Source organism: Pan paniscus, chromosome 13 (genome assembly GCF_029289425.2).
Source record: "Pan paniscus chromosome 13, NHGRI_mPanPan1-v2.0_pri, whole genome shotgun sequence".
In the NCBI taxonomy this organism is placed as follows: domain Eukaryota; kingdom Metazoa; phylum Chordata; class Mammalia; order Primates; family Hominidae; genus Pan; species Pan paniscus.
In genome coordinates this window covers 135826646-136274548 of record NC_073262.2, presented here as the reverse complement: position 1 = coordinate 136274548, position 447903 = coordinate 135826646, and the positions used below count along the sequence as shown (strand labels likewise).

The following is a 447903-nucleotide window of genomic DNA, read 5'->3' as shown; positions in this document are numbered from 1 at the left end:
CAACAGTAGCTTATGGTCTTTGCCTTGGGGGCAGAACATGCCCTGTGCTGCAATGTTAAGTTTAGAAGCAGAATTATTAACCAATGCTTTTGGACCTTGAAGGTTCAGAAAGATAAAGTAAAAGTAAATTTGATTAAAGCTAATTTTTTTTGGAATTTGTCCCAGAGCAAAATTTAGATTTTACCTTTAGGCAACCAAATACTCTCTGTCCAGAGAAGATGGAACTCACGCTCTAAGCAAAGAAAACAAGGCCCTTAGCACTGACCTCCTAACCTCCTAAATTGGGGCTCGCCTGCGTCTCTGCAATGCATACATATTGCTGCTTCTCTTCTTCCATTTCCAAACCCTGAGAAGCCTCTAAAATGCTAAAATGAGACTGACAACCCTGCTTCCATGGACCATACCAGGGACTTGATGGAAAGTAACCGTCTCCTATTTTAAATGGCTTTCCTAAGATACATCGCACGCAGTGGGAAGTTGCCCGCCCAATCCTTGCGAGAGCACTCTGCTGAGCTGCCTCTCAGTGACCGCTCAACTTGCACACTCTAAACACGCCATCACTCCAGTGCCCTCCTTCAGGAAAATATGTACTTGTCTCTCTCAGTCTGCTGAGCACTCCTTGAGGTCAGAGGTGATGTCATCTTTGTGTTTTCACCCTCCTTTCACAGTACCCATGCTATGCCTTTGACATAGTTTGTATGTTTGTATGTTTGGGTTTACAAATAGGACTGCCCCCATCCATAAGCCTGCTAGCCTCCAAGCCTTAAAGGGAAAAGATCAATACCCACTGCCAGTTTTTTTGTTGTACAAGAAGGCCTCAGCAAGAACACTTTTTCTGGATTGGTTCTGTCATTACTTTGTCCCTGAAGTCAGGAAATATCTTGCCAGTAAGAGACGGTCTTTCAAAGTTCTTTTGATTTTTGGACAATGCCCCTAGCCACCCAGAACCCATGAGTTCAACACTGAAGGTGTCAAAGTGGTCTACTTGCCTGCAAACCCAACATCTCTAATTCAGCAACAAAAGGTGGGGGATATGGTCTTTCAAGATATGAATCTGTGAGAAATTCAAGAACGAATAGACACCACACCAGAGGAATCAACAGAAGATGACTTGATGGAGATGAGTGCTTTTGAATCAGTACCAGATACTAAAGAAGACAGAAGAAGCCATGCCAGAAAACAAATTCCTATTAAACAGTTTGGCAAAGGCTTCCAATTATTAAGACTACTTTTGACTTATTTTACAACACAAACCCTTCCATGAATGGGCACTGAAACTAAAGCAAATGGGGAAGAAGGACCAGTACTGTAAAAAAGCATTTTCAAAGAATTGCAAAGGCAAAAAAGTCAAATAATAATTATGATGTAATTCTGTAAAGTTTACCTGTCTCTCCTCCTTCTTCCTCCACTTCTTCCCCCTCTGCCACCCCTGAAACAGCAAAACCAACCCACCTCTTCCTCCTTCTCAGCCTACTCAATGGAGGACAATCAAGAGGAAGACTTTTATCATGATCCACTTCCACTTAATGAATACTTAATTTTCTCTTCCTTAAGATTTTCTTAATAACATTTTCTTTTCTCTAGCTGACTTCATTATAATAATACAGTATATAACACATATAACATGCCAAATATGTGTTAAGCAACTGTTTCTGTTATTGGTAAGGCGTCTAGTGCACAGTAGGCTATTAATAGTTAAATTTTTAGGGAGTCAAAAATTCTATGTGTGCTGGGCGTGGTGGCTCACACCTGTAGTCCCAGCACTTTGGGAGGTCAAGGTGGGCGTATCACGGGAGGCCAGGAGTTGGAGACCAGCCTGGCCAACATGGTGAAACCCTATCTCTACTAAAAATGCAAAAAATTAGCTGCAGGTGGTGGTGCATGCCTGTAATCCCAGCTACTCTGGAGGCTGAGGCAGGAGAATCACTTGAACCCGGGAAGCGGAGGTTGCACTGAGCTGAGATCATGCCATTATACTCCAGCCTGGGCAAAAGAGCATGACTCTGTCTCAAAAATAAAAAACAAAAAGAAACCCACAAAACCTTTCTATGCTAATTTTTTACTGCTCGGGGGTTGGTACCTCAATCCTCACATTCTTCAAGGGTCAAATGTACTAGCAATGAACAATTGAAAATTGGAATGAAAACAGCACCTAAATAGCATCAAAAATAAAAAATACTAACAGATAAATCTGACAAAAGATGTGAAAGATTGTACACTGAAAACAACAAAACATTGGTGAGAGACCTGAATAAATAGATATGTTCATGAATCAGAAAACTCAAAATTGTTAAAATGTCATTTTTCCTTAGTTGATCTATAAATTTAATACAACCCCAATCTAAATTCCAGCAGGCTATCTTTTTGTACAAATTGGCAAACTGATTCTAAAATTCATAGGGAAATGTAAAAGACCTACAATAGCAAAAATAACTTTTAAAAAATAGAAAAAAAAATGGAGAGCAATTATTACCTAATTTCAAGACTTATTACAAATCTATAGTAATTAAATATTTCACAAAAAGATCATTGGAACAGAATAGAATACCCAGAAATAGAAGTATGAGCAACCAAATTTTTTCAAAGGTGCACAGGCAATTCTGCGGGGAAAAGATGACTCTTCAACAGTTGGGTATCCATTCGCAAGAAAGCGGGAAAACACATTACCTTGTGGTCTTCCTCCTAAAAACCTATAACCCCTGTGTTACCATAATCAAAACATCAGACAAACTCAAACTGAGGAACATTCTACAGAATACCTCACCAGAATTGCTCAAAACTGACAAAGTAATCAAAATCAAGGAAACTCTGAAAAACTCACAGGCTAGAGGAGATGAAACAAATGTGATGAGTAAATGTCATGTGGTATCCTGGATGGGATCCCAGAAAAGAACAAGGACATTAGGTAAAAATTAATGACATCTAAAGAAAACACAGACTTTGGTTCAACATAATGTGTCAGTGTTGATTAATGAGTTGTGATAAATGTACATAGGTGCTAGAGAGGATGTGGAGAAACAGGAACGCTTTTACCCTGTTGGTGGGAGTGTAAACTAGTTCAACCATTGTGGAAGACAGTGTGGCAATTCCCTCAAGGATCTAGAACTAGAAATACCATTTGACCCAGCCATCCCATTACTGGGTATGTATCCAAAGGATTATAAATCATGGTACTATAAAGACACATGCACACATATGTTTATTGGGGCACTATTCACAAAAGCAAAGACTTGGAAGCAACCCAAATGTCCATCAGTGGTAGACTGGATTAAGAAAATGTGGCACATATACACCATGGAATACTATGCAGCCATAAAAAAGGATGAGTTCATGTCCTTTGTAGCGACATGGATGAAGCTGGAAACCATCATTCTGAGCAAACTATCACAAGGACGGAAAACCAAACATCGCATGTTCTCACTCATGGGTGGGATCTAAACAATGAGAACACTTGGACACAGGGCGGGGAACATCGCACACTGGGGCCTGTCGAGAGGTGGGGGTATGAGGGAGGGATAGCATTAGGAAAAATACCTAATATAAATGACGAGTTAATGGGTGCAGCAAACCAACACAGCACATGTATACATATGTAACAAACCTGCATGTTGTGCACATGTACCCTAGAACTTAAAGTATAATTTTAAAAAAATGTGCACAGTAACCTAACATTTAGCAATAGGGGAAACTGGCAAAAGATATATGGGAATTCTTAGTGCAATTTTTTGCACCCTTGCTTTAAATCTAAATTTATTGTAAAATAAAAAGTTTACAGTCCCACCAACAGTGTAAAAGTGTTCCTATTTCTCCACATCCTCTCCAGCACCTGTTGTTTCCTGACTTTTTAATGATTGCCATTCTAACTGGTGTGAGATGGTATCTCATTGTGGTTTTGATTTGCATTTTTCTGATGGCCAGTGATGATGAGCATTTTTTCATGTGTCTTTTGGCTGCATAAATGTCTTCTTTTGAGAAGAGTCTGTTCATATCCTTCACCCACTTTTTGATGGGGCTGTTTGATTTTTTCTTGTAAATTTGCCTGAGTTCATTGTAGATTCTGGATATTAGCCCTTTGTCAGATGAGTAGATTCCAAAATTTTCTCCCATTCTGTAGGTTGCCTGTTCACTCTGATGGTAGTTTCTTTTGCTGTGCAGAAGCTCTTTAGTTTAATGAGATCCCATTTGTCAATTTTGGCTTTTGTTGCCACTGCTTTTGGTGTTTTAGACATGAAGTCCTTGCCCATGCCTATGTCCTGAATGGTAATGCCTAGGTTTTCTTCTAGGGTTTTTATGGTTTAAGGTCTAACATTTAAGTCTTTAATCCATCTTGAATTAATTTTTGTATAAGGTGTAAGGAAGGGATCCAGTTTCAGCTTTCTACAAATGGCTAGCCAGTTTTCCCAGCACCATTTATTAAATAGGGAATCCTTTCCCCATTTCTTGTTTTTGTGGGACTGTAAACTAGTTCAACCATTGTGGAAGTCAGTGTGGCTATTCCTTAGGGATCTAGAACTAGAAATACTATTTGACCCAGCCATCCCATTACTGGGTATATACCCAGAGGATTGTAAAACATGCTGCTATAAAGACACATGCACACGTATGTTTATTGCAGCACTATTCGCAACAGCAAAGACTTGGAACCAACCCAAATGTCCAACAATGATAGACTGGATTAAGAAAATGTGGCACATACCCACCATGGAATACTATGCAGCCATAAAAAATGATGAGTTCATGTCCATTGTAGGGACATTGATGAAGCTGGAAACCATCATTCTCAGCAAACTACTACAAGGACAAAAAACCAACCACCGCATGTTCTCACTCATAGGTGGGAATTGAGCAATGAGAACACATGGACACAGGAAGGTGAACATCACATACCAGGGCCTGTTGTGGGGTTGGGGGAGGGGGGAGGGATAGCATTAGGAGAGATACCTAAGGTTAAATGACGAGTTAATGGGTGCAGCACACCAACGTGGCACATGTATACATATGTAACTAACCTGCACATTGTGCACATGTACTCTAAAACTTAAAGTACAATAATAAAAAATAAAAATAAAAAAATAAAAACAAAAAAACAAAAAGAGTTTACTTTAAAAAAGACATCTACAGACTGGTAAAGGATAAATATCCAGAATATAAATAACCTTTAAAATTCAATTTTAAAAAATGTTTTTTAATGAGCAAAGATTTGAACAGAGAATAACCCAAGAAGGTACACAGATGGCAAACAGGCACATGTAAAGACGTTCAAGATAACTAATGATTAGGGTAATCAAACTAAAACTGAGGTTTAATCCACATCCCGTTAAAATAGCTGCAATGAAAAAGACTGAGCATATCAAATGATATAGCTGAATTATCTGTCCCTCCCAAATCAAGTGTTGAAATTTGATCTCTAATGTTGAAAGTGGGGCTTAGTGGGAGGTGTTTGGGTGGATCCCTGATGAATGACCTACTGCCCCCTCCCAGTAATGAGTGAACTTCCCATCTATTAGTTTCAGCAAGAACTGATTATTAAAAAGAGCCTGGCACCTGCCTCCTTTTTCTCTTGCTTCTCTCTCGCCATGTGATCAGCACCCTCCACCCTCACCTTCTGCCATGAGTGGAAGTAGCCTGAGTCTCTTGCCAGATGCGGATGCTGGTGCCATGCTTCTTGTATCACCTGAATGAGCCACAAGCCAAATAAACATGTTTTCTTTATAAATTAACCAACCTCAGGTATTCCTTTATCGCAACGCAAACGGACTAAGACATCCAGTGTTGGTGAGTGTGAACAGCTGGACCTCTCATATGCAGGTGGTGGGAGGGCACCTTGGTCTGGCCGCTTGTAAATATTGTCTGGCAAATTCTTAAAAAGGTAACCATACACCTACCATAGATCACAACTATTCCACTGTTGGGTATTTATCCATAAGAATAAAATACTTCCTGTATTGTGTGTATTTTTAAATTTTCTGTATATTATTATATTTTTGCATCTTAAAAATCCCTATCTGGTATGGATGCAGTGCACCTCCCTGGGTCAGCCAATTATTACAGATAGCAAAGGGCCTGCCCTTAGACCTCAGAGACCACTGAAATTATTCAAACCAACCAATGCTAAACTGTTTCTCCTGCCCCACCTTGCCTTTCCTGCAGAAACTCCAGTAGAGCTATGGTCTAGCCTCTACCCTCATTCCTATTGCTTCTGCCTCCTGTATTTCAAGTCAAAAAGTGTACAAGGCACTACTTTGCCACAGCCACCACTTCCATTCTATAGCAGTCAGGGTTCAATGAGAGAAGTAAAGCTGCTGGGGATGCACATGATGAAGAATTCATCAGAGGCTACGAATATGGAAACATAGTAATGTAAAGAAAGTATTAAAGAGTGTTTACATACTAATGTGCACAAAGACAAATTTGGAAAATGCCTAAATCTATATCAATATTAATTGGTTGAAAAAACTACATTAAATCCAAAGTAAAGGCTTTTATGTCATTACTGAAAGAACTTGTCAAATCAGTCTGCATTGGCCTCTAAAGACATCTATAATTTATCGGCAAATGAAAAATGCAAAGTAAAGAACAATATGTCCAGCCTGGTACTAGATTTTATTTTAACAAAATAGGTGTGAGAATATACATTAGATATCTGCATATGCATAAAATAATTTCAAAAAATGAAAATGATGCAAACAAAACTGCTAAGAGCATTTTCTATAGAATTAGCAATAAAGGGAAGTTTCATTTCTCACTGTGGTTTTTGGTATTTTCCCAAAAAGAGTATCTTTAAATGCAACCTGGATATGATCTACAATTATAAAATTTGTTAACTGAGAGGTCCATGAAGTGGCACAAAAGGATTCATGAAACTGGAAAAAAATTCCAAATGCGACAAATGAAAATGTCAAATCACAGTTCAATGTTATAGCTTGGATATTTGTCCCCACCCAAATCTCATGTTGAAATATGATACCCAATGTTGGAGGTGGGGCCTGGTGGGAGGTGTTTGGATCATGGGGGTGGATCCCTCATGGCTTTGTGTTGTCCTTGCAATAGTCAGTGAGTATTCACAAGATACGGTTAAGTGTGTGAACCTCCCCCACCAACTCTCTCTTGATCCTGCTTTTGTTATGTGACATGCTCCTGCTTCATCTTCTACCATGAGTAAACACTCCCTGAGGCTTCCCCAGAATATGAACAGATGGCAGTGCCATGCTTGTACAGCCTGCAAAATCTTGAGCCAATTAAACCTCTTTTATTTATAAATTACCCAGTCTCAGGCATTCCTTTATGGCAACGTAATGAAGAGTAGAAAATTGGTACCAACAGAAAATCGTACTAATAGAAAATTGGTACTGAGATGTTGCTATAAAGATACTGAAAATGTGGAAGCAACTTTGGAACTTGGTAGCAGGCAGATGTTTGAAGAGTTTGGAGGGCTCAGAAGAAGACAGGAAGATGAAGGAAAGCTTGGACCTTCTTAGAGACTGATTAAATGCTTGTGACCAAAATACTGATAGCAAAATCAGCAGTGAGGGCCAGGCTAATGAGGTCTCATGTGAAAATGAGGAAGTTATTCAGAACTTGAGCAAAGGTCACCCGTGCTATGCCTTAACAAAGAACTTGGCTGCATTGAGTCCATGCTCTAGGAATCTGTGGAACTTTAAACTTGAGAGTGATGACCTAGGGTGTCTGGCAGAAGAAATTTCTAAGCAGCAAAGTATTCCAGATGTGGCCTGGCTGCTTGTAACAACCTACACTTAGATGCAAGGACAAAGAAATGACTTAAAGTTGGAAGTTATATCATTCTACTTGTATGAGGTATCTAAAATAGAGAAATTCATAGAATCAAAAAGAGGAATGGTGGTTGCAAATGAAACCGCCTTTGCAAAATTATGCCTGAGACAGTGAAAAAGATCTAACTTAACTGACTCCATCTTGCTTCTAACCTCCAAGCTGTCCTTGTTCATTCCTGGACATAGACTGAACCAACTTTGGGAGAAACTTATTTTATAGTTGTTTAAAACAAAGACAATAACAGCCCTTTCTCAAAGCAGACCTCCTTCTTGCCAGGGGACTAGATTCCCTTTGTAGGACTAGCATTAGCCACAAGATTAGAAATTATGGTTTAGGATTCATGCAGATGGAGGTTACGAGATTCTGACCCTCCCTAAACCACTCCTAAGATCAGTGCTTGAGATATTTTGCAGACCCTGTCCTTGATGGATCTGCTGGCACCACCCAGATAGATAAACTGGCTCATCTGCTCTTGTGGCCCCCACCCAGGAACTGACTCAGTGCAAGAAGACAGCTTCAACTGCCCAAGATTTCATCCCTGACCAATCAGCACTCCTGGATTACTGGATTCCCCCAACCCACCAAGTATTCCTTAAAAACTGTTCCCCAAATTGCTTGGGGAGACTGATTTGAGTAATAATAAAACTCCGGTCTACCACACGGCTGGCTCTGCATTAATTACTCTTTCTCTATTGCAATTCCCCTGTCTTGATATATTGACTCTGTCTAGGCAGCAGGCAAGGTGAATCCCCTGGGTGGTTACACCAGGGCTTGGAGGAGAGGGGAATGGGCAATTATTGTTTAATGGGTCCCAAGCTTCCGTTTGGGAAGATGAAGAGAGTTCTGCAAATGAATGGTGGTGTTGGTTGCACAGCAATGTGAATACACTGGATACTGAACTGTGCACCTAAAGCGGTGAAGATGACAAGGTTTATGCTATGTGTATTTCACCATAATTAATGATAAAATAAATAAGCTTTAAAAATAAATCTAAGTAACATACCATATAAATAAACTAAAACTGTATAACCATGTAGCAATCTTAACAGTTACAGAAAAAGTGTTTGACAGAGTCCAAAATTCATATCTGACAAAAAAAAAAAAAACTCTCAGCAAACTAGGAAAAGAAGAGAAGTTTCCAAAGCTAATGAAGGGCATCTTGGAAAAACCCACAGCTAACATCATCCTTAACGGTGAAAGACTGAATGCTCCACTCCTCAGATCAGACACATGCCAAGAATGGGGGCTAATTACTACTTCCATTCAACATTGTTCTATTCAATGCAGTCAAACAAGAAAAAGAAATTTAAATCCAGATCTGAAAAGTGAAAGGATCTCATTCACAGTCAACATGATCATCTATGGGGAAATTCCAACAAACTCTACAACAACCTCCAAGAACAAATAAGTAAGTTTAGCATGGTTGCAGGATATAATAAGTAAAAGTTAATTTCATTTACATAAATGGTTACTCATGAACATTAAGAGTTTCAACGGTGTTGGTCCATTTATGGGCAGATTTGTTGCAATAAATATATTAGAAAATGTTATGGAGATTTGCAACAAATTGAAAAACTTGCAGATAAACCACATAGCCTACAATAGTGAAAATTTTAAGAAAAACTTGAGTATGTCAGGAATGCCTAAAATATATATAGCAACGAGTCTATTTTATCATTTACTACCATATAATAGACACAAATCTATTTAAAATAGTTAAAATTTATCAAAACTTATGCACACAAACACTTACAGACTATACATGACACCACTTGTAGTCAAGAGAAAAGTAACAAAGGTAAGTTTGCAGCATTAAGTCATAAGTGCATAGAGTTAACTGTGCCTACTGTACTATTGCGATAACTTCATAGCCACCCCCTGTTGCTATTGCAGGGAGTTCAAGTGTTGCAAGTATCCACTCAGTACGCCGTGTGAGGCTGATCATCTCCATGTGTACAGTTCATCCCTCCAGTAAATTGTGCATCACAGTAAGCACTGATCTCACAGTTCTCATGCATTGTTTGTCATGTTTGGTGCATATCAGAAACTCTAAATAATACCATGGGACCCATACAAAGTGTCACTAGTGATGCCTCAGTGCTCCCATGAAGCAGAGAAATTCATGATATTACAAGAAAAGTTGAATTGCTTGATATGTACCATAGGTTGAGGACTGCAGCTGTGGTTGGCGATCATTAAAAAAAAAAAAAGAATCCAGATAAGGACTTTTGTTTAAAAATAAAGAAAGAAAGAAAATTCAGTAAGTCTTCATTGCAGTGATGCCAGCAGGCTTCAAACCTTGCACTTTTTCCAAAATATCTTTTTATCTCATATTAAAAATGCAGCTTTCCAATCTCAATGGACTCCACTGCCAAGGTAGAAAGAAGGATATTCAAAGAGTTAATGGATAAAAGGAACTAGGATTCCATCCGTGGGTTAAAGATTAATAGTGAGAAAGGTCTTACTGAGAAACTGGCAGATTTTTTAACCAAGTGAATACTACCATATATCCTAAGCGTTTAAGGAGTCTCCTGGTGGTAACGGTAATGACAGCACCATGGTGTGCACAGCCCACACAGAGAAATAAGTTCTTTACAGCCCCATGGGAAGTCCTCTGTGCCCTATCAACAAATCCAAGACCAAAAGTAGAAAATTAAGGTAGGAAAATAGACCAGACTGTTGGGGAATGCTCACATATTTCAGAAAAAAAAGTCTGAAACTAGAGTCATTACATCCATAGATAATTTGTCAAAGAGTAATTCTGTATCATGATTATCTAAATAAAATTTTATTATAAAAAATGTAGCTTTTATGTGGGTGTAGGATGGTTATAAGAAAGGCATACCTATATACTCTAATATGACCTGAGAAAAACAAAGTCATTATATGACAACATAAAGCTAAATAAAACTGAAGGATATAAAGCTGGAGAATTTAATGGCAGCAAAGGATGGTTTGCTAGTTTTAGAAAGAGGTTTGACTTTTAAAATCTCAAGATAACAGAAGCAACTTCTGCCAAACAAGAGGTAGCAGGTGACTTCCCAGACCCCATGAAGAGAAGCATTGAGGAGAACGAATATCTGCCTGAGCCAGTTTTTAATTCATGCAAAAGTGCCCTATTCTAGAGAAAAAAAAATGCCACAAAAGACATTTATAAGTAAGGAAGAGAAGCGGGCACGAGGATTTAAGCCAGGAAGAGATAGACTAACTCTGTCGTCTTATGCAAATACAGTCCAATTTATGATTAAGAATAACCTTATCTATAAAGCTGCTAATCCTTGAGCCTTTAAGGGAAAAAATAAACGCCAGCTCCCAGTCTTTTTGTTGTAGAACAGGAAGGCCAGTACCACAGAAACACTTTTTCCGAACTGGTTCCATGAAAACCAATGCTTTGTCTCTGAAATCAGAAATACCTTGCCACTAAAGGACTGTCTTTTAAATTACTTTTGATATTGGACAATGCCTCTAGCCATCCAGAACCCCATGAATTCAACACAAAAAGAGCCAAAGTGGTCTCCATGTCCTCAAACATCATCTCTAATTCAGCCGTTAGAGCAAGGGGTTACAAGGCACTTTAAGGCTCATTACACATGGTTTTCTATGGAAAGGATTGTCAACACTATGGAAGAGAATGTCAGCGGGGCGAACATCATGAAAATCTAGAAGGATTACACTGTGGAAGATGTCCTTGTTGTATAGAAAAAGCTGTGAAAGCCATCAAGCCCTAAACAATACATTATCGCTGCAGAAAACTGTGTCCAGATGTTGTGCGTGACTTCACAGGACTTAAAACAGAGCCAATCAAGGGACTCATGAAAGAAATTGTGGATATGGCAGGCAAGAAAAACAAGGCGGGCATAAAGAGTTTGAAGACAGAGATCTTGGAGATATTTAAAAGCTAATAGACACCACACCTGAGGAATTAACAGAAGATGACTTGATGAGATGAGTGCTTTTGAATCAGTACCAGACAATGAGGAAGAAGATACAGAAGAAGCAGTGTCAGAAAATGAATTGACATTAGACAATCTCGCAGAAGGATTCCGATTATTGAAGACTGCTTTTGACTTCTTTTACAAATTGTACCCTTTTATGATATGGGCACTGAAACTAAAGCAAATGGTGAAGAATTCATACTATATCAAGCATTTTTAAAGAACTGAAAGAGCAAAAATGTCAGACAATAATTATGATGTATTTCCATTAAGTTAAATCGAGTGTGCCTGCCTCTCCTGCCTCCCTTTCCACCTCCTCCACCTCTTCCTCGTCTGCCATCCCTGAAAAAGCAAGACCAACCCCTTCTCTTCCTCCTCAGCCTACTCAGTGGAGGACAATCAAAAGGAAGATCTTTATGATGATCCACTCCCACTTAATGAATACTTAATACATTTTTTCTCAACCTAAAATTTTTTCTCAAACCTTAAAATTTTCTTAATAACATTTTCTTTTATCTAGCTGACTTTATTACAATAATACAGTATATAACACATAAAGCATATCAAATATGTGTTCATTGGCTATTTACGTTATTGGTAAGGCTTCTGCTATACAGTAGGCTATTAATAGTTAAGTTATGGGAGTCAAAATGATATGTGTATTTTAGACTACCTGCAAGGTTGGTATCCCTAATCCCCACATTGTTCAAGGGTCAACTGTACTAGCAATGAACAATTGCAAATTGAATGAAAATACCACTTAAACAACATCAAAAACATGAAATACTTAGGGATAAATCTGATCAAAGATGTGAAAGACTACACTGAAAACTAAAACACTGAGGAGAGATCTGAATATAGAGATACGTTCATGAATTGGAAAACTCAAAATCGTTAGGATGCTGTTTCTCCCCAATTGAACTGTAACTTAAATATGATTTCAACCAAAATCCCAACAGGCTTTTCTTTGTGCAAATTGGCAAACTGATTCTAAAATTCATACAGAAATGTAGAAAACCTACAATAGCAAAAACAACTTTGAAAAAAATTAGAGAGCTAATACTACTCATTTCAAGACATTACAAAGCTATAATTATCACATATTTCACAACTGGATCAATGGAACAGAGTAGAAAGTCCAGAAATAGATGTTTGGAAGTATGAACAACCAAGTTTTTACAAAAGTGCAAAGACAATTCAGTGGAGAAAAGACTACTCTTTTCAAGAGTTGGCTATCCATAGTCAAGAAAGCAAGAAAAGACATTACCTTTGTGGTCTTACTTCCCAAAACCTATAACCCCAGTCTAACCATGATCAAAACATCAGACAAACCAAGACTGAGAAACATTCTACAGAACATCTGACCAGAACTGCTCAAAACTGTCAAAGTCATCGAAAACAAGGAAAGTCTGAAAAACTGTCACACGGTAGAGGAGATGAAGGGGACGTGATGGGCTAAATGTCATTTGGTATCCTGGATGGGATCCTAGAAATGAAAAAGGACATTAGGTAAAAATTAACGACATCTGCAGAGAACATAGACTTTAGTTCATCATAATGTATCAAATATTGGTTAATGAGTTGTGATAATATGCTATAGTAATGTAACATTTAACAATAGGGGAGGATGGGTGTCATTGCTCACACCTGTAATCCCAGCACTTTGGGAGGCCAAGGTCGGTGGGTCTCTTGAGGTCAGGAGTTTGAGGCCAACCTGGTCAACATGGTGAAACCCTGTCTCTACTAAAAATACAAAAATTAGCTGGGCATGGTGGTGTGCACCTGTAATCCCAGCTACTCAGGAGGCTGAGGCACAAGAATCATTTGAACCCAGGAGGCAGAGGTTGCAGTGAGCCAAGATTGCCCCACTGCACTCCAGCCTGGGTGACAGAGTGACACTTTGTCTCAAAAAAAAAAAAAAAAAAAGAGGAGGAAACTAGGCACAGGATATGAAAATTCTCTATGCTGGTTCTTGCAACCTTGCATAAATTTCTTCTAAAATAAAAAGTTTCATGGAAAAAAGTCCAGAAACTGATAAAGTATAAATATCCAGAATATATAAATAACTTCTAAACCTCAATAATGAAGAGAAAACCCAATTGCTTAAAAAGTGGCATAGACCTGAACATTTACCAAAGAACATATACAGATGGCAAACAGTCACACGTAAAGATGCTCAACATCATATTTAAATAGGAAAATCAAATTAAAATTGCAATTTAATTTACATGCCCATTAGAATAGCTGCAATCAAAAAGACTGACCATATCAAATGATATAGTTTAGATATCTGACTCCCTCAAGTCAAGTGTTGAAATTTAATCCCTAATGTTGGAGGTGGGGCTTAGTGGGAGGTATCTGGGTTACAGGGATGGATCTCTCACAAATGACCTAGTATGTTTTTCCCGATAATGGGTGAGTTCCTGTCCTATTGCTCCTGCAAGAACTGATTGTTAAAAAGATCCTGGCAACCCCTCCTTTTTCTCTCGCTTCTTTCTCACCATGTGATCAGCACCTTCCACATTCACCTTCTGCCATGAGTGGAAGTAGCCCAAGTCTTTTGCCAGAAACAGATGTTGGTACCATGCTTCTTATACAGCCTGCAGAACTGAGGGCCAGATATTATCTCTTCTTTATACATTACCCAGCCCCAGGTATTCCTTTAGAGCAACACAAAAAAACTAAACGACCAGGTGCTTCTGAGCATGAAGAGTGGCATAAAATAAAGCCCATGAGCCAGGAAAGGCAAGATGTTGGGGGACCTTGATAGCTAGTGGGGGCCAGCAGGCCACAGGGCATCACCAGAATGTCTTGAGTGGGCCAAAGAGATGGTGTATTGTGTTGGGTATCACATTCTTAGGGTAGACCAAAGGAAAGAAGCTGGTGAGGGGAAGCAGCAGTAACTGACACCAGGGATTTCATAAAGACGTAGAAAGGTTAGGTCCTAACGCAGGCGGAGGCTCCACCTGGACTCACCTGTTTCAGGAAGACTCACAGGAAAGGAAAAAAAAAAAAAAGATGTTTAACTAAGGGAGCTGCCACATGAAGCACATGCGTGTTTATCTGCACATCTTAATAGGGATGCCCAGGAATGTGTAAACTGAAAAGAAAATACTAAGTGCCACCCGTCTCCCACAACAAGTGAATCGAACCCTCCTGGCCAGCGGGACCCCAAAGAAACCTTCAACACTGAGTCACAGCCATGACGGGACAGAAGGCTGGACACACCTCGTCACACCCCTCCCTTTTGTGGTATAAACACAACTGACCCACTTTAGTGTTAAAATAGAGATGAGATGGACACAATGGACTTTTTGTGGCCATCAGATACCAAACTACACACAAGACCTCAAGCCACGCCAGGCAAGAGTTGAGTCGTGGGCGCCTACACTTAAAGAATCAACTATGTTCCGACTGCCACAGAGTTTTTCTTTTTCTCTAGCAGCTAAATAAGCACAGGTCTAGAGAAAAACAATGTTAAACAAGTGCAGCTCCACCAGATGCTAACTGATGCCCATCCCTTGTTCCATAAGCCACAAATACTGCTTTCATTGGACAAGAGGCTGATTTCAGTAACTTTCTCCTGGTAAGAAGACCAGTGACTGGTGACCACAGACTGGTTCTGGCCAATTTACGGAGACTGTGAATTTGAGTGCCTTTGTGCCCTGAAGAGACCTTTTGATGTACAGGGCCTAATTGTAATCCATTTAAATATGATGTCTCCACCCCAGGGTGAACACGGGTCATATGTAACATGCATGTGTGTTCAATACGCATGAGTCAGCACGGCCTTCATAAATATTCATAGCTCCTCCTGTAACCTGGTGAATATGTATGTTTAGCCAGTTTGTTCAGCATAAAGCTCCTACCCCATCCCTTCTCCTTTCAAGGACCTGTCTCTGGTATTTGCCAGAGGTCATGCTTCCCAGCCAGCTAGATGGCCGCCTTGAAGGCTGTAACCTTTTCCAAGAAATAAAGACTCCTTTTCCAAACTTATAATTCTGTAATTTTTCAGTGATCAGAGGTATAAAGGTGAAAGTGAGAAAACTGATCATAGCAAGAGGCAAAAAATGCTGGAGTGAGGGGATGGGGGAACTGATACTTAACTAAAAGAATTGTTAAGAGAATGGCTGGGGCTCAAAGCCAACCCCACTTAGCATTGCTATTGCAGGGATGCGGCTCTGTGAACCTCCAGGGACAGGAGAGACTTGCCTGACAGGCACCCTGAGGCCAGAGAGGCGTCCTTGCTTCAGGGAGACCAGGACAGTGATCATCCACCCCCATATCCCCTACAAGAGAAGAGTCTGTGAAACTCTTTTGGCGAAACACACTAGACAGTTTCCCTTCTTTCTAACAGTTTTTCTAGGACAAGATGACTTTATCTCCTGGCCTGGCTTCTGCATGGAAGGAACTTGTCACCCATTGGAAATGACAGCAGAAAGCAGAAGACAAGAGAAGCATGAGCCTCCTTAAGTCGTGCCCCTTCTGAATCTGCTAATGATGTGGCCAGCTTCCAGTGCTCCAGTGACAGTGACCTGCTGTCCCTGCTCCTTGGGGAATAAAGAGTCTCCCAGGACGTGAGACTTCCAGTGTTAAACTGGGAATATTCTGGGCAAACCTGCATGGGTTGTCACTTAGTGGGGAGTAGAGTTGCTAGGTTCCCAAAACACAAGGTTACAAGGAAAACAGGTAGCTGATGATAGACTTTGCCCTGGTGATCATAAATTAGTCACTGTTTGTGACCATGTAATTAGCACATTAACAAAACAGAAAGTATTCTGTTCACTTTTCCTTTCTTTCTTTCTTTCTTTTTCTTTCTTTCTTTCTTTAGTATTCTGTTTACTTTTTCTTTCTTTCTTTCTTTTTTTGAGAGAGAATCTTGCTCTGTTGCCCAGGCTGGAGTGCAGTGGTATGATCTCGGCTCACTGCAACCTCCATCTTCCAGGTTCAAGTGATTCTTCTGCCTCAGACTCGAGTAGCTATGATTACAGGTGCCCGCCACACACCGTGCTAATTTTTGTATTTTTAGTAGAGACGGGGTTTTGCCATTTTGGCCAGACTGATCTCGAACTCCTGACCTCAGGTGATCCGCCCACCTCAGTTTCCCTAAGTGCAGGGATTACAGGTGTGAGCCACTGCGCTGGGCCTTATTTCTGATTAAACACTACTCACATAGAGCCACTGGACTGGGTCTAAAACAGTCTGTTCAAGATGTGGTTTGCAGCTCGTTGTGTTACCTAACCACCTCAGCACGGGTGCAGACCCTGCAGGAAATGCTTAGAAATTCCTGGAGCAATTGGTGTTGCTATGTCAGCCAAGCAATCATCAGTAGTTTCGCATTTTATAGGGCTGTGGTTTATTTCATTTCACTTTCTAGCTTTTCATTTTTGTTATATATTACAAACAATTATGAATATATAATCAACTGCAGAAAACGTTTTTTTCTATTCCTTAATCACTGATAGGTTGAGACTCTCTGCTGTAAACTACTTAATTTCATGATGCTCTGCTGGAGTACAGAGATATATCTACGATTAGTACAGGTTATGCTAAGAAACAAGATGCTATAGGGTTTGGATCACAATCCTGAAAGACATAACCCCAAAACACATAATCCTGAAGGTTGAATTCTGAAATATTGATTCCCTAAGGATCCAAATCCCTAAGGTCTAACTCCCTGAAATCTAAACTCTCTAACAGCTAAAATCCCAAAAATCACAATCACAGGATAGGTTAATTTGGAGGTTTTTTTCTTTTACTTTTTCTTCTTTTTAGGTTTTTTCACAAGGTTAAATTGTCAGCATTATTTTTACAATTTGCTATGCTATGTATTTCATCTTCATATCATTTCCAATACTGAAGGCAGAGACTGTGTATAGACTTATGGAGAATTCTAATTCATTTTATGCTCACAAATTTGACTCCATGGAAGTGCATTAGCACAAGGGTAAGTGTGTAAGCATTAGGCATGTACGTACAAATGTTGAAATGTCCTCAATAATGAAGAGATGTCCCTTTTGTACATCTGCATCTGTGAAAGATAACATTTCTTGGCCGGGCATGGTGGCCCATGCCTGTAATCTCAGGACTTTGGGAGGCCGAGGAGGGCAGATCATCTGAAGTCAGGAGTTCAAGACCAACCTGGCCAACATGGCAAAACCCCATGTCTACTAAAAATACAAAAATTTGCTGACTGTGGTGGTGGGCGTCTGTAATTCCAGCTACCCAGGAGGCTGAGGCAGGAGATTCGCTTGAACTCGGGCAGCAGATGTTGCAGTAAGCTGAGATCGCACCACTGCACTCCAGCATAGGCAACAGAGCGAGACTCTGTCTCAAAAAAACAAACAAACAAAAAATTTCTTAAGACTTGGGCACTTTAAGCAACTGTGTATGCGGTGGTGACCCATAGAGGTTTCTGACTGACCTCATGATAAGTCTCAGGTCATTTTTCATGGTATTTCAGATGATCAAAGCTGCAAACCTGAGTGCACAAGATTACCAACCACAGTAATAAATGTTGATACTTTTCCTTTTTTAACCTATTACTTTAAGAATATGATTCATCTTCTCACAATTGCTACACCTATATGAAGGTCATTAGTACACCTGAGGGTTTACGCTTGCAAAGATACCTGTATGTTATTATTCCCTATTTTATGGTGTAAAGTGGCCTATGAAGTGGTCTGTCGTGTTTTTATATGTTTTTCAAATAAATCCCCTTTTAAAACGTAAACAGATTATCTTTCAAATAAATAATTTTTAAAGTTATTTTTTCTGTAATTATATTTGTAGGATGTTGATCTCTCAGGCTCTTAACATTCAGGATTTTGAAATTTCAGGTCTTTTGGGACTGTGATTGCCTCCCAGGAGCCTCCACGTCAGGCATGTACGTGTTTACTTGCACATCTTAGGGAGGCCATGTGGGTTCACTTTTCACCACTCTCTCGATAGTGTCCTTGACAGACAAAAGTGTTTTATTTTGATGTCTGTGTTTTTTGTTGTTGTTGTTTCTCATACACAACAATGTGTGTGTCACATCACAGAAACTATTTCCAAATCTGGGTCATAAATACTTCCCCAAATGTTTCCTTCTAAACTTTTATACTTCTAACTTTTCTATTTAGCTATTTGATCCATTTCAAGTTAGTTTCTGCATATAAGGGTGCATCTTCATTCTTTTGCATGTGGATATGCAGCTGTCCCAGCGACCTCTGTTGAAGAGATTATTCTTTCCCATTTGAACAGTCTTGGCACCACAGTAAAAATCAATTGGCCAAGGATGTATGGGTTTATATCTGGATTCTCAACTCCGTTCTACTGATCTGCATGTACAAGACATTTTTGAGACAATTAGGGAAAATTTCATTATGCATTATGAGTGAGACAATATTAAAGAGTTATTGATTTTGTGAGGAATGATAATGATATTATGGCTATGTAACAAATTTTCCTTATTTCTTATATTTAGTGAAGTATTTGGGGATAGAATGATATCTCCAGCATTTCCATTAAAAAATTATAGCCAAAAGTTATTTTTAAAAAAAGAAACAAAAGAGCAGATACATGAATCAGTATAATAAAATATTGAAAATTATGTAACACGAAGATGGATATATGGGTGCTCATTACACTGTAGTCTCTCCTTGCTATACGTTTGAAAACTTTGACAAAAAAAAGTTGAAATAAATAATCCTGGTGAGAGGCCTTGGACTTGCCCATTAACAGCTTACTCTTAATTTGAATCTCACAATGGAACCAGATCTTAGAGCAATAGGGGAAGCCCAGATCTTTTCTTGCTGTGCAGTCACCTCCCATCCCCAGTTCTTCAGAGCTACACTCACCCTGGATGGTACAGAGTAATCCTGAATTCCTTCCTACTGGACCTAGTCATCAATTCTGCTGGAACTCACCAAAAACTAAAAAAGCCTGGCAGTGATTCCTTTTTTTTTTTCTTAATTAAAACTATCTTGATGTTCTCTTGAATGATGATCTGCTATCTTTGTTAAAGTATTTAATTACAGCATTGGATGTAATTCCCCTGGATAGACTCAATGAGTTTTTGCTACTGGAGACCTTCAGGAAAAACCCCTGTGTAGGATCTGAGACACTGCATGCTGACACATGTGTGCATGCACACACACAAACTCATGTGGACACACACAGGCACAGATGCACACTCCTTCAAGTGATGCTTCCTTCTCATCAGACACTTCAGACTATGACTCCTGTTGTCCAGCAAGATACAACAAACTGTATGCTTTTCCAAGACACAGCCTGCCCTTCTAAATAAGGAAAGAGAAATCCAGTGTCCATAGGTCTTTCAATGACAGTTCACTTTTGTAGGTATGTTGTAACCAAGGCTCTTTGTCAAAGGGCACTCTTTGATATCTGAATTCCTCTTTGAGAATTTTCCTTCCTTTATTATAATTCATAAAGATATGCAAAAAATATAACTTTCCACTTCTATAAAACCTCTTACACATACCTATCCTTTAATACATACAAAAAAACATGTATTTTTTAGACATGTAAAACCAAAAATATATAAAATGATATATGGCCAATATGTTTCCTATTTTATACATATCTTAACATGATAGGTGATATAAAATCACACATAGCTTTCCGTATCTCGAAAGCCCTCTGGGTGACCCTGTGAGCCACAAGGAACTCAGTGTGGGTTCAGGAAGTGGCAGGATCCCACAACTGGGTAGAGGGTGAGGCTGCAGGTAATAACTGGGTGGTGCTTGGTGCTGTAACTGAAGGAGGGTAAAGGGGAGAGAAGCACTTTGAAAAGTCTAGCCTTGTAGAGGCTTGCATCTCCTCACCTGTTCTTGCCAAGAGCTGAAAGCCATGCCTCACTTGAAAGGTCTAAAACTGTATTCTTCCTGTTTTTTACATTATTTCATTTTCCCATGAGTTGGCTGAAAAGTCAATCCTTTACCAAACAGCTGCCAATGTGTGAGACATACAACTGTGTTACAAAGTCTACTAAACCTTGTAAGAAGCCAGAACATAGCCAAAATTGCATGGTCCATTGCTAAAAAAGTAATAGATGAGGGATCATCAAACAATTCATGAAAATTCATATTATGAAAAACTTAAGCATGGATTTCAAATTTCTTTGCACCAAACAAACTTTTACTAACTTGTTAAAACATGTCTGAATAGGATCTAGTTTGAGGCACTAAGAAGGATAAGACATCAGTTGGAAAAAAGCCCCCATCAAAACAACATGAATTCTGCAGCAATTGAAGCAATAGCATAAAATTTATGCTGAGATATGAGTGGAAGAATGGTGAAATCACTGATGCTTTAAAAAAAAGTTAATGGGGAAAATGGTCAAAAGAAATTTGCAGTTTACAAATGAGTAATTCCTTTTAAGAAGGGACAGGACAAGGTTGCAAATAAAGCCTACACCAGCAGACCATCCATATCAATTTGCAAGGAAATAATTAATCTTGCTCATGCTCTAACTGAAGAAGACTGACAATTAACAGCAGAAACAATAGCCAACACAATAGATAGCTCAGTCAGGACAGTTTACACAATTCTGACAAAAATTTCAGTTGAACAAATTTTCTACTTGTTGGGTGCCAAAACCATTGCAGCCAGATCAGCTGCAGACAAGAACAGACCCTTCAATGGAAATTATAGACAAGTGGGATCCAGACCTTGGCCAGGTACGGTGGCTCACACCTGTAATCCCAGCACTTTGGGAGGCCGAGGCAGGCAGATCACCTGAGGTCAGGAGTTCGAGACCAGCCTGACCAACATGGAGAAACCCTGCCTCTACTAAAATTACAAAATTAGCTGGGTGTGGTGGCATGTGCCTATAATCCCAGCTACTCAGGAGGCTGAGGCAGGAGAATCGCTTGAACCCAGGAGGCAGAGGTTGTGGTGAGCCAAGATCGCACCATTGCACTCCAGCCTGGACAACAAGAGTGAAACTCTGTCTCAAAACAAACAAACAAACAAAAAACCTTGAAGTATCTCTTCAAAGATTGTAACAGAAGATGAAACATAGATTTACCAATATGATAATGAAGACAAAGCACAAGCAAAGCAATGGCTACCAAGAGATGAAAGTGATCCAGTCAAATCAAAAGCAGACTGGACAAGACCAAACATCATGGTAACAGTTTTTTGGGTGGCTAAGGGCATTCGGCTTTATACTTTCTTCAGGGTCAAAGAAAGATAACATCTGCTTATCATTGTTGTTTTGAAGAAGTTAGCCAAATCTTTAGCAGAAAAACACCTGGGAAAGCTTGTGTCTATGTTGCATCCAAAGTAAAGACTTTCATGCAATTATTAAAAGAACATGTCAAATCTGTGAAGATGTCTCTGGTTTACTGGCAAGTAAAAACGCATAGTAAAGAACAACATGTCCAGCCTGATAGTTGATTTGATTTTCATAAAATAAGTATAAATATTTACATATATGCTTATATATAATTTCAACAAATGGAAACACAGGCATACAAAACTGCAAAGAACATTTTACTGCAGCAGGTAGTACAGGTTAGCTAAAAATGAAATTTTCATTTCTTATTGTGCTTTTAAATATTTTTCCAAAAATACTAAAAAAGTCATAATTGCTTGGAAGGCTTAGATAGGAGGATCACTTGAGCCCAGGAGTTTGAGTCCAGCCAGGGCACCATAGCAATACTCTGTTTCAAAATTTTTAAAATGCAGTGGAAATTATGAATAATTAACCAATTGTATACACATACATATTAACGAGGCCATTATATAAAAGTTGCTAACCAACAAACATGTGGATGGCACAAAATAATTTTTTACATAGAAAAGAAATTTTAGATGCAACAAACACAAATGTCAAATCCCAGTTCGGTAAGGAATCTTTTTAAATATTCAGATCCAGAATACTTTTAATGTGCTAAAGGAGCAATGACTTACCATAGGCACTGGCTTTCCCTGATTGCAGTTGATACCACCAATGAAGATCATATTGGGCATCACAGGTTTGGGATACTCCAAAACAAAGTCCATTCACAACCACCAAATTGATGTGTGGCTGTAGAGATCACATGCCGTGACAGGTGCTTGGAGAATTTCAGAGGCTATGTTTAAGGCATTTTTGAAAAAATATGGGCAAAATAAATGCTCCTCTAAGTGGAAGATGTGGTTCCTTACTCTCTCCTTAAAAGTCATGGCGTCCAGGCTGGGTGTGGTGGCTCACCCCTGTAATTCCAGCACTTTGGGAGGCCAAGGCAGGTGGATCACAAGGTCAGGAGATCGAGACCATCCTGGCTAACATGGTGAAACCCCGTCTCCACTAAAAATACAAAAAAAAAAATTAGCCAGGCGTGGTGGCAGGCGCCTGTAGTCCCAGCTACTTGGGAGGCTGAGGCAGAGGAATAGCGTGAACATGGGAGGCGGAGTTTGCAGTGAGCCGAGATCACGCCACTGCACTCCAGCCTGGATGACAGAGCAAGACTCCGTCTCAAAAATAAATAAATTAATAATAATAATAATAATAATAAGTCACCGCATCTGAAAACCCTGAGACATATCTAGGACTGTAGGAAAGAGAAGCAGGGCACTGTGCACCTTCTTCAAGGTAATGACAAAGTATTCCTCTGGCGAAGACCACAGAGAGGAGGGAGAAATATTTGGCAACAATTAAGCCACACATATCTAAAGGATCCAGAAACACCGCATCGGAAGAACTCTCCTTTAAGTATTCTACTAATTTTTGGTCACTAAACAAACTCCTGCAATGTGAAAAATTAAATTCTAAACATTTGGATGAACTCATTAATAGAGAAAACAAACTTCGTACTTCTGCTTCCCATTGAGCATTGGCAAAAGCCATGAACTCCCGGTCTAGATCCTCCAGGGTGTATGAGGTTGAATAAGTCTTCACTGTGCAATTCAGTGATTTTCGCAGTTGCCAACTTACCTCTGGCCTGACTGCAACCACCTCATGCCCCCTAAGAATGAGTTTCTCCACCACCAACCACGCGGTGAACCAGTGGCTCCCATCCATGGGCACTCCCATCCATGCTGGGCACTCACTACCATGCTGAGCTTGCCAGACTCAGCAAAGCCACAGGTCAGCAGTAGACACACATATAGGGGAAGGAGGCCAGTCCACCCTGCAGAAGCCATCAGAGAACTTCAGCCCAGAGTGAGCAGCTGGGATTCTAAGCTACTATGATACAGTAGGTGGGAGAAGTAAAGGCACAAAACCTGACCCCAATAGAGGGCATGTAGTCATTCGTTCATTAAAAAAAAAAAAAAAAAAAAAAAAACACAGTCACTGCCAATGAATTACTCATAATAATACATGAGCAGCATTTGCTGAGATACCTACTTGTATGTTTTCCACACAAGACTACCTTATGTTCTTTGCCTTGGGGCAGATCATGCCCTGTGCTGCAATGGGGGTTTAGAAACTGAATTACTCAGCAATGCTTTTGGACCTTAACAATTCAGAAAGATAAAAAGAAAAGTAAATTTGAATAAAGCTCATATTTTTGAAATGTGTTTCAAAGCAAAATTTCGACGTTATCCTCAGACAACCAAAAGCTCTCTGCCCAGAAAGGAACTGGCATCTCATGTGCCAAGGACAGACAGTAAGGCCCTCAGCACTGACTTCCTAACTGGCAGGAAATGGGGACTCTCCTGCGTCTCTGCAATGCACAGACATTGACGCTTCCATTTCCAAACCCTGAGAGGCCTTTGAAAGGCTGAAATAAGATTGAAAACCCCGCCTCCATGAACCCTTCCAGAGATTTGATGGAATGTGACCGTTGCCTATTGTAAATGGCTTTCCTCAGATATGTTGCCTGCAGTGGGGAGTCGTGACCCTATGCTTGCCTAAGCACTCTGCTGAGCTGCCTCTCTCAGCCTGCTCTGCTTCCTTATTCTGAACAGAGCTGTAGGCCTCTGCTGTGGGCTCACCCCATCGGTCTGGTGCCTTCTTTCAGGAATATGTATCGGTCACCCCCAGTATCCTGAGCACCCCTTGAAGACAGAGGTTATGTCTTCTTCCTATTTTCATCCTCCTTCCACAGCACCCATGCTATACTTGGCATAGAGGAAGTTCACGGAATTCTTGTTGCATTGGGCTGAATTACATCATGGAGATTTCCATGGATTGGCCCAGCAGTGTGTGTCAGGTAACACCCTGAGGAACATTTAGTGAGGGAATCAGCAGCCAACTTCAGGGCATAATTCTTGCAGGAGCACAAGATGGCTCCCTCCAGGACGCATTAATGGGTAATAGATATTGCTTAGTCACCTGGTCCCTTGGTGACTGAGGCACTGGCAGATGACTGTCCTTGAAAAACAAACATGACAGTGAGTGATCTACCTTCCCTGGAGGCTAACTTCAGTGTAGAAATCAATGAAATAGAAAATAGAGAAACAATGGAGATAACCAATAAAACCAAAGCTAGCTTTTGGGGCAAATCAATTAACTTGATAAATCTCTACCCAGACTGATTAGGAAAAAAGACAGAAGATATAAATTATCAATATCAGGAATGAGAGCAGTAGTATCACCATAAATTCTACAGGTATTAAAACAATAAGAGAACATGAACAAGTTCATGCCAATAAAATCTACAACTTAGATGGAATGGACAAATTTCTTAAAAGACACAAGCTGTCAGACTTTACACAAGAAGAAATTAATAACACAAATGACACAATCTGTACCTTTTAAATTCAAATTGAATTTTGAATTCAAATGTTCCCACAAACAAAACGGTAAAGTTCTGATGACTTCACTGATAAATTCTACCAAACACTGAAGGAAGAAATAATACCAATTTCTCACAATCTAGTCCAGAAAACAGAAGCATGTGAAATGCCCTAATTCATTCTGTGAGACCAACATTACCACAATACCAAAACCAGATAAAGATGTGACAAGATACAAAAACTACAGATCCTCATGACCTTAGATATGAAAATGTAAAACAATATTTCAGCAAATCAGATTCAATAATGATATGGTTTGGCTGTGTCCCCACCCAAAGCTCATCTTGAATTGGAACTCCCACAATTTCCACGTGTCATGGAAGGAACCTGGAGGGAGATAATTGAATCATGGGGGCGGGTGTTTCCCATGCTGTTCTCATGGTAGTAAGTAAGTCTCACGAGATCTGGTGGTTTTAAAAATGGAAGTTTTCCTGCACAAGCTCTCTTTCTTTGCCTGCTGCCATCCACGTAGGATGTGACTTGCTCCTTCTTGCCTTCTGCCATGATTGTGAGGCCTCCCCAGCCATGCGGAACTCTAAGTCAATTAAACCTCTGTCTTTTGTAAATTCCTTAGTCTCAGGCATGTCTTTATCAGCAGCATGAAAACAGACTAATACAGTCAATTGGTACCAGTAGAGTGGATTGCTACTGAAAAGATACCTGAAAACGTGGAAGGGACTTTAGAACTGGGTAACAGGCAGAGGTTGGCAAAGTTTGGAGGGCTCAGAAGAAGACAGGAAAATGTAGGAAAGTTTGGAACTCCCTAGAGATTTGTTGAATAGCTTTGCCCAAAATGCTGATAGCAATATGGACAATAAAGTCCAGACTGAGGTGGTTTCAAATGGAGATGAGGAACTTGTTGGGAACTGGAGGAAAGGTGACTCTTGTTATGTTTTAGCAAAGAGACTGGCAGCATTTTGCCCCTGACCTAGTGATTTGTGGAACTTTGAACCTTAGAAAGATGATTTAGGGTAACTGGTGTGAGAAATTTTTAAAAAGCAAAGCATTCAAGAGGTGATTTGGGTGCTGTTAAAGGCATTCAGTTTTAAAAGGGAAACAGAGCATAAAGGTTTGGAAAATTTGCAGCCTGAAAATGTGATAGAAAAGAAAATCCCATTTTCTGAGGAGAAATTTAAGCCGGCTGCAGAAATTTCCATAAGTAATGAGGAGCCAAATGTTAATCCCCAAAACCATGGGGAAAATGTCTCCAAGGTATGTCAGAGGTCTTCACAGCAGTCCCTCCCACCACAGGCCTGGAGGCTTAGGAGGAAACAATGGTTTTGTGTGCGAGGCCCAGGGCCCCCCGCTGTGTGCAGCCTAGGGACTTGGTGCCTTGCATCCCAACTGCTCCAGCTGTGTCCAAAAGGAGCCAAAGTACAGCTCACACCATGGCTTCAGAAGGTGCAAGTGCCAAGCCTTGGCAGCTTCCATGTGGGGTTGAGCCTATGGGTGCACAGAAGTCAAGAATTGAGGTTTGGGAACCTCTGCCTAGATTTCAGAGGCTGTATGGATATGCCTGGATGTCCAGAAAGAAGTTTGCTGCAGGGGCAGGACCCTCACAGAGAACCTCTGCTAGAACAGTGCAGAAGGGAAATTTGGGGTTGAAACCCCCAAACAGAGCAATAACTGGGGGACTGCCTAGTGGAACTGTGAGAAGAGGGCCACCATCCCTCCACCCCAGAATGGTAGGTCCACCAATAATTTGCACTGTGCACCTGGAAAAGCCACAGACACTCAATGCCACTCTGTGAAAGCAGCTGGAAGGGAGGCTGTACCCTGCAAAGCCACAGGGGCGGAGCTGCCTAAGACCATGGGAACTCACCTCTTGCATCAGCAAGACCTGGATGTGAGACATGGAGTCAAAGGAGATCATTTTGGAGTTTTAAGATTTGACTGCCCTGCCAGATTTCCGACATGCATGGGGCCTGTAGCCCCCTTATTGGCCAATTTTTCCCAGTTGGAATGGTGTATTTACCCAATACCTGTACCCTCATTGTGTCTAGGAAGTAACTAACTTGCTTTTGATTTTACAGGCCCATAGGTGGAAGGGACTTGCCTTGTCTCAGATGAGACGTTGAACTGTGGACTTTTGAGTTAATGCTGAGACTTTGCGGGACTGTTGCGGGACTGTTGGGAGGGCATGATTGGTTTTGAAATGTGAGGACATGAGATTTGGGAGGGGCCAGGGTGGAATCATATGGTTTGGCTGTGTCCCCACCTAAATCTCATCTTGAATTGTAACTCCCACAATTCCCACGTGTTGTAGGAGGATCCTGGTGGGAAAATTGAATCATGGGGGCAGGTCTTTTCCATGCTGTTCTCTTGATAGTGAATAAGTCTCTCAAGAAGCCTAGTCAACAAGAACAATTTTTCTGGATTGCTTTCATCGATGCTTTGTCCCTGAAGGCGGAAAATGCATTGCCAGTAAGGGATTGTTTTTTAAAGTTCTTTTGATATTGGACAATGTCCCTAGCCACCCAGAACCCTAAAGGTTTCAAAGTGGTCTACCTGCTCCCAAACCCAATATCTCTAATTCAGCTTCTCAATCAGGGGTCATAAGAACCTTTAGAACTCATTACACACAGTTTTCTACGTAAAGGATTGTCAATACTGGAAGAGAATCTGGACAGAGAGGACACCAAGTTAGCAACTATCGACACAGGAAAAACCACCTTCATAAGAACCAAAACTCAGGTGAGCACTCATAGTACCTGGTTTTCATTTTATATAACTGAGAGACACTGAAGAAATAGAAAAAAAAAGTTCTGCATCTCCTATGTCACCCAAACCCCTGAACCCACAGTGGCGGTGTGGCACAAAGAGAATCCCTGAGCCCTGGTGGGAGACAATTGTGAGGCACTGAAATCAGTGCTATTCTGTTAGAGCAGAAAGGAAACCCAGACCAAACTCAGCTGACACCCACCCACTGAGAGAGCATTTATTTATTTATTTATTTATTTATTTATTCTTACTTTTTGAGATGGAGTCTCATTCTGTCATCTTGGCTGGAGTGCAGTGGTACGATCTTGGCTCACTGCAGCCTCTGCCTCCGAGGTTCAAGTGAATCTCTGCTTCCTGAGTAGCTGGGATTACCGGCATGCACCACCACACCTGGCTAATTTTTGTATTTTCAGTAGAGATTGGGTTTCGCCATGTTGGCCAGGCTGGTCTCAAACTCCTGGCCTCAAGTGATCCACCCACCTCAGCCTCCCTAAGTGCTGGGATTACAGGCATAAGCCACCGTGCCCAGCATTGAGGGAGCATTTAAACCAGCCCTAGGCTGAGGGAAATTGCTGATCTCAGAGGTCTGAACTTGAATGCCCACAGACCTCACCACCAAGGGCCAAAATGGTCTTGGCCTCAAGTAAACTTGAAAGGCAGTCTAGTCCATAAAGATTGCAACTCTTAGGCGAGTCCTAGGGCTGTACTAGGCCCAGAGACAGTGAACTGGGTAAAGGGGAGTATGACATACTGAAATACTAGCTGAAGCATCCAAGGGAGTACCGGCATCACTCCTCCCCTAATCCCAGGCTGCACAGCTTGCGGCTCCAAAAGAGACCCTTTCCTTCTACTTGAGGAGAGGAGAGGGAAAAGTGGGGAGGACTTTGTCTTGCATTTAGGAGACCAGCTCAGCCACAGCAGGATAGGGCACCGGTCAGAATCATGAGGCCCCTGTGCCAGGCCCTAGCTTCCAGATGACATTTCTGAACACACCCTGGGCTAGAAGGGAACCTGCTGCCTTAAAAGAAAGGACCCAGTCCTGCCAGCGTTCATCGCCTGCTAACTGAAGAGACCTTGGAACCTGAATACCAGCAGTGAAACCTCGTACTATGTCAAGGGCCTTGGTGAGCCTCTGAGACTTACTGGCTCTAGGTGAGATTCAGCACATTCCCAGCTGTGATGGCTATGGAGCAAAACTCATTCTGCTTGAGGAAAGCACAAGGAAAGGTAAAGGGGACTTTGCCTTATAACTTAGGTACCAACACTGCTGCAGGGGGATAGAGCATCAAGAGGGCTTTTGGGGTCCCTGATTCCAGGACTTGACTCAGACAGCATTTCTGGAGCTGCCCCGGGATAGAGGGGAGCCCACTGCCTTGAAGGGCAAGTCTCAGGCCAGGCAGCATTCACCACAAGTTGACTTAAGACCTTGGGCCTTAAGGGAACACCAGAAGAAGTCTGGCAGTACTGTCCATGGCCAGGGGTGGCAGTGGCTACAAGGTGAGGCTCCTCTGTCTTTGCAAATAAGAGGGAAGAATGGGAAGGACTGCATCTTGTGGTCTGAGTGCCAGCTCAGCTGCAATACAATAAAATACCAGGTGGAATGCTAAGGTTTTTGACTCTAGTCCCTGACTCCTAGATGGCACTTCTGGACCCACCCAGGGCCTGGGGGACCTTGCCATTCTGAAGGGAGGGATGCAGGTCCGGCTGGCTGTATCACCTGCTGATTGTAAAGCCCAAGGGCGTTGAGCAAACATAGGCAGTAGCCAGGAGGTGGTTACAGCAGGCCTTGGGCGAGACCCAGAGCTGTGCTGGTTTCAGGTCTGATCCAGCACAGTCATAGTGGTGATGGCCACAAGGATGCTTGTGTCACTCCACCCCCAGCTTGAGGTGGCTCAGAACAGAGAGAGAGACAGAGAGAGAGAGAGAGAGTGAGAGAGAGAGAGAGACTCTGTATTTTTGGGAGGAAGTAAGGGAAGAAAACAAGAGTATGTGCTGGAATCCAGAGAAGTATCTTGGATCTTGTCCAAGACCATCAAGGCAATACATCTACAAGTCTGCAAGAACCACAGCGTTACTAGGCTTGGGGTGCCCCCTAAAGCAGAAACAGCTTAGATTACAACACCTAAGTCCTTTCAAATATCTAGAAAGCCTTTCCAAGAAGGACGGCTACAAATAAGCCCAGACAATGAAGACTACAATAAACACCTAACTCTTCAATGCCCAGACACTGAAGAATGTCTGCTAGCATCAACGCCATTCAGGAAAACCATGACCTCATCAAATGAATTAAATAAGGTGCCAGGGACTAACGCTGGAGAAACAGATATATGCGACCTTTCAGACAGAGAATTCAAAATAGCTGTGTTGAGGAAACTCAAAGAAATTCCAAATAACACAGAGGAGGAATTCAGAATTCCAGCATATAAATTTAACAAAGAGATTGAAATCATTAGAAAGAATCAAGCAGAAATTCTGGAGCTGAAAAATGCAATCGGCATAATGAAGAATGCATCAAAGTCCTTTAATAGCAGAATGGACCAAACACAAGAAATAATTACTGAGCTTGAAGACAGGCCATTTGAAAATACATGGTCAGAGGAGACAAAAGAAAAAAGAATAAACAACAATGAAGCATGCTTATAGGATCTAGAAAATAGCCTCAAAGGGGCAAATCTAATAGTTATTGCCCATAAAGTGGAGGTAGAGAAAGAGATAGGAGTGGAAAGTTTATTCAAAGGGATAATAACAGAAAACTTTCCAAACCTAGAGAAAGATACCTATATTCAAGTATGAGAAGGCTAGAGAACACCAAGCACATTTAACCCAAAGAAAACTACCTCAAGGCATTTAATAATCAAACTCCCAAAGGTCAAGGATAAAGAAAAGATTCTAAAAGCAGCAAGAGAAGAGATAAATAACAAACAATGGAGTTCCAATACATCTGGCAGCAGCCTTTTCAGTGGAACCCTTACAGGCCAGGAGAGAGTGGCATGACATATTTAAAGTGCTGAAGAAAAAAAAACCTTTTACCCCAGAATAGTATATCTGGTGAAAATATCCTTCAAACAGGAAGGAGAAATAAAGACTTTCCAAGACAAAAGTTGAGGAATTTTATCAATTCCAGACCGATCCTACAAGAAATGCTACAGGGAGTACTTCAATCAGAAAGAAAAGGAAGCTCATGAGCAAGAAGAAATCATCTGAAGGTACAAAACTCACTGGTAATAGTAAGTACACAGAAATACACAGAATATTATAACATTGTAACTGTGTGTGCAAACTACTGTTATCCTACATATAAAGACTAAACAATGAACAAATCAAAAATAATAACTAAACAACTTTTTAAGATATAGGCAGCACAACAAGATATAAATGAAAATCACAAAGAGTTAAAAAGTAGAGAGCAAAGTTAAGACTAGTTTCTATTAGTTTTCTTCTTGCTGTGTGTTTGTTTATGCAAATAGTGTTAAGTTGTTATCAGGTTAAAATAAGGTTTATAAGATAGCATTTGCAAGCCTTATGGTAACTGTCATGGGTGGCAACTCTCTGAGACTGGTGTGGCATGGGAGGTAAAAAGAATTTACCAAGATACTTGTAGGTAAAGAAAGGCAGATTTATTAGAGAAAGTAGGAAAATATGTTGCAAGATAGTCAGCAAGAGAAGAGCTGGCTGCAAGGAGACAAAGGCTTGCTGAGGATTTTATAGGATGGTGCTTGTGCTGCAGAGAGCTAGGTGCAGTACTGATAATGCCAAGGTTGCAGTGAGATAACTTGCATTTTTCTATCAGCTGAGGGTCTGGTGATCGCTGGGTGCAGGAAGATTATGTTATTTTTGCAGGAGGGCTGTGTGTCCTAGACCACGAAGAAAGGGAGACTTATAGCTCATCTGCTTTTTCTTTTTGCTTTCCCCTGGTCCTGCCAGCCTAGCTCTTTTTCCCTAATTAGGGCTCCACATTTCCCCCCTGACATAGCAACAGTGACAAATCTTTGGCATGTGAGTGAAGGTCTCATCTTCCAACTGCTTCCTACTGACCAGGGGTATAGAGTTGGCCCTACCTAAGATTGTTGGCCTATCAGGAGGTTACATGGACCTAGATCCCTGGGTTGGCACCTAAATTGGGCAGGGTCACTGTTGGACTATGGAAGAACAGCATTTGCAGCCTAAAAAAGGGACTATTCTCTCCCATTTGAATGGTCTTGACACCCTCATAAAATTTGGAACCTACTCAATTGACCAAGGATGTATGGGTTTATTTCTGAATTCTCTGTTCCATAGATCAACATAAAAAGATGCTGTATGAGGCAATTGGAGGTAAATTAATTATGGGCTAGAAATGAGATAATATTAAAGTATTATTATTGTGTTAGGTGTGATAATGATATTGTGGCCATGTAACAAATTTTACTTATTTTTTATATTTAATAAAATATTCAATGATGGAATGACAAGCCAAGAATTGCCATTAAAAAAATGACAGCCAAAAAGTTTCTTTAAAAGGTCAGAATAAGGGGATAGATGAATTAATACAGCAAAATACTGAAAATTATTTAGCCTAAGGATTGATATACAGGTGCACATTACACTATAGTCTTTTCATTTTGTATGTTTGAAAACTTTGAAAATAAAAACTTGAAGTAAAAAATTTTAGTGGGAGGCCTTAGTCTTGTTAACCAAAAGCTAACTTTGAATTTGGATCTTGGACTATAGCCAGAATCTTAGAGCAATGGGGAAAGCACAGATCTTTTCTTGCTCTGTAACCACATCCTATCCCCAGGTCTGCAGAGCTGCACCTACCATGGATGGTATAGATGAAGCCTGAATTCTTTTCCCCTAAAACCAGTCATCAATTCTGTTGGAACTCACCAAAAATTCAAAGAGACTAAGAGTGACTTCCTCTTTTTCTCATTAAAACTATTTCACTGTTCTGCTGAATTATTTACACATCATTAATCAACACACACACATTAGAATACTGAAATGTAAAAGAATGACCATACCAATTGATATAGTTTAAAAGTTTGTCCCCTCCAAATCTCATGTTGAAATTGGAGATGGGGTCATCTGCCATCATTGTTAAAGTATTTAATTACATCCCTGGATGTAATTCTCCTGCATAGGTTCAAGGAGATTTTGTTACAGGAGATCTTCAAGAAAATCCCCTATGCAGGGTCTGGGACACTGCACACAAACACCTGCACATACACAAACACATACATGTGCAAACACATACTCCATCATCAAGTAATGCTTCCTTCTCATCAGGCAGATGAGACTCAGACTCTGAATCCTGTTTCCCAGCAAGATGTAACCAACTGCATGCTTTTCCCAGACACATCATGGCATCTGAAACAAGGAAAGAGCAATATGCAGTGTTCATCGTTCTTTTGATGACAATTTACTTTGACTTTTATGGTTGGGCCATATCCAAGGCTCTTTGACAGAAAGACCTCTTTGAGATCGAATTCCTCTGTGAGAATTCTGCTGCCTTTACAGGTATAATCATAAAAATATACATTAATATACATAACCCTTTGCAAACTATAAAAACTTTCATACATGTGTATATTCTTTAATAGATATAGAAACACATTTATTTCATATCTCATAAAAGATATTTACAGTCAAAATAAATGAAACCATATATAGTTTAATGTTTCATTTTTTATAGATATCCCTCTATCACAGGTGATATAAAATCATATATAGGTTTTTATATCTTTAAAGGCCTCTAGGTGACCCTGTGAGCCACAATAAACTCAGCGTGGGTTCAGGAAGTGGCAGAGCCTCACACTCGGCCGAAGGCTGTGGGGTGTAGGCAACACATGGGTGGTGCTTGGTACTGCAATTAATGGAGGATAACGAGGAGAAAAGTGCTTTGATAAGTCCAACCTCTTAGAGTCCTGCAACTTGCATCTCCTCGCCTGGTCTTGCCATGAGCTGAAAGTCATGCCTAATTTTGAAAGGCCTGCAACTGTAGTCTTCCTGCTTTTTAGAAAGAGCATTATTTCACTTTCCTGTGAGATGGCTGAACGGTCACTCTTTCACCAACCATCTGCCAATGACAGATATAACTGTGTTACAAAGTCTACTGAATCTTGTAAGAAACCAGAACAATACATAAAAATGTGTACTCCACCCCTAATAAAATAATATAATGAGATGAGACACCGGGTGTTTCATCTGGATTTAGCAACTATGCGTTTGCCAAGAATCTTATTCTGGTATTTTTCAAGGATTTTTCAGTCACAAGCAACCGAATCCCTATTTAAACTGGCTACTCTAACAATATTACTCAATAATGTTTTGGAAGTATATGCTCCAGCAAAGCAAAAGAAGCAGTATAAATATCAGACAAGGGAATTACTTGCAGATGGTATTGTATATTGTACATCTAATGCATACTACAAAATAATAAGAAAAGTTAGTGATGTGGCTAGATACAAGATACATATGCAAAAACCAAAATTTTAATTACCAGTAATCAGTTAAATGTAGAAATGGAAACATTGCCCCGTACAAAATAGTTTCAAAAGTAATAAAATGCCAAGGAATAAATGTTAAAAACAAACATAAAATGCTTATATAGTGAAAATTTTTATTTATGTATATAAAACAAGATCAGAATAAATAGTGAGACATATATGTTCCTGAACAGGAAGACTTAATAGCAAAAAGATGCCAGTCTTCTCAATTCAGGAAAACCCTGTAACCGTACGTGTAGGACTCTAGTCTACTAAGATAAAAGCAAGAATATAGAAATATATTCACGCAAGGAAAGTATTGAAGAGTGTTTACACAGCCTCATTCACAAAAGGAAAGAGTGGAAAATGGCTATATATATATCAATATTAATTGGTTAAAAAACTACATTGCATCCAAAGTAAAGACTTTTATGCAATTATTAAAAGAACTTGTCAAATCTGTCTGTATTGGTCTATAAAGGTACCCATAATTTATTGGCAAGTGAAAAATGCAAGATAAAGAAGAATATGTTCAGCCCAATACTAGATTTTATTTTTACTAAATAGGTATGGGAACTTACATGAGATATTGCATATGCCTAAAATATTTTTTTTCAATGAAAAGAATGTACACAAAACTGTTAAGAGCATTTCAACTACGGGGTCCCATAGAATTAACAAAAAACGGAAGTTTCATTTCTTGCTGTGGTTTTCGGTACTTTTCTAAACATGGTATTTTAAAATGTAGCCTGAATACGATCTATAATTTTTAAATTATTACATATACTTTCAAGAAGGGCAGTTTTATAAAATTTGATAATTGATGAGTACTTGAATTCGCACAAAATAATTTGTTAAACTGGAAAGAAATTTGAAATGCAACAAATGAAAATGTCAAATCACAGTTCAGTAAGGAATCCTTTTTTAATTTCCAAAGCCAGATTATTCTTAATGTGCTAAAGGAGAGGTGACTTACCATAGGCAACGGCTTTCCCTGATGGCAGTTGATACCACCAATGAAGATCATGTTGGGCATCACGGGTTTGGGATAGTCCAAAACAAAGTCCGTTCGCAACAACCAAATTGATGTGTGACTGTAGAGATCATATGCCGTGACAGGGTTTTGGAGAATTTCAGAGGCTATTTCTAGGGCATTTCTAAAAAGATACTGGCAAGATAAATGGTCCTCCAAGTGCACGATGTGGTTCCATACTCTCTCCTTGAAAGTCATGGCATCTGAGAACCCTAAGAGATCATTGGGGACATAGGAAAGAGGAGCAGGGCACTGTGCACCTTCTTCAAGATGGTGGCAAAATATTCCCCTGGTGAAGACCACAGAGGGGAGGGAGAAATATTTAGCAACAATTAAGCCACAGGTATCAAAAGGATCTAGAAACACTGCATCAAAAGAACTCTCCTTTAAGTATTCTACTAATTTTCGGTCATTAAACAAACTCCTGCAATGCGAAAAAAATAAGTCAAGAAAATCACTGGATGAACTCATTAATAGAGAAAATATACTTTGTGCCTGTGCTTTCCATTGAGCATGGGCGAAAACCATGAATTCCCGGTTCTGATCTTCCAGAGTGTACGAGGTTGAGTAAGTCTTCACTGTGCAATTCAGTGATCTTTCCAGTTGCCAACTCACCTCTGGCATAACTACAACCACCTCATGCCCCCTGAGGATAAGTTTCTCCACCACCGACTGCATGGTGAACCAGTGACTCCCATCCATGGGCACTACCAGCAGCTTCCCTGCCTCAGCAAAGCCACAGGTCAGCAGTAGACATACACATAAAGGAACGGGGCTGGTCCACCCTGCGCGAGCCATGAGAGAACTGCAGCCCGAGCCAGCAGCTGGGATTCTAAGCTGCTATGATACAGTAGGCGGAAGAAGTACAGGCACAAAACCTGACCCCAATAGAGGGCGTGTATTTATCCTTTCATAAAAAAAAAAAAAAAATCACACTCACTGCCAATGATTTACTCATAAGAACAATAACACACGAGTATCATTTGCTGAGATACCTACTTGTATGATTTCCAGACAAGAGTAGATTATGGTCCTCGCCTTGGAGGGAGAGCACGCTGCAAGTGAGTTTAGAAACAGAATTATTCAGCAATGCTTTTGGACCTTGAATATTCGGAAAGATAAAGTGAAAGTAAATTTGAATAATGCTAATATTTTTGGAATTTATCCCAAAGCAAAATTTAGATTTTGACTTTAGCCAACCAAATACTCTCTGTCCAGAAAGAAATTGGCATCTCATGTTCCAAGGAAAGACAGCAAGGCTCTTAGCACTGACCTCCCAACTGGCAAGAAACTGGGGCTCACCTGCATCTCTGCAATGCATAATCATTGCTGGTTGTCTTCTTCCATACCCAAACCCTGAGAGGCCTCTGAAATGCCAAAATGAGACTGACAACCCTGCCTCCATGGACCATACCAGGGACTTGATGGAAAGTGACCATCACGTATTTTAATGACTTTCCTCAGATACGTTGCATGCAGTGGGGAGTTGCTGGCCCAGTCCTTGTGTGAACACTCTGCTGGGCTGCCTCTCTGTGACTGCTCTACTTCTATATTCTAAACACGCCATCATTCCAGTGACCTCTTTCAGGAAAATATGTACTTGTCTCCCTCAGTCTGCTGAGGACTCCTGGAAGTCAGAGGTGATGCCATCTTTGTGTTTTTACCCTCCTTTCACAGTAGCCATGCTTTGCCTTTGACGTAGTTTGTATGTTTGTCCCCTCCATATATCATGGTCAAATATAATCCCCAGTGTTGGAGATGAAGCATGGTGGGAGGTGTTTGGGTCATGGGCATGGATCCCTCATGAATGGCTTGGCACTGCCCTCCCAATAGTGAGTGATTTCTCATGAGATTTGATTGTTTAAAAGTATACGACAGTACATGTATCCCAGAACTCTTAAAGTATAATTTTTAAAAAAATGCCAAAAACCCTCTTCAGGACATTATTCAGGAGAACTTCCCCAGCCTAGCAAGACAGGCCAACATTCAAATTCAGGAAACACAGAGAACACCATAAAGATACTCCTCGAGAAAAGCAACTCCAAGACACATAATCATCAGATTCACCAAGGTTGAAATGAAGGAAAAAATGTTAAGGGCAGCCAGAGAGAAAGGTCCTGTTACACACGAAAAGAAGTTCATCAGACTAACAGCAGACCTCTCTTTAGAGACCCAACAAACCAGAAGACAGTGGGGGCCAATACTCAACATTCCTAAAGGAAAGAATTTTCAATCCAGAATTTCATATCCAGCCAAACTAAGCTTCATAAGTGAAAGAGAAATAAAATCCTTTACAGACAAGCAAATGCTGAGAGATTTTGTCACCACCAGGCCTGCCTTACAAGAGCTCCTGAAGGAAGCACTAAATATGGAAAGAAAAAACCGGTACCAGCTACTGCACAAACATACCCAATTGTCAGGACAATTGACACTATAAAGAAACTGCATCAACTAGTAGGCAAAATAAATAGCTAGCATCATAATGACAGGATCAAGTTCACACAAAACAATATTAATCTTAAATGTAAATGGGGTAAATGCCCCAATTAAAAGACACAGACTGGCAAATTGGATAAACAGTCAAGACCCATCAGTGTGCTGCATTCAGAAGACCCATTTCACGTGTAAAGACATATAGGCTCAAAATAAAGGGATAGAGGAATATTTACCAAGCAAATGGAAAGCAAAAAAAATCAGAGGTTGCAATCTAGTTTCTGATAAAAACAGACTTTAAATCAACAAAGATCAAAAAAGACAAAGAAGGGCATTATATAATGGTAAAGGGATCAATGTAACAAGAAGAGCTAACCATCCTAAATATATATGTGCCCAATACAGGAGCACCCATAAAGCAAGCTCTTAGAGACCTACAAAGAGACTTAGGCTCCCATACAATAATACTGGGAGACTTTAACACTCCATTGTCAATATTAGACAGATCAACGAGACAGAAAATTCACAAGGAAATTCAGGACTTGAACTCAGTTCTGGACCAAGCAAACCTAATACACATGTATAGAACTCTCCAACCCAAATCAACAAAACATATATTCTTCTCAGCACCACATTGCACTTATTCTAAAATTGACCACATAATTGGAAGCAAAACACTCCTCAGAAAATGCAAAAGAACAGAAATCATAACAAACAGTCTCTTAGATCACAGTGCAATCAAATTAGAACTCGGGATTAAGAAACTCACTCAAAACTGCACAACTACATGGAAACTGAACAACCTGCTCATGCATTACTACTGGGTAAATAATGAAATTAAGGCAGAAATAAATAAGTTCTTTGAAACCAATGAGAACAAAGACACAACCTACCAGAATCTCTGGGACACAGCTAAATCTGTGTTTAGAGGGAAACTTATAGCACTAAATGCCCACAGGAGAAAGCAGGAAAGATCTAAAATCAAAACCATAACATCACAATTAAAAGAAATAGAGAAGCAAGAGCAAACAAATTCAAAAGCTAGCAGAAGACAAGAAAAAACTAAGATCAGAGCAGAACTGAATGAGATAGAGACACAAAAAACCCTTCAAAAAATCAATGAATCCAGGAGCTGGTTTTTTGAAAAGATTAACAAAATAGATAGACCACTAGCCAGACTAATAAAGAAGAAAAGAGAGAAGAATCAATAGACACAATAAAAAATGATAAAGGGGAGATAACCAATGAGCCCACAGAAATACAAACTACCATCAGAGAATACTATCAACACCTCTACACAAATAAACTAGACATTCTAGGAGAAATGGATAAATTCCTGGACATGTATATCCTCCCAAGACTAAACCAGGAAGAAGAAGAATTCCTGAATAGACCAATAACAGGTTTTGAAATTGAGGCAGTAATTAATAGCCTACCCACCAAAAAACACCCAGGACCAGATGAGTTCACAGCCAAACTCTACCAGAGGTACAAAGAGGGCCTGGTATCATTCCTTCTGAAACTATTCCAAACAATAAAAAAGAGGGACTCCTCCATAACTCATTTTATGAGGCCAGCATCATCCTGATACCAGGATGTGGCAGAGACACAACAACAAAAAAAATTTCAGGCCAATATCTCTGATGAACATCGATGGCAAATATCCTCAATAAAGTACTGGCAAACTGAGTCCAGTAGTACATCAAAGAGCTTATCCACCATGATCAAGTCGGCTTCATCCCTGGGATGCAAGGCTGGTCCAACATACACAAATCAATAAACATAATCCATCACATAAACAGAACCAATGACAAAAAACACATGATTACCTCAATAGTTGCAGAAAAAGCCTTCGATAAAATTCAACAGCACTTCATGCCAAAAATTCTTGATGAACTAGTTATTGATGGAACGTATCTCAAAATAATAAAAGTTATTTATGACAAACCGACAGCCAATATCATACTGAATGGGCAAAAGCTGGAAGCATTCCCTTTGAAAACTGGCACAAGATAAGGATGCCCTCTCTCACCACTCCTATTCAACATAGTATTGGAAGTTCTGGCCAGGGCAATCAAGCAAGAGAAAGAAATATAGGGTATTCAAATAGGAAGAAAGAAAGTCAAATTGTCTCTGTTTGCAGATGACATGATTGTATATTTAGAAAACCCCATCATCTCAGTCCAAAAACTCCTTAAGCTGATAAGCAACTTCAGAAAAGTCTCAGGTTACAAAATCAATATGCAAAAATCACAAGCATTCCTATACACCAATAATGGAAAAACAGAGAGCCAAATTGTAAACTCCCATTCACAATTGCTACAAAAAGAATAAAATACCTAGGAATACAACTTACAAGGGATGAGAAGGACCTCTTCAAGGAGAACTACAAACCACTGCTCAAGTAAATAAGAGAGGACACAAACAAATGGAAAATCATTCCATGCTCATGGATAGGAAGAATCAATATTGTGAAAATGGCCGTACTGCTCAAGGTAATTTATAGATTGAATACTATCCACATCAAGCTACCATTGACTTTCTTCACAGAATAGGAAAAAACTACTTTAAAGTTCACACAGAGCTAAAAAATAGCCTGTATATCCAAGACAATCCTAAGCAAAAAGAACAAAGCTGGAGGCATCATGCTACCTGACTTCAAATTATACTACAAGGCTACAGTAACAAAAACAGCATGGTACTTGTACCCAAACAGATATATAGACCAATGGAACCGAACAGAGGCCTCAGAAATTATGCCACACATCTACAACCATCTGACCTTTGACAAACCTGACAAAAACAAGCAATGGGGAAAGGATTTCCTATTTAATAAATGGTGCTGGGAAAACTGGCTAGCCATATGTAGAAAATTGAATCTGGACCCCTTCCTTACACCTTATACAAAAATTAACTCAAGATGGATTAAAGACTTAAACATAAGACCTAAAACCATGAAAACTCTAGAAAAAAACCTAGGCAATACCATTCAGGACATAGGCATGGGCAAAGACTTCATAACTAAAACACCAAAAGCAATGACAACCAAAAGCCAAAATTGAGAAATGGGATCTAATTAAACTAAACAGCTTCTGCACAGCAAAAGAAACTATCATCAGACTGAACAGGCAACTTACAGAATGGGAGAAAAATTTTGCAATCTATCCATCTGACAAAGGGCTAATATCCTGAATCTACAAGGAACTTAAACCAATTTACAAGAAAAAAAACCCCATCAAAAAGCGGTCGAAGGATATGAACTGACACTTCACAAAAGAAGACATTTATACAACCAACAAGCATATCAAAAAAAGCCCATCATCACTGGTCATTAGAGAAATGCAAATCAAAACCACAATGAGATACCATCTCATGCCAGTTAGAATGGCAATCATTAAAACTCAGGAAAGAACGTATGCTGGAGAGGATGTGGAGAAATAGGAACACTTTTATGCTGTTGGTGGGAGTGTAAATTAGTTCAACCATTGTGGAAGACAGTGTGGCGATTCATCAAGGATCTAGAACCAGAAATACCATTTGACCCAGCAATCCCATTACTAGGTATATACCCAAAGGATTATAAATCATTCTATTATAAAGCACATGCACATGTATTTTATTGCAGCACTATTCACAATAGCAAAGACTTGGAACCAACTCAAATGCCCATCAATGATGGCCTGGATAAAGAAAATGTGGCACATATACACCATGGAATACTATGCAGCCATTAAAAAGGATGCGTTCATGTCTTTTGCAGGGACATGGACGAAGCTGGAAACTATCATTCTTAGCAAACTAACACAAGAACAGAGAACAAAACACTGCATGTTGGAGTTGGAGTTGCAAGTAGGAGTTGGACAATGAGAACACATGGACACAGGGAGGGGAACATCACACACCAGGGCCTGTCGGGGGGTGAGGGCCTAGGGGAGGGAAAGCATTAGGAGAAATACCTAATGTAGATGACGGGATGATGGGTGCAGCAAACCACCATGGCACATGTATACCTATGTAACAAACCTGCACGTTCTGCACATGTATCCTAGAACTTAAAGTATAAAAAAAAAAAAAGAGTTTTAGAGCAGGAAAAAAAAAAAAGTATGTGCTACCATGGCATATGTTTACCTATGTAACAAACCTGAACATCTTCCACATGTACCCCAGAAATAAAAATTAAAATTAAAATAAAAAAGTATGTGCCATCTCCCCTGTCTCTCTCTTGCTCCTGCTCTTGCCATGTGACATGCCAGCTCTCCATCACCTTCTGTCATGATTGTAAGCTTCCTGAGGCCTCACCAGAAGCAGATGCTAGCACCATGTTTTGTATAAAGTCTGCAAAACTGTGAGCCAATTAAACCTCTTTTCTTTATAAATTACCCAGCCTCAGGTATCCTTTACAGCAATCCAAACAGACAAATACAGCCCTGCACAAAGAAAATCAACCGGAATATTTGTTGCACTGGACAGAATTATATTCTGCAGGTTTTCTTGATACCTTCATGGACGAGCTAAGCAGTGTGTGTCAGGCAACACCTTAAGGAACATTTAGTGAGAGATTCTGCAGACAACCTCGGGGTATAATCCTTGTAGGAGCACAAGATGGCTCCTTTCGGGACACCCTAACTGGTACTAGACATTTGCTTAGTCACCTTTTCTTTTGGTGACTGGGGCACTTGCAGATGACTGTCCTTGAAAAATAAACATGATGGTCAGTGATCTACCTCCCCTGGAGGCTTACTTCAGAATAGAAATCAATGAAATGGAAAATGCGTTTAAAAAACAGGCAAAATTAATGAAACCAAAGCTGGTTTGTTGAGAAAATTAATGAAACCAAAGCTGGTTTGTTGAGATCAATTAATTTGGTAAAGCTCTAGCCACCTTGATCTGAAAAAAAAAGAGAGAAGAAAGAAATTATCAATATTAGGAATGAGAGAGGTGGTATCACCATAGATTCTACAGATGTTAAAATGTTAAGAGAATAACATGAACAAGTTTATGCCAAAAAAAAGTCTACAACTTAGATAGAATGGACACATTTTGTTAAAGACACAAACTGCCAGACTTTTCACAAGAATAAATGCATAACCACAATAGAAGTAACCTGTATCTTTTAAATTGAATTTGTATTTGTAATTCAAACCTTCCCACACAAAACAAAGTGAAGCTCAGATGACAACACTGATGAATCCAGCAAACATTGAAGAATAAATAATACCAATTATTCACAAACTAGTCCCAAAAACTGAAGCCTAGGGGATTTCCTAATTCATTTTATGAGACCAGCATTATCACAGTACCAAAACCAGAAAAAGACATTAAAAGATAGGAAAATTACAGACCCTCATGAGCTTAGATGCAAAAATTTTAAACAAAATATTGGCAAGTCAAAGTCTGTAATATTTTAAAATAGGTACTACACAAAAAGATTAGACACCATAACCAAGTGGGGTTTATCCTAGGAATGCAAGGCTGGTTTGACATTAGAAAATTAATCAAGGTTGTGCCACCATGTTCATAGCAGCATAACTCACAACAGACAAGAAGTGGAAACAACCCAAGCAAAAATGTGGTGTATGTATACAGCATGAAATATTATTCACCCTTAGAAAGGAAGAAAATTCTGACATATGCTAACATGAATGAAACTTAAGGGCATTGTGCAGAGTGAACTAAGCTAATCACAAAATGACAAATGCTGTATGATTCACTTATATGAAGTATCTAAAATAGTCAAATACATAGAATTAAAGAGTGGAATGCTGGTTGGCAAGGGCTGAGAGGAGGGGGGAATGGAGTATTCTTTTTTAATGGGTCCAAAGTTTCAGTTTGGGAAGATGAAGCGAGTTCTAGAGATGAATGGTGGTGTTGGTTGCACAGCAATGTGAACGTACTCAATACTGAACTGTGCACCTAAAGTGATGAAGATGATATATTTTATGTTGTGTGTTTTCACCACAATTAATGATTAAATAAATAATTTTATAAATCAATTAAAGTAACATACCATATAAATAAACTAAAAAAGTATAAGCATATAATTATCTCAATAGGTATGGAAAAAGTGTTTGACAAAAATCCAAAATCCATTTGTGATAAAAAATTCTCAACAAACTCGGAAAATAAAGGGAAGTATCTTAAACTAATGAAGGACATCTTGGAGGAACCCACAGTTAATATCATCCTTGATGGTGAAAGACTGAATGCTCCACTCCTCAAGGCAAACACATGCCGAGGACAGGGGCCCTCCACACTTCTACTCAACATTGTTCTTCAGGTTCCAGCCAGTGCAGTCAGGGAGGAAATAGAAGTAAAAAGTGTCCAGATTGTAAAGAAAAAATAAAAAAGGTCTCATTCACAGACAATAAGTTTATCTATGTAGGAATAATAACAAACTCTACAAAAATCTCCTAGAACAAATACGTAAGTTTAGCATGGTTGCAAGATACAATACTTAAAAACTAATCTTCTTTCTATATACAGTTGACATTGAACAGTAGGGTTTTGAGCTGTGTGGATCCACTTATATGCAGATTTTAAAAAATAAATATATTGCAAAAATTTTAAGAAATTTCTAACAGTTTGAAAAAATATATATATAAACCACATAAACTAGAAATATCTAAACATTTTTAAAGCTATGCCATGACTGCAGAAACCATGTGCAGATACCATGTTATTATTTATTACTTTAAAATATGCACAAATCAATAAAAAATTTATTAAACCACACACAAACACTTCCAGAGTGTACACTGCATCATTAGCACAGGAAAGAAATACAAACATATAGAGGCAGCATTAAATCTTAACTGCATAAAATTACCTATATTATATACTACACTACTGTAATAATTTTGTAGCTACCTCCTGTTGCTATTCCAGTGAGCTGAAGTGTGGCTTAAGTGCATGTGATATAACACTTATACTCTCTGTTTGAGCATTTCATCTCTCCAATAAATTGCATGTCAGAGTAAAAAGTGATCTCTTATGGCTCTACTGTATTTTTCATCATGTTTGGTGCAATATTGTAAACCTTGAATACCGTCATGGGACTACAGAGTGCCACTAATGATGCTGGAATTACTCCCAAGAAGCAAAAAGAAATCATGACATAACCAAAAAAGTCGAATTGCTTGATTGGGACCATAGGCTGAGCTCTACCGTGGTGATTGCCTGCCATTTCAAAATAAATGAAGCTAGATAAGGACCAGTGGAAAAGAAAGAAAGAAAGAAGGAAGGAAGGAAGGAAGGGAGATTCATGAAGACATTGCTGCAGCTATGCCAGCAGGAGCCAAACCTTGCATTTTTTTCTGAAATACGTTCTTGTCTCATATTGAAAATGCAGCTTTAACGTGGGTGTAGCATTGCTATAAGAAAGGCATATTTATAGAACCAATGTGATTTGAGAAAATGCAAAGTCATTATATGACAACTTAAAGCAAAAGAGAGGTGAAGAATCTAAAACTGTAAAATTTAATGGCAGCAAAGGATGGTTTGCTAGTTTTAGAAAGGGGTTCAGCTTTAAAATTGTCAAGATAACAGGAGAAGCAGCCTCTGCCAAGCAAAAGGAGACAAATGAGTTCCCAGATGCCATGAAGATAATTATTGAGGGGAAAGGATATCTGCCTGAACAGGGTTTTAATACAGATGACAGTGCCCTATTCTGGAAAAAAACAAAAACAAAAACAAGATGACACAAAAGACATTTATTAGCAAGGAAGTAAACCAAGCACCAGAATGCAAGGCAGGAAGGGACAGGCTAACTCTACTGTTTTGTGTAAATGCAGTCAAGTTTACACTCAGGACTGACCTCATGTGTAGAACTGCCAAACCTTAAGCCTTGAGGGGACAAGATCAACACCCACTGACAGTTTTTTGGTTGTACAACAAGAAGGCCTAGACAACAAGAACACTTTTTCTGGATTGGTTCCATCAATGCTTTGTCCCTGAAGGCAGAAAATGCATTGCCAGTAAGGGACTGTCTTTTAAAATTCTTTTGATATTGGACAATGCTAGCCACCCAGAACCCATGAGTTCAACACTGAAGGTGTCAAAGTGGTCTACCAGCTTCCAAACCCAACATCTCTAATTCAGTCTCTCAATCAGGGGTCATAAGGAACTTCAGAACTCATTACACAGTTTTCTATGGAAAAGATTGTCAATACTAGGAAAGAGAATCTGGATAGAGAATGTCATGAAAGTCCAGAAGGATTACACTATTGAAGATGCCATTGTTGTTATAGAAAGAGCTGTGAAAGCCACCAAGCCCCAAACAATTCATTTCTTCTGGAGAAGACTGTGACCAGATGTTGCGAATGACTTCACAGGATTTAAGACAGAGCCAATCAAGGAAGTCATGAAAGGGATTATGGATACAGCAACATAAGGTGGGGGATAAAGTGTTTCAAAATATGAATCTTGGAGAAATTCAAGAGTCAATAGACACCACACTCGAGGAATTAATAGATGACCTGATAGAGATGAGTGCTTTCCAATCACTACTTGATGAGAAAGAAGATGTAGAAGAAGCAGTGCCAGAAAAAAAAATGGCCTTACACAATACAAGCCTCATAGAAAGGCTTCCAGTTATTTAAGACTGCTATTGACTTCTATTACGACATGAACCCTTATGGGAACTGAAACTAAAGCAAATGGGGAAGAAGGATTAGTACTGCATAAAAGCATTTTTAAATAAATCAAAGAGAAAAAAAGACAGTAATTATGATGTATTTCCATAAATTTATACCAAGTGTACCTGCCTCTCCTGCCTCCACTTCCACCCCCTCTACCTCTTCTGCTTCTGCCACCCTAAGACAGTAAGACAAACATCTACTCCTCCTCCTCCACAGCCCACTCAACGGAAGACGATGAGGGTGGAGACCTTTATGATGATTCACTTCCACTTATACATACTCAACTTTTATTTTAGATTCAGGAGTACATGTGCAGCTTACCTGAGTATATTGTGTGATGCTGATGTTTGGGGCATGATTGCTCCCATCACCCAAGAACTGAGCATATTACCCAATAGTTTTTCAACTCCTGCATCCCTTCCTCTCCCCTTTAGTAGTCCATAGTGTCTATTGTTGTCATCTTTATGCCCATGAGTACCCACTATTTAGCTCCCACTTCTAAGTGAGAACACATGGTATTTGGTGTTCTGTGCCTGTATATATTCCCTTAGGATAATGACCTCCAGCTGCATCCATGTTGTTACAAAGGACATGATTTCATTCTTTTTTTATGACTGCATATTCCATGGTGTATATGTACCACATTTTCTTCATCCAATCCACTGTTGACGGGCACCTAGGTTGATTTCATGTCTTTTCTATTCTGAATAGAGCTGCAATGAACATACCAGTGCATGTGTTTCTTGGTAAAATGATTTTTTAAATATATGTATCCAGTAATGTAATGAGATTGCTGGGTCGAATGACAGTTCTGTTTTAACTTCTTTGTCAAATCTCCAAACTACTTCCCACAGGGGATGAACTAATTTGCGTTCCCACCACCAACAGTGTACAAGTGGTCCTTTTTCTCAGCAGCTTCGCAAGCATCTATTGTTTCTTGACTTTTTAATAACAGCCATTCTAACTGGTGTGAGATGGTATCTCATTGTGGTTTTGGCTTTCATTTCTCTGATGATTAGTGATGTTGGGCATTTTTTCATATGTTATGTTTTTAAATAACATTTTCCTTTCTCTAGCTTGCTTTATTGTAATAATACAGGATCTAATACTAATAACATCCAAAATATGTGTTAATTGACTGTTTATACTATTGGTAAGGCTTTTGGTAAATAGTTGGTTGTTAGTAGTTATGTTTTTCGAGAATCAGAAGATCTGTGTGGATTTTCTACTTCACAAGGGTTGGTCCCCTTCATTCCCACATTGTTCAGGGGTCAACTATACTAGCAATGAACAATTAAAAATTGGAATAAAAATATCACTTAAATAGCATCAAAAACATGAAATAGTTAGGAATATATCTGACAAAAATTATGAAAGACTGTACACTGAAAACTACAGAACACTGATGAGGCACTTAACATAAATAGATAATGTTAATAAATTGGAAAAATCAAAATTGCTAAGATGTTGTTTCTCCCCAGTTGATCTATAAATTCAATACAATCCCAATCAAAATCAAACTAACAAACTTATTCTAAAATCCATGTGGTAATGTAGCAGACCTACAATAGCAAAAACAATTTGAAAAAAATAGGTAACACTACCTCATTTCAAGATTATTACACAGCCATAGTAATCAAATATTTCACAAATATTTCAATGGAGCAGAATACAAAGTCTAGAAATACATGCACAGATGTATGAACAGCCAAGTTTTTACAAAGGTACAAGAAGTGCATTGGAAAAAAGGCCACTCTTTTCTACAGTTGAATATTCACATGCAAGAAAACAAGAAAAGACCTCCGCATCTTCCTACCAAAAACCTATAACCCCAGTTTAACCATGATAAAAACGTCAGACAAACACAACTGACATTCTAGAGGAACATTCTACAGGACACCTGACCAGGACTGCTCAAAACTGCCCAAGTCACCAAAAACAAGGAAAGTCTGAGAAACCGTCACAGGCTGGAGGAGACTAAGGAGACATGATGACTACATTTCAGGTGGTATCAATGGGATCCCATAAAAGAACAGGGATATTAAGTAAAAATCAATGAAATCTGAAGGAAACAGACTTTAGCTCATCATAATGTGTCATATTGGTGAATGAGTTGTGATGGATGTGCCATAGAAACATAACATTTAACAATGGGGGAAACCGGATACAGGATAGATAAGAATTCTCTGAACTATTTGTTGCAACCTTGCTATAAACCTCTATTTATTCTAAAATAAAGTATTTGTAAGAAAAGTCACTCAACGGACTGTGAGAAAATATTTGCAGGACCCCTGTGGATGCACATGGTGAAGGATTCATCAGAGGCATGATGGGAGCTGTCTGGATGATCTCTGCAAATGGTCTTGGAGTCTGATGCTGGAGATTAAGGACCCCAGGGTGGGTCTTCTGTTGAAGAGACTATTCTTTCCCATTTGAATGATCTTGACAACCTTATCAAAATTTGACATCTTGTCAATTGGCCAAGAACGTATGGGTTTATTTCTGAATTCTCCATTCCATTCCATTGATCTATATGGAAAGATGTTGTTCAAGAAAATGGGGGAAATTTAATTATGAACTGGAAATGAGATAATATTAAAAAATTTTTACTGTCATAGATATGATAATGATATTGTGGCTATGTAACAAATGTTTCTTATTTTTTATATTTAATTAAGTATTCGGTGATGGAATGACATGCCAAGAATTTCTTTTTAAAATGACTAGATGGCATTCACAATTACTACAAAGAGAATAAAACACCTAGGAATCCAACTTACAAAGGATGCGAAGACCTCTTCAAGGAGAACTACAAACCACTGTTCAACGAAATAAAAGAGGACACAAAGAAATGGAAGAACATTCCATGCTCATGGATAGGAAGAATCAATATCACAAAAATGGCCATACTGCCCAAGGTAATTTATAGATTCAATGCTATCCCCATCAAGCCACCATTGACTTTCTTCACAGAATTGGAAAAAACTACTTTAAATTTCATATGGAACTAAAAAAGAGCCCATATAGCCAAGACAATCCTAAGCAAAAAGAACAAAGCTGGAGGCATCACGCTACCTGACTTCAAACTAAATCACAAGGCTACAGTAACCAAAACAGCATCGTATTGGTACCCAAACAGATATATAGACCAATGGAACAGAACAGAGGCCTCAGGAATAACACCACATATCTACAACCTTCTGATCTTTGACAAACCTGACAAAAACAAGAAATGGGGAAAATATTCCCTATTTAATAAATGGTGCTGGGAAAACTGGCTAGCCATATGTAGAAAGCTGAAACTGGATCCCTTCCTTACACCTTATAGAAAAATTAACTCAAGATGGATTAAAGATTTAAATGTAAGACCTAAAACCATAAAAACCCTAGAAGAAAACCTAGGCAATACCATTCAGGACATAGGCATGGGCAAAGACTTCATGACTAAAACACCAAAAGCAATGGCAACAAAAGCCAAAATTGACAAATGGGATCTAATTAAACCAAAGAGCTTCTGCACAGCAAAAGAAACTATCATCAGAGTGAAAAGGCAACCTATGAAATGGGAGAATATTTTTGCAATCTATCCACCTGACAAAGGGCTCATATCCAGAATCTACAAAGAACTCAAAAAAATTTACAAGAATAAAACAACCCCATCAAAAGTGGGCAAAGGATATGAACAGGCACTTCTCAAAAGAAGACATTTATGCAGCCAACAGACATATGAAAAAATGCTCATCATCACTGGTCATCACAGAAATGCAAATCAAAACAACAATGAGATATCATCTCATGCCAGTTAGAATGGCGATCATTAAAAACTCAGGAAAGAACAGATGCTGGAGAGGATGTGGAGAAATAGGAACGCTTTTACCCTGTTGGTGGGAGTGTAAATTAGTTCAACCATTGTGGAAGACAGTGTGGCAATTCCTCAAGGATCTAGAACTAGAAACACCATTTGACCCAGTGATCCCATTACTGGGTATATACCCGAAGAATTATAAATCATGGTACTATAAAGACACATGCACACGTATGTTTATTGCAGCACTATTCACAATAGCAAAGACTTGGAACCAACCCAAATGTTCATCAATGATAGACTGGATTAAGAAAATGTGGCACATATACACCATGGAATACTATGCAGCCATAAAAAAGGATGAGTTCATGTCCTTTGCAGGGACACAGATGAAGTTGGAAACTATCATCCTCAGCAAACTATCACAAGGACAGAAAATCAAACAGTGCATATTCTCACTCATAAGTAGGAGTTGAACAATGAGAACTCATGGACACAGGGAGGGGAACATCACACACTGGGGCCTGTCGTGGGGTGGGGGGCTGGGGAAGGGATAGCATTAGGAGAAATACCTAATGTAAATGACCAGTTGATGGGTGCAGCAAACCAACATGACACATGTGTACCTATGTAACAAACCTGCACGTTGTGCACATGTACCCTAGAACTTAAAGTATAATTAAAAAAAAGATTGACACAAATTTCTCTTTAAAAGTTTTCTTTAAAAAGACAGAAAAAAGGGATAGATGAATCAGTTCAGCGAAATAGTGAAAATTATTTAACCTAAGATTGATATATGGGTTGTCATGACACTAAGTCTCTCCTTTGTATAGGTTGGAAAACTTTGAAAATAAATACTTGAAGTAAACAGTTTTAGTGGGAGGCCTTAGTCTTGTCCACCAAAAGCTAACTTTGAATTTGGATCTTAAACTGGAGCCAGAAACTTAGAGGAATGGGGGAAACACAGATCTTTTCTTGCTCTGTAACCATATCCCATCCCCAGGTCTGCAGAGCTGAACCTACCATGGATGGTATAGACGAAGCCCGAATTCTTTTCACCTAAAACCAGTCATCAATTCTGTTGGAACTCACCAAAAATTCAAAGAGACTAGGAGTGACTTCCTCTTTCTCTCATTAAAACTATTTCACTGTTCTGCTGAATTATTTACACATCTTTAATCAACACACACACATTGGAATACTGAAATGTAAAAGAATGACCATACCAAAAGATAAAGTTTAAAAGTTTGTCCCCTCCAAATCTCACGTTGAAATTTGATCCCTGACGTTGGAGATGGGGCCATCTGCCATCTTTGTTAAAGTATTTAATTACATCCCTGGATGTAATTCTCCTGGATAGACTCAAGGAGATTTTGTTACAGGAGATCTTCAAGAAATCCCCTGTGCAGGGTCTGGGACACTGCACACAAACACACCTGCACATACACAAACACATGCATGTGCAAACACATACTCTATCACTGAGTAATGCTTCCTTCTCATCAGGCAGATGAGACTCACACTCTGAATCTTGTTTCCCAGCAAGATGTAACCAACTGCATGCTTTTCCCAGACACATCCTGGCATCTGAAACAAGGAAGGAGCAATACGCAGTGTCCATCCTTCTTTCGATGACAGTTGACTTTTACTTTTGTGGTTGGGCCATATCCAAGGCTCTTTGACAGAAAGCCCTCTTTCAGATCTGAATTCCTCTGTGAGAATTCTGCTGGCTTTACGCATATAATCATAAATATATACATTAATATACATAACCTTCTGCAAGTATAAAAACTTTCATACATATATATTCTTTAATAGATATAGAAACATTTATTTCATATCTCATAAAAGATTTATAATCAAAATAAGTGAAACCATGTAGAGTTTAATGTTTCATTTTTTTATGGATATCTCCCTATCGTAGGTGATATAAAATCATATATACGTTTTTATATCTCTAAAGGCCTCTGGGTGACCCCTTGGGCCACAATAAACTCAGTGTGGGTTCAGGAAGTGGCAGAGCCTCACACTCGGCCAAAGGGTGTAGGGTGCAGGCAACACATGGGTGGTGCTTGGTACTGTAATTAGTGGAGAATAACGAGGAGAAAAGTGCTTTGATAAGTCCAACCTCTTAGAGTCCTGCAACTTGCATCTCCTCGCCTGGTCTTGCCATGAGCTGAAAGTCATGCCTAATTTTGAAAGGCCTGCAACTGTAGTCTTCCTGCTTTTTAGAAAGAGCATTATTTCACTTTCCTGTGAGATGGCTGAACGGTCACTCTTTCACCAACCATCTGCCAATGACAGATATGACTGTTACAAAGTCTACTGAACCTTATAAGAAGCCAGAACAATAGAGAAAAATGTATACTCCATCCCTAATAAAATAATAGAATGAGATGAGACACCAGGTGTTTCATCTGGATTTAGCAACTATGCGTTTGCCAAGAATCTTATTCTGGTATTTTTCAAGGATTTTTCAGTCACAAGCGACCAAATCCCTATTTAAACTGGCTACTCTAACAATATTACTCAATAATGTTTTGGAAGTATATGCTCCAGCAAAGCAAAAGAAGCAGTATAAATATCAGACAAGGGAATTACTTGCAGATGGTATTGCATATTGTACATCTAATGCATACTACAAAATAATAAGACCTGAATAAATAGTGAGACATACATATTCCTGAACAGGAAGATATAATAGCAAAAAGATACCAGTCTTCTCAATTCAGGAAAACCCTCTAACCCTACATGTAGGACTCTAGTCTACTAAGATAAAAGCAAGAATATAGAAATATATTCACACAAGGAAATTCTTAAAGAATGTTTACATAGCCTTATTCATAAAAGCAAAAATGGAAAATGCCTAAACATATATCAATATTAATTGGTTAAAAGAACTACATAGCATCCAAAGTAAAAACTTTTATGCAATTATAAAAAGAACTTGTCAAATCTGTCTGTATTGGTGTATAAGGAATCTACAATTTATTGGCAAATGAAAAATGCAAGGTAAAGAAGAATATGTCCAGCACAGCATAAAATTTTATTTTAACAAAATAGGTATGAGAATTTACATTAGATATTGCATATAAATGAAACTTTTTTTATACTGAAAAGAATATACACAAAACTGATAAGAGCATTTCCTCTAGGGGTCAGAAAACTTAGGAAAAAGGGGAGTTTCATTTCTTGCTGTGGTTTTTGGTACTTTTCTAAACACAGTACTCAAAAATGTGGGCTAAATATGATCTATAATTTTTAAATTAAATATATACACCTAAAATACTTTTTTAAATGAAAAGAATGTATGCAAAACTGCTAAGAGCATTTGCTCTAGGGGGTCACATAGAATTAGCAAAAAAGGAAAGTTCAATTTCTTACTGTGGTTTTTGGTACTTTTCTAAACATGGTACTCAAAAATGTAAGCTGAATATGATCTACAATTTTTAAATTATATACACACACCTTCAAGAAGGGCAGTTTTATAAAATTTGATAACTGATGAGTACATAAATTGGCACAAAATAATTTGTTAAACTGGAAAGAAATTTGAAATGCAACAAATGAAAATGTCAAATCACAATTCAGTAAGGAATCTTTTTTTAATTTCCAAAGCCAGATTATTCCTAATGTGCTAAAGGAGAGGTGACTTACCATAGGCAATGGCTTTCCCTGATGGCAGTTGATACCACCAATGAAGATCATATTGGGCATCACGGGTTTGGGATAGTCCAAAACAAAGTCTGTTCGCAACAACCAAATTGATGTGTGGCTGTAGAGATCATATGCTGTGACAGGTGTTTGGAGAATTTCAGAGGCTATTTCTAGGGCATTTTTGAAAAAATACTGGCAAAATAAATGTTCCTCCAAGTGCATGATGTGGTTCCGTACTCTCTCCTTGAAACTCATGGCATCTGAGAACCCTAAGAGAATTCTGGGGACATAGGAAAGCGGAGCAGGGCACTGTGCACCTTCTTCAAGATAGTGGCAAGCTATTCCCCTGGCGAAGACCACAGAGGGGAGGGAGAAATATTTGGCAACAATTAAGCCACAGGCATCAAAAGGATCAAGAAACACCGCATCAAAAGAACTCTCCTTTAAGTATTCTACTAATTTTCGATCATTAAACAAACTCCTGCAATGCGAAAAAAATAAGTCAAAAAAACCATTGGATGAACTCAGAAATAGAGAAAACAAACTTTGTACTTGTGCTTTCCATTGAGCATCGGCGAAATCCATGAATTCCCGGTCCAGATCCTCCAGAGTGTATGAGGTTGAGTAAGTCTTCACTGTGCAATTCAGTGATTTTCCCAGTTGCCAACTCACCTCTGGCATAACTACAACCACCTCATGCCCCCTGAGGATAAGTTTCTCCACCACCGACTGCATGGTGAACCAGTGACTCCCATCCATGGGCACTACCAGCAGCTTCCCTGCCTCAGCAAAGCCACAGGTCAGCATCAGAGAAACACATAGGGGAAGGGGGCTGGTCCACCCTGTGCGGGCCATGAGAGAACTGCAGCCCGAGCCAGCAGCTGGGATTCTAAGCTGCTATGATACAGTAGGCGGAAGAAGTACAGGCACAAAACCTGACCCCAATAGAGGGCGTGTATTTATCCTGTCATAAAAAAAAAAAAAAATCACACTCACTGCCAATGATTTACTCATAAGAACAGGAATACATGAGTATCATTTTTTGAGATACCTACTTGTATGTATCTCATAAGAGTACTATAAGAGTAGCTTATGGTCTCTGCCTTGGACAGATCATGCCCAGTGCTGTAACGTGAGTTTAGAAACAGAATTACTAAGCAATGCTTTAGGACCTTGAATATTCAGAAAGATAAAGTGAAAGTAAATTTGAATAAAGCTAATATTTTTGGAATTCATCCCAAAGCAAAATTTAGATTTTAACTTTAGCCAACCAAATACTCTCTGTCCAGAAAGAAATTGGCATCCTATGTTCCAAGGAAAGACAGCAAGGCCCCTTAGCACCGACCTCCCAACTGGCAAGAAATTGGGGCTCACCTGCGTCTCTGCAATGCATAATCATTGCTGGTTGTCTTCTGCCATATTCAAACCCTGAGAGGCCTCTGAAATGCCAAAATGACATTGACAACCCTGCCTCCATGGACCATACCAGAGACTTGATGGAAAGTGACCATCACCTATTTTAACGACTTTCCTCAGATACATCACATGCAGTGGGGAGTCTCTAGCCCAGTCCTTGTGCGAGCACTCTGCCGGGCTGCCTTTCTGCGGCCGCTCTACTTCCACATTCTAAACATGCCATCACTCCAGTGCCCTCCTTCAGGAAAATATGTACTCGTCTCCCTCAGTCTACTGGGCACTCCCTGAGGTCAGTGGTGATGTCATCTTTGTGTTTTTACCCTCCTTTCACAGTAGCCATGCTATGTCTTTGATATAATTTGCATGTTTGTCCCCTCCATATATCATGGTCAAATATAATCCCCAGTGTTGAAGGTGAAGCATGGTGGGAGGTGTTTGGATCATGGGCATGGTTCCCTCATGAATGGCTTGGCACTGTCCTCCCAATAGTGAGTGATCTCTCAGGAGATCTGGTTGTTTAAACGTATGTACCAAAAACACTCTTTAGGATATTATCCAGGAGAACTTCTCCAGGCTAGCAAGACAGGCCAACATTCAAATTCAGGAAAAACAGAGAACACCACAAAGATACTCCTCGAGAAAAGCAACCCCAAGACACAGAATCATCAGATTCATTAAGGTTAAAATGAAGGAAAAAATGTTAAGGGCAACCAGAGAGAAAGGTCTGGTTACCCACAAAGGGAAGCCCATCAGACTAAAAGCAGATATCTCTGCAGAAACCCCACAAGCCAGAAGACAGTGGGGGCCAATATTCAACATTCTTAAAGAAAAGAATTTTCAACCCAGAATTTCATATCCAGCCAAACTAAGCTTCATAAGCGAAGGAGAAATAAAATCCTTTACAGACCAGCAAATGCTAAGAGATTTTGTCACCACCAGGCCTGCCTTAAACAAGAGCTCCTGAAGGAAGCACTAAATATGGAAAGGAAAAATGAGTACCAGCCACTGCAAAAACATACCCAATTGTAAGGACAATTGACACTATAAAGAAACTGCATCAACTAATGGGCAATATAACCAGCTAGCATCATAATGACAGGATCAAATTCACACAAAACAATATTAACCCTAAATGTAAATGGGCTAAATGCCCCAATTAAAAGACACAGACTGGCAAATTGGATAAACAGTCAAGACCCATCGGTGTGCTGCACTCAGGAGACCCATCTCACGTGCAAGACACACATAGGCTCAAAATAAAGAGATGGAGGAATATTTACCAAGCAAATGGAAAGAAAAAAAAAGCAGGGGTTGCAATCCTAGTCTATGATAAAATAGACTTTAAATGAACAAAGATGAAAAAAGACAAAGAAGGGCATTACATAATGGTAAAGAGATCAATGCAACAAGAAGTGCTACCCATCCTAAGTACATATGCACCCAATACAGGAGCACCCAGATTCATAAAGCAAGTTCTTACAGACCTACAAAGAGACTTAGACTCCCATACAATAACAGTGGAAGCTTTAACACTCCACTGTCAATATTAGATAGATCAATGAGACAGAAAAGTAGCAAGGATATTGAGGACCTGAACTCAGCTCTGGATCAAGCAGACCTAATAGACATCTACAGAATTCTCCACCCCAAATCAACAGAATATCCATTCTTCTCAGCACCACACTGCACTTATTCTAAAATTGACCACATAATTGGAAGTAAAACAGTCTCTCAGACCACAGTGCAATCAAATTAGGACTCAGGATTAAGAAACTCACTCATAACCGCACAACTGCATGGAAACTGAGCAACTTGCTCCTGAATAACTACTGGGTAAATAATGAAATTAAGGCAGAAATAAATAAGTTCTTTGAAACCAATGAGAACAAAGACACAACCTACCAGAATCTCTGGGACATGGCTAAAGCAGTGTTTAGAGGGAAATTTATAGCACTAAATACCCACAGCAGAAAGCAGGAAAGATCTAAAATCAAAACCCTAACATCACAATTAAAAGAACTAGAGAAGCAAGAGCAAACAAATTCAAAAGCTAGCAGAAGACAAGAAAAAACTAAGATCAGAGCAGAACTGAAGAAGATAGAGACACAAAATATGTTCAAAAAAATCAATGAATCCAGGAGCTGGTTTTTTGAAAAGATTAACAAAATAGATAGACCACTAGCCAGACTAATACAGAAGAAAAGAGAGAAGAATCAAATAGACACAATAAAAAATGATAAAAGGGAGATCACCACTGATCCGAGAGAAATACAAACTACCATCAGAGAATACTATAAACACCTCTACGCAAATAAACTAAAAAATCTTGGAGAAATGGATAAATTCCCAGACTCATACAACCTCCCAAGGCTAAACCAGGAAGTAGTCGAATCCCTGACTAAACCAATAACAGGTTCTGAAATTGAGGCAGTAATTAATAGCCTACCAACCAAAAAAAGCCCAGGACCAGATGGATTCACAGCCTAATTCTACCAGAGGTACAAAAAGGAGCTGGTTCCATTCCTTCTGAAACTATTCCAAACAATAGAAAAAGAGAGACTCCTCCATAACTCATTTTATGAGGCCAGCATCATCTTGATACCAAAACCTGGCAGAGACACAACAACAACAACAACAAAGTTCAGACCAATATCCCTGATGAACATCGATGGTGAAAATCCTCAATAAAATACTGCCAAACCGAATCCAGCAGCACATCAACAAGCTTATCCACCATGATGAAGTTGGCTTCATCTCTGGGATGCAAGGCTGGTCCAACATATGAAAATCAATAAATGTAATCCATCACATAAACAGAACCAATGACAAAAAACACATGATTATCCCCACAGATGCAGAAAAGACCTTCAACAAAATTCAACAGCCCTTCATGCTAAAACCTCTCAATAAACGAGGTATTGATTGAACATATCTCAAAATAATAGGAGTATTTTATGACAAACACACAGCCAATATCATACTGAATGGGCAAAAGCTGGAAGCATTCCCTTTGAAAACTGGCACAAGACAAGGATGCCCTCTCTCACCACTCCTACTCAACATAGTATTGGAAGTTCTGGCCAAGGTAATCAGGCAAGAGAAAGCAATATAGGGATTCAAATAGGAAGAGAGGAAGTCAAATTGTCTCTGTTTGCAGATGACATGATTGTATATTTAGAAAACCCCATCATCTCAGCCCAAAATCTCCTTAAGCTGATAAGCAACTTCAGAAAAGTCTCAAGATACAAAAATCAATGTGCAAAAATCACAGGCATTCCTATACACCATTAACAGAAAAACAGAGCCAAATCATGAGTAAACTCCCATTCACAATTGCTACAAAGAGAATAAAATACCTAGGAATACAACTTACAAGGGATGGGAAGGACCTCTTCAAGGAGAACTACAAACCACTGCTCAAGTAAATAAGAGAGGACACAAACAAATGGAAAAACATTCCACGCTCATGGATAGGAAGAATCAATATCGTGAAAATGGTCATACTGTCCAAGGTAATTTATACATTCAATGCCATCCCCATCAAGCTACCATTGAATTTCTTCACAGAATTGGAAAAAAACTACTTTAAAGTTCATATGGAACTAAAAAAGAGCCAGTATAGCCAAGACAATCCTAAGCAAAAAGAACAAAGCTGGAGGCATCACGCTACCTGACTTCAAACTATACTACAAGACTACAGTCACCAAAACAGCATGGTACTTGTTCCCAAACAGATATATAGACCAATGGAACAGAACAGAGGCCTCAGAAGTTATGCCACACATCTACAACCATCTGACCTTTGACAAACCTGACAAAAACAAGCAATGGGGAAACGATTCCCTATTTAATAAATGGTGTTGGGAAAACTGGCTAGCCATTTGTAGAAAACTGAATCTGGACCCCTTCCTTACACCTTATACAAAAATTAACTCAAGATGGATTAAAGACTTAAACATAAGACCTAAAACCATGAAAACCCTAGAAGAAAACCTAGGCGATAACCATTCAGGACGTAGGCATGGGCAAAGACTTCATAACTAAAACACCAAAAGCAATGGCAACCAAAAGCCAAAATTGACAAATGGGATCTAATTAAACCAAAGAGCTTCTGCACAGCAAAAGAAACTATCATCAGATGGAACAGGCAACTTAAAGAATTGGAGAAAAGTTTTGCAATCTATCCATCTGACAAAGGGCTAATATCCAGAATCTAAAAGGAACTTAAACCAATTTACAAGAAAAAAACAACCCCATCAAAAAGTGGGCAAAGGATATGAACAGACACTTCACAAAAGAAGACATTTATATGACCAGCAAACATATCAAAAACAGCTCATCATCACTGGTCATTAGAGAAATGCAAATCAAATCCACAATGAGATACCATCTCATGCCAGTTAGAATGGCGATCATTAAAACTCAGGAAAGAACAGATGCTGGAGAGATTGTGGAGAAATAGGAACACTTTTACACTGTTGGTAGGAGTGTAAATTAGTTCAACCATTGTGGAACACAGTGTGGCGATTCCTCAAGGATCTAGAACCAGAAATATCATTTGACACAGCAATCCCATTACTGGGTATATACCAAAGGGCTTATAAATTATTCTACTATAAAGATGCATGCACACGTGTGTTTATTGCAACACTATTCACAACAGCAAGGATGTGGAACCAACTCAAATGCCCATCAATGATAGACTGGATAAAGAAAATGTGGCACATATACAACATGGAATACTATGCAGCCATAAAAAAGGATGAGTTCAAGTCCTTTGCAGAAACATGGATGAAGCTGGAAACCATAATTCTCAGCAAACTAACACAGGAACACAAAACCAAATACCACATGCTCTCACACATAAGTGGGAGTTGAACAATGAGAACGCATGGACACAGGGAGGGGAACATCGCACACCAGGGCCTGTCGGGGGGTGGGGGGTCTAGGGGAGGGATAGCTTAGGAGAAACACCTAATGTAGATGTCAGGTTGATGGGTGTAGCAAACCACCATGGCACATGTATACCTGTGTAACAATGTTCTGCACATATATCCCAGAACTTAAAGCATTTAAAAAGAAAGAAAAGTGTAAGAGCAGGAAAAAAAAAAATGCATGTGGCACCAGGGCATATGTTTACCTATGTAACAAACCTGAACATCTTCCACATGTACCCCAGAAATAAAAAAAAATTAAAAAGAAATTATGTGCCATCTCTCCTGTCTCTCTCTTGCTCCTGCTCTTGCCATGTGACACGCCAGCTCCCCATCACCTTCTGTCATGATTGTAAGCTTCCTGAGGCCTCACCAGAAGATGCTAGCACTGTGTTTCATACAAAGGCTGCAAAACTGTGAGCCAATTAAACCTCTTTTCTTTATAAATTACCCAGCCTCAGGTATCCTTTACAGCAATCCAAACAGACAAATACAGCCCTGCACAAAGAAAATCAACCGGAATATTTGTTGCACTGGACAGAATTATATTCTGCAGGTTTTCTTGATACCTTCATGGACGAGCTAAGCAGTGTGTGTCAGGCAACACCTTAAAGAACATTCAGTGAGAGATTCCGCAGAAAACCTCGGGGTATAATCCTTATAGGAGCACAAGATGGCTCCTTTCAGGACACTCTAACTGGTACTAGACATTTGCTTAGTCATCTTTTCTTTTGGTGACTGGGGCACTTGCAGATGACTGTCCTTGAAAAATAAACATGACGGTCAGTGATCTACCTCCCCTGGAGGCTTACTTCAGAATGGAAATCAATGAAATGGAAAATGCGTTTAAAAAACAGGCAAAATTAATGAAACCAAAGCTGGTTTGTTGAGAAAATTAATGAAACCAAAGCTGCTTTGTTGAGATCAATTAATTTGGTAAAGCTCTAGCCACCTTGATCTGAAAAAAAAAAGAAGAAATAAATTATCAATATCAGGAATGAGAGAGGTGGTATCACCATAGATTCTACAGATATTAAAATGCTAAGAGAATATCATGAACAAATTTATGCCCAAAAAATCTACAACTTAGATGAAATGGGCACATTTTGTTAAAGAGACAAATTGCTAGACTATTCACAAGAATAAATACATAACCCCAATAGAACTAACCTGTATCTGTTGAATTGAATTTGTATTTGTAATTCAAACCTTCCCACACAAAACAAAGTGAAGCTCAGATGACATCACTGATGAATCCATCAAACATTGAAGGAACAAATAATACCAATTATTCACAAACTAGTCCCAAAAACTGAAGCCCAGGGGATTTCCTAATACATTTTATGGGACCAGCATTATCACAGTACCAAAACCAGACAAAGACATTATGAGATAAAAAAAATTACAGACCTTCATGGCTTTAGATTCAAAAATTTTAAACAAAATATTATTAAGTCAAATTCTGTAATATTTTAAAATAGTTACTACATAAAAAAAATTATACACCATATCCAAAAGGGGTTTATCCTAGGAATGCAAGGCTGGTTTGACATGGTACCACTATGTTCATAGCAACATAACTCACAACAGCCTATAAGTGGAAACAACCCAAGCAAAAATGTGGTGTATATATACAGAATGCAATATTATTAGCCTTAGAAAGGAAGAAAATTCTGACATGCTAACATGAGTGAACCTTAAGGACATTGTGCAGAGTGAACTAAGCTGGTCACAAAACGACAAATGCTTTATGATTCTACTTATGTGAGGTATCTAAAATAGTCAAATTCATAGAATAAAAGAGTTGAATGCTTGTTGACAAGGGCTGAGAGGTGGGGGGAACAGAGAATTATTTTTTAAGGGGTCCAAAGTTTCAGTTTGGGAAGATGAAGAGAGTTCTGGAGATGAATGGTGGTGTTGGTTGCACAGCAACGTGAATGTACTCAATACTGAACTGTGCACCTAAAGTGGTGAAGATGATATATATTATGCTATGTGTATTTCACCACAATTAATGATAAAATAAATAATTTTTATAAATCATTTAAAGTAACATACCATATAAATAAACTAAAAGTGTATAAGCATATAATTACCTAAATAGGTATGGAAAAAGTGTTTGACAAAAATCCAAAATCCATTTCTGATAAAAAAAAAAATTCTCAACAAACTAGGGGAAAAAAAGGGAAGTATCTTAAACTAATGAAGGACATCTTGGAGGAACCCACAGCTAACATCATCTTTAATAGTGAAAGACAGAATGCTCACTCCTCAGATCATGCCAAGGACTGAGGGGCTGTTACCGCTTCTATTCAACATTGTTTCTGCAGGCTACTAACCATAACCCTAATCTAAGGAAGAGAGGCAAACACAAGGATTCAGGGCAAGAAGGGATAAACTGACTCTACTGCTTTGTGTAAATGCCATTGGATTTAAAATAGGACTGCCCGCATCTATAAACCTGCTAGCCTCCACACCTTGAAGGGAAAAGATCAATACCCACTACCAGTTTTTTTGTTGTACAAGAAAGCCTCGACAAGAACACTTCTTCTGGATTGGTTCTACATTGCTTTGTCTTGCCAGTAAGAGACTGTCTTTGAAAGTTCTTTTGATTTTGGACAATGCCCCTAGCCGCCCAGAACCCATGAGTTCAACACTGAAGGTTTCAAAGTGCTCTACCTGCCTGCAAACCCAACACCTCTAATTCAGCAACAAAAGTTGCGGGATATGGTCTTTCAAGATATGGATCTGTGAAAAATTCAAGACCGAATAGACACCACACCAGAGGAATCAGCAGACGATGACTTGAAGGAGATTGGTGCTTTTGAGTCTGTACCAGGTACTAAAGAAGCCATAGAAGAAGCAGTGCCAGTAAACAAACTGCTATCAAAACCAAGGAAGGCCGGAAGCGGTGGCTCATGCCTGTAATCCCAGCACTTTGGGAGGCCGAGGCCGGCGGATCACAAGGTCAGGAGATCAAGACCATGGTGAAACCCCGTCTCTACTAAAAATACAAAAAAAATTAGCCGGGCGCAGTGGCGGGCGCTTGTAGTCCCAGCTACTCGGGAGGCTGGGCCAGAGAATGGCGTGAAGCCGGGAGGCGGAGCTTGCAGTGAGCCGAGACCGCGCCACTGCACTCCAGCCTGGGCGACAGAGCAAGACTCCATCTCAAAAAAAAAAAAAAAAAAGAAAAAAAAAGAAAAAAAAACACAAGGAAAGTCTGAAAAACTGTCACAGGCTAGAGGAGATGAAACAAATGTGATGAGCAAATGTCATGTGGTATCCTGGATGGGATCCCAGAAAATAACAAGTACATTAGGTGAAAATTAATGACATCTGAAGAAAACATAGACCTTAGTTCATCATAATATGTCAATGTTGGTTAATGAGTTGTGATAAATGTGCATAGTAATCCAAGATTTATCAATAGGGGAAACTGGCAAAGGATATATGGGAATTCTCAGTGCTGTTTTTTGCACTGTTGCTTTAAATCTAAATTTATTGTAAAATAAAAAGTCTATTTTTAAAAAGACATCTATGTTTTTTCATGAGCAAAGATTTCAAAAGACAGTAACCAAAGAAGGTACACAGACGGCAAACAGGCACATGTAAGTATGTTCAACATAATTAATGATTAGGGAAATCAAACTAAAACTGAGGTTTAATAGTTGCAATGAAAAAGACTGACTGTATCAAATGATATAGCTGAGTTATCTGTCCCTCCCAAATCAAGTGTTGAAATTTGATCTCTAATGTTGAAAGTGGGGCTTAGTGGGAGGTGTTTGGGTGGATCCCTGATGAATGACCTAGTGCCCCCTCCCAGTAAGGAGTGAACTTCCCATCTATTCGTTTCAGCAAGACCTGATTATTAAAAAGAGCCTGGTACCTGCCTCCTTTTTCTCCTGCTTCTCTCTCTCTAGCCATGTGATCAGCACCCTCCACCCTCACCTTCTGCCATGAGTGGCAGCAGCCTGAGTCTCTCGCCAGATGTGGATGCTGGTGTCATACTTCTTGTACCCTGAATGAACCACAAGCCAAATAAACACGTTTTCTTCCTAAATTAACCAACCTCAGGTATTCCTTTATCGCAATGCAAACGGACTAAGACATCCAGTGTTGGTGAGTGTGAACAGCTGGACCTCTCATATGCTTGTGGTGGGAGGGCACCTTGGTCTGGCCGCTTGTAAATGTTGTCTGGCAAATTCTCAAAAAGGTAACCATACACCTACCATAAGTCACAGCTATTCCACTGTTGGGTATTTATCCATAAGAATAAAATACTTCCTGTATTGTGTGTATTGTTTAATTTTCTGTATATTATGATATTTTCACATCTTAAAAATCCCTATCTGGTAGGGATGCAGTGCACCTCCCTGGGTCAGCCAATTATTAGAGATAGCAAAAGGCCTGCCCTTAGAGCTCAGAGACCACTGAAATTATTCAAACCAACCAATGCTAAACTGTTTCTCCTGCCCTATCTTGCCTTTCCTGAAGAAACTTCAGTAGAGCTATGGTCTAGCCTCTACCCTCATTCCTATTCCTTCTGCCTCCTGTATTTCAAGTCAAAAAGTGTACAAGGTACTACTTTGCCACAGCCACTACTTCCATTCTATAGCAGTCAGGGTTCAATGAGAGAAGTAAAGCTGCTGGGGATCCACATGATGAAGAATTCATCAGAGGCTACGAATATGGAAATATAGTAATGTAAAGAAAGTATTAAAGAGTGTTTACACACTAATGTGCATAAAGACAAATTTGGAAAATGCCTAAATCTATCTCAACATTAATTGGTTGAAAAAACTACGTTAAACCCAAAGTAAAGACTTTTATGTAATTACTAAAAGAACTTGTCAAATCAGTCTGCATCAGCCTCTAAAGATGTCTATAATTTATTGGCAAATGAAAAATGCAAAGTAAAGAACAATATGTTCAGCCTGCTACTAGATTTTATTTTAACAAAATAGGTGTGAGAATATACATTAGATATCTGCATATACATAAAATAATTTCAAAAAATGAAAATGATGCACACAAAACTGCTAAGAGCATTTTCTATAGAATTAGCAATAAAGGGAAGTTTCATTTCTCACTGTGGTTTTTGGTATTTTCCCAAAAAGAGTATCTTTAAATGCAACCTGGATATGACCTACAAATAAAAAATTGCTAACTGAGAGGTCCATGAAATGGCACAAACTGATTCACATAACTGGAAAAAAATTCCAAATGTGACAAATGAAAATGTTAACTCACAGTTCAGTAAGTGTTATAGTTTGGATATTTGTCCCCACCCAAATCTCATGTTGAAATATAATACGCAATGTTGGAGGTGGGGCCTGATGGGAGGTGTTTGGATCATAGCGGTGGATCCCTCACAGCTTGGTGCTGTCCTTGCAGTAGTCGGTGAGTATTCACAAGATATGGTTGTTTAAGTGTGCAGACCACCCCCATCGACTCTCTCTTTCTCCTGCTTTTGTCATGTGATGTGCTCCTGCCTCACCTTCTGCCATGAGTAAGTGCTCCCTGAGGCTTCCCCACAATATGAACAGATGCCAGCACCGTGCTTGTGCAGCCTGCAAAATCTTGCATCAATTAAACCTCTTTTATTTACCAGTTACCCAGTCTCAAGCATTTCTTCATGGCTACACAATGAAGAATAGAAAATTGGTACCAACAGAAAATAGTACCAATAGAAAATTGGTACTGAGAGTGGGACATTGCTATAAAGATACTGAAAATGTGGAAGTGACTTTGGAACTTGGTAACAGGCAGAGGTTTGAAGAGTTTACAGGACTCAGAAGAAGACAGGAAGATGAAGGGAAAGTTTGCACCTTCTTAGAGACTGGTTAAATGATTGTAACCAAAATGCTGATAAAAATATGGGCTATGAGCACCAGGTTGATGAGGTCTTATGTGAAAATGAGAAAGTTATTGGAAACTGGAGTAAAGGTCACCCTTGTTATGCCTTAACGAAGAACTTGGCTATACTGTGTTCATGCCTTAGGGACCTATGGAAGTTTGAACTTGAGAGTGATGACCTAGGGTATCCGGCAGAAGAAATTTCTAAGCAGCAAAGCATTCAAGATGTGGCCTGGCTTCTTGTAACAACCTACACTTAGATGCAGGAACAAAGAAAGGACTTCAAGTTGGAAATTATATTTAAAGGGGAAGCAGTGCATAAAAGTTTGGAAAATGTGCAGCTTCGTCATGTGGCAGAGAAAGAAAAAGCTTTTTCAGGAGGGCAATTCAGGCAGGACATGGAGCCACCACTTGTTAGAGAGATGTGCATAACTAAAAAGGAGCCAAATGCTAAGGCCTCAAAAGCATATCAGAGATCTCCAAGGCAGCCCCTCCCATCACAAGCCTTGAGGTCTATGAGGACTGAATGATTTTGTGGGCCAGGCCCAGGGCCCTGCTACCCTGCGCAGCCTCAGGACACTGCTCCCCACATCCCAGCCACTCCAGCTCTAGCCTCAGCTCAAAGGGCCCCAGATACAGCTTGGGCTGCTGCCTCAGATGGTGCAAGTCATAAGCCTTGATGGCTTCCATGTGGTGTTAAGCCTGTGGGTGAGCAGAATGCAAGAGTGAAGGAGGCTTGGCACCCTCCACCTAGATTTCAGAGGATGCATGGGAAAGCCTGGGTGCGCAGGCAAAAAGCCTGCTACAGGAGTGGAGCCCTCACAACAAATCCCTACTAGGGCAGAGTGGAAATGTGGGGTTGGAGCCCCCACACAGAATCCACAATAAGGTATCACTTAGTGGAGCTATGAGAAAGAGGACCACCATCCTCCAGACCCCAGAATGGTATACCTTCTGGCAGCTTGCACCTTGCTCCTGGAAAAGCTGCAGGCACTCAACAATCTGTGAGAGCAGCTATGAGCCCTGAATCCTGCAAAGCCACAGGGTCATAGTTGTCCAAGGCTATGGGAGCCCACCCCTTGCACCAGTGTGTCCTGGATGTGAGACATGGAATCAAAGGAGATTATTTTGGAGCTTTAAGATTTAATGACTGCCCTGCTGGGTTTCAAACTCACATGGGGCCTGTAGCCCCTTTCTTTTGGCTAATTTCTCCCTTTTGGAATGGGAGCACCCAATGCCTGTACCCCCATTGTAACTTGGAAGTAAATAACTGTTTTTTATTACAGACTGATAGGTGGAAGAGACTTGCCTTGTCTCTGATGAGACTTTGGACTTTGGAATTTTGAGCAAGTGATGTAATGAGTTAGATTTTGAGGGACAATTGGAAAGGCATTATGGTAGTTTGCAATATGAGAGGAACATAAGATTTGGGGGAATAGGCAGGGGAGAAATGATACAGTTTGGATATTTGTCCCGTCCAAATCTCATGTTGAAACGTAATTCCCAGTGCTGGAGGTGCGGCCTGGTAGGAGGTGTTTGGGTCACAAGGGCAGATCTCTCATGAGTTGATGCTGCCCTTGTAATAGTGAGTACTCACAAGATTTGGTTGTTTAAGTACGTGGCACATCTTCTCACTCTCTCTTGCTCTTGCTTTTGCTATGTGACATGTCTGCTTCTACTTTGCCTTCTACCACAAGTAAAAGCTCCCTGAGTCCTCCCCAAAAAGGTTTACTTGGCTCATGGTTCTGCAGGCTGTACAAGCACATACTGGCACCATGCTAGTACAGCCTGCAGAATCATAAGCCAATTGAACCCATTTTCTTTATAAATTATCCAGTCTCAGGTATTTTCTATAGCAATTCAAGAATGGCCTAACACAATGCAAAATCTTTTTTTATGACGCAAAGCCAGATTATTCTTACTACACTAAAGGAGAGATGACTTACCTTAGGCAATGGCTTTCCCTGATGGCAGCTGGTGCCACTGATGAAGACTGTGTTGGGCATCACAGGTTTGGGATAGTCCAAAACAAAGTCAGTTCACAACAACCAAATTGATGTGTGGCTGTAAAGATCATATACGGTGACAGGTGTTTGGAGAATTTCAGAGACTATTTCTAGGGCATTTTTGAAAAAATTGGGCCAAATAAATATTCCTTAAAGTGCAGGATGTGGTTCTGCACTCTCTCCTTGAAAGTCATGGCATCTGAGAACCCTAAGAGACCTCTGGGGACATAGGAAAGAGGAGCAGGGCACAGTGCACCTTCTTCAAGATAGTGGCAAAATATTCCCCTGGCGAAGACCACAGAGGGGAGGGAGAAATATTTGGCAACAATAAAGCCACAGGCATTAAAAGGATCCAGAAATACTGCATCAAAAGAACTCTCGTTTGAGTATCCTACTAATTTTTTGTCCTTAAACAAACTTCTACAATTTGAATAAAATAAGTCCAAAATACCACTGGATGAACGTGTCACTAGAGGATATAGACTTTGTACTTGTGATTTCCAGTGAGAATCAGCAAAAACCATGAACTTCGGTCCAGATCCTCCAGAATGTATGAGGTTGAGTAAGTCTTCACTGCGCAGTTCAGTGATCTTCCCAGTTACCAAGTCACCTCTGGCCTGACTACGACCACCTCATGCCCCTGAGAATGAGTTTCTCCACCACTGACCTCATGGTGAACCAGTGGCTCCCATCCATGGGCACTACCAGCAGCTTCCCTGCCTGGGCAAAGCCACAGGTCAGCAGCAGACACACACATAGGTGAAGGGGGCCATTCCACCCAGCAGGAGCCATCAGAGAACTTCAGCCAAGAGTGAGCCAGTAGCTGGAATTCTAAGCTCCTATAATATTTGTAGGCAGGAGAAATACAGGCAAAACCTGCCCCCAAAAAGAGGCCGTGTATTTTCCTGTTGACCCCCCCCAAAAAAAATCACACATACTGCCAATGATTTACTCATAAGGATAAGAAACATGAGTAGCATTTGCTGAGATACCAACTTGTACATTTTCCAGGAAAGAGTAGCTTATGGTCTTTGTCTTGAGGGCAGATCATGCCCTGTGCTGCAATGTGAGTTTAGAAACAAAATTAAGCAGTGCTTTTAGAACTTGACGACTCAGAAAGGTAAAAAGGAAAGTAAATTTGAATAAAGCTAATGTTTCTGGAATTTGTCCCTGATATGGTTTGGCTGTGTCCCCACCCAAATCTCACCTTGAATTCCCACATATTGTGAAAGGGACCTGGTGGAGGTAATTGAATCATGGGGCCAGGTCTTTCCCGTGCTGTTCTCCTGATAGCAAATAAATCTCATGAGATCTGATGGTATTATGAGGGGAGTTTCCCTACACAGCTCTCTTTGGGTGGTGCCGTCCATGTAAGATGTGACTTGCTCCTTCTTCCCTTCCACCATGATTGTGAGGCCTCCCCAGCCATGTGGAACTGTAAGTCCAATAAACCTCCTTCTTTTGTAAATTGCCCAGATGCAAAGCAAAATGTGGATTTTAGCTTGAGACAACCAAATGCCCTCTGCCCAGAAAGGAATTGGCATTTCATGGCCCAAGGAAAGACAGTAAGGTCCTTAGCATTGACCTCCTACCTGACAGGAAATTGTGACTCACCCGTATCTCTGCAATGCATAGGCATTGCTGCTTTTAATCTTCCATTCCTGGCTTCTGAAATGCTATAATGAGATTGACAACCCTGCTTCCATGGACCTTTCCATGGATTTTTATAGAATGTGATTGTCACCTATTGTAAATGGCTTTCTTCAGATACGTTGCCTGCAGTGAGGAGTCACTGGCCCTATGCTTTCCCGAGTACTCTGCTGAGCTGCCTCTCTCTGCCTGCTCTGCTTCCACATTCTGAACAGAGCTGTAGGCCTCTGCTGTGGGCTTATTCCACTGGCCTTGTGCCTCCCTCGGGAATATATGTATTGGTCTGCCCCAGTTTCCTGAGTAGTACTTCATGTTGAGGTTATGTCTTGTGTTTTCATCCTCCTTCCACAGCACCCATGCTATGCCTTGCACAGAGGAAATCCATGGGAATACTTGTTGCATTGGGCTGAATCACATCTTGCAGGTTTTCTCAACACCTTCATGGGTGAGCTCAGCAGTGCATGTCAGGTTACACTCTGAGGAACATTTAGTGAGGGATTCTGCAGCAAACCTCAGGGCATAGTTCTTGTAGGAGAACAAAATGTCTCCTTCCAGGACACCCTAACTGATACTAGACATTTGCTCAGTCACCTTTTAACTTGGTAACTGAGGCACTTGCAGATGGCTGCCCTTGAAAAACAAAAATGACAGTGAGTAATTTATCTTCCCTGGAGGCTTACTTCAGAGCAGAAATCAATGAAATAGAAAACAGAAAATCAATAGACAAAATTAAAGAAACCAAAGCTGGCTTTTTGAGAAGATCAATTATCTTGATAAAGCTCTATCTAGCAGACTGATCAGAAAAAAAGAAAGAAGAAATAAATTATCAATATCAGTAATGAGAGAGGTGGTATCACCATATATTCTACAAATATTAAAATGATAACAGAATATCATGAACAAGTTTATGCCAATAAAGTCTAAAACACAGATGAAATGAACATATTTCTTTAAAGGCACAAGCTCCCAATCTTCTCACTAGAAGAAATAAATAACCCAAATAGAAGTAACTAATATCTTTTAAATTGAATTTGAATTTGAAATTTAAACTTTCCCACCAAAAAAGTGAAGTTCAGATGACTTCCCTAATGTATTCTACTAAACAATAAAGGAAGAAATAATACCAAATCCTCACAGTCTAGTCCAGAAACCAAAAGCCTATGGAATTTCCTAATTCATTTTAAAAGACTAGCATTACCAAAATATCAAAACCAGATAAAGACACTATAAGATAGAAAAACTACAGACCCTCATGAACTTAGAAACAAAAATTTAAAACAATATTTTAGCAAATCAAATTCAATAATATTTTAAGTATATAATACATAAAAAGATCATAAACTACAAGCACATGGGGTTTATCCCTGGGATGCAAGGCTGGTCTTAACTTTAGAAAATTAATCAAGGTTGTACCACCATGTTCATAGCTGCGTAACTCACAACAGCCAAGAGGTGAACTCACCCCAAGTGCCCATCTGCAGATGAGTGCATAAGCAAAATGTGGTAACAAAGGAGTAAAATTCAGCCTTAAAGAGGGAGGAAATTCTGACACGTGCTACACCGTGAATAAACCTTGAAAACTTTGTGCTAAGTAAAGTAAGCCAGTCACTAAATGACAACTGCCATATCATTCTACTTGTATGAGGTATCCAAAATAGACAAATTGATAGAATCAAAAAGAGGAATGGTGGTTGCCAATGAAACCACATTTGCAAAATTATGACTGAGACAGTGAAAGAGATCTAACTTAAGTGATTCCATCTTGCTTCTAACCTTCAAGCTGTGCTTGTTATTCCTGGGCATAGGCTGAACTACCTTTGGGAGAAACTTAGTTTATAGTTTTATAAAACAAAGACAGTAACAGCCCTTTCCCAAAGCAGACCTCCTTCTTGCCTGGAGACTAGACTGCATTTGTAGGACTAACATCAGCCACAGGATTAGATATCATGGTTTAGGATTGATGCAGCTGGAGGCTACAAGATTCTGACCCTCCCTAAACTGCTCCTAAGATCAGTGCTTGAGATATTTTGCAGACCCTGCACTTGATGGATCAGCTGGCAGCATCCACATAGACAAACTGGCTCATCTGATCTGTGGCCACCACCCAGGAACTGACTCAGCACAAGAAGACAGATTCAACTCCCTAAGATTTCATCCCTGACCGATCAGCACTCCTGGCTTACTGGCTTCTCCCAACCCACCAAGTAGTCCTTAAAAACTCTGCTCCCTGACTTGCTCAGGGAGATCGATTTGAGTAATAATAAAACTCCAATCTACTGCACAGCCAGCTCCACATGAATTACTCTTTCTCTATTGCAATTCCCCTGTCTTGATAAATCAGCTCTGTCTAGGCAGCAGACAAGGAGAACCCCTTGGGTGGTTACACCAAGGGCTTGGAGGAGAGGGGAATGGGCAATTATTGTTTAATGGGTCCCAAGCTTCAGTTTGGGAAGATGAAGAGAGTTCTGCAGATGAATGGTGGTGTTGGTTGCACAGCAATGTGAATGTACTCAATACTGAACTGTGCACCTAAAGTGGTGAATATGATAAGTGTACACTATGCATATTTCAACACAATTAATGATAAATAATCTTTAAAAATAAATCAAAGTAACATACCATATAAACAAACTAAAAAAGTATAACCATGTAATGATCTCAATAGGTACAGAAAAAGTGTTTGACAAAGTTCAAAATCCATATCTGACAAAAAAATTTATCAGCAAAAGAAGGAAAAAGAGGGAAAGTTTCCAAAACTATTCAGGGGCATCTTAGAAAAACCCACAGCTAACATCATCCTTAATGGTGAAAGACTGAATGCTCCACTCCTCAGATCAGACACATGCCAAGGATGGGGGGCTAGTTACTACTTCTATTCAACATTGTTTTATTCAATGCAGTCAAACAAGAAAAAGAAATTTAAAATATCCAGATTTGAAAGAAAAAGTAAAAAGATCTCATTCACAGACAACGTGATCATCTATGTGGAATTTCCAACAAACTACAACAACCTCCAAGAACAGATAAGTAAGTTTAGCGTTGCTGCAGGATACAACAAGTAAAAGTTAATTTCATTTCTATAAACAGTTATTCATGAACATCAAGAGTTTCAATGGTGTTGGTCCATTTATAGGCAGATTTGTTGCAATAAATATATTAGAAAATGTTATGGAGATTTGCAACAAATTGAAAAGACTTGCAGATAAACCACATAGCCTACAATAGTGAAAAAATTAAGAAAAAGTTTAGTGTGTCAGGAATGCATAAAATATATACAGTAACTAGTTTATTTTATCATTTACTACCATAATATGGACACAAATCTATTTTAAATAGTTAAAATTTATCAAAACTTATACACACAAACACAGACTATACATGACACCATTTGTAGTCAACAGAAAAGTAAAAAAAGTAAGGTTGCAGCATTAAGTCATAAGTGCATAGAGTTAACTGTGCCTACTGTACTATTGCGATAATTTCATAGCCACCCCCTGTTGCTATTGCAGGGAGTTCAAGTGTTGTAAGTATCCACTCAGAACGCCACGTGAGGCTGATCATCTCCATGTGTGCAGTTCATCCCTCCAGTAAATTGTGTATCATAGTAAACACTGATCTCACAGTTCTCATGCATTGTTTGTCATGTTTGCTGCACATCAGAAACCCTAAATACTATGGTGCCCATACAAAGTGTCACTAGTGATGCCTCAAGTGCTCCCATGAAGCAAAGAAATTCATGATATTATAATGAAAGTTGAATTGCTTGACATGTACCATAGGTTAAGGACTGCAGCTATGGTTGGCCATCATTTAAAAAAAAAAATGAAACCAGATAAGGACCATTGTTAAAAAAAGAAAAGAAAATTCACTAAGCCATCACTGCAGTGAGGCCAGCAGGCTTCAAACCTTGCACTTTTTCCAAAATACCTTTTTATCTCATATTAAAAATGCAGCTTTTCAATCTCAGTAGACTCCACTGCCAAGGTAGAAACAAGGATATTCAAAGAGTTAATGGATAAAAATATCTAGGATTCCATCCATGGGTTAAAGATTAATAGTGGGAAAGGTCTTTCTGAGACACTGGCAGATTTTTTTAACCAAGTGAAGACTGTCATATATCCTAAGTGTTTAAGGAGTCTCTTGGTGGTAACAGTAATGACAGCACCACGGTGTGCACAGTCCACATGGAGGAATAAGTTCTTTACAGCCCCATGGGAAGTCCTCTGGACCCTATCAACAAATCCAAGAGCAAAAGTAGAATACTAAGGTAGGAAAACAGACCAGATTGTTGGGGAAAGCTCACATATTTCAGAAGAAAAAGACTGAAACTAGAGTCATTATATCCATAGATAAGTTGTCAAAGATTAATTCTGTATCATGCTTATCTAAATAAAGTTTTATTATAAAAATGCAGCTTTTATGTGGGCACAGGCTTGTTACAAGAAAGGCATACCTACATTCTCTACTATGACCTGAGAAAAACAAAGTCATTATATAACAACACAAAGCTAAATAAAGGTGAAGGATATAAAGCTGGAGAATTTAATGGCAGCAAAGAATGGTTTGCTAGTTTTAGGAAGAGGTTTGGCTTTAAAAATGTCAAGATAACAGAAGCCATATGCAGCAGATGAGTTCCCAGAATTCATGAGGAAAAGCTTCGAGGAGAAAGAATATCTGCCCAAACTGGTTTTTAATTCATGCAAAAGTGCCCTATCTAGAAAAAAAAATGCCACAAAGGACATTTATTAGTAAGGAAGAGAAGTGGGCACCAGGATTTAAGCCAGGAAGGGATAGGCTAACTCTATTGTCTTATGCAGATGTTGGTTCCATGCTTCTTGTACAGCCTACAGAACTGAAGGCTGAACATCTCTTCTTTATACATTAGCCAGTCTCAGGTATTCATTCATAGTAACACAAACAGACTAAAACACCAGGTGCTTGTGAGCAGGAAGAGCTGGTCCGTTCATATCCTGGTGGTGGGATGGCACAGCTACTTGAGAATATTGTTTGGCAGTTTCTTAAAAAGGTAAACATATACCTATCATAAAGCACAGCTATTCTATTGCTAGGTATTTATCCATGAGAAAAAAAAAAGAGCATACTTCCTGTATTGCATGTATTTGTTAATTTTCTGTATATTATGATGTTTCCACATCTTAAAATCCCTTTCTGGCTGAGAATGGAGTCCCTCTCCAAGCCAGCCAATTATTAGAGAGAGCAAAGGGCCCAGCCTTATAGCTCAGAGCCCAGTGAGATTATCCAAACCAGCCAGTCCTAAACTCTTTCTCCTGCCCTGCCTGTCTTTCCCACAAAAACTGTAATAGGCCATGGTCTAGGCTCTCCTCTTGCTCCTGTCCCTTCTGCCTCTTGCATTTCAAGTCAAAAAGTGTACAAGGTGCCACAGTGCCACAGCCCTTACTTCCGACCTATAGCAGTCAGGGTTCAGTGAGAGAAGCAGAGCTGCTGTGCATACCCATGGTGAGGGATTGGCCAGATGCATGGTGGTAGCTGACTGGATGATCTCTGCAAACTGCCTTGGTGTCTGATGCTGGAACTTAAGGACCCCAGGGTGGGTCTTCAGGCAGGGCAGATGGATGTAAAGTGGGGACAGCGAGGAGAAGCTAGGTCCCACAGAAGGGACTGGAACTCGGGTTGTTTTCACTGCCTCCAACCTTGATGAAGAAGCTGACCTTTCTTGATGACTCCTGTATTAGTTCGTTTTCACACTGCTAATAAAGACATACTTGAGGCCGGGTAAATTATTTTTTAAAAAGAGATTTAATGTGTCCTGGGCCCAGCCCAGGAAACCATTTTTTCCTCCTAAGCTTCTAAGCCTGTGGTGGGAGGGGCTCCCATGAAGACCTCTGATGTGCCCTGGAGATATTTTCCCCATTGTATTAGGGATTAACATTTGGCTCCTTATTACTTATGCAAATTCTGCAGCCTGCTTGACTGCAAACTTTCTGAACCTTTATGTCTGCTTCCCTTTTAAAACGGAATGCCTTTAACAGCACCAAGTCACCTCTTGAATACTTTGCTGCTTAGATACTCACAGCTCCACGTGGCTGGGGAGGCCTCACAATCCTGGCAGAAGGCAAAAGGCATATCTTATGTGGTGGCAGGCAAGAGAGAAAATGAGAGCCAAGTGAAAGGGGAAACCCCTTATAAAATCAGATCCCGTGAGACTTATTCACTATGAGGAGAACAGTATGGGGAAAACCACCCCCTTGATTAAATTATCTCCCACTGGGTCCCTCCCACAACACACGAGAATTAGGGAGCTCAAATTAAAGATGAGATTTGGGTGGGGACACAGCCAAACCATATCATTCCACCTCTGGCTCCTCCCAAATCTCATGTCCTCATATGTGAAAACAAATCATGCCTTCCCAACAGTCCCCTAAATCTTAACTCATTTCAGCACTAACTCAAAAGGCCACAGTTCAAAGTCTCATTCCGGACAAGGCAAGTCCCTTTTGCCTATGAGCCTGTAAACTCAAAAGCAAGTTAGTTATTTCCTGGATACAAGGAGAGTATAGGCATTGGGTAAATGCTCCCATTCCAAATGGGAGAAATTGGCCAAAACAAAGGGGCCACAGGCCCCATGCAAGTCAGAAATCCAATAGGGCAGTCGTTAAACCTTAAAGCTCCATAATGATCTCCTTTGACTCCATGTCTCACATCCAGGTCATGTTGATGCAAGAGGTGGGTTCCCATGGTCTTGGGCAGCTCCGCCCCTGTGGCTTTGCAGAGTACAGCCTCCCTCCCGGCTGCTTTCACAGGCTGGTGTTAAGTGTCTACAGCTTTTCCAGGTGCAAGCAGTCATTGGATCTCCAATTTTGGAGTCTGCAAGATGGTGGCCCTCTTCTCACAGCTCCATTAAGCACTGCCCCAGTGGGGACTCTGTGTGGGGGCTTCAACTCCACATTTTGCTTCTGCACTGCCCTAGCAGAGGTTCTCCATGAGGGGCCGCCCATGCAGCAAACTTCTGCCTGGACATTCAGGTGTTTCCATACATCCTCTGAAATCTAGGCAGAGTTTACCAAACCTCTGTGCACCCGCAGGCTCAACACCACGTGGAAGCTGCCAGGGACTTGCACCCTCTGAAGCCAGGGACTGAGATGCACCAGTGGCTGGGACACAGGGCACTAAGTCCCTAGGCTACACACACCAGGGGTGTCCTGGGCCCAGCCCAGGAAACCATTTTTTCCTCCTAAGCATCTAGGCTTATGGTGGGAGCGGCTGACATGAAGACCTCTGATGTGCCCTAGAGACATTTTCCCCATTGTATTAGGGATTAACATTTGGCTCCTTATTACTTATGCAAATTTCTGCAGCCTGCTTGACTGCAAACTTTCTGAACCTTTATGTCTGTTTCCCTTTTAAAACTGAATGCCTTTAACTGTACCCAAGTCACCTCTTGAATACCTTGCTGCTTAAAAATTTCTCCTGCTGGCCGGGCACAGTGGCTGATGCCTGTAATCCCAGCACTTTGGGAGGCCAAGGCAGGCAGATCACAAGGTCAGGAGTTTGAGACCAGCTTGACCAACATGGTGAAACCCATCTCTACTAAAAATACAAAAATTAGCTGGGCATGGTGGTGCGCACCTGTAATCCCAGCTATTCAGGAGGCTGAGGCAGGAGAAATGCTTGAACCTGGGAGGCGGAGGTTGCAGTGAGCCAAGATTGCACCACTGCACTCCAGCCTGGGCAACACAGCGACACTCCATCTTAAAAAAAAAGAAAAAAAAGGACATTTCTTCTGCCAGATACCTTAAGTCATCTCCCTCAATTTCAAAGTCCCACCAATCTCTGGGGCAGGGGCAAAATGCTGCCAATCTTTTTGCTAAAACATAACAAGAGTCACCTTTGCTCCAATTCACAACAAGTTTCTCATCCCATTGTCCATATCATTATCAGCATTTTGGTCAAAGCCATTCAACAAGTCTCTAGAAAGTTCCCAACTTTCCCACATTTTCCTGTTTCCTTCTGAGCCCTCCAAACTCTTCCAACCTCTGCCTGTTATCCAGTTCCAAAGTTGCTTCCACATTTTCAGGTATCTTTACAGCAGCACACCACTCTACTGGTATCAATTTACTGTATTAGTCTGTTTTCACACTGCTGATAAAGAGATACAAGACCGGATAAATTACATTTTTGAAAAGAGGTTTAATGGACTCACAGTTCCACATGGGTGGGGAGGCCTCACAAACAAGGCTGAAGGCAAAAGGCATGTCTACGTGGCAGCAGGCAGGAGAGAGAATGAGAGCCAAGGGAAAGGGGAAATCCCTTATAAAATTCTCAGATCTCATGAGATGAATTCACTACCATGAGAACAGTATGGGGAAAACTGCCCCCATGATTCAATTATCTCCCACTGGGTCCCTCCTACAACACGTGGGAATTATGGGAGCTAGAAGTCAAGAGGAGATTTGAGTGGGGAAACAGCCAAACCATATCATCCTATACCTCTGGAACAGGGATCACGCTGAGGAAGTGACAGAGGGAAAGAAATTGGTGGGGAAGGAAATAGAGAAAAGGAAGAAGGAGAGAAAAGGAAAAGGGGAGCTGCACAGAGGAGGGATGAAGAGTGGCATAAAATAAAGCCTGTGAGCCAGGGAAGGCAAGATGATGGGGACCATGATAGCTGGTGGGGGCCCGCAGGCCACAGGGCATCACCAAAATGCCCCCTTGAGTGGGCCAAAGAGGCAGTGTATCCTGTGGGGTATCACATTGTCAGGACAGACTGAAGGAAAGGAGAAGATGGTGAGGGGAAGCAGCAGTAATCCACACTTGACCTCTGACACCAGGGATTCCAGAAAGCCACAGAAAGGTTAGGTCCTAACACAGGCAGAGGCTCCACCTGGGCTCACTTGTTCAGGAAGTCTCATAGGAAAGGAAAAAAAAAAATGTTTAACCAAGGGAGCTGCCACATGAAGCATATGCGTGTTTATCTGCACATCTTTTTTTTTTTTAATTATTATACTTCAAGTTTTAGGGTACATGTGCACAATGTGCAGGTTAGTTACATATGTATACATGTGCCATGCTGGTGTATCTGCACATCTTAATGCGGATGCCCAGGAAGGTGTAAACTGAAAAGAAAATACTAAGTGCCACCCGTCTCCCACAACAAGTGAATGGACCCCTCCTGGCCAGAAAGACCCCAGAGAAACCAAAACTGAGTCACAGCCACGACAGAACAGAAGCCTGGACACGCCTCGTCACACTCCCTCCCTTTTGTGGTATAAACACAACTGACCCGCTTTAATGTTAAAATAGAGATGAGATGGATACAATGGACTTTTTGTGGCCATCAGATACCAAACTACACACAAGACCTCAAGCCACGCCAGGCAAGAGTTGAGTCGTGGGCGCCTACACTTAAAGAATCAACTATGTTCTGACTGCCACAGAGTTTTTCTTTTTCTCTAGCAGCTAAATAAGCACAGGTCTAGAGAAAAACAATGTTAAACAAGTGCAGCTCCACCATATGCTAACTGATGCCCATCCCTTGTTCCATAAGCCACAAATACAGCTTTCGTTGGACAAGAGGCTGATTTCAGTAACTTTCTCCTGGTAAGAAGACCAGTGACTGGTGATCACAGACTGGTTCTGGCCAATTTACAGAGACTGTGAATTTGAGTGCCTTTGTGCCCTGAAAGGGCCTTTTGATGTACAGGGCCTAATTGTAATCCATTTAAATATGATGTCTCCACCCCAGGGTGAACACGGGTCATATGTAACATGCATGTGTGTTCAATACGCATGAGTCAGCACGGCCTTCATAAATATTCATAGCTCCTCCTGTAACCTGGTGAATATGTATGTTTAGCCAGTTTGTTCAGCATAAAGCTCCTACCCCATCCCTTCTCCTTTCAAGGACCTGTCTCTGGTATTTGCCAGAGGTCATGCTTCCCAGCCAGCTAGATGGCCGCCTTGAAGGCTGTAACCTTTTCCAAGAAATAAAGACTCCTTTTCCAGACTTATAATTCTGTAATTTTTCAGTGATCAGAGGTGTAAAAGTGAAAGTGAGAAAACTGATCATAGCAAGAGGCAAAAAATGCTGGAGTGGGGGGATGAGGGAACTGATACTTAACTAAAAGAATTGTTAAGAGAATGGCTGGGGCTCAAAGCCAACCCCACTTAGCATTGCTCTTGCAGGGATGGGGCTCTGTGAACCTCCAGGGACAGGAGAGACTTGCCTGACAGGCACCCTGAGGCCAGAGAGGTGTCCTTGCTTCAGGGAGACCAGGACAGTGATCATCCACCCCCATAACCCCAATAAGAGAAGAGTCTGTGAAACTCTTTTGGCGAAACACACTAGACAGTTTCCCTTCTTTCTAACAGTTTTTCTAGGACAAGATGACTTTATCTCCTGGCCTGGCTTCTGCGTGGAAGGAACTTGTCACCCATTGGAAATGACAGCAGAAAGCAGAAGATAAGAGAAGCATGAGCCTCCTTAAGTCGTGCCCCTTCTGAATCTCCTAGTGATGTGGCCAGCTTCCAGTGCTCCAGTGACAGTGACCTGCTGTCCCTGCTCCTTGGGGAACGAGGAGTCTCCCGGGACATGAGACTTCCAGTGTTAAACTGGGAATATTCTGGGCAAACCTGCATGAGTTATCACTTTAGCGGGCAGAAGGGTTGCTAGGTTTCCTTATAACACAAGGTTATAAGGAAAACTGGTAGCTGATGATAGACTTTGCCCTGGTGATCACTAATTATTCAGTGTTTGTGACAATGTATTTAGCACCTTAACAAAACAGAAAGTATTCTGTTTGTTTTTTATTTTTATTTATTTATTTATTTATTTTTTGAGTCAGAGTCTCGCTCTCTCACCCAGGCTGGAGTGCAGTGGTAAGATCTCGGCTCACTGCAACCTCCGCCTCCCGGATGCAAGTGATTCTCCTGCCTCAGCCTCCTGAGTAGCTGGGATTACAGGTGACTGCCACCACACCTGGCAAATTTTTGTATTTTTATTAGAGACGGGGTTTCACCATGTTGGCCAGGCTGATCTCAAACTCCTGACCTCAGGCTCACAGGCGTGAGCCACTGCACCCAGCCTTATTTCTGATTAAACACTACTCACATAGCACCATTGGATTGGGTCTAAAACAGTGCTGCTCAAGGTATGGTTTCCAGCTCATGGTGTTACCCGCCCATCTCAGCACAGGTGCAGACCCTGCAGGAAATACTTAGAAATTCCTGTAGCAATTGGTGTTGCTGTCAGCCAAGCAATCCTCTGTAGTTTTGCATTTTATAGTCTGATTTCATTTCACTTTGTAGCATTTATTTTTTTTATATGTTACAGAAAAACATGGATCTATAATGAATTGCAGAAAACTTTTTGCCTTAGTCACAGATAGGTTAAGAAGCTGTGCTGTAAACTACTCAATTTCGTGATGCTCTGCTGGGGTGCAGAGATATATCTAAAATTTGTACACGTTATGCTAACAAACAAGATGCTATAGGGTTTGGATCATAATCCTGAAAGACATAATCCCAAAACCCATAATTCTGAATGTTGAATTCCAAAATATCAATTCCCTAAGGATCCAAGTCCCAAAGGTCTAACTCCCTAAAATCTAAACTCTCTAACAGCTAAAATCCCAAAAATCACAATCACAGCATAGGTTAATTTGGAGTTTTTTCCTTTTACTTTTTCTTCTTTTTAGGTTTTTTCACAGGATTACATTGTCAGCATTCTTTTTGCAATTTGCTATGCTATATGTATTTCATCTGCACATCATTTCCAATACCAAAGGCAGAAAGTGTGTGGAGACTTTTAGAGAATTCGAATTCATTTTATGCTCACAAATTTGACTCCATGAAAGTGCGTTATCAAAGGGTTAACCGTGTGTAAGCATTAGGCATGTATGTAAAAACGTAACGTCCTCAATAAATGAAGAGATGTCCCTTTTGTACATCTGTATTTGTGAAAGATAAAATTTCTCAGGCGGCCGTGGTGGCTCATGCCTGTAATCACAGTACTTTGTGAGGCCGAGGTGGGCGGATCACCTGAGGTCAGGAGTTCAAGGCCAAGCTGGCCAACATGGCTAAACCCCATTCTACTAAAACTATAAAAATTTGCCAGGTGTGGTGGTGGATGCCTGTAATCCCAGCTACGTGTGAGGGTGAGGCTCTCAAGACTTGTGCACTTTGAGCAACTGTGTATGTGGTGGTGACCCACAGAGGTTTTTGACTGACCTCATGAAAAGTCTCTGTTCATTTTTCAAGGTATGTCAGATGATCACAGCTGTAAAGCTGAGTGCACACAATTACCAACCACAATGATATATGTTTATACTTTTCTTTTTTTGACCTGTTATTCTATGAATATGATTCATCTGCTCACAAGTGATATACCTATGTGACAGTCATTAGTACACCTGAGGGTTTAAGCTTGCAAAAATATGTATTATTATTATATATTTTAGGGTGTAAAGTGGCCTATGAAGTGTTCTGTCCTGTTTTTATATATTTTTCAAATAAATCCCCATTTAAAATGTAAACAGATATCTTTTAAAGAATTTTTAAAGTTATTTTTTCTGGAATTATATTTGTGGGACCTTGATCTTTCAGGATCTTAACATTCAAGATTTTGGGACTTCAGGTCACTGAGGATTGTGATTGCCTCCCAGGAGCCTCCATGTCAAGCATGTATATGTTTGTTTGCACATCTTAGCGAGGGAAGCCATGTGAGTTGTCTTTTCACTCTCGTGATAGTGTCCCTTGATGCACGAAAGTTTTTTATTTTGATGTCAAATATGTCTGTGTTGTTTTTGTTGGTGTTTCTGATACTTTTGGTGTCACATCCCAGAAATCCAGGTCATTAATACTTGCCCAAATGTTTCCTTCTAAACTTTTACACTTCTAGCTTTTCTATTTAGCTATTTGATCCATTTCAAGTTAGTTTTTGCATATAAGGGTGCATCTTCATTATTTTGCATGTGGATATGCAGCTGTCGCAGTGACCTCTGTTGAAGAGATTATTCTTTCCCATTTGAACAGTCTTGGCACCACAGTAAAAATCAATTGGCCAAGGATGTATGGGTTTATTTCTGGATTCTCAACTCCATTCTACTGATCTGCATGTAAAAGACATTTTTGAGACAATTAGGGGAAATTTCATTATGGATTATGAGTGAGACAGTAAAGAGGTATTGATTCTGTGAGGAATGATAATGATATTGTGGCTATGTAACAAAATTTCCTTATTTTTCATATTTAGTGAAGTATTTGGGGATAGAATGATATGTACAGCATTTCCATTAAAAAATTATAGCCAGAAGTTTTTTTAAAAAAGAAACAAAAGAGCAGATACATGAATCAGTATAATGAAATATTGAAAATTATGTAACACAAAGATGGATATATAGGTGTTCATCACACTATAGTCTCTCCTTGCCATATGTTTGAAAACTTTGATTAAAAAAAAAAAAAGTAGTTGAATTGAATAATCTTGGTGGGAGACCTTGGGCTTGCCCACTAACAGCTTACTCTGAATTTGAATCTCACAATGGAACCAGATCTTAGAGCAATGGGGGAAGCCCAGATCTTTTCTTGATGTGAAGTCACTTCCCACCCGCAGTTCTTCAGAGCTACACTCACCCTGGATGGTACAGAGTAATCCTGAATTCCTTCCTACTGGACCTAGTCATCAATTCTGCTGGAACTCACCAAAAACTAAAAAACCCTGGGAGTGATTCCTTTTTTCTTTTTTTCAATTAAAATTATCCTGATGTTCTCTTGAATGATGATCTGCCATCTTCATTAAAGTATTTAATTACGGCATTGGATGTAATTCCCCTGGATAGACTCAATGAGTTTTTGCTACTGGAGACCTTCAGGGAAAACCCCTATGTAGGATCTGAGACACTGCATGCAGACACATGTGTGCACGCACACACACAAACACACGTGCACATACACGGGCACAGATGCACACTGCATCAAGTGATGCTTCCTTCTCATCAGACACTTCAGACTATGACTCCTGTTGTCCAGCAAGATACAACAAACTGTATGCTTTTCCAAGACACAGACTGCCCTTCTAAATAAGGAAAGAGAAATCCAGTGTCCATAGGTCTTTCAATGACAGTTCACTTTTGTAGGTATGTTGTAACCAAGGCTCTTGGTCAAAGGGCACTGCTTGATATCTGAATTCCTCTTTGAGAATTTTCCTTCCTTTATTCTTAAATTTGTAAAGATACGTATAAATATATAATTTTACACATCTATAAAACCTCTTATACATACTTATCCTTTAATACATACATGAAACAATATATTTTTGACACATAAAACCATAAATATATAAAATGATAAGTGGTTAATATGTTTCCTATTTTATAAATATATCTTCATATGATAGGTGATATAAAATCACATATATCTTTCTGTATCTCTACAGCCCTCTGTGTGACCCTGTGAACCACAAGGAACTCAGTGTGGGTTAAGGAAGTGGCAGGACCCCACAACCAGGTAGAGAGTGAGGCTGCAGGTAACACCTCGGTGGTGCTTGGTGCTGTAACTGAAGGAGGGTGAAGGGGAGAGAAGCACTTTGAAAAGCCTAGCCTCTTAGAGTCCTACAACTTGCATCTCCTTGCCTGTTCTTGCCAAGAGCTGAAAGCCATGCCTCACTTGAAAGGCCTAAAACTGTATTCTTCCTGTTTTTTACATTATTTCACTTTCCCATGAGTTGGCTGAAAAGTCAATCCTTTACCAAACATCTGCCAATCTGTGAGAGACACAACTGTGTTACAAAGTCTACTGAACCTTGTATGAAGCCAGAACAATGAACAAAAATGCATGGCCCATCCCTATAAATGTAATAGATAAGGGATCATCGCACGATTAATGAAAATGCATATTATGAAAAACTTAAGCATGGATTTCAAATTTCTTTGCACCAAAACAAACTTATGCTAACTTGTTAAAACATGTCTGAGTAGGATCTAGTTTGAGGCACTAAGAAGGATAAGACATCAGTTGGAAAGAAGTCCCCATCAAAACAACATGAATTCTGCTACAATTGAAGCAATAGCCTAAAATTTATGCTGAGGCATGAGGGAAGAACGGTGAAATCACTGACGCTTTACAGAAAGTTAATGGGGAAAATGCTCCAAAAAATTAGCAGTTTACAAATGGGCAATTCCTTTTAAGAAGGGACAAGATGATGGTGAAGATGAAGCCCACACCAGCAGACCATCCACACATCAATTCACAAGGAAACAATTAATCTTGCTCATACTCTAACTGAAGAGGACTGACAATTAACAGCAGAAACAATAGCCAACACAATAGAAATTTCAATCAGATCAGTTTACACAATTCTGACAAAAATTTCAGTTGAACAAATTTTCTACTTGTTGGGTGCCAAAACCGTTGCAGCCAGATCATCTGCAGACAAGAACAGACCCTTCAATGGAAATTATAAACAAGTGGGATCCAGACCTTGAAGCATCTCTTCAAAGAACTGTAACAGGAGATGAAACAGCTTTACCAGTAAGACCCTGAAGACAAAGCACAATCAAAGCAATGGCTACCAAGAAATGAAAGCGATCCAGTCAAATCAAAAGCAGACTGGACGAGACCAAACGTCATGGTAACACTGTTTTGGGTGGCTAAAGGCATTTTGCTTTATACTTTCTTCAGGGTCAAAGAAAGACAACATCTGTTTATTATTGTTGTTTTGAAGAAGTTAGCCAAATCTTTAGCAGAAAAACATCTGGGAAAGCTTGCAACTATGTTGCATCCAAAGTAAAGACTTTTATGCAATTATTAAAAGAACATATCAAATCTGTAAAGTTGTCTCTGATTTACTGGCAAGTAAAAAATCATGGCAAAGACAACATGTCCAGCCTAATAGATTTGATTTTAATAAAATAAGTGTAAACGTTTACATATATGCTTATATATAAAGTAATTTCAATAAATGGAAACACATGCATACAAAACTGCAAAGAGCATTTTACTGTAGCAGGTATTACAGGATTAGCTAAAATGAAAGTTTCATTTCTTATTGTGGTTTTAAGTATTTTTCCAAAAATACTAAAAAGGTCATAATTGCTTGGAAGGCTTACATAGGAGGATCACTTGAGCCCAGGAGTTTGAGTCTAGCCAGGGCACCATAGCAAAACCGTGTTTCTAAAAAAAAAAAAAAAAAAAAAAAAAAAATGCAGTGGAAATTATGAACAATTAACCAACTGTATAGACATACATATTAATGAGGCCATTATATAAAAGTTGCTAACTAACAAGCATGTGGAAGGCACAAAATAATTTTTTACATAGAAAAGAAATTTTAGATGCAATAAACACAAATGTCAAATCCCAGTTCAGTAAGAAATCTTTTTAAATATTCAAATCCAGAATACTTTTAATGTGCTAAAGGAGCAACGACTTACCACAGGCACTGGCTTTCCCTGATTGCAGTTGATACCACCAATGAAGATCATATTGGGCATCACAGGTTTGGGATACTCCAAAACAAAGTCCATTCACAACAACCAAATTGATGTGTGGCTGTAGAGATCATATGCCATGACAGGTGCTTGGAGAACTTCAGAGGCTACTTTTAAGGCATTTTTGAAAAAATATGGGCAAAATAAATGCTCCTTTAAGAAGATGTGGTTCCATACTCTCTCCTTAAAAGTCATGGCATGTGAAAATCCTGAGACATATCTAGGGCTGTAGGAAAGAGAAGCAGGGCTCTGTGCACCTTCTTCAAGATAATGACAAAGTATTCCTCTGGTGAAGACCACAGAGGGGAGGGAGAAATATTTAGCAACAATTAAGCCACACATAGCTAAAGGATCCAGAAACACTGCATCAAAAGAACTCTCCTTTAAGTATTCTACTAATTTTCAGTCATTAAACAAACTCCTGCAATGTGAAAAATTAAATTCTAAACATTTGGATGAACTCATTAATAGAGAAAATAAGCTTCGTACTTCTGCTTCCCATTGAGCATTGGCAAAAGCCATGAACTCCTGGTCCAGATCCTCCAGGGTGTATAAGGTTGAATAAGTCTTCACTGTGCAATTCAGTGATCTTCCCAGTTGCCAACTCACCTCTGGCCTGACTACAACCACCTCATGCCCCCTGAGAATGAGTTTCTCCACCACCGACCACATGGTGAACCAGTGGCTCCCATCCATGGGCACTACCAGCAGCTTCCCAGCCTCGGCAAAGCCACAGGTCAGCAGTAGACACACATATAGGGGGAAGGAGGCCAGTCCACCCTGCAGAAGCCATCAGAGAACTTCAGCCCAGATTGAGCAGCTGTGATTCTAAGCTACTGTGATACAGTAGGTAGCATTTGCTGAGATACCTACTTGTATGTTTTCCACACAAGACTACCTTATGTTCTTTGCCCTGGGGACAGTTCATGCCCTGTGCTGCAATGGGGGGTTAGAAGCAGAATTATTCAGCAATGCTTTTGGACCTTAAGAATTCAGAATGATAAAAGGAAAGTAAATTTGAATAAAGTTCATATTTTTGAAATGCGTTTCAAAGCAAAATTTCAATGTTATCCTCAGACAACCAAAAGCTCTCTGCCCAGAAAGGAACTGGCATCTCATGTGCCAAGGACAGACAGTAAGGCCCTCAGCACTGACTTCCTAACTGGCAGGAAATGGGGACTCTCCTGCGTCTCTGCAATGCACAGACATTGACACTTCCATTTCCAAACCCTGAGAGGCCTTTGAAAGGCTGAAATAAGATTGAAAACCCCGCCTCCATGAACCCTTCCAGAGATTTGATGGAATGTGACCGTCACCTATTGTAAATGGCTTTCCTCAGATATGTTGCCTGCAGTGGGGAGTCGTGGCCCTATCCTTGCCTAAGCACTCTGCTGAGCTGCCTCTCTCAGCCTGCTCTGCTTCCTCATTCTAAACAGAGCTGTAGGCCTCTGCTGTGGGCTCACCCCATCGGTCTGGTGCCTTGTTTCAGGAATATGTATCGGTCACCCCCAGTATCCTGAGCACCCCTTGAAGACAGAGGTTATGTCTTCTTCCTATTTTCATCCTCCTTCCACAGCACCCATGCTATACCTGGCATAGAGGAAGTTCACGGAATTCTTGTTGCATTGGGCTGAATTACATCATGGAGATTTCCATGGATTAGCCCAGCAGTGTGTGTCAGGTAACACCCTGAGGAACATTTAGTGAGGGAATCAGCAGCCAACCTCAGGGCATAATTCTTGTAGGAGCACAAGATGGCTCCCTCCAGGACGCATTAATGGGTACTAGACATTGTTTAGTCACCTGTCCCTTGGTGACTGGCGCACTGGCAGATGACTGTCCTTGAAAAACAAACATGACAGTGAGTGATCTACCTTCCCTGGAGGCTAACTTCAGTGTAGAAATCAATGAAATAGGAAATAGAAAAACAATGGAGAAAACCAATGACACCAAAGCTCACTTTTGGGGCAGATCAATTAACCTGACCAATGTCTAGCCAGGCTGATTGGAAAAAAAAGACAGAAGATATAAATTACCAATACCGGGAATGGGAGAGGTAGTATCACCATAGATTCTACAGGTATTAAAATGATAAGAGAATATGGACAAATTCATGCCAATAAAATCTACAGCTTAGATGAAATGGACAAATTTCTTAAAAGACACAAGCTGTCAGACTTTACACAAGAAGAAATTAATAACGAAAATGACATAATCTGTACCTTTTAAATTCAAATTGAATTTTGAATTCAAATGCTCCCACAAACAAAAAGGTAAAGTTCAGATGACTTCACTGATAACTTCTACCAAACACTGAAGGAAGAAATAATACCAGTTTCTCACAATCTAGTCCAGAAAACAGAGGGAGGAGCCAAGATGGCCGAATAGGAACAGCTCAGGTCTACAGCTCCCATTGTGAGCAACGACGCAGAAGACGGTGATTTCTGCATTTCCATCTGAGGTACCGGGTTCATCTCACTAGGGAGTGCCAGACAGTGGGCGCAGGTCAGTGGGTGCGCGCACCGTGCGCGAGCTGAAGCAGGGCGAGGCATTGCCTCACTTGGGAAGCGCAAGGGGTCAGGGAGTTCCCTTTCCCAGTCAAAGAAAGGGGTGACGGACGGCACCTGGAAAATCGGGTCACTCCCACCCTAATACTGCGCTTTTCCGACGGGCTTAAAAAACAGCGCACGACGAGATTATATCCCGCACCTGGTTCGGAGGGTCCTACGCCCACGGACTCTCGCTGATTGCTAGCACAGCGGTCTGAGATCAAACTGCAAGGCGGCAGCGAGGCTGGGGGAGGGGCGCCCGCCATTGCCCAGGCTTGATTAGGTAAACAAAGCAGCAGGGAAGCTCGAACTGGGTGGAGCCCACCACAGCTCAAGGAGGCCTGCCTGCCTCTGTAGGCTCCACCTCTGGGGGCAGGGCACAGACAAACAAAAAGACAGCAGTGACCTCTGCAGACTTAAATGTCCCTGTCTGACAGCTTTGAAGAGAGCAGTGGTTCTCCCAGCACGCAGCTGGAGATCTGAGAACGGGCAGACTGCCTCCTCAAGTGGGTCCCTGACCCCTGACCCCCGAGCAGCCTAACTGGGAGGCACCTCCCAGCAGGGGCACACTGACACCTCACAGAGCAGGGTATTCCAACAGACCTGCAGCTGAGGGTCCTGTCTGTTAGAAGGAAAACTAAAAAACAGAAAGGACATTCACACCAAAAACCCATCTGTACATCACCATCATCAAAGACCAAAAGTAGATAAAACCACAAAGATGGGGAAAAAACAGAATAGAAAAACTGGAAATTCTAAAAAGCAGAGCGCCTCTCCTCTTCCAAAGGAACGCAGTTCCTCACCAGCAACGGAACAAAGCTGGATGGAGAATGACTTTGAGGAGCTGAGAGAAGAAGGCTTCAGACGATCAAATTACTCCGAGCTACGGGAGGAAATTCAACCAAAGGCAAAGAAGTTGAAAACTTTGAAAAAATTTTAGAAGAATGTATAACTAGAATAACCAATACAGAGAAGTGCTTAAAGGAGCTGATGGAGCTGAAAACCAAGGCTCGAGAACTACGTGAAGAATGCAGAAGCCTCAGGAGCCGATGCAATCAACTGGAAGAAAGGGTATCAGCAATGGAAGATGAAATGAATGAAATGAAGCGAGAAGGGAAGTTTAGAGAAAAAAGAATAAAAAGAAATGAGCAAAGCCTCCAATAAATATGGGACTACGTGAAAAGACCAAATCTACGTCTGATTGGTTTACCTGAAAATGATGGGGAGAATGGAACCAAGTTGGAAAACACTCTGCAGGCTATTATCCAGGAGAACTTCCCCAATCTAGCAAGGCAGGCCAACATTCAGATTCAGGAAATACAGAGAACGCCACAAAGATACTCCTCCAGAAGAGCAACTCCAAGACATAATTGTCAGATTCACCAAAGTTGAAATGAAGGAAAAAATGTTAAGGGCAGCCAGACAGAAAGGTTGGGTTACCCTCAAAGGGAAGCCCATCAGACTAACAGCGGATCTCTCAGCAGAAACCCTACAAGCCAGAAGACAGTGGGGGCCAATATTCAACATTCTTAAAGAAAAGAATTTTCAACCCAGAATTTCATATCCAGCCAAACTAAGCTTCATAAGCAAATGAGAAATAAAATACTTTATAGACAAGCAAATGCTGAGAGATTTTGTCACCACCAGGCCTGCCCTAAAAGAGCTCCTGAAGGAAGCGCTAAACATGGAAAGGAACAACCAGTACCAGCCGCTGCAAAATCATGCCAAAATGTAAACACCATCGAGACTAGGAAGAAACTGCATCAGCTAACGAGCAAAATAACCAGCTAACATCATAATGACAGGATCAAATTCACACATAACAATATTAACTTTAAATGTAAATGGACTAAATGCCCCAATTAAAAGACACAGACTGGCAAATTGGATAAAGAGTCAAGACCCATCAGTGTGCTGTAGTCAGGAAACCCATCTCACGTGCAGAGACACACATAGGCTCAAAATAAAAGGATGGAGGAAGATCTACCAAGCAAATGGAAAACAAAAAAAGGCAGGGGTTGCAATCCTAGTCTCTGATAAAACAGACTTTAAACCAACAAAGATCAAAAGAGACAAAGAAGGCCATTACATAATGGTAAAGGGATCAATTCAACAAGAAGAGCTAACTATCCTAAATATATATGCACCCAATACAGGAGCACCAAGATTCATAAAGCAAGTCCTGAGTGACCTACAAAGAGACTTAGACTCCCACACATTAATAATGGGAGACTTTAACACCCCACTGTCAACATTAGACAGATCAACGAGACAGAAAGTCAACAAGGATACCCAGGAATTGAACTCAGCTCTGCACCAAGCAGACCTAATAGACATCTACAGAACTCTCCACCCCAAATCAACAGAATTTACATTTTTTTCAGCACCACACCAAACCTATTCCAAAATTGACCACATAATTGGAAGTAAAGCCCTCCTCAGCAAATGTAAAAGAACAGAAATTATAACAAACTATCTCTCAGACCACAGTGCAATCAAACTAGAACTCAGGATTAAGAATCTCACTCAAAACCGCTCAACTACATGGAAACTGAACAACCTGCTCCTGAATGACTACTGGGTACATAACGAAATGAAGGCAGAAATAAAGATGTTCTTTGAAACCAGAGAGAACAAAGACACAACATACCAGCATCTCTGGGACACATTCAAAGCAGTGTGTAGAGGGAAATTTATAGCACTAAATGCCCACAAGAGAAAGCAGGAAAGATCCAAAATTGACACCCTAACATCACAATTAAAAGAACTAGAAAAGCAAGAGCAAACACATTCAAAAGCTAGCAGAAGGCAAGAAATAACTAAAATCAGAGCAGAACTGAAGGAAATAGAGACACAAAAAACCCTTCAAAAAATTAATGAATCCAGGAGCTGGTTTTTTGAAAGGATCAACAAAATTGATAGACCGCTAGCAAGACTAATAAAGAAAAAAAGAGAGAAGAATCAAATAGATGCAATAAAAAATGATAAAGGGGATATCACCACCGATCCCACAGAAATACAAACTACCATCAGAGAATACTACAAACACCTCTACGCAAATAAACTAGAAAATCTAGAAGAAATGGATAAATTCCTCGACACATACACTCTCCCAAGACTAAACCAGGAAGAAATTGAATCTCTGAATAGACCAATAACAGGATCTGAAATTGTGGCAATAATCAATAGCTTACCAACCAAAAAGAGTCCAGGACCAGATGGACTCACAGCCAAATTCTACCAGAGGTACAAGGAGGAACTGGTACCATTCCTTCTGAAACTGTTCCAATCAATAGAAAAAGAGGGAATCCTCCCTAACTCATTTTATGAGGCCAGCATCATTCTGATACCAAAGACAGGCAGAGACACAACAAAAAAAGAGAATTTTAGACCAATATCCTTGATGAACATTGATGCAAAAATCCTCAATAAAATACTGGCAAAACGAATCCAGCAGCACATCAAAAAGCTTATCCACCATGATCATCAAGTGGGCTTCATCCCTGGGATGCAAGGCTGGTTCAATATACGCAAATCAATAAATGTAATCCAGCATATAAACAGAGCCAAAGACAAAAACCACATGATTATCTCAATAGATGCAGAAAAAGCCTTTGACAAATTTCAACAACCCCTCATGCTAAAAACTCTCAATAAATTAGGTATTGATGGGACGTATTTCAAAATAATAAGAGCTATCTATGACAAACCCACAGCCAATATCATACTGAATGGGCAAAAACTGGAAGCATTCCCTTTGAAAACTGGCACAAGACACGGATGCCCTCTCTCACCACTCCTATTCAACATAGTGTTGGAAGTTCTGGCCAGGGCAATTAGGCAGGAGAAGGAAATAAAGGGCATTCAATTAGGAAAAGAGGAAGTCAAATTGTCCCTGTTTGCAGATGACATGATTGTACATCTAGAAAACCCCATCGTCTCAGCCCAAAATCTCCTTAAGCTGATAAGCAACTTCAGAAAAGTCGCAGGATACAAAATCAATGTACAAAAATAACAAGCATTCTTATACACCAACAACAGACAAACAGAGAGCCAAATCATGAGTGAACTCCCATTCACAATTGCTTCAAAGAGAATAAAATACCTAGGAATCCAACTTACAAGGGATGTGAAGGACCTCTTCAAGGAGAACTACAAACCACTGCTCAAGGAAATAAAAGAGGATACAAACAAATGGAAGAACATTCCATGCTCATGGGTAGGAAGAATCAATATCATGAAAATGGCCATACTGCCCAAGGTAATTTACAGATTCAATGCCATCCCCATCAAGCTACCAATGCCTTTCTTCACAGAACTGGAAAAAACTACTTTAAAGTTCATATGGAACCAAAAAAGAGCCCGCATCACCAAGTCAATCCTAAGCCAAAAGAACAAAGCTGGAGGCATCACACTACCTGACTTCAAACTATACTACAAGGCTACAGTAACCAAAACAGCATGGTACTGGTACCAAAACAGAGATATAGATCAATGGAACAGAACAGAGCCCTCACAAATAATGCCACATATCTACAACTATCTGATCTTTGACAAACCTGAGAAAAACAAGCAATGGGGAAAGGATTCCCTATTTAATAAATGGTGCTGGGAAAACTGGCTAGCCATATGTAGAAAGCTGAAACTGGATCCCTTCCTTACACCTTATACAAAAATCAATTCAAGATGGATTAAAGACTTAAACGTTAGACCTAAAACCATAAAAACCCTAGAAGAAAACCTAGGCATTACCATTCAGGACATAGGCATGGGCAAGGACTTCATGTCTAAAACACCAAAAGCAATGGCAACCAAAGACAAAATTGACAAATGGGATCTAATTAAACTAAAGAGCTTCTGCACAGCAAAAGAAACTACCATCAGAGTGAACAGGCAACCTACAAAATGGGAGAAAATTTTCGCAACCTACTCATCTGACAAAGGGCTAATATCCAGAATCTACAATGAACTCAAACAAATTTACAAGAAAAAAACAAACAACCCCATCAAAAAGTGGGTGAAGGACATGAACAGACACTTCTCAAAAGAAGACATTTATGCAGCCAAAAAACACATGAAAAAATGCTCATCATCACTGGCCATCAGAGAAATGCAAATCAAAACCACAATGAGATACCACCTCACACCAGTTAGAATGGCAATCATTAAAAAGTCAGGAAACAACAGGTGCTGGAGAGGATGTGGAGAAATAGGAACACTTTTACACTGTTGATGGGACTGTAGTTCAAACATTGTGGAAGTCAGTGTGGCGATTCCTCAGGGATCTAGAACTAGAAATACCATTCGACCCAGCCATCCCATTACTGGGTATATACCCAAAGGACTATAAATCATGCTGCTATAAAGACACATGCACACGTATATTTATTGCAGCATTATTCACAATAGCAAAGACTTGGAACCAACCCAAATGTCCAACAATGATAGACTGGATTAAGAAAATGTGGCACATACACACCATGGAATACTATGCAGCCATAAAAAATGATGAGTTCATGTCCTTTGTAGGGACATGGATGAAATTGGAAATCATCATTCTCAGTAAACTATTGCAAGAACAAAAAACCAAACACCGCATATTCTCACTTGTAGGTGGGAATTGAACAATGAGAACACATGGACACAGGAAGGGGAACATCACACTCTGGGGACAGTTGTGGGGTGGGGGGAGGGGGGAGGGATAGCATTGGGAGGTATACCTAATGCTAGATGACGAGTTGGTGGGTGCAGTGCACCAGCATGGCACATGTATACATATGTAACTAACCTGCACAATGTGCACATGTACCCTAAAACTTAAAGTATAATAACAATAATAAAAAAATAAAATAAATAAAATAAAATAAAATAAAATATAATTCAGATGGAAAAAAAAAAAACAGAAGCATGTGAAATATCCTGATTCATTCTGTGAGACCAACATTACCACAATACCAAAACAAGATAAAGATGTGACAATATAGAAAAACTACAGAACCTCATGACCTTAGATACAAAAATGTAAAACAATATTTTAGCAAATCAAATTCAATAATGATATGGTTTGGCTGTGTCCCCACCCAAAGCTCATCGTGAATTGGAACTCCCACAATTCCCACGTGGCGTGGGAGGAACCTGGAGGGAAGTAGTTGAATCACAGGGACGGGTCTTTCCCATGCTGTTCTCATGATGGTGAGTAAGTCTCACGAGATCTGGTGGTTTTAAAAATAAAAGTTTTCCTGCACAAGCTCTCTTTCTTTGCCTGCTGCCATCCATTAAGATGTGACTTGCTCCTCCTTGCCTTCTGTCATGATTGTGAGGCCTCCCCAGCCATGTGGAACTCTAAGTCAATTAAACCCCTTTCTTTTGTAAATTCCCCAGTCTCAGGCATGTCTTTATCAGCAGCATGAAAACAGACTAATACAGTCAATTTGTACCAGTAGAGTGGGTTGCTACTGAAAAGATACCTAAAAACGTGGAAGCAACTTTAGAACTGGGTAACAGGCAGAGGTTGGCACAGTTTGGAGGGCTCAGAAGAAGACAGGAAAATGTGGGAAAGTTTGGAACTCCCTAGAGATTTGTTGAATAGCTTTGCCCAAAATGCTGACAGCAATATGGACAATAAAGTCCAGGCTGAGGTAGTTTCAGATGGAGATGAGGAACTTGTTGGGAACTGGAGGAAATGTGATTCTTGTTATGCTTTAGCAAAAAGACTGGCAGCATTTTGCCCTGACCTAGGGATTCGTGGAACTTGAACCTTAGAGAGATGATTTAGCGTATCTGGTGTGAGAAATTTCTAAGCAGCAAAGCATTCAAGAGGTGACTTAGGCGCTGCTAAAGGCATTCAGTTTTAAAAGGGAAACAGAGCATAAAAGCTTGGAAATTTTGCAGTCTGACTATGTGATAGAAAAGAAAATCCCATTTTCTGAGGAGAAATCCAAGCCAGCTGCAAAAATTTCCATAAGTAATGAGGAGCCGAATGTTAATCCCCGAAACCATGGGGAAAATGTCTCCAGGGCATGTCAGAGGTCTTCATGGCTGTCCCTCCCCACCACAGGCTGGAGGCCTAGGAGGAAACAATGGTTTTGTGTGCCAGGCCCAGGGCCCCCCGCTGTGTGCAGCCTAGGGACTTGGTGCCTTGCATCCCAACTGCTCCAGCCGTGTCCAAAAGGAGCCAAAGTACAGCTCACACCATGGCTTCAGAAGGTGCAAGTGCCAAGCCTTGGCAGCTTCCATGTGGGGTTGAGCCTGTGGGTGCACAGAAGTCAAGAATTGAGGTTTGGGAACCTCCCCCTAGATTTTAGAGGCTGTATGGATATGCCTGGATGTCCAGGAAGAAGTTTGCTGCAGGGGCAGGACCCTCACAGAGAACCTCTGCTAGGACAGTGCAGAAGGGAAATGTAGGTTTGAAGCCCCCACAAAAAGTAACGACTGGGGGACTGCCTAATGAAACTGTGAGAAGAGGGCCACCACCATCCCTCCACCCCAGAATGTTAAGTCCACTAGTAGTTTGCACTGTGCACCTGGAAAAGCCACAGACACTCAATGCCAGTCTGTAAAAGCAGCCAGGAGGGAGGTTGTACCCTGCAAAGCCACAGGGGCAGAGCTGCCTAAGACCATGGGAACCCACCTGTTGCAACAGCATGACCTGGATGTGAGACATGGAGTCAAAGGAGATCATTTTGGAGTTTTAAGATTTGACTGCCCCACTGGATTTTGGACTTAATGTAGTCCCATTATTTTGGCCAATTTCTCCAAGTTGAAATGGCTGTATTTGCCCAATGCCTGTACCCTCACTGTACCTAGGAAGTAACTAACTTGCTTTTGACTTTACAGGCCCATAGGTGGAAGGGACTTGCCTTGTCTCAGATGAGACTTTGAACTGTGGACTTTTGAGTTAATGATGAGACTTTGCGGGACTGTTGTTAGGGCATGCTTGGTTTTGAAATGTGAGGACATGAGATTTGGGAGGGGTCAGGGTGGAATCATATGGTTTGGCTGTGTCCCTGCCCAAATCTCATCTTGAATTATAACTCCCACAATTCCCACATGTTGTGGGAGGATCCTGGTGGGAGGTAATTGAATCATGGGGGTGGGTCTTTCTCACGCTGTTGTCTTGATAGTGAATAAGTCTCACAAGTTCTGATGGTTTTAAAACAGGAGTTTCCCTGAACAAGCTCTCTTTCTTTTCCTGCTGCCATCCACATAACATGTTACTTGCTCCTCCTTGCCTTCTGCCATGATTGTAAGGCCTTCCCAGCCATGTGGAACTGTTAAGTCCATTAAATTTCTTTCTTTTGTAAATTGCCGAGTCTCTGGTAGGTCTTTATAAGCAGCATGAAAATGGACTAATACAAATAATATTTTAAAATATGTAATACATAAAAAATCATAAACCACATGCAAATGAGATTTATCCCTGGGATGTAAAGCTAGTTTTAACTTTAGAAAATTAATCAAGGTTGTACAGTCATGTTCACAGCAGCTTAACTCACAACAGCCAAGAGGTGAATGCAACCCAAGTGCCCATCTCCATATGAGTGCATAAGCAAAATCTGGTAACAATGGAATAAAATTCAGTCTTAGAGAAGGAAATTCTGACACATCCTACAACATAGATAAACCTTGGGAACTTTGTGCTAAGTTAAATAAGCCAGTCACAAAACGACAACTGGTTTAATCATTCTACTTGTATAAGGCACCTAAAATAGTCAAATTCACAGAAGCAAAGAGAGGAATGGTAGTTGCCAAGGGCTGGGAGGAGGGAGAATGAGGAATTATTGTTTCATAGACCCCAAGCTTCAGTCTAGGAAGATGAAAAGAGTTCTAGAGATAAATGGTGATATCGGTTGCACAGCAATGCGAATGTCCTCAATACTGCACTGTGCACTTAAAATGGTTAACATGATAAATTTTATGCTATGTGTATTTCACCACAATTAATGATAAGATAAAGAATTTTTGTAATAATTGGTCAGGCATGGTGGCTCACACCTGTAATCCCAACACTTTGGGAGGCCAAGGTGTTTGGATAGCTTGAGTCCAGGAGTTCAAGACTAGCCTGGGGAATGTGGTGAAACCCCATCTCTACAAAAAAATACAAAAATTAGCCGGGTGTGATGATGTGTGCCTGTAATTCCAGCTACTAGGGAAGCTGAGGTGGGAGGATTGATTGAGCCCATGAGGTCTAGACTGCAGTGAGCCATGATTGCCCCACTGTACTCCAGCCTGGGTGACAGAGCAAGACCCTGTCTCAAAAACATACATACATACACAAATATAACAAAAAATTATTCAATGTAATACACTAAATAAATAAACCAGAAAAGAAAACCATGTAGTCATCTCAGTAGGCGTAGGAAAAGTGTTTGACCAAATTCAACATCCATTCTACATTTTTGCTTTTCTTTTTCTTTTCTTTTCTTTTTTTTTTTTTTAAGACAGGGTCTCACTCTGTCACCCAGGCTAGAGTGCAGTAGCACAATCACAACTCACTGCAGCCTTGGCTTCTGAACTCAAGCAATCCTCCCACTTTAGCCTCGCAAGTAGCTGGGACTACAGGTACGTGACACCATGTACAGCTGATTTTTAAATTTTTTTGTAGATAGGGGGTCTCACCATGATGTCCATGCTGGTCTGTAACCCCTGGTCTCCATTGATCCTCCTGCCTCAGCCTCCCATGAGCCACTGTGCCCAGCCTATTCTTGTTCTGTTTTGTTTTGAATGCGGAAGTTCAGGACAGGCCCTTTTGGAGCTCATAAATGTGGTCACCTGTCTCATGTCACCTCTCTGCTTCATGACCCTCATAGGCACAAGGCAGCAGCTGAACCTACAGCTGCTCCACCTTTCTCATGCTCCTCTGTCAGCTTCTCCCATACCTGAGACAGGTATGTGATTAGCTCTGTGAGGAAGGGTGCCAGCTTCTTCTGAAGGCCATCCACATTTTCAAGGTAGGAAGCATTGAGAACTGTCCAAGTTCCAGTCCCTTCTGTGGGTCCTGGATTCTCCTCGCTGTCCCCACTTTACATCCGTCTACCCTTCCTGAAGACCCACCCTGGGGTCCTTAAGCTCCAGCATCAGACACCAAGGCCATTTGCAGCGATCGTCCAGCCAGCTCCCACCATGCCTGTGGCCAATCCCTCACCATGTATATGCATAGCGGCTCTGCTTCTCTCACTAAACCCTGACTGCTAGAGACTGGAAGCAGGGGCTGTGGCGAAGTAACACCTTGTACAATTCTTGACTCGAAATACAAGGGGCAGAAGGGAGAGGGGCAAGGGTAGAGTCTAGACCACAGCTCTATTGCAGTTTCTGCAGGAAACACAGATAGGGCAGGAGAAACAGTTTAGGACAGGCTAGTTTGAATAATTTCAGTGGGCTCTGAGCTACAAGGGTGGGCCCTTTGCTGTCTCTAAGAATTAACTGACCTGCAGAGGGACACTGCATCCCCAGTAAGAAAGTAACTTTAAGATGCAGAAACATTACAACATACAGAAAAGGTAAAAATACAAATAATATAGCAAGTATGCTTTCTTTTCTCATGACTAAATACCCAGCAATGGAATAGCTGTGTTCTATGGTAGGTGTATGTTTACCTTTTTTTTTTTTTTTTTTTTTGAGATGGAGTCTCGCTCTGTTGCCAGGCTGGAGTGCAGTGGCACGAATCTTGGCTCACTGCAACCTCTGCCTCCTGGGTTGAAATGATTCTCCTGCCTCAGCCTCCCGAATAGCTGGGACTACAGGCATGTGCCACCACACCCAGCTAATTTTTGTATTTTTAGTAGAGATGGGGTTTCACCGTGTTGGCCAGGATGGTCTCGATCTCTTGACCTCATGATCCACTTGCCTCGGCCTCCCAAAGTGCTGGGATTACAGGCATAAGCCACTGTGCCTGGTTGGTGTATGTTTACCTTTTAAAGAATCTGCCAAATAATATTCCAAAGTGGCTGGACCCATGTCCCCTCCCACCACCAGGATCTCTTCACACTCACCAGCACCTGGTGTCTTAGTTTGTTTGTATTGCTATAAAGGAATATCTGAGGCTAGGTAATCTACAAAGAAAACATGTTCCTTGACTCATGGTCCTGGAGGCTGAATAAGACACATGGCGCTAGCACCTGCATCTGGTGAGAGACTCGGGCTACTTCCACTCATGGCAGAAGGTGCCGATCACATGGTGAGAGAGAAGCAAGAGAAAAAGAAGGGAGGTGCCAGGCTCTTTTAAACAATCAGCTCTTACTGAAAGTAATAGAGGGAGAACTCACCCATTACCGAGAGGAAGGCACCAAGACATTAATGCAGGATTCACCCCCATGACCCAAACACCTCCCACTAAGCCTGACCTCCAACACTGGGGATTAAATTTCATCATGAGATTTGGAAGGGACAAATATCTAAACTGTATAATTTGGTATTGTCAGTCTTTTTCCTCTCAGCCATTCTAATGGGTGTGTAAATTAAATTGTGGTTTTAATTTGATTTCTCTAATCACTACTGGTGTTGAATGTCTTTACATGTGCCTGCTTCCCATCTGTATACCTTATTTGGTAAATGTCTGTTCAAATCTTTGCACATTTTAAAAAAATGGTTTATTTTCGTTTCTCTTCATTGAATTTTAAAGGTTCTTTATACATTTTGGATATTTCTTCTTTATCACATACATGCGCTGCAAATATTTTTTCCCAGTCTGTGGATTTTTTTTCCATTCAACTTTTTACTTTGGAATAAATTTAGATTTACAGCAAGTTTGCAACAAATAGCACAGAAAATCCCCAAATATCCTGTAGGGGTTTCCCCTATTGTTAAATGTTATGTTACTGTAGCATATTTATCACAACTCATTAACCAACATTTGATACATTATGATGAACTAAAGTCTATGTTTTCTTCAGATGTCATTAATGTTTACCTAATGTCCTTTTCCATTTCTGGGATCCCATCCAGTCATACCACATCACATTTAATCATTTAATCATATGTCTCCTTCACCTCCTCTAGCCTGTGACAGTTTCTTAGACTTTCCTTGTTTTTGATGACTTTGCCAGTTTTGAGAAGTTCTGGTCACTTTTTCTGTAGAACGTTCCTCGGTTTGAGTTTGTCTAATGTTTTCATCATAGACTGGGGTTATGGTTTTTGGAAAGAAGACTACAGATGTAATGTCTTTTCTTGCTTTCTTGGGTATGGATATCCAACTGCTGAAAAGACTATTCTTCTCTCCACTGAATTGCCTTTGCACCTTTGTAAAAACTTGGTTATTCATACAACTGTGTATTTCTGGACTTTCTATTCTGTTCCATTGATATATTTATGAAATATTTGATTACTATCCTTTGTAGGAGGTCTTGAAATGAGTCAGTGTTCACTCTCTTTTTTTTCTTGTTTTCCATTGTTGTTTTTGCTATTGTAGGTCCTTTACATTTCCATAAGAATTTTAGAATCAGTTTGCCAATTTGCACCAAAAAAAACCCTGCTGGGATTTGGTTGGGATTGTATTGAATTTATAGATGAACTGGGAGAACTGACATCTTAAATATTTTGAGTTTTTCAATTCATGAACATGTCTGTTTATTTAGGTCACTCATTAAAGTTTTGTAGTTTTTAGTGTACAGTCTTTCACATCTTTTGTCAGATTTAGCCCTAAGTATTTCATATTTTTATGCTATTTTAAGTGGTATTTTCATTCCAATTTTCAATTGTTCATTGCTGCTACAGCTGACCCTTGAATAAAGCGAGGATTAGGGGCACCAACTTCGTGCAGTCAAAAATGAGCATAGAACTTTTGACTACCCTAAAACATAACTACAGTAGCCTACTGTTTGCTGGAAGCCTTGCCAATAACATAAAGTCAATTAATAAATATTTCGTATAATATATGTATTATATGCTGTATTTTTCTTACAATAAAGTCTGCTAGAGAAAAGAAAATGTTAAAATTCATAAGGAAGAGAAAAGATCTTTACTGCCAGGCGCGGTGGCTCACGCCTGTAATCCCAGCACTTTGGGAGGCCAAGGCGGGCAGATCACCTGAGGTCAGGAGTTCGAGACTAGCCTTAACATGGTGAAATCCCGTCTCTACTAAAAATACAAAAAATTAGCCGGGCGTGGTGTTGCATGCCTGTAATCCCAGCTACTCAGGAGGCTGAGCCAGGAGAACTGCTTGAACCTGGGAGGCAGAGGTTGCAGTGAGCCGAGATCGCGCCATTGCACTCCAGCCTGGGCAACAAGAGCGAAACTCCATCTCAAAAAAAAAAAAAAAAAAGAAAGAAAGAAAAAGAAAAGATCTTTACTATTCATTAAGTGAAAGTGTATCACCATAAAGGTCTCCATGCTCACTGTCTCCCACTGAGTGGGCTGTTGAGGAGGGGTGGGGGTAGGGGGAAGTTGGTCTTGCTGTTTCAGGAGTGGCAGAGGGGGAATTGGTGGAGGAGGTGGAAGGGGAAGCAGGAGAGAAAGGCACACTCAGTTTGACTTTATGGAAATACATCATAATTACTGTCTGATAGTTTTGCTTTTTCAATTCTTTAAAAATGCTTGAGCTGGGCGCAGTGGCTCACGCCTGTAATCTCCGCACTTTGGGAAGCTGAGGTGGGTGGATCATGAGGTCAGGTGTTTGAGACCAGCCTGGTCAACACAGTGAAACCCCATCTCTACTAAAACTACAAAAAATTAGCTGGGCGTGGTGGCGGGCACCTGTAATCCCAGCTACTTAGGAGGCTGAGGCAGGAGAATCACTTGAACCTGGGAGGCAGAGGTTGCAGTAAGCCAAGATCGCACCACTGCACTCCAGCCCAGGTGACAGTGCAAGACTCTGTCTCAAAAAAGTAAAATAAAAATAAATAAATAAAAATGCTTGCATACAGTACTAATCCTTCTTCTACTATTTGCTTTAGTTTCAATGCCCGTATCATAGAAGGGTCCAAGTTGTAAAAGAAGTCAAAAGCAGTCTTAAATAATCAGAACCCTTCTGCAAGATTGTCTAATGTCAATTCGTTTTCTGACAGTGCTTCTTCTATATCTTCTTCCTCATTGTCTGGTACTGATTCAAAAGCACTCATCTCCATCAAGTCATCTTCTGTTAATTCCTCAGATGTGGTATCTATTAACTCTTGAATTTCCCCAAGATCTAGATCTTCAAACACTTTATGCCTATCTTTTTTTTTTTTTTTTTTGGTGCCATATCCACAATCTCTTCCATGACTTCCTTGATAGGCTGTTGTAAATCCTGTGAACTCACACACAACATCTGGAATCTGGACACAGTTTTCTTCAGCACTAATGTATTGTTTGGGGCTTGATGGCTTTCACAGCTTTTTCTGTAACAACATGGGCTTCTTCAATGGTGTAATCCTTCTGGACTTTCACGATATTCTCCCTGTTGAGATTCTCTTCCATAGTGTTGATACCCCTTTCCATAGAAAACCATACGTAATGAGCCTTAAAGTTCCTTATGATCCCTTGATCTAAGGGCTGAATTAGACATGTTGTGTTTAGAAGCAAGGAGGCCACTTTGGTGCTCTCATTGCAGAATCTATGGGGTTCTGGGTGGCCAGGGACATTGTCAAATATCAAAAGCAATTTAAAAGGAAGTCCCTTACTGGCAAGGTACTTCCTGACTTCAGGGACAGAGCATTGGTTTTCATGGAACCAAACCAGAAAACGTGTTTTCGTTGTACAGGGCTTCTTATCATAAAACAAAAAGACTTGCAGCTGGTGTTTATCTTTTCCCTTAAAAGCTCAGGGATTAGCAGCTTTATAGATGGCACATTTGAAAGCACTTTGGTAAACAGGTATGTAGTGAGAAATACAGTATGAAAGGAATGTTGGGACCATCAGTGAACTAAGAATCAAAATAAAGAGTTTCCACAGTGGATGTTGAGGAATCGTGGAAGCTTCTTTAGCAGAGAGGTTTGAGCTCAAAGTGCACCTTAGATGGATAGTGCATCTTATAGTGATGTGCAGGAAGGGGTGTGTAAAATGGGAGTCCACTGAAAAGGCTATCATCCTAATGCAGGTGAGATTTCATGGGGATCTGATAGGAGGAGAGGAAGCTATGGAATGAAAGGATTGTCCAGACAATACTTTGACATGCCACTAGTTTGATTCACAGACGAAAGACAAAGATATAAGATTATATAAATATAATCTTATATCTTTATAAATGTGACCACTCATTCATTATATAGTTATATAAGATTACATAACATAACCTTATATAAGATTACATAACCATAACCTTATATAAGATTACATAACCATAACCTTATATAAGATTACATAACCATAACCTTATATAAGATTACATTTTATACCATAACCTTATATAAGATTACATAACCATAATCTTATAAATGTGAACGAATGAGTGGTCCCGCGAGTGGCCGAGTGGACCCGCGAACTCACCAGCGGACTTGTAAGCGAGCTCACCTTGTCCACTCCCGCTCCAGTTCCCAAACTCTTAGAGCAGAAGAGTTACATTTCCCATAAGGCCCCGTGCGAGGGGCCGGCGCTCCAGCGGGGCATCCTGGGAAGCATAGTCCACGATCCATAAATCACTTTCTGGAGACCCGCCCTCGCCAACATGGCGGCGCCCAGTTGGGGCGGGTTCGTTCGCTTCGCGTTTTGGCCAGGGCGGGGGTCTGGGCTTTAGGCAGTAAGTGCGGCTGGCGCCCGGGGATCCTGGGAGGGACGTGGGAAGCGTAGGGACAGTGTTGGTGGCCCAGTCTGAGGAGGGCGAGGCGAGAGGCGGCCCCGGCCTGCCTGAGGACGCGGCGCTCTCCTGGAGTCGGGGCAGTGGTTTCGGGCCACGGGGACCTCTGCCTTTTTGCGCCCCTGGGCCTGTGGTGGCTTGGAGGGCCTCGGCCGGCCGTAGGAGTTGGGAATTCAGGAATGCAGACAACGAGCTCGAGGCTAGACTCTCGAGTTGTGTTTTTTTAGTTTTCTTCTGAGGAAAAGCAAAATAATTGCATTTCAGCGCTTCCTGTCACTTGGTACCTATGCTAGGCGCTTTACGTTTCTCATCTCCAAGTGACCCTCTGCCACACTCGATGTGAAACCTTGGGGAAGTCACCTAGGCCCCCAGGGCTAACGATGGGATTAGTGGATACATACTGGAAGGCCTTTAGGCTTGCTAATTGTAATGGCAGTCTTCCCCGCCCTCCGCTCCCCTTCCCCCCTCCCTCCCCAGTGAACTAACTTCCGGCCCAACAGCTTCGGGACTATGTACTAAAGTGCTCAAAAAAAAGTTAACTTGATCCGTTTAATTTAAATGTCATAATCTGGTATATAGTACTGAAGGGTGTGACAAGCAGAGATTTTAGTGAGTTGATTCTCAGAATCTAGGGTTGGCTTTGCCATCCCAGCAGTGGATTAGTTGTGGCGACAGGTTTTCTTTTTTAAAAAAATTAGTGATGTGAACGTGCCTTTTTAAAAACAGCTGTTACTTATTGTGGGCCAAACCCTGTACACTAAGTGCCCTTCTTTCGTTATGTCATTTGATAGTTTAAATGACCCGAAGAGACAGATGGTATCCTATTTTACACATAAGAAAACAGATTAACATATCCAGGGTCACACAGGTAGTTAGGATCCTGATAGGGATGAAAAAAATCTAGATCTTGCTGCCTCCAAAACCCAACTACTGTACATAGAAACAGTCCTGTGTTCTAAGAAACAACAGAATGGACTCCCAAGTGTAAGTAAGGTAGGGGGATTTGGGGAAAATTTATTTAAAAAATAAAAGCATTTATATGTCACTTTTTTTAAGGGTAGTATTTAGTTTCACAATGTTTGGGGACCTATTTGAAGAGGAGTATTCCACTGTGTCTAATAATCAGTATGGAAAAGGGAAGAAATTAAAGACTAAAGCTTTGGAGCCACCTGCTCCTAGAGAATTCACCAATTTAAGCGGAATCAGAAATCAGGGTGGAACCTGTTACCTCAATTCCCTTCTTCAGACTCTTCATTTCACACCTGAATTCAGAGGTATGCTATGTTACGTACATTTAACTAGCAATATGTACCATCTTCTTTACATGTAATTAATTATGCAAAATCACAAATAGACCAATTATCTTAAAGATATATTCTACAGTATGTGTTTATTGTTGCACATGTAAGATATAAATTGGTAATTCCCTCTGCAGAGAAATGTGAAGCTTAATCTTAAATATATCCTGGGTGATGACAATAATGTTTAGTAAAAAAATAAAGCAATATATTTCTTTTTTAATTCCTATAGTTTAAAGTACAACATAAAGACAATTGTCATAAGTATTAGTCTTCATTATTGTTACACTGTTTGAGTTTTAAAATTTCTCTAGAATAACAAACACTTAAGCCAGAGTTATCCAACCAATTATATCTACCTTTTGGAGTGGGGAAGGGTGTCATATTATTTATATGGGTGCACAGTTGTTCATACGCATTTCTGAAATCTGGAAAGCTCACACCCTCATCTGATCTCACCTGAGCTTGTTTGGCTTCAGAACCAGACCTGGTGTGAGGCTATTTACAGTTTTTAGTTATCTCATGTGGGTGAATATTCATACATTCATTACAGGAATATTAATCTGCTTGATTAATGGAAGCTGGCCCAGACCCTGCTGGGAATGTAACATTTTATATATATATATAAAACACTTTTTTCATATTATCTTTATAAACTCTGGAAATTCTGAATTCCAAAGACCCAGAGATTTTAGGTAAGGGATTGTGTGCAAGAAACAGACCCACAACCCAAATTAGCTAAATTTAAAAGGGGGGTTATTGTAAGAATATAGGGGATCTCAGAAATCAACTGCAAGAAGCCAGCCTGACCTTACTGGACCCTTGATTTCTTGCCCCTGTTTCTCTCTATATATTTCTCCCATATCCCATCTCTGCAAACCAGCTTCCTCCACAAGGGTCCTAGGAGCTGTGTTCCCCTGAGCTCAGTGTGAACATTACTTTGCCTTCATCTGGCCCTGATTGGGGTCCCCAGCACTACATGGCTTTGTAGCTCAGCTCTCCACAGTGTCTCCATATTAGGAGGACAGACAGCCTGACTCATCCTATCTGGTTTGCCATGTTCCTCTTCCCTACTACCACCACATTTATCAAATCTTTGTGGTTCTTCTGTTGCTTCTAAGCTTAGAAAGACTTGCTGCCTCCAGAGATTTAGTAAATATTTACCACTGTTACCTTCCCAGGAGCAATTTAATGGGTTGGATTGCATGTGGGATTTAAGTGGTACCTCTTAGCCTTGACTCGATCCCCTCCATAAAAATATCTCCCTGATGCAATCAGTAATTCCACCAGTAAAAATTTCCAGCACTAATAAGTACATTTCTAATAGGGATAACACTTTTCCAGGTTTTAATATAGTTGAAGTTAAAGGACAGCTCGAAGTAGAAACGTAGCCTCAAAGGGACTGAGGAAGATGGTGAAGTGTAGGGCGGGTCATGGAGCGTACCATTAGGCAAGAGTAGTACTGAGAGTCCCAGGCCAACTTCCTCTCTAGCAGAGGGGATTGCTGGCCAAGCACATGATTTGACATCTTAGTGCACAATGTGCACTGCTTGTATAGCTTAGCCTGAATCCTGATGGTGATTGACAGGGAGGTATAATTTGGAAAGGATAAGGACTGTCGGAGAACTGGTGGGGGGGAAATTTTGGAATAGTATTTTAAATAATAGGGCTACATTGGGTTCCATTGTACTCCATTACAATGTAGCTGAGAGTACTGGGAGATTATTATAAAAGTTTTTGTATGGTTTTATGCTTTAACTTGTAGATTTGTAGTTCATTTTTGCCGAGTCCCAGCACTTAGAAAGAATATAACATTCATTAACAGTAAGCACTAGGGTAGCAATAGTTTTTCAATAGGGAGACACATTTATCCCATTCCTTGTATCCCTAGAGTATATCAGAGTTTCCCAGTAAGAGTTCCTACCTAGGCTCGGATACAGACTTCTCAAAAGATTCAGGTATGTCCCATTGGGTGGCACATCACCTAGATGTTGGGTGATAAAGAAATTCTGGAGACTTCCATGGGGTTGCCAACTTCTTTTTCCAGATAAGACCACTGCCATCTGTTATTACCTTCAACACGGAAAAGACATTTTCACACCAAAAAAAAGGGCATCTCAGAGTAAAAGGGGATCCTTCCCACGAAAGGATGGTTGTTAGCCTTACATGTGGCAGGAAAACTGCAACACTACTGTATTTCCTGAGATTCCTGGGCTTTTGGGACCTGATGCCATAGACAGTGGGAAGCCATGAAAGATTTCTGATGTTACTGTTTTTAGTTTTATGCATAAAGATTATTTTCCTTTCCTAGAATTAGGAAATGCTGAAGCCTTAGCATGACACTATTTTCTTAGAGTCACTGGTTAAAAATGTTACAAGAAAGTAAAGTGTATAGAGTAAGGTATAAATATTGCCACAATCATATTTCTGAATCTACTTGATTTTACTTAAAGGTGGTCTTGGCTTTCTAAAACAATTTTTAAAAATGAAATGATGTCATTTGCATCTCTGATTCTACCTTTTTCTTTAGAAGCTCTATTTTCTCTTGGCCCAGAAGAGCTTGGTTTGTTTGAAGATAAGGATAAACCCGATGCAAAGGTATTTTTTTTTATTATTATTATACTTTAAGTTTTAGGGTACATGTGCACAATGTGCAGGTTAGTTACATATGTATACATGTGCCATGGTCGTGTGCTGCACCCACCAACTCGTCATCTAGCATTAGGTATATCTCCCAATGCTATCCCTCCCCCCTCCCCCCAACCCACAACAGTCCCCAGAGTGTGATGTTCCCCTTCCTGTGTCCATGTGTTCTCATTGTTCAATTCCCACCTATGAGTGAGAATATGCGGTGTTTGGTTTTTTGTTCTTGCAATGGTTTACTGAGGATGATTTCCAATTTCATCCATTTCCCTAGAAAGGACATGAACTCATCATTTTTTATGGCTGCATAGTATTCCATGGTGTATATGTGCCACATTTTCTTAATCCAGTCTATCATTGTTGGACATTTGGGTTGGTTCCAAGTCTTTGCTATTGTGAATAATGCCTCAATAAACATACGTGTGCATGTGTCTTTATAGCAGCATGATTTATAGTCCTTTGGGTATATACCCAGTAATAGGATGGCTGGGTTGAATGGTATTTCTAGTTCTAGATCCCTGAGGAATTGCCACACTGACTTCCACAATGGTTGAACTAGTTTACAGTCCCACCAACAGTGTAAAAGTGTTCCTATTTCTCCACATCCTCTCCAGCACCTGTTGTTTCCTGACTTTTTAATGATTGCCATTCTAACTGGTGTGAGATGGTATCTCATTGTGGTTTTGATTTGCATTTCTCTGATGGCCAGTGATGGTGAGCATTTTTTCATGTATTTTTTGGCTGCATAAATGTCTTCTTTTGAGAAGTGTCTGTTCATGTCCTTCGCCCACTTTTTGATGGGGTTGTTTGTTTTTTTCTTGTAAATTTGTTTGAGTTCATTGTAGATTCTGGATATTAGCCCTTTTGTCAGATGAGTAGGTTGCGAAAATTTTCTCCCATTTTGTAGGTTGCCTGTTCACTCTGATGGTAGTTTCTTTTGCTGTGCAGAAGCTCTTTAGTTTAATTAGATCCCATTTGTCAATTTTGTCTTTGGTTGCCATTGCTTTTGGTGTTTTAGACATGAAGTCCTTGCCCATGCCTATGTCCTGAATGGTAATGCCTAGGTTTTCTTCTAGGGTTTTTATGGTTTTAGGTCTAACGTTTAAGTCTTTAATCCATCTTGAATTGATTTTTGTATAAGGTGTAAGGAAGGGATCCAGTTTCAGCTTTCTACATATGGCTAGCCAGTTTTCCCAGCACCATTTATTAAATAGGGAATCCTTTCCCCATTGCTTGTTTTTCTCAGGTTTGTCGAAGATCAGATAGTTGTAGATATGTGGCATTATTTGTGAGGGCTCTGTTCTGTTTCATTGATCTATATCTCTGTTTTGGTACCAGTACCATGCTGTTTTGGTTACTGTAACCTTGTAGTATAGTTTGAAGTCAGGTAGTGTGATGCCTCCAGCTTTGTTCTTTTGGCTTAGGATTGACTTGGCGATGCGGGCTCTTTTTTGGTTCCATATGAACTGTATTTTCTCTTGGCCCAGAAGAGCTTGGTTTGTTTGAAGATAAGGATAAACCCGATGCAAAGATATTACATCTATGATTTACTGGGGTGTTTTAGCGTATTCAAGAAATTTTTTTTTAAAGAAGGAATTAAGTGACTTGTTCACAAAGCAATAATTTTATTAATTATCAAATATGCTCTTTATTTCCAGAAAGTGACTTGGCCTGTACCCTATGGGTAATGGAATTTGCCTTCCGAGAAAGAATCAGTTTTCCAAGTACAATACTGCTACTGCTTTATAAACATGTAACACTCTTTACTATGCTTATTCTTTCTTCTGGTGAAGGAAATATTTGCAGAACATCCACATTAGCTTCCCCCAGAAGTCTATTTAAAGCACTTTTTTTGCAACAATACCGACCTCTCCGCCCCACACACAAAAAAATAGAGGCTAGTATTCTTTCAATTTGGTACTCTGGAAATAAATTGAGTAATGAGTTAATTAATTATTTTGTTTGTTATTGTGGTGATATTTAAAATGCATATCTAATCAAGTTCCTCTCTGCTTAAACATAACTCAAAAGTTTCTTATCATGTTCAGGCTCAAATTTGTACTTCTTAGGAGTCTTTCATGATCTAGCCCAGTACTTCTCAGGCTACCTGTGTGGCAAAGGACCTGTTTTTGTGTATTTCTTTTTATTCCCAATCTGTTGCAGATTAGCACTTTTCTAGTATATAATAAAAATGCCATGGGAATGTCAAATTGCTGTTACAATTTCTAAATGCTTATTCTCCTTTCAATACTTAAAGTCTAGCCTACAGACCAGACTCTGAGCAACATTGCTCAGTCTGCCCCAGCCCTCACCACATCAAGTAAGGCAGGAACTCGCTTGGAGCCAGGAGAAAGTGAGGCAGGGTGTGCTGAGAACTCCAGAGTGAGATACAGTATTGTGCCTGGCAAATTTCTACAGAGGGGAAATTATGTGTATCAGAGGTATTTTAGAGAAATAATGGACTATTAGAAGAGATTCAAACTACTGTCAATCTGTAATCAGTTGAGTGGTTTATTAAGGCCTGTTTGAGTTTTAATGTTTATCTGAACCATATCAAGGTAGAAAACTCCAAATAACTATTATTTTTTAGATTGAATTATAATTTTCACAGAAGAACTGAATCATAATTAGTTTTTCCCTTACAATAGGATATTTATAAACTTTCTCCTGAATGAACTGGGAGATATAAAAAAGCTAGTATGCAATTGTTTTCAAAAGCCTCAATCAACACTTAAAGAATTCATTTAGAAATGTGTTTGTTTCTCATTCAGGTTCGAATCATCCCTTTACAGTTACAGCGCTTGTTTGCTCAGCTTCTGCTCTTAGACCAGGAAGCTGCATCCACAACAGACCTCACTGACAGCTTTGGGTGGACCAGTAATGAGGTACGAGGATCAGCTCTTTAAGGAAGAGTTACCAGCAATAGAGGAAAGAATAAGGCTGGTTTAATGTTATCTAACTTCCTCTAATTTTGTCTTAGGGTCTCAACATATTGTTTGAATGTTTCCTTCTCACATTAAAAAATTACAAGCCAGAGATATATATTTTTAGACACTTGCTGTATACAGGTTTTTATGAATGGCTGTGATTTGGGGCTGGGGAGAAGATTGGAAAAACGGGGAGAAGTACAAGAGCTGATTTTTACAATTTCTACCCTAAGAGTCTTTATGTAGTCTAGTTGAGATACAACACCTATTACATGGAAATTACCTACCATTTATATAGGAAACTGTTGATCAGTTTTTTAGTCTTTGACCAACAATAATGGATCAATTACATTGTAAGTAAATTTTCAAAAATTCTTTGTTATGTGCTTTGTGTTTGAATCCACATGTTCTGATTTGAAGGTTTGCTTCAGTCAAAAAAGTGAAATGGTTCTTGGCAGGTCTTTTTATTCCTGTCCTGACTTTCTCCTGACCTTCTCCATTTTCTTTATGAATCTTGCTGTATATGGGCTTTCTCTCACTTTCCTGTTTGAGTTCTAAAAGGCATTCTACTGTATACAAACACTACACACTTGTCAGCAATGAGTAAAGGTGCTTGTTGCACATATTGATGAGCTGTTATAGCTATACAAATCCAAACAAATCCCAGTCTACCATTTTTATATGGAATAGATGGATGTAATCCTGCAAAGACAGGTATAGGCAACTGTCACAGAAGTTAAAGAGCAAATGATAGGAATACTGTTATATTGCCTTTAATGGTAAACTCTGAAGGGTAGTCTTCTAACCAGGAACACTCCTTAACTAGGTGATACTAACTATGTGATTAAGGAGGTAAGGCATGGACTTTGAAGCAAAATGGGGTAATAATACATTCCCTAAACAAGTATGTTAAATTTCTGGTGTAGGGCTGGTATTTGGCGTTAATCCGATTAACAACAAAAACAAACAAAAAAAACACTGTATTGAGATATAATTTACATGCCACAAAATTCACTCTTTTAAGTGGTACAGTTCAGTGGTGTTTTTTAGCATATTCACAGAGTTGTTCAACCATCACTACAATCAATTTTAGAAAATTTTTACCACCCCAAAAAGAAACTCCATACCCATTAGCAGTAACTTTCCATCCCCCTCAACTCAGCCGCTGGCAACCACTGACCTCCTTTCTGTCTCTATGAATTTGCCTATTCTGGACATTTCATAGAAATGGAGTGATCCAATAGGTGGTCTCGTAACAGTCTTCTTTCACTTAAAGTACTGTTCTCAGGGTTCATTCATGTTGTAGTATGTGTTGATACTTCATTCCATTTTATTGCCAAATGAGATTCTATTAGATGGATATGCCACGTTTTTTTTTTTTAATCTAGTCATTGGTTGATAGATTTTTCTTTGTTTTTGATAATGAGCTTCACTAAGTTGCTGGTTTCTTCTTAATGCTGTGAAATTTTTTTTTTGTTTTTTGTCTAAATAAGATCTTGCAGAAAATCCTCTAGGACTGGACCTGCAGTGGTAGGAGAAGGTCTCTGTGGTACCTTTGCGAAGTGTAGGATTGTTTAGGAACAGAGCTTGAAAACTTCCACAAGTTTTCTATCCCATCATAGCCAGTGATATTAGATAAATTACATCCTTGAGGGTCTTGTATTTTAAAAGGCAAGATAGAAGTCCTCCAGCTTTCATCCACTTTATCTGCTGCTCTTCACATGAAACACTTTTTTTTTTTTTTTTTTTTTTTTGAGATGAGGTCTCACTGTCACCAGCCTGGAGTGCAATGATCATAGCTCACTGCAGCCCTGGGTTCAAGGCATCCTGCTGCCCTGGCCTCCCAGGTAGCTGAGATTTTAGGCATGAGCTATTGCTCTTGGTTGAAACTTATTTTTGAAATTGTCTTCCCTTATTGCCTCTGCTTCTGAACTCTCCATTTGTTCCTCTCCTTCCTTTCTACTTTTTTGGTTGAAGTCAACAGTGACATCCCTGTGCCAAGTCCAGAAGACACTTCTCTGTTCTCAGCAGAAGGAGCTCTCAGCAGCACTCACCACCCTCCTTAAAGCCTCAGCTCCTCCTGCTTCCTGGGGCCTCACTCTCCTGGCCCTCCCCGCAGCTTCTCTTCCTCCTCTTCTCCACTTCTCAGTCTTGGTGTGCCCCTTGGTTTGGTTATAAATTTTTCTTAAGCAGAAGTTCACACACAACTGCGTGACTCATAATGGATTAAAGCAAGTTCCATCAGGATTTTTTTCTCAGTAACACTGTGTTAGTCTTGTTTTAGTTGTTTTTACTTCAAAGCAGTACATTCTAGTTCTTTTCTATTGTTGATAATTCGGACTATTCACATGTGCTCTGATCTCAGTGAGGTGTTCCTGTGCAGACACTGCCAGCTCTTAGACACTGGTCCGTGCCTGGTATATCCCTCTCTGCTTTCTGTGGCATGAACATGTGTGTGGTTTCCCACAAGAATAAATGCACATTCTGGGTGTCAAAGGAATTGAGTTATATGTACACACTGAACCCAGCCTGTTCATATTTTCATTTTTTAGTATAAATAAAAATAGGTGGTAATCTCTTAACCAGCTCAGCTTGTTTTGCTGAGTCATTCTTATATCTGATCTTCGGATTGCTTGATAAATCTTGACTTTTTATTGACTAATGTTTGTTTTTTTAATGTTTTAAAAAATCTGAAGCCCGGAATTACATCTAAAAGTTACCTGTTTTATAGGAAATGAGGCAACATGATGTGCAGGAACTGAATCGAATCCTCTTCAGCGCTTTGGAAACTTCTTTAGTTGGGACCTCCGGTCATGACCTCATCAATCGTCTGTATCACGGAACCATTGTTAACCAGATTGTTTGTAAAGAATGTAAGAATGTCAGCGAGAGGCAGGTAAATATGCCAGAGTATTTTAGTAATAAGTTATGTTGTAAATTATAATCCATGTAATTAAATGTATGATATATAATACCACACAAGGATTAAAGTGTTTATTACTACAAGTAATTTATTGAGTTTTTTTTTCTTCTAACTACACCTAAATCATGAGCCTATAATCCGGATTTCTCCATGTAGATTGAAAGAAGCAAATATCTTGAAACTTAATCTTTTATTCAGTACCCTAATATTTGGAAAATAGATTTGGGGGATATTTACAAATAGAAGACTGTGGCATCATGTGAGAAGCCAGCGTCATCATCGTTGGAATATTGTAAAGACAGTTAATTAGGGAGGTAATAAAAATAGATAATACTGAAGACCGAGGAGTGTTTAATTTGACAAACATTTTTAATTAAATATGGGATTTAGTTTATTAATATTCTTCAGAAAGTTCATTTATATATGTGTGTTTATGTTTATATATTATATATAAAGCTATTATAATCCTGTGTTAATTAGTATAACCTTCAGTTCTTTGTAATGAGACATATTGCCCATTTAATCTAATTAGAAATTAGAAATTGGAAATTTGCTCATGTAAATATAATCCTGTTTGCCCTACAAATCTTATATAGTCAATTATCACTGAATTCATTACTGATCCTTTAATAAAAGGCTGCTTTTGTTATTTATGCCAAGGAAGTTTGTGTATTTGTATGAGGACAAAATTACCATTTTCTTTTCTTTTTTTTTTTTTTTTGAGATGGAGTCTTGCTTTGTCGCCCAGGCTGGAGTGCAGTGGCACGATCTCGGCTCACTGCAAGTTCCACCTCCCAGGTTCACACCATTCTCCTGCCTTAGCCTCCCGAGTAGCTGGGACTACAGGTGCCCGCCACCATGCCTGGCTAATTTTTTGTATTTTTTTTAGTAGAGACGGGGTTTCACCATGTTAGCCAGAATGGTCTCGATCTCCTGACCTCATGATCTGCCCACCTTGGCCTCCCAAAGTGCTGGGATTACAGGCATGAGCCACCGCGCCTGGCCCAAAATTAGCATTTTCAAATGTGTTAATTGCTTTTTTGAAAATAGATGTGTATATAAAAATATGTGATTTTCAGGATGCTGAGGCAGGAGAATCGCTTGAACCCAGGAGGTGGAGGTTGCAGTGACCCGAGATTGCGCCACTGTGCTCCAGCCTGGCGGCAGAGCAAGGCTCCGTCTCAAACAACAACAACAAAAAAAAGTGATTTTTTAACTTTGGAAATAATTAAGATGTTGTGTGTGTCTTTGAATTACTACATGCTTGACTTAGCTATGATGTAGTAAATCAGTATTTTCAAAACAACATATGTAAGGCCATTATAAATTAAACACATTAACTTTTCACATATATATTATAAACCATATACTGTATAAATGTTACTTTTAGTACTTGAAATCTTCACCATGAGTTAACAAGTGCCCTATTTTCATTCCCCAAAATCTCTTAAAATAAAGCTGTTGCACACACATACAGAACTATAAATATAAATTAAATTTGCCAAATTGTAAGTGATTATTACTAGAAATATTGTGATTCAAATGTAGTTATAGCAGATTTCATAAACCCTCTTTTTACAGACTATTCTCTTGAATTTTCATAGGAAGACCTTCTTATCCTAGCTTAACGTAATTCTTTTTTTTGAGATGGAGTCTCACTCTGTTGCCCAGGCTGGAGTGCAGTGGTGCAATCTCAGCTCACTGCGACCTCCACCTCCCAGGTTCAAGCAATTCTCCTGCCTCAGCCTCCCAAGTAGCTGGGACTACAGGCGTGCACCACCACACCCAGCTAATTTTTTTTGTATTTTTAGTAGAGATAGGGTTTCACCATATTGGCCAGGCTGGTCATATAATTTTTTTTTCTTATAACTTCTTTAGTATATCTTAAGGCAACCCTAGCAAAAGAAAATAAAGAAATGGAGTTTACATTAGAAAATTCAACCCTGCCCTTGCTCTTATAGTCTAGTCTAAAACAGTACTGTATACCTTGTATATATGCACTTCTGAATTCAGATACGTGTCTTATTGTGGTTTATATTTCCTCATAAAACAGATTTTATTGTATCTTTGGTAAATTCATAAACTTTTCTTATATTTTTCTGATAGATTTTAAGCTAAATTATAGTTCAGTTTCAAAAGAAGGATAATTTAGTGTTATGAACTTCACAACATCTAATCAGGAGATCTACATCTTTATTTGTAATGTTCTAGAAAACATATATCTGATTATTCCCAATATATATGTGAGTTGATGATGTGTTTGTAAACCTCTGAAATTGTTTTTCAATATTATATTCATGTCTATTTCAGGAAGACTTCTTAGATCTAACAGTAGCAGTCAAAAATGTATCCGGTTTGGAAGATGCTCTCTGGAACATGTATGTAGAAGAGGAAGTTTTTGATTGTGACAACTTGTACCACTGTGGAACTTGTGACAGGCTGGTTAAAGCAGCAAAGGTAAAGACAGATAACTGCTTTTTCCCAGGGTCCCCACTTTGTAGTTAGTAGAAGTCAACTTGTATGAAAAAGTCTCGAGGATATACTTGAAGCTGTTGACACTAAGGATTGAAAAGATATTTACACCATTTTCTGTATTTTAATTTTTTACAATAATGAATTTTTAAGGCTTTCAACCCAACAGTTCACCCAACTTCCTTTTCTCTGGGGAAAACTTTATTTGTACCTCAGTGTTTCGTAAGTATCCCTCCTTTTTGCAATTACTGCTGTGAAAAAAGATGTATATATTTTTATTTCTGTCACTGAGAAGCTTGTTGAGCTTTGGTTTCTTTACTACTATGAAAATAGATGGCTGTCTTCATTTTCTTAATATACAGTTATTTTATAATCTTGACATATGTTCTTCCTCACTCTGGCAAATCCAGTATAGCCTTACCTCCTCCCCCAGGTGGGAGTACTTAACTTGCTAATTAAGGAATTTAACAGAATACTTCTGATTTTCTTTCTGTACAGTCAAGCAAAATATAAGACGAAAGAAAGTCAGGACTAAAGCAACTGATATCTTTTGCCATGTGAGAGCTAAGAGGGAAAAGTAAAACAAACCAATAAACAGAATTCTGACATTTCTCAAATTTATTCATCACATTCATATATCAGTAGCCATTCCTGTAGTATAATTCATAGTTATTTTCCATTCCAGGAAAGAAGAGATACTTTGATAAGAGGAGAAATGAGAGGCAACTACTGTTTAGCTTAGTGGAACACCTCCCTGGTGTTATTTTCATGCATCTTAAGTTTTGCACATTCCAGCTCCTTTCTGATATGGCAGGGATTTATTATATCAGCACTTTGGCATTTCTGAAAATCCCTCTGCCACATATTGGTGTTTTATCCCAGTACTGATGTGAGGTCTGTCTCTGTGCTTTACTGTCCAAGCCCTTTGGGTCCAAGATATCTATTTGTTCTAAAGGAGACGGACATCTGAATAACTCTTTTTGGAGGACAGATTTTTAAAAAATGTTTTGTGGGTTTTTTCCCCATTTTATCTTCTAGCAGCCATTCATTTATATTTCCTTTTCACAATTCCCTGTGATTTCTCACTATGGAATTGTTCTTTAATCTATTTTTCACACACTTAATTTCCACCAAAAGCATTACCAATGCTAGTTAATTGCTAAATACTAGTAATTCATTAACATTAATATAAAAATGATTATTATAGATAAATGTATCTATGTCTATGTATGTACATTAATACCATTTCCTGTGGCCTGGATGTGCTGTCTCTAACCTTCTCTGTCCCTTCCTTCTCAGCTTCTTGTACCTATGGCCAATATGGCATCAACCCTGCTGCTGTCGTTATTATCTGCAGTGGTGACGTTCCCACTGCTGTGGGTGATGTGATGAGCTGTTCATAAACATCATCAACTTGAGCTCAGTTCACTCAGTGGGTTACTGAACATTGTCTTAAACAGCTACCACAAGAGACATATTTAAGCAGTCACTTCATTATGACAGAGATAGCACTATTCCTATAGCTGACAGTTATTGAATTTTTCCAGCAAATAAAATGAGCATTGATTTAGATAATACACAATACTGATTTTGTACCCTGGAGATTATAGATGAAAGTATAATAAAACCTTAAACCCTATGCCTATAGCTTTCACGGGAAGATTGAATTTTATACTGTTTCACATGTATTTCCATCCAGTTTTTGCCCCTTCATCAAACCCAAAGAGAGAGGTTTATCATTTGCTTATTTATTTTGTATTTCACTTTGGTGTATAAACTTCAGAGTTTGGAACAGTGTTGGAAAGATACCTACACATTCAGCTTTTGGTTAGACTTCATGTTCACGTTACAAAATAAGAACCTTTTGCTAAACAAATGCAGTTTTTAAATATACCTTTTATCACATTTCTTTAATTCTTTTTCAGTGGAAGTTTTTTGATCTTGATACTTCTAAATTTATATTCTATTCTATGCATTGGATTTGTTGCATTCTAAGTTTATGTTTGGCTGTACTGCTAAATAAATGCATATTTTCTTGTCCTAAGCAGTCTTTTCTCAGCCACATTATAGTTGAATTACTCAGTTTTTTTAGATGCATTTTTAGAGCTTGTTTGAAAATCTACCATGTTGTTATATTGCTGGGGTTTTTTGTTTTTCTTTTTTTCATTCATCTTTTTTTTTTACCCACTAGATTTGTGAAACTGTTTTTTAAAATATATTTTTAGCACTGTTAGATATATATGATTATGGGTAATTTTACGTATCAAGGAGGATTTTTTTTCTCCTCACAGACCAGTAATCCAAGAGGTTCGGCACAGTTGATACTCTTAAAAAGCAGCTTAATCCCAATCAATAGATCTTAGCCCTTGGGGAAGTTAGAGGCCTTTTGCAAGTCTCATGAAAGCTATGAATCTTCTCCTCAGAAAAATACAAATGCATATATAATTTTTGTATCATTTCAGATCCTTTAAAACAGGTTCCTAGGTCCCAGGTTAAGAGCTCCAGTTCTTCACTGATTAAAAAGAACTGTAGACCTGCCAGGTAAAGTGGAGACACCAAGGATGAAGGTGAAAGGCCAGAAATTGGGCAGGAAATAGGCACCACTCATCAAATAGTATTTCAGGATATCAACATTAAAGATAAAACTGGCTTGTGAATTATTAATTGTAAGCACAAATGAGTGGCTCCACCTTTAGACCCATAAAATAGATGAGTTGACATCGAGTTATGTTGAATCCATGGTAATGAGTTTATGTAATATTTCTCTTAGAACTGTGTCATAGGTTGTTTTTTCAGACCTTAAGAAACATTATGTATCCTTTTATATAACCCTGTTTTTAAAAAGCTTTGTAAATTTTTCTTTTAACAGTCGGCCAAATTACGTAAGCTGCCTCCTTTTCTTACTGTTTCATTACTAAGATTTAATTTTGATTTTGTGAAATGCGAACGCTACAAGGAAACTAGCTGTTACACATTCCCTCTCCGGATCAATCTCAAGCCCTTTTGTGAACAGGTTTGAACTATTTTATTTTTAAATTCTTTCTTTTCCCCTCTCAAGATTGAATCTATTATTGACCTGATTTTCAGTTGGTTTATTGTGAGAATCTCTAAACCTTGGCACTATTGACATTTTTAGTTAAATCATTCTTTGTTGTGGGAGACTGTCTCGTGCATTAGGGTGTTTAGCAGCATCCCTGCCCTCTACCTATTGGATGACAGTAGCATCCTCACTCCCCCTCTCTCAGTTGTGACAAGCAAAACTGTCTTCAGACAAAGCCAAATATGTCTCCTGCGAGGACAGCATGGGCAAGATTGACCCTGTTTGAGAACCACTGATTTATTTAGAGTCATTTTGAATTTCCAAAGTATAGATTTGTTCCCAGTTCTTTTTATTAAACCCTTCTTTAAAATATTTGAAATGAAAATTTAAGAACAAAATTAGAAGTTTACCCTGCATTTAGAAAACTCACCATTAATTGGTACCACTAATTTGGATTTAGTTTATTTTACATGTAATGATGAATTTATGCATCTAGAAAGTCAAGAGGCAAATGGAAATTCACTAGTCTAGAATCTGTAATCCTTAAGACATAGGGAAAGAAAAGGTTTTGAAAACAAATTAATTACAAAATCAACCTACTTTATAAGCCATTTAAAAATGTGTTTTATAACATTGCTGTACATACCAAGGTCTGGGTGAAAAGAGTAATTATTTCTTATCACAAATCATTCTTATATGTTTATTCAGAATAGAACATTTATTAGCTAGCTATTGAGTTTCTATGTAAAAAAAGTAATCTTTTTCTAAACAGTCTTAAATTCAGGATCTTCACAAATGGGCCTTCCTTTACTTCAAGCCAAATTGCTGAGCTTTTTGGGGTTTTTTTTTGTTGTTTGAATTACCACTCAAAGGTTCTAATATTCTGTTGCCCCTGAGGCTATTATTGACGTAACCAAATAAATAATTTTCCCAGAGTTAGTTAATGTAATTGTTTCTTGTTTTATAAAAGATAGTTTGTCAGATGATTTTAACATACTTTGATGTAACAAAACTGAAATAATTGAAGAAATTGAGCACTTATCTAGGAAGTCTACATTCATTTTACTTTTGGATTTCTGTATTAATGGAAAAAAGTCACTTGGCATCTTTGTGTACACCTTGTCTTTTGCCTGTACTAGACATTTTAAAATGCTGCCCACTTAAAAAGTTTAATATTTTAAGCAAATAAATTATTAAAATAACTGACACCCATCAAGCGGCCACCATATGTACATCTGAACATCACAGATGAGCACTGACTTGAGTTTAGACGTCAAAGCCAGAAGAGAGCTTATATCATGTAGTTTTAGAGCCCTCAGATGTGAAAAAGGCTTCTTTTTTCTTCTGCATCAGAAATTTAAATAAACATCTTTAAAGTACCTCTTAATCTAAATTAGCTTTTTATTTTATTTTGTTTCTAATTGCTAGTGTAGGAGTACATCTGTTTGATCACATGATTATGGAGCATATTAATTATAGAAAATGTTGATCATAGAATTAATAAAACAAGAAAGAACCTCTTCCACTAAACTGCCTCTAAACAAAAACAGTTGATAGTCATAATTAGTAAGTTCCTATTCTATACAGAGGACTGTAGTGTCAGGAGGGGTGATAGTTGATCTGGCTTTGACTTTGAGGCACATGACAACCTAGTTGAAATAGAGGACAATTTCAACTAGATATATATCAATAAAAAAAAGGGGATGCATTTTAAAAGAAGAGTGCATCTATAAAGCAGCATAAATAGGTATTGTATGAAGATGGGTTTCTCTTGCTAAAAATTTCTACAACAGACTCACTGATAGGGTAACATATTTCATTGTTTTATTGGCTTACATGATCTTAGCCAAAGTACATAAAAGTAATGTATTTTTCAGGTACATGTGTTCATGGTCAACTAAGAGGCAGAATTTGATTGGTGTAGTGTGACTGCCCATTAGATCAATTAATTTAAAACTTTTAAATTTAAAGCCAATTACTTGAATTCATCTTTACTCTTAAATAACAAACAGTGAAGTTTCTTATTAATTTCAGTAGTTGAAATTATTTTTTCTTTTGATTATTATCAGCATTTTATGAAAACTATATCAATATTTTTGTTCTTTTTTCTTTTAGAGTGAATTGGATGACTTAGAATATATATATGACCTCTTCTCAGTTATTATACACAAAGGTGGCTGCTACGGAGGCCATTACCATGTATATATTAAAGATGTTGATCATTTGGGAAACTGGCAGTTTCAAGTACGTATAGAAATTCGTTTAGAAATATCTTTGCAATTTCTTTTCTATTCCTATTATTTTGTTGAGGATATTTTGTTTACCATTTATTATATATCCACTCTATAGAAAACTTTGATAGGCACTGAAAGTTAATACAGATACAAGTTTTAAATTTTTATTTCTAAATAATTTCACACATACAGAAAAATTACCAGAATAGTAAAAACACCTCCTGTATACCCTTTACCTAGATTCTCTAATTGTTAACATTTTGCCACATTTGTGCATGTGCATACACAGACACACATTATTAATGTTATCGTTATTAGTGCGAACCGTTTGAAATTAAGTTGAAGACACCAGGTCCCTTTACCACTGAATACTTGAGTGTTTATCTTCTAAAACCAAGGATGTTATCTTACATGAGCATTGATTAAAATAAGGAACTTCTAACATTGATATAATACTGTTGTCTAATAGTTATGTTCAGATTCCACCAGTTTTCCAGTTCACATCCTTCATGGCAATTTTTCCCCCACTCTAGTGTCAAATCCAGTGTCAAGCATGGTATTTAGTTAGCTAACTCTCCTGTAATCTGGAACCATTCCTTAGCTATACAGTTACTCCATTATCATAAAGAGACAGCACAATTCCTATAGCTGACAATTATTGAATTTTTTCTGAAAAATAAAATGAGCATTGGTTTAGATAACACACAATATTAATTTTGTATCCTGCAGATGGCAGGTGAACATGTGATAAAAACAATAAATCCCGTGTCTATAGCTTTCACAATAGGATTTAAAACCAGGGTGAATTTTGTCCTGTTTATTATATGTAGTCATGTCTTTCATGGTTGCTCTTTGAAACAGTGCTCAATAACCACTGATTGAATTACATTTAAAACTTTGATCTTCCTAGAATGGTTTCCTATGAGAGGTATAAGAAGGATTTTTTTCCACTTGAAAAAATTACCTATTTCTATTTATTGAGTAATCAATTTTTCTCTACCAATCTACTATGCCAGTTCTGTTATGTCTACTCTTCATTTTTGTGTGAGTCTGTTTTTCAGCTCTCTATTCTATTCCATTCATTTTTTTCTATTCCTGGGCAAATACCACATTGTCAATTTCCATAGCTTTGTAATAAGTCTTGATCTCTGGTAGGACAAGTCTCCCTACATGCTGTCATTCTTCAGGAGTGTGGGACCTGTCTTCATTTTTTATGCTTGTGTACATTTCTAGAATCACCTTGTCAGTAATCTCACAGATGCACACGTGTGTGCACATACACATATACACACACATACTCAGTGGGATTTCCTGTCTTCATATGTGCACAAGATATACATTTTCATTTTCTAAAGTCCCTTTAATGTCTTATTAAAAAGTTTTATAATATTTCTATTAAAAAAAAGAGTTTGCAGATGTTCTGAGGGAAAGTGCTAACCGGTGTCTAGTTCCCGGGAAATTATAATCTATTACACATCAACCCCAGACACAGTAAAACGTCTATAAGTAAGTCACAAACCGTAATGTTAGGATGTAAAATGCTTAAAGCATAGCTTCCTGTTATCAGAAAGTTAATGCTGTTGTTGACGAATACTTGCTCCACATTTACTTGTAATATGGCATCTCATGGTGCCAGCAGTATCCAAGATGCGCAGTCAGCTTTTCAAAGTGTTCATCTGTATTTCTGACATTCTATCAGTCGTATTTGGAACGTATTGAGAGATATATGTTCTGTAAAGTTTGGATATGAAAAAAGTCAAACTGTGTTCTACCAGGAACATGTTTACCAGGGAGATGATCTATGCCTAAATTTTGTGTTTTCTGGAGTGTTTGTGGCTGGTGTATTGAAATGCAACTTTCTTTAGTATGTTGATTTTATATACTAAAATATATAAAATATTAAACAATTTATACACTAACAACCAATAATCTTGCTAAACACTCATGTTGAAGTCATCTATGGAAAAAGACAGTTTTGTTTTACCTGTCCAAATCCTTTGCCTTCCATTTCTTTTGCTTACTGCAGTGAATGGAACTCCCATTCTGGCTTGGGAAAGCTGTACAAGCATTGCTCTCAAATGCTTGTGTCACATTTGCCAAGATACCAGCTTGCCGGGCACCTTCCCAATTAGATGAAGTTAAACACTTGTTGTCCTCATCTACTGTGTTTCGGCTCTTAATGTTACCATGTTTAATTTGAGCCAATCCCTATCGTGTTATTATACCTTCCCTCGAACTACCTTCTTGTATTTTTAGTTTCCCACAGTAGAGAATCCTTAAGAAAGTGGCCGTCTCACTCCGCCTTAAACTCCCCTTATCTTATCAAATAGGCTTTATTTTGCTCTGTCTTTAAGATGAAGCCTTTCATTAGATTCTGATCGAAGCTTGTCCATGTCTGGTAAGTGTTTATTATGGTGTTCATTTTTTTTGCCTTGCCCATTCCCATTGCAGTTCGTGGCTCCTTTCTTCCAGTTGTGCCTCCACCTTTTGTGACCTTTTTCAATATTGCCGTGTCTGTCTTCAGTCTTAGGAAGTGCTCCCAGCCTCTGTGCCAGCCCAGGTTCCACCTCAGGGAGTGTGCCCCTACATTCCTTGATGCCTGCTACAGTTTTTGCTCAGCCAGTTTGAAGATTTGAGGTATTTTTCTAGCTGGCAATATTTATCCTCAGTTTTTTGATGCATAAAATATCTGTTTGCAATTTCATCTTCAGGTTTATCACTGAGGTCATGTACGAAGGCAGCTTCACACTCTGGTGAGGCAGCATGTTTTGAGAGTAGTGATTCTCTCTTCCTTGAATTTCTTTTGGGTTGTGGTTTCCTGGACATCTCTTTTGCAGTTTTGTGCTCATTTCTTCAGAATTGATCAGCTTCTTTCTAGCAGCATCAGGATCTCTTCCCAGTTCTGTGACATGACTCAAAGGGCAGGCAGGCATTCCTTCATGTGGCTTCAGTCTCTGCACTGCCTGTCCATTTTTGAAGCTCTAACACCTTAGCAAGGTCTTCCTCAGGACTTAGAGAACAATAGAATATTGTGCTTGGTGTGTTTTCTTGTTAATGGCTATCAAGCATCCCATTTGTTATTTTTTTTTCTTATTGTTCTGTTGTTTAAGAATCACTAGCTTTTCATCCAGAACTTCATGGTGTTCAGATAATGATTTTGTGCTTTAAGAATTTCACCTGCAGTAGATATATCTGGTGGACACTGTGCTTGTCTCTTTACTACCATTATCCTGACAGATCCCCTGTGCCCACAGACAAAGGGTCCCAAATATTCTAATCGTAGCCAGGTAGTGTTCTTTCCACTTACAGTTCAGCAATTACTTCTTCCCTTTGAAGGAGCTGTGCCCTGCATACATGGAGTTCTTTAGTAGGTACTGCCTGTAAGGAGTAGTTTTCAGGACCAATCTCGTGTAATTTTCTCTGGGTTAAAGCCAACATTTTAGTCTCTCTTAGTGTGCCTGGAAGATGATCCCTTTCTTCTAGCATGGAGGCCACTAACTGCAAAATGTGAATGTAGATCTGGCTATAAAGAGGAGCCTGATCCATGCCACCAGCTTCCTGGGGGGACTTTGGCTTCACAGATGGTTGGCATCATTTGGAACATCATCTTGCACATTTGAGGAAGTGGGGCAAAGAAGGCTCCATGGCAGCACCCAATTGGCAGCTCTATGACTGGACCAGCCTGTCCCAACATGGCCAGGGTCAGACACTGGCTGAGTGGAGGAGGACTGGGCCCAGCCTCTATGTCATCTGGATCAACTTGTCATATGTTGGGCTCATAGGCTCAAGCATCATCTCTACAATGCCGGTTTGCCTCTTCCCTCCTGTCATTTTTAAATCTCTTATTCCATTGTCATAAATTTCTTCAAGCACCTTAAACATACTTATTTTATTATTTTCTTTCTGATAATTGCAGCATCTGAAGACTTTGTAGGTCTGACTTGGATATCTTCTGATGTTGCTGATGGTATTTCCTTGTGATTTTGGTATTGTGGACTGTAGGCTTCTTGCTTTGCTTGTTTGTTTGCTTTTTAAGAACTTGATTTACGGGAGTAATTTGAGGACTGAATTAAAAGTGCCTTCTTCCACGAAAGATTTGTGTTTGTCTCTAACACAAGCCTGGGATCGCTACCAGCCCTTAACAACATCAATTTGATGGTTTTAGAGCAATACAGCTAGTATGAATTTGGGACACAAACCCCCATGAGGACCTACTTGTGATTATTAAAGGATATTTTTCCCCCTTCATCCAGTATCAAGGTCAAGGCAAGCCAGTTCCTCATTGTCCTTTATTGTAAGGTGGATTTTTTTTCTAGGTCGTGGTTATATTGAAGGTATAGCCATTTAGGGATTCCAACTTTTTGCCGGATTTTGTCATTGTGATATATTAAGAAGTATATATTTGGTCATCCTTTCCAGTTCCCGTTCCTAGCACAGAGCTCCTTGGAACTTCCTGAGTGATAGGAGTGTCCTTTGTTATTCATAATGGGCCCCTTTCCACCAAACCTGAGTTGATGTTAATGAAGTCACTCTTAGATGCCTCAGGATGGAGGCTGGTTGCCAGAGAAGCCAGTCCCATTATTAGAGGGTTGAAACTTTCAGCCCTGCTTCCCTGACCTTGGGGAGGGGAGAGAGACAGGAAATTGAGTTCAGTCACCAGTGACGAGTGATTTATTTAATCGGTCATGCCTCTGTAATGAAACTTCAGTGAAACCTCTTGAAAAATTAGGTTTGGGGCATTTCTGGGTTGGTGAACACATTTTCATGCTGGGAGGGTGGCCACCTCGACTCCACGGAAACAGAGTTTCCTGAACTCTGGGCCCTTCTGGACCTTGCCCTATGTCTGTCTCCATCTGGCTATTCATTTATATCCTTTGTAATAAAGTGTAGTATAAGTTCCTGAGTTCTTACTGTTGTTCCAGAAAATTATGAACCTGAGTTGGGGTGATGGGAACCCTAGAATTTGTAATCAGCCAGGCAGAAGTGTGAGTACCCTAGGGACTCCGTATGTGGTTGGTGTTTGAAGTAGGGGACAGTCTTACGGGACTGAGTCCTCAACTTACGGAGTCTGTGCTATCATCTGATAGTGTCAGAATTGAATACAATTGTGTGACACCTAGTTGATGTCAGAGAATTGGAGAATTGATTGTTGTTTGAAAGACCAGTCCCTCCACTCCCTCCTTTGGGTAGGCCTAGGCTTTCTCTCCCCAACTGTGTCCTGTATGGGCATCAAAATGGAAGTTCAGTGTCAGCAAGATCGGTGTCTTAGTCCATTCAGGTTCAGGCTGCTCTATCACAACACTTAGGCTGGGTAATTTGTAAACAACAGAAATGTATTGCTCACGGTTCTGGAGGCTGGGAAGTCAAGATTAAGGCACCAGCAGATTTTGTGTCTGTGAGGACTTGCTCTGCTTCATAGATGACACTTTCTTGCTGTGTTCTCACATGGCAGAAAGGACACACAAAACTCCTTCAGGCCTTTTTTATAAAGGCACTACTCCCATTCATGAGGGCTTATCTTTTGTGACCTAATTATCTCCTGAAGACCCCACCTCTTAATGCTATTGCATTGGTGATTAGGTTTCAACGTATGAATTTTGGGGGAACCTAACTACTCTGGCCATAGCAGTTGCACATCTGGAGGCCTCATCTTTGGATTTCTTCCCCACATTCCCATTTCACTTTTTGACCTCAGAAGAGTTTTCCTTGATGTTCTTGCAAGCTCATGGTGTGTTTAAGATGTTTTTATTTGTTTTGGTTTTACTTTATCTAGCATTTTTAGTAATTTTGTAGCAGGATGGTTGTATCTGGCCTGCCATATTTTTCCATCACTTATTGATTATTTATTTTTGGCTTGCATTGTTTAGGACTATCTGTATTTCTGGTTTTAAGTCCATTTAAAATACTTCTACAAGATGGCATGTATGGAAATAAAAGGCAATGAAAATAACTTACCGGGGAATTTTGACATGTTCCCGAATACCTTCATAAAATGGGGTGAAAACTTGGATGATCAGGAAATAGAAAGGAGTATTTAAGCTGAGCCTGGCCTGCAAAGATGAGTAGAATTTCCTTAGGTCAACACAAGTGAATGAGACCATACGGGATGAAGACCAGAAAATACTTTGAACTGAATTTGAATGAAAACTCAACATATCAAATTATGTAAAATGTAGCTAAAGTAGTGCTAAGCTGGAAAATATTGGAACCCACTGTGTGTATTGTGCTAGAAGCTTTACTTGTTTCATATTCCCAATTTACAACTAAAGCCAGAGAGATGAAGTAAATTGTCCAGGATTGCTCAACCAGGAGCTGGAATTCAAACTCAGGTCTGCCTCATTCCAAGCATATGCAGATTATTGTGATGTTTTTACCACCATTTCATCATCTTGAAACTTTTTTTTTGACAACGTCTTGCTCTGTGTCATCCATGCTGAAGTGCAGTGGCGCAATCACGGCCTACTGCAGCCTTGACCTTCTGGGCTCAAGCAGTCCTCCTGCCTCAACCTCCTGGCTAATTTTTTTAATCTTTTTGTAGAGTGTCCTGGTCTCTCTATGTTGCCCAGGCTGGTCTTGAACTCCTGGCTCAAGCAGTCCCTCTGCCTCGGCCTCCCAAATTGCTGGGATTACAGGTGTGAGCTACTGTGCCTGGCCAACATTCCTATTTTGTTACTTTTTAAGGGGTTAGTGATAGAAACTCATACTGTTTTCCTTCCTAGGAGGAAAAAAGTAAACCAGATGTGAATCTGAAAGATCTCCAGAGTGAAGAAGAGATTGATCATCCACTGATTATTCTAAAAGCAATCTTATTAGAGGTATAGTATGTGTGTGTATGTATTTGTATGTATGGTATGTATTGTGTGTATGTGTGCATGTGTGTATATATGTAAGAATATATGTGGTTTAGTTGCTAGATGTGATATTATTACCATTCATAGTCTTTCCTTAAGGACATTCTCTGTATCTATATTTTAATGATTTTTGTGGGGATTTTCTGGTTATGAATGAAATACATATTCATGGTAGAAAATTCAAGAAAAAAACAGAAAATATATAAAAAAGATAAAAAGTATAAGTAAGCCAGATACAGTTATTGTTAACACTTTGATATATATTCTTTGCATTCTGTTTTCTTTATGTTTATATATGTATATTGGAATTGGGTTATGACTTTTTTGGCTATTATTGTCATTTTAAACCAAATTGAGCTTTACTAAATGCTGTTTTGCAATTTATTGCATTTCCATATTATCCTTTTAATGTCTATGTGACCTGAAAGCGTGTCCCCTTTTTCATTCCTGGCACTCACTGATAATATCTCAAGTAGATGACTTTTAAAGTTTGTTTAATATGCTGTTTTAAAGATGTGAGGTCTTCTTTCATTTATTCATTCATCCTTAATAAATGATTTGTTATAATTCCTGCTAGGGACCTGGGTCGAGTACTTTAATTATATTGATCTATGACTATTGTATGAATTTACTAGGGCTGCCATGACAAAATGCCACAGACTGCATGGCTTAGATGAGAGAAATGTATTTTCTGACAGTTTTGAAGGCTGGAAGTCCAAGATTAAGGTGTTAGCAGTTTTGGTTTCTTCTGAGGCCTCTCTCCTTGGCTTGCAGATGGCTGTCTTCTTCCTGTGTCCTCACATGGTGTTTCTTCTGTGCGTGTGCTTCCCTGGTGTCACTTTGTCCAAACTTCGTCTTCTTATGATAATGCCAATCAGATTTACTTAGGGCCTACTCTAAAATGGAAAACAGCCTCGTTTTACCTTATTCACCTTTTTAAAGGTCTAATCTCCAAATGTGGTCACATTCTGAAATATTGTAGGTTAAGAATTCACCATGTGAATTTTGGGGAGATACAATTCAGTCTGTCACCGCTACATCTCACCCCCTTTTAGAACTTGTTTATACTTCAAAACATTTAGATAAGACATTAATCATCTTTGTTTTTGCACTTACGTATTTCTTCCAAAATTCTTGTTTAATATCAGTAATTTACACATTTAAATGGAAAATTCCTTTTTAATGTTGGGAATTTATGAAACCTTGAGCTACTTTTGATATTGCTCTTCAAATGGTTAAACTGTGGCACATGGAAAATGGCAAAAATCCAAGTTTTCTCAACTGAGGCTTAACCAGTTTTTAAAAAACTTTTTATAATAAAATAATTATGATGGAATCAACTTACGTGTTTGCTGTTCTAGGCATATGTAATTAGGTATAATCCTGTTGGTCTCTTTGAATTTGTAAGTATGCAATTATTTCTCATCAGATTTTCTTGAGTGACTGTGTTTCTCTCATAAGGAGGAGAATAATCTAATTCCTGTTGATCAGCTGGGCCAGAAACTTTTGAAAAAGATAGGAATATCTTGGAACAAGAAGTACAGAAAACAGCATGGACCACTGCGGAAGGTAATACATGGCATCGTTTTGGGAAGTCCTCGTCCCAAGAAATTTCATTATGATCCCAACAACATGAATTCCTTTGCAGAAGGATATTTAAAATAGGTGAAAATAAAATCACCGTATTTGTATAATGGCTAGAATCCTACTAAGTTACTTATTAAGTATTACTTACTGAGTTATTTATCATAGAAACAAGAAGTAAGCAAAAATAGTGGGGAGTGACTCCTAAAAAATGTCAGAGTTCATACCCTAAAGCTTATCATTTTACTTAGAGAAATGTCTTCAGGTATTCACCCAGATTTCACTTGATTTTTTACACAAAATTCTAGTAAGGGAATTTGCCTTTTTGTCTGTGGTATCAAATTTATTGGTATAAACTTGTTCAAAATATCTCATTATCCTTTTAGTGTCTGTAGAACCTGAAGCTATGTTCCATTTTCATTTCTGATATTAATAATTTTTATTTTCTCACCTTTTTTCATCAGTGTTGCTTGGGGGTTATCAAGTTTTTTTTTGGTTTGTTTTTTTTTTTTTTTTTTTGAGTTGAGGTCCACTCTGTTGCCCAGGCTGGAGTGCAGCGGCACGACCTCAGCTCACTGCAACCTCCACCTCCCAGGCTCCAGTGATTCTCCTGCCTCAGCCTCCTGAGTAGCTGGGACTACAGGCATGTGACACTGCACCTAGCTAATTTTTGTAGAGACAGGGTTTTGCCATGTCACCCAGGCTGGTCTCAAACTCCTGGACTCAAGTGATCCACCTGGCCATCAAGTTAATTTTTTCCTTTTCAAGAAACCAGCTTTTGCCTTAGATATAATTTGATGCAATGCTATTGATTTTCTCTATTGCTTTTCTATTTTCTATTTCATTGATATCTGTTCTTATTTTAAAGTATTTTCTTCTTCTTGGGACTTAATTTGATCATCTTTTTCTAGCTACTTGGGTTGGTAACTCAGTTTTTGTTTTAAACCTTCTAATACTTTTAAAGCTATAAATTTTCTTCCAAGCACTAGTTATATTCAACAGATTATATTGTTGATTATAGTTATATTGTTGAATATAGTCAGTTATATTCAACAAGCTTTCATTTTCATTCAGTTTGAAATATTTTCTAATTTCTCTTATTTTTTTCTTTGGCTCTTGAGTTCTTTGGAGGTGTGTTGGTCAATTTCCAAATATTTAGGGGGTTTCTAGTTATCTTTTTGTTATGTCAGTAAATTGATTTCTAATTAATTTCATTGTACTTTGAGAACATACTCTATATGAGTTCAGTTCTTTTGAATTTCTTAGGACTTGTTTTACGGTTCAGAGTGTTGTCTATCCTGCTCAATGTTCTGTGTTCACTAAAGAAGTTGTTTTCTGCAGTTATTGGATGTAGCATTTCACAAGTGACAACTAGGTCAAATTGATTGTGTTGTTTCTTCTCTATTCTTCTTCTTTATTATTTGTTTGCCTTTTCTGTTAATTACTGAGGAGTTTTTAAATCTCCCAACTATAATTGTGGATTTGTCTCATTTTTTTAAAAAAAAAGTTTTGACAGTTTTTGCTTCATGTATCTTCTGGAAGCTATATTATTAGGTACATACACATTTAGGATTGTTATTGCCTCCTGGCGTGAAATGCTTGCCTTTTTTTTGAGACAGAGTTTTGCTCTGTCACTCAGACTGAAGGGTAGGAGCACAGTCACAGCTCACTGCAGCCTTGACCTCCTGGGCCCACGTGATCCTCCTGGCTCAACCTCCTGAGTAGTTGCGACCACAGGCACACCTGGCCACACCTGGCTATGTGTTCTTTTTTTTTATTTTTCATTTTGTAGAGATGGTGTCTCCGTATGTTGCCCAGGCTGGTCTCGAACTTCTGGGCTCAAGAGATCCTCCCACCTTGGCCTCCCAAAGTGCTGGGATTACAGGCATGAGCCACCATGCCAGAAATGCTTGTCTTTATCTCTGCTAATATTCCTTGCCTTGAAATCTACCTTGTCTGGTATTAATGTAGCCATATAAGCTTTCTTATACATGTGTGTCTCAGTATGAAGTTGGATCTTGTTTATTTTGAAAAATTATGGTTTTTAAGGAATTTGTTCATTTATCTGAGGTGTCAAATTTGTTGGCATAAAGTTGTTTAAAATCTCACCTTATTATCCGTTTAGTGTCTGTAGAATATAAACTTATGTTTCCTTTTTCATTTCTGATATTGATAATTTGTCTTTTTTTAGCTTTCTTTTTCATTGCTGGGGTTTATCAAGTTTATTAAACTTTTCAAGAAAACGACTTTGCCTGTGTTGATTTTCTCTGCTCTTCTGTTTTCTGTCAGATGACAGAAAGTTTGACAGTCTCTTCCTTTTTATTAGAATGTTTAGTTATTTACATTAATATAATTGATATGGCTGGGTTTGAATCTCTCATCTTGCTATTTGTTTTCTATTTCTCCTCTATTCTTTGTTATTTTCTTCTTCCTTTCCTACCTTCTTTTGGATTAATAAATTTTTAGTGTCCCATTTTTAGCTCTTTTGTTGGCTTTTTAATCTATTTATTTAATTTCATCTAGCGATTACACTATATATAAATTAACATGATAAATTACAAATTAATATTATACCACTTTATGTATACTGTAAGATGCTTACAATAGTATAATTTCATTTTCCCATTCCCATTTTTCCTACTATTGCCTTCTTATATTTTACCATTACATATAATGTAAATTCCACTATATGTTACTACTTCTGCTTAAACACTTTAGTGACTTTTAAAGAAATTAAGGAAAGAATAGTGTTTCGTATTTATCTTTTCTGGAGTTTACTGCTCATTATTTATCCAGGTTTGCATTTCATATCATTTCCCTTCAACCTAGAGAGTTTCCTTTAGCATTTCTTGAAGTTCAGAATTGCAGGTGAAAAATGCTTTCAGATTTTGTCTGAAAATATTTATTTTACCTCCATTTTTTAGTGATATTTTTGATAGATACAGAATTATAAGTTAATCATTTTTGTGTTTTTCTCAGTGTTTTAAAGAGGCCCATTGTGTTCTGGCTTCCAGTATGTTGGATGAGAAGCCAACTGTCATTTTTTATTTCATTCTCTTGAATGTAATGTTTCTTTTTCTTGGTCTACTTTTAAGATTTTCTTTTTATCTTTGGTTTTCAGCAGTTTGACAATAATGTATTTAGGTATTGTGTTCCTTGTGTTTATTTACATTCTATTGCTACGTATTTTTAATATCTGTGGTCCAAAGTCTTTTTTAAAATTTTGGAAAAATTTTGGCCATTATTTCTTCAATTTCTTTTTCTGCCTCATCTCTCTTTCTTTTTCTGGGAGTCTAACTATATCCTTCCATATCTATGGGGGATTGGTTCTAGAATCCCCAGATGACACCCAAATCTGCAGATGCTCAAGTCTCTTTCATGAAATGGCATAGTATTTGCATATGGCCTAGTCACATCCTCCTCTATTCTTTAAACTATCACTAGATTACGTATAATACCTAACATAGGCTGGACGTGGTGGCTCACACCTGTAATCCCAGCAAAAGGGAGGTCTAGGCAAGAGGATTGCTTGAGCCCAGGAGTTTAAGACCAGTCCTGGCAACACAGCAAGACCCCATCTGTACAAAAAATTTAAAAATTAGCTGGATGCGGTGGTGCGCACATGTAGTCCCAGCTATTTGGGAAGCTGGGGTGGAGGATTGCTTAAGCCCAAGAGTCTGAGGCTGCAGTGAGCTATGATCATGTACTGCACTGCACTGCAGACTGGGCAACAGGATGAGACCCTGTCTCCAAAAGAAAAAAAAGGAAACAAAAAAACCTAATACAATATAAATGCTATGTAAATAGTTGTTGTACTGTATTTTTAAGTTTTTATTATTTTTCACTATTATACTGTTGTTTATTTATTTTAATGTTTTTGATTCATGGTTGGTTGAATCTGTGGATTTGGAAACTGCAGATACTAAGGACCAACTGTATGTATTCGACCATTTGATATTTCCTCTCAGGTCTTGGATGTTCTGGGGGCTTTTGTTTTGTTTTGTTTGAGACAGGATCTCACTCTGTTGCCCAGGCTGAAGTGAAGTGGCACAATCTCAGCTCACTGCAATCTCTGCCTCCCAGGCTCAAGCAGTCCTCCAGCCTCAGCCTCCCGAGTAGCTGAGATTACTGGCATGTTTCACCATACCCAGCTAATTTTTTGCATTTTTTTGTAGAGATGAGGGTTTTGCCATGTTGGCCAGACTGGTGTTTTGTTCTTTAATTTTTTTCTTCTCCTACTTCCATTTGGACAATTTCCAGTGATCTGTCCTCAGCTTTGCTAATTTTTTCTTCCACTGAGCCACTCTTCTGTTAAGACCAACAAATGAGCTATACGTTTCAGATATTATACTTTTTAGTTGTAGTCTTTCCACTTAGCTCTTATTTAAAGTGTACATTTCTCTGCTGAAATTCCCCTTCTCTTTACCCATTCTATTCATCTTTTCCTTTAAATTCTTTAACATATTTATAATAGCTGTTTGCTGTTATAGTAGCTAGATTAATTCTGAATTTGATTCTGTTGACTGTTTTATTCTCTTTTGAATTGACCATTCCATCTGTTGATTATGAATAACATTGTCCTGTTTCTTTGCATGTCATATAATCTTTTCAATATAAATTTTTATTTTTTAATTACAAATTGATAAATTTTAGTTGTATATATTTATAAGGGTACAGATTGATGTTTTAATTTGCAAATACAATACAGAAAAATCTAATGAACATATCCATCATCTCAAATACTTATTTTTTTGTAGTGAAGTTTATTCTCAGCAATTTTGAAATGTATAGTATGTTATTATTTTCTGTATTTACCATACTGTGCAATAGATTTTTTAAGAAAAACAACTTATTCCTACCGTTGAATTGAGGTTTTGTATCCTTTGACCATCATCTCCCCATGTCTTGCCCCCCTGCTCCATATTATCTCATATTGTGGATGATGTGTTGTGGAGAGTCTAGATTATGTTATTTTTCTCTGAAGAGCTTTGCATTGCATTCTAACAAGCCCTCAAATTACCTTTGAATCTTTTAGATTCTGTGGAAGTTAAATTTTGGGCTTTATGGTGGGTCTGTTACAATTTTGGCTTTAGTTCTAGGGAATAGCTTAGCCCTGGGTCATGGTCCTTCCTCTTAGAGTAGGGCTCAGCTAACTATGGCCGGTGGGCAAAATGTGGCCTGCTGCCTGTTCTTATAGTCTTGAGCTAAGAACATGCCTTACATTTTTAAATGGTTACTTTTTAAAAGGTGAAGTGAGTATTAAGTAATGTTCTCAGTTTTGCTTCTAAAATATTTACCATCTGGCTCTTTAAGAAAAAGTTTGCTATCTCTTTTTAATTTGGTAGGACTTGAACTCCTTGTTCTTTCTTCTTGGCATCAGGCAGCCCTGCTCAGATATCGAACCTCCTAACTGATACTCTCTGCTGGGCTCTTTGAGCTGTCCATTCTACCATTTAGGAGTTAGCCAAGGATTTAAGGGGATTTGATACAGAATTGGGGCTCGTTCGTGGGATCTCGCCTCTCTGGTATTCTCAGATTCTGTCCCCTCAGCCCAGTAAGACTCTTGCCTTTTCTTGAAATCTGTTCCATCATGCACTGCTACAAACTGGGTAGTAGGTAGGTGAGTGCAGAACTCACCTGGTTTGCTTCCCTTCTTTGAAGTATTATATCTTCACTTTATGCCTACTTTGGGTTCCTTTGCCAACAGTTGTTTTCCTTTTTTGCCTAGAGTTTATCATTTTTATTAGGAAGATTAGTCTAAGAAAATTTCTTTGTCATTAATGGGACTAGACTGCACTGATGTTTGAGGCTTAAAAGAGTTAATTCTCAACTATCAAACAAAGAAAAACGTGGCTATATAGAAAGTTCATTACTTAAAAACCCAAAGAACAAAAAATGAAAAGAAAGTTCATTACTCAAAGCTTTCAAGTTGTTGATACTTTTTTGTACCTTAAACAAATTAGCTACAAGGCTATTTTACCCTCTGTTCTCATACACAATGTTAACAATGTTGTCTTTGGGTTATGCCCTACACTCTTCTGTTTGTTGATAAAATAATACTTTTGATTAGAAAGTTGACATTACCACAGATTACTTTCTTTCCAAGAGAAAAATTAGCAAATCACCTTTCCAGGGTGATTGATGAAGTACCCAAGTGTCAGATTTAACTCCCAAGTAATTTTCTATATAAAGTAAATTAGGCTGAGAGAAAAGAAAGAGACTCAAGGCCAGACAGAGGTTAAAGAGTGAGAGGATAGGGGCGTAGGGGATGGGGAGGTAGAGACAGGCAATGGAGAAAGAGATTTTTTTCTTCTTAATCCTTTAGCAAGAACTTTGGGATTGTGACTTAACCCTTACTATGCTTTGATTTTCTGAGCTTGTCTGCCAGCTTTTAGAACAGACAACATTCACTTTAGTTCAGGTTAAAAGATAATTTAGGTTGATAATTACTACCTTATCCCAACAGAGTCTATCTGGGTTTTCAAATTATCTTTTATGGTGGTACACTGTGTGATTGCCTTTGTTTTGTGCCTTGTTTAGATTGCTTTTAAATATTTCAAAAGTGTTTGTTCTACCTAATCTGTTCCAGTTAAATACTCTTTTAAACAGCGCTAGTGAGGTGTAATCAAAATGCTTTTTAGATTGTGGCATAGCGACCTCCTCCCTGGATGTCACTATCAGACTATTTAACAGAGCACTGTGGTTTTATTAAATGTTTTATGATACCTAGATGGATTTTCCCCCGTAGCTGGCCAGGTTAGAAATAAAGATGAAGTTAAATGATCTAATCACAGAAAGGAAGAAAACATTTTTTAATCACATCTAATTTTTGTTTAAATAATTAACTTAGCATTTGTTTTTTTGTTTCTGTGTAGTTCTTACAGCTCCATTCTCAGATATTTCTACTCAGTTCAGATGAAAGTACAGTTCGTCTCTTGAAGAATAGTTCTCTCCAGGCTGAGTCTGATTTCCAAAGGAATGACCAGCAGATTTTCAAGATGCTTCCTCCAGAATCCCCAGGTTTAAACAATAGCATCTCCTGTCCCCACTGGTTTGATATAAATGATTCTAAAGTCCAGCCAATCAGGGAAAAGGATATTGAACAGCAGTTCCAGGGTAAAGAAAGTGCCTACATGTTGTTTTATCGGAAATCCCAGTTGCAAAGACCCCCTGAAGGTATGGAAAGCAAATGTTCCCATTTGTTTCAGTTAATGGCTTTAGAAGATAAACATGGAATGCTGTTTGAATTTTTATTCTTTTAAAAAAAGGTTTACTCTTGGAACATTTTTAAATATTTTAAAGCTAACAAGAACTATATTATGCCAAATGAAATCTAACAATTTGTCATTTTATAAAGATTATATACTTCTCTTTAATTTTCTACCCTGTAATAATGTAAGATCATCATTACATTTTCAAAATTTGATTTCCTTGGATATCATAAAACCTTCTTGTGTTGGCAAACTTGAGTGCGATTGCCATGTGCTCAGACTTGGCTCTGTCATTCAGCCATATGTTGCCTTTGAATTTTAAGTGGCCTTGGTCTTATTTTTATATCTTCTCCTTTATTTTCCTGATTCTTTTATATCTTCTCCTTTATTTTCTGCTTATTTATATCTTTTATTTCTATTATTTATCCTTTATTTATATCTTTTCATATCTTCTCCTTTATTTTCCTGTTTCTCAATAAGACTTTTTGTTTATTTATTCATTTATTTATTTTTAGAGATGCAGCCTCACTCTCTAATCCAGGCTGGAGTGCAGTGGCATGATTGTTCACTGCAGCCTCTAATTCCTGGGCTCAAGTGATTCTCTTCCCTTAGTAGCTAGGCCTACAAGTACATGCTGCCACACCTGGCTAATTTTTTCATTTTTTTAGAGACAGGGTCTCGCTGTATTGCCCAGGTTGGTCTTGGCCTCAGATGATGCTCACACCTCAGCCTCCCAAAATGCTGGTGTCATCGGTAGAGGGTCATGCGTACAAGTTGTCCAGGTTCTTGGCATTTTGAACAAAGAATTAGAGAAAACGCCCAGCAAAGCAAAGAATGAAGCAACAAAAGACCAAAAGCAGAGATGTATGGAAAACAAAAGTACACTCCACAGTGTGGGAGCAGCCTGAGCAGCAGCTCAAGGGCCCAGATACAGAATCTTCTCCGGTCCAAATATCCCCTAGAAGTTTCCCATTGGCCACTTCATGCTCACCTCATGTAAATGAATTGGTAGCCCGCAATCAGTCTGATTGGTTGCAGAAAGCAGCCAACCAGAGGCTGAAGTGAAGTTACAAAGGTCACTCTCATGTGCAAACATCTGATTGGTTGCAGAAAGCAACGAATCAGAGGCTTGGGTGAAGTTACAACGTTATACTTACTTGCAAACGAAGACATAGCTGGCAATCAGTCTGATTGGCTGCAGGCAACACCCATTCAGAGGCTGGAGTGAAGTTGCAAAGATGCAAACGAAGACCCTCCCAGCAATCAGTCTGATTTGTTGCTCAGTGTTATTTGTTGCCAGCAACCATTCAGAGGCTGAAATGGTTACAGAGTTGCAAACGAAGACTCCACCCACTGTCTGATTCGTTGGGGTCAGCCAGTTTCCTATGTGTGCGCAGAAAAGGGGAAGTAGCCTCTGGTCCTTCTGTTACTTAGGCATGGAAAGTTAGGGTGTTCCTTTCAATTTAGTTCTAGGAAGTCGGTGTGAAACAGCCTTAGGTTCCCTGTCTCCAGACACTATTCTCCTGCCTCACTGGGATTACAGGCATGAGGCCTAGTAAGATTTTTCGATCACTTCTCAAAGTCCGCTCAAAAGTTAAAAACTGCAATGAGAAAAGCTTTATAGATTGAGACATATCTATTATTAGAGATGAGAATATTGTTCTTAGAGAATGAGAATAGCCATCATTTTTATAAAGAATAAGAATAAAGCAGTTACTAATTTGCATGTGAATCAAAGGAAATTAACTTTCCAGATCTAAAACAGTTACATAACTATGCTGTTAATGAAAAAGGCTTTGTATTTTTCTGGGAGGAAAAAAAGATATGGAAATGGTTCTGGTAAAAATATTGTGTATCAGAATTCACAGTTATAGAAATATATACTATCAGAAAAAGAATATTTTCAAATGGAGTATTAGTCTTTTTCACAGAATTGAATTTTAGTGTGTATGTAATTGGAATATGTACTCAATGACAGTTTTCTTGTTAGCTTAGGAATTGAACAAAGATCCAACAAAAAAATCTAGGTGTACTCTTTTGGGAATGAAGGGATAGAATTTATAAGATGATTCTAAAATTCACCTGGAGAAATAAAGTAATAAAAACTGAAGAAGAGATGACTGAGGGAGAATTTGCTGTATCAGTAAAAACATATTTATAAAGTTATAGCAATGAAGACAGTGTAGTGGTAATGCAAAAAGGTAGACAGATCATTGAAAAAGAGCAGTAAACCCAGGAGTTGATCTAAGCATATTTGTGTTTTAATCCATGGTAAGGTAGCTCTTCAGATATTTTGGAGAAGGAAGGGAGTGAATTACTCAATAAATACAACTGGGAAGTTGGTTATTTGCTAGGGAAATAACTAAGCCATTTTTCTTTGTTATACAAATCACTTAAATGAAATTATAGTTCCTTTAATATTTATGTAAAAAAGGAATCGTAAAATGTGTAAAATATAAATATTTGATCTTAAGGTAAAGAAAACCTTTCCGAGCATAAAAGCAAAGAAAGAAAAAACTAGGGCAAAGTGATATAACCCTTAAAACAGAATTAAAAGGCAAATGACAAGCTAATGGAAAACAGTAAAACATATGACAAATTAATTTCCCCTATCTGTAGAGTGCGCTTACATATATTTCATTGTGCTCAGTAGTAAATTGGGGAAATGATATAAATAAGCAATTTACAAAAAGAAGATTCCTGAGTTTCAAAAAATTTTCAATTTAACCTGTAATCAAAAAAAAAAGAAGAAGAATGGCAATGAGATGAACATTAGTGAGATGCCCCACCAAATCAGATACTATTTCTGTGACTCTTGGGTTCCAACAGTTGACATTTCCTCTAGAGCTGGTAGGTATGGAATACGATCAGTTTGAGTATGTGTATTTAAAAGCCTTGAAACTGTCATACCCTTTAAACCAGTAATACTACTTTCACAAGTTTGTCTTAAAGTAATCGGAGCTGTATATGAATGTTGATGCTCAAAGATGTTTATTGTTCCTACTATTTTAAAATAGTGATTAATTGGAAATCACCTTAATGTCTAACAGAAAAAGATTGGTTAGGTTAATTATGCTCCTTATAGAATGGACTACTATGTAATCATTTATTTAAGACTTTGGAAAATACAGTGTATGAAATGAAAATAGATTTGTTGAATATGATCCCAGTTTTTAAAATTGTGTGTGTTTGTGTGTGTGCCTGTGTGTGTGTGTGTGTGTGTGTGTGTCTTGGGAGTGAAATTATGAGCAGTATCTATTTCTTTTACACTTAAAAAAATTCCAGAATTTTTACAGTAGTCATTTATTGTATTTGTAATCAAGATGAAAATCTGAGGCCAGGCGTGGTGGCTCATGCCTTTAATCTCAGCACTTTGGGAGGCTGAGGCGGGCAGATCACTTGAGGCCAGGAGTTCAAAACCAGCCTGGGCAACATGGCGAAACCCTGTCTCTGCTAAAAATACAAAAATTAGCCAGGCGTGGTGGCAGGAGCCTGTAATCCCAGCTACTCAGAGGCTGAGGCACGAGAATTGCTTGAACCTGGGAGGCAGAGTGAGCTGAGATTGCGCCACTGCACTCCAGCCTGGGTGACAAAGTGAGAATCCGTCTCAAAAAAAAAAAAAAGAAAAAAAAAAAAGATGAAAATCTGGGTGTTCTTTTTAAAAAGTATACTTAAAAGAGTTGAAAAAATGGAATTCTTCTAGCTTGTCTTAAAGAAATATTTACTTTTCATTTGTTCTAACTTTTTCATTTTTCAGATGGGAAAACTGAGATCCTGAGAAAATTCATATTCACACAGCTAATTAATAGCAGCTTTCCTAGCTCCCAGGACAGTCCTTTCTAGTCTTCATGCTACCTCTTCCAGCAACCAGATTTCATTTAGCCAACACAAGTTAATGAAAAATTTTGTTCACAGCTCGAGCTAATCCAAGATATGGGGTTCCGTGTCATTTACTGAATGAAATGGATGCAGCTAACATTGAACTGCAAACCAAAAGGTAATTTTAAATTGCTTTTAGAGTTTGACTAGTATTCCAGAGAATAAAGATCTAATTTAGGCCTTAAGCATTCAATAATGAAAATTAAAAAGAAAAAAAGTAGTCAACTTGTTAATGCAAGTGTCTGTTTGGCTGCTGAATTTTTATAGTGAGGGTAACTTTAACTCTGAAATTATCCCTTATGTGTGAGAGTGAATTAAATGGTGACATATAAAACAGCCATTGCTAAGTAGGGATCGAAGCCTAAGAAGAGTAGAGAAATCAGTGAGCACATAGTGGGGCTGAATGAATTGTATCCTGGCCTGGCCAGATTATTTCCTTGGGTCCAAAGAGAGCCTGCCATGAAAATCACCCCTCATAGGTAAGTAGTTGTAGCGAACTGGCATGTAGTGAGAGAGGATCAGTGGTGGGCAGATTTTCAAAAGGAGGGAAATATGGATGCTATAACCTATTGAATGCAATGCTGATCTTGGGGGAAAGCCTATAATGGATTCTTACTTAAAGAGATGGTTTGTGAGAACTTTATGATCTCAGCATTCTCTTTTGGGGCCTCACCTTTGACTCTGAACTGCTTCTTTATTTGTGCTTTGTTAGGGTCAATAGGGTATTGGGTTAGGAAAATGGATGTTACCGTGATCTCCTTGTGGACCCAAATGCCTGATTATATGACAGGGTGTATTTGACATTTTTATCATTGGCTTGGAGCTGGGGGAAAAAAGTACAGTGAATGACACGAGCAAAGAAACAACAAAAACCAAGATACCAAAAAGATTAAAACTTAACGGAGTGAAATATCTTAAGTCTAAAAAATAACCTGCATAAGTGGTCTGGACTAGCAGTTGTTATTTTAAAAAAATAAAAATAAAAAAATAAAAGGCAGAGCCTGAGGGGCTGTCGTCAACCCGCACTAAGGTCTTTCGTGTGGTTGTGCTCTCTGACCATGTTCATTGAAGTGTCCTGAAGTACGTGAGTTGCATGATAAGCCTCATTCCAGCTCCACATTGGTCAGACCCTACCTGTGTTTCGCGCTGGCTTCGAGTCAGCCGAGTGGATTCAGAGAAGAGCAGTCAACACCAGGCTGCTGCCAAGGACTTTTAGCCTGGATAACGTGGTCTCGGGAGGTTCATGCTACTGGCTTCAAGTATTTCATGGGGCCGGTCGCAGTGGCCCACGTCTGTAATCCCAGCAATTTAGGAGGCTGAGGCAAATGGATCACCTGATATCAGGAGTTCAAGACCAGCCTGGTCAACATGGTGAAACCCCATCTCTACCAAAAATACAAAAATTAGCCAGGCAGGGTGGCACACACATGTAATCCCAGCTACTCAGGAGGCTGAGGCAGGAGAATCACTTGAACCTAGGAGGTGGAGGTTGCAGTGAGCCAAGATCGCAGCACTGCACTCCAGCCTCGGCGATAGAGTGAGACTCTGTCTCAAAAAAAAAAAAAAAAAAAATCATGGGAGAATGTGCAAAATCTAGTGGAAATAAGGATGATAGATGACATGGAAGTAAATCTGCTACTTAACATAATGATGTAAGCCGGTCTCTAGCATTTTGTTCATAAATATAATATAATCTCAGAATTAGAAGATTTCAAGTGTCAGCCTTTGTTCAGAGAAATGGAGTTAACATTGCAGCCTATGTTAAAACAGTTTTCTCTTGGAATTCATGGTGACAGAACTGAATTTTTGCTATTGACTGAAAAATTAAAGTGACTAATTATGGCACATAGAAGAAAAATTGTTACTTTGGTGGGATGGAGAACTTTATTGTAAGCCAGATATCTTTGGTTTGAGATAAAACACAGTGTCTGTTATAAAAACACAGTATTTATGTATTTTTGTGCCTCTTTAAAGGGCAGAATGTGATTCTGCAAACAATACTTTTGAATTGCATCTTCACCTGGGCCCTCAGTATCATTTCTTCAATGGGGCTCTGCACCCAGTAGTCTCTCAAACAGAAAGCGTGTGGGATTTGACCTTTGATAAAAGAAAAACTTTAGGAGATCTCCGGCAGTCAATATTTCAGGTAATATCGCCTTACTTCCTCTTAATTCAGACATCAAGCACCATCTCCAGCTAGACTCTCCATTTCATTCTGTTTAGGATACAACTTTATTTTTCAAAGCTGCTTAGGAAGATCTGACATCTGCCACTTCATAGAGGGATGACCCAAATTTTCTCTCCTAAGTCTTTTAGAGAGGCTTTTCTCCACAGCTCCTACCAGCAGCTTTTCAGGTGGACAATCAGGCCCGGTACATTTTATTTGAGGGGAAGAAAGAATATAAAGTTGTCTCTTTTTTAGAAAATAAATGAAAGCAAATTGCCTTTCAAAGAGAGTGAAAAGATAAAGATGAGCATGTTGTGTGAAACTGAGAACTACTGAACAAATAAACGCAACTAACTTTCTACCCTGTAGTATAGAACAGTATTTATTAATAATATTCTTAAGTGAAGGAAAGTATCTGCTAGTTTAGAGTAAAAACAGTGCTGTAGTCTCCAAGTCATTTTTCTAGGTATGTTTTAATGATGATAGCAACAGCAGTGTTCTTTATTTTACTTACACTGCTTTCATATAAATCATGTGATTTGGTTCTTTAATCTCATGAAGACACATCAGCCCCATTTTGAAGACGAGGCAGTGTGATTTAAAGAGACTCAGTGTCTTGCCTGTGGTCCTAAATCTAGTTGATGGAGCTGGGACTCTGTCCCTCTTCTCCCTACTCTTCATCTAGGATTTTTTTCTCCTAATCACCCTCCTGCTCCACACTACTTTCTGATCAAGGAAAAGGGAGATAGAAAATGTTAGCTTTTTGTGTTTTTTCCCAGAAATTAGTTAAATGAATTTTCTGAAAAATCCTATTACCAAAACTATTAGCTTTCTTTCAATTTTCTTCTGCTAAGAAAAGCAAAGCAATTTCCCTTTTAACCTTAGTTGATTTGAAGTTTTTTAAATACTAGATCAGTGTCAGGATTTCTAAAGTTGTCTAATATTTCTGAAATTTTTCATTAGAAATTTATTTCTGAGCCAATTCTGGCACTGTTGATACAGGCAGATGTGGGAATCTGAACCTAGTCTAGGGGGATATTTTAAATGGAAAGGATCTTATTCACTTTGTAAGTGTGAGGTACACTCCAGTCTGTGTGTTTTGGTGTTTTAAGTGTATATGCCTACTAACTATTCTCTTAGAAGGAAGCCACTGACAAGAGGCTAGAAAACTTAATTCACAGCAAACTAATCGCTTGTAAATAAGAAATTTCTTTTTAAGAAAATACCTTATGGTATTGTAGAGAATGACTAGATAGGAATGACTTTTATGGTGATATTATTTTGGTGACCTTGCCACAGTGCTCAGACTCTCAGATCTAGAAACTTAAAGAGCAAAGCCGTGGTAATCTATTAAGTAAACTGGTAATGCACCTTTATAAATTTGCAATGGGAGACATTCCTTTCAAGCAACTAGAAGATGAGTGTGTGCTAGAGTCAGGGCTACATTTCCCTCAACATTGCTAATTCCGCAAATTAGTCTTGCTCTTTTGAGTAAAAATTCCTAGGCTGACATGCTCATCAACTTGCTTTCTGAGAAAAGTGCTCTTCATATATATTAAGCAGAATTGTTTAGATGGTTGTTGTGCCCTTTGTGTAGGCCAGCATTCTTCACTCAGGAATGGAGGAGATTAGCCGTCTTTGGCTTTGACTAATTTAACAAGTGATGCCTTCTTTTCAAGTTTTCGGTGTTGGGTGGGGGTGAGAGTATTCATTTGCTTGCTCTCTGTGTCATCTTCATATGTGAGTTGGCACAGTAACCTGGAAAGGTGATATGTATATGTCACTTTTCAACATTCTCTTTTCCTTCATTAATATTCTTCAGCTGTTAGAATTTTGGGAAGGAGACATGATTCTTAGTGTTGCAAAGCTTGTACCAGCAGGACTTCACATTTACCAGTCACTTGGCGGTAAGATAAATATGAAAACATAGCAACTCACTCTATATATCTACATTTTTGTCCGGCTCACCTGTGATTTTCTACTCTTTGTCAGTCCTTCCCCACCTACTACTTTCTTAACTAAGTAGATTATCTTCACACTGTAAGTTTTCCAAAAGAAATAAAATATCCACGTTTTAATGTATCCAGTTTATATAATGTGTGAAATTCTTCTAACATGGAAACATTTTATTTTTTCTGAAATTAAGGCTACCTCTACTAAAAATTTCTTGAAAAGCTTTAGAATTTTTTATATTGACACACATTGTTGAACAACATAGTTTCAAACCATTTGCATCATATTTATTTGACTTGATTTTCTGCCCAGTTCTCAGCTTCAGATTTTGTAGTAAAACAAGAAATACTTTGAGAGTTTGAAAGTATTTACTTCCTTTAAATAGCAGCAAAACAATGAGAGTTAACAGTAGCGGCAGTAACATCTAATTTGGGCCAAAATCTGTAATAGGTGTTTTATGTTGATTATCTCACTTGATTTTCATAAAATTCTTTTATCTCCATTTCATAAATGAGAAAACTGAAGCTGAGAGACTTGAAGCACACAACACAGCTTGTGTTATGGACATATCGGTGGAGTTGGGACCATTCCATGCTTAAGCCTAACTCCCGTTTCCAATGTCATGTGCCTCAAGTACACTTGACCTTTGGATTATCTCTCTTGTCCTGCCACCATACTCACAAAGCTTTTGTAACAACGTTTTAAAGAAAAATTACAATGAAATAATGTCCAGAGAATAAAAATAATTACTACTTTTTAAATTTTCCTTAGTGAAAATACTTTTTCAAACAAATATTTGTCTCAGCTCTTTCTTTAGCTCAGTCGTTTCTGATGGTCATGATGAATGGTCTCACTGGTGATCTCTTTCTAGGGGATGAACTGACACTGTGTGAAACTGAAATTGCTGATGGGGAAGACATCTTTGTGTGGAATGGGGTGGAGGTAAAAAAAATTACTGAAGAAATATTCGTGATAATTTTGGATGTTTTTAAAGTCTTCGTAATGGCCGGGCATGGTGGCTCATGCCTGTAATCCCAGCACTTTGGGAGGGCGAGGCAGGCAGATCACCTGAGGTCAGGAATTCAAGAGCAGCCTGGCCATCATGGTGAAGCCCCATCTCTACTAAAAATACAAAAGTTAGCTAGGCATGGTAGCATATGCCTGTAATCCCAGTGACTTGGGAGGCTGAGGCAGGCGAATCGCTTGAACCCGGAAAGTGGAGGTTGCCGTGAGCTGAGATTACACCACTGCACTCCAGCCTGGGTGACAGGGCAAGACTCCATCTCAAAAAAAAAGTCATTGTAATGAAATTTTATTCAGCCTATGTGAGGGCAATTAGATATTAGAAAACTACTGAAATGCTTGATAAATGTTAGGGACAATCAGTGCTAGTTGTACGTCAAGGAGACATTTCTTGAGCGCCTCCGTTATACCAGGTTGTGCGTCAGATGCTAGGTCAAAGGCCAGTCAGTTGATCTGTGTCCTTTTAGGCCCTCGTCATGTGAAGAACTGCACCATACGTGCTGGAGTAGGGGGTCTGTGCATAGTGCCTGTGGGAGTTTAGAAGAGTGAGAATCTATACTGAGTTGGGGAGTGGGGGTGGTTTGGAGGTAGAGAGTGAATTTTCTATCTCTAGAAGGCGGCCAGGAGCACTTCAGCCACTCTGTGAACTGACCTTGGCCAATCTGGCTTCATCACCACCCATGATAACTCATAAATGTCTATCTCCAGTCTATCATAGATTTCTCCTAAAAAAATAAAAGATAAGAAAGTTTCAAAGGAAAAATCTGAAGTTGTTCCTCTGATGCTTAACAGACATTTGTGAAAATTTTATTTTACTTGGAAAAAATGAGTGTTGTTCTCTAAGAGTAATCTTTTACCATGTTATGTTGACGGTGTTGGCAAATATCAGCTGTACTAATGGTTGTCTTGGTATGATTGCAGGTTGGTGGAGTCCACATTCAAACTGGTATTGACTGCGAACCTCTGCTTTTAAATGTTCTTCATCTAGACACAAGCCGTGACGGAGAAAAGTGTTGTCAGGTGATAGAATCTCCACATGTCTTTCCAGCTAATGCAGAAGTGGGCACTGTCCTCACAGCCTTAGCAATCCCAGCAGGTGTCATCTTCATCAACAGTGCTGGATGTCCAGGTGGGGAGGGTTGGACGGCCATCCCCAAGGAAGACATGAGGAAGACATTCAGGGAGCAAGGGCTCAGAAATGGAAGCTCAATTTTAATTCAGGATTCTCATGATGATAACAGGTAACTCGCTAACAAGAGAAAAAGGATTTCTAAAAGTCATTTTAATTACAGTACCACCCAGAAGAACTCTAAAGCTTTATTTTAATGACAAGAGTTGAATGTTTCTTTATTTCTAGGCATTATGTTCTAAATATTGCATACAGGAATGTTTTAGGTTATGTAACTTAGAGAAAAACATGATGTTTTGTAAAGGGACTTTTTGGTAAATGTGGTGAGAAAATAATATAAGTATCCCTGATTTTCTAGACTGTATAGAGTATCAATTAGTTGGCTATAATGCAAAAGTTATCAAGTGAATTCTGATTAGTGCCAGTTATAAAACCGAAGGAAATTCTCACAGAGAAAACTGAAAATTTTCCTGAAGAAGGTATTAACATTATGGCTAAATTGTTTCTGGATATTTCGTTTCAGGAGACCCATAAGACAACTCATTTTTTCCTTATAATCCTTTCTGTGACTCTTGAGAACCCAGTTGCCCAAATAGAGCAGTTACCTGGCGAATTACCCCCATGAATCCTGTGGTCACATTTAAAGCTGCATCTCTTTGTCATCTATGTCTGTGACAGTACGTTGCTGTAGTCAATGTGTCATACACTGTAACTGCAATATTTCCATATATTGAAGACTTCAAGCTCCCTGTTTTCTCAGTGCTACAGATTTACTTAGATTGCAGGATGTCTGTATCATTATTTATAGTGGCTTTGATGCAGAGAAGCAGAGCACTTGTGGACCGTTTCTTTCGTAGTACACTTACCACTATTACTCTTTTGGACAGGGGTTTTGCAGACATTCCCTACCTTGTTTATAAGAACTGTATTTCCTTTATAAAAGGCAGTATGCATTTATTGGGACTGGGGCAATACAAAAGTGAAGACAAAAGGGACCCAAAACAGTATCCGTCTTCTCAGCATGCAGTGTTAATCACTGTTAGCATTTGGGTGCCTTTCTTTTTAAACCTAATAATGATTATTTTGTAGATAAGTAGTTGTATCCTGCTTTCCATCACCCCTGCCCAACCTTGAGATTTGTAGACTCTTTATAAACCGCCTTGGATGGCTACATAGTAATCTATGTGACATTATAGTTTGCCTAACTGTGCTCCTAGGCAAGTCAGTAGGCTGTAGTGGGACCTTGGGCAAGGTATTTCGTCTTTCTCTGCTCAGTCTTCTTGTCTGTCAAATAGGGATAATAACTAGTGCCAACTTCATAGACTTGAGAGGATTGAAAGACTTAAGTGCTTACAAAGTACACACAGTAAGTGCTAAATGTTTTAGTTAATATATTACGGTCATTGTCATGGTTATCATACAGTTTTTCACTATTTTAAGGTAGTCTTCACGGAGCATCTTGTGCTTCAAACTTTGTTTTATTTGGGATTGCTAGCTTAAGGTAGGAGCTCAGAATGGAATAACTGCAATAAAGAGTAGAATTATGTTTCAGAGCTCTAATGTACATTCCCAAAGAGGACTTCGGCAAGCCCATTAATGCTTCTGTGTGAATTAGAAAGAAGGCACCTCTTCAGGACCCTTTACTACTCTCTGTGGGAAAATGTTAGAACAAGATACTCTACTGCCGGCTGCAATTATAAAACAAAACTCTATGTAGAAATGCAGTATACAATATATATGCCATGTGTGACACTCCTTAGATGTGGCCCTTTTGTGCAGTGTCAGTCTACAGTCTGCACATGGCTGCCCTGTTGTTAAGTGAAATCTAGATCCAGTGGGGTAGGCTCCTGGCATAGGTGCTCTTTTAAAGCTCCCCTAGTGATTTGCAGGGTGCGGGCAGAAGCCAGCAACTGTTTACTTACAGAAGTTCTCTGTGAAAAATGTGGCAACAAATTATGTAGGTAAATCAAAGAATATTTGGAGTCATGAATATAGACTCTATAGACTACTGCCTAACATTACCCTGCAAAGGTAGCCCACTTATCATAGAGACGACTCAGTAGAACTTGGTCACCTCTAATTAGTCACATTAAGTGACACATGCAGAGTTTTGGAAGTGATGCCTAAGGAAAGGTATTAATTTCTGATCTTTTCTTTTTACCTACAGCTTGTTGACCAAGGAAGAGAAGTGGGTCACTAGTATGAATGAGATTGACTGGCTCCACGTTAAAAATTTATGCCAGTTAGAATCTGAAGAGAAGCAAGTTAAAATATCAGCAACTGTTAACACAGTGAGTAGAATATAATTAAAGGTTGGCTGATAGATTTTCAGTTAACAGAATTTTATTTAGAAAACAATACCTTAATCTTTCAGAACAGTTGTCTCAATAGACTTCAGCTCTTAGGAAGTCAGCTTTTTATTTAACATTTGATTATTGCTTGTTTACCTATGTTAGCCCTTAGCATATTTCAAGAAAATACGTGCCTTTTAAAATTTCCTCCAAAGCCTAGAATTAGAATGTGGGAGTTACTCATTTAGTTAGTTCATGGAATTCTCTGGCTCCCACAAAATGAAATTCTTTGGCTTCCTTGAAAATGCTATTTTCAAGGGTCTTTTCTGTATTTTTTTTAAGCCAAGTATACATACGTTTTGGTTTTGTGTTGTGGACTTCTGTTTTTTAAATTTATCTTAAATTGTTTTACATTATACTCTGTTTTTCTGTAAAGCCAGGTGTTCTTAAAAGGAACGCTTTCAGTTCTCCATTTGAAGACTAGTTTCGTTAAACATCATCTCAGGAAATACCTTTTTATATTTATGTAGTTTCAATTCATTATGGGTTTTTTTTCTATAACAAATTGAAACTTACTAGAATGTTGTTTTCTTTTATATAAATATTATAGTTTCTTAAAGTGTGTTAATATTTACACTGTATGATGAATACACTAAAGTTCAGAAGATCTAGTACCTTGACCCTAAGTGAGAGACTTTGGTGAAGTCCTTTATGACTCACTCTGTTTCTTCTTTTCACAGTGTGGGGTACTGTGGGAGGACAGATTGTCTGACATCGGTTTTCCTCCTAAATTTACAAGATTTTGTATCCTAGAGGAAATTAGGCTAAACTGAAAAAGGGAAAGAATCTAAAATAAAGTCATTTAAACAGAAATTTTAAATAGTGCACTCGGGCTGATAGTATACATTTTTATTTATGCTTACTGGCCCCACATTCATCATTCCTGACATAGAGAAATGTGATTGCCTGCAGTTTATTTTGTTTGCTTTCATTAGAAAAGTTACTGGTTTGTCAGCTTATTGCCTTTCAGCTAGTTTCTTTAGTTTCTGTAGTTTTCTACAGTTTCTGTAGTTTTCTGTAGGTGTCCTTTCTGTTCCAATTAACAGCAATTTGGTAAAAACTTAACTATGAAGTCCTAAGTTTTTGCTTTTGATCTTATAAAAGGATTTCAGGGATGGAAAAATTTCCAGTGGGCAAAAACTACTAAATGTCAGGTAATTAATATCTCAAATAATTTGTTTATGCACACAGTGACAATCCTCATTTTCATCTCCTCCCATTTTTTACAACTTAGTCATTATTTTATTTCTCTGTTTTAGATGGTGTTTGATATTCGAATTAAAGCCATAAAGGAATTAAAATTAATGAAGGAACTAGGTAATCATTTACATTTGCTTTTCGGTTCTTAGTTTAGCTTAATTTTGGTCTTGAAGAAAATATAGGAGAATACAAAAAACAGTTTAGGGAAAACTCACATACCTACCACCCAAAATGGACAAATATTAACATTTTGTCATATGTTTGTTTTTGTTTGAAACATTATAAATGAAGTTAAAGTCCCCTGTGTTCTCCTCCTCAGACCTATTCTTTCTCTCCTTCCCCAGATACAATGAGTATATCTGATGTAGGTGTGTATCTAGTCCATGTATTCATGTTGAACTATACTGAATGTATATTCTGCAAACTCACTATTCACTTACCATTAGGCTTTCTGTGACAGCCTTATTAAGATATAATCTACATACCGTAAAATTCACTCAGTTTAAGTGTTTAATTCAGTAATCATCAGTAAATGTGTAGAGTTCTATAACCATCACCACAATCCAGTTTTAGAATACTTCCATTACTCCAAAAAGATCCCTGTACCCATCTGTATTCCAAGCCCCTGGCAACCACTAATCTGCTTTCTGTCTCTATAGACTTTATTTTCTTAATGTTTAATATAATTGGAATCATAAAACATATAGTCTTTTGTGTCTGGCTTCTTTCACATAGCATATCATTTTTGAGGTTCGTCCATGATTTAGTACGTATCAATAGCTTGTTCCTTTGCATTGCTGACTAGTCTAGTATTCCATTATATGGATAGTATCACATTTTGTTTATCCTGGACAAACATGAATTGATGGACATTTGGATTGTCTCTACTTTTGTGCTTTTATGAATAATGCCACTATGAACTTTTACACATAAGTCTTGGTGAGGAGATATGTTTTCATTTCTCTTGGGTACATGTACCGGATTGGAATTGCTGAGTCATTTGCAAATTTATGTTTAACTTTATAAGAAACTCTCGCACTATTATCCAAAGTGACTGAACCATTTATACTCCCACTAGCAGTGTGTCAGGGTTGCAGTTTCTACATGTCCTTGTCAATCTGTGATTAATTGTGATTATCTTTTTTTTTTTTTTTTTTTTTTTTGAGACAGAGTCTCTCTCTGTCAGCCAGGCTGGAGTGCAGTGACACGATCTCCGCTCACTGCAACCTCCGTCTCCCAGGTTCAAGCAATTTTTCTGCCTCAGCCTCCCAAGTAGCTGGGATTACAGGCGTGTGCCACCACGCCCAGCTAATTTTTGTGTTTTTAGTAGAGACAGGGTTTCACCATGTTGGCCAGGCTGGTCTCAAACTCCTGACCTCAGGTAATCCGCCCACCTCGGCCTCCCAAAGTGCTGGGATTACAGGCATGAGACACCGAGCCCAGCCATCTTTTTTTTTTTTTTTTTCTTTAGAATCTGCTGTTACTGGTTTGGTTTTGACTTTTTTTTAAAAAAAAAAACATATTTTGAGCACATTTTTTATTGTTATTTTTTCCATAGGTTATTGGGGTACAGGTGGTGTTTGGTTACATGAGTAAATTCTTTAGTGGTGCTTTGTGAGATTTTGGTGCACCTATCACACGAGCAGTATACACTACACCCTATTTGTAGTCTTTTATCCCTCATCCCCCTCCCACCCTTCCCCCCCAAGTCCCCAAAGTCCACTATATCATTCTTGTGCCTTTGTGTCCTCATAGCTTAGCTCCCACATATCAGTGAGAACATACGGTGTTTGGTTTTCCATTCCTGAATTACTTCACTTATAATAATAGTTTCCAATCTCATCTAGGTCACGGCAAATGCCATTAATTCATTCCTTTTTATGGCTGAGTGGTATTCCATCACACACACACACACACACACACACACACACACACACACCACAGTTTCTTTATCCACTCATTGATTGATGGGCATTTGGGTTGGTTCCATGATTTTGCAATTGCAAACTGTGCTGCTATAAACATGCATGTGCAGGCCGGGCACAGTGGCTCACGCCTGTAATCCCAGCACTTTGGGAGGCTGAGGCGGGGAGACCACAAGGTCAGGAGATCAAGACCATCCTGGCTAACATGGTGAAACCCTGTCTCTACTGAAAAATACAACAAAAATTAGCCAGGCGTGGTGGTGTGCGCCTGTAGTCCCAGCTACTGGGGAGGCTGAGGCTGGAGAATGGTGTGAACCCGGGAGACAGAGCTTGTAGTGAGCCGAGATCGCGCCACTGCACTCCAGCCTGGGTGACAGAGCGAGACTCCGTCTCAAAAAAAACAAACAAAAAAAACCATGCATGTGCAAGTATCTTTTTTGTATAATGACTTCTTTTCTTCTGGGTAGATACCCAGTAGTGGGATTGCTGGATCAAATGGTAGTTCTACTTTTAGTTCTTTAAGGAATCTCCACACTGTTTTCCATAGTGGCTGTACTAGTTTACGTTCCCACCAGCAGTGTTGAAGTGTTCCCTAATCACCATATCCACACCAACATGGCCATTCTACTGAATGTGAATTAGTATCTTAATGCATGTAAATTTAGCAAGAACTCAAAATCATATACAGAAATTCATTGCCTTAAAACTACCAGCAACAACAACAACAAAATCGACATCAAAATTAAGAAAACATTTATAATAGCATAAAATATTATGGGATACTTAGACATAAATGAACAAAATATGTGCAAGACCTGTACACTAAAAACTAGAAAATACTGCTGTGAGATATTTAAGAAGACCTGAATAAATAAAGCAATATACAGCATTCACAAATCAGACAACACAATATTCTTTTTTTTTTTTTTCAATTTGAGACGGAGTCTTGCTCTGTCCCCCAGGCTGGAGTACAGGGCAGCAATCTTGGCTCACTACAACCTCTGTCTCCTGGGTTCAAGCGATTCTCTTGCCTCAGCCTCCCGAATATCTGGGTTACAGGCACCTGCCACCACGTCCAGCTAATTTTTTTTTTTTTTTTTTTTTGAGATGGAGTCTCACTCTGTCACCCAGGCTAGAGTGCAGTGGTGCGATCTTGGCTCACTGCAACCTTTGCTTCCCGGGTTCACGCCATTCTCCTGCCTCAGCCTCTCGAGTAGCTGGGACTACAGGTGCCCGCCACCAGGCCCGGCTAATTTTTAGTGGAGACAGGGTTTCACCGTGTTAGCCAGGATGGTCTTGATCTGCTGACCTCGTGATCCGCCTGCCTAGGCCTTCCAAAGTGCTGGGATTACAGGTGTGAGCCACCGCACCTGGCCAGATGATACAATATTCTTAAGAGGATAATTCTTCCCCAATTGATGTGTAGATTTAATATATTCTTACACAGAATCTTAACATTTTTTAAAGAAATTGACAAGCTGACTCTACAGTTTTCATGGAAATACAAAGAATTTAAAGTGGCCATAACACTTTTGAAAACGAGAACAAAGTTGGAAGAGTTAAACTATCTGATTTCAAGGCTTACTCTAGACAGTGTATATTGGCATACAGGTAGACATATAGAGAGGAGGTCAGCAAACTATGGCCTACAACCTGTTTTTTTTCAGCCAGTGGGCAAAGAATGGTTTTCGCACTAGTAAAGGGCTATTTAAACAAGAAGCACGTGCAACAGAGATCACATGTGGCCTGTGAAGCCTAAAATATTTACAGTGGAACTCAGAGAATCTAGAAATAGGTGCGTAGTCATTGACTTTCAACAAAAGTGCCAAGGTATTTTCATGCAGAGAGATAGCATTTTTTCAACAAATAGTGCTGGGCCATTTAGATATTTGTATGTGCAGAAATGAACCTCAAGCTTTACTTTGCCTGATGCAAAAATTAAATGGATCATACAACTAAAAGTTAAAACCTAAAACTACAAAATTTCTGGGAGAAAACATATGAGGAAATCTTTGTTACTTTATCATAAGGAAAGGTTTTTGTATTCTTAAAGATAGGACTCAAAAAGCACAAACCATGGAAGAAAAGCCTAATTAATTTACATTAAAATTTTAAACTTCTACTCTTCAAAAAGCATTTGAAAAGGCAAGCCACAAACTGGGAGAAAATATTTATGAAACACATATTTGACAATCAACTTACATTCAGAATATTAAAGAAAAAAAAAAACCCTTGTAACCTAACCCAGGTTTAGAATCTTGAACAGACACTTTACAAAAGAAGACGTACCTATGAATGACCAGTAAGTACAGGAAAAAATGCTCAGAATCATTAGCAATCAAATTAAAACCATAATGACACCCTACTGTGCACCCAGTGGAGTAAATAAAACTTAAAATGTTAAGTCAACCAAGTGTTAGCAAGGATGTGGAGCAACTGGAACTCCCATATGTTGCTGATGGGAGGGTAAAATGGGTAAGCCACTTTGGAAAAGTTAGCTTATTTCTTATAAATTTAAACATCCACTTACCAATTCTACATCTAGGTATTTACTGAATAAGAGTTAAAACATATATCCTTATAAAGACATAAATGTTCCTAACCCCAAACTGGAAGCAATCCTAAAGCCCATGAGCAGGCGAATGGATGAACAAATGATGGTGTATTTAAGCAATGGATACTGTTCGTCACTGAAGAGCAAGGCACTGCTAGTTCCACCACATACAACACATGAATGCATCTCAAAGTCATTATGCCAAGAGAAAGAAAGTAGATGCAAAAGAGTACACATTGTGTGGTTCCATACATAGGACACTTTAGACAAATAAAATCTAAGCTGTAGTTACAGAAGGCAGATCAGGATTGGGAGGGAGGAAGAGGGATTGGCTGCAAATTGACACAGGGAGGTTTAGGGGGGATGATGCAAACTATACCTCAGTTTGCTGGTGGTTACCAGATGTTTAGGTACTTATCAAACTATTAACTGTACATTTAAACCAGATGTATTTTATTATAAGAAAATTATAACTCAGTAAAGTCCATTAAAAGTCATTGGTTTATTAAATGCATAGTTTGCTGTCATCCCGTGAAACTTGTCTTCCTTCTTCCACTCTTGCCCCCCTCCAAACCATTTGATCATCGTCAGTACGTGTGAATTAGATCCTGTCACTCCTCCGCACAAAGCCCTTTAGTGCTTTCCATTGCACTTAGGTTAATTCCTTAACCTAGCCTACAAGAACCTGAATAATTTGACCCCTGCTTAACTGTAACCTTGTTGTGATCTGCTTTTCTGCGTACTCACAACTCACTTCCCATGCTGACTTTTCTGCGTTTCTCAGTGCACAAGCTCTCTTTAACCCCCAAGACTTCTTAGTGCTCAGTCTCTCTTTCAACTCTCTTCCCTTTGCTTTTAACTTCAGCTGTTTATTTGGTCTTATATGAAATGTACCTTCTCCTTTCATCCCTGACCACACAATCCCAGTTAATCTTGCTGATGCACTCTCCTAACACCCTGTACTTTTCCTTCATAGCATTTATCACTGTAGCTGCCCTTTTATTTGTGTTTTTAATATCCACCTCCCCCATTAGACAAGGTTCTGTGACGACTGAGTTTACACTGCTTTGCTTACCACTGTATTTCCAGTTTCTAGCACAGTGCCTGGCACGTAGCCAATACACAGTAAGTCCCTGTTCAGTGAAAACCAACAGATTTTAAAGAGACAGTATTTTAAAAGCACTTTTTAAGTTGGGGAACTCTTTAAGTAAATTGTTTCCGTCAACAAGAGATTTATGTGAGAATTGTATGCTAGCCTCATATTACTGTAATACAAGATATTGAACTCAGGAATCTCAGAAAGGGATTCTGCTGTGGTCTAATAAAGTTAGAACTTCTAAGGCTCAGACTATTGTTGTCTATACAGAACACTCAACCTTCCCCCACCCCTCCAATTTATGTCCTACTTTTTAAGAATTCTGTTTGAACTGAAAACTTGGTATGCCCCTTCCAAGCACCAGGGGATCTTGAGGAAATATATTCTTCCAAAGCAAGAATCTGTATCCTCAAATATAGCACATGCTGGCCGATTTAATAAGCATAAAATCACCCAACATATTTTAAATATAGGCAGTCTGCTTGTACTGCTCTGACATGCACAAATTTCATTACTACCATTTAGTTATATAACATCAGTCCCCCAGCAAGATGGTTAAAATTTCAGCAACCATGGTATATGGTATATTAACTGTAACTGAATAAAGTACACACTTGACTGCCAGCTCTTCAGGGCACAATTCATCACATAAATAACACATGTGCACCACAAGCAGTAACCATTCACTTCATTTCTTTCAAGTCTGCTGGTGGTTTGTCACTGCATGTACACTTCATTACACAGACAGCAAAGCATGTAGTTGTGTTGCAGTGCTAAACCCACCATGACATTTTACAAGAATACATAATCAAAAGAGGGAATTGACCAACAGAGAAGAAAGTACACAAAGAAACAAAAGTATATGGAGTTATAGAAACAGCAGCTACCTCTGGGAATGTTGACCCTGCAGTCACTCAAGAGACTCTAGATATTGGAAGCTGATCCAAACTTAGAAAGGAGTATGACAGTTTGCCACAGGACAGGAAAAATGTCACTCTATATTATAAGCTATGCAATGAGAAGAAACCAAGCCCTGCTTAAACTACTCTTTATATGTAATTTACAAAGACAGAAAACATTTTAATTCTCAAAGATTCTAGTATTTTAAATTATAGTATAAATATTGGTTTTACTGTTTTTTCCTTTCCCAATACATGTATAATATTAATAACGAAGAGGGTTTTAAATGTTTCAACAAAAATTTTTAAGTGTCATGGAACGATTGTAATTTTTCCATTGATTATTAAGATTGTTTTGCACAGTTTGACCTGGTACTTTTTAGTCTTGTACTACTGCACAAAACAAAGACTGCCTGTACTTATTTTGGGGGTTTTTTCTTTGGTTGTTGGGGGGTTTTTGGTTTGTTTTTGTTTTTAGCTTTCTGTAGTTTGCTGCTAATTAACACAATAGAGCATCTCTCTTTTGTTTTCTGTGTTTGATGCTGTAACCAGCTTCCTTTTATTTTGATAATAGGATGAAGGTTATTAATTCCTAGCTCTCTAAGAAAAATAATATACTAAGAAAAATAATATTCCTTTTATATATAGCTGACAACAGCTGTTTGAGACCTATTGATAGAAATGGGAAGCTTCTTTGTCCAGGTAAATCTTTTTGATAACTTTCAAAAGGTGGCTTATACTCGTCTGTCTTTCTTGATAAATAGTGGCCTCCAATACCTAATATTTAAAAATTACCTTTTGGAAACTGATTTATAGGACATATTTTCTTCCAGGTATCTTACCCTTATATTGCAGAAATCCTTAACCAGAAACAAACACTTCTGTTTTCTAAATGAAACACCATTCTTTCTGATTATCTGATTCTCATTTTACTCACAGGTTTGATCTAGTTATATTTTTTCCAGCTTTATTTTCAAAATTTTTCCATTTTTTTGCGAATTTTATTGCGATACCAATTATGAAATAAAATCTTCAGTTCTCATCTCTGTATCACCTCTTACCATTAGATTTAATTTAGTCATGGATGAGCCTAATTATTGATGGTAATAACAATCTCAACTTTAAACTTCGAAGAAGCTACTTCTTCATTTATGGATTGATTTGGATTATCTGGCTTTTAATCTATATAAACAACAGCTCTTTGAACAAGTCATTTTTATTAAGTAGGAAACTAGACATTCATAGCTTCCATTTAGCATTGTTACATAGAAAACAGGAAGAAAATATCTTAGAGTATGGAAATTGAAAATCAAACCTAATCTTAGTGCATGTAATCCTTTTGTCTGAAGTGCAACTCATTTTTCTTCTTTCTTGATATTCTTAATTTTCAAAGAAATACTGATTTCAGCATTTATTTTTCTTAGAGAGCTAGGAATTAATAACCTTCATCATATTATCAAAATTTTTTTAAGTGCCGGACAGCTATACTTTGAAGGAAGCAGAATTGAAGATGGGAAGTTCATTGGGACTGTGTCTTGGAAAAGCACCAAGTTCGTCTCAGGTAAAATAAGGTCACCTGTTTCAAAACAAAATCAACCCTTCCATAACCAGAATTATAACTAGTACCTTAGCTACTCCAGTAATATTGTTTTTCTCTAAAAGTTTTTTCTTAAATCATACATTTTATTTTAGGAATATATCCTTATAGTTCTAGATGTTTAAATATAAAATATTATGCCAAAGCATATTTATGTTTCTTTTTCTGTGAAGATTTTGTGGTTAAAAGGAATCTTTAATGCTGAGTGGCCACCACTTTCAACCACTATATTTCCTAAGTTCTGAGATACACCTTCTTTTTCTCACATTTTTACATCTGTGAGATTAGGTTGCATCTTACAGTCAGGGACGTTCTGCAGTTATAGCTGGCACTGGTACAGAAAATAGTAAGTCTAACACTCAGTAGCATTTTAGGTTGAATGAAACACAGTTTATTAATTTTGGACTTAATTACTCTCTGCACTAATAGTCTCAGAGCAGCCTCCCTTTCCCCTTGTCTTTAACAGTGTCCATTTTCAGTATAAAACACCATCAGGTTTGACCTTTGCCAGAAGCCATACCCAGCTAATCAGCTTATTACAGTGCAGAAATCATAAGGATATTCTTATTGTGAATACCCTGTAGCAGGGTAATCTGGACTCAAATCAGGTTGCCCATGGTTCCCAAATTCACTTCATTACTTTCCCAACCACTTCCCCCTTAACTTGCTTTCCCCTGAACCCTAGCAAATAGTAGTGCATGACAAGCTGATAGGAGGGAAAACATGACAAGTGAGGTTGAGTTAGAAAGGAAAAGCAGGGCTATGAGGAACTGAATAAGAGATCAGATTTGTATTTTTCCTTTGGAGTCTTGAGAATTGTAATATTTGAATCCCTTGGCAGAAAATAAAATCATAACCAAGTGACTCAGAAAAAACATACTAATGCTAACAGTGTGTAGTAATTACAAATACCTTTTGGGAGTGATCGAGACAGAGATGGAGATCATAGTAGAAGAAATAGTGTATGTTGGCCGGGCGCGGTGGCTCACGTCTGTAATCCCAACCCTTTGGGAGGCTGAGGCGGGTGGATCACCTGAAGTCAGGAGTTCAACACCAGCCTGGCCAACATGGTGAAACCCTGCCTCTACTAAAAATACAAAAAATTAGCCAGGCGTAGTGGCATGCACCTGGAATCCCAGCTACATGGGAGGCTGAGGTAGGAGAATCTCTTGAACTTGGGAAGCAGAGGTGGCAGTGAGCCAAGATCGCTCCACTGCACTCCAGCCTGGGCAACAAGAGCAAAACTCCATCTCAAAAAAAAAAAAAAAAAAAAAAGAAAGAAAAAGAAGTAGTGTATGTGGGAGACATTTATTAGGAGTAAAAAACATTGATGATGAAGCAATTTATACTTCTGGGTAGGCATAATTATTGCTTAAATTGTAACATTATTAATCATAGTCATATTTTCATATAAATTGAGATTTTTTGTTAAAGTTTCATGAGCCCTTGGCTTTACATTTTTGAAAGTAAATAATACATTTATTGGATTTTTAAATTCAGATTAAATTGCATTTACACATCTGTCTTGTTATTAGTTGTTCCTGTTTTTTGCAATGGGGAGTGACGTTCAACCTGGGACAGAAATGGAAATCATAGTAGAAGAAACAATATCTGTGAGAGATGTAAGTAATTTTACCTTTTGTTTTCAGAGGCTGTGTGTGTTTGTATGTTTGCTGTGAGGAACAGTGGTATCCTGTGTTAAGATTTGGAGGTCCTAAACTAGGCCTGATATGGTATACTTCAGAGAATTATATGTACTCACTAGAGGAATTATTTTGGGAGCTTGAAAATTGGTGAACCAACTGGATTTTTTTTTTTTTTTTTTTTTTTTAGAGAGTCTCAACTCTGTCACCCAGGCTGGAGTGCAGTGGCATGATCTCAGCTCACTGCAACCTCTGCCTCCCGGGTTCAAGTGATTCTCCTGCCTCAGCCTCCTGAGTAGCTGGGATTACAGTTACCTACTACCACACCCAGCTAATTTTTATATTTTTAGTAGAGATGAGGTTTCTCCATGTTAGCCAGGCTGGTCTCAAACTCCTGACCTCGAGTGATCCACCCGCCTCGGCCTCCCAAAGTGCTGGGATTACAGGCATGAGCCATTCCACTCGGCCTCAACTGGAAATTTTAAATAAGATTACAATTTTTTTCTTTCTATCAATAATAGTTTTTTATTATAGAAATGTTGAATGTGCAGAAATTGATTAAAAGAAAAAATGAAAACCTATCATTATTCTTTATCCTACCAATATTAACATTTTGGCATATTTTTTCTAGTATTTATATACACACACAGTGGTATGAATGTTTGTATATATGTGTGTATGTGATAAAGTAAATAATTATATTGCTGTTATTGAGAACTGAGACCTTTAGTATTGGAAAACAGACAAATAAAATCAGTGTGGTTTAAAAAAACCTGTTCTCCTGAATTTGAAATAGAAAAATCTGAATGAGCTTCATATATTTTTTCTTAAAAAATTTTTTTTCCAGCTCTGTCCCCTGATACAGGTTGGAAAGAGTGACCAACCTGGTAGCAGCAGAGTACCCCTGGCACCCAGATTATGGCTGCCAAATACCATTTTCTACAAACAGGAACCAGGGCATCTTAGAATAATGGCTGGTTATATATCTAGGTCAGGAAATAAGATGAGCCTGAAACATCTTACCATCACAGAAAGCAGTGAAGCTGCTATCCAAGACCATTGGAATCATCAAAGAGATTGAGGAGCCCACTAGTCAAAGATGAGACAATTTGAACTTGAGTGAGAAAAATAATAAAAATTAATTGAAACAAGTACATAAAATCTGTAAATCTGTGAGTTCATAATGATCCTATACAAAAATATGCAGTTACCTATAATGGATGCTAGGCAATCATAAAGGTAAAAAATAAAGCATTTTTTTTCCTGTTTTTCCCTTGCAAACTATATCCCAGGGTAGCTAAGCAGATAATGATAAGTTTTATTTATAAACGTATTCCAACTAATAAATGAAGGCATTTTAGAATTTCACATTTTTTCAACTCCTAATAAATTAATGAACCTAGGCAATGATCCTCAAAGATTGCTAGCCCCAAAAAAGAGCAACACTCAGACAACATAGAAATTCAGAACAATACCCATGCCCTTATTGCAAAAAACCAAACAACTGGACCTGAATCTGAATAAGCCTCTAGGTCTAATTACCAATTTATAGGAAATACAGGAGGCATAGGAACAGGTTAAATTCATCACAGGTCTGCAATTAGCCAAATGTAGATCAGAAAACTCTTCTACGAAAGAGGGGACAAGGACAACCTATAGGTCAAAAGAGGCTTAAAAGACATAGCAACCAGTTGCAATGTATGGACTTCTTTGGACCCTAACTCAAGCCAAAGGAACTTTAGTAATAATTTAAGAGAAAGTAGAGAAATGTGAACATTAGTTGGATATTTGCTGGTATTAAGGAATTCTTAATTTTTTAGCTGTCATAATCATTTTAGGTTTTTAAAAATATCTTTTAGAGATGCATAATAAATATTTACAGATGAAATTATATATCTGGCATTTGCTTCAAAAAACTCTGGGGCAAGGGCAGGGAAAGTGAGTGGGTTATTGACACATAAAACTGGCCATGGCAATATGAGTTGAGCATCCCTGATCCCAAAATCCAAAATGCTCCAAAATCTGAAACTATTTTAAAAAAATTAAATTGACACGTATTTATGGGGTACATTTAATATTCTGGTACATATATGTGTTGTATAATGATTAAATCAGCATACTCATTACCTCATGCACTTAGCATTTCTTGGGGGTGAGAACATTCAAGAGCTTTTCTAACTATTTTTTAACATACAATCCTTACTGTTAACTATCATCACCCTACTGTACAATAGAACACTAGAGCTTATTCCTCCTATTAGATTGTAACTTTGTACCTGTTGACCACCCTCTCCCATCCTCCCCTTACATCTCCCCCTCAGTCACTAGTAACTGCTGTTTTACTCTCTGCTTCTACGATGTCAACTCTTTTTTTTTTTTTTAAGATTCCACATATGAGTGAGGTCATATTACAGATCAGCCTTTCTGTGCCTGGCTTCGTTCACTTAACATGATGTCTTCCAGGTTCATCCATGTTGTCACAAATAACAGGATTTTATTCTTTTTTATGGCTGAATAGTACCCTGTTGTGTATATATACCACATTTTCCTTACCTGTTCATCCACTGTTGGATGCTTAGGTTGATTTGATATCTTGGTGATTGTAAATAATGCTCCAGTAAACATGGGAGTGCAGATATCTCTTTGACACACTGATTTCATACCCTTTGGACACATACCCAGTAATGGGATTGGTGAATCACATGATAGTTCTATGTTTAATTTTGTGAGGAACATCTGTACTGTTTTCTATAATGGCCGTAATAATTTACAGTCTCACCGACAGTGCATAAATGTTCCCTTTTCACCACATTCTTGTAAATACATGTTTTCTCTTGTTTTTTTGATAGTAGCCATTCTAACTGGAGTGAGATATGGTACTTCATTGTGGTTTTGATTTACATTTCCTTTATGATTTGTGATGTTGAGCATTTTTTGTGTGCGTACCTGTTGGCCATTCGTGTGTCTTTTGAGAAATGTTTACTAAAGTCTTTTGCCAATTTTTAAATCAGGTACTTTTTTTTTGCTGTTGAATTGTTTAAGTTCCTTATATAATATATTCCGGATATTAACTCTTTGTTAGATTTTTTTTTTAAGACAGTCTTGCTCTCACCCAGGCTGGCATGCAGTGGGGTGATCTCAGCTCACTGCAACCTCCACCCCCAGGGCTAAGTGATCCTTCCATCTCAGCCTCCGAAGTAGCTGGGATCGCAGGTATATGCCACTATGCCCAGCTTTTTTTTTTTTTTTTTTTTTGTATTTTCGGTAGAGGCAGTGTCTCACCATGTTGCCCAGGCTGGTCTTGAACTACTGAACTCAAGTGATCTGCCCATCTCGGCCTCCCAAAGTGCTGGTATTACAGGCGTGAGCAACCCCGCCCAGCTCCCTTTGTTAGATTTATACTTTGCAAACATTTTCTCCCATTCTGTAGGTTGTCTCTTTACTCTGTTGTTTCTTTTGCTGTACAAAAGCTTTTTAGTTTGCTATAATCCCATTTGTCTATGTTCTTTTGTTGCCTGTGCTTTTGAGGCAACCAAAGCTTATTTTAAAAATTCTTGCCTAATCCAGTGTCATAGTGTTCCCCCTATGTTTTCCTTTAGTAGTTTCATTGTTTTGGGTTTTACATTTAAGCATTTAAACCATTTTGAGTTGATTTTTGTATTTAGTGAGAGTTAGGGAATCTAGTCTCATTATTCTGCATGTGGAGATCCAATTTTCCCAGAACCATTTGTTGAAGAGACTATCATTTTCCCAATGTGTGTTCTTGGCACATCTATCAAAAATTAGTTGGCTGTTAAGTTTGTGAATTTATTTCTGGGCTCTTTATTCTGGTGCTTTGGCCTATGTGTCAGACTTTTTGCCAGTACCCTGCTGTTTTGGTTACTTTTGCTTTGTAGTATATTTTGAAGTAAGGCAGTATGGTGCCTCCAGCTCTGTTCTTTTTGCTCACAATTGCTTTGACTATTTGGGTTTTTTTGTGGTTCCTTATGAATTTTTTCATCCTTGGGATGAATACCACTTGATAATTGTGAATGGTCTTTTTAACGTGCTTGTTAAATTCAGTTTGCTAATACCTTGTTGACAGTTTTTCATCTATGTTCATCAGGGGTATTGGCCTAATAGTTTTCTTTTTTTGTTGTTGAATCTACATCTGGTCTTGGAATCAGGATAATGCTGGCCTCATAAAATGAGTTTGGAAATATTCACAACTTTTCAATTTTCTGGAGTAGTTTGAGGAGAATTGATATTCTTTAAATGTTTGGTAGAATTCAGCAGTGAAGCCATTAGGTCCTCAGCTTTTCTTTGATGAAAGACTTTATTACTGAAAGCATTTTCTCACTTGTTGGCCTGTTCAGATTTTCTATTTCTTCATCATTTAATCTTAGTATATTGTATATGTCCAGGAATTTATCCATTTCTTCTATGTTTTTAAATTTATTGGCAAGTAGTTGTTCATAATAGTCTCTTATGATCCTTTGTATGTCTGTGGTATCAATTGTAATGTCTGATTTTCATCTCTGACTTTATTTGAGTCTTCACTCTTTTTTTCTTAGTCTAGCTAAAGGTTTGCCAATTTTATCTATTAAAAGAACCAGTTTTTAATTTTGTTTCTCTTTTGAATTGTTTTGTTAGTTCCTATTTTGTTTATTTCTGCTCTGAGCTTTATTATTCCCTTCTGCTTCTTTTGGGTTTAGTTTGTCCTTATGTTTCTAGTTCCTTGAGGTTCATGGTTAGGTTGTTTAGTAGAAATCTTTCTTCATTTTTGATCTAGGCATCTATTGCTGTGAACTTCCCTCTTAGAACTGTTTTTGCTGTATCCCATGGGTTTTGGTATAATATGTTTCTATTTTAGTCTCAAGGCATTTTAAAATTTCCCTCTTACTTTCTTCATTGACTTATTGGTTCTTTGGAAGCGTGTTTAATTTCCATGTATTTGTAAGGTTTTCAAAGTTTTTCTTTTTGATTTCTAGTTTTATCGTGGTTAGAAAAAATACTTGATATGATCTCTGTCTTGTTAAATGTATTAAGACTTGTTTTGTGGTCTAATGTATGCTCTATCATGGATAATATTCTCTGTGCAGTTGACAAGAATGTGTATCCTGCAGTTGTTGATGGACTGTTCTATAAATATCTGTTAGCTCCGTTTGGTCTATGGTGAAGTTTAAGTTTAATGTTTCTTTGTTGATTTTTTGTCTCGATGATCTTTCCATTATTGAAAGTGAGGTGTTGAAGTCCCTACTATTATTGTATTGCAGTCTTGTTCCCCTAGAGGTCTAATAATATTAGCTTTATATATTTGGGTGTTCTGGTGGTGTTTGCATATATATTTACAATTGTTATATCCTCTCATTGAATCCCTTTATATCATTATAAATGATATAATAATGATATATAGTGATTATATAACAAGTTATTATATAATGACCTTCTTCTACAATGACCATTATCAATTATAATGACCTTTTACAGTTTTTGAGTTAAAGTCTATTTTATCTGACATAAATGTGGCTACTCTTGCTCACTTTTGGTTTCTATTTGCATGGACTATCTTTTTCCATCCCTTCACTTTCAGTCTATGTTTGTCTTTAACAGTGAGGTGAGTCTTTTTTAGGCAACATATAGTTGGGTCTTCTTTTTTTTAACCCATTCAGTCACTTTTATATCTTTTAATTGAAGAATTTAATCAAGGTTATTATTGATAAGTAAGAACTTACTCCTGCCATTTTGCTAATCGTTTTCTGGTTGTTTTGTAGATCTTTTTCTTCCTTTCTGGTTGTTTACTTCTGTGGTTTGATGGTTGTCTATGGTGCTAAGCTTTGTTTCTTTTTCTTATTTGTGTATTTTCTGTCATTTTTTTCTTTGTGGTTACTGTTGCACTAAGATAGAGAGTCTTGTACTTATAATAGACTATTTTAAGCTGTATCCAACTCACCTTTGATCATATAAAAATAGTCTAGAATTTTTTCCCTTCCCTCTACAATTTATATTTTTGTTGCCTTAATTTACATCTTTATTGTGTCCTTAGCCACTAATAGTAACTGTTGTTGTTTTTGGCTATTTTGTCTTTAAACCTTCATGGAAGAGGATTGATAAATTTATATAGCACCATTGCAACACTGGGGTATTCCAAGTATGATTATGAATTTACCTATACTTGTGAGTTTTATACTTTCATGTGTTTTCATGATAGTAATTATCATCCTTTTGTTTCCAGTTGTAGTGCTCCCTTAAGTATTTTCTTGTAAGATTGGTCTAGTGGTGATAAATTCCTTTAGCTTTTTGCTTATCTGAGATTTATATCTCGCCTTTATTTCTGAAGGATAGCTTTGCTGGATATGATATTCTTGGCTGACAGTGTTTTTTTCTTTCCTATATTACCCCCATTTTCTTCTGGCCTGCAAGGTTTCTGCTAAGAAATCCACTGATAGTCTACTGGGGATTTCCTTATATGTGACTTAATGCTTTTATCTTGTAGCTTTCAGAATTCTCTTTTTGTCTTTAACTTTTGAGAGTCTTATTATAAAGTGCCCAAAGAGGATCTTTTTGTGTTGAATCTAATTGGGGAACCTGTGAGCTTTCTGGATCTGGATGTCCATATCTCTCCTGGACTTGGGAATTTTTCACCTATTATTTAATTAAATAGATATGCTGTGTCTTTTGTCATTTATTCTCCCCCTGGCACTTCTACAATGAGAAAACTTGTTCATTTAATGGTGTCTTGTTGGTCCTGTAGGCTTTCTTCATTCTTTTTAAATTGTTAATTCTTTTTATTCTTCTGACTGGGTTATTTCAAAAGACCTGTCTTCAAGTTCAGAAATTCTTTCTCTGATGAATTTCTGATTCAGATTATGAATGAATTTTTCTGATTTTGTTGAATTTTGGATTGTCTGTATTCTCTTATTTATGAGTTTCCTTAAGATCATTGTTTTGAATTTCTCTTCAGGCATTTCATAAATATACTTTTCTTCGGGGTTTGTTACTGGAGACTTACTGTGTTCCTTTCAGAATATCATCTTTCCTTGGCCCTTCATATTTCTTGTCTTCTTATGTTGATATCTTCACATTTACTTGAACACTTACTTTTTCCAATTTTATGGAGTAGCTATTGTAGGGAGGAGTTTTTCCTATAGATGGATTCTAGGGTGTCTGTTGGAAATGATGTGTTGTTGGCTTTGGTTCTTGGTGGGCTCAGTAGCATGATCCCTACACCAGTTCTTCAGCTGTAATCCTCATTAATGATGTGTGCAGTTGCCTCAATTTCCTAGGTTACGGGTGTTTGTAACAGAGGTGACATGGTTTGGTGGAGGAAAGGGTGCTGGTTTGTGTTGCGACCAAGCACAACCTGAGCATAGCCGTGTGTTGGTCTCTCTGGGGAGGGGGATACTGCCACACTTGCTATTGGGCTGGGTGCAGACATGTGTGGGTCAGGCAGCTGTGCAGCGCTCTCTCTGGGGAGGCAGGGCCACTGCCAGATTGCAAAATCCAAAACTTTTTGAGCACTTTTTGACCCTTTGACATGACACTCAAAGAAAATATTCATTGGAGCATTTCATATTTAGATTTTTGTATTGAGGTTACTTAGCTGGTAAGTATAATGCAGATATTCCAAAATTTTTTTTTAAATCCAACACTTCTAGTCGTAAGTATTTCAAATAAGGGTTACTCAACCTGTGATTGGGACTGGGTGATGGGTATTTGAGGATCATTTTACTATTTTCTGCAGGTATTTTCCCAGTTTTTTACTGGCCTTTTTAACTTTACATTTTTTAATTTCAAGGAAAGAAACCACAAAACTTTTCAAAAGTGATGTATCTTCCTTTCTGTACTCCGTTGAACCCCTTGCAGGCAGACTTGTTCCTTGCTATGTCACTGAAACAGCTTATGTCAGGGTCATTAGTGGCCTCCACATTACTATGTCCAGTGAGCAGTTTTTACTCTTCATGTTACTTGCTCTATCACCAACATTCCATGTACCTGATGACTCTATTCTTTGAAACACTTTTGTCACTGGGCTCCAGAAGACCACAACTCCAGGTTTTCCTTATATCCCACTGGCCTACCCTTCTCAGTTTGCTGTCTCCTCCTCTTCTCTATCTTTGAGCATTCTGCTGCCCAGTTCTTAGATTGGACCTCGGCCCAGAACATCCAGCTGCCACTTGGTTGTCTAACAATCATCCAAACCTAGAACATATTCACAGTAAAGCTCTTCTTATTCTCCCTGAAACATAACCCGCTCATATTTTTCTCTTTTTCAGTTAATGGCAACTCCATTTTTTACTTGCTTAGGCTGAAAGCCTTGAAGTCATCCTTGATTCTTCTCTTTCTTACTTCACATTCAGTTTCACAAGGACATCTTTTGGTTCTACCATCAAAATGCATCTAGGATCTGACCACATCTCATTCTGTTCATTACTACCACCCTGTCAAACCTGTCATCTTTTTCATCTGAAATGAATTTCATCCATCAGCTTCCTAACTGATCTCCTTCCTTATAGCCTTGCACTTCCCAGGGTCTGTTCTTATAAAAAGTTGAGTGATCCTTTAAAATGTAAGAGACATTAGTCACTCCTATACTCACAACCCTCCTGTGGTTTCCCATTTTACCCAGAGTAAGAGGTGAAGTCTTGAATGTCTGCACAAGGGCCTATGTGATCTGGTTCTCTGGTATCATTTTTGTTATATTTTCAAACCTCCAACCATTTCCCCCTCTTACTCACTGTGCTTCAGCCACACTGGCCTTCTTGCTGTTTCTGAAATAAGGCTTTTATGCTCTCTGTTTCCCCTTCCTAAAACACAGTTAAGTTGATTGCTCAATTGTTTGATTGTTTTTCTTAAATACAATGTTTAAGACTTTAAGTTTTCTTAGAATATAAGCTTGCTTTCATTCATCCACCATATTTTAGTATACTGTGTTTTTATCATCATTTTCTAAACAATCTATAATTATATTTTAAAGCCTTATTTTTTGTCATACAAGTAATCATGGATTTCTTCTCACTTTTTAAACTTCTAGGGGATTAACAATCCCCCTTGGTTACCACTCTATTCTAGTCCTTTCTCTAGAAGTCACTGTTGCAATCAGATAACATCATCTTATCCACATCAGCAGAGTGTGTGTCCCTCCAGACCTTTGCTGTGCCTATACCAGCATGTGTCTATATACATACATATAGAAATGAAGAGTGTGCTTTGCTTCTGTGATTTCTTTTAAATTATAAATGGGATCACTTTGCATGTATTATACTAGAACTTTGTTTCACTTAAAATATTTTAAAGATCTTTTAAGACCAATATATATGAATCTGTTTTTTTCTTTGAACTGCTTTAAGACATTTCCTACTTTTTAAAAAATCTCCCATTAATGTGTATTTTGGTGGGGTTTTTTTTTTGCCATTTTTCTTTTATTACAAACAGTACAGCAGTGACTTCCTTATTTTTGCTCTCTTTTGCTCTAGTGTAATAGAAATCAAATTGTAGTTGCTCGCTTGTCCAAGATTTAATTAGCAATGTTTTTCCCTCAAGAAATTGTTTTAATTACTATTTTTGTTTTATTTAAACTTTTGTTAATATTGTCTCATTTTTGCATTATACCATGACATCACAGCTTGCACAATTCTTGTGAGTTTTTATATTTAGGGAAAACGGGGAAATTCAGACAGTCATAAAGAGAAGAGAGAAGGGAGAACTTTCCCCAAATGCTATCAATCTCGCCTTTTATAGGATTCAGAGTTTAATGTCTATGAAATTAACTTGATTAATCATATCTGGCCAAAGACACACAGTTAATCCTTACAGGAAGAAAGTCATGGTTCAAACCTGGGAGTTGGTGGATGAGACTTTGAACTAAGTCCTGCTTGCAAACACCAGAAACTGCTTTTTCCTCTTCCTGAATTGGCCCCATCTAGCCTTTAGTAAGGAAAGCTGACTCGTGTATTATCTTCTTAACTATGTCTATCCTTGCCTATTCAAGAATCATTAAATATAGTCAGACTTAAATAGGCCTAGGGTCCAAAAAGGGTGTTTGTCCTAGAACTGTAACTCAGAAACAGAAAACTAACATTGGACATTGTTTTTCTTTACAGTGTTTAAAGTTAATGCTGAAGAAATCTGGCCTACAAGGTAAGTTACTTACCATGATGACATATTACTTAAAAGCCTAATAAAAATTTTTTTGACTTTTTTTTTCTCCAGGGTTGTAGGAAAAAAAAATTTATAGGGTGTGGAGAAATAAAAAGTAGTTTACACTTCCATATGTACATAATGAATTCTCCTGGTTCTTGTTGGCATGCTGAAAGAAAACTAATGGTATAGCTCTGAGTAGAGAACTTAGATAGGATCCAGCAAAGGTACAAAGTAGGAATGTTTTACAGTGTTGGTGGGAATGTAAATTAGGTCAACCATTGTGGAAGACAGTGTGGCAACTCCTCAAAGACCTGGAACCAGAAATGCCATTGATCGAGCAATCCCATTACTGGGTATATACCCAAAGGAATATAAATTATTCTATTATAAAGATACATGCACATGTATGTTCATTGCAGCACTGTTCACAATAGCAAAGACATGGAATCAACCCAAATGCCCATCAGTAATAGACTGGATAAAGAAAATATGGTACATATATACCATGGAATACTGTGCAGCCATAGAAAGGAATGAGATCATGTCCTTTGCAGGGTCATGGATGGAGCTGGAAGTCATTATCCTCAGCAAACTAATGCAGGAACAGAAAACTAGACACCACATGTTCTTACTTATAAGTGGGAGCCAAACAATGAGAACACATGGACACAGGGAGGGGAATAACACACATCGGGGCCTGTTGGTGTATGGGGGGGTGGGAGTGGGGGAGGGAGAGCATCAGGAAAAATTGCTAATACATTCTGGGCTTAATACCTAGGTGATGAGTTGATAGGTGCAGCAAACCACCATGGCACACGTTTACCTGTGTAACAGACCTGCACATCCTGCACATGTACCCCAGAACTTAAAATAAAAAGAAATAACGCTAAGATGTATACCACCTGGAGCCGCGCAGGTCTTCCACTGATTCCTTTCAATTTCATTGATTCCAAATTTCAGTGCATTCTGTTTCATGTCAGTATTTTTGTGGTATAGATGACGGAATGTAAAATGAATGAAAAAAAATAAATCTAAGATAACTGAAGCAACTTTCCAGGTGAGATCATGTCAGTGAGTTTGATGAGACCTCATTCTGATTTCAGTAGCACACTTTGCTGTTCTGAGACTTCATTAACATGGAGGCCCATAGCTTTATTATCTGGAAAGGAAGTTAAGGTGTTCTGGGTGCAAGACATTCTTCTAGAAGTTACACGCAACGTCTCACCTAACTTTGAATTTTTTTTATCCCAATTTTGACTCCTTTATAGGAGATGCCTGGCATTTACGAAAAATGGATTGGTGCTATGAAGCTGGAGAACCTTTATGTGAAGAAGTAAGATGATTTCTATACATTGTACTTTCGTATGATTACATTTATGTCATATTTTCGTACAAGGTACCCATTCCACTCATGAGAAAGCTTTAATTACTTTCTATAGGATACAAATGTCTATGAATGGGTCTATTTTACTTTTTTCTTACTATAGTTTTTTGATAAAGAGGAAGTCACAGTGCAGTGGGAACATTTCTGACATCTGTGGTAAACCCCCTTGCCATGAGAGTATGCCTCTAGGAGGAGCAGTTCATGAGAAGGCAGAGAACTTCACAGAACAAATGACATTTGAGCTCATGAAGGAATTTTATAGATACACTCTGAAGTTTTGGCCCCTGAATGTTTTGATCTCAGAGTTTCTCTGTAAGGTAATGGTGGCAGAATTTCTTACTAACCATTCCTAAGTTAGGCTTTGGTCCAAACTCTCGATCCAGCCAAACTGTTAGGGTAGCCTTAGGAATAATTTTATCACAGGAGAGTTGGAATCTAGTTGGTCATCTTGTTGGTCCAAATAGCATGATATTTCCCAGTTCAAATGCGTAGCCTTAGAAGTAGACCCAAAATAAAGCTCTGTGGGGAGTCTGAGGGAGCTGTGGTCAGCCGCCCTTTCCCCAGTCTTCACCTGCCTACTTCCTGTTCTTTAAGAAGGGGCACTGAATGCCAGCAGAAGGTTGATTTAGGGAGGTATGCTGGGGCCTTGCCCTGGAATGCTCTTTGCTGTTTAGCAGTCAGTAAGTCAATAGCGAGAGGCCCCTCTTGGGGCCTGGGCAGGAGTTTGACTGCCTGGAGTAAGAAGTGGACCTCAAAGCATCTTTAGGACATAAAATTTGGATGTCAGAAGAATATATTTACCCAAATAGCTTCAGCATTTTCTTCTCTATTAATTCCCAAATTGGCATCAAAGAATTCAGCCAGAAGCCAACTCATTACCCTTGGAACTGGCTTCTCGTTTCAGCCTTGCCAGGTATCTTTCCCATCCTAATCTTCAAGAGTAAAATATGGTTTACCCTCCTTATCTTTCATTCTTCATGTTTCCTCTCAGCCTCCAAACTGTCAGCTTTTCCACCCCTTCCCTGACCATTCCCATGCTTGGCTCCAGGTCCAAGCCTTCGTATGCCTCTCACCTAAATTATTATGGCTTTCCTGGGCCCAGGCGTTCCCTGCTTCAGTGTCATGCATATTGCAGCCAGATTGATCTGGAAAATCTCCTCAGAAATCTTGTGTGGCTCCTTTATTTCTATTCCATGTCCTGTGGTTAGTGCCTGCCCTTCCAGTCCGGTGTGACCTCCTGGTACTTTCCACTCGAATCAGTGTGGCTTTAGCGCTTTCCCAAAACAAGCCATATTTACTATCAACCTTAACTTAGCCCTTGTCCTTTTTTTCGTGAGAAATTCCTTCTGTTATTTTCTCTAGCTTTCCAAATCCAACCCATCTTTTTAGGATTAATTAAAATTTCATCTTTTGTAAATCAGTTTCTTATTTCTCATCTCATCTAACTCCCTTGCCTCAGATCTTCTGTCAAACTTACAGCTTATGCCCCACAATTTAACAAATAATGCTGTACTGATTTTATAGTCTTAGCTTATTTCCTGTGTCTTCCATATCTGCTTTATTATTCATTTAATTTTTGAAAAGATAATAGAGGCATGGGGTTTTAAAAAGATCAATGATCTGCTCCTTTCAGAAGTCATAAGTGACAAAAAAGCATTTTTGTCTTCCCAGGATGCAACACTGAAAGAACTTCTGATATGTTCTGGAGATACTTTGCTTTTAATTGAAGGACAGCTTCCTCCTCTGGTAAGATTTTACTTCTGAATAGACAACTCGTAAGTAATAATTATTGTTATCTGATTACAGAGATGATACAGCCTCATTTAGGGAAAATGGGGAAATTCAGACAGTCATAAAGAGAAGGGAGAACTTTCCCCAAATGCTATCAATCAGATATGTTTCCTAACTTGTAAATATTGTCACACAAAATTAAAATCAATTATATATAACATTTTTATTTCCTACTTTTTATATTTGACATTTTAACCTTCTCATAAAATCCAAAAATAATCGTCATATCCAAGGTAATGTTTTACTAATTTAATTGATCTATATCCTCATTGTTGGAAACTTACCTTGTTTTTAACATTTTGTTTTTATAAATAGTACTGAAATAAGTCCTTCAGAAAATAGTTCTAAATGTGGAATTCCTAAGTCCAAAGGTGTGACCTCTTTAAAGCCTTGATGTTCTATGCAGTAGCATATGAGAGGGCTCATTTCACTGCCCTTTTGTAAGCATTGCATAGCACTACTTTCTAAAACCAGTATCGTTTCTTTTAAACTGAGGATGCACGTAAAAGTGAACCCAAAAGAGAAACAAATGGCCCCAAACTCCAAGACTCAGATAACTGTTTGCTTATGATTAGAAAAGTCAGACAGTACAGAAAGCTTGAAATGAAAAGCAGAAATCACTCCTACACCTTTTCTCTGCAGAGAGAGCCACAGTTAGCTGATTTTTCCTCCTGTATCCTTCTAAGAAAAACATTACACATATTTGTTTGCTGAAGGCAAATATGTGTATATCCTTTTTAATGTATTCGCTACATTGTTTTACACTTGTTTTGTTTGCTTTTATTCACTGACTGTATCTTGCGGAGCTCCTCATATCAGCACATACACACCTACCTTATTCATTTTCGTAACTTTGTAGAATTCTATTATATTTTGTACAATGATCTTTAAAGTTAATTTTTGAATAGGCAATACTCATGATACAAAATTCCAGGTGTTATGAAAAGCTGGGCCAGGAAAAGCAAGTGTCCCTACTGTCTCTGGGTCCAGCCACCCAGCGTCCTCTCCCCGACAGGCAGCTGCTTTTCTCTGCATCCTTCCAAAGGCCTTTGCTTTTTAATATACACACACACTTGCACACACTGAAGTGTGCTAGCTTTTCCCACCTCATTTTTTGTTACTGAAGAATTTTAATAGGTTTATTAAGAGATAAAAGGTAGGCTAGGCGCGGTGCCTGATGCCTGTAATTCCAGTACTTTAGGAGGCCAATGCAGGCAAATCACTTGAGCTCAGGAATTCAAGACCAGCCTTGGCAACATGGTGAAACCCTGTCTCTCTTCAATAAAAATTTAAAAAGTAAAAAAAAAACAAGAAGAGAGATAAAAGATGTTACTGTTACAACACTTAATTTCAAATAATAGACAATGACAATGTGAAGACTAACCATGTAAAATATTTTAAATACATAGTTCAATGTGTATATACATAGCATATATATCCATACATACACAGATTTATTCCTTTTTATTTGCACAAAAGATTATTTGCTAGGCAACCTATTCCGTACCTAGATTTTTTTCATTAATATTTTATCTCCTAGTGTATGCTGTGAAGCTATCTCATTCAATTTAGTAGCTTCATAATATTCCATTGTTTGGAGGACTATAATTTATTTAACCAGTCTCTTTTTGAAGAATATTTAGGTCATTTCCAGTCTTTTGTTGATACAAGTAACAATGTAAAAAATATATTTATTTTATATATATTTATTTATTTATTATATATATATATATAAATGCCATTTTGCTTGTATATGAGTATATCTACAGGATAAATTCCTAGAACTGAAATTGCACAGTTTTTTTTGTTGTTGTTTTTTGGTTTTTTTTTTTTAGAAAGGGTCTGGCTCTTGTCACCCGGGCTGAAGTACAGTGGCATGATCATAGCTCACTGCAAGCTCGATCTCCTGGGCTGGGACTACAGGCACACTGTGCCTGGCTAATTTTTAAACTTTTTTTTATTTTTGTCTTGCTTTGTTGCCCACACTGATCTTGAACTCCTGGGCTTAATCGATCCTCCCACCTCAGCCTCCCCAAAGTACTGGGATTACAGCTGTGAGCCACCAAGCCCAGCCAAAAATCTTTTAAAGAGGGTCCTTGAAGTTGGTTCATGGTTTTTGGTCCCATAAACAATTTGTAAGAATATTCTTGCATATGTGGCTTTCTATGCATGCACTAGTATATCAGAATGTAAATTCCTAAACGTGGAATGGCTGGGTCAAAGGACTTGCACATTTTAAAATATGACAGGTACAGGCAAATTATTCTACAGAAACTTCTCAGCAGTTTATATTCCTGCTACCAACTTACAAATGTTCAAGTTTACCCATATTTTCACCAACATAATTTTCTGGTTTTTGACAGTCTGCTAGGTGAAAAAAAAAATGGAATTTTGTTGTTCTGATTTACATTTATTTAATCGAATGAAGGTCAAATATTTGTTAATCTTCACTAATCTGATAAACAGAAAAATATTCTAATGCACATTTCTTGAACTATTTAAAATGTTTTAGGTGGTTAATTTTTATTCTCATCTTCTATTGTTGGAAATTAAGTGCTGCAACAATAGCACCTTTTATCTCTTAATAAACCTGTTAAAATTCTTCACTAACAAAAAATGAGGTGGGAAGAACTAGCTAAATAAGTAAAACTGAAATTACAGGGTATGTATAAGACAATGGGTTTATTTCCTTTAGTTTGTATCAGAAACCCAACTTAGATCAATGGGCTCTTGCATCTGTGTGATAAACTGCGCTGCTGGGACTGGTATCCTGGGCCAGCAGTGCTTGGACAGTGCCTGGAAACGCTGGTATAGTGTGTTCAAGCAAATGCATTGTTCTTGTTTATGCTTCTCATTTATACTATCTACTAAGATACCTTTAAGCAAGGGATATTTAGTCCAGTCACCCCAAAGTCTGATTTTTATGATTTTAAATTTTTGATTGTAAAAACAAGTATAATTTATGACAGTTAATAAATCTAAAAGGAAAAATGATAAGTTCAAGAACATCTTAGGTCATCAAGATGTTTCTTTCTATGGAAGTAAAAGTAGAGTTTCACTTAATCTTTGTAATCACAGCAGTTAAACATGCTCCATTCTTCAGGGTTTCCTGAAGGTGCCCATCTGGTGGTACCAGCTTCAGGGTCCCTCAGGACACTGGGAGAGTCATCAGGACCAGACCAACTGTACTTCATCTTGGGGCAGAGTTTGGAGAGCCACTTCCAGCCAAGGTGAGAACACAATGGGATTTCAGCAGCCAGTGCATCATAAAGAGAAGTAAATTGACTGCCTGTGCTCTGAGAGTCAATTGATATATTTATTTTTAAAACGTAAGATCTTGAAAATCAAGACCTATTAATTTCATAAGTCATTCCAGACATCACATAATAATAACACTGTGCCATTTCTGTACGTGCTCTGTAACCTCTGTAAAGCACTATATATCTTGTTGTTTATTATTATATCAATATATTACACTTTCCAAAGACTTTTATGTATCATCTCTCAAGATCCTCAGGGCAACGGGGGCCCCATTTATCACCACGTACCAGAATATTGAGACTTCAACCAATTCTAATGATGTCATTTTAGCCCACAGGGGCAGAGACCAGGAGTCCACATCCTATATGTCTTCCAATCTTTCTGCCTCAAAACCCTCAGGAACTGCTTCTAGGGCATTTGATATCATCTCACTGACTTCTGAGAAGGAACATAGACAAGTACAAGCATGTTGTCTTACTCAGCACTCAGCCGCACACATCACGATGGGCAGAAGTCACTATCAGTGAGTTCTGTTGCCCTTGTACAAAGAGGAGTTCCACTTCATTATAAAGAAATGGAGCGAGTGTATTTTTAATAGGCCCAACTCTTTAGCTATGTTTTTCTTTTTATCATGCTTTACTTATTTAGTTTTTCTAGTGCCTTGAAGTATATTACTTATATTTCTTTTTAATCTTTTCAGCCTCAGTAATAAAATTAATATAAATGAGTCAAATTCTTATCTCCTTATTCTTTGAAGTTAGGATTATATAGAGAGAGTAATGTTGAATGAGCTATAAAATTGGCATAAAGTTACTTTTTAGTTGGGTTACAGTAGTTCATGTTAACTAATGCTAAAAATGCCTCGGTGATAGAATTCTAGTTACATATAGAATTGGATATACATTGTAAAAGCATGTTTAATCAGTATGTTTCTACGTGAAAAGTAAATAAAAGGTTCTTTTTTTGGTAATACATCTGTACACAACACATGGGAAATGCACTCGTGTCACGTAACAACATGAATATGTTTTGAGAAATGCATCGTCAGATGATTTCATCATTATGTGAACATGGTAGAGTGATTTACACAAACCTAGATGGTAGAGCCTCCTACACACCTAGGCTATGTGGTGTAGCCTCTTGCTCGTAGGCTACAGACCTGTAGAGCAGCTTACTGTATTGAATACTGAAGGCGAATCATAACACAGTGGCAAGTGTTTGTGTATCTAAACAGAAAAAGGTACAGTGAAAATACAGTATTATAATCTTATAGGATCACATCACATGTGTGGTCTTTGACCAAATCATTATGTAGCAGGTGATTATATATTTCATTCTTTAGAATTTCCTAAAATTATCTTTCCGGTAGTGTCAGCCTGTAATTTCCTTAAGACACAAGAGGAACTTCTCATGCACTTAGTTGACTTCTAATCTCTCTGTAATTTCTTGCTATGCATTAGTGGCATGCTCAGCAGTAAAGACAGCTAAGGCAAAAATAAGTGAAGACAGTCTAAATTTAGTTGCCAGCTTTTATATTGTTTTTGATGAGAAAGCATTGTGTTTTTCCCTTTTTTTAAACAAACTTGGAAAGGCCTTCTTATTGTCAAGATTTCCTTATAAATAAACATTTATTGGGCATTTACTATGTGGCACCCATTGTACCAGGAACTGGGGAGACAAGATAGATGGCCTGCCTCCTCTTGAAAACTCTGTTGTTTTGAGGAGGCACATTAAACGCCTGCACACAGACAGACAGACAGACAGACACACACACACACACACACACACACACACACGAGGAACAGGTTGGGATGAGTGTTATGAGGAGGAAACAGGAAGCTAACATACAGAATGCAGCCAGCGTATCCTACCCAAAAAGTCCTCTTTGAGGAAGGAGAGAATGTGGAAAAGTACATTCAAGGTAGGGGCATAAGTGTCACAGACCTCTTGGGAGTCTGCCAACATGTCCCTGCCTGCTTACCTGCCAGAGAGGGCCTCCTCATAAGACTTGGATGCAGAGGCTCTTGAGTGGAATTTTAATAACCTATTTACAATATCAAAACATGGCAATGTATTTCAGAAACACAAAATAAGTTTCAAGTTCCTTGTAAACATCCCGCTCTGTCCTTTGGAAGGTGCTTCTGGGAACGAGCCTGCGCAAGTTTCTCTCCTCTACTTGGGAGACATAGAGATCTCAGAAGATGCCACGCTGGCGGAGCTGAAGTCTCAGGTCAGACTTCTTCCTGCACCATAACTTAGTGGTAATGTGGCTTCTTCCAGTGAGATATTAATATATTCTTCTATCTCCTTTTCCCTCAATTACAGTCTGTTCTGATATGGCATTTGTCATATGCCATGTTCAGTGGTAAGTACCCGCAGGCAATACACGCCCATGGTGCAGACGGCCCCTCGTGGCCTCACTGGCCCCTCCTCTGACAGGCATGCTGTGCTTTTGTTTCAGTCTATCCTCAGTGACTTGCGGCTTTTGTTCATTTTTATTTTTTTAGGGAAACATGGTTTCTTGGAACATTTGTAAAGCATTCACTTTATCCCTTTATTTACATTGTTTGTGTACCATTGTGACCCATATGTTAAATGTTGTTATGAAAAGCTGTGTTACCAGTTTTCCAGGAGGTTAGAACTCCAGCTTTTATGTTAGGATGCTAAACTAGATATTCTAGGTATTGTGTTGTTTCTTATGCATTAACATTCACAGAGAAGGAGGGTTTTATCCAAATGGAAAGGCTGGATTAAGTACAATGCAGTGTTGAAGAAGCATCCGCCTACTGTTGGACTGAAATGAGCATTCCTTTCTTCTCTTAGAGGAGAAAATGTGGGGCCTATATATGACTAGTGGTTGTTGATGTTTGGCTTTTGTGCGCCCTCAGTATATGAAATACCCTTCCTCAAGAAAAAGCATACGTTGGCTGGGTGTGGTGGCTCATGCCTATAATCCCAGCACTTTAGGAGTCTGAGGCAGGCAGATCACTTGAGGTCAGGAGTTTGGGACCAACCTGGCCAACATGGTAAAACCCTGTCTCTGCTAAAAGTACAAAAAAAAAAAAATTCACCTGGCACGGTGGCAGGCACCTGTAATCCCAGCTACTCGGAGGCTGAGGCAGGAGAATCACTTGAACCCAGGACAGGGAGGTTGCAATGAGCTGAGATTGCGCCACTGCACTTCAGGCTGGGTGACAGAGTGAGACTCCGTCTCAAAAAAAAAAAAAGAAAAGAAAAAGCAGACAGCCTTATTCTCATGAGAACAAATGGGAAGATACTTTTTTTTTCTCATATTAAGTTGAAAGATATAAAATTGCTGTTTTTAGGTCAAAAAATGGATGAATATTGGTAATTTTAGAGGCTCCAACCTAAGTATATCAGTAGGGGCTTAAAGTGATCCCTTCAGAATTAGAACAAGCAGTTTGGGCCTACTGATTGCAGCCAAAAATGTTGAAATACTTCAGAATCAAAAGCTGATTCATCGGCAGAGCAAACACTGGTGGAGAATTGCATGGGCACGGAAGCAGGCTGTTGCGTCCCTTGTTGTACTGTTAGAGCGGGCTCTGCCCTGGTGAATTCTACTCACATGGAAGTTAATTCCAAAGTTTCATTTTTTAAACATGATGATTAAAAAGAAGCTTTTGACTCAGGTTTAGAGATAGGGAACTCACTTCTTAAGGTGATTTCAGTGCAGAGGAATATGAAGACCGCTCAGGCTTAGTGTCATTTAAGAGAGAGAGAGATTCCTGTGACTTTTAAAATGATGTTATCATTACTTGAGATACTCTTTCCTTGAGATGCCACTGTGTAGTGCTTCATTTTTTTTTTCTAAAACAGTATGTTTTGAAGAGTGCTTTTTAAAACTGTTGGAGAAATGTCTGTTTCTTTTTCTAGGCCATGACCTTGCCTCCTTTCCTGGAGTTCGGTGTCCCGTTCCCAGCCCACCTCAGAGCCTGGACGGTGGAGAGGAAGCGCCCAGGCAGGCTTTTACGAACTGACCGGCAGCCACTCAGGTAGGTTCCTTGCTGGACGCAACACTGTCCCTCTCTGCTGCTGACGCACTGGCTGGTGTGAGGGATGGAGGAGGAATCAGTCTTCTGAGCTGAGTGACAACAAAGCCCATTCCTGGTCATGCCACGCTTGTGACTTGGGTGACACTTTTCATCATAAACTCCAGCAGGCCTTCAGTTTTCCATGTTAAGTATAAATGTAGTGTTGTATATTTTTTCTGTGCTCCAGTGACTGTGACATTATATAACTTAAAAGCATTTGGAGTGAGATGGAAAGTAGGAGTGGCTGTTTCTCACTCAGAAATGTTGGATTCAGCTGATCCTCCTCCTGAAACTTTGAACTTAAAGAGCAGGTTTGGGTCATTTCCTTTGCAAAAAGCAGCCTTGAGGCTTTTTGTTTCTTTCTTTCTCTTGTTTCTTTCTTTTCTTTCTTTCCTTTCTTTCCTTTTCTTTCTTTTTTTAATAGACAGGGTCTGGCTCTGTCGCCCAGGCTGGAGTGCAGTGGCGTGATCATGGCTCAACTACAGCCTCAACCTCCTGGGCTCAAGTGATCCTCCCACCTCAGCCTCCTGTGTAGCTGGGACCTCAGGCATGTGCCACGACACCAGGCTAATTTTTTGTTTTGACGAGGTCTCCCTATGTTGCCCAGTCTGGTCGCGAACTCCTAGCCTCAAGCAATCCTTCCACCTTGGCCTCCCAAAGTGCTGGGTTACTGGCGTGAGCCACTGTGTCTGGCCAAGGCTGCTTTTAATCAGTTCTGATTACCACCCCAAAGTGACTGGCATGAGAATCTTAACCCCGGCTGAACAGAGGGAAATTTCTGTGGCAGTTTGGCCATCTTCCCAGAGCCAGACCTGCATGTTTAGTAAGAAATGACTCAAGTATCTAAATAATCACCACAGCAAGGATTCTCATTTTTTCCCCTTTTCCAAAAGTTTGGGTGTTCTTATAAGTACTCAGAAAACAATCCTTTGCTTAAGAAAAAAGCTTAAAATTGGGGGAAAAAAATTCAAGAAAATTAAATGTTATGTCACTCAATATTATCTTGTTTCACTTATTATCAGGGAATATAAACTAGGACGGAGAATTGAGATCTGCTTAGAGCCCCTTCAGAAAGGCGAAAACTTGGGGTAAGAAATTCTCCTGTGCATCTGAAGTGACACACACGTATCTTAACCTCGTTTGCCTTTTGAAGCTTTAACAACTTCATAGTGTAGCATTTTTTCACTGCTTCTAAGTAGCCTAGCAACTTGAAACAGAGTGTGTGCTAGAAATATGTTTGTATGTCTGGGCATCTAAAACTTGGGACTTATTCTCCCATAAAAACAGTAAGGGAGAATTAATTTTTCAGTAATCAGCAGGTGCATATTGACCCCATGATGGCCCTGAAGTGTCAGCAAGAGGCCCACCCGCAGCTGTTGTCAGTGTGTTCAGACAGTCTGCCATCCAACGGATTCATCATTGCTCCCGTCGCTCTGCCCCCTTATTCTACTTTCTTCATCCTAGTATCACCTGACATATCTGTACTTACTGATTTATTTGTTAGTATCTGTCTCCCACTACTAGAATATAAGTACTTGGTTTATTCATTGCTATATCCTTAATACCTAGAATAGTAATTGTGCCCATGTCATAGTCAATAATTATTTATTAAATAAAGATACACCCAAAATTGTCTACAATCAAACCATCTTGTTCTTTTTTCGCTGTAGGAAAATATTTTACAAGTCCTTTTGTAAATATCATGAACTATTAAGATTTGCTCTACCTATTATGATATGAGTATCCTTCTTGTGGTCTGCTTGTTATATGAGAAAGTTATCTTTCAACCATGTCTAACATGTATTTAATTTTAGTGGTTTTATAAAAACACATTCTTAATACAAGTTGTACAACCAGAAATAGTTTCCTGGAGGGGAATTCCAGGATCAAATGGTGTGGACATTTTAAACCTCTTAAAATAGTTAAATATTTCTTCAGGCAAGTTGTTCCAGAATATGAGTATTTATTTTACCTCACCCACAAACCAGCATTGACTATTTCATCGTCTAGGTGTTTCCTAAATTGATAAATGAAAGATGATTATCCTGTTCTCATATTCTCCAGTGCTTTGATGACTAATAAGTTCAGGCATTTTTGCAAACTGTATTTTGTGAGTGCATGAATGAGTTATTTCGTGTATTTTGACTGCTTCTGTAATGAAGTCTAAAGGAAAAGCTCTCTTGGAATTTGTGTGAGCTCTTTATGATTTTGACCCTTTGTCACAGTGGTTGTAAGCTGTGTCAGGTTTTGATAGACACAGTGCCTTTTGCCCTTTTGAAGAGCAGCTGTGTGCCTCCTCAGGCCCCTTCCATGGGCTCTTCTGTCCTTGACCAACTTCCAGGGCACTCCTGCTCTCAAGGAGGCCTCTAGTCCCTCCTGTTTCTCTCCAGCAGCCTCTGTCCCCTCCTTGGCAACTTCAGCATCTGTGCCGATGCCCTTTCTGTCCTCTGGCCGCACTGTGCTGGGCTCCAGGCCTTGGCCTCACTCCCTGGCCAGCAGCCCCCTCCCCCATGGGGACATGGGGCTGTGCAGCCTCTGCTCTTGCACTCTGCACTGCCCTGATTCCATGGGCCCACATCTTCCCATGAACTCTCTTTCTTCCAGTCATTTCATTTCTCATTGTGTGACCTCTTTTGATGGTAAAAACACTTAATAGAAGTACATCTAAAAATCATTCATTGTCTCAGCATCCTAAGAACCAGTCTTCATTTCCCCTTGCTGCCTTCCAGTTCTTATCTATAGCTTTTCCTCCATGGCCTGTGCTGACCTCTGCACGTCCCTGTTCCTCCTGCCTTGCTGAGTGTTGTTCTTTCTGCTCCTCCTGCTAAGGTTTCCCATCTCCCACAGCTGCAGCCTTGTGTCTCACCCGCCCTGTGTCTCTCTTCCCAATTCCAACCCTCAGGTTCTTCTCCCTGGCTACCTCATGGCAGCTCACATTGACAGCCCCCAGAGTCAAGGGCATAACTGCCTACCTCGAGCCCGCTCTCCTCCTGCCAGCTGCCGGGCTATCAAGCCAGGCCTCTCTCACCCTGTCCCTCTCCGCCGCATCGTACCTGCTCAGGCCGCCACCTCTTTCCTTTTCTCCCGCACTGAGGAAGTTCCCTACCACGTCTGGGGGGGGCTCTGCTGTGTACCGAGAATGGGATCTTCACTTCCGCTCTTCATTCCAAGATTGAAGGAAACTGAAGTGCGGAATAAGAGTTTGCCACTAGCATCCAGCATTTAGGGAAAAATCTCTCCTTATAAAAACCAGAAAAGCTGGAGGAGAAGCTTTGCCCATTATGCCTCAAGTTACCACGTGGTTTTGTTTGTTTGTTTGGATCTGGCGCTTGACGGTTTTCTGGTGCAGCCCCCAGGACGTGCTGCTGAGGACACAGGTGCGCATCCCTGGTGAGAGGACCTACACCCCTGCCCTGGACCTGGTGTGGAACGCGGCCCAGGGTGGGACTGCCGGCTCCCTGAGGCAGAGAGTTGCCGATTTCTATTGTCTTCCCGTGGAGAAGATTGAAATTGCCAAATACTTTCCCGAAAAGTTCGAGTGGCTTCCGATATCTAGCTGGGTAATGTTGTGGGGCTGTCTCAGAGAAATTGGGGCTTACCGGCATAGCAATGAGGTTATGCAATTTTTCACAGTGATAGAGAATTTAGTGAGAACTTGAGGTTGAGTTTTGCTTATTTAAGATGTTTGATTTTCCCATAGAACCAACAAATAACCAAGAGGAAAAAGAAAAAAAAACAAGATTATTTGCAAGGGGCACCGTATTACTTGAAAGACGGAGATACTATTGGTGTTAAGGTAAGTTGTTTAACAGCAAATTTACTACTTTGAGAAGACACGAGGGTCACATGATTTTATAGAGATGTTTTATTGAATCTTCAAGACACAGATTATCCCATTTTATACAAATTGTTTCAGAGAATGGATAAAAAAGAGGGAAAACTGGACAACTGACTTTACAAGGCCACTGAAACCTCAGTATCCAAACTGCCAAGGACACTAAAATAAAATACAGACCAGTTTCACTTCTGACCATACATGGAAAATTCTAAGTAAAATACTAGCAAGTTCAGCCCAGCAAGTATGTTTTTAAAAACACTACTGTGTGACATGACGTCACAGTAGGTTATCCAAGGAATGCGAGGAGGGCAGCGTGAAGAATAGATTATGTAAGAAATAATCCTGCCAGACTCGAGATGCAGAAAAAGCATAAAATAAAACTTATTATTAAAAACCCAGTGTTCATGACTTTAAAAAAGAACTTAGAGCAAACTAGGAATAGAAGGAAACGCCTTAACCTGATGCACGTATCTACCCAAAACCTCTAGCAGCAACACTGTGCCAGCTTCAAAAGCTTCCATTTTCATTAAAGTGGGACCCAAAGTAAGGATTCCCCTAACCGCCCCTTCTGTTTAACACTGTACTAAACAACACGGGCAATGAATTCCCTCCCTCACTGCCTTTAAGAAAAGTAAATAAAAATTGAAAGAGCAGTAAAAGAAATTTGAAAAGGAAAATATAAAACCGTTCTTACAAAGCAGATTCAAGGCCGGGCACGGTGGCTCATGCCTGTAATGCCAACACTTTGGGAGGCTGAGATGGGTGGATCACTTGAGCCCAGGAGTTCGAGACCAGCCTGGACAACATAGTGAAACCTGGTCTCTACAAAAAAATACAAAAATTAGCCGGGTGTGGTAGCACACACCTGTAGTCCCAGCTACTCAGGAGGCTGAGGTAGGAGGATCGCTTGAGCTAGGGAGGTGGATGTTGCAGTGAGCCGAGATCGTGCCACTGCACTGCAGCCCAGGCAGCAGAGATCCTGTCTCCAAAAAAAAAGAGAAAAAAAAAAAGGAGATTCAAAAGACTACACAGATAAATGATTAGATCTGATAGAGGAGTTCGAAAGGGTCCAAGATCAGTATAAAACCTTCTGGAGAATATACAAAAACATACTTAGCAGTGTTAAAGAAAGCTTCTGTTAGAGCCACGTCATGTTCTTGGAAGGCAAACCTCACAATAGTAAAGGTATCAGTTCTTCCCAAGTCTGTAAATTCAGTGAAATTCCAATGAAAATCCATATAGATTAGATTAAATAAAATTAATAGCATAAATTCGTACACTAGAGCAAAGGGCCAAAGAGCTAAGATTTTCTTTTTTTGTTGTTGTTGAGACAGTATCTCGCTCTGTTGCCCAGGCTGGAGTGCAGTGGTACGATCTTGGCTCACTGCGAGAAGAAAAAGGACAGGGTCCTTGCCTCACCAAGTGTTGACTGATCACAGCTGTGGCGACAGTGTAGCATGGAGGCACGGGTAGACAAACAGGCTCATGGACAGGGTGGAAAGCCCAGAAACAGAATCACACATGTGAGGAAATGTGACAGATACTTGAGGCAACATTAAAAAATGGGTTATTCAATGAATGGTGCTGGAAAATTAGTTATCTATGTAGGAAAATCATATTCATTAATTTTCATAACCCTAAAATTAATTTTATACAAGTTGAGTATCTGTGATTCAAGATGCTTGGGACCAGAACTGTCTCAGATTTCAGGTTTTTTCGGGTTTTGGAATATTTGCATTATACTTAACGGTCGAGCCTCCCTAATCCAAAAATTTGAAATCTGAAATGCTCCATTGAGTTTCGGATTTCTGGATTAGGGATGCTTGACTTGAGTCAGCGTCAGGCCCCATAAAACCTGTACTTACCTCTGCTCACACCATAGTCAACAGGCAATCCAGTTGAAGACTTAAATGTGAAAAGCACTCATTTTCAATCTTTAGAAGACATAAGAAAATCTTTGGCTTCAGGTTAAGGATTTCTTTTTTTTATTTTTTGAGATGGGGTCTCACTCTGTCACCCAGGTTGGAGTGCAGCAGCATGATTTCCACTCACTAACCTCTGCCTCACGGGCTCAAGCGATCCTCCCACGTTAGCCTCCCAAGTAGCTGGGACCACAGGCACGTGCCATTATGCCCGGCTAATTTTTTGTATTTTTGGTAGAGACGGGGTTATGCCGTGTTGCCCAGGCTGGTCTTGAACAGGAGAGTTCAGGCAGTTTACCTGCCTCAGCCTCCCAAAGAGCTGGGATTACAGGCGTGAGCCACCATGCCTGGCAAGAAGGATTTCTTAAACAGAAAGTGCAAACCATGAAAGAATCAGTAAATTTCATTACATTAGAAGTGAGAACTTTTGTTCATCAAAGGAAATCATAAAAAACAGTGAAAAGGGAAGTCACAAATGGGAGCGACATACGCAGTAACACAGCAGAGGGTTATTCTCCAGCATAGACAGCAGATCTTCTGCAAATCTGTTATCAAAAAATAACCCAATAGAGAAGTGGGCCAAGGTTATCACTGGCAGTTCACAGAGGAGAACAGAATGGCCAGGAAACACATGAAAAGAGAATCAGCTTGCCAATTGCAGGGAGCTGCAGAATCCAGCAGGGAGCTGCCCTTGCTAGTGAGACCGTGGGAACTCCCACACACATGACCAGGCGCAGTGGCTCACGCCTGTAATCCCAACGCTCTGGGAGGCCAAGGCAGGCAGATCACTTGCACTCGGGAGTTTGAGACCAGCCAGGGCAACGTGGCAAAACCCAGCTTCTTGGGTGGCTAAGGCAGGAGGATCACTTGACCCCAGGAGGTGGAGGTTGTAGTGAGCTGAGATCATGCCACTGCACTCCAGCCAGGGTGGCAGAGTCAGACCGTGTGTCAAAAAAAAAAAAAACTCCAGTGGGAGCACAAGTTGGTACAGCTACTCTGGAGAGCAGTTTGGTGTTAGTTTAGTACACAGATGCCCGTCGATACAACCAAGGAGTCCCACTCCTAGCTGTATTCCCTAGAATAACTTGCCCATAGGTGTGTGGAGACACATGGATATGCTCACTGAAGCATTACAGTTAATAGAATGAAGTGGAAAGAAATTGACAGATTTTTTTTTTTTTTTTTTTTTTGAGACAGAGTCTCACTCTGTCACCCAGGCTGGAGTACAGTGGCACAATCTTGACTCACTGGAACCTCCACCTCCCGAGTTCAAGTGACTCTTCTGCCTCAGTCTCCCATTCCCCAGCCTCAGCCTCCCCACAATTTTTAAAACTTGTGTCATGTGCAGTTTCCTGGAACAGAAATTATAATATTGGCTTATCATATGAGTGTATTAGAATAGAGATTATAATACTTGACACGACATGTTCCTAGCAGAGGCGGGGCACTGAGAAGTAGCCAGACCCTCCTGCAGAGCCTGGTTAATCTCTCAGTCATTGAAGAGTTTAACTGTGATGTCTAGCCAGAGCCAGCTCCCCACCTCCACACCTGAGAATGCAGCCAGCGACCTGGGCAACCCCCAGCACGAACCCCGCAGGCCCTGCGCCGTGTCTTTCCTGACACGCACTTCCCTTCCTGGGTGCGCCCCTGAGGCGTCCTCCCTGTGGACAGCATTTACGGAAATAACATGCGTGTGGAAAACGACCTGCGAGTCCTGGGAAAGGGAGGAGGCTTGCCCAGTCACGGGAACGCAGGGAGCAGCCTGTGTTTGTGAAACCCTGCAGTTAAGGCTTGCAGGAGATGCCAAGGAAGTAAAGCCAAGTTCATGCCTCTCAGAAGCTGGGGCTGGCTATAGAAATACAGAGGCGAGAACAGACTGACGGTGTCTATAAAGTAAACAGCTGTGCTTCTGGCGCGGCGATGAGAGATCCGTGTGCTGATGTGGATGATCTCTGTCTTCATGTTGCCTGGTAGCCCTTTAAAGTCCCCCTGTTGGCCACTCGCAGTGGAAGCTTCTGGAGCTGAAGGGAAAGGTCAGATGGCTGGAAATTAATTTCCCTTGTGGAGCTCTTCTTGCCACCCCCGAGTTTGTTTTCATCGAGCAAGAGGATTTTTTTAAATCAGTTATTCACCTAGTTTATGTAAATTTGAATCTGTTCTTTTGTCAATATAGGTAGTTTTTTAGACATGCCTCTTTTAAATGTAGGCTAAAAAGATGTCAGAAAACACTGCTCATTACTTCTTTTAAAATGTAGAATCTCCTGATTGACGACGATGATGATTTCAGTACAATCAGAGATGACACTGGAAAAGAAAAGCAGAAACAACGGGCCCTGGGGAGAAGGAAAAGGTAATTGCTGGCGTCTGCACAGATGTGCAGCTGACAGAGCCCTCTCTGACTCTCTCTTACTCCTGCTTGGAAACTGAGAGGGACCGGAAACTCTTGTTGATTCAGAGTGCACACAAAGCACACCAGTGTGGCGGGTCCTTCTCTGCCCCCTGAGTTCTTTCCTCTCCTTGAGTGCCTCCTCCTGGAGCTTTCTATGGAACAGGTGAAGTCCACGTGGACTGCAGAGGCACGATGAGGAGCCCGCAGATCCATGGCCCCCCGGTCCCCCTCCTTCCTCCTCACCCGCAGCCTCACCCTCTGCCTGGCTCTTGGCTTTCCCTTCAGGTTCCCACACCCTCAGGTCTCCAGAACCACCCCGTCTTGCTGCCACCTCAGCCCTGCTGCGGGCTCCCTGTCCTTCTCCCGCTCTCTCCAAGGTTCCCGAGAGCCTGGCCACTCTTCCAGGGGACGCTGCTGTGGCTTCAGGGCTGCTACCCCCCTTCCTCCAGGACACTGCCTGACCCCTGGCCGCCAGGACTCCGCTGCCACAGGCCATCTTCTACCTCTGCTCAGGACTCCTTGCCTCTCTCCCTCCTCCCGGCTCTGGCGCCGCCTGCCGTTGTCTGGCTCTGCGCTTACTGCCACCGGAGGAAGCAGGTGCTGCTTGCAGTCAGGCCAAGCCACAGGCTCCGTGCCCAGCCGGCTCTCTTCAGGCCTCCAGGCCACACACCCGGAACTGGGGCGTGAGGCTCAGTTCGCACTGCTCAGCTCACCACCACCACAAGTCCCAGGACCTGCCCGTGGCATCAGCTCCATGCAGGCCTCACCAGAGGCCCCCAGGCATCCTCATCCTCCCCCACTCCCCGACTCACGGACTCTGGGTCTCTCCTAAATCTGCCTTTTGTCCTATTCTGACTGCTTCTGCCCTGGTGGATTTCATCTTTCCCTGCCCAAATGACTGCAGGAGCCTGATCTGGCCCCGCTCACCCTAATCCCCCTCTCCTCCCCCTCAGTATCTTGGGTGCCCGTGTGCCAGGGACTGCATGCCCTCTGCCACTGGGGGCGTCTGGAGAAGAGAGGTCCCAGGTGGAGGTGGCAGGGCAGGTGAGCGTGACCTCGTGACCATGGCAGAAGTGGGGGTTTGAGCGTGGTTAGAGGCTGCTGGAGGGTGTGAAGGGGGACGCGTTGACATGATCACTGGCTGCTTTGTGGTGAGTGGATTCTAGGAGGTAGAAGTAGAATCAGGGAGCCGAGCGAGGAGACTCCCTGAGTGAAGATGGAGGTGGGTAGGGACTGTGTGAGCTCCGCAAGCAGCATGGCCCCTGGGCCAGGGCCCCTTCCTCTCTGCTCTCCGGGGTCTGGGCTGCTTTCCAGACAGCACTGTCCTGTGGCCTTTGCTGACTCCCTAAGGGCCCCGGGAGCCCCAGGATAGCAAAGGACCTGTGCCTGGCCTCACCCCCATTCGCAGCTCTGCAGCCCTCAGGTCCTGGTGCCCTCAGAGACCTGGGATATGGGAGAGGGGCTGCAGCGCTGGCTGCTTCGGGGTTTTCCTGTTTAAAGGTCAGACACACACACACACACACACACACACACACGTAAAATTCTATACGTGTCTAATACATAGACACTAAAATACTGTTTTCCACCTTTTTTTTTTTTTTTGCGATGGAGTCCCACCTCGTCGCCAGGCTGGAGTGCAGTGGCACGATCTGAACCCACTTCAACCTCCGCCTCCCGGGTTCAAGCGATTCTCCTGCCTCAGTCTCCCAAGTAGCTGGTACTACAGGCGTGCACCACTATGCCCAGCTAATTTTTGTATTTTTAGTAGAGACGGGGTTTCACCATGTTGGCCAGGATGGTCTCAATCTCTTGACCTTGTGATCAGCCCGCCTTGGCCTCCCAAAGTACTGGGATTACAGGCGTGAGCCACCGCACCTGGCTCTGTTTCCACATTTAAATGTGATGCCACTGACTTCATCAGACTTCTCCACGCATCCTGTCAAAGCCTTAGTTGTCACCAGGGCGGTTATTTGGAGACATCCAACAGTTCCCCAGGCCCTGGGAGCTCCATTGTCATCTGTGCTGTTTGAGATAGCACATTTTAAAATTTCATGTTGCTGTCACTGAAAACCTCATCTTAAGCCTCACATGTGCTGTCTGCACAACAGTAGACCACTGGTGTCTTCTGAACACCGTGATGTAACCACTTACTATATTGTTTTTCATTTTTTTTGGAGTTAATAGTGTCACGTGCTTTCAAAAGCCACCAAAGAGGTTCACTGAGAAATCTCTGCACCTCCCTCCCCAGGTACACAGCCTCTCCCAGATGGGCCAGCGTGACCGTCACCTGCATGTCCTTTCAGAGACCTGTGTATAGGGGCAGAGGAGCTTTCCTTTCTCTTTTGACCAGAACTTTCTTGGTAACCTTGCTGTTTTCATGTACCAGTGTGTACTCAGCTGCCCCGTCTCATGGTGGGAGCGTGGTGTCCTGATGCATGCATGGGTAGACCACAGCTTAGGTGACTTATGCCCACCTCACACACTTCCAGGCTGTCGGCAATCTGTCACCATCACAGTCAATAACCTTGTATATTCACCATTTTGCAGTACAGATGTGGATATATCTGTAGGACAGATTTCTGCAATGGAATTGCTAGGTCAGAGGGTATGGCTGTAAACATTATCTGCAAATAAGAAAAAGGCAACCAATCCAATAAAAATGTAGGTAAAGGGTATGAACAGTTCATAGAAAAGGAACTGCAAATCGCTTGCCAGCATATAAAAATATGCTCAGCCATTCACTCATGATAAAAGAGGTGTAAATTCAAGCTACTCCGAGACAGTGCCACATGCCTATCGGCAACACTAAAGTGGGAAAGACTCGTGTGTTGAGGACGCAGAGTCACTGGGGCTCTCATCCCGTGTGTGGGTGTGGAATTGGCACAGACACTTTGGAACTCAGGACAGTACCTCCTGCTGCATCTGCTGGGCACTTCCCGGTACCCAGCCTTCTACTCCTCAAAAACATGGACGCGTGCCTACCAGGATATCCCCAAAATTACACGGCAGCTTCATTCACCATGGCCAGATTCTGGCCGTATTGAAGGAAAGGCTGCTCAGCAGTGGGATGGCGGGTGGGCCGCGGAGGCTTTCTGTCGGGGACTGTGCAGCGTGGGTGGGCCACACACATCAGGCTGGGCCAAAGCACCCGGCCGCAGAGCACCTGCCGCACGGTGCCATGGGCTGGGGGGGGTCACAGCGAAAGCCAGTCTCTTGAGTGGGATGCCAAGTGGCCTGTCTCTCCGGGCAAGACTGAAGGGGTGGAGGCAGCCTCTGCATCATGTCACACAGGTGTGCGTGATTGTGACGAGTCGTGCAGCGGTGTGTGTGCCATGTGTGTGCACTCCGGATGTTATTCTTCCATTTAAAAAGTAAGGAAAGGAAGGTTTCTCAGCTGTGAGGCATTTTCACTGAGCAGATTGAGAAAGCCCCAGAGCCTGAACCATGCTGTGCCGCCAATGCAAAGCAGGGGAAGGCAGCTGGCCTGGCACAGGGCTGGTGGCAGGGCAAAATGGGGCCCTCTGGCAGGTGGCTGAGATCTGTCTGTCCAATTGCAAATGCACGTCCTTGTGGCCTATAAAATTGGAGTGTATTTTGGGGTCTTCGTGAACCCCTCACCCTGGCACCCACTGCATCCATGAGTCAATGACAGTGTCTGTGTCTCCGCAGCCAAGAAGCCCTCCACGAGCAGAGCACCTACATCCTCTCCAGTGCAGAGACGCCTGCCCGGCCCCGAGCCCCGGAAACTTCTCTCTCCATCCACGTGGGGAGCTTCAGATAACCGCGCCGCTGCACGGCTCCACTCCCGATGAACTCTCCGGCTGATGCCACAAACGTGGGTTTCCTGGGCATGGGGACTGGCTGCCTGGCGCCTCCAATCCCAAATCCTCTGCTTCCTTTGAGCACAGGGACGGCTCCTCTGAGGCCTGGCCAGTGCATGTAGTCACTTAGCTCTGCAACACGTGGCAGCCACGGGGGCTGGTGCAGCTCTGGACCCAGCTGCCAGTAGGTGCTGGGCTCTCTCACACAGCGCCCGGCCCCAGCCGCCTTTTTTTTTCTTTTAACCAGAAAATGCACAACGTATGCGTGAACCGCAGGTATGGAGGCAGCGGCATGCCGTCGCCCCGCTGTGGGAGGTGTGTGGGGTCAGCCCAGCCACTTACCTCTGTGTTCAGATGACTCTCGTTCGCCCTGACCGGGTTCTCACAGCGTCTCAGGCCACTGCGCCACCGCGCTGGTGCTGAGCAGAAGCGGGGTCTGCTTTCAGGACTTCATTTCCCCCACTCGTTCTGGCCGCACATGCTCCATGTCTGCCCTTTGGTCTGAGTTAAAACTGCGATGCTGAAAAGTGCGAGCTCTTTCCCCGAGGAGGAGCCACACAGGGCGGCCTCCGAGGGTGAGTCGCTCTGCTAAGCAAGGGCGGCCGCTGCACGTCAGCCCGCAGGCCGAGGGTCCAGCTTATCCTGGGTGCTCTGTGATCAGAAGGTCCTTGGATCCCGAGGACTGCGGCTGCTGCCGTCCACAGCGCCTCAGCCTCTCTTCCTGTGTGGAAGCGGGGCAGGCAGGGCTGTGGCAGACAGGCCTGGCATAGCCCAGGTTCCAGGTGTCCTGGGCAGCCTGACTGGGTTCCTGAGTAGCCTCAATGAAAACACCTGAGAAAAAGAAAATGTAAACTAAGGAAGGGTTTTTCCACTTAATCCAACCCAGATTTCTATTCAACTTAAAGGATTTAATTGGCATTTGTGAGAAATAATAGCACCTGTGTCACTGAGTTGATTGATTTGGGACACAGACGGTTGACTTTCCCAGACAGCAGCTTAGCGGAAAGCAGCATCCCGAAGACGGTGTCACATGTCCTGAGCCTGCTTGTCACCTGGGCCTCACGGTTTCTCGTCAGCCCCGTCACTGATGGGAAGCAGCACTGAAGTGTGAGGGCAGAAAGGACACCGCTGGAGTCAGGCGCTCCCCTGCCTGTGACCCTTTTCCAACAAGCTGATGCTGAGCCAGCGGCCTGCTCTGTCCCGCATACTCCTCCCAACAGTCCAAACCACTACCAGACAGAAGCCACGTCGCTTCTGCACACGTGTCTGAGAGCGTCTGCCATAGACACTGTGCGTTTCCGTGAAGCACTGCGCCCTAAGGACCCAACTCTGACTAGCAGCTGCCTCCCACTCCCAAACACTAACCCCGCTCAGGAGACTCGCACTGGGTGTAGACTGCATCTTTGCAGAGGGAGATGATAGAGGCTTCTGATGACACCAGAGCTGTAAGTGTCGTGATGAGCTGGGCGCCCAGCCCTTCTCAAGCTGTTCTGTTTCTGTGGCTTTAACTGACATATTTCTGTAGCATCCGCCTTCATCTCATCTCAGCGTAATGAAATATTAATGAAATCGCTGAAAAGCTTTGCCTTCGAGAGGCCAGAAGCCTCGCGGAATGTCTGCAAGTCCAAAGACGCGTGTGGGTTGTGCCCTGAAGTGCCGTCCAGCAGGCGCGTGCGGCCGGCCCGGCCTGTGCGTGTGGCCTTTGCCTTCTTCCCTTTCTTCCTGTTTTCTGTTTTTTTAATTTGGGGATTGAGAAAGCTGTACGATTTTGTTAAAGAAAAAATAAACCATTTTTTAAAGTTGTAGCCCTTAGCTGCTTTTGGTTGCCGGCTACTTCGTGCCCAGCTTGCTTAAGAGAGGAACTTTTGGCCGGGCGCGGTGGCTCACGCCTGTAATCCCAGCACTTTGGGAGGCCAAGGCGGGTGGATCACCTGAGGTCAGGAGTTTGAGACCAGGCTGACCAACATGGAGAAACCCTGTCTCTACCAAAAATACAAAAAAAAACCCACAAAACACCGGGCATGGTGGCACGTGCCTGTAATCCCAGCTACTTGGGAGGCTGAGGCAGGAGAATTGCTAGAACCCGGGAGTTGTAGGTTGCAGTGAGCCGAGATTTGTACCATTGCACTGCAGCCTGGGTGACGGAGTGAGACTCTGTCTCAAAAAAAAAAAAGAACTTTTGGCTGGGCTCAGTGGCTCACGCCTGTACTCCCTGCACTTTGGGAGGCCAAGGTGGGCGGATCATTTGAGGTCAGGAGTGTAAAACCAGCCTGGCTGACATGGTGAAACCCTGTCTCTCCTAAAAGTACAAAAAATTATCTGGGCATGGTGGCGGGCGCCTGTAGTCCCAGCCACTCGGGAGGCTGAGGCAGGAGAATCGTCTGAACCCAGGAAGCAGAGGTTGCAGTGCGCCAAGATCGTGCCACTGCACTCCAGCCTGGGTGACAGAGCGAGACTCCGTCTCAAAAAAAATACATACATAAAATAAGGAACTTTTGTGGCCCTTTTCCCCAAGCCTGCTTCAGATGCTAAATAAACAGTTTATATTTAGAAATACTGCAGCAGTGCTGCTTTAGAAATAACAAGTTTGCTTTGGTTTTAAAAAGTTCAGACTCATGGGAAAAATGCACTGGAAGAAACTGGATGTCATCAATCTGGTTTTATTTTCCTTCTATGGAAATACGTAATGGTGGTGTCGCCACAGAAAACATACTTATTCAACAGTGACTTTTTCTAGCCAAAAAAGGGAGGGGCAAGAATTCCCTTGCAAATCATTTTGGCGCCATCGATGTGAGTTTAACCTGCAGAACAGACTTAACAGTGAGGGACCAACTTACAACAGCCCCTTCACCCTACAGGTCCATCATTCTGTTCTGTTCTGGATAACGCACCCACCCAAAGCATGGCCATACCAGGGTTCAATAAAATCCATAACAAACGCATTCTGGGTGAAGCGGTGACCTCAGTATCCAAGTAAAGAGAGACTGCTTCCAGCTCCCTCTGGCCGCTGCCCTCCCCCACTCCCACCACACACGCCCACGTGCTGCCATGCGCCCAGGTCCCTGTGGCAATGGCTGCAGAGTGTGGCAGACAGGGCCCTTCATCTGCAGGTCCTTGCCCCCACTTGGGGTGGCAGGAGCAGACACGGCAATCTCCTGGCTCAGGAAACAAGAGTCCACCAATGAGCTCACACCAGGCTGGGGCGGGGCCAGACGAGTGCTCAGGGGACAGAGGTGCCTCTGCCACGCCCCAGTGTGCTGCTCTGAGGTGGTTCTGTCTCCGCAGGCACCTCCCCAGGTGCCGAGACGCCACCAGCAGCTCCATCACACGAGGCAGCCACCAAGTGCCTCTTTCTGCAAACCAGTGAAAGCCCTGGGCTCTAAGTGGGTGATGTCCATGGGCTCCATGGAATGACAGTCGGGGGAGAGGGGAAGGTGCATTGCCCAGAGCTTCCAGGTGCCCATGTCCTTCACACGCATGTGCTTCAAAGATGGCAGCACCCTCGTGTTGGTGTGGCTGTTAAACCTCCCTCCCAGCCACATCCCCCCCACCCCAGAGGGGCGACTCCGAGTTGCACCCGCTCCTAGCCCAGGTCTAAGAGCTCTGGGTGGGGTCCAGTAACCTACAGCCAAGGAACGCGTGTGAGCCCACCTGGAGCCAGGGCACAAAGGGGTGGGGGGACCACAGCAAAACTCTTCTGGCAAACAACAGAGGCCACAAATCCAGGGTTCAGTTAACATTACTGGACCAAGCACCCAGTTTGTTTTTCTAAGTGGTTGGGGAATTCTGAAGAGGATCAGTTTAAAAACAGTATAGACCCTGCTGCATTTTCTCCACTCAACTCTACTGTCCCGTCTCGCGATCATGCTACACTTGCAGCCCCGTCCACTCTAGATCGCTGCCCGGCCTCCCCACGCTGTCAGATGCTGTCTCTGTGAGAAGCCCCCTCCTAACTGCTTTCCCACACAATGGAGCCATGCCCCGTGTGAGATGAGCCACGCAGGCACAGGAGTGAGGCTGGCAGAGCACACACCAGCCTCCCCCCAGGTCTGCCCCTGCCCAGGCATCTGGTGCCCCCAGCACGTGAGGCGCCCCGGCTGCTGTGCTGGAAAGCATGCCTGTCACTTGGGCCCAATTTCCTCACCTGTCATGTGGGCTGGGCTTGCTATGAGGCTTGGGACACGGGAGAGCACGGCTGTGGAAAAGATATGCCCTCTGCCTCCCATGTCAGCCACGCGCTGGCTGTGCCTCATGGGGCAAGTTGTGTCGCCTCTCTGAGCCTGTCCCTCGCCTGTAAAATGCAGATAACCCACCATGTAAGGCTGTGAGGGGAATTAGAGGAGTTCGTACATTCAAGGTACTTAGACCAACACCTGGCACAAATTATAAAGTGTCAGCCGTCAGCATCCCGATCACTGTCATAGCTCGTACCCTTCGCACTGATTGGTTTAGTCATGAGTGCGTGGGGCAGTTCTAGCCAAGACATTAGAGGAGGTCGGCTGAAGCCAGAGCTTCGGAAAGGGCTCCCTTTACCTTAAAAAGAGACACACATAGGATCGCTTAACGCCAACAGTTCAAAACCAGCCTAGGAAGCAAGCGAGACCCAGTCTCTACAAAAAATTTCACAAACTAGCTGGGTATGTTGTCATGCACCTGTACTCTCCGCTACAAGGGAGGCTGAGGTGGGAGGATCACTTGAGCCCAGGATTTGGAGGCTGCAGTGATCTACGATTATGCCACAGTACTCCAGACCAGAAGATAGAGCAAGACCTCATCTTCAACAACAACAAAAAGAGCAGGTGACACATAAAAGAGGCAGCCATTTGTCCCCAAACACCTTACACTGGTGTGATGCCTGGAGCTGTGGTGGCCATCTTGCAACCATGAGGCCTGAAGTCCTGAATGGCCAGAGAGGAGAATATACACCAGAAAAAAAAACGGGGGGGGGGTTGTTACCATGGAAGGAGTGAGGAAGAGCTGCTAGGGAGGCAGCCAACACTCCCGGAGCGCATGCAGCCCTTCTGTACCCGACCAGCCTGATGGTGTCTTCCATGAACGCAGTCCCCATCCCTCACTCCAGGAAACTGGGGAAGACAATTCAAGTGGCCTTGATCTTAGACAGTTCCCTTGGAAATAAAAGTACCAAGACAAAGCAGAGAAGTCGGAGAGCTTCAGGTTTGCAGTTTTATAGAAAAGATTTAAGAGGGTTAAAATATTCGTTAAAATGGCCCTCAGTCTCCCGGGCCAAGGCTGTGCGGTCACACCTGAGAGCCTCAGCACTGCCCAGTACCCCCTCTCTCCTTGCGGAATTTTTAGTCCAACTGATCACAGAACCCACACCTAAAAAATACAACAGCATTCTAACGGCATTCTAATGGCATGCTAATGGCATTCTGTTTTGCTTTTTAGCCACCAACAACTCAACCTATTTTCAGAGCAGGTGAAAAACAATTCTGAATCCAGTTTGGAAAGATTCCGGCAACCAACACTTTATGTCAAAGCACAAGGAACGATGACAAAGACTCTGGCGATGGAAGATCAAAAACAGGCTTGTTTTATTTATACACAGAACAACTTATGTACAGCACTCAGGTATGGACTATGTACATAACAATACAAGAGGCATTTGTTTCCACGGTGGTCACTATATAAATTAAGATTATAAATACGAGGGGGTAAGCCCCACCTGAGGGCACAGAACCTTTTCTCCAAGACTCTTCAGGGATCCTTCCTGCCTCTCTCTGCACAGCAGACCATGAGGCCCGTCTGGCAACACCACAAGGGGACCTGGGCCGGGGCAGCAGAGCAGCCCCCAGACAGCGAGGACACCCCAGTGCGGGACGCCAGCCCAGCACCAAAGGGCAGGTTCCTAAACACTCGTGTTCATTCCTTCCTCACATTCTAACTTGTTAGAATTAGAAAAATGGTTTTTATGTAAACAGTGTTGTTCTAATCACTGACAACATATTAATTTTAAACACTTTTGATCCAAACCCAACTCCTTGCCAGGAGTAGGACACTGAGGACTTGGGATGGCCCTGATGTCCTTGAAGCCACAGTCAGCTGTTTATCCTCCTCATGTCCCCTCCCCACCCAAGTTCCAGCTTGCCTGGGGCTTGTTCTGGGACTCTAAGAGCCCCAGGATGCCCACACCGCCAGGCCAGCAGGGCCAATGGTCATGCAGGGACTGCGGGACAGGTTCCCATCATCTCCTGTGTTAGCCCATTCCACCTGGGAAACCAAGCGACTGCCGTGGCTGGCTTATTTCTCCCTCTGCCAACCCCCATCTAAAATGTTCTGGGGAAAACAATGAGAGGTGGAAAAGGTAACATACAACCACCTTCCACCCACATCACTTCCAGTGAGGCAGCTAAGTCCACCAACAGAGCGTGGGAGAGTCTTTCATCCAAAAATCCCAACACGTCGCATGCAGGGACAGGAGGCTGTGCTGGGGAAACCCAAGGCCTGGCTCAGCCTCCATACTCTAAGGGCCTTGGCCCAGAACGACCACGAGAGGGGAGCACCCCAAGGCACGCAGAGGGGCCCACCTGGGTGCACTGCAGAGGGGACAGAGGGGCTGTGAGTGGGAGGTGGGCCAGTGCTGTTCACTGCCGCCTGCTCAGGACCAGGGGCTGCGGCAGACCCAGCCCGGTCTATGCCCACCCCCGCAGGTGCAGCCCAGCTTCTGCACATCAGATGGAGTGACGCTGACTAAAGGACCTGGACAGCGCCGGCAGACACTCCCAACACTGTCCTTCTCTTTGGGAGCCAAAGAGAAGCCACGGCCAGGCAGCCAGGCCAGAGCCATTTCCTCCTCACACCAGGGCAGGGGTTACAGAAACCTCTTCCCAAGACATTTACAAGCACCTCTGAGCCATGACTATCAACGGGAAAAAAGGGCAAAGTCAGTGCCCTGGAGGACCAGGGGCATCCTTCACCTGGGCACTGTCCCTACGGGGCACAGCCCTCTCCCCAGGGGAGCTCCCTGCCCTCTGGCACCATCATCTACTAGTTCAGAGCCAGGACAGAGGCAGGGCAGGGGCAGCGCGGACCATCAAATCAGAGTCCCTGCCAGCACCTCCAGTGACATCACGCCCGGCAGCAGGCGACAAGAAGCCACTGCAGGGGCAGACACTCAGGAGAGCCTCCGGCCTCCAGGCCACCGGACGGGCTGAAGAGGTCAAACCACCCCCGGCCCACCAGGGCCACGCTCCCTGGAAACCACAGAATGGGCAGAAAGAGTCTCCCAGAGCCAGGAAGCATTTCCCACACAGAAACACTCATGTGGACACACATCCTCTGTCTGCAGGGATGCAGCTGGCGAGCTGTCTCACTCACACCCCAAGCTGAACTCGCCTAGAGCGTCCAGAGACAGAAGGGCAGGCGTCCCCAGCCCACAGTGGGGGAGGGAGGAGCAGGAAGAGAGAGGATGGAGGAGGGAGGAGCACAGGCCCTGTGACACCCAGGGAGGGGCTCCCCGCCTGGGAAACAGCACCCGCTGCCTTGGCTCACGCAGGAGGAATTTTTTTTTCTCTTCACGTCAAATTACAATCAACAAGACTGGAAACATCCATGCTACTTTCAAACCAGGAAAGAGCATGATTTTTGTTCAACAAAAGCTGCATCAACAAACAGGGGCCCTTGCAGGCTGCTGTGAAGCCACAGGGTGGCTGGGCCCCAGCCACGTTTCTGAGAACTGGCTGGGGGCCAGGAGGCGGAGCCACACGGTGCGGCCACAGAAGGACACACGGAGAGGAGCCCCCGGGACAATCCAAGCACGAGGCCAGGCAAGCAGTGCCCAGGAGGCCAGACGCCGCTGGATTCCCTGGCCCACAGCACAGGCGGGCGAGAGCTGAGTGGCCGTGACACATGTGCCCCAGATGACTCTGAGCTGGAGAAAGTGTTGTTTCAAAGGTAGCTGTGTTGTTATGTTCGAGACCCCAGAGCTCTGGTGGACGGTGTCACGGAGGCTTTCTGTAGCTGACAGAGGAAGTAGCACCATGAGAAGGGGGCGGGCTGCAGCATCCGCCCAGGGCCTCAGTGGCAGGAGGCGCAGAGGCCACAGGCTGAGAGGGCGGAGGCTAGGCCTCGGCGGCGGGGATGTGGAGGCCACAGGCTGAGAGGACAGAGGCTAGGCCTCGGCGGCGGGGGTGCTGCGGCTCAGCTCCTTGATGCCACACAGGATCCTCTTCATGTGGCCCACCTTGGTCACGCCCAGGTCCTGCAACAGAGAGGACACCGCCATGGATGCCGAGAAGACAGCCAGGGCCAGAGGGCTCCACAGCAGGCCTGCCACAACGGCCCTTCCCATTCGGCTTGTGAACACAAATGAGAGCCAAAATGACAAAAACGGTAAAACAAGATGGAAACAGCTTAAAAGTAACAACCATACAGACGCCTGGCCCATTGTTCCTGCATTCTAGTCACTACCATCAGCAAGGGCAAATCCAAGACAAAGACAAAACACAGGCCTAAAAGCAAGTGGATGACAAGTGACCTCATGAGAGCCACTGTCCAGGACACCCACAGTGGCCTTTTGCCCTCTCGGGACTCAGCCAGTGATTCAACACCCAGGGGTTGGCCCGTTGAGGCCAACCTGGGCAGGGGCATGGGCCTGCAAGATGTGGCATGAGGCCTGGCATAGACCGAGGCCTGGCACCCAACCACCCCTCCCAATGCTCCCTGCAGACGAGTGGCAGCACCCGCCCAGGAGCAGCAATGGGGACAGTCGTGTGTGACTGTGCTTCAGGGTCTGTGTCCCCTCATGGTGTTTTTAACACGAAGACAGTCCTTGTCTGAGTAGCCTAAGATAACCAAGGCTCTGCCCCATTATGTCTGCTCCTGGCTTCCTCTAGTTGTGCTGGGTGGAGCCATCACTGCCTAGATGAGGGCCACAGCCGCCCCCACCTGAGGTATACACGAAGGCCTGAGAAGAATCGTGATGCTGAGACATGGCCAGGTCGGGGGAGAGGATGGAAGAGAAGGGAGCTGCGTGCAAGCCCAAGTGCAGGTTCCAGGGAGACGCCTATGGAAGTACCTTGAGGTCCCTCCGCTCCAGGTGCAGGAGCTCAGAGCCCCGGATGTCGTGCCGTGTGAAGATGTCCTTATACTCACAGAGACTGAGGTGCTCCAGCCAGGCAGCAACCTCCTCTGTCCCCCAGAGGTGAACTGTCGGAGATGGAAAAGCAGGAGTGCAGTGAGTGCCCAGAGCCCAGTGCGAGGTAGGCAGCAGCTGGCACCCAGCACCTGAGAGCCCAGTGCCAGGACAGGAGACGTCCCAACAGCCAGCACCCGAGACAGCCCAGCAGCAGCCAGCGCCTGAGATAGCCCAGCAGCTGGCACCCGAGATAGCCCAGCAGCCGGCACCCGAGATAGCCCAGCAGCCGGCACCCGAGATAGCCCAGCAGCCAGTGCCTGAGATAGCCCAGCAGCTGGCACCTGAGCCATCTCTGGCAGCCGGCATCCATCACTCAGCCAACAGCACCACCCACCAGCAATGCAGAAAGAGGCACAGAGCCACCCGCTCAAGGGGCGATGGCTGCAGCAGAGCTGGCATCTGTTCCTGCCAGGTGGGCCGCCAGCCTCTGGTCATTTCCCCGTGTCCCAGGAGGGATTTACCACCACCAAATATGAGGGAAATGTCCTCATGATTGTGGCCAAAGCCAGCTTTTCCTCCAGCTTCTAGAAGGGTTAAATTTCACTTCTGGACCATAGCAGGAAGGGAGACGAGCAGAGATTTCAATTCACATAGTCAGAGCCACCATTATTAACAGAAACCCCATTTCTGGACCAACATGCAAAGAAGAAAAACCCACAGGAGCTGCCCTGACTGGCGGCAAACACCAGTCCCAATACCGAGGCTTGGAGGCCTCTCCAGCCCCTGACAGCACTGGATATCGCCTGGGTATTCAGGGCTGATCCTTCAGACAGAGAGTTTAGCTCCAATTTACTGACCCAAAGGAACAATGTCCTTCAGGACCATATTCGATTGATTTCATCACCCACAATCTCTGGTGGCCTGGGCTTCCCAGCACAGGAACCTCGACCAATGCATCGATTTATCAGGAACCAGCAGCCCAGGAGGGAGCAGGCAGGGCATGCCCCAGCGCGGCCTGAGTCCAGAGCTTTGTGTCTCCAAGTGTGTCTTGTCACCACTCCACTGCTGTCTTCCTCCCCACCTCGAATCCCCCAACTCAGGGCAGGCAGAAAGCCAGAGAGCACGTCAGGGCCGGGTGTGACAACGGTCAGAGGGGAAGCAGGCAGGGTGGAGGGCTGCAGCTACCAACAGACAAGTGTGGTCGCAGGACCGGGGGTTACAGCACAGGGACCAAGAGGGAGGAGCTGCAAGGCCAAGGGAGAAAGCAGAGACCAGGGGAACGGGGCCGATCCAGCAGGCATGGACGGCCAGAAACACGCGCGGGAGAGAGGCAGGTACCCGGGGCTCCCAGGCTACTGTGAGCTTCTTTGTTCTTGTTGTTTTTCTCCTTTTTAAACTTGGTCACGAGGCGGAATTTACCACTGCGACTGCGCTTGGCAAGATCCAGCATCACACTCTGTTGGGGAGAATGAGGAATACTGAGAATCAGGCTGCAACTGGTCACGGCCTCATGCCCATCTCCACCAGAGAGGCTGGGAGGGCAGGCAGGGCTGAGATGAGCGGGAGCTGGGAAAGACCTCTTGTGCCTGAAAGGGCTTCTCTCCCTTATTGATTCTTGTATTTAGTGTTGATTGTAGTGAGTGTTAAAGTGGTTTCAAAGTGATCATAGTGTCTATTTTTATCACATTCTACTTCCTTCACTTTACATGCGCATTTCTCATGAGATTTAAAAACTTTTTGAAAATATCATAAATATCAGTATCTAAACAAAAATTATTAAAATAACCTCTTTAGCCAATCTTCTAGTGTTGGATTGCTGGGCTTTGATTCTTAGTATTACGAGTATCTGTCTAATGAAAACTCTCCTGCACTTTGCATTCTTTCCTTGCGATCCACTCCCTGAGGCAGAAGAGCAGAGGAAGGGTGAAGAGCGGAGCCACACAGGGGCTCGGCCTCTGCTCTTGACAGCCATCGGCAGCGGCAGCCTCTCCACACAGCACTCCCAGAGATGCACGGAGGTAACACTGCCTCACTCTGTGATGCACTCTTTATAAGAGACACTCCAAATAAAGCTTGAAAGTAAAACTATGAAAAAATATAGCAAGCAAGTAGACTTGAAGATAAAAAGAATTACTAAAGATAAAAGGATCATTATATAATGATAAAACCTATGGGTACCCAATAACATAGCCTCAAAATACATGAAGCAAAAATACACATAACCACAAAGATAAACTGAGACATCTACAATTATGGTATTAGAGTTAACTGATCAAGAAGACAAAAAAAATTTCAGTAGGAACTTAATGATGTAAACACAACTGCATACAAGATACATTTACAAAAACCACCTATTGGGCAAGTCTCACCTCAATACATTTCAAAGGACTAGTAACATACAGACCATTGCTTGGAGCATAGTAAAATGAAGTTAGGGAATAAAAAACATGGTCTTGAACAGCTAATTTAGATGCTTATTATTTGGCACAGTTTCGTGACTATTATAACTGTCATAAGTTGATGACTATACATAACAATTATTGTATTTTACCAATATAAAGTGATCCTCTTTTTATCATTTATTGTCTTACATATGCAATTTTATTTTTATATTGTTACTTTGGATTTTTTATGGTGTTTTAATTATTTTTAATCTTTCTGTATCATAAATTTTTATTAGGAGTATGAGAAAAAAAAAACAGGGCTCTTGTGAGCAATATATGGTTAGGTTTCTTTTAAAACACAACCTAAGAATTTACTTTTAAGAGAAAGCCATGTCATTTTTCTGTTATCTTATTTTCATGCTGTTAGCGATACCCTTGCTGGTCCTTTATTTTCTTTTACAATATAAATTGTATTTTATTTTTGTCCTTGGTGTCAATTTGGAAGATATAAATCTTTTCAGCTCTATTAGAAATTACCTTTAAGTTTAAAAAAAATTTTTTTTTTTAATAGAGACAGGATCTCACTATGTTGCCGAGCCTGGTCTTGAACTCCTCGGCTAACGTGATCCTCCCACCTTGGCCTTCCAAAGTGCTGGGATTACAGGTGCGAGCCACCACTCTTGACCCTAAAAACATTATTGACTCTGTATTTCTCCAAGTATGAAAGTCAAGAATGTTGTTTGTAACGTTCTTCCACTGTAAGAGGAGGAATTTAACATGCTTTCCTCCCCCCGTCCATGTCCTCTTCCCAGCCTCTCACCTCACTGCCCACTTTACTGGCCTTAATTTAATCTGGTATTATAGGGCTATGTCACTGTGACATCTGTTGAATCGTTGTATATTATTATTTTTGTAATTTTGGGTAAAATTTTTTAATCACCTTTACAATGAATTATTTAATGGATTTTGAGGAGCTTGCCCTGTCCCTTTATACCCAAGTGCCCTCACTGAGAAGCTGCTGAATTTCATCCATCGGCTGGAGTGCCTGAGTCAGTTTCCCATGAAAGGATTGCATGCGTCAAAAAACGCCCCAGGGCCCCGGAAAGAGCGGTGCTGTTGTGCAGCTGCCCACCTCTGTCCCCTCGCCTTACTGCTGCCCACAGGTCTCACAAACCCCACTGGGCAGGGGTGCCCAGGTTTGGCATCTTGCAGTTATTTGCCTTCTGCAACTGTACGGCCCAAGATGAGCTTTCCTCATGGCCCCTTTGTGTTCTATCTCTGAAGCAGGGAAGCCAAGAGACAGGCTGGGGTTTGTCCTTGTCCAGACACGGCCCTCTCCAGGGCTCCTTCAGCCAGCACTCCCTGCAGAAGAATGTGACTCCACCCCAGGGTCCGCTATGCCCTGGGTCCTCGGGTCCCTCCCAGACCTGCGACGAGCTGGAGTCTTTCTGTTCACACAGGAAGAGAGTGTGAGTGGGGAGTGGCGCACACCAACTGCGCCCTGTCCACAGCAGGATCCCAAAAGGCTGCCATTTATCCCATGATACATCTCCACCCTCGGGGGAGGCTGTGGGGCTGGGCTCAGCCTTCCTTCTATCCACTGTCCAGGAAGCCCTGCAGTTCTGTTTCAGAGGACAACAGGTCCCTGGTCCTCAAGGGGCACTCTTAATCCCAGCCCAGAACTCCTTCCTACCTGCTGTCCCTCCCTGCCTTAAAGAGCATTTTAATAGCGAAGTCTGGAGAAGGCCCCTCAGGGGCTGCCGGAGCGACACCATCTTGATCCCAGAGCCACACGGGTCACAAGGAACACAGGCACTGCAGGCGAGAGCCACCATGTCCGGGAGACCCAGGCACAGCCCTATGAGCCACATACCTCTTCGTCGCCGGGCTCTGCGGACTGGCAGAGCCACGGGGTGTCCGCCAGCCTCCTGAGCTGTCGGTCCATCTCGGCAAGAGCACTCCCCAGCTGCTCCTTCTGAGGCGGATCCAGCTGCTGCTCCAGGTGGAGGGAGGGAGAGAGAAACGGAGAGTGTGCGCTGCTGATCAGCGCGAGGCCCAGGGGGGTGAGGTCCGCTCCAGGGCTCTGCTCTGCTCTGATCAGGGAGCTCACTTTCCAGAAACGAAGTCCCAGAGCACCAGAAAAGGAACCAAACCCAGAACCTCACTTTCTAAGTAGTGCTGGTGAGAGAATAAAACTGTCCATCAGTCAACGATGAATTCACATAGAGCAAGGCTGACAACTGACCTGCTTGTGTCCCTCTGTCAGAAATGGGGTCGGAGCCATTCACCTGTGTCAAGCAGTGGAAATGCTGTGGGAAGCAAAGTCAGCAGTCGAACCTTGCAGGAGGCAGCAGGAGGTGTGCAGTGAGGACATGAGTGTGACCACGGGACGTGGGACGAGGGGAGGCGTGGGATAAGGAGATGCGTAGAGTGAGGATTTCTGTGGAGTGAGGAGATGTGTGGAGTGAGATGTGTGGAGAGAGGAGATGTGTGGAGTGAGATGCGTGGAGAGAGGAGATGTGTGGAGTGAGGAGATGTGTGGAGTGAGGAGATGTCTGGAGTGAGATGTGTGGAGTGAGGAGATGTGTGGAGTGAGATGCGTGGAGTGAGGAGATGTGTGGAGTGAGATGCGTGGTGTGAGAAGATGCGTGGAGTGAGATGTGTGGAGTGAGGAGATGTGTGGAGTGAGATGCGTGGTGTGAGGAGATGCGTGGAGTGAGGAGACGCATGGAGTGAGGAGATGCGTGGAGTGAGATGTGTGGAGTGAGGAGATGTGTGGAGTGAGGAGACGTGTGGAGTGAGGAGATGCGTGGAGTGAGATGTGTGGAGTGAGGAGATGTGTGGAGTGAGATGCGTGGTGTGAGGAGATGCGTGGAGTGAGGAGACGCATGGAGTGAGGAGATGCGTGGAGTGAGATGTGTGGAGTGAGGAGATGTGTGGAGTGAGATGTGTGGTGTGAGGAGATGCGTGGAGTGAGGTGTGGAGTGAGGAGATGCGTGGAGTGAGATGTGTGGAGTGAGATGTGTGGAGTGAGGAGATGTGTGGAGTGAGGAGACGCATGGAGTGAGGAGATGCGTGGAGTGAGATGTGTGGAGTAAGGAGATGTGTGGAGTGAGATGCGTGGAGTGAGTTGATGCGTGGAGTGAGATGTGTGGAGTGAGGAGATGCGTGGAGTGAGATGTGTGGAGTAAGGAGATGTGTGGAGTGAGATGCGTGGAGTGAGTTGATGCGTGGAGTGAGATGCGTGGAGTGAGTTGATGCGTGGAGTGAGATGTGTGGAATGAGGAGATGTGTGGAGTGAGATGTGTGGAATGAGATGTGCGGAGTGAGATGTGTGGAATGAGGAGATGTGTGGAGTGAGATGCGTGGAGTGAAGTGATGTGTGGAGTGAGATGCGTGGAGTGAGATGTGTGGAGTGAGATGTGTGGAATGAGGAGATGTGTGGAGTGAGATGTGTGGAATGAGGAGATGTGTGGAGTGAGATGTGTGGAGTGAGGAGATGTGTGGAGTGAGATGCGTGGAGTGAGATGCGTGGAGTGAGATGTGTGGAGTGAGATGTGTGGAGTGAGGAGATGTGTGGAGTGAGATGTGTGGAATGAGATGTGTGGAGTGAGATGTGTGGAATGAGGAGATGTGTGGAGTGAGATGCGTGGAGTGAGGTGATGTGTGGAGTGAGATGTGTGGAATGAGGAGATGTGTGGAGTGAGATGTGTGGAGTATGATGTGTGGAGTGAGATGCGTGGAGTGAGGAGATGCGTGGAGTGAGATGTGTGGAGTCAGATGTGTGGAGTGAGGAGATGTGTGGAGTGAGGAGATGTGTGGAGTGAGATGTGTGGAGTGAGGAGATGTGTGGAGTGAGATGCGTGGAGTGAGGTGATGTGTGGAGTGAGATGTGTGGAATGAGGAGATATGTGGAGTGAGATGTGTGGAGTGAGATGCGTGGAGTGAGGAGATGTGTGGAGTGAGATGTGTGGAGTGAGGTGATGTGTGGAGTGAGATGTGTGGAGTATGATGTGTGGAGTGAGATGCGTGGAGTGAGGTGATGTGTGGAGTGAGATGTGTGGAGTGAGGAGATGTGTGGAGTGAGATGCGTGGAGTGAGGTGATGTGTGGAGTGAGATGTGTGGAATGAGATGTGTGGAATGAGATGTGTGGAGTGAGATGTGTGGAGTATGATGTGTGGAGTGAGATGTGTGGAGTGAGATGCGTGGAGTGAGATGTGTGGAGTGAGATGCGTGGAGTGAGGTGATGTGTGGAGTGAGATGCGTGGAGTGAGGTGATGTGTGGAGTGAGATGTGTGGAGTGAGATGTGTGGAGTGAGGAGATGTGTGGAGTGAGGAGATGCGTGGAATGAGGAGATGTGTGGAGTGAGGTGGTGAGTGGGGTGCGGAGTGGAGGGCTGGGAAACCACACCTGGGGCGGTTCTCCAGTTGCCCAATCTTTATCAAGCCCCTTCCTCCTCATCTTTAAAACCAGAAGGCTGGCCAGTCAGTCTCTCAGGCCTCTCCCTGTTCTAGCCCCTGTGATTCAGTAACAGCCCCACAGCTGCCATATCAGCCGGTTTTGCAGGGCTGAAAATGGAAGGTGCCTGAGAGTGTGGCCAGCTCTCGGCAGGAGCAGGACTCTGCACTACAGGCTTCTAAGGCAGAAAAGCATCTTCTGTCCACGACGACAAGGGTGTTTCCGCTGCAAGCGCTTCTCGCATGCTTGAGACAACTTGACTGAGGGGTTGCCAGCAGGGGTGGGCACCAGCCGCACAACAAACCAAATGACCTCTGCGGCCCATTCCTTAAGACCGGGAACTCTGGACTAAAGTGTGCTGCCCTGTGTGCCCAGCAACCTGGCGACAGCAGTCGTTTCACACACAGCCCGAGCCCTGCTGTCCCTGGGGCACCAGCTTACCAGGGCCATCTTCCCAGACAGCAGCAGCTCTGTCTCACTGCGCAGAGCTCTGAAGTTATTCACCATTTCCAGGACGAAGCTGCAGTTGAGCCCCTAGAAGAAACCAGGCAAATATGCATGGGGGCGGGGGGCCGAACATGCACGGTTGGGGGCAGGGAACAAGCACTGGGAGGGCCGAACATGCACCGGGGAGGCGGGGGAATGAACACGCACGGGGAGGGCCGAGGGCGGCAGACACTGAGAAGAAGCCAGGACTGAAAAGGCCAGAATAGCTACCTCTGTGGTTCTGGGCTTGCCATACACACGGTCCATGGACTTGGAGCTGGCATTGACGGCGTGGGCCAGTTCCTGCTCCATGTCCCGGTGAGACTGAGCTATTTCTCGGATACTAGAGACGAAGAGAAGCACGGGCAGATGTCAGGCCAAATGGAAGGGCAGCCTTTCACCATACGCATCCGAACACGGCCCAGGTACCACCTGGAGGGCTGATGTGGAGGGCAGGCCCAGCAGGACGACAGGGATCGTGGCTCAGCCCAGCGACCGTTCAGTCACAAGCTTGGGCACAGGATGACCAACAGCAAATGGGAGGGCTTCCACGAGAAATCTGATGTCAAAATCCAAGATTTTCCAGGGAGAGAAATGTACAAAATGAGGCTTACAACCTGTAAAACGGCCAGTGGGCAAGTGGCAGTGTGCACAGGCCCACTGCAGAGACTGCTGCAGTAAGGCACAATCCCCACAGCCTTGCTGGAACCTGTAACTGGCCGGTCTGTCCCTGGGGACAAAAGGACCCTCATCTGAACAGGACAATCCTGGTGCAGTGATGGGCTCTGAGCCAGACCCCAGATAGCAGCCCTCATAGGGAAGACGGTGAGAGCACAAGTCACACCAGGTCCCAGGGAGGCTGAGATGTGGCTCAGGCAGGTGAGATCGGGGGACAGAGACTATAGGAGCAGTGCAAGCAAAGGCAGCGGGGCCAACCTGTCCTGACCCTGTGAAAACAGGCCACTGCCAGCAGCTTCCTGCAGTGCTGTGCAAGTGCACCTTCCAGGCAGGCCAGAGGGGCCACCATGGGCTTTGAGGGGACAGGGTAATGGCTTTCCAGGGGAGGCCACCAGAAGCCCACCGCACGGCAAGGAATTAGCTGAACTGAAGTCCTCCAGCCCCATCACTGATCTGGGTGGGGTGGGGGAGAGACGAGGACAGGGGCTGCAGTGGCACCAACTCCTGGGGCAGAGAATGCAGCGCCAGGAAGGACTGCAGCCGGTATGGAAGTGCAGAGCGAGGAACGCCGGTGATGACTGGGACAGCGACCACCTGCTCGACAAGAGCCGAAGGCTGGCACAGATGTTCCATCTGCACGCCAGGGCTGGGCAGGCTGCCTGGAAGGGCACACAGCATGCCGGGCACAGAACCGATGGGTGCACCTGTCCACAGCCAGGAGAAGGAGGAGCCCAGGGGAAACAAGAAAGGGACACCAGGGCACCAGCCAGCGTGCGGCCACGGGGAGGAGAATGCAGGCAGGAAGGCCCCGCACCGGTGAAGAAGCACAGGTGCCAGCTGGGAGGGACTCACAGGCGGCACCCGCACATGGCAGGTGAGGAGCAGGAATGGCAGACAATGCTGACCACCAGCCACGAGGGACACAGTGGCTCCAGGGGTGTTTCTAGAAGGCAGGTGAGAGGAAATGCCCCAGCAGTTGTCTTTTTTTTTTTTTTTTAAAAGTAAACTTGAGAACAAAGAGCAAGCCTGTTCTCAGGGTAAAACGAGGGCAAAGTGAAGGCGGCTGTCAGCGGGCTGCCCTTGGGAGCCAGGGCAGGGTTTTTTTGTTTTGTTTTGTTTGTTTTTGAGGCAGAGTCTTGCTCTGTTGCCCAAGTTGGAGTGCAGTGGCGCTATCTTGGCTCACTGCAACCTCCGCCTCTGGGGTTCGACTGATTCTGCTGCTTCAGCCTCCAGAGTAGCTGGGACTACAGGCGCCCGCCACCACACCCAGCTAATTTTTTTTGTATCTTTAGTAGAGACGGGGTTTCACCATGTTAGCCAGAATGGTCTCAATCTCTTGACCTTGTGATCTGCCCACCTTGGCCTCCCAAAGTGCTGGGATTACAGGCATGAGGCACCGCACCCGGCTGAGCCCGGGCAGGTTTTAAACGAGTGGCCCTGAAAATCACAGTGGGCTTTAGGTTCCAGCCATGTAAACTCCAGGCGAGTTCTGAAAGACCACTGGGGAAATGAGCCAGAGCTGAGGGCACATGGAAACAGGCTCGGCCCTCATGGGTAATGCAGACCCCACAAAAGTCAGGAGCAGCAGCTCCACACCCCAGGGGCCTTGGAAGAGTGCAGTCCCAGGGACCCCGGGGGAGGCTCATGCGCAACGCAGAGGGGTAGGAGCCCACCTGTGAATGAGGACCCCTGCCGCCTGCCCAAACTGGTCCATCTGGGTGGCCTCCTCCTCGGACAGCATCTCCGGGTGCAGGGAACAGGATGGAGGGCGGGGCAGCTCGCACTTCTGCTTGTCTTCCCAGGACTTCAGGGTGCTCTCAAATGCCTATGGACCCGAAAGCCCGATTACACCTGCTGCTCTGAAGCATGCATCTGACTGCGACAGACACTATGGGGATGCCAACGAGATCACAACTAGAAAGAGACAAATAGGACTTTTTTTTTTTTTTTTTTAACATTAGGGGAAGGAGATGGTCCTAGAAATTACTGCCCTATTAGCTTAATCATTGTGTCTTAAAAAAAAAAAATCCTAGAACAAAACACAAAAAGCTCCAGCTCTTAACAGTGCACACAAGAGCCCACAGGTGAGCCCTGTACCCCACCCAGGTACTGCGGGCAGCCGCTCTTACCCTGTCTCTGGTCAGTGTCTGTGCCCGGTTCTTGTGGACAATCCGAATGTACCCTGGCGGCTGGACCCAGGCCTCTCCGTCCACCTGCACAGGCACGCCCTCATCCCCAAGGATGGAGATCTTCACCGTGCGACACTGAGCAGACATCATAGCCATTACTCATGCTGAGCCAAAACCCCCAGGGGTTTAAAAGTGCTATCAGCACCACCATGACCTTCCTGCTCCACACACCCGTCCCTGCCTTGCAGGACACCCCACCTCCGCCTCTGGGATGGCGCTCCGCCTGCAGCTAGCCTTCTGCTGTTGTGTCACTCAACCGAGGGTCTGTTCTCCCACTGTCCCGCCCCATCCCGCCCCATCCCCTCACTGAGCAGTCAGTGCAGGAGACCTTGGTGCTGAGACAACAGGTGTCAGAACCCAGGGGCGGGGGTGTTGTAGCTCCCAGAAGCCACTGGGCCCCTGCCACGTGAAAACACCCCCAGAAAAGAGCAGATGGCACAGTGGATGACGACGAGCCATCCATCATCATCCCGTTCCTCCTTTTCAACAACAAACATTGCCAAAGAGTGAAAATTGTGAACTTCAAGCAGCCTACAGCTAAGGGTAGACAGAGTGCTGGAAGACACCAGACAGTCGCAGGGTGGGGTTCAGCCAGTGGGTGTCATCAGCACCCTCCCCCGCCCCAGTGCCTGTGCCTGGGTACAGAGTCCTGCCCCATCCTCACAGAAAGACTGCCCTCAGCCCATCGCTGCTGTCAGAAATAAGCCATGGGGGCACCCCCAGCCCTTCACCACTCGGCCTCAGAACCATGATCGAGGGCCCCAGCTGGAAATCCCCCCACACCCCACACCAGAGCCATGGGCTCCGTCCCCACTGCGGCTTTGACAGCTGCAGACACGGGCAGAGTCCAGCCTGGGTCTGCTCTATCTCATCCCACCTCAGAGGGGACAGGCAAGGCTGTGGTTCAAGCAGGATACACATTTTGAAAGAGTTATCTTGGCCGGGTGCAGTGGCTCACACCTGTAATCCCAACACTTTGGGAGGCCAAGGTGGGTGGATCATTTGAGGTCAGGAGTTCGAGACCAGCCTGGCCAACATGGTGAAATACAAAAATTAGCTGGGAATGGTGGTGGGCACCTGTAGTCCCAGCTACTCGGAAGGCTGAGGCGGGAGAATCACTTGAACCAGGGAGGTGGAGGTTGCAGCAAGCCGAGATTGCACCACTGCACTCCAGCCTGGGCAACAGAGCAAGACTCTGTCTCAAAAAAAAAAAAAAAAAAAATTAAAAAGAGTTATCTTGAGAATTTAACTGTCAAGCATAGCACAAGGAAAGGGCTCTGGCCCAGGAAGTGGGGCCACGAGCTGTCCAGGACAGGACATGAGGCAGCCACATGGCCCTGGAAAGCGCCCACCCTCCCAGGCTCCACGCACTGCCCTGGAATTTAGCACACTCCGGGCTGGGGACTCGGCCAGACACCCCAGGACCATGGCCACTACCTGGGCGATCCGATGATGCTGCAGCCTGATGACTCGAGAGACGGCCATCTGCATGCTGCCGAACACAGCGACCACCTCCAGAATCTTGTCATCGAATGATGGGGCTGCGAAAGTCTGCAAGGGACACGTTAGAGCTGACCACCACTCCACACATCCCCGCGCACAGGCCGCCCCTACCCTCACTCCCTCCCTCTGGGGGTCAGCCCCTCCTAGCTGGTGGGAAGTTACCAGGTAACTGCACTCCTGACGGGCTTCATGTTGCAGGCCCTGAAACCAGCTGCCTGGGACCAAATCCCAGCTCTCGCCTCGGCAAAGTTACCGAATCTCTCTCCCCTATTTCCTCATGTGTAAAATGGGGAAACTAACGGCACGCTCCTCCAGGGCCATCAGTAGGGCCAAGTGAGTTAACGCTGCAGAGGGCCAGGACTGGGGCCAGCACACACCACGTGTGCAGGAAGCGCTGAATACTTCTATTCGCTATTACGTACAAAGGAAGGTTTAAACCAGGTTTAAACCTATCAACACCTTCCCACAGTTCTTAACACAAATTCCAAACTTCTTCCCCAGCTCACACAGCCCAGTGTGACCCAGGCCCTGCAGCCCTCTCCTGTCTCTCCACGCCCCTGCTGCCCACTGCAGTCGGGGCACCTCTCCCCCATCCTCCATGTGCCTGCCCTGTCTTGACTCAGCCTTCATCTGTGCAATTCTCTCTGCCTGGAACAGCCTCACCCTCTCCTCTGCCCACCTAACTTAGCCAACTCCAACTCATCCTTCAGGTCTTGGCCTCCCAGACACCTTCCCTGACCCTCCTTCCACGTCACACCCGCTGACCACGTCTGCTGACCACAGACCCTCACTGACCACCTTCACTGACACAACTGCTCTGCTCAGCCCTCTAGACGATGAGCTGGGTGGGGGACCCTGTCTATCTTGTTCTCCACGGCAGCCCCACTGCTGGCACAACAGAAGAGCTGGATCCACCCCAGCCACAGCAGAACACCCCCCTGCTCTCAGACAGCTCTTCCCCACTGAGCTCAGGCCCACCCGCTCACACCCCATACATACATCATCTTCCTTGGTACCCCCCCAGAAGTTGGTTCCTCCGGCATAGCTGGGAATGTTAAGGACAGCAATTCCCTGAAGACTGGGGAGTGGGATGGGTCGCCCGTCACACTGAGCAGCAGAGACACAGAACAAAAGAAAAGAGAAAGGCATGAGTCAGCCCCTCCTTCTCTACCAGCTTCCCACCGCCAGGGGCTCAGGAGCACAGCCGTGGCCAGGGCATCCCCAGGCAAGTCCCTGTGCACGGAGGAAATGGTCAACAGGAGAAGCAATGGGCCTGGCAGTCTGCTGATGAATGGAGGCCAGCCTGCAGGTGACAAGGACCCTCCCACTCACCTCCAGCAAGACCTTTTGCTCCAGGTTCTTGTAGGTTCTGTGCAGCAACTCTTTGGTTCCAAGAACTCCATACCACATCATGTTCTTGGTTCGGCTCCTAGAAACAGAAGCAAAGACTTGCCATAGGTCTGGGCTTTCTTCCTACAGTTAACCAGAGTCATTTCTGTGAAAGCTGGGAACAGCATCTGACCCACAAATCAGCTACATTTAGCAATTATTTACAGCAGTAACATCTGAAGGACACATTTTTGTTTTTGCAGATATGCATAAAAAGATACGTTTACCAATAGGAAATTTTGCTCAATAGTAACATTTTGCCAAGAAAGTAATCATACCCTGAAAGGTAAATACATAAAGTTAAAACATTATAGAACCCTATAAAAAAACTTCTACACATCCTGATTTTTTTTCTGGCTAAAAAATTATGCTTACCATAGAAAAACTGGAAAATATAGAAAAGCACCAAGGAGAAGACACTCCTCATAATCCTCCATGCATAATCCAGCACCTGTATGCACCCTCCACACGTGCTAATGACAAATGCCAAGTGCTGCTATGTATTTCCTCAGTCTTCTTTGCATATTAATTTCCAGTTGCAGTAACTTGTTTACAGTTTCACGACCTACTTGGTCCACTTTACCCTGCGCCGGCAATGCTTCCTTCTGTGGCCACACGCTCTCTGCAGACGTGGCCATCCTCAGCCGGGCACTGCTCTACCACAGCTTATCGAACCAATCCCCTTGATTACACTCCTCCGCCCCATGCCTGAGCTCTGGAAATGACATGCTAGGAGTCCCTTCGTACCTACGTCAACCAACATTTCCAATGACTTCTGCAGAAATTTCCAATGACATTTGTAGAAGTGGAATTTTTCTCAGGAGAACTTTTCACAGCTCTCAATACAAACTCAAGAGAGGTTTGACCAGGGTTCCAAGGCTCTAGAAATGTATTATGCATGCCCCTGTTCCTCAACTACTTATTTTACCCTGCTAAAGTATGTGTATTTTAATACTTTTCCCAGTGATTTTTGGACTAACAGGGATTTTTAAATGATCTGACGTTACCATCCTGTGCTGTACAGGGATATGTCCCTGGGGCCCCTGAGCCATTTTCTCCTGCATGGAAGAGCCTCAGAGTCAAAAGTTCTTTCAGTTCTGATGCTTTTGTTTTCCTAGAAATTTTCAACTACATGTAACCTGAGCAATGACTAAAGCTGGCCCCTCAGGTGTCAGCATGGCTCCCCGCAAGGTGGCAGTGACGCCATGAGGAGGGCGAGGCCACAGGGGGCCACGTGGCTTGGTTCATTCAAGCCCATCCTGACTCAGCGGACGAAGACTCCAGCAAGGGTCTCCCAGCTTCTGGGTCAAGGGCTGTTCTCTGCACAAACACCGTCAACCCCCACACTCATTTCTCCCTCTCTGTAGTTCTAATCATGTCAAAGCTGAACGGCCTCTCTGATTATTACTGTGGGGTGGGGAGGGAGACATTTCTCCCTCACTTCTTGTGTTTCACAGACAAGAGGGAATTCTACGTCAGCCCAGGAAGAAAAGCTTGAGAAGAGGGACCCTTCTCATTTTTCTCCATCCTCTCTTCAGGCCAGGACTGAGTATCCAGTAATTTTAGAGGAAAAAAACTGAAACCCCCAGTGATGCCCCTTGGGGCTCCCACGCTGCCGTCTTCCTGCAGAGGTTGGACTCAAGGGCCTTGTGGGCAGGCTCAGGTGTGATGGGGGAGGGCCAGTTAGGGTGGTGATGAACACACAGACCCTCCCACAAACAATGCTGGGCACTTATGCAATAGGTGCAATAGCTTCTTGGCACACCTGCCGCTTTTCTGTAGTATCACGGACTTGGGGCTCTCATTAAGAGACGCCGCCATTCCAATGACCACCATCACTGGTTTTCCGATGTTGAATTTCCCTTGACCTGGCCAGCCCGAGAGGTGCTTCCCTTCCATCTCTGAAAGCACCCGTGCTTCTGACAAGGCGATCTGGGCTCCATTTCTGCCCCCCGCCTTAGCATTCTCCACGTTCTTTAACCTGCTGACTCCAGAAATCTGCTACTGTCTGGAAGGAGAAGCCACAAAGACGCAAAAGACAGACGTGCTCCTGAGCCTGTTACCTACCTGCACTTCTCTGGGTGCTCATCGCGCTTGTTGTTAAAGTCCAGGGATATCTTCGCATCCAGGCCAATGCCAAAATAGTTGTTCATGACACATTTCTCCGTGTAACACTCTCTGCAAAGGTGAGTTTTAAATCAATTACAACAGCCCTGCTGAGCAGTCTTATTTCAGACTCCCAACCTCTCAGCATTTCTCTTCCTTGGGGAAAACTGGTAACTTTTTCTTTTTTGTCTGCTAAGAGATTAATTAAGAGATACACTAGATAATTTACCAATTTAAAATGTACAATTCAATTATTTTTAGTATATTCAGAGTCATTTAACCATCACTAGATAATCGATTTTAGAGCATTTCATCCCCCTAAAGAGAAAGCCTGTACTCCTGCCATCAGCAACTAACTCTCCATCCTCACCATCCCTGGCGCCTCTCGTCTACTTTCCACCTCCACGGAGGCGCCTCTTCTGGGCAGTTCACAGGAATGGGATCATGCGGTCGTGGGCTCTGTGTCTGGCTCCTTTCTCTTCCTCAGGACGATGTTTTCAAAGTTCATCCATGTTATAACATGTGTTAGCGCTTCATTTTTATTACCAAATAATACTCCACTGCGTGGCTAACACGCATCTATTGACCTGCTCATCAGCAGACGGACACTGGGATGTTCCACGTTTTGGTTATCATTTAGGAACATTTGCATACAGCTTCTAGCGTGGACATGTTTTCAGTTCAATCCCACATGGCCCGGCAGTTCTGCGCCTGCTGGTCACACAGCAGCTCTGGGCTGAACCTCCGGCAGAGCTGCTGGACTATTCCCCACAGCAGCTGCCCATCTTACACTCCACCAGCAGCACCAAACCTGAAGATATGTTTATGGCACAGAAACTCACACATTTCAACTCTGGATCTCAAAACATTTCTCAAACATCCCTAGTTACAAGCAAAGCTGTTGCCAAATTAAAAAGGGAAATGACTTGAAAACATCCATCCCAGCCCCACAGCACAAGGCTTCCCTTTCCCCATGTGCGACAGACGAGAAGAGACTCATCTCATTCAAGTTTCTTCTCCCCACCCAGCTGGAAGTCCTGCTCCTGCAGCTCCCCCAGCTGCTGGGAAAGCCCAGCCTGGCCTTCACCCTCCCCAGCCCCAGGGTCACACTGGGGTTTCCCCCCGAGGGCAAGTGGATGAAGGGAGGAACCCCTGTTCCTCCACCCAGAGGCTGCAGCCAGGAGAAGAGGATGTTCTGGAAGTTCCCAAAGAAACTCAATGGGTGGATGGGCTTGGGAACATTGCTCAGGCCAGAATTCTGACACACTTTAGCTTACTGAGCCAGTGCCGCCAGATCTGAGAACAACCAGCATGTGTCAGTGTATTTATGATCCATCTAATTCAAGTGCCCGACAGCTGAGCCAGAGCAAAGCTCTGGGACAAAACTGTTTACCAGGCGGAAGACCAAGTGCCTGGCCAGCATGTACAGGTCCTGGGAAAAGAGAGAGATCCAACGGAGAGAAACAGGACAAAGAGATAAGGGAAGGCAGCAGAGAGACTGGGCTCAGGGGCCTGGAGCAGGAGGGGCGGCAGTGGCTGGGGCAGTGGGAGATGACAGGGTACCAGGGCCTGCTCAGGCCCAGCTACAATGGGGCCCACACAATACAGCCCAGGCACACACCACGGCAGGAAGGCAGCAAAGCACAGCTTTGTCTCCCCAGGTGAAAAGAAGAGATGAGACCACCCAGCTGAGCAACAGAAGTGGAAGTTCCAGTCTCAGATGAAGGAGACAAAGGAGATATCCAGTTCAGGGGCCTCTAGGGACAGTGCTCACTATAGGACTACAGCTCTGGCCTCCCCAAGGAAAAAAGCCTCAGGAGGGCTGAGAACTGGAGCCCCACGCAGCCCCAGGGGAGGAGTAGACCAGGCCAGGAACAGGGACACTGAAGTGCTGTACCAGGCCAGCACCTGGAATCTAGGGGTCCACTTTCCCAAACCCAGAGCCTCTGTGAACCGCACATTTCTTCCTGTCACTGTCCGTAACCACTCCAGAAAAACGGCTGGCCACATTTAACCAACTGCCACCAGCTGCCCAGAACCTGCAATCAGCCAGCATAAAGATGAGTGCAGAAAAACAGGTTTTCAAAACACCACTTGTCTCCAAAATGGACTCCAATACCTAGGAAGACTGCATTAAACTGCTATATACATGTCCTCACTGCCTTACAGGCCAGCAGAGGAAGAAGGCCTTGTCCCCCAAGGAGTAGCAGTATCAGCACGCAGGCACGCAGCAGCCCTTATAAGCCTCAGCACAGGCTAGTGTCTCCCTAAGGTGCTCGGAGACACAAGGGAGACACACAGAGGACCCTCCAGCTCAGAGTCTGTGGTTCTGCGTCACCAACAAGGAGAGCAGGTGTTAGAGGAAAGTAGAGGAAGGGATGGCAAGAGGAAGATGGCAGGCTGTAAGCAGAAGACAGTGAGGTCCAGCCAAGGTCATGGGAGAGTGACCACGAAGAGCAGCACAAGGGCAGCTCCTGGCAGGAGTAGCTGAGCCTGTGAAAAGCCTCGGAAGGGCATGCAGGCTCAGGGGACGTCAAGCAAGCACCGTGGGACCTTGGGAAGGAGATGGGAGGCGTGCGCTTTGCCTCTGCAGCAGATGTGCAGTAGTGGTTTCCAGCTCCACTCCTTAAGTGGAATCTCCACGACTTCTCAGCCTTCCTTATCAGCTACCACCAGCTGGGCAACTGCTCACTAATTTCTCTAGTTAATCCTGAGATCTGTTTTCTATGCACTAGCAGCCATGTAACAATATGCCCACTCGGTTTATCCCTCATACTCACAGGGTTTCTGGTTCAGAGTTGAAGGGATCAGCATTAATTAACAGGCGACTGATGACTGAGCCACCGGGTAAGGAACCAGACATTCCAGCCCGGACATCTGTAAAGGAGATACAAGAAAGAGGTGGTGCTGGTCAGGAGCTACAGCCTTAGGAGAAGCTCGTGTCTCTGAGGCTGGTGGACCGGTATTCTGCAGAACGTTATTATAATTAAATGTTTCTAAAATTATGTATAACCATGTCCAAATTTTGCCAATAGTCTTAGGTCAAAAATCACTGGAACAAAGAAACCATACTGGGTGGCAGAAACCAACACCTACAAAACACACAAAAAAATGGCTTCTAAGGTGTGTGCCTGTGGTCCCAGATATTTGGGAGGCTGAGTGGGGAGGATCACTTGAGTCCAGGAGGTCAAGCTGCAGTGTGCCATGATGACATCACTGCACTCCAGCCTGGGCAATAGAGAGAGAGAGAGAGAGACCCTCTTTAAAAAAAAAAAAAAAAAAAAAAGGCTTATAGAGTCAGTTTTCATGTTCTCATTAAATGTAAGCCACTCCACCAAAATGATCTCTGAGAGTTGAGGCTTAAGGCTTTATAAGGCTGCCTTCCTAAGGAATAAATATCAAGGAATGCTCCAGGCGGCCAGGACCTCACCCTCCCTGCGCCTCCTGCGACCACGCTAGAAGCACGGGACGGTCCCTCGGGTTCCCTCATCAGGCCGGCCACCTCCCTTTTCCACTCAGATAATTCCTTAATTCTTCCAACCCCGACTCGAGCATCACCTCCTCAATGGCGCCTCCTGGGCTCCTTGGGTGGTTATATGGGTACTATCTGGCTTTTGTTTTTTGTTTTTTGTTTTTTTTTTAAAAAAAAAAGCACTTTTCATACAGTCGTGTAAATTTTTAAATTCCACCTATCTTTCTCAGGGGCCTGTAAACTCTCCGAGGGCAGCGAGCCCATCTCTTTCAGTTTGACGGGACCAGTGTTGTGCTAGGGCCCCCACCAGTCCCTCCTGCTGGCCGCCACTCACTTGGGTACAGGATCTTGGTGTTGAGCGCAGGCAGGCCGTCCCGGCTTCCCGGCTGGGGCGGAAGGGAAGCAGAACTGCCTAGGGACAGACTCCCTTTGCTGATCAGCTTTTCACACGGAGATTTCGACACTGTAACAACACAGCAGAAAACCTTACAGCAGTGTGGAATAGAGACTGTGAAATCCTGGGGGGTCCTTAGCGACACGAGCAGGTGGGAGGGTTGAGGAGGGAGGGCTACAAACCACAGGCAGTTGCGTGAAGTGTGTGGGACAAAGAAGGGGGCGGAGGACCGAGTGGGTGCACATGTTTGGGGGGCTGGGCTCATGGAGAGGTTAACACAGGCCACAGGTGGCAGCGCTGGAGGGAGGGGTGAGCCCAGTCAGTCCGGGCTGTGGGAGGCGGAGCACACACACAGCAGAGCTCTGAGTGGTGGCCATGCAGTGGCCGTGGGTCAGTTCTGAGCACGGGCCTCCCAGCAGCCTGCACAGGCTGGGGGTGCCCTCCACCAGGGCCTGCGCTGTGGGCTGTTCCAGGAGGGGCAAGGACAAAGAAGGCCCACCCTCACCCACCCGCCTTCCCTCTGCCAGACACAGCCCCTTCTGAGCAGTTCTGGGGCCCAGTGTGGTTCCAAGGAAGCAGTGAGGGCAGGACGCAAGTGCTCCTCAGGGAGGCAGTCCTCGCCCTGATGGAGGGGGTCTCGCGGGTTCTACTGCTGTCCACCAAGACAGACCGCACACACCCACCTCAAGGGCGCGCACAGGAGATGCACAGAAACAGGCCTTGGGCGCTGAATTTTTATGTAACCAAGTGGCCAAAGCAACTATGAGAAAGCGCCCTAAAACCTCCCCTGGCAAGCCCGCTACGTCTCACCAAAACCAAGCACACGACGGTGCGCAGAGGGAGGTGGAGCCACAAGTACCTTTGCGCTGGCTCCTCCCCTTGGGGACCCCGAAGCTCTCGCTGTGGGACAGTGGCGGGCACACTCTGTGGTCCATCTTCTCCTCTGACTCAGAGAGGCCCAGGACGAAGCCCTCCTGCTCCTGGGTCTGGGCATTCTGCTCATCGACAGCTGTGCAAGGAGAGTGTGTGCGGCTGAGCACGCGGGTGCAAAGCCAAGGGCGCTGTCAGGCTGGGTGGAGGGCCCCTCATCCTCACCCCACGGCCTGATCTTCCTCAAACAACCTCTGGCTAAAGGCTTGGACTCTGAAACCCCACCCCCACCCATCTTCCCCCTGGTCCTGGCACTGGGGCACGGCATCCCTGCTAACAGGCTGGGAGGTCTGGAACCCTTGCAGGGGAAGGCAAGGGATGCAGAGGAGCCTGGCGCAGGCTGGAGGGCTGCAAGCGGGAGGAGCGGCTGCATGGACACGCAGGTGTGCGGGTGTGAGGCCGTGACCTCAAGGCTCTCACAGGAGTGAGACGCTTATAGTGAAGTCAATGAGGGCCAGGAAAGAGGTCGAGGGGAGGCAGCATGAAGGGGTCTGAGGGTGTGAGAGGAGGGGTGGAAGGAGGGCAAGCGAACTCGCTGGGGGTCTGGTGCCTGGACATGGGTGGAGAGGGCCGCAGTGGAGGTTTTCTCGACGTGCACCCTTCTGTCATCTCCGTGTTCAGGGGACGCTGGGCATGCCCAGTGCTGGCCTGAGGAAAGCCCCTCCTCATCACAAGGCCAGTTACCTTTTTCTGTGTGTTCTATGATCTGACGAATTGCTTTCTTCAGGCTGTTGGCTCTCAGCATGAGCTGTTCTCGAGGCCGGAATATCTGCGGCCGGGCCGGGCAAGCTGATGCCACCAAGCGGTCTCCAGTGGAACCGCAGATGCTGCCCGACCCATCTCCATCTTCAGCCTCCTCGGCAATGGTGGGGGGCGGGTTGGGCAGAGAGGACGAGGCCTGGGACTCATCGTCCAAGGTCTTGAGAAGGGAATCCAGCTTCTCTTTCAGGACAGAGCACTGAACAAGGAAAGGAAATGGCATGCAGAGCTGAGGCAGGAGAACAGGGTCTGCAGGCAGGGAACCTCAGGCCATTTCACCCAGACTTCCTAGAACTCGATCAAAAGGAAAATCCTAACTCTCCACGCCTAAGTAACAAAAGGACCAGAGGCTACTCCCTTTGCAAATCCCCACCTTTCCCGCCCTGGCAGGTGGGAAATTGGGGAAATTGGCTCTCCACAACCAACCAAACTGATTGCGAGCTGAGTCTTAGTCTGCATAGAAATGCAACTTTGTAACTTCACCTTAGCCTCTGATTGGTTGCTTTTTGCAACCAATCAGATGTTTGCACAGGAGTGTGACCTTTGTAACCACTTCAGCCTCTGGTTGGCTGCTTTCTGCCACCAATCAGACTGATTGCAAGCTACCACTTCATTTACATGAGGTGAGCATGAAGTGGCCAATGGGATACTTCTAGGGGGTATTTGGACCCAAGAAGATTCTGTGTCTGGACCCTTGAGCCGCTGCTCGGGCAGCTCCCACAGTGTGGAGTGTACTTTCATTTTCAATAAATCCCTGCCTTCGTTCTTTGTTGCTTCATTCTTGTCTTCCTTTACTGTGCGTTTTGTTTAATTCTTTGTTCAAATCACCAAGAACCTGGACAACCTGCAGTCACGGCCCTCTGCTGGTGACAGAGCAAGCTTCTCGCTGCCTCAATGCCCCTCCCACCCAGGGCACGGGAACAGACCTTCTTGGCCATGACCTCTGACTCCTCCGAGCTCTCGGTCGTCTTCTCATAGGCCTTCCCCACCCGTGCCACGAAATCCTTCACCGTCTCACAGAGCACTCTGTGGGGAGAAAAACAGAAAGACCCTTCTAGAGAGGCAGCTCCAGGCTGGGGGCCAGGGCACCATGCCCTCCCCAGGGCCACCAGGCACTCACTTGGCCGAGGAGATGACCACCGAGTGCTGGTCCGAGGTGAGGATTTTAGAAAGGTGGGCTGCAACCGAGTCTTCATAGAAGAGAATCTGCTGTACCTGCAATCACCCCAAATGTCCAGGACTGTTGGTCTCTGTGACAGCAAGCTCCATGACAGTCCCAGTGACTCTGTCAGCCACTTCCTTGCCAGCACAAGCTGGGAAAGATGAGTCTCTCCTAACAGACACTGTCTGACCCAGCCAAGCCTCAACTCACTTCTAACGCTAATCTGGGACTCACCTAGTGCTAGGTGAGAGATTTTAAAAGCTTCGTCAAGCTGCAGGCAAACTGCAAATGAATCTCCTTCAGTCTGCGATCCCAGCACGGCCTGTGCTAGGAGCTTCCGTCCTGACCCCTACTCATCCTGACAGCAGCATGCTGGCGGGTCGGCTCCAGGTTTGGGTCCGTTTGCAGCAGAGGCTGTTTCCACCTGGCTGTGAGCCCCATCTGGACACACACTCTTGCCCCCACCATCTGTTCTGGCTGTCAGAAGGGCAGCCCTATCCCTGTGGGATCCCTGCTGTCCTTAGGACCCAGCCCCAGGGTCGCAAACTTCACTACTGGCCAGACAGCGAATATTCTGGGCTTCCCACACACACTCTTCCTCTCAAAAAAAATTTTTTTTTAGAAAAAAGGAAAAATAAAAAATGTACAAACCAGTCTTTGCTTGCAAGGCCGTGGGCCCAGGCACATCTGGCCTGCAGGCCTCGTTTGCTGACCGTTGCCCTAGCCCCTGACAAAAGCTCACCTCTTTGTACTACCCCACCCAGCACTGCACCAGCACAAAATAGAAACTAAAGACAAAGTCTGTTCTCTGAGGGAAACTGTAGGAGCGTTAAACAACAGTAACAATCACCAAATGAAAGGAACCACCAGCTGGACTAGAGGAGGCTGAGCGAAGGGCAGCTGCAGACGCCACAGAGAGGTGGGACGGGGCAGGAGCCGGGGGCTAGGGGAGAGCCGCGGCAGAGCCGACTAGAGCATTCCAGGCACGTGGGCACCGCGGCGGGGGAGGGAACGGGCGCGCACCGTGTGGGGCTCACTGCGCAGCTGAGGAGATGCAGGGACAGGGTGGGAAGGCCATTAGGAGGACCACCCCACCACCCGGCAGGGCCTATGACAACCCCAGGAAGCCCCTAGAGGGTCACAAAGCCCAAAAGGCCCCTGCCAAGGGGAGTGAGAATCCTCTCAGCCATGGGTTCACCCTGCGCCTCCGCAGGCCTGACTGTGACACCCCAACACCAAAGGGGAGGCGTCTCTGCAAGGGAGGTGATGCAAACCGCTGACAGGACAGTTCTGATCACATCAGCATGCGAGCAGGGTGTGAAGAACGGGCCAGCAATACCTCGGAATCCTCGCTGAAGTCTTCGGTGACGGTAGAGGAGGAGGCCTGCCGGGGGAGCTTGGCCTCGTATGCCATGACGCTCCACCTGCACACACAAGGTCAGCTGCACAGGCGGCAAGACGTGCAGGCCCACAAGGGTGGACCCTGCGCCGTCCGCTTTCACGGCTGGCAGCCTTGATCTTTACACCGTTTCTGACTTCATTTTTAGGCCCTTGGTCTTGACTCTGTCCCATAACTTGGCTGAGAACAAATGTCTGCACTCCACAACTAACGGCAGTACAGCTCCATGAAAGAGAGGAAGGTCTCCCATAAATGGCTGCCTTGAGATAAGATGCTGCTTCCGGGAGAAATGGATTTACCCTCCTCAAGAGAGCTGCAAATGGCTCAGCCAGCTGGCCCAGTGAGATGAGCATTTCACAGGCCCCAAGGCACACAGAGGAGGCCTGAAATGGTGGGGGCATTGCAAAACCACAACTGTGCTCACAACTCCAGGCTTCTGGGAGCAACTAGGAAGGCTAAGAGGCATCTCATCAGCGCCCCATGTGCCACAGGCATGTGGTCAGTGAGTGCCAAGTGTGTCACTCGGAATAACAGTACCTTACTCAGGGAAGGTGTCACAGTGGCTTTAGGCACTAGAGGATAATTTCCCAAAACTTCTTCTGGGAACAGAATATGGGAAAATGAAACTGTTCAAGTAAACGACAAGGAGCATTCTTCCGATGGGTATTAGATCTCGGGCTGAAGCAGCCAAAGATGGCACAGCCGTCTTCTCCACGGCCCTGACACACTCAGGCTTGGCCTTCTGGGAAGACTGGATCAATCTAGGGCATGGCTGGTTCTTAACCTGTTTTGTTTTTATCCTTGTCATAATCTGACCAAATATCAAAGACTATCAGAATATATACTCAGGTCAAATCTTTACAAATAATTTCAGAGGGCCCGTGTTTTCCACAGACCCCAGGTTAAGAACACCTGGTCAAAGGGACCTGTCTCTCAAAGTCTCCTCATACGGCACCGGAGCACATCCCCACTCACCTGTCCAGCATCTTGGTGCTGGCTCTCTCCAACTTCTCCAAGATCTGGGGGAGCTGGGTGTCGTCATCGCAGGCTGAGCCCCAGCCCAGCACTCGGGCCAAGTCGTTCCCTGTGCCGAGCGGCAGCACTCCCAGCTGACACTAAGGAAACATGGGGGACGATGTGCAGGCACACACCTGGGGGCAGGGGCCACTTCCCAGCCCGCAGCCCTCCTTGTCCCCCACCGTGAGGGTTACGTTAGCAACGTGGGGACGTGACCTAAAACCACGCAGCTTACACATTACAGGCAGAGCCCACTGGAGGGGACAGATGGCATTTTCCTTGGCAATGAGACAGAAACATGACTGCCCTTGAGATAAGATGCTGCTTCTGGGAGAAATGGATGAGCCACAGGTCCATCTCTCAGCTGTCATCACATCTTGATGGTCAGCCCCTCACACCCTCTCTGATCTGTCTCCCAAATCCCTCTGCTTCCCATTTTCACCACCGTGACCACAGCCCCAAGGAATCACTCTGATGCCTCGCCACCCGTCCCTCCATCCACTACAGCATCTCACTCACTAATGCCAAATTCTTCTTCCAAAAACATCACTAGTATCACTTCTCTCCTCTAAATCCTATCCAAAAAAGGTGCCAGGACCATCCTCAGTCTAGAGGCCACCCTGGAGCCTTGCCAGAGCTCAGCCTCTGCCCGCCTGCCTGCTGTTCCACGAAGAGACCTCATGCATTACTCAGGCCTCACCCTCCACCTGGATTCCCATCTCAGAGCTCCAATGAGATCCCACTACACCATTCCATTGCTTAGGAGGCCTCTTAAAATGCCCACTGCCCAGAGCTCACCAGCCTTTGACTCTGACAACGGAGTGACCAGGGCCATGAAGGCCTGCGGTGGAGTGTGTGTGGAGGCGTTACTGTCCTTGAGGCAGGAAACCTGCCGTGGTCCAGCCTACAGCACCGTACAGCCCTCTGCCCACCAGGTGGAGGTGACCATGCTTGAGGCCCTGCCGCCTGTGGGGACAGCAAACACCAGGGAAGGTCCTGCCTCACCAAGGGGACATTTGGCAGCAGGGGAGGCAGGAGCGAGCAGACCAGGACACCGGAGCCGACACACTAGATGGAGAGAACCCAGTGCTGAAGGGTGCCCAGAGGGTCTGAGGACTCCGTGAGGGCTTCCTGGAACTTTAAAGGAAAAGGAAAGCAGCACACAGCAGGCATGGATGGTGCTCCAGGCAGGGAGACACCACACTGGGAGGGGCAAGGCAGAGCTCAGTGAAGAGGAGGACAGCGAGGAAACAGGAGGCAGACAGGCAGAGGAGCAAGCAGGAGGCAAAGCTGGGACTCTTAAAGGTCTGGACTTTTCCCAGAAGCATCGTGCTTGGGGGGTGCACAGGCAGAAGTGCCCCGGGAAAGGTCGCCTGGGTGAGATGCAGATGGACAGAGGCCAGGGTACAGTGGGTGGCAGGACTGAGGACACAATTAGTGAGAAACAGGCAGGAGGAAGAGACGGATGAACCAAGAACAACTGTTCGATTTCCTGGCTCAGACATCTAGATGGATGATGTTTTCAGACTCGAAGGAAAGGAACGCAGGGTGGGGGCTGAACGTGGTGTAATGTTGGAAACTCGAGGCACTAGGAGACATCCAGAGAGGCCCAAGGCTCAGCTATCAATTGAGGCGCCCCCAGGAGAGAGACGACAGCAGAAGCCCTGCAAGTCGCTGAGCGTTCAAAAGTGAAGGAGGAGAGGCCCCAGCAAGGCTCTGAGGACACAGCGTTAAGGGAAGGGTAAGGAGGGAGAGGCCACCATGGAGCAGTAGCAGCCAGGAAGACAAGAAACCCCGAGGCGGCAGGGGCCCAGCGAGGGCATGGCCACCGCATCAGGTGTCAAAGAGACGCAGGGGAGAGAAATGTGTGCTGACCTTGGCTGAACGTATGAAAATCAGCCACAAGGTTCCACTGTCTTCCTAACTAGTGACAGTGAACTTGCAAGTAATTCACAAAATCAAAAATTAGAGTAGTCTATGCTAATCCACCAGCAGGCGGCACCACTTCTCCTCCTGAGCCACTGGCCTCATGGCCCGAGCTGTCAAAGTCCACCCACCTGGAAATACTACCAAGTGAGCAGAGCTGGGTAGGCACCACAGAATCACTGAAAAATACATCCACGTCACACAGAAGACTGAATTTTTAAAAAATGGGGCCATAATAAACATAAGAAAATACAGATGCAAATCTTGTTAATCTTGGGGTGTAGGCAGCTGCAAATATGACAGACGTTGACAAAAATCATGAAAGAAAAGACCACCCCCCAAAAAGGATGTTGAACTGACAAACGACAAACCGGGAAAAAAATATCTGCAGTGACAGATGAGAAGTTAATGTAACAATAATCCTCACACACCCATTTTTAAAGGAAAAAAAGGTGAATACTCAAAGAGAAAATGAGGCAAAAAAAAATATGAACAGGTGATTTATTTAAAACTTCATAACCAACTGAGGAGGCGTTCAACTTCACCAGGAATTAAAGAAGTAAAGGTCAGACATTTTTTGGTCTACTTAGCTGGACAAAAACTAAAGAGATGAACAGCTTGGATGGTGCACGGGGAAAGACAGCTTTAAGAGGCATCAGGCATGGAAGCTGGCACAGCCCTGAGGAAAGGCAGTTTGTCAGCACATTTCAATACTTACGCTTGGGTGCGCTCAGAGAGGAGACCACTGGGAAGTGATCTCCGTGCTCACACATGGAGGTGAGCTGGCCCTGGGCTCCCGGGTGTGTCCAGTGGAAAACGACACACAGATGCCTACTTACAGACACAGGTACAAGGTGTCTGTAACATCTTAATTAGTGGTTTTTTAAAAGCAGTAACAGGCCGGGCGCGGTGGCTCATGCCTGTAATCCCAGCACTTTGGGAGGCCAAGGTGGGCAGATCACGAGGTCAAGAGATCGAGACCATCCTGGCCAACATGGAGAAACCCTGTCTCTACTAAAAATACAAAAATTAGCTGGGCGTGGTAGCGTGTGCCTGTAATCCCAGCTATTTAGGAGGCTGAGGGAGGAGAATCACTTGAACCGGGGAGGCAGAGGTTGTAGTGAGCCGAGATCGCACCACTGCACTCCAGCCCAGCAACAGAGCAAGACTCCACCTCAAAAAAACAAAAACAAAAACAACAACAACAAAAGCAGTAACAGAATAGCCCGTTTAAATTACAAGTGCACTGTGCATTGTATGTACTGTGATCAAGAGAGGTCAGAGACAGCAAAATGTTGGCACTGGCTGATCACCTGGGGAGGCCGTGGCTTGGTGTGGAAATTAAATGACTATATGAACATTTTTATACACAATCAGGAAAATCTATTTTTATTTTAATACAAAAAACTAAGTCCAATGAACCATGACTCTGACTTGAGAAACTCAAGTATACTGCCGTCCCCTTCTCACAAGCAAGAGGCCTCAAGACAAAAATTACCCAGTAAAGCAACAGCCCCACCCAGCCCTGCTCCCCATGTGGGTCCTTTGTGGGCAATTCTTTTCGTAGCTCCCTTCAGGTCCCCCTCATACATCATGGCCAGAGCCCCGGGGCCTCCACGACGCCAGGGGGTGGCCCAGGCTCTCCCCTCTCTGCCCTGGCCACCAAACTGCACACTCCCCAAAACCACCAATGGTTTCTGGCCTGAGAACAGGCGCTCCGAGATGAACAGGAGCTGAGACTGCATGATTTCCCTCTAACCTCCGCACCCTCTCTGTTCCTGGCTGGGCTCCCTCCTGTCCAGGTACCTGTTTATGAAGGTTGAGGCTGTCGATTTCGGAGAGGACCCAGCCAACACTTCCATCCCCGCCACAAACCAGAATCCGGAATGTGTCAAACTTCTGGAATAACCGTAAGCTGCAGAGAAAAGAGAAAGGCCGTGAAATGACATCCATTCCACAGGACAAATGACAGGCTTGTCAGTACGGGGCTGAGGACCCACCTGTGCTCCTCATGGCTGACCTGCACCAGAGGCAGAGCACGCACAGGCCCTGCCACGTGACACCAGCCACCTCCACTCAGGGTCCACTTTGTCAAAGGGACGACAGCAGCACTGGGGTCCAGCCAACTGCTCCCACCAGCCACGCCCCACCCAGCAACAAGACCACTCAGCTTGGTGAGCCACTGCACCCTCTGCAGACATCACAGGCAAAGTGGTGGGCCAAAACTGCATCCCCTGCCAGGCTCACGGGCACAGCCTTCCGTGGCCCCTAACCATGTGAGCCCACCCTGCGTCACTGTCCCTGCCCCATCCACATGTGGCCCCTGCCAGCCTTCCCAGCATGCCCTCTGGGCTGCCTGCATCACCCTGCACCCTCAGCCTTGGCACTCCCCAGCCCTGGGCCACAGTCTGGCTTCCGCCCTGGCCCTTGTTCTGGTCACCCTGGAGCCCCAGGCTGCCTGACCTGCTGCGGGCTGCGTGTCCCCACTGCAGCACATATGCCTGGGCCCACTCAGTCCTCCGGTGATGTGACCCACGCCTCCTACCCTCCTAACTCCTCGGTTTCCTTCCTTCCTGGGCTCCCCCTGCCCCTGCCCAGCAGCGTCCCCACTCAGGAGACCAGTGCCACTTCTGCTCACTCCTCATCCTCTTCCTGTGTGACCACATCCAGTTTCAAGGACCACACAGGTGACTCTGGATCAACAGCCCCCAGGCCACTCCTGAAAGCCAACACTTGCATCTGTCCTCCAGAACACACCACTCTGGTATCCCAGGGCACATCCAACAGGACACAACCCTACTCGTAGAATGGTAGCTCGACCACCAATCCAGTCCAGAGGCCAGACCCACCTCCTCTCAGCCTGCAGCTGACCCAGCCCCTCCTGGCAGCCTCTCCTCCACACCCACCCCAGCCACCCGCTCAGGTCACCACCGTGCTCTCGCAGAGTCCCACAGGAGCCTCAGTCACCTTGACACCCTTCCTGAAAGCTCCCCACGAGTTCCAGGAAGACCTTTCTAAAACACGAGCCTGGCCACGGGCCTTGCTTTATGAGGCTGCCCCTCGTTTGCAGGAAGGAGTCGAACCTCTTGGCCAGCACCCGCAGCCCTCCCTGACGGCAGGTGCCACCTTTCTGCTGCTGCCTGGCCTGGCCCCACTGCATTCCCTCTTGCCTCGCCTCTGCACAAGCGGTGCCCTCAGCCCAGAAGCCTCCCGCCTCCCTGCAGCCTTCAGAACACTAGAGCTCCTCGGATGCCAGCTCGGGGAGACGTGGAAGGACGCCCAGTTTGACTTGCGACCCCGCCCCCGCCGGGTTCCCAGAGAAGCTGTGTCACCCCCACTGAAGTGCCGGGGGACCCTGCGTGTGCTCCTACCCATTCCCTGCATCTGCACTCCCCACCTGGCTCACCTGCGCACCCTGCCTCGAGCTCAGTGTCTGACCCAGAATGAGTGCTCAGAAGACAGACAGGCATAGGTGATGCGGCACCAAGCCCAGGCTCCACACAGAACACTGACACCTGTAAGGCCCCCTGCTCTCGGGAGAAGAGGTGACAGGTCAAGGCCAGGAACTGGAACATGAAGCAGTAGCTCCAGATTCTGCTGTGAGCTGTGTGAGATGAGCTGCTTCCAGAAATGGTAAATGACGACTCAACTCCCCTTACGCCGCTGTGGGGGCTTCCTAAATCATCCCATCTCATACTTAACTCCCACTACGAAACATGGGGTTTTGCTTGCACACCAAAATGAATATTTCGTTATTCTTGAGTTCAGCTGTGTAGCCTGCCCTGCCCACAGCCATTTCAAAGCATTCCTCCAACACCCCTGGTACCACGTTTAATAACAACCTCAGCCTGCTTGGTGCATTGTGATAACAGATGTATTATACCTCCACTTTCCCCACTTTTTAACTAAAATTATTTCTTTGCCAGGCAGTGTAATCCAACACTTTGAGAGGCTGAGGCAAGAGGATCACTTGGCTCCAGGAGTTTGAAACCAACCTGGACAACACAGTGAGACCACTCTACAAAACATTTTAAAAGTTTTGTGAGGCTCAATAAAACATAAAAAAAAAAAATTAGCTGGGCATAGTGGTACACACCTGTAGTCCCAGCTACTCAGGAGGCTAAGGCAGGAGGGTGGTTTGAGCCCAGGAGGTTGAGGCTGCTGTGAGCCAGGATTGCACCAGTGTACTCAGCCTGGGTAACCTAGCAAGACTCTTCTCTCAAAAAACAGTAAAATTAAAATTAAAATATCTTGATCAGCCTACTAGTGAATGCAATCCTCCACCATTCAAATAAGAAGTCTTTCTACAGAAAATGTGGGAGTACTGCCTTTGCGGAAGCAGGCTGGAATGCTGCCATCTGTGACTGCTCTCCGACTGCGCCTGGCTGTGAGTGGGGATGAGCAACACAGAAGACACCCAGAGGACCGACGACGAGCAGCGTGTTCCTCTTACCCTGGCATGTACGCCAAGGACACGCAGGGAGCTGGCCGAGGTTCACATCAGAGTAGCCCCTGGCTCCTAATACACAGACCCCACTGACTCCTCCCGGAGAAATACAGGCCAGACCACAGTCTCTGCAGGCACTTCCCACTACAAGTATCCTGGACATCTCCGGCAGTGCCAGCAAGTCCTCTTAGAGCTCTGACCTGGAACTGATGCTTCCAGAGGAAGAAATTCATTCAAATGGCAAAATTCACAAAGGCAAATGTTTTCTACAAACTTATGAAAAGTAAAAAACTACAAAGAACACACATGGCTCTCCAGCAAGCAGAGGAACAGTCTAATCTCTGTGCTGCTGATGCATAGTGGAAATCGCTCTGGCCCAACGCCGCCCTTGCGTGTTCCTGCCTTGCAGCACCTGCACACCGAGCGGCCTCCTGTGCCTCTCAGCAAACACTCTTCCTGGCCTCGCTGCAGGACAGCTTCTTCCTCAATGTTAGGCAGCTGTTACAAAGAACGAGGCACGCCAGGAAAATACACCCACAGATAGATAGATAGATAGATAGATAGATAGATAGATAGATAGATAGATAGATAGACAGACAGACAGACAGATAAATAAAAATTAAAAAATTATAAAATGAAAGAAAATACACCCACAACGTTGTATGCAGACACATACAGAAGGCATTTGTGCAACGGCAGGTAAAGAAGAATCCTGATTGGCTCAAAAGATGCACGTGCATGGGTGTGTGTACATGGATGTATGTACGTGTGTGCACACGCACACTGTGTTCAAAGTTGGAAGGCCATGCACCTCTATTAAGAGTGGGCACCTCTGCAAGTGCAATTTGGGAAGGAAGCAGTTCAACTTTTCTTTCCTATTTAAAGCTTTGTGTCTTTGATCTTTTTTTTTTTTACAAGCACACACTATCTACACAATTTTTAAAACTCCAAGAAAGATATATTTTACAAGCTTCCTACCCGAGGTGTGGGCCTCCGTTCATGAGGTCGAAGACCTGGGCGGGGTTTAGTAGCTGTTTGAATCTTCTGAGGAACTTCACACCCTGGTTGTCCCCACTTTTTGAATTGACGAAGACCAACAGTGGGCTTGTGCAAGACGGAGGACAGCTGGCCTTCCAGAACCCTGGACGCAAGAACGAACAGAAGAAAATATATAGGCCACGGAAGACGCTGAGGGCACCACTGATGGAATCAGCAGCAGCAGACCCCCCCAAAGGACACACACCTGACACATGCACACCTATAAGTCAGAAGGAGGTCAGTGAACAGTTCCCCACAGCCGGTCTCCATGTGTGAGGCCGGGAGCCCCATCCATCTGACCTCCATATTCACAAGGTGTCCAAATGCCACCTTTCTGCTGTCTTCTCTTCTTGATCTCCTCTGAGCCATGTACCCCACATCCCCCTTTCCACCAGTACTTGTCAACAGGTGCCACCATGTCCCAGCCAGACATGAGAGCAGCTGCAAGCCAGTGTGCCAGCATGTGCTAGGCAGAGATGGGGCACAGCTTCAACGGCTCATGACAGAGAAGGCCCCAGACCTGGGTTGCACTCAACAGCATCACCTCCACGGCAAGCGCCAGGCTCGGGTCTCAGGCCTGTCTAAGCCTGGGTGCCACTCAACAGCATCACCTCCACGTCAAGTGCCAGGCTTGGGTCTCTGGCCCATCTAAGGGCAATGCCGCAGCATCAGGGCGCCGTGTGCCGCTCTGTGCAACTCCTCCAGCACCCCCCACAGCTGTGCCTGACCTCTTGCTGACATCTCACCAAGATAACCAAACTCCAGAGCTGGAGAAGAGAAAGTGCGTGGAGAAGGAAGCGTGTGGGCGTGCATGAGAAGGATAAGCATGTGTGGTACCCACCATCGGAGTCGATGCTGTTGAGAGCCGTGGGTGGGATGACTGACACTTTGCACAGGCCAAGTGGGCACTTGGTCAGCAAGGATTCTTTACACGATGTGTGAACCTGAAACAAGAGTCCCCGCGTCACCAAGGGTCACTGGCATCCTTCACACACACCAGAAATCCACCTGCCCTGTAGCTGATGAGCTGGCCTCGGGGGAGGCAGGCGATTTCAGAGCTGGGCTGGCCTGCTACCATCGGGGGCCCTGGGCCAGCCTGCTACCATCGGGGGCCCTGGGCCCTGGCTTTGCACTTGAGAAGGCATAACACGGAAATACCCGGCAGGAGCCAGTCATGCTTCACACCGTGTGAGCTACAGTCCTGTACCCAACCTTCTGGCCCTTCGACCACAGCTACCTCAAACTTTCAGGACGAGGGTGAGGGCTCCTGGGGCCATGTGTCTCTATGTGTCCCCTGTGTCTTGGCTTCCTCCTGGCAGCCAGATGTGCTAGGCAAGTGACTGCAGCAGCCACTTCACAATGACCAACCCAGAAGCAAGTACATGGAGGCTCCCTGAGTCTCTCCCTGGAAGCACATCTCACCACCCAGAGCAACGACGAGACCCAGGACCTGGCAGGAGGCCACTGGGCTGCACCCCTTCCACATGGCTGTGCTCACTGTCAACACTGCCCAGAGCCAACGCCGCTCCGAATGGCCTCTACAGCTTTCTTGCTTCCACACCACAGGGGCGGCCAGCTCAATTGTCCCAGGTGACCCCTCACAACCCGGCTACAGTGCCGCATGATGCAGGGTGACATCTGTCATAACAATACACATCTGCATGTGTCTAAAGACAGGAATAAATGCAAAAGGAAGAAATACCCCAAAACATAGCTAAGAAGGAGAATGACCCAACAGTTCAAAAACCCACTCTCAGCCGGAGGGGCCTCTGGGATTAATTTACCAGGATCCAGCAGATCATGCGGAGCCGCAAGGCCCACATGGGCACGGTTGGGAGCAGACCCTCCCCTCCAGCCCGGGCGCAGGGCCCACACTCACCATGGCCTTGCACCAGAGGCAGCGCCAGTCCTGCAGGCGCAGCACACTGCCACAGGTCTTGTCGCACACAGTGCACTTGGCGCTCACAGGTAGGTTTCCTTCCAACCACTGGTGGGGCATTGCAATCTGCAACCAAACAGAGGCACGCACTAGGGACGCTCCCAAGGCTCCACGTCCAGGGCAGCCAGGAAATGCTCATTGTGAACTCAGCCAAGGCATTCTTCCCAGAACAAGCTCCTTCCCTGATGGCCAGTGAGGGAAGGGATGGCAGGGCCTGTGAAGTACCATCTACCTATAGCACCTGTCGGAGGTGCAAACAAGACTCACAGGGACAAGATGGAGCTCAGGGGTGCGACAACCACACGGAGACCGCATATAATTTCCACTGTGCCACCCAATGCCAGTGTGACCATCTCAAATGAAACAGTGGCAGGGAGGGCAGGGAGGAGGCTTGCATGGGGCTGTGCAGGTGGGGGACCCTGGCTCAGGGCCCCACAGGTGGTATTTCTTAACATACCCCATCTGCATCTTCAATGATGTCCTTCCCGATCGAGGCCAGTGTGGTCCACTTGCAGTTATTGGTTGCACGCACAGCACAGCGCTTGTGGGCCTTAAATTTGCACACTATGAGAGAAGGGGCACATGAGCCTACAAGCTGTGTCTGTGCCAGGAGCTTCCCATGCTGAGCAGTGTTGTGAGAACCGTCCAGCTCCAGAAAAGTCAAGGAAGGAACCAATGGCACTCCCATTTTATAAGTGAACTACTGTGATACGCTTAGAGGCTGATGGCGGTGGGACCGGCAGCAGCAGCAGGGAAAGCTGGGGATCAGTAAGCTTTCTGTAACAGGCCAGAGAGTGAGCAGTGGAGACTCTGCAGGTCGCAACCAGCTTCTGTCACCACTAATCAACTCTGTCATGTAGCACAAAAGCAGCCAGAGACAATGTTTTTTTACGGACACAAATTTGAATTTCATGTAATTTTCACGTGTCACAAAATATGATTCTTCTTTTGATTTTTTCCAATCATTTAAAAATTTAAAAGCCAGTCTGAAGCGTGGGAGCTGTACAAAAACAGGCAGAGGCAGGGTGTGGTCCGGGCTATAGCTAACAAGCCCTGCTCTAGCCCATTGCTTTTGCCACCAGACTGAATGCCCTTGCCCAAACCCTGCAGCCCTGACCTCAAGTCTGTAACACACTTTCAGTCCATATATGCACAGCCCCATTTCCCCGGCTGCAGAGTGTGAGACACAGGGGCCGACCACTGTTCCTTCAGTGCCTTTCCCTCTGTGTGCTCTACGTTTCCCCTGTTTCTCCTTTTGCCACCCACCACTTCCCTTCTTTTCACTCTGAGCACTATAAAAAATGATTTATCAAGGACTCTTTGGCAGGTAAAATAAACAAGAATGGCATCACAGAAATCGCTGTGCCCTTGACTGACCACATGGGTGACAACGGCTTATTTATGGTGACTGGGTTTGGATTTCCAAGGCTTTATCAAGTAAAATGCCAGGCCACCTTTCCTGACAGAATAACAAACGCACATCCGTACCCTCGCAGGACAGCCCGTGCGACGTGACCCCAGACAGAGCCTCACGGCACACATTGCAGTAGGTCGGCCTCGCGTGGGAACAGGCGTACCAATTGTGCATCCCTGAGAAGTGGTCCATGCTGTACTGGGTGGGCTGGAAGAACGAAACCAAGACAGCAAAGATAAGACTTCTCTTTTAAATTGTTAAATGCAGTAACTTGGACAAGATTAAACAAAGTATCCAAGAGAGGAGAGGAGGAAGGTTTATAAAGGACAGGTCTGCTGAGAGGACAAGCAATAAGCTTTAATTGTATAAAGAACATGCTAAGAACGTGAGCTCCAGACTGTGGGTCCGCACGCGGGAGACACTCAGACAGCAGACACTGGGGTGAGGGAGGCAACAGGAGGCATTTGGAGAAGGGTGTTTTCTTTTTTAACCTCAAAGTGCTCCCTGTTCTGCACAGTCTTTAATGCTGCAATCCAATCTTCCATTTCTTTTCTGTTATCAGCACACAAGATGAGCTTCCTGCATGGAGTTATGACCTAGAGAAAGAAACAGGTTCAACAGATCCATGAACAAAAGGCAAGTGCTGATAGCTATGAACGCTTTCTTAAAACCGACCTCACACAGACATAAAAATTACTATTTCATTCAGGTATTCACACTGAACCGAAAACAAAAATGGTTATCAAGGATCACTAAAAATTAAAAATAAGAATGATCTCAAACCAAAAAGACTAAAGTGAATATATAGTGAAATTTAGTTTTTATATATTCATCAGCAATCAATTTAAGTGGACATTTATAATTGCTTGCTACTTAGACACAGTAGTAAACCCTAGGAAATAAAAAAAGAAGTAACAACTGTTGTTTTCCGAACAGTGGAAGACACAGTTGCTACTGCTTCAGGGAGCCCACAGTGATGGCCAGCATTTGAACAGTTGAGGGAAGTCTGCTCAGCTGTAAGTCTAGAATACCATGAGCATGTATCACATATAAATGTTCTTGTAGAACACCTCAATATCAGACTATGCAGGACCTGAACAACTTGACTGGAAATAAAGTTGTGACCTGGTAATAATCAACAAATGAAAATGATATCCATAATATATAAAGGGTTCTTATCAATCAGCAGAAAAAAATCTTCCTGATATAAAAAAAGCTATGAACTTGCATTTCACAAAAGAAATACATCAACATTCTTTTCAATTTTTTTTGTGGGTACATAGTAGGTATATGTATTTATGGGGCATATGAGACCCTCTAATACAGGCACAGAACAATCACAGAGTAAATGGGGTATCCATTGCCTCAAGGATTTATCCTTTCTCTGTGTTATAAACAATCCAAGTATACTCTGAGTTATTTTTAAATGTACAGCAAATTATTAACTGTTGTCACCCCATTGTGCTATCAAATACTAGATCTCGTTTATTCTAACTACATTTTTGTACCTATTAACCATCCCCCCAGCCCCACTACCCTTCCCAGCCTCTGGTAACCATCAATCTACTGCCTATCTCCATTAGTTCAACTGTTTTCTTTTTTTTTTTTTTTTTTTAGCTCCCACGAATAAGTAAGAACATGTGAAGTTTGTCTTTCTGTGCTTGGCTTACTTCACTTAACATTAAGTGTCCTCCTGTTCCATCCATGTTGTTGCAAATGACAGGATCTCATTCTTTTTCATGGCTGAATAGTACTCCATGTGTATATGTAGCACATTTTCTTTATCCATGTGTCTGCTGATGAACACTTAGGTTGCTTCCAAATCTTGGCTATTGCAAATAGTGCTGCAGACATCTCTTCGATACACTGATTTCCTCTCTCTTTGGTATATACCTAGCAGTGGGATTGCTGGATCACACGGTAATTGCATTTTGAGTTTCTGAGGAACCTCCAAACTGTTCTCCATGGTGGTTGTACTCATTTACAATCCTACCAGCAGTGTACGGTTCCCTTTTCTCCACATCCTCGCCAGCATTTGTTATTGCCTGTCTTTTGGATAAAAGTCATTGTAACTGGGGTAAGACATTATCTCATTGTAATTTTTATTTGCATTTCTCTGATGATCAATGATATTGAGCACTTTTTCATATACCTACTTGCCATATGTATGTCTTCTTTTGAGAAATGTCTACTTTTCCTATTTTTTAACTGGATGATTAGATTTTTTCCCTTTTGAATTATTTGAGCTCCCGATTTATTCTGGTTATAATCCCTTGTCAGAGGAATAGTTTGCAATTTTTGTTTTGTTTTGTTTTTTTGAGACGGAGCCTCACTCTGTCCCCCAGGCTGGTGTGCAGTGGCGCAATCTCCGCTCACTGCAAACTCCGCCTCTTGGGTTCACGCCATTCTCCTGCCTCAGCCTCCCGAGTAGCTGGGACTACATGCGCCCGCCACCACACCCAGCTAATTTTTTGTATTTTTAGTAGAGACGAGGTTTCACTGTGTTAGCCAGGATGGTCACGATCTCCTGACCTCATGATCTGCCCACCTTGGCCTCCCAAAGTGCTGGGATTACAGGCGTGAGCAACCACGCCCAGCTAATTTTTTGTATTTTTAGTAGAGACGAGGTTTCACCATGTTAGCCAGGAGGTTCACAATCTCCTGACCTCATGATCCGCCCACCTTGGCCTCCCAAAGTGCTGGGATTACAGGCGTGAGCAACCACTCCTGGCTAATTTTTTGTATTTTTAATAGAGACGAGGTTTCACCGTGTTAGCCAGGATGGTCACGATCTCCTGACCTCGTGATCCGCCCACCTTGGCCTCCCAAAGTGCTGGGATTACAGGCATGAGCCACCGCGCCTGGCAGTTTGCAAATATTTTCTCCCATTCTGCGGGCTGTCTCCTCACTTTGTTGACTGTTTCCTTTGCTGTGCAGGAACTTTTTAACTTGTTAAAAACAGGAGCTTTTTTCACTGCTTTTTTCCTGCATTGCTAATACAGGAGCTTTAACCATTTGTCCACGTTTTGCTTTGGCTGCCTGTGCTTGTGGGAATTACTCAAGAAACCTTTGCCCAGTCCAACGTCCTAGAAAGTTTCCCCAGTGTTTTCACAGTTTCATAGTTTGAGGTCTTAAAGTCTTTAATCCATTTTGATTTGATATTTGCATATGGCAAGAAATGGGAGTCTAGTTTCATTCTTCTGCATATGGATAACCAGTTTTCCCAGCACCATTTATTGAAGAGACTGTCCTTTCCTCAGTATATGTTCTGGTACGTTTGTCAAAAATGTGTTCACTGTGGATGTATGAATTTATTTCTGGGTTCTCTATTCTGTTCCATTGTTCTGTGTCTGTTTTTATGCCAGTACCACGCCGTTTGGGTTAGTATAGCTCTGTAGTATAATGTGAAGTCAGAAAATGTGATTCTTCCAATTTTTCATCAGGAGAATTTTGGCTATTCTGGGTCTTTTGGCTATTCTGGATCCATATAAATTTTAGAATTATTTTTTCCATTTCTGTGAAGAATGTCATTGGTATTTTAATGGGAATTGCATTGAATCTGTAGATTGCTTTGGGTAATACGAACATTTTCACAATGTTGATTCTTCCAGTCCATGAACGCGGAGTATCTTTCCATTTTTTGTGTGTTCGCTCCCATTTCTTGCATCAATGTTTTGTAGTATTCATTACAGAAATCTCTCACTTCTTCAGTTAATTCTTAGGTATTTTATTTTATTTGCAACTACTGTAAATGGGATTACTTTCTTGATTTCTTTTCCGGATTGTGCACTGTTGGTACATACAGAAATGCTACTGAGTTTTGCATATTGATTTTGGATCCTGCAACTCTACTGAATTTATCAGTTTTAATAGTTTTTTTGGTGGGGTCTTTAGGTTTTTCCAAATATAAGATCACATCATCTGCAAACAAGGATAATTTGACTTCTTCCTTTCCAATTTGGATGCCCTTTATTTCTTTTTTTGTTGTTGTTTGATTGCTCTAGCTTGGACTTCCTCACAGAAGAAACACAAAATGGATAATAAGCAAGTAAAAAGCTGCTTAATCACTCTAGTCATCAGAGAATGCAAATGAAAATAGCAATCTATTTTTTGCCCATGGGATTGGCAAAGTTTTAAAAGATGACTATCCAGCACTGACAAACATGCGGGGGGAAAAGAGTTCTCCTCAAGTACTGACAGGAGGTAAACAGGGTATAAACTTTTTAGAGAAAAAATTGATAGTGTATATCAAAATTTTCAAGGGTCATAACCTTTTACTTAATTTTGTTTTATAATGATTATAATATAGCGATGGAGTTCCAAAGTCAAATCTACAAACAAGGTAGATTTAGAAATCTAGCTTTTATATCTCTCCCCTATCTTGGTTCCCATAGGCTGCTTTACCAAAAAAGAGAGAGAGAAAGTAAGGTTTCTCCTTCCATTTTTAAGATACGTGCAAACATGTATATCACATCGTCCCCTTTGTCAACAGCAGCATGGACACTTTTCTCCACCTTTGCCTTTCCATTTAATTACATACCCCGGCCATCACTCCTTAGCAATATCCAGGGCTTCCTCATTCTTTCAACAGTGGCACAGTACTCCACTGTATAGGACTCAGCCAGCGCCCTATGAATGGGAATTTTGTGCTGTTTAAAATTCTTCTGCGATTTCTCATAGTGTTGCCGTGAATTATCTTTACAAGGATCTTTTCCTGTTTTTACCAGTGTATCTCTGGGGTAAATTCCTAGAAGTAGAATTGCCCTGACAAAGAGTAAATGCACATGTAATTTTGCTAGCTATTGCCAAATTATTCCCACAGGGGTTGTACCATTTTGCATTCTCACCAACAGTGTTAGGAAAATGCTTGCTTCCCCATGGATTCAAAAACAAAATATGTTATTTAACTTTTAGATTTCAGCACATCTCATAGCTTTAATTTACATTAAGAAGACCCAATTTAGGAATACCCAATTTAAATTATTAAATGACCATGTTTCTGGCTCAGAAACCATAGAGAGTGCTTTACAGGGAGATTCTCCAGTGACTAAGTTTCACCGCAGAGGGGATAAATGGAACTGGGTCGCCAGTGCATGGTTCGCTTCTTCTTCCACATATCCTGGGTTGGTGGGAGAAGAACACCTGGGGCCAGGCTGGGTGTGGGAAGCAGCAGAGCTGGGAGAGAGTGAGGGCGAAGGAGAGACGGCAAAGGCAGGCCCGGAGGGGCCGTCTGCCTTCTGCCCTGCTGCTGTTCAAGCTTGAGAGCACCACAAACAGCCCCTCTCCCTCCACACACCCTGGCTCAGCAGATGCTTGCTAGGTGTCTCCTCTAGACTGGGGATTCTAACAACATGGTGAGCAAAGTTCCTCCCCTCAGAACTCACAGTGTGGAGAGGCAGGCAGATAATTATTTCCCACACTGACTCAGCCATGAAGACGACAAAGTGGGCCCTGAGAGTGGGACTCAGGGAGTCTCTGGACAGCCACTGAGGGACAGTCATGGGAGACTGGGAGCTGCCAAGGCCGAGTGGGTGCATGTCATCGGCACCGTCCCTGTCTACCTATCAAGTCTGAGCACACGTCCCTAACTGTTCACCCTGGGTGAGTTTTAATATTTGAACACTTTTGTCAGCATAGTAAATATAGTAAGAGAAAGATAATATACCTTACTGTGCATAACTCGGGGATTATATTAGGAGTCATGCAACAGGATATTTATAGAAGACAACAAGGAGATGTTTTAGGTCCTGAGTCTACTACTCCCACGGCAGCCTTTACGAGCTGAAGTGCCAACTTTGCTCCAGAACTCAGCCTCAGCGTTTGAGAAGATGGATCTTTGGGCCCACCTGACCCACACACTGAAGGAGAGGGTGTACTAGAATTGCTTTGTGGGTATTGGGCACTACTAGACAGCAAATTATAGACAAAAGCATTAGGTTTAAAGACAGTGAGTTAAGATACAAGTGACCAATGGCATCATTGCCTTCACCTGTGCTGTTGTTTGCAGACAATAAACACTGAGCAACAGATAAATGCCAGAGAACCTGGGTTTTGGCTTCTAAGGAAAAAACAGAAAAAACAAACAAACAAACAAACAAAACCTCTTATTTTTGCCTGTTCTGTTGTGAAGAAGCCTGAGAGAGACCCAGATCTGAAACCTACCTGGCCACTGATAAATTTGGGGAATGGGGGCAGACCCTCTTTGCTTCTCGTCAAGAAATGTGATGCTAGAAGCAACCTGCAGGGCTGTGGTGGAACTGAACAGGACCAAATGTGCACAGGGCCTGGTACATTCCCTGAGTCTGAAGCCCTTGCTAGCTGTGTAACTTAGAGCAGGTGCTTCTCCGCCCTGTGCCTCCACTGCCCCATCTGAAAACCGGAGCTATTAAGAGCAGTGTCGCATCCTAGCCTTGTTGTTGTGAGGTGCCAGTTGGTGCAACCTGATAATGTTCTGGGCACTGTCACTATCGGTGCTACCTCGGGGTCGAAGCCCTCAGCTTTGGTGTCATCATTTGACACTGCTGAGACCCCTTTCCCATGTGAGCATCTTTCTTGAGACTGCTCTGGTGTCAATGGTCCACTCTCTGGAGAGTCCCACCAAGTAAGTCAGAAGCCATCCTTCTTAGCTGCCCACAGAGGGGACACAACTGGGCCTGCCTTCTCTATGTCGGTCCCCAGCTGCACACAGGAGATTTGCCATGACTCACACTTCCATGCCATGCCTCCATCTTCTCAGCACACCCCTCCTGGCGAGCTCCAGCCCCCACACCAGCCAGCAGGCACCCCTTAGGTAAGGGCCCGCCTCCTCCTCCTCTGGCTGCCCTCCTACTCCTGCTCCCCTAACGCCAGCCACAGCCCAACCTCTGGTAGGGGAGGGTGATTCTCTTCGGGAGGCTGATTCTGGGGGATGTTCTGAGCAGCACTTCCTATTCAATCCCTTGATTTGGGAGACAGCGTGGGTAGGAAGGACCCAGGCGAGAAAGCAGGGGCTAGATACGGGCCCTCAGGCTATGCCTTCCTGGCTGCTCACCCTGCTCACCAGGGCAGGTGGCAGGGTGCAGGGAGATGCTCTAAGGAATACTAAGAGCATCCCTATGTCTGGACTGCAGCCAGTATCATAGCTACTGGCAACCAAGGAATGGTGTAAAAAAGCTGAAACTATCTCCAAAATCCAGCCTTCACAAAGAAAAGTCTTTGGAGACTAAAAGATGGCTCATATTTTTCAAGCAAATGTATTAAGTAAGAAACAGTTCACACCCCTGAATCAACTTAAAAGATAATTGCAAATCAGAAGCAGGGCAATAAGGCTGGTTGCAGTGGCTTACGCCTATAATCTCAGCACTTTGGGAGGCCGAGGCAGGTAGATCACTTGAGGTTAGGAGTTCGAGACCAGCCTGGCCAACATGGTAAAACCCCATCTCTAACTAAAAATACAAAAAATATCTGGACGTGGTGGCATATACCTGCAATCCCAGCTACTTGGGAGGCTGAGTTGGGAGGATCATTTGAACCTGGGAGGCGGAGGTTGCAGTGAGCCAAGATTGCACCACTGCACTCCAGCCTGGGCGACAGAGTGAGACCCTGTCTCAAAAAAAAAAAAAAAAAAAAAAAAAAGCAGGGCAATAAACTGAACTCAACAGGACAAATGAATGACATCCCAGGGACTCAAAAGGCCAGGCTGCAGGACGTCCCACCAAGAGGAGCAGAACTGCATCAGAGGTGACTGCATGGAAACCTACACACTGGAGAGAGAAAATATCCTCAGATCTTGATGCTTGATGACTGGAGAAAGAAACGTGATGTCACAGAGGAGGAGTGGATAAAATGGTGGATGCATTTCTCACAGAATCCTGAGGCAGGCTAGAACAGCCATAGACAGATGTGAATTTTTACACACCTGCTGGAATTCTCTTGAGGGTAACAGAACTTAAAAATCAGTAAGAGCAGACAAACTAATAGTAAAATGGACGAAAGGCTTGAATAGCTATTTCACAAATGGCCAATAAAGCACATGACCCGGTGCTCAATTTGATTAGTCATCAGGGAAGTACAAATTAAAGCTACAGGGTGATGCATCTCTCACAATGGCTGAGCTGTAACAGACAGTATCAAGTGCTGGTGACAGTGCAATTTGGTGCAACTACTTCAGAAAACAGCTGAACTTGTATATACCCTGTGACTCAGCAATTCCACCCACGCATCCCACAGAAATGCGAACGCATACCTTCCTCATCAAGGCATACAAGAATGTTCATAGCATCACTACTCTAAACAGGCCTACAGTGAATACACTGTAGTATACTCATACATTGGGAGACAAGCAATAATGTAATGAATCTTACAACAGCGAAAGAAATAAGCCTGACACAAGACGACATATACTCTGTGTAATTTCCTTATGCATTACATAAAGTTAAAAAAACAGACATAACTAATCTATGGTATTAGATGCTAGCTTCTCCTAGCAGCTGCTTTGACAGGAGGGGCACACAGGAGGGATTCCGGGGGCTGCAGTGTTCTCCGTGGTCGGGAACATGCATCAAGCTGTGCGTCTGTAACGAGTACACTCCTCCATGTGAATGCTGCACCTCAGTCAAAAAGGATACAGAACTTGGGATTTCTCAAAAACACATAACCACATAACTCAAAAGCAAAGTGTGCAGAGCTGCCCAGACTCCTGCATAAAATCTGGTTAGAAAATAACTGTACAAGAGACAGGGAGAGAAAGGTGGAAACATGAATATGAATATGAAATATGAAGCATGAATATGAGAGTCTGGCAGCACTATGTTAAAACAGTGTTAGAAATGGATTTTCAATGTTTATGAAAAAACTCTGTCTTATAAGGCAAATGCAAGTTAAAATTAGGAGATCCCATTTTTTAACCTACCAGATTCACAGAGATCAAATGTTTTATAATATGGTCTACTGATTCTCATACACTGGGCCAAAAATTAATACAACCTCTATGGAAACCATTTGGTAAAATCTGTCAGACTTGAAAATATACACCTGTGTCTCAACAACCATGCTTCTATAAATTTATCCTCTCCTGTATCTTCATGAGAAATCACATACTGTATATACAAGGTTATTTGTGGCGGCATTCACTATAAAGACAAAATATTTGAAACCAAACAAATACTGATCAATATAAGGCTGGTAGAGACTGGCTACAGTAATGACAGTACATTCATATAACAGAAAACTATGCAGCCACTAAAACCCCTGAAGCTACTCTACATGTTCTTATATGGAACAACCTCTAAGACACACTATTAATAGATAAAAGCCAACTGCAGGAAGAGTATGGGTACAGAGAAAACACTAATATTAGTCACCTCTAACTGAGAGGACCTCTGAGTGGCTGGGAAACACTTTATATCTTTTTAGCCTTAAGATTTCTGTACCACGTGCATGTGTTGCCAATCCAAAAATGAGCTATTAAAAAAGAATAAAGTCGGCCGGGCACAGTGGCTCACGCCTGTAATCCCAGGACTTTGGGAGGCCAAGGCGGGCAAATCACGAGGTCAGGAGATCGAGACCATCCTGGCTAACACAGTGAAACCCTGTCTCTATTAAAAATACAAAAAAATTAGCCGGGCATGGTGGCAGGCGCCTGTGGTCCCAGCTACTCAGGAGGCTGAGGCAGGACAGTGGCGTGAACCCGGCAGGTGGAATTTGCAGTGAGCCGAGATTACGCCACTGCACTCCAGCCTGGGCGACAGGGTGTGACTCCATCTTAAAAATAAATAAATAAATAAAAATAAAGTCTTACGTTTATATGTTAAGGATAAAAAAAAAGCTTTAAAATTCTATTTGAAAGAACAACTTTGGCTTCTATTCTTGATTCAAGTACATGATTTTCCAAGAGAAATGAAAAAATACCTTGCTACTCTAAATGAGTTGCCAAGCCAGACAAAATGTCCTCCCATGTCCTGGGAAGAATTAGCCCAGGGGGTTATTAAACCGCAGGGAGTGATCTCTGAGAAATCATGGTGAAAAAGGAGACATACTGGAGACATGCAGACGTGATTTCTCAAATGGAAAAGAGGGTGGACTCTGGCTTACACACACATGGCAGCTGATAGAACAAGGGACAGTTTGGCTAACATGGGCGAGGCGCAAAGAAGGTCTCGGCAATCCACCGGGTGTTTTCCAGGTTATCTGCTCCATTCAGCTTCTCCACAACCTGACGAACCCGGCTGAGGGGCCTGCTCACAGTCCCACAGCAAATGAGCTGATGTGGCCAGGACACCAGGCAGGGGGCTCCAGGCGGAGCCCTGGACCTCCATCCCGCAGCCTCTCCTCATCTGGGTGGTGCCTCACACCAGGGCCAGTGGGCAGGAGGCAGGGAAGCAACTGGCACTCACCACGAGCTCTCCCAAGCTCACTCAGTACAAGCGGTGTCTGGCACATTTCGTTTCCGTTTTGGCAGGGTGACTGGCTTGGAGGATCAGCACAAGGACGATACCAACATCTCATTAAGTCATCTGACTAGTTGCCCCTCCCACTCTGACCAGGTTTCCCAAGAGTTCAAAATAGAAGGTGGAGAAATAAGATCTGGAGGATAATGACAAAGGCAGTTCACTGATTGACATCAGGCTGAATCACAGCACCCAAATGGCTATGTCCTGTCCAACCATTTCTAACCATGAATTTGGACATGCAGGGATCTGGACGTGGATCTCATTCATAAATGACACTTTAAATGACAAAAAAGATCAAAGTCCAGCAAACTGTGTCACGCTGAAACCACAGGCCAAACCAAAAGGGCCTAAGAGTAATTAATGTGAGGCCCGGGGACCACAATGGTCCAACGGTCATGACGAGCGAGCAGGGATGGGTAGAGGCACAACACTCTGAATGGACCGCCTCTTCACTTTTCACGGGTCCAAATTCAGATGACATGGAGGTACTTTTCCCCACTCCTCTCACTGAGAACTGAAAACCATGGGCATTAGAAAATCAACACAAAAAGACCCTGAAAGGTAGAGAGAAGATGGCAGCCTGACAAGGGTCTTGTCCGAAGGGATGACACTGTGGTGGCCCTCTGGGTTTTCTTTTTACCTGGTATACCCTAGACTTGGAGCTAAAGAAGCAGCAGCCGAAAACAGTGATGGATACTGGGGGGTGGGTGGAAAGCCCCAACAAAAGCCTGCTCTTCCAGGCCAAGGATCCAGGAAGGGGGCAGTCAGACAAGACAGAAACTGACAACGGCAGTAACACCCACCTTACTCCAGCCAGCACCACAAGAAAAAACCATGCCCACCCCACTCCCAGGCCACAGCTAGGCGCTCCAGCACTCACCTAACAGAGTATCCAGAGGAGGCCAAGCAGAGAGCCGGGATGTCTCCTGCACCACCTGGAAATGAGTCCTCACCCCCGACAGCACAAGAGGATATGCAAGCGGCAAATAAGCACACAGAAGATACTCAACATCCTTAGCCATCAGAGAAACACACTGAAACCACAACCAGAGAGCCCTACGCACCTATCACGATGGCTACAACAGAAACTAGTGCCAACACCACCTGCTGGAGAGAATATGGAGAAAGTGGATCTTACTGTTGGGTGGGATGTAAAACGTTACGGCCACTCTGCAAAATGGTTTGGCAGTTTCTTGAAAAACCAAGCATGTGACTAGCATATGACCCAGCAATTACACTCTTCAGCATTTATCCCAGAGAAATGGAGATTCATGTTTGCACAGAAACCTACCCAGGAATGTTTACAGCAGCTTTATTCATGATCACCAAAAACTGGAAACTATTCGGATGCCCTTCAGGGGGTAAATGATTAACAAACTGTGGTACACCCATGGAATACTACTCAGTAATAAAAAGGAACAACCACTGATAAGACTCATCAACCTCAATGAGGCTCCAGAGAATTATGCCGAGTGAAAAATCCAACCCCAAAGGTTACATACTATAAGATTCCATTTATATCACATCTTGAAAAGACCAAATTATAGAAATGGAGACCAGATGAGTGTCTGCCAGGGGTTACAGAGGGACATGTGTGAAGCTGTAAAAGGGCACAAGGAAAATCTCTGCGGCTTGGAGGCTACCAATCTCCACTGTAACGAGGTTAGTATCCTGGGTGTGACATTGTACTGGAGTTGTGCAAGAGGTTACCACTGCATGCAACGGGGTAAAGGGTACGAAGAATCTCAAAATAAAAGCTTTAATTAAAAATAAGTAACCACCATCAATAATATTTCAGTTTAAACTGGGAAAACCAAGGAGTAACTCCAGAACAATGCTGTGTTTCTTAAGGACAAGGGCGTATGTGGGCAGCGCAAGTTAAAAGTGTAATCTTATCTAAAGTCCTGTATTTGTAGTTAGTGCAACCCATGAAACATCTGACGCCAAGAAAATATTATGTGGACACAGCTGACACACCTTCGGTACACGTTCTCAAAGGAAAGGACCGGGTCCTCTATGTCAGGAGGGGTGGGTAGAAATGCCAGCTGCCCCGCCTGTCCCTGCGCCTGAGTCCAAGCACACGCAGGAGTGTCATGGACCACGCCCTCTGGTTGAGCTGCTCATTTTGCTATGGGCTCTGACACGTGGCCTGGGTACTTGAGCCTGCACAAGGCAGGGCCCTGGAAACGGAAGGTTTCATTTCTAAACACAACAGTGCTTGAGGAATCAGTGGAGCTATGTAACCTGAGGAGCTCAGCCATGAAGAGAGGATGTCAGAACCGCAGGCTCCTGCCCTCAAACAGTAGTGCACTTCCCGGGTGGGGCGGGCCAGCCCAGCACCCACTACGGCAATACCAATGTATGCTCTGGGAGTGGCCGAGATGGTGCCAAGACAAGGCCCCAAAAGAAGCTGCCTCTGCAGCCCCACAGCCCGCTGGCCTTGCCCCTCGGGGGTCCTACTACACACTTAGGGGGCCTCAAGGTCCTTCTGCCACTGCCTCCCAGAGACCAGAGATTGTCCCATCCCCCCAACCTCCCAAGTCAGAAACTGCTCCCTCAACTTCACCTCCTCCCTCCTGTGCTATCTTCATCATTGGGCTCCAAATTCTTTCTTTCTTCCTCAGAAATAAATTCAGGCAGTCTTTCACTTGAGCAAACAGAAAAGATTCCTGCTCCTGCGGAAGTTACATTTGAATGCAGGCAGTAAATTAAAGACTTATTAAATAAGTGAATTACACAGCATGGAGAGTAGTAGCTGGTGACAAGCCCTATGGAAAAACAGGAGACCAGAAAAGACAGGTCTGGGGGCCAGGGGACTCCACAGCAAAAACGGGGAGGAGGCGAGGAAGGAGCCAGAGACTGGAAGGAAGCAAAGAAGGAGGTGGGAAGGGCTGAGCAGAAGCAGGCGTGTGGCGCGTAGCTGGGGCTGGCATCAGGAAGGGGGCCAGGGGCCAACCTGCAAGCATCAGGACCACAGAGGGCCATGCAGGTGTAAGAACTTTGGCTTTTACTCCACGTAAAATAAGAAGCCATGCAAGTTCAAGTTTTGAAAGCATCATTCTGGTTGCTTTATTGAAAGCTGACAGTAAGATGCAGGAAAGAAGGCAGGAAACCTTTTGGGAGGCTGCTCAGTAACCCCATCACGAGATGATGGTGAGGAGAGTGGGCAGGCTCTGGATGTGCTCTGAGGACAGCAGACGGGACAGGGTGAGACACAGAGGAGTCCACAGTGACCTCCGAGCAGCTGGCTGGGTGCTGCTCCCATCCCAGGAAGGGGATGCTGTGGGTGGAAGCAAGCTTTACAGCTGGGGTGGCGGCAGGGCCAGCAGGTCCATGTGGACATGCTGAGGGCACGGTGTCGATTAAAGTCTCAGCAATGTCCAATGTCTTATCTCACTCATGAGATCTTCATCTTGCCATCAGTTTGGTATGTTAAAAAAGAAAAACTTAAAGACACTATAGAAATGAGATCACTCATACGTGACCACTGCTGCTGATAGTTCTGGAGGTAATTTGACGATCACCAGTCAAGCTGAAGATGCACACACCTGGCAATTCTATCCTTAGAAACACATTCTAGAGAAACTCTTGCCCGTGTGCCAAGAAGACGAGGATAAGCATATTCACAGCAGCACTATTGATCACAGGGAATCTGGGAAAGTGTACGTCCACAACAGGACGTCTTAGGTACTGGAACACTACAGAGGCCACGAAAACCAGCATCGTGGGCCTCAACTCAGGCCGCGCCTGTCAGGGGCTCTGCGGTTCATGCCTCGTTCCCCAGAAATTCTGATTTAACTCCAGGAATCAGGAATCAGTTGTATTAAACCTTGAACCATTTAACTAAAGCTAGATGTAGCCACAGGGATAAATCCAGGAAGCGTAATGCTGTGGCTGTCCAGTCTGATAACATTTATTCGACATTTCAGAACCAGTTCAACAATGCTATATACTTATACTGTTTATGCCTACATACACTTATCAAAAAAGTATACAAACATGAAAACAAATGACAAACACCAAAGTTAGGATGGAGGCGACCCCCAGGGAAGGGGGAGCAGGAAGAAACGAGGATAGGAAAGAGAATTCCAAGTGCCTCTGTTATATCTATTATGTTTATTTCTCAGGCTGGAAGCAGTCATAGCTGGGTTCATGTGTTACTTTTTGAATGTTTTAAATGTTTTGGCACAAAAATATGCTAACATGCCCAAGCCAGAACTAGAGACACACACAATATAGCCATGCCCTATATTTGTAGTTTAGCCATACGGAAGGTTAACAGGTCAGCCTGAAACCATGCCAGTAGCCAGACTCTGCTGAGGGAACTGGGGGAGGGGAATCTCCTGAGCGCCTGAGCCTGGAATTCACTCCTTTACCATCCCAACCCCTCTATGCAGGGTTCCCAGGGCTTTTATACACCCCACCAGGCCCCTGCTGACTGCCACGCGTCTCATGGCAGACACAACTGTTCCTAATTTGTCTCTCAAATTTCTCATCCCAGAGTCAATTCCTGAATCCCAAATAGCTCGACTGTCTGAAAACAAGGTGGATGCTTCATGAAGGGAGGAAAGGGAGGTCCTGGCGGGACCACTCAGAAGGGAGCTTTTAGAGGAGACCAGCAAAAACACCTTCCCTCCCAACACACACCCCTCCACAAACCACAAACCAACATCACACCCTAGAAACCTCAAAGCACACAGGGACAGGTCCTGCACCGTCGACAGACAAGGTGAAAATCCACCCACACCCAAAGCAGAACAAATCTGGGCTCTGTAGTGCTTGCTTTGGGGGACTGGAGGGAAATTTTCCTGTGACAAAGCTCAGACAGTAGGAATTCACCACACACAAGCTTCTTCCACCTGCAGGCTTTCTGTCTGGCCAGGTGAGAACCACAGAATGTTTCTAGTACATGAGTGAAGTCACACCACAAAGCCTATACCTTTAAAAATTCCAGCCTTCCATTTCTAAGACATACAAGCCAAGAAGCAACCCTCTGGAGCATCTTACAAGGAAGCTCAATTCCTTCCACTTAATTTCAAACCCTGACCTTGAACTCACCACCCAACAGCCTCCCAGTATGATGGCACACTGTCCCCTGGGGCTCTTACCTGCTGCCCTTCCTGCTCAGAACAGTTTCCAGCTGCTCCACGTGTATCAAAATTGAAGTGACCCAGCACAAACAAAAACTGGGTGTTAAAGTCAATGGGCAAGAGCCTACAGATCACGAAGTAGAGCAGGAACGCTGGAGCAGCAAATCAGTACCGTGCAATCAGCCACCAACCAAAAGAGGGGCAAAGGGATGGTGCTGGGGGCAGGATGAGGCACTCGGAAACACTCTGCTAAATATAGCTCCTGGGCTGCAGCGCTTGGAAAGGTGGCCGAGAATAAGCATCTGGCGCCCTGGGTCATTTCTGTCACTTCCTGTTACTCACATCCTGCTGTTCCGACGCTGCCCGAATCCTGGATTCCCCGTACACAATTCCCTACCTGGAAGCCCCCAGAGACAGACCATTCAAAGAAGCTGGGATGTGCGTAGACAACAGACTTCCTCACAGAGCACCACACAAAACACAAAAATAGACACCACCACACAAACAAGCTCTTGGAGTTCCCCATATAGAAAGAGCCTGAGTGCCCAGGTCCGGGTGAGCTCCGCACAGCACTGTGTCAGACCCCGCCCAGCCCACCAGCTCTGCACGCTGCCCTGTCTGCAACCTAAAAGGGAACACGGGCCCAAACAGCTGTCATGCACTTCCTCTCCTGGGCTGCATCTCACCTGCAGCCTCAGAGCAGCTTTGGGGGGAAGGAGGGGGTCCCCAGCATGACGACTGACAGGTGCCACCCACAGCACAGTCAGAGCAAGGCATCCTCCATCTGACCCACTCCTGCCTCCCCAGGAACTCAGGAAGCCCAGGCATGGAGCAAAGCCAACTTGGCAAGAAGTTAAAGTCACATGTAACCTACCAGAAGATAGGTTGTTTTAATTTTTTTTTTTTTTTTAAGAAACGCATAAAGTAAAATGAAGCAAAAAGTGAAAGTTCTACTTAAAAATGAAACGTGACAGAAATATTCTGTGTTACTTACCTATTCACTATTTCAACAGTACTTCATTAAGCTTGAGTTATGTTCAACTGTGAGAAAACTAGAGACTGGGGACTGCCATGGTTGCCGGGGGGCCTCTGGCAGGAATGGAATATTATTACCCATGAAAGGCACCTCAGATGTAGAGCTGGTACCCCAGCATGGGCTGGCCATAGTCAACCAGCATGCAGAAGGCAAAATACAAACAAACGTGGTTCTAATAGCAAAACGCTGGCAGCACCTCAGTCTCCAGACAGGGGGCTGGTGAAGTAAGCTCCAACATGCTCACACAATGGTATGTCACAGGCCCATAGTCATGGACACACAAAGATGTTCATAAAGTAATAAGTTTTAAAAGCAGGTCATAAACTAGTCTGTATAAATAATCCAAATTTTTGTAAAACTAAAGTGTATTTAATAATATTCACAGAAAAAGGCCCCATAACTATCTGTCCATATCAGGGTTTCTCAACCTCAGCACTACTGACATTTTGAGCCAAATAATTCATTGTTGTGAGGCTGTCGCACAACACTGTTGTGCCTCTGGGGACACTGAGCAGCTTCCCTGGACTTTACCAACTAGGTGTCAGCAGCACGTACCCCTGCTCTCCATACCCACAACTGTGACAAACCAGTGTGTCCCCAAATGTCCTCTTCAGGCCAATCTCACCTCCCCCACTGCCTTATCCCTACCCATGTTTGAGAATCGCAGGTCTATATAATAGTGTTTAATCTAGAATCTCAGTGATAAGACTTTTGAGTGGTTTTTGTTTGTTTGGGTTATCTGCACTTAATTATCCATAATGATACATGTTATTTGTATTAAAAGGGGAATTAAAAAGAATCTTAGCATCAGGAAAACCTTCCAGGTATTTTTGCTATAATGCAATTTTTGAGTTCCTAAAAACCCTCATACTCTACAAAAGTGCACAATAAAAGTAAAAAGAAGTCTCATGGGAATAGGTAAGCTGGGGCAGGCCACTGAGAACTTATGCAAATTTGTAACCAAGCATTAATGGAACAACAGCAATATTAAATGTTTTTAAATGAACAAATTTTACCACATAAACACTACAGTAAATATAGAACTTCACCTTTTAAAAAATGCACAAGGGGGGCTAGGCGCAGGGGCTCATGACTGTAATCCCAGCACTCTGGGAGGCTGAGGTGGGCAAATCACCTGAGATCAGGAGTTCAAGACCAGTCTGGCCAACATGGTGAAATCCCATCTCTACTAAAAATACAAAAATTAGCCAGGCGTGGTGGCGGGTGCCTCTAGTCCCAGCTACTTAGGAGGCTGAGGAGGGAGAATCAGTTGAACCCAGGAGGCAGAGGTTGCAATGAGCTGTGATCGCACAACTGCACTCCAGCCTGGATGACAGAGCAAGACTGTCTCAAAAAAATAAAAAATAAAAAAATGCACACAGGAACTAAGACACAGTAAGCAATTCCAAGGCAGAGCTTGCGGCCGCAATGCACACTGTAGCAGGAAGATGGGAGAAGTAAGACCAGAGGCTTCATGTCCAGGGCTGTGCTCCTCCTGGGCTGACTGCATCCTGCGTTAGTGACCTTGGCTTTCAGTAGCTGGGCTGCTGGACTTCTCGCTAGAGAAACAAACCACAGCAGGAGGGCAGAGTACCTGCATCCTTCAGCTACTGCACAGAAGAAACAAGGAGCTGAAAGACCTCGGAGTCCTGGTGACAAGGAAAGGCAAACCAAAGGTCCCTGGTAGTAAGTCTGGAAGGGATGGGGTGGAGGGAGAGAAACGGGAATGCTTTGGCATTCTTAAGTCTGACAGCCACCACGCTGTCATAATTTATCCATTTTTCTCTGGGATTAACTAATGGTAAATCTGCATATACCCAAAGGCATCTATAGTAACACTGTAGTTAACAAGTAAGTATCAAAAGGAAAGTAACAAGATGAGAAGGAAAAAGAGTTTCATAAGCTACCCGAAGCCCTTGACACTACCATCCACTTTTTTGCTCACTGAAGGTCAACCTGACTAAGCAATACAATTTCCCAGAGCAAGGTGGCCAAGGTAGAACAATCACATCTGCTGGCTGGGCCAGGTGTCACCCTTAGGACAAAGTCTTGTCCACACCTTTTCAAATGAATTGATTCAAGCCTGTTTGTGTGTTCAATACTTAGAGTGGTTAAGTAAACCACAGAATGGCTACCACACAGAAAACAAAGCCACACAAGGAGGGAAAAACAAGTAATTTATAAAAGGGCATACTTATACTGTACTCTTAAAAATGGTTAAGATGCTAAATTTTATGTTATGTGTATTCTACCACAATAAAACATAAATGAGGGAAAGGGGGACATACTGATGTCATCGTATTGTGTTTAAAAAAGGCGGGACACAAGCAGCCGGGAAAACTGGAGGTTCACACATCAAGTGGTAGGACTGAGAGATTTTTTTTTTTTCTTTTCCCTCTGGTTTTCTCTATTTTCCAAATTGTCCACAGTAAAAGGTGTCTTTAAATTTATCTATGCCTGGTTGGGCGCAGCAGCTCATGCCTGCCAATCAGTGCTTTGGGAGGCCAAAGCAGGAGGATCCCTTGAGCCCAGGTGTTCAAGACCAGCCTGGGCAACACAGTGAGACCCCGTTTCTACAAAAAATTTATAAATTAGCTGGGAATGGTGGTGCCTGCCTGTGGTCCCAGCTACTCAGTAGGCTAAGGTGCGGGAATCACTTGAGCCCAGGAGGTCAAAGCTGCAATGAACCTTGATCACGCCAGTGCACTTCAGACAGGGCGACAGAGTGAAATCTCATCTCTAATTAATTAATTAATGTATCTATGCCTTTTCAAATTTATCTATGCCTTAATCTATGCCTATTTCCTACAAAAATCAAGATCAGAGATAATTACTCCCATTTGCCTATACAACCTCCTTCATCCATTGACCTGCTATCCCAATGGCCTCTGGCGAGGCCTAGCTAAAATACTGGGTCTCCAACCACCCCTGCAGCTAGAGACAGCAATGGAGGTGAAGGAGCTGACATCACCGGGGAGAGTGGTTCCAGGAAAGCTCTTTGAGGGAGATGACTCAGCTGGCAGCCACCCTGATGGCACTTGCTGCAGGCATCTCATAACCAAGATGCCCTACCCTAACGTACCCTACTCCTATTTCACATGGAAAATTAAAATAGAGTTTCTTTTGTGGGCTAAGGAGTCCCATGTCCTCCAACTTTTCTGTGCTTTAGTCTGAAAGCTCAGCTGTCTGGGAAAACAGCCATGTCTCCTGACAAGGTCTAACTGTTACCTGTGTGAGGGTGCTCTCAAGTTTTGCTCTTGGCAAAGAACTAGGCCAGCAGGGACAGAGTCCAAAGTGTGGGTCCAGCATGTACCTGTAGTCTCAGCTACTCGGAAGGCCAAGGCAAGAGGATTGCTTGAACTCAGGATCTCCAGACCGGCCCAGGCAACACAGCAAGACCCCGTCTCTAAAAAATACCCACACACACAAAGAATGGGCCCTTCCAGCCCCTTACCAACTCCCTCAGACTGGAAGGTCAGGATGCCAAATCAGCCCCAGGTCGGTGTACAGACAAAAATGGTTCACCGCTCACTCTGAAAAGAGATGGCCTCATTCCCCAGCCAATCCACCTGCAGGATGGAAGGGTAGTCATCTTCTCTCCCCCAAAACTAACTCTAAGGAAAACATCTATAAACACACTACTATTGCACTTCTTGAAAAAACATACCTGAAACAACCTGAAGCTTTCAATTCTTCTAATTGTGAAGCAAAAGTACAGGACCGCAGAGACAAGGTCCTGTACCACAGGACCCAGGACCACGATACCTGAGACACTTCTCTTCCAAGTGTCACAGTCATCACATGGTAATGTCAGGAGCTGGGGCCACAAGACAGTTGGCCAAGTCACCTCATCCAAGGCATGCCATGGTCTCCCCCTGGAGGGAGGGATGGAGTGCCTGCCTGGTGACCCTGTGGTCTGGCAGAGCTGTGTTTGCTATCACATGAACTCAGCACTCTGCTTAACAGGAGAGACTACAGGTCCATGAGCGGCACAGCTGTTGTTCTAAGTTTCCCAGCTTTGATGAGGGAGCCCCTGATTCCCAAGCCCAACCTCTACAGCTGCTGCTGGTGCACAAAGACCCAGTCCCCTTAGGATGCAAAGGATAAGTGGGCACAGACTCCTTCCAGATGCTGGGGACCTGAATGTAGTCTGTAGCCACAGCAGTCATGTCCTCAAAGAGAGAGGCCCAGTCCAAACTACCCTGTTCTTTTTTAACTCCCTGGCTGATTCATGTGTTTGCTCCAGGGGCTGTCATTTGTAATCTGTCCAGGAAAGGGCATCTCAGACCACATTCCCAGTCAGGGAATCATATACAAGGTCAAGAGCCTGCTGGAATTGTCCTCCCTCATCTAGAACCCCCACTTCCTAATTTTATTTGGATGCTCAGAGGTGGTTTATCCCTTTCCACTAACCAAGCTTACAATGGCTTTCCTTATTCCTCTGATACTTCAAGTACATTGTAAAAATGAAAAGAAGTAATTCCAACTATAGGTTTTAATATTTTAAAAGACCAAAAAAGGTTGAAAATATTTTTTCCATTGGCAAGCCCTGACTCAGAGGGTCTGTGTACCAGTGCTGGGCACATGGCCAAGAATTTGAAGAGCCACCATGGGAGGGCATGGCATGCAGGGCAGCCACAGCCTGCCAGCCTGACTCAGCCAGCTCCCGTCACAGCACAGTGACGACACAGTCCCATGTGGACGGGGGGAGACAAAAATGCTTCCCAGAGGTGCCAAGGAATAGAGATACAGCAACAACAAATCAATTAACCCCACAGGCATTTACAGTGTGGCTATTTGGTGCCAGGCATGGTTTGGGGGCGCTGGGATGAAAACAGATCAACAAGCCCCATGATATCCCTTCTCTCATAAAGTTTCTACTTCTCCATCCAACAGACATAAATCAGAGGGAAAAGGAAGAGAATGCAGAAAATGTCACTGCAGACACAAGAAACAAAAAATCTGAACATTAAAAAAAAAATCACAGGGTATTATCAAAAACTTTACCCCAAAACTGCATACCTACATCATTTCACTGGTAAACTCTAGCAAATATTTCAGAAAGAACACCAAACTTACACAAACTTTATCAGAAAACAGAGGCGGGGTAACACTGACTCACTACATATATATGTATTTTTAGTAGGGATGAGGTTTCACCATGTTGGCCAGGCCAGTCTTGAACCTAGCCTCAAGTGATCCACCTGCTTCGGCCTCCCAAAATGCAGGGATTACGGACGTGAGCCACCGCATCTGGCCTGACTCTCTATTTTTTAAAGTACCAAAACCTGACAAAGGCAGAAAGGAAGAAATGAGGGAAGAAAGGGAGAGAAATAAATTACAGATCAATACCTTCATGAATATTGGTGCAACAATCCTTAACAAAATAATGGCAAATTGAATCCAACAATAAATAAAAAACATATTATGAGCAAATAGGGCTTAACCCAAGAATGAAAAGTTGTCTTAAATTTGAAAATCAACCAATTTAATTTGCCCTTTTAATAACATAAAGGAGAAAAAACCATGTGTTCACTTCAATAAATGCAGAAAAGCATTTGACAAAATTCAACACCCATTAATAATTAAAACTGTCAGCGATCAAGTAAAGAACATCCTCAAACTGATAAAGGATACCTACAAAAAGCCTACAGCTAACATCACATTTAATGATGAAAACCGAACTGTTTCATGTTAAGACTGGAAAAGGTGGAAGGATTCCTGCCTTCGCTACTCCTATTCAACACTGTACTGGAATCTTAGCCTTTGCAATGAAGCAAGAAAAATAAATAAAAGGCATGTGAGTCAGAAAGGAAGAAGTAAAGCTGTCCCTATTTGCAAATGATACAACTTTATATAGAACTTTCTAGGGAATCTACACAATGACTACTAGAATTAAACAAGCAGTATTTTGCAAGGTCACAAAATCCACTGTATTCTTATATATTAGCAGCAAACAGATATAAAATGTTTATAAATTCCATTTAGTTAATAAAAATAAAAACATAAATTACATTGAAATGAATCTAACAAAAGACGTTAAAGACAACTACACTGAAAACTACAAAGCACTGCTGAGATAAATTTAAAGCACCTAAATAAAGAGAGCGAGATCGTGTTAATGTACCGGAAAACTCAACATCATTAAAGATTCAATGTTATTAAGATAGCAATTCTCCCCAAATTGATCTACAGATTTAATACAATCTCAAACAAAATTCTAGCAGGCCTCACTTATAGAAATTGACAAACTAATATTAAAATTTATATGAAAATGCTAAGTACTTAGAATAACTAAAGCTATGTTAGAAAAGAACAAAGATGACTCTAATTTCAACACTTCCTATAAAACTACAGTAATCAACAAAGTGTGGAATTATTTGAGTAAAGGCAGACATAATATAGTTCAATAAAACAAAACAGAAAATCTGGAAAGAGACTCAAAAATAAAAGGTTAATTGACTTTTGAAAAAAGGCAGCAAAGGTAATTAAATGAGGAATGGAATGTATTTTCAATAAATGCTGCCTCAAAAACTGAATATCCATATGGGGGTCGGGGGAAGAACATCAATAATAATCCCAACTGTAAAACCTAAAACTACAAAACTTATAGAAGAAAATCTTTGCAAGCCGAGGTAGACAAGGGTTTTCTGGATAGAATACTAGAAGAATGAGCCATTTAAAAAACTGATAAGTTCAATTTCACCAAAAAGAAAGACTTCTGTTCTAAAAGTGTCATTAAAGAAAACACAAGCCACAGACTGAGAAAAACATTCACAACACATGTATCAGACAAAGGACTTACATCCAAAATACATAAAGAAGTCTTACAACTCAATAAGAACCCAATTAAAAAAATGGATAAATGTCCTAGCACACATTTCACAAAAGACATACAAATGACCAACAAACACATGAAAAGATGTTGACATCATTAGTCATCAGGGAAATGGAAATTAAAGCCACAATGGGATAACACTACATAACTATTAGGACACATAAAATTAAAAAGACTGATCACACCAAGTGTTGGTGAGGATGTGGAGCAAATGGAACTCTCTATACACTGCTGGTGGGAATATAAAATTGGATCACCACTTCAGAAAACAGTTTAGCAGCCTCTTAAGAAGTTAAACATATACCTACTATATGATCCAGCGATTCCACTTCAAGGTGTTTACCCAAGAGAAATGAAAATATGTCCACACAAAGACTTGTATACAAATGTTCATAGTTTTATTAGTAATAACCCAAAACTAGAAACTACCTAAATGCCCACCAATAGAATAGACAAATGCTGGAATATGCATACAATGGACTACTGATATTCGTAACATGAAAAATCTCAAAACCATTATGCTGAGTGAAAGAAGCCAGACATTAAAAAAAAATAGTAGTACATGCTGCATTACTCAATTTATATAGCATTCTTTTTAAAATGCAGAGTAATCTACAATGACAGAAAACAAATCCATCCATGTTTGCCTGTGAAGAGGCAGAGAAGGAAGGATTACAAGGAAATTCTCAGGGTGATGGAAATGTTATCCTGACTATGGTGACAGCTTCAGTGTATATATGAGAGAGAGAGAGAGAGAGAGAGAGAAAGTGTGCGTGTATAAAAACTATCAAACTGTACACCTTAAATACTGCAGTTTATTGTACATCAATTATGTCTCAAGTCACAAAAAATGGTTTTCATGTATTAGAATAGTCATTAAAGAACACTATGAACCTTTCTCTGAATAAGCAGGGTGACCATATAGCTTATCATCCAAGCCAGGAAACTTATGCAAGTCAAAGTGAGTGCTAAAGATAAGAGGTTGTGTACTGCCCTGGAGAAATCAGCACTTAGGGATTTGGGAAAAACAAATACCCAATCTCTTCATTGGTGTGATTAGATATCACCCCAAGGTATCTAGTGATACCTTAAAGCAAACCATCAAGTTCCTCAGAAGGCAGAGCAGAGCTGGCAACAGCCTTGGCAAGTCAGCTGCGCCCATGACCTTGATTTACAGAAAAGGAAGCGATCCCGGTCAATGACGGGCACAGGACAAACCCCAAGGCTCCTGCCTCCAAGGTCAGTGTCCCTTGAGCCCCTCTTTCTTCAAAGAGAAAAAAAATCAAAGAATGGGGTGGAAGCCAATCCCCCTCTTAACTATTTTCCAAACATCTAATTATCTTGACCCACCCTCTATAGCTTTGCAGCCAATGAACAATTCAGCTACAAAGAAAACAGCATTGGCCAGGCACAGTGGCTCACACCTGTAATCCCAGCACTTTGGGAGGCCAAGGCAGGAGGATTGGACCATGTTGACCAGCCTGGACAACATGGTGAGACCCCATCTCTACCAAATTTAAAAAAAGAAAAAGAAAAGAAAACAGCATCGACTTTTCTGTATAAAGTCCAGCACTGATTAACACACCCAGCCACAGGCCTGGAGGCAGCTCCCACAGGGCACATTCTACACCAGACCCAGTCTGCAGGGCCAACCCTTCTGCACAGATCTACTGATAACCACTCCCACAGTCCTCCTCCTGTCTTAAAAAAAAAAAAAAAACAAAAAACGGTATGGGGGGATCACATGTTTTTTAGGTTTACACTTCAAACCAGGTTCTTCAATTGTGTGGTGAGGAGGAAGGACTGGGTCAATAAACAGCAGTCTCCCTACCACAGAGCAGGAAATTATCTTAATTTGATAACAAGTTGTTTCAAGGAAATAAAAAGATCCTACCACTATGTACTGTGAAACACCAGGTTATTCTGGGATGGGAACGTGGGATTTTTTTTAAACATGATTTCCTAGAGAATGATACCATTTTTGTAACTTTCAAGGAAAAAAAAAAACCAGACAGACGGAACTTGGCTCAATCACACCCTGACACATTTAAAAGCATACTGAGTAAAGATGGCTAAAAATTATTCATTGCCTAGGCACCCTAGGAAAAAATTCAATCAAATCCATGTATCTTCCCCCCAGGTCTTTTCTCAAAGAACTCTTTCCCTTACTAAATTACTATAATCCAATGACAGTCTCTCAACTATCCACTTTGTTTTCTCTGCCATTTGTAAATAAAGACAATTAACAAGTACGCTACACTTGTTCATAACAATTAACAAGTATAACAAGTGTTAACAACACAAATACTTTTTCAAACACACACAATCATAAGGTGAAAATGGCTTAGATTTCACAAATGCAAACCCCACTGATAATCTAAACAAACAGCCCAGACGAGTAACTGCGTCTTCTCCCACCCCAAACTCTAAAGAAGAGACACCACAATTGGTTCCACTGCTCACCAGCCAGGCTGCCAGAAGAGGACAGCATCTTCTCCCTGTGCCTGCTTGGAGTGACTGTTAAAACCGACCCCTAAGCCCTCACAAGGAGCAACCTGGCTTTTCAGACCAGCTGTGCTGCAGAAACAGGTGCTGCCTTCAGTAAAACCCCACACTTAGCAAACAGCCACCAATTTGACTCAACGCCTGCTTCTTCCTGCTTCTTTAACCTGAGAACACAGTGTGGATTACCAGGTGTGGAATTCACTGGGTTAACTTCCTTCTGCACCTGATCCCGCAGGCCTGCACTGCTGTCCATGGCATGTGTTAATAATTACAGTATTTCATTCACTGAGCACCTACTCTGCCCGGTGCTTGACTGCCCCACCATTGCTGTGCTAGGTAGGACCACCCTCATTGGCAGATGGGAGAATGAAGCTACAGGTGGCCAAGAACCCACCACTGAGAGCTGGCAGAGCTGGGACATGCAGTCAGGTTCTCCTGGAACACTGCACTTGAGCAGAAATAGAGGCAGGCTTGCTTTGCAGAAGTGAGCCCAGGGGGCAGGAGCTGCTAACGAACGTGGGGCTTCCCAACAGGAAGAGCAAAGACACTTCACACTCAAGAGGACTTTTGGGACCCACAAATACAATTCTCCCTGTCCCAGACCTGGGCCAGCAGTTGCAGCAATTAGGAAGAGTCTTTTATGCAGAGACATTTGCCAATTATATACAGTTTCTCTGGCTGGGCGCAGTGGCTCACGCCTGTAATCCCATGAGGCCGAGACAGGTGGATCACCTGAGGTCAGGAGTTCGAGACCAGCCTGGCCAACATGGTGAAACCCTGTCTCTACTAAAAATACAAAGTTTGCCAGGTGTAGTGGTACATGCCTGTAGTCCCAGCTACTTGGGAGGCTGAGGCAGGAGAACTGTGTGAACCCGGGAGGCGGAGGTTGCAGTGAGCTGAGAGCACAGCACGGCACTCCAGCCTGGGCAACAGAGTGAGACTCATCTCAAAAAAAAAAAAAAAACAGTTTTTCCTCTCTCCGAGCCAAAGTTAACTGGCTTAGGAATTTTGCCCAGAAAATATCTGAAATCCAAACATGCTAAAAAAGAAAACTGATGTTGAAATCTGGATAAAGATCACGGTTCCTCACCCAAGAAGCAGTCCTAACCATCCTCTGGGCTGATGTCTGTTAGAAACAGCTGAGAAACTCAGCCACAGTTTCACGCTAGGTAGGCCTACTAGGGAACTTTCATTCACCCAACAAATATGAATGCCACATGGACAAGATTTATTTTATTTTTTGAGACACGATCTCTCTCTGTTGCCCAGGCTGGAGTGCAGTGGTGCAATCACAGCTCACTGCAACCTAGAACTCCTGGGCTCAAGTGATCCTCCCGCCTCAGCCTCCCAAGTAGCTGGGACTACAGGTGCATGCCTCCGTACCTGGATAATTTTTTTTATTTTTTGTAGAGACAGGATCTTGTTATGCTGCCCAGGCTGGTCTTAAACTCCTAGCCTCAAGTGATTCTCCTGCCTTGGTCTCCCAAAATGCTGGGATTACAGGCATGAGCCACCGTGCTCTGCCATGACAAGATTTAAACGCAATACTCTGATCCATTACATAGCTTCCTTTTTATTTAGCTACCAATTAAAGGCATCTTATATGTTAAATTATACTTGGTTTTCCCTTAACTTTTATTTTTCCTGTTTCTATTGATTATACCCTGAAAACTTTTAAGGATAACTTTTTCCGGATATCTACTCTTCTGCTACAAAAGCTATTTTTTAATATATCTGTAAAGTTGGCCTCGTTTGAAATCCTTTGAAACTCCTATAAATCAGAATAACTGCTACATGTTAGCAAGTTAAACCCTATTACTTTCCTACTAGTAGAGATGACTGGTGGTGGAGATTAGAAACTAGGAAACATTCAGAACGCACTTCTGTGCCAATCCAATGACCTTTGAGATACAGTCCAGTATTATCCCATTTCACAGATGAGAAAATTGAGTCTTAGAAAGATGAAGTATCTGCCCTAGGTCACACAGCTAACAAGGAAGACCTTCTTTATGATATACTTCATCAAACTTCTTGATACCATAAACTATTCAAAAATATTACTTGGGGAAAAGGAAGCCATAAATACAGACATGAAAAATCACCCTTCTCTCTGCATAACATGGTTATTCTGATATGATTATTTCAGGGCAAGCATCCTGAGAGCTATACGGTATGAGCACATAACTAAAGATCAACCGGGAGGATGTCCGCAGAAGTGCCATGTCACACTTTGGAGAAGTCATACAAGAGCTCCTCGTCTGTTCTGTGCCATGGACCCCTTCTGGCAGTCTGGTGAGGCCTATGAACTCCTTCTCAGAATTTCTCTAAGTGCCAAAAATAAAATACTTATGATTACAACGGAAACCAATTTTAATACAATATAGTCATATCCACAGACCGCTTTGAGGGGGCCATGAATCCTGGTTATGAACTCCTACCAGGCAACACACTTTCTCCTTTCCTCGTCTCCCCGTCCAACAACAGGAGACACAGTGGTGACTAGCACCTCATAGCCTCTTAGACTAGAAGACTCACATTCTGGAAGGGCTCGGTTGACCTTGCAGAATGACCATACTGACCAAGGACTACTTTCTTTGGTGTGAAAGAATAAAACCTTGCCTGTTCACACCATTCTTATTTGTAGCTATAGGGCATCGAATGATGGCCTCCAAAAAGGTATGTCCATGTTCTAATCTCTGGAACCTGTGAATGTGACCTTATTTAGAAAAACAGTCTTTGCAGATGTAATCAAGTTAAGGATCTTGAGATGAGATCATCCTGGATTATCTGAGTGGGCCCTAAATCCAAGGACAGGTGTCTGTTTAAGAAAACAGAGGAGAAGACACAGAAGAAGGAAGAAAAGGCCCTGTGGAGACAGAGGCAGATCTTGAAGCGATGCAGCCACAAGCCAGGGAATGCCTGGAATTACCAGGAGCTGGGCAAAGCAAGTCACAGAGTCTCTCCTAGGACCCCAGCCCTGCCAACACCATGATTTCAGATGTCTGACCTCCAGGAATGTGATAGAATTACATTTCTTTTGTTTCATGTTATCTGATAATTTGCTATGGAAGCCATGAGAAACTAATACAGTAGCTAAACCTAATTCTAACATACACTACCTTCATGATATTCTACCAGCATTAAATATAAACTGCCCTTTATATATGCAGTATTATATAGCTATTACACATAAGCAGCCCTCTAGACATGTGTCTTAGTCTGTTTTGCGCTGCTATAACAGAATACCACAGACTAGATAATTTTAAATGAACAGAAGTTTATTTGCCTCATAGTTCGAAAGTCTAAGAGCATGGTGTGGCATCTGGTGAGGGGCTTCATGCTGCGTCAAAGGTGAGAGTGAGAGCAAGGGGGAGGAGATGAACTCATCCCTTTATTAGGAACTGACCCCTACAATAACAGCATTAATCCATCCCCAGAGCAGAGCCCTCCTGGCCTGATCACCTCTTTTTTTTTCTTTTTTTTTTTTTTTTTTAGACAGAGTTTCACTCTTGTTGCCCAGGCTGGAGTGCAATGGCACAATCTCGGCTCACTGCAACCTCCGCCTCCTGGGTTCAAGTGATTCTCCTGCCTCAGCCTCCTGAGTAGCTGGGATTACAGGCATATGCCACCACACCCAGCTAATTTTGTATTTTTAGTAGAGACAGGGTTTCTCCATGTTGATCAGGCTGATCTCAAACTCCCGACCTCAGGTGATCTGCCCGCCTTGGCCTCCCAAAGTGCTGGGATTACAGGCGTGAGCCACTGCACCCAGCACTGATCACCTCTTAAAGTTTCTACCTCTCAATACTGTTGCACTGGCGATTCAGTTTCCAACACATGAACTTTGGAGGACACAATCAAACCATAACAACATACATATCTTAAATTTAATCTTCACTTGGCTCATAATAAAAACACCCTTTATTTTCGATCCCCATTATTTGGCCAATCCATTTTCCTGAAATTTAAAAATAAACCAAGGGCCGGCCTGTCCTTTTCTTCACTCTGTTCTTACATGATACCAATAAGTATTCACTTCTCACCTTCTGTCTTCTTTCCAAGCTGGTTCCATTCCTGTAAACCAGCCCCATCCCTCATGCAAGTGTGTACTCAACTCTTCTTCTACCACCTTCCATACCTGGGGCAGCTCTCTACCTACCCTCCACCCAACCTCATTCCAGGATGTGCCACTGGGACAGCAGACGTTCACCCAATGTCTGCTCACATGCCTTCCTCCACCAGCTTAGCCATATAAGCCAGAGTCCCCTGATCTGTCCACTTCCCTTCAACAAACCCAACCTCTTCTTGATATCGCTTTTTTAAAGTTATGTGACATGCCAATCCTCTAGAGATTCTGGAGGCTTAGGATATCTGAAAGTTCAAATGATGATCCATCTAAAATGGTGTAAAGTTAAATAGAAGCTGAAATACAGAAATACTCAAAAATAAAGCTGTAAACCAGAACCAAACTAGAATCACCCAAAGCAGGAGGAAGTTTTGTCTTCTCAACTCTCAGGGCAGGTAACAAAAAGGGACCCAAGACCAAACCAAAGCAGCTCCTGAAGGGCAAACTGCACCCTCTCCTGGGCAAACAGGGCTCAGCATGGAAGCTGCTCTGCAGGGGAGAACAAACTCACCTCCCTAAATGTCCCTCCTGTGATGTGAAATGCACACTCTAGCATTATCTCCAACAGGAAAAACTGAAACATTCTCAGTTCCTAATGCTGCAAGAGTGAGCAAATAAAGTTTAACTGATCAGTGATGACACATCTACACAATGAAATATCTGCCACTGTAAAAAATGATCATTACAGAGACTCATGATATGGGGAATCTTATGATAAAACAGCAAATAAAGCCAAAATACAAAATTATACATGTATATAACACATGTAAACACAAAATTATACATGTATATAACACATGTAAAATTTAATGTTTGCCTATTAAAAAGTCTGAAGGGAGGAAGGGCACAGTGGCTCACGCCTGTAATCCCAGCACTTTGGGAATCCAAGGTGGGCGGATCACGAGGTCAGGAGTTCGAGACCAGCCTGGCCAGCATGGTGGAACCCCGTCTCTACTAGAAATACAAAAAAATTAGCCGGGTGTGGTGGCACACGCCTATAATCCCAGCTACTCAGGAGGCTGAGGCAGGAGAGTTGCTTGAACCCGGGAGGCAGAGGTTGCAATGAGCCTAAATCGCGCCACTACACTCCGGCCTGGGCAACAGAGCGAGACTCCATCTAAAAAAAAAAAAGTCTGAAGAGAAACACGAAAAAAGAAAACAACTGCAGGGCTACTGTGGGAACATTTTCTCCCTATTTTACTTTTATTTTTATTTTTGAGATGGAGTCTTGTTCTGTCGCCCAGGCTGGAGTGCAACGGTGCAATCTTGGCTCACTGCAACCTCCACCTCCTGGGTTGAAGCAATTCTCCCTGCCTCAGCCTCCTGAGTAGCTGGGATTACAGGTGCCCACCACCACATCCAGCTAATTTTTGTATTTTTCGTAGAGACGGGGTTTCACCATGTTGGCTAGGCTGGTCTTGAACTCCTGACCTCAGGTGATCCGCCTGCCTCGGCCTCCCAAAGTGCTGGGATTACGGGCGTGAGCCATCACACCCAGCCCATTTTCTCCCTATTTTAAATTTCCTTTAAAATCATTACTAAGATTCAAACACTTTAAGAACTAAGTTAACAAATGAATCCACACAGGAGGACTTGAACCTGGAAAGCAGGCACTGCTAGTGTGTCACATGAACAGACACTCCTACCACCTATTCCCTGGATGCACCCGACTCCCTGACTCTTCCCCAGTCCTCTCTGCAAAAGGGACCCGTCCCCACATCCAGCTCTCATGCCGCTCCTCAGAGAAGCTTACCTCCCCTCCCAAGGCTAACCACCACCACTCTAACTGTACTTTGCACCTTCTTCCACTCTACTTATGACAGGGCACTAGAACTACTTCTTTATATACTGTTAGAAGTCTCCCAGAGTAGGGAACACACTTACCTACCCCATACACCCTCAGGCACTCAGTAGACAGTTTGCCGTGATACAGGATAGTTCAAATAAGGAATAACAAGTTCTAAAACTTGCATCTTTTCCAACTGATTTGAAATTAGGTGGCCAGGGTAATGCCTTACTTGTCAAATGACTCCTCCATTCTCTGGGATAAACAAGTCTTCCAGCTGGCAAACTCGCTAAAAGCACACACACAGAGCACAGGGGCTAACCCTGTCCCCAAGCTGCCGGCTGGACATGAGCTGGGAAATTGTAAAAGGGGGAGCCTGGCCCACAGAGGGGTCCACAATAGTGAGCACCTCTTCAGCGGGGCTTGCCAAGGAAGGGGTGAGTCAACATTCTCTCTGTTGTGCTAACAAAAAGAAGCAACAGAACCTGCTTCTTCCAGCTCATATTCATACACATACTCACCCCAAAGGGCAGAGCACTGGGGACCCTAAGCTGCCAAGAGACTCCATGGCCTTGAGCTCAAGGTGTGGCCAAGTACACATTACTAGGGAGCTTGTGCTAATGTAGCATCATATGAGTGACACAAAGTACCCTAAAGAAGGGGGTCCCAAAGTGGTTGTACCCTAAGATTTTGGAAAGCTTTGAAAAAGCACCCACTTGCAAATTTCTGGGGAAAGTTCCAAAAGGTGCTCGGGCATGGCCAAGTTTGAGAACCACAGTCCCACAGAAGCATATGGCAGTTTCCTGAGCACCGTGTAAACAGGAAGGCTTCCCTGAGGAGGAAACGGACAGGGTCGGTGGGGAGAATCTGGGGAAACAGATCCCCAGAGACCAGGGCCAGCAGGTGACCCGTACACACACGGAGCTCCCTAAGAAGCACTGGGCTTGGCTGGGGAGAGGCCAGGCTGGGAGGGCACATGAGGACCAGACCCTGAACTTCATTAGGTAAGAAACGAGGGGCCCCTCGATGGTTTATAGTGCTTTTTTTTTTTTTTTGAGACAGAGTCTCACTCTGTCGCCCAGGCTGGAGTGAAATGATGCGATCTCAGCTCACTGCAACCTCTGCCTCCCGGGTTCAAGTGATTCTTGTGCCTCAGCCTCCTGAGTAGCTGAGATTACAGGCGCCCGCCACCATGTCTGTCTAATTTTTATATTTTTAGTAGAGACGGGGTTTCATCATGTTGGTCAGGCTGGTCTTGAACTCCTGTCCTCAGGTGAACCACCACCTCAGCTTCCCAAAGCACTGGGATTACAGGTGTTAGCTACCATGCCCAGCCTTAGTTCACAGCGCTTTTAACAATGGGCAGAATATGACCCTTCTAAATGGCTCTGTATTTCAGGCATATTCCAGTAAAACTTGTCTTTCCTCTCTAAGGTTCACCTCAGCTACAGTTGCCATGACCCAGGGAGTAGTAATAATACAGCCAGACTAACTGAAGCCCAGTGAAATCTGGACTAATTAGTAGTGATTTTGTTCAATTAAAGTTATTATTCAGTAAACAGAGAAAGTATGAAACGTTAAGTACACCAAACTAGAAGAAAATTTTCCACATACCAAATGATATAATAAATGAATTTGGTTTATTGCTTTCAGTTCATTCACTGAATAATCAGCAAGTGCCTATAATCACAGTGTTAATAGGCACAAACACATATATCATGCCTACATTCATTAACTCATTTAGTCCTTACAACCAAACCACCCCACAAGGCAGGTTACTAGCCCCATTTCTCAGATGAGAAAATGGAGGCTTCGAGCTGTCCTGTGACTCGCCCCCGGTCATCTGCTTGGAAGAAGCTGAGCTAGGATTCACACTCTGGCTTGCCTTAAAGCATGAAGTTACCTTGCAGGGTCCCGTACTTTCAGAGATCAAAAGAAGAGAAGAAGCCCAGTCCTGCTGCCTTGGGTCTTCTATCTGGTAGAGGATACACAGACCCTGGACATTCAAAGACAAGAGTCCCTGATTCCTCTGGGGAGCTCACACTTTGGAAATACTGCGTAGCATAAAACTTCCCTCATAAAGGAAGTAAAAGGCAACTGAACATGTAGCATCAGGAGGCCACACACACTCAGCTGGAACAACTGAGGAAGGATCAGCCTTTCCACGGGCCTCCTGGGCAGTCCAGGCCTGTCGAGCTCTAGTTCTCCGGGAACAGCAGCTCAGGCCTTGCCCTCCAGCTGTGCAAGCAGCCCTGCCCATGAGAGGTGACCAGGGCTACCCCAGAGAGCTCAGGGAGCTCAGGTCTGCACACTCCACCACCCACTGAGGGAGTCAAATGTGTGCTTCATAAAACCAGCACCCGAGATGGACTCAAACTATATCCCACCCACATCCCGCCCAAGATAGGGGGCACGGAAGGAGAGCCGTGAGAGGTGAGGCAGTTAGGAAGTGGCACCCCCACAAATGGGAGAGGCCATGCCAGCAGGTGGCCAGGGAGGCCCAGGCCAGGACAGCATGAGGCGTCTCAGACAGGGCAGTGGGCACTGGGTGTGAAGGGAAAAGGGCCCTGTGGGAGTGGAAATGGCCACCCTGCATCACCACTCTCTCCTAGCTCCAGGCTCCCTGCCCTCCGAGGGACCTGGCCAGGGCTCAGGCCTTGACTGCCTCCTGCTGTCCTGTAGACAAAGCCTGGCTATGGGGAGCAGCCACGCCCACTTCGGGTGATAAGCCTGGCTATGGGAAACACCCACACCCACTTTGAGCGATGAGCCTGGCTACGGGGAGCACCCACACCCACTTTGAGCGATGAGCCTGGCTACGGGGAGCACCCACGCCCACTTCAGGTGATGAGCCCTCTTCCTACTTAGTCTAGAAAATCTTTGCTAAATTGAATTTAGCTCTGATTCTGCCTCCTTCACAAGGGACACAGACTCTGACACCAGCCACCATGAAGTCAGTCTCCAAGGGGACATTTCTAGAACTGGAAAGGCCAGCAATACCAAAACACTCTCGGTGAGGAGAAGAAACTGAGCATCTGGAGTCCTGCAGGGGTGCTGTGATCATGTCACTGTGTACAGCACTGCTTTCTAGGAGGCATGCATCATGGCCAATGATACAGTATGTTTCTTCAATACTGTTATTAATACTTAATTCCCAGAGTCACCCAAAACAAATAAAAGTACCAACAACAGCAGAAGCATGGACCCTGCCCGCCTGCAGTGCATGGCTCTCCTCAGGCCCCATCTCTCACCTCCATAAGCACATCCAGGCTGTCCACATCCTCATGTTGGGGGAAAGGCCCCTCTGCACCCCTTCTCATCCACCTAGCCAACTCTTCCCTGCAGATCTCGCCTCCAGCAGCAGACAGACTCTTCTAACAAAAACCCAACTTTACCACCCTGCTTTAAAATCTTAATGGCTTCCCTCAGCTCTGACAAAAAAGCCCAAACCCACCCCAGCCTGGAAAGCACTTCCTGCCTCAGAGGCTGCTCACCCAGCGCACCTCCCACGCCCACTCCCTCTGGCAAGAAACACCCCTTCCACCCCACAGCCACGCACCCCCTTCCCCCAGCACAGGCAGGGAACCCCCATGCCCTGCCCAGAGAAGCAACCCACATCAGTTCCTCCCCAGCCCTGCCGTGGCTGCTGGGATGCACATGGACTGTGCCCTGCAGGAAGGAAGACCTGATCTTGCAGCCAGGCCCAGCATCTCGTCCCAGGAAGCTTCCTGCAGAGCCGAATAATGAGGGGCAGGGCCCAAATCATTCTGGAACTGGAGGTGACCAAGCCACTCTTCAACAAAGAGTTATGTGCACCTACTGTGTGCTGGGCACTTGGTGTAAAGCCATGAACAAAACAGACGAAAATCCTTGCTCTCATGTAGCATATATTATAAATAAATAAGACCAAATGGAATACAGGTAGGAATGACTCTCCAGGAGGGTCAGGGAGGGTGAGAATAAAGCCCATTGCTTTTATTCCTTTTTGCTGCATTTTGAAATTGCAAAAACTAAATGAGGCAATAAAAATTAATCCTTCATCAAAAGAGAACATGGGTTTAAAAATGATGAAAAACACTGACTTGGAGAAATAAGTAAATAAAAGCATAAAACTCGAATGGACCCTACAGTCTTGTAGTGTTCCACAGCCCTAGGCTGCTAAGGGAAGATGATAAAACTGGGCATGGTGGCTCACACCTGTAATCCTAGCACTTTGGGAGGCTGAAGCTGGCAGATCACTTGAGCTCAGGAGTTCAAGACCAGCCTGGCCAACATGGTGAAACCCATCTCTACTAAAAACACAAAAATTAGCCGGGTGTGGTGGCGGGAGCCTGTAATCCCAGCTACTCGGAAGGCTGAGGCACAAGAATCACTTGAACCCAGAAGGTGGAAGTTGCAGTGAGCCGAGATCGCATCACTGCACTCCAGCCTGGGCAACACAGTGAGACTGTCTCAAAAAAAGCAAACAAGCGTAGGACTTGAAGACAACAACTAAAATTACTATAACACACTCAAAGTTTAATAAATCAGGGGAGAAATCCTAAGTCAATGAAAACATGTGAAAACCCAAGAGAAAATGGAGAAGATCAAAGGAAAATCTTTCCCTGGAGGGAATGACTTTGTTAAACAGAAAACTTTTAAAAAATATTTTACCTATTGGCCGGGCGCGGTGGCTCACGCCTTTAATCCCAGCACTTTGGGAGGCTGAGGCGGGCAGATCACGAGGTCAGGAGATCGAGACCATCCTGGCTAACGCTGTGAAACTCCGTCTCTACTAAAAATACAAAAAAAAAAAAAAAATAGCCGGGCGTGGTGGCGGCACCTGTACTCCCAGCCACTCAGGAGGCTGAAGGCAGGAGAATGGCATGAACCCGGGAGGCGGAGCTTGCAGTAAGCCGAGATCGCACCACTGCACTCCAGCCTGGGCAACAGAGCGAGACTCCATCTCAAAAAAAAAAAAAAACACAAAAAATTTTACCTATCAAACAAGAATAAGCCAGGATAAAAACAAAGTATGCCAAAATCGGGGGTGGGGGCTGGGAGCTGGGAGGGGAGGTTGCAAGTAAATGTAGTAACAAACAATATAAAAACTTTGATAACTAGAACTAGGAAAAAACCAACAAATTAAATAAAATAAGGCTAAAGAATGTGACAGACATGGAAGATAAAGAAGCCTCCCCCACCACCCCACAGCCCCTCTTCTGGACTCCTGAGCTCACTTAACCAGCCTGCTGCTGTACTCAGCAGAAGCCCTGACACCTTCATCTACTCCACCCCCTTCTGACCTGATCACTAGCCTGCCCACTGCCCCCTAGACACCTCCGCACTGTCCACTCCACTCTCTCCTAACAATCCTACAAACCTCCCTCCCCTTCCAGTTCACCCTCCACCCTACAGCCAGAGTAGAACTTTCTGACACCTGCAAATCTGAGAATTTCACCAAATAAAACTACTCAACAGCAGCCCAAGTCCTGAGGAGTAAGTCCCAAGCTCTGCCCTGGTCCCCTCTGGAGTCCTCTCACTCTGGCCTCTGCCAGCCACCCTGCTCCCCTCTGGAGTCCTCTCACTCTGGCCTCTGCCAGCCACCCTGGTCCCCTCTGGTGTCCTCTCGCTCTGGCCACCCCCAGCCACCCTGATCCCCTCTGGTGTCCTCTCGCTCTGCTCCCCACCCCAGCCACCCTGGTCCCCTCTGGTGTCCTCTCGCTCTGGCCACCCCCAGCCACCCTGATCCCCTCTGGTGTCCTCTCGCTCTGCTCCCCACCCCAGCCACCCTGGTCCCCTCTGGTGTCCTCTCGCTCTGGCCACCCCCAGCCACCCTGGTCCCCTCTGGTGTCCTCTCGCTCTGGCCCCCCCCAGCCACCCTGGTCCCCTCTGGTGTCCTCTCGCTCTGCCCCCCCCCAGCCACCCTGGTCCCCTCTGGTGTCCTCTCGCTCTGGCCCCCCCCAGCCACCCTGGTCCCCTCTGGTGTCCTCTCGCTCTGCCCCCACCCCCCCCAGCCACCCTGGTCCCCTCTGGTGTCCTCTTACTCTGGCCTCCATCAGCCACCCTGGCCCTTCCACCACTTTGCACACTTCACATGGCATCCCCATGCCAAGGTCTTCGCACTGCTGGTCCCTCCACCTGCCCCATTCCCAAGGTGCCTATTTGCACAAGAAACACACAGACACACACACAGAAACACACAGACACACACCAACACACAGACACACACACCCTCTCAGGCTCATGCTTCCCTCAGTGGATTTACCACTATCATTCTTCATGTCTCAGCTATGAGACCTCACTTCCTCTGAGAAGACTGCCCAGCCCCTCCCCAAGGCCAGGTGGGGTCTTCCACATATCAGGCACCATGTACTGCTCTTCCATCGAAGCTTGTCTCAGCCTGTAACTAAGGCTCTATGTATGTGCTTATCTGATCTCCCACGAGAATATAAGCTTGATGCAGAGTGGCTCCTCTCCATTTCTACCCACCATTGAAACTTTGGCACTCAGCATGGTGTGTGGCCCAGGGTAGACCCCAAAAAAAATGCTTGCCAAAACAATGACTAAATAAACAAGCCAAATTCCCAAAGAACAAGACAAAGCACATGAACCAGAATTCATTTTTTCAAGTGTAAGAGAAAAGAAGGAAAAAATAGTTTTTCAAAGCTGGAAAGCCCAAACTGGAGTCAGGAAGAAATCAGGCTTGCTCTATCCCATACCAACCAGTTAGCAAACCCGCATTGCACAAGCGAGAAGGCAACTCTGAGTCTTCGAGCAGAAATGCCTTCAAAGACAGCAACAGCATCGAGCCTGCTCTCGACAACCCCCTGCAACACCAACACTGGGAAATACTATGTTCTCAGAGCTCACTAATAAAATACCGTATTTGATTCCTTTCTGGAAAACAGACCATTTTGCATTATTTTTCTTCCATGTTCTTCAGTCCTTTTTCATTTTCATGGTTTGGTATGAATCGAATAAGAGCTAGTGAAACAAAGCATTGAGTAGCATGTTCTCTGTGACTAAACCCTCAGTAATACACAAAGCTTGACCAAAAAAAGGATGTCACCATATGGGCTGGCTACAAACAGGTCTAGCATAATAAAATTTGTGAACTTGGCCAGGCATGGTGGCTCATGCCTGTAATCTGAACATTTTGGGAGGCTGAGACCGGTGGATCGCTTGAGCCTGAGATTTCAAGGCTGCGGTAAATGGTGATCAAGCCACTGCACTCCAGCCCGGGCGACAGAGTAAGACCTGTCTCTTAAATTTAAATTAAAAAAAAAAAAAGGAAAAGGGAAAGAAAAGAAGATAGAAAAAGAGAGAAGCGGGGAGGGGAGGGGAAAGGAGAGGAGGGGAGGGGAGGAGAAAAAAGAAAAGAAAAGAAAGGAAAAAGAAAATCTGTGAACTGTAAATGTTTAAGAGACAACACAGGAGAGAAGTAGAAGAGAGGTACCAAGAGACCATTAAAATAAGAAAGCATGGCTGGGTGTGGTGGCTCATGCCTGTAACCTCAGCACTTCAGGAGGCCAAGGTGGGTGGACTACTTGCACCCCAAAGTTCAAGAACAGCCTAGGTGACATGGTGAAACTCCTTCTCTACAAAAAAACAAAAATTATCTGGGTATGGTCACATGTGCCTGGAGTCCCAGCTACCCAGAAGGCTGAAGTGGGAAGATTACTTGAGCCTAGGAGGTCGAAGCTGCAGTGAGCCATGACTGCACCACTGTACTCCAGCCTGGGTGACAGAGCAAGACCTTGTCTCAAAAATAAATAAACAAACAAACAAACAAGAAAGCACAATACATTCAGCCACAAAACACAGGCATCAGATATGCAAGAATCCTGACAGCAGAAAATGGCTGAAGCACAATATTTACAAGGCAATGGGTTTCTGACTAAAATAAAACAGATTCTAACAACATACTGTTTACAAGAATTAAATCTAGGCAAGGCACATCGGCTCATGCCTGTAATACCAACACTTTAGGACACCAAGACAGATCACTTGGGGCCAGAAGTTAGAGACCAGCCAAGGCAACATAGTTAGACCCCATCTCTACAAAAAATAAAAAATTAGCTGGGTGTGGTGACAATGCCTGTGGTTCCAGCTACTGGGGAGGGTGAGGCAGGAAGATCTCTTGAGACCAGGAGTTTGAGGCTGCAGTGAGCTAACACTGTACCACCGCACTCCAGCCTGAGCAACACAGCAAGAGCCTATCTCTAAAAAAAAAAAAAAAAAGAATTAAATTCAAAATAATAAGGAAAACTAAAGATAAAAGTTAGGATGGAAAAGGGTGGGGGTGGTATGTATATCAAGTAAATTCTGAACAAAGAAAAGAAGACCTAGAAATACTAATATATATCAGAGAACAGTTAATGACACAAACTACTCATTGTGAAAAAGATCTTCTTTAATCCCAGCACTTTGGGAGGCCAAGGCAGGAGGATCACTTGATGCCAGGAGTTTGAGACCAGCCTGAGCAACATAGCGAGACCTTGCTTCTATAAAAAAATGTAAAAATCAGCCAGGCATGGTGTCAAGCACCTGTAGTCCCAGCTAACTGGGAGGCTGAGGCAGGAGGATCACTGGAGCCCAGGAGTTTAAGGCTGCAGTGAGTCATAATTGTGCCACTTCACTCCAACCCAGGTGATAGAGCAAGACCTTGTCTAGGAAAGAAGAAAAAAAAAAGCTACTACTTTATTAATCTTTATTAACAAATGATTACTCAATATTGAAGGTATTATCTTTTTAAATATTTACATGCTTAACAAAGCTTCAAAATGGAGAAGGTGAAAACTGTTAGAAATACATGAACAAAGTGTTAAATGTAACTGGCCTGAAAGAGATTCTAACTCCTCATTAACAGCCTATGGAAGCTCAAGCGATAAAAAACAAGATCATAAGAGGACTTGAACAACATATTTCGTAAGTTACAACAGATAAAAACTAATACACAGCCGGGCAAGGTGGCTCACACCTGTAATCCCAGCATTTTGGGTGGCCAAGGCGGGCGCTGAGGTCAGGAGTTCGAGACCAGCCTAGCCAACATGGTGAAACCCCGTCTCCACTAAAAATAAAAAAATTAGCTGGGCATGGTGGCATGTGTCTGTAATCCCAGCTACCCAAGGCTGAGGCAGGAGAATCACTGGAACCCAGGAGGCGGAGGCTGCAAAGAGCTGAGACCACACCACTACACTCCCGCCTGGGCAACAGAGCAAGACTCCATCTAAAAAAAAAAAAAAAAAAAAACCAATACACATAAATACAGACACTGAATTAGAAAACAGAAAAGTAGGGCCCAGCATGGTGCCTTACACCTGTAATCCCAGCACTTTGGAAGGCTGAGGCAGGAGGATCACTTGAGGTCAGGAGGTCAAGACCAGCCTGGACAACATGGCGAAAACCCATCTCTAACTAAAAATACAAAAATCAGCCAGGCGTGGTGGGACACGCCTGTAATACCAGCTACTCAGGAGGCTGAAGCAGGAGAATCACTTTAACCCAGGAAGAAGAGGTTGCCATGAGCCGAGATCACAGCACTATACTCCAGCCTGGGCAACAGAGCAAGACCCTGTCTCAGAAAAAAAAAAAAAAAAAAAAAAGGAAACAGGCCAGGCGTGGTGGCTCACACCTGTAATCCCAGCACTTTGGGAAGCCGAGGCAGGCAGATCACTCGAGGTCAGGAGTTTGAGAACAGCCTGGCCAACGTAGCGAAACCCCGTCTCTAACTAAAAATATAAAAAAATTAGCTGGGTGTGGTGGCAGGTGCCTGTAATCCCAGCTACTCAGGAGGCTGAGGCAGAAGAATCGCTTGAACACAGGAGGTGGAGGTTGCAGTGAGCCGAGATCACGTCATTGCACTCCAGCCTTCCAGCCTGGGCAACAGAGCAAGATTCCGTCTCAAAAAAATAAAAAAGGAAACAGAAAAGGAGAATTGTTCAATAATCTAAGAACTAGTTCTCTTTAAAAACAAAGAAAACAAAAATGCTAGAGTTTACGAAATCTGACAAGAAAAGCAAACTAAACTAATAAAATTAGAAATGCAAAGGAGATTCAACCAGAGACACAGGTGTTTAAACTACACAACAGTACACGCTACTAACTTTGAAGGTGTGAAATTAGTGGGAAAGTAAATTACAGATGTGGACTCAAAAAGTGAAAAGGCTCAAATGATCAAAATGCAAGATATAAATATTTTAGGATTTATTTCTATTACAGCCTTATCTCCCTAAAAAGTCTTCTTGACAAATAATTTAAAATAAATTCTCTCGAACTTAAGAAACAACCAATCCCAAAGCTACATAAAATGTTGCAGAAAACATAAACTCATAGAAAGTTACTAAGTGAATTTTATGGGGTTGGTTTAACTCTGAAATCAAAACACAATATGTCCAGCTATTATGTATCCATTAAAATTAAAAACAGAAAAAACAATTGTTTAAAACTGCAACAAGGCTACATTCTCACCCAAAACAAATGCATACATACCAGTGGGAAAATTCTAAATTGCAAGATAAAGGAGTAAAATTCAACATTACCAAGAATAATTTTTTTATTAGGAAATATGCAAATAACTGAAACCAAAATGAACATCTAAATTAATGCCCAGGGCCAGGCACGGTGGCTCATGCCTGTAATCCCAGTACTTTGGAAGGCTCAGGCGGGTAGATCACTCCAGGCCAGGAGTTTGAGACCAGCCTGGCCAATATGGTGAAACCCCATCTCTACTAAAATTACGAAAATTATCTGGGCATAACGGTGCACGACTATAATCCCAGCTACTAGGGAGGCTGAGGCATGAGGATCCCTTGAACCTGGGAGACGGAGGTTGCAGTGAGCCGAGACCACACCACCGCACTTCAGCCTGGGTGACAAAGGGAGACAACATCTCAAAAAAATTCATTAATTAATTAACTGATGCTCAGAACACTCCAAAGAAATTCAACACCTACTCCTATTAAAGACTCTAAAAACCACGAATCAAAGAAAAATCTATTTATGTGGTTAAAAATGTCTCTTCCCAGCTGGTAAAAATAAATTAATAGAGAAAACTACAAATACTCCAAGTAAAATAAGAGCAGTTACATCAACACAAAATAAGCAGAGGTTTAGACAGAGGAAGGAAAATCCCATTTGTATTGGCAACATCAACAATGAATCCATCAATAAATAAAACAAAACAAAACTTGAAAGCACCTGAAACTAACACTAACCCAAAATATCAGATCCTAAACTTGAGGAAAATTACTCACCTTGACTGAATTATAAAAGAATAATTTTTTAAATTAGGGTGCACACTTTTTGTCTAGATGGGATGGCCTAATAACATAAAGAAAAACAGCTTTAAAAGTTCTAGTGCTGTTATTAGAGTCAAACCTTACACAGGCAGGCGCTAAAGTCAGCCCGTAAAGCCTAAATTATAAAATCCTACAAGAAAATGCTACTATAGCCATTAAATAATATCACGAACATTTAGATCAGCTGACATGAGCAACTCTCTACTATAAATTGTCCTGGGGGGAAAAAAAACACAGGTGTAAACCAAAAGGTTCAGCATGATCTCATGGGTACACGTAGGTAAAGACATAAATATACAGAAATAAAGATAAACACTCTAGAGTAAGCAGCTGGCCACTTCCAAGTGGTGAGATCACATGATTTTGTGCATTTAGAACTTTTGCAGAAAGTCCTACATAACTTTTATAAATTTGGAAGGAAGAAAGTTTAAACATAAAAAAGGAAAAAAAAAAGAAATACACCAAAATATTAACATTCAATGTTTTTTGAGGTGGCTGAATTATGTCTGCTTTTTAATTGCTTTAACATACTTGTCTGCATTTTCCAAATTTTCGACATTAATCACAAAAAACAAAACTCTGTACAGAGCTAGTAAGACGTGAACCAGCAAAGCATGGTGGCTCACACCTGTAATCCCAGGATTTTGGGAGGCCAAGGAGGGTGGATCACCTGAGGTTGGGAGTTCGAGACCACCTTGACCAACATGGAGAAACCCCGTCTCTACTAAAAATACAAAATTAGCCAGGTGTGGTGGCACATGCCTGTAATCCCAGCTACTCGGGAGGCTGAGGCAGGAGAATCGCTTGAACCCGGGAGGCGGAAGTTGCTGTGAGCTGGAGATCACGCCATTGCACTCCAGCCTGGGCAACAAGAGCCAAACTCCGTCTCAAAAAAAACAAAACAGACGTGAACCAAAACACATATAAAAATTTTTCATTTGGTCCCTATTGTCCTTTTGTGCTTATGCATGCCAAATTCTTGGTTATTCTCCAACCTCAGTATTACTTTCAGCATTAAATTCAAATTTTACCAGCAATCATTCCAATCAGTAAGAAAAGAATGAAAACGTTTGAACTGCTTGGACACATGTTCAGATCAAAAAGGAAAGCCGACTTCAGTGAAGAATCAAGAAAGGCATGACTCAGGAATCTTACCGTAAAACTGTTGTTGACGTTTTTGGTACTGGATTCAGCCACGCTGGCATCTGTCAGATCCACCTCATCAAATATGATTGACTGGAAAGAGACAAACACAGGGACTAAGGCACACAAAGACAGGTCCATCCCTAAGCACTAGCCAGCGCTGCCCACCACACCCCAATGATCCCTAACAAGCACCCACAGAAGCCCCAGTACCTTGAAACTGTAGCATCCAATCAATAAGCCAATCCAAATTAACCCACCCACCTGCTTCTAACCAAAAGCTCGGGCTCACAGGTATAGTGCCGTGATTTTTTAAAAAAAATCTACAAACATTGTCATTGCATTAGTGAAGGAAGAAAGAGAGAGAACCAAAGCAAACAACCCAATGCTGGTATTTCTGTATTTACTACTGTCAATACCAGTGTTCACTTTTACATGTGAAGTATGTTCTCACACAGTGTTTTAGCTGAGGGAAGGCCGGGGTCTGGACTGAGGATTCCGTGTCCTCCTGGCTTGTTCCTCCAGCGAGCACATGGAGGGGGAAGGTCCTGGCTAAAACAAATTCTTCTGGGGAAGAGAGACAGGTCCAAATGGAAAGGGTCTGGCCGTGAAAGGAAACAAGGGAGCAGAGCAGAAGGATCCTGGTCCCGGAGAGAAAGATGCTCCAGGGCAGGGCTGGGAGTCAGGCCTGGGGACCTCCCCCGTCTCCCTCTCCACTCCCTACAGGGTCCCCCAGCACAGCCCCTGCCTCCTGTTTCCCTTATACCATCCCCTCTATTCTACGATGGCTCTATGAGGAACCCTGGAGAAAATCAAACTAATAACTCAGAAAAGAAACTCAATCTTTTAAGTAACCTTCCCCCTCCCCTCACCCCCAGAACTAACTGTAAAAGGTTATTTTGTCGTGTTTTGTTTTTTTTTTTTAAGTGAGGGAAGTGGTCAGAACCCTTTCTAAACAAGCTGCTTTGTTCCATTTCAAATTGTAATGCAGTAACTTTCTAGGGATATGTCTCAAAATGTAAATGATTCAGACTCCAGATTTCTTAAATACCAAAATATTAGTACTGACACCAATCCTGATAAAAAACACAGGTATTCAGAATCCCAGCCAACACACTGGTGTCTGAATGTCTAACACCACATCCGCTTAAACATGGCAGTAATCTGTGACTTTCACTGGCTGCTCCTCCTCCAGCAGCACCCACCTGGTGCTTCTAGCTTTAAATCTACCTACAATAGGGCACACAGAAACAAGGTTAATTGCTAGAAAGCCTAAAAATAAAGAATTTCCCATTTCTGTTCACACATCAAGAAGCTCAGCTCCTTCTACTTTGGCTGGGCACAGTGGCTCATGCCTGTAATCCCAGCACCTTGGGAGGCCAAGGCGGGCAGATTACTTGAGGTCAGGAGTTCAAGACCAGCCTGGGCAATGTGGTGAAACCCCATCTCTAGGCCGGGCACAGTGGCTCATGCCTGTAATCCCAGCACTTTGGGAGGCAGAGGCAGGCGGATCATTTGAGGTCAGGAGTTCGAGACCAGCTTGACCTACATAGTGAAACCCCATCTCTACTCAAATATAAAAATTTTAGCCAGGCGTGGTTGCAGGCACCTGTAATCCCAGCTACTTGGGAGGCTGAGGCAGGAGAATTGCTTGAACCCAGGAGGCGGAGGTTGTAATGGGCCGAGATCTCGCCACTGCACTCCAGCCTGGACGACAAAGCAAGACTCCCTCTCAAAAAAAAAAAAAAAAAAGAACTTCAATATACTTAAAGAATAAAAATTATTTAATAATAAGAAGATGAAATTCATAACCCTGTGATTCCCTCCACCTTTCTGAAAGAAAGATATCCAACTGTAACGTGGCTGTTTCTGTGACCCTTTTTTTCCTTTTCCCCATTACTGATGACATTAAAGAAAAGGAAAATGAACAGAAATTAATTTTGATAAGAAATAAAACATGCCTTGAGACAAGTAAAACCTGACAGCGTGGAGTGTTACAAAACTCACTGGCAATAACAGATCTGAGAATTGAAGCTTTTCCCACACAAGGACTCAGCACCCCCAGTTCCTCCCCTGGGACGGCTCCTGTGATGTCCTCGCGTGTGCTTTCCTGCATGGGGCCTCACCTTTGCCGTTTTGGCATAGTAAAGCGTTCGCCCTCGAAGCTTAAAGTATCTCCTTTTTGATCGCTGGAATGAATTGTTCTGTTTGGTCAGCATCCCCTCTTTGATGATGGTCTGAAAGTACAGAAACATATTCATAAACTTGCGTTTTCAAGGTGCCCTTTCACTCTTCCGGCTGAAACGCAGCCTGTTGCGGCTGAAACATATTCGTGTCTCTAACAGAAAATATTTCTCACACTCTCAACAGACCTTGACCTATGCACAGGCCCAGCACGCTGCCGGGGGCATGGGGGGTTGCACCAATCCTGTCCTCTAAGGGGCAATGTGTGCCTGTGTGGGTGGGGGTGTCAAGAGGCCCAGGGTGTGCCCTGGACGCACTGGCAGACATGAAGAAGGGACACTGAGGCTCACAGGGCCACAGTACACAGCAGCTGGGAGGACACTGGGACGTGGGGCCAGTGCATTCTCCAACTTCAGCATTTGGTATTTTTCAGCTATTCTTGGCCCTGTCTCTGTGTTCTCTGGCCCCCTGCCATTTCTCAGGATGCTGCTGCCAAAGCTGTCTACGTCAGTGGCTCTGGGGCTCAGAAGCTCCAGGCCCGCGCCCTCAGCCCAACCCACCACTCACAGGCCTGGCGTGTGCATCTGCACACACCATGAGAGGAAAGTGCCTCGGCCACGACACTAAAACTCCTCTCAACCCGAAAAGCTGATGAGTTCACCCCAACACAAGACGTTCTCTTACGAGAATCCAGAAATGGATTATACGGTCCACTCACCTTGGCTCAATTAAAGCCAAGAATGAAGGGGGCTCTACTTCTCCCGGAGCTGCTCCCCCGCCTTACGCAGCCCATGCCACCAAAACATCAAATGCGTAACTAACTACTTGGTCATGAGATGTTTTGACGTACTCGGAGCCATTAACACAGTCAAAAAGAATAAACGACAAGCGTGAAGACAAGAACCTGGCTCTCAGCGTTCGCACACTATGTTACATCCCACCTCACGGAAATGCCCAGTCCACAAGGAGCCTCAGCATGGAAATGGAGGGAGGCTTCCTAAAAATTCTGTTCAAAGACAAGCACATTGGTTCAGAGAAACTTTTGCTTAACTACCTAATCTCATATAGCTCTGCACTTTACGTAAATGTTTCAAACAGTGCATGTACAAAGTTCTTAAGTATCCACAAACACTTAAAACTCCCTAAGATAAAACCAGCAAAAGCAAGACACAGGAGGCTCATGTCCCCCACCTATGCCAGAATGCAAGCGCAGAACACTGCGCTGCCTGGTCCATCCACCGGCATTCACAACAGGAGAGACAGTGGAACAGGGAAGGCTGCAGAAAGCCCCCAGCCCGACACACCATCAACATGTGGACGGACACCAGGACCACACCCGGACAGCACAGGCCAATGCAAACTGCCTAGGGGTCTCTTCTCCTTATCCCGCAACCGGCCATCCTCACTGTGCCCTTCCTGGGTTGGGGGGAACTGGCTGCACTCACGACCACTTCCAAGAGCTTCTTGCTCACCAGCATGTTCCAATCATGGTGAACTCTGCTTTCGGCACTGACCCAGTGGCACAACAGCAGCCCTTTCCAACTCTAGAGGATCAGCGCAGGGCAGAGCTGCTGAAGAATCTACTGACTCATTCTTGGCTTATACATTCACCTCACACTTCTGAAGAAGGCACCCACCCTCTCCCCAGTAATTAAAGAGTGCCAGGAAGGAAAAAGAGAGGAGCCCAACATTATCCAACGATCAAGCATTCTGATGACGCTTGTTTGCCAGAAGTGACCTCCCCACCCCCACCCCCTCCCCTAGAGACAGCGGGGATCCCCAGCATACAGTTAGCATCTGAGGTCCCGTCCAAAACAGACCAAGGGTGATCCAAGGCAGAAAGAAAGTCCCACCCCGATTCTGGTAGCAAGGATATAAACCAGTCTTCAGTGTGAAGGACTGGGAAATGGTATTTGTTTCCAAACATCCTTTTCACATCCAAGTACACATGGATGAAACTCATTTCAAATACATCTGCACAGAACAATGCCATCCATGGAAGCCTGAAACATATACCACGAGACCCTTTCTCTGTTGACCTCAAAGGCCTCACTGTGAAGATGTCTCTCCTGGCCCCCGATTCATCTTCCTTACCTTTGTGGGGAAAGCAATCACTTCCATCTCTTCCCTAAATGGGAAAAAAAAAAAAGACAAAACCAACAAGCCAAAACCCAGAAAAGTTATAAGTTATCTTTAAAGGACAGATGCTGGAGTATTTTTTCTTGCATCTCCTGCTACACATCTCATACATAAAAGAAAAGCAAAATTAAAACACAACTCACTGCACCACATACTCTTACACACACGCACACGCACAATCTTTCTGAGGGCGGATGAGAGTCTGCGATCTTGGGCTGCCCAAGGAGAGCTGCTGCTTTATTTATAGAACAAGAGTGCTCAGAAAAAGACTGGTGGGTTTCAGCGGAAAAGGCTGGGGAAAAGATAAAGACCATTATTTCTTTGAAGCCTTCTCAGAAACTGCATTTCTTCTCCTGATTCGCTGCTTGTGAGTACTATAGATATGCTGCAGAATATTTTTAAACATTTAGTCAAAAGGAATGAACCAAAAGTGGTCAAGAAAATAACACCCCAAAATAATGTGCTGTATTTTGCACGTGGCAGCTGTGAAAGGCACCCACAGGAAATGCTGCTAGGCTGACGAGGCCTCTCCTTGCCCCCTAGAGCAGAGTCAGGAGTGAAAGGGCCAGGTCCCTGCACAGTTCGCTCGGGCCACGCCGGGCCACCGGGCTCTTAGAGTCACTTTGTTGGGTTCTATGCACAAACAAAAGGGCCAACTGTCGTTCAAGCCATCTAAGATACCCTTATTCCAATCAGAGACAAATTTGCAACACACACAGCACCAAGAAAACTCTTAAGCTCTAGTCAGAGAGCAGCAGGTGGAAAGTGAACACGTGCCCACCAGCAAACACAGGCAAGACACCAATCCCAGTGCTGGGCTCCCCAGAGGAAGTTGGTGAGAGCACTGGGCCTGAGCTGGAGTGTGGTCCACGGCCACCCACTGACCCGACAGACATATGCCCAGCCCACAGGTCCAAGACTACCACGTGCAGCTGCTTGGGGGGAAGCGCAAGTCTCCAGTGGTCCTTGCTTAACAGTAAGACAGCTCTGAGAATGTCCTTGAAAAGGGCTTCAAACCAGGAGGCAGGGAAAGTCCGGAATGGACTCTGTCTGAAAGGCACTAGCAGGCCCAAGCACAGGGTGAGGTTGCCCCCTCTCTGACACGTGGCTGCATCACCAGATGCTGGTCACTACACTGGGCTCTGAGGGCTGCATGGCCAGGAGCTCAGACCAGAGGAAGGCGGATGTGTACACACCAGAGTGCTCTGGGATGTGGGGCACAGGGCAGTGAGCAATGCCCCATAAGGGAATTGCCTGAGACAACAGGTACCTGAGCAGGCCAGGGAGGAGGGGCTGGGCAAGCAGAGGCCGGCAGCTGCTCCTTGGGGCTACAGACAGAGCCCGGTGGTGGCTCAGAAATACACTCTGGAAAGCTGACTGTGGCCACAGTGTGGGAAAGAAGAGGGGTGAAATGTGGAGGCTGGCAGAACACTCCAGAAACTCGCATAAGGGGGGAGTTGATGACAAGAGTCTGGGGTGGCAGGGGAGAGATGGACACAGGCATGGGAATGTTCAGAAAAATGTGACAATCGACCGAGGTGAAGGGGAGGAGACAGGACAGAAATCCTGGATGCCTCCAAAGAGTGTGGCTCAGTGGGGGGATGTGGGTTTCATTCTGGATGTGCTGACTCTGCGGGCCTCGAGGACGTCAGGGGAGTTCAGTGTAAGGCGACAGCCAGCTCTGCAGGTCTGTGATGTAGAAGTTTTAACACAGGAGATGCCTTGCCAAGGGCCCCAAAGGAGAAAGCATGGAGTACACGGAGGCCCAGGGAAATGGGAACCCAGGGACACCAATACCAAGGAAGGAAAGCCAGAAAGGAGAATAAGAAGAAAGTGGGCAGAAGCGGAGGAGAGCAGAGAGCACGTCGAGAAGATCGCATCAGTGATGTCCAATGCAGCAGCGAGGTCATAAATGAGAACTGAGCCGAGGATAAAGGAAGCAGCCACCAGGGGGTCACCGAGGACCTGCCAGAGCGGACATGGTGGCCTGATGGGGTCGAAGCCAGATCAAATCACCCTGAGTGTGACCAGGACAGGAGAAAGCAAGATAACAGGTTTTTTTCAACTTACAACTTTCTTTTTATGAACATGGAATCCATACTGTACATACTGTTATGTGACCTTGCTATTTTTTTGTCATGTATATTATCACCATATAGCCACATCAGCAAACGCATTTTTGCTGGCTACAGAGTATCTCACTGCACCTACACACCCTCCCCTCCAACATTCACCTGCTTCCCACTGCTGGAACATTTAGAATGCTTCCCGTTCCCTCAATGCTATCATCAGAACTTCAGTGGATATTCCCGTAAGTAAATATCTGCTTATGTCCTCAACTATCCTTAAAGCAAATTAAGAGAAGCGGAATTTGGGGACCAAAGATAGCCCAGAAACAGACCCTTGCAGATTTGGAAGCTTGATGTGTAACAGGTAGCACTGCAAACCAGGGTTTGGGAGGGAGGGGGATTTCAGCAAAGGGGCTGAGATGGCAGGTTACCCAAGGACACCACACGCGTGAGCTCCTGGCAGACTCTGGGTGTGCTAAAGCAAAAGGCAGAAGAACTTCAAAACGTCCAGCAGACGATAGAGAATTTCCAATGACTTTGGAATTGGGAAGAGTTTCTTAAATATAATAGAAAAAAATATTAGATATAAGCTATGACTGCTAAACTCAACTATATTACAATTGAGAATTTCTGCTCATCAAAGACACCTCAAAAAGAGATAAAAGAAAAGCCAAGGTGGGAAAAAAAGGTACACTATTGCTGACAGCCAGTCAGTAACCAGTAACCAGAATATAGCAGAAACTCCCATGGAACGGGCTGGGCGCGGTGGCTCATGCCTGTAATTCCAGCACTTTGGAAGGCCGAGGCAGGTGGATCACCTGAGGTCAGGAGTTCGAGACCAGCCTGGGCAACACAGCGAAACCCTGTCTCTACTAAAAATACAAAAATTAGCTGGTCATGGTGGCGGATACCTGTAATCCCAGCTACTTCGGCGGCTGGGACATAAGAATCGCTTGAACCCAGCAGACGGAGGTTGCAGTGGGCCGAGATCATGCCACTGCACGCCCGCCTGGGTGACAAGAGTGAAACTCCCTCTCAAAAAAAAAAAAAAAAAAGAAAGAAAGAAAGAAAAAAAGAAACTCCCACAGAATGATAAAAAAGAAAAACCACCAAAGAGAAAATAGGTAAAAAGTGTGAACCGGCATTTACCAGAAGAGTAAGTCAAATGGAGACTAAGCCCCAAAGGATGCTTAACCCTGGAGGATGCCACAGAAGAGCACCCTGGCACTCAGCCGCGCAGGTGGGTCCACGTGTGCACAGTCCGTGACTGTGCTTCACAACTTATGTGTATACTCCATGTATTATTCTGCATGTAAAATGGTAAAGGGAAAAATATAGTTAATCAATATAAGGATAGAAGTAAAATCTCAGACTATTAGTGTTAATGTCTTGAGCATGTAAGGAGTGAGGATTTCCACATTTACGCAGTAAAAGACAAACAAATGAAAAACAGCTGCCACATGGGGGTGAGGAAAATGGAGGGGACTGACCAAGAGTCGTGTCCAGAGGCTGAGGGCAGCAAGCCACGGCCTGCCCAAGGTGACCTGGACAGAGGGGCTGCAGGCAGACAGCTGGGAAACTGGGAGGGAAACAAAAAAAAAGTAGCAGAAAGGAAAGAAAATTAGCCAAATGTCCACTTCAGCCACCTATCTGTCCTTTAGACTTCCCCGGTCCTTCAACAACAACAAAAAAGCAGGTAAAACAGAAACCTGACTATGGTTAATTAAGCAACATCACCCAAATTCACAAAGCCCCCCAAAAGTGGAAATACTGGCATAAAAAATTAACATACAAATGTTTCAGTGGAAAGAAGCTGGTAAACTTATTTCTATCAATTTGCATATCTCTTTGTTTGTTTGTTTTCTGAGACAGAGTCTTGCTCTGTCGCCCAGGCTGGAGTGCAGTGCCACAATCTTGGCTCACTGCAACCTCCGCCTCCCAGGTTCAAGCAATTCTCCTGCCTCACCCTCCCGAGTAGCTGGGATTACAGGCGCGCACTACATGCCTGGTTAATTTTTTGTATTTTTAGTAGAGACAGGGTTTCACTATGTTGGCCAGGCTGGTCTCGAACTCCTGACTTTGGGTGATCCACCCACCTCGGCCTCCCAAAGTGCTGGGATCACAGGCGTGAGCCACCGCACCTGGCCCAATTTGCATATCACTTTAAATTTTCATGAGTATTTTTATATTTACTTGTCTTCTTAACAGAACAAACACTTCTGGTCTATGAGACAGAAACTAGTATTCCAGTTAACAAATAAGAAAACTGGTAAACAGAGAGACTGAGTAACTTGCCCGGTTGAACAACTAATGACAGGTCACAAAAGAAATCCCAGGCCTCTCCAATTCTATCTCAAAGCTTCATCTGTGGTTTGCAGTTTACAAGCACCATGATTCACATATAGGAAGCAGTCAGAAAATAATTTGTTCACAAAACGTAAGGCATGCAAAACATATTCAAAGACCTCCAGGTTACCTCCAACACTTCTTCACACATACCACACCCACTACCCAAGTAGGAGCCATTTTCATCTTTTAATCCTCACACCAATTTTGAAAGTGGTGGTAATATTCCCACTTTACACATTACGAAACTGAGGGCCAGAGGATTAAGTAATTCACCCAAGGCCACTTGGCTAATGAATGACACACCAGAGCCCAGACAATAATACTTGTTGGCAAAATAAAACTTCAGCATAAAAGTCTGCTGATAACGGATTTAAATCAATTAAGCAAAGGTAAATTCCTGTATCTACTCAAAACACTACCCACAGATTCATCCTCATTCAGGAACTACCTGCAACTTACCCACCACCTATCTACCTATAAGCTGATCTTACCGCATCCTGGCAGAAGCTGAGGGAGTGTGCACGCCCAAGGTGGCAACAGAATGTGTGCCACATCGGCGTCTTCATGACACCAACGGCCAGCAGGAGAGAGCGCACCGGGCAACTGCCGCGCTGCAGAATCCCGCTCAGCTCTGCAGAGCCAGGCCCTGAGTCTGGTGCTAACTCTGACAGAAAGGAACCCAACATAGGTTTTCTGAAGACTCCAAAACACCAACTCATGGAAAAAGGACAGTCATCCTTCCCTTACCCATCAAGAGAATCCAATTTCCCCATTGCCACTACCCTGGTTTTCAATGCACTGCCACCAAGATTATTAAAAACGACCATGTCCCAAAGCTCCTATGCCAAAGCTTCCACTGACAGGAGGAGAGACACCTCATTCCTGCCCCCACTAATGTGAGGAAGGACCAAACCAAAAAAAGCCAAAAAGTGGCAACGATGTGTATGCCCAAACCCCCAGGAGAGCTGCTCCAGGTCTGCCCTTCATTTGGAGTTCACACCCACTTTCCTAAAGCCAGGACGCTTCTCTTACTGCGGTATGCTGCGGTATGTGGTGTTCTGTTAACACCCCCCCCACACACACACACACACATCCTCACTGCTCACAGGACCTTGTTTCTGAACTGGGGGTGGTGGTCGCGGGGGACCTTTCATCATAGGGCTAATCCCCACTGCCCCAGTACTGGTCAAGGAGACCTAAGCAGTTCTGTTGGGGGTGGGGAGGTAGGCAAGTGCTTGGCTGGTATATGGGAACACGTGTAGTCTCAGTGCCACCTTTGCTTTAAATGAACATACAACATTTAGTGCTGCAGCAGCCATGTTGAGGCCACAAGGTAGCCAGTGTGGGTCCTGATGACATCAACCTACAGCCAAATGCATTCCTGTCTGATAACGATGGGTTGGCTGAGTTCACTCCCACTCTGTCAGCATCACTGCTAATCCAACCTAGTCTTGCACGCTGGCGTCCCCAGGGGCCAGGCCTCCACACTGAAATGTACCTCATCTCACTGTTCACTGACCCCCACGTTTCCTCTTCAGTTAATATTAATAGCATCATCAAATCTAAAAGAAGTAGCAGGCGCTCAACTCTTTTCCTCCTTCACTCCCCATTTCTAATTGCCTACCTAGGATCATTGATTGTATTTGTTAAAATAATGGAAGATTCTGCCCCTCCTCTTCAGCTCCGCCTACCTCAGGCTTAAGTTGTTCTGCCTCTTGTCTCTGCCTCAGTGCCTCTCAACGTGTGACCCAGACCACCACATCAGAACCCCTGGAACGTTTGTTAAAAATGCAGGTTACCGCTGGCCTGAAGGCAATGAGCTATCTCAAATGATGGTTCACAATCAGTTACAGACTGAACTCCTTGCTCTATTCTCTACCCCATTCTCACTACTTCACTGGACTACTCTAAAAACAAAATACAGGTTATTAAAATAATAATATAGAAATAAAATAAAATAAAAAAGTAAAGAAAAAGCAAGTTACTGCTCCACTCCCAACCTCCTGAGCCTTGGAAATACGAATTTTTGCCAAGAGCCCAGGTGGTTCCTAAGCACACCAAGTTTGTTCTCTGTCCATCGTTCCTCCAACCTGCTGCCACAATTCTCTCAATGGGAGGATTTCATCCCAACTGCCACTACAATTACCTGACAAGCTTTGAGAAACAGTGACCACTGGCCCCACCCCACCAGTGATGAGCATCAGTGTGGGAGGGGGCAGGGAGCCACAGTGTTAAAAACTCCCAGGTGACTGGAAGAAGCATACAGTCTCAGAGCCAGGGCCTACTCCCAAACCTCTCCTTGCTTTCCTTGTCATCTAGGAAGGCTTCACGTGGCCCACCGGGCTCCTCCCAATCTGAGAGGCTCCTCTCTCACCCCTCCCAGAACCACCTGACCCAAACACAACCGACTCCTTTTATTTCCCCACTTTTTTGAATATACTCTTTCCTCCACCTGGAAATCCTCAGCTCCTCTTCTCTTGGCTGGGAAATGACTAAGCTTTGAGACCCAAGTCAAATACCACCACCTTCGGGAAGTCTTCCCAGACTCCCCCAAGGCAGAACTAGCTATCACCTCCCCCCAGGCAGAACTAGCTATCACCGCTTTGCAAGTACATGAACATCCATTATGAAGCTGTCTCCCTCCCCAGACCAACAGTCCCTCAGGTTCAGTGGGTTTATTTATCTTAATCACGCCAGTGCCTCAGGAAGTTTTGTTTTTGTTTTGAAACAGGTTCTCACACTGCCAACCAGGCTGGGCTACAGTGGCTCAATCACAGCTCACCGCAGCCTTGACCTCTTGGGCTCAAGCGATCCTCCCATCTCAGCCTCCCAAGTAGCTAGGACTACAGGTGCGCTTGTTTTGTTTTGTTTTGTTTTGCTTTGTAGAGGCGGGGTCTCACTATGTTGCTCAGGCACTCCTCAGGCCTTGGCCTCCCTTATTGCAGGCATAAGCCACTACACCTCGCCAGGAAGTTTTACAAAATACTACAAAGGGCTAATATCCCTAATCTTTAAAGAAATTATAAAAATTGAGAACAGACTAAAACTCTGGTAGAAAAAGGGGCAAAAATATGAAAACATTTGACAGAAAAAAATGCAAAAGGCGCCTAAACAAAGGAAAAGATGCCCAACCTAGCTCAGAAGAGAAAAACAAAACTAAGTGAAAATACTATTTGCATCATCAGACTGACAAAAAACAAACAAGGCTGAGCACAGTGGATCACGCCTGTAATCCCAGAACTTTGGGAGGCTGAGGCGGGAGGATAGCTTGAGCCCAGGAGTTTGAGACCAGCCTAGGCAACACAGTGAGGCCCCATCTCTACAAATTTTTTTTTTTTTTTTGAGATGGAGTCTCACTCTATCGCCCAGGCTGGAGTGCAGTGGCACGATCTTGGCTCACTGCAACCTCTGCCTCCCCAGTTCAAGCAATTCTCCCGTCTCAGCCTCCCGAGTAGCTGGGACTACAGGCGCCTGCCACCACATCCAGCTAATTTTTGTATTTTAGTAAAGACGGGTTTCACCATGTTGCCCAGGCTAGTCTCGACCTCCTGAGCTCAGGCAATCCACCCGCCTTGGCCTCCCAAAGTGCTAGGATTACAGGCGTGAGCCACCAGACCCGGCCTCAAATTTAAAAAAAAAAAAAAAATAGCTGGGCGTGGTGGTGCACACCTGTGGTCCAAGCTACTTGGGAGGCTGAGGTGAGAGGATCACTTGAGACCAGGAGTTCAAGGCCAGCCTGAGCAACATAGACCCTGTCTCTACAAAAAATAATAATAATTATTTAAAAATTAGTGCACCTATAGTTCCAGCTACTTGAGAGGCTGAGGTGGGAGGATCACCTGAGCCCAAGAGGTCAAGGCTGCTGCGGTGAGCTGTGATCGCACCACTGTACTCCAACTTGGGTGACAGAGCAAGACTCTATCTCAAAACAAACAAACAAACAAACAAACCAAAGAGGCAACACATTCTGCTTCTATGGCAACGGGGAGACAGGCACTCAACATGACTGCAAAACGGGATGGCCCTGAAGACAAACATTTGGCAAAATCCAGAGCAGTTATTCATGCATTTACTCTTCTGATCTAGCAAGCCCACTCCTAGGAATCTATCCCAAAAGACACTTTGGCAAAATAGAAAAGAAAGTTTGTACAAGGCTATGTGCTACAAACTATTATAGCAGAACACTGAAAATAACCCAAATACCCACCAACAGGCTAGTGGTCGAATAAATTACGGTACATTCAAAATATGGAGTACCATATAACTATACAAGGATTGTGGAAGATATCTTTATACACTACGGAACCGCCTCCAAATCAGAGCAAGTAAAAAGATAACTGTGCAGAACATGCATAGAACATGCTATTAAGGGGCCAGGCGCAGTGGCTCACGCCTGTAATCCCAGCACTTTGGGAGGCCGAAGCGGGTGGATCACCTGAGGTTAGGAGTTCAAGACCAGCCTGGCCAACATGGTGAAACTCCGTCTCTACTAAAAATACAAAAAATTAGCTGGGCGTGGTGGCACACACCTGTAATCACAGCTACTCGGGAGTCTGAAGCAGGAGAATCGTTTGAACCCAGGAGGTGGAGATTGAAGTGAGCCGAGATCGTGCCATTGCTCTCCTGCCTGGGTGACAAGAGTGAAACTCCATCTCCAAAAAAAAAAAAAAAAAGGAACATGCTATGCTATTAATATCTTTTTGTAAAAAGGAGGACATTGCTTGTGTGTGAAGAAGATAAACTTAGTTTTTTTTTTTCCAAAAAGAAACAATGGAAGGATTAACCAGAATAATAATAAAAATGGTTAAGTGGTTACCTCTAGGGAAAGGGAACAGGGTAGATGAGACAGGGAAGGCACACACATGATTTTAAAAGGACTCCCAGGACAGGGGCAGCACCCGCAGCAGCACCCAGGAGGCTGAGCTCTGACTTGCTCCAGGCTCAGGTGTAAGCACTTTCCAAAGATTACTCATTTAATCCATACAACGTTCCCCTTCCTGGGTCCAAGTGTTCTCATTGTTCAATTCCCACCTATGAGTGAGAACATGCGGTGTTTGGTTTTTCTGTCCTTGTGATAGTTTGCTGAGAATGATGGTTTCCAGCTTCATCCATGTCCCTACAAAGGACCCTAGAACTTAAAGTATAATAAAAAATATATATATTTTTAAAAAATCCATACAATGACCTCCTAAGGGAGGCCCAGGAAACATTCCCATTTCACAGAACCATGGGCAAGGAGAAGAAATAATCAGTATTTATGGAGTGCCTACTATGTGCCAAGAGCTTATGTAGAATCTGTATTTAATCTGCCCCATACAATAGTTATAGCCCCATTTTACTAATGAAGAAATTGGGGTCCAGAGAGGACATAGACATCTACAGTGAAGTGACAGATGTGGACTTCAGACCCAGATCTGTCTGATTTCAACTCTCTCCATGCTTAGACAGCAAATGAAAAACATTTTTTATGTTTGGGGAAGATTTACTTTTCATTATTTTTGTCTGTACAAGTTCAGACTAAATTATAGCCATAACCAGTCACCCTACTTTTTCTGAAAGTGAATTTATGCACAAACCCATCTCCACTACACACCAAAGGCGAAACAAACCTTAACCCCCAGCAGCAGGTGCGACATCCCAAAATACACACATGCTCTCTGTGGTTCATTAAGGTAGGAAAGATTCAGCTTCTGAGAAACCTACAGAACAAAATCCATCTCCCTATTGAGCTGTGGAATGAAATCACTCTGTTTCAATAAATGTTTATTGAACACTTGAGTGCTGAGTGCGGCTTGCAATACTACAGTGAAAGGGACTCGACCCTTGACCTTTCAGGAAACTGCTCCATCAGAGGGATACTTGACAGTAGGAAGAAAAAGAAGTATTTGCTTTAAAATGCTCAGGAGAAAAGTAGGGGTGTGGGTAGGGGGTGGAGACAGATGAAACAAGAAAGACACAGGCTGATGTGATTAATTCAACGGTCTCTACTTCTGTGTCTGTTTGGAAATTTCCATAAATTGTTTTCAAGTGTCATAAGAGGGGTGCAGACAGGGCGCTTTGGAAACTTGGAAGTCAGTGAAACACACCAGAGGCCTGAAGCTGGTGCTGCCTGGACTAGAGGCAGCCTCCCCAGCTTCCTGACCTATGGATCCCACCTCAGAGGGCAAGGCACCAAACAGAAAAGCACCTGAGAACAATGCGGCAGTGCTGCCACTATCAGCATTCAACCTCCTCTCCCCTGGCATGTGCTCAACCAGCTGCTTCCTCACCTGTTTTCTGACATTTGGGGAATAAAGTCCTGTGTTAAATGGCCCAACTCATGGCAGACTTGTTTGCTGGAGGTTACTTTTTATTTACTTAAGACCACCAAGAGCCCAGCCACGCTAACACCTACTATTCACATTCCGAGATAACATCCTTCCCATCTGTTTTCTTTTTTTTTTTTTTTTCCTTTTTTGAGACAGAGTCTCATTCTGTCGCCCAGGCTGGAGCGCAGTGGCACGATCTCGGCTCACTGCAACCTCCACCTCCCAGGTTCAAACGATTCTCCTGCCTCAGCCTCCCAAGTGGCTGGGACTACGGGCGTGTGCCATCACGCCCGGCTAATTTTTGTTATTTTTAGTAGAGACAGGATTTTACCATGTTGGCCAGGCTGGTCTCGAACTCCTGACATCGGGTGATCCACCGGACTTGGGCGCCCAAAGTGCTGGGATTACAGGCATGAGCCACCACGCCCGGCTCCATCTGTTTTCAAGTGTGTAAATAAAACAGAAAAGTGGGGCTGGGCATGGTATGTCACACCTGTAATCTCAGCACTTTGGGAGGATGAGGCAGGCAGATCACTTGAGCCCAGGAATTCAAGACCAGCCTGGGCAACACAGCATAGTAAAGTATCCCTCTGCTTTTATAGAGACTCTATCTCTATAAAAACTTTTAAAATTGGCTGGGTATGGTGGCATACGCCTGCAGTCCTAGCTACTAAGGAAACTGGGGCAGAAAAGTTGCTTGAACCCATGAATTTAGGCTCCAGTGATCTATGACTGAACCACTGCACTGCAGCCTGTATGACAGAACAAGATCGTGCCTCCAAAAAGAAAAATGTAAAAATAAAATTGCCAGGTGCTATGGCTCACACCTGTAATCTCAGCACTTTGGGAGAAAGAGGTGGGCAAATCACTTGTGCCCAGGAGTTCAAGACCAGCCTGGGCAACACGGTGAGATGCCATCTCTACAAAAAATTTAAAAATTAGCTGGGCATGGTGGCACATACCTGTAGTCCTAGCCTCTGGGGAGGCCAAGACAGGAAAATCACCTGAGCCCAAGAGTCCAAGGCTGCAGTGAGTGATGATGGCACCACTGCACTCCAGCCTGGGTGACAGGGCGAGACCCCGTGTCAAGGCCGGGCGCAGTGGCTCACGCCTGTAATCCCAGCACTTTGGGAGGCTGAGGCAGAAGGCACACTTGAGGTCAGGAGTTCGTAATCAGCCTGGCCAACATGGTGAAACCCTGTCTCTGCTGAAAATACAAAAACCAGCCAGGCATCGTAGCAGGCACCTGTAATCCCAGCTACTCAGGAGGCTGAGGCAGGAGAATCACTTGAACCCGGGAGGCGGAGGTTGCAGTGAGCCGAGATCACACCACTGCACTCCAGCCTGGGTGAGAGCGAGACTTCATCTCAAAAACAAACAAACAAACAAACAAACAACAAAAAAAACCCTGTGTAAAAAAAAAAAATTAAACTAAAAGACATAAAGGGGAGTTACATGATGTACAAATTATTCAATAACTTGCTCTTCCAAACAACAATATACTGCAACTAGATCTGCTTTTACTTTGTGTATTATTCTTCTATATGCTATTTCTTTTTCATTTACTCAAATGTTTAGGGATGCTAATGTCATTATGAACATATCTAAAGAACTGATAATGTTGCACGCATCAAACAGTTTACATCTCAAGCTAAAATACATCCTATTCATATCAAGACCTTGAGCTCGCTGCTTAGGTAAGTGTAGATTTAATTTCAACACAGGAGTTGAAAGTTTAAACAAGGGGGAACATAATTAAGTTGTTCCATATAATGTACCCATTTATTAGGATATTATGAAACTTAAATCCTGTATTTTCACAAGCATGCCCTTTTGTATATTTGACTCCTGAAATTCAATCTGTTTTGATCCAACAGTACCGTTTCAGCTGTTTTAGGACATTCCAGATAAGGCTGAGGGCAGCTGCTTCTCCAATCTGAATCATCGCCACGTCACAACACAGCCCCTCTTACCATTAGGAGTCTTCCATTGACGGGAAGCATGTTATGCCTTTTTGTTTCCTTTGGTATAAAATAATACATGCTCATTTTAGAAAATGCAGGCAAGCAGATGTAAACATAAAAATAATACAAATCTCACCACCTAACCCAACCCACAATATCATGAGAAACTTCCTCCGTGTTATTTCCTATTCCGTCTTATTTCCAGTGTTTTACACACTGCTGAAACGCATTCTGTAAACACAGCTTTGCCTCTTTATTTCTCCAACATCACACAGTACCGTCCCTGTTGCTGCCCTCCTCAATTACCTGGCTGGCAGCTTCAGGCATTGAGAGCCGTGCACACTGCCACTTTCCTGCTTTGTGACCTGGTGCAGCCACCATGAAGTTGTGAAGGTGAAGTGGGACAGCACGCGCACAGAGCACAGCACGGGACCCGCCTGCAGTACCCATTTTATCAGCTATTATCATTAACTCACTGAGTCATTACACTGGAGTGTTCTGGTGGAGTTTGTCCTAAGCTGGACTTGGACACTGGGGTGGCTTGCAACTTTTTATATTTAATGGTACAATAAACATGTTGTTCATGAGCTTCATATTTAAGATTATTTTCTCAGGATAGAGTCCCAGTGTTAGAATTCCGGACCAAGAGTCTCTTGGAGTTATTCAGACACTCACTAAGTCACTTTCCCAAATGGTTATACCCATTTCTGCTGCCAAAGGACAAAGAAGCTGCAGTTAACTACCAAGGAGTTTCTACAAACAGCAAATAATACAAAACACTAGTTAGATATAAAAACACAGACAATTGTGACTAATGGACAATAAAAATACACATTGGCCAGATCTCCCTTAAATGTAAGAAAAAAAATAAAAATTAAAAAAAAAAAGACTTATGTCTTAATCCTTGACAAACCTGGTTCTACTTGCCCTCTTGAAGCACACAAAAATGTTCAGCAACCACAGAGAGAAAGGAGATAGAGAACAACTTCTCAGACTTCCCTTCTGCCCAGCTTCTGAGTACTAGTCCATTTTTATCAGAGTTCAAATACTGAGAATGTCAAATGAGACTGGATTTAATGAGATGAGTGTTATTTCAAGTTTACCAAACTATAAAAAGAACTGAATCAAGTCCATATTCTCAAACATAAAATGTAGAAGAGGCTGGGCTCAGTAGCTCACGCCTGTAATCCTATCCACTGGGAGGCTGAGGCGGGCGGGTTGCTTGAGCCCAGGAATTCGAGGACAGCCTAGGCAACATAGCAAGAACCCGTCTCTACAAAAAATACAAAAATTACCCAGGTGTGGTGGTGCATGCTTGTGGTCCCAGCTACTCAGGAGGCTGATTGGGAGGATCACTTGAGCTCGGGAGGTAGAGGTTGCAGTGAACAGAGATCATACCACTGCACTCCAGCCTGGGTGACAGTGAGATCCTGTCTGAAAAAAATAAAATAAAACAAAATAAAATGTAGATGAGTTCCATGGCAGTAAAAATTCTGAAATGCAGATACTTCCTTTTAAACTCTTTAAATATGTAAATGTCTCATAACCATACATAAGAATGATTCTATTAAGAATCACTTTATGAACTCCATTGAGATTTCCAAGCACTCCTGAGGAGCTCTGTGGCTGTTTTTCAATACTGCAGGGCTGTCTGCACAGCTGGGGAGGCAGACTCCAACTGGAGAGCGCTCCTCTTCAACAGCTGGTGCTGGAGCAACTGCACATCCACACAGGAAGAATGAAGTTGGAACCTGACCTCACACCACATACAAAAAATAACTCAAAATGGATCAAAGACTAAATATATTAATAATAGCTGAAACTACAAAACTCGTGGAAGAACATAGGTATAAATCTTGTCTTTGGATTAGGCAATGGTTTCTTAAGCATAACACCAAAAGCACGAGCAACAAAAGAAAAAAATTGGACTTCATCAAAATTCAAAACTTTTGTGCCTCAAAGGACACTATCAAGAGAGTGAAAACACAACTCACAGAATGAGAGGAAATATTTGCAAATCATGTATCTGATAAAGGTCTAGTACCCAAAATATATAAAAAACTCTTACAATTCAACAACAAGAAGACAACCCGACTGGAAAATGGGCAATGGACCTGAATAGGTATTTCTTCAAAAAATATATACAAATGGTCAATAAACATATGAAACGATGCTCAACATTGTTAGTCATTGAGGAACTGAATAATATAATATTCTTAAATTATTAAATATTATAACATTTATATTATAATAAGTGGAAAGTAACAAGAGTTGGCAAGTGTGGAAACATCAGAACTCTCATGCACTGCTGGAGGGAACATACAATGGTGCAGCCTTTGTGGTTTAGCAGCTCCTCAATAAGATAAACACAGAATTATCCAGCAATTTAACTCACATGTACGTACCCAAAAGAAATGAAAACAGGTCAGCTGGGCACAGTGGCTCACACCTGTAATCCCAGCACTCTGGGAGGCCAAGGCAAGAAGATCACTTCAGCCCGAGTGTTCGAGACCAACCTGGATAACGCAGCAAGACCTCATCTCTACAAAAAATTAAAAAATTAGCCAGGCATGGTGGCACACATCTGTAGTCACAGCTACTTGGGAAGCTGAGGTGGGAGGACTGCTTGAGCCCAAGATGTGGAGGCTGCAGTGAGCCATGACTGCACCACTGCACTCCAGCCTGGGTGACAGAGACCCTGTCTCAAAAATTTTTAAAAAAATACAAAATAAATGAAAATAGGTATTTAAATAATAATTTGTACATGAATGTTCACAGCAGTTCTATTCACAATAGTCAAAAGGTAGAAGCAACCCAAATATCTGTCAACCGATGAATGAGCAAACAAAATGTGGTACATTGACAGAACAGAGTATTATTCACTCAAAAAAAAAAAGAAGTTCTGAAACGTACAACGTAAATAAGCCTTGAAAACACAGTGCTCAGTGGCCGGGTGCGGTGGCTCACGCATGTAATCCCAGGACTTTGGGAGGCCAGGGCGGTCAGATCACTTGAGGTCAGGAATTGGGAGACCAGCCTGGCCACAACATGGTGAAACCCCCTCTGTACTAAAAATACAAAAATTAGCCAGGCATGGTGGAGTGCACCTGTAATGCCAGCTACTGGGGGGGCTGAGGTGAGAGGATCACTTGAACCTGGGAGGCAGAGATTGCAGTGAGCTGAGATTGAGCCACTGCACTCCACCCTGAGCGAAAGAGCAAGACTGTATCTAAAAAATAAATAAATAATAAATGAAATACCCAGAATAGGCAAATCCATAGAGATGGAAAGCAGATTAGTGGTTGTCAGCGGCTGGGAGGAGGGGGAAATGAGGAGTGACTCACGATGGGGAAGGGATTTCCATGTAGGGGATACAAAAGTTCCCAAACTAGATAGAGGTGATGGTTACACAATACCATTAATGTACTTAATGGCACTTAACTGTGCACTTTAAAATGGTTAAAATAGCAGGTTTAAAAGAAAAAGAGTGTCCCTCTTCCATCATTCTATAAGGACAAAGCACCATTCATCAGGGGATGAGAGTCCAGCCCTTCCTGCAGGGGAAAGGGAGGCAGACACCCTTTACCCTCAGACACAGAAGAGCAGAGCCAGCAGACTGGGCAGCAGGTGATCAGCAAACACCCACTACTCAGGAACACACATGGACACGGAAAATGGGGCCATTGCACATGAATTTGAGGTGAGGGGAGAGCCCGCCCAGAGCAGCAGAGACACAGCCTGGGCCCATGGCCGATCACCCCACGGCCAGCCCCAGATTGTGCCCAGCCAAGTCCCCAGGAAACAGCAATTCAAACCCGCAGCCTGGCAAACGCCATTCAAGGAACATCAAATCAGAACAGAAAGGGGGAGGGGAGAGGCTGATGGAAAAACATGCCATAAAGTACATGCACAAACCTGAAATGAATGATTGCAGAAAATGGAAGACCATTTTAGAAAAGATGTGATTCTTGTCCTAAGATGCAGGAAGACATGGCCTTTATTTAAAAAGTTAAAATTAAAATGTTTTTAAAAGATAGGGAGCACCAAAATGAGAACAGGTTGAAATTAAAAGACAACAAGCTAAGATGCTGACCAAGATTAGAAAACAAAAACAATCACACTACGGAAAAATTAAAATCCAACTGGAAGGAGTCAAAGGGAAAAATGTACATTACAGAAAATGTCACTGGTGGCAAAAAGACAAAACTGAGGCCCCCAGAATGCTGATGGATATAGTGGACAGGGAAAAATACTGAGATGGACAGAGTGGTAAGGAGACAGATGGTCTAACCTACAGATGAGAACCTCCCCCCAAAAAATAAAATAAATGGAGATGCAATATGAGAGGCAGAGACAAAAGCCTTCCTCACAGAAAGCTACCCAACTCACTTTATGAGGCTGAGACAACCCTAAACCTAAGCCAATCCAAAAAAGGAAAACAAAGACCTGCCAGCCTGAAATCTTGAAACTCCTAGGCACTCTCGTCCCAAGACTGGCAGGAAATGGGCAGCAATGCACGCTGTGGGCTGGCAGCCTCGGCCACAGGACGCACACTGTCCCTTCTACCTGAAACTCCAGCTCCAGGACTCCATCCAGAAGATGAAAACAGATCGCAACATAGCAAGCAAGCCTTTAAAGACCAAAGAGCCAGATGAAGGTGTGTTTCCAGGAAAATCAGGATAATTTTAGCATCAAAAAGAATGACTGTAACTGATTGTAAAACACTGAATAAAAATTGCCATGAATCCATATAGTGATACTCAGGGTGGGTGTGGGGGTTTAGGGTTGGGGGGAGAGAAACATTTGCCTCTACTGGGGATGACTATTTACCAAATCCTTACCTCGAACATTGGTAATTAAACAAAGAATCCAGCAATTGACCTGCCTTTTTAGGAGGAACTGTGGTCCTTAACCCGGTTGAAGTGAGCAAATATCCTTTTATTTTCACTTTTTTGATGGAGTCTCGCTCTGTCGCCCAGCCTGGAGTGCCGTGGTGTGATCTCGGCTCACTGCAACCTCCTCCTCCTGGGTTCATGCGATTCTCCTGCCTCGGCCTCTGGAGTAGCTGGGATTACAGGTGTCCACCACAACGCCCAGCTAATTTTTTTGTATTTTTAGTAGAGATGGGGTTTTACCATATCAGCCAGGCTGGTCTCGAACTCCTGACCTCAAGTGATCGCCTGAGCCTTGGCCTCCCAAAGTGCTGAGATTACAGGCATGAGCCACCGCGCCTGGCCCCAAGAAAATATCTTTACAGAATAACACCAACAGATAAATGTGGAATAAATGACACAATGGGGGTGGCAGGAATCTCCATTTTAAAAACTCTTATAATAAAATTGCTTCAGGCAAGTCCTGTATTGTGTATGAATATGGAAACCATTTGGGGTAAAGGATATTTGCACAGTGCCCAGGAATCACCAATTACTTCCTAACTGTGAAGGGGAAATCACATCTCCAATGAAAAGATCTGGTCAGGCAAGGTGGCTCATGCCTGTAATCCCAGAACTTTGGGAGGCCAAGGCAGGAGGATCACTTTAGGTCAGGAGTTCAAGACCAGACTGGCTTAACGTAGGGAGATCCCACTTCTATTAAAAAAAAAGAAAAAAAAAAGAGGAAGAAAAGACCTAGAAATCTGTAAACCAAGCGATGACACAGCAGAGGGGGACAGCCTGACAGGACACGCCCGCCTCCAAATGGGATGCGGTAGAGCACAGAGCATTCCATATTTAGGGATATGCCCAAAATGTCAACCAAAATATAGAAGTGAGAGTCTTTGAAACTGCTTACTTCTACTTTATAGGAAATATAGGAGATAAAACAACGATGTAAAAGAATGATGGGAAAACGATCAGAAAAATCCAGAAAGATTATTAGGTTGGTGCAAAAGTAATGGAGGTTTTTGCCATTAAAAGTCATTAATACAGCTGGGTGCGGTGGCTCATGCCTGTCATCCCAACACTTTGGGAGGCCGAGGTGGGCGGATCACTTGAGGTCATGGGTTCGAGACCAGCCTGGCCAACATGGTGAAACCCCATCTCTACTAAAAATAAAAAAATCAGCCGGGCATGGTGGCGGGCGCCTGTAGTCCCAGCTGCTTGGGAAGCTGAGGCAGGAGAATCATTTGAACCTGGGAGGCGGAGGTTGCAGTGAGCCGAGATCGCACCACTGCACTCCAGTCTGGGCGACAGAGTGAGACTCTGTCTGAACAAAAAAAAAAAGTCATTAATACAAGACAACTGCCCTTGTCTCTTGAAAAAGTTGATGTTATAGGCAGGTAGGGAACGGGAAGAGAGAACAGTGGAAGCTGTTCTAATTTAACAAACTAAAGAGATAACAACAACCAAAGATGATGCGTAAAACTTGATGGGTACCTGGTTCCCAAAAGGAAGGTGATAAATGGCATTTCTGGTTCAACTGGGGAAATTTGAAAATGATCAGGATATTAAATGTTAAAAAGTTTTTTCAGGTATAATGGTATTGTTATATAAGAAAATATCCTCATTTTGTGGAGACATACACTGAGGTATTTAGAGGTAAACTGTGCTGGTTCTGGGGCTTCTCTGCAGCCCCCTTTCTTTCTCTTCCCCTGCCAGTCCTTCCTTCTTTCACTAGTCCTCCTCTTCCTCTTCTGCCCACCTCCTAAAAGCCAACGGCCCCAGCATCCAATCGGGCCCTGACCCCGTCACACTGTCCTCACTCTCGGGCTCAGATGAACCATCCTCACTGCTGCTGCATGACTGGGGGCTGGGGAGGAAGGGACAAAGGAGGCCCTATCTGGGTTCAGTGAGACCTACATGGCTTCATGGCACACTAGCAAGCCACCTAACTGCTGAATCTATGTCGCTCATTGGCAAAACTGGGGTAGTGGAGAATAAGAGGTTCCAGGATAGCATGCAGCAGAGCCAGGTAACAGCAAAATCCCCAAAGCTGTCCTCAACCACAGCTCCTTATATCAGAGAAGAGTTCCATTATCCAGCTCATCACAGGAATCACAAACCTCCTCTCCCCCAACACCCACACCAAACCATCACTGAGTTCTCACAATGTCACCTCCTCAGCATCTCTCAAATCCAGCTACTTCCCCCATCGCCACAGCCACAGCACAGGCCCAGGCTGCCAGCATCTTTCACTGCATTGGGTCAGCCAGCATCCACTCAGGCAACCGCAGCACAGCTAGAGCCATCTTTTCAACCACGATCCGATTAGGTCATGGTCCTTCCTAAAATCTTAAAGCAATAGTATCCCACTAATCTGAGGGAAAACAGGCAGAGCTCCCTAACACAGCCTCCAACCCTCTCCAGTGTCAGATCCCAACCAAAGGCTCCCGATGCTTACCAGCCCTAACCACCACAGCCTTCTTTCAGCCCCAAGATTTCCCCAAGCTCCCCCTTGCCACAGGGCCTTTGCATACCTCTTTGATCAGCAACCTCCTCCTCCTCATTCTTCTATAAATCCTTTAAAAAAATACTCTATTTCCTTTGAGTTTAATGTGTTGCTATTCTTCTAACTACCTGATTTTCAGCATGTCTTCTTTTCTAATATATGTATTTTAAGCTATAAATTTCCCTCTAAACATGACTTCAGCTGTACCCCATTTTATATATACATATTTGCTACTGTTCAACTCAAAATATTTAAGCTTTCTGTGACTCATAAATTACTTAGAAATAGACATCTAAAATTTCCAAATACATTGAGATTTTCTTTTTATTGATCCTGGCTTAATTCTGTTGTTGTCAGAACATATTCTATAATTTCAACTCTTTTGAAAGCTGTTGAGACTTGCGTTATGGCCAGCATATAGTGAATTTCGACAAATGTGCCTGTGCATTGGAAAAAAACTTAGATTCTACAATTGTTAGGTACAGTGTTCTATACATTTCCATTAGGTCAAGTTTAGTACTTGTGGCAGGTGCAGTGGCTCACGCCTGTAATCCCAGCACTTCAGGAGGCCAAGGCAGGTGGATCACCTGAGGTCAGGAGTTCGAGACCAGCCTAACCAAGACGGTGAGACCCCCCCCACCCCGGTCTCTATTAAAAATACAAAAATTAGCCAAGCATGGTGGCATGGTGATGGACACCTGTAGTCCCAGCTACTCTGGAGGCTGAGGCAGGAGAATCACTTGAACCTGGGAGGTGGAGGTTGCAGTGAGCAGAGATTGCACCATTACACTCCAGTCTGGGCAACAGAGCAAAACTCCATCTCCCAAAAAAAAAAAAAGTTCAGTTCTTGTGTTGTTCAATTCTACACTTTTACAAATTTCTTTGTCTACTTGATGTATACAGCATGTAAGACAGGTGTGTTAAAACATCTCACTATGATTATGAATTTGTTTCCCTTACAATTGTGTTAATTTTTCTTCTATATATTTTGAAGTCATTACTTCCAAATTTTAAATTATTATATCCAAAATGAACTTTTTCTCATTTATCAGTATATCTTTATCTCTATTAATAATTTTGCCCTTAAAATCTACTTTGATACTAAAATAGCTACACCAAGTTTCTTTTGGTTAGTGTCTGCATAGTATCTTTTCCTATTCTTTTACTTTCAATCTTTTAATATCCTTATGTTTTAAATGTATCTCTTTCAAATAGCCTAGTCAGGATTTGCTTTTGTATCCCATCTCACAATCTCTGTATTTTAACTGGAGCATTTAAGTCCACTTAGATTTAATGTGATCACTGACATACTGGGATTTCAGTCTACTAATTTACTGTTTGCTTTCTCTTTGTCCCAATTGTTCAGTGTTTTCTCTCCTTTCTTGCCTTCTTTCAGATTTAGAATCTCTGATTCTATTTTTCTTGTTTAGCTTAGCTATCACACACTATCACAATTTTGGTGGCCACCACACAGATTACATACAACATGCATCCCTGACTTGTCTAATATAATTGGATCTTTGTTCTTCTTCCTGGAAATGGAAAGACTTTAGAAAAGTTCTACTCTATTTGCCTCCTTTCTAACCTACAGGACATTGTTGTCATCTATTTTAATTCTATATAATTTAAACCCAAAGGCATAATTTTTATAGTTAATAATCATTTGGTCTTTCCCACGTAGAAACCCTTTTTAAGTCTCTATTCCTTCCTGTAACTCTAACGCTTAACTTGAGCATTTTCCTTTAGCCAAAACAAACAAAAAACACTTAATGTTTCCTTTAGTGTGGGTCTGCTGGCAAAAACATTGTTTTTGTTTATATGAAAGTATCTTTATTTCAACTGTATTTTCTGAAGGACATTTTTGCTGCATACAGAATTCTGGGTTCACAGTAACTTTCTTTGAGCACTTAAATTTCAATAGCCTTTTGGTTTCCATTATTTCTGTTAAGAACACAGCTGTCATTCTTTTTTTGTTTGGTTTTTGTTTTTAGAAGCAAAGTCTCGCTCTGTTGCCCAGGCTGGAGTGCAGTGGTGTGATCTCGACTCACTGCAACCTCCGCCTTTCTCTGTTTCTCTTCATCTATGGTTTTCAACGGTGCTACAGTTATCAGTTGCTTAACAATGAGCATATATTCTGAGAAATGTGTTATGAGGTGATTTCATCCTATGTGAACATCACAGAGTGTACTTTCACAAATCCAGATGGCACACACCTCATCTGTATGGCATGACCTATTGCTCCTGGACTACAAACCCGCAGAGCACATCACTGTGCTGACACTGTAGGCAACTATAACTCAACGGCAAGTATTTGCGTATCTAAATATAACTAAACATAGAAACAGTACAGTAAAAATATGTCATAAAAGATTTTTAAAATGGTACACCTGTATAGGGTACTTACCGTAACTGGAGCTTGCAGGGCTGGAAGTTGCTCTGGATGAGTGAGTGAATGACTGGTGAGTGAATGTGATGGCCTAGGACACTACTGACCAGTACTCTATGCTTTGTAAACACTGTACACTTAGGCTATACTACATTTATTTTTTGAAAGACTTTCTTTCTTCAATAACAAATTAACCTTAGCTTACTGTAATATTTTTACTTTATAAACTTTTAATTTAATTTTTTACTCTTTTGTAGTAACATTTAGCTTGAAACACACACACTGTACACTTGTACAAAAGTATTTTCTTTATATCCTTATTCTATAACCTTTTTTCTATTTTTAATTTTTTGAATTATTTTACTTCTTAAATATTTTTGTTAAAAACTAAGAAACAAACACACACATTAGCCTAGACCTACACAGAGTCAGGATCATCAGTATCATTATCTTCCACCTCCACATCCTATCCCACTGGAAGGTCTTCAGGGACAATGACGCGCATGGAGCTGTCACCTCCTATGATAACAATGCCTTCTTCTGGATACCTCCTGAAGGACCTGCCTGAGGCTGTTTTACGATTTGTTTTTCTTTTTTCTATAAGTAGGAAGAATATACTCTAAAATAATAAAAATTATAGATAGTAAATACATAAACCAGTAACATAGTTGTTTATTATCATTATCAACTATTATGTACTGTATATACTTGTATGTGCTATACTTTTCTACCACTTGCAGTGCAGTAGATCTGTTTACACCAGCATCACCACAAACACATAGGTAATTCATTGCCCTACAACATTATAACAGCTACCACGTCACTAGACAATTGGAATTTTTCAGCTTCATTATAATCTTATGGGACCAACTTTGTCCATGTGGATCATCATCTGGAAACATCATTATGCAGAGCACAATGGTGTACCAGGAATTGATTAGATATGGTTCTTTCAGTTCATATGGCTATCGAATCTGTTCATGGTACCTGTTATTTGTTGTAGAAAATTCTCAGGTATTACTTTTCTTTCTTTTTTTTTTTCTATTTAATACAGAGTTTCGCTCTTGTCGCCCAGGCTGTAGTGTAATGGTGTGGTCTCAGCTCACTGCAACTTCCACTTCCCAGGTTCAAGCGATGCTCCCGCCTCAGCCTCCCGAGTAGCTGGGATTACAGGCATCTGCCACCACGCCCAGCTAATTTTTGTACTTTTAGTAGACACAGGGTTTCACCATGTTGGCCAAGCTGGTCTTGAACTCCTAATCTCAGGTGATCCGCCCACCTCAGCATCCAAAACTGCTGGGATTACAGTCGTGAGTCACTGCACCTGGCCACATTATCTTTTCAAATATTGTGTCTCCTCAATTTTCTCTCACTTCTCCTCTCTTGTGACAATTAAACACAAGTAAGACCTTCTTACTATATCTGTCTCCCACCCTCTCCAAATTTTTCCATTTTTTATGTCTCCAGGCTTCCTTGTGGGTATTTTCTTCTGAGCTATCTTCTGGGTCACACAATTTTTTCAGCCTGGGTCTAATCTGCTCTTTTTTTGGTTAGTTAATTTTGATCACTATGCTTTTTCAATTTTATAATTTTCTTTTATTGGCTGGGTGAGGTGGCTCACGCATGTAATCCCAGCACTTTGGGAGGCCAAGGCGGGCAGATCACCTGAGATTGGGAGTTCGAGACCAGCTTAGCTAACATGGTAAGACTCCGTCTCTATTAAAAATACCAAAAAATTAGCTGGGCGTGGTGATGGGCACCTGTAATCCTAGCTACTCGGGGGGCTGAGGCAGGAGAATTGCTTGAACCCAGGAGGCAAAGGTTGCAGTGAGCCGAGATCATGCCACTGCACTACAGCCTGGGTGACAAGAGTGAGACTCCGTCTTAAAAAAAAAAAAAAATGTCTAGTATCTTTAGTAGAGGCGGGATCTTGCCATGTTGGCCAGGCTGGTCTCAAACTCGTGACCTCAATGATCCACCTGCCTCAGTCCAAAAGTGCTGAGATTATAGGCGTGAGCCATCGCGCCAGTGTGGACTAGAATTTTCATTTGGTTCTTTTCTATAGTTTCTAGTTCTCTGCCAAAACTCTCCATCTGATCTCGTATCTCCTCAAACATAATAAGCACAGTTGTTATAAAGTCTGGGTCTGGTGTCTGGAAGCCCTGTGGATCTGTCTACAGTCTGTAGTTTCTACTGGTTTTAGCTCAAGTGCCTTGCCTCCCTTGATGTCTATTTTTTTTTACTGTATGCACAATAATGAATGTACAAACAGACTTGTGAAAGTCATTAGAGACCTCCATTGATAACTGGGAGGATTAGAGGGAGATATCTCCCTCTAGAGAGGATTAAAGTTTGTTTCTGTTGGGAATCTAGAGACACTAGTACACTGGGATTACTTTAATTTCAGAGGACTGAGGTGACTTGAAGCAGGGCTGCAGTCCTTCCAATACTTCTGGCTCCTGCGCATTCCTTGGAAGTGGCTTCTTTGGATCCCAATCCAAATTGTGAGGGGAGGGTGTCACCCAGGACTGTTGCCCTTTGGCAGAACCTGGCACCTCAGCCCTGCTAAGGCACTCGGACAGTCTCACAGGGCTCAGCCTCTTGGCTCCTATGTTTTGTTCAGGGCCCAGTGTTCGTTCCCCAGGGCTGCCCTAGGGCTGCCATAAAACTTCAAGGCTTAAAACAAAACTTGAAAAAAAAAAAAAAAAAAAAACCAAAAAAACTTGACTGTCTCACTGCTCTGGGGGCTGGAAGTCGGAGATCAAGGGATCAGAAGGCCGCACTCCCTCTGAAGGCTCTAGGGGAGATTCCATCTGTTATCTCTTCCAGCTTCTGGTGGCCCCAGGCATTTCTTGGTTTGCATCGACGAACTCTAATCTCCGGCTCTATTTTCCCATAACCTTTTTCCCTACATGTCTTTCTGTCCAAATCTCCCTCCCCTTCCTCTTATAAAGAAACCAACACTGGATTTAGAGTTTCTCCTAAGTTCACGATGATTTACTCTCAAAATCTTTAATTAGCCAGGCACAGTGGCTTGAGCCTACGCTCCCAGCTACTCAGAAGCCTGAAGCAGGAGGATCACTTGAGCCCAGGAGTTTGAGACCAGCCTGGGGAATATAGCAAGACCCTATCTCAAAATAAAAAATTTTGGCCAGGCACAGTAGCTCATGTCTGTAATTCTAGCACTTTGGGAAGCCAAAGAGGGAGGATCGCTTGAGCCCAGGAGTTTGAGACCCCAAGCATGGGCAACATAGTGAGACCCTCGTCTCCATAAAAATGTGTTTTTAAATTAGCCAGGCGTCATGGAACGCATCTGGAGTCCCAGCTACTCAGGTGGCTGAGGCAGGAGGATTGCCTAAGCCCAGCCAGAGACTGCAGTATGCCACTGCACTCCAGCCTGGACGACCGAGCAAGACCCTGTCTCGAAAAAAAAAGAAAAAAAAAATTTTTAAAGATATTTAACTAATATCTAATTATGTCGGCATCCTGAAGTTCTAGGTGGACCAAATTTGGTAGAGATGCCAAATCCACTACAGACGCCACTACAGATTCCAAGGTCAAAAGCAGCCCCCAATACCACACTCACTTCCACAGATCTTCAGCCACCCCAGATCCTAGTCCAGAAATTCAGCATCATCTCATTAGCAAACTGTGCTTGGAAGAGTGGCACCGCAGTCACTCAGCTCACCACTGCCAGAAGCAGAAGGCACTGCTCCCTACTCAGCTTCCAGACCCAGCCAGTCACTGCCTCAAGAAGCCCTCCTAGACCTCCCTGATATCAGGTCAAATTCACCTATGATGTCCTCTCAAAGTATTCTGGCCCTCTCCTCATCAGCACCTGTCCCCATCACAACTTCATATTAACTGTGTGATTGTTTTATTAATGTCTTCTAGACTATCATCTCTAAAAATTTTTGTTGTTACTCAATAAGATACCCCTGGTGCCTCGCACAACAGTTAACAATGTTAAGATCTCAAATATTTGCTGTTAAACTGAACCAGTGAAATACAAAATGTAATACCTAGCCCATGGTATTCCCACTAGTACTCAATAAATTAACGATTTCTTTTAAAAATGGTCTTTGTTAATTTTCAGCCAGATTTGTTTGTATTTGCTCTTCTGGAGCCGAGAGATGGAGACTCAGACCAGCTTGAGCTGGAGAAAAATGGAGTCAGGGAAATGATTCCTATCTGGGATAAAAAAAAAAAATCAGAAAGACAAAAAATAACCAAAAGCAACCATTTAGTGATCATTTACTATACATCAGCCACTATGTTAGGTGTTCTACACAAATTATCCCATTTAATTCTATGAGTTAACATCCCCATTCCTATTTTATGGATATAACAACTGTTACTTCTATTTTACAGACATGGAAACTGAGACTCAGGAACACAGAGTTAACATTTACTGTCACTACAACCAACCCAAGAACTAATATTTTCCATGTTTACGGATGAGGAAACCACGTCTTAAGGGAGGTTTAGACACCCTGTCCACAATCGCATGCTTCGTAACTAGAAGCGCAGGGTCTGAAGTGACTTCATCTGACACCAAAGTTTAGACTTTGAAATCCGACAATAAAATGGCATTAAAAATCTTTTACATTACTTCATCCCTACTAGGATGGCTAGTATCAAAAGAGAGATAATAACAGGTACTGACAAGGATGTGGAGAAATTGGAACCCTCCTCATACACAGCTGGTGGGAATGTAAAATGTTACGGCAGCTTTTTAGCTGGAAAATAGTCCGGTAGTATTACCATATGGCCCAGCACTTCCACTCCTAGGTGTATAGCCAAGATAAATGAAAACCTATGTCCACACAAAAACATGTACATGAATGTTCACAGCAGCATTATCCAGAATAGCCAAAAAGTAGAAATAACCCAAATGTCCATCAACTGATAAATGGATAAATAAAATACAGTGTGCCTGTAGAATGGAATATTACCCAGCAACAGAAAGAAATGAAGTACCGATACATGCTATGACATGGATGAACCTTGAAAATATTATGCTAAGTTAAAGAAGCCAGACCACATATTGTATGATTCCATTTATGTAAAATGACCAGAATCAGCAAACACAGAGACAGAAAGTAGATTCTTGTTGCCTATGGTTGAGGGAGTTGAGAGGAAACGGGGTGATGAAAATGTTCTAAAATTGACTGTGGTGATGGTTGCAAAACAGCGAATATACTAACAACCACTGAACTGTATGCTTTAAATGAGTGAACTGTATCCCATGTGAATTATATCTCATAAAACTGCGGTGCATTTTTTTAAGTTTTTTACAACTTAAACCCTTTACCTAATTTTTACTAGTCTTCATTTCACAATGGAAAAAATGCTTTGTTTAAATTTAAAATCAGGAATCCAAGCACTTTCATGCTCATATCCAAAAAACGTTAACTTTTTAGAAACTTTTAAATAAATTAAACTCTTTTAACTGATAGCTTTGCAGAATTACACGGTTCTTCACTGAAATTTCAAAATACCTTATAATGTGCTGGTGAATGTGCTGGTCGGAGTGTTAGCTCCATTTTCTTTCTTTCCATTCTAGCTATGCAGTTCTACAGAGTCATCACTGTGTACCGTAGTCAGGAAATACAAATGAAGTAATGTCTTTGCTGCGGACAGCTTCAACTCTAAAGAGCTCGAACATATTAAAAAATCAGACATGAATGAAATGCTAAACTGATAAATGGCCATCACAAATCTGCACACATCAAATTTTCAATATGCTAAAGATCTATAACCTGAAGAATTATTTGAAGTTTGGAGAGGCTTCTCTTTACATGTGTGCCATAAGGTCTTGTTTTTCAAAGTCTGGTCCATGGACCAGCAGCATCAGCATCTTCTGGGAGCTTGTTAGAAATGCATATTCTGCCAGGTGCATTGGCTCAAGCTTATAATCCTAGCACTTTGGGAGGCTGAGGTGGGTGTATTACTTGAGCTCAGGAGTTTGAGACCAGCCTGGGGAACATGGGGAAACTCCATCTCTACAACAAAATACAAAAATTAGCCAGCATGGTGGCATTTGCCTGTAGTCCCAGCTACTTGGGAGGCTGAGGCAGGAAAATCACTTAAGCCCAGGAGGCAAAGGTTGCCATAGCTGAGATCGCACCACTGCGCTCCAGCCTGGGTGACAAAGTGAGACCTTGTCTCAAAAAAAAAAAAAGAAAGAAAGAAAGAAAAAGAAAAAGAAATGCACATTCTAAGGCCCCACCCACCCTAGACCTACTCAACCATAATCATCATTTTAACAGGATCCCTAGGAGATGTGTCTGCACATTAAAATTTGAGGAGCACTGCCCTAAGACATTCTCTTTTGTTTTTCTCTTCATTAAGACAGCTCTGACTTGCACTAGACTAATATTTTAAAAGCCTGACATACATACAGTTCTGGTCCTGGGCCAGCTTGTCCTCAGATCCATTCTTTGTCCTTCTGCTCCAGTCCAAGTTGTGGAGGAGGTGACCCCAGCAAGGCCAGGGTTCCCAGGCAGGAGGGGAACAGTACATCCGCAGCAGCAGCTGTGCCCTTGCAAGGCTCCAGCCACTGCCAGATGGACCCCTTGTGACCCCAGTTTTTGGTGGGTGACAGCTGTCCCTGGAGTCTGAAATGCCATCTCCTTCCTTCACCCTCCAACTTAGGGGTGGCAGCAGTTTCCTGCTTGTTGCCTCATCTCCGGCTTGCCTCATTGCAGCCTGCATTCTCAGTTCTCCCATCACCTGTGTGACCACTCCCCTAGATTACATTCCTTCTGTTCTAAATACTTAAGGTGAGTTCTGTTTTTCTTTTTAGACTCAGACTGCTACCCCATACCATTTTTGATGTTTCTATTATGTACCATAGATACCAGAGGAATTTTGTGAATGGCTTATCTGCTGGAAAAAAAAAAATGGAGCTATTACATACAGTCAACCTCGCATTCCCACATTCTGACAATCTCTTAACAACTCAGAAGAAAAATCAGCCTTAAGCTATCTGTACAGCAGATGTGACTGTATTCAGAAACTCTAAGTCCTCGGGGTGTATTTTTAACAGTCTACCCATCACTCCTCCTCAACCAGAACAGCTGGTATAGCAGCTATTGTTTTAGGAGAAAAAAGGAGGAAAGCAAAAACACCTCCTAACCAACAAAATTCTAAACACTGGAATCTCCCAGGAATCAAATCTCTCTCAACACAATCTTGATCTTAATCAACCTTGTAAATCATATGATCTACCCCACACTGGTCAGTACCTTGCCTGGGCAACAGGAGAAAGCAATTCCTATCAGTACCATTTAGGGCTATGGGGAGATCTTCCCAAAAGCACATCTGATCCATCACCCCCATACTTTGAACAATCCTCTGTGGCCACCTCTTGCCCAAGGCCAAAAAGCAAACCCCTCAAAGGACCACCCCTTCGAAATTCAGCCCTAACCAACCCTTCCAACTAATAAGTCTAATCAACGTGATCCACCTCTGGCCCAACTTCTGATCATTTCGCAGTTGTGCCTAAAGCTCTAGACGCAACGTTCAACTATGTAGAAGGCCATTTCTTACCCACTTAGCCTGGCGAATTCTTTATCCCTCAAGATCTCACCTTAAAGGAAACCACTCCTGCCTCCCCAGGGCAGGTCTCTGCCCCGAGTTTCCACGGCACTTACAATGTTGTCACATCAGGTGCACAGGTGTCCATATCCCAACTAGACTGAGAATCCCTAGGTGTAGAAACTGCCTTCCATCTTACGGTCCTGACCATGGTTCCAACACACATCCACATTTACGACCTGTGACACCCTGGGCAAGTCATTTAACCTTGATTCTATTTCTATTCCAATTCCAAAAGACGGAGATGATAGCATCCAACTTATTGGGTTCTCACCAGTACTAATAAACTAACCACGTCAAGTGCTGTAAAGCTAACCCAAGAAAGTGCCTGGCACATAGAAGGCTTATTAAAGAATTGTTATTTGCTATTGCTATCATTATCATCACTACTGCTACTGTCATACCCGGAACAAAGCAGGTGTTCGGTACCTATTTGCTGAATAACTGGAGCACTTCACAACAAACCTGTTTGTAACACGTTAGGACCTCAGGTTCCCCCATCGCAGGTATCAAAGGCTGACAGAAGAGAAGGCTCCCACGGTGAAGGGAACGGCTGAACCTAATCCGCCCCGGAGGAAAAGCGCACTGCAGCAGGAGGAGAAAGTCCGTGCCAACCGGATCTGCCAGCGCTGCCCCAGGGACCCAGACTGCTCGCAGCCACCTGTCCAGCCACCTGCCTGAGGAAGCAGTGTTCTAACCGGGCGGGCTCACCTGGAGCAAAAACCGTAAGCTGTTTTCAATAGGAAGCACAATGGGAAAACAAACGGTGCAACTTTCCTCCTGCAAAAAGGACGTGCGTCTTTATCTAACATTTAGCGTCAGGAGTTCTCCGTGGAGAGTTGGGTGCCAAGCGGGTGCGCGGTCCCGGCTTTGCTGAGAGAGACGGTCACTGAACGCGCATCCCTTCCTTCCCTTTTGGGATGAAGGGGTGAAGGGGTGATCCCTCGCACCCGGGTCCGAGCGGACTTCTGAGGGCACCACAGGGAAGTCTGCAGGGCACTCGCGGGACACCACCCGACCGCTCCTGAGAAACGTGCAGAACCGGGGTTTGGGGACCGCGCACGCCCGCGGGGCGCAGCCGGGAGCCCCCGCGTGGGACCCGCTCGGTGGCACGAGCGCAGTCCCCTGCATCTAGGCCTCAGTTTCCTCCGGGTCCTCGCGGCCCAACTCGGCGCGCGCCCCCCGCCCAGCGCGCGGCCCCCGGGGGCGCCCACCTGCGCGCCCCCCGCTCGGCCCCACAGCCGCCCGCCGTCCGTCGGGGGCCGCGCGCTCCGCCCGGGGCGCCGGCCCGTTACAGCGGCGGGGCACGCTCGACAGGGGCGGTGACGCCCGCGGGACCCCGGGCCGGGCCGAGCCGGGCCTGGGCGGCCGCTCGGGCAGGGCCACGGGCCTCGGCCGGGGCTGCCGCGGCGTGAGGGGCGCGCGCCCGGGCCGCCGCGCCGCGGGCTCACCTTCTGTCGGATCTGACCCGACGTGGACACCTTGCGGATGAGCTTCTGTGGGGAGCCGGGCTCCGCCTCGGGCTCGCTGTCGGACGACTCCTCGGGCGGCGGCGGCGGAGGCGGTTGCGGGGGACCCGGCGGAGGGGCGCCCGCCGCCGCCGCCATGCTGCCGGGCCAGCGCGCGCACCGCGGGCGGGGGCGGGGCGGGGCCGGCGGGAGGGGCGGGGCCGAGGGCGGGCCGGGCCGGGGGCGGTGGGGGCGGCCTCCCGCCTCTCCCCGCCGCGCCCCCTGCCGGCCATGCGCGCAGCTGCGGACGGCGCCGCGCGGCCCCTCCCCGCCCCCACCTGAAGCGTCCCGGGTCCCCCGCCCACCTCTCCGGGCCGTGGCTTCTGTGTGTTATTTCTGGAACGCCGTTTGTGTTCTTGTTTCTATATTCACTTCTTAAAACATCTCTACTCTTCCGCATCAGAATGTAGGTAACCTCAGGCAGGCTGGGGCTGTGTCTGTCCTGCCCAGCCTTGTGTGGCCGAGTTTGGGGCGAGCTCGAATGCGCGCGCGCGTGCTGGAAAGAGACCCCGGTACTGGGACGGGCCTCGGGACGCCAGAGCTGGGATGCACCGCTCCATCTGGGAAGGCTTCCTGGAGAAAACGGTTCTTAAGGAGAGATGGAAAATGTGAGCAGGAGTTGTGACTAGAGAGGGAACCATGTTCTAGGCAGAGACCAGATTTGTGCAAAGGCCTGGAGGCAAGAAAGAACGAGTGTTGGGCGAAGACGGGGGAAGAAAGGGAAGCTGGTGCTTAGAGCAAGGAAAATGGCATTAAGATATGAGCCTCGGGGCGGGCAGGTCGAAGCGGGCTTTGGAAACCAGATAAGGGGATGGAAGGCAGCAGGAAGCCCTTGAGGGATTTAACCCTGGGCGGGGCTGGGTCACCACGCTGGGGCCTGTGATCCGGGCTTTGAAGTTATCAGGGCAGGTGGACGCCCTGGATTACCGAGGGGCTGAGAGATAGAGACGTGGACTGAGATCCAGGTCGGGAGTGACCAGCGACTGGAGGGAGACAGAGGTGACCAGAACGAGTCCCATGTTTCCCAGGGGGGCTGCTGGATGGTGGGCGGGTGGGGTCCAGCGCTGCTCTGGGCAGAAGAGGAGGAAGCGCAGCTGGAGATAAGATCAGCTAAGTTTTTGGTGCCATCCAGGTGGAGCAGGGCTTGATGCCACCCAGAGGAAATGCTGTCCATCTGCCTGCCCTGCTCTGAGGGGCAAATCAGTAAGGGACTGCCCAGGTGTGCCCTCTCCCTGTCAAAGGGCTGCTGCTAGAGACCTCACCTGCCAATAGGCATTCGCTGGCCGCGCCGCCCTGGGCAGTGACCTGGGGCTGCAGAGTGGCATCTGGCATGGGGACACGGCCAGGGGCATGGGCTCACGGCCAGGACAGAGGAGGCCAGGACAGAGGAGGACAAGGCCTAAGGCAGGAACAGTCTGGGACAGGCCGAAGGCCCCACGGTGCCCCAGGGTACTATAGCCACTAGCCACGTGTGGCTACTTAAATTTCAGTTAGTTAGAATTAAGCATTCCGTTCCTCAGCCACAGGAGCCACATTTCAGGGACTCAGTAGCTGCATGTGGCTTAGCAGCTGCCACGCTGGATAGCACAAATATAAAACACTTCCTCCGTCCCCCCAGAAACTTCTGCAGCACAGTCGCATGCTGAACTGTGTCCTCCCGTAATTCATATGTTGAAGTCCTAACCCCCAGTACCTCAGCATGTGACTGCATTTGGAGGTGAGGTTTTTAAAAAGGTAATGAAGTTAAAATGAGGTCACAGGGGTGATCCCTAATCCGGTATGACTGGCGTCCTCATAAAAAGAGGAGATGAGGACACAGACACACACAGAGGGCAGCCCATGTGAAGACACAGGGAGAAGATGGCATCTACAAGCCAAGGAGAAAGGCCTCCGAGGGAACTCCCCCTGCCGACACCGTGATCTCGCACTTCCAGCCACCAGAACCGAGAGCGTCAATTCCTGTGGTGGAAGCCGCCCGGCCTGTGGTGCAGTGCTCTGGCAGCCCTAGGGAACTCATGCAGGCACAAAGGGCTCCAGCCTCCCCACAGGGTTGGGACTTTTCTATCAATTAACTACATGTGGAGTGATACACAGAGGCAAAACCCTGGAGGAGTGTGCAAGGCGGAGGAGGGGCGGGGACGCACAGGGGAAGAAACAGTTCATTCCTTCATTCCGCGGGGGAGCCGGGTGACCTGAGCAGGGTTTGGGATTGGAATGGAGAGGCCAGATATGAAGGGAGTTTCCCAGGAAAACACAAAAACGGGGAGACTACCCCTACCAGGTGAGCAGAGCGGGTGACGAGGGATTTTGGTGAAGCCGGTAGCAAGGCGGGTGCGGGAGGCAGGGAGGTCAGCAGCGGCGCCAGGATGCAGAGTAGCCTCCCGGCCCTGCTCTGAGGCAAGGACTTCAGTCCCGTGGGCACTGGAGCTGGCAAGGGGGTTTTGGAAAGCAGAGGAACTCATGTATCTGGGCAGAGAATGATCCAGGGGAGAGAAGACTAGAAATAGGGAGGCCATTAAAATGCTGTTGCCGGCCGGGCGCGGTGGCTCACGCCTGTAATCCCAGCACTTTGGGAGGCTGAGGCAGGCGGATCACGAGGTCAGGAGATCGAGACCATCCTGGCTAACACGGTGAAACCACGTCTCTACTAAAAATACAAAAAATTAGCCTGGCGTGGTGGCGGGCGCTTGTAGTTCCAGCTACTCGGGAGGCTGAGGCAGGAGAATCACTTGAACCCCGGAGACAGAGGTTGCAGTGAGCCGAGATTGTGTCACTGCACTCCAGCCTGGGCAACAGAGCGAGACTCCGTCTCAAAATAATAATAATAATAATAAATGCTGTTGCCTACACCTGTTAGGAGCTCAGGGGACATCCAGGCCCCAGAACTCATCATTTTAGAGTCAAGGAGGCAAGGGCATGAACGTGACGGTTAAGGAGCAGAAACCGTGGCTGGAGAGGAGGAAATCTGCAATTACCAGAAAGTACTGAGATTGCCACAGACAAGAGGAGCCAAGGAGACATGATGACTAAACGTCACGTGGGTTCCTAGATGGGATCCCAGAACAGAAAAAGGACATTAGGTAAAAGCTGAGGACATCAGAATTAAGTATGGGGCTTTAGTTTAATAATAATGCATCAATATTGATTCCCGGGTAGGAGGAGGGTGAAGATTGAAGAACTACCTATCGGGGATTATTGTGCTGATTACTTGGGTGACAAAAGTATCTATCTGTACACCAAACCGCCATGACATGCAATTTACCCATGTAAAAAACCTGCACATGTACCCCCTGGACCTAAAATAAAAGTTGGAAAGAAAGAAGTATATTTTACTGGAAACAACATTTGAGTCATTCAGTGTGGCAAATGTACCCTACTCATGTAAGGGTTAATAATAGGGGGTTTTGGGTGTGGGGGACCTCAGTATAACATCTTTGCAACTTTTCTGTAGATCTAAAACTACTCAAAATAAAAAGTGTATTTTAAAAAAAGAGGATTAGGCTTGGTAAGAATTATATTCTTAAAGCAAAGAAAACTGGCATAAATGTTCTTTGATGATGAAGCAGCTTTTTTGTTCTCCTGGTGAGCGCACAGCGCTGTTCCCCTGGAGATCTCAGGAAGGGCTGAGACATCAACTCCCCCAAAGCGGTGGCCTGGAAGAGCACATTCCCTCCGGTGCCTCTTTATTGAATGAGTCACACTATGAATCATCTCTAACGACAGCCTGCTCCCTGAGTCTACCCCACCTTGAGGGCATATCAAGATGGCAGTAATAACACACTTCACGTCCAACCTAATCCTTCTTTGTGACACGTCAGTGAAGAGGCGCAACTCTTGTCAGAAAGAACCACTTCACATTGGAGAATATAAAAGGGAAACTTGAAAACATGGGAATCATCCAATTTTTACCCTGAACTAGGGTCATGATTGACATTTGGAGCAGCACATTTCTCCACTGCATGTGACGTAGAGCTTCTGGTCCCCAAGCATGTGAAAACCAAAAACCACCACACACGTTTCCAAATGTCCCCAACTCCCACCCCGCACCTGCCCTACTCCTCAAAGATCAGTAAATGCGACTCAGTCCTGTGAAATTAAACTGGAAGGAAGAAAGGTTTTTTAAATGTTAAAGGAGTAGGAAAACAGACACCCTAAAAAGGAATTAACCACACATGTGACAAAATTGCAGAGAACTGAATACATACACTAGTACAAATCCAGTTGTGGAGATCTCAGTCAGATGAGCAGACTGGACCCACGTCAATACCCCGCTGGGATATTGTACTGTAGCTTTACATGATGCCACTGGAGGAAGTTGGGTAAAGCGTTCCTGGGGTCTCTCCGTATTACCCCTTACAACTGCATGTGAATGTGCAATTCTCTCAATGAAAATTTCTTTTTTTTTTTTTTCTTTTTGAGATGGAGTCTCGCTCTGTTGCCAAGGCTGGAATGCAATGGCACAGTCTGGGCTCACTACAACCTCCACCTCTTGGGTTCCAGCGATTCTCCTGCCTCAGCCTCCTGAGTAGCTGCGACTACAGGCACCTGTCACTATGCCCAGCTAATTCTTTGTATTTTTAGTAGAAACGGGGTTTCTCCATGTTGGCCAGGCTGGTCTTGAACTCCTGACCTCATGATCCGCCCGCCTCAGCCTCCCAAAGTCCTGGGATTACAGGTGTGAGCCACCTCGCCCAGCCTGAAAATTTCAATGGAAAAAAAAATAGCAAGGGCCAAGGGCAGTTGTTGTTGAATCCTAAATGCTAATCTCCCTCCCCCCACTCCACCAAACTCTCCTACTTCCATTCAGCACCATACAGTGGGCAAAGGTCTAGTTATAGACTAAGGGACACCAGCATTCAAGCCGTGACTCTCACTAGCTGTGTGACCTTGTGTAAGGTACATAACCTCTCTGAACCGCAGTTTCCTCATCTAAGAAATATGAATGATGCTACTGATTTATAAGTACTACTGAAATGGTTACATGTCAGACGTGAAGTACTTGGCACAAGGTAGGCACTCCATCAATGGCAGGGATCCCCCTTCTCCAGCCCTTCATTGCTGGTTGCAGAACTTTCTCCATGCAGCACCTTCAACTGCTCTGTACCCCGTTTCTTGCACTGCATCTGTCCCAAAAACTCTGGGCCACACATTCAACCTGCACATAGACTTCCTGCCTCCTGATACCAAGGGACACTACGTGCCAGTAGACAGCCCCACACATGTGCAGGCTGAGCTGAGCCAAGCTTCCACTTTCTGCTCAGGGCAGCTGGCTGCTCGCTTCCTCCCCCAACTCCCTCCCCAGCGTGGCCAGCTGCAGGCCATAAACAAGCCAGCACCTGGAGGGCGTATCGAGACATTTTGGCACCAAAATAACTAGGAGGGTAAGGGCTGTGCTGACCTCTGCTCTCCAGGGATTGGTCTTCCAGCCCTTCCCTCCAGCTCTCTCACCCACGTAGTTCCAAAGGTCGGGCTTATTAACGTCCACCCTGACTTAGGATGTCCTGGGGTCAAGCAATGCAGGAACCAACGGGCTGGTCCTCTCACCAGGCACCACAGGGCAGAATCCCAGGCCCTGGGCTAGCCCAAGAGCTCTAGCAGGAGCTAAACACAGCAGCCTGTGTGCTGTGGCAGAGGACAGGGGAAGGAAGGGCTCAGTGCAATGGGGAACAGCTTTGGGAATCCTCAGAGGAGTGTGCCACCCTGGCCATCCCTTGTCTGCATGCCCTGAGGGGAGCATGGGTTGAAATGGTCGTGCACCATTACCTTAGCATAGAGAGAAAAAGAACGAGGGACTGTGTCTGATCCTGCTAACCCACAGCCTGAAGGACCAATCTTCCACCTGTAGTCTCGTGTATTATAAATCCTCCTCCCAATGCCAGGATGCGTGAGTCAGCACACGGGTCCACACCTCGCTTTGTCTGGGATCCCATCCAAGCTTCCCAAGTGGAGCCTCCTCATCTAAATCCCAATCTCCAGGACCCAAACAGCTGGAATCCTGCTGAACAACCCCAGATGTTGGGAACCTTCATGTGTATGGAACCCATGCCCTGACCAGCCCTCTGTCGCCATGTTCCATCCCAGAAGCCTGATCCACGTGTACTCCCCATCTAGAACCCCTCCCACTCACCCTCCGCCTTCTGTGAGTGGGTTGAACTGTGGAGGAATCTCCAACCCCCCTTTACCCTGCTCCCTTAAAGCATGGACCAGAGATGGACCAGAGCCTATGCATCTCCATCCCCTCCTTGGCCACCATGAGCCTGTTCAGTATCTGTGCCATCAGCAGCAGGCCCGGTGGGTACCTCAGGGCAGGAAGGGACCCCACAAAGGAAAGGCCCTGGTATCACCTCTATTATCCCTCCTCCACCTGCAGTTCACCTTCCTCCCTGACACCCAGAGTGCTCTCCCCTATGCCTCTCACGCCCAGTCTCAGTGAAGCACGCTGTAAGTAAGCCCATGTGACTCACAATCAACCCCTTTTTCTGGGACTCTCCATCTCCAGGGCTGGGCTCTGCCATCGCTGACCACGGGGTGTTGATCCTCCCAGCCAAAGCTGAGCCAGTTGGATTCTCCTTCCCAATAACCGCCCACTGGGACCAAGAGACGCAGAGCTGGGAATGTATGGTGCTGAGCTGCATGAGGAGCTGCCCTGGAGAGTGGGTCCCCGACCCCTGAAGCTTCTCTGATTCCTGCTTACCCCAGGTGCGGCAGCTCAGGTTCGTCCTTCAGTTCTCTGATCACACCGGGGTCCTCCCACTACATTCCTTCTCCCCGCCTTAATTTAACCAAATCTGATTTTGTTTCTTGCATTGAATAGAACTTTACCAACAACCCAAAGCTCAAACAGACACCTGGACCCAAAAGTTGAATCATTAACCAAGAGTAGTTTTGTCCACAGATGTTCTCTGCCCTGTTTAACTTAGGAGGCTCTTTAGGGGCCTGGAGGTTGGGACTGCTCAGGTAATTAGAAACATACACTGGTGGCCAGGCGCAGTGGCTCACGCCTGTAATCCCAGCACTTTGGGAGGCTAAGGTGGGTGGATCACCTGAGGTCAGCAGTTTGAGACCAGCCTGGCTAACATGGTGAAACCCTGTCTCTAATAAAAATACAAAAAATTAGGCGGGCGTGGTGGCACACGCCTGTAATCCCAGCTACTCAGGAGGCTGAGGCAGGAGAATGGCGTGAACCCGGGAGGCGGAACTTGCAGTGAGCTGAGATCACGCCACAGCACTCCAGCCTGGGCAACAAGAGCGAAACGAAGGAAGGAAGGGAGGGAGGGAGGAATAAAGGAAGGAAGGAAGGAAGGACAGACGGACAGACGGGAAGGCACTGTTTCCAGAGAAACAGCTCAGACTGGGACTCCTAGGAAAGCCCCTGGACACACCGAGGGCCCCACCTGGTGAGCACATTGATTTCCAGACACCTTCTCTCCCTCATGGGAGTGGTGAGCCCTTCCGTGAGAGGCTGGCCTCCCTCTCCCCAACCCTCCCACTCCAGGGACCCTAATGGTGGCAGCTTGTGTCATGTCATCAACTCAGCCTCCCCAACAAATCAACCAACTCATGACCCAGGGGAGAACAAACAAGCTTTATTTCTCGGAAGAAGACTCATCCTTTCATACGCAGCATAACTCCAAAGGACTAAACTGTGGGGCTTTGCTCGTTGCACTGGTAACTACAGGTCATTTTCCGGCATCCTGAGCCGACATCTTCACTCATCAATGTCATTCTTGTCTCTCTTCCCCTCCTCAGCTTCTCCTGCATCTTTCAGATTATGGCGAGCAAACTCCTCAAAAACTAAATTTGCATCCTGATAACTAAAATAAAACAAACAACATTTTGATCATTGCATGCCCTTTGAAGCTGAAACTGAAACAAGATCCTTGATCTTTTTGCAACTGATCAAGGTTTTCCCCATGATAGAACATGGGGGCACGCCATTTTCCTCAAGGCTTCGTTTAAAATTCCTTTAACTAGCACCAATGGGAGAAAACAAAGGCACGCGCAGAGTGAGCAAGCACACCCAGTGTAATGGTGCGTGCGTGCTGTAAGCACTAGGGAGCAGACGGGAAGTAGCAGATGTGCCTCCTGAGCCGGCAGGAGAGCTTGGGATATGTGCAAAGACTCAAAGAGGGTTTTGTGCTGGAGGAGAAGGTCCCAGAGCATAGGACAAATCAGGGCCACATTCAAGAGGCTCACTCACCTTTCCTTAGCTGTAAGCATGGAATAAAAGGGAGGCAGGGAAGAGGGAGAGAGAGACATTTGTTAGTATAAATTCTATATCATAGCTGTACCTAGAAAATGTCTACCTTTTAGGTGACTTTACAATTTGAGAGATAAGGCCTAGATACATGTAGTTCATGATCACTGCATGTAATTCCTGCCTCCCTGCCTTTCCCACTGGAACAGCTTTTCTCCTTGCATTTTATTTATTTTATTTTATTTTATTTTATTTTATTATTTTATTTTATTTTATTTGAGACTGTCTCTCTCTGTCACCCAGGCTGGAATGCAGTGGCACAATCTCTGCTCACTGCAACCTTTGCCTCCTGGTTTCAAGAGTTTCTCGTGCCTCAGGCTCCCAAGTAGCTGGGATTACAGGCACGCGCCATTATGCCTGGCTAATTTTTGTATCTTTAGTAGAGAAGGGGTTTCAAGTATGTTGGCCAGGCTGGTCTCAAACTCCTGACCTCAAGTGATCTGCCCGCCTCAGCCTCCCAAGTGCTGGGATTACAGGCGTGAGCCACTGCGCCCAGCCTCTCCTTGCATTTTAAATCACTGCTTCCTTTACAATGTGCCACAGCCTTCACCTCCTCACATGAAACCCCCCCAGTCTCACCTCTAGGATGCTTTCCCTGATCAGCCTTGCCCCCTCTGATGTCGCTTCTCCTTTCTTATTTATTTGAGATGGCATCTTGCTCTGTTGCCCAGGCTGGAGTGAAGTGGCACAATCTCGGCTCACTGCAACCTCCGTCTCCCAGGTTCAAGTGATTCTCCTGTCTTAACCTCCCAAGTAGCTGGGATTACAGGCACCCACCACCATGCCTGGCTAATTTTTGTATTTTTAGTAGAGACGGGGTGTCACCGTGTTGGCCAGGCTGGTCTCGAACTCCTGACCTCAAGTGATCCGCCCGCCTTGGCCTCCCTGCCCAGCCAGTTGCTTCGCCTTTCAAAGTATTTCTCCTTCCATGTCCTCTGGACCCCATTGAGGTCAGGGTCGCCAGGGTGCCGTGAGCATGTGCACCCTGGCACCTCCATCTGTCAGGCTTCAGAGGCCTGAGACCTGGGACTTGACATTCACCAGCACCCCAGGGTTAGGGTGTGCATTAAAGCTTGAGGACCAACCCCCAGCCGCAAAGTTTTCAATTTCTGTTAACATATTGATTTTGTTGTTGTTGAGTTATGTTTTCACATGTGTTGTATCCCCAGACTAACTGCTATTAATTTGAATGGTTTTTGTACTTTTTTAGCTTTCTGCCCACCTAGTTTTGGGGAGCACAGCGGCGATTTGATGGTGAGTCCCTACTCTCGCCTCTGGTGCCCACCTGGAAGCCAGCACTGGGAGGGAGTGTCTATGAGGGTCGCTACGTACAGGGGCCCTAGAGAGGCTAGCTTGTCAAAACATCCCCTGGGCAAGAAATACCCTGCGGCCCACAGTGCTCAGTGAAGAAATGACACTAAGCGGGACCATCAGCCTTGCAGAGGTAGACAACAAGGAAGAATCAAATCAGCATCTTCGGATTCAGTAAAGATGCCCTTGACAGGGGACAATAAAAACTTGGTAGCATGTCACAGCACTTATTACACACAAATTACTTGGTCCCCAGGCTCCAGCAGGGCTTAACTACATATAGCTTATGCTTTCTCTGCTTAGAATCCTACCAGCCTAGACTCAGGGAGCCGAGAACTAGGCAGAGAAGACAGGAGAGATGACATTTATCTCTAGAAATCTCATCTATCTCATATCTATCTCATATCTCTAGAAACCAGAATTTTGTAACCATGGGGTGATTTGTCTTAACCTTTGCTCCCAGAAATCTCACAGTACAAAAGATCATTGTTTCATCCTGACATTGTGATATGTTCACTGTTAAGGCCATAATGACTGGAACGTGAAAGTTGTATATGGAAAAGAATTTTTAAAAATTAAGTCAGGCCGGGCACGGTGGCTCACGCCTGTAATCCCAGCACTTTGGAGGGCTGAGGCGGGCAGATCACCTGAGGCCAGGAGTTTGAGACCAGCCTGGCCAACATGGTGAAAACCCATCTCTACTAAAAATACAAAAATTAGCCAGGCGTGCTGGCGCCTGCCAGTAATCCCAGCTACTCGGGAGGTTGAGACAGGAGAATCACTTGAACTCGGGAGGCGGAGGTTGCAGTGAACCGAGATCATGCCACTGCACTCTAGCCTGGGTGACAGAATGAGACTATGTCTCAAAAAAAAATTAAGGCATAAAGTCTACTCAAAGTTCCAGAAAACAACCCAACATAAACTATGACATCTCCTCAAGTGACTATCTTTTTAATGTCCTTGAAAGGAACCAGAAAGCATCTTAATCTCACACCATTAAAAAGTAATATTTTAATGACACAAGCATAAATGAATTGAAAACATATAGCTAGACTACATTTTTCTCCAAGGGACAGTTTTGGAAAAGTTCATTGAGGGTCTGAATGCAAAATATTTGGAAGAGCTATTTTGAAACACAGTACTGTTGAGACAAAACCTAAAATGAATAGTGGGGGCTCATTCTAGTGTTTAAACGGCATTTCACTACCAATATAGAAAAGCCATTTGTAAAGTATGAGAAAAATAAACCCTGCTTGTTTATACCACTTTTACTTAAAATATCCCTTATTCCTATACCTATGGAGAGTTCTCCTTTAGACAGATCTGTTTTTCTTTCCCATCAACTAAGCTGCCTCAATGCAGAGAATGTTTCTTCAGAATTTCTGAGATTTCACCTATATTATTTTTGCTGCTTCATTTACCTTTTTAGAAAGAGAATGATTGAGATCAAATTCATATATCATACAATTTACCTTTTCACAGTCGACAGTCTAGTGGTTTTTATATGTTTTCAGAGTCATACAACTATTGCATCATTTCGCATCCATACAAGAGCCAGTAGATTTATAATTCAAATGAGCTGAGGTGTCAGGAACCCAGCCTGACCCTCTTTTCTAGTATTTTCTGTATTCTTACCATAACTGCCACTGTCAAAAATAGTTATCTTCAGGCCGGGCGCCGTGACTCACGCCTGTAATCCCAGCACTTTGGGAGGCTGAGGCGGGTGGATCACCTGAGGTCAGGAGTTCAAAACTAGCCTGGCCGACATGGCGAAACCCCGTCTCTACTAAAAATACAAAAATTAGCCAGGTGGGGTGGCAGGCGCCTGTAATCCCAGCTATTCAGGAGGCTGAGGCACGAGAATCACTTGAACCCGGGAGGCAGAGGTTGCAGTGAGCCAAGGTTGTGCCACTGCACTCCAGCTGGGTGACAGAGACTCCATCTCAGAAAAAAAAAAAAAAAAAAACCCAAAAAAAACAGTTATCTTCAGCCAGGTGCGGTGGCTCATGCCTATAACCCCAGCACTTTGGGAGGATGAGGCAGAAAGATCACTTGAGCTCAGGAGTTCAAGACTAGCCTGAGCAACATGGCAAGACCTCATCTCTACTAAAAATCAAAAACATTAGCTGAGGGTGGTGGTATGCCTGTAGTTCCAGCTACTTCAGAAGCTGAGGTAGGAGGGTGGGTTGAGCACAGGAGGTTGAGGCTGTAGTAAGCTTGATCACACCACTGCACTCCAGACTGGGTGACAGAGTGAGACTCCATCTCAAAAAAAAAAAATTATCTTCTTTTAAATGTCTGTTAATGCTTTCAAATGAAACATGAGGCCTTTTGTTTCCAAATGAAATGCAAAATCCTCATGCTCTCAAATTAAGTTTTTACCTAAATCATCTTTAATTCTAAATCCAGGTCTGTTGACAGCAGAGCTTGTGCTCTTAAATCATTCATGATAAAACCTCACGAGATTGTCCCTGTCCAAGAGCAAGGATGCTACATCTTGCAGACTCCAGCTGAAGGTAGATAATCTACCCGGCTCAGCGCTGAACAGATGGGCCCTCCCTTCCCCCCAGACTATTCACCTTGTAGATCACATGGAATCTCTTACACCTGGCCACTCCCATGCTCTGAGATGCGGTCAAGAAAGACTAGAAATACATCAACAATAAATCTGCAAGTAGCAAATAATTAAAGAAAGCTAAAAAAGGACATAACTGACCTGGGTCCTCAGGCTGAGGGTGCATGAGGCGGAATGGGACCTCAGTGGCGACTTCACTAGAAAAAAAGAATGAAGATTGGTGTGAACACACATACACACAATTGTAAGTAACACAGCAAAGACCTATGGCTGCGGAGAGTCACAAAAGATCCCCAGGCCCAAGCTGAAAGACAATGCAGTGGGAACTTTTTTTTTTTTTTTTTGAGATGGAGTCTCGCTCTGTCGCCCAGGCTGGAGTGCAGTGGCGCAATCTCGGCTCACTGCAACCTCCACCTCCTGGGTTCATGCAATTCTCCTATCTCAGCCTCCCGAGTAGCTGGGACTGCAAATGCATGCCACCATGGCCTGGCTAATTTTTGTATTTTTAAAAAGTAGAGATGGGGTTTCACCATGTTGCCCAGGCTGGTCTTGAACTCCTGATCTCAAGTGATCCACCTGCCTCAGCCTCTCAAAGTGCTAGGATTATAGGCATGAGCCACCCTGCCCAGCTTCACCATTTTAAAGTGCACAATTCGGTGGCATTAAATACATTTACGCTGTTATGCAACCATCACCACTATCTAGTTCTAGAACATCTTTATTACCCAAAAAGAAAATCTCATCCCCCTTAACCAGTCACTCTCATTTTCCCTCCCTATAGTCCCTGGCATAACCACTAATCTGTTCTCTATCTCTATAGATTTGCCTGTTCTGGATATTGTGTGTAAATGGATTCATACAATATGTGGCCTTTTGTTATTGGTTTCTTTCACTTAGCGTAGTGTTATTAGTATAAGGTTTATCCATGTTGTAGCATGTACTAGTACTCCATTCCTTTTTATGGCTCAGTAATATTCCATTGCATGAATATACCACATTTTGTTTATCCCATTCATCTGTTGGTGGACATTTGGGTTGTTTCTACCTTTTGGTATTGCAAATAGTGACAGCTGCCTTTTAAATTATGCACGAAGCAGCAGCAAGTTAAGAAACATTTGAGACAGGCATTGAGGTTATATACTGCATCATCTCAGCTCTTAGTCGGGCATAGTGGCGTGCACCTGTAATCCCAGCTACTCAGGATGCTGAGGCAGGAGAATTGCTTGAACCAAGGAGGCAGAGGTTGCACTGAGCCAAGATCATGCCACTGCACTCAAGCCTGGGCAACAGAGCAAGACTCTGTCTCAAAATAAAATAAAATAAAATAAAATAAAACGGTTAAAATGGTAAAATTTGCCAGGTGTGGTGGCTCATATCTGTAATCCCAGCACTTTGGGAAGCCAAGGCAGGATGATCACTGGAGGTCAGGAGTTCGAGACCAGCCTGGCCAACATGGGGAAACCCCGTCTCTACTAAAAATACAAAAATTAGCCAGGTGTTGTGGCACACGCTTGTAATCTCAGCTACTCAGGAGGCTGAGGCGGGAGGATTGCCTGAACCCAGGAAGTGGAGGTCACAGTGAGCCGAGATCACGTCACTGCACTCCAGGCTGGGCAACAGAGTGAGACTACATCTCAAAAAATAAAATAAATAAATCAATATAATGGTAAAATTTATGTTATGTGTATTTTACCCCATACAAACACACACACACAAGCTGGCTGCATGGAGTGTGCCAGTTTTCTGGGTGTGTATGTGTGTGTCCTTACCCAGGCATAGGTCTAGCTATGGTCCCAAAGAAATCTGGTCCCAAAGAAACGCCTATGAGCCACGGTTCTGTGATGCATCCGAAGGCAAAGCATCATTCCTAACACCTCTGAGCACAACTGTCCAGAAAGCAGCTTTCATCAGAAACCGTTTTGGAGCCCCAAGTTCGCTGCCTTTGATATCTTGAGAAACAATCAAACAAGGAAGGTGAACAGGCTTACCTGGAGGTGAGCTCTCCCAGAAAGCTAGAAAACACAAACAAACGCCTGTCGTTAACTGTCACAGTGGTAACACGACCCTTTCCCATGATTCAGAGGCAGGACACAGCCCAGCTCTCATGGCCCTTGCACCCGAACTCACAACGTCCAGGGTCTTCCCATCCCTTAATGTTCAACTTCATTACCTGTGACTTCATCTCTTTCTCAAGATGATTAGTTTAAAAAGGCCGGGCATGGGGGATCATACCTGTAATCCCAGCACTTTGGGAGGCCGAGGTGGGCGGATCACTTGAGGTCATGAGTTCCAGACCAGCCTGACCAACGTGGTAAAACCCCATCTCTACTAAAAATACAAAAATTAGCCGGGCATGGTGGCAGGCGCCTGTAATCTTAGCTACTCGGGAGGCTGAGGCAGGGGAATTGCTTGAACCTGGGAGGTGGAGGTTGCAGTGAGCTGAGATCATGCCACTGTACTCCAGCCTGGGTGACAGAATAAGACTCCGTCTCAAAAAAAAAAAAGTTGGCTGGGCACGGTGGCTCACACCTGTAATCCAGCACTTTGGGAGGCTGAGGTGGGCAGATCACTTGAGGTCAGAAGTTCGAGACCAGCCTGGCTAACATGGTGAAACCCCGTCTCTACTAAAAATACAAAAATTAGCCAGGCATGGTGGTGGGCACCTGTAATCCCAGCTACTCAGAAGCTGAGGCAGGAGAATCACTTGAACCTGGGAGGTGGAGGTTACAGTGAGCCGAGGTCATGCCACTGCACTCCAGAGTGAGATTACATCTCAAAAAAAAAAAAAAAAAAAAAAAAAAAAGTCAAGCCCTAACATTCAAGATAAGTCACAAGAGGTCATTGTGAAATACCTGCTCGTTGCTTTCCTTGACTGCTAAAAGAAACTCCACCCTGTTTTTAGATCCTTTTATGCACTATCCACAGTGAAAAAAAAAAAAAAAAAACACTATGCTAACGAAAAATGCAAAATAGACCCATGTTCTACTTTGTTAGAAATTTGGGAAACTCTTTTTTTAAACCCTTATTTTACTCAAGGGAATTCTTTACTACTTAGAAGTATGAAACCTAGGCACAGACTTGCCTTTGATGGCAGAACTACCCGAGGCTCATCCAGGTAAAAGGCCAGAGCCTTTGGCAATGGAATTTGAAACGAAAATGAGAATTCAAGTTTTTCCCTTTTGGTAAGATTAAACAAATGGAAGAAATTGGCTTCACATGAAAATGAAAGTGGAAACCTGTTCCCTTAAAACTCTGAGATATTGGCACTCTTGTATGAAAAGAAGACTCCTGTGCCCTGTGATTACATGTGTGAGAGGGCAGGGGAAAGTCCCCACTTTATGGATGGATACCTTCTAAGATGCAAAAACATGAAGATTTACTGAGAGTTCTTTCACAGCAGTTATTCTTTCCTGAAGGATAACATTTGACTAATCCTCATTCTTGCACATCAGCTTCTACCACATGCACATATGCACACGTATTTTTGCAAAGTGGCGCTAAGAGTGCACACATTTCAGAGTCTGCTTCTCCACCCTTTCCCACCTGACATTTTATCAGACAGAAGCATGGTACTAGACAAACAGAATCTCTCCCAAGCTCTACTTGCTAATCCTTGGTAGAAGCTATGGGCCTTTCCTTGCTTTCTGTCTCCCAGTCATTCAGGAAAGGAAAAGTTCAGACCATCTAAGACCAGGACAGAGCAGCCCGAGGGTTGGTGCCGGGACACTTACCCTGACACTGTGAGCTTCACCTTGATCTGGTAAGACACCAGGATCCCCAGGACGGTCCGGTCTATGCCCTCCTTAATGCTGCCCAAACAGAAGGGAAAAGGAGAATGATGGAGAGCAGAGGAGGGTGAAGAGCAGATGGGCAGCCTTTCCGTTCGAGGCAGGCATGCCGTCATGGAGGTTCTCCAGGGACTGGTGAACTCACTGAGCTTCCAAAGTCCTAGAAGTTCATGTACTTGGGGAGTGGGTATGGGGACTCCTTGCATGCACTGGAGGAATTCCTGTGTCTTCTCCTCTGGAAGTTCCCAGAGGGCAGAGCATGCAACCCCCTTCTCTGTGCTTGACCTCTATAGATGCACATCCCCCGGTCATCCTCAGCAACTCCCTCCTACCACTTGCCAAAACTGCAAGTCCCCAAGTCCTCCAGCAGGCTTTGCCTGCCTGGATTATCTCAGTAACTCATCTCCCACGTGCCAGGCCCCTTCTCTGAGCTCTGTGGCCATCTGCAGGTTCAGCCTCAGAAGCAGCCTGTGAGCTGCCCTGGCCTGCCTTTGCTACTTCACCCCCAGCTGTGTCCCAGCGCCCCCCGCGCCAGTCTTGCCAACACAACCCTGCACCAGAATGCCCCCTCCTTCTCTCCTGCCTTCCAAGATATCCAGCTGTATGTCCCCAGCACCCAGCATCAGACCTGGCACCAAGTGAGAGCTGTCAATGTTTAAGTGAATGAGCAGGATGTGCGAGACCCTCAGATGTGCCCCAAAGACAGTGCAATGTGACGTTCCTTGACAGAAATGTCATTCCAGATCCCACTAATACGTACTGAAGTCCTACTATCTGGCAGGCACTGTGCCGGGCATTTCATCACAGATGCTTATCGCGTGGGATCCAACGCGGAGGACATGAGTACTCCAGGATGTCCAATAACAGGAATTAAGATATGAAAAAAATCATGAAATGCTAACAAAAATCATGTAAATAATGATAGAAAAAAAGCCCAAGAAACCTGAAGGCTACAGGCAGAAGGCAGGGGAGGATGGAACAGCTCTGGAAAAAGAGTTGGGGCGGCGGCCAGCAGGTGCTGGGCCTGGAAGAAGACGTCAGCTCGGGAACCTCTGAGGGGAGGTGTCTCAAGCACGTGTTTCCAGGACCACAGTGCTCCCCAGAGAGCTCCTTCGGCTCACTGGCGTCTGGAGCTCATTTAAAAGAGGACAGAATAGCCGGAGGTCGTGGCTCACACCTTTAATCCCAGCACTTTGGGAGACCGAGGCGGGCAGATCGCTTGAGTTCAGGAAGTTCAAGACCAGCCTGGACAACATGGTGAAACCCCATCTCTATTGAAAGTACAAAATTAGCCAGGCGTGGTGGTGGGAGCCTCTAATCCCAGCTACTCAGGAGGCTGAGCCAGGAGAATCCCTTGAACTTGGGAGGTGGAGGTTGCAGTGAGCCAAGAACGCGCTACTGCACTCCAGCCTGGGTGACAGACTGAGACCTTATCTCAAAAAAAAATAAAAATAATTTTTAAAAGAGGACAGAATATCTTTATCTGGACTTGCGGAGTATGGCCAAGTACCTGGTGAACAGAGGATGCCTCCAAAGGGAAAAAAGGGGGTAGGAGCTTGAGATCCCCCTCTTTGCTGGGATTGACTTTTATTTTTTTTTGAGACAGGGTCTCATTTTATCACCTAGGCTGGAGTGCAATGGCATGATCATAAGTCACTGTAGCCTCGACCTCCTGGGCTCAAGCTATCCTGTCATCTCAGCCTCTCAAATAGCTGGGACTACAGGCACGTGCCACCATGCCCAGCTAATGTTTTAATTTTTTGTGGATATGGGTTTTCGCCATGTTGCCCAGCCTGGTCTCAAACTCCTGGGCTCAAGCGATTCGCCCACTCTGGCCTTCTAAAGTGCTGGGATTACAGGTGTGAGCTACTCCTCCCAGCTGAGATTAACCCTACCTTGCGCTGAATGGGGCCAAGCAGCTGCTGAACTGAACATGCTCTGCCACGTGCCTGAGAACACCCTGCAAGTCAGAACCCCTGGCATCTTCCTGGGCTGGGAGATTTGCTGTGGAGTGGACTTTGCTCTGCTATTAACTGATTCAGTGACCTTGGATAAGTCTTTCATTCTGGCTCAACCTCAATTTCCTTACCCATAAAATGCATATAAATATACCTTCCTCATGGAGGTGTGGAGAGTCATAAATGATTTTTTTGTTTTGTTGGTTGGTTTTTTTTTTTTTTTCTGAGATGGAGTCTTGCTCTGTCACCAGGCTGGAGTGCAATGGCACGATCTCGACTCACCACAACCTCCGCCTCCCGGGTTCAAGCGATTCTCCTGTCTCAGCCTCTCGAGTAGCTGAGATTACAGGCACCCACCACCACACCTGGCTAATTTTTGTATTTTTAGTAGAGACAGGGTTTCACCATGTTGGCCAGGATGGCCTCCAACTCCTGACCTTAGGTGATCCACCCGCCTCAGCCTCCTAAAGTACTGGGATTACAGGTGTGAGCCATCATGGCCGGCCGAGTCGTACATGTTTAGAAACTAGTCCACACACCATGAAACATTCCCACAGTGTGGTGAGCCATCATTTTTCATCTTGCGATCCCTACGCCCTTGAATACATTGATCTAGGCTCTCAGTTTCCCTGATATTCTCTCTCCCGGAGCTTCACGAATGTGCTTTAGAATCTAACACAGTAACTTGGCCAATTATCCTCAGAAAATCCTTTGACTTCCACCTGCTTTCTGCCAATTGTTCACTGTTCCCCACTCTTGGTCTCAGAGAGTGTGAGCTACTGAGCATCGGAGTCATGGGGTCAAACAATCCAGTCTCCCGGCCATTGGCATCACCTCGGAGGTGGTCTACTGGGGCCACAGAGGGAACCCCCAGCATATCACATGGGGAGGTGGCAGTGAGTGGGCCTTGAGCCCACAGACATGCTCCTGGGAAGGGAAGCGCAAAAGCGTGGCTTGGAAGGACAGTGGACGCTGACTTGGGAACTTCACTGTATAGTCTTCGCTAGATCTGCTGCCCAAATTCAGCCAGTCGTCCTTTGAGTCAGGGTCAGCAGATCAGTACTTAATTTCATTTAAATTTAATGGACATCTAAAGTCATTAGGACCTCCTGTTCTTTACAATTCCTGATGGAAATGGACGAATGAATGAATGAATGAATGAACACAGCCAAGAGCATTACTCAGTTTACATGCTTAGGGCACTACACTAGCTAGTGACACTTCTAAAAACAGTAGCTGACATTCCTGGAGCACTCTCTGTGTGTCAGGCCCCACACTTCACATGGATTGTCTCACTGAATCCTTATAACCACTCTATGAGACTTGAACTATTACCGCCCCCACTTTACAAACAGGAAAACTGAGGTTCTCAGAGAACTCAAGGTGTTTTCCCAGGGTCAGCAGCAGAGCTGGGGTTAGCGCACAGCTGTCTCCAGGGCCCATGGGTGTAACCCCCACATCACACCAGGGGTGAGAATGGGATCCTTGTGTGGGCCCGTAGATATGCTCTCCACACTACACACGCCAGACCACCATGCTGCACGTGCGTGCCTGCAAGCCCAGCAGGGTGATGTGAAGGGAAGCAGACCAGCACCAGCCCGCCCTGCCAGGGCTTATTCCCTGAGCCTCGAGGACTCACATGGTGCTGGAGGCAAGGTTTGTGTCCTCGTGCTTGATTTTCCCATCCAGGGCAATGCCTCTCCTTTCTCGATTGTTAGCCAGCAAGGGCAGCAGCGTCAGCGTCTTGGTCAAAGTGCTGTTTGGCGGCACTTTTTCTCTAGAGGAAGAAGAACAGAGGAGATTTATAACCATCAAAGCTGCCGTGGACCCCATGAGCCCCTATTTGACATTAGGCATTTTCCAGGATCCACATCCCCTGATGGACCTCCTGGGAAGGTGGGTTCAAGAGCCTGGGAACTTGACTTACGAGAAGCAGAACAGTGCTTGTGAAATCTCAGGGTGGGCTGGCAGCAACAGGAGGATATTTCTTCAAGCAACTCAGCCTATTCTGAATTGCTGAATTTCTAGAATGTTCTATGGAGTTAATGAGACAAACTGGCTCGAGAGTCAGAGACCACAGCCTCCTCCTGAGACTTTGTGAACCACACGGTGGCCTGCAGAACCTTCTGGTTGGTGTCAGCAACGAGTCCAGGCCAGAAAGCCTCGTCACCAAAAACTGTCACTATAAGGGGGTCACAGTGTGACTGTGTGGTAAGTTGTCTAGAGGGGCAACGCAGGGACCCACAATTTGTGGATCACACAGACCGAATAGCTTGGGTCCAAAGCAGCACATGCTCTTTCTCTACTGGATCTTCATCATCAGTCGGGGTATAGATTTCTCAACATCTGACAGATGGCGGGGACCCTGTGCCAACGGGCAGGTCTGGGATCCAGCTGGGGACACAGCAATGTGTGTTTCTCCAGGCAGACACACGGCAGCATGGCCAGGATCATGAAGCAGCCTCTGTGGCTGGAGAGTTGGCTCCTCCACTCACGTGCATGCTGTGTGCCAGGCCGAGTGCTAAGGCCTGTCCTCAAAACTCTCACCTTACCCTCATCAACCCCATACCAAGCAGGTGCTCCAAGATCCCCATTTTCCAGACGGGAAGTGTGCCCACAGTCACGTGGCTGCACACTCTCTGACAGCAGAGCCCATTCATGCCGGAAGCACACCCTCCATCCTGTGCCTAGCCAGAACAAGGTGGGGTGTGGCCAGCATCAGGACCATTCTAAGGCTGTCCTGAGACAGCTGGAAGTCTGAACTGCCTCTCTGGGAAAGGACTTCCTTTCCCTAATCAAGTTTCCCTGGATAGGTAAAAGCAGCTGTCCCCTATCCTGCCTCCAGTGTCTACAGGAAGCTCTTTACAGAAATCTGCCAGAGCCCAAGGTGGCCCACATCCTACCATCTGGGTCCTGGTGGAACCTCTCTTAATGAGCGTAATTTGAGCATTGAAAACAGCAGAAACAGCATTGTAAAGATGGCTGGAATAGGAAGAGGGCCCTTGGGGTTGGGCTCAGAGGATGGACTTTTTGTGTTTGTGCAGAGCTTGCCAAAGGACTATGCCAAGGCCCTGGGGCCACTCCCCAGAGCTTCAGGATGTGGGTTTGGATGGTGGGGAGCAGCTTGGGAGTCAGGTCTGACCTGGTTCCGTGGAAGCCTGCCCACTAAAGCCCCAGAAGCCACAGGGCTCTGGGACGATGGCTCCTGCTCTGCAGCTTTCTGAGTGGCCTCTAGCTTCAGACTTGTCAGCATGGTCCAGTCCAGCTCCCAGGCTCCTCCAGCCTTTGGGGGACTTTGGAATGCTTTCCAGTTTCCTGGGAATCTTTGACCCAAAATGCACCCAACACTTTGAAAGAGGACCAGGTGATGGAATACATATTAGGGGAAAACTCAGCCAGGATCCTTTGCTCCCATGTTGCTGAGCACATGAGGAAAGGTGAACCAGGGCCAAGACCCCTCCAGGGCACAGGGATGTGAGAGGATCCCCTAAAGGCAGAACAGAGCCCAATCTTGGCAGAAAGGAGGCAGTGAGTAGTGGTTCTTTCCTGTCTCCCTCCCTTGTAGACCTACAGTTTGAATCTGTTTTGAATAACAATAATAGTTTCTCCTAAAGTTGCCTTTTAAATATTCCCATATAGGCCAGGTGCGGTGGCTCACGCCTGTAATTTCAGCACTTTGGGAGGCTGAGGCGAGCAGATCACCTGAGGTCAGGAGTTTGAGACCAGCCTGGCCAACAGGTGAAACCCTGTCTCTACTAAAAATACAAAATCAGCCAGGCACGGTGGCTCACGCCTGTAATCCCAGCACTTTGGGAGGCCGAGGTGGGCAGATCACCTGAGGTCAGGAGTTCGAGACCAGCCTGGCTAACATGGTGAAACCCCGTTTCTAATAAAAATACAAAAAATTAGCCAGGGGTGGTGGCGTGTGCCTGTAATCCCAGCTACTCAGGAGGCTGAGGCAGGAGAATCACTTGAACCCAGGAGGCAAAGGTTGCAGTGAGTCAAGATCGCGCCATTGCACTCCTGCTTGGGCAACAAGAGCAAAACTCCGTCTCAAAAAAAAAAAAAAATACAAAATTAGCTGGGCGTGGTGGCGGGCTCCTGTAATTCCAGCTACTTGGGAGACTGAGTCAGGAGAATGGCTCGAACCTGGGTGGTGGAGGTTGCAGTGAGCTGAGATCTCACCACTGCACTCCAGCCTGGGCAACAGAGTGAGACTCCATCTCAAAAACATCTATCTATTACCTTATATTATCTTAAGGAATCAGTTGTCTTTCATCACTCCCCTACCCTAACCTTCCTCTAAACCTGATAATATTATTTACATACAACGGTGCTTAGAACATGCCAGCAAGGCAAAGAGTTAAGACCTGGTCGAGCTATCCTCTCGGGGGGCTGGAGGTGGGAGATCATCGCCCCCCACCCCAAGCCATGTATTAAATGAATCTATTTGACTTTGTGGCACACAGCAAAGCTGGGCAGGTCTCTCAGGCCAGCATAAAGGAACCATGGCAGGATTCTCATTTGTTTTTGATTCTAACAAAGGGGAAAAGTCATTCACAACAACAGGCTAAGAACGGATATATTCTAATCCAGTTGTCACCGGTATAAGATTTCAATTTGAGATCAAAAGATAGGGAATCCTAGCCTGGGCTGACAGTTCATTTGACCATCTTCTGGGAGGTGGAAATAGTATCAAATTCCTAACAATTCATTCCAGGGATAAATAGAAAAAGCCAGCTGATCCCATGGTGACATTTCTGTCTTTATTTCTCTCCTCTGCGTCATTCTTTGGCTTGCATTAATCCTCAGAACTCCTGTAAGATGGGCACAGAGGGGTGTGGTAGATGCAGAGCTAAGATGCTAACTTTCTGTGCAGCCCTCGAAGGGAGAAAGAGGAAGGAAGTGGAAGGCTGGCGAGCTAGCTGAACATTCTAGTTCCTTCTTCAACAATAAACGGCGAGAAACTTGACACAGAAGGCTGAGACGCCCAGGAAACGGAAACCCCAACAGCTACTCACTGCGCTTCCTCCATAGCCACGGGCTTGACGTAATAATCACTCGAGTAGAGAACCACATTGGCCACCTGTTCCACTGCAAGGGGAAGACGGGAGTCGGGTGGTCAGCACTGGTCCCCCCACACGTGCACATTCCCTGCGGCCTCCCAGGGTACACGCTGGTCTCTCCTCTCTGATGATGGTTTCCCTCCACTTTCAAGGCTAGGCTTTCTCAGCCCTCAGCTTCAAGGCTGGGGTTTTGAAGTCCTGTCTCCAGGCCATTTCTGGTCACCCATAACCCGCTCTGTATCAACTCCCACCCATGTCCCCTAAGGCTGCAGCTCCTGGGAGACCCCTCCTTTCCCCTGCTCAGCCCTATCTAACATCCTCCATCTTACTTCATGAACATTGTCCTTCCTGTCCTCCAAGAGACTAGCTAGAGGCAGTACAGGACTGGTTGGTGGGTGGAACGTGGTGGATAGGAAGGTGGGCCTGGAGCCAGGCTGTTTGCGTGCCAATCTTGGCTTAGCCACTAACTGTGGGGTGAATTATTTATCTATTCTAAGCCTCAGTTTCCCCATCAGTAAAATGGGGGTAATAATTGCATCTAACTCATAGGGACGTTGTGATGATTAAAAAGATGACTTTTAATCACCTTTAAAATTAAGCTTGAGGATTTTTTTAAAAAATAAAGGCAGGGTCTCCCTATATTGCCCAGGCTGGTCTTTAACTCCTGGGCTCAAGGGATCCTCCCACCTTGGCCTCCCAAAGTACTGGGATTACAGGCGTGAACCACTGCACTCAGCCAAAGTTTGAGGATAAAGAAACAATTTGTGCAAGGCATGCAGTACAGTGCCCAGCCTATAGAAAGCAATTAATATTTTGTTTTTAAAAAGTTAACAGCTATCTGGGTGCAGTGGCTCACACCGGTAATCCCAGCACTTTGGGAGGCCGAGGTGGATGGATCACCTGAGGTCAGGGGTTTGAAACCAGCCTGGCCAACATGGCGAAATCCCCATCTCTACTGAAAATACAAAATTAGCCAGGCAAAATTGGTGCACGCCTGTAATCCCAGCTACTTGGGAGGCTGAGGCAGGAGAATGGCTTGAACCCAGGAGCTGGAGGTTGCAGTGAGCCAAGATCACACCACTGCACTCCAGCCTGGGTGACAGAGGGAGACTGTGAAAGAAAGGGAGGGAGGGAGGGAGGGAGGGAGGGAAAAGTCTAGAATTCCTTAGTCTGCATGCATCAGGATTTCTGACCCTCATCTGTGATGACTCACAGGGAAAAGAGGTATATGACACCTAGGGCCACTGCTCACCCTGGCTTGCCCGGGAGAGCCCATTTTAGGACTGGAAGTTCCACATCCTCAGTCCTGGGCCCTGGGACAGTCACCCCAAGATGCATAAGTCTAACTTTGTCTTGGTCATCGAATGTCTGAGTTAAAAAGTGAACTTAGAGGTTACCCTCACAGGTCATTCCATCATGTCTTCCTCATGAAAGAGCCAAATAAGACCATTATATAAGACCCCCTGTGCTTTGATGCCTTTTGAGCTTAGTTAATGTGTGGGAACAACAGGCAGAAGGCACCTCCCCTGTAGGATATGGGAAGGTCAGCCATGACATGATGGCCATTTGAGCCGAGACAGTCACACTTCACCATTTACAAAGTGCTTCCATGTGGGACCTCCTTCAAGCCACACAAAGCCTGGGAAGGTAGACAAGGAGCCCCTGCTGTGGATGCCGGCTGGGATCACAGAGTCCACAGCATGAGTCCACAAATGAGGCCTCACCCACAACAGTGTGCTGCATCTGTCAACCACGATGAGCACTGTGGGGCCCTCCAGGAAGGCATAACCATGGAAAGAGATCACTTGCCAGGAATTTTGTTCCAAGACAAAAACCAGCCGTAAGTGGGCAGGAAGTTGAATGAAATAACTTGTAAGGCCTTTCTCCCTCCGCAGTCCTGCTGCCTATGACAGCAGAGACAAGTAGCCAGTTCCAAGGACCCAGAAGGGCCTTATCAGACCAGAGAAGTGACCTCTCAGGAAACAGGATCAGAAATTCTAGAAGACTCTGCCCTCTACTTCTGAGAAGAAGGTCCTACCGAATGCTTTAATCTTCTTCACGGTCTTCTCTGTGTTATTGGTGACAGTCACGGTCACAGGGATGGGCTCCCCATGGAAATAGATCTAGAAAAGTCAGCAGATAGGTCAGAAGAAGAGAACAGATGTGGCGGTGTCTTTAATCTTACTGCTTTCTAGATTCATCTCAATCCCTTTCACTGGAGTAAAAGCGGCAGAATTTAAGGAAGATGAAGTGATAGCAATACATTTCTTCTAAGGAAGGGCCTGAAACACATTCCACCCATCTGTGGGAAGCTGGGGAGGGGAATAGAGTTCCGATCATCACATCGGAGGAGGCCAGGGGTCAGGAGGTTATGGGGGCAGGATGAGTGAAGTGAAAGGAAACCACTGGGAAAGCCAAGTGCTGGCATCCCACCCAGCAGAGCCCGTGTAACACAGCCCCTGGGCACACCCACACACGTGTACACACACAGTGCACACACGGCTGACTGCTGACCAGAGGAACCAGAGCCAGCCTTGGCCAGCAGCTCTCACCTTTTCCCACCATAACACCCCTAAGAGATGACATCACAGGTGACACTGCCATCCCACATGGTTTCTGCAAAACTTAAATTTCCCAGGAAGTGAAGAATTTGGGATACCACAGCTATTGATGCTCCGTGGGTGAACAAGGCCCATGGAGGTGGACAGGACAAGGACAGCTGGGGGGCAGGTATGTGAAAAGCAGCGCCCCTTCCTTCCCCAGTCCCTCGGGACAGCCAGTGGGTGGAACGCAAGCCAGTTCCGTCCTCCCCTAAGGACCATGCTGACCAGCTCCAGGCTGTGAAAACAGGCCAGTCACTTACACATGTTGGTGCTTTATCCTAGAAACAAGCTTCCTTGCAAGGCACCCATGTAGTTAAGGGCTGGGGCTGGTGAAGAGAGGGGTGTGGGGCCTGCCCCTAGGCCTGCTGCCCTGTGGGTAGTAGCGATGGTAGGTGGTTACCTCTTTGTTGAGAGAGACCGCAAGGTGCAGGGGCTTGTCAGACATGAAGAACTGCCAGGCCGCCTCAGCTCGGGGCTGGGGACCCATCTCAAGTGGGGCATGCTGTACTTTGCGGATCAGTAATCGCACGGAGCTCCTGTGGGAAAGAGCCACAGACAAGCCAGGGATTGGCACCCAGGCTGCTTCAGGGAGGCTTCTGTTCTCTCCCCACTGTCACATGGAGATTCTCCAGGAATGCTCCCCATGGAGACAGGGTGGACAGGAAGAGGGCAAGGACACTGGTCAGAGCCTGAGGCAGCCCTGACGGTGGAAGAGCCTGGGGGTCTGGGTCCTGGTCCCTTCCCTGTGGGGGAAGCTGTGGGGCCAGGCAACATCCCGAGGGCCAAGCTTAGCCCCTTAGGCTCCGTGGATTCCCGGCTCTGCCTCCTGTCAGCGAGGCTAAGGTGTGAGGGCGTCAAGGGCCTCATGGAATAGCTGCCATATACATGCGAGCTCCATTACTGCAGCTCACTATCCTGCGCCTCCAGAGATGTGTACATGGGGCATGAGGAGACAGTGCGAAGGGCCAGGCGGAAATCTTGTTTAGGTAAAAAAAAACAGCACAGGGGGTGGGAGAATGGGAAGGATGGAGCGGTAGGCTTAATGGTTGTAGAGTTCCTGCTCAGGCAATGGGAAAGTTTTGGGTATAGACAGCGGTGAAGGCTACACAACATTCGGAATGTACTTAAGCCACTGAATGGTACATTTAAAAGTGGTTAAAATGGGCTGGGCACAGTGGCTCACGCCTGTAATCCCAGCACTTTGGGAGGCCAAGGCAGGCGGATCACTTGAGGTCAGGAGTTCAAGACCAGCCTGGCCAACATGGTGAAACCCATCTCTACTAAAAATACAAAAAAAAAAAGTAGCCAGGCGTGGTGGCACACGCCTGTAATCCCAGCTACTCGGGAGGCTGAGGCAGGAGAATCGCTTGAACCTGGGAGGTGGAGGTTGCAGTGAGCCGAGGTCACATTGCACTCCAGCCTGGGGGACAGAGCGAGGCTCCATTTCAAAAAATAAAAGAAAAAAAGAAAAAAAAAGTGGTTAAAATGGCAAACTTCATGTTGTGTACATTTTACCACAAAAAACAAACAAACAAACAAACAACAACAACAAAACTTAAACAAAGGGGAAACCCGGGAGCTTTTCGGGGCTTACGTGAGCCCTGGAGATTGCTAACTTCCCTGTCATTTTCTTGTTTTCTTTTTTTTCCCCAAAAATGATCAACCTTTGACCTCCATCCCACATGCAGATGGTACCCCAGCCGTGCCAGCCCTATGGGAAGAGGTCTGTCCCACAGAGACAAGGTGGAGGTCGTCTCTTCTCTCCACCCCCACCGCAGACCCCTCACCTATTCCGCAACCATACTCTTACTTCTTGGGGATTTTGTCCTCTTCGGCATCGGTGCTGTCTGTGGCGAATGCTTTGACCTCAAAGTCAACCCCACAGGACTGTTGGGGAGAGAGAGCAGACAGGCAGCGATCAGCGACTCCCTCCCTGGGTGCCCGGCCAGAGGGCCACACCTCACACAGGGCACATGATGTGGCACTATCTCTTTCTGTCTTGGCCATGTCCTATTCGGGGTTGCACCATTTAGGGATTTGGAAGCATACTAACAGTGAAACAATGACAGTAGCGCAAGGAGTGTGCCATGGGCCCAAAGCCCCCAGAGGGAGGGGATCCACCTGCCCCATGAGCCCTCCTGCTGCCGTGGAGAGTCATTCACATCCTGGCTATCCTTGCCTCCCGCCACCTTGCACACTTAGGTGTCCCCAACTGTGATCCCATGCATCTTACTGACTTCCACTGCCTACAGCAGGGGCCAGAGGTACAGGCACTCACAGGGCCAGCGCTGGGGTCCAGGAATGCCCTGATAGGGTATGGAAACCCTGACCCCCATGGTCACCTGCTGTTCAGCGGCAGCCTCATGTGGCCAGGCAGCAAGGCACCCAGTGCTGGCAGCACGATTTTTTTTTTTTTTTTTTTTTGAGATGGAGTCTTGCTCTGTTGCCCAGGCTGGAGTGCAAGTGGCATGATCTCGGCTCACCACAACCTCCGCCTCCCGGGTTCAAGCAATTCTCTTGCCTCAGCCTCCTGAGTAGCTGGGATTACAGGTGTGCACCACCATGCCCCGCTGATTTTTGTATTTTTAGTACAGTTGGGGTTTCACTAGGTTGGCCAGGCTGGTCTTAAACTCTTGACCTCATGATCCGCCTGCCTTGGCCTCCCAAAGTGCTGGGATTATAGGTGTGAGCCATCGCGCCCAGCCAGCTTGATTTTTAAAAAAGAAACTTCACGTGGAATTTGGAGTGAAATCTACTAGTTTTTAAATTAAATAAAAAGACTTTTAAGCATTGTGTGGGTTGAATGAATGCATCTGCCAGTGTGTGAAGCCCCTGGGAACCTTCCCCCGATTCCCAGTGTGTGAAGCCCCTGGCCCCCAGTGCAAGCCCTTTGTAACCTTCCTCATCTCTGCATGTTCACAGGCGTTGGGGAGCCAGAGGAGGGCACCGGCCTGCCCTCCACCACTGCCTGGAGGGGAAAGTAGAGCTGGCAAAAATTACAGGAAGCCAGCTCTGTCCATGGTGACATATGAGGCATGGATTTATCGGTTCCGCAACCAGGGAATCATAGCAGTCCTAAACTCTAAGTGGAAAATAAATATGCATCCTTCCCTGCCATCAGCTGGCCGTTGTTCAGCCACACCAACGCCTGTTCTGCTCGCCCACCTGGGCTTCTCAGCTGTCAAGCCCCCAGGCCCCCAGGCATTCAGGCACTTCTCTCAAGCTCCCTGGGCTCAGGGCGCACCCACTTTCCTGAAGCCCTGCAGCTGTGCTAAGACCTGCTCCTCTCCTAGAACAGAAAATAGGTGGTGCTTTGTTGGGCCTATACAGTGTTGTAAAAATCAAGAAAGGTCACCTAAAAATCTGAATTTGGGGTCTCTCTTATAGAGCACTATAAGATCTAACACAACCAATTCCATTCCCCATTGTTCTGTGCCCCCTTCTTCTGTAATCACCTCATCTTCCCCCATCTTGGCTGCGCACACCCCACCCCATTGTCCTGGACCACTAGCTTCGAGATGTTCTGAAAGTTGGATTTGTAACACAGCCCAGTAAACAGACACAAACATGTGCAACAACTCTCCTGACACCATATTCAGCTTCACCATGTGTGACATACTCTGAGATTTTCCAATCCATTCCATTTTGTTCTATTCTATTTTTTTTTTTTTAGATGGAGTCTTGCTCTGTTGCTCAGGCTGGAGTGTAGTGGCACAATTTCAGTTCACTGCAACCTCCGCCTCCCAGGTTTGAGTGATTCTCCTACCTCAGCCTCCCAAGTAGCGCACCACCATGCCCAGCTAATTTTTTTTTTTTTTTTTTTTGAGATGGAGCCTTGCTCTAATGCCCAGGCTGGAATGCAGTGGCACAATCTCGGCTCACTGCAATCTCCGCCTCCCAGGTTCAAGCAATTGGCTGGGATTACAGGCACGCGCCACCATGCCTGGCTAATTTTTCTATTTTTAGTAGAGACGGGGTTTTGCCATGTTGGCCAGGCTGGTCTCAAACTCCTGACCACAGGTGATCTGCCCGCCTCGGCCTCCCAAAGTGCTGGGATTACAGGCATGAGCCACCGCACCCAGTCTGTTCTATTCTATTCCATTCCATTCTGTTTCGTTCCATTTTGGATCCACTACATTGATTTCACAAACCACTAACGGGTCAGATGTCGCAGATGCCCTGCGACAAAAACACTGCCCTTGTCATCACCTATCACTGCCCATCCCATAATCCAGTTACAGAAACTGCCTCTCTGTGTAGCTCCCTTCCTCATGAATCCCAGACCCAGTGGCTTAGAGGGCCTGAACCCACGGGTCCTGGCACCTCCTTCTCCTCCTGTCCCCACCGCCTCCTTCCATGCTGGAGCCCCGTCCACCTGACTCACTCCTCTCTCACACACCCTCAGTCCCCACAGCACATGCTTGGCCATCTCAACTCTGTTCTCAACTCTGTGGCCATAGTGACCATTTGGAAAGTCAGCGCCTGTCATTCACAGCCTGCCAATGGCTCCCATCTCATTCAGGCAAAAACTCAAGTCTCTACAACATCGACAAGGCCCTTCATGATCTGGCCACACCTCCCCTTCTGCTCTAACCTCAGCTTCCCACTTTTTTTGTTTGTTGTTTGTTTTTGAGACAGGGTCTCACTCTATCGCCCAGGCTAGAGCACAGTGCAGTGGCATGATCACAGCTCACTGCAGCCTCTGCTTCCAGGGCTTAAGTGATCCTCCTACCTCAGCCTCCCAAGTAGCTGGGACTAGAGGCATGTGCCACCAATCCTGGCTAATATTTGTATTTTTTGTAGAGATGGGGTCTCACCACGTTGCCCGGGCTAGTCTTGAACTCCTGGGTTGATCCGCCCACCTCAGCCTCCCAAAGTGCTGGGATGACAGGCCTGAGCCACTGCACTTGGCCTCCCCCTTTCATCCCTTGCTCCTCTCACTCAGCAGGCAACCTCCTCACTGCCCCCAGAACACACCAGGCGAGGTGCGCCCTCTACCTGGAAGGCTCTTCCCTGGGAGAGTGTGGCTTTCTCCTTTGCCTCATTAGAGACTGGCTTTAAACATCCTCAACACACATCCCACCAGATACTCCCCTTGTCTCTCACAAGCCTCTTGTTCTCCACAGCATCTGTGGCCACCTGGCATGCCGTGTAGTTCCTTGTTATTTGGGTTTACCTGGTGCTCTCGGTTAATGTGTGAGACTCATGGGGGTTGGGACTCTGTGATTTTGTTCACAAGGATGTTCATGGTTAATAATTGCTGAAGATGAGTGATGGGTTCATAGAGGATCTTTATACTGGTCTCTCTACTTTTGGGTATGTTTGAAATTTTCCATGATAAAAAGCTATCTTTAAAAGTCTAATGGGCCGAGCGCGGTGGCTCATGCCTATAATCCCAGGACTTTGGGAGGCCAAAGCAGGCAGATCACCTGAGGTCGGGAGTTCAAGACCAGCCTGACCAATGTGGAGAAAACCCATCTCTACTAAAAATACAAAATTAGCCAGGCATGGTGACCCACGCCTGTAATCCCAGCTACTCGGGAGGCTGAGGCAGAAGAATCGCTTGAACCTGTCAGGCAGAGGTTGTGGTGAGCCGAGATCATGCCATTGCACTCCAGCCTGGGCAACAAGAGTGAAACTCCATCTAAAAAAAAAAAAAAGTCTATTGAAGGAGCCAGTGCAGTGGCTCACACCTGTAATCCCAGCACTTTGGGAGGCCAAGGCAGGCATATCACTTGAGCTCAGGAGTTTGAGACCAGCCTGGTCAGTGTGGTGAAACCCCGCCTCCACACAAAATACAAAAATTAGCTGGGCATGGTGGCACACACCTGTAGTCCCAGCTACTCAGGATGCTGAGGCTAGAGAATCACTTGAGCCCAGAAACCACAGGTTGCAGTGAGCCAAGATCACGCCACTGCACCCCAGCATGGGTGACAGAGTAAAACCCTGTTTCAAAAACAATAAAAAAGTCTATTGAAGGAATGAACAAATCCATAAAACCATGGCATTTCTTCTTGAACTAACCTTCCCTGAATCTTGTGGAGCTGGCTGCAACATCACTGAACAGGGCAAGTAGTCAGGAAACTGTGGAAAGAAACAAATAAAAAATCATTTATTTCAGAAGGGGCTGTTCCGTAAGTAATATATAATCATGTAAAAATTAGAAAATAAAGATGATAAGCAAGAAAAAAGAAAAATCACATTCACCTATACTCCTGACACCCAAATACATGTTACTAACATAACCTTCCCAAAATTTCCTGCCTGTACACATAAATATGTATGTTTTGTTTTGAGATGGAGTCTTGCTCTGTCGCCCAGGCTGGAGTGCAGTGGAGTAGCTGGGATTACAGGCACACACCACCATGCCCAGCTAATTTTTGTATTTTTGCTAGAGATGGGGTTTCACCATGTTGCCCAGGCTGGTCTCAAACTTCTGATCTTAAGTAATCCACCCACCTTGGCCTCTCAAAGTGCTGGGATTATAGGTGTGAGCCAGTGCAACCGGCCACGCCCAAATATGTATATGTGAGAAGACGTTTTACAGAAATGGGACAAAGTGATGATCACGTTCTGTAGTCTGTTTACTCACTTCATTAATTCTAGCCCTTTTCAGAAAGCATTGTGACCATTTTCCCACATCATAAAATACAGTTCTGAATCATCCTTTTTAGGGCTCTATAATGTACATTTAACGTAGCCAGTCCCCTTTGCTGGCTACTGAAGTGGTCTTTACTTTTTTGCCATTACAAACAATGCTGTAATAAATCAGTTTTAGACAATTAATTCCATAAGCTGAACTGCTAGAAAGAGAAGCACTTTTTTTTTTTTTTTTTTGAGACAGAGTCTCACTCTGTCACCCAGGCTGGAGTGCAGTGGCGCAATCTCGGCTCACTGCAAGCTCTGCCTTCCAGGTTCACACCATTCTCCTGCCTCAGCCTCCCGAGTAGCTGGAACTACAGGCGCCCGCCACCACGCCTGACTAATTTGTGTGTGTGTGTGTGTGTGTATTTTTAGTAGAGACGGGGTTTCACCATGTTAGCCAGGATGGTCTCAATCTCCTGACCTCAGAGAAGCACATGTTTTAAGGCTTTCAATACGTGTTGACATATTGTCTCTAAAAGGTAATGTCACTTCAAACTCCCAGCACAGGTACATGGGAGCACCCAGGACCTTATAACTTTTTTGTAAATGTGATTTTGTAAAACAGTTGTGAGAAACATAGAATAACATCAAATTTACCATTTAAGCTCTTTTAACTGTACGGTTCATTGGCATGAAGTACATTCACACCATTCTGCAGTAATCAACACTATCTATCACCAGAACATTTTTCATCTTCCCAATCTGAAGCTCTGTTCCCATTAAACCCCAACTCCCCATCCTCCAACCCCCCAGCCTGTGGGAAGCTCTATTCTGTCTCTGTCTGTATGAATCTGATTACTCCAGGTATCTCCTGTAAGTGAAACCATAGAGTATTTGTCTTTTTGTGTCTGGGTCCTTTCATTTAGTATAATGTATTCAGGATTCATCCATGGTGTAGCACAGAACAGAATTTCATTCCTTTTTAAGGCTGAACCATGTAACTTTGGAAGTGTATATTCTCTTAAGACAAATAAACATGCTCGTAAAGCAGATGGTAGCTTCCCCCAATTGAGCTCACGCCCAAGACTTCAGAGAGTTTGCACGCTGGCACCGTTGGTAGCCAGGTCTCAATGGATGACAGACGGGCCCCCAGAGAGATGAAAATATCTCCTGTGATCCCCCAAGCTGTGGGCAAGGAAAAAGATGACATCTTACTTCGCTAAGCTCTCCTGTCCTGTAGGGAACCCTTTCCTACTTAGAACTCCCCAGGGCCGAGGGGCATTTCTGTGAGCTTTCTTTTTCGAGCTTAGCAAGCAAAGGAATAACACGTGCTCATGTAATTAGGGGGTCGGGTCAAGGGAAATATGTAAACGGTAGGTTGAAAGGGTGTCTTCAAAGGCTAAGAGGCTATTTTCAAGGACTTAAAAAAAGACAATCACAGACCATGCAATCTAGAATTTCTTTCAAGGGTGCAATTTCCAGGCCTGCAGATGTGAAGTTCTTCCTCTGTCCCCTTTCCTTTGCCCCTATCCACATGATAAGGTGCTGCGGGTGAGGGAAGCAGGGCTGGCCGGAGGAGTCACCCACCGTCAGGAGAAAGGGGTACGTGTTGCTCCCCAGCTTTTTGAGCAGGCTCTCTTGCAGTTTTGTGGGGGTGCTCGCGGCCCCCACAGGAGGATACACCTGGACCCGGGAGAAGTACAGGTCCCTGCGGAAGGTCAAGCCGATCACGTCAATGTCCTCTTGGCCATAGCGGAAGGCGCAGGTCAGAGTGACATACACTGCAAGGGAGATGAAGGCAGGGTCGGACTTGGCCCTCGGCCTGGCGCCCACCACCACTGACGGAGTGGGCAGCGAACACGGGTTTTCAACCTTTAGCATCTGGAGGGGATAGGGGCTGGGATTGGAGAGAACCCTGCCACCCAGCTACTCCACACCACTCTGGAGAATCAGCCCCTTCGTGAGGGTTCACCGCTGTAAAGGGAGATCCTGGCATCTTCCTCCCGATTGTATCATGTTGCCAGAATGGTAGAAATCTGAAGACAGAGGACCCAGTCCCCTCCATCCTGCCCGCCCCCTTCATTCCCTAGCTCTGTGGCCTCAGAGGCTTTGAGACAGTGCTGGCTGCTCAGGTTCTAGAGGGCAGGATGTCTGGATGAATGAAGGAAGAAGGTAAGATGCAGAGGGAAACAGCGCTGGGCAGCAAAGCAGATGTGGGCCAGGGTCAATCGTGGGCTGAGTGAGGAGCCCGAAGGCTCACAGGCCACATGGGGAGGTGAAATCCAACTTGAGAAGGCTCAAGTTCCAGCCTCCTTTTCATGCTGCTCTGAAACATACTGAGCATTCTCCAAACCCCCACTTCTGAAAATTCTACTTGTTGAACAGACTTAAAGTGCGCGCCCAGTAGACCAGAAGAATTGTATGAAGTTCACTACACCTTCTAAAAAAGACACGAAGCACATATTTCTCAAATATAAAGCACAAGAGGCGGCCCCTCCAAGTGTGTGGTAGCTGTTGGTTGAGAGTTTTGCCTGCAAGCCCCAAAGGTAACTGCCCTTCGCTGCTGACTCAGAAGAAACAGTGGCCACTCACTCGCCCCTCATTCAAGCTCAGCACTAAGAAGGTGCCCAGAGACCACGTGGTTTGACAGCTGTCCTATGCAGTGGCTTTCCCTGAGAACAGGTGCCCTTCTCTGGTCAAGGACTTGGGCTTTCGGGGCTCAAACCAGATGCCTCCTGGTCCAAAGAGGAGCAGGGCACCCAGGAGGAAGGTGGAGAGGACAGAGGGGGCCGTTTGGGGCCCCATTTCAGCCATGCCCCTCTCAATGCTGATGGCCCCATAGCTGACGTATTCCAGTGGCACATCCAGGGTTCTGAACAATTCCTTGATGTTGCCAGTAGCAACACTCAAAAAGGCATATTTAGAATGGAACTGAGTCAGTGACATTATCACAAGGATAGCTGGAATCTGTTCTAATTTGGTTTATGCAACTGTTATTAGTAACAAATTACTTACCACACACATCAAAACTGCCAGAAATCTTCAAGGGCGCCGTGACACTGGTTCAGAACCATCGAAGTAAGCACCATAATAAATTCTGGGTCTTACTCCCCCTGCCTCCCAGCAGGCATCATTTCCCCCTTTTTGGTGTTGGTTGAGAATTTTGCCTGTCAGCCCCAACGGTAACTGCCCCTCGCCACTGACTCAGAAGAAACACTGCCCACTCACTCGCCCCTCATTCATTCAAGGTCTTGTGTCCTCCTGAGTCCTAGGCACCCCAGGCACCCTCCTGAGTTTGCCTCTAGCACAGAAGTACATGATACAGGGGCGAGCAAACAGGGATGGGGGCCACAGACCTGGGCTCCGTCTACCATCTACTTATCTGCCACCCTGGACAATGACTTTGCTGAGCGAGTGAGCTCTGGTGTCAACAGGACCTATGTCACGTGAATTAGGTACAGGAGTGTGGGTCAGTGGGCCTGGCACTGGTTCCACGTGCAAGAGCGCTGCCTCTGCCTTCCTGTCTCTCCTTCCACGTAAATGCGCCTTCCCAGAGCCGCCCAGAGAGCAGTCCACTCCGCCCAGAAACCAGCCTGAGACAAGGGGCTTCATCTCACCTTTCTTTCCCTTCACAAGATCAGGATCAACCAACACGACACCATCTAAGGCAAAAGAGGGAGAGAGCAGTGAGGGTGGAGAAGATGAAAGAAACCAGACACCTACTTTAAAAACTGCGTATGTTTTTAATTACACATGTAATCCATGTTCATTATAAGAAAGAAAGAAAAGTCAAGCAAAGGGAGAAAAGTCATCCAAATTCCTACTACCTGAAAATACCTATTGTGAAGATCTTGGTGCAGATTTTTATTTTATTTTTCCAGGCGAGGTGTGGTGGCCCATGCCTGTAATCCCAGTACTTTGGGAGGCCAAGGCAGGAGGACTGCTCGAGCCTAGGAGTTCGAGAGCAGCCTGAGCAACATAGTGAGATCCTTGTCTCTACAAAAAGTTTTTTAAAAAATTAGCCAGCAGCCTGGGTAACAAAATGAGAGCCTGTCTCTATAAAAAAACAACAACAAAAAAATTAGCTGGGTGTGGTGGTACATGCCTGTAGTCCCAACTACTCAGGAGGCTGAGGCAGGAGGATCCCTTGAGCCCGGGAAGTCAAGGCTGCAGTGAGCCATGATCATGCCACTGCACTCCAGCCTGGGTAATAGAGGCAGACCTTTTCTCAAAACATACAAAAAAGAAAAAAGAAAAAAAGTTAGCAGGGCATGGGCCAGGTGCGGTGGTGCATGCCTGTGGTCCCAGCTATGTGAGAGGCTGAGGTAGGGGGAATTCTTAAACCTGGGAGGTTGAGGCTGCAGTGAGCTGTGACTGTGCCACTGCACTCCAGCCTGGGTGATACAGACACTGTCCCACACCCCCGACAAAAAAAATTTTTTTCCAGACATATATAACTTAATTATATGAATGCTTTTACTAAGTAAAAAAAAAGATCCTGTTATACATACTGTTCAGCTAACTGCTTTCCTCACTCAATTATACATTGCAAACATCTATTCATACTCACATACATACATCTATACACACACGTATATATATACACACACACATATAGAGAAAATGTGCTAATCATTTTAATAGCTACGTATTACTCCATTGAATGGATGTACCATAAATTATTTAATCACTTCCTATTGTTAGGGCATCTAGGTTGTTTCCAATTTTTCCCATTGTAATTAATATTGTGATGAACATCCTTATACATATGTCTTTATATCTCTCCATGACTTTTTAAAAATAAATTATAGAATTGGATTTGGCTTTTGATAACATGCTGCCAAATAACCTTCCAGAAAGTGTTTTGCCAAGGCACATTTGCATATCCAGTGTCTGAAACTGCCAGTTTTTCTACACTCTTTAAAAAACGTTTTGTGTTGAAATGATTATAGATTCACAGGAAGTTGCAAAGATAGTACAGAGACGTCCCTAGTATCCTTCATCCAGTTTCTCCCAATGGCTCCATCTGCCACAATTACAGTACAATATCAAAACTAGGAAGCTGACGTGGGACATTCTGAGAAACATTTTGGTTCTTTCCGGTTTGGAGCTACCACAAATAAAGCTGCTGTGAACAATCATGTATAGGTTTTTGTGAGGACACAAGTTTTCATTTCTCTGAGATAAGTGCCCGGGATGCAACTGATGGGTCATATGGTAAGTATGTGTTTCATGTTTTAAGAAGCTGCTGCTGGGTGCAGTGGCTCACGCCTGTAATCTCAGCACTTTGGGAGGCTAAGGCAGGCAGATCACTTGAGCTCAGGAGTTCGAGACCAGCCTGGGTAACATGGCAAAACTCCATCTCTGCAAAAAATACAAAAATTAGCCAGGCGTGGTGCCTGTAGTCTCAGCTACTTGGGAGGCTGAGGTCGGAGGATCGCTTGGGCCCAGGAGGTGGAGGTTGCAGTGAGCCAAGATCTCGCCACTACATTGAAAGTAATGGCAAAAAACTGCAATTACTTTTGCACCAACCTAAAATATTTTAGCCATTTTGGTAGGTGTATAATACGCTCTCACTGTAGCTTTAATCTGTATTTCCCTAGTGGCTAATGATACCAAAGATGTTTTCACGTGCTTGCTTGTCTTCATGTATCTTCTTTGATGAAATGTCTCTTCCTGTCTTTCCCCCATTTTCTCATAGGATCTTGCTTTTTGTACTGCTGAGTTCTGAGCGTTCTTCATACATTCCAGACATGAGTCCTTTGTCTCTTTACACTCTTTAATATTCTTTCCAGCCGGACACGGTGGCTCATGCCTGTAATCCCAGCACTTTGGGAGGCCGAGGCGGGCGGATCACCTGAGGTCAGGAGTTTGAGACCAGCCTGGCCAACATGGTGAAACCCCATCTCTACTAAAAATACAAAATTAGCTGGGCGCGGTGATGCATTCCTGTAATCCCAGCTATTTGGGAGGCTGAGGCAGAAGAATCACTTGAACCCAGGTGGCAGAGGTTGCAGTGAGCCAAGATCATGCCACTGCACTCCAGCCTGGCCAACAAGAATGAAACTCCATCTCAAAAAAATAAAAATAAAAATAAATAAAATTGTTTCCAATCAGCCAGTGGCGCCTCACTAATGTTTTAATTTGCATGTCTTTATTTAGATTATTAGCAAGGCCAGTTTTTAAAAACACAAAGTGAGCGGTTATCTGTGACTTAAAGGAAAACCAGCATTACAGTTTTCTCCAAGCAACTTACCCACAGGCTGGACTTGGCTGACATGGTCTATGTAGTCTCTCTTCCCCAGGTAGATGGTCACCTGCAAGAAGAACAGGTGTGGGTCTAAGGGCCAAAGAATGCTAAGCTAAGGCATCCATGATAAAAACCAGCAGCAGCCCAGGCGCGGTGGCTCACACCTGTAATCTTAGCACTTTGGGAGGCCAAGGTGGGCGGATCACGAGGTCAGGAGTTTGAGCCTGGCCAATATGGTGAAATCCTGTCTCTACTAAAAAAAAATACAAAAATTAGCTGGGCGTGGTGGCACGCGCCTGTAGTCCCAGCTACTCAAGAGGCTGAGGCAGGAGAATCAGTTAAACCTGGGAGGCGGAGGTTGCAGTGAGCCAAGAGCACGCCACTGCACTCCAGCCTGGGCAACAGAGTGAGACTCCGTCTAAAAAAAAAAAAAAAGAAAGAAAGAAAATTATGTAAATGAGACTTTTGCCGTCCATTTGCATGTTAAATCTTTTATTTCCAGCTGTGGAATGAAAGGTAGCCCCTCTTTGTCACAAGAACTTCTGGACAGGCTGGGTGTGGTGGCTCACCCCTGTAATCCCAGCACTTTGGGAGGCTGAGGCGGGCGGATCACCTGAGGTCGGGAGTTTGAGACCAGCCTGGCCAACATGACGAAACCCTGTCTCTACTAAAAACACAAAAATTAGCTGGGCATGATGGTATACGCCTGTAATTCCAGCTACTCGAGAGACTGAGGCAGGAGAGTTGCTTGAGCCTAGGAGGTGGAGGTTGCAGTGAGCAGAGATCGTTCCACTGCACTCCAGCCTGGGTGACAGAGCAAGACTCTGTCTCAAAAAAAAAAAAAAAGAACTTCTGGACAACGCAAAGAGGTGGGAGTTCTGGAGAAGCCCCTGAAATCCCACCAGGTGAACTACTGCACAGGTAGACCTAAAGCCATGCACTGAGGGAGCTGGGTGGGAAGGGGATGGCCATCATCTGGGCCCACAGGCCCTGGCCCTGTCCTGCCCCTGGCAACGAAGGTCTCTACCCACTTATGGGAGAGCAGGGTTGGGTTTCCCAGCTCTCAGCACTTTAATCCATAGGACTGTGGCTTGGTGGTAGTAATCTGGAGTCTCTGCACATCTTTAAGCATCTACTGCAGAGTCTAGGACACACAGGGATTCAGTGTTTGCCAAGTGCACCAATGAATGAGAGTACACTCTTTCATTGAGTGTGGCCCCCTTGGCTGGCCCCCTTCTTCGAATGAATATTTTGAATTCCAGGAACGGCCTAAATCATTTTTGTTGGCATTAAGTCCTCTCCTATACGCTCCCCTTTCACCCATATCAGATGTCCCGAAGCGTAGCCCTGTGCCCTCTAGGTTACTCGCATGAATGATGCTGAAGTGACTTCCAGCAAATACCACTAGAACCCTGGTTTACAGAGAAGATTCCGTAGGAAACCTTATACTCCCAGCGCTAAGCATGTTTGGGAGGCCTCACTAGCCTGGGTGGTGTGGAAGCCTGGCATCTGTGAGCAGCGGGCTGACCGGGACACACACTGCTACCTGCTGGTTGCTGCAGCGAGTCCCAGCTTCCTAAACACTGTGGGTGTCTTGGCCTTGCCCTCAAGATCCACCCTGAGGGGCTGACCAGGGTGTGTTGCCCTAGTAGATTCCCTGGTCTTCTGGCTTCTGGGCAAGGTGGGCCAGATGTTTGTCCCCACCTTGCCTGCATGGTGGCTGGGCCTGGGGCTGGCACAGCCCGCTAGTGGGGATCACAGTTCCTGGCAGGTAGCCCTGAGGGCCTCGGGGTTCTGAGAACTGTGCGATCCCTCATCCCTTAACCCCAGGGAGGTGCCAGCACCCAGCTGCTCGTCACTGCCGTGTAGCGCATGGAGCTCTTTCTTGTAATTTTTTTTTTTTTTTTGAGACAAGGTCTCATTCTGTTGCCCAGGCTGGAGTGCAGTGGCACTATCTCAGCTCACTGCAACCTCTGCTTCCCAGGATCAAGTGATCCTCTCACCTCAGCCTCCCAGGTAGCTGGGACTACAGATGCACGCCACCATGCCCAGCTAATTTTTTATATTTTTCTGTAGAGACAGGGTCTCGCCATGTTGCCCAGGCTGGTCTCAAACTCCTGGGCTCAAGCATTCCACCCACCTCGGCCTTCCAGAGTGCTGGGATTACAGGCATGAGCCACCACTGTACCTGGCTATTTCTTGTGATTTCTTTCACACCTGCCTACACCCTAGCAAACAGCCCCTTTTAAAAACTCTCCTCTGGCCAGGTACAGTGGCTCATGCCTGTAATCCCAACACTGAGAGACCAAGGTGGGAAGGATCACCTGAAGTCAAGAGTTCAAGCCAGGGCAACAAAGTGATACCCCCTCCTCTGTCCCCTGCCATCTCTCCAAAAAAAAAAAAAAAAAAGATTAGCCCAGGCAAGGTGGTGCCTGCTTGTAGTCTCAACTACTTGGGAAGCTGAGGAAGGAGGATCACTTGAACTTCGGAGGTTGAGGCTGCAGTGAGCTATGATCGTACCATTGTACTCCAAACCTGCTCTCCCACAAAGGGGGTAAAGAGATCTTCACTGGTCTCCAGAGTAAGACCCTGTCTCAAAAAAAAAAAAATTCTCCCCAAATCAACCAATTTGGAGGCTGCCTTGCAGGAATGGTAACTATGACATCGCTATTCTGCTGCTCAGTGTCTACTGGCTGCTCACTCCTTCTCTGTGGAATAAACCCCAGCGCCTTGTGCGTGGCCACCCTGAGAGCGTCCTCTCTGACAGCTCCGCTCTTCCCTGGGCTCTGGCCACAGCGGCTCTGCCACAGCTCCCCCAAACACCACAGATTTGTGCCTCTGTTCCTATTGTTTCCACGGTAAGGAAGGCCCTTCTGCTGCACTTTCACCTGGGAGAAATCCTACCCACGCTTCAGGGGACACCTCACGGTCCCCATCTCTCCCTTTGCCCAGCACCCCCTGGCTTTTGGTGCCCCGGGAGCATGTGGCCTGCGACCACACCTCAGTGTGCAGCACTCTGTGTTCTGGGTGCTCTTGCAGGAGCCCGTCTCCTTTGCTAGACTTCGCCTGTCAATGAGGCAAATGCTGCTTTCATCTATCCCACACGCGGTTACAGAGGCCCCAGCAGCTGCTGGCTACTGAAAATAAAAACCGAAGAAGACATCCCCTTGGTCCCCAAGGTCCCTGCTCTTTGGTTGGGAGCCCAGCAAGTGAACTGGCAATTGTGCTCCTGGAATAAATGCCAGGGCAAAGGCTGGTGGGGAGGAAGCCTGAGGGGAGGGCACTGAGGAGGGAAGGAGAGAGGGAAGGCTCTTGCTTTCAGAGGAGGCTCTACCTGGTGGACAAATGGCATAGCCAGAGGACAGGGGACGGTTGAGGGCATGCTCTCTGAGCAAAATGTATACGAAGCCCGGGGCCCCGAGAATGCTTCTGGAACTGCCAATGGCTTCACCATGCCACTGAATGGGGATGCAGGCTGCTGCTGCTGAAATGGTCTCATAGGACGTGGCCCTAAAGAACCTCAGAAGACGTTGAAGCGTTTTAAGCAGGATGAAAGACTTGAATTAAACAGTATTTAGAAAAGCTAAATAGAGAAATAGCTTTTGGAAGAATTAAATAGCATTTCGAGTGCTTATCATGTATCAGGGGCCAAGCTAAGCACTTTGACCACATGGTTTCACTTAATCCTCACAGCAACTCAATGAGACAGGAATGCAGCCCATTTTATAGAAGGGAGCACTGAGATTTAGCTCATGCCAGCAGCAAACTGGAGAATGGATCGGCAAGGGGAGAACCAGTTAGGCAGCCTGACTGTGGAGCTGATGAGGGGGACTGCAGAGTGGATGGGAGAGACAAGGGCAGGTGAAGAGAGGGCATGTTTCTTCTCTTTCAAAAGGTTTGGCTGCAAGGGAAGAAGAACTAGAAAGGATATAGGGTCAAGGGTAGTTGGTGGTTGTTCTTAAGGTGCATGAGGTCGGTACTTATTTGTTTATTTATTTGAGACAGAGTTTCGCTCTTGTTGCCCAGGCTGGAGTGCAATGGCGCGATCTCGGCTCACTGCAAACTTCGCCTCCCAGGTTCAAGCGATTCTCCTGCCTCAGCCTCCCGAGTAGCTGGGATTACAGGCATGCACCACCACGCCCGGCTAATTTTTGTATTTTTAGTAGAGACAGGGTTTCTCCATGTTGGCCAGGCTGGTCTCGAACTCCTGACCTCAGGTGATCCACCTGCCTTGGCCTCCCAAAGTGCTGGGATTACAGGCATAAACCACCGCGCCTGGCTGGTACTTATTTTTATGCTCAAAGTACTAGCAGAGAGGAGAGGCTGCACACACAGCCAGACCAATGACTGAGGCCCCTGAGAAGGTGGCCAACCATGAAACCCAGGGTGTAAGAGGTGGTGAACCTCAGATGGGAGCAAACTACCCCTTCCACTGCAACAGGAAGGACAGGGGCAGGATGGGGGCAGGTAGAGAAGTGGGTGATGTGAGACTGTAGCCAGCCTTCGGGGGCCCATCCAACAGCCACACACCCCTTCTTCCTGGATAAAAGCCGCCAACTGTTGTTCAGGGACCACCATCTTCCACCAGGCGGTATGCTCAGAGGAGGCCAGCTCCAGGGTACGATTCTTGATTGGCCTGATTCACTATGATCATCTAATTCTTCTGGCTTGGGATTGGTTTACAGTGGACATGTGACCCAGTTTTGGCCAATGAGATATGAGAGAAGAGTCTTGGGAAAGATTTCCTGACCCTTACAAGAGACCCCAGGAAACCACAGCCTCTTCCTTCTGGATGTTGTCAAGTGTGGGTGAGACGCCAGGAGAGGGGGCAGTCATTTAGCCACCTGCTGGAGGATGAAGGTCAAAGAAGAGGGCAGCGTCGGGAGAATCACAGAGAAATGGGCTCAGAGCCCTGGCACACCATGCCTGGGGCCACACAGACATCGCTGGCAAAATGATCTGAATACATGAGACAGGAATTGAATTCTCTTTTCCCACCTGTGAGGACTTATCTACAAAAACCATCTACATTTCTTGGTGGAAAGGATGTCTATTTAGGAGCGAGGGGAAAACAACGTGGGAAACCAACACGAGTGGTTTCCTCTTCAGCCAGAAGTTGAGATAAAATGGACTGGAAAGATACAACTTGGGAAAGGGCTTGGAGAACGAAAGAATCAGAGTACTTGATTAAAATGACCGAGTTCCTTAACTAGGAGAGGAGAAGGCAGAAAGCACACAGGCAAAGCCGGATCTCCTGGGTGGCACGGTAAGGATGGGGAGGTTCTTTGGACCCCATACGGGGTTCAGAAGTCAGCCACAATGGGCCAGGTGCGGTGGCTCACACCTGTAATCTCAGCACTTGGGGAGGCCAAGATGGGCGGATCACCTGAGGTCAGGAGTTCGAGACCAGCTTGGCCAACAAGGTGAAACCCTGTCTCTACTAAAAATACAAAAATTAGCTGGGCGCGGTGGCGCATGCCTGTAGTCCCAGCTACTAGGGAGGCTGAGGCAGAATTGCTTGAACCTGGGAGGCGGAGGTTGCAGTGAGCTGAGATCATGCCACTGCACTCCAGCCTTGGTGACAGAGTGAGACTCTGTCTCAAAAAAAAAAAAAAAAAAAAAGCCAGAATGATGGCGAGCTACCCTGTCCAGTAGGGTAGCCACTGCTTAAGGTGGCTCCCGGACACCTGAAATATGGCCATTCCAAATTGACATGTTCTGTAAACATAAAATACACATCAGATTTCAATAATTCTTATATTATTATTTACAAGTTGAACTGATAGTTTTTTGGATATAGTGGGCTGAAATAAAATATAACATCAAAATGAATTTCACCTGTTTCTTCTTACTTTTTAAATGTGGCTACTAGAAAATTTAAAATTACATATGTGGCTTGCACTAGATGTTGCTGAGCTAGATTTTTGGCTCACAAGAAGCTGTCGAGTGGAGCTATCCACAGAGGCTGGACGGTGGACCCTCTCCCATGCGAGGAAGTTCATGGGCACACCTGGAGCATCTAACGTGCCCCTGGAGAGTGGTGGAAAGGGGGCAGACTGGGGCATTTTCCCTTATCCAGTGGCCCTGCGAGCCCAGCTGAGGCTTGAGACCCCCCGGGTGGGGTAGGTGCACGGAGAAGAAGGAGTCACATTGATCACTGTCTGGGTTTTACCCAGGCAGGTGACACAATAGATAGACAAAAGGCCAAGGGCATCACAGGTACTGACAAAACCGTGTTTAAATAGTAAGTCAAGGGTTCAAGGCTGGCTAGGAAAAGATGCAGAGGTGGGGGTGACAGTGTGGGGATTGAGGGATTCGGAGAAAACTGAGGGACACAGGACTAAAGTCTTGATGAGACTGAAGAGAAGCTCTATTTCTGCAGTTCATTCACTCATTTATATCTCAGTGATCATCCATCTTAGACAGAGACAAAAATAGACACAAAGCTTCCCTGGCCCTCACAGTGTTTGTTTGTTTTTTATTTGAGACAGAGTCTCCCTCTGCTACCTAAGCTAGAGTGCAGTGGCACCATCTGGGCTCACTGCAACCTGTACCTCCTGGGTTCAAGTGATTCTTGTGCCTCAGCCTCCCAAGTCTGGGATTGCAGTTGCCTGCCACCATACCCAGCTAATTTTTGTATTTTTAGTAGAGATGGGTTTTGCCAAGTTGGCCAGGCTGGTCTCGAACTCCTGGCCTCAAGTTATCCCGCCTCTGCCTCCCAAAGTGCTGGGATTACAGGCATAAGCCACCGCACCCTGGCCCTCAAAGAGTTTTGATGTTGATCATGACTACACTGTACTTGAAAAAGCTCCATTTTTTTTAAACAATAATTTCTATCAAATCACTCACTTGTGCACCACTCACCGATTTGTCCCGGGAGATCTTCTTGAAGATAACATGGTTTGGTTCAGACTTGCTGGTCTTCCCGCTGGCTGCCATGTTATCTGTCCCTGGCAACTTCTACCACCTTGGGGTGTTGGTCAGGTGTTAGAGGGCTGAAGAAAGGTAAGACAATCCTAAATATCAAGTCAAGAACATCCTGGTTATGAAACCTACTCACGAGATCCTGTGCATCCTCACCATGCCCTTGTACCGGCTTCAACATCCGAGTTTCATCGGTGAGTCTTTGCTTAGTTTGTATTTTACTGCAGCATGCTTTGGGGTGTTTTCAATATTTTATTTTTCTTGGTAAGCTTCAAACATTTCTCAGTACACCTTACCAGGGAGTCTAGCTAGATTCCAATGAGGTTTTACTTTCTGACTAACCTTTGGTGTTATCACACTTAGCCAGGTTGAATTTAAAGTTCTATCGTGACTGTGTCTAATGGCAAATAAATCAGAAAAGTTCCTGAAAACCACAACATAACCACTTCGCAAAGACTGTTTTCAAGAAGATATTAATGGCCGGGTACTGTGGCTCACACCTGTCATCTCAACATTTTGGGAGGCTGAAGCGAGAGGATCATTTGAAGCCAGGAGTTGGAGACTGGCCTGGGCAACATAGCAAGATCCTATCACTTTTTTTTAAAAAAAAGAATATATTAAAATCCCAAAAGTTCTATTTGGCAATTCCTACTAAGAGATAGCCACTCTGTTTTACAATTAAGAGGCCATCTTAGCGGTCTAGAATTAAGCATACTCTGAGGTTTTTTTTTTTTAAGATATAGGAGCTCGTTCTGTTGCCCAGGCTGGAGGGCAGTGCCACAATCATAGCTCACCGCAGCCTCGAACTCCTGGGTTTGTGATCCTCCTGCCTCAGCCTGCTGAGTAGCCAGGACTACAGGTGTGTGACACTATGCCTAGCTAATTTATTTTTATTTTTGTTTTTTTGTAGAGACTGGGTCTGACTGTACTGCTCAAGTTGGTCTCGAATTCCTGGCTTCAAGTGATCCTCCAGCCTCAGCCTCCTGAGTCACTGGGACTATAGGCATGAGCCATTGCACCTGCTCCCTCCAAGTCTCCTTAAATAGCAACCAAGTCTTATGGAAACCACACAGAAAAGGTGAAGGCGGGACATACTGTCTGCATGAAAACGCCCATCCTTGCTCTTCCCCACACCTGCCCCAGGTTTCTGATAAGGTTTTGGCCTGTGGTGGTCACATACCTTGTGATTTGTCACCAACCAGGTGGGAAGGGCCGGGTGGCAAGGAGAGGGTCTCTATGCTCTGAGATGATGAATAGCCAGCCCCTGTTCTGAGCAAGCTGGTACCGTCCTGCCAGATGAGCCTGCAGAGGCACCGCTGAGGCTCCTGGCCTACGTATGTGGGGAATTTGTAGGGGATCTAGCGAGGATGCCCAGCATCCAGGTCTCAATGTTTAAAAGCCAAATCCCACTTAAGGAGCAGAGTTGGATTAGTGCTGAGACAGTGAACTGGTAGTTTCAGCAGTTCTAAGCATTAAGCAACACCCCCCGCCCCGGTCTCCATACGGAGGGTCTCACAGATGTATGAGTCACCCAGCTGACTTGGGGAAGGTTGGTGGGAGGGCCAACAGCTAAATGAAAGCTACTTTTTCTTCTAAACCTCTTTGGATTCTGGAAATAGACTGATTATCTCTTCATTCTCGGGCATTGCCAGGACAGGAAGAGATTTGATTAAACTCAGCAGGCAGCTAATGCGACCTTGAGGGTGGGGACTAAACAAAAAGGTCAAGGAGAAATGTCAACCTCAGGATGAACCAGTGTTATGCAAGCCAAGCTGGATCTGTCCCTCTCCTCCACCCGGTCCTACTGATTGATGGCTTCAGGAGTCCTGTTGATCCCCTCAGTGTCTCTGGAACCTGTCCGCGTCCTCCCATCCCCAGCACCGCCTTTGCTTCTCAGGACCGGAGTGATTCCCCACTGTCTGACTACATCTATTTCTTTTCTTTTTTTTGTTTTGTTTTGTTTTTTGTTTTGAGATGGAGTCTTGCTCTGTCTCCCAGGCTGAAGTGCAGTGGTGCAGTCTCAGCTCGCTGAAACTTCTGCCTCCCAGGTTCAAGTGATTCTCTTGCCTCAGCCTCCAGAGTAGCTGGGACTACAGGAGCCTACCACCACACTCAGCTAATTTTGTATTTTTAGTAGAGACAGGGTTTTACTATGTTGGCCAGGCTGGTCTCGAACTCCTGACCTCAGGTGATCCACCTGCCTCGGCCTCCCAAAGTGCTGGGATTCCAGGCATGAGTCACTGCACCCAGCCGACTACATTTATTTCTACCCTCCAAGCCCTTTTCCACACAGAGGCAGAGAGACCTTCTGAGCCTGGACCTGTCTGTCACCCCTCGCTTACAATCACCCATTGCTCTTAGAATGCAGGCAAAAAGCTTGCAGCCTCTGGAACCTCCGCCTGCCTTTCCTTCCACGCCGTCTGCCACGCTTCCTCCTTCCCACTATTCTTTCTGCCTGGAACAAGCCTCTCCTCTCTCCACTTTGTTGACTCTTCTTGGCCTTTCAGATTTTTGACCAGGAGTCACTTCCTCAGGGGAGCTATCCCCAACCTCCAGGACCAGATTGGAGGCACGCTTGCATTTCACTCTTTTTTTTTCTTTCTTTCGAGATAGAGTCTCACTCTGTTGCCTGGGCTGGAGTGCAGTGGCGCGATCTCGGCTCACTGCAGCCTCTGCCTCCTGGGTGCAAGCGATTCTCCTGTCTCAGCCTCCCGAGTAGCTGCGATTACAGTTGTGCACCAGCATGCCCAGCTAATTTTTGTATTTTTAATAGAGATGGGGTTTCGTCATGTTGGCCAGGTTGGTCTCAAACTCCTGGCCTCCTGAAGTGCTGGGATTATAGGCATGAGCTGCCGTGCCTGGCCGCATTTCACTCTTGCTTGGGAATTATTCTACAGTCTCTCTTCCCTCACTGGAGTCCCGGCTCCGTGAGGGCAGGGCCTAGGCCATTTTGTTTCCTTCACTTTTGTCTTCACAGTGCCCAGAACAATGCCTGCTCCCAAGAACACTCAGGGAATGGATGGAGGGGACTCTGCGACCACTGACACACTTACATGGGGGACTGACTTGGGAATGAAACAAGTACATGCAGAAAGCCTGTTCTGACGTTTGGGGTATCAGCATCCACCCAAACATTCCAATGGCTTCCCATTTAAGTCTGGACAATGCTTGCCAGGTCCGGCATGCTCTGGCCCCCCTTTACCTCTGACTTTATTTCTCACCACCCTCTCCCTTGCCCACTTCGCTCCAGAGTACTGAGTCTGTTTTCTTTTCTTTCAGAGACAGGGTCTCGCTCTGTCACCCAGGCTGGAGTGCAGTGGTGCAATCACAGCTCACTGCAGCTTTGAACTCCTGGGCTCAAGCGCTCCTCCCACTTAAGCCTCCCGAGTAGCTAGGACTACAGGCACATGCCACCACACCCAGCTAATTCTTTAACTTTTTTGTAGAGATGGGGTCTTGCTATGTTGCTCAGGCTGGTCTCGAACTCCCAACCTCAACTGATCCTCTCACCTCAACCTTCTAAAGTGTTGGGGTTACAGACGTGAGCCACCACCACTGGCCTGCTTTTCTTTAAACCTCCGTCTAGGCCTTTCCACTTGCTATTTCCTCTCCTGGAACACTCTTCCCACAGCCAGCCACATGGCTCACTCCTTCAATTGCTTTGAGTCTTTACTTCAATGTCACCCTATCCTTAGCATACTCTATGGTTGGCTTCACCATACCTGAACTGCAAACCCCCTATTTTAAAACACAAAGATTATTCATTGGTGCTAAAACCATTAGGTGAAGAGTTGGTGGGAAAATGACTGTAGGAGTGAAGCGATGCCACACGGATCATGGTGTCATCACAAGGTGCACGGCAGATGCCATGGTCAATCTTAGCTTTGCCGGTGGTGTCAGCCACATGGGATGTGTCCCCTTGGGTTAACTTGAATCCATGAGCCTTCAGACATCATTTCTAGTTTATCGGAAATACAAGGAACGAGCTACGTGACCCAAGTGAGCAGCCAGACAAATCCAACAAACAATGCCACAGAAATGGGTAGGCCAGGTGCAGTGGCTCACGCCTGTAATCCCAGCACTTTGGGAGGCCGAAGCAGACGGATCACAAGGTCAGGAGTTCGAGACCAGCCTGGCCAACATAGTGAAACTCCGTCTCTACTAAAAATACAAAAATTAGCCAGGCATGGTGGTGGGCGCCTGTAGTTCCAGCTACTCGGGAGGCTGAGGCAGAAGAACTGCTTGAACCGGAGAGGGGAGGTTGCAGTGACCCAAGATCGTGCCATTGCACTCCAGCCTGGGTGACAGAGCGAGACTCTGTCTCAAAAAAAAAAGAAAAGAAAAAAAGAAAAAAGAAAAGACATGGGGTTTACTAGATTAAAAGACGCTAAGACACTCGAGACCCAGATGTCATGTGCAGCTCCAGACTGAATACACAACTGGTCAAAAAGGATGTGTAGGACATTTTGGGTTCATTGGGAAAATCTGACTATGGTAAAATGCCTGGAGTAGAAAGGTGAGAGATTGTGACAGAACCAACAAGACTGCAGAATGGTGTGCGTAGCATGTCCACGTTTTGCAAACACACAGACTATGTATTTGTGTATACATACATATATGTACATTTACACACACATGCATATACACACAAGCATATTTACACACATACATGCAGGTTCATATGCATGCTATACCTATGCATACTTTGCAAGAATACACCTTAAGCTAACATTGGTAGTTAAAGGTCTCTCATTACCTTGTAATGAAATGGTAGGCTTTGTTTCAATTTTCTTGTCTATAATTTTTCACATTGTCTCCTATGATCATTTACTGCTCCTATAATAGAAAGGTTAACATACAAAACTGTGTTATATAAGTGAGGTGTGGTGGCTCATGCCTGTAATCCCAGCACTCTGGAAGGCCGAGGCTGGAGGACGGCTTGAGCCTGGGAGGTTGAGGCTGGAGTGAGCCATGATCACACCACTGTATTCCAGCCTGGGCAACAGAGCGAGTCCTTGTCTCAAAAACAAACAACAAAAAAACAAACAAACAAAAAACAATAAATAGGGCCAGGCACAGTGGCACACTCCTGTAATCTGAGCACTTTGAGAGGCCGAGGCAGGTGGATCACTTGAGCACAGGAGTTTGAGAACAGCCTGGGCAACATAGTGAGACCCTATCTCTATAAAAAGTAAACAAAATTAGCCAGGCCTGGTGGTGTGTGCCTGTGGTCCCAGCTACTTGGGAGGCTTATGCCAGAGGATTGTTTGGGCCTGGGATGTTGAGGTTATAGTGAACCGTGAGCATGTCACTGTATTCCAGCGTGGGCAACAGAACGAGACCCTGTCTCAAAAAAAAATTGCTGTGGCCGGGCACGGTGGCTTACACCTGTAATCCCAGCACTTTGGGAGGCCGAGGTGGGCGGATCACCTGAGGTCAGGAGCTTGAGGCCAGGCCAACATGGTGAAACCCTGTCTCTACTAAAAATACAAAAAAAAAAAAAAAAAAGCTGGGCATGGTGATGTGTGTAATCCCAGCTACTTGGAAGGCTGAGGCAGAAGAATCACTTGAACCCAGGAGATGGAGGTTGAAGTGAGCCAAGATCACGCCACTGCACTCCAGCCTAGGCAACAGAGCCAGACTCCATCTCAAAAAAAAAAAAAAAAAAAAAAAAAAAAAGGGGAAAAAATGACTAGGGTGCTTCTTTCAGTGTCCCCATCAGAGGGCTGCCCTGAGCTGAGGCTGCAGGACCCAGGCCCAGTTTGCAGCTGTGAGCGCCTCCAGATTCCCCCATTCTCCTGCTGCTTCATCGTTCCCGGCTGCTGGAAGGCACAGATCTGCAGATCTTAGTCACTGCCCTGCCAATGCCGTGCAGGTGGGGAAATTTGGGTGGACTGGATGACAGATCTCACTCTTTTTGGAAATGTTATTCCCAACTCTTGGTCTGTGATGATTTTTTCTCTTCTTGGTGGAGAAATGAGAAAAATAAGGACACTCTTGTAGTTTTTCTGGGAGCCAAACTTATTCAATATAAAGGACTGTCCTTTTGAGATTATGAGCTTTTTAATTTTTTGGTATTAAAATATCTTTCTTCAGCCAGGCATGGTGGCTCATGCCTGTAATCCCAGCACTTTGGGAGGCTGAGGCGGGCAGATCACTTGAGGTAAGGAGTTCGAGAGCAGTCTGGCCAACATGGTGAAACCCCTTCTCTACGAAAAATACAAAAATTAGCTGGGTGTGGTGGTAGGCGCCTATAATCCCAGCTACTTGGGAGGCTGAGGCAAAGAATCACTTGAACCTGGGAGGTGGAGGTTGCAGTGAGCCGAGACTGCATTCCAGCCTGGGTAACAGAGTTATACTCTATCTTAAAAAAAAAAAAAAAAAAAAAAGGCATTGTTCTTCTTCTTGCCCTCTATCTTTATTGAGATATATATATGAAACGGGTGAATTTTGAAATAGTGATAGACATAGATGAGTGCAGGCAGATACATATAGAGAGGTAAAATATATCTATTTAATAACCAACAAAATTCACCCATTTTGAGTGTACAGCTTGATGAGTTTTGGTCATCATATACATTGTGTAACCATCACTGTGATCAATTCCACCACTCCCCAAAGTTCCCTGTACCCATTTCCATCAACTCCTCCATTCACACTCCTGCCCCAGGCAATCACAGATCTGCCTTCTGTCATTAGCTCTGCATTTTCTACAATTTTATTATGAAATTTTAAAGCACAGAAAAGTTAGAAGAACAATACAATAGACACCCACACAGTCAACTTCAAGACTTGACACTTAACATTTTGCTGCCTGCAATCCTCTGTGTCTATCTCTGTTTTTTTCCTTTTTAACTATTTGAACGTACATGCAGACATCACGACACTTTACCCGTATTTCAAAATGCAGCTCCTAAGCATAAGGAGAAAAATGTCCTTTCTTTTTATGAAATAATAATCAAGAGTATATGGTAGTTTAGAAAAAAGTCCTTACTTGGCAAACATTAAAAGCTGGCAATCTTCCCCTAGATTTATTTTTGCGAATTACTGGTCTATGAATTCTCAAAGTCTGGGAACCAGTGGCTATAGCATGCTTGTTTCTCTGGGGTTGGCTTCCAGTGAGACAATGCTATGAACCCTGTGTTTCATCTCCAAACACTAAACACAGCAGCCGGCTTGCCGGGCAGGGGAGGTGGGGGCGGGGTGGAGACATCCAGCTAAGAGGCTTATGGGCTTTGGGGTGCGGTTGTCGTCTTAAGGGTTTACTGGGGCACATGCACGAGGAAAATGGGTACACTCTGCTAAACATCAGCTACAAAATGAAAATCTTGTGTCCTCATTGCCTTGATTTTACTGAAGCAGAGAACACCTAGGTGGTTTGAGGTATCTATAAACAGTGCCAGGGAATCGGAGCTTTTAAAAGTCGCCTTATTTCCAACATGTATCTCCTAGACTTAGTCAATCAGTTTAAACAATAGAGGGCTGTTTTGGGTTGGGCTGGCTAATAATATCTGAAATCATAAACGCAATCCTGTGGGTGCACAATGTAATGAGAGACCTTTAAAAAAAATCACTTTGTTCCCATTCCATCCCTTACTTTGATCTCCTCTGTTAACATTCCCAATAAGTTACTGAATGCTTCCAAGGATGGGGAAATCACTACTTTGTTGTATATCCATCTTTTTTTCAAATAGCATAAAGAGTGACAAAACTATTATTTACTAATTATTAGTATTTACTATTATTAGTATTTACTAGTATTATTTACTAATTATTAGAATTAGTAAATTATGATTTACTAATACCAAATTATTAGTATAAAGAGTGAAAAATTATGTTAGGATGGAATTGGCTTCCCTTCTGCTTCTCTCCATTGCTCGAAGTTAATCTCTCTTCCACACGTGAATCCTTCCATGATTAGCCTTGTAGGCACTGAAACCCTCTCACCACCCTGGAGGTCCCACCCTTAGACAGATTTCCAATGTCTGTCTGGAGGCATCGTGCTAAAAATGGTACTTAATGTTGCAGGTTCCCATGTCATAGGAGCATGATGTACAAACAGCCCCAGATGGAGTCCTGGGTTCTTGGCCTACTGCTGAATCCATTGTGACCTTGAGGGAGTAGCCTGGCCTATTTCCTTTATCCGTGTGTCTGAGGGGACCCCCCAGCCTGCCTTGTCTTGCAAGGTGGAAAGATTTATGGAATGTGCAGACGGCCTTCAGAAGGTCAAGTCTTGTGCAGGAGGATCCTGATCAAGATTTTCTCGTCCTCTCCAGCGGTGAGGCTGACGTCTATCTTGTGTGCTTCTTCACCCTCTGGTCATGCCACCTGGGCCCCAACACTAAAGGGGGTTCTGATGACGATGAGGTTACTTCTACAGAAGAGTTGAGAGCCAACCACAAACCGAGGGCTTACCCTGGGATCCCTGGATGGGCTTCGGGATCTGTGAACCTAAGTTGCATGCAGAATTATGTACATATGCCTTTTTCTGGGGAGAGGGCTTGCAGGTTTTCTTCAGATAGATCCACTGCTACTGATCAGAAAAGTCTGAAAAGCACTGATCCTCTTTCTTGTTGGAATTAGAAGGGGTGGTTGCACAACACTGTGAATTTATTAAATACCGCTGAATTGTTCACTTTAAAATGGTTTATGTTATGTGAATCTCAAATTTTTTTTTTCTTTTGAGACACGGTCTTGCTCTGTTGCCCAGGCTGGAGTGCAGTGGCATCATCACGGCTCACTGCAGCCTTGACCTTTGGGGCTCAGGTGATCCTCCTGCCTCAGCCTCTTGAGTAGCTGGGATTACAGGGATGTGCCACCACACCCGGCTAATTTTTGCATTTTTAGTAGAGACAGGGTTTCATCATGTTGCCCAGGCATGTCTCGAACTCCTGGTCTCAAGTGATCCGCCCACCTCAGCCTCCCGAAGTGTTGGGATTACAGGCGAGAGCCACCACACCTGGCCTACTATTACATTTTTAAACGATTTTCTCTTCCTTTCAGCTAGTTATATTTTGGGACAATCTTGGGGCTGTTTTGGTTTGTTTTCCACTAATTCTACTACTATAGACCCACCAAGTGCTAAGCACTCTATCGGGTATAAAGCATATGATGGCCCTGAGATCTCCTTAGTCTCTTATGACCATCCGGGTGTACTTCTGGGGGCAACAGGACTTATGGCTTCCTAACTAGAAGCCAGGCTGTTTACAGTTGATCCTCTTACTGCCTGGCTCACAAGCATGCCTACCTATACTCTCCTCACTGTAGTTCTCTGACAAAAATGAAGCCCAAAGTCAGAATTTGCCTGCCGTCATCTTCCTGTGCCTGGGGTCAGAGCAATCCACAGGGGGGGCTGGGCCCACAGTCATGTGCAAGACTAATGTCCCCACTTGAGACATAAGTGTATGCTTACAGAGAAGTCAACCACATCCAGTGTGGGGCATTCAAAAAAAGGTCCGCAAGAATTACTGTTCTAGAATAAATACTCAGGTGATGGGGGAACAGCATGTAGACCCTGCTGCAGCCAGCCGCCGAGATGGCCGCCCCGTTCCCCTTGCTGTGCTCTCACTGCAGTGGCGCTGCCTGTGCCATCCACGTTAGACGATGGAACATTAAAAAGGTGACCCAACGCCGGGCACAGTGGCTCACGCCTGTAACCCCAGCACTTTGGGAGGCCGAGGCGGGCAAATCATGAGGTCAGGAGATCGAGACCATCCTGGCTAACACGGTGAAACCCCGTCTCTACTAAAAATACAAAAAAATTAGCCGGGTGTGGCGGCGGGCGCCTGTAGTCCCTGCTGCTCGGGAGGCTGAGGCAGGAGAATGGCATGAACCCAGGAGGCAGAGCTTGCAGTGAGCCAAGATCGTGCCACTGCACTCCAGCCTGGGCAACAGAGCAAGACTCTAATCTCAAAAAAAAAAAGTGACCCAAGCAGAGTGACAAGGGCTTGCTTACACACAGATGCTTGCTTGCTTGCTTGCTGTGCCAGCAGTCGCCCCAGCAGACATGTGAACAAAGCCACCTCCACCATCCATTCCCACTAGGCCAGGCCAGCTGCCTCACAGAATCTTAGTAAATGATCATTGTCTTAAGCCATGAAGTTTGAGGTAGTGTGTTACGCAGCAAAAGCTAACTGGATTTTGTTTCAACCCCATCATAAGAAACAGTGCTGCAACAATTAGGAACATTGGACCGGAGGGTTCGTGATACTGTCACTGTTAATTCCAGTAGGTTAATCACAGCCAGGTACCTTTGCCGGTTTGGGTTGGGATGCATGGTAATTTATGGGTAAGACGACATGCTTGAAATTTGCGTTAAAATACCCTGGGGGGAAGCATCAAAGAGGGCTGACTGAGACTGACAGGGCTGTTAAGTGGTGGGTACACTGGACTCATTAGAGACAATACTGTCTACTCTCTTGGGTTCTGCATTTGTCCTGGTTTGGATGTTCTCACTGTGCTCGCCAATTGCAGGTTAGAATATGAAGGCAACATGGTGCCGGGGAAGCTTCACTAAGGAGCGGGGAAGGTTAAGAGGACAGGAACAGTTGGAGCATGCACAGAGAGGGAGGATCTGGAACAAACAGGCCAGGAAGGGTTGAGACCTGTTAGGAAAGCCAGAGTTCCTGGAGGCCAGAGAAGTCAAATTTTGCTTAAGTGAGGCAGCTAAAAATCATTTTGTGATTAGTCCTATCTTTCACTGGCAGGCATCACATACCTCATGCACTTTTACAGAATCTATGCAGATACAGGCATACCTCATTTTACTCAAGATTGCCAAAGGTTTTTTTTTTTTTTATTTTATTTTTTGAGACAGAGTGTTGCTCTGTCGCCCAGGCCGGACTGCAATGGCGCGATCTCGGCTCACTGCAACCTCCACCTCCCAGGTTCAAGTGATTCTCCTGCCTCAACCTCCTGACTAGCTGGGACTACAGGCACACACCATGCCCAGCTAATTGTTTGTATTTTTAGTAGAGATGGGGTTTCACCGTGTTAGCCAGGATGGTCTCAATCTCCTGACCTCGTGATCCGCCTGCCTCAGCCTCCCAAAGTGCCGGGATTTCCAAAGTTTTTTAGATGAAAAATAGGAATTTCTAACGTAAGCAGGACTTATTAAAGCAGGACACGAGAGAAAAAGCCATGCGGAGGAGTACAGCCCATTCACTTTTGAAGGCACACCTTAGTGTCACGCCTGTCCCTGTGGGCCTGGTGTGGCAGGCAGTGCTGAAGCAGATGGGCCCAGGACTCTAGGACGAGGATAACTTCTTGCTGAGCTGTTAAACATTTCCCCATTTGCGAAATGGGGTACAATCCAGATTACAGAATTTGAGAGCCACAGACTTATTTTATTACTACCCAAGCCATCTTATAAAAACAAAAATGCTTGTGGTTTCTGTATCAAAGTAACCAGACTTGGTACAAGCCAGTATTATCACTGTCATTCTTGTCTCCTGGTGCTGGAAACAGGTATGAGTGAAAAGTCCACATTTTACAACATCTAATCAGGCCAGGTGCAGCGGCTCACGCCTATGATCCCAGCATTTTGAGAAGGCAGGTGGGTGGATTGAGTCCAGAGTTCGAGACAACCCTGGCCAATATGGCAAAACCCCATCTCTACTAAAAATACAAAGAAATGTGCCGAGCGTAGTGGCACGTGGCTGCAGTCCCAGCTACTCGGGAGGCTGAGGCGGGAGGATCACCTGAGCCCAGGTCAAAGTGGCAGTGAACTGAGATTCTGTCACTGCACTGGACTTGGGCAACCGGAATGAGACCCTGCCTCAAAAAAAAAAAAAAAGAAAAAGAAAAAGGTCTAATCAATTAAAATTGCTGTTCTGCTACAGACACTCAGGTAGTTCTGCAGGATTTGGTACACTCTGCAACCTGGGACTTCCCAGCCAACTTGCTCCTGGAGCCTAAGAGCACCTTCTTCATCCATTCACCCGTGTCCACACAAAACGTCCTGTGCCATGCTGTGAAAGCAGGTGGGGCTTTGGGACATCTATGATAAGAGGCAGCATATGAACAGTATGTGCTTGAACAATAAGGCTTTGGGCAACATGGTGAAACCGTCTCTACAAAATATAAAAAATTAGCTGGGTGTGGTGGCACGAACCTATTGTCCCAGCTACTCGGGAGACAGAGGTGGGGGGATCACTTGTGCCTGGGAGGCGGAAGCTGCAGTGAGCCAAGATTGCGCCACTCCACTCCAGCCTGGGTGACAGAGACCTTGTCTCAAAAAATAAAAATAAATAAAAAAAATAGGGCCAAACAAAAGTGGCTCCACTCCTGTACTCCTGGCACTTTGAGAGGCTGAGGCAGGAGGACTGCTTTTGGTACTGCCGTTGGAGACCAGCCTGTAACATATTGAGACCCCATCTCTATTAAAAATAAAATTAACCAGGCATGGTGGTGTACTCCGGTTTAGGGAGTAGATCACTTGGGCCTGGGAGGTCGAGGCTGCAGTGAGCAGTGATCACACCACTGTACCCCAGCCTGGGCAGCAGAGCAAGACCCTGTCTCAAATACATACATACATACATACACCTATGCATGCCTCCTGCTCTGACCAACAAAACTAGCAGCTGGAAAGGCCCTAGTCCATGCGCTAGGCAGGGAGTTAAACGGAAGTCACATTCCCCGGTGCTGTGAGACCCCCTTACCTTTAGCTCAGCATTGGCAGTTAAGGGACTGGAATGGAGCTCAGGCTGAGCACAGAGAACAGCCATGCTTCCCTCCAAATGCAAAAACTGGATGATCTGAGACTACTCGAACACTTATTTGGGGACTATTTGGAGAATCACCTTTTTGAAGGTGATTGCAAAGGGCTCATCCAACCTTTTTTTTTTTGAGACAGGGTCTTACTCTATCACCCAGGCTGGAGTGCAATCATAACTCACTGTAGCCTCCAACTCCTGGCCTCCAGTGATCCTTCTGCCTCAGCCTCCCAAAGTGTTGGGATTACAGGTGTGAGCCAACACATCTCGCTTTCATCCAAATTTGTGCAAGCATTGGCTGCCTCAGACTTCAGACTCTGATGGCAGCTTGACTCCAGGTGCTAGGCTAAGTGGACGACTGGCTGAGTTTCCTGACAAGGGTGGTCATCATTTGCTACAGCTCAGGCTGTGTGTCAGGAATCTGAGCCACCACAAGTGAATGCCTTTCCGCTGCGGCGGTTCACTGGAGAGAGGCTCCGTGTGGAGGGCTGAAGAGCAATCCGTGCTGGGCTCTTCTACTGCAGCTGGTAACGTTCTGAAGAAACATCTTTCCAGTGTCCGTTAAGATTTGCGCGACATGAAACTGGAACACTGGTGTTTACAGAGAGAGATACTTTGTGGAATGGAGCTTACATGATGAATGAAAAAAGACCGTTAAAAAGTACTAGCCGTTGTTTACAAATAACTACCAGGTAAACAAAGAAATCACTTTCTTTCCCCTTTCTAAGGATAAGGGAGAATAAAATAATCACCAAGAGGCATGGAGTTTGAAAAGTATATAACAGATTTCTTTATTATTATTTACAATCAAGTTCTGTTGGCCAACATAATGAAATAAATAAAAGATGTGCCCTGGCCTGTGAATTTCAACTCTCCTTGACTTAAGTTCTCTGAAGGGCAAATTGGAAAGCGGTGATCAGGCAGGGAAGAGAGGGCAGGTGGAGGCCAGGACCATCGGTGGGAAGGCCGCCTGACTCCTCTCTCACCAGCTCTAACACTCACATCCCCAAATGTCCAGAGAACAAGCATGGAAGAAAAAAAATAAAGTGCAAATTTAAAAGTGATAAAAAGGGTGTTTCACACACCCAATGAACTAAAACTTTATACGTAGGTAAAATAGTAAAGATAAATGTTTTTCCTTGGCCTTCATCACAACCCCTGAAACGGAAAGATGGCACTGCTGTGCTTCTGAGCCTAGGCTTCTTGCACTAAAGCACCAAGGGCATCGCACACAGGCTTGGCAGAGGGGCCATGGCCAGAATCACCACCTTCAGACAAGTATGTTGGAGGTCTCGAATCCCTTGGCACCCCCAAGCATGCAGTGTGCACCCACCTTCTGGGTGTCTGCAGATCGATACAGGAACACATCCTTACCTCTGCAGCGAACCCATTTCCCTGGAAAAGATTTTCACACATCCTCTCCCACCTCAAAAAAACAAAAAAACAAAAAACCATTTTTTAAAGCCACACGGAGATTTTTAAATATGTCGAATTTTGTGGGGGAAAGAGAGCCAGAAAGCTCTGAAGAACAGTGGAAGAGATGTGAGGACATTTCAGCAGTAATGAGACACATTCATGCAACCCACCAGGGAGGGGTCTGTAGTTCGGGAGTTTCCGTTAATCCAATGCTTAAAGTGAGTTCACCGGGCAAATGAACCCAAGGTGTTGGGACATGCGTTAGGCCAGAACCGACTTTGGAAGGACGAGAGAAAGCACAGAGAACACCACCTTGATGTGGGGGCTGTTTTTGGCACTACCGTTGGTGAGGAGGCCCAGCGGGGCCCTGTGCTCCCCCAAGTGAGGTATGGAAGGTCAGAGCTAGTAGTGTTTCCCAAGGCAAGAACCTGAGCCTCTGCTAAGTGACCGCAGCGTCAGGTTTTTTCAGTGTTATTCTTCCAGGCCAAGAGAGACCTCAGTCAAATCTTCAGAAATCCCATTCATGGCAAAGCTACAGTGCCACATAGCTTGAGCTTCTCTGGGAGGTCCATGCTATACCCAGCACATCACCTGCCAGGACAGGGCTGCAGGAGCCCATGTGCTTCTTCTGAGGAGGGCACTGGGGTCCTCCCAGCCCTGACAGCCCCGTCAGTACTGTGCCCACAGCACAGCTTTGCATCCTTTGTCCACACTGACAACATGCGAGCCAGAGGGCGACCACGCCACCGCATTGATGGATGAGCTTCAAAGGAGAGATCAGAAAAGCACCAAGTTTCAGAACATTTGGGATGAGATCTTGGTAAACCAAACACCAGAAGCTTGTGCATTCAGGGAGTCCTAATTTTTCCAACTTCCATTTTACTCTCTGGCACTGTGCCCGCAACAAGGCAGGAGCTAACATGCAAAAGACCTCGGAAAAAATCCAGTGGTGTACTTAATTAAGTCATGCTGGGATGAAGGGAGTTTGGCCCCTCTGGCAGTCAGGCCTTATCACACCCTCCCTAAGAGAGGAGCTCTGAGTGAGCTGGAAAGACAGTACACATGCCTCTGAAGAGTCGGGCAGTGGTGGTCAGCACTGGTTAGGTCTGGGAGCAGTTGCTGCTGCCCAAGGACAGGGAGAGAGGTTCTGAAGGAAAATGGTATCTGGGTTCCAACTAGCAGGTGGGCTTGTGTGGGCAGAACAAAGCTAGGAAAAAAGGGGGTCTGGGGCCTGCCTATCAGGTGGAAGATAAAAGAAGGTGTGTGGAGATCAGTGTTTAGGACACGTCAATGCACTGAAATGCACTGACAACAGGGACTTCCAAGGGAGACAGGGAGGCAGAAAGGAAGGAGAGTAGGGAAGGGGAAGGAGACACAGAGGACGTGGGACATAACCAAAGAGTCAGGGATGTGTTTCTATAACCCTTTCTCCAGCGGCTGCCACTCTAACCGCTCTACCTGGCGTACTCTGTAGACTGTGGCCTGCTGTGCTGTGTGAGTGGCCCCAGCTTCTCTCCACTGACCTAGCTCAGCCAGCCGAGCAGGTGGGCGGACAGTGCCCTCACAGCGCCGACTGAGGTCTAAACCGGATGACCCCTGAGATGAAGTCAAAGGCCTTGCTCACAACACAACGGGGGGCTGAGACAGGGTTCATCTTACCTGTGCTGCTTTGAAAGAACCTTTTCCACTTTCCCTGTGAGCACACTCCAGATATACAGAGAGCCCTCAGCAGAGCCTGCCGCCACGTAACTGCCATCAGGGCTACAGAAGACAGTAAGAAAAGAAAGGTTGTCAATTCCCCACCCCCAATTCAGCATCTCTGTGGCCTTTTTCCCAAGAAGGAATGTTTGTTCTTCACTGATGACCACTCGTGTGTACCCAGACCTCAGAATGTGTGCTAGTCATGGCCCTTCCAGCCAAATCTGCTTTTCCCCAGTATTTCAGCCCCGTCCGGCTAATGAAGAGTGGCATCACATTACTTCTTGGGGCTCCAAGTCCTTAACCATCTACAGACTTCAACAAAACAACATATAGGGAGATCAAAGCCAACCTCCACATAGCTAAGGGTTTCAGCCCATGGACTGCCTTGTTACATGCGTCAAAGAGAGGAGGAAAGAAAAGAAACATCTTAGCAACTGAGCCTGGAAAGGTATTTGGAAGAAGCAGGATACATGGAAGAAGGGAACAAGGGGCAGAAAACTGCAGACCACCTGCACACCCTTCTCCAAAAAGCCTTTTCAGTCCCGCCCCAGGCCCACAGCCACTCCTGCCCTTTTCTAAAGGCTCTCCAACAGCTCTTGCGTGAATGAGTGATGAGAAGTGAACCTAATGGGCTCACCCACAACAAAGCAACCAGCCAACTGTTATTTTTTGGTACAACACGTTAGGTTCATGTAATCACAAAAGGAACACTGGAAAGGAAGAGACAATAATGGTGGCCTGCAATTATGAACTTACAGGCACACTCCTGGAAACATAGGTTGGGCACTGAACAAAATTTAGCTCTATATCCCCAGTGGGAAAATGCCCATGCAGGACTCTTTGTGATGAACCAAATTGGCGGAGGGTGGGTCACTACTAACCTGAAGACAACTCTGGTCCAGTCAGAGCCGCACTTGAACCCAGGTGCACTGAAACAAACAACAGGGCACTGTCACTGAGGGAGCTCAGGCCACGCAGCACGTAAGAGAGCAGGGCTGGGCCTCTGGTCTTCATGCAACCAACACATCTTCAGTTACCTGAATGTCTGCTTGATAGCATTTGTTCGGAGATCAATAACTTTTAGCAAGTCATCACGGGAGCAGCTCAGGAGCTCAGTCCTTTCTGGGTTTAAGTCCAGGGCAGTAATCTTTCCCAATAGCTCCATCTCTCGAACTATGCTCTCTGATCTAAGAGGGAGAACAGATCTGAGAAATGTAACGTAGGCCAGAACTACTTCACATCATGCCATGGAGGAAAAAAAAGGCACTGCAATTCAACTAGCATGCAACGCTCTGCCAGCGCAGTCAATGTGTTCCCAGTCTTCTAATAACCTGTGACTGCTTTTCTTACTTTCCCATCAACAGACCCTAAGACAGTCGTTCCCAGACTAGAACTCTGAAGTTGGTAAGAATTTCCTCATCCATTTTTGGAATGACAACAATCGCCCATCAGTTTCTGATCAGCATGAGCTAACTAGGGCTACTACCCAATTCGTATTATTTTCAGTGATGTGATTTCAACTTTTGGATAAAGTTGGCAAAGAAACCTGCATTAGTGGGCCTGGGCTGCCTTGTAAGTGTAACTCTAGCCTCTTGCAGGTTTTCTGCCCTATTCACTGTGGCTCTGTGGCCCTCCACCTCCAGATATGGGGTCAGGAAAGCCAGGGCAGAGCCACGGCCCTATGCACCTCCCTCTTCTTCTCTGTGCTGCGGCCCATGTCCAGGTTGGCTAACAGCCACCCTGGGCAGGGCCCTGTTGGTGACATTCATAGCCAAAGGGGGTGCTGACCTGTTCTGTGATGATTTTGTTGTAGGCTTTCAATGAAACCTTTTTCTACCTCCCACCTTAACTAAGCAAGAATTTATCTTATTGTTGCTAAATATGCAGCTTGAAGCAAGCTACTCCACTTCCTTGGGACTCAGGGTCTTCACCTGTCAAATTATGGGATGGACTAAGAGACTTCGAACATCCAACTTAACTCTCAAATTCCATCTTTCAAGTTCCAATTTCAGGTTTTAAAAGCAAACTAAAGATTATGAATAAAATGTGAAGTGGTGTCCAGGAACCATGAGCACTGTCAGGACTTTCTGGTGCCATGCTGTGTTTCAAAGCATCATCTATCACCACAGGCCCTGTACCCCCGCCCTCTCTACAACCCTGCTGGGAGGCTGTCCTCATTTACTCTCCATCCTGTCTTCCCCTTCCTCCAACCTGTCAATAAGCCCTGTCCAAATTCTCCTTCAAATAGATTCCCTCCTCCACATGTTCCTCTACTGACTTGAACTTAGGTCCTTATCAACTCTACTGGTTTCCTGTTCCCTAATATGCCCTCTCAAAATGCCACCAAAGTCGTCTACTAGACTCCTGCAAAGCAACCATTTCCTTGCTAAACACCCAACGACTTACAAGATCGAGTGATTTGAAAATGGCTTATCAAGCCTGTGGCAACCTGATTTCAACCCCTCGTAGCCCCCTCACTGGCTTCTGCTCTGTTTCCTGCTCACTTGCCATGTATCAGCCACCAGACACACACTCAAAAGTTTGAGTGGCTTTCCTGCCGTGTGAATCCTACTCACGTCTCCAGAGAAATCTGGAGAGGCATTCTTTAACACACTGGAACAAAGGTAGCTGCCTCCACTTCAACACATTAGTCACTGACTTTTGCGTCTGCCTTCCCTACTACAGTTTAAATTACCTAAAGGTAGAAAGAGTATCCTGTTTGCCTTTTCTTACCTGCCAGCTGGTGAAGGGCCTAGCACTCACTGCATGCTCAATAAATGATTGCTAAGCTCCACAGTCTACTTCATGGGAAAGAACAGCCAAGTGTTAATAAGCTAACACTATACGTGTACTGAAACTCATTTCTGCCATGTCCTGAGATCTTAAAAGCACAACCCATGTACAGAACCATCACTGTGGAGACTCTTATGTGCCTCCAGTCAGGAGCTTGGGTATCATACCGAATGTCCCAGAAACGAATTTTCTTGTCAAAATGTCCACTCATTACACATTGCTCTGTGCAGACAATATCATTGCAACTGGATCCTGCAAACACTGTCTTTATGCCTGAAAGAAATGCAAACATCATTAATCAAGCAGAGGCACCAACGTGGCTGTTTACATAATGCTGCCACCCTCTAACCACTGACTTGTCAGAGTTACTCACTTAAATGAAGCTTTAAACAAGAAAAACTATCACTATCCTCAGTGCCCCTCTAAACATGAAGCCAGATCTGAAATTCAAACTATATTACATAAACGCAGGCTCTGACGTGCAAACACACACCTCCACGCTAACATCTAAGCATATACACAGACAGAGAGACTGAATTTCCTCACAGACTTTGCTGCGTAGATCCCAGAGTTTGAGAGTCCGGTCGTGACTTCCTGAGACAATCCGCGCATTGTCCAGCAGGAACTTAGCAGACAGCACTTTCCCACTGTGTCCCGTGAGTGTGTGCTAGGAGAGAGAACACAGCCAGGGTGAGCCTCAGGGCGCCAGGCCCTGCCTATGCTGGCAAAGTATCCACAGCATCCTTACCTCCAGAGTCAGAGTGTCAGACCACCCTGAGATCCGGCCAGGAACACTCAAAGCGATAAGACAGCAAAGGAAAAAGAAACAGGTCAGGCACAGTGACTCACGCCTGCAATCCCAGCACACTGGGAGGCCAAGGTGTGAGGACTGCTTGAGCCCAGGAGTTCAAGAACAGCTTGGGCAACACAGTGAAATCCCCATCTCTACAAAAAAATTTTTTTAAAAATTTGCAGGGAGTGGTGGCATGCGCCTGGGGTCCCAGCTACTTGGGAAGCTGAGGCAAGAGGATTGCTTGCGCCTGGGAGGTTGAGGTTGCAGTGAACTATGATAGTGCCATTGTACTCCACCTGAGTGACAGCAAGATCCTGTCACACACACACACACACACCCCAAACAGGATAAGCAGCAACAATTTCATTCACTGAGTCTTATCCAGGGGCCATGTATCTCATAGGAAGCCTATCTTTGAGTGTTGGCCAAAGGTGAGGTATCAAGACCAAAAGGATAAAACTCCCACTAAAAATAACATTAAAAACAAAAATTCAACATCACTAGCACCAAGCTTCACGTGCTCCCCATCCTCAATCTTGAATTTGAAATCAGCTCTACCACAGATACCTGCTGTACTGTTTTTGTAATTTTTCTATGTCTGAATTATATCAAATTAAAGAATTTTTAAAGCCTCGATGTTGCCCCATGCTGCTGAAAGTCAGTTCCATATTTAAAGTCAGACTAGACAAGGTCACCACAGGCATAATTTACAAAAGGAAACATCAGGACTCCTTATGTAAACAATTAAAACCCCTGGGGGATTTTCAATCAGAGGTCTCAGCTTGAACAAGGCAGATCATAGCCACAGATATCAGCACTCCCAACAATCAAATCCCTTTGTGACTAAGCTGTTGGATGCCAACCAGTGTCTTCCCTGAGCTCACGGAGGAACACAGAATGAGGGACATCACGGAGTGTCAGCTGCCCTTCTGCCCATTGCAGCACTTCTGAAGTGCGATGGAGGAGAGGCAGCTGGGGATAACTGGGATGCCGGGAGGGGATCTGAGGACTCAGACCTTTTACCATTCATCATTGACCTCTATGCAGTGCACGATCAACATTTTTCTATGTGTAAAACACCAGAGGTTCAGAAGGTATTCACTGATGTTTTCTTTCTAATTAGAAAATGCAAGGGTGGGCAAAGTGGCTCACACTGGTAATCCTAGCACTTTGGGAAGCCAAGGTGGGAGGATTGCTTGAGCCCAGGAGTTTGAGACCAGCCTGCGGAAAATAGTGAGACCCTCATCTCTACAAAAAAATTCGAATTAGCTGGGTGTGGTGGGTACTTATAGTCTCAGCTGTTACAGGGGAGGCTGAGGTGAGAGGACTGCTTGAGCCCAGAAGGTCGAGGCTGCAGGGAGCCCAGATCATGCCACTGCACTCCAAACCTTGGCTCCCAAAGATGAGACCTCATGGTTCAGGGTTAGATTTTTTTTGTGTTAACATTTTTGAAACCAATCCTTCCTCTATTTTCAGTGGGGTTAACTCCACTTTAGCACAGAAACGAAAACTTCGGACCACATATACTCTCCTCTCCTCTTCAATGAGGGAAGCTTGCATGAGTTCTCAGACTGCCTTATCCCACATTCAAACCTCTGAAACTGGGACAGCATCTTACAAATGCTGCCAGTCGGGTGCCGGCTGTGCTGCGGTTGTGTGAAAACCTCCCACTGATCCTTCCGTAAGATCAAGAAAGCTCCAGTAACAAAGCCTACACTAGATACAGTCCATGAATAATGATTCCATTCAATATAAAACATCCACTCTGCACAAATCATGGGCAGAGACAAAACTTGGGTAGGCTACTTCTTAAATTCTATCTTTTTTTCTTTTTTGAGACGGAGTTTCACTCTTGTCACCCAAGCTGGAGTGCAGTGGCGTGATCTCAGCTCACTGCAACCTCCGCCTCCCAGGTTTAAGTGATTCTCCTGCCTCAGCCTCCTGAGTAGCTGGGACTATAGGCGTGTGCCACCACATCCAGCTAATTTTTGTATTTTCAGTAGAGACGGGGTTTTACCATGTTGGCCAGGCTGGTCTTGAACTCCTGACCTCAAGTGATCCGCCTGCCTCGGCTTCCCAAAGTGCTAAGATTACAGGCATGAACCACTGTGCCCGGCTTTACATTAAATTCTTAATAACTATTTTATCAAAATTTCAAATTTGTATTTATATTCACTATCTGTTTCTTTCTTAATGTTAAGAGTAAAATCACATTTCACAAACACAGGGAAGAAAAAGACATTGTTCATAAGTGGGATATGGCAAGTACAGATGATCCTCAACTTATGATGGGGCCAGTCTTGACAAACACATTGTAAGATGAAAATACCCTACGTTGGGGACCATCTGTATATTCATTTTTACATACTTCACAGGAACATGTTAATCTTTACACAATTATACTCTTCCTAAAAATTTATCCATTACTCTTTTAAGCTTATAAGGTAAGCATTTTTTCATGTGATAGCTGAAAATTCATGGGCTTTGGGGTTCCGCTGATTTGAACACCCTGGGTCTCTGTAACATCTGTGAACAGGAAACATCCTTGTGCTATCTTAGTACGGACTCAACAAGATGAATGGGATCAAATCTCTTCCTTGTTGCACCTCCCTGTCTTTAAGAGTCTGTCACAGATGCTGTTGCAGTGAACATCTATGAGCACACAGCTTTCTTCTCTTGACTTATTTCCAGGAATGAAACTGCTGAACTAATGGAATAAGGGAAACGGACGTTTTGTTTCTTGGCTCCTCGTACGTATTGTCACCTTGCTCTTTACAATGTTTGGGCTTGGCCAGGCGCGGTGGCTCATGCCTGTAATCCCAGCACTTTGGGAGGCCGAGGTGGGCGGATCACAAGGTCAGGAGATCGAGACCATCCTGGCTAACACGGTGAAACCTCGTCTCTACTAAAAATACAAAAACTTAGCTGGACGTGGTGGCGGGCGCCTGTAGTCCCAGCTACTCGGGAGGCTGAGGCAGGAGAATGGTGTGAACCCAGGAGGCGGAGCTTGCAGCGAGCAGAGATCACGCCACTGCACTCCAGCCTGGGTGACTGAGCGAGACACTGTCTCAAAAAAAAAAAAAAAAAAAAAAAAATGTTTGGGCTTCTGCTCACCTTATTCTCAGTGAGAATAAGCTGGAGCTGCCTGAAGCTGACTCACTGTCTCGGTGCTTCCAATGGTATAGAGCTGGGCCTCCTACAGGCATTCATTCACCTCTATCATTTATAGAGTCCTTTGAAATGGATCAGATTTAAAATTCTTATATCTGTTAGGTGTTTCTGAAATTTATTTTTATGATTAACAACACTTTTAGGTTTCATCTTCTACTTTTAAACAGGGATTAACAATAGCGGGGCAGCGGGTTTAGATGTCATCAAGGCCGGGGCCTCAAAGTGGGGAGGCTTCAAGATTTCTCTGCTCCACTGGGCTCTGCACAGACTATCTCTGTGCCTCATGGCAGATAACGAGTGCCGACCCCTATTTCTAAACACAAAATTGCTCATTCAGGTAACAACTTAATCATGCAGCTAACATAACACCAACCAAAGACAGCCGATTCCAGAAGAATGCAGAACTCAAAGAGGAACATTCCAAACAGAAACCATCACCTAGCAGCCATAGCCAATCCTCACTGTGGCCACTTCACCACACCACGAGAGAAGTGGGCAGGGGGGTTCTCAAGCAAGTTTCTCTCAAGTCAAATCTTACCAAGCAGCCAGGCAGTTTTGTACTGACTTTAGATTTTTAACGGAGGCATCACAGAGGACTCCTTTCAATGCCAGGTTGTTTCTAGGGTGCATTTACAAAAAGGATGTTAAAGCAAGCACTCAACCAGCTGCTTCTTGTTTGCCAGTCTCTCCCAACACCACTCCCTTGTCGTAAGAGCAAAGGAGACACCGAACAGGGCATGGATGTCTGTGAGTTTCACAACATAGATGAATGGATTCCTGTCCTCCAGTACCATCTGTTAACTGGGGTCTAAAAAAAAGCCAGCACTCCCTAGAATAAGGAGCCTATTTTACTTTCTGGAACCTGGTAAGGTTTTCAGGAGAGTTCTCTGGGTGCAGGGAATCTGCTGAAACAGGCCTCCCAATCTTCACACATTTACCAAGTAACAGGACAAGGTTATGAGCAGGCCAGAAACTCAAAAGCCAACTAGTCCAGCACAGGAGGCTCCTGCCCCAGCACGGCATCATCAGAAGCAGCAGCCCAGCAGCCTGCGCCCTGCTCCAGCATACTGAGAACATTTCCCCAGTGAGACCTGTGTGCCAGCTCAATGTTATGACCTTCATCTGTCAGTCTAGCTCCCTGCTCTAGGTCCCTTTCTTGTTATTTCTGACCCAAAGGCTGATGCCCACCTGTATAGGACTCCTCTATTACCAATTAAAAAATATCCTGCACTACTGGTTGACTCAACTTCTTCCTCTTCTCCTCTAAGGGACTATCATAAAAAAAAGGCTGTAGGCCCCTCTTCAATAATTGGTCAGTTTTACTGTATCTCAGTCTAGAATAAAAGATCAATGGATAGATAAATCACAGTATACCACAGGATGGATTAGAACGTAGCCATGAGTACTGGCTAGGCCATCTTTTCCATGTGTACAGTACAGAACTACAGGGCTTCAAATGACCCTATTCAAGCATCTGAATCGATGTGCCCCATGGCAGGCTCTCTAGCAGTGCACTTCCCTAGTCCGTCATTAAGACAAGAACATAGGCTCCTCAGCTCTCACAACATGTCCTTGTCATCGTCAGGGCTCGTTATTTTGCATGTTCGGACCTGGATCTTCTTTAAATTGTGAATTAAGAATGACCACCCCTGAGGTATTGGCTAGCATCTAATACTAATAATCTATACAACCCTCTCAAGAAAATCACCAGAAACCCACCTAATATACCATTCTACTACAGTTCCTCCACCTCCCTTGTAGATTTAAGAAATTCATCTGGGCCAGGCGTGGTGGTGCATGCCTGTAATCCCAGCACTTTGGGAGGCCGAGGCAGACGGATCACTTGACATCAGGAGTTCGAGACCAGCCTAGCCAACATGGGGAAACCCCGTCTCTACTTAAAAAATACAAAAATTAGGCCAGGCGCAGTGGCTCACGCCTGTAATCCCAACACTTTGGGAGGCTGAGGCAGGTGGATCACGAGGTCAGGAGATCGAGAACGTCCTGGCTAACATGGTGAAACCCCATCTCCATTAAAAATACAAAAAAAATTAGCCAGGTGTGGTGGCACGTGCCTGTAGTCCCACCTACTCAGGAGGCTGAGGCAGGAGACTGGTGTGAACCTGGCAGGTGGAGCTTGCAGTGAACCGAGATCATGCCACTGCACTCTAGCCTGGGCGACAGAGCAAGACTCCATCTCAAAATAATAAATAAATTAAAAAAACGAAACAAAAATTAGCCGGGCGTGGTGCAGGATGCATGTAATCCCAGCTGCTTGGGAGGCTGAGGAAGGAGATCACTTGAACCTGGGAGGCAGAGGTTGCAGTGAGCCGAGATCACGTCATTGCACTCCAGCCTGGGCAACAGGCTCCATCTCAGAAAAAAAAAAAAGAAAAAAGAAATTTAGGCCAGGCACGGTGGCTCACGCCTGTAATCCCAGCACTTTGGGAGGCCGAAGTGGGTGGATCATGAGGTCAGTTCAAGACCAGCCTGTCCAAGATGGTAAAACCCCATCTCTACTAAAAAAAAAATACAAAAATTAGCTAGGCGTGGTGGCGGGCGCCTGTAATCCCAGCTACTCGGGAGGCTGAGGCAGGAGAATTGCTTGAACCCAGGAGGCAGAGTTTGCAGTGAGCCAAGATTGCGCCATTGCACTCTAGCCTGGATGACAGAGCAAGACTCTGCCTTCAAAAAACAAAAAAAGAAATGTATCTTGCTGGGCGCAGTGGCTCACGCCTGTAATCCCAGCACTTTGGGAGGCCGAGGTGGGCAGATCCCTTGAGGTCAGAAGTTCGAGACCAGCCTGGCCAACATGGTGAAACCCCATCTCTACTAAAAATATAAAAATTAGCCATGCCTGTAATCCTAGCTACTCAGGAGGCTGAGGCAGGAGAATTGCTTGAACCCAGGAGGCGGAGGTTGCAGTGAGCTGAGATCACACTACTGTACCCCACACAAGAGCAAAACTCCATCTCAAAAAAAAAAAAAGAAAAAAAAAATTCATCTTAACATTACTTCCTGTTTTTGGTGTGGGTTGACACACACAAACGGCTTGTGTTAACTTTTTTTTAAAAAAAATTTTTTTTTTTTTTTTAGTAAAATGCCTACTAATGCCAAATTCATCCTCCATTATATCTTTCAATAGCTTGTATTTAATAAGCTTATGTGATGATTCCTTCAGGCTTATGGGGAAAAAAAATGTCTGCAAATTAAGTTACATGCTTCACCCTCCGCCCCCTGCCCCCATCAAAAATGATACAACCAAGTTTTGGTCTCTCTATCAGATGCCAAGAGAATTCTTGGCAAGTTTTGGTTCAAATGCAGCTTTCCTCAACATCCAATCATTTCTCCCTGCTCTGACACCTGTCCCCTCTTTCTCAGCTTGGAGTTTTTGTTTCAGAATTGTCTTATCCCTATGATACATCCATTTGTACTTCTATATCCCACTTTAGGTAATTAGGTTTTAGAGCCCACAGGAATCACAATTCACATGCTGTTGCTAAGTTCTGTGCCATTAAGCCAAAATTGCTATCTACCAAAGTATCTAGTCCTTATGAAGAGTATTCCAAGGTTTTCATGCAAATGTGAGGGTCCCATTGCAAATATTTTGAAACTGAGTCTTGGACAAAGAGTATAAAGTGGAAACACAGATTTCCCCAAGGAGGAAAGGAAGGGCAGGGTGAATCAAGCATGATTTTCGGGAAAACAAAGTCCCCTAATTAAGCACCTGCCAGTTTGTGCCTTGATAACACCACATGAAGTTTGGAGATTGGAGTTTTGGAGATTTCTTAACTGGGTCTTACCCGTAATCGATAATCATCCACAGTCCAGATTCGGCTTGCAAAATCATTTGAAGCTGCTAAGAGGTAAGATCCCTGTGGGAATAAAGAACAGGAAAACCAATTTTTAGCCAAATCAGAGGAATTCAGTTCACACGATATAAATTCCCCAATAATCAAGTACAAGAAGGTTTAGATGCTTCGCCCTATACACCCAGCCTGAATACCAGCTACTGTCGTGAGTGTGCTTCAACTCGCCAGTCTCCTTCGAGTTCAGACCTTTTTTTTTCTGAGCTTGCTCAATTTCATCAGAATATTGCAGACACCTCAAGCTCAAAATGGAACCCAGCCTTCCCTACTCACTTTTCCCTTGGCAACCTTCACTAGCAGCAAATATTAACAAGTCAGAAACCTCAGAGGCACCCTTGACTCTCTCCTTGCCTAATCTCCCAACTCTCACTCTGAGAACTGTTCATCTTCAATGTGTCGAGCCTGGTCCTCTCCTTTCTCCCCTATTTCCTCAGCCCCCACCTGGGCCTTCTGCATCTCTGCAGAAGCACTGAACGCACGGGCCACTGCAGACCTGCTTCCTCCAAGCCAGTCTTCAACACTGTCACAGTTACACCACAATTTAGCACCATACCCATTTCTAAAAATCTCTCAAGTCTCCACATGGCTTTACAGAAGTCTAAACCTTTCAATACAACATACCCTCATTTTCCAACCTTATTTCCTTATCATTCCCCAATTAAATTCAAGGAGCGGTTATTTAGAACCTAATAGGCACTGTGCCAGGTGCTGGGGGTACAAAGATGATTAACGCCCAGACACTTGTCCTCAGGTAGTCAGCTCTCAGCTTAGTAAAAGAAACAGATATAGACCACCACCGTGCCATAGAATAGGTTTGCACAAGATGGTGGGAACATAGACACTCAGCCCACCCAGGAATGTGAACAAGGCTCCCCAGAGATGACAATCAAGATAAGGACTCTTGGTAGATGAGGACGCTACCTTGGCCTCACCCAGTCATCACCTCCACCCAAGCTCCTGCACTCGCCCGGCCCAACCTCCTCTGCTCCCTCTGCCTGTGGTATCCGTCCCTGGCTTTTTGCCTCTGACCTTTGATTATCTTTAGATCTGCTTTAAATGCCTTACTATGGCCCCTAACCCTTGCCCCAGAATGAGCTACTCTCTCATCAGTATTTCCTTTCTACTCCACACACATCTCAGCCATAACTCAGCACAACGCTTTGCAGTTTAATGCTTTCCCATCACTCTCATTTAGATGGCGAATCTCGGAGGGTAGAGACCACGCTGGCCCCTGGAGTACAGCATCTATACACTCAAAATACAACTATTAAGTGAAATTATACAGAGTACTGAGTAACATCACAAGCCTAATGCATGAAGCAGAACCCAAGGGTTTATCAGAGTTGATACAGCAATTAACCCTATAATCTACTTCCATCTTTCTTTAACATGGATTTGACTTAAGATACAGAGAATGGCAGAGAAATCGGGTAAGTTATGTTATAATTTCAAGAACCTAATGTCTTAAATTATTTCTAAAAACCTTTAAAATCATAGCTATTCAATACTTACAGCACTATCAAATTCAATGCTTGTAATTCCTGCATTACTGCCAGATAGGGAACCCTTGAACTCACATTTTTCTGTATAAAAAGAAAAAATTAGGATGATGGGAAGTTAAATAAAGCCAATAAATACATTAAAACAGGGCACTGAAATACAATGGAAGCCAATTACACTGCTAAAACAATAGCTATCCTGTACCTTTACAGAATCAAACAAAATAGCAGGACAAACAGAACATGAGACATAAAAGATACTGCTAGTTTCTAAGAGGAATGCAAGTCTAAGTGGACACTGACCCCAGCATCTTGGATGTGTGTTCTGTTCTTTAAGAAATGTAGTTATTCATTCTCTTTAGAAAAACAAAGTGTAGGAATTTATAAACCATGTCAATCAGACTAGAGACTGGGTTTATTCAGTTCCATTATTTCTCAGTAAATTTTAAAAACTTACATACATAAATCTTTGGGTTGATCAGCATTTGTGCCAACTTAACTACCACTTTTGTAGAAACTGGCAGTCAATTTCTGGATCCATGGTGTGGTAATTTTCATTAAGGTGTGAAAAGAAATTGTGTTAGTTACATTTAAATGACTACTCATTAGAATAGCAGTCAAGCTAGTTTGGAGTTTCTGGAATTTGCCCTCATACTTTATCTCCATGAATCTAAGATCCTGGCAAGCGAACTAAGTGCCAGCACCTCCCATCCCTCTACACAGCTCTCCCTCACCAACCGAGCCACTGTCCACTTTATCTACTCTGCTTCCAGACAGCCTGGCCACCCACACGGAAATTTCAGTAACGGGCAATCCCAAACTGAGAAGAGCAAAAATCTCAATGATTTGATTAAATTCCTTTTAAAAGGGTAACTTAAGGATGATCCACACAGATAAGCTAGAAATTAAGGAACAATTGTAATCATATTTGTAAAAGAGGAACACAGAACAGAAAACATTTCAACACATTTTTATCTTATTCAGTACTTCTAAGTAGTAAAAATAATGATTGGAGCCAGTTATCAAGGTGACACGAATACTGGTTTGAAGCTGTCATGTACATTCAGGCCACAGACTGTTAACCTGGTTGATGAACCTCTCCTCTGAACTCACTTGCAAAATACAGCATATTTAATGGCTTTTTCTGGATCCTAGCTTTCTTGAGATTTTCAAAAGGGTTGAAAAAGGCTAATATTCGCTAAGATTTTCCTTTAGATGAAATCTTCACAGATAAAAATATTACTGCAAATTCTAAGAAATATCTCTTTGGCTTATGCTTAAAATACTGGTCTATTTGCTTGGCACTTAACACAGTGCCGAAATGTAGGAAGTGACCAAAAAATTAATGCTATTCAATATGAGAGATTGATCTCAAAAGAACAAAGACCGTATTAAAACTCTTAATTATCTACAAGGTACGGGGTTGGGGGCGGGGGGTGCTATGTCAACAGCATTTGTGTAAGTCCCAGTGGAACTTCTGCTTTGGAGAGAATGAGCAAAAACAGATGTTCCCACTGGGTAGAAAGTGTGATTCTTCTGATAATCTAAAAGGATGAAAAAACAGGACCCCCAAACTATTTCAGAAAAGGTCTCTTGAACTTGGCCTCTTCCAAGATTCAGTAAATAAATATTTGCCAAGACGAAAAATCTTGTAGACTGAAACAGCTGTTTGTAGAAGAAAGGCCCTACACAAAACTGTAAGAAATGCTGCCATACATTCTGCTATTTCTGTAGATTAGGTAGAAACTTCATTTTATTAACACAAATTATGTGCTGGCACAGATTATGTCAGTATTAACTTCAACTGATGTTCGTTTCCTTTTCAGCAGCAAAAAGGTTACTAGAATTAAAGGTTGGTACCTCTAATTTTCTTATAGGTGTTTTTACTGACCATGGAGTAAAACGAAAATATTTCTAGTGTTATTTTTATTTAAATCTCAATGGCATACTCAAAACAGACTGTTTACTTTGATTTTGCAAATCAAATTCCCTAAAATTTCCTTTTTTAAAAGACACAGGGTCTTGCTCTGCTGCCCATGCTGGAGTGCAGTGATGCGATCAGAGCTCACAGCAGCCTCTCACTCCTGGGCTCAATTGATCTTCCCACTTCAGCTTCCCAGGAAGCTGGGACTGCAAGTGCATGCCAAGGCACCCAGCTACTTTTTAATATTTTTTTTGTAGAGGCAGGGTCTCACTTTGTTGCCCAGGCTGGTCTTGAACTCCTGGCCTCAAGCAATCCTCTTGCTCCAGCCTCACAAAGTGAAAATTTCTTATGATTTGTTTTTATTATTGTTTTCTAATTGCTTCAGCCATTATCATTCATAAGCTAAATGTTTCTGGGCAAAACAGTAAATTTTAGTATGCTTCAATGGGCTCTAACTGCTGAGTCCCTTTCCTGAAAATCAAAGGCCGGGGCAGATAGGAGGGGTGCTTTACTAATAACCTATTCTAATAAGTTGCTCCTGCTCTGATAAACCTTAAAAGCAGTACCCCTAAGATTTTTCAGTTGCTAGAGAAGGCTACAGTAAGAGCATGGAATTTCAGGTCTTCTGACCTGCATTAGTCCTAGTTCCACCACTCCCTCACCACAGAAATCATTCACTAGCCATGTAAATCACGTAGTATCTGAGTTTTATTCCCTTTATCTGTGAAATGGCGCAATCTCTACCATTCTAACCACACAGGGCTGTTGTGATGATCAGGGGAATTAACAGACAAAATCACTTTGGAGCTATTTATTGCTCGACAGGGATAATGTGTGTGTTGCAACTACGGACACTTGACAAAGTGGTTCCTATTAAAAACCTTAAGCCTTATTCTTTGGCCTTACTTTAGTAAAAATACATGCATATTTAACTGAATCTTGAAAATGTCAAAACTGGGAAATGCCCAGCTTCAGATTTCTAAGAGATGGTTTCATTAACTTCCATTTTCTGTTTTAATGCCATCCATCTCTGAGCATCCTAAAAGTCCAAAGAGACTGAGTCTTGATCTAAGGGCCCTTGTCTGATACACTGTTAAATACATTTTTTCTAGGTAATACGCCTCTGTTTTCTCAAGCTTAGACATGACTCCAGTCATTTTTTCCCTAGGCTATTGCCATTGTCATTAAATGCATCAACCACAGCTTAATGTATAGTTGAAATGTAGAATCCATGATCATAAGACTTATTTTCCTCATAAAAACGGTACTATTTTGCAAGATGCTCTGATTGGTATATACTTGAGAAAAATTACAGAAACCTTACTAACATAAACATATCCATAACTTAACAGTATTTTCTGATCACTACTTAGAAAATGAGAGCAAACATCCACTCGGAAGTAAAGAATAACTGAGATGTACGATGCTTTGGTCAAATGATCCCTTACATAAAATGTATGTTTTGAGAAAATGAACAATTCACAGTGCCTGAAAGCAAGGTCAACCAGATGCCAGCAACACAGCTTCTTTCTGCAGTGCAAGGGTGCATCATCTCAAGTTTTCAGTCTGAGATCATGCAGCAGGCTCTCACCTCCAAATACTTCCCAAAGCTTAACCCTGCGGTCCATGCCTCCGGTGGCCAGTAACCGGGAACCTGGACTGAACTGCACAGCGTTGACTTCCCCATCATGTGCATCCTGCAAGACAAGCACCCTGTGTCAAACCCAGTCATTCTCATCCCAAGAGCTCAAGATGCGCGAACACTCCAAATGCCTAATTCATGGGGAAACACTCATCCTTAAAGACAGGTGGAGCCAATCATAAACTAAACTGGACTCCTAGCCCAGATCAACTAAGATTCTATTATCATTTTATTCTTCTAGTTACAGTTGCATTAGAGTGCAGTGCAACCTTCTCAAAAAGTACTCAAAATCTGTGTAGACTGCTTAAAGTTGGTCCTTGCATTAATTTCATCTGTTCTAACAATAATGGCCTATATTTATCTTAATAGTTTAAAAGTAAACCTAGAATTAATTTTGGTCCAGACTGAATTAATACTACTTATTGATCTACTAGTAATTACTAATTTACTAATAATATTAAATACTACATATTTAAATAATGTATAGCACATGGCCTCTCATAATACAGCTTTCGCAATAAGTCCTAATATAAGTAGATGGCAAAAACATCAATCTGTGTTATAATGGAATTCTATGTAGTTCTTTCTGGAAACATTATGGGACTAGTGTGTACTGGCAGTGTGACCTCTGCCAAGTTTCTGAAATCTCAGTTTGCTCAGCTCCAGAAAGGTTTTTGCAACCCAGAATGGTGCCTGTTAATGCATAAGCCTTAGATAAAAATGACAGTCGTTATTTTAAGAGAATTTATATTCTTCACAGGGAAATTTCTGATACTGGCATAAACACTGGCAAAAGATGGTACTTCTGTTCAGGATAAGAAAGAAAACCAAGTAAAAAAGCATCCTGGCTGGGTGCAGGGCACACATCTGTGATCCCAGCACTTCGGGAGACCGAGGTGGGCAGATCGCATGAGCTCAGGAGTTCAAGACCAGCCTGGGCAACGTGGCGAAACCTCGTCTCTTAAAAACTAAAAAACAAAAATTAGCCAGGTGTGGTAGCACATACCTATTGTTCCAGCTACTCAAGAGGCTGAGGTGGGAGGATTGCTTCAGCCCAAGGTTGAGGCTGCACTGAGCTGAGATTGTGCTACTGTACTCCCGCCTGGATAACAGAGTGAGACTCAGCATCCCATTCTAGAATGGGAAAAGGGAATAATTGAAAAATTCACTATACTCTCTTAAGAAGATTATGGGCAGTGAAATATTTTTGGATGAAATATAATGCCTAGAATTGGCTTCAAATTGCTCCAGCATAAGTGTGGGGGGGAAGAGATACTACGTATGTTTGGAAATTTCTATAATAGAGAAGGAAAAGAAAGACTAGAAAACATACACTATCAATATGAGATTGTTAAGTAGATAATCACTTGTCTAAAAGGTCACTTGGGGAAGAGAATATGTGATATTTACATTTGCTTGGGACTAAAAAAAAATAAAATGCTTGAAGTATCACGGAGAGAGTGACTATTAACAGGCTGGGCAACAGGCATCACTTTGGTAATTTCATTTTCCACTTTGCCTCCCTCTTGTGACCCACTGCTGAAAAGTATGACAGGTGACCAAACCTTTTACCCCCATGAAATTTCCTTTTCTTTTTTATGGTTTCTTTCTCCTTAGGAGGTCTCAGATTGAAAACTTGAGATCATGCACCATCACACCCATGACTGCCACTTGTCAGTCTCCTGTGTAACTGGTTTTGTTGGATACTCGTCAGCTGTGAGCCGATCACTCTCAGAAACACACACTGACAGAATCCCAAATTATCAGCTGCTCCATGATCCCATACACATGACTTAAATGTGACGGGAGGGAAAAAATGGGCTGCTGGGAGTTGAGGGCAACAAAGGGACTGTGACATTCAGTGCAATCAGACCTTTTACCAATCATCATCGACCTCTGCAGGTGCCCGGTGCATCATGGAATCACAGGAGTGGAGTGGGACTGGGAAGGGGCGTTGATGCACCCCATCCCAACTCCTCCTCCAAAGCGGAACTCTCTTTACAACAGTCAAGGCAGTTCATCACTCAGCCAGTCCACTGTGTAACTAGCAAAGTCCCTCCTTACACCTGGAACCCAAAGCTCCCACCATATAAATTCCATCCCATTTTTACGGCAAAATCTTCCCTGCTTTGAAAGCTGGCTCCTTTCACTCACCCGCTGCCAGTTATTAGGCCAGTATTGGAGTCAGTCCAACTCTCCAGGTTCTGTTCTTTGTGCTCTGTTTCCTACCCTCCTCATGCTTTGACAGTTCTGAGCCAGGTACTGAATGTTTCCCCAGGCTGGTTCAATTTCTGCTCAACAACCCCAGCTGGGATGCAAACTACCTGCTAGTACTAGGACCCAGCTCTGAACTCCGGGTGACAGCCCCGGTATCCATCACAGTGGCTTCTGCCCAGGACTGCTTCCAATCATAGACCCCTAATGGCTGGGAGTCATACAGATAGGGGTATAATTCATGAAACCAACAGCTGTCCTACTGAACTTCCATAATAGACCACTGACTGGCAACTCACTCTAAACTGGAGCCAACTGGTGACAATAATTATATAAATCCCTCTCCCATTTTTCACAATCCCTAATTACTTTTCCTTTGCCCCATCCCTCATGCTAGCAATCCTTTCTCAGTCAGCTCTGCCATTACAGAGGATGGTTGTAACAAATTTTGTCCTCTGAAACTAAGCAAAATATATCAATTTCTCACAGCTGACAGAGCCAAAAGGTGGAAAGGCTTGATATAAGTAAAACAATGGAACGCTTAGCTGCAGGCCTAGAAAGGACCCTTTAATTGCCAGGCTCTGTTACCATATCAAGCGTGGTGGGGTTCGGGGCTGAAGCATACTTACGAAGACACACAAGGCAGTAGTTGGTACCCTCACTTCTTTACCAGAACCAGGATGAGTATCCACATTGTCCTGGGGGACTGGGAAGGAAGAGACAGAGCGTCTCCTAAGAAATAACATAAAGACAAATATTAGACAGGATTGCAGAGGTTTACTGCTCATCAAATTGTTAGAAAGGACTCCAAGACGACCTTGCTTAAGCAGACTGCCTCTGTTGATAGCCTGTCCTTCTAGAGTCTTCAAACTACAGAACAATTCACAAAAAAATCAAAAGCACCCTCACTCAAATGAGAAAGAGAGCCAGCACATGCCTTACTCTCCTGCACACTAACCTGTAGACTCCAAAACCCAACAATGAAAAGCAATCCTGAACAACTGCTTACCCAGTCAATAAGCTGCTGGGAAACTTTCTCAACTTAATGTAACAGCTAGCTCAGAGGTAGCTCTTTGGTCTTTTTTGTAAAACTATTTTATTTCTATGCCTAGTTAGAATCAACCTCATCACTTGTGATCAATGTGGAGTCTAACGCATGCCAAAAGAAAGCAACAAGAGCATGAGTACTGTACAAAGTGTTCAACCTGGCAGCCCTGCTCTGAGGGCTCCCGGCATTCCTAGGAACATGCAAAGCATCCTCGTTAGCACGTGAACATCTGATGACTGAGGGCAGTGAAGCGGTGATCGGCATAATTGTTAAGGACCCACACTCACATGCTGGACTAAGAGAGGATAATAGTTTCACCTGGCAGCATCAGAAGAAGAATGATGTCCCAAAAGGGGAGACTCGGACAGACTAAAGGGAAAGGCCAGAGATCAGCACGCAGCGAGATTAAGAGGAAAGGAAGTTGAGGAAAAAAGGAAGAAGCTAAATGAAAAGCTGATATTAAGGCATATGTATACTCTGCACCACTGACACCTGGTGTACATTTAAAGAATAAAAATAAGTCATGTACATATACTTAGGTATACTTATACACATTTAAAAAGGAAAGGTCTTCTAACCTACCCAAAGATATTAGTGATAGAATCCAGAAGGCCTCCAGCAGGCTGCGAGAGTCGCTTACTAAAGAGGAGGGGAGGATAGGTTTAAACCTTAGAAACATTTTGCCCAAATAATCAATCAATAAACAGCCCACAAAAACAGGTAACTGGGAATATGTTTCCCACTTAGTTCCCAAACCCCAGCCAAGAGAAACCCAACACAGTACCAAACTGCCAGAAAACAGTGGGAAGGGAAAGGGAAAACCCAGCCTAGAAGTTTCAAAAGAAACAAGGTTCCCTAGTATTAAATTAATTTCCCTGGAAATAAAGCATTAGACAACTAACCTCACAATTCCTGGCTAACTAACTTCACAATTTCTGACTGTTAGTAACCAATCCCCACTCTTGAAGGGCGGTGCGGGTGGGGGAAGCCCTAGTAAGAATGAAACAGGATGATCAAACCTAAACAATCATTCTGCTTAATAAGGTTTCACTGTCCATATTTGAGTAAGCCACTACATTTTTTTGTATTTAGAAGCATTTGAAGCCACCCGTGTTCTGCTTCCCTCCCATTAAGCAGAGGTGAACTGAGAAAGACTGGACACCTCTGTGGTGTGTTCGACGCTGGGTGTCCCAGAAAAGGGGTAAGGGGTTGGGTGCATCTGACTGCATTCTTTGTCATGTCCACAGATGTGCCTTCATATTGCTCCTCAAGCTGTCTTTTCCCTGGCCCAAACCTGCCTACTTACGTGGCTGCTCTGCTGATGGCTCGCACAGGAGAGGTCTCTTCTGTGTGATCAGAAGTTTCATCCACAATGACCTCAATGTCATCATCCCTGGAAAGAAAGGCAAGAGATTCTTTGATTCTCCTGAACAGTTCTGTGATTAATCTGTTCCGCAAATGCTAATGTCATTTTCTAGTTAGATCCTAAACCACTTGGCTATGACAGCAATGCGTTAAAGATTCTTTGGAGAAAAAGGAAGAGCTGCCATGTTCTGAACAACACTACAATAAACATTTAACCTGTTCAAATCAAATCCAGAATTTCAACTGAGAATAAATTTAAAAGTCAGCTTTTGATCCTTTTAGGTATAAACACAGTTCCCACTTGAAGCAATAAAATATGATCTGTTGAGTCTATAACCACATAACCAGTGCCAAAGTAGGGCATTCCATCAACAGTCAGCATCACTGTTGAAGGGCTGCAGTACTCACCAAGCACAGTTCCCATGACACAAGGGCTGAGGGGTACCTAGGGTAGTTAGGGGCAGCAGCTATGGAATATAAGAAAACAACAGTGTAGGGAGAATTCAGGGAAAGAAGGGATGGCTAAATGGGCCATGAAATCAACAGCCAACTTAACCCAGTTTCAAATATTACTTTAAAAAATAGAAAAGCAAAATTTAAACACTATGCATTTTTGACTCTGCATTTTATGCTTAAATACATAGTGTCTCTGACATTAGGAGAGCCCATCACACTTCAAATGACATAATCAAGTCATAGGACATGCTCCCTTTGTTGCTGTTTATCCCAGCGGATGCAAAGTACCTCTGGAATCCCCCTTCCTCATTTTTATGGGCCACGTCTTTCCTACTTGGAGGAGGGCAAGTAATTATTTTGGTCTTAATGACCTCCTACTGAGATGCAACCTTCATGGAGAAGATAATTAAATGTAATAACCCAAGATTTCATCACCTACTGTTTGGATTCATAAGAACTTGACAGAAAGATTTTTCCTTTTCAATAAATAATTATCTGGATTAGGTAAATATATACTTAAGAACCTGTTACTAAGCAAGTTAAACCAGGTCAAAGTAAATTTATTTTCCTTAGCTATTTATTCCAGGACTATGTGTAATTATTGCACCACATTCTTGGCCAGGATGTAGAAGGGAATAAAAGGCAGGTCGAAAGAAAGAGGACAAGGCTGTGCTTTATTTTCTTGATTGGCTTTCCCAGGGATCTAGGTTTGCGAGAGTCACCTGTGCCCACACAAGGACGAGAGGAGAACTGCAAAGACAGAAACTGCAAATATGAGCTGAGCCTTTGACAATGTCCTGTTGAAAATAGAATTTTATGGTTTTAAGTACTTGCAACTGTGCTTAGGCCCGGGACCATAAGAAAACACTAGCATTTGCTAAGTTATCAAAACCTTTCAAAGATGTATGTCCTCTGACCCAGAAACTCCTTAGGGAAGCATAGAGATTAAGGAGAGGCCTTAGGCCGGGCTCGGTGGCTCATGCCTGTAATTTCAGCACTTTGGGAGGCCAAGGGGGCGGATCACCTGAAGTCAGGAGTTCGAGACCAGCCTGACCAACATGGAGAAACCCCATCTCTACTAAAAATACAAAATTAGCTGGGCGTGGTGGCGCATGCCTGTAATCCCAGCTACTTGGGAGGCTGAGGCAGGAGAGTCGCTTAAACCTGGGAGGCGGAGGTTGCAGTGAGCTGAGATTGCACCATTGCACTCCAGCCTGGGCCACAAGAGTGAAACTCCATCTCAAAATAAAATAAAATACAAAATAAAATAACAGGCTTTTACAGCCCTGTGTTTGCATCCTACCTCGGCCCCTTCCTGTATGATCTTGGGCAGGATGCTCAACCTGTCTAAATTATCCCAGTCAACCCGGTTATGCAAATGACACTTTTATAAGTTGTTATTCTGAAGAAACCAAATCTCATTTCCAGGTCAACTATTTACTTACTTTGTGGCTTGGGAAAATACAACTGAGATTAATCTTCCACATCTGAGAGTGCAGACACACACGTACCCTACACATCTAAAGCAAAGGCATGATATGGGAACCTTTGTTTCTTTGTAAATTGAGACGTTAGTTGGTGAATGACTCCTAGTTGAATTTAAACCCCTCCACTTACAGGGAAGCAACCAACATTTTAAAAAATAGTGGATCAAAACTCTAAAACTATATTCTAAAACACATTTCAATAGAAAAGAAACATCCTAGAGCGAAGGAAACTCTTTTCTACCACCATGAAAGCTTCAAATCTCAGAGAAGATACCCCACCTTAACTTGTAGGCAGATTAGGAAAAGCTCCAGAACTAGTTTGATTCCTTTTGTTCCAAGAGATCTTAGTTTTCGCTTAAGTTTCCACTTTAAGTTACAAACCAAAGGGAGCAAGGAGGGAAAAAACAAACAAAACAACAACAACAAAAACCCCACCGCATTACATGGCAGGCACAATTAAGAGGCAGAAAACTGATCGTTCAAAGTGTCAACAGGAAACAGTGAGGCAGTAACGGGTACTGAGTGCAGGAAGTTAGAATTCACATTCACAGCTGATGAACACAAACTTTTTGGAAGGTTATTTGGTGATGTTCCAAAAGCTTTGACCCATCAAATTTTATTTTCAATAATCTATCTCAAGTAAGTAATCAGAAATAGGGTCAAAGGCCATATCAGTACATGATTTGTGAGAAATTAGAAGCCAGCAAAATACAATTAAAATGATATATGGATGTTAGTTCTGAGTGGTGGAAGAACTGTATGTTTTCATTTTCTTCCTTTAACATTTTTCTTTCTAAAATCTGTAAGATGATTTTACAGAAATAAAAACATCAGAAGCTATGATCACACCACTGCACTCCAGCCTGGGCAACAGAGCAAGACCCTGTCTCAAAAACAAACAAACAAACAAAAAAATAAAAACAAAACTTTTAAGAGAGCCAAATTTTCAGGAACACAGTTTTGATTCATTTATCTTTACTTACTGTTCGACTGGTAGAGGTTCCTTTGCTGCTTCTGCAAGCTCTTTCTGCAGCCGGGCCTGCCGCCTCCTGTTGAAAAAAAAAAAAAAAAAAAAAAAGCCCACCATTTATGTCTGCTTAAGAAAGCACGGGGTTTGGGCTCTCTAGAAGCCACCAGTTCTAATAACACATTCAGTGCATGTAAAATAACAACTACCCTGAGCAAAATACTCAAAAGTCACAAGCCCAAACTCATAACATCAGTAAGGCTCCCCTTTTAAAGGGTTTCAGAGTAAAGCCTAGAAGAGAGATAGGCCACATTATTAGAGAAAGCAGTGAACTGGCAAAGGAGGAGGCCTGCCTTCTGGGACCAAGGGTATCTTAGGATAGACACGTGCCTCAGGCTCACTGAGGGTTAGTCATGGTTGTGACTTAAGTTTTCTGCAGCAAATAGTCTTACACGGGTTGAGCATCCATTACTCGAAATGTTTGGGACTACCAGTGTTTCAGATTTTGAATTTTCTCAGATTTCGAAGTTTTGCATAAACATGATATAAATCTTGAGGACAGGATCCAGGTCTAAATATGAAATTCAGTTGAAATTGATAGTAAATCGGAAATCTGAAATGCTCCAATGAGTACTTCCTTTGAGTGTCATGTTGGCACTCAAGAAGTTTCAGATTCTGGAGCATTGTGGAGTTTGGGATATGGGATGCTCAACCTGCATTAACACACCCACAGCCTGATTACTAACAGTGAAGATTTACTTAGGACTTCCCCGTACCTGACATTGTTAATTACTTTACAGACTCTAACTCATTTAAGCCTTATAACAACCTTTTGAGGTAAATATCATTATTGCCATTTATAAATGAGGAAACTGACATATAGTGAGATTCTTGAAATGTCAAAGTTTACATAACATTAGTAACTTTAATTTACTAAAGCTTGACATAGAAGTCTTGGCTGTGACAAATTTTTAACATGGTCAAAGTCTCATCCACTAACTCCCCTTCTCAGAATCATTTTTGTCTCTCATTCAAGTCCTAAATTCAGAAACTCCCTAACTCCTAACCCTGACCTTACTCTCTCTTCTTTGATAAATTTCACTTCTAACTATGGCTATGCCTGCTAGGTGGAGGACCCCTAATGTAGAACTCTAGCAATGCTACTGAGCTGCAATCAAGAATTCTGCTGAAATTTCTCGTAAGTTTTTACCACAGTGGTAATTCTCAAAATGAAGGAAAGTCCTCTAGGCAGTATAGCAGAATCTTGGGAAGGGATGTGGGTATAGCTTAAAAAGTGCATTACACTCTTGATTTTATACCTGGAAGATGAAAAATAAGTTTTACAGGGCAAATTACCAAAAATACAATTTATCCAAATTGTCTTAGCTGGTAGAGACAACTGTGAACTAACTCTCTTTGAGGAAAAACCAGAATCTCGGTATAAGGTGTGTGAGTACCACTACTCTATGATTAAAGCACTTGTTGACTGTCCGAAATCTACTTTCTATAACTTCAGGTCCCAGTTCTGCAAGGTGGAGATAAAAACTTGACTTAGGGTCACAGGGAGAGGAAACCACCACCTGTTATCAGGGATTCATCACTATAGCTGAAAGGAAAGGTCTTTAATAGCTCAAACAGAGTCTCTCTCTGTCACCCAGGCTGGAGGGCAGTGACATCATCTCGGCTCACTGCAATCTCCGCTTCCTGTGTTCAAGCGATTCTCCTGTCTCAGCCTCCTGAGTAGCCGGGATTACAGCCACCTGCCACTACATCCAGCTAATTTTTGTGTTTTTAGTAGTAGAGACAGGGTTTTGCCATGTTGGCCAGGCTGATCTTGAACTCCTGACCTCAGGTGATCCACCTGCCTTGGCCTCCCAAAGTGCTGGGATTACAGGCGGCAGCCACCGCGCCCAGCCCTGAGTGCATCTTATGAAGCAGCCACTGTGCCTGACCACAGGGACACGTGGCAGCATAAGGGAAGGAGGCAGACTGTGAAGAGCTATCTCAAAACAGTGTGCTACATATGGCCCAGGTAAACCACAGCTGCCTGAAGCAGGAAGATGAGGGACATCTAAGCTGGGGAGGCAGGAAGTGGGTAATGACGGAGGAAGGCTTCTAGGAGGAGAAGCTACCTAAGCAAAGTAATGAAGACTCCTCAGGTCCCACATCTGCAATCACATGATACCTCCAAGTGCACAGCCCTAGGAAGATGCTTCAAAGGGTGGGCTAGGGAATGAGGACAGCATTTTCACTAGGAAATGTGCATTACCCCCCGTCCACTGCACTGCTCAGGGGCTCTTCCTTGGCATCACCACACATCTCCCCAACTTCTCCCTCCAGCAGCCTCTCAGCTGACATGAACATGCAACCTAGCAGCATCCAGCTCACCTGGGGCCCCCAACACCCTCACACTGCTGTCAAGCTCCATGGCATAAGCCAAACAATTCTGCTTAAAGTAAATGTGAGACAGAAACAATACAAAAAGGACAGCTTATTTTTTCTTAATAGAAACCGGAAAATTAGAAAATACAGGTAAGTATAAAATGAGAAATCAAAAACCATAATCTCACCACCCCCAAAAATAAACACCAGTAACAGTACATATAATTCCTTCCAGTCATTTTTTTAAAAAAGTATACAAAATTGTGATCATCTGTATGAAAACAATTTGTGTCCTATTTTCGGTTATATTAACTTTAGGCATTTTCCACAGCACTAAGTATTCTTTTCGTTTTGCTTTTGAGGCAGAGTCTTGCTCTGCTGCCCAGGCTAGAGCCTAGTGGCATGATATTGGCTCACTGCAACTTCCACCTCCCGGGTTCAAGCGATTCTCCTGCCTCAGCCTCCTGAGTAGCTGGGATTACAGGCATCCGCTACCACACCCGGCTAATTTTTGTATTTTTATTAGAGACGGGGTTTCACCATGTTGGCCAGGCTGGTCTCGCATTCCTAACCTCAAGTGATTCACCTTCCTTGGCCTCCCAAAGTGCTAGGATTACAGTGTGCGCCACCACACCAGGCCAATCTTACACCTTCTAACAGTATTTTTATATCCATTTACAGTATTTTTGTATCCATTAAGTAATCTCTCTTTAACCTCCTTCCCCACTACTCTTCCCATGCTCTAGTAACCACAGTTATACTCTGTATCTCTAGGAGAACATTTTTCTTTTAGCCCCACATGTAGAAGCACGCAGTATCTGCCTTCCTGTGCCTGGCTTATTTCACTTAATATACTGTCCTCCAGTTCCATCCAAGCGGTTGTAAATAACATGATTTAATTCATTTTTATAGCGAATAATATTCCATTGTGTGTGTGTACAGCACATTTTCTTTATCCATTAAGCCAATGATGAATATGTAGATTGATCCGTATCTTGGCTATTGTGAATGGTGCTGCCACAAACATGATGGTAGTGCAGATTATCTCTTTGATATGCTAACTTGTTTTTCCATCATCACCCTTTAAAAGACTCTTCCCTATCGTCATTTATTCCCTTTAAAAGACTCTTTCCTATTGTCATTTATTCACTTTTAAATTAACTGGAATAATCTCTTCAAACTTGAAACTACTGATATGGGGATTTAAAAATATGTATGTTCTAATCTGTAAAGCTTTTTTGTTTGTTTCTGGATGGGGTCTCGCTCTGTCACTCAGGCTGGAATGCAGTGGCACAACTTTGGCTCACTGTTGCTTTAACCTACTGGGCTCAAGCAACTCTCCTGCAGCAGCCTCCTGAGTAGCTGAGGCCACAAGCACATACCACCATGCTCAGCTTTTGTTTTTTGTACAGACGGAGTCTCACTATGTTGCTCAGGCTGCTCTTGAAACTCCTGGTTTCAAGCGATCCTCCCGCCTCCGCCTCCGCCTCCCAAAGTGCTGGGATTACAGGCATGAGCTACTTACTGCACCTGGCATCTGCTGAACTTGTGTTAACAGCTTTTCAGCTCATTTTCTTAGGTTTCTAGGTGGGTGATCACTCCTTCTTTTCAATGTTTGGTTGGCCAGAACATCCAGATCGGTGTTCTCTGTGAGTTGTGAGAGTGAACCTCTCCTTGTTCTCTTGCAGGTTTTAGTAAGAGTGTATACAGACGGTTGATCAGTGGACCTTGACCAGGGGATGACTGGACTCTCTGGGGCAGCTTTTAAACACGCACATTTTCCACAACAGAGATTCAAATTCCTAACGTAATTGATTTCTTGATAATCCATCTTTTAATTCCCATGTCTCAGTAGGTTTCAGATTTATCTTAAATAAATAGACTTAGCAGGGTTGCAGGGAATTCTTAAAAAATCTATCAATGGCCAGGCGGTGGGGCTCACACCTCTAATCCCAGCACTTTGGGAGGCCGAGGCGGGTGGATCCCGAGGTCAGGAGTTTGAGATCAGCCTGGCCAACGTGGTGAAACTCCACCTCTACTAAAAATACAAAAATTAGCCAGGCGTGGTGGTGTATGCCTGTAATCCCGGCTACTTAGGAGGCTGAGGCAGGAGAATCACTTGACCCCGGGAGGTGGAGGTTGCAGTGAGCCAACATCATGCCACTGCACTCCAGCCTGGGCAACAGAGCGAGACTCTGTCTCAAAAAATAAATAAAAATCTATCAATGAGTCTGATTTAGGAATTTCACATCTATATTCATATAAGGTTGGATTATAGTCTTCTTGTGCATTAGCAAGATCAGAATTTTTATATGGATACAAAAAGCTTCACAAAATTATGGGGAAGAATTCTAATTGTGGTTTATTTCCTTTTTCTAACTCTGGTTTAATTTATATTGTTCAGAATTAGCTTTTCTCCTTGAAACACTGAAAGAATTCCCTGGTAAACCTCCTGTAGTAACTGCCAGGTTTATCTCTTTCTTTTCAAAGACCTAGGTTCTACTCTACTAAGGATGGAAACCACTAACTGTGGATTGATAGCCCACCTGGAGTCTTTTTCATTCTCTGCATTAAGCCGATTGGCTTCCTGGGCTTTCTCAGCCATCCATCTGGTGACCAGCTCCTGGTTCTCTTCCGTAGTTTTCCTCAGTTTTCCCTCCAAGGCAGTAAAAGTGATCTGCAGGGCATCATATTCATCCTTCAGGGTCTGGTTGGCTCTTTCAAGGTCACAAAGCTTAGTGCGCAGGTCTAGGCACTCCGTCTCCAGGTCAGAGATAGTCTGCAAACATTCTGCAATTCTGGAAGCATGACATCAGAGGACGAATAGTACCTCGCCAGAGCCCTGTGCCAGAGCCAGACGGACCTGGCTGAGTGCTTAACACTTTGTGTCTGTTACAACATCTTTTAGCCAGGCCCATCCCCATGGTTTACAGGATAATCCATTAGGAGAGGAAACACCTAAGGTGAAATTCATCCTATTAATGACTAGGAAAAACACGATGTGAAGGAAGAGAAACTTTCGATGCTTAGATTGGTAAAGGGGATTTAAAAGGAGGCTGGAAACCCTATATATTTCACCAGCTCTGACATTTCCTGAGCAAGAAAGCCTGAGCAAGTGCCCTGCCTTTCCAAGCCTCTAGACCCCTTTCCACATATTAAGGAAACCCAAGCACACGCTACCCCAGCTCCAAGGTCTCAGGATTCAGAGTCCCCATTTATCTTGTCTGCCAGGCTTCTCCCTGGTCAGCAACAGTTTTGCTCACAAACTCATTTCCCTTTTCCCAAGAGCCATGTGCTCAGCTATCCTGGCCCTACCACCTCCACCACAGGAACATACCAGCTCCCACACACAGCGGCCACAGGAGAGCTGCTAGTGTCTCTGGGACACTTGCAAGAGCCAAGGTGACTTCCCTAGGAGGATGCTAGAAGCCTGTGGGCACTGTCCTTGCTTTTTCCTTCTCAGAGCTGGTAGAAAAGGATCCCAGAGTGTGCATGCACTGAAAATCAAACTCTCGCTAAGTGCACTGTGGCCACTCACTGCCACTGGCCCTGCTCACAAGAGGTCAGCAGAACAAAGGACATGGGACCCAATGACCAGGCTCCAAGGAGGCAGGGTCTCTACTCACTTTGCTTCATTCATCTGCATCTCCCTGTCCTTCCGCTGCATTTGGTTATTCAGGTCAATCACCAATTGAGCTAACTGGGAGATAAAGAAGAATACTTTCATAAATAAAAATTTTAGGACCTCATTTGGAAACTACACAGTGGGTGGCGATTTATTTTTAAGAAAGAATAAATGAGCTGGGTGACAGCAAGGAGCCGAGGCGCCTATGGGGACACAAAGGGGAACTATCCCTGCCACTCCCTGTTGAAGGACAGCTTGGCTGGAATGAGAAGTGTTCCAGGTGACTGCCAGGGGCTTGCTGAGGACAGCTGTCTACTCCTCAACTTCAGCTACCTTTTTGGAGACTCATTTCTGCTGAAAAGATAATCAATTCAGCTGTACTGATGGTGAACTGTATTTTCCCAACTGGAGCTTTGCCGTAAGACCACCATCCAGGCGAACACAGACTAGGACTTGATTCTTTCTCACGAATGTCTCTGAAATTTCAGGGTTTGTACTGAAAAGCTTTATGAAACCATCAGTGAGGCCTTCAGCGCACCAGGTAGCAGGCTTTTTTGTTCTTTAAAGCCTCTCCACTCTTGCCTCTCATGCTGATTTTGGAGCATGGTAACTGGCAGCGCTCTCACAGGATTGCCCTTCTGGTGATGGGCCTCAATCTGCCTGGTCTTTTCATTCTGTTTTCCTCACCCTTTTATTCCTATGGAGGGGACTTTTGATGCCACATATGGCTAAGGCTGCTGCCAATTCTGGTGAGAAGTGACTGAGCTCCCCCGCTCCCCACAGGACTCTCATAGAGGGCAGAAGACAGATGAGGAAAAGGGCTAGCTTTACCTCCCCACGTTTCTTGTGTAATTCAGTCAGTTCCTCTTGGTGCTTAATCCTCAGTTGGGCCATTTCTTGTAGCTGATTGTCATTCCATGTGCCATCATGTCCGGGACTAAATTGGCAAACCAGGCAGATGAAGAGAATGTGCAAAAAACGGAGGGGGAAAAATGAGACTCCAAACCTTTCCAATTAGGCAATGAAACCATAACTCCAGAAACATGTTCACAAAGCCAATAAACCATTCGGGTGTCTCCAGCAGCTGCGGTTACAGGCACTATGAGTGGAAAGGAGGAGACATGAAACACATGGAAAAAAGCAAAGCAACCGTGACCACCAGGCACATCAGGAATAAAGGGTGGAAAGTTCCTGAATGAAGTCCCAGTAACAGGCACCAACGGGGCCCACTGGCTCAGCAAGGACCTGAGTGCCGATGACACAGCAGTGAGTGCAGGGCTCTGCTTTCACACAGCTGACAGTCAACTGAGAGCACGTGTGAGGTCAGCAGTCACATGTGCTTGCAGAAAACTCAAGCACAAGAAGGGGAACAGAGGGAGGGGGTCCTATTTTAACGTAATTGAGGAGGGTTTCTCCTACGTGACACATGACTAGAGACTGTAAGGAAGTGAGGAATAAGCCATGTGGACCCTTGAGGGAAGGGCCCTCTGGGCAGAAGGAGCAGCAGAGCCTGGAGAGGTGTACAGCAGGTGGTGTATTTGGAGGAAGGGTGACTGAAGCCCAGGCACAGGGGGACAGAAGAGGTGCGGTCAAGGACGAGGTGGGGAAATGATGCAGAGCCTTGTGGGCACCTCTGAGGGCTGTGAGGTTTACTAGGCGTGAAGGGAAGCTGCTGGAGGGCTCTGAGCAGCTGAATGACTTGGGTTTTAAAAGGAGAGCAGATTGCAGTGGGGTAAGGGCCGAAACAGGAAGACCAGCCAGCAGGCTACTGTGAAGTGCAAACATGGGACAGTGCGGCTCAGACCAGGGTGGGAGCAGTGAGGTGAGATACGGTCTGATTCTAGATCCATTCCAAAGACAGCGCTAACAGGACTTGACTTTGAATTGGCTATGGGGTGTGAAGACAGATAGGAGTCAAGGATGAATCAAGGCTTTTGGCCTGAGCAACTGGTAGAAGGTAGGTGTCACCCACTGAAATGGGCAAGACTGTGGGAGGAGCAGGTTTTGGAGGAGACCTAAAGAGTTCGGTTGTGGCCATTCAAGTGAAAACTGAGTACTGTCAAATGGAAACTGAGTATTAAGAGTCTGAACCTCAAGAAGAAGTCCAAGCTGGAGGCTAACATGTAGACACTGTCAGCAAACAGATGTGCCTAAAGCCACAGGAGTGAGTTCAGATCACCTCCAGAGTCAATGCAGTTTTGGAATCTTTGCCAAGTGTTTGCATAATATCTCAGATACAGCAGAAGACAACTAGAACTGTGGATTTATAGTTCGAGAGAAAGCTGGTGTCACAGGTGAGAATTATCAGATTATAGTGAGTAGCTGAAACCACTGTCTGGGGAGTAGATGGAGAAAAGGAACAAGGCTGGACACTAGGATACCAACATCCGATGAGAGTGGAAAGAACTGCCCCCTCCATATGACCCAGAATAAAATAAAAAGAGGGGGATAAAGGTGGTAGTATAGCAGTCCTTCCATCTCTATATGTATTGTTATTACATAGCTAAGCACAAACTAATACCTTATCTTGAGGCAACCTGGCACTTCCCCAATCTTAACCCAAGAAGTAATGCCAAGAGATTAGAAAGTGGAACACACTTTACATGAAACCATCCTAAATCAGGCAGAATAATTATCAAATCTCCCCCACCTTTTAAAAAATTATTAAGATGGTATCTCACTATGTTGCCCAGGCTGGCCTCGAACTCCTGGACTCAAGCATGTAAGACGTGGACCCGCCTTCCAAGGAGCTGGCTAGCTATAGAACAGATTCATGAAATAAAAACTAACAACAGGCCGGGAGCGGTGGCTCAAGCCTGTAACCCCAGCACTTTGGGAGGCAGAGGCGGGCGGATCACGAGGTCAGGAGATCGAGATCATCCTAGCTAACACGGTGAAATCCCGTCTCTACCAAAAATACAAAAAATTAGCTGGGCGTGGTGGCGGGCACCTGTAGTCCCAGCTATTCGGGAGGCTGAGGCAGGAGAATGGCATGAACCCGGAAGGCGGAGGTTGCAGTGAGCTGAGACTGCGCCACTGCCCTCCAGCCTGGGCGACAAAGCAACAAAAAAACAAAGCAAAACAAAACAAAAACTAACAACACAAAGAAAAACAAAAGTGTATCAAAGAGTGACGACGGAAAGTGTTAATCATGTTCAGAGGCAAGATTTCCCCAGACAAGGATGGTTTCATTTTGGGAGGGGTTTCCAAAGAGGAACTAAAGTAGGAATCTCCTAGGAAGGGCAAAATGGAGGCAAGATCATCAGGCAGAGGAGCCTCAGGATTAGATGCTTAAACTTCAAAGTCTACCAAGACACAGAACTCAACAGAAATGCTAGGAGAGACTAAGGCAAGCAGGATACAGCTCTTTCCATGACCCAAAGCCTCCAAGGACTTCTTATTTTACTTACAATGAATATCAGCCCCCTAAAGTGCTTCGGCAAGTAGAAAAAACAATCACTCCGAGGGCATGTTTCAAGCACAGATTCCTGGAGCCCACTAACAGGTGACCTGCTTTCCTGGCAAGGCCCAGCAATCTGCATTTCTGACTTTCTGCGCTCCGGTGATGGGAATGTTGCTGGTTCCAGGAAGCCTGAGTAGCAGTAAAGGTGGTAGTGCTCAAACTTCAGAGGTCACTACAATCAGCTACAGCATTTCTGAAAACACAGATTACCAGGCCCCACCCCCAGAGTTTCTAATAGAGTAGGTCTGAGGTGGGGCCCAAGAATCTTCGTTTCTAACAATTTCCCAGAAGATGTCACTAGTCCAGGAACTGTGCTTAGAATAAACAATTTCGAGGCTGAAGAGTTTGATTTTAAACTGTAGGCAAAGGGATGAAAATACTTAAGAGAAAGTCTGATAACTGATGCAGATCACTATTTAAGCACAGTGTGCAGTGTTTTACGGTTAATTAGGATGAGACAGGCAGGAACTTTGGAGAGACAGGAAGGAGAGGAAAGGAAACCAACAAAGTGCCCAGCTTCTGTGAACACCCTTACATTCTCTAGCAAATGTCCCTTTGAGTTGGTCTCCCCCACTAGACTCTATTCCTCCTCAGAGCAGGGACTCTGGCTTACTCATCTCTACAGCCCTAATGCCCAGCCCACACTACGGTCACAGGAGTCTATTGAGTGAATGAGGCTCTCACCACAGTCTGGGAATAAGAAGATAAATAAACAAAGGAGGTGGTAAAATAAATGCAAACCAAAGGATGCAAGAGGCTAGGGGGTGGAGAACCAATGGGCTTGGTGAATATGGGGAATATGAAGAATAAAGGAATCTGGAGACGGGAAGATCTAGAGGGAAGAAGGAACCATAGATGACTCGTGGAAAACAACGATACTGTGAATGGAAACAAAGAAGTCAGGAGGGCAGGCTTATTATGGATAATGTTTGTGGAAATGGAAAGACTGAACAAGGGGTAACCTGATGAAGCCCACCGTTCAACCTGCCTTGCCTGCTTTTCATCACTTTTTTCTAGTTCCAAACTCCCACTAGCAAGTCGAGTTGCCAAACAATACATAACTAAACTCCCAATAGCTTGCTTATAAATAATAACTGACTGTGGCTCACTACAATAACTGGTGCTTAAAGTTTTTCTCCAGGAACTAGGAGGCAGCTCTTGCTCATTAAAGCCGGTTGAGACCCCCAACCCTTCAACTGGGCCTGTGTGAATGCCCAAGAGGTGATCTTTTGACATCAGAGGGCCAAAACACTCCTCCCTCAGATGGTGCTGACGCCACCATTTTCTGCATGTGTCCTATGAGGAACCACAAAGCTAGATTATGCTTGCGTGGAAGCCCCAATTACCTCATCTTTCCTACCCACCAATCACCTCTTCCCACACTTTAGACCACCCTGTTTTCTATTGCCTAAGTACCCCCAATCCCTGTTTTCAAGGAGGTGGATTTGAGACCTGTTCTCCTGCCTCCTTGCTTGGCCATGTTATGAATAAACTCTCACAAAACCCATCATCTCAGTGATTAACTTGCTGTGTGTGGGCTGAATGAACCTGGTTTATAACAAGACCTCCAACTAAATGACCATCCCCCTGGGTGTGGTGGCTCATGCCTGTAAACCCAACACTAATGGAAGGTTGAGGAGGGAGGATCACTTAAGCCCAGGAGTAAAGACCAGCCTGGGTAACACAGTGAGACCCCTATCTCTACAAAAAATTAAAAAATTAGACTGGCATGGTGGTGCACACCTGTAGTCTCCCAGCTACTCAGAAGGCTAAGGCAGGAGGATTGCTTGAGCCCTGGAAGTTGAGGCCGCGGTAAGCCATGATCATGCCACTGCACTCCAGCCTGGGCAAGAGAGAGAGACCCTGCCTCAAAAAAGTCTATCCCAGTGAAATTTAGCCAAAAGAACGGCTGCATATTCCAAGCACATGAGTTTGGCTAACAGATAAAGAATACAAGAATATAGTCATCAAGGGTTTAATCAGATAGAAATGTTTTTAGTTTTCAATTGGATGAATTTAGATGAAAATGGTGAAACAGCATTATCTACACCTAAAATTAACCAAAATACTAAAACTAATATCTTAAGTACTACAGAAGGCCTCCCAGGGCCACAGCCAGGCAGGATCTCCTGAACTGCTACAAAGCAAGGATGGAAGCTAGGCCCTGCCAAGCCATCTGTTCTCTGGTATCTTTCCCACTCCGTCCTCTACCAGGAGACCATCGTGCCAGATGAGGAGACATGAGAGCAGCTACAGCTCTAGGAGTAAATACATCAGGCTACAGCTACCATTTCTAGACACCATAAATCACCAACCTTGTTTTTACAATTGCTAAATGTGTGGAGATTTCAGAGCAATAATGGCTACTGTCCCCATACCAAATTTAACATGCAACCACAATGAATATTACAGAAGAGAATAAGACTTCAAATATACATAAATGCACACCAATGACCCAGTAAACACAAATACCCCGCCATGAACAAATATGTATTTCATGAAATATTCTATCAATACACACCGAGATATATATATATATATATATATATATATATATACTTTTTTTTTTGAGATGGAGTCTCGCTCTGTCACCCAGGCTGGAGTGCAGTGGTGTAATCTTGGCTCACTGCAACTTCCGCCTCCCAGGTTCAAGCACTTCTGTCTCAACCTCCCGGGTAGCTGGGATTACAGGCGCCCGCCACCATGCCCAGTTAATTTTTGTATTTTTAGTAGAGATGGGGTTTCACCATCAGGGCCAGGCTGGTCTTGAACTCCTGACCCTGTGATCCACCCGCCTTGGCCTCCCAAAGTGCTGGGATTACAGGTGTGAGCCACCAAGCCCAGCACACACTGATATTTTTCTAATCTAGTTCTTAAAGAAAAATAAGAGCTTATTGCAATCTGCTAATTTGATTTCACAATCTACTAATACTGATGTTCCTCTACTTACTGAGGCTATGTCTCTTTAAACCCATCAGAAGTTGAAAATATATAGTAGGTTGAAAATACATTCAATACATCTCACCTACTGAGTATCATAGGTTACACTTACATTAGCCTACAGTTGGGCAAAATCATCTAACACAAAGCCTATTTTATAATAAGTTGTTGAATATCTCATGCAATTTATTGAATACTAAACTGAAGGGGAAAAACAGACTGGCTGGATGGATACTCAAAGCACAGTCCTACTGAAAGTGTATCGCTTCTGCACCATTATAAAGGTTAAAAATTGTAAGCTGGGCTGGGCACGGTGGCTCAAGCCTGTAATCCCAGCTCTCTGGGAGGCCGAGGCGGGCGGATCACGAGGTCAGGATATCAAGACCATCCTGGCTAACACGGTGAAACCCCGTCTCTACCAGAAATACAAAAAATTAGCCAGGCGTGGTGGCGGGTGCCTGTGGTCCCAGCTACTCGGGAGGCTGAGGCAGGAGAATGGCTTGAACCCAGGAGGCAGAGCTTGCACTGAGCCCAGAACGCGCCACTGCACTCTAGCCTGGGCGACAGAGTGAGACCCCATCTCAAAACAAAACAAAACAAAACAAAACAAAAAAATTGTAAGCTGGCCCGTGCGGTGGCTCACGCCTGTAATCCCAACACTTTCGGAAGCTGAGGTAGGTGGATCATTTGAGGTCAAGAGTTCGAGACCAGCCTGGCCAACATGGTGAAACCCTGCCTCTACTAAAAATACAAAAACTAGCCAGGTGTGGTGGTGGGTGCCTGTAGTCCCAGCTATTTGGGAGGCTGAGGCAGGAGAATTGCTTGAACCCAGGAGGTAGAGGTTGCAGGTTGCAGTGAGCTGAGATCGCGCCACTGTACTCCGGCCTCGGTGACAGAGTGAGACTGTCTCAAAAAAGAAAAAAAAAAAAAAAGAAAAAGAAAAATTATAAGTCGAACCACTGCAAGTTGGGGACCATTTGTATGTTGAAAAAAACACCAACCTAAAAAGGATCAAATAGACCCATACTGCACGAAAGCAATTTTTGCGTATGTGCCAATCAATCCTACATTAACAGGATCTACACAAACCCGCTCAGAAATACTTGTCTGTGATTATTTAAAAACAAAGAAACAAAAAAACATGAATCCTGGCAGGTTAGATGAGAAACTGACCTAGGGTTACCACGTGAACCTGCCTTAAGAAATTTCTCAAGCTCAGAGCACTGTACTGATAATAACCTTTCTAGGTATGACATACCTTCTAAAAAACAATTTTAATTACATGGTTTTAGTTCTTATTTGAAAGGAGCTGACAAAAACTGGAACACAGAAATAGTACTTGATTTGCTTTTAAATTAGAGAAGTGACAACTGAACTGAGATAAATTTCCTTAGAGGAGACATAAATAATACAAGTTAGTTTCAAAATACCTTATCTCGTGCCTGTTTGGTACGTCATGCTTTTCAGCCTGTAGTTTCTGGGCTAACACTGAATGAAGATCTGACTTTTCCAGCAATTTGTTATCTATTAAAATAAAAAAGTCAGAAACTAAGTTATTTATTACAACGTATGTACACTTGCTAGGTACCTACCTTGTCACGTATTGAAGGATGCAATACAGGAACATACATTCCTCAGCCACAGTAACCTACAGAATCACCTGCAAGAATGTCTTCCCTATTAAAGGGAGCTGAAAATGCTTTCTACCCCAGAAGTTATTTGTTTCTACCTTGGGAGGAAAAAAGAAAAACACACTAAACACAATGGCAAAGTGAAATGCTATGTACCTTTAAGTAAGACAGGAGAACTTTACCATAAGTTGACATATCTAATTACTTTTCAGGTCAGGGAACTAGAAATACAAATGACAGTCTCCAACATGGAGTTAACATTTAATTCAGTCAAGTATAAAAAGGTACAGAGAATACACTCTGTACTCATTTTTATGAATGGTGTCACAGGTGGTGATATATGAGTTAAGTCTTAAAAGAAGATGACGGGCCATGCAGAAGGAATAACAGAGTCTTTTGGTAAGTGGCTGGAAATAAAGGTTGGAGCCAACACAGGAAAAGGCAGGATCAGAAATTTAGACTTCTTACTGGCAATGATTAAATAAAAGATTATAAAAGCAGGCCGTTACACTAACAGATCTGTATTGGTAAAAAGTCAAGGATTATTCTGAGGCTCCTCGCTCAGGCAACTGGGCGGAGGATGCTAACGTGTGAGAGAACACAAGAGGGGAGAGCTTAGAGAGGAAATGAGTTCTCTTTCCAAACATAATAAATTTGACAGGAGACAGAGTACAGAAATTCAAAACACAGGATTAGAAAGAACATGTAGTTAAGTGTAATAGGCACACAGGCCTATTACTGTGGCTCACGCCTGTAATCGCAGCACTTTGGAAGGCCAAGGAAGGCAAATTACCTGAGGTCAGGAGTTCGAGAACAGCCTGGCCAACACGGCGAAACTACTAAAAATACAAAAATTAGCCAGGCATGGTGGCACTTGCCCACAGTCCCAGCTACTAGGGAGACTGAGGCACAAGAATCGCTTGAACTCGGGAGGCAGAGGCTGCAGTGAGCTGAGATCGCGCCACTGCACTCCAGCCTGGGCGACAGAGAGAGACTGTCTCTAAATAAATAAATAAATAAATAAACAAACAAACAAATGAAATAAAAAATAAGAGTAATAGGCACACAGGCACCAGTAAGATCAGATGTGGGTACCTGTTCTGCAGGTACCAAGCAGAACAAGACAGGGTTTATGCTAGTGACTATTCCTGTTAAAAGAGCTTGTTTCTCCTTTTAAAGAATTTTGAGTCCCACTTTTTGATACCTGAAAAGAGAACTCCTGGGTAGAAACACTCTCATCTGTTGGTCAAACGAATTAGCCAAACTGGACATTGGTTTCAACCTGGGAAATCATGGTTTAAAATCCACCAGTGTCAAAGGGCTCTAGTAAGACCTTCAGATGTTAAACCAAAGCTTAGTGCCCTGTGATAATTTTAGGTTCTTTCAAAAAACACAGGCATTCAAAAGGAGTCCTTCCCAAAGGTTCCTCCCTGAAGAGAAGGCTGGAGATGGAGGGAAGCCTTTCCCTCCCCCTACGGCTTCTTTCCACCTTTCTCTTCAGACTCAAAGGCACGGACAGAACGGAGAATAGACTCCAGGCTGATGGAGGGTCAGAGCTTGACTGGCCTAGGAAGGCTGGAATGAGTGGAATGAAGGTGTTTCACAAACTATAATAGAAATGATCTCCCTAAATGTCAATCCCTCTGCCTAAACAGAAGATCTTAACATGCAAAGCCTGTCTCACTCTCCTGCCTCTTGTTAGCTTCTCATCCCGATCTCCTGTCCTGGTCCCTCAGGCAGGTATTACTCGCTACTCTAGCACCCTTTAAAGCTATCTGCTCTCCACAAGTGACCTCTTATTCTGACTGTTCTACATGCTCCTGCCCCATCAAGATGCCATTTTCAAAGTGCAGGAAAACATTCCATTTGTGTCAAAGAGATAACACTTTACAATTACAAGCTATTATACAGATGGCTTTGAAAGCACTTATATGCACAGCACTGTTTTTATGAAGTGGGCAGGGCAAGCTTCATCCCCATTTTATAGATGAGGCAAAACAGACTCAGAAAGTAAGTGAAAATGTTCAGTGAGGGGTGAGTCAAGCCTCCCACCCAATTTGACTTTCAAAGGATATTAGCTTTTAAAGCATAAGCACATAATAAGCACCTAATGAACTGATTTATGTCATCTGTCAGGGAATCATGTTTTGAGGAAGAGGGACTTCTTGTGCTTCTGGCTTTCTGAAACAGCACTGTTCTTCAGGGCCTCCTAGAACAGCAAAGCATCCCCTTTCTTCTTAGTTTTGTTAAAACAATGGGTGCAGTGAAAGCAAAGAACCATTTGCTGGGGGAGCCAGTGAGAAAAGCAAATGCAAAAGTTAGTCATCAAGCCTAAGTTCAAATTCCAGTCCCGGCTGGTCACAGTGGCTCATGCCTGTAATCCTAGCACTTTGGGTGGCTGAGGCAGGTACATCACCTGAGGTCAGAAGTTCAAGATCAGCCTGGCCAACATGGTGAAACCCTGTCTCTACTAAAAATACAAAAATTAGCCGGGCGTGGCGGTGCTTGCCTATAGTTCCAGCTACTAGGGAGGCTGAGGCAGGAGGATCTCTTGAACCTGGGAGGTGGAGGTTGCAGTGAGCTGAGATCACGCCACTTGCACTCCAGCCTAGGTGACAGAGCAAGACTCTGTCTCCAAAAAAAAAAAAAAAAAAAAAAAACCAGTCTCACCATTAACCTGCTGTGCAACCTCAGAAGTTACCTAATCTCTCTTGGCCTCAGTTCCATGTGTGAAAATGGCAATAACAGTTCCTGCTTCATACACAGAATTTTGGGAACGATAAAATGAAATAACACATGCAAATACTTACCACAGTACTAAAATTTGTCTGCACAGTAGTCATTTGGGAAGCATCAAAAAACACTGATAACTTGGCATGCAGTTCTAGGCTTAATCTCACACAAACACAAACACACACACACTGATACTTGTGTACTGTGATACTTGTGATTTAGTTGGTCTGGGGTGTGGCTTGGGATTTGTAATTTTTTAAAGATCCACAGGTGATTCTAATGTGGAGCTAAGTTTGAGAACTACTGATTTTGCACAATCAGAATGCAATGTAAGGCAGCAATTATTATTCTGAATATCATCATCAGCATAACTTGAGAAAGTCGTCAGGTTTACTTTCAGACGCAGATGGAACCACCTTAGGAGCATTATGATTTAGGTAAAGGTACAAACATTTTTGTACCCTTAAGCTGCAAGCAGTAAGGGGAAAGAAAACCACCTCTTTCATACTGAAGATTTCAGTAACAGTAAAGGTTCTGTTAATATTAAGATATTAACACCAAGGTGGGGACGGGCTCAGTGGCTCACGCCTATAATCCCAGCACTTTGGGAGGCCGAGGTGGGAAGATCGCTTGAGCGCAGGAGTTGGAGACCAGCCTGGGAAACACAGTGAGACCTCGTTCCAAAAAAATTTTTTTTAAAAATTAGCCGAGCGTGGTGAAGCGCGTCTGTAATCCCAGCTACTCGGGAGGCTTAGGTGGGAGGATCACTTGATCCTGGGAGTTTGAGACTGCAGTGAGCCGTGACCTCCGCCACTGCACTCCAGGCTCGGCGACACAGCAAGACCCTGATCCCCTATCCCGTTTCCCCGCAAAAAAACCCACCAAGGTGGAGTAAGGGAAGTAAGTTTGAGGAATCAAAGGCCACCCGTTCCAGTGCATTGAGAAGGCAATGTTAATTCTGCGACTGAAAGTCAACGACCGTTTCATTAACATGACCCCATAGATGGGATGTTTCTGGGACCTATTTAAGTGCATAAGCATTGTTATGAGCTACTGGGATTTACAAATACAAACACGAACTGTGCCTCCCCACAAAAATCGTACAATTTAATAGGGAAAATCCTCCAAAGATAAAACGCAGGTTAGAAAAAACATTTAAAAGGCGTGGGGCGTCCCAAGCGCGGGTTACCCGGGGCGGCCGCCATGCGTGCGGGCGGCGCCAGGGACTCGGCCTCAGGTTCCCGCTGACGCCCCGCATGCCTCCGCGGGGCCCGCCCGGCTCCCAGCCCGCACCGGCGCCGCTCACACTGCAGGATTATCTCCTCGAACGCCTGTCTCTGCAGCCGGTCCCGGCGCCTCAGTTGCTCCGAGATGTGGCGCTTCCAGCGGGGGAAGTCAGCGGCGCGGAGGCCCGACGACATGTCACTTGCTGCCCCGGCACCTCAGCGCCACCAATGCGAGCGAGGGCTGACGGCCGCAGCCTGCAGCATGAGGCAACCAGCAGAAGCGGGAATGCCGGCAATCCCGGAGCTCACCTCCACACACTGGCCGTACCCGAGACCATCCGGGACGGTCTTCCGGCTCATGCCGGAAATGATTTTCGAGAGGGCCGGAAGACCCTCCCCCTCACCCGAAGCACGGGCTCAGGGGCCGGTGCCTACGCAGGGCGCTCGCTAGTGACGCCAGCCTGTAGCCGGAAGCGTCAGCTGCAGAGGGGCGGCCGCTTGGGGGCGTCCGGACCCTGCGCAAGGCCCAGCGCCGGGCGGGAAGGAGGCAGGAAAGGGGCCGCTTCCGCCTGACTGCTTACTTTTCTTTTGTTGCTTTTCAACCCTTTTCGTGTTTTCTTTCTTGGCCTGTCTCCCCCCACTTTTTTTTAAATCGCAGTTTAGGAACAAATGGGGTTCCCTCCATAGTAGCTCTGTGGCTGTGGATGAGTGACAGCCTACCGAAGCCTCAGTTGTCTCATCTGTAAAATGGGGACAGTAATGATACCTACCTCAGAAGGTTGTCACGAATAGTAAAAAGAAAAACCCATGTAATGCAGTCAGCACTGTGCTTGGTACAGGGGAAACCTAAGTTTACAAAGACACCTGGTGTCTTCCCAAGGCCTACCCTGACAGCAGGAGCATTGCCATCTTGGACAACTGCCACCATTTTAAGTTCCCCTTGATTAAGAAACTGCCTAAATCCAACCCAAAAACATCAGCCTAATGGCTAATGTCAGCATAACCAGAAACATTCCAACCCTAAGATAAACCCACTTCCAACCAGAAACATGCCAACCCGGAGATAGCCTCCCCTCCAGCCAGAGACTTTCCAACCCTGCAATAAACTTTCCCTCATACAGAAACATTACGAACCTGCAATAAGCTCACCACTTCGTAAACCCTTAAACACCCTTAATGTGTAAGAGAAAACGCTCCTGACCAAAATCGACAAGAAGCCCCTCTCAGGTTTATTCTCCAAAATAAACCTGTCTTTGACTGTTAAGCTGCTTTTCGTGTTTCTTTCTTGTTTCTTAACTCTTACATACCTGAAGTCAGGGTGCGTTGGCAAGAGTGTCCCACTGAACTTGGAAACAGGTTTTGTGGTTTGTTTGGGGTTTTTGTTTTTGTTTGCAATGGAGAAGAGAACTGGAAACAGGAGCTAAGAAAGATGTGAATTGTGTATCAGAGTTTGTCTTCATCATTAGAATCCTAGAAATTGTGGCCTGACAATAAATGGAGCCTTAGAAGGTAATCTGAGGCTGTAGATGTTGAAAGGGGGAGATGAAGACACACTGGCTCCTGAGAAAGTTGTGTCTGTGAACAAGCTCAGTAGAATGGAAAACCCAGTTCTGTAATAGAGTTGCTGGAGCTCCATCTGCCTTTAACAATTAGTGAATTTACTGCATGAAAATGGAGCCAGACAAAGTAGTTGGCCAAAAGAGGAATATCAGAAACTACCTTCTCTTCCAGTGTGTCTCAAGTCCAGAGGAAGGTCCTTCAGAGACAGATAAGAAGAACTTAGGCTGAGGAGAGGAGGACAGTCAGGCTTCTAGCACTGTAGTTAAAGATGGTTCACTGGTAGTCAGTATTGAGTGGACCTGAAGTCATTGGAAGGATCCAATGGGATCAGAAATAGAAGTGACTTCCTCACACACTGAAGAAAATGAAAAAGTTCTGAAAGTGACCGAGAATGCCTTCAAATGCAGCAGTGGCACCACCCTTAAAAGACCATTACACCAAATCTTGACAGTTGAGCATGTTAATTTTCCACATTTATGATTAAAATATGTTTACAAGGTTGGGCATGGTGGCTCACACCTGTAATCCCAACACTTTGGGAGGCCAAGGTGAGAGGATCACTTGAGCTCAGGAATTTGAGACCAACCAGCCTGGGCAACATGACACAACCTGTCTCTACAAAAATACAAAAAATTAGTTGAGTGTGGTGGTGTGTGCCTGTAATCCTAGCTACTGGGATGGGGCTGAGGTGGGAGCATCGCTCGAGCCTAGGAGGTCAAGGCTGCAGTGAGCTGTGATCGCACCACTGTGTTCCAGCAGCCTGGTCAACAGAGCAAGACCCTGACTCTCTCTCTATATATATATAAAAATATGTTTACAAATTTGCAGTTTGCCTAACCAGCAATTCCACTTGCAGGAATTTATGCCAAGAAATATTTGGACACATGTCCCCATACAAAAATCTTTGTTGCAGCATTGTTTTTAGGTTGGTGTAAAAGTAATTGCGGTTTATAATAATGATGAGAAGTTGGAGAAAAAAATCTACATTTCCAACAATAAGAGATTGGTTAAATTAGTGTACATTTATTGCTGGAAATTGTTGATAGTAACAGCAGTATATGTCATAAATCAATTTATGTGAAATGAGTATGTCCCTAGCTCATCATAGACAAATATTTGTTGAACACATGAAGAATAATTTCTAAAGAAAGAATATGAAGCTCTGCTAGTCCTGCCCTCCTCCTAACTCACCAGCTTTATCTAGCACACAACCACAGCCACGCTGAAGCCTCTTACTTCCTTCTGCTTACCGTGCTCCCTCTCGTTGCAGGGCCTTTGGATTTACTGTGTTGGGCACATCTTCCCTTCTGACTTCTCCAAATTAATTTCTGTGTGTTCGTTCTCATTTCAGTAGTCACTTCCTTGCAACAGTAGGATAAGAGACCTTCACAACCTGTTACAGATCTTATCTCCCTGTTATGTGTGTACCTCTCCTTTATAGCATTGATCCCAGTTATAGGTTCACATGTATTTGTATCATTACTTGATAAAGGTCTGTCTCCCCCAGTAGACTGTAAACTCCATGAGACAAGAGCTGTGTCTGTTTTTGCACATCATTATATCTCCAGCAAGAGCATGAAGCCCTTTATGTATTAGGTGCTCAGTAAATGTTATTTAATTAATGAATGGAATATGTGAAAATACTGATAATAGTATTATCTGTAGGCAGTGGTGTTGCTGGGTTTTTTTCTTATATGTGTATTTTATATGCATTTTCTAATAGGTAGACATTATATATATATATACTACATATGCATGAAAAAGTTGGGCCGGGCGCGGTGGCTCACACCTGTAATCCCAGCACTTTGGGAGGCTGAGGCAGGTGGATCACCTGAGGTCAGGAGTTCATGACCGGCCTGTCTAACATGGCAAAACCCCATCTCTACTAAAAATACAAAAAATTAGCTGGACGTGGTGTCAGGTGCCTGTAATCTCAGCTACTTGGGAGGCTGAGGCAGGAGAATCGCTTGAACCCGGGAGGTGGAGGTTGCAGTGAGCCGAGATTGTGCCATTGTACTCCAGCCTGGGCGACAGAGTGAGACTCTGTCTCAAAAAAAAAATTATAGAAATGAACACATATTTATTGATAAAACCACTTATTTCAAAGCATGGTAGACTCTGGGAGATCACAAATAAGCAGGAACACTTCTACAGTGCTACGGGCTGTGCATTCTTCTGAGTAGTATTTCACATATTATAACTCATTTCCTCCTCACGATAATCCTGCTCAGTAGCATCTTCATCCTTATTTACAGACGAGGAATCTGAGGCACAGGGAGGTTAAGTAACTTGCGTGAGGATACCTGGCTAGTAAAGTGGCAAGACTTGGGTTCAAATACAGGCAATTTAATTCTAGCATCTGTGCCTTTAACCACTGCACTCCATCATCCAGTCTCTGTTCTGGCTGTCACTGCAGTCTGACTGGACTAGAATACATGAAACAGAATAATTTTTAAGTAATATGTGACTCACTCCTAAATTAGCCAATAGGGAGGGCAACCTGGTGAAGAGCAAAGTCAGTGATGGGGAGGCTTCAGGTGTGTTCACAGGCCCTGAGGGAAATGACTGGATGGAGGGTGAGTAATACAGGGGATGAGTAATAGGAAGGAGGAGGAAATAGGTTGTCTGAATACTCTGGTGACAAATAACAGATCTTGAGAGTTTTTATATTTGTTCTGGTAAATAGTGATTGTCTAAAGGATTCAGCATGCTTTGCTGGGAAGCAGCATCTGTGAAATGGAGTCTGACTGCCTATAATGGATGTAAGATAAATGTAAAATATCCCAAGATTCTTGTAGCAATATGTTAAGCCTCACGAATTTGCTCACAGGAAGTAGAAAAGGCGTCACTTATCAAAGGACTTTTTTTGTGGAAAGTCTAGTTTCACTGAACCAAAGTTCCACCAGCTTTAACATAACAGCACCTCTGTGGCAGCATTTCCACTGCTAAAAACTTCCAAGAGATTCTCACCTCCATCATTGATGCCTACACATCTCATCTGTGAGATCCTCTAGTTATGCTCCAATTCAGAGGAATTCAAGGGCCAATCTTCAAACTATTGTCCTATTTACTCTTTTCTCTGCCCTTTGGGTCTTCCTGATTTCCTTTACCTTCCACTCAGCAGGTTAAAAAAACAGTGCAATTCCAGTGTGGGTTGGGCATAGGGATGGGCATCCTGACTTCAAAGAATTCACTCTAGGAAGGGAGATTGGAACACGTATCAGTTATGGGTGCAAGGAACATAAAGTACAAAGAGCCGGCCTGATGGCAGTACCAAAGGGATTCAATTATCTTCTGTTGGTTTTTCTCTAGCTTTTATTCTTAAAATCTCATTTCCTATTATTCTTTTAAAAAATTATCTTAGTCTTTCTTTATTTCCACTCCTTTTCAGCTCTTCCCAAAATTATATTACTCAAAGTGAAAATAAACTAAGTTAACTGTGTTACCGTGTTAACTGCTGTATAAACCCGATAGCTGCTAGAGTAAACCAAAGGATAGTCAAGAAACCAACTAACACAGGTTTCCAGACACACCACTGAGCCTTCCAAACCTTATTTATTTATTTATTTTTATTTTTTGAGATAAGGTCTCACTCTGTCACCCAGGCTGGAGTGCAGTGGCATCATCTCGGCTCACTGCAACCTTCGTCTCCTGGGTTCAAGCAATTCTCATGCCTCAGCCTCCCGAGTAGCCAGGATTACAGGCATCTGCCACCACGCCCAGCTAATTTTTTGTATTTTCAGTAGAGACAGGGTTTCACTATGTTGGCCAGGCTGGTCTCGAACTCCTGACCTCAAGGGACCCGCCCATCTCGGCCTCCCAAAGTGCTGGGATTACAGGCGTGAACCACTGTGCCAGGTCCAAACCTCATTTCTTAATATGATAATAACAATGCCCCCTTATAGGCATATGTTACTTGGCTCTTTTGCTCCTTGTTTTTGTTTTTTTTTTTAGGGTCGTTGCTTTTGTGTATACACATATATGCACACGGCAGGAAATTTTCATTATAAAGAATCTCTGTGTACATAGATTAAACCACATGCAGGTCATGTCCTTCACTCCGTATATATGTTGACACTCAGATTTCATATTATTTTATTTCATTTTTTGAGACAGGGTCTTGATCTGTCACCCAGGCTGGAGTGCAGTGGCGCGATCACGGCTCACTGCAGCCTCAAACTCTCAGGCTCAAGCGATCCTCCCACCTCAGCCTCTCAAATAGCTGGGACTAATTTTTGTTTTGTTTTGTTTTTTTGTAGAGACCGGGTCTTACTAAGTTGTCCAGGCTGGCCTCAAACTCCTGGGCTCAAGTAATCCTCCTGCCTCAGCTTCCCAAAGTGCTAGGATTACAGGCATGAGCCACCTTGCCTGGCAGATTTCATATTATTTATTTTTTTTTTATTTATTTTTTTTTTTAGATGGAGTCTTAGTCTGTTGCCCAGACTGGAGTGCAGTGACTCGATCTCAGCTCTCTGCAACCCTCTGCCTCCCAGGTTCAAGCAATTCTCCTGCCTCAGCCTCCTGAGTAGCTGGGACTACAGGTGCCTGCCACCAGGCCTGGCTAATTTTTGTATTTTTAGTAGAAACGGGGTTTTACCATGTTGGCCAGGCTGGTCTAGAACTCCTGGCCTCAAGTGATCCACCCGCCTCGGCCTCCCAAAGTGCTGGAATTACAGGTGTGAGCCACCATGCCTGGCCAAATTTCATACTTTTAAAATGATGTCTGAGGAAGTGTTATTATCCTTATACTACAGTACAAGCATTTTAGTAACATTTCAACTTTCTTGGAGATCTTTATCTCCTCTGCATATTGGCAGCCGGTGTCTGGAATGCCGGCCAGAGGATTCAAAATGACACCTCTGGCAAGCTGGGAATGTGATCCGTGGTGGAGGTGGGGAGGCTATCTTCCTTGGTTTGTTTCTTTGATCTTTAAAGAGATGATGAAATTTCTCCTAGGCACTACTGCAATCTCCCACTACAAATAATAGTTAATGTTTTGGAGTGATTTTTACATGTCAGGCACTGTGTTACGTGGATCAACTTATTTAATTCTCACAACACGATAATGTAGGTACTATTAATATTTCCTTTTTGGAGATGAAGAAATAGACATATAGAAGTTAAATAACTTGGCCAGGCATGGTGGCTCATGCCTGTAATCCCAGCATTTTGGGAGGGTGAGGCGGGAAGATCACCTGAGGTCAGGAGTTCAAGACCAGCCTGGCCAACGTGGTGAAACCCCGTCTCTACTAATAATACAAAAAAATTAGCCGGGCATGATAGCAGACGCCTGTAATCCCAGCTACTCAGGAGGCTGAGGCAGGAGAATCACTTGAACCTGGGAGGCAAAGTTTGCAGTGAGTCAAGATTGTGTCATTGCACTCCAGCCTGGGAGACAAGAGTGAAATTCCATCCAAAAAAAAAAAGTAACTTGTCTGGTGTCACAAGTTAGGAAGAAGCAGAGCAACGTGTTTGGTGTCACAAGTTAGGAAGAAGCAGAACTAAGATACAGTCAAGGAAGCCTGGTGCCAGAACTCACCTGCTTCACCATGCTACTGGCTGTGTGTCAGGCTATGAGGGCTGAGACTGTTTTAGGTTGAGATTGTGTATCAGTTAGAATGTTTTTGATAGCAAGCAAAAGAAGTGCAATATGAGCTACCTTAAGGGAAAAGGGGGTTATTGTCTGGATTCAGTGTGCTGCAGAGACTGGCAGCAGAGATGTGGCTGGATCCCAGGAATCACTGCAACCAGGATGCAGATCAGCCAGCGTGCTCAGCCCTTTGCATCCGCTTCTCCATGGCTTGCTGCTTCCTTCTTCTCTCGTCTTGTGGCCCAGCCATTTGTGTTTCGCGGTTCTCCCATCCTCGAGGTAAAGAAATAGCTCCTCTGAAAGCTCCTCAGTACACACAAGCAGCCAAACAGAGCTGGCACCTCTGAGCTCCAGTTCTCAATTCCTGGGAGAAGACTCTGATGGACCAGCAGGTGCCCGTATCTAAGAATCCTTGTGGCAAAGGGGCAGGCCAGTCTTCCAGGACAGCTTCCTTTGGATGGAGGGGAAGGGGCAGCTCCCAGAAGGGACAGGCAGAACACATCTTCTGTTTGGCCTGGCTAGCTCGCTCTTTCTTTCTTTCTGTCTCTTTCTCAATCTCCCTCTCCCTCCCTCCCTCCCCGCTCCTTCCTTCCTTCCTTCTTTCCTTCTTTCTCTTTCTTTCTTTTCTTTTTTTTTTTTGAGACAGAGTCTCGCTCTGTTGCCCAGGCTGTCGCCAGTGCGGTGGTGAGATCTTGGCTCACTGCAGCCTCCACCTCCCGGGTTCAAGCGATTCTTATGCCTCGGCCTTCTGAGTGGCTGGAATTACAGGCATGCGTGCCACCTGACTGGCTAATTTTGGTATTTTTAGTGGAGACAAGGTTTCACCATGTTGGCCAGACTGGTTTCAAACTCCTAACCTAAAGTGATCCACCCACCTTGGCCTCCCAAAGTGCTAGGATTACAGGCATGAGCCACCGGGCCCAGCCTTCCACCTTTCTTTTGGTAACAGATTATACCCTCCTGCTAGTTAATGGTATTTCTCCATCCCTTCCTGCAACAAATTGGCCCCAGGGGTAGGCATAGGAACGCTTCTCAGTCACCATCCTCCACGGGAATTTTTAAAGTGGATCCAGGGGAGAGGGTCCCTTTTCTTCTTTGGTTGTGAAGTCTAAGGATCTAGATCTAGATCTGCTAGTGGCTGTGTCCCCTGTCTCATGAAAAGGCCAGTCTGAAAACAATGGAACAATCCTACAGAGAGAAGTAGAGTTGAGAAGCCAGGAGCCCTGACGGAGTTAGAGTCCCTGGTTCCAGCCAGTCCTGCAACTAGCCCAGCCCTATTCTCCCCACCAGGACTTGAGCCAACACAGTCCCGCAGGTCACTTAAGCTAGTTTACACTGAGCTATTATCTTCACTCGCCACCCAAGACTAATACAAGCAGGCAAGCCTAAGAAAAGACCAGGGCTGCGCAGACAAAATGACAGTCACTAAGTCAAGCTTTTCCACTTTAAGATATTGACAAGGGGGAGTCAACCGGCTGCTCTGCCCTCCATGCAGTTTTTGTGTTTACCAGCAATCCATGTCCAAGCTTCTTGGGAAAAGTTTCCGGATCTGAGATCTCATGAACTTCTGAGTAAGTTAAGCTCTGCTCTAAATAATAGTATCTGCAGGTGGGAGAAATTTCGAATTAAAAAAATCATAACCCCCAAAAAAATCATAGCCCCCCCCAAAAAATCATAACTCCAAAATTACAATTAGAAATATTAGAATAGGCAGGGCATGGTGGCTCATGCTTGTAATCCCAGCATTTTGGGAGGCCGGGGCAGGCGATCACTTGAGGTCAGGAGTTCAAGACCAGCGTGGCCAACATGGCGAAACCCTGTCTCTACTAAAAATACAAAAATTAGCTGGGCATGGTGGTGGGTGCCTGTAATCCCAGCTACTTGGGAGGCTGAGGCAGGAGAATTGCTTGAACCCGGGAGGCGGAGGTTGCAGTGAGCCGATATTGCACCACTGCACTCCAGCCTGGGTGACAGAGCAAGACTCTGTCTAAAAAAAATAAATAAATAAAAAATTAGAATAAACCTAGAATATTAGAAAATACTGCTGTTGTCATAGAACTATTTCCTCTTTTCCCCCTAAACAGAAAGTGAAGGGACACCATTTCAAAACGCACTGTTCCAATGACTCACGAGATATGAATAGCTCTGCAGCATATCTAACCACTACTGCATTCTCGTACAGCAGAACCAGACAGTATGCAGCAGTGGAATCTGATTTTGATTCAATCAATAAATAAATATCGTATGCCATGAGATATGGGTCTTTGCTTTAGTATCAAGTTGACATTTTGTCTTTATAAGGGCCAAAAATGGGAACACCGATTTGTCTAACTTTCTAACTTGCTCTGCAAATCTGAACGCCCAGGCACTTTGCCTTCTCCCACATCAGGAGAAGCCACCCAGGGACACAGCTTCCTGCAGAGATGGGGCTCCAGGACTGGCCCCTCTGCGTGGCATGTGACATTCCACGCACTCCGGCTTTTTGTCTCCGAGCCTCTTCTTTTCAATAAGGAAATATTTCGATCTCAAAGTGCACACTGGACCTCAGTTTCTATGAAGCTTCCCCACAGCTAAAATTTCCTCAGAAATCCTGGCATATCTCCCTTCATTTTGTCAAATTGTCTGCATGGATAGATGGCTTCTCCAAACACCAGGGAGACCCCAGAGCATGGGGTTCTCCTGGAAGTGTGGGACAGTCCAGTCCAGGGCAGAACGGTCTAGCCTGTGAAGCGCAGGAAGGACCTTGGAAAATGTTCAGTTGTCCTTTGCTTCAGGCTTAAGAGATCTGGCCCAGCCCTTACAGAGTCCACACTGAGGTGGAGATTCAGGAGTGGCTTCCATGGTCTTTTCAACTTACCCCTGAGCTTCCCCTAGAGCCTGGGTCTGCCCAGACCATGGAGGTACATTCCTTAATCACACCCTGGTGGGCGGAGTAGGCCACACCCTCTCCCTTACACAGTCTCTCCCTCCCCACGTGTTTTATTTTCTTTTCTTCTTTTTCTTTTTTTTTGAGATAGTTTCATTCTGTCACCCAGGCTGGAGTGCAGTGGCATGACCTTGGCTCACTGCAACCTCCACCTTCCGGGTTCAAGTGATTCTTATGCCTCAGCCTCCTGAGTAGCTAGGATTACAGGCGTGTGCCACCATGCCCGGATGATTTTTTTTTTTTTTTTAGTCTGTAGTAGACACAGGGTTTCGCCATGTTGACCAGGGTGTTCTTGAACTCCTGGCCTCAAGTGATCTACTTGCCTTGGCCTCCCAAAATGCTGGGATTACAGGCGTGAGCCGCCATGCTCGGCCTTCTTTACTTCTTCTTCTTTTTTTTTTTTTTTTTTTTTTTTAAAGACAGAGTTTTGCTCTTGTTGCCCAGGCTGGAGTGCAATGGCATGATCTCAGCTCACTGCAACCTCTGCCTCCTGGGTTCAAGTGATTCTCCTGCCTCAGCCTCCCAAGTAGCTGGGATTACAGGCATGCGCCACCACGCCCGGCTAATTTTGTATTTTTAGTAGAGACAGGGTTTCTCCATGTTGGTCAGGCTGGTCTTGAACTCCTGAGCTCAGGTGATCAGCCTGCCTCGGTCTCCCAAAGTGCTGGGATTACAGGTATGAGCTACCATGCCCAGACTTCTTTACTTCTTTTTATCTCTCTTCCCTCAAGGTCCCATCTCCTTGGTGACCAACATGATCCCCACCCCGATTAAGGTTTCTCAGTTAAAGGTGTGTGTGTTGGAGGCAAGAGGAAGTGACCTTTGTGGTTTGGTCAGGAAGTGGGGTACTGGGGAAGTATCTAAAAGACAATAAGCACTTTGATTCTTGCTAGTGACTCTCCTTTGCCTTATTAAGCTGTAAGAATATTTTTCTCCTTGCAAGTCTTGACTTCTCTTACAGAAGCCCAGCACCCACCTCACACCCATTACCTTAATCTTAAAAGTTACCATCTTTTAAGCTTAAGGTAAACTCATCCTCTCACTCAAGCAAGAATTAAATTAAGTTACAATCTGCAGATTTGCGAACCTGAGCATCAGTGGATAATTATAATGATAATTTACAGTGGGGATTAGAGGGACAAGCAGCCTTAAGTCAGCATCTTGTGTCAGCAGTATTTACTCCTTGACATTTTAAACCAGGGATCAGCAAAATATGGCCCGCAGGCCAAATTCAGACAGCCATCTACTGTACAGCCCTCTGTGCATAGGAGAGCTAAGGGGTGGCTGAGGTGGGATCATTTGAGCCCAGGAGCTTGAGGCTGCAGTGAGTTGTGATAACACCACTGCACTCCAGCCTGAGTGATATATATATCTATATATATATAGATACATATCTATCTATATATATGATATATCTCTATATATATCATACATATCTATATATCTATATATATCATATATATGCACATATATATCACTCATATATATGTACACACATATATATTACTCATATATATCATATATGTATGTGTGTATATATATGAGTGATATATATGTATATATATACACACACATATGTATGTATGTGTATATAGGTATAGACATACACACATATATATATAGAGAGAGAGACGTGGTCTTGGCTTATTTCAGATAACAGAGAGTCCCAAAGTAGGGTGGGCTTCAGGGTTGGCTGTGGATGGGCTACACTGTGGCATCCAGCGCCCTGGGTCTTTCCACCTGTCTGCTCTGCCCTTCTTAGGGATGGTGTCATCCTCAGGCTGATGGAAAATGCCCAGGGCAGCTCCAGAAAACTTATTCAAATCCGAGCATGACCTGAGGAAGAAGACTCTCTCTTAGGAATGTGAAAACTTTCCCCAGAAGCCCAGCAGACATCCCCCTTATATCTCATTGACCAAAACAGGGTCACATGCTCATTCTTGGCAAGGGGGAGGCATCACCTTTAGACCCATCTTGTTCACCCTCAGGCTGGAGGGTGAGGCTGGCTGCCCCAGAGGCCTGTGGCTGAGTGGGAAAGGGGTATCCATGGTAGTTCCTCTCCAAAGCTCCCCTTACTCCCAGTCTGCCACACCATGCCTCCTGGTAATCCCTGGACTGAGTCTGGGCTGCTTCTATGTAACTAATAAAATGCGGAGGAAGCGTCTTTGCACAAGGTTCAAAGCTGGGTTACAAGAAGCCTTGCAGCTCCTTCTCAGTCTCTTGGAATGCTTGCTCTGTGATAAACCAGCCAGCATCTACAGAGCCTGACTGCAGGGAGGCCACCATGCTGTGAGGAAGCCCAAGATAGTCATGTGGAGAGGCTGTGTGGAGAGCCAGCAAGTGAGTGAGAGAGAGAGAGAGAGCAAGAAGAGAGAGAAAGACACACATACACACACACACACACACACACACACACACACACACACACACACACGGGATGGGGGGAGGGAGAGAAAGAGAGAGAGTTACCGAGATACCGAGATACTGAGCCGGTTTCCACTGTTCTGGACTCGTGAATGAAGAGGCCACCTGGGATGTCCAGCTCAGTGGAGGCTTCTGATGACCCCAGCCCCAGCTGCCATCTGACTGCAACCACATGAGAAACCCCAAGCAAGAACCACCCTTCTGAGCCCAGTCAGCCACGGAATTGTGAGACAGGATAATGAATTGTTGTTTTCAGTTTTGGGGATGGTTCGTGATGCAGCAATAGATAACCAGAATAATATCTGAAGGAAACTGGGTCTCTCTCAGGAAGGAAGAAGCAGGAAATGGCTGCTGGGTAGGCTGTCAATGGTGTGTCCCCTTTACCCTGTTGGGAGTGTGCACAGAACACCACGTTATCCTCAGAAGACATCTGATGAGCGTAGAGCCAAAGCAAGGCGAATGTCTGCAGGTGGGATCACTTTACATTGTCACAGTGGGATCCATTTTCCCCACCATATGAAGGAAACTAGTTATTGTCAGAAGAGACCATTGGGATGAAAAGTGTGTATCTTCGAAACCACTAAAGAAAAACTCAGTCTGTACCTTCTATAATAATAATTAGTAATGCCAGTAACAGCAGGGAACATTTATTGAATGTATACAGTGTGTGAGGCTAAATGCTTTACAATTGTTCTCTTCTCAGTTTTCACAACAGCATTGTCGTGTTGGTGCTATTGCTGGCTCTACTTCACAAAGACAATGTAGCCTGGGTTCTGGGTTCAAATTCTGATGCTAGCACTTATCACCTCTGATATCTTAGGCAAGTTGCTTAAACTCTGTGCCCCAGGATTAAATGAATTAATACTGACAACGGTGTCTTGCACACAGTAAGCGCTTTATAGGTATGGCCATTATTATTATTTCAGAGGAAGAAAGTGAGGCTCAGGGAGACAGGTAACTTGTCCAGGTGCACATGATGGGTAAGAGGTAGGCAGATTCCAACCCAGCCTGTGGACTCCATAGCCTGCAAGCTTACCAATCTGTGCCTTCCTTCTCCTGCCTCATAAAAAAGAGCCTGTGTGTTGACCTTGAACTTGTATCTCTCAGATCTCCTGCTGGGGGAAATACAATCACCTGACAGCCCTTGATGCTGTGCTCTAAATCCACCACCATATTCAAGCTGTGTCCACATTTCTTACCACTGCTCCCAACCAATGACGAAGCACAGCAGGGCTGCTAAGGCAGAATGACTCCTGTGACACGTGGGACTCCTCTGATGAACTTTGCCTCAAGGATGCTGCTATGGACCGAATGTTTGTGCCCCTGCCCCAAATTCATATCTTGAAGCCATAATCCCCAGTGTGATGGTATTTGGAAGTGGGACTTTTGGGAGGTGCTTAGGTCATGAGGGAAGAGCCCCCATGAATGGGATCAGCACCCATTCATGAGGTGAGGACCTTATAAAAGAGGCCCCAGAGAGCTGTCTTGCTCCTCCTAACATGTGAGGACACAGTGAGAAGTCTACTGTCTGCAAACCAGGAAGAAGGTTCTCACCAGATAGTGGATCTGCCAGCACCTTGACCTTGGACTTCCCAGGCTCCAGAACTGTGGGAAATACATTTCTGTTGTTTATAAGCCACCCAGTATATGGTATCTTATTATAGTAGACTGAACTGACTTAGACAGATGTCTATCAACCCTGCCCAAACTTTGTTAGAATGTGCGGCAGGCTGAGAGTCTTCCTACCTCACCTTCCTTCCCTCTCTCCTTCACCAGGGTCAGACCTGCATCATGGCCTGACAGCTCTCCCAGCCTCCTCCTGTAATCTCCCCATCTTCCAGCACAGACACCTTCAATAAACCTCTCATGCCTAACCCTGCCCTAGAACATACTTCTCTGAGAACCAGAGAGGTTTGGATGAAACCCAAGTAATAGAAGAAAGTGGGAATGAAAGGAGCTGCCACCAACACTGCTGTTGATGTTTTGGAGGTCCTGACCCTTGCCAAGTCCACTTGTCTTTCTCTCTAATCATGTCATGTGCCTGGGTGGCTGTGTTTCTATCCCATGACTGAAGCTTTCTGGCCAAGAACTTTTTGGACCAGCCGTGGACACCTAACTGGGCCTAAATCCTCTCTTAAGGGAGAGTGAGGAGCCGGGCCTCTGGGTCTGGAGCAGTCAAGGGCTGAATCAGCACCATGGCAAGACAAAGCCAAGGAGAACCAGAAATAGGCAGAGGACGCTGGGCAGAGCAAGAAACAGGTGAGCAGAAGGAAACGTCCAGAGAGGACCAGGGCCCAGAGAAGAGCCACCCTCTGCCTGACAACCTTGTTCCCAGCTCCATGTGGCTGAGGCCTGGCTAGCTAGACTCTTCATCAGCGCTCCTTTTTTTTTTTTTTTTTTTTTTTTTTTTGAAGCCGAGTCTTGCTCTGTCGCCCAGGCTGGAATGCAATGGCACGATCTTGGCTCACCACAACCTCCGCCTTCCAGGTTCAAGTGATTCTCCTGCCTCGGCCTCCCGAGTAGCTGGGATTACAGGCATGTGCCACCACACCTGGCTAATTTTTATATTTTTAGTAGAGACAGGGTTTCACCATGTTGGCCAGGCTGGTCTCGAACTCCTGACCTCAAGTGATTCACCTGCCTCAGCCTCTCAAAATGCTGGGATTACAGCGTGAGCCACTCTGCCTGGCTGAGCTCTCCTTAGGGTTAGGTTACTCTGTCTCTGCTTGGAGCTAGTTTCTCTTTCCCATAAGCAGAAAGCCTTGACTGAAATGGAAATTTAGAATTTTAGAGCAGGAAGACCCCTTAGACATCATTTTATGGCAAAGACGCAAAAGCAGGACATTTCCACCCTCTCCTGCTGCCTTTACCAAGATCTGAGGACGGGAACTCCTGTGTGTCCTGGGAAGAGGCCCGAGAGCTGCTCCCCGAATCCTAGGTGGGAGCGGGAGAAGGGCCCATAGCAGGAGGAGGGTGGCCTTGCAGAGCCCTTCTCGGGCCCTGGTGGATGACACTGCAGTGTGAGGGATCCGCCCACCCTCTCTGCCACCCCCGGCGGTGGCCTCTCATGCCACAGCTGAGAGGGCAGGTCTCCTGCATCCAGGCCTGGATGGAATCTTCTCCGTTCCTCCCAACAATCTTGCCTCCCCATGGGACGTGATTTCACAGCTTCTCCAAGGTTGATGGGTGGGAATTTGCTTTACCTTTGGGTAACTAAAAAGCCCGTTTCTGTTAACTTTCCCAGAGTAAATAAAGTCAGCTCCAAAGAGGCCACCTCCAGAAACGGAAAGCTACTAGCAACCTTCTAAGCAGCTTTCCTGCTAAAAATTAAAAAGGAAAAACCTAAATCCCATTTGGGGTGAGCCCTTGTTTTACAGGTAGAAGTTATTATTTTTTTATTTTTCATTTTAATTTATTTATCTTATTTATCTATTTATGAGACAGAGTCTCACTCTGTTGCCCAGGCTGGAATGCAGTGGTGCGATCTCGGCTCACTGCAACCCCCACCTCCTGGGTTCAGGCAATTCTCATGCCTCAGCCTCCCGAGTAGCTAGGATTACAGGCACACACCACCACTCCCGGCTAATTTTTTTTTTGTATTTTTAGTAGAGATGGGGTTTCACCATGTTGGTCAGGCTGGTCTCGAACTCCTGACCTCAGGTAATCTGCCTACCTCGGCCTCTCAAAGTGCTGGGATTACAGGCGTGAGCGTGTGAGCCACTGCACCCGGCCAGTTTTTTTTTTTTTTTTTCCTTTTAATGAGTGAATACCTTACCTGAAAAATATTCGTAAATGTGGGTTTTATTCTAGTTGAGATAGAAGAAAACACTGTACTTTGTGCTGATTTTTAGTGAGTGAAGTTCAAGGAGAAAAAGTAACAAGAGAATTCAGAGAATTTGGAAAATGATTGTTTTGAATGTTGAGTTTTTGAATTTGGGAAATAAGATAGCTGTTACCATGGCTTTATGTTAACAGCTAAAGAATCCAGCAAGGAGTAAATGATGGCCCTGCATCCCCAGGCACAGGGGAAATTTTTGGAACATGAAAATATGAGTTTTAGAAACATGATTCAACTGTCAAAACACGACAAATCAGCAATTCCAATTATGAAACTAAATGCCAGTATTCTGTTTGTTGGGCCACAGAGTGTATGTGACGAGAGTTATCCTTGTGATAAAAAGTTAAACCAGGCCGGGAGCCGTGGCTCACACTTGTAATCGCAGCACTTTGGGAGGCCGAGACGGGTGGATCACGTGAGGTCAGGAGTTTGAGACCAGCCTGACCAACATGGTGAAACCCCGTCTCTACTAAAAATACAAAAATTAGCTGGGCGTGGTGGCGCATGCCTGTAATCCCAGCTACTTGAGAGGCTGAGGCAGGAGAATCGCTTGAACCCTGGAGGTAGAGGTTGCAGTGAGCCTAGATCACGCCATTGCACTCCAGCCTGGGCAACAGAGCAAGACTCTGTCTCATAAATAGATAAATAAATAAATAAACTCCATCTCAAAAACAAAAAAAACAAAAAAACGTTAAACCAAAGAAAAACTTTGAGAGAATCTGTTGCTAGCTTACCTAAGTAACCTCTCCCTCTCCCTCTTCCTGCCATGTGAGTCCTGCGTAAGATCTCTATGGCTAGGTTCAAAGGCTTTTCCCCCTGCATTTCAGATTTTTTGGTAGGATAAGGTCCTAGCAGGGACTCTAGAAGAAAGGTCAAAGATGATGAAGATATCAAAGCATCTCAGGATCTAGCCTTGTAGCTTTCCACAAGGGTTTACCACTTCACATTTCCACCCACATTGCAGAATGTGCACCCTAACCACAGCTTTACCAGTTTTGGTATTACAACGACAAGAAGTTCTTGTTGGTTTGATAGATTGTGATAGTATCTGACTGTTGTTTGAATTTGCATTTTATGGGTAAAATTGTGGATTTTCTCACATATTTGTTATTTTCTGTTTTTTTCTCTTGGGGTAATGTCTGTCTAAATACTTTGCCCATTTTGTATAGGCAAAGAATAAAAAATTACCTGTGAGTTATTTGGGGGGAAAGCTAGCAAGATATAATATTTTTGGTATGAGTTTTCAGGATTTGTCTAAGAGACATTCTTTGCAAGGCAGACAGGAGGTGGGTGTAGATGGGGTCACTCAACTTTTGAGTGTTAGGAAGCCTCTTATAGGAAGTTATAAAAATTCGTCCCTTAGTACTTATGAAACATTGTGGTATCTGAGTGTTTCCATATGTTGGCATTTCCGTATTTTTGGATGAAAAGTTCTGCTAACTAAGGTATTATCATAGGGGTGGGTGGTCATTACTTGCCCAAGCTGAGACTTCTGTAGGAGAATAAGGCAGAATTATTTTAGAAGGTCAAGGAAAAGCTTAGCAAGTCCTCAAGTAGAGCAGCTGTGCAGGGCAGGACGGCTTCTGAACAGCCACACCAAGCACAGTGTAATGACACCCTTGCATTCACTGGTCCAAAAATTATATTATACCTCGAGGTAGTGGTGCCCCTCCTGCAGGCCCCAAGTCATGCCTAATGGCTTGGCTAGTAACCTTTTATGTAATCTATTTCTCTGAGTTCTTGACCTACTCCCTTCTTTGAGTCAGGGCCCCTTTGAGACTTAATTCAACAAGTATTCATGGTGTGCTTATGATATCTCAGCTACTATTCTGGGTGATAAGCCTATATCAGTATCTCTGCCCTCAGTGAGCTTTCATTCTAAGGGGGAAGAAACAGATGATATTAAAAAAAAAAAAAAAAAGACAAAAAACAAAACAAAACAAAAAAAACACACCGGCCAGGTGCGGTGGCTCATGCCTGTAATCCCAGCATTTTGGGAGACTAAGGCAGGCAGATAACGAGGTCAAGAGATTGAGACCATTCTGGCCAACATGGTGAAACCCCGTCTCTACTAAAAATACAAAAATTAGCCGGATGTGGTGGAGGGGGCCTGTAATCCCAGCTACTCAGGAGGCTGAGGCAACAGAATCGCTTGAACTTGGGAGGCGGAAGTTGCAGTGAGCCGAGATTGCGCCATTGCACTCCAGCCTGGCGATACAGCGAGACTCTGTCTCAAAAAAACAAACAACAACAACAATGCCCCCCTCCAAAAAAAACATACGAAAGAAATAAATTGTCTATGTTGGAAGGTGATGAGTTCTATGGAAAAAAGAAGCAGAGCCGATGACGGTAATGGGGAGTGGGTGGGGGTGCAGTTTCTGCATCAACAAGGTGGCCAAGATGGGCCCATTGAGAAGGTGCGATTTTAAGGCCAGGTGCGGTGGCTCACGCCTGTAATCCCAGCACTTTGGGAGGTTGAGGCAGGCAGATCACTTGAGGTCAGGAGTTTGAGACCAGCCTGGCCAATATGGTGAAACCCCGTCTCTGCTAAAAATACAAAACTTAGCCGAGCATGGTGGCACGTGCCTGTAGTCCCAGCTACTCGGGAGACTGAGGCATGAGGATCACTTGAACCCGGGAGGTGGAGGTTGCAGTGAGTTGAGATCATGCCACTGCACTCCAACCAACCTGAGTTACAGAGTGAGACTCTGTCTAAAAAAAAAAGGAAGAAGGTGAGATTTTAGCAAAGCTCTGAGGAGGTGAGGGAGTTGGCCATGAGGTCATCTGGGGGAGAACATCCCAGGCAGAGGGACAGCTAGAGCAACAGCTCCTCCACAGTAGGTGCAACTGGGCCCCGCTGAGCTCCTCTGTAGCAGCGCTGGCACCCTCCCTCTGTTGTCGGGGCGGGGGGTGTTGTCCGCTAAAGCTTCACACCTGTCCCCCTCTCCAGAGGATAGCCCTTGGCTGACCTGACCTGCTTCCTGTCCTGGACATGCCTGGGAGGGGACCAATGCCTGACTGATGGGGGCAGGGACAAGTGTCCAATCCCCTTTCCCCTGAGAGGGACCATCTCTGGAAGTCATGTATGTTCCAGAGCTCCCCCTGGGATCAGGCTGAGACTAGACTTCTCCCAAAAGAATCTTTGCACAAAAACCCCAGGCTCAGGCTCTGCTTCCAGGGAACCAAGTCTAAGGCAGTCCTAAGGCCAGAGCTTGCCTGACATGTCCCCAAAACAGCAGGGGAGCCATCGTGGCCACAGCGTGTCTCCCCAGGCAGTGTGCACATACATACAACCGTGTGTACAGCTCTGCCTGAGCGCTGTGGAACCGGGTTCGGCGGCGTGGAATCTCCTGGGCCCCCACCTATGGCTGGTAATCACACATGTTAACTTCCTGATAAAGCATCCATTTCTCCCCAAAAGAGAAAAGGGTTGGAAGGGCATCTTCTCAGATAGAACTTTCTGTCTTTAGTTAAGAAAAGCTGCCTATTTGCCTCTGTCCAAAGCTGCTTTCCTAGAAAATAAGTGGACCCATCTGCTATGGATTGAATTTTGGGTCCCCACCAAATTAATATTTTGTAGCCCCAGCTCCCATTATGATGGTATTTGGAGATCGGGCTTCTAGGAGGTAATTAAGGTTAAATGAAGCCATAAGGGTGGGTGGCTTTATAAGAAGAGGAAGAAAGGTGGCTGGGCTCGGTGGCTCACGCCTGTAATCCTAGCACTTTGGGAGGCCGAGGTGTGTGGATTACCTGAGGTCAGGAGTTCGAGACCAGCCTGGCCATCATGGCAAAACCCCATCGCTACTAAAAATACAAAAATTAGCCAGGTGTGGTGGCACACGTCTGTAATCCCAGCTACTCGGGAGGCTGAGGAAGGAGAATCGCTTGAACCCGGGAGGCAGAGGTTGTAGTGAGCCGAGATCGTGCCATTGCACTCCAGCTCGGGTGATGGGAAAAAGACTCCATCTCAAAAAAAAAAAAAAAAGAAGAGGAAGAAAGGGAAAGAGAAAGCAGAAATTTCTTTCCTGCTATCTCTGCCGTGCGAGGACACAGTGAGAAGACAGGCGTTCATCAGCCTGGAAGGGAGGCCTTATCAGAAACTGAACTTGCTGGTACCTTGATCTTGGACTTCGGCCTCCAGAAATGTGAGAAATAAATTTCTGTTGTTTAAGCCACCCACTCTGTGGCTTTTTGTTGTGGCAGGCTGAATAGACTCATACATTACCAAAAGCACAAAAAGCAGTTTCGAAAATTCTAGAGTGAGGTTTGCGAAGATCACTTTTCTAATCCTGTTGGTAAATAGTCCTTGCAATGCCACCACCCAGCTCCAGGGAGGCCGGCAACAGAGGGTGTGAGAACCAGGCCCCAGATTACTTTTCTACTTTCATACCTAACCATAAGATGGAAGCATTGTCTGAAGACAGACTGAGGGAGAGTGTTCTCAGAATTTTAATCATTGCCTGTGTAGCTGCTGTTCTGCGAACACTGAGATCATCTCCTCTTGTATAGAAAATTAATACCAAGAGGTAATGTGTTGTTTTTTTTAATGTAAAATGCTTAACCCATCTCTGCATATTCTGGCAATACAACCAAACTCTTGACAAGGAGTTGAAAAGAACAAGCTTAGAGACTGGAGACACAATTTTGGGGACTTGGTTCCCTACCTTTCTTTCTTTCTTTCTTCTTCTTCTTTTTATTTTTTTGAGACAGAGTCTCTCTCTGTCTCCTAGCAGTTGCACAATCTCGGCTCACTGCGACCTCCGCCTCCCAGGTTCAAGCAATTCTCCTGCCTTAGCCTCCCGACTAGCTGAGACTACAGGCGCACACCACCACTCCTGGCTAATTTTTGTATTTTTGGTGGAGACAGGGTTTCACCATGTTGGCCAGGCTGGTTTCGAACTCCTGACCTCAGGTGATCCACCTGCTTCAGCCTCCCAAAGTGCTGGGATGACAGGCTTGAGCCACCAGGCCTGGCCTTTACCTTTCTTATATGACCTTTGCCAGTGCCCTGACCTCCCTGAACCTCAGTTTCTTCCTCTATAAAATACACATAGGCCCCACCCTCCAGAGCAGTGAGGATCAAGTAGAGAACCCATGAGATAGTGCATTTTATCTTAGCCCAGAGGCATCCATCTCTTCAACCAGTACTAGCAATTCCTGAGATAGGTAACTTGCTGGATTGGAGTGGATTCACCTTATTCCTGAGTAGATTGTCATGTGGCCTTAGCCCAAGAGAAGTCCAAGAGCTCAACAAAATTTCATAATCTTGGGTGCACACCTGTGTCTGCTCACAGGTAAGAGAATGGATGGATACAAATAAGGAAGAAAGAGCCTCTGTAGGGAGAATGGGCTAGCCAGTGCTCAATTAGCTATATCAGCATGACCTGGGGCAGGGGGGTAGTGTTCAAAATGTATGCTCCTAGGTTTTGCGAACTCCCCTGGCTCCTGTGTCCCCCAGCTACTGAATCAGATTCTTTATGAATGGTCCCAAGACATGCACTTTTTAAAATTTTATTTATAGAGACAGGGTCCCACTATGTTGCCCAGGCTGGCCTTGAACTCCTGGGCTCAAGCAATCCTCCCACCTCAGCCTTCCACATTACAGGCGTGAACCACTGCACCTGGCCAAGGACCTGCATTTTTAAAACAGGCGCCTCACATAATTCTTATGTACACCTAAGTTTGAGAAGCAAAGGTCTGGTAACTAGATTAGATTTTGCAGTCACTAACGGGTTACTATAAATTTTATACCCCTAAGTTATAAGTACATGTTTTGAATAGCCTGCTTGGAACAGCTTGCAGCTAAAATTTATTCTCCGTAACAATCAGTATTTTTTTTTTTTCTGGGACAGAGTCTCGCTCTGGCACCCAGGCTGGAGTGCAGTGGTACCATCTCGTCTCATTGCAACCTCTGTCTCCTGGGTTCAAGCGATTCTCCTTCCTCAGCCTCCCGAGTAGCTGGAACTACAGGCGTGCTCAACCATGCCCAGCTAATTTTTGTATTTTTAGTAGATATGGGGTTTCACCATGTTGGCCAGGCTGGTCTCAAACTCCTGACCTCAAGTGATCCGCCCACCTCAGCCTCCCAAAGTGCTGGGATTACAGGTGTGAGTCACAGCCTCAATCAGTATTTTTATGCTACTTATTGACCAAAAAAAAAAAAAAAAAAAATTGCAAGCTAATTATATGCCACCTAGGATTAGTACTTACATTATGTAAAATATTCCTCCAGTCGTACATTATCACTCTTATGTTCAATTAGGGTGATTTAAGAGGAACAATTGGAGACTCTTTTTACATTTATTCACTGAAAATCAAGTGAGTAAAAAATTAGGAAAGACATGCAGTGGTCTTTAGTATCTGGGCATAATCAAAACTATTGAATTATGAGGTCTGAGTTTTGTTTTGCTGTGTGGGACCTGATGCCAAGATGCACAGCAAATTCAATGGAAACATGATGTATTTTGCAATGAACAAAGAGCAAAGGTTCCATTAAATTTAGCATTCTGACTTCATTAAAAATTTTTATTCCAGCACATAGAACATGCTGTGAAAAAGAAATCGCAGAATGACATAAAACAACCTCTTGTCATTTGAGAGTCTATATTTACAGTTATTTCTAAGTGTTTCCGCACCACTGGGACTGTGGGAAAGATTTTCCTTTTCATTATGCAACATTATGAACCAGAACCAAAAATTTAAGACAGCTAGTTTTAATATTTTTTGTTAACACCATATTGTTGAATGGTATCCTGCCAACGGCAAGAGAGAATGGGTAAAAAACCTGTTGTCCATATGCTGCAGGATGAATAATAATTTCACAAGTGGAAACAAGGAAAGAGTGAGCCTGAAAAACATGAAATCTATGAAATACAGTGTCTCAGGATGGCACTCAGTGACTGCAAGGAAACAGTGCTAAGATGGTACCAGACGAGCTGATCTTACAGGTGCCATCCTCATGGGTCTTCCAAAGTAGGGTTCTCAGAGCCCAGTTACCTTGAGAAAGGCTCACCCGAGAACCTTCTGGGTGCAAATAGTGAAAGCCACTATGTTTTCACCCGATTTTTATTTTTCATTTGCTAACTCCAATTTTCCTAATGACTCTGAAGTCTATGTATTAGCCTTCTTGCAAATGATTATCGGAGAAGGTAAGCTGCCTCAATGAATTCATGGCAAAATTGGGATTGGAACCCAGCTCTGGCTCTTAATCATTCCCCCACTTCATCTGTTACAGCACTTTGCCTCCTTTGAGTATGAATCCATGTGTCTAATGTTTTCAGTGGTGTTTCTCCAAATGTGATGGCCCAAACACCAGCATGAGAAGGACCTGGAGTGCTTGCTGAAATTCAGATTCCTAGGCATCACCCAGACCAACAGAATCAATCATCCTGGCAGGGCCCAAGAGTTTGCATTTTAATAAGTTCCCCAGGTGATCTTTATGCATAGCAAAGTTTGAGTATTATTATCTTTGAGGAATCGAGAGGAAGCATGAGATACAGTAGCTGCCCTTAATGCTTTTACAAATGAGTTGGAGACAGCAGCCCCCACACATCAAAAGCAAAAACTTCCAGATACTTTTGCATCGTCTGCAGAAAATTGTGAAATCCCAGCCTGGCTTCCACCTGGTGCTCAGTGTACTTCTGAGCCATCCTGCTTTGTGATCAGGTGGTATTTACTTGGGGAGTCAAACCCTCATATTAACATAAGTAAAACATAATTAGAAAAATCTGTTATAAAAACCATTCTGTTTTCCAAGCCAAATATAAATTACTTTGGGGTAAGTCATGCCAGGAATTCCACTTCATTAGCTCATGCAATTAAGAATGACTGTCATGCCAATTGCTGTCACTATTTTTCTTCACTGTTTGGGCATGCGGCCCCCCACCATCTTTTACTCCCAGTGTATGTAACTGTTTGAAAGAGCTGGCTGGGCGCAGGGGTTCACACCTGTAATCCCAGCACTTTGGGAGGCTGAGGCGGGTGGATCACCTGAGGTCAGGAGTTTGAGACCAGCCTGACCAACATGGTGAAACCTCGTCTCTACTAAAAATACAAAAATTAGCTGGGCGAGGTGGTACGCACCTATAATCCTAGCTACTCAGGAGGCTGAGACAGGAGAATCATTTGAACCTGGGAGGTGGATGTTGCAGTGAGCTGAGATCACGCCACTGCACTCCAGCCTGGCCAATGAGAGTGAAACTCTGTCTCAAAAAAAAAAAAAAAAAGAAGAAAGAGTTGCCATCAAAAGATGATCTTATTCATTTTTAAACAAGTTGTGCTGGGTACTCTCCATTTGCCCCTCTTCCTCCCTGTCCATTGTCTGTTCTTCTCACTGTGCTCTGGGCTGGAGGCTGAGCCCTGGAGGGCAATAACACCACCTGCCCTCTGGATTCTGGTTGGGTTTGACCAAAGGGAAGAATCAGCAGGGGATAAAAAGGCAGGAGAAAAGAGAGGTCAAAGTAACTTTAATCTACAACTTTTTAACCTCTCAGTTGTTCTTGGTTTCTTTTCTGACAGCAGCTTCTAGCAGGGGTCAGTCTCCTGGGGTCCGGCTACCACCACCTCAGGTAATGCCATACCCACCCCCCTTCAGATCTAAGGAAGGTGATGGCTTCCTGCTGTTGCTAGTCCCTGGCCGCCTCCACATCCCTGCTACTTCTCTTAACTCTGCCTGCACCTCTGTAAATGGACTCTTCATTAAGGTCTCTCTTAAGGGTGCCCTGTTTCCTGTACATTTAGGCACATCTCTTTATATTCATGGGTTATGTGCATATAAAAATATCTAGTCTATTCAAATTATGGGGTTAATTTGCAAATATAATTACTAAGTTTAAATGATCGGGTTTATTTTCAAACACATAGATGTGTTTATGTGTATACACACACATACAGACACACACACATGAAAAACGTTAGCATGGGAACCTACCTTCTCCCACCTTCCTAAGGAGGAGAGGCCTTGTTGGTTCATTTGAGGGAATCAATGGACAGGGACCATGGAGAAAAGAAAAAACGTATGAGTCTCAATGTCGCTTTATAAACCTGGGAGGGCGTGAACTAGACCAGAAAGGAAAGTGAGGGAGAAGGGGTGCAGAGAGGAGAGTGGGGTGCCTGGGCTGCCCTGAAGTCCTTTGGGAGAAAAGTGGGTAATGAGGATTTTAGAGAAGCTTTCTCTAGATTGTACAGTATGATTTTCCTCTCATTACTGCCCATCAGGAAAACTTTCCGTTATGATCAACATTTCTCTTTAAGGCTGTGGGATTTTAAAACATACCTGCAAGGTCTTCGACATTTCACCCATCAAAAGGTGGAGTCTAATTCCCTCACCCTTGAATGTGGGCTTGCTTCAAGTAGACAGCAGCAGAAATGATTCAGCACAACTTCAGAGGCTAGGTCATAAGAGGTGATATGGCTTCCAGCTGGTGCACTCTCTCATTTTCTCATTCTCTCTCTCTCTCATTTCTCTGTCTCTCTCTCTCTCTGTCTCTGTCTCTCTCTCTCTCATTTCTCTCTCTCTCTCTCTCATTTCTCTTTCTCTCTATCTCTCTGTCTCTCTCTCTCTCTCTCTCATTTCTCTCTCTCTCTCTCTCTCTCTGTCTCTCTCCCCTGGCTCTTAGAACCCAGCCAAGGGTGTTGTGAAGAAGCCAGAGAGTCATCCAGGAAAACCATACATCAATGTCATTGGTGCTCCAGGCACAGCCCAGCTCAACTGAGGTCCCCAATGATGCCATCATTAACCACCAGACTTGGGAGTGAATGAAACTTCAGATGGTTCCAGCCCCCAACTTTCAAGCACACCCAGTGATGCTGAGTGCAGCTGATACAAGCTGTCCCCAACAAGCCCTGCCCAAGTTACAGATTTGTGAGCAAAGTAAGTGTTGTCATTGTTTTAAGTTTTGGAGCTGTTTGTTATGCAGCAATAGATGACTGGCACAAAGCTTTTACAATCAGTTTGGGTTTCTTAAACTAGCCTTAAAGGGGCCCGGTGTTAATCAGTGACAAGGAGATGATTTGGAAATGGTATTTTTTGTCCTCTTAGTGGCTTTCAGAAAAATCCATCTTAGTTTAATGTTTAAAAATAAAAATAAAAACAGCCAAGCGCAGTGGCTCATTCCTGTAATCCCAGTACTTTGAGAGGCCAAGACGGGCAGATCGCTTCAGGTCAGGAGTTCAAGACAAACCTGGGCAACATAGCAAGACCCTGTCTCTACAAAAGCTACAAAAAACTCAGCCAAGTGTGTTGGCGTGAGTCTGTAGTCCCAGCTACTTGGGAGGCTAAAGTGGGAGGATCACTTGAGCCCAGAAGATGAGACTGTAGTGAACCGTGATCACGCCACTGCCCTCCAGCCTGAGTAACAGAGTGAGACTCTGTCTCAAAAAAAAAAAAATCCTTCTTAGGGAGAGTTATATATATAATATTATGACAAGCACTGTGTAGGAGATGCTTAATAAATATATATTTTGGGTGAACACATAAGCCACTTGAGGTGGGGTGTGGGACTCCAGGAGGCACACTTGTATAACAGTAGCCATTGAGGGTAGGTTTGGATGCCTCCAAGGCTCTTGTTTGGCTTGGATGAGTGGACAAGTTTGGATCCGAGCTCATTTGCTCTGTTTAATAGAGAAGGGAGACAGAGGTAGCTTGGTGGTATATCTATGTAGGAGGAAAGAAAAATGGGTTTGAAAGGTGGTAGTGGAATTTTTCAGAGAGAAAACTGTCTTTTTACAGCAGAGCATCTTAAGGGCCATGGCTGTTGTAAAGCAGTGGCACCTCCCCAGCACCAAAGCACGGCCAGGATGGGCTTTGAATAGACAGAAAGTCATGTTGCTCAAGAGGACAGGTAAGAAGATTGTGGAAAGTTCTTAAGAGAGGGGGGCAAATGCAAGGGGCAAGGTAGC

General features: G+C 43.9%; 5 protein-coding genes, 2 non-coding genes and 4 pseudogenes across 36 annotated transcripts; 1 reads left to right on the top strand and 10 right to left on the bottom strand.

Annotated features, from left to right (window-relative positions):
• Window positions 1-22536: 22536 nt before the first annotated feature.
• LOC100976424 (UDP-glucuronosyltransferase 1A8-like) lies at window positions 22537-24755 on the bottom strand (annotated as a pseudogene).
• Window positions 24756-33813: 9058 nt separating this feature from the next.
• LOC100986642 (UDP-glucuronosyltransferase 1A10) lies at window positions 33814-37252 on the bottom strand. The gene is made up of 2 exons (XM_014344124.3): window positions 35622-37252; window positions 33814-34236 (listed from the first exon to the last, which is right to left on the bottom strand). The coding sequence occupies exons 1-2, from the start codon at window positions 36474-36476 to the stop codon at window positions 34186-34188; spliced, it is 906 nt and encodes a 301-aa protein (XP_014199610.1). The 5' UTR covers window positions 36477-37252; the 3' UTR covers window positions 33814-34185.
• A 15540-nt stretch (window positions 37253-52792) lies between these two features.
• On the bottom strand, window positions 52793-55577 carry LOC106634542 (UDP-glucuronosyltransferase 1A8-like; annotated as a pseudogene).
• A 9563-nt stretch (window positions 55578-65140) lies between these two features.
• On the bottom strand, window positions 65141-69213 carry LOC100976761 (UDP-glucuronosyltransferase 1A7-like; annotated as a pseudogene).
• Window positions 69214-77284: 8071 nt separating this feature from the next.
• LOC134728716 (UDP-glucuronosyltransferase 1A7-like) lies at window positions 77285-87330 on the bottom strand (annotated as a pseudogene).
• Window positions 87331-104575: 17245 nt separating this feature from the next.
• On the top strand, window positions 104576-195776 carry USP40 (ubiquitin specific peptidase 40). 17 transcript variants are annotated; one of them, XM_063595313.1, is made up of 32 exons: window positions 104620-104735; window positions 105849-106066; window positions 108621-108688; window positions 111505-111618; window positions 114392-114556; window positions 116894-117040; window positions 119925-120068; window positions 122211-122339; window positions 129049-129144; window positions 130642-130749; window positions 137640-137940; window positions 141891-141972; window positions 143829-144000; window positions 145844-145928; window positions 146846-146916; window positions 147919-148238; window positions 150294-150417; window positions 151737-151794; window positions 158800-158853; window positions 159624-159712; window positions 161284-161370; window positions 171474-171510; window positions 172770-172846; window positions 174569-174643; window positions 177792-177918; window positions 180085-180179; window positions 181844-181962; window positions 183024-183089; window positions 185351-185561; window positions 185702-185797; window positions 190017-190111; window positions 193820-195776. In XM_063595313.1, exons 2-32 carry the CDS (start codon window positions 105868-105870, stop codon window positions 193929-193931), a joined length of 3723 nt encoding a protein of 1240 aa, XP_063451383.1. In that variant the 5' UTR covers window positions 104620-104735; window positions 105849-105867; the 3' UTR covers window positions 193932-195776. The 17 variants fall into 17 exon arrangements, 16 of the variants coding, with proteins under 16 accessions (XP_034811289.1, XP_063451383.1, XP_034811279.2 ...); XM_034955388.3 differs by having other exon boundaries at window positions 104621-104735; window positions 172782-172846; XM_014344114.3 differs by lacking the exon at window positions 104620-104735 and having other exon boundaries at window positions 105832-106066; window positions 172782-172846.
• A 3726-nt stretch (window positions 195777-199502) lies between these two features.
• DGKD (diacylglycerol kinase delta) lies at window positions 199503-318419 on the bottom strand. 4 transcript variants are annotated; one of them, XM_055109235.2, is made up of 32 exons: window positions 318235-318341; window positions 301815-301951; window positions 300705-300843; window positions 284523-284633; window positions 282409-282489; window positions 238652-238756; window positions 238235-238367; window positions 237204-237310; window positions 236687-236812; window positions 235649-235751; window positions 234748-234910; window positions 231129-231237; window positions 227355-227494; window positions 226320-226404; window positions 224939-225033; window positions 224745-224844; window positions 223744-224017; window positions 222989-223138; window positions 222070-222198; window positions 221044-221140; window positions 218225-218335; window positions 216101-216197; window positions 215768-215875; window positions 214703-214816; window positions 213206-213340; window positions 212750-212901; window positions 210630-210741; window positions 210354-210446; window positions 207326-207445; window positions 204407-204524; window positions 203009-203139; window positions 199503-202192 (listed from the first exon to the last, which is right to left on the bottom strand). In XM_055109235.2, exons 3-32 carry the CDS (start codon window positions 300720-300722, stop codon window positions 202103-202105), a joined length of 3507 nt encoding a protein of 1168 aa, XP_054965210.1. In that variant the 5' UTR covers window positions 300723-300843; window positions 301815-301951; window positions 318235-318341; the 3' UTR covers window positions 199503-202102. The 4 variants fall into 4 exon arrangements, with proteins under 4 accessions (XP_054965210.1, XP_034811275.1, XP_054965209.1 ...); XM_034955384.3 differs by lacking the exons at window positions 300705-300843; window positions 301815-301951 and having other exon boundaries at window positions 318235-318419; XM_055109234.2 differs by lacking the exons at window positions 300705-300843; window positions 301815-301951; window positions 318235-318341 and adding an exon at window positions 317249-317468.
• Window positions 318420-325715: 7296 nt separating this feature from the next.
• Window positions 325716-363682, bottom strand: SAG (S-antigen visual arrestin). The gene is made up of 15 exons (XM_034955383.3): window positions 363549-363682; window positions 356691-356751; window positions 354052-354096; window positions 352022-352215; window positions 349874-349933; window positions 345660-345736; window positions 344250-344385; window positions 343285-343369; window positions 341202-341274; window positions 337820-337957; window positions 334166-334243; window positions 332423-332446; window positions 330576-330631; window positions 326492-326501; window positions 325716-326105 (listed from the first exon to the last, which is right to left on the bottom strand). The coding sequence occupies exons 1-15, from the start codon at window positions 363621-363623 to the stop codon at window positions 326000-326002; spliced, it is 1218 nt and encodes a 405-aa protein (XP_034811274.1). The 5' UTR covers window positions 363624-363682; the 3' UTR covers window positions 325716-325999.
• A 13405-nt stretch (window positions 363683-377087) lies between these two features.
• On the bottom strand, window positions 377088-421067 carry ATG16L1 (autophagy related 16 like 1). Of its 11 annotated transcripts, none has more exons than XM_008965720.3 (19): window positions 420747-421042; window positions 416507-416600; window positions 409505-409610; window positions 408675-408748; window positions 407595-407846; window positions 402683-402748; window positions 399698-399784; window positions 398974-399030; window positions 398710-398760; window positions 397973-398075; window positions 395079-395184; window positions 391577-391647; window positions 389999-390070; window positions 382778-382898; window positions 382399-382504; window positions 380476-380625; window positions 380320-380367; window positions 379397-379498; window positions 377088-378500 (listed from the first exon to the last, which is right to left on the bottom strand). In XM_008965720.3, exons 1-19 carry the CDS (start codon window positions 420859-420861, stop codon window positions 378407-378409), a joined length of 1875 nt encoding a protein of 624 aa, XP_008963968.1. In that variant the 5' UTR covers window positions 420862-421042; the 3' UTR covers window positions 377088-378406. The 11 variants fall into 11 exon arrangements, with proteins under 11 accessions (XP_008963968.1, XP_034811268.1, XP_034811271.1 ...); XM_034955377.3 differs by having other exon boundaries at window positions 420630-421041; XM_034955380.3 differs by having other exon boundaries at window positions 420734-420859.
• LOC112439176 (small Cajal body-specific RNA 6) lies at window positions 383798-384062 on the bottom strand. Its single transcript, XR_003027475.1, has one exon. It is a non-coding gene; the product is annotated as a small Cajal body-specific RNA 6 (non-coding RNA).
• On the bottom strand, window positions 396749-397024 carry LOC112439177 (small Cajal body-specific RNA 6). The gene has a single exon (XR_003027476.1). It is a non-coding gene; the product is annotated as a small Cajal body-specific RNA 6 (non-coding RNA).
• Window positions 421068-447903: the final 26836 nt, after the last annotated feature.

Coding starts and splice junctions, on each gene's coding strand:
- ATG16L1 (XM_034955377.3), bottom strand. CDS start 420,861: ATGTCGTCGGGCCTCCGCGCCGCTGACTTCCCCCGCTGGAAGCGCCAC. Junction 416,601..420,629: donor ACGCATGGCGGCCGCCCCGG/GTAACCCGCGCT, acceptor TTATTTTAATAG/ATAACAAATTGCTGGAAAAG. Junction 379,499..380,319: donor TGGACCAGAGTTGTCTTCAG/GTTAGTAGTGAC, acceptor TGTCTTCTGTAG/CCCTGATGGCAGTTACGTGG.
- USP40 (XM_063595309.1), top strand. CDS start 105,832: ATGTCACTTTTTTTAAGGGTAGTATTTAGTTTCACAATGTTTGGGGAC. Junction 150,418..151,736: donor TATCAGCAACTGTTAACACA/GTGAGTAGAATA, acceptor TCTCTGTTTTAG/ATGGTGTTTGATATTCGAAT. Junction 181,963..183,023: donor ACTGACCGGCAGCCACTCAG/GTAGGTTCCTTG, acceptor ACTTATTATCAG/GGAATATAAACTAGGACGGA.
- SAG (XM_034955383.3), bottom strand. CDS start 363,623: ATGGCAGCCAGCGGGAAGACCAGCAAGTCTGAACCAAACCATGTTATC. Junction 356,752..363,548: donor AGATCTCCCGGGACAAATCG/GTGAGTGGTGCA, acceptor TTCTTCTTGCAG/GTGACCATCTACCTGGGGAA. Junction 337,958..341,201: donor GTGGCTATGGAGGAAGCGCA/GTGAGTAGCTGT, acceptor TTCTTCCTCTAG/AGAAAAAGTGCCGCCAAACA.
- DGKD (XM_034955384.3), bottom strand. CDS start 318,390: ATGGCGGCGGCGGCGGGCGCCCCTCCGCCGGGTCCCCCGCAACCGCCT. Junction 282,490..284,522: donor ACTATGCCAAAACGGCAAAG/GTGAGGCCCCAT, acceptor GTCTCTTTCCAG/TCAATCATATTTGATGAGGT. Junction 235,752..236,686: donor GCCTCTGGTGCAAGGCCATG/GTGAGTGTGGGC, acceptor CTCTTGTTTCAG/GTTCACACATCGTGTAAAGA.
- LOC100986642 (XM_014344124.3), bottom strand. CDS start 36,476: ATGGCTCGCGCAGGGTGGACCAGCCCCGTTCCTTTATGTGTATGTCTA. Junction 34,237..35,621: donor AGGGAAAGCCGTTGCCTATG/GTAAGTCACCTC, acceptor TGTCATTGGCAG/ATGGTTGGTGAAAGAGTGAC.